Source organism: Falco peregrinus, chromosome 10 (assembly GCF_023634155.1).
Source record: "Falco peregrinus isolate bFalPer1 chromosome 10, bFalPer1.pri, whole genome shotgun sequence".
Classification (NCBI taxonomy): domain Eukaryota; kingdom Metazoa; phylum Chordata; class Aves; order Falconiformes; family Falconidae; genus Falco; species Falco peregrinus.
In genome coordinates this window covers 25206376-25775649 of record NC_073730.1, presented here as the reverse complement: position 1 = coordinate 25775649, position 569274 = coordinate 25206376, and the positions used below count along the sequence as shown (strand labels likewise).

The 569274-nt window shown below is 47.5% G+C and overlaps 14 protein-coding genes and 2 long non-coding RNA genes across 30 annotated transcripts; 10 read left to right on the top strand and 6 right to left on the bottom strand.

Annotated features, from left to right (window-relative positions):
- Window positions 1-83188: 83188 nt before the first annotated feature.
- Window positions 83189-84859, bottom strand: LOC114012469 (uncharacterized). The gene is made up of 3 exons (XR_003554934.2): window positions 84587-84859; window positions 84025-84189; window positions 83189-83274 (listed from the first exon to the last, which is right to left on the bottom strand). It is a non-coding gene; the product is annotated as an uncharacterized LOC114012469 (long non-coding RNA).
- Window positions 84860-96447: 11588 nt separating this feature from the next.
- On the bottom strand, window positions 96448-98194 carry FOXD2 (forkhead box D2). The gene is given in 4 exon segments (XM_055815504.1): window positions 96448-96751; window positions 96753-97100; window positions 97102-97145; window positions 97148-98194. Coding segments are annotated over 4 exon segments (1332 nt in total). The 5' UTR covers window positions 97947-98194; the 3' UTR covers window positions 96448-96610.
- Window positions 98195-113641: 15447 nt separating this feature from the next.
- Window positions 113642-114814, bottom strand: FOXE3 (forkhead box E3). Its single transcript, XM_005244542.2, has one exon. It carries the CDS (start codon window positions 114812-114814, stop codon window positions 113642-113644), a length of 1173 nt encoding a protein of 390 aa, XP_005244599.2.
- A 34634-nt stretch (window positions 114815-149448) lies between these two features.
- On the bottom strand, window positions 149449-163858 carry CMPK1 (cytidine/uridine monophosphate kinase 1). Its single transcript, XM_055815289.1, has 6 exons — window positions 163631-163858; window positions 155350-155496; window positions 154108-154260; window positions 152495-152571; window positions 152316-152412; window positions 149449-151831 (listed from the first exon to the last, which is right to left on the bottom strand). The coding sequence occupies exons 1-6, from the start codon at window positions 163703-163705 to the stop codon at window positions 151790-151792; spliced, it is 591 nt and encodes a 196-aa protein (XP_055671264.1). The 5' UTR covers window positions 163706-163858; the 3' UTR covers window positions 149449-151789.
- Window positions 163859-164095: 237 nt separating this feature from the next.
- STIL (STIL centriolar assembly protein) lies at window positions 164096-185320 on the top strand. The gene is made up of 16 exons (XM_005238386.4): window positions 164096-164944; window positions 166046-166153; window positions 167805-167920; window positions 168022-168209; window positions 169191-169438; window positions 170214-170297; window positions 170422-170508; window positions 172164-172311; window positions 173507-173616; window positions 174418-174532; window positions 175368-176420; window positions 177801-177969; window positions 178728-178953; window positions 180903-181095; window positions 181694-181947; window positions 183775-185320. The coding sequence occupies exons 1-16, from the start codon at window positions 164922-164924 to the stop codon at window positions 184598-184600; spliced, it is 3948 nt and encodes a 1315-aa protein (XP_005238443.3). The 5' UTR covers window positions 164096-164921; the 3' UTR covers window positions 184601-185320.
- A 3804-nt stretch (window positions 185321-189124) lies between these two features.
- TAL1 (TAL bHLH transcription factor 1, erythroid differentiation factor) lies at window positions 189125-198711 on the top strand. Of its 2 annotated transcripts, XM_055815518.1 has the most exons (5): window positions 189129-189273; window positions 190614-190763; window positions 192069-192497; window positions 193218-193309; window positions 197679-198711. In XM_055815518.1, coding segments are annotated over exons 2-5 (942 nt in total). In that variant the 5' UTR covers window positions 189129-189273; window positions 190614-190761; the 3' UTR covers window positions 198098-198711. The 2 variants fall into 2 exon arrangements, with proteins under 2 accessions (XP_055671492.1, XP_055671493.1); XM_055815517.1 differs by lacking the exon at window positions 190614-190763 and having other exon boundaries at window positions 189125-189273.
- Window positions 198712-201354: 2643 nt separating this feature from the next.
- Window positions 201355-223692, top strand: PDZK1IP1 (PDZK1 interacting protein 1). 2 transcript variants are annotated; one of them, XM_055815674.1, is made up of 4 exons: window positions 201355-201529; window positions 220444-220552; window positions 222480-222578; window positions 223114-223692. In XM_055815674.1, the coding sequence occupies exons 1-4, from the start codon at window positions 201499-201501 to the stop codon at window positions 223184-223186; spliced, it is 312 nt and encodes a 103-aa protein (XP_055671649.1). In that variant the 5' UTR covers window positions 201355-201498; the 3' UTR covers window positions 223187-223692. The 2 variants fall into 2 exon arrangements, with proteins under 2 accessions (XP_055671649.1, XP_027644128.1); XM_027788327.2 differs by lacking the exon at window positions 201355-201529 and adding an exon at window positions 215744-216679.
- A 5622-nt stretch (window positions 223693-229314) lies between these two features.
- On the bottom strand, window positions 229315-238791 carry LOC101911699 (cytochrome P450 4B1-like). Of its 3 annotated transcripts, XM_055814982.1 has the most exons (13): window positions 238478-238791; window positions 237443-237584; window positions 236699-236743; window positions 235887-236014; window positions 235333-235454; window positions 235087-235238; window positions 234803-234909; window positions 233826-234016; window positions 232276-232409; window positions 231854-231951; window positions 230946-231028; window positions 230458-230578; window positions 230137-230222 (listed from the first exon to the last, which is right to left on the bottom strand). In XM_055814982.1, the coding sequence occupies exons 1-12, from the start codon at window positions 238661-238663 to the stop codon at window positions 230503-230505; spliced, it is 1464 nt and encodes a 487-aa protein (XP_055670957.1). In that variant the 5' UTR covers window positions 238664-238791; the 3' UTR covers window positions 230137-230222; window positions 230458-230502. The 3 variants fall into 3 exon arrangements, with proteins under 3 accessions (XP_055670955.1, XP_005238536.1, XP_055670957.1); XM_055814980.1 differs by lacking the exon at window positions 230458-230578 and having other exon boundaries at window positions 229315-230222; window positions 238478-238789; XM_005238479.4 differs by lacking the exons at window positions 230458-230578; window positions 231854-231951 and adding an exon at window positions 231733-231797 and having other exon boundaries at window positions 229315-230222; window positions 238478-238788.
- Window positions 238792-239539: 748 nt separating this feature from the next.
- LOC129785227 (uncharacterized) lies at window positions 239540-248426 on the top strand. The gene is made up of 3 exons (XR_008748941.1): window positions 239540-241909; window positions 246936-247043; window positions 247324-248426. It is a non-coding gene; the product is annotated as an uncharacterized LOC129785227 (long non-coding RNA).
- Window positions 248427-248457: 31 nt separating this feature from the next.
- On the bottom strand, window positions 248458-262201 carry LOC101911868 (cytochrome P450 4B1). Its single transcript, XM_055814988.1, has 12 exons — window positions 261700-262201; window positions 257630-257774; window positions 256923-256967; window positions 256266-256393; window positions 254590-254714; window positions 254320-254471; window positions 253654-253760; window positions 251955-252145; window positions 251280-251413; window positions 250572-250636; window positions 249960-250042; window positions 248458-249211 (listed from the first exon to the last, which is right to left on the bottom strand). Exons 1-12 carry the CDS (start codon window positions 261877-261879, stop codon window positions 249043-249045), a joined length of 1524 nt encoding a protein of 507 aa, XP_055670963.1. The 5' UTR covers window positions 261880-262201; the 3' UTR covers window positions 248458-249042.
- An 846-nt stretch (window positions 262202-263047) lies between these two features.
- EFCAB14 (EF-hand calcium binding domain 14) lies at window positions 263048-281130 on the top strand. 5 transcript variants are annotated; one of them, XM_055814983.1, is made up of 12 exons: window positions 263049-263463; window positions 264336-264484; window positions 267800-267945; window positions 268297-268383; window positions 269812-269910; window positions 274171-274281; window positions 275175-275255; window positions 276128-276310; window positions 276955-277035; window positions 278234-278345; window positions 279177-279308; window positions 280171-281130. In XM_055814983.1, exons 1-12 carry the CDS (start codon window positions 263288-263290, stop codon window positions 280344-280346), a joined length of 1533 nt encoding a protein of 510 aa, XP_055670958.1. In that variant the 5' UTR covers window positions 263049-263287; the 3' UTR covers window positions 280347-281130. The 5 variants fall into 5 exon arrangements, with proteins under 5 accessions (XP_055670960.1, XP_055670961.1, XP_055670958.1 ...); XM_055814985.1 differs by lacking the exon at window positions 274171-274281 and having other exon boundaries at window positions 263048-263463; XM_055814986.1 differs by lacking the exon at window positions 279177-279308 and having other exon boundaries at window positions 263048-263463.
- A 2194-nt stretch (window positions 281131-283324) lies between these two features.
- ATPAF1 (ATP synthase mitochondrial F1 complex assembly factor 1) lies at window positions 283325-318778 on the top strand. The gene is made up of 14 exons (XM_055814992.1): window positions 283325-283546; window positions 283908-284016; window positions 284585-284635; window positions 285366-285428; window positions 286839-286889; window positions 288713-288760; window positions 290852-290947; window positions 291555-291662; window positions 292519-298856; window positions 299244-299304; window positions 300166-300348; window positions 300535-300592; window positions 301066-301229; window positions 318576-318778. Exons 1-9 carry the CDS (start codon window positions 283368-283370, stop codon window positions 292711-292713), a joined length of 900 nt encoding a protein of 299 aa, XP_055670967.1. The 5' UTR covers window positions 283325-283367; the 3' UTR covers window positions 292714-298856; window positions 299244-299304; window positions 300166-300348; window positions 300535-300592; window positions 301066-301229; window positions 318576-318778.
- Window positions 301089-337539, top strand: MOB3C (MOB kinase activator 3C). Of its 5 annotated transcripts, none has more exons than XM_055814993.1 (5): window positions 301089-301229; window positions 304029-304332; window positions 308236-308735; window positions 318576-318778; window positions 322767-324242. In XM_055814993.1, exons 3-5 carry the CDS (start codon window positions 308318-308320, stop codon window positions 322794-322796), a joined length of 651 nt encoding a protein of 216 aa, XP_055670968.1. In that variant the 5' UTR covers window positions 301089-301229; window positions 304029-304332; window positions 308236-308317; the 3' UTR covers window positions 322797-324242. The 5 variants fall into 5 exon arrangements, with proteins under 5 accessions (XP_055670968.1, XP_055670969.1, XP_055670970.1 ...); XM_055814994.1 differs by lacking the exons at window positions 304029-304332; window positions 318576-318778; window positions 322767-324242 and adding exons at window positions 333848-333934; window positions 335284-335353; window positions 337467-337539 and having other exon boundaries at window positions 301090-301229; XM_055814995.1 differs by lacking the exons at window positions 304029-304332; window positions 318576-318778; window positions 322767-324242 and adding exons at window positions 333870-333934; window positions 335284-335353 and having other exon boundaries at window positions 301090-301229.
- MKNK1 (MAPK interacting serine/threonine kinase 1) lies at window positions 337467-357533 on the top strand. 3 transcript variants are annotated; one of them, XM_055814991.1, is made up of 11 exons: window positions 337467-337568; window positions 340955-341053; window positions 343453-343532; window positions 344961-345034; window positions 348337-348441; window positions 351463-351518; window positions 352097-352192; window positions 353140-353334; window positions 353970-354134; window positions 354750-354793; window positions 355731-357533. In XM_055814991.1, the coding sequence occupies exons 2-11, from the start codon at window positions 341033-341035 to the stop codon at window positions 355957-355959; spliced, it is 1065 nt and encodes a 354-aa protein (XP_055670966.1). In that variant the 5' UTR covers window positions 337467-337568; window positions 340955-341032; the 3' UTR covers window positions 355960-357533. The 3 variants fall into 3 exon arrangements, with proteins under 3 accessions (XP_055670966.1, XP_027644103.1, XP_055670964.1); XM_027788302.2 differs by lacking the exon at window positions 337467-337568 and adding an exon at window positions 341925-342022 and having other exon boundaries at window positions 340939-341053; window positions 354753-354793; XM_055814989.1 differs by lacking the exon at window positions 337467-337568 and adding an exon at window positions 341925-342022 and having other exon boundaries at window positions 340939-341053.
- A 122-nt stretch (window positions 357534-357655) lies between these two features.
- Window positions 357656-404496, top strand: TMEM275 (transmembrane protein 275). Its single transcript, XM_027788309.2, has 7 exons — window positions 357656-358890; window positions 361416-361567; window positions 385887-385991; window positions 387913-388112; window positions 388195-388279; window positions 388383-394093; window positions 394734-404496. Exon 7 carries the CDS (start codon window positions 394825-394827, stop codon window positions 395371-395373), a length of 549 nt encoding a protein of 182 aa, XP_027644110.1. The 5' UTR covers window positions 357656-358890; window positions 361416-361567; window positions 385887-385991; window positions 387913-388112; window positions 388195-388279; window positions 388383-394093; window positions 394734-394824; the 3' UTR covers window positions 395374-404496.
- A 128950-nt stretch (window positions 404497-533446) lies between these two features.
- Window positions 533447-540431, top strand: DMBX1 (diencephalon/mesencephalon homeobox 1). The gene is made up of 4 exons (XM_005238393.2): window positions 533447-533613; window positions 537821-538016; window positions 539208-539562; window positions 540031-540431. Exons 1-4 carry the CDS (start codon window positions 533462-533464, stop codon window positions 540429-540431), a joined length of 1104 nt encoding a protein of 367 aa, XP_005238450.1. The 5' UTR covers window positions 533447-533461.
- The last annotated feature ends 28843 nt before the right edge of the window (window positions 540432-569274 follow it).

Below are 569274 nucleotides of genomic sequence, written 5' to 3'. Positions count from 1 at the left end.
TAGAGCTACAGTCATAATTTTTTCCTGGGCTGGGTGACGGCTTCTTTCGACGGCTGCATCACGTGCTGTTTCACTCATGTGCCTTTTGGCTGGCCTATAAAATGCACTGTGGATTTTATGCATGTGCACACACACACACTTGGAAATGGATTAAAAATGCACAGTTCTTTCAGACTCCTTGTCCTCTGATACCATGATTAGCTAATGTTTCAAGATCAAGAAAAAAATACAAGCTTGCTAGTTTTCCTGTTAGTTCTCTAAGAGCTTAGAAATGGTTATTTCATTTCATCTCTTCATTTTATCTACATTTCTGCATTTTTTGAAGTACCCATTATTTATTACCCAGCACTTGAGGAAACCAGCTCTCTGCAAGACAAGGCGCTGCACCAGCACACGGGTCACACTGGCATGCAAACTAGCTGCAGGAGCAGATCCTGCTGTACGAGCACAAGGTAGAGCAGCCCACTTGCCTCCGAGAGCCGAGAAGCTCGAGGGTCAAAGAGCAGGAGGAGAAGTGGAGACAGAAGTGAAATGGTCATCCAATGCCACAAAGCAAATCAGGGATAAATCTGGGAACAGGAGCCACATCTTCTGGATCTTTGTCACAGCAGAATAAATCAGCTGTTTCTCATTTGCCTTCCATACTTGCCTGTTACTTCCCACCCATAACTCTTGAATCTTTCAGCAAATTACAAGGTATTTTTACAGAGGAGTGTATTTTTCAAGGCAAAATCTGCTTCTTGCCCCATAGGTGGTTAGGGGAGTTGGGAAGGGCTGGGGGTCCCAGAGAAGGGGAGCTGGGAGGGCAGAACCTTCAGCAAGGAACCAAGGCTAATGCATACACCTGGGGAAACACAGGTCCTAAATGACTCTAAACCAGGTATCAGTTCCTTGTTTGCACGATTTAATTACTGTTTTTATCTTTTGTAAGTGGATCTAAATTTTTGCTGCTGATTTTCACCACCCAGAAAGTGGAAGGACTGTAATCTGTTTGTTGCGCCTTTTGCTAGAGTGTTGGTTGGGCTTGATCTTTACTAGAAAACAGCCCTGAAGGTTACACACCTGGGTGAAAAGCCTAGTAAAGACAGGAGGAAACTGGGAGTTTTGATCAAGGTAGCAGGACAGGCTGAAGATCTGGCAGCATGGGGACTCACGGTCAGCTTATGCTAAAATGCGCCCGGTCTTAGCACCACTGAAACCCGGGAGAAGTCAGTCACATTAACAACAAGCACTTTTCCCAAGGGAAAAACTGTCCTAGGAGCCCTGAGGTACACTTCACAACAAGAGCACATAAAAAGGGCTTCTGCCTAATCTCCGTGGCCCATGAAAATCTGCAACTGAGGAGAACCAAATTCTGCAGCAATATGGAGTTGTTTGAGGTGGATCAAAGTATAACCAAGAGGAAACAATGGAAGAAACAGGGGGACAACAATTAATGATTTCTCAAAAGCCAGAGGGGTGGCAGGGCAAGGGTCTCCCAGCCCTTGGACCACAGCTCTCCCCTCTCTCCCTTGGCAGCAGAGAACACCCTCACGCAGCAGAGCTGCTGATTATGCACAGTAACAGAGCACATTTGTCCCCCTTTTTGGCAGCTTCTGAGCATGAAAACACTGGAGGTTTGGGCAAGGAGAAAGAGCAAGATGAAGAAGGAGGACGGTGTACACATCCAGTGCATCTTTCCCTGGCTGGGAAGTGCTGGCTGTAGCCAAGGGGCCAGTGCAGCTGCTGGACACTCACCAGCCCCACAGCTGGTGGGTGCTGCCACCTTCCAGCCAGTGCCAGCCACAAAATTCCAAGCAGCCCAGGTTGTTACGCTACTGCTGGACCACCAGGCCGGCTCTGTGGTGTGTTTGAAGGGAATCTTTCCACGCAGTAAAACCCTCAGGCCGTTATTCCTCGGATGCTTGGCAGCACGCTGCTGTCACGTTCTCGTGGCAATAGCAGCCTGCGGGAGGTGGGATCCCAAGTGGAGACAGTTACGAGGCTGTTACACATTTGTGGCACAAGCCGGGGTGGGGTTTTGTTATCCGGCATCTAATGGGGTAGCACGTCCTTTCCTTGGCCTGTAACTGCCCCACAGAAAACATCGTTTCGTTCTCCCCTTCCCCCCCCCCCCCCCACCTCCCCCGCTGCACTTCCATCCCACCAGTGGCTGGGGTTTGGGGGAATTTGTCTCCAAATGGGAACCAGATTGGAAAACGGATTAGCAGGAATAAGATAAAGAATTAAACCCAATCAGCAGGCAACCGCGTTTTTAAAAGGCACAGATGCACGCGATTAGCTTGCCGCATGTGTTCGAGTCAGATCTCAACATCAGAGATGGGCTTGGAGAAAACCTCAAATCCCCCAAGAGCCCTCCGGGGCCCTGGGGCATGCCTTTGCACAGCAAAGACTGCGTGCGTTCTCGGAGCTGTGCTTGTGAAGCACAGAGGGGGCTTGGACAGCCCTTTGGCTCCCCATCCTCCCAAATCCATCCCCTTTGGTGCCCTGGGGGGAGAGGGTATCCCTCTCTGCTCACCCCAGCAGCAGGCAGGCGCTTCCATGCCCCCAGCGCTGGCTGCAGGACACAGGCTGAAGAGGCAGCGAAGCAGAATTAATCCCAACATCACAATGCCTAAATAGTCCCAGACTGTGTTTGGGGAGGGGGGTGGAGGCAAGAACCAGCCTTGTTTTCTCCTCCACACCCAGGTCACAGAGTGAGTCAGGGGTCAGGGAATGGGGGTGCTGGTCCAGCTCCACCCGCTCCCCAAGCAAGGCCGAGGAGGGTGAGAAAATTTAAGGAAGGGCTTCCCACCTCCAGCTGGAGGCGGTGATGGCCGTTTCATCATGTCGAGAAACGCTCCAGCATCTCCTGGCCTCATGCTTACTTAAGACCCATACGAAAAGTAAATATTGCTGAGAGACAAAGCAGCATCTGCACACTATCAAGTTTTCCTGGACCTCAGGCAGCACTTGGGCTCACCAGCTTCACGGGTTGGCTTTCTACTGGGGTGACAGAGATGGGGCAGGGGTGGGAGAGCAAGGAAAGCGGGAAGAAAGGAATTGAGTTCAATGGAAGGAGAGGTCTGATTTTTGGGAAGCCCTTTCTTGCTGGCAGAACATTACCGTCAAGTTCTTGTTGCTTCGATATTCGATACAGGTTCATGAGTTCAGTATGAAAACATGAAACCAGAAAGGGCCAAATCCTGACCCCAAGCAGGCAGGGAAAGCACTGGCCCAGCCCAGGGAGTGCTGTAATTTAGCAGCCAGACCACCCTATCGTTCCTAGAACAATAAAATAATCTTACTTCTATAGGACTAAATCCCAAGCCCAGCATGGCTCTTTCCAATTGGTGACAGCAGAGTCAAGCTGTGTGGTTTGCAGCGCCATCAGCTAGGGAGCTCCAAGTATTTTGCAGATATTAATTCAGAGGCAAAAGTCAACTGTGAGAGAGGAGACAGCTCTTCCACTGTTTCACAGCCGGGGTCAAACACAACCTGAGTTCACACACGCTAAGCCAGGCTCTGGTGCTGCTGCTGGACCTCACCTGGGCGATGCTCAGTTACAGCCCGCAGAGCTTTGCCCGAGTGATCGTGGCAACTCCAAGAGCAGATTCACCAAGGTGCATGTGTCCACCCTTTGTCCAGCCTCCTGCCCCTGGCCAGAGTAGAGAGCCACCTGTGAGGACAGTACAAAAAGAAATGCCCTGGGAGTGGTGTGTGGGGGACCGTTTACCTGCAGAGTGGTTCCCCACTGCTCTGGAACAGGACTTCGGCAGAGGAGGGTTTAATCTAATGCTTTGGGCCATAAGGCAGGTGTGAACAAGGGCAACTCTGCAGTAACTTGCAGCACTTCATCTGGCCAATTTGCTGCAGCTTTGCCATTGTTGGTCATGGGTGACTTGAGTCCTCCTCCTTGAAAGTCAAAGGTTTTTAGAACCTTCTTTCATGAGGTCTGTGTGGCCATACTGCATGAAAGGCACCATCACCAGTGGATTTTGATCCAGTGGCTGATCTCAAACACATCTTTACCCAGGGAAAGAGACCTTAAAGGTTCATCAGGACTAATGTGATGTCTTCTCCTCAACTGTACTTCATCAGTTAACATAAACAGACATTTTTGGGCATGTTTTAAATAACTACTGAACTGAGTCAGATGAGTTACATCCTGAAGGTGCCCATGTCTCCCCACCAGAAAAGGTGATGCTGACCAGCTCCACAGACATGCTTTTCTTGTAATCAACTCAGTTCAGAGATGAATCACATCTTAAGATCCTGTAAGTTTTTTAAAATTATTCTTGGAGGAAAGAGGAAACTTTTGGAAGAAAACCCTGCAAGGTTAAGGCTCAGCCACCAGCAGGCACCAGAGATGCCTCTCGGGCACCAGCATCTAGGACTTTCAGTCTTTCTGGTTTTGCTGCTCACAAAACAATTTGCTGGCACTGACAACTGGTATGCCGCAGCAACAGCAAAATTGCACATATGGTGGTCTAAGGAAATAAGCAAGACCAGTTTTGAAGGGAGAGGGAATATAATTTGTAAAATAGGTTTGACTGGGGGGGTGGGGGGGGGGGGTGGGGGGAACACAGCAGCTTCATCGCAACTCTGGATATTCCCAGAGAGCTGTACAAACGCCCGCTTTCCCTCCTGCACCGAGTCCCACGGGTAATCAATCCCCTGACAGCAGCAGGATTGGGTCCTGCATTCATGATTTTGTTACCTCTCCATTTCACATATGAAACCCTCACTATGACAGCCACAGAGTCCCAAACACAACTGGCCTTGCCCAAACTCACTGGTGTGAGGCAGGAGACAGAGGCCAAGTGCCCCTTTCCTCCTCCCCACCCCACAGCCACCCCCAGATCCCAACCCACTCTCATCCCCAGTGAAAATACTCCATCTCCTGTAGTCCACATTGGCCACTCCAGCCTCAGCCGGTCAAATCCAAGAAAAAGATTTGCTTAAGCTTTTTCCAGTGTGTGTTTTACTGTAGACATTGCTTTTAATAAAGACTGCACCACAATCCTTTTCATAATGGCACCGAGCAATCTAGCAATATCCTCCTGCACTTAGAGAGTGAGTTAATGAAGGAATAGGTTAATTGAAATCGACTTCAGTATGAAGCACAAGCGGTTGAGCCGAAACGTGGCATAAAATAGAAATGAAAAGAAAACCCAGCTTCTCAACCCAGCTTGTAGCTTTCTGGCCATACACGGAAAAGAATTATTATTTCTTCTTCGTCTTCTAATATGTTCAACAGTAAAACCACCAATAATATGAAAATAAATTACACCTGGGGCAACCTTATATTGCACTAACAGTCTGGCTCTGATTAGCCTTGCCTTTATCATGCATGCATCGTATTAGTCCGTTTCAAAGAATTCGTGGAGAAATTCATACTTCGACCTTAAAACAGAGAGTAAAAACACAGCTGAATTTAATTACCCGCTGACCGCATGCACTGGGTTAGGTAATAAAATATAGAAGCAGTAAGATATGTAATGCTTTATTAAGCTATCTCAGATACAAGAGCATGCCTGGCAATTATGCCTGAAGGCTACTGAAGGCTACTCAGAATCTCTCGCGGACCACCCAAAGAGAGAGCTGAACAGAATCTGGTTCTCACTGCACAGCAAAGACATCCATAAATAATACAGCTATATGCAGGCAAAGTGCCTCCTTGCTCCTATCTGCCTTTAAATCCATATGTTTATCAAACGCACATTGCCCTGGCATCAACCTATTCTTCTCAGCCTTGCTTGAGACATGCGTTTTTAACGCTTTCTCGACACACTCTTAAGCCCAGCTTAGGCCCCGAGTTTATGAACATTTAAATAAAACAGGCAAAAATTAAATAAAGCCCAGAAATGGCTGGATGAGAAAGAAAAAGATGAGCCTGCCTCCCCTCCTCATTCCTACAAGGAAAGCTTGGCTGCAATTAAAGTGGATGGGCGAGATGGGAACCAGTTTGCGGAGCTGCTCTGCAGATAGAGAAAGCACTTAGGAGTGCATGGGGCATGTTGGGGCGGGGGCTGGGGGGGGAGTGGGAACAAATCCCATCTTAATTCCAAAATTAAAAAGTTAAAGGACTCCAGTAATAGGCACAAGTTGCAAACACTGGTCTGACCAGCTCAGTGAGTCCAGGCAGTATTTTTTTAATTGCTCTAAATTAACATTAGCCCTTTTTATATGCTTCATCCAGCCTTATGCTGCCCATGACATCTAAACTTACACTAATAAAACAGAGCTATACAATGAAAAGATTGTGATAAACAGAGAGAAAAGACAGAAGAGGCCATCGAAAGGTACGTTGCCAGGGAATCATACTATAAACTGGATAACCCAAGTTTATAAAGAGATTCACATTTTCAGGCCCTCATCCAGGCAAGAGGCCCAGGTTGTGGGTTTCCAGGGGGACAGACAGTTGTGTGTCCCTCTGCTCCTGCACCATACCACCCCGCTGCAGGGTGCCACCAAGAACAGACCACCCCAAATCTCAGCAAGAGCTGGGAGGCTGGAGGCCAGGTGGCAGGATCAGCACGGAGGCAGCAAGACCAAGGGAAAGGTGAAAAAGGGATGAGATTTACAGAGATTGAGGCAGATCCTCTGGTAGGAGGGAAGCCTGAATCAAAACCTCACGTTCAAACTTTCCTGGTGATCACCCCTTTTTCTCTTCTTCCATTTCCCTTCTCAGTTGTTGTTGGCTTAGACTACAGACAATTTAGGGTAGGAACACTTTTGCGTGTGGCTGTGCCATCCCTGGAGACACCACACTTGGTTGGAGTCTGCAGGCTGTATATAAATATAATCACTGCCATAAGAATCAAATTAGAGAGGGATCCAATATTCACATCTAGCCCTTCGTACTCCTAACCAGCTGAACCCAACTTGCAGATCCCAGAAAATTTCCACCTCTGGCAGTCTTCTCCCCTGTGCTTGCCATGTAGGTTCGTTCCTCTTTTCCTGTGACGGGAAATCTATTTCTTTGTGTATTTAGGTTTGGGTTTTAGCTTTTTGCTTTTTAATAGGAGAATCAGTCCAAAGCAAATGCCAAAATTTGAATCAAATCTTCCCAGAAAAAAAAAAAAGGAAAAAAAATCAAAAAAAGAAATAGCCAAAGAAAGAAAAACCAACCCCAAGTTTGGGTCACTTTTTCCTTTCCCACATTCCCTGGCTCTTGTTCATTTGTTGCTCTTCTGCATTTCAAGCTATCTGGCCAGGATCAGAGGCAGACTTTCTTAAACATATTGTGGTGTGAAAGGCTGCTCTGGAAGGATTTCTGGCCACCACTCTCAGCGCAAGATGAGTTGGAAATCTCCAAATAGAGCCGATTCTCAAAGACTTCCATAGCCATGCTGGAGGAGAAATAAAGAGCTCTGGAAAAAGGCCATACTCGCATCTCCAGGAGTTTGTGAACATTCATGGTAAGGGGAACTGAGCAGCAGCTCCATCAAAGTGACACCTCTCTGGCTGGATCAGCATTTACACGGATCACGTTTTGCTCTGCAAGGCCCTTTAACAGTGCTAGCTGACAAGTCTCGTAGTTCACGCAACACATTCCCCACCACTGAGACCCCAGAGACAGGGACCACTCAAGTACCTTGCCTGCTGCTGATGGAGAGGAGGACCCAGGGGTTTGCATCCCAAGCCTCCTCTGTTCACACCAGAGCCTGAGAGTTTCCTGGGGTACTATATTTAACATAGGTTTCCTGAAATCTGTCCCTAGTGTTTCAAAGTGGGGGGTTCAGAGATAAAAAACAGAACTTTGTATGCCAGATCAGGAATTCTCGCAGACAACGCCTGCACAGAGCGCCCTCGCAACAGGCAGCAGGGGAGCCCTGCTCATTCACATTCTCTTTATAAACAGTTGTTTATTTTATTATCTTTATTTGAAACAGATTATGCAGCAGAAGACTTCTGGAAAAATCTTTTCCATCTGACTACTATTTTTGGCAACATACGGTACAGGATAGAAATGCGCTTGCTTGCGTTTATTTATTTGTCTTCATCCCAAAGGCTGCAAACAGGGAGAAAGATGTATTAGAAGTAACTTCAGAAAAAGCCTGTGACTCTCAGTGTAAAGACAACTCAGGTGCAAATCAAAAGCCTTCACCTAGGGCCATCTGCGGGCCACATACAGCAAGACAGAATTAATCTTTCTTTGAGTATTCATTTTTGCCTCCATACTAGGTCCTTTCTGAGCTTTCCCCAGGAAAAGAGCTCAGGAAACCCAATCCCAAACCCAACAGCTCCATGGCCAGAGCTGAAGGAGTGGCTCCTGCTGCAAGAAGACAACAGTGATCCTCTGATGGGAACCACAAAGTAAGTCTGATGAAGGCATCTTGAGTACTGCTTCATTGCAATACCCTTAACACAGCAGTGGGCTGCTCTATTGAATTAAAGGGATTTTTCTAAAGAAATTACCCAAAACAGGTATAGAGAGCATTACAAGATGATAGTTGCCCTGCAAGAATCAATTAAAAGCCCTGATTCACCTCTGATATCAGAAGTCAGCAAGTCACAAGGACTATGGACACAGGTCACATACATTTCAGTGTATGGAAAAGTTTATGGGTTATGTGATTAAATTAGTTGTAAGAACATCAAAATACAACTACCTATTTCTCTGCATATGCAATTAACATAAATGAAAATTAAGGGTAGGGATCACTTCATGTGAATTGATTGGTTATTTCTCTTAATACCCCGATTACTGATAGTGGATTATTTTCTAGTTTACTGGTAAATTCCCCAGACATACACAACCTTTTCCTTTTGTTCCCCCATTCTGAACAGAAATTAAAAGGAAAATAAACAAGAAAAGAAGAAACTTTTTATAACAGAATTTAGGAAATACTGCTCAAAGTAGAAACTATCAGCTGAACTTTGGTTGGGGGGGGGGGGGCTGGGAAGAAATGGTTTTCTGCCAAAGACATTTATACAAAGAAAACCCCAAAAACCTCAGGGTTTCCCTTTCCATGTATAACTGCTGAACCTGTCTTCATGATGTAGAATTTCTTTATGGGACATGAACACATGCATTCGTAAGCCATCAACAAGGCTTTCACACAACCTGCAGTGCCCGTAACGTCTCTATAAAATTTTCACTTAAACATTATTCATTGATCTGCTTGTAAACTTCCCAAACAGCACGTCGCCTAATTAATCATTTTTATACTAGATGCAATTGTGTGTTTAAGCTGCAGAATGGTTTGCTGTGGCTAATCACATCCATGCACCGAGCAAAGACGGAGCTGTTTGACAATTGAATATGAAGCTTTAATTATTCTATTCAGAAACAAAGTTTTCATTAGAGAATCCCAGAGCAGCTGGTTACTGTAATGATGTCCCTAGTGGAATTACAAACAGGATGAAAAGGGTTGGACAATGTTATTTGACTTACAGCATCGCGATGTTCATTTTGAAAGCCATGAAGAGTTGGACAAGATTCTTTAAGCTTTCTGTTGCTAGTGCCAAAACTCAGCTGGAGCGTGTTTTCGTGACACTCTCCACTTCCTATTGTTTTGCAAAACGCTTTTTCCACCTTCTTAGAAGGACTCTGAAAACAATACACCTCTGAGAGGGAAGATTTTCTGCTAGGAGGAGCTACTGAGCTGAGCACAAATTAGATGTCCTCTCTGGTTCCCTGTTGTCTACGACTGCATGGAAATACAGTGCATGCAGCTTGGCTTTCCCACCTCCAAACTCTTCCAGGGAGCACAGGTAATAGGAGAAAGTGCCGCTGCCATTAACACCACCTAATGCAGCACATATTCCCCTAGGTGCAACCCTACCCGAGTCATGCAAATGTGGCTATTAGCCCTTCAAATATGTGGATGCAGGGGCATGAGAAAGTCCTCGGTGTGAGTTGGACTAGTTCCAACGCCACATCACATACTGCCCTGATGACTTTATGCCTAGTTGGGAGAGAGCGAAAGAGGAGCTGACCAACTGCAGTGTCAGGGAAGAGCCCATTACTCTGCCCCTTTGCTCTGCCAGGGTGCGACTATAAGAAGCTGGGGCAGGAAGGAAAAGAAACTAGACAAACCTACCCAGTCAACTACACTCAGATTCAAGACTTCCAGCAAGGCACCACAGCTTTCAGAAGAACCTTCCCAATGCCATCATAAGCACTCTTCCCTATAATAAATTCCCCTCAGCTTGTCCCAGTGTCTCCCTTTATAGCAAAGGTGATCAAAAATGAAGTTCTTGACTCCCTGAATATGTACCCATCGTTCCAGAGGAGTGGGAGGAGGAAAGAGGTTAGAGGGTCAGTGCAACAACATAAACTGTCATGAGAGATCCTTTTTCCTGCAGAAAAAGCCCTTCCCTCTGTACAGCCCCCTCAAACCATGCATCCTGATGTCCAGAATTAGGCCCTTAAATATAACATCTTTCTTGAATTCTCTCCTCCACTGCTGCCCTCCCTCCAGGACTTCCCCAACCAGTTCATGTCCCAAATGTGAGCCCACCATGAGAAGAAAAAAAGAAAAAAAAAAAAAAAAAAAAAAAGAAGCCGGGGGAGGGGAGAAAAAGCTCATGAAGACATATATCCTGCTGAGCCACCAGAGAAGCTCCAGGAACATCAAAAACAGAACAAACTCTAGTGTGTTCTGATGTGGTTTCAATTTTGGATTCTGTCATTGGGAAAGTAATCAGGTCAATCAGAAATGTGGTGGAAACCCAGCTGAGAACATGAATTACTGCACATTCTGGACCACCCAAGACCAGAAAAAGAAGAAAAAAAAAAAAAAAGCCCTATATCTTAGAAATACTATAGCTTTTATCATTAGAGTTAAAATTACAGTTGCAGTGAAACTATGGAAACAATACAGGCTTGTAAATGCTTCCCATTGAAATCTACATTTATTTTTTAGTGTGTGTGTCCTATTGCTGTATAAAACTACTGAAAAAGTTCAGTTCGGGCTGAGGGCTGGGGGTCACATCCTCAACGGATGCAAACGTGGAACAGCTCCAGTGCTGGGAGGATTCAGCCCTTTGTTGAATTAAATTCCAACTAGAGACTGAATATTTTTTTTCTCCCTCAGTTTACAGAAAAAAATCTATTTGGGGCATTTGTGTAAGTAAGTGGATGTCATTTCTTTTTCAAGGATGTTTGGAAATGAGAAACTGAAGCACTGAAGAGGTCTCTCTCAAGATTTGTTAGTGTCCCTTTTTTCCCCCCTTAAGCAGCTGTGAAAATAGTCTAGCTGGAACAAACATGTGGATTAAAATGGCAATATTTCACAAGTGCAACCCTCTGTAGCCAGGGTCCGCTCACCATTCCCTTTCCACAAGTCTCACAGAATCCCCTAGAGCGTGACAGAGAAAAAGGGAGCGAGTGAAGGAGAAAACTCCTAGGCAAAACGGAAAGCTTGAGTAGGGCCTGCAAACACTCTACCACTTATGGATTTGGTAACAACTGGCCCACCCGTCAGGTGAGGTGAAATGGGAACAATTCCTCTGTGCTGCAAAGGAGCCGGCTGTGAAACTGGTCCAGCTGGAGCTAGAAGCCCTCAGAGAATAAGGAGTATGAGGTGTCTGATACGCAATCTGGGCAGCACACAGAGCTACAGGGGCCAAAACAGAGTCCACGTTTCACCCTCTTTGATTAAATCCAAAGAGAAACCAAGAACTGTTCTATGTTGAGGGTGTCCAAGCACTGGAACAGGTTGACCAGAAAGATTGCAGAATTTCCATCTCTGGAGATACTCAGCACCCAGCAGGGCAATGTCCCAAGCAACCTGCTCTAGTTTACCCCGCTCTGAGCAGGGGTTTGGACTAGATGAGCTCCAGAGGAGCTCTGCAACCTCAACTGTTCTGTGTGAAGACATTGCTTTGGTCCTGCCTCTGCCTGGGAGAGGCTGAAGAGCTCCATCCTCTCAAAGACATGGCCAAGAAAATTCTCAGGACAAATCCTGGCCAGCGAGCAGCCTCCATGGATGAGCAGGGAAATGCAAATCCCCTCTTCCACAAAGTTCATAGCACAGCACCCCAAACACTGCAGCCTACAGCTAGATGCAGCTTGCACATCTCTGAGGACTAGAATATGTGGAATTTCTTTTTTCTTTTTTTGTCTATCTGTTTTTAGACAGGAGCATGGGGAACTGAGTAGCAGGGTCATGCTCTCTTCCTCCTGTGGTCTGCCTCAATCTAAACACTGGCCATGGTGGAGTCCAAAGCACGTTCTGCTATGGTAATAAAAAGATCATGGTCATTTCAAAAGCAATTAAGCCCTCATAATCGATTGTGCTTTTACCACAGCCTTCCTTGCCCTTGAAGCACACACCCTAGTGGAGAGGAATTGATGGACATTTTCACATGCCCTGCATGCCATTCTAAAAGCTTCTTGTTCTATTTCTGGCTAGTCAAATCCCCAAAACCTTCCAAAACCAAAAAGTTATAAAATCAAATCCCTAAGAAAGGACTGCTTTTACTGCCTCATCACTGTCCCAGAAAATGAGAGGAGAAGGCCACAATAGTTTTAGTCACTCATAGCAAGGATGTTGTTATCATCAGGAGAGGATTATGGCCCTGTGGCCTGGATGAACCAGTAAAGTTGGGCTCTGATCCCATGGCAGGGCAAATCCCATCAAGGCACTTCATCCTTCCACATGGGTGGTGCACACAAGTGACTGCCATCTCAGATGGTATTTTCACAGTCATTTCCAGGCAGATGGAAGCGTTCTGCCCATGCTTGCCACTGAGCAGACGCTCTGCAATATGGTGCTGTGTCAGTGATAGTACACAAGACCTTCCTGTTCAGACAACTTTGACATCTGTCTATGAAGCACCAAGTAGATGAGACCTTGGTTTCACTTCAGTTCTGCTACACTCAACTCTTCTGCCCTGAAAACTGAGGATTAGAAATCTGGCAAGAAACATCCCACCACCTACATCCCAGTCCCTTGGCAGAGAGAGGATCCTTCTTTCTTACCTGCAACGTGGCAGGTAGCAAGCAGACCTTTACCTTAAAACCTCCTACACCAGAAGCCAAGAGGCTCCTTGCTGAACAGGTAACATGACTGATCAAAACCTGATTAACTGCTCCACTAGCTTCCCTTGATTGTATCTGTGATCCTCTGTCTGAACCCTAATGGATGTGGAGAATGGATTATTTTGTGCCACTACAGCAACCTTAACCTACTGGAACGTTTATATCATCTCAACTTTTTCTTTTTTCTCTCTGAACAACCCGTTTCCTTCAGACCTTCCACACAAGCCCTATGGTCTTGGCCTCCAGCCAGCGGTGTTATCCTGGACCCTCTTGAAAGGCCTTTACTGGGTGCAAGCCAACTGAAGGATGCCTTCGTGAGCCTGATGTGACACTTGCAAGCCCCACCAAGGCTGCTTTCAGCACACCTTAGCTTGTGCTTGACTCTCAATTCCAGAATTACCAGAAGAATCTCCTACCAAACCTTGCCCTCGTCTTTACAAAAATTCCTTCTTTCTGATCATGCTTTGCCAAATTCACTTATGTCTTAAACCTGGCTTCAGCAGCTCTTCAGGGCCACCTTCAGAATTAATAGATATGTTCTCCTTCCATCATCTCAGGTGAAAGAATTATAGGGCAATGAGTTCAGAAGAGAGCCTCAAGATCCCCCAACCTGCGGTATGAAAGTCTGACAATGAGATTACGATAATCAGTCACTGAGTGTTATCTCAAGACAGCTTTACAGTTATGTTAGAGAAGATTCATCTCAGCTAGGCTTCCCTAGCTCGGTTCCGAGGCAACAAAGCTCCTCTTTTCATTCAAAGCCTTTTGAAAATGATAGTCGATACAATAGTCTTGGCCTTAAATTACTGTATACACATACATACATATATGTATCTAAATAAAATAATCAGAGAGGGAGCAAAAGTTTGCTGGCAGCCTGAGGCTTCCCTCTGACCAGATGTACCCAGTTCATTTCCAGAAAAATTCCATGGAAGCCACTGGCATCCCACTGGGGTATGCTAGGCACATATTAACTTGCTAAAATAACAAGGAAGATTTGCATGCATTCTGCTGTAATCTATCACTTCTCACTTTTTTTTTTTTATAGTCACTATAGTATCAAAGCAAAGCACGACAGTATAGAAACTCAGGGTCACAAACCAGCTTGCTCAGCACCCTCAACCTGCTGTGTTGGGTGCCCTTACGCTCAGCTCACAAAGTTGGAAATTTCTTGGTCTAACAAGACTGCAGTCCTGACCTTCAGTACTTCTCCACCATCACCCTCTCCCAGAGTTGAGATCTCATAGCCATGAGAGTCCTAAAGCTACTGTGATGAGTTCCTTGGCTCCCAAAAGATAGAGTACCTCCTCTCCCCGAGGCTCCAGACAGGTGGATGCTTTTAGAAGCAATGCTGCAGAAGTTCTTCATTTGAACGGGCAATCATCAAAGCTTAAGAAGTCTAGGTAATAGCTTAATGTTTGCAACAACCTTCTGCCTCCTTTTGGTTTTATTTTGGCATGAAGGACAGCTACAGGAAAGAAAATATGCACCATCCACAATGAAAACAGGCTGCTAGAGTGTAGACAGAAGGGCCTGGAGATAAGACTGACTCAAAAACTGCAGTTCTAGACACTCCCAAAAATTTTGTGAAACATCCCCAGAGACTCAAATCAAAACGCATATCTTATAGTCCTCGCTTCTGACCTCTGCTCCACTCTGATGAGTGGGGGACATGAGCAGAACATCAGCTAAGTGCAAAGCTGAGCCAGCTGCCCTGGTGAAGTGCCTCTGCCTAGGACTCTGTCATCTCCTCCCACTCATTCATGCCCTCCATACTGCAGCCTCATCATCCCAGACCCCTAATCACTTGATGTACACACTGTCCATAAATTAGGAGACATCACAGTGTTATTTGGAGCACTGAACAAGATTACTGTGCAATTACATCAACGAGCCACCTTTATCTCCAGGCTTGAAATCATGCCTTTACTTAAAACACTTTAAATCAATAAAATTATACTGTAGCCATCGACAGTACATACAGTTTTGCTTACTGGAATGACCCCCATTATGTTCAACGGGAGATATGTTTCTGCCTGATTCAAGCACAGCAAACAGACTTCAAGTAATGGCAGATGTCAAGTGGTTTCAGGAGGAAATAATTATAAATCATTCACGACACCCTGCTATGTCCTAGCTGTTGGTTGGCTTATTCCTCCTGATTAGTGCTAATTTGCATACAACTCAAACCAGTACAGCAGTGATGGAGGCTCCTCCAGAGAAAGGAAGGTACCCTGAAGTACAAAGGTAGATGGGCATGCTATGATACGAAAGATGCCACAAAGGTGTGAGAGGTGCATAAATCTTGAGTAGCATAGAAAAAGCATATAAGGAACAATTAAACCATCTCTTCCTGCTTAATAATCATCACAGAGAGCCAGCATGAAGCAGAATAAAGAGAAAACAGATAAACATCGTTCTCCGCGTGGTACATAGTGAAGCTGTGCAGCTTCTATTGCCAGGGGCTGTACATACAGAAAGTTTCTAAGGGCTTCAAGTTCATACCTCCAGGGGCAAGGGCAACAATAGCAGAAGCAGGGAATGAAGGGCTGGGCTTCTCTTTCTCCACAACAGCAAAGAAAATGGATACACACAGGTATCATCCATAGCCTAAAGGCACCACTGATGCCACGCTACTTGCCGGCATGAGGGTGGCAAGAAAATTGGCTCCCAAATCTGGATGTGATGGAAAAAGTGAGGACCAGCCTCAGGGAGGACACAGGTGACTGCAGAGCTGCCACTGTGGTGGCAGGCTGTGGACCTGCTCCTCAAGAAGTGGCCTGCAGCCCCTAAGCCACATGTACGATGTAGGACTGGTGCAGGACCAGGGCAGACATTTCCTAAGGGGTGGAACCCCACCTTGAGTAACTTTAACTCCCTCTATAGCCTTATTACATTGTCCCAGGAGACACAGGAAATTTTCAGGCAGCCCCAAGTCAATGGGGATTGTCTGACACAGTGAGAGCGCCCTGATTTAACAGGGTGCTAATTAACTTCACGCCTTTCAAGTCAGGCAAATGCTCAGCATCCCTCTCGAAGCAGGGCCTACACACAGCATCGAGATAGCTTAAGCCTGGAGAAGTAGGCTGGAAACATCTAACAACAAGAGGATTTCCCATGATAAATCTGGTACTTCCTGCTTCTGGCTGTGCTGGGTTTACCACACAAATCGTCTTTCTCACAGTCCTTCAGCACTGCTCATTCCATTCTCAGCTGGGCTCCAGACGCACAGAGGTGCAGGGAAAGGAAAATAATGAGACAAAGTTGGGATAGGCAAACTTCGTGGTGCTGGAAGCTTTTCAAGGCTCTCAGACTCTTTGGTGGGTTTGCAAACTGGGATAAGATTGTGAACCACTTTTTTTTTTTCCCCCTCCCCTGTAATTTAAAATGCATGCTCTCCCTTATGTACCACCAAGGGTGGCTCAGTTATTAAAGGCACAAACATTTTTTTTAATTTTTTGGGGGAGGCTTGACTATGCCCGGGGGAGTGAAGTAACCTGGACCACCTACCATAAGCTGAGTAGTCAGAGAATGTTGCGCATAGTCCATACCCTGCGTTTTCTTCCCATGCTAGGGCTCCCACTCTGGTGCCCATCTGCCATCACATCATCCCCATAGTCACTCTGTGCAAACATTCCTTGTTTTTGAAAACAGAGATGATCACAGAGTTGTAACACTCACACCCAAATCTGGAAATGATCTGGATTTCCCCCAATGTCTGGCATCTCCTTTCAGGTCCATTGTACAGAACGGCCAGAGAGCAGTACCTAAATTAGACCCTTGATGCAAGCTCGAGCCTCACAGAATGCTTGCGGTGGCTTTGGCACTGTTTCTCAGTTCAGACTCATCTGCTGCTTATACTGTTCCCTGCTCCGAAAGATTTATCTTTATCCTTTTATATAGCTGCATCCATAGGAGTTTCATCCCTTAAATTCACCTTTAATGATTCTTTTTCTTCATTTGTTTGAAATTCATCCGATGTCTTTCAATAGCAGCGATTGTCCCCGTGATCTGAATTCTCTTCATAAGCACTGCCTCTCATCTTTCCCCACGGTTCAGCCCTTCGAGCTTTTAAAACATGATCTGCTGTGCTCTAAAACCTGAGTTGTTGGTATCTTTGTACAACACCAGTGCTTGCTGTACTTATGCACACAGAAGGCTGCCGCTCTAAAGCTCAGTGACGGGAGGTCTTAAAATGGCTATTTTGTTCCCTGCCTTTGGCACTGTATTAAGAACTTGGATTTCATCTGCTGTTCACTATCACCTTGAGGTCACTTTCAGACATATTGTGTTTCCAGGTCCCCCCATCTCTAATTGCACGAATTAATATTGATTTCAATTTTAATTTCCTTCCTTTTGATGGTTTCATCTCACTCTTAACATGACTTGAACATGGGTTGCTTTTTTGTTTTTTAGGTTCCTCCAAACATCTCTGCTGACCAGTTACTGATTTATTTAGCCCACATTCACAACATACAGCAAAGAACGTGAGACTAAATGGTTGAGCATTCATTAGAAACAGATCAAGAAGAGACTGTATTAACATCCCCCTGACTACCACTTATACCCCCACATCTGGCCACTAAGTGACTATAAATTAAATATGGCATAAAAGGATGAGGAAGGCTGTAGGGTTGCAGCAAGCAAACACTGTTTTTGCTCCACCAACAGTTTATCTCAAAGGAGTCTGAACACAGCCAAGCTAGCATCAGCTCTGTTGACTTTCTGCTGGTTCAAATACCTCCTTGCCTTTTCCCCGTCACTCTCCCCACCCACATCCCTTCACATGACCCCTCTCTCTGCTGCTTCCCAAATGTGCAGTCTCAGACACATCAGTAGCTCTTTTGATATCTTTGTTGTCTGCGGCATTGCTCTGAAGAGCATGAGAAAGCCTAACGTAGGGCTGGACACCCCACCACAACCACCCCCTGAAACATGCAGTGTCGTCTTTGACCATGCGGCCTGAATGGAGATCTGGCATCTGTTCTGTCTGACACCATCAGGCTACATAGCAGGCTGAAATAAAGGATTAACTCCTGGCCTTAAGTTACACATTTTGTTATCCCATGCTATGGCTATAAATCATTTACCCACACAGACAGATAACTATCAAGTTAAACTGGGCGCTTACTTCCTCTTCATTGTAAAATTCTCTACTTGATGTTATTTTATTAGAAAGAGCAAATCTCTTCACTAATACTCTTTTGATGAGCATTAACACACTTCATGGCTGTATTCTGGATTTTGCGCTAGTGTAACACAGATCAGATTTGAACAATTGTATTTCCAGAGGCTTTTTGTTTATCCATACTTCAAATTTTTCTTAAAGAGGCAGGGCGTTGAAGTACAACAAAAAAGAGCACAAAACTCTCAGCTTTCCTGCACACAAGTCTCTTGAAAATCACTGAGTCCAAAATGAAAGTCTTTCTAATCTAATAAGCCTTCCCTTTTTATTTTGTGGAAATGCCTGTTTGTCCTTGATCATTCTGATTGCATCTCCTCCTATTCATCTCCACCAAATTTAAGCATTTTTGGTTTTTCCAAGCAGCTTCGCGCTCCAGTTGACCGTGCTGCTGACTACTTCCCTCCCCGGGTCCCTGTTAGCAGGTGTCCCCAACGGCCACGCACAGCTGTGTTTGGTCTCACAGAGTCCTTCACCACCGCTGCATGAGCTCAGCAAGGGCACAATGGACTTGGGGACAAGCTGGCCGCCTGACTATGATTACAGTTGCTTGCAATTACGGTCCCTGAGCCTCACGTCAGGTCAGCAAGTGCGAACGCCTGCACAATTGGGAGCTCTCTGATGACAGCTAAGTGTCTCACTGCAGACCCAGGAAGTCAGGCAGCTAAATCAAGGCCATAAAATAAAGACAGAGCACGCTGGCCTTAAGATAATAAAAAATAAAAATGAATTATATCAACTAATATAATAATACGGAGGTTTTTTTGAAACAGTGACCTAAATTAGTCAGAAACAACAGCTTTTTTTTTTATTGCGTTACCACCAGTTATAAAAGCACTTTTCCTTTCCACTTGCCCTATCCTGGATCTGTTTGCCCAAGTGCTGCCTCTGCACTGGGCTTGGAAAGCCAGGGCACAAGTTCCAGGAGGGAGGTCCTCACAGCCAGGGCCGTGCGGGGACCTGGACCAACAGCCTTCAGCACCGCCCAACAATGGCAAAACCGGAGCAGGAGGGGAAAGCGGCCACAGACACAAACAGGTTTGCCAAATGTCACCCAATGGGCAAAGAAGGAAAAGCTACTGGTAGCCCAGACACCTCCGGAGTCTGAAATCTCAGGGCTGCAGTAAACTTCATGCAAACAGATGTGCAGCCCCTGCAGAGACTGGGCACAGCAGAACACAGCGGTGGGGAGTTTCGCGAGGATTTGTAGGCTGATTCACTGGACATCATTTCAGGATCAAGCTTGTGCCAGAACAACATGGTCCAGGCAAGTTTATGGACAGCTGGTTCCATCCCCCCCCAGAAGCGAAGAGGCTGGGAGAGGAGGAAGCTTACACACTCCTACTGATTAACCACAGTGCAAACTTCATAAACGTGCTCCTGACCTCCACCACAACGCGCAGGCTTGAGTCATTCCAATAAAACAGGAAACGACACTTTGCCACAACATTACTAAGTCCATATCCCATAAAACCATTCAAGGAAGGGGGGGGGGGGGGGGGCAGGGGGGTTGGAGAAAAGAGAGGGAGAAAAGCAAGAGTAAAGCCTGGCAATTATCTGTTATTAACCCAGTCCTCAGTGGTATCACATTGCTCCTAAAAATAATGACAGAGCAACAAAGCTTGTTTGCATCTCCTATGTCCTTTGTGGGTTCCTCATTATTCTAATGAGCTGTTGGAAAATGCACTTCAGTTATATCTCCATCAGTTATTTCACTGATCACTCTGCTTTCATTTCCACCTGGCACCGCAAGATGTTTTACAATTAACACTTTGATCCTTTTTCTTTCCTTTTTTTTTTTTCTTTTGCTTTTTTTTTTTTTTTTTTACCTTTCACCCAGGAGCAAATGCAGACACCCACTTTGGGAGGAGCTGAGAAAAGTCATGGATGAGGCTGCTCCCACATTTTGCACCAGACTTCAGGGTGACCAAGCTGGGCATGGCTGGCAGAGCCACAAAACATACTGCCTTTGCTCGTGTGGCGCCGGTCCCCTGCGGCTGGTACCAAAAAGAAACCAGGAACAGTTTAAGAATAGATCGGCATAATGTCTGCCATGTGGGCTCGGGAGCAAAATAGGAAAGGGATGGAGGAGGGCAGCAACGCAGCCATTGCATGAGCGAACATGCTGTGGCTTGGTGGGGTTTTTTCTGTCACAGTGAGTCACACCACTCATTGCAAGTCAGTCTGTCTTTTCTCATGTGGAGGGGGGGGCGGGGGGAAAGAAAGAAAAAATTTGTTTCAATGAGCTTTCCTCACCACCTTTTATTCCACCCTTCAGAGCCATTACTCAAATTGTTTAAAGCTTCAGAGGAGCTGAAACAGAGCTGGCAAGGAACAGGGCTGCCAGTCTCTGCTTCTCCCCTTCGCCTCGTCCTCCTCCTCCTCCTGCCACACCTGTCGGCCCCTGGACAGAAAGGATCTCTTCCCAGGGTCATCCGTTCTTCGACTGGAACACCAGGTCATGGTGGGGTACCATAAGTTAAATACCACTGCATATTTGGAGGGGAGGAATAACTGTAGGGGCTGGGTGGAACGCAGCTGCACAGCACCCAGCATGAACAGATGGACAAAGAGACAAACCTCACCCTCCACCAGCTAAAGCCAACCAAGGGGACTTAGACATTTCAAAGGTCTGAATATCGGTCCTTTCTGAAATTTGGGTGATTAAAAGCATTTTTTTTTTGTCCTTTCATCAACAAACAGTGTTTTCTCATGACCAAATTGCCTCCTCTTCTGCAGAAATGCTACTTCATTTTTTTATTTTTTTTTAATTTCAAAATACTTTTGGAAAAGATATCAAAATAGCTACAGAAAGCTTTTGTATGCTCCAAACCTCCAAGTTTTAAGATAAACCGGAAGGGGTTTTCATGTATTTTGCTAAAAGCAACAGCTTTTTTTTTTTTTTTTGCTAAACAGCTTTAAACGTATGTGAAGAAAATCATTTTAACCCCTCTAGAAAGTGTTTGAAAACAATTTTCATATTTCAATGTTTTGTCAGGAAAATAGATTTCAGGCTAACCTGAATATTAGAGCTCAATATAAAAGCACTGAAAAAGGACGTTTGTATCAAAGTTAAGTTTTTCCTCAGCAAACACAGGGATTTATATGGAAATTTTACCAAAAGGGGAAAAAAAAGAAATCCAAAGAAAGCATTTCTGTAGTGGCCTTACATATTTTAGTTTTACAGTTACAACATTTGTTATTTCAAAAGAATATTTGTTGTCTAAAAAAAAGCTTTCACTGTTTCAAAAATTTAGTTTCATTGGGAAAAATCTACACTTTAACTCTTAGGGACCAATCTGTGGTTTCAAAATGTTGACTCCTTACCATTTTATTAAGAAAACGTTGGATCTTCCAACACTTGAGTTTGAGCATAACTTTACTACAGTTGTATTCGTATGAGAGTATTTACAAGGGTAAACTCATGCACACATACTAGTGTTGACAGGATCAGGGCTTCTGGTAACTTGCTGACATTCGGTGCAACCTATAACACGGTACAATGCTCGCTTTATGTACGCCAGACTTTGACCTTATTCATCAAAATACCCTTCTGACTTTGCTCCAAGGGCTTTTATGTTCTCTGAAAACAATAAAAATTCCCTTTTATGACATTACAACTTTAATTTCAAAGTGTGATGAGCGAGCATGGTGTTCTCCTTATTAAGGCGCAACGAGCTTGTATGCCACAGCTCAAATTATTTTTAGTTGGGCTTTACATAACCCTGATACAACCACCACCAGATCGGGGTCCAAAGTGCAAACCCAGGGCACATGCAATCTAAAACCCCACCTTCCAAAATGGACCATGACTTTGACCTCTGCAGCCATAACCCATGGGGAGCGATTCCTACACTACAACAGCTTCTCAGAGCAGCAGAACAACTGGCTCTGCGGCACGAGGAACTTTTCCATCAGTCCTCATATACCAGAGTCACAGGAACGCACACATCTGCCTTTCACCTCTTTTAAAACATGATTTTCTAGAACTCATGGATGCGATGAAACCTTTGAAATACAATAGCCTAGTGTCATGAAGGCAACTGATGCCAAAGCGTCTTTTGGGGCAAGGGGGTGATACTGATCCCTAAATTCCCAGTCACCGGGGAAGAGTAAAAAAAGATCCTGGGGCACCATTAAACACAATCTCAGCTCCTTTAGAAAATTAAAGATTTACTTACAGGGACTATTTTATTCTTTCCCCTGGAAAAGATGCCAATACACAGACCAAAAAAAAAAAAAAAAGAGCAGACTGCCATTATGAAAAGGCACACATGTATAAAGCCACACAGATGCTCTAGCTCAAATTTTAAACATGCTGACCTCCTTGGCACACGTTCGAACAATGCCGAGTCAGTTCCAAGGCCAAAGCTGTGTCAGTAATGCCGTACTGGCACTGCTCTCAAGCCTACCTTCCTCGCAACTGGCAACAAGGATGCTTCCGCTGGGATAATTTATACCAGTTTCCCTAAGGAAATCCACCGTAACAGCAAAAGTGCTGTTTTGCCAGGATAAGCTATAACATTTACGCAGCATTTGCCAACGTACATATATGTATATATACACATTTAAAAAATTTTTTGAAAAGCCATGCCTCTCTGCAGTGCTGTTCCCACTGAATGATTCTTTGCACAGATTTGGCTTGGAGCACCCAGCGGAGATACAAAAGGCATTATTATACAAGACCGGGGACCAGCTCCAGGCTCTGTAGAAGTAATTGAAAATAGGAAATGCTGAAAATCAAACTCAAAGCATGCACACAATCCAGGAAAACGTTGCAGACATTGCAAACCACTTCTTCAAACAGTGCAAGTAACTCAGTCCTGAACTAGATCCTCAGCTGCTGTGACTGGCACAGCTCCACCAGATTCAGCCATGGTGTATCAGTGTGAACGCAGCCCTGGAGAGTCTGCATTTGGGGGGTTTGCTGTGAAATTGGGATGGAGGCTACCTGCTATCTCCAGGCACTCCTGCAGTGCTTTCAGCTGCTACGAAAAAGAGGAGATTCAAGGCTCCTGGGACCTCAAATATGATGAAATGAAATCAAAGACAGAGACATGACCTCAAAGAGGGCACCTCTTTCCATGAGAGGATGATCTTTATTTCGTGTGAGCCAAGAAGAAAAGAACAAAAGAAAGGATGAGGGGGAAAGATGGAAAAAAGCAGTCAGGATGGAGGAGACAGATGGTGGCCAAATTCAGAGGGAGAGAGGGAGATGGAAACAAAAAGAATGAAGGGTGAAAAAACAAGGCAGTTTAAGAAATAGAAATCAGAAGTGGAAGAGAGAGAAGGGGAGGGATGGGCAGTGATAAAGAGAACGGGGTTAAAATGAGCAAACAGACAAGACATAAAGAGAAGGGTTCGGGTTAAAGGAGCAATTGCCCTCTGGCAAACATACTGCAGTGTAAATGGAAACAGGTATGTCAACAAGGGGCGTCCTGAGATGGGCTGGAGAGGAAATAGCTAACGTGATGTGAGCTTCTGCTGGGAAGCACCACAGCCGTCTCCCTCCACTCACCCACCACCCCGAGCCACTCCTTTCTGCAGATGCTGATGCCCCCCCACGTACAGCAAGGCTCTGTCGGAGGGGTACCCCAAACCCTGAACCAACACCCCTGCTTGTGGGGGTAAGCTCATAGCTTTTCACAGCTACAGTTGTTTCCCGGCTCTTCCCAGCTCAAAGCGAGCTGCATCACAGCTCAAGATATAAATCCACAGGACATTTTCACAGGTAGCTTCGCACACTCTGGAACTCAAAGAAGAGCTTCAGAAATAACCGATGAACACACATGAAGGTCTCTACAGCTCTTAAAGCTGAATCCAACACCTGAGAGCAAGTCCTCCAGGAGCCCTGAGCAGTGCTTAAGACCAGAATCCTTCATTTCACTGCCTGAATCACATCGGTCAGGACCCAAGTCCCTCAGAAGCATCTTTTCCTGGAAAATAAACTCACATAAACCATTTTCCCAATTCCAGTCAGACTTTTATGTGATCCAAACATCTAGTTCCACCTTCAGACATTTTCCAGAACATTTCTGGTGCTTTTTGTCTTCCTTCATCTTTAGGAGATAGCTTAGGGAGCATGGCAGCAAGACAACAATAAGAACCATGGTCACCTTCCATAGACAAGGGGAAAACGCCTTGGTAAAGGAAAAGAATCCAGCAGAGAGCTATCTGCAGAGACTACCATCTCTGCTGCCCAAGTTTTAGTATGGTTGCTTGGGAGTTTCTACACTTTTAGAACATCTCTAGTTGGAATGCTATACATTCAGAAAGGTATATTCCATAAACGTTGCTTATTACACCAAAATCTCCAGATGTACTGTACATGTGCAACAGGTCTATGCTTCCTCGTGGCATTAGACCTTAACTGCCCAGGGTTTCCCAGGGGCTCAAGATATGCCAAGAAAAGCACCCTGGGTAAAGAAACTTTTTTTTTTTTTTTCCTATACTGAGGATTCAGCCTCTGTGGCTAACGGGATTTGTGTATACTGGTTTCTGTGACCAGCGGCACAGAGGGAAGGGAAACGTCCCAGGATTTATGCTCAGATGCTTTTTTCATGCCCAGCAGCATATAGCACAAGTCTAGGGCACAGCTCAACCAAAAGCACATCTGGGTCACTGCTCACCTCCGTGATACCTTATAGTGGTGCAGCTACTTCTGCTCCTGCCTGACAACAGCCCACATCAACAAGAACGCTTTATCCCAGTGCTAGTACAGCCATAAGCAGGGTGTTACACCACCTTAAAGACCCGGTAGGGCTGCAGAGGTAATGTATTGGTACAGTCAGGCTCTTAGACTACTACATAGTTAATCTGCGGGCCATCAGCAGATCTATTAGCTGTTAAGCACGTTACTGTGGAGAAGCTCACCCATGGTAACTTCCACAGCACTGAACTCCTTACAAGGACAAGCTTAACGTGCAGCATATCACATGTTGTAGGAGGCTGTTCCCAACAGCCATTCATCTTTCTTCACTTCTGCTGTTGTGACTTCCCTTTGAAGTGTTAAGAAAAGCTTTTCAGATATTCTCCATCACTTTGTCAAGTACAGATCACTACACGTGTGGCCAGGATCATTGATGCCTCTATACAAAGACCTTTTGTTTATTGGGGAAAAAAAAAAAACGAAACAAAAAAACAAAAAACAACACACACCACACCTTAAATATGCAGAATTCAACTCTTTGCGTTGTCACACTTGAAGACGACACAGAGATGAAGGGATTCCTATCGCTACAAACTCAGAAGATAGATGAAAGTTCAATCACAGACACTGAATCTTTTTGACATTTAAACATTTCTACTCCAGAACACATGACAATCTTTCAAACAACCATGTTGTTCTGTTTTCACAAGGACACCAATTAGCCTGTGTTGTTTAGATTGGTAATACTTGCAATGTATAAACTTTCTTAGCAGATGGCAAGTGAAAACAAATACCCTCCATCAGATATGCATTTTCTATGTCAAAAGGGTGAAGGAAAATTAAGTGGCATTTCTTTAATAAACTGCCTCTAGACTTCCTGCCCAGAATTTGGGGAAACATTCAACGGTAGAAGCAGAAGTGTGCATACTGACCCAGAAATAATTCTCCAGTGAGTACTTTCTCCCAGCGAGTAGTGTTGTTGTAGCTATGATGGACTGAAAATAGAGGGACAAGGGTTTTAGACAATAATTTTTTCCTGAATCAGCTGATACAGCTAAAGAAAACAAGTTTTGGGCACAGAGAGTTTTCTAAATTCTGTTCCCATGAAGGGCGCCTTTCCTTGCGCAGCCTTGGTGCCAACTCTCGTATCTCTCCGATCACCAAGGTTTTCCAACAGTTTTCTCTTGGTTTTCTCTGTGCTACCAACTGCCCAAGCCCTCCTGAGAGGGTGGTCTAGAAGCTCAGGAAGACCTGGGTCAAATTCCTTTTTGTCACAAGCTGCTTGTAAGGCTTTAGGAAAGCTACATGACATCTCTAAACGCCCATTTCTCCACCACCCATAAAGCAAGCAAAGTGTCCTCTTGCTTCAGCTGGGTAAGGGGGAGCAGGGAGCCAGCAGTGCAAGATGCAGAGACGTGCAGGAGAGCAGATAAACCAACCTGCAGTGGTGCAAGCAGCACAACTGGAGATGGGACTCCTCTCGCATAGACTGAGAAGTCTAAAATGGTGCACCTGGACTACTCTGGTCTTCCAAACCACAGCATGAGTTGTCTCAGCTACCCTCAGTACTCTTCTGCTTGAGATGCAGATGCCTCACCAGGCTGCTGAGGGAGCCAAAGGAGAGGAACAGAAAGGTGCCTGGAGGTGGAATAAATAATAAAGTTTCATCCTGCTGCTCTCCTTGTTTGGCCTAAATGCATTGCTGCACCAATAGGCAATCATGCATCTCCTTCCTGCACCACAATATAACCAAAGAAATAACCTCAGACTTTTAAGTTGGAGAAAATAATCTTATTCTTCAGGGAAAGACAAGCATTACTGGACTTTAAGGGAACAGATACATCAGAAACTTCTATGGAAGGGGAGCTAGAGAGCCATGCAGCCCCCGAATAGCCAAGGAGTCTAACAGTCACAAGTAATCTATGCAAATATTTTTTAAATGGCCCATTTTCTGAGCTCAAGATATTGGTCCCATTTTCAAGATATGTGGTGCTACAAAACTGTTTCAAAGACAGATGCACAGAGCTGTTTGTTCAGTGTTCTTAATCCAAACAAACAGTTGCATACTCTACCTAAAACATAAGTTTTTCATCTTAACACTCTAGCCAAGAAAAATATTTTCCTAGCTAGTTTGTTATGAAAATGTTTGAATAAAAGAAGCAACATCAATAACTTATGTAAAAACTTCAACCTCTAATCAGCTGAGCTTTAATAAGGTTTGAGATAACAGCACATGCATTTTGCCAAGAATATAAAATAATCATAAAGTATTATAACTGATGTGCTGTTCTGGTTTATTGCATTTCACAAACTAGATAGTTGATTACATGTAAGAAAACGTTTTGGACCTCGTGTTAACATATTGTAATAATTATTAGCCATTATTTAGATTTGGGGAATTTAAGTGAGTGGTTTTGTTTCTTGGGTGTTTTTTTTGTTGGTTTGGGGGGATTTTATTATTTTTAAAGCTTGTACAAATTTGGCCAAAGACTCAAATCTATCTGAAATCAAATGAAACTATTTGTGACACAAAGATTTGGCCCATAGCGTTTTGGAAGAATTGGAGATGGCAGAGCCTAATTCCTGCTCAAATTAAACCCTCAAAATAGAGAGAAAGAAAAAAAAAATCCCCAAACTGCAAATAAACCCTTGACAATAAGTTACACCAAGTTGTTTCCTTTTTGGAAGGTAGTGAGCTGCAAATAATTGCTAATAAAAGGTTCACTGTGTTTGGTGAATACAAATCTTTATTTAGTGGCTGCAGAGCAAGTCTTTTTCTTGCTCTCTTGACAGTTTAACTACACGCCAACAATATTTGCTTAAAGTCTTTGGCTCCATTAATCTCAACCCTGCTACACAGATTGCCAAAGCTGATGACAAACCCCAGTTAGCATGGATCATCTACTTGCCCATGACAGTATTTTTCCCATGACATTAAAAGGATGGGTTTTTTCCCCAAAGAGGCCACAAGTCTACGGATTCTCGAGAAGGTTTGAAAGGATAAGTCTATGGCTTAAGGTGACTGATAGAGATAGCTGGGGACTACATGGAAACAAGGAGGAGGAAGAATACCCTTGCACTCTAATTGGCTTTTTTGTTTGCTCACAGTTGCTTCTAATATGGACAGATCTCCATAAGAAAACACAAAATTAGCACCTGTTAGGACAACTTGACCTTCAGGGAGAAAAGCAAACAGCCTTGGGTTGTCAAGATTTTGAAACAAAGGTTACAAAGGAGGCGATTTGTTTTTTCTGGATTGTTTTAACCCCTTCTTGCACCATGCTGCAGCTCATTAACACAGGTCCTCCAACACCGACTGTTAGCAAACCTCCTCTGTAACACGGTATGTGGAGTAGCACCATAAAATGTGGGACTAATTAACAATATCATCATACCTTGAGCATCAGATGGGGAAAGTATGCGTACGTTAAAAGCATTAGCAAGGGAAACTGAGGCATGGTAAGAAAAAGAATCGCTTATGCTCAGCCCCCCTGACTGGCAAAGTTAAGGTGAGGTATTCACCAGTTGTCCCCGTTATGAGCCCTTCAGCTTAGTACAGAAGAGATTGAAAGCATCACTGCTTTAGCTCTTCTTAGTCATCCTCACTGAAATGGGCGATGGTAGGCAAATGGGGCTGGTTCATTAACGGCTGGGCTGCCAGAAAAAAATCTCAGAGACAGAAAATTTAAAGGAAACCTAGGAATTAAAAAAAAAAAAAAAAAAACAAAACACAAAACAGTTCTGTGTCCTTTCTCCTGGCTCATCAGCAGGTGTTCAGCCAAAACCACAGCTGTCTCAACAGAGTGACTGTGTCACCTGTCCCAGAAGCCTGCTCCCACCGGCAGATGCCAAAATGCTGAATTTAGAGGGAAATACAACATATCTAACGGGAAAGCTGAGAAAGAAAACAGAAATACTTCCAAGTGAAAGCCACATTATTCAGCCATAGCTCTGGAAAATGCAAGCAGGGCATGTATTACGTATACCTGCCTAACAGCAGCATCACCTCCATCACCCTCCCTATCAAGAATGAGCCACATTCTTGATAGATAATGACTTGATTAAACTAAGGACTTCAGTGAAACTATTGATGTGTGAAAGCAGAAAGTCTGCACAGAACTCTGCAGGATGGTAACCTCAGCAAGTAAATTGAACTAAAGTGATTGTAAATGAGCTAACATCTTTCACTTAACACTGCCTCCCGTTACTCTCCAACGGAGGCACCAACCTTTCTCTCACTGGAATCTTCCACTTCTCTGTCAAAACCACAAGCATCTCCCAATTTTTCTACACTTTAACCCCAGAGGGGTTCACACTGTAGCTAACAACCTCCAAGAGGATGGTAATAAAAACTGAGCGAGTCTTTGTTCTGATTGCAGATTAAAGGGAACGATCTGCAGTATAAATGTAAAATAGCTTTCTTGAATTTTCTTTCCTCCTCCCTTTTTGAATAATCAGTATCTGCATGCGAAGGTTCAATGTCACCAAACATGAGGCTTGTGTACAAAAGCACAAGATTCTTGACTAAAGCACAGCATACTTAACAGCTCAAAAGCATTTGTTGTAAAACTTGATGGAATTGTGCCTGGCAATCGTATTTTATTGTTGTTTGTACAGGGAAGCTTCAGTATTTTCTGGGCTTTTTTTTTTTTTTTTTTACCTTGGGGAAGTGGTGAATATTTGATGAAGAAACTCGAGCTCAGGAGTTCATGGCCATATTTACTGTTTTCTCCAGAATGTACATATTTTATACAAAATACAACCCAGGTGTTCAAGAGAGAAACACTTTCCATTTATTCAGGTAAGAATATAGCCTAAGGTCATATAAAAGCTTGTCACCAAAGTTTGCACTGACTGTGGCAAAATAAATAAAGGTCCAGCTTGACAGAGCACTGAATATTTTTGTGCTCTGTACCTGGCTGAACCCAGACTTTTTACAAGAGAAAAGAGGGGTGAGGGGTGGGAAAGGGGGGAGGGTTGGGAAGAGAGTCCTGAGGCCACAGTTTCCCTGGGATTTAAGAAACCCAGAATCTGCTCCTTACACAGCAAGGATTTAAATCTTCAGTCCTCTTCATCCAGGTAGAGATCCTTAACCAACTTGCTGCCCCTTGCACTGCCCCCCCAACGCAGGCACCGAGCCTTCTTGCCAGCTGGGTACGTTATACACCTATTTCATCTTCACCCCCTTCTTTCCAAGGATCCTTTGGATAGAAACATGCAAGGAAGGGGAATGATGAAAGACACATAATTTGTAAAAACCTTGATGTAACAGCACTAGGAAAAGGGCTGCTTCTCTGTGGTAAAGGATTTGTGAAAGGAAGGGAAAGCAGGACCCTGGCAGGGCTCGCCGCCGCCACCCTCCATCAGCAGCACACACCAGGCACACAGGTGATAGGCATGGGCAGAGCAGCAGGTTTCACTGCTGTGACAAGCCTGGTGCTCGCCAAAGGATGCCCTTCAGCCCCCTGTCAGCACACCACCAGCTGAGGAGACACGATCTTGGCTGCCATGTCTGTACAGGCACAGCTGTCACAGCAGGGAGGATGTTCCTACCCACCGGTACAGGGGAAGGTCAGTGCCTGGTGCAGCACAACTCATCACTGTGTCTGCGTAATGTGCTCCTCCAGCAGCAACAGCCAGCAAGGAAACACCCCTACAGCCTGGGACACATGCCCTGCCCTGCCTGGGGCACAAACAAGGGTGTAGGGGCAGGTGGCTGAAGCTCTGCAGGCCAACGAGAAAAGGAGTCCCAGGAAAGCAGAGGGTTTTTTAACTTTCCAGATGTAATCGAGCACATCTGGGAAGGCAGCACCTCTCAGCAGAGGGGCTTTTCCTCCAAGCTGGAGCACTAGGGAAGCGACACCCTGGAAAGCATGCTGCCCAAATCTTCTTGCCTCTCTGCTGAATACGCTCGGAAGCATACGGCACATCCACAAACAGCAGTTTTAAATAGTTGGGTTTTTTTAATGCTTGGATCTTTATCTGGACACCAGCTGTTTATGTGTATGAGGGTTTCAAACAGTACTTCTGGCACTGTGAGCAACAATGCAGCATGTGTTTCTGACTTAGAAGGAAGAACACATACCTATAAGTGACCAGCTAAAGTAGACAAATGAAAAGACCTAGATAAAGTGGAACATGTGACTAGAAAGCATTTCTATCTGCCAGGCAGTGACTGCAAGCTGGGACTGCCACATCTCTGGATTGTCCTTCATACACTCCTTTTTTCCTCCCTAGAAATGGTAACACAGACCCAATATCATATCAGAAATTTCAGGACATCCCTCAGCCTAAGGAGGTAAGTGAATTTATTTCTTCTGCAGTGCATATGCACCAACCAATACGATCTGTGTGCATATGTTCTGTGCACTATAAATCCTGCATAGCCGGTACCTGTCAGACATACTATACATATGAGTATTTCCGTACAAGATTTTCTGCATGAAGGGAAACCTTAGTAACAACTAAGTCTCAGTCACACAGCTGGAAGGGATCTCAAGACATCCAGTCCCCTCTACAGCACTGTCCCTATCTTTATCTTCTCCCCCTCCTCACCCCAAGCACTCTCATGGTTAGGTTTGGAAAAAAAAAAAAAAAGAAAAAAAGAAAAAAAACACACACACACACCACAAACCACACACCACACCAAAACTCCAAAGCTTTCCAGCTTTTACAATCAGGAGATAAAATAGAAAAAATAGAAACTGACAGATTAATCCTAAATTTTGGGGGTGCCCACGGGAACAGTGATCCCTGGTGTCTAGTGCTACACTCTGATCACTCCCATCTTGCACCCCCATGGCCTCTGCCCCAGGTGGTGAATAACCAGCCTGGGAGGGCTCCAGCTGCAGCGTATGAAGTGAGCATGTGCATATGGACACGTATACACACGTTTTTATAGATATGCACACACACACATATATATTTTTAAAAAAAAATCTCCAAAACTTTGGGGGGAAGGAAGAAAAGGGAAATCCCTCCTTTCATCTGGACCCAAATGGGAAGACCTGGTTTGCACTGGAAGGGAGATTTCAGAAACGTAAGGAATGAATGGTCTGCTTTGTCTCCACAGCTTTGATATATCAGTTCCTTCAGTGACAGACTTGTTAATCTTTCCAATGTTGCTTTTTCAAAAAAGACAAACACAGCGGATAAATGCGAAGGGCCAACCACATCCCCTCCCATAGGAAGTCTCGCCACATGGGCAATTCTTCCAAGTAAAGAAAACAGCCCACTTTATTTACAGGGTAAATCATTTTGACTTATCTTGCAGGGGTTTGCTCATAGCAAACTGACAGTTTCCCCCTGTTGCACAGTAAATGGCTGACGGGGAAAATGTTTTCCTTCCCACCATGTAGAAACAACCAGCCAGAAGGGAGGAGGGGTCAGGGACTTCATTTTTCTAATACTCCATTAATGTTCTCCTAGCTGACAATCACTACAAAAGCCTGAACTCACCACTCCAGGCAGCTCGAGCAAGAAACCTGAATCTCTACAGGGATTTTTAGCTAAGTACATCGACTCAAGTTAGAACTTTTGGTCTTAAAGGGTAAAGGTAACCATTTAAATGATTTCCAAGTAAGTCCCATTACTCTGGAGGGCGATGGATGGGATAGGACACAGATGGACATCAAAAACCACAGAAAACCTGAAGTTTCTCCTTTTTTCTTCTGTTTAAATCCTTGCCCTCAAAAAAAACGGTTACATCTTTTGTCACCTAAAATGACAGGACAGCTGGGATAGGGACTTTTTAAAGGTGTAGTATTCCCAAGCAGATTCATTAATTTATTTTTCTTTCATAACATTTTTTTCAATGATGATCCACTGATCCATCTGTTGGGTTGTTTGGTTTCCTAATGTACAGCATAAATACAAACCCGAATGTGAATATAAAGCAAATTGCTATTTTCTTGCAGGTGAAAGTTTGCAGCTCAGGGATGTAATGAGGCCCAATCTTTCTTTGATGGAAGTCAGTGAGATTGTAAGCACCACCTTCAAAAAGCCAGCCCACTTCACCAGCTCTGATCCAGGTTACAGCAGTAGCTACCCTGGCTTTTTTAATCCAGCCAGCCCTCCAAGTGCATTTTCCATGTGCCACCTTGTAAAGCAAAACGCAAACATTAAAGAGACGGAAAACCTGTGGGAGGTTTGGGTTTCTTGTCATGCCAGGTGAGCAACAGGAGCGATGCCGAGGCACTATACAAGTGGTGCAGGCAGCGTATCTGCTGAAAGCGTGCTCATCAAAAGCAGGAAAGACAAGATAAGTCAGGCAGCTCAGAAGGATGCTTAAAGAGGTTTGCTTTGGGGCTGAATGAGGACAGCATTTCTCTCACCACACTTGCCGTTTCATCAGTACAAGCCACTCCAGACAGAATTCGTTAATGATCCTATTCAGTCAAATTAGAATGAACTGCAAGTGCAAAAGTCAGTCTTGCTGACTTCGAACCACAACTGCAACAGGACGCAACTATGTGCCTAAGTATTTTCCACAGCAGCAAGCTAAATAAACCATCTAGGATGCCAGCTGTGACACAAACAACATGGAGAAATCCACCAAGACTTTTAGATGCCTTCCACACACACACACACAAAGAGAGCAAGAGTGCCGTTTTGGTTAAGAAGTGTGCATGTTCCACATCCCCAATAACATCTTATTTAGGAGAGACATCAGTCAAGGCTAGACCTCGGGCAAAATCCATGTAATTGCAGTGATTTATACCTTTTGACACTCTGGTCTGCTGACACTAGAAAGACAACGTGCATCGGAGTTTGCTGCAAATATTCACTAACACATTTTTCTGGTTTTTGAGGGTTAGAAATATGAAAACATGTGTTCTGATTTATAAACTGCATGTCAAACATGCAGGTGTTAATGGCTTTTTCCCTGAGATTTTCAACTCCAGCCAGACCTGTATATGAACGACCAATTAAAAAATAGAAAATAGCACAACACAATGGTGTTCCCATCATCTCATAGTAACAAAATAGCACAGCAAAATTAGAAACACAGACCCCTCCACCAGGACTCAAGCTCCAGGTAAGAAAACAACTCGGGATCCTGTTCAAATCTAACAAATGCTTCTGCTTTAACCTTAAATGGCGTGATTTACAGTAACAATAACTATTTTAAAGACCTTTTCAATTTAAATGGCTGAAAGTTGAAAGTTTTCACTAGTACAGTTAGTTGAATGATTAAAATAACTATAACTCTGCTGGTACTAATGAAGGTTGCACAAAAGTTCAGATTGGCTAATAGGTACATTTTTCCTTAGTTTTTTTCCTTCGTTGTTCTAATATTCCCTTTGGGTCCCATCTGCACAGGTAAATTTATGATGTTGAGGATTATCCTGAAATATGGGCTCTATCTACACTGGGCTAAAAGCCCAGGCAGGTAAATACAGACATATCATGGGATCTGGTGCAGCTTGGCTGTCCCCATGCCTGGTCACAAGCATCATGCTTGTGTAAGTTAGGGCTTCACCGCTGCCTCCTCTGCCAGTCTACAAACAAAAGGGGCATAACATGAGAAGATCAATCCAGGGCCAGGAATCATCCTCCGATTTTCGCCTGCGGTCCCAGGAAGAACAGCACCAACCACTGTAGAAGCTATCTAAGCTATGGCCAGAGAAAGACTGTGCCCAAGGACAGCTCAAGCTCCCCATTCTTAGGTGAAATTAATTTTGGGGGACTGAACTGTTCTCTTGAGGGGTTTTCTTTGCTGTCTAGAGAAGAAATCCAGGCTATTCCAACTGAAATGCCCCAGCAAAATGCCTACATGGGGAAAATTCCGGCTTTTAGGCCTCAATCAAAGAGTGAGACACAAGACCACCTTTGCCTGCAAGTTCACGGCTTCCAACCTTCTGCATGTAACACATCCACACTCCATACAGGGAACTCCAGTATCCCTGAGGTTGCACATCACTCTGCAGCTGCTTCAGGTCAGCACTGCCCCATGTGTGGACCACAACACACCAGAAGATACAACACTTGCAAAGGTGAAAAAACCCCACAGAAACCTGGATGTGTTTGCTGGAAGGGCACCTGGAGACCAGCCAGCCCACCTTCCCCCTTGCAGCAGGATTATCACCAACACCAGAGCCGGCCAGCCACTAGGTGAGTCTTGAAAGCCTCCAGGGGTGGTGATCCCACAAGCTTCCTGGGTACCTGCTCCAGCACTGCACCACCCCCCGAGCGACGCATCTTGTCTTAGCACGCAAGATTAATGAGACATCCAGATGTGCAAAGTACAAATGAGCATTTGAAGATCGGCCTGATTTTTTTCATTGCAACAGGTAGCTGACACCACACAAACACACACAACTCTGATACTTAACGGTGGTGTGGGAGCTTTTTTAGTCCTTCGGTTTATACAGGCTGAGAAACACTGCCTAAAACTGCCTGAAAAAATTCCGTACACCGTTTCTTCCTGTTCTAAAGAGTATTTTCCCATCAGGTAACATAACTTATAATTAAGCCAAAGATTTGTGAACACAGCAAGTCAATATTGCCTTGAGACCACAGAATTGTTGAAAGTTATTGTTTTAATGGGGATTCAAAGAGGTTTTGCATCATTATATCAATACATAAATCAGCTACACATTTAAAAGAAAAAGTAAAAAGAACTGGCTACATAATTCCCAGCAAGTCTAGCTTCTAGCAAAAGTGTTATGAAGAAAACACCATCGCTTTCAATCCCAGTAAAAACATGGTATATGTGGTAGAAACTACAACCAAAGAAAGCTAGAGAACATCCTTTAAAAACATTCCAAACATCTTTCTTTTTCATGCCATAAGACATGATTTTTTCTATTTCTTGTGAGGCGCTCTGCTGTTTTGCTTATAATTCTTCAGGGACTAGTGACCTCATGAAGAAAAACAACCAGGACAGAATTAGCCTTTATTTATATATTAATAGTTTTGCCTCCAGCAGTAGCAGATACAGTTTTGAGTCAAAAATCATAATTTGTGTTTGGATAGTAGCGCTCCTGCAAAGTTGTGGTAGCAAGAATTGCTGGGGAAGGCTGAGTTGTGGTTGCTGATGGCTGCATTTATTAGTGATTGGATCCGAAAACTAAGCGCCAGCTCCAAAACCGACGAAAGCCAGGAAGATCCTTTGCATTCCCTGGATTTTATATCAGTCCTTAAACATAAAAGTAGAGTCATAGCACAGTGGGGGGCACTGACAGGGAATGCAAGACAGCAAACCTCTTCCAACATAAGTGCTCTCAACAGTATTAGCTATCAGGACAGTGCTGGAGGCTTTGGGGAGGGCTAGATATCCAAAAGCCCCCCTTTCTCCACCACTGCCTTCACCCCAGCCAGGGTCAGTTTAGCAGGTGAGTGATCCTTGTCCTCGTACCGCCTGGTGAGAGGTCTGGTCCTTCTGCCTGCCTCCCTCCGCAGAACACCCCTCACGGCGCTGCGAGGGAGTCCCCACCCCGAGGGCTGGCGAGGCGGTGAAAAACGATACGAACCGAACAGCAAAATCAATATTTGGTCAGGCCAAGGGGGGACTATCGATTCTTTTCTCATGATATCCATGTCTCCTGCACTTCCTGCTTCTCCAGGGCACTGGAAATCCAAGTCCCTCCTAGACCAAGGGTGGCCAGGCTTTGACTCTGCAACATCTGTACCTCACAAGAAGTTCACGTGTGGTCTCCCAGGCCGATGCTTGTCCACTTGAGTGGCAGCAGGGACGTGCTGGCACGAGGGCTACCGGGTAAGCTGGGAGGAAGCGGGACAGCAGGAGATGCTGAGGGCAACAACACGGGGTCAGCGCAGGGGAGTACCACATGGAGATGCTGCCAGCTCCTGCCCCTGCCCTCTGCCTCCCAGCCATGTGGCTATGTCAAGGCTTCAGCCTCTAACTTCTCATTCAGCCCCCCACATCCATTTTCTCTAGTTTTTCTTGCTTGCTCTCTCTCTCTCTCTCTGTCCCAAAAGTCTGGGCAGAGACAACCTCAGGGCCCACGCAACTGGGGAGTCCAGGAATGGTTCCCAATTCTCACACCCAGAAAAATCCTGGGCACATCCCAGCCCCATGTTTGGGGACCCTCATCCTAGCTCCAGGTTTCCACAGAGCATGCAAACCAAGGGATAAACAGCAGCATTCATTGTGGGTAAGTACAAACACAGCCAAGGGCTGTTCTCCTATGAAGCTGATAAACACTTTCTTCCAGTTTCTCCCAGTTCCCCCACCAATGAGGGCCTTCTCACAGGTAGCCATGGGCTATATGTTTTGATAGCCAGCACTGGGGACAGCAAGCCAAAAGGGAAACAAAGCCACATTGCCGTGTCAATAACCACAGTCAGTTTAACATCTCAAAATATGGCAGTTCTTTTCCAGAAAAGCTACTATTTTAAGGCTGCTCTTCCTTGGAGAAGGCTAGGTTATCCCTAAAAGTTACCCTAGATAAAGAGAGGTTTGCCAAACCCCACACCGCACTTCTCGGTGCCTCCATTTGTCCAGTTGCAATAGTTTTGATTGACTCTGGAAAGCACCCAGGGATACAAGGATGAGAAAAGCATGGGAAAGGTTTCCTCCTCTTCCATCAAAACATTTTGCACCCAGGTTCAAAAGCAATACTGTTTGCAACAGAAAGGCTGTTTTTAGCCAAAGCTTACAAAAACCTGCCAGATGCCTTGAACTCCAGGATGGAGAGTAACCAGTGAAACTTTCAACTTCTTGCCTGGGCAAGAGGTCATTTTCTCTGGAGCAAGAACATGGTGGTGGAACAGCTCTCCATGCACACCTGCCTAGCAGCCGTAAACCTGACCCACGCTGAACAGCCATGCAGACACTTCACAGTGGTCAGACACTACAGCACAAGTTATCTGCTCCAGGGAGCTCATGTGGGGATGATTCACACATCGCCAGTTCACCCCGAGCTTGATTCCACAGGAAAACCAAGACTACTCATCCATCTGCAGTTCATATGAGCTAACTTGTGATCTGGCTCAAACCAGGAACGTGGAAACCTGCTCTTCCACACAGTCTAGATACAGGAGGAAACATCCCAGCTGGACCTGATTTTTGCCTCAAAGGCAAAGTCTCCAAAGGTATCCCCAGGTTATGTGGGATCCTGGCCTCTCTCACTGCTCTGCCTTCAGGCAGAAGGGCCTGATGGAGGCAGAAGAAAGCCTGAACTCAGCCCTGCTAACACGCAAGAGAAAAGCATGGGAAAGCACAGAACATCACACTGGGCAAAAATGTGCATTCAGGCAAACATGGGCTCAGCAGCCAGAGACTCACCCAGGAAAAGCACATCCACAATGTGACCAGGGTTAGGCATGTGGCTGAGAGCACCAGGTGGCACTCAGATGCTGTGGTGCCAGGGATGACAAAGATACAGCACACAGCTCTACCACCTCCCAAAGCCTACCCCCAAACAAAATCAAATCAGCAGGCACGTGAACGAGAGCAGTTCCCATCACTGCTCACAGGAACACCAACAAACCATGGCTGCAAGTGCCCTTTGCAGGTTGCATCTGGCAAAAATTACCTTGCAAGGGTTTGGGAGAGTCCATAGAGAAGGCGCTCAGCCCTCAAAAAGACAAATATACACCAGAGCTGGCTAGGTGGTGGCTGCCCTTGCTAAACTTCATGGAAAAACACAACTTGTGCAAACTGAATTCCCTTGCTAACCTCTTCCCCTTGTTGAAATATTAAACAAAAATAACTTCTCTTTTTATCTTTGAGCCAGCGGGACAAATTCATCATTAAAAGGAACTTCACTGAAGTCAACAGGGATATATCTGAGATGAAGAAATGAATTTGACCTATTGCATTTTGTGCCCTTATGTTCTAACTAATAACTAAATTGCACAGGCTTTTAATCAACAGAATCTGAAAACCTGGCCAAAGTGGCTTGCTTTCTTTCCCCCAGTGTCACTATCTGTACTTTCATATTGCTTTCTCTTTAAGCAACTTTGAAAACAGGTATTTTCAGCCAATTTAATCACTTAATTTTTCTCTGAGTATGTTGTCAAAATCTTAACATACAGTTTTCATACAGTATTTGCTTCTGGAGCAGAAGCTAAGAAATAAAAAAGAATTTTTTCTATTTAAAACATTTGAAATTTTATCAATTCCCACAAAATAACGAAGTTTTGTGGATGTTTTAGGCACGCACATTTGTTAAAATGATTCCAGCCAAAGGACACCCAGTCTGATCCAAGGATCTCCCTGGAAGATGCATGGAATGAAGAAAAACAAAGCTGCAGCGCACGAGGAGAGCCGAAACGCTGTGTCTGGGCACACCAACGGCTCTTTCCACCAAGCCAGGACACACGCTTCTCACTGAGCAAAATACAAGGGATTCGGAGAAAGGAAGAGTTGCCGATGGAGGAGCGGGAAGATGATGAAATATTGAAGTTACCAAAGCCAGTGTTAGGTGGAAGATGCATTTTGTGTCTCATGTTATATTCCCTGCCAGTCGATTATGGTGCAGCCTGTATAAACACATCATGCGTGCTCTGACAGGGAGTCGGGGTGAAGCAGGGTGTCAGGGTAAAGCAGAGGATAATAAAATCACTTTAGATTTATTTCTCTAAATTGGAAACTTCATGCTTACACCTGACTAAATCATCAGCCTGAAACTTTAGCTCGACTCCCACAGAAAAAGTATGAAACCTTATCCCATCTTTGTTTAACAAAGGCCAATCAAGCTCGCCTAATGAATTCTGCAGATGTAGGCGACGGGACGCGTTTGGCCATTTTAATTCTGCGGGGCTTCATCAAACCTGCCTCCAACATACCCATCTTGGCCTTTAAGAGACTGAGGAGGTTTTGGTGCTCTCAAAGCCGGGCTGCCCTACTGCAGCCCATGGGCAGAGCGGATGCATAAGCATGTTATTGGGCATTAGCCACGGCCTTCATAAATTCTGGCAAATATTAAGGAAAGCGTTACAGGTGGCTAGCAGCAGGGGCTGAAGGGTGGCAGCATCACCCCCACTCCTCCCCAGCCCGGCAGGAGCAGGGCACCTCCAGCAAGTCACCCTGCTTGCAAAGTGCAAAAGGACCTCTTTTTTAAAAAAAAAAAAAAAAAAGTCTAGCATAAGGAGCTGGTTAAAAAACAATAAATCAGTGGTGAAATGTGGATAACAACCTTCTCTGTAAAATCAACATGGATTGTGTTCCTGCAGAGAGCCGTCTGACAGGCTGGTTGAAGCCTGACTGCTTGCAGCCAGATTTTTTTTTTTTTTTTTTTAACACACAAGCTGGAGGAGTATCTTGGATCAGGGGAGGCGAGAAGGTCTCTTCCTTTTGTATATGGTTCTGCTGTGTTAGAAAATCAATAAGCAAGGTCCTGACCTCAGCATAACTTCAGGCATCACTCACAACTCCTTTGAATCTCTTCCCCCACAAAAATTTAATTTTCTTTTTAATTGTGCACACCAGAGGGAGTACTGGCAGGGAGGGGAGGTCTTGCCTCAAGATGTGGGCAAAACCCTTTTGCACCCATCTTTTCTGACAGGTAGAAATCAAATTAGAAAAGGAACGCGCCCATGGAGGGAGAGGGGAGCAGGGTTAGCTGAGGTAGAGCACAGCCCAGCAGGAAATGCCAAAAAAGAAACCATATGGAGCGTGGAGGTGCTATGGATTAATATGAGAATTCCCACTTTTTTTTTTTCCCAGAGGGGAAAGCATCAAAAATAAAAACACACATTCTTTTTCTCCCTTCTTGTTTTAGCACTGAGCTATTTTCTGTTAAAACCCCCTTTTTTAAAAGGGAAGAAAAAAAAAAACCAACCATGCTTTGCCACACGTTTTCCCTCCAGCCGACTCCTCAGGCTGGCTAAATTGGGTGATTAAAATATAGGAAGGCCTCCAGATTCCCCTCAGGACTGTTTTTAATATCTGTAAAACTGCCACTTTGTCTTGCCAAGGTAAACACCATCGCATGCAGTTCAAAGGTGAGCAAGCCTAAATGTTTCCCTTTGCCTGAAAGGAATCTGCCTTGGGACCCTGCGGGCCATGCCGGAGGGGGACGCGGCCGAGCCCAGACCACGGCGCGGTGGCCGGAGAGGCATCTGTGTACACAACGCTAACTTCTCCCACACAAATACTAAAAATTTCTCATTAAAAATTACTGCTGTGTCAACATGTGAGGCTGCTCAGCCCCCAATCTGGAAAAGACGCTCTGGTTTTTTCTTGCTTTTGCTGGGAAAGCAGCAGCAGCCTTGGGGAGTAGGGGGGGAGAAGGATGGGACGTGAGACTGGAGTCATCTGCTGCTGACTTTGGATCTCTTCTTTCTCCCTTGTCACTCAAGTTGAGATTTCCAACTGTTCCACTTCATCTATTTTAGTTACTTGCTACCCAGATTTTTTTCCCCTCTCCTCCTTTGCTCCCTATCACAGAGCTTTATATTTCCCTCACATGGCTGGGCTGGCCACGGCACTTGGTGTTACTTTAAATGGAAATGCAATTTTAAGCCATCTCTTTTGTCGTATCGGCTGCAGTGCCTTCAGAGCAAAAGATTTGCTGTTATCTAGACCCATCTACACAGATGCAGCTGTAAAGCTGAACATGCTCTGCCCATGCAGAATTCTTTCCACGGGTGGCCAGGAATTCATGGCAGGACAGCACAGGGACCAAATACTTGACCAGAGCCAGTAAGACAAAATTCACATCAAAGCACCTTCGATTCAGGCTGTTAATTCTGCCCTACAGCATTGGGCATTTTGCTCCAACACACCAAAATAAAAAGTCTAAAACTATTCTTTGTTATCAAGGGAGGTGAAGGATGGAGAGTTACCCCAGGGAATGAAAAAATGGGATGGGATGGAATAGAGAGAGGAGGGGAGGGCAGGGAGCCAGTTGTGTACTGTAAAACTGAATAGCCACCCCTGCTCCAAGCATCCATCTCAGGGGAGGGCTGGGTGGCAGGCGGGCAACCTGCCCCAGTCCTCCGAGGGCTCCCGACATCCCACTCTCCAACGCCACGCCGTGATGCATGCGGGTTTGTGCAGAGGCGACATGAAATACAGCGACGTGTAATTAACCTGATGTAATGCTATATATCAATAAGTTAAAAAAACCAACAGCTTGCTTTGAGGTCAGGCACCCACACACACAACTCAAACAGTGGAGACCTAATCCAAATTTATTGGAGTTTGTAACAGCTGGACTTATACCTCTAATACCTTTTAAGTGCCTCTTTTAACAGTGAACTGAGTGTGTCTTTCATTAAGGTGGAGTTGAAAGTATGTTAAGATCATAAGCATGAAAATAGCCATTTAGTTCTCTTGGAGATTAATTCTGCCTTCAGTTTACTCTCATCGAACCCCATTAATGTCTGGGATTTGGTCTTTAGTGTCCCATTTGCATAAGCTCTGTTTATTATAGGGCCTCTTGATAATGTGAAAGCATTAAAATATTTCTTTCCCAAAATATAGAGGCATTAATCTTGGAACCCTCCTAATGTCCTTAATTTGCCATCAAATCCCACAACAGGAACAAATGTGCTTTCTAATCAGCAATCTTTTCTCGCTTACAGGCCCTGATCCAACAAGCTTTTAAGCAAACAATTTACTTTAAGCAATGAGTAGTCATACTGGAACCAATGGAACAGCTCGTGTGTTGTGATGGATTGGGGCCATAGAAAATTGCCTTGATGAAAATGTCAATGCTCCCAAGAGCTGGTGAAAATATATTTTTATTATAAACACACAGAGGAACTGTTTTGATCTGAACATTATGGGGAACAAGCTTTGAACCAATGCTTTTTCACGGTCAGACCTAAACAGAAACTGAACACCACCAGGTTGGATGACAGTTTAAAAAGGCAGCCCAGAGCCAGATTGATGTTTGTATATAATGAAATTTAGTATTGATGTGATATGGACACTGCCCAGCCTCTATGACTTGTTAGGGCAATGTATAGAAAACGCGGAGAAGACAAAAATCAAAGGAGCACAAGGAAAATAAGTCTCAACACTAAGAGGAAATATTGTTTTGAGGAGCTATTTCGCTACAAATATTTGGAAGATAAGCTAGGGCCAGATGTAAAATACAGAAGTGATGACGACGTCTGAGCACCATGCACAGGCATCTATCATGCCTGAGTTTAAGTCAGCAAATCAAAGCTGGGCCATTCACCAGATGCGAGTTAATAGCTGCAGATGGATTTGCAGAGCCCTCACAAAACCATCACTTCGTCCCCAAGCCAATACGTGCCCACAGGCACCAGGCAGCATGTGGACCAGGGGGCTTTGGGCAGCACCTCCGTCTCTCCTGCCCACAGGTGATTCCAGGTAGCGCCATTCTGTAGCACACAGGACCAGACATTACACGGCAGCACATGGGACTGCCAGATAAGAAGTGATAACAGACAGCAACTAAATCCCAGAGACCGGCATGGAGTTAATCCCAAATTCCTGCTGCAGCAGATAGAGAATCACCTCTGTTCTTTTATGAGCATCATATGTCCGTCTGTTTGCTGGATTGCCGTTGTGTTGCCTGCTCTAGGATCACCAGGACTTACTCCCACCAGAAGCTAACTGCATACAGGTCAGAAGGCTGATGACAGCCCCAGCTGGCCCCGTTCACCAATATCTGATGGACAACACAGGTGTCCCTCACCCCAGAGGTTCACCTTGCACAAGGGGGAGAGGGGGCCAGGAGTCAAACCAGAATGAGGAACCTCATGACAAGTGAAAATGCGGGTCCTAAAAGTACAAGGTGGACCAGGAGGAACACTTCTGGAAAGGAGTGGGAGCCCTGGCTCAGAGACAGGAGGGATCTGCATAGACCAGCCTTAAATGGCTTAAACTGTCCTGGGGTTGCTGGTTTTTTGGAGCACATCACCTGCAAACTCTGAAAGGTACCTTTGCACTGACACAGCTTCTCTTGTTTTCAATGCAAAGAGAGGACAAAGGGATTAAAGTTAACCACCATTTCTTGCACCACTGCAAAAAAAGGTGTCGCTGCTGAAGAGATCAGGCAGCAGATTTCAAGCAGACATTAACAGCAGAAGCCTTTAGCAGGGCATTGTGGAGGCCAAGTGGCTGAGTTTAAAAAAAAAAAAAAAAGACAAGACAAATTCAACAACAGACTCATCACTGACTCAAACAGAATAGAGCCTCCACCCACCACGTTCATTGCTGAACTTCCAACGCGGAGGATGCCAGGGCAAGAATTACTCTGGCGTCATTTTTCCCAGTTATCAGCAGACCCAGCCGCAGGCACGGCACAGGGTTAGACACACTGTGGACTGACCCGGCACAGCGCATGGTACGTCTGCACCTGGGAGGAGAGCAGTCCCTGGCAAAGAGGTTTCCAGCACAGAAGACACCCCAGCAAGCCCACAGCCTGGTCAACCAGCCTCCCACTCCCAGATGAGAAACCCAGCCTGGAAGCGGGAATAGGAGTGGTACCAGCACCACAGCAGGGAAATAGGGAAGGGGAACTGAGGTGGTAAAAGAAGGGGTGAGGTAGAAGAGGGATCTATGTCCCATCAGTGCCTCCACACTGGATGCCTTTGGATGTGGAAAGTTGCCGGCCCAGGGGAAACTGGGCAAAGAGCCAGAGAGGAGCAGGCTCCTCACCAATTTCATCTGCAACAAAGCCACATCCTGGCTGCAAATCTTGCAAATCAATTATGCCCACAGGTTGTTGGGTTGCAAAGGGGGGGGAGAGGGAGTTTGTTTTGCTTTTCTTAGTAAACCACAAGACCATTTCCTAGCACGTTATCCCAAGAATGACAGGCAGGGCCAGGGCTTCTGGGTGCCCGGGAAGAGGCTGCCAAGTCCCAAGGATCACCATTGCTAATTGGCTCCTCTGAAATGAGCGTGACAGAGAGCCACATTTTCTCACCCACAGGTTTCGAGGTTATATTTAACTGGCCGAGGCAGAATTAAATGTCAGCTTGACTGGAAGGGGAAAAAACAAAACAAAACAAACAACAACAAACAAAGTGAGAACTTGTCATTAAGCCGGGGGGAGTCAGTGCTAAGTGTGCTGCGGACGATGCCCACACACAGGGCTGGCAGGCACGGGCAGCCCTGACAGCAAGAAGGAATCAAGGGATTCATCCCTTTAAAAACACATCATTTAGATTCAGGTTGTTTATTTTGATTTGTAAGCAACAGGAGACCGCCAAGAGGGGAGACAGATGGTGGGGACCTTTATCCCTTCTGATTTCTCTGCTGGGATATTCCCACCCCCTCAAGTTTGATTGCAGCCAGAGTTCCACATCCAGCAACACACCAAGGGCAGAAACTTCCAGCAAAAAGGGGATGGGGTGGTGAAAAGACAGGGACAGAAAACTCAAACATCTGGAGCCACTGGAGGGAGTTCAGTTCTGCTGGAGCACAGGTCCCTTTGGGGGTGATGAAAGAAGAAGGGGAAGGAGGAACGCTTCCCCCACACAGAGCACCCACCCCAAAACAGCCAGCAGGGCTTCAGACAGCCACGCACACTCAGTCCCTGGCATGGGAACCGCAGCTCCAGGCCTCCATCCTCCTGCTCCTAAACCATGGGTTTGGGCTCCCTGGGAGCATGGTACCAGCCAAAGCAAAAGCAACACCCCCGCAGCCTGCTGCCTGCCTTCACCCCCCCTCCACCTGCTTCTTTCTGCCTCCAGGAACACAGAGGTGGCAACAGCCCTGGCCACCACTTTCAACAGCACCCAGCCCCTTCCCCTTTGGGAGCGTGCAGTGCTGGTGTCTCACAAGCTTCAAAGCCAGTATCATGCTGTTGGAGAACTCTGTGGCCCCACTCCGATACAGCAGAGGGGATACTTGCCCTCCTCCAAACACAAAGAGGCAGGGCACATCCAGACTGCTTTGGTTGCTCCTCACTTGCTTTTCTTCAGGGAAAAATGGTCTATACCCAGTTTGCTCTGCAAGCCATACAATACAGACCCTTCTCAGGTCAGGTTTACGGAGGCAAGGCCAGGACTAACAGAAGGGAGAGGCATAGACCCCCCCCAGGTCAGACTGGACAACACTGTCTGACTCCCACCCAAAAAGGAGCAGAGCTGTGTGCCCTATCCAGGGTCATGGACTGGGAAAGGAGGACTAGGATCACAGGGAGTAAAGAGGAGAGATCTTAACCCATGAGAGAGTCACAGCTTCACGTACGTTAGCTAATAAGAAAATTAAACAAAGAGTACAGGTATAGACCAAATTTTGAATTATGAAAAGTTTTCTTTCCTCCCCTCCACCAGAAACTACTGTTTAATCCAGGTAGTTTCTTCCTCCTTCCATTCCCTAAACAAGAGAAAATGTCAAATTCTAGGAAAGTCTAGCTACTCCAGGAAACCAAATGCATCTTTTCCAAATGCAAGGTTTCACTTTCCGGTTTCAAGTATTCCAGACCAAACCAAGTTTAAAACCATGCTTTTCCAAGACAAAATGGACATTGCAAATGGAATAATTTGTTTTGAGACAGTTTAACCTTAAGAGGAGAAAGACAGAGTTAAACTTTTTGGCACTATTGAATTATCAGAACTTCTTATTCAGTGGAAACAGGTTGTTTTGACTGTTTCATCTGAACTGGGGACAAAAAAAATTTAAGAGCCCAACAAAATGTTGACACATTCAAATTTCCTTCAGGCTGGCAGATCTATTTTCTAACCACCCTTCTTAAATGAAGATGGAAATACTAAGCCTCAGCTCATATGTCTACAGGCTTATTTTCTTTAGCTCCCATCTTTAAAAACTGGAGACCATAAATAGCCTGGGTTTTTCTCCTCCAGACTGCAACACAGCCTTTTAAGCCAAACATTCGTAATCATCACATCTGTAATAAGTACAACATTTCTTCAAAGGGATTACATTGGACCGTGGTTTTCCGTATTGCTTCGTTGTCTGTTGTGACATCTCCTCACCATAAATTAGTTTGATTCTGTTATCTTTCCGATACAATCTGCTTTCCAACAGATCGGTTTTGTCTTGGTTCATTCCTGTTTCTTATTGACAGCTCAGAGCACTGTTGAAGAGATGCGAGTTATTAATGTTGACAGGGTTTGTAACGGAATATCTTTTATCCAGCAACATATCCTTTGTAATGTTTTTATTCCCCCTTCTCTGGCTACTTTAAGAGGCTAAACAGAAAAATCAAATAAGCCATACAGCTTGACTTTCCTGGAACCCTTTTCAGTTCTTTCTGGAACGTCTTTCTACATCCACCGAGGATGTTATGGTATAAGGTGTTATTCATATTGGACAAAACTACTAAAACAATAACATACTGAAGGTTAAGTACAGTGCAATCCTGTTGGAAATCCAAGCAACAGATCAAACAAAAGTTCATATTTTTACAAAATGATGTAAGCCCATAATGCCAACCAACAAGAGAAACAGGGTGGAAAATTAACAAAACCGCTTATGTACTACCCAAGCTTGGGACAACACCTCCCCACGCACCACCAAATAGGAGAGACAGGGGGAAAAAAGGCATAGAGAGATTCAACCCATTAAGTCAGAGGTAATTGGCTGGATCACTGGAAATTAGGTACCTATCTACTCTCCATAGGCCTGATCCCTGGGTCGAAGTAGGGAGTTGGATCTAAATCTTCTCCATCCTGCTTTACCACTATCCTCAAAACACCCTTCCATTCCACTCATGATTCATTTTGCCTTGAATGCCTATTAAATATTTTCTTGAAAACATTAAAACTGTGTAAGGAACACAGGAGAAGAATTAAACTGTCACACCTCTCCCTTTGCACCTCCTCTGCTGGAGCAAATAAATTCCAGGCACCAAAACTTCAGCAGCAGCAATTGCAGTTATACTGGGGACAGCAGATAAAACACCTCTAAATCTGTGTAATTCTCTATTCAGGTTCCCCTGCAAGAGTGTTTTACAGCCACCCTGAGTTCAGGCTGCACAAGATACCAGGATTTACGATTGGGATTTAAGCAAATCTGTAACTCCTAGTGAGTGGGAAAAGACTTTGTGTGCAGGGAGCGTGACCCCCAGCAGCCTCCTCGTGGTTTCCTATCTCGCTTTTCAAGGTGTATTGTGCTGATACTGCCAGAGGCAGCAGATGGACCAGGTATCCAGAACTGGCCCACATAGTCCCAGAATAGAGCAGGAACTATTCCTGCATCCAGGGGGAAAAAAAAAAAAAAAAAATCCTTAACAGTCCCAGGTTTCCACCTGGAACATGACATTTTCCCACTGGTCTCTTACAAGCGGCACCACTGGGAAAGCATCTCTCCCGACAGCGTGGCAGGAGAGGACCTCACCTCCTGCCTCGCTCTCAGGAATTTGCTAGACACAGGGCTGCCTCAGTCTGACACGTCCCTACGTTGGCATTTACTGACAGAGAGCATTTTCCATACATCTCTTAGTTTACTTTGACCAGCTTCCACATTCTTCTTTTACCTCCAAAATGATCAGGCCCTATTCCTTGGTATCTTTAGCAGTAGGCTTTTAAAGCTCAGCTGGCTTGCCTTCCAATAAAGTTAATAGTACCTTTCCCCAATTATCTGGAGCCCTTGAGAGCCCCCTGTTATTACTGGAGTGTTTTTCATTAGCTGTGCTGGTTCCAGGCTGCAGGAGGATGGAGCTCAGCACAGGAGTCAAACTGTTCTGGACAGAGCGAACAAGAAACCCTGTAACACAATTAGAAGTACCCACAGGGTAACATATAACTTTACTGTCAAGCCCTGAAATAACACTGCTAGCTAATGAAATACCAAAATAAACTTTGTTTTAATTAAAATTAAGAACATTTTATCTCTCTCATTTTAGTCTTAAAACAGGGGCAGTTCAAAAGTCATGATGGAACAAATGAAAACAACATTTGCAAAGCAAGGGGCAAGGGCAACAGCACCAGGTTTGGAGCGACCTGAACCGCAAACTCCTGGCAGGATCTTTATCTGAAAACAGCCTGCAGTAGATGTGTGTGGAAGACCCCTAGTGAGGAGCGCTAAACCTAAAAAAACCCAGGGATGTTCTCACAGACCCATCCTGCCTCCAGATTCAGACTGAGAAGAGGATACCCCCACCCCATGCCAGGAAGCACCTGTAACTCAAGCAATGGGATGTGAGCTGCTCAGGAGCCACCCCAACCCAAACGCAAGTGATCACAGCCTTTGCCTTGTGACACCCTGGTCCCTCATGCCTGGGGACAGCAGCTCCACTCCCCACAAGGAGTTTCATTCCACTTTGTCTTCACCCACCAGCAGCTCGCTGGCGGGCAGCCCTCCTTGTCCCTGCTCTCCCAGGGTACCAGCAGTCAGCAGCGCAGTCTTCACTGCTGCCACCCCACAAACCTGCAGTGCTGAAAGCAAGCCTGGTACCACGCTGCCTTCTATCAGCTGGACTCCCCCAGCTTCGGCTATGTTGAAGACCAGTAGCACAAACCTGATGCCTTGTCCCTGTACAGCATCGTGGTACACACTGCACGGGTGCGCACACCGACAGCGGGCACAAGCAGGGCATCCCAACCAGGTCTGACCGCACATGGCTTTGCTGCTCCAGCCACTATTTAAAACCAAACACCATTTCCACTATTCTCACTTCTCCTGGCCGCCTTCTCCTACAGCCACTTGTTCCTTAACCATTCTCAAAAGCCTTGGAGGGGCCCAGAGTTACACTACAAGAGGGACACTGCTGTGCTCCTCGCACTTGCCATGGTCATTCAGTACAGGAACAAACCACCTTGAGACATCCTAGCTGGACAAGATGTTATAGAGGCTTTGTGCACACAAATGGAGAAGAGAGAGCTGGTAAAAATAACAATCAGCTTTCCTTTTTTATATATATAAACAGACATTCTGGCAAAAGGTATCAGGACAAAAATATTCCATGCTCGACCGGTTTTAATGAACAATGGAGGTATGTGGACAGCTAGACTATATGATCAGAGTCTGATGAAAAGCAGAAATCACCCAGCAGAACCAAATCCTTTTGGTTGAAATCCCAATTTTCTGTCAGGTGGTCTCCAACAGATTTTCAACAGTTTCAATATAGCCTCTTTTAAAACGAGTTTGGTGTCTAGTCCTGCTGTAAATGATATTTGAGATGCTTTCTGGTCTCTTAATGCTCCACGTATGTGTATACCAACAGTACATCCACTACAGACATGGAAGAACACTTTCACACAGGACACAAACACCAGTGAAATTCCAGAAACAATACTTTTTATATATATACATTAATGCATCTGTCTCATTCTAAAATTCTGTGTAACCACTACATTTGTTTATGGTCTCCATCATTGCCTGGCAATTTCTGCTTACATATGTTGGGGAATACAGATTAGAACTAGACTGGAAGTGTCTTACAACAGGGTTGAGCTGTTGGTTGGGCTTCTCCTGCTCATGGACTATTCTCCCCCATCTGCTCCTGAGTCCAGTGGAAGCACAGGTAAGTAGTAAGCCAATTCCCCCTGGTTATTAAGAGTAAATGATACTGAAGGGTGCTCTGTGGGGAATGATAGAAGGTGTTCAGAAGGCAGATAACTCCTCAGCCCACTCAGAAAATCAGGCTCCTCAAAGTCCAAAAGATCGGGCACCCAACCCCTGATATTTATTTTTTTCAGACAATGGACTTCAAATCACCTTCCCAAGCCCAGCGGCTGGCTTACTGCTTTGAGACACATTTACAGTTTCCCAAAGAAACTGGCAGGATCTGCAACTTGCTCTGGAAGTCACCAAATGCAGAGCATTGAAAAAATAAAATCCCAAAACAAAGAGGAAGCAACATCCAAAGCCAAGGAACGTGAAATCAGCTGAAATGCCCTCCGCTGCTTACTGTGACAGCTCACTCACTCTGGAAGGGACCCAGAAGATGGGCAGCCTACTTTGGTCTGAAGTTTAGTTAAATTCTTGACCTCAACCATTGGATCCAAAAGCAGAGACCTTGAAGTTCCAGGGAAATCTGTCAGTAACCAGGCAGGGCTGTGGCATGCAACTGTGGCGGGGTCTTTGTGCCAGACTCGGCGTAGCAGATGAATCTGCTCTTTCATCAAGATGTAATTGCCGGAAGACCTGAGCTACCATAGAAAGCCCAAGGCAATGAAGGATACTTCTAAAGTGACCCACGTAGGTGCCACAAACCACAGCATGAGCAAAGCTCTTTAAGGCCCTTTGATGCTGTGGTTACATTGCTTTCTGATTAAAACCAGCTCAGAGTTGCTTACATGTGCTGCAATCATATCTAGAGACCTGCTTTGTGCAAAGCGTATGCTGTGCATGACAAATATTACATGTCCATCAAATTCAAAGAGCCTTCCAAAGCCAGAGCAGGAAAGATTAAGGGAAGAGGTGTGAATGGAAAAGAGCAGCAGAATAGGAATGAAAGTCTCAGAAGCAAACTCAGGATGTCAAGAAACAAGAAGGGATGTAAAAATAACATAGGAGCTCAATCACCAGTGATACAGTTCACAATTCAAAACCTGTGTATCTTAACGATCTAAACTTACTCAATCCAATAAAAGCAACAGTTCTCATTATACACTTACTATAGGGAAGTATTATTTCTGCGTTGGCTTACAAATTGTCTCCCTCTTTATTTCTCAAACTCATCACAATCTTAACTAATACAAGTAAATCTCTGTGCATGAAATATGAACCACTGGCAGCTCTAAGCTTGCTTTTCATCCCAAGCCTAATGGGCAAAACACTGATTTCATTTCACAAGCTTTTCCAACTGAGCTCAGAGTCGATCATTTGCCAGAGTTTGACTCTTGCAAACAGTCTGCCGGAGCCGCTGCACTCATGGGACCAAATCCATCAATGGTGCAACTCCAGCTAACCTGGGACACTTTAGGCCAGAGACTGGTTTGTTCCAAAGCATTAAAAAATCTCTCTTGGGTCCTGTGATCACAGAACATTGTCATAACACTTAAGAAGTTATGTTATGTTAATTAGAAGTTGTCAAAATATATATATGGCCCTGCCTGTGCTTTACTTGGACACACACAAGAAGCTCATTTAACACAAGGGAAATGTCACCAGAGTGCTGCAGCTCCGTGAGACAGCAAAGTGGTTGTCCCGTACAGTGGGACAGGCTTTCAGATGGAAGCTGTGTCTTTGCCTCTCCAGCACAAGGTTCCTGGTCCTTCAGCAGTGCTACCAAGCTCAGTCACTCATTTAAATGCCTGAATCAAAAAATAATGTGTATTTCCCATCTTAAACAGCATTGGCACTTGGTGCCCCTCTCCAGAAAGGAAGCCTGTGTATCTCAAAGGAGCTAGAAGAACTCGCTGTCAGGCAAAACCAGGCAGAGAGACTATAAAGCTTGATAGATAGTTGGGTTTCCCCTATACCCAAGGGAAATGAGATGCTACATGTATTTAATATATTTGCTACTGAGCAATTTCAAGCATGGCAAAGATGAGGTGCAAACACCTACTGGTAGAACTAAAGGCTGCTATGAAGGGTTGAATGAATCAGACATCAAAGCAGCGGGTCTCAGAGGCAGCACTCCCGTGACTGAAAACTAAGCATGTGCTTACAGAGAAGAGCTGAACTTCTCTTTCTCCCACCTCAAGAATATTTTTTTATCTTTTTGAAATTTCCTCCTGCAATAAACAGGGAAAAGTAGCCAAGGCTACAGAAGGAGACACCTGCCAGCCCTTACCTGCTCTGCAAGGGGGTCAACAAGCAGATCTTGGCCCCGTGGCAGCCTCAGCCACTGGGCTATGGACACTGTGAAGCATGCTGTGGTGGAGAGTCCCAGGACCATTGCTGAAGGAACCAAGGCAGCACCACAGCTCTGTGCTCATCAAAGCACACCAGGAGCATTACCTTTTAGACTCTGTACAGGGCAGAAGGACTTAGCATTACAGCCTCACTCAACCTGATCTTGAACTCTTAAAAAAAAAAAAAAAAAAAAACACCAAACCAAAACCAACCAAACCTGAACATCCCAAATGAAGGCTTACAAGAGAGCTAGAACCCCCACTCCTATCTACTGGATAACCTCCTGCCCACTCCGCACCTAGGGGGTGTGGGATGCCTTTACCCAAAACCTACAACTTCCCCAGCAGTGGAAAAAAATCCAGAGCCACCACCCATTTTCACCTCTTAACTAAAGGGCTGCCAGGAGGAGACTGGCACAGAAATTACAGGGAACATGGGAAGTTGGCTTTAAAGATTTGACTCCTGACAAATGCTATTTCCAAATAGGGGTTAGGGGAACAGCAGAGGGGGAAATGGGTTGTCAAAGAATTTTCTTGTAGTGCTTTAAGTGCTTTGTTGGATCTGGATGCAAAGAAATTGGAGAAAGGATATAAAGTACAGACAACACACTACAAAACATATTAGAATAATTTCAATCCTTGGCAAAAGTATTTCAGTTCCCATTGCTTTTGATAATATATCATAAGACGTCAGTAAAAGTATTGTACTATAGCCTGTGAATAACGTCATCTTACAAAGAAATGCTTCGCCACTGCTTTCTGCTTAACTACCCTAGAACAGCTAGCTACAAGAAAACATGAATTGCCAGGAAGTTAAGTGCATTAATTGGAATATAAGGAGTTGTTGGATTCCTCAGAGAAAGGCACTTTTGTGAGCAGAGATGATTGAAATTCAAGTCATGCAGGTTTTACTCCGAATCTAACAGGCAAGAACTTTCCATAGTCAGAGAACATTTTCATAATATTAAGACGACACACAGTTAATTCATTTCAAGCCAATTATGCAGAACAAACAATAATATTTGGGTGGATCTAGAAAAGCAAATAATATTTGTTTCCAAACACCCTACATGGAGCGGTCATTGACTGTTCTGCTAGGTAGCTCTCCAGTTATTCACTTTTTAGCAGAGAGCTGGCAGAAGCTAGCACTGAAGTAAGGCAACCTGACTTGTGGCTAAGTCCCTGTTAAACTGAATAATAGGAGGAAAGAAAATGAGGTCCGGAATAAAACCAATACAAGAAAAAAAAAAATAGGCAGAAGCCTTAAATGATGTTGGTGCATCTACTTCAGATGGTCCCAGTCAAAACAGCAATGTTGATTCAACCACATCAAGTGTCCTGTTTGACCTGCAGTAATTGTTAACGAGCGTAAGCCCAGGAGAGGAGGGATAGAGAGTGCATTGCATCATTTGGTGTCACCCAGACAGATCTGGATGCAAGGCTGAGCTGCCCTGGAGGGGCTCTGATTTACAACTGCCTCTGACAGGGATGCTTAGGCACCATCCTCAGAGGAAAACCTGCAGAGGTGAAAGGAAGGACCTGGAAAGTTGCACAGGGGTTAAGAGCGCATATACACCCCGGTGAGCAGGGCCAGGACAGCTCTAGGAAAGAGCAGGTGGAGAGGACCAGCAGCTCTGCCAGCAGCCGCTCAGGGATGCTCACAGGCAGAAACAGGGCAAGCAGAGAAGGTCCCACTCAGCTAGCAGAGTGCAGGTGGTGTGCCACAGGCACCAGCCAGACAACGAACAGGAGAAACAAATATTCAGCTTATCACAGCAAGTGTCAGCTGGGGAATATCCTCAGCTTTGGCACACCTGATCTACCAGTTACTCCTATTTCTCCCTGTTTCACCTACATTCCTAATCCTGTTCTTGAAATGCCAGAAGATAAAGAAGTGACGGTAACGCAACTGCGCATTTTACAAAGCTCCACTGAACTGGGCAGTGGGCTCTGGATGTCCTCAGAGCACTCAGAATTTAGGGCCTGAATCAAATCCTATTGGAGCCTTTCGATTCATTCAACAGCAGAAGAATCAGGATGGTCAGCAAGAGGGGAGGGCAGCTGCCCAGGGGACCGGCCAGTCGGGATACCCGGGTTGCTTTTCTGTCCCTGTCCCCACACTCACAGCCCAACAAGGCCATGCACCTCCCTGCAATTTTTTCCCCCTTCACTCCATCTTTGAGGGCATCATTTGGCCATTTTACCTGCTTCAGCTCTGCCCAAACCTCACCCTGTTCAAAAGGGTTTCCCTCCCCCCAATCCACAAGCTCAGAGACCACAGATGAAGCCTGGGAAAGTCCAGCCCAGAAGGGAACATGTTGGATAGGCGTGAATATGTAAAAGCAGGGTGTGGAGACTGCACAGGCTTTGCCAAAACCAGACTGCCCGGGTGCTAATAATGTCCCGTTTGACATCCCAAACTCCTGGAAAAACCTCTTCACTTCTCTAGGATACTTGAGCAGAGTGAGGAGGTGGGAGGCAGCTAAGCGTTAACAGCTTGTGCTACGGGATCGAGGCCTCCATCAAGGTCAAAGACTCTCTTTATTCCTGGAATATCTCCAGTCCCTGGCCGCCCTTGAAACCTGGGAACATAGCCACCTTTTGCCCCACCTTCCTGGGCCGTGCCAAGCTCAGGCTGGCCACCACCCAGATTTGGGGCCACCAATTCTCATTTTTAAGTAAAAAGGGGGAAAGGGAAGAGAGGAGGAACCAAGACATGGAAAGGTCAAGTGTCTTTGCCAAGGCCAAATGGTACATCAGTGGCAGAGCTGGCATTCGTGCACAGGAGCGCCTGTTTTCTACGCCAGTGCTAAAACATCCAGACCACCCTGCTGCCTCCAAGACCACACTGCCTCTGTGAAATGTGTGGAAATTCACAGGCATTTTCCCTGATTTTTACAGGGATTTTTTTGTTGTTGTTGTTCCACACTTGGCTCACAGCTGTTTGCCAAAATCAAATTGCTGAGGTGTTTCTGTCTCTTTAAAACTTCATAAACAGACACTTGGAGAAAAACCACCAGTGAATCGCAGCTGTGGTGGGGGGATTTGATTTAGCCATGGCAGGCTGAAAACGAGAAACCCAAGCTGAGATACAGCCCCATCCCTCTGCCATCCCAGGCAGGGGCTCACAGCCTCACACAACCCCACCAGCATCACCCGCAGCTCCTTCATTTGGTGGGAAAGGTGCTGCTGCCTGGAGGGCCAGACTTCTCTTTGATTCCTCCCAACAAATAAAACAGCATTTTCTTCAATAACTATTTTACTCCTTACTTCTATAGGAAAACAAATCAGAAAACATTCTGGTCCCCACCTGTTCCAGTGCTACAGGGCTCCACTGCAGCTTGCCATCCCTGTTTCAGCAGGATGATGCCAATTTACTCATTTAAGCCCCTGCACCTCCCCGGGCCATGTTTCCCCAGCTGGTCACCTTGCTGCTCTGCTGGCGAGACATCCACAGCCCCACCACCTTGAAAGCCATCAAGAAATCCCTCCTGCCCCTTCTCAGCACTCATCCCTGTCTGGGTGATATATGTGCTGCAGGAGAGACTTCATTCCTGCTCAATACACCTGCCCATAAGGCTCCTGCTGATCCCACAGCCTTGTCCCCCAGATCATGCATCTCCCTATGGACCAACCCCAGGGCACATCAAGTACATCAGAGTAACAGATATCCAAAGCTTACCCCAGGCAGAGGCAATGCCGCTAGCAAAGCACATGGAGATGCTGTGACTATGTTTTTCCTCCTTAAAAAAAAAAAAAAAAAAAAAAAAGCAGCAAAACACCAACACATCTGCAACTAAACCACATTCTGCAACTTGCCACGGAGGTTCAGCGCAGCAAACAAAAGGTTAAACAAACAAACCCCGAGCCATGTCTCAGGCTTGCCAGATGCAAAAAAAGCTTTCAGCCAGTGACATTGCTTCTTCCCCAGCTGTAGGTTCATATTTTTAATGTCAGATTGCAAAAATAATAAAAAGGGGGGGAGAAGGCAAAAAAAAAGCAAATTTTTAGCTCACAACTGGATGGGAAATGAACTGGAAGCTCGCATTTGTGTATATTTCTCCCTGGCGAAGAGAAGCCAGCTGGTATGTACAAGGTCCTGAAAACCTGTCCTGACATCGGCAGAAGTGTGACCAGCAATACCTCTCCCGCGCCGGCTCATGCGTTTTCTCCTATCTCACTTCATCTCTCACTAAGCTCAAGCAAGCCCGTGCTATTGCAGATTTATCGCCATCTGAAAAACATTAAATATCTCAGGGTTTCAAATATTTGCAGACAGCTGAAGAAGTGGCTGTGATGGAACCGTCTCTTTCTGGCATAAAGCTATCAATTTTCCATGAAAGTTGAGGCCTGGATTTTTTTTTTTATTTTTTTTTACCCCTGGTAAAGCACTGTAGCAAATGACTTATTCCCCTTTTAGCAAATGCAAGAGAAGCAGACAGTCATTATTACCAAATGTGTGCACGCACAAGTAACTAAGGGAAAATAAATCCTATTTGAAGGTTAATTAACTAAGGCAGGGTCACAGCTTGACAATCTGCCCTCAGCAAAGGGGAAGCACAACGTCGGAGGGTCTACGAAGCAGAGCCATAATGAATTGTGACTTGAGGCTTGTCTATGTGGGGAAATTACCATGCAGTGAGCTACGGGCTGGATTTATAGGGCTCACTCCACATTTATAGCATTAGACCCTTTGTGCAGGCTAATTAGGAGCTAGTTTACCTCATTTGGCTTCTGACAAATGCTCCTTTGCACAGAAGCCCACAAGAGCAACTTGAGCCCCATCAACTCCTTGGGTTTTGCCCACACCACTGGCTTTGTACAGTGACCAGCAAGTCCAGGCTGTGGAGCGAGAGAGGGGTTAGGAGAAACACAGTCAGCCCCCAGGACTGAGCAAGAGCTTGGGCTCGAGTTCAACACCCCTAAGCACCCGCAGAAAGCACCCAGGTTTGGGCAGAACCAAGCTTGCAACAATGATCACATCCAGCCTTGCGAGAAAGCTGAGGGTGAAGCGATGGAGCAGCTGTGGTGCATTTGTCATCCCAGCATCTTGCCCATCCCATCCCTGCCTGTGGTTGCTGTACATCTCTCTGCCTCCTGTGCCCAATGGAGCAGCACAAGCTACAGCAGTTTAGCCCAGAAGGCTACAGTGGGTCGGAGCGGCGGTAGGAAAGAGAGCCATGCTTTCCGTGTGAGACACAAAGGAGTTCTGGTGGAGGGGAGCAGGGCTGAGCCCAACCTACATTTCTTCCAAGGAAATTTCTAAAGAGGATCAGCTGGCTCCCTTTCATTCTGCCTGGCTTCCTGGCCAAGCTGAAAGGCATCAAGCCAACATCAGGCCACCTTGGTGCTGAATGCACCCACCGCAGAGGTTTTGTGCCGGTTGGCTATTCTGCTTGCACCCCTTTGCCATACAACAAGCACGGAGGGAGCATGAGGTCAGCAAGCTGCAAAGGTGGGCTGTACTGGGCATCAGCCAGGAGAGGGTACAAGGGCCAGAGCTGGCAAGGACAATGCCAGGCCAGTAAAGGTGACAGTATCATGCTCCCATGCCTCAGATCAATGACTATCTAAAGCCAGGTCCTTTAGGGTTGCTTCACAGATGCAGGGTCACACATGCAAAGCTAGTCAAGGCACCAGGTGCCAAAAGTGCTAGGGCAGGTCAAATATGCCATCACCAGTTAAAAACAAACACGCATCTTCTCACATTTTGGCCTTTTGAGGCACCAGACAGACAGGGATATTAGCAGATGTCAGGAGGAGTGGGAAGAGCTGTCAGTGTGGGATCTGCTGCCAGCCCCTACAGGGACCTCAAAAAATATTTCACCTCCCTGAGCTGCTCTTTCCCTGCAATTACAGAAGGCAAGCGAACCTCCTCAGAGGGAGGTGGCGGGGGGAAATCTCCCATGTCTCAGGGGGTGGCACGGCACTGATAAGAAGCAACTCAAGCCATGGCTTTCTCAGTGAAGCATGGCGACTTTCACATCTCATCTCCCCCATAGCAGAGAGGATGGCTGAGTGTCAGGGATAACCGCAAGGTGCAGAACACGCTTTCTGTCCAACAGGGTCTCCACCACAGAGAAAGGGGCCAGGCAGTGGGGGACACGCTGTATGGTGGGCTAAAAGCTCCCCCTTTTGGGCAAGATCCCTTTGGAGACAGCTCCAGCACAGGGAGGTGGTGTCTGGCAGACACGTTTCAGCACTAAAACCAGAGATTGGCAGTCATTTCTGTTCTTATCTCTCATCTGCTGTGGAGCTAATGAAAGGGGTTCACTATTAACATTCAATCACACTCCTCCCCTTAGGGCTTGGAAGTCCACCACCTCCTGTCTGCAGCAGCAGTTTTTCATTTGCCACTTTATCTCATTTTTCTTTTCCTCCTCCCAAACTATAAGTTTCAAACTATAAAGCTTCCGAGGCAGCTGCTTTACTGAAAAGGAAATGCTTAAAGCCAGCTTGACTACAAGGTGAGCCCTGCTGAAGGCTCAAGTCAGCTGGTGAAAAGACTATCTTCTCCCCCAGTAGTCCAAAACCCAAAGGACATGGAGATAAAACCATCAGAGAAACTGCTGAAACAAGAAACAGGCACACAGGCCACCGAAAGACAGAGCAAGCCCCAAGAGGCACCGTCTAAGCAAAACCATATGGCAATCTCGGCTGAGCCATCAAGAGATGTATTCCTACCCGGCGCCTGCTAGCATGCTCTCCAAGCGCCTCATAGCAGCCCCTCTTTCAGCACAGAAGCATCCCAAGCGACCTGCCCAAGGTGATAACACCAAGCAACCCGTTCAGCTAAGACCTTCTGAGTCTCCTACATGACCCTTCTCTTTCCCTGTCCTCTACTTTGCTGCTTCTTTCCCCCCTCCACTTCTTTATTTTCCATGCATACACATGCTTCCATTATGCACTCCTAACTCTTCGTCATCTAAGACCCCTTGCTTTCACCTACTCTTCCCAATCTAAGCACCAAAGAATCAAACACCTCACAGGCTTTCACACTGTTGGCATCACACCATCAGCACTGGCCAATTCTCCATGCAATCCATGTTCCATCACGGCCTGTCAGATGAGCCCTTTCAACAAGATGCACAAGAAAATTAGACGAAGAACAAACACCAGTGGGAAAGAAAAAAAAAAAATCTGTGGGTTCTAGGTTTATTCCCAATGGTCTGTTTTAAAGTACAGATTCACATTCACCACTGGATATGCAGATTGCGTGCCCGTGAAAACGTAGATGGCCCCTTCTCTATGAAAAACAGCTCAGGGAATGAAATGGGTATAAAGCTACATACTCTGCAGGCTGGTCCTATGATGTCACAGCCCACCGATGTGTGCATACTGTCATATGTTTACCTACTAAAATATAAATAATATTTTATGTAGGAGTCCATTTACAAGGCAGTGTTTATGCAGAAACGGGAGGGCCTGTTCTACAGGAGAAAGGAGAGGTTAAAAGTGCTGTATTGCTGCACCAATTTACAGGCTGCCTGATTTAATTGGTATTTGACTATGATTATTCTGGGGGCTGTGTGTGGTCATTCACAAGGGAATGCCAATATCATCATTTGAAGGCTTTTCATTTATTTCACAGGCTCGTGTAATTGTATGAAATCTAAATACATGAAACTGCCAAAAACCCAACACATCCTTTTCAGATACGCTTGTACAGCACCTTTACCCAAAATACCACAAGAAGCAGGTAAGAACCTTTATTCCTCAACCTCTGAGGGCAAGGCTGCAATGTCCATGACACAGATACACACACTCCGGGGTACGAAGAGGTTTAGTAGCCTCCTCCAACACAAGAAGGAACGTGGCTTACATCACTGCTGTCCTGACCATGAGCCTCCCCTCCTTCACACCCCCACCCACCTCATATTTCTATGCTATGTGTGCTCATATAGTCTTATTCTTATTTTAAGAACATTAATATATACATTTGAAAACCCAAACCATTAAAAAGTAGTTGGCTCAAAGTTTTACTGGAACACGTGCACAAATATGTTGTTTGGATATTTTTACGGCCATTAACTTTTCCATATATAACCCAGACCTCCCATTAGGTGTTGTGAACTGGATCACCTCTTTACTTGCCAAGTTATATTTCAATTAAATTAAAGTCACCTTTGGTCTTAATGAACCCCTGTTGTTTGCTTAATGCCATGATTAATTCCAGCTGCAAGAAATGGTATTAGCCTGGGTGGGTACATGGTTGAGGACTCTGATTCTCCTTCAGAATTTATGGGTGCTAGAGAAGGCTCCATAACTCATGGTGCTGAGTATATTACTATTTAGGCAGTAAACAGAGGCCTCTGCCACAACTGGCCTCCACTAGTGCTTCAGAAACTGGGACTCACCCTACATTTGCTCCTGCAGCAGAAACTTAACACAATTCTTTGGCCACAGATACCCATCTCCTTTCTTCCAAAGCTCAGCAGGGAGGGAGTCCTCCCAGAGACCTGGTGACAAGCACCCTCACTTGGGGAACAGCACATGCCCGGGAGGGATTGCTGCCCGTACTCTCCATCCACACCCTCTGGAGATGAAGGGCTCCCTCAGACCATGTTACCACACCAGACTTACAGGGCCCAAAGGAGAAAAGCAAGCAGGGATCAGGGTTTTTTCCTGTGATCTGAGAAGTGCTGAACTCTGGTTCTAGGGCTAGAGGTTTATTTTGGATCCAAGCACAACTAACATGGAAAAGCAGCATTGGAAGTAGAAGGCGTTAGCCACCAAAACCCCAGGTCTCTCACACAGATATTTAGCCATTAGCATGCTCAGAAGGAAGAGGACAGCTCTCAACACCCTTGAGAGGCCATACTCTGTGCTATTAGAGTGATCTTAGGCACACCTGAAGCACACCTACTGGATCTGCAGGAGATGCAGACGTGAGAAACTTAGCTCCGAGCCAAAACCCACCCACGGGATGAGGTCTCAGCTTTGCCAAAAAGGGGCTGCCTCAGGACCCAGACTTTGGGTGCCCCAGCACTTAAGAGCTATGGTCCATCCAAGTGCAGAACCTTTTTCTGAACGATTTCCTAAGAGGTAAGTATTTCTACAATCAACAGCCACGGATGAGTTTGTCGTTCGTGACTGTATCTAATCCTCTTTCATCCCACTTATGGGCATCATGGCATCAGAGCCCCACCACTTTATTACCCCTGGTGGTAGCACAGGCAGGTGCCTGCCAGGGCACACCCAGGTGTTGCAGGACTTGTGTCAGCTCTGGCCACAGTATCTAAATTCTGACTGTATCCACTCCATGAGATCCAAAAGAGATCATAGTGACCTACAAAGCTCTTGGTTTTTACTTCACAGGTGAATTTATTTGCGGTCAGTCCCTTCCCCTCCTCCTCTCCATGTTAAGGCTATAGAAGTTGCCTCAGTATTCCTAAACATGACTACATTATCAGACCTTTTCTTTTATTAGTGCCAGTGGCAATCTGATACCATGACATACCCTGGCCACTTGCTTCACACCTTCCCAGCTAGCATAAGCTGTCCTTGCTCACAGCTGCAGAGATTTCTAAAGGAGAAGGAGAACCCAGCAAGTCTGGCGCCGCAAACTCAGAAAATAAAGCACAGTCCAGAGATGGAACAGGATAAGAGCAGACAGGGTATCTCTACTATATAAAAAACTTCTGCCTTCCCCTCAAAGTCAACATTACAGAAAGAAATTCTTTTCAGTTGCCAGAACCCTGCTTTAGGATTATGTCTGCGTGAGATGATACCTGTTGCTGATGTCCAAGGCAATCCTTCCCCAACAATCAGCCTACAGGATCAATTTTGAGCAAAATTCTCCGCTATTTAAACCCAGATAAATCAGGAACAACTCAATCCGGATGGAGTTTAAGACTGAGATGAGACTAGGGCCTATGATTTTAGAGGAGCCAGGGTAGCAGAAACAAATATCCATTAGTTCAAGATTCAGAACAGTCTTACTTTGTACAGACTGATTTGTATTGAACTGCTAAGGACAACATTAAAAAAAAAAAAAATAGTTGCACAATTATGATACGCTGTTCCCATGACTTCCCTGGCAGGCAGTGCACCTAGACCAGGGCTGCACTTGAGCAAGAGCAAAAAGGCAGAGCCAAACCATGTTACATTTAACTCCACAAAGAAATACAGAGGTTCAATAGGCTTCAGAGAAACCCAAGAATAACCATTACACTGTGGAAAGTATTTGCCATTAAAACATTTTTCATTAAAAGTGGCATTTCAGAGACTTCTACCCTGCTGAAAAGCAATACCAGCCTCACGTCAGAAAGTCTTTAAGAAATATTTCCATTGCTATAATTAACTTCTCTGTTGAGGTTGTATTGTTCCCCTTTCACAGAAAATCTCAGCAAAATTTCCATGGTATAAAAGCAGCCAAAAAGGTGTCCTGTTCTATTTTTCAGGAGAAACTTGTGGTCACAAGGCATCTAGGAGAACTTTAAGCTATACATAGGGTACAAGGCAAACACAGCTAAACATCTACCCCACTGAAACCAAAGGCAAGCCAAACAAAAGGTCAGCTCATGCTGTAAGCCAGCTTTGACACTGGAGCAGCTACAAAGTCTATCTGTTGGCCAACAGTTGCCACAGGACCACAGAAGTATCTGAAATAATGCAAGAACCAGGCTTGTACAGCACATTCCATCTCCTAATACACCTTTTCTTTCAAGCTTCATTATTGACTTGCAAAATAAGATGTGAAGAGCCTACATAATTAAGAAAAAACTTTGGACAAGGAATCTAAAAGGAACCCCAAGAAGCCCAAGCAAACTCTACTCCCACTGCAGCCAACTTCTAAACCAGCTTAGTTTCAGCTCTACTGTCACTCCAGCAGGGAGAGACCCTCATACATAGATTGGCATCAGTCCCAGCAACTGCAAATTCACTTTTTCTAGACAGGTAGAGCCTTGAATGAGGCCCCGTTATTCCCTGATGTCTGGTTTTGGGTTGCTAACACCTGCAGATTATTAGACCAGCCACTACAGGAACTTGCCCCCCACGACATGTTACTGTGAAGTGTTCTGGTTTGCGAGTTGCATTTCAGAGAGATGAAGGGACAGGCAAGACCTTCCAAAGTAACACCTAGAACAGAGCTTAACCCAGTTACTCCTGCATTGAGCTCAGTAAATTCCAACTGGGCAGAATATCCAAGAGAACATTCATACTGATTTTAAGAGCAAAGATGAAGATTCCATGATTTCTCTCTGCAGCTTGCTCCTCGCTATTTTTTATTATTATTAAAAAAAAAAACCAAACACGAGAGGAATATGCTCCAGTTCTACTTTGAATCTAGGTCTGGCATCCCAATGCTGTTTTTCTGCACACATGCACTCACACCCCGAGGAAATTAATTTGTAGATTTTTCTCCTGGTGATAGCAGTCCACATACTAACAAAAAATCATACAAATTTCATTTTTCTGAGATTAAAATATTAACTTCATTCTCTTAATCTTGTGAGCTAATTCTAAAGACACTGATGCAATGATTCTGTTGATTTCTCCATTCTCCCCAAAAACATTGAACCCATTCTACCACTTTTTTCTACACCTTGATCAGTCTTTACTGAATGCAAAAAATAAAGCTGCTGTGAACTGGGTGGGGAGGGGGTGGAAACAAAGGAGAAAAAGAAAGTAAACCTAGTTTATGTCCCTCAAGACAAAGAAAACAAGGGCAGTTAAACTGTCCCACAAATGCAGAAACATGACTGGCTAAACACCAGAGAGCCCAGAACCAGATGCATCCTGTGCATGCTTCTGGCCAGACAATCCTTAGATCATCACAGAAATAAGACACCATTTTGGACAAGAACACATGAGAAACAAAGGTTGCAACAGCGATTCCACTGGATTCATTGCTCAGGAAAGCCTTATTTTCCTTTGTTAAAACAAAATTGTCTTACAGTTAGGGGAATGGGTTAGAAACAAACAGCCTTGCCATTTAAGCTACATATTTCCAGGGTTCAATCAGGAGCTCATACATCAGAGCTGGTCAAGAAATTGTGAAGCAGCCGGTCTCATTCCCAGCAGAAGGCAACCTGCCTAAGTACAAGGCATTATCTCAGCTCTCTGCTCTAAAGCCAGGTGCATCAGATGGGTGCTCAGCCCCCCTCCACACTTCAGCCCCCACAATACCTGATCTAATGCTGCCTGCCTTCATCAAAGCAAAGCCAACTTCAGTAGCGCCCATTTCTGTGGGCTCTGGGCTCCAGCACGTGGAGCTGACATTGCCAGAGATGGATTCTTCTTGTGAAAACCATGTCCTGTTTTGCTACTGAACCTTGGCCCAGCAAAACTCAGTCTTTGACACATCTCCACTCTCTCTACCACTTAAATATCACTGACACATATAATTAACACCAGGTCAAACATACCACTCAACATTTTAGAGAATGTGGTTTCAGCTGTTATAGTGAAGCCCTTAGATTGTGCCAAAGATGCGTAAGAGGCACCAGGACATAGAACAGGGTCAAGAAATACTGCAGAAAGTTTTTCACCGAATCAGTGAGGACGTTAATTTGTATTTTAATTGCTAACTAAAGGAAAGGGATTTCTTAGGATTTTTGTCTCTGTACTGATATAAAAGTGTTTACACACAAACAAAAAAATGCCTATTTTTATAAACAGTATAAAATATTACACAGGCTTAAATAATATCTAAAACCATCCAAAAATTGGACCTAAAGCTGAACAGACTGTCATCTTGACCCCCACAGTTAGTCAAGTAGGAAAATCACCCAGGGAAAACAAAAAAATACCATGAAAAACAGTCAACCGCAAATTCCCTCCAGGCCTGCTCGAGTCCAACTGACATACCTCCATTCCTTATCAAATAAAATGCCCAGTGCCTCATCCCGAGACCTGGACAAACAATCAAGTGAGAATATGCTAGGAAACCTCAGCAAATCATGAAGTTAACAAGACAAGCAGTTGCATTCCCCAACATTTAGCAGCTTCAGTTTGCAATTTATTTTCTTTCTGTCCCATTCGGCACTGCTCAGCCCCAGGACTTTGTGCCAGATGTGAGGATCAACTGGTGAAGCCTCCAGCTGGAGCTGCATCGACAGGCACATTAGATGAGCACAGCTTCTGCTCTACTTGTGGTTAAGCCCATCCAGAGGGGGAATTCCCAGAAATCCCAGATGCTGAAAATACAGCCTTCCCCAAGAGAAATAGAAATATTTTCAATATGTTTCAGAGAGCCAAAAAACTTGTTTGTTGAATCAGTGTCTGATTACACTCCCAGTTACACCTGATCTCATTCACCACTCATTCACCACCTCCAAGAAACACCTGTAGCAAATCACCCCACCTGTCCTAAACCAACCTAGCTAGATAAGAAAAACAGAAAAAAAATCAAGCTTCAAAAGCAGTTTCAGAAACTATGAAATGCTACTTCTGCCACCCTGGACCATTGCAAGCAAATCACAGCCCCGCATACATTGCTCAATAGGTTTGTTCGCCATGAAAACCTCAGGTTCTGCAGGTGGCTTTCTCCTGTCCCATCAACATGCATTACTACGTGGGACAATTCAGCAGACAACACAAATACATCCAGACCCTTAACTTCAGAAGGCTTCCAACCACTGTTTTTAAAGGTCCACACAATGCAGCTAAACAAAATAGTGCTTCTTTACAGCTAAAAAAAAATACATATTACAATAAGATTTTCTTTTGAGTAACAAATCAAAACAACTTTTTAACCTTCCCTTTGACAATATAAAAGTAACTGCCATCCACATCACATCTCAGTCCTCAAGCCTAGAAGAGAAGCCCTGTTCATCAGGCAGGGACAAAGCTGCCCTAAGCAGCACCACAAAGAACTTAGCCAGAATGAATTTTTGAAACACGATTGGAGAACCAGGAACAGATCACAACATTTACCCCATTCATATAAGCTCCACATGGGTACAACAAAGCAATAACGATAAACATAATCGGCCTCATCTTCAGACTCTGCTTTTCAAGAATACTAAATATTTCTTACCTGTGAGCCCGTGGTACAGGTTGGCTGTCTGGCATAGCTGGTGGAGCTTTCTCTCTTCTTTTGGAATAAAATGTGCCCCTGTGGCCTTACCTTGCAATCCAGTTTACAGCCAGGCACTGCTGTTCTGTTTGACCACTGATCCCAGCTGCTGGCATCCCAGGGAGCCTAGGCAGAAAACAAAGCAAAAACCCTTCACATGCTGCCCAAGATGTTCCTCTCCCTCAGACCCCAACCATCCAGTTCTGCCAGTCACTAACACCTTTTTAAAAGCAAGTCCTGGTGGGTACATGGAACATGGACTGCCCTGGTAATCGAGGCTTAAAAGCTGCAGCCAGCATCTCCTTGCAAATGAGTAGAAGAACCTAGAACAGGTTCTCCCCTTTCTCAAATGACACCCCATGTGGAGCCTCCTCCTCAAGATGGAGGTCAACACTCAGACTGATTTTATTAGCTAACACTTTTCACCTGGGAGTCTCGTAACTAAGCCCAAAATGGATCTGCTGTTGGTGCTCACTCATTACTGTCATATTGCTGGCACCTGGCCATACCCCTGCACAATAAAGCAGACAAAAGCACAGAGAAAATTATGGAATGAGCTCTTGGAGCAGCAATAGGCTCATATGCTAGAGTTGCAGACCCTTCATTTGCAAATCAGTTTTGGCTAACACTATGGCAACTGGGCCACAAGAGCCTTCCTTCTCCAAGGGGACAGGCGAAGCAGCCCCATTCTCATTGCTTATTTTTTCATGCTCAGCACTAAAAGCTTTATCCAGACCACAATTATTTCATCAGTGACTTATAGCATGGGCAGGTTTGGAGGATCATCAGAAAAAAAGACAGATGTCAGAGTTTTCAGAAGGTAATGGAATGACTTCTGAGCATACAAGACGAATGCAATTTAAGACCCTCGGGCTAAACTGCAAATATTTTGCCAAAGTTGGTTTTAAAAAGTAAAAGGCTCATTCCACAATACAACTGTTTCCATCCCATATACTTCAAGTAGGAATAATGCTTATTCTCTAAAAACTGTTTTATAAATACTTTTATCAAAAAGCCAAGGGGTGAAGGGCTAATCTTTTTATAACACCTTTTTTTCTTCTCTCCCAGCTCCTTTATCTTTCCGTTACCATTTTAGTATGGGAAAAGAGGAAATACCAGTTATACACAAAAAGTTCAGTTCATGTTTTTGGTTTTTTTTAATTCCATTAAAAATATCTTCAGAAAGCAAGTAAAACATTTTTTCTTCCCACAAAACACTCAAGTTTTCAAAAAAAAAAATTAAAAAAAAATCCAACCAGATTCGCTTACTCAGTATTCAGTATTAACCTGACTCTCTCTACAATTAGGACTCCACATTCAAAATCCTTCTAACAGAGGCATAACAAATCAACATTTAGCTCATTTATTGTTACTTGCTAACTCAAAAAATTCTGCTTTCCAGCTAAAACACCAACCTGCATTCACAGCCTCAGAAGAGCTAGATCCGAGGTCAGGATCCCTAATCCCAAAGCCTGCTTTAATTTTATAATCAACAAATCCACCACTGGTGGATATCACAGAAATTATTTTCGAAGTAGCAGAGCGAGATTGCTTGCCTAATTGGAGGACAAGCAGAAGAAAAACTCGTGCAGACTTTGCCAGCAATCAAAATTTGCTATTTTTCCCCTCCGAGCAGGGCACACACCTCCATCCTCTCCCCACACTCAGCACCTCAAGCTGCAGAGCACAAGGTGCTGCAAATAGAGGGTTATCTATAGGAGAGGTGCCTGTAGGTGGGGGTTGTCATGCCAGGGGTGGGGGGGGCCTATTGTGATGGGGCAGCTACTGTTGTGAAATGGGGCTAACACACCCAGAGAGTGGCCAACGGGCTGTGATGGACAGCATGAGGAGCATCACTGCCCTGGCTCCTGAGCTCTGCTGCTTTAACAACCTTCTTTAAGCACCTGGTCCAAACCGATGGCACCTGCTGCCCACTGCCCTAAAGGCAAAGCCAGGCTGCTCAGTTCTTCCCAGCAATACTGGTCCCAAGTTACCGCCTCCCAGTTAGGGGGTGCTTGGGCTAAACCCTTGGCTGGGCTGTTTGTCTCCACAGCATTCAAGAAATCGAGGACTCCAAGCCAGTTCCTACAACGATTAAAGTCTCCAGTCTTACACCCAGTAGAACCCACACTAAAACTTCTGCTGAGCCTCATCCAAGTGCTGGCCTAGGAAAGCAGGAGAAAAATTCCCCTGTTACAGTCTGCAAAAGCTGAGTTGTAGTTCATGAGTGCTGCAGATTTATCAGAAGAGATGGGAAGCGTTAAGCATACCTTGACCCACTCTCCCCTCCACGCTGAGCTCTGCCACACGCTGAGTTTAAACTAGGTTGGCCACAAGCCTTCTGGATGTAAGCATGGAAACTGCTCCATGGCAGCTGAAGCCCAGCCAGGCTTTGGTAGGCTCTGTGTGGTATTTCTAGGGCTTTCCAACCAGAAGGGATCATTAAAAGCTGTGCTTTTCAGCATGTGCGCTAGGAACTGGGAAATATAGCGTCTCAATGCTGCAATAGCTCACCTAATAATTTCATGTTCCAAATAACAGGGTTCTGTCTCCTCTGTCCCCAGAAGCAATGATCAGGTATAAAGATAGAAGGACCAAGATATCAAAAGGGTCTCCTCCAGCTCCACCTCCTTGAGGCTGTCCTGTATAACCCTGGGGAAACAGACCCTGAACTAAATCTTTTTGGTGTCCTGGCACATGGCAGCTCAGGCACTAACAGGATTTCCAGACAACTGCTGCATTCTCCTGAGAAATCAGCACCCCCAGCCTGCTTTACCCCTAGAAATACTCCAGCCAAACCATGCATGAATGGATGTTCAGAAATTAAATGCCAAGTGGTGCTATAGCCAAAGCTAAAATCTGTTTTCATTACAATGAGGTGAAATAAAAAGCTTTATCTACCCGCAAAAGAAGATATCTAATATTTATATATATATATCCACACACACGTGTGTGTGTGGGTGTGTGTGTGGGTGTGTGTGTATATATGTTGTCTCTTCCCTGGGACAACATATGGCAGAATAGTGGAAAAAGCCACTTTGCTCCACAACTCCCTTGTGAGCATTGTGTCCCTCTAAAGACCATGTCCAGACTAAGTCAATTAAAGCCAATTATTTCCCTTCTATGCAAATCAGGTTCTAATGAAGCCAAGAACAGCTCAGTGTTGCCAGAGTCAGGGGAGAGCAAGGATGCCTGTTGGCATTTGCCCTCTGCATGATGTCAGAGCTGTGAAGATGCTGTGGGAGCCAAGACCTGTGTGGAGCAAGAGAGGAGGGTGCAGACATCAGGGGAAAAGGATTGGGGCAGGCAGATAACACCAGTGGGTGAGCTCAGGGCTTGATCTCCAGCTGCCACTGCAGCACCTCTGCAAGAAGCTCTCTCACTCATGAGACACCCTGTTTTACAGCCGTGAGGTCTTCTTCATGTTATTTCAAGCACAGCTGGCATCCAAATAGCTTTTTTTACAACCAGATGCAAATACACCCAGCCTTGCTACATATGGACGCAGATTTACTGGAGGGTGGTGGGGAGAGGACAGCATCCCTGACTCACCCCCACATTTGCATTGCTTAGTGTGGTACGTGTGCTGCTGCAGCATCCGTATGTCCTTCCCCAACTCAACCAGCCCTGGCTGTGGACACATGATGGATCAGCTGGGTTCTGGTGGCTTTTGCAGGAGGATGTCAGAGGGTTCATTCAAGGATATCCAAAATATTTAAAACATACTATTCCTTCACGCTACAGAGGCTTAGGAAATACTGCTGCCCTTTCCCTACACAGTATAACAGATGTGGAGTCAAGAGCTTGAATGCAGCTTTGAACCATTGCTGTAGATGCATCAGCTTTACTGGTTTCCCCCAGGTCTGTACCGCATTGTGTCTCACACAGCCCCTGATCAAAGCCAAGGGAAGGATAAACAGCACAGACAGTCTGGAAACACTAGATATTCCTCCCTTTCTGCATGACCGCCATGGGCTTGTCTTCCAGGGTTTCATAGCTCTCCCTGGGCTCAACCGTTCGTTTCATTGCTCCATGCTTGGCCTCTCCTCTGTCCTCCCCATGACTCCTCACAGTCGGGGGTCACTGAAGCTCGAGCTGCCAAGCCTCCCCAAGACCCCATCCCTCATTCCCAACCCATGAGTCACTTCCTCTCCTCAAACCTCACCTTTCAACTTCCATTTTTCATTTGCTTATGATTTTTTCTTTATCTCCATAGGGTTTTTTGCTCTACCCCATTCAGTCGCAACCCTGTTGGTCCAGGTGGGAGTGCTGCTACTGGTCTCAGCAGCAAAGGGAGGGGTGTGAAGACACCACATGAACACACAGAGCTAAATCTTCGCTCCGTGCAGCACGGTGCCAGCCCCTGTAGAGATGGGCTGACTCGCAGCAACTGAAAATCTAAGCCATTTTGCCATGGTCACTTCGGGTTTCTTTTCTCTCAAGAAAGCATCATTATTGCATGATCAAAAGTGGGTTGGAAATTGAAATAAATCCATGAAAAAAATAAAAAAGTTCAAATTTTTTCCCATTTCATATGCTTTGTAACTGGCACCTTTTTTCATCAGTACTTTTGTTGAAAGTCTTGTTATTTTTTGAAACCATCAGAAATACGGCTTTTGGTAAGAAAATTCAGTGTCTGGCCAATAAAATAATTATCATCAGGATTTCAAAAAGCTTAGCGAAAAATCAAATCTAATTTCATTTAAAAAGATGAAAATGTAATTCATGCTAATACGGTTTCTTAAAGTTTCATTTTAAAAGAGCTTAAAAAAATTGGATTTTGCCAGTGAAACACCATAAACTTTTAGCTCATCATAAAACCACACATGCTGCAGTTTGGGGGGTTTTGCCATCCTCAGCCTTTGGCAACCAGCAGCAAAGGAACCTCTGAAGGGCAGGGTCCAGCCAGGGCTCCTGGCTCAGCGGTCTCGGATGCTCCCATCCCCCATGTCTCTGTCTTATTTGAAACATTGACTCTTATGTGGTGCCTTCATTAAAGTAATCCTTATTTTTCTTTCACTGTGTCAGGTATGAATAGGTAAGTCCTCTGTGGAAGCAGTGGATGTTCAACCAAAATGAGCAAAAGCATGGGCAGCCATGGGATTTTAGCATATGTAATAAGCTGTACCTACGGTCAGAGCAGAGATAAACCAACAGCAACTACTGCCCCTTGCAAAACTCCACTCCTGCTTTCATCATCCTCCTCCTGGGCTCTTCCTCCTTTTCACCCTCAGATCGGTAATGCTCAGTGACAGTCAGTGCCATTTCCCCACAAACTTGCCACCTGAGCACTCTCACCCCTTCACCAAGGGGATGATCTTGCCCAACTGAGGTTCTTTCTCCTGGGGCTTCTTCTGAAGGTCTCAGCCTCCACCCATACCTCTCCAGCCAGGCATCTCTTACAAGAAGCCACAGGACAGAGACACCTCTAGGAACTCATGAAGCAGCAGTTGTACATCCACAGCCACTCCAGGAGATAATAGCATCCTTCTTAAGCTATACCACCTCCCAACAGTAAGCTCAGAGCCCTCAGATGCTGCCCAAGGCCACGTGTGCAGATTGGGAATTACAGCATGTCCAGTACAAGGTCATATGGCCACCAGCCCAGGCCCTTGACCAAAAGACAGTAGGCTATACTGGGATCTGGGGTTGCTTCTCAGGCTTACTAGTGGCTCACGTACACCCCAGTTTTCTCCCCTTGATTATTACACCAACCATCCCCAAACAGTCTCCCAACACCTTCCCCAATACAAAGTCCAACCCTTTGCCAGGGTTTGGTCACTGGCCATGCTTGGGCTCTCCCTCATCACCACTGGGGTGGTGACAGATAAAGACCAGGGAGCAAAGAGTGAGCCCTGTCAGGGACAGGGGACTTGCCCTCCCATGGATGCTCCCCTCCATCCCTGGTGACCAGGGCCTGTGACAAGGCAGGGGGAGCAGGGAACCAGGGACAGACTGGGCTTGGGATGGTGCTCTGGTGCCTGCAGTCACCCCGGGGAAGCACAGTGGCATGAGCGTGTCTTCCCCATCCCCAGCTCAGCAAGCCAGAGATGAATTACTGGGGACAGCTGAGACAGGAGGCAAATGGCATCACGCTGAAGCCGAACAAGGCCTGTGACTGTGCGCTGTGGGATCCTAAATATTTGGAGAGCAAAGGTCAGGAGAACAGGACACTCAGTGATGATTTTCTTCCCGCCCCCACGGCAGGGACATGGGGCTGCTATGCCTGGAATGACCCTGGACATTAGCCTTGATGGGTCACCCTGGGGTTCAGTGGTACCCACAGGCAAGTCCTTGTTCTCCTCCGGGTTCCGGCTGCCAGTGGGGCCTGGTGTGATGCCCCCCATGTGATCGGTCAGTATTTACTATTTACAACAGACCTGGTGTGGTGCAGCCTGAAGCCAGGAGAAAGGTGTCCGCCGGCCACGCTGCATCCTTGGTGGGGCATGGTAGGAATTGCTGCCAGGCAGCTAACCCTCCTTACCACGGCTCACGTGCCTGCTGGCCAGGCCCCCCAGCCGTTGCCAAAATAAACACTCGGGCATGGCAACACTGACATTTGCTTCCCACAAACAGGCGCTGGGAGAAGGAGGCGGCTGTGTTATTTTTTGCAGGCTGGTCACGAGGTAGGAGACAACCTGCTCAACACAGGGAGCTTGGGATTGCATCTGCCCGGTGACTTGCACCCCAGCTGACCACCTCCACACGGATCTCTTCCCCTGCTGAGCCCACCACCATATTCCAAGCCTTGGCAATGCTCCTGATTGTCTCTGCAAGGTTAAACATCTCATGCCACACTTTGCTGTCCCCATGCCGGGATCCCCAGGGCAGTAGCACCACAGGTGGGAGGATGAGTGGGGCACAGCAGCAGCAGGTATGGCCCCATCAGGCAGGCACCCCTCAGCCACCTACACACAGCCCACCGCTCCCCCCAAAAGAACGTCCCTCCACCAAGGGGGTCACAGTTCTGCATGATGCTGGTGACAGCAGCAGTCCCCACGGTTGGCTGGTGGCTATCACTGGGGTGTAGGCGGGGGCAGCGAGCTGGGATTTCACCTGCTGGCTCTTTTCATACTAGGGGAGGTTAAAAAGGCATCTGGAGGGAGATTAGAGGGGTGAAGAAGTTGAGCTAAGGGTCCTGCTAGGGGAAGGGTCAGTCCATCAGATCAGCATGGAAAGTCCTTTTCTGCAGATTTTCTACTCAGTTGTCCCAAGACCAGCTGGGTGGTGGAGAGGCAGCCCTGTCACTGGTTGTTGTGTGCAGAGCTCACCCTGGCCAGCTGCCGCCCTGGCTTCTTCCCTCCCCCAGAGGCTGTAGGAGATGTGCACACAGGGGATCCCAAGGCCACCCACACCCCAGCCCACACCCAGCCCACCCGTGGGAAGGGGCATCCGTCAGACCTCTGGTGGAGAAGGGGTCACTGGGACACTTCACAGGGGACAGGGAGAGGTTTTGATGAGGACACCCACCCTCGGGTGACCGCTGATGCTACAGCATTTCTCACCTGTCCCAATTCCCTATTCCCACCCCTTCTCAGGATTTGGGAATAAGGTCAAATCTGCTGACAGAGTGCCGGCATCCCTGGGATTTCCCCTGGAGGGATGGCTGGGGACAGAGGGGAGTCCCTGGGAATGCAGTGCCAGTCAATTTTATTCTGGGAGAAATGCCAAAGCTGAACACAGCTGCTGAAACAGGGGGTTTCCTCACGAGCAGGCTGCTATCCCACTGCCCCTGCCCTGGGCGGAACGCTGCGGGGAGAGCAGGGAGACACTGCATATCCCGCTCCTGCACCCCAGCCCCCCCCCCGCACAGGGGAGAAGCATCAACCCCCCAACGCAACTGTGATCCCAAACTCTCAGGGCTGTGTAAGCATTGCTGTCATGCTCATTAATTATCCAGATAATTCAGCTCAGCGTAAAGTGAAGGGGTTAATTTTTCTGGTTATTACCCCAGCCAGGTTAAAGCATCTGGAAACAACTCCCACATTCTCAAACTGAACTGAATATAACAGGACGAGTTGCAGCAGCAAAAGGTCAGACTGTTAAATCACACGTCCTTTCATGAACACACACAGTGCATTACAAAAGTGCTCAGGAATCACAAGCCTGGACAGGGAAACTGAGGCACAGAGCAGCAAAGCAGCATCCCCCAGGAGCTGACCACACGTCTGCAGCCTCACCCCCGGCACCACCCCGGTCTCTCCCTGGGTGGAAAGGCCGGGCAGCACTCCTGCTGAGCAGCCCAGGGCCCTGTCCCTTGAACAGCAGCAGGCAAAGCAGTTCTGGAGGGTATTGAGGGCACACAGCCCTCAGGGCCTGTGCTAGGTGCGGGCAAATTCCTTGAAGCCGCTGGATGCTTCTCACAGCTGCAGAACAAATTCAATAACAATACCATGAGCAATGCCTTTTTAATAGGCACGAGGTGAAAAGAACCCAGAGAGTCAATATTTGTGCACGAAAACAAAATAAGCCGAGCTGTTAGCACAGAGGAATGCAAGGGAGGCCGGGAGGCGGTTGCGGTAATTATTATTTCATCTGCCAGATAGCCGTGATCCTGCCCGCTGCCTCCTTCCCCCCTGCCCGTGCTGCCTGTGCAGAGGGAGGGCAGGGGAGCGGCAGAGATGGGGCAGAAAGAGCAAATGTTTTGGCCGCAGCATCATCGGGCGTGTGGCTGGGGCTGGCTCAGCGCTCTGTCCGTCCAGTCCGCCAGAGGGTGAGTGCTGCCCTGGCCCAAGTATTTAATGTCAGGGGCTGGAATGTGCTTAACACAACATTTTACAAGGGAACATTAGTCAAGCATCCGCACTGACAGAGCGGGTCAGCGATAAGGAGCTGGCGCATGGGAGCTGCAGGGAGATGGCTCTTGTTTCAGGTGGAGGAGGGCAAGGACGGCAGAGAGTGCTGAGGCAGGCTGAGGGGGGACAAAATGGGCCAGGCAGCCCCACTTTTAGCCTAGCTCCCCTGACAAGCATCACACAGGTGTGTGACAGTGCCACGTTGACAGCGGGGTCTCACTTCATGCACTCCCCCAGCTACTGCATGTGCTGCCTGAGAGCCTTCCTTCAAAGCCCCTGCAAGGTGGGAATTGGGGAAACCTGTCCCAGAGCCGCTCCCTGTCACATGCCCTAGTTTGCAAGAGTACTGGTATCTGGCTGTCCATGTGTATTAGGTACAGGTAGGAGATTTTTGGTAACACAGCTCAGGCTTTGCTCCCTTGCAGCGGGGTCTCTCAAGACAGCCACTTCCACCTGAACCAGCACCATCAGGCCACGGCAAAGAGCATCCATCCCTAAACAGCAGGAGGGAGATGTGCCACAGCCTGGAAATCACCCAGAAATCGAGTTGGTGAAACATTAGTCAGCTCTGCCTGCAACCTGAAAAGGCACTACCCCCTATCTATTCCTAGAGCTATCCTTGTTCATTAGCCTTCTTGGCCCCCAGGCTTAAAAAAATCCCCCAGTGTCATGACTCCTTAATAAGATGTCATCTTCAGTCATGACAAACACGAGCGCTCAGTAAATAATAGCCCTGCCATGTAATGTCATTCCTCTCCCATCTGTTGTAGTAATGACTGTGCCTCGCTCACCTGCCACCCTCTCCCGGCTGCTCTGGGCGGGCAGAGCCGAGCCAAGCTGGTGCTGCCCCGGTGGCACGGCGGCTGGGCTGCCCAGCCCCTCCGACAGCTGCCGGGCTGGGTTTGGGCAGGCAGGGCAGCCAGCCCTTCTGCAGGGCAGGAGATGTGCTCGGACACGGGTGGTGCTGCGCGATCCAACGCGGGAGAGGGGAGCACGGCCCTCCGACATGCAGCCACCCCAGGAGATGCAGAGGGGCCTCCTCACCCGTTTCCCTCACTCCTTATTCTCACATTTTCCCCCTTTTTATCTTTCTCTTTTTCATACTATCTTTCTCCTGTCTCTCTTTTGTCTCTCTCCCTTTCCTTTCCTTTCCTTTCCTTTCCTTTCCTTTCCTTTCCTTTCCTTTCCTTTCCTTTCCTTTCCTTTCCTTTCCTTTCCTTTCCTTTCCGCTCCTCTTCTCTCCTCCCCTCCCCTTCCCTTTCCCTTCCCTTTCCCTATTTGTCTATTTCCCTGTTTCTGTTTCCTTTCCTTTCCCTGCTGCCACAGTCCCATGCCTCTGTGCTCAGTGCCTGCAGACCTGTTTGAGCACAGTCTCTCTGCTTTCACTGCAAACCCATTTCCAAAAAGCTCTCCAAGCATTGCCTAAAGGACAGAACAAAGCTGAAGGAGTTTGGAAAGCTCACCTCAGGAGTTTTGGAACAGAGTTCCCCTTCTCCCCCCATCCTCTCCCACTAGAAAGCGTTAACCCCTGCGTGCCTCAGTTTACCCATCTGCACATCTGGATTAACGATGCCGAGCAAACCTGTTGCCTTGGGGTGGGGTTTTTTCACACTGATTAGCTATGGGCACTTAACTCTGCTCCCCAAAAATCCACATCCTCTCTGAAACACGAAGAAGAGACACTACAGAGCAGCTATCGCCCATCACTGCTTAAGCCCTGTTTCCCCTTTCCCCACCCCGTGCCCGTTACTGTCCCTTGGTGTGGCCTCTTGCAGGGGCAGAAGGGGCAGCGGCATCGGGTTGGAGTTGCAGAGCGGAAGTTAATTGTTGGTAGCAATTAAAAAACTAATTTAAAAAAAATAAAAATTGTATAGACTAAACAAAGCTGTTTGCGGGAGGGGGTTTGGGTTTCAAGCATGCGATGTCCTCTGTCTTAAGTGAAGGTGCAGGCAGACTCTGCCTTTACAAGATGCTTTTTTTGCCCCCATCCCTTTCCTGCGAAACCTGGGTTACACTGAGCACGTAAAGGCTAGCAGGACGTGGCAGGGCTGTTTGCCGTGAAAACTAATAGGGCCATGCCTGCTTTCATCAGCAGTGTAATCAGAGCCATGGATAATGTTTTAAAAGGCACAACAGCTTCAAGTGCAAGCAGGGATTTATTAATGAAATCGAAACGACGCTTGAGCCTTTGCAAGTCTTATTTTAAGAATCTGAAGGAGAAAGGAGAGAGCTGGCTGGCTGGGTGGCCAGGGAGGTGAGGTGGCCACAGCTCTGCCACTGAGCAGTGTTGATGAGGGCTCACGACACAGCTGGGCTGCTCTTCTTGCTCTGCCACAGGTCGTCTGTACAACCTGTACAACATCACTTGGCTTCACTGTGCTTCAGCTCTTAGCCTGCACAAGGGGACAAAAATCACTCTATCACAGCTCTATAGAGAGATTGTACTTCTGTATAAATAAGAATCATGCTCCAGGGACACTTCCAGCCTCTGCAGTCCTTCCGGTGCCCCAGCAGGACCCAATGGGAAGCCTAAGGGATCCCACAGGATCTATCAGTTACTTTGGAGAGCAGCTCTGGGACCTTCTCCCACTTTGGCACTGCCACATCACAGCAGCCACGTGTAGTGGGCAGGGACAGGAGGAGAAAGGAAAAAATGTCACGGCAGGTGGCCATAGCAAGCAATGGATGCCCTGATTCCTAGGAACTCTGGTTCTGCTACAGACCTAAAGTCCATCCCATATTTGAGGTCCCTGGTTTCTGCTGTCTTGAAACGGAGGCACAGCAGTGGCCTGGTGCCAGCGCTGGAAGGCTGAATTCCCAGTTTTGGCTGGCTCTCAGTGCTTCTAATGCTACTCCATTCACTCAAATAGCTCCTCTGTGCTGACGGACAGAGGATATCTCACCGGTCCTCAGCTAGGCTGTGGAGGCCACAACACAGTCAGCTCCTTTGGGTTCAGGAACAACCTGAATATGACCTGAAAGGGCATTTGAAGGCTGAATTTGGTGCTAGGAGGAGAGGAGACCATGCTCCCAAGAGCATGGAACATGTTTAGAGACTCTTCCTCTACCCCAAGCACAGTGTGGCTGGTCAGCAGAGGTGAGCTGTGCAGAAAAAATAGTTCTGCGTCTATTTATCTCTTTTTGAAAGAGGGGAAAGCCTGCAAAGTGAGTAGTTTGTTTGGAAAAAGCCTGTTAGAGAAGCTTTCTTGGCCTCAGATGCCCTTACCATCTGCACACATAAGAAACCCTTCATAAGGGTCTCATTTCCTCTTTACCTTTTTTTATGTAGCCCATAATAAGATCCCTAATTTTAATGGACTGTATGGATCTCACTAGCAGGGAATGGCTCCAGCAGAGAGGTTTAACCTCCTGTTTCAACAGGACCAACAATGGAGCTTTCGGTCCCTTGCTCAGCTCCACTGCAAGTGCTGGTGGGATTTCTGCATCCACCCCCACCAAAGCCTTCCCTAGCTGCCAGGAGATGCGCGGGTGTAGGTGTCCCGTGTAGTGTTTATGGGAACTCACCGCTCTCCCTCAAATGCTTATGAAGCAGTACATGAAAAATTAGCAGTACTTTGCCAGATTGAAAGATGTGGAGGGAGCTGGGCTTGCCCAGTCAGAGGAGAAGGCTGATGGGTGGTTATAGAGAAAGCGGAGACAGCACTCTTCCTGAAGCTGCATGGGAGGCAATGGACACAAAGCACAGCAAGGGAAATTCTACCTAAATATTAGAAAAATAATTCCCAGTGAGCCTAGCGACAAGAGAATTAGAAAAGCACATGGCAAGGTGACTTCTCTGGGTTGATATGACACCAGGGGAGTGCTAGTGGTCTCGGCTGGGCAGCACGCCAGATCTGGATCTGTGTTAAAACCCACTTAACGGCTTGGGTGAGAGGCAGGGGAGGGCATACCCCAGCCCAAAAGGTGTTATGGTGTCCTTTGCTTGGGGCACAGCTCAACTTGAATGTCAGCAGCCTGGCTGGGATCTCAGCTGGGGAAAGCAGCGCACAGGAGCTGATGGAGCCGTGACACCAGATGGGAGAAGGCAAAGCCAGGCAGCGAGGATGCAGAGAGCACATGTCAGAGCATCTGGGCTGGTTCCTGACAGCTCCTTTCTCCCAGAGCTCCTGGATAGGAGACAAAACGTGATTTCTTGCTCCTTCCACTCAAAGGCGGCTGTGAAAGTCTGATTTATGCTAAACACTCTGGAAAAGAAAAAACCTTGGCTGTGGAACCAAGTTCAGCTCCCAGCCAGGAAAACCTTGTATGGGATCAACAAGTTTTAACCAGGCAAATCAAATCTGGATCCAAACAGAGCCCTGTTTCATGACTTTTGCCTCTCCCTTCCTCACTGCACAGGACCAGGCTACCTCGTCCCTGAACAAGCCCTCACATCCATTCCCAGTGGCAGAGACAGGCCAGGATGTTATAGACAGCTTCTTTTCCTTCTTTTCTTTTTCCTTCTATTTTCTTCTCTTCTCTTTTCCAAGGCACAGCCAAACATGTCACAGCTCCGTCTTTCACGGAGATGATTCCTAGCTGTCAAAACGTAGTGGAAGAGGTCCGCCCACCCGTGAGCCAGTCACCAAAAGCTGTGGCTGGCTGTGGCCTCATGCTGCGTGACCCCAGGCAGTGCAGAGGAGTGCTCAGGCCACTGGGAAGAAGGAATTGCTTGACTCAGTCACCAGCAATGAAGATGGGCAGATGATCTTTTTTATCCATGCCTTTGCTTCCCCTGGTGAATGCAGCAGACAAAGGCCACTGTATGTACTTTTTCCCCAGACACACCGTCTCCTGGATGACCCTGGAAATAAGCTGTGGGAGCAATCTTTGGGTGCTATTTGGGGTGTCTCCAGCCACAGCAATAGCAAATCCTCACCCTGCCATTATACAGGTGAGACCAATTCCACAGCAGTACTGATGCACCATGGAGAGATGAGATGTCCCATCCAGGCCTGCTCCCAAGGGGAGAGTCCAAGGAGCCTGGGAGGCCCAGAACCTGCTGTCTAAGCTGGGACTCACTCTGAATCTTGTGCCCGACAATCTGTCTTTCGAGGCAGGTACAAAGGACCTGAATAGGTCCCTGATGCACCTGGACATCTACCTGAGGTGCAGAGTGACAGGAAGAGAAACGATGAATGTAAGTTGCAAAAGGGAAAGCTTTGGTTAGATATTAGGGAGAAAATTCACCCTGGGGGTGGTTAAACACAGGGGACCAGAGAGGTGGGGGAATGTCCATCCTTGGAGACATTCAAAACTTGGCTGGACAAAGTCCTGGGCAACCTGATCCAAGTTGGCTCTGCTTTGAGGGCTGCTGGACCAGAGACCTTCAGAGGTTCTTTCCAGCTTAAATTATCCTGTGACCTACATCCACAGCACTACCCAAGATGCTCTTGCATCATCTGGAGTTCAGTAAGTCCATCTGGGCTTCTGCTTCTAAATAAGCAGGATCCTAATTCTCCCTTATGATTTAATCCCTTAATTCATTTGCCATAATCCTCTAGTATGTGGCTGGAGGAAAAGGAAACAACACAGCAAAGCAAACAGAGAAATGCAACAAGTGCCCCCGAGAATAGTATATTACTCCTCTTCTTTCCTGTTTGCCTTCCTGCCGTTCTGCTTCCATGAAAATTTGTGGGATTGCATCCAAAGTTCCAGCATCCCCTCTGCAGCAGTGGCTGGGGATACACGCTTAGAAAGAAAATATCAGAAACAGTGAGCACAGAACGATCCTCTCCCTGCTGCACCCTGCCAACCTCTGGCAGCTGAATCTTCAAGGACATCTGAAGCTAAAGGCCACATCCAGACTCGAGTGCTTAGGAGTTACCATCTGAGAAGCTGCAAGCGGAGTGAAAGCTACAGCAGAGTGAGTTTTACAAGGTACCCTGGGGAAAGGTATTTCCTCTTCTTCATGGGAAACAGGCTGCCCGGTCCTTTCACCAGGCACCTCACTATGCCCTCTCCCACTGGTCCCAGCCCCAGCTCTTGGGGTGGAAACTGGAAGGGGACCGGCATCACTGGTAGATCTGCTTATTGCTGTGGGCATTGCATCCGATCCACAGACAAGGAGCCCAAGTGTTTCCTCCCTATTCTCCCTTTCCTCTTCTTTCCTGTGCTCCTGATCTCACGGTGATCTCAGGAATTCACTAATAAAAGCTGTCTCGGGGGTAAAACACAAGCTCCCTTCCCTTGACAGGCAGCATCAGGATGCTTCTCGGCAGCACTGTGACTCAGCCCCGCCATTGTTCGCCCGGAGAAGTGCCATGCGCCTTTGCGGCGTGCATTCACGTTGAAGAGCCCTTTGTAGACAATTTATCCACCAAGCCAGAATGGGAGCGTTTTTACACTTTACTTTTCCGTTGTGCTGCCAAGGGAGACCTCCCTGCATGCACACATGCACATACACACACCTGCACACACACGCACATACACACCGGCACACACATGCACCTGCACACGCATGCACACGGAGAGCAGAGCCTGCAGTAGCAGCAGCTGCCGCAAGCAACCTGCTGCTGCTTTAGAACACCACACTCTGTGCTGGTAAGGGTGCTTCTCTGGGGGTGCTGGGCACCCTGGCCCTGCTTCGGAGTGCTGGGATGCAGGAGGTGAGTGATGGGCACGTGCACTACTCACAGCAATGCCAGGCAGTGGGTCCTGATCGTGGGGACCCTGTCAAGGACATGGCCCAACCCCACGTGCACACCCGCAGTTCAGTCACAGGTGTGCGTGTGCCAACAAAGCGAGGGCAGCTTTATGCCAGACTTTTTCTCCTCTGACCTCTTCGCTTTCAATAGCCCCCACTCCTCTGCTTCCTCCCACGCAGCACCAAGGCTGTGATGCTGCCTTGGCAAAGGTTGTCTGAGGAGCTGGAGGCATGTGTCCATAACCTCTGTTTCTTCTGAGGTGTGAGTGAGCTGAAGTGCAGCTTTATATAGAGGAAATATATATATATAATAATAAATATATTATATATATATAATAATAATATATAGAGGATATATAGCTTTTTATAGAGGAAAATAAACTACACACATATTCACCACTATTGCCCACTAACGAAGCACATGGTGGTGGTAGGAATCCCCCTTCGTGGTGTTTCTGGGTACTCAAAGTTCATGCAGGAGGCATCAGCTGCAAGAGGAGAGCAAGAGGATGCCTCTCCTGCCCCCATGCTGACATGCGGGGATGGCTTAGAAAAGAAGGCAGTGGAGTTTGGAAAAGAAGCAGAAATATGTATTTCCCTAATAATCTGAAAACTTCAATAAATGTTTTGCCTCAGTAGGACATAGCTGAGGAATCTGGGGACCGTTGCAGGAGCCAGCCACTCTGAGAGGAGAAAGTGAAAAGCCAGTCCAAGTGCAACAACTGCCAGGACAATAAAGGGATCTGAAGTGGTTTGAGGATAGGAGGGGGTTTTGTCTCTTCAGTGTTGCTCCTTGGTTAATATTTACATGTCAGAACCAGCAAAGCACACCTCCAGATCATGCACAGGATCTTTTTCTCCTTACTTGGGCAACAGAACATATAGGCAGGACAATTGTGCAAACAAAGATGAGTGCCAAGCCCACCACACCGAAAGGAAGAAATAAAAATACCAGTTATTTAAAACACATGTATTAACAGAGGGGTTCACCTCTCCCCTGCCTTTGTGCTCTGCTGACACAGCAGAGGCAGATGAAAAACTTTGCTGGAGCATCAGGCTGACCACAGCCCCCAGAGGATGGAGGTGCTTTGCTGCACCGATCCCTGGCCTCCCTGGGCTACCCATCGGCACCTGCACTGTCACCCACCATCACCCATGCTGTCACATGCACCTTTCTGCCCCAAAAGGTCCTGTGGAGCAGGGTACAGATGCAGGAGGAGCTGATTAAAATTCCCACCCTTCCCCTGCCAGTGAGAAGTACAACTTTGATTAAAATTGCGGGGGGCAAGGTGAGGTGGGTGCAGTGTCATGATACCTGATGTGGGAATGCTTCTCTCGTGGCTGAGCCTCATCTGCACATGGTTTGCAGCATCTCCCGGTTACAGTGACAGATGACTGCCCTAAAGGGACAGGACCCAGACAAATCAACTTCATGCCAGCAAGGCTGTAGCTCTTTCCCCTTCCCACGTCCTTCTCCCCACCCTCCCTCCGCTTTTCAAATGCATACAAAAGATTTCAGCCCAAATGTTCCCAATTTGGGGCTGAACAGCATTCCCAGCTTTTGTGCTTTGTAAGGGGGGTGGAGGGATGTAGAACAGCAAGGGACTGGTGCCACCCAGCCCCTTCCCACAGCCTGGATTTGCACCAGGAGGCTAAACCCTGAAGAGAGGTGCCAGGTCCTGCTCAGGGCCCTCCATTCCTCAGGCAATTAATTAGAGTGACATGATCTGGGTGCTTCAGCGCGCTGTGAGGAGGGCAAGGCAGGGCCCTCAGAGAGATAATGGGAGCCAGAAGGTCTTATCAACTTTTTGGAAGACAGAGTCAAGCCCTTCAAACAAAAGCCCTTGAGGGAGCGGAGAGGATCTTCCCTCAAGTGTCAGGCATGTTTCAGCAGTTTATAAATACCACTGTCCTCCCTCTGCCACGCTTGGCCTTGCAGAACCGGCTGCATCTGCAGCCCTGGACCTGGTCCTGATGCAGCTGAGCACCTGAGCTTGACTTGGCATGGGGAAAGCAGGATCAGGCCTCAGGGGGTGGGTGGGTGTTTTTCCCGAGGCACCTTCAGCTGCCATTGCTTGGTTCAGCCTTCTTGGGTTTGAGCTAGGGATTTTTCCCTACGCAGACCAAAGAAGGGGTTGAACAGAGCTCACCTTTCCGGGGGCAGGACAAGGCAGTCACTTGGCTGGAAAGGGAGCAGGATCCAGCCCTTTCTTTCTCCTTTCCACCATTCCTGATTCTCTCCTGCACATCCCACTGCTAAAAGCGCTGTCCTGCTGCAGAGCCTCCCCAGGCACCCCAACGATGAGCTGTGAACCCTAATGATGGGAGAGGGGATCACGGTGTCAGACCCAGGACTGATCCCAGACACGTTTAGGGGCTTCGCAGGGCATCCATACTGGGGACTCAACACACAGAGGTGGGGTCACCAGCCCCATACCCTCCCAGTCCAGAGATGAGACTCTCTCCAGGTCTCTGCTCCCCATGGCTCCACCACCCAGCCCTTTCCCAGGTGATGCTCTGCTGAGTGGGATTCCCTGGGGGACACATGGGGAGATGTAACCCCCAGACCTGCTCACCCAGCATAACCCCATCCCTCAGACCTGAGGGACTCAAACCTGCCAAGACCTGCAGAGGATGGGAAAAGGGACTAGGGTGTTCCAGGGTAGTCAGTGAGCCCCCACAGACTGAGGGATGTGTTAGATCTAGTCTCACCTTTGCCAGGAACAGGACGACTTTAGCAGCACACCGTCTTCTGCTGGCTGGGCTCACTGCTAATAAAAGGATCTGTGTTTAAAAAAAGAGTAAACAGAAAGGTCCTAGGACTGTTTGGCACACAGGCTGAGAAGAAGGGGTGAGCACAGGTGTTTTCCTGAGCAGCACTAACACCTCTGCCCTCCCCTTGGGGATCCCAGGGAAGGAGGTGGGTTTGCTGCTGGTTGCAGTCCACATCCAGGCGGCAATTGCGGGGCATTGCTAGAAGGGGAACTGAGCCCCCTGCCCTGCTCAGCCCAGCTCCTGCCACCAGTCAAGGGCAACAGGGTGATGTGGGAAGGAGCTAAGCACAGCTGAGTTCTCGCAGCCCTGATGCAAGGCACCTGGGGCTGGTGCCACCAGTTACCAGTGGGATCCCAGGTCTGGGTTTCCCCTGGATCCACCTCCTATTTAAAATCGAGGGGGGCCCACCCCAAAAGGAGTGTGAGGTGTTGGGGTTTGCTGGTTTTATTTCTCCAGTCCTAGGAACAAAAGGGGAATCCGGAGATGGAGGCTTGAGTCCCTGCAAGGGCAGTCAAATCCCACCTGGCGATCACGTTTGATCCCCCGGGGTGAATTTTGAGGTGGGCTCAGCAGAGATCCCCAGAACCGCACGGGGACCGGTGGTGTGGGCGGGCTCCCGGGAGCTCGGTTGGAGGGGTGGGACGGGGCAATGGGTTTGCCAGCGATGCCCCCCCGAGGGACACCGGCCAGCCCGCCCCGCGCCGGCTCCTGCCTCTGCCCCCGGGTTCCTCCTAACGAGGTTTCCAGCTCGGCTGAACCCCTGCGTTGCTTTCAGGACTGCAGCCGGCCGGAGCTGAGCGGGGCTGGGGACCGGGGGGGCCAAAACCGCCGTCCCCATCCCCCGATTTCCCTTCCCAGGATTATCGACGGTTCGGGTTACACCAGACAAACGCGAAAGCGGAGCAAGTTTGGGGTCGGGGTGCAGAAAATATATGTCACTGATTCATGGAAAGACGGGGGCGGGGGTAGTTGAAAACCCTGTGGCGATGCTCCCTTTGAAAGAGGGCGGCTGGGGGCTGCTTTCGGCGGTGGTCCCCGCGCCCTGTGCAAGAGTTTGTGATGGAAAGTCTGCAAAAGCCATTAGGACTTTTGTGCTGGGGCACTAGAAAAGCAACGCAGACACCACTCACTTTTCTAAATAAACATTAGTCTTAAAAAGTTTGCACTGCTGACCCCCGCAGCTCTGATTACTTGTAATTCTCTGAACCATATTTTAAGGCTTCAAACTTTTTCTTTTTCTTTTTCTTTTTTTTTTTTTCTGTTGCGGGTAGGGAGCGGATTTTGTTCGTTCCTCCCTGCAGCCGTGCCACAGATGTGCCGCCGGTGCTGTGTGCTCCGGGGGCGGCGGGCCGGGCCGGGGGCCCCTGCCCGCCCCCCGGGCAGGTCCTTATTCCTCAGCCCCGCAGCCACAGCCCCTCCACATGTTCAGCTGCCTCCACGTTCCCTCGGAGAAGCTTTTTCTTCCGTTCTTCTGGTTTTGGTTGTTGGGTTATTTTTTTTGAGAGAAAGGTTAGGACCACACTCGCTATCCTGGTGCAGAGATGCTGTTCCCCTCTTAGGGCTCCCCGGGAGGGCAGAGGCATGCGGGGCTGCGGCCCCATCCCCACCAGGCTGTGCCCCGAAACAGCCCCAGGACCCCTCCTCAACCCCCCCCAAACAGCCACATCTCCGCAGCGCGGCGGAGGCAGCTGCACCGAGGTATCATCAGTATAATTGGAGGGGTCACATGTTAAATCCTCGCTGTTGTTCGCGGTAATGTAGCTGTGTCCCTCTGTTGCACATTTACCGATTTCTCTCAAACCAACCATTGTCACAAGGTTCATTCCAGGAGGAGTGATCCAATGGGTTGCCACGGCAACTATAATGACATTAAAATAGAGACGGCAGCCGCGGCCCCCCCCCCCCCCCCCCCCCCCCGGGCACAGCCCTCCCTCCCTCCTTAAAAACAGGCAACAGCCCGGCAACACCCCGCACCTTTCCCGCCGGGGCAGCCCGGGAAATAACACCCGTATCCAGATGCAAACAAGGGGGGGGGGGGGGGGGGGGGGGAGATAGTTATTTAAACCTTCCCGGGGGCAAACAACTGCAGCGCGGCGGCAGCTGCCCCCCGCGCCCGCGGAACGGAGAATTCACCGGTTCTGGGCCGGGGGGTGCGGGCGGCTGGGAGCGGGAAGGAGCCAGAGCCCATCCCTGCCCCGGGCGCCCACCGGGAGCGGGGCAAACGGTACAAACCTGGAGGTTACAAAGCCCCCGCCGAGGCACCTGCGGGTTGGGCGGTGAGACCCTCTCCCTCGGCCCGGACCCGCGCTGGAAATCCACTTTTCGCCACTTGGTTTTGGGGGAAAAGTTCGTTTCCGATTGATTTGCTTTTGTTATTTGTTATCGGCGCTTTCCCTCTTTTTTATTTTTCCCCTCGAAATTTGGGGCGAGGAAAAAAAATGTTTAAAAAAAGGACTCGTGTTTCCTATTATCACAAGACACATTTCCCTCTCGATGAATATTTCCCATCTGTTTTGTCCCGGGCACATAAAGAAGGGCGGCCAAGGAATACTGTGCAAAAGGAAAATTCTGGGAATATCGATTATAATATCAGATGGATCTGGCGGGGGGCTCCAATATGTGTGTTTTCCATACGGGAGAATGTATTGCCTATCTTTCGTCACCGGCAGCCGATAGGCAGCGCCTGAAATCGAGCTCTCCGGGATTTCTCGAATATCTTTCCCGATCTCTGAGCGGGACCGGGAAATGAGTCTTTTCTATCAATTTCTTGCCTTTTTTTTTTTTTTCTTTTTTTTTTTCTTTTCACCACGGGAGCAGGAGTTTACCTGGCAAGGACGGAGGGGAAAGACCAGACAGCTCCTCTCACAGCCGTGGTTCCATTTCCTCCACCAAAATGTGCCCGACACCTGTCTGCAGTTGGGGTAAATCTCCACCCGGGTCAGAGCCCACAGCGTGCCCAAGGCTAGCAGCGCCAAAAAAAAAAAGGAGATTCGGCGCAACCCGACCCGGATCCGATCCGCAGCCCGTTCACACGCCGTTTGCGGCGGCGGATCGGCTTCCTGCAGCCGGCCTCGACGGCAGAGCTGGCGGGACCGGCTCCTGCGCCCGCACCGGACCGTCCGCGCCGAGCAGCTGCAAAGTGCCCGGGGCCAGACTGGGGGGGAAACTCCGGGGTCCCCCCTCGGAGCGCCCGTCGCGGGTGGGGAAGGAGCCGAGGCGCTCTGCGACAGCGACGGCGGGGGTCGGGGCTCCGGGGTCTGGGGGGCACGGCTTGGCCCCGGCCTCCTGAGGGGCTGCACGACCCTCCGGAGCTGCCTCCCTCGCATACAACCTCTGCGCTGCCGTGCTGCCCCCGGCAGCGGGGGGCACCCTATTCCTAATGCCACCCACCTCTGAGCAGACATGGGGGGGGAGGGACACGAGGGGACTCCCGCAGCCTGGCCACATGTTCCCCACCTCCGTCTGCAGATGAGAAACGCATTTGGGTTGGTGGGGTCACACACAGCCGGGGTGGGCGGCATCGCCAGCCGCGGTTCCCCGAGGGGAGCCGGGGGTGCGGTCTCCCCCAGGAGCTGGGGCGGGGAAGAGCCGCCGGAATGTGGGGAAGGACCAGCCGGAGCCGCGGGAGAGACGGAGAGGTGGCCGCGGGTGGGTGTCCCCTCCCGCAGGGCTAACGGGGGGTCTCGGCCCCCAGCCACAACTCTGGCTCCACGGGGCAGAGCGCCGGGGATGAGGGACCCTCCGCGGTGCGGCGGGAGGGGACCCCCGGGGCGGGGGGAGGCTGCCGGGGGCGCAGCCGCGGCTCCGCTCGCCGCAGTTCCCGGGAGACCAGAAATGCCCTTTCTCGACGGTCTTCTGAGCTCAAGAGCCGTCAGAAACGTCCTTCTGAAGTGATCCTCTTGGCAAGGGCTTATCGAAAGGGAGACACAGAGCAGGAGCGTGTCCAAGAGGAGATGGGAACCTTGTGGGGCGGGGGAGAAAACGAAATTAAAAGCAAATCAAAAAGTAGAAAGAAAGAGTGAAAGAAAGGTGGGAAAACGAAATTATCCTCCTTGGGAAACGTGTGTGAGCTTCTCTTCAGCAATGCAGAAGGGAGGCCTTTCCACTAGGGTGGATAAATTTACTCGTGTCCCACATGACCGAGGGTGGGAGACCCGGAACGGAGAGGGGGGGGGGGGGGGGAAGAGAAAGGTCATGGGACTGGGATTTGGGTTGTAAGTCACAGAGGAGACGTGGATTTCAGTGCCGGGATCCGCGTTAGGTGGCAGCGGCCTTGCATTTTGCAAGAGAAGTAATTAAATAGGGAAGGAAAAATAAAATAAAATTTAAAAAAGGGGGAGGGGGGGTTTCAGAAATAACCCCGGTAAAATCTCGGGGTTAGCAGTGGGAAGGTGTGTTTGGGGGACACAGAGCCAGGAGAGCATCGCTAGGGAGACCCTGCACGCCTGGGGAAGGGGTTGTCCCCCGCACCTCCCGGCCGGCCGTGGGTGCTCGGCGCTGCACCCCGCACCGGCTCGGGGGGCGCCGGCCCGCCTTGCCCCGGCTCCCCGCTCCCGGCCGAGCCCTGCCCGCTCCTTTTGTTGCCTCTATTTTGCGGCCACGTCTCTCTCCCGGGAAGAGGAGATCACAAGAGCGCTGGAGGCGGGAGGGGGGCCAGCAGCGCCCTGCCAGCCGCCTGGCATCCCCCTCTCCTCGCCCCCACGCACCCTGCCGGGTCCTGCCACGGAGCGGAGTCGCGGTCCGAGGGCAGGGGGGTCCGGCTGGCTGGACCCTGGCACTTTTTGGCCCCGTCCCCAGACGGAGGAAGTTTTTCCTTCTCTACTTACTTTGTTCAAATTTAAAGCGACAGCGGCGGCTCCTCCGTCCCCGGCCTCCCGTGGGTGCGCTGAGCTGCGGCCGCGGGTGCCCCTAGCACGGCACCTTTCCTACACCCAGGGTCTTGCCCTGTGCCTCCCCCCCCCCCCCGCCCCCTCTTCCCAGCATGGGGAGCACCCCAGGTAATCCCGCCCGAGTCGGGGGAGGATTCCCACGGGTTTTGCAGGGAGTCCCGCTGGAACCAAGGGCTCCCGTGGGCCCCGCAGACGGCTCTGCTGCTGAGGAGTGACCCGGGGGGCAGCGGGGGCTCATTCAGGTGACACGGACTTGCCGAGACCTCCACGCTCGCCTCCGCCTGCGGGGAAAAGGGGAGTATCTGGGAATTTTTGCGAGACTGAAAGGAATCGCCGGTGTTGGTTCAACGCGTTTCAAACCGCCCGTACTAACGAAAGAGGAACGTAATTTCACTTAAAAGGCGAGTTAAAGCGGGGAAATCGAAATCTGATCGAAAGGGATAAGAACAGCCCCGAAAAGCGCCTCCCTGCCACCCTGCGGCGTGGACCCCGACGCTCGACACCCAGAAAGGAGCGGGGAGGCGGGGGGGGGGGCGGGGGGGGGGGCTGGAAAAACACCACCAGTTCGGTAGCTAGAAAGATCCCGAGGCACCGACACGAATCCCCCCTGTAGGAACGGACACAGAAACTCATGACACCCCTCCGGGCTCCCGGCCGACCTCTCAGCGGGGACATCATCTCCCTTGCCCGTTTTCATTCAGGTTTACCAGACCTGCTTTGGTACACGGAGGGACGAATAATTATAATTCACTCCATATCCATCCGTATCATTTACCCGGGCCCCAGGGGAGGGGTGCGGGCAGGCAGGGCGGTTAGGAAGCGAGGCAGCCCGCCTGCCCGCCGCTGGGAAAGGCCGCCGGGCTCCGGGATGCGCCGTACCGGCGGCGGGCGGGAGAGCCCTTCCCGGGCGGCGGGCGGCGCATCCCGGTACCGTCGACCCGAGAAGATCATCAGCACCTGACTGACCAGGAAGGGTTGGAAACTCGCGTGAAACCCTGTAGCGAGTGTTTTTCCTCCCGGCCGGGATCGCGGCGTCACCTGTTGCTGCCACGGGCTTAAGGCGCCGAGTTGCATTTTATTTAATTAAATAATAAAATGCGAACCGATCCCGCACGGGCACCGGGCTCCGTCCGAACCCGGGGGGAGCAGGAACCGGCACAGGTTCGCCCCCGCACGGCCCCCCCGGTGGAGCGCACCGGCAGGCCGGTGAGGGGGGGAGGACGGGGGGGGTGCTCCCGGGGCCGTCGTGCTGGGCTCGTGGAAACGCGCCCTAAGCTGCCCCGCAGCCCCCCGGGCACAGGCAGGGGAACCGCTGAGCCCCGGGTGTGGGGGGCGGGTGGGGGGCCGGAGGCTCCCCTAGTTCAAAGGAGGGGAGGCCCCCGCCCGCGGCGGCCGGGCCAGATTCCGGGAGTGGACGGAGCTGGAAACCTCCTGGAGAGCGCGGGAAAGCGGCCCCCCATGGACCCGAGCCGAAGCGGGTGAGACTGGAGAGACCGACAGGGAGAGAAAGAGGGAGGGAAGAAGAAAGGGAAAGAGGGAGAAAGAGAAAAAGAGCAAGAAAGAGACGGAGAGACCAAAACAGGGGAGAAAGGGAGAAAAGGCAAGAGAGGACAAGGCAAAGGAAAAGAAGGAGAGAAAGAAGATATATAAGAGAGAAGAGAAGAGAAGAGAAAGAAAAATATATAAAAAGAGAGAAAAGAGAGAAAGCAAGAAAAACAAAAAGAGAAAAGAAAGGGAAAGAGCGCGAAAGAAAAAGCAAAATAGAGCTGTAAAGAGGGGAGGGGAGAGGGGGAAAGAGATAAAAATAAAGAGAGAATGAGGGAGAAAGGGGAAAAGAAACAGGTAAATAGAACAGAGAAAGAGGAGAAAGAAAGAAAGAGAACGAGATTAAGAAAGAGAAAAAATAAATGTAGAAAGAAAGAAGAGGAAGGGACTCAGAAAGGAAAAAAAAAAAAGGAAAAAAAGAGGAGAATGAGAAAGAAAAAGCCAGGAAGAGAAGGAGGAAGGCCAGACGAGCCGTAGCTCGAGAGGCGAGGGGAGAACGCGGAGCCCCGGCCCCTTCCCCGCCCGACAGACGGACGCAGGGACGAGTGCAGGGCCCTGACCTACCGCGAACATCTCCAGGAGGATTTCAAAAGCACCAATTTAATTTCCAAAGCAATTTTCCTGCGGCTGAGTCGGCTGCAACAGCTTCTCCCCGCCCTCCCCAGATCGGAAAATGGGATATTTTTTTTTTAATTAAAAAAAAAAAAACCCAAACCACCTCGTGTCTCTACTTTCTGTGCCGGCAATGGAAATAAACGAAAGGGAGATGAGGAGGGAAAGAAAATGCTGGAGGGCAGCTATTTTCCAAAGTTACGAGGCAGGAAAAAGTTTTCAGGTCGGGCACTGGGGGCACAGGGAGACTGGGCGTTATTATTAAATCCTAAATCCACCGTGAAAACGGGAGTTTCTGCGCAGCCACAGGGAAGGGCCAAGGCAGTCCCGGAGGAAGGGCCGAGCTATTGGAAAAGATGCTCTTGATGTCTAAAGGCGGTTTCCATAATCCAGGTTGATTTATTTTTGTTCGGGGCTGCGAGGAACTAGAAAGAGAAAACCAAAAAGCTACCGGAGAAAGGAATAAGATCTTGACCTTTCCTAATTCTCCAAATCGGCAGTAATGGAAAGCAGAAGGTGCCAGGGGAGGAGGTGGGAGCGGGGGCCGGCCGGGCCGGGGTCCCGCAGCCCGCACCGGCAGGTCGAGACCAGCCGCCAAGGGAAGGGCCACTCGCTCCCTTCCTCGGGACACGCTCTGCTTAACATGGGCTTAGTTAAGCGAAAGCAGAGGAAGAAATTATCGGTGTTCTCTCCCGTTGCGGTCCCGACGGGGATATTCCGGGACGGGATCGTTTTATCCCGCCCCGATACATCCGAGGAGGAAACCCCCGTTTTCCCCCTCGCCCGGGCTGCGCACACAAGGAAAACCGCCGCGAAGGGAATACGCAGAGAGCATCGCGGTTTTGTTACAACCCCTTCATCTGACATATAGAAAAGAGGTGCGGGCACATTAGGAAAAAAAAAAAAAAAATCAGCTTCACAGGTGCGTGACCAAAGCCAAAGGAGGGGAAACCCGCATCCCTTCGGCCCCGCTGGGAAGCAGCCGCTGAGCCGAGCCTCGGTGCGAGAGGAAGAAGGGAAAAAACCCAAAATTGCGACACAGGATCGGGCCCCGCAGGGGAGCTGGGTCGCCGCCGGCCCGGCTTTGCCCGAGGTTTAACACTGGCAGAAGAACCACCGAAAGCAGCCCCGAGAACCGGGAGGGTTCGCCTGCGGACGAGAGGGAAGGGAAATGCCGGGGTCGCCTTTTTTGGCCAGGGACTCCCAAGCAGCGACTGCAACAGCTAATTATTTTCCTTTCAGTGCTCGGTTATTGCTGGTGTCCTCCCCCGCCTCCCCCCCAATAAATAAATAAAACCCTCCTTTAGGCAGCGAGGCGTGAAAAATGATCCTCGCTGAACGCTTAAAAATAATGTCCCCGTGAAGATCGGGGCTGTGGAGCCAGCCAGCCCCGTAATTAGGAGCCATTATCCGTCCTGCCTCGCAGAGGCGAGATTCCACGTTAACCCCCCGAGCCGAGCCCGGCCAGAGGCTCCTGGCCCCAGAAGAGCCCCCCGAGCCCTTCCCCGCCGTCCCCCGCAGCCGGTTCCCGGGGGGTCTCCGCCGACACCCCACACACACCACCACCCACGCCAAGCGAAGCAGATATTTGCGGGTGGCGTGAGTTTGACCGGGGCACGGAAAGAGCTCGGGTGCTTGAGGGGAATTTAGGGGATGGGAAAAACCTAAAGTTAGAGACGCTTGGGGATTTCCCCCGTACACACACCCCTCAAAAAAAAAAAAAAAAAAAAAAAAGGAACCCAGCGGCGCCGGCGCCCGCAGCCCCCCGCAGGCCCGGGGGGTGCCGAGCCCAGCCCGGCCGGCAGCGGGCGGCCCTTCCCGCGGGGTGTACCGCGGCTCCCGGGTAATGGGGGGCAATCCCCCCGCTCCCAAGTCACCTCAGCTTCAATCCCGGCCGGCGACCGCGGCTTAAAAAACCCGCAATGACTCCGCAAGGCAAAAGAAAGGGAACGGAGCCGAGGAAAGGTGACTCAGCCCCAGAAACCCCCTAGCCCCCTCCCCTGAGCGTGTGGGGGAAGGGGTCTCTCCGGGAAAACACCGCTTCCCTGCGGAGAGGACCCCCCTCCATCCCTCCAAAGCCGGAGACCACCAACTTGGAGAACCCCCTGCCCCCAGCGGGGGCTGCAGGGGTGAGACGCGCTCCCTCATCCCCACGGCCCCGGCTGCTGCTACCCGCTCCCGGCACCCTTGGCTGATTTCTCCCCCACACTTCGCAAACAAACACCACCCCACCCCACCCCCCAATATTTTAAATCGCTACTTTATAAGAAAATAACTCGTCCTGTCCGTCTCCGTCCCCCCCTCCAGACACACAACCACCACCCAGCCTGGCTGCACATCGCTTTCTTCCTTCGGATCCGTCTCCTCAAAGCAGGCTCGGTTATTAAAGGAGGCTGAACAAAGATAGCCCCGAGAGCAGCTATCAGCGCATTTTAACTTCATCAAAGACTTCGGGGGAGAGGGAGAGGAGGGGTCTGGCACCTTCTAGTAATGAGCTTGTCAGGAACACCCCTGCCAGAGCAATTGAACAATTTGCACACAAGCAAAAGAAAAGGAGCGGGGAGGGAGGGAAGAAGGGGAAATGCTACAAAAGCCCCTTCAATTTCCAACCATGTGCTTGGCAATCTGGAAAATAGATTCATTGGCCTCCTCTTTTCTCCCATGTCGAGTCTTGTAGCCCCTTTTGTAGGAGCTGGACATGAAAGGGAGACAACCAAGTGCCGGACACGAAGATCGCTTTTCAAAAGCAAATGTGTGTGAAGGCGAGATGTGAGACCGCTCGCTGCGGGGAGGCGGCACGTTCAGGAACAACATCAACAAACTGCGCGGAGGTTCGAGGTGGCACAGACAGGGGCAGAGGAGGGGGGAATAAAAAAAAGGGGGGGGGGGGGGGAGAGAAAAGAAAGGCCGACACACACACCCCTCCCCCGGCGCACACCGCCCGGCTCCTGCCCCAGCCCCGGCGGGCCCCGCACAAAGCCCCGCTCGCCCGGGGACCGGCTCCGTCCCCGGCTCCCTGCCTCGTACGTCTCAGCTTTTTTCTTTTTCTCCTTCTCCTCCAGCCGGCTGCAGGGGCAGAAAGGCCTCGATTCTTTAGATCAGGGTCCCTGCCAACAAACAAACCAAAGAGCCACGTTTGGTCCCTGAAATAAATTTGGGGGGAGGGGGGGGAGTTTGGAGGAGAAGGGAGCGCTTAAAGATGTTTATTTACTTTGTAAGTTGTTGCAAAATTTCGGCGGAGATCAAGTTTCATTCGGTCATTCAAATGCTGCAGGCCCAAGGGGGACGTGTGTGCGGGGGGGGGGGGGGGGGGGGGGAACCCTCCAACTTATTTTCTCATGTGTCAACTTTTCCAAACAAAATAAAAGAAGGCGGAGGGGTGGAGTGGGGGGAAGAGAAGGGAGAATCTTTCTCCCGGCCCCCACCTCCCTCTCCCTGGAAACAGGCAGAGGGTTTTTTGGGGGGCCGCACACCAAAAAGCAAACAAAGAATAATAATAATAATTTAAAAATATTAACAAAAAAAATAGTAATTCCGGGGGGGTCCTTTCCCTTGCCGGCCCGTGGACCCAAAGCGGGCCCCCCCCCCTCGCTCGGCCGGTTTGCCAGCCGCCGCCGGCGGGGGGGCGGCGCGGAGCAGCCCCGCGCAGGCTGCGCGCCCGGCCGCGGAGGGGAGGGCGCAGCCCCGTGGGCCCCGGGCGGCGAAGCTCCGCGGCCGGCCGAGCGCCGCCAGCCCCGTGGTGGGTGGCAGCCACTCGCTTCCCCGAGGCCCGAGCGGGGCTCACGGCTCTCAGCGTGACAAAGGACATCGCAAAGAACGATTTGGATTATTATGATTTTTTTTTTAACCAGGTCACAAACATTTATTAATTTACACCAACGGTGGACAAAATTCTGTTGCCTTTTCCACATCAAATTATTCACAGATTCTCTCAATAAAATAGATATGACGGATGCACAACCAGTGAAGAGTTAACTGGACTCCGCTCATTAGCTCCCGAATAATCTATATACAAATAATTACCAATACACCAAAAAACCCACGCACGGAGGGGGTGGGAAAACGGGGATAAAAAAAAAAATAGTAAGGGAATTCTCCAAAGTTCCTGGCGGATCGAATTTTCTTTTAAACGTGCATTTGAATGTCTCATTGAAAAAAAAAAAAAAAAGAAAAGAAAAAAAGAAAAAGGAAAAAAAATAAACCGCAGTCCTGAGTTTCACCGACTTTTCTTCTTCTTCAAAATAAAGAAACCCTAAACAGTGCCTTTTAAAACCAAACCCGAAGCTTCAAAGAAACTAAAAATAAGATCGAACCGTTAAAACATTTTCTTTGAGAGCAAGGGAGAGACAGACACACATGGTAAAAGCGCCCGGGAGAGAGATTTGCAGGGACGCAAAAGGGCTCGCTGCGACCGGGGGGGCTGCAGCTCCCCTGGTCACTTCCCAAGGCGATTTGGAGGACCCCGGCGGAAAACCCGCACCTCTCAAAGGAAACATTTCCGACCCTAAGACTGTTCCTTTCTTAACTCCCCCACCCCCCCCCGCCCCTCACCCCCCGCAAGACGTTGCGTGTTCAACCAGCCCAGGTCCCAGCTTCTGTTACGGCCACTTTATAAATACGCTTTGGCCCTTGCGGGATGAATTCGTGTTATTCTTTCCCCCCTCCCGCCCTTCCGATTTATTTTTTTTTTCTCCCGAGCAAACAGATCTGGATGCCACAGAGCCTGGAAATAAAGTAAAAATTAAGAAGAAAAAAAAAGAAGAGAGAGAGGAAATATTTCCTACCTTAAGACACAACAGGAGGTGATGGGGGGACGGGGAGAGGGAAGGGGAGCAGTTTCGGAGGAGGGGGGAGAGCTGGGAAGGGGCCGTTTGCTTCGCGACTCTCCCCCCCCCCCCCCCCCCCCCAGCACACTTTAAAAATGACAGCTGCTCAGAGTTGTGATTTTACTGGAAAAGTTCTGGGCCGGCTGCAGGAGCGGCTCGTGTGCCAGGCTGACCTGGGGCTGTGCCGGGGCCAAGGCGGGGCTGAGCACGGCCAGGACCTGCGCCGGGGGGGCCCGCCTGGCCGGCGGGGTAGGGCGCGGCGGGCGCGGCGCTGGGGTTGGTGCTGGGCGGCGGGGGCACGGCCCCCCCGATGATGTTGTCTATGGAAAAAGAGGGCCGGGAGGGGTGGTTGGTGCTGCCGCCGCCGCCGCCGGCGGGCGTGGGGTCCGGCTTGAGGGTCTGGAGGAGGGCGGCGGGCAGGGCGGTGGGGCTCAGCTGGGGGTGGTAGAAGGACTTCCTGCAGTTCAGCTCACCGCCCAGGAAGGAGGGCAGCCCCGAGGCGGCGGAGAAGACGGAGGCGGCGGCGGGAGGCGGCGGAGCCGGTAACGGGCAGTGCGGCGCCGGGAAGGGGAAGGCACCCGCGGCGCCGCCGCCTCCGCCGCCGGGGTGGTGGTGGTGGTGGTGGGGGGGGTAGCCCTGGAGCTGCAGGCCGTAGTTGTAGCCGTAGGGTCCGTAGGCGAAGCCGGGCAGGAAGGCGGCGGGGTCGGTGGCCCCGGCCCGCAGCAGCAGCTCGGGGTGCGGCGGGTGCAGCTGCTGCTGCCGCTTGAAGCGCTTCCTCCGGCGCAGGAAGCTCCCGTTGTCGAACATGTCGGCGGACTCGGGGTCCAGCGTCCAGTAGTTGCCCTTGCCCGGGTTGCCGGGCTCCCGGGGGATCTTGACGAAGCAGTCGTTGAGGGAGAGGTTGTGGCGGATGCTGTTCTGCCAGGCGGGGAACTTCTCCCGGTAGTAGGGGAAGCGCCCGCTGATGAACTCGCAGATCTCGCTCAGCGTCAGCCGCTTCTTGGGGCTCTGTAGGATGGCCATGGTGATGAGGGCGATGTAGGAGTAGGGCGGCTTCACCAGCGGGTTCTTCCCCCCCGCGCCGCCGCCGCCGCCGCCGCCCGCGGGCGCCTTCTCCCCGGGCGCGGCGCCGCGGGCGCACGCCGGCTCCGAGCCGCCGGCGGGGGAGAGCCGCTCCGGGGACCCCCCCATGCGCGCCTTGGCGGCCCCGCTCCGCCGCAGGGCGAGCCCCAACGGATCGCCGCCGTCCTCCTCGTCCTCCTCGTCGTCGTCCTCCTCCTCCTCGTCCTCGCTGTACTTGCCCCCATCCTGGGGCGGGCCCACCACGTCGATATCCGCGTCCTCCACCTCGGAGAGCGGCTCTTCCTCCGGGGAGCGCTCGGACATGATCCCGCAGCCGCCGCCGCCGCTGCTGCCCAAAGTCATTGTTGTGCGGCCGGGGCGGCCGGGGCCGGGCTCCCCCCCCCACCTAGCGGCGGCTCCCGGGATGGGCCCGGGGCCGTGCCGGAGGGCTGCGGCCGCCGCTGGGACTCCGCGCCCCGGCGCCGCCGCTCCGCGCCCCGCTCGCCGCCGCCGCTGCTGGCGGGGCCGCGGCGGGACTGCGGGGTGGTGGCTGCGGAGGGAGGGGCGGCGGAGGGGGCGCGGGGCGGGGGCGGAGGGACGGGACGCCCGGAGGCTGGGCAGGGAGCTTGCAAGAAGCGATAATAAATAATAGTAATAATGATAATAAAAGGAGAGAGAGAGAAAAGGGGGGGAAAAACGGGGGGGAGGAAAAAAATATAGCGGGGGGTGCGGCGGCTCCTTGGCTGGGCTGGGGGGAGAGAGGGAGGGAGGGAGGGAGGGAGGGGGAGGGAGGGAGGGGCGGGGGAAGAGGGAGGGGGGAGGGCAGAAGTTGGGAAGGCGGCTCCCCCCTCCCCACCCCCCCCGAGCTGGGACCCGGTGGAAACGCTCCCACTCTGCGCCTCCTGCCAGCGCTCCCCAGGCCTTTATACGGCCGCCCCGGCATCACGTGGCGCCCGCCGCAGCCCCCGCGGGGCACGGCGAGGGGCTGCTCGGCCCGGCCCGGGTCCCCGGGGACGCGGCCCCCGCCCCCGGCGGGGATGCTTTCGAGGAAAGGCGCTGCCCGCTCCCCCGGCGCTCGGATGCCCCCGGCTACGCCTGGAGCCCGTTGCTGCGGGAGGGGGCGGCAGCGCTGGATAACACCCCTCCTCCGCCCCAAGCGTCCCGCGGTGCCGGTGGCTCGAAGAGCCCAATTCCTGCGGGATGCGACGACCGCCTCTCTCTGCCCGGGGGCCGCGGAGGGTCCTGTCTCCCCCCCTGGGGGCTGCGCACCCCGGGGCTAGGGGCTGAGCTGCCGCCCTCGCCGGCGGGGACCCTCACTCCGCCAGGGCCTAGCCCTTGGCACCCTTGAGGGGTCGTGTGAATCTGGGAATCCCCGCTCCCCTTCTCCACGCACTCACGTCACCGACACGTCACCGAGCCCGGAGCACCCTGCCTGGAAACTCACCTCCCCCGAGGGCTCCCGCGGGCCCGCACCCGCGGAAAGGATGCTGCCGCCCGGCAGGTGCGGGAGGCGAGGAACAATGCTCTGGCAAGCCTCCCCCCACGCGAGAAATAACCAAAGCGAAGGCTACGCGTGTCCGCAGGGTGCTAGGACAGCACCCGAGTCCCACATACCCGCCCAACGGGGCTGGCCCGGCCGGGTACCACTTTCTGATGTGGCCCACCCGCAGCCCGGCCAGGCCCCGAGCACCCTCTGGGACAGGGAACCTCCTCCGGCCTCGGTCCCTGCTGTCCACCGCTCTCTTGCCATTGGTCCCCTCGAGGTGCAGCATCCCCCGACGGCTGGCAGGGAGGAGATGCTGGGCAGCGGGCACCCACCTTGCCGCTGGCTGCAGCCGAAGCGGGAGGATTTCCCTGTAACCAGAAGCACCCCAGGCCCCCCGGAGCCACGGCGGTGTCCCCGCGGGTGGCAGAGCCCGCTGCCCCGCCTGCGGCTGCCCCTTCCCAGGGCAAGGCCGGGACGGCCACCCCGGCGCAGGACGGGGGACACGGCCACGGCTGCAGCCGCCAGCCCCACGCCCCGTGGGTGGCTGTGGCAGCCGGTTGTCCCTGTGCCTGCCGCGGACACGCCGAGCCACACTCGCACGGGTGGGTTTTTTTTTCCTCTTAGAGGCTCTGCAGATAGCCTCTTTCCCGGGGGAGGATGCTTGGGGAGGGAGGAAGGGGAAGGTTTCCTCCAAGGGGATGCCAGGGGGAGATCTACCCTCCACCACCCCCACCCCCACCCCCCCCACACACACCAGGGCAGCGTTCAGCAGTGTGAGAATCCGCGGTGATGAATTGCCAGTCGCTGCCGTTAACAGGTGCGAGCATTTGGTGATAAAATCTCCAGCACTAATACCGGGGAGCCGGGCCAAACAGCTGCGCGGCCCCGCTTCCAAATGCCGGTCACAATTACTCAAGCCCTAACGACTCGGTGCACAGGCTCGCCGAGCTCGGGGGGACCCCGAGAAGCGGGCAGGAACGGGCAGGAGCGGGCAGGAGCGGACGGCGCTTCGCCTGCGCGTCTGCGGCTGAAGCGGCTGTCACGGAGCCGGAGCCTCTGCGCGGGTTCGGTCGCATCCTCCTTCCTCGCCGCCAACGCTGCGATCGGGGAGGATTTCTCGACATGAGGGGGAAAAATAGACATGCTGAGGGTTGTTCGGGAAGGTGGGAAGTCTATCCCGCGGGCGTGTGTCAGGGCTGGGGGAGCTTTCCTGAGCCCTTTCACTTTTATACTCCTCCGATGCCAATAACCTGCGTTTGCAACACATAACGCTTACCTCCCTCTCATATGTGTGTATATATATATTCTGCTATATATATTTATATTCATATATTTTTCTATTTTTTTCATATATAATATTAGCTAACACGGATAAATGCTTCGGAGACGCCGCATCTTTCCTACCGACTTTGTTTAAACTCTCCGTTCATCAGCCCCGCGGAAAGGCGATGGGAAGAACAAATGGAAGAGAGCGGGGAGGGGAAAGACCCGAGCCGCTTTCCATTTTTATTAAGTAAAATAATAGTTATGCCTCCCCTACATAAACGAAAGTGTCATAAAAAATTCCGAAGCAGCTGCCAGAGATTTCGACCACACACACAACGGGGCGATTGAATTTCCACTTGGTGCATTTCATGGCAGCGAGGAACGGCCGGGAGCTGCGCCTTGTGCCTGTGCAGGGCGGCGAAGGGGAGGGCAGGGGGGCAGCCAAGTGCCGCGCTGCGAGCGGCCGAGGGCAACGGGCACGGCCGGGGGATGCTCCGCGCCCCTCCGCGCCCCCGCTGAGCCCGGCCGCAGGACGGCTGCCTCCCTATCGCCCTGCCTGGAGGCTGATTTCGTACGGCTCCAAGTGAAACAGATGTGGGTGTCTGCTGCCCGGACCCCCCCCCGGCCCCGGCCCCGGCCCCGGCTGCCGGCTCTCCCCCTGCCTGGAAGGGCGGGCAGCCCGCCGGAGAAGTCCCGGCAACGGGGGCTCCGGTGGAGCCGTTGGCCGCTGTACTCATGGGCATCGGGACCCCGACGAGCCCGGAAATGTGGAGGGAGGAGGCGAGAAGGGTCGATCTGAGGCGCCTGGCTGTTGATGGGATGCGGCTGGTGCCTCGTCCCGCTCCGTCCGGACCTCCCCCTTCAGCATCGCGCATCCAGAGCCGCCGCAGCTCGAGAAACATAGTGTCCTGATCAGCCACCATCGACACGGTTCCTGCCTCGTGCAAGGCAAAATACCGTCCCCGTTTAAGTCGGGAACGACCCAAAAGGAAACAACAGTGAGTGAGTCCCTGTCCCTGCATCTACGAGCGGCTCCTGTGCGCCCAGCCAGTATTAGCCTCGGCTTGGCCATGCACGACCGGCTGCAGAAACAAATCAAAACGAGAAAAAGTACCTCAGCTACACCCGTCCAGAAATGATTTAGAAAAGGGAAACCCTGAAGTGAAACAAACCCGGCGGTGGGGTCCCGCACGAGTGTGCGCACCGACGTGCAGCCGGCAGCCACGCGCGGAGCGAGCGCTGAGTTATGATCCCGGGTTTGTGCGCCGGGGTGAGAACTGATGCGGTCTCCCGAAAGAGAAACTCTATCGATCTATCCGAAAAGATTGCCTTGTCATCGTCCCACTGTTCCCAGGCGTGCAGGGCTAGGAGGGAAGCATTTTTCCTTGGGCGGATTTAAAATTTTTCTGCTCTCCTCTCTGAAGCATTCCCTTACAAGCAGCCTCCCTTCCCATCTCCCGTTTTAACCCGACTCTGCTTTACATTTCACGTTCAATTCCGGTATCAAACGTGCGAGGGGCTGAGAGCTGGCGGGGTGGGGAAGAGTCTCCAAAAAGTGTCAAAATTAGGGGCGGAGGGGGGGGAAGGCCATCAACCGATCAGGATTTTTTTTTTTTTTCCTCCTCCTTTAAACTGACTTTGTCTGTCCTGCCTGCCTTGATGAGGCGTTTGGTCCAGGGGTGTTGGGTCGGCGTTTTGATGCCCTGCAAATGGCTTTAGCAGGTGGATCCCCGGCCGAGGTTTCCCCCCCCCCGGGTCTCCCGGTGCCCCCGCCCGGGCAGCTCCGTGGGAGCGGGTGGGAGCCCCTGCAAGCTGCCAAACGGCAACAACCACCAGGCATTATTTTTTTTCCACCGGGAAAAGCTCATTCCCCCGCTTGTCTGCCGAGACCGCTATCTGCCATTATTTGGGGGGGTGCAGGAGAGGGCGGGGACACCAACCCCGGAGCACCGCGGGGTGCGATCGCTGCTTCTGCCGTGGCACTGACCATGTCCTCGCCTAAGGGAGGTGGTCCTGGCCGGAGCATCCCCCGGCGCTGGGGTTTACCGGGGGCAAAGCCCGCATCGGGCCCTGCAGCATTTCCCTGCGCTGCCTTGGGCAGTGCGGGGGGTTCAGCTCCAGCCCCGCCCACGTTGCTCCCAGATCCTTCCAGATGATCTGTTGGTTTTGCGATACATAATCGTTCTTGTTTCCTTTGCCAGGCAGCATCTAAATTCGTTTATTCTTATGAGAACTGCATCGACATGTCCCCCAAGGCTCAGTGATGGATTTTTCTGTATTACCTCGTTATCAAGCTTGGCTGACCTCTAACTTCTCTGAAAACATGAACAAGACAGACCTGCTGCTGCCTGGGCTGCCCCAGGGGGCTCTTTTTCCACTTATGTGATTTCCTTTGATATTATTTCTCTCCTTTCCATATCCAAGGCTCAGACCTTCACTGCTCCCTGCAGTTCAACCTTTTTTCCAGCCCTGTAGCGCCAGCTCCCAGCTTGCAAAGATCAGTTTGCAGCCTGCACACCAAGAGATCCCAGTGCAGGGAGGTAAGTGGGAATGGTGATGCCAGACAGTGGGAGATGCATGGAATTCCCAGTTTGGAAACCACTGGAGCCAAGTGCCTGTATCCATCCCCACAGCACTCAGATGTTGGACAGCTCGTCTGTTGACTTGCATTTTCAATTGCAGGTGTCTCCAAATCCACACCAAAAAAGGCCTGGATTTCAAGGGAGGCTTTTCTCAGGCACCCCATATGCAGGGCTGAACCCCCATGAACCTCTGGAGAACAAGTCTCCCTGTCTTTCCTGCTCTTCAGAGAAATGGGAAGCTTCTCTCCCCCCCCCCCCCCCCCCCCCATACCCACGCATTTATTTAGGTGCTGTCATCTGACTTTAGGACCTTGGTTTTGGACTGGCAGTTCAAAACCTTTGACTGCTGCTCTCTATTCATAACTGATCCCATCCCACATGAATTTGAAGCCCACCAGGCAAGCTCATACACAGCTTAACACTCAACTGATTAACTCTGGCTCAGTATAAGCTTTTTTTTTCATCCTGTTCTTCAGCAGTCTGACATGAAAAGAGATGGATACGCGCGCACACACACACACTTACATGGCTTAGAGGAACACAGTGATTTGCAGCCATAAACCACCAGGTGCACTTTTGAGACTCACCAAAGCCAGCTCTCCTGGTTGCCATAAAAAACACATTAGCCAAAGGCCGATGCATGTGGAAGGCAATTACGCTCTGGCACATGGCAATGTGTATAGAACAGCCTGGTAACTGTGCCTACCACACAAGGAAAAATATCCCTGTGAAAACAAGCCTGCTAAATCACTTCATTCTTCCCTGAATCCCCTGAAAATAAAAGAGAAGATTTTTTTTTTTGGGGGGGAGGGGGAAGATCTATGTGGGAAGGAATCAGATTTTCCAGAAGCGGGTGTACCAGTGCAAGAACCTAAATAAATGGCCAGATTCACGAGGACGTAGGAACTTGTGATGAGGTTTCCAAGTCCAGGTTTTCCATATTAGCTTCTGCTCATGCCAAATGTGCCCGGGAATTCCCTGCTGGTCAGTTCTCTGCATTCAGCTGTTCAGCAGCCTGAGTGCCCACCTCACCAGAAATGCCAGCTGAGGACCCTCAGCTTGGGGGCCAGAAGCAATACAGAGAGAGGGCCTTCAAAGGAGAAAATTACAGAGAAGGTGGAAAATTACTGCAACACAGCTTGACCGGGACAAAAAGTGGTTTACTCCTTTTAATTTTTTTCTGCATGCAGTAAATGCCTGGGGATAGCAGTCTTTGCATCTGTAAGTATCCAGTGATCTCCAGCTGGGCATCAGGTTGGGGTGAATCTGCTGTATCCTTGTGAAAAATCAGCCCTGCACATACATGCTGATACCTACAGATCTGCCTTGCAAACAGGTTCATAGATATGCTTTGCATCTTGTCATCAAATAAGACTATGCTTCAGTCAGCTGGAGACTGGGATGTTGCTGCTGCACAGGAATACAGCACTGGGCTCCTTTTCTCTGTTCCCATCTTGGTAAGGAGCTGAATAGACAGAGGGAAAAAGTTTGCAATCCAAAATATGGGGAGGGAGGTGCATGCATGCATGCAGAGAAGCAGGGGCAGAGCCTTAACCCTTAACCCTGTCCTGTTTATCTAGCGAAGAACAGGCAGGTAGAAAAAATGGCAAACCAGGCATCACATAGTCTGGAGCTCAATCTGCATGGGTGGGTGAATCTCAGCTCTGCTGCCCTGCACGTGTACAGCTGTGGCTGCCGCTTCCTCCACTGCATCTCCACCAGGTCACAGCTTCACCCCCCAGCCCAGCTCCAGCACCTCCACACCCCAGCAGATCCTTCCTTCAGGTTCAGGACCCAAAGTTAGTCCCTGCTTTGCACACTGGGGTACACAGCTCTGGGACATCCCAGGCCGACTTTGTGCCAGCATCAGTGTGCCTGCAAGGGACCGTTCTCTATAAAATAGGTGCTCTGCAGTGAGCAGCAGGTAAAAGGGACACACAAGAAACCCGTCCTCAGCATCTCCGGACCAGTGTGAACTTCTCCTGCCCCTTTCTTTAAATCACCAGAAGAAACCGCTGCCCCAAGCTTCACAGATGCAAGAGAGGGAAAGCCTATCAACACACAGATTAAAATTAATCCAGCCACTCTAGGGGTGTTGAAGCTTCACGTACACACACATCCCCCCTTCTTTCACTTACTGCAGGTGAGCCTCTGCTTATTCTTGCTGGGAAGAGGAAGCTGCATCACTCAGATGGAAGAAACAACACCAAAGACTGCTGGAGGAAAGGCTGGTGTTTCACATCTGGCTTTATGTTACTTGGAAAAACCTGATTTCTGCAGGATGGATACTCAGCATCACCCAGCTAACTCGATCCCACCGATGCCCATTATGAAATGCCTTTTTCTTATTACCACTTTCCAGGCTTTTGTATAGTCTACATGTTGAGCATTAAAATTATGTTATAAGAGATTGTGAGGTATTTGAATTAGTTATCTGCTCCCTGAAAATACATTGCTGGGGTCCTGCGGGGGAAGCAGATGGGTGGGCTTCCATCCCAGTGCAGAGATAAGCATGCCATCTAGAGGAAATCCCCTTCATTGCCAGGCCCGGCAGCTGAAAATTATCCAATAAAGCATAATTAACCTCTGGCTTCAGAGAAAATCCTCCGTCTGTGCCCTGCTGCTCTGGGCTGCTGCACAGGCATGTCACAGGCCAGTGACGCACCAAGGCACTGGGGCAGCTTGCGAAGGTCCCAAGTGCTTCAGGGCCATCCTAGCCCGTGCTGGCACATGCTGACCTGTCCCTTTCCCATAGGTGATGTCAACTGCCCAGCCCCCACCCTGGTACGGATGCTGTGGTTGGGTATAAAGGAGAAGAAGACAGTGTAGGTGTTTCCATAGCCCATGGTCTCTACCATGTCTGTCTCTGGGAAAGGTAAGGAGGCTGCACATATTGCAGGATAAGAAGGCTGTATATATCGTGAAATGCCCTTGAGTGCTGCTAGCAGCAGTCCTGGACCTATGGGTGCCACTGCCCGAGCCATAGGTGAGGGCCCAGGTGCATGAACAGAGGCAGTGGCAGGGTCACCTTCTCCACCAGCAGCTCCCACCCTGTGGAGCACAGCCCTGAAGAACCCCTGTGGAGCTGATACGGATGTGCAGAGTAGAGCCCAGCAGTGGGGCTGGGGGTCTGGCCTCCCGTGGGGCAGATCCACATGTCCACTCATTTTTTCTAAGGAAAACTTCCCTTCCTGGCTGACTTCCCAGGCTGGACTGCTCTCATACACTGCTGCTATCATGGGCACCCTCACCCAAACTTCTAGGCATGGTTGTAGGTCTGGGACATGCGATGTGGGAGCATGTGGGACAGCAGGTACCGTAAGTCTCGTACCCTCCTGTAGTCAGAGTCAGCCCACTGAAACCCTCAGGATCTGTATCCCACACCTTCCACTTTTTCTCTTTTTACCGCTACCAGTAAATAGCACACTTGCAGTCACCAACACAAGACTGTTGTCCCACTAATAAAAACAAACTCCTTCAGCCCTAAAGATAATTGAAAAACAGTGGTCTAGGTCCAAGCAGAGGGACAAGTGCTACTGCCCAGCAGGTAGCTGCCTTGTAAAAACAGGAAGGCTTGCAAAAGGAAAAACTTCAGAGATGGAGAAAGAGCAGGGAAGATCTCACATGAGAGAAACCTTATTCTACAGAAAAAGCAGGTGCATGCTTAAGCAAAGAACATTTGGAGAGGAGCTGCTATTGCATGGATTTGCTCATATTCTGCAGGACTTTTTTTAATCTTTTCTTTGCTTTTTTAAAATGAAGATTATTCCTGCTTTTCTCACCATTTCAGAACCCCTCCAGGGTGCTCCTATTTGGTGCTCCCAGGCAAGGCTGAACCCAGCAACACCCACAGCACCTTTTTGTTTTTATCAGTGATCTTATTTCCATTTTGCACCCTCCTCACCTTCTTCTCCCCAACACCTGTGGGGCCTGACTCCTAACCCATGTCTCGGAGATGCTGCTCTCACCATCCACGCAATTGTTGTTCCCCCTGCTCCATGGCAGGGAGGGAAGGCACAGATATCCCTGTAGCTCATCGCAGGCGCTTGCCACTCACATGGAGTGAAAGGCTTCGTGGCATCACCCAAGGAGCCTGTGTGCTTTATAAGTCTCTTATTTCCTGTCATTACCAAGAAGAGCCTAGCTGTAATAAAAATCTGGGCTCCGATCCTACAAACACTTATGCCTGAGCTTAATTCTAAGCACGTGAGCCGTCAAAGGGGACTATTCATGTGCTTAAAATTTAAGCATGTGCTTAAGCGTCTGTAGGCCTGGAGTCTGTCAGAGCGGGGATTTGTGCCTTAAGCCCATATTCTGGGTCATTATCCTTTTCATGTCTTCTCTGGCATCTCAGAAGATGCTTCAAAGGGGAATTTTCAAGTTCTTCAATAAACTTTGCCTTCCCGAGCAGCCTGGATTCTTGCCTATTCTGTGGGGCAATTCTCTTCTGTTGCCTCCCCTCCCCCTGTTAGCGATAATCCTGTGCTATTTCATGCTTGGCCAGACAATTAAGCCCTCTTGCTGCTTGGCTCTGTCTTTGTTATGTATAATTGTTCCAAATAATTAGCCACTATTGCATGCTATTCTGAAACTACTTTGTATTGCAATTATACTTAGAGGGTGAGCATCAGCTCGGGGAGAATCCAAGCAGCAGACAGCCTGGAAAGAAAGGGCTTCGAGCTGGGGGACGATGGATACGCGCTTAAACCAACACTGTGGAAAACCTAACAATAAGTAACCAGCGAGGAGTAAATGTTGCTTGGAGAAGGTCTGCGGCTGGTGGGGTCTGGGCGGCAGAGCTGAGGGCGGGCTGCAGGGCCTTGGTCAGGGTGTCACCTGGCTGCCACCTCGTGGGTGCTGGCTACAGTGCAGGAGGCAAAACCATACTGTCACTTCCACGGTGACTTGGAGGGAGCATCTTAGCCAAAGGGCCAGTTTTGTCATCTCTGTACAATGCAGGGAACCCGCAGCTGTGCTGGGACGTGTTTGGGGTCTGGCAGGGAAACGTTCCCTAATCGTCCCTTTGGAATGGCAAAACTCGTGCTTTCTTGAGCGTAAAGACTCCAAATAATGAGATCAGTTCAGCAGCCTCCTGTTTTCCCAGCAGCAAACACATTTCTTTTGTGGACAAGTACTGGAAGGGACGCTCAGAGAAGTTACAGCTCCATCTAAGCATCTTTTTGAAACCAAAAATAATGTGGCACAGCAGAGCCCCCCTAGCATTACCCAGTCTCTTGCCTTTCAAGCACAGAACATCTGAAAAGGATGTAACCAAGACCTGAGTTGGCCTGACCTGCAGTGGTGAATTAAGTCCTCTGCTGAAGATCTGCTGGGCAAAAACCCAGGATGGCCAGCGACAGTGTGTTTAGACAGTTCTGTGCTTTTTGAGATCCATTTTCTCCAGCCAGGTTAGGACACTTGAAGACTCCTGAAAATGGATCTACAGGCTGGGTTTGGCTCCCCACACTCAGTTAGACGAAGGAGTTTTAAAACAGAGTAGAGATGTGTGTGGTACAGATGGAAAGCATCCAAAATGTCTGAGGCAGCTGGGCCCATTCTCTGCAGATGTGGATCTTCCTTTGACTCAGCAGAGCCAACACAAATGGAAAACGAACTTTTCCCAAGCATGTACGTAAGTGGATGAGGTACATCCTTCCTGCGTGCAGCACCCTGAGATGCCATGAGCCAGGGCTGCTTGTTGGCATTGGATGGCACAGCTGATTCAATGCATGCATAAACCCAACTGTTGCAGTGTAACCACTTCAGCAGTCCCACTACAAAAACCATTAAATGAATGGACCTTGGATGCTCTCCCAAGAGCTGTTACGCTGCCAATGCTCAGCCTCTGCCACTTTGCTGCCTAACCACAGCCTTGCTTCTTAGGTGCTGTAAGTCAGGCCAGCTCCCAGCTCTGCCATTCACGTACACCTCACAGCACCTTTCAAACACAGTCAGGCTGCCAACAAGGCTCACCGTCGGTCTGTCTCTGTCTGCCTGTCCGCGCCCCGCCCCCCGCTTTGATCAAGGGCCCAGATTCTTGCTGTGCTTCCACTTGATTCCCTGTTTTCACTCTAGGGAGAAGAGCTGCAGGGGGACAGGAGCACCATCAGCCCTGCATCTTGTCCTCAGCGATGGTCTGCAGCAGATGCTTAGGAAAAGGGTAAAAGAGGGTATAGCCAGAGAAATCCTCTCCGAAATCTTCCCACAGCCAGTAACTGGCGTTTTAGGAATTTTGCAGCCTGAGGGTTGCATCCAGCCCACTGTGTTTAATACCGACCCTCCCTGAACGAGCCTGACGCTGTTGGCATCTCGGCCGGTCCCCACGCCTGCGCCACGTCCTGCCCCCGGCGGCCGGGATGCTGCGGTGTGAGCCCCGCCGGGTCCCCGGGCCCGTGGCGGGGGCCGGGAGCGGCTTCCCAGGGCTATCCACTGGAGGTCAGTGTTGGCCTGAGCACGGCAGCTGTCACCCCAGCTGTCACCCCCGGCCACCGCGCCCTGGCCCCCCCCGCGGGGCGTTACACCCGGGGGGTGAAGTGGCGGAGGGCAGGGCAGCGTTGCTTGGCTCCGTTCAAACACGGCGGCTCCATCACCTGCTCCTGCCCGAATATGAAGGATCCCAATATAAAGGACCCAAATATAACGTAGCTGGGGTGGTGACAGAGCCCTGACACCCTGAGATGTAGCTCAGAGCTTGGGCAGTGCTGACTCCCAGATGCTAATTTTTTAAAAAAATTCACTATCAGGTGGCAAAGCCAATCTCAGCTGGTCCCACTGTACCCACTGCCCACATCCCCATTGCCAGCTGACTTTACTGACTCAATCTTGACCTCAGAAAGACACCACTGACTGTCTTCAAGCCTTCAAGCTTTGCAAAGAGCAAAGCACTGTGTAGAATAAAAGCTGGTTATGGTGTAAGATTTCCAACGCTGGGACTGCCAGTAGGCAGCTGGCAGCATCCAGGCAAAATCTAACACTACCAGAGGGACTGACAAGTTCTTCAGGAAATGTACTTTGGCTAAAATTTCAGCTAATGCTATGTTTGTTTGCACCACAATGGAAAACACTATTTATAGCTTGGGAATATCAGCTGGAAAGCGCATTTCTTACAGCTTGTTTTAACCTGTTGGGGAAGAAGCACAGAGGTGGGACAAGCACAAAACATGCAAAACGCTGTCATATGCAGACAAAAGTGGCAGCTTGGTTGGTCCTCCCTGGGCAGCCACTATTTCCCAGAGAAAAATAAGCATCTTTTCCAAGGTGGCAGTTCATTTTGGTTATTTGTTTCTGAACGTGCAGCCTGAGCGATCTGAATTCAGTCTGATTTGCAAAGGACCATTCCCGGAGCAGTCAGACCGTCTTGGCGATAGGCCAGATCACCACCCATATCTCTTTGGTGCTCAGGATTAAGTCCAGCCCCCTCTGCCTTTCACGGGTTTGAGACTGGGCTCTCCCCACCGTGGGATGTCCAGAGCACCCCTTGCCATCACCCTGAAGGATGATGTTCATTCCACAGCCTCAGAGAGCAAAGAAAGTTCTGCCTCTGGCTTTTGTGTGACCAAGATTGAGATAGTTATGACTGTCATTACTTAATATTCCCTAAACTCCCTAAATAAAGAAGGGAGGATTTCAAAGGAGACTTGGTTTCACAACTGAAATCTGGGTGATAATTACTCCTGTTTCATTCAAATCCCTCTTATTCACTAAACAGGGACATCCAAAAGACACTAAAACAGATGAAGGGCTCAGGTATAAACTTTACAAAGCTTAAAACTACTCTGTCCCAGCAAGGTTCATCCTTTACATGACATTTTAATCCTACTCATTTGCTAGATTCACCCTAACTGTAAACAAAGCTTTGAAATGAAATCTTAAAAGCCTGGTTGCGATACATTAAGTTAACCAAGAAGACACTCTTAAGGCATTACTTTAATGACAATCACAATAGAAGTTGCCAGAGGTTTATATGTGTGAGGATTATTATCTAGAGAAAAAAGAAGAAAAGGGGACTGTTCCCCACGCTTTCCAGCTTGCTTGGCAGCGTGAGGCCGGTGGTGAGGGTGGTTTATTGCTGCTTGCAGAGGGCTCTGGGCTGGGGCTGTCTGGCAGACAGGGAGATACAGGGCCCTGGGAGGGCGTGCAACAAAACACTGCACACCAGGATTTGTCCCGACACACCAGGATGGGGTTGCCCGCTCTCTCCGAGCCAGGTTTTCAGGGATCCATTCCACTTTGGTGACTCTTGCTTCATGACAGAGCCCCTCGGCTGAAGAGACCTACCTCTTACACAGACACAAGGGCTGGGTCTCCTGCAGCTGCCCCCCACCCAGACATCTGGAGTTGGGTGCTGCTTTCCAGAGAGCCCCGTGACAGGAGGGCATAGGTGGCTGGGGGATAGGAGCAAGCCACAGCCCAGCCCTTCAGACACCCCAAGCCCCACTGGCTCCACCAGCACTTGAGTTAACACCCAGAAACACCAGGAACTTGGAAAGCCCTTTCAAGTTCTGGCTCCCAGCTCCTGCAGGGCTCCAGGGTGGCTGGGGAGGAGCAGGCTCAGCCTAGTCTGAGATGTCCTGGCTCAGCCACCTCTTCCTGGTGCATCCCACCCAGGCAGAACCACAGCACCTCCTGCCCACCTCCTCCACCCAACGCTGTTTTCCTTTCATTCTGGGACTTGGTTCTTCCCTACCTCAGCAACCCTCCTGCTCATGGTGCAAACCCAGCAGAGTCCCAGCCTGGCACCCACTGATGCTGGAGGGAAGGTGGCAGACCCAGAGTTTTTGGTGCATCTCTGGCTCTGACCCCCTGGATACTTAGGCAAGCCTTGAAAAGTGCTTTTGCTTACAAAACATTACAGGGTCAGGTCCTGGGAATGACTGAAAGCTGTGACAAGCATCCTTTCTACCGACTGTCCTTGCAAGTAATTATTTCAGCATCCCCCCAGTTCATCTATGCAGACAGTATATTACAGACAGGAATGGCACTTCGCAAACTTTAGTTAGAAGATCTCTGCCTATAGGTATCTTCTGTAGAGAGCCAGAGTATTTTAAAGCATAAGTTTTTTCACAATGTCCTTTCTGAGCAGGGCTATCGCTAAGGGAAAAGCACAGAAGCTGCTGCTGGGACTAGTGTGAAAGCTGAAAATCTGAAGCTGGAGGGACCAGAAAGGATGCTCAAAGCCCAGCAGCTCAGCAAAGGCAGCAGACCAGAGCTAGGCCAGTTTTTAGAGATAGATAAAGCCCCGATTTTAAGGAGGCCAAGAGGAAAGAAGCATTTTCTTCCCTCCCCTCTCATACCAACCCCACTCTCAGTTTCTATGGAGCACACGGGATGAAAGAATGAAAAGCCACAAGCTCCCAAGCTGTGGGCAAAAGCTGACTCCTTGGGTACCTGCCTTATACCCAGCTTTTGGTTATGACCAGCAGCTGGGGAATGAGATGCTCAGTTTTGCACCAAATCTCAACTGACATCCAACTCTTCCTTAAGCAGAGGAAAGGTGCAACAGGAACTAGGAGAAACTGCTCTGCTTCAGAGGACACACTCAAAAAACAGGAGAGAAATCCTATCTTGTCACTTTTACCTGGAGGATGTTTAAATTAAAAGCTAAATCCGGGGCTGGGGAATTCTGCCTTCAGACCTGGTGAGACGCTCTGGCTGGCAGTCCTGTAAATAAAGAGCAGCAGCCTGGCCGGTGAACAGGTTGGAATTTTAATGGATTTTGTTGCTAGAAAGAAAAGCTACGATTTCCTAATCTGATGTGCTAAATCTGAATTTCACCTGCAAGGGATTCCGAGAAGAGACGACACATTCCCTGCTGTGCAAATGGAAACCTTCTAGTCTAGTAAGAGCTGTGTGGACAAACCTTGCAGGTGATGGAGAGCTTATTTCAGCTTTGCATAGGTCAGCATTGGTTAGTTACCATTCACTTTTTAAAAAAACTTAATAAAATAGCTTTAGAAAGTGTCACTAAAAATGTAAGACATGGCAGTGTCACACAGCAACACAAGTCTGTCTCCCACCAGTTACAAGACTGATAATTTCTTCTCGCCAAGGTCTGGCCAGAGCCAGAGGAACAGCAGCACTGCACATGTTGGAAGGAAAAGCTTTATTTTAAAAAAGTCCTTTCTAACAATAAAAGTTATTTTTAAAAATAGTAAAAAGAAGTAGGCAGGGTGGTTGGAGTTTTTTTTCCTACAGGGGAAGGAAATGATAAACATCTTAAATATTCTTTTAAAATCCAGTGAATTGGTTTAGCGTTTGTTGTTGGAGTTTTTTTGACAACTTTCATTCCAGTTACATAGAAGGCACCCAGGGAAGAGAGGAGAAAGCTCATTTGTGAGACAATTCCTGCATGTTACACCACATACCCATCTCCTGGTTGTGCACCGCCTCACCCCGTGGGGGATGCCCTGCCACAGAGGGCATCCCTGGGGTCGGGCTGTGTGGAATGGACATACCCCAGGTGCAGCAAGCCCTGCCAGGCAGATGCAGCCAGAGAGCACCTTCTCCAGGAGAGGATGGAGCAGAAAATAGCTAACCTTGCCTCCAGTTAAAAATAAGCTGAGAAAGAGAGGAGTTAGGTCACCCCGCAGGTGTGTGTCTGAACACAGCCAGAGGCCGGGGACCCCCGACACCACCCCAGTCAATTCCCACAGCGGGGAGAAGTCCGTGTGTCCATAAATGTTCATGGGAGCCTGGGGGTGTCCAGCCAAGCCCCCCTGGCCCCATCACATGTACCGCTCCAGGCCGGCGGGGAAATTGGGCTGCCTCATGTAGGCATTGCTGGAGCCAAACTGGCCGAGGGGTGATGTGGAGAGCCCCAGGAGCTGCTCACCGTGCTCAGTGCAGGCGGGGGGCCGCATGGCCGGCAGGGCCAGTCTGTTGGGAGCCCCGTAGAGCTGTGGGCTGCCGGGTGAGTAGCTGCCCTGTGCCACGGGCAGGTGCGGGGGTGAGGTGGCGTAGGGGTAAGCCAGGGTGTTGGGGCCAGCTCGGCCCAGCAAGCCAGGGCTTACGGGCTGCGCCTGGAAGCAGGGAGGCTCGGAGCTACCAGCGGAGCAGGAGGGAGCCAGCTCGGCCCCAGGCAAGCCCAGCGATGGGTGGCCCAGCTCAGCGGGCGGCGAGGGCTGCAGGGCCTGCTGCCCGCTGATGAGGCTGTCGATGCTGAACATCCTGGGATGCTGTGTTGGCGGTGCTGCCCCAGCTGCATAGGGGTGGAAGACGGTGCTGGAAAGCTGGGGGCCATAACCAGGCGAGCAGAGGGCATTGGGGTAGGGTGCTGTTGGTGCTGCGGGGCGGCCGGCGGGCGGGGGCGTGAAGGCGCTGGAGTTTTGCATGTAGCCGGGGTAGGTGGTGATGTCGGTGCGCTTGAAGCGCTTCCTCCGGCGCAGGAAGCTCCCGTTGTCAAACATGTCCTCTGCGGCCGGGTCCAGCGTCCAGTAGTTGCCCTTGCCGGGATGGCCGGGCTCCCGGGGGATCTTGACGAAGCAGTCGTTGAGGGTGAGGTTGTGGCGGATGCTGTTCTGCCACTTCTTGGGGTTCTCCCGGTAGAAGGGGAAGCGCTCGGTGATGAACTTGTAGATGCCCCCCAAGGTGAGCTTCCTCTCGGCCGCGTTGGCGATGGCCATGGCGATGAGGGCGATGTAGGAGTAGGGGGGTTTGCCCCGCTGCACCGGCCGCTTCCTCCGGCGGCCCCCGGCGGGGGGCGGCGGCTCCTCGGGGGGCGGCGGCGGGGGAGGGGGGCTGCCCCCACCGCCCCGCGGCTCCGGCTTCACCGGCGGCGCCTGGCCGGCGGGCGGAGACCCCCGGGGTGGCCCGGGGGAGCCGGGGCTGGCCGCGGCAGCGGGGCTGGGCGCCGGCAGCGTGCACATGCCTCGCAGGCAGGGGAAGCCGGCCGCGTTCATATACAGCCCTCGCCTTCCTCCTCCTCGGAGGATGGGGCGGGGGGGCGGCGGGAGAAAGACCCCCCCGGAGGGGAGGGGAAGGGGGGAGAGGGAGGGGAAGGGGAGGGGGGCAGGCGCCGCCGCAGCTCCCGGCGATGGGGAGCTCGGTCCCGAGCCGCTTTGCAATATATAGGGCGGCCGCCCCCCCGGAGGGGCGTGCGGGGCCCAGCCCGCCCCAGCCCCTCTCCCCCGGCGGGAGGGGGAAGGCCCCTGGGGAGGGGTCCTGTCTCCCACGCTAAATCCCCCAGCCTCTGCCCAGGGCTCCATTCCGCAGCCATGCCCCCGAGCGGTCCCTCCCCCGGGGGTCCCGGGTGCCAGCGCGGCGGCCGGCTCCGCTGCCGGCCCTTCCCCGCGGGCCCGGCTTGCTCTTGAGCTGGTGTTTCCTCCCGGGAGAGAAACCGAACAAAACGAGCCCCGGCGGCCGGACCGGGGCGGCTTTGGTGCCGCAGCCGGCCCCAGCAGCAGCACAGGTAACCTCCCGCCGGGACCCCCCCTCGGCTGCATTTCGTTGGCTTTTTTCCCCTGGGAAAAGCGCTCACAAGCGGCCCCAGACGCAGCGGCGGCAAAGCCGGGCGTTTCTCCTGAAAACCTAGCCTCTGGGGTTAGTTACTGCGCAGCCCGGTGAGATCTTCTGGCTAAGGAAATCCTGGGAAAAGTTTTTTCTTCTTTTGCCCTGAGAGAAAGGAAAATGCTGAGCAGAGCTCGAGGCTGCCTGCTGGTACCCGCTGCAGGGTGGGCGAGGGGTGGCATCTGGGGGGAAGCGGGGGTCTCTGTATCGCTGCAGAGGGACTGAGCCCATGGCTGAAGCTGAAGGAAGGCACCGGATTTAGAAAGCCCTGCCAGGTTTCAGGGGAAACCTGTCCAGATGTCATCCTGCGCTCCAGGTCGGCTGGGTGGAACCGCAGCCCCCCATCCATGTCACATGCCCACACCAGTGCTGGGGGGCTGCTGGCTGCTTTGTTGGCACCAAAAAAACGGGGCTTTCACACCATCCTCACCCACTGCTGCTGAGCATCACCTCTAAGCCAGATGCTCACCTAGGGAGAGCCCAGCCCGGCACAGGTAAGGGAGCCACTGCATAAGGGTGGGCTGGATAAGCTGGGAGGGCTTTTACAGCCAGATCACTGTAGTTACATGTCTTATGTCCTGAGAAGACAGCTGGAAATGTCTACACCATTTAACACAGTGGCAGACCCCTCCGTATGTCCAGCATGGAGTAAAAATCGCAGCCTTCAACTTTTAAGCGGATTGAAAGCATCTCCAACAGTGGAGCAGGACACAAGTCTTTTTCCATGGAGGCAAATGATCTTGACCAGGCTGTATCCTCCTCCTCCCTTCCTTTTTAAACTGAAAAACCACCCAGCCTTTTGGAAAAGATTCTTCAGCCCTTTCATTTAAACATTTCCTAGTGGTTTTATATTAATGGATCGGGTTATTTCTCACCATCGCTCATTCTCCTGCTTGTGTTTGCATGTAGTTTTGTTCTTGCTTTATCTTTCCTGAAGATATTTGTGTCCCTTCTTCTATTCTCCAGGGCTCAGGCAGGGAATCGTGGGTCTAACAGTGCCTGGTCTGCCACAGACCAGCTGCTGCTGGAGTAAGCCGCCTCAGTTTCCCTTCTCCCAAATGAGGATATGAGGATAACAAGAAGAGCGTAGATGCTGGCTGGAGGACAGAGAGCAGGTGAGAATGGGTGAAACGCAGCCTTAGAGAAAGGTGCCTTTTGCCACAGAAGACACAGATCTTCAGGGAGGAAAGAGAAATCAAGGGCATGACTGGAACCATTCATTCACCTTGGGAGAACTGAGGAGAAAACAATGGAGGATTCATATTTCTCCCAGAGCAGGCATTGACTTAAATCAGAAGTATCAGAATATGGCCAATTAATTTCAGTCAGAGGATCTGATCTGACTTTTCCAGCCACTGGAGAGTGCAGCACGACAGACGCCCATGAAGGGTGTTACCAAAGATCACTCCAGAATGCAAAAGAAAATCCCTGGGGGAGATGGAAACCTTCAACTCTGCAGACATTAGCTAGTGAGATTTTCATGTCAATGCACGGATTTTAAAGTATTCTGATCTAGCACGAACAGGTTTGGGAGGGAAAAGGATTATGGGGTGTGAAGGAGGAACAGCTTTTCTCATTCAATCATACCAACAGCCCTTGCCTATCACTTGCTCTCTCCTTTTTTTACTAGTCTAAACATCGGAAAAGGAGTTGGAAATGGAAACTCAGCAGTATGGCTGGGTCTGGAGCTGCCTGCACCTGGGATCACATTTAGCAAAGGAAGAGACATCTCATCTGCACAACAGGGTACGAAGACCTGACTGCACGAAGTGTTTATAGCCCAAGACCCTGGTCTCATGTCATTTTACACACAGTGGGAGAAACCCTGACTCCGTCTCAGGCTGTGGGCTGGCTGAGGCTCCAGCTGGTGAGTAGTTACTTTAAAGCTGATGGGACCATTCAAATTATTTTCAGCTTCACAGATGTCAAACTAGTTTTGACAGACGGATAAAACAGCAGGACAGAGGCAGGCAGGAGCTCACAGGCAGGAAACAAACTGTGTTTTACTATCAGAAAGGGAAAGCCAAAACAGACGCAGATTCTCACATATGCTTTATCACTCATGGTGCTCTTCCCAGCCCAGATCTTTTATAAAAAGGTGGAAGATGGTAATAAAGACAGCTACCAAACAAATGCAATCTGGATCTCTCTTTAAAATGGGGTGATGATGAGGGAATAAATCACATTTACTAAGTATGCGTAAGTTTTGCCAGCATCTGCTGCCTTCGGCATCAGTTCATCCTAGCTCCCAGAGCTTTTTCAACTGCTCTTTTACCTCCAGCCCCTGAACGATTTTGCGCTAGAGCTGCAGCCTCCTTTAGAAGTGTCTCACACGCAGATCACTTTGCAGCATGGGTGAAATTGCTTCACTGCAGAGGGGCAGGGCTGTGCACCCTCAGAGAGCTGCTGTTCCCAGCACCCCATGCACTCAGGGAGATATTGCATCAGTGGTACCCACGCCACGTTTCCAAGCTGCTCTTTAACCCACATGGTTACAGAAAAACATGTGTTTGCTTGTGCCAAAACAAAGCAATCCTCTACTAAACTGCATGCAGTATGGGGGTAACCGGGTGGGATGTTCACATTCCTTAATGTGGCTGTGCTGAGACACCAGTGGTTTTGCCCTATCTTGAATGAAACTGTAGCCTGGATAGCTGCACTGGGCTGAGTTGCGTTTGGAGCATCCCTGTTTGCAGAGCCCTCCCCTTAGTTGTGAAGCAGAGCCATCTGTCTCTCAGCCACCCCTTCCTCTGCGAGGAAGATGGGACAGGAGCCCTGGGAGCGAAGATTCCTGTCCCAAGGGCTGTGGCAGTGAGCAGTCCAAAGCATCCTCCCGCCTCAAATCCACCATTGGCCTCTGGGTGATGCTTCAGTGACATATCACCTGCTGATGGTGCTCTTAGCATGGCCCTGAAATACCCCATCGCTTACTAATAACCAAACATTCAGGGACTTCCTTGGCCGAAAGCTGCATGAGTATGGCTGCCTTGAAATAACACCCGTCAGGTCTATTCCCACTTTCAGCACATCCCTGCCTGAATCCATCCATGCTCTACACTCCCAGATGGAGACCCTCAGAAGAAGCTTGAGAGATCCTCCCACCACAGCTACTCTGTGTGATGGCAAGGCTTCACCACCAGAAGGTGACCCGTGTTGCTCACATAGGAGCTTGGTACATTGGGGTGAGGTGACTACGGTGTGGATGGGGTGGGGGGAAATCCTTTCCTCCTGGGAGATTTCCCTCATGGGTTGCCACCTTACAGAGGACATGGTGTAGAACAGCAACGAGAGCAAAACAGGAGACATGGAGGGTTGACTTTGTGGCTTGTAACCACAACTAGCACACATGCAGGAGTCAGGGCACCACACCACTTGGCTGCGAGATCAGCAGCCGTGCAAAAAAACAGCCCAGGACACCAGGCAGTGACAGCCTGGCGTCAAAGGAGCCACAGTTAAACACCCTTCCTGAGCTATTCCATTTCTTCAAGATGCAAGAGGTGGATAACCAAAGCAAATTAATTCTTCCTGAGAACTAACTCTTTAAATCACTAATGTATCTGTAGGTAATCGTGCAGCAAGGTCCAGGCAAAATAATTTCTTCACAAAAAGTATAGGTAAAGCATTTACCAGACTGGGGAGCATCAGGGAAAAATTCCTAAAGAAAGAAACTTGCAAACTATTCTTCACCTTTGTGGGGAAGGTGGTCTTTCCCACCACAACCAGTCCAGATTTTCTGCCCCAAAATAATTTTGATATAAAAATCATGACCTTTTCTTTTATTCCTATGGAAATAAAGGGGATGGCAGAAAAAAAATATTGTTGTCTGTTTACCAAAAATAATATTCTTAACAGAAGCATCTACTTGTTGAAACTTGAAAAATATTCTAAGGGACTTGAGCTATTGAAAACCACGGTTAAGGGGCAAAATTCAGTTTGGAGTTTCAGAGGCTTGGCTCTTAAAAACTTCGGTGTTGTTTTTTTTTTTGGTTGTTTTTTTTGTTTTGTTTTGGGGTTTTTTTTGCAAGACTAACCTCAATATTTGGGGTGAATAAATACTTATTTTCCCCTTTCCCTGGAACAAAAAAACCCCAGAATTCCTGCCTCAGGTCTGTACCTTGTGGCCAAAACCCCAGCCTAAGAAAAGGCCAAGGCACAAGGGTCAGGCTGGTTCCTCTGCCTGGTAGCTCAGCTGTCCTGCCTCGTTGGTGGCTTCAACACACCAAGAGCAGCAAAGCGTGTCGTGCACAGGGTTAATAAACAGTTCAATATTTGTTTTTATAAAACAATATGAAGTACTCTAGAAACTCAAAGGGGCGGTTACAATCATTGTAATATAACCACAGCACAGGTCAGAAAAAAACCAAACCCCGTCTTGGTGATGCTGCCCTGATCAGGGCACAGCCTTGACTGTCCTCTGGCCATCCTGGAAGGATTCAGGCTATGCAGCACCCACTCAGAGGCAGTGGAAGAAACCATCACACATAATAACTGAGGACAATCCCTGTAAGAGCAGATCTTCACAAGAAACCTCCATCTCCTGCTTTTCAACTACCTCCAAATCTCCTTAAAAATTGTCCCTTCCCACCAAAACACTGATGCACACTGACCAGGTTTCCCAGGTTTTGTCCAGAAGACGCGAGGCAGGTGGTTAAAGCTCGGTGCCCTACAAGGTCATTCAATAAGGCTCGGTCACGGCCCCTCACCAGAAATTTTGATGCTTTCATCATAGAAACAGGCAGCTGGGTCCATGGCAGAACCTGGGCAATAGGGCCAGCCAAAACCCTCTACAAATCCATCTGAGGATCACAAGAACGGAACAGGCAGGAAAACTTAGCCTGCACACAGGCACGGCAGCAGGAGTGCACTCCCACACTATTTCCCTCTCCCTGACCCCACACGTTACCCCAAGCCCTCGCCACGCCGGGAAGCCCTGCCTCTGCCCCGGTACTCGCTGGCTGCCACGCGAGAGGCATTTCTGCTGCACAGACCCCGTCTACACCACAGCTCCAGCTAGTCCCCCAAACCTGCCAAGGCTTACATGTTTCAATGAAATCAAGGAACTGATGCTCAAGTGCCCCAGGGTGCTGTGCACCAGCACTCCCAGGCAAGGACTTCACTGCAAAATTTTCCCTTTTCCTTGTCCATTTGCCACTGTATTACAACTACCAGACCAGCTAGCTGCAAGCCTAGGCAGACAGTTAAAATCCCACCATGCAAGCTCACTACCAGCTCTCTTTTTTTCCTGTTTAGTGCTCCTGCCAGCAGTGATTTCATTCACTCCAACCATAATAGCCTTTTCCCTCCCCTTAGGCCAGGAGCACACCTCTGTCATGGAAAATTTCCCTCCATCCTGTACCTCCAGCCTGATCTGCCTGCAGCTGGGCTGGCAGGTTGTTGTTTTTTTTCTCACCACTTAAAATGCTTTTGAAACAAAGGCTCTTTAATCCCCCCAGCCACCCTAGTCACCTCTGGCAATCCCCTCCTGATAGCTCAGGGGGAGCACCAACCTCAACAGAAGGTACAGGGCACTCCATGAACTGGTAGGACCAGGTGGATGAAGGTTGGGTAGGACACAGAGTGTCCTGAGATGGTGGGGATGGAGCAGGCATGGGAGTGTAGAGAGTATCCCAGCCAGGGTGCCAAGGTGAAGCCGCAAGATGATGATGGTGACCTTGGAGGAAGAAGAGCAGAGATCCTCCCACCCAGCCCACATACTCACTTAGTAGCCTGGAGAGGGGTCTCCAAGGCCCACAGCACCGATGGGGGGGGGGGGGGGGGGGGGGCAGGGGCTGGCAGTCAGGCACAACACCTCTCCTGGGCATCCTAAAGCCTGTACAGAAGAGACAAGCCCAGGAGCAAGACAACTACCTTCATGTTCCCCAGACACAGAAGGGGTGGCCTGGCCACTGCCCAGCCCTTCTGCCCCAAATGGGGACATTTCACCACGTGCCTGTGTCGGTGGAGAAGCTGGCCATCTGGAGGGGACACAACTTGGCTAAGGTCACAAAGACTTCATCCGCCTTTGAGACCACCCCACAAATGACCAATAACTAAAATTTCATGCAATGATTTCAAAGCGCGTGTGGTGCAGGAAAAGGGTCTCCAGTCATGACAGGGCAGTGTTCATCACATCATTTCCTCGTGAGAAGGAGAGAGAGAGATGATTCAGACATATCAGACTGGACAAGTATGAATCACAATGTTTGTCTCACATTCCTCCTAGCCAAAACCATCCCTGCCTGGTGCTACTTGGGGCTGGGAGAATCAACTCAGACATTTTATTATTTTGGGGTCCACAGAGATCCGGTTGATTCATTTCCATCTTCTGCTTCTGAAGTCCTGTGGACACTGGGGTCCTCCAGCTGAGATGGGAATCTCCACATCACAGCTGTGTGGGATGCAGGTAGGCAGCCGGCACCAGCATATCCAGGTCCTGGGCAGTTTCTCTCAGAGCTGAGTGCCTGGGGAGTGTGTTTGTGGTTCATCCATCACCACTTGCTCTGGAGGACCACACCACACCACTTCTCTTTCTGCAGTGGTACCCCAGCTACAGCCTGGCTAGTCAAGATGTGGACTTCAGTGAATTTCTTCTGTTTGGATGAGAAACAGTTAATACCAGTCAGCAGCATATTTGGGCCAGCTCTATGACCTAGGGGGGCCGGTTCCCCCAAAAGCAGCACTTGCACCTCCTCAGCCCCTCCAAGCAGTGTAAGCCATGGGGACCCTGGCCTCTCTGCTGGGGCTCCAAGCCCCTCTTACACCTCTTTCTGTTGGCTTTTTGTCTTTCTGCCTGCAGCTCCCAGGGCTTCCTGCAACTCACTTTCCTTGCTCACAGTCCTCACCCCAGGCACTATGACACAGGTCACAGATTTGTCCATCTCGTGGCAGGAACCCTTGCTGGTCCACACAGAGCTGGACTTGAGAGAGGTCCAAAGCCCTTCCACTCTGCGTCCTGCTGCTTCTCTGTTCATGTTGCCAGCTCAGAGCCACTTTGCAGCCTGGACCAGAAGTGTTAATACATTGCTTGAGAGGAACCGCAGCTTTTGATAACATCACAGGTTGAAGAGGTCTCGGGGTTCATCTAGAAGGTTGGCAATAAGGCCAATCCCATCTGGCAGTGCCACCTTAAGTATAAACAATGAGATGGATATAGACTTGAAACCTGGCTTGGATCCTGGTTACCCAGCAGGGTAGGTGCAAAACAGGACGTTGACCTTCCTTACCAGCTGAGCATGGAAGAAGCTCGGGCTGCACCACATCTCAGCCTCAAGGAGGGCCCATGAGCGCAGATCAACGTGATGTCGACCTCAAACACCCCTCTTTAACAACATCCCATACAGTATGTCCCTGGGGAAAGGACAGAAATTATTTTTCCCATTGGGGGCACTGGGGATAGCAAGTCGAGCATAAAGGACTGACTCATCTGGAGTAAAGCAGCAAGCCAGTGGCATAAGCAGGACCACAGTCCAAATATTCTGATGGAACCAAGAATTTTACTCATGTTGACTTTGCAGATGCATCCAACTAGCATCTTCGGAAGCTTTTCCTCACCTACACCATGTTGTTTGAATTACACTGCATATATTGTATCCATTTAGGTTTTATTTGCATGAAATACATTCTTAGCATGACTCTAGGATGGGGCTGATGGCTTAACCCTACAGGTTAAGTTTCCTCTGAACCTCCATAATTTAGCTTTTGAATAGCAATGGGTGAATAACAGACTCTATGGTGGAGTTTCCTGACTGAAAAACCTGTGGTAAAAGAGCATAAGATCCTTCTTTTCCCACTGCAGCCAGAACTTCAGTATTTGTCTCACCTTTCCCTCCACCTGCTCCATCTGATGGGCTTGAGAAGGCTGGTGTCAGTGGCGAGGAGGCTGTGTGTGAAGCATGGCAGGCCTGCTGAGACCTGAGATGCCAGGGAAAGGGAGGGATTTTTCTCCCAGGGATGAGCAAGAGGATGCTTTACTCTTGCAGAAGAAGTGTTGAATGAAATACTCCAGCAGAGCTTTGCAATGGGAGCCAGGCTGGGAGGGAGGTGGTGTCCCATAGTGCTATGGGAAGAAAATTTCAAAATGGCATGAAATCATCAACTAGGAAACAACAGTTGAAGGTCCTCAGGAGGTAACAGGGGCACGCCTGATGCAGATTTCTGCAGGTCCAGAAGTCAGAAGACAAAAAAACTGAGCATCAGCTGCTCCCTTCCCCTTTCTTAGCCAGTTTGCTGCACTACACACACTCCTTTGGAAGATGCTCAGATGATTGAATATTACTCTTTTTTTCCACCAAACTTGGAGCGCACAAACTTTGCACAATTTTTCCTGCCTTGTCTGTCTCAGTAGGCACGGTATATCTTCAAAGACTTAAAAGATCAAAAACGGGCAACTTGTCTCCACCACACAGGGAGGGTAACTGAGGCAGAAGGAGACACACAGGAAACCTGAAGCAAGCCTGGGAGAGGGTCAAAAAAGAAAAAAATTCAGGATCTGGTCATTGTTTTTCCAGCATACAGAGTCCGGGAGACGATTGTAAGAGCAATTTAGGAACCTAGCTCCAATCCAAACAAATGAGAGCTGGGTGTTTGCATCCTGCCATGAAGTTTGTTTTTGTTTTTTTAAATATATCAACAGCAACAAAAAGCAGTCCTAAGATGCACAAACACGTTCAGGCAGAATGGAAGCCTCATGAACAGTGCATTGACACTGAGATATTTGAGATACACACTTAACCTCAGGGCTGAAGGGGTTAAGAGGAGCAGCCAGCAGCATGCCAGCACCCACTGGAGAGCTCAGCAGCTTCCACCACACAATTAGCTGGTTGCAAACAGGTCCTAGTGGCTTTGCTTTGTAGGGCCACAAAATTCAGAGGCTGGCAGCTCCCATGGGCTTGTTCTTCTACCGCTTAGTCTCCCCTTGAGGAAAAGGGGGCCAGACACAGCCTCCAGCAGTCAACAAAATCCCAGAGGATAAAAGATGAGCAAAGAAGGATGGAAGGTCTTTTCAGCAGTCAGGTGTCTGTGCTGCAAGTGTCCTGTGGAATGGAGGCTGGTCCCCTTCCCAGGGCTGCCAACCCTTGTGTTTTCTCAGAGTGGGAAGGATTTATTCACATTTAATTGTTGGGTTGTTTGGGGTTGGGTTCTGAGTTGTTGTTGGTTGTTTTTTTTTTTTTTTCTCCTGACACCACAGCTGAGGAATCCCAATTGCAAAGGAAAATGTGAAAACCGTGATCCTTCTTGCTCAGCCCCAGAGGGCAAAGAAAGATCTAGTGTTGCTAGTGGTGGTGAAAGCAGGCAGAAAGGGAAAAGTGATCTTTTTCTTTTTAAGCCTGTCTCAAGAATTTGGCTGGCCTAAGTGCCAAGCCTGAGGTGCTTCAGGTCCCCCATCACCAGCTGCCAGGAACATATCCCAGTGCTGAGCAGACCCCACAGAAGGTATGTCAGCACTGGTTGAGCAACAGTACTTGGCCTCTGGAGATAGGAAGTCACTTCTCCACAAAAGCCAAGACTGACCGAGAACCTCCCCAAGGGAGCAAATCACAGCACGCGTCCTCAGTCAGCAGGAGCCATTGCCAGCTGCTTTCATGGGGCCACCAGCCAAGAGCTGGGCTTGGGATAACCGTATCAAAATTCATTAACCTAATTATTGCTTGTGTTCCTGGGTGGCTGGAGAAGGACTTGGGCAAGCAGAATAAGCATGCCACAATAGCAGGTGGTACCTCCGCATAGCCAGTGCCAGGACTTGCAAGGAGGCTCTGCCTCTTTCTTCACTATTTCCCCTACACACCCTCAGATTATAAACTTTACAACTCCGTACTCAGCAAGTGTCTTGTTCTGCAGAGACTCAGTGCCCCAGAGGGGCTCACAGGCCATGTTCAGGCTGATGCTTATGAAGAAACTCCTCCATATCTACCCATTCTAGGGTGGCAATAGTAGCACCAAGCTCAGTCTGCCATGGAATGCTCTACACGGGATTCAGACCAGAGCCCTGCACACCATGTATGCTATGGGAGCAGGAGCAGAGCAGTCCTGTGCAACCTGGTGTCCTTGGCTACCTCCAGAGTATCAGCGCACAAATCTAGGAAAAGGCTCTGGACAGTTTACCTGTACATGATGAGGGTGGAACAGGCTAGTTTCATCTTTCTGGTTGGGGTGGAGGAGATTTCAGGTGGATTTGACAGCTCTCAGCAGTGCTTTGATCTATTGACTTAGACAGGATCAGACTCAGACCGGTGCTGAGCACATCCAACACCCTTCTTCCCAGGGTAAGACCCAACCAGGACACAAAGTCATCACTCCCCGTATGTATCTGGGGAGCTCCCCCACAGACCATTTGGGGAACAGGATGGAAAAGATCCTTGGGATGTAGGAAAGTGGTGGAGGTTAATTTCTCAGGTGGGACATCTTTGCTCAACTACATAGAAGAAATGTGTTACCAGCCTTGATAATAGGTTGATAGTTGCTGACCATTGCTCAGCAGAGTTACTTGGAGACAAAGCACCAGAAATAGAAAGGGAAAGGTTGAATTTACGCCTGGCACTCTGGTGGTGTTGAGCGATGGGTCTGCTCTCACTATCCTACTGCAGCCTCCTCATATTGAAAAGCGTTCATCGTCTGCCTCAGAGGTGTGTTGCAAGGGTTAACTCATTAACCTGCCCATCCGAAATGGTACAGGGAGCATGAAGAACATCCGTGCCTCGTGTCAGCACCATTTACTGAATCACACCTGAACTTCTGGACCAAGAGTCTGGGAAGCAACAGAAAAAAACCACGGCGAGGTACCACTGCCAGCCTACACCAACAGTGCCAGACCAGAGCACAAGCGGTCACATCACCACTGGCCTGGGCTTCACGTGTCACTGATTGACTCAAATTTTAATTATGCCCAAATATCTCCACGTCTCCCAAAACACAAAGCTTTCAGCCAGGCAGTTCCTGCCAGCCGAAATTTCATAAAGAGCAGCTAGTGACTAAGACAGCCCAACCTTCAAGTCAGATGTTAACAGCTTTGGACAAGTGTGGGATTTTTACACCCCTATCTGCAGGAAAATCTGATGTTTAGTGCCCTGACTGCGAGCGGGTCACTCTTAAACCCCTGAACATCCCAGGCAAAAAAAAAAAAAAAAAAAGAAAAGAAAAGAAAAAAAAAGGAAAAAAAAAAAAGAAAAAAGCGCCTGAGGGGAATTGTACTGGCTCTAATCCCTTCTGCCATTCTGCATATTCATGGAACATTGTCATAACACATCAGCGGGACAAAAGGTCTGTCGGCACCTCCTCCTCATTCCTTTGATAAACCACGAGACAAATGCTGAGTAAACACTTGGAATCCATTCACTGCACTATTCTCATCGGGATGAGAAAGGGCTCCTCTTTCTTGCAGGCCCAGAGCTGCTCAGCCTAATAAAGTACGGCCCACGGCCCGTGAAAAGAGAGGCCTATGGATGATGAAAACATGGATTATCTCATTTCACCCTCCTTGTATCAGACCCTGCTCACATTCTGAGTGCACTTGGTCTGACACGCAATTACACACACAAAAAAATAATAATAATAAAATTAAAAAAAAAGCGCCAGGGGAAGGGAGTGTTTGGCGAATGGGGGGACTGTCCGTGAAATTTCACAGATGACCTTTCCCTAGTGGGAAAGTAATTTGTTTCTGCCCCAGCCATCGCCAGGAGCTTTTTCATCAATACCAGCATTCCCTCGAATATTGCAGTTGGTGGGAGAAGAGATAACACTTCAGACACAAGCTTTGCAGGTCACTTTAATGGCTGGCGCTGAGCCCCCCGAGAAGTCAAAGGGAATTGTTCCTGGGCACCCCGTAAAGAGCTCCCTGGCCGCACCGCTGCCTCGGCTCTCTGTTGCCTGTTTGGCAGCGGCTGTAGGCAAAGCCTCGTTCTCCTTGCACTTGCATGGCTGTAAATCAGGAGTCCTGAGGTCAGCCAAGTGCCTGGAGAAGGAGGAGTGACTTCTGCGCCTGTGGAGGGATGCAAGCACCTCAGCGGTTTGGGACCTCTGGGTGAAAAGCGTGATGCGAGCCAAGTGGATCAGGGCATGAGATCTCCTGTGCTGGAGGTCAACGAGCTCCAGTATGGAGGTGAAACCATCCAGTTCCCTCAGTCAGGCTTGGAGCCCACCAGAGCACAGAGCAGACTGGTGGGGCTGGGACCAACACAGCTCCTTCAGCCTTTATTCACACCCCACAGGCAGGCAGAGACACTAGAGACATGTTGTCATACATCTAATAACCCCGAAAAAATCAGCATAAAGGTCCTCCTTACCATTAGGCGTCCAGTGACTTGACCAAGGACGTTGATCACTGAAGTCACCCCCAAGAGCTTTCTGACACCTACAGCAGCCTCCTCCATTGCCCAACTTTCTGGAAGCTGAGCTAAAAACGCCTGCAATAAACCAGAAAAAACCTCACTTTAATAACCCAAAACAAGGCAAGGAACTGGTTCTTTTAAAAACAATCATCTGAAGGAAATATTTTCCACTTAAATATGATCCTTTATTTGGAAAAATATGAGCAGTTTTCAAAGTGAAAATTAATTTCAGAGGTAGTACACAGGGAATGAGCATACTTAATGCAATTGTGCCCACAATAGAAGACAAGACACAGTTATGGATTGCTGACATGATTAAGAAACAATAAATAGACTGCTGATTAACTAGGGTCTCTTATAAATAAATGTTTCCAAAACCTGTCCACTAACCCGGGGATGAGCGTACTGGTTGTAAACAGTGTATTCCATGCTTTTGTCTCTGACAAATCCTTAAGTTCATCCTTAAGTTTCAAACAACCAACAAAAAACACAAGCAGTTGTTCCTCATGGAACGTTGCTATTCAAATATTTACATTTTACAAGGTGTTTGTTACAAAACCTCCCAGAGGACTCGGCACAGTCTCACAGCAGCTCCAGTTGCTTGAGTAAAACCCATGTGAGCCCCCAGCCAAGCAGGCGATGCTGTCTGTTTGTTTTCCCCAAGCGGGTGACTCCTCTCCCTAAGCAACCAAGACGCAAAAGCAAGTGTGAAACTTGCAGGACTTCCAAAAGGCTGTTTATTTTGCTGCCCGAAAGCAATTTTCAGGCTAAACTGTATTTGCACAACGTAACAGCCACATTGCTCTGCCCCAGAATGGGTAACAAGCAGGCTGCTGCCAGCCACCTACAAACACCTACATGTAACCTGCACAGCACTTCATTAAAAGAGTATATTAATGCAATGATTTCCTTCCTTGGATGATGCTTTCATTTCCCAGTCACTGCATTTTAAATAAAAAATAATAATAATACTAAAAAAAAAATATCAGCCATGCTGTTAAGCCCAGGACCTCTGGGATTAATTAGGCACACAACTCCCATTCATGTCCAAATGATCCCAACAGTCTTTGGGATATGAGCCTCAGGGAGCTCATCGCTCAATATTTCTTGTAGACATAAGACTCCATGCAGTTACTCTGCCTGCCCAACAGCAGCTCCAGCCTGCAGGGCTTTGGGGCTCTGAATTCAGCCCCAAGGGATAAATATTGGTTTTGAGCATGCAAAGATGCAGAGCAATCTCCCTTCTCCCCTGCAGCCACCGCCAGCAGCCACTGGTACCAGCCACCCTTGGCTCCCTTCCCCAACTGGGTCCCAGCTGGTGGAGGACAGATCAGTTATGAGGGGGAGCAGGAACAACCCTCAGCCTGTTCTGGGCTTTTCCAGGGGCTCTCATATACTTTGCACCAGGTCCCACAGCTTCTGCACTGTTCACCAGTGTCAGGATGCAGGCAGCTGCACTCCAAACAAGTCACCTGGGGTTTACATTCAACCCAGGGCTGCTCCGAGGATGCTCGGTGCTTGGCCAGGTAGGGGGGTTCATACATCTCACCCCAGCCCGTTGCTCTCCATAGCTGGCTCTGACACCCTGAAGAGCTGCCAGGCCCTGGGGAAGGGTCAGAATTTGGCCCTGAAGATTGATGGCGAGTTTTTCCATCGACTCCTGCAAAAGCAGCTTTGGTACCTGTTGCATCCTGTCAGTAGCTCTTGGTTTAGAGCATCCAGCCTTAAATCGACAACGTTCCTCTCAAAACCGATAAGTAATTGGGGGATCTGCTAATAAGGCTTGTCAAAATCAATTGGGGTTAAACACCTTTAGCTACAATAACAGTCATCTGACCCCGGGCTCCAGAAACCGCTGGGCTCAGAGGAACCCTGGGGGGTTATTCCTGGCTTCCCATTGCTTTGAGACAGATAAAAGAGCAGACGATGCAGAGCTGGGTAATCCGTTCAGCCCATCCCAGCCATGCACTGAAGTGACAGCTCCCAGAGTTTCTGCAGAGCTGGCTCCTCCTGGGAATTGTGTGTGGAGGGGCCAATTTGCTCAACAAAACCTGGGCAACCAGAGTTTTCTTAAATTCAATTGCCTGAAGGAGAAGGCAAATAGCATTTAAGCAGAGGAAAGTGCATTAAAACCACATCTTTGATACAATGGCTGATACACCCCATGCTGCCAACGCCTGAAATGATAATATTTTTTTTCTTAAATAAATAGCTCAGCAGCAGGATCCCAGCCTCCCCTAGCACAGGGAGGCTTCACGCTGCAGCAAGCCGCATTTCCAGCCCTCCAGGCCAAACTGCTTCAATGCTTCCTCTCTTTGCTGGGCTCATTACCAAGGGTGGACCAGCTCAGGAGGGACTGACAGCAATGCCCATGCTGTGCTGAGGATTCACACATCCAGAGGGCACTTTCAGCTTATGTTTCCCACCAGCTCCCAGGAGGCAGATGGGGAACATCAGTTAGCACGGACATCCTTCCTGGAGTGGTATGAAGGGCTCTTCCTGCCCTTGGGAACTTACTGCCTTTAGAGAGCTGCCAGCCCTCGTCACAGAGGAAGGCAAAGCAGGGTGGGTCAGAAAGTGAAAGAAATATTCAGGGTTGGGGGCACTTCCATAACCCAATGGGCCTCTTGCTGTTCCTCCAGTTATGGGATGCACCACCACCACCTCCTCCCCAGGAGCTTTTCACCTGTGCCTTCCTCCCTCCTCCATCTGGGAAGCGTCTGTGACTGTGGGGGTATTGGGGACCTCAGGAGAGGGTCTTTGGGTATCCCAGGGGAGGCTGCCTGGGGACCCGAGACCCTGGGCTAGACAGAAGCTGCGCAGGGGAAAGGGACACAGCTCTTGCGCTGTGCCCCAGGCAGGATGCTCAGTGGCTGGCTGTCCCTTTGCACAGCAGCAGCTAACTTCATCCTTAAGCACAACATGTGATATTTGAGTGAAGTCAAGCCTATAATGAGGGATTTCAAATTGTCCTGTCTGGTCTCAAAACTTCTGTGGAAGTACAAGACAGTCAAAAAAAGCATCCCTTGCCATGCCTCCACAAACTGTAGCGAAAGCTGCCTTCAGGTTTCCCTCCCTGGAGATTTCAGTTTCTCCTGCTTCTGCAAGGATCCTAACAAGGTTGTCTCTGCCACACTGGTCAGTTAAAACTTCTTATCTTGGCTGGGGCCCAAAAATCCAATGCCAAGGTGAAGAATAACAGTACAGAGAGAAAACAGTTATGCCAACATTTCCAAACAGATGCATGTGAAGGCAAAGGGAGGGCAGCAACAAAACCTGAACAGAAGAGGAGATGAAGGGGGTGATAAGACAGAATACCAGCAGGGAAAATGGGAAGGAACTAACTAAATAAAATCTTTCCTTCAACACTAGGGAAGAGCTTGCATCTGTGAAGGATGTCACACCAGGGACATCTGCATTGTCACCAAGAATCAGCTCCTGGCTTCCCCTAAGCCACTCTCTGCCTCTCTCCTGTGAGCCCAGCCCCAGCCAGCAGAGACCAGACACTCGCATGTGGGACCCCAGCACGTAAAACCTTCACTCCTGAAAAGTGATTATGGTCCCAGTGGAGAAAAAGAAGCTTTTCATAGGAATCTGAGAAGGGAAGCATGGGTTGTGATTCAACACAAAAATCAGCTGAGAAAAACCTGGGGAAGGCCAGCATGGAAGGTGCTGACCCCGGGGAACAGCAATACTTGGTCCTTCCTGGGGATGGGATGCAGCCAGGACCACCCATGAAGTCCTAACAGCCCTCAATGTGTATATTTATCTGCAAGCCCAACGAAAGAATTTAAAAAATAAAATCTCAAGATCTCCCTGCATCCAGAATCATCTCCCCAGAGCTACTGCAGGACAGCTGTACCACCTGCCCAAAGCATGTGTGTGCTGCTGTAAATCAGGGGTTACAACCACCCGCACAGCAGATGACATTATTCTGCTGAGATGGCTTAGCTCCTTGGGTGACATCAGAGGGGATCAGGCTTCAGGCAGCATCCCTTGGATGCTCCTGGCTGTGTAGATAGGGGCAGCCAGGGTGAACATCAGCTGCTGGGTTCCCCTTTTCGCCCACCCTCAGGGTGCAGGAGGACAGCTCCGGGGCTTGATCCTCTCACTCTGGGTCTGCACAAGGGAAGGGGAAGGACTTCTAGTCCCTAGCCCTCTCCTGAGCAGCTGCTGAAGGGGATGCGTGTGTCCCTGTGTGGGAAGGAAAAGGCTCAGTGGGTATTGGGGAAAGGCAACACCAGCCACACCACTGCTTGGGACAGATGTCAGCTCACGTGTGTCACATTTTATAAATCAGAAGTGAATCCACGCAGTCCAACACACTTCTGGTGCCAGCAGCAAGACCCTCTGCAGGGACACTAACTTGCACCTTCACCTGGGCTCTTTTTTACCAAAACCCCAGAAATACTAAATGTGAAGGGAAATTCAGAGCAAGTTGAAGGACTCTGCACAGCTCCACTCGAAGGAGACTAATTTCTAAAGAGAGTCTAAACCAACTGTCATCGGCTGAGGGGCACATTGTCCCTCAGAGCAGTGGCTGGTGCCATATAGGAGGTATTCAGTCTAAATTAACTCTCTCCCTAATACCTGAGCAAACATTTTCAGCTTGAGACTTAATATCCCTGGACATGTCTGCTGTCTCCCAGGTGAATCCCCAAATAAACAAGGTCAGCTCAGCTCTAATGCGGCTGTAAAAAGCTGTCAGTCAGCCCAGGAGGTCTGGTTGCAAGGTCAAACCAGTTCTGAAGGTTGCTGGGGCCAAACCTGGCCTGTCGCTCATTTTAAGTGCGGGAAGGTTTGTTTTCTCATTACGATGTCAGGTATCCCAAATTTAGGATTAGCTGTCGGCCGCCACAACATTGTTCTTAAAAAAAAAAACCCCAAAAAAACCCCACACCAAACCAACAAAACCCCCACATGCACACACACATCCCCAGCCCCAAATAAATCTGTGTGCCGAGCCTGCCTGCAGCTGGGAGCTGAAAAGAAACCTGCCCTTCAAGGAAAGGGAGGAGGGATGTTCTCACACATTGTGTGACTGTTTCTGGCACAAAAGAACCCACAGTAGCACAGAGCAACATCCTTCAGTCAAAATACACACTTGAATTATGGTTTCTCCACCAGAATAATCCACTCCCTTTGCCCAGCACATGGGGAGTGAGGCAGGGCACTCTCCATCTCAAGGGTAACACGTGGAAGCTGTCCCAGGCCAGCTGCGGGCACAACAACTTTGCATGGGATGGATGCTTGGTGCCACATGGGAAACGAATGCATCATCTTCCCCACACCTCACCAGCTATTTAAGAGTGCAAACCAGTTTGCCTCTCTGCACCCTTTCTCCCAGCTACACGTCACTGTGACCAGATGATGCTCTGGGAACAATGGCCAAACCAAACAACCCACCAGAGTCCAGTCCAGCCTCAGCTCGGTCCTCCCACCCGCCTTGCGATACCAGCAGCACGTCACAGGGATAACATTCACAGGCTGGGGGATGAAAGGGAACATACAGATGTGGTCCTCAGGAAAAAGACCTCCATGGTGCTCCCCAACCACAACACTGTTTAAGCAGGGAGAGGTAGTCTGTCTGGGGTGGATACTATGGAAATAAGTCCACAGGGAGAGATTTATTAAAAGATCTCTTAGGGTAGCTCATCCCTTTCATAAATCATGGAATCATTTAGGATGGAAAAGACCTTTGAGATCATCAAGTCCAACTGTTAACCCAGGACTGTCAAGTCCATCACTAAACCATGCCCCCAAGCACCCTAAGCATCTACGTGTTTTTTAAAGTCAAGAAATTTTTCCTAATACCCAATCTAAACATCCCCTGGTGTAACATGAGGCCGTTCCATCTTCTCCTGTCGCTTGTTATCTAGGAAATCAGACCTACCCCCACCTGCCTACAGCCTCCTTTCGGGGACTTGTGGAAAGCGATAAGGTCTCCCCTCTGAGTTTCCTCCTCTCCAGACCAAACAGCCCCAGTTCCCTCAGCTGCTCCTCATAAGACTCGTGCTCCAGACCCTTCACCAGCTCCATTGCCAACCTCCACCATAAAACTCACTTGAGCTTTCATCTCCCACCAGCTCCTACGTTAACTGGCTTCAGCACTTCACCTTCTCCTGCTAAAAGCAGCATAAATTGATCCACGGCCAGTTTAATCCCTTCTTGGGGAGCCTAAGCAGCCCTCCTCCTCCTCCTCCTCTCCCTTGGTGTTAAGGCACAGTTTGCTCTTGCTGGTGTTTGGATGTGGTGTTCCTGCTGGCACAGGAGGCTGGCTGGGCAGGGACTGTCCAGGGCAGCCCAAGGCATGTGCCAGGGACCCCGTCCACAGTTGAAGAGGAGGGGGTTTTTTCATCCTGTGTCTCAGGAGGGAAGGATGGGGAGCAGGGAGCTGCCCTGGCCCCTCAGCAAGAGAAAGAAAAGACAAATAAGCTCCTTGGAGGAGGAATTACCAGACTGCACACAAAGAGGCAGACTTGAAGAGACTTGTGCCAGGAATGCCTGGAGTGAGACAGGCTGACGACTGACAGCAGCACCCTCCCTCCACAGCAGGCGTTGAGGCGAGCCTGTGGCAAAGAGCTGGAGAGGCACGTTCCCCTCAGCCCCTGGTGTCCCCACACACCAGGAGAGGCTTGGTGTCTTGATGTCCCAGCGCACAGCTTGTGCTGTCACACTCCAGCCATTATGGAGATGAATGAACCAAGTGGACTTTTGCTGTGATACCTCAAAGAGGTCCATCAGCACCCACCCCCATACTAAGCAGATTCAGTGGAGGTTCTCCAAATCCCCCAAGAACCCAGCCAGTGTTCCCAGGGCAGTAGAGAGGGCAGGTAACCTTCAACTCTCTGGGGCACACAACTGTGCTCGCCAAGGCTGTCAAAAGACCCCCTTCACCTGCAGCGCACCTCTAGGTTTTGCTACTAAGCAGCTATTTCAGCACGTACATGACCGAGGAAAGCATCTCAGCTGCTGGGATGATTTATGGGGAGACATCATCTGGACGGCTGAACATTCATGTGTAACTATATAAAACCTTGGGTCCCAAGTCACGACCAGATTAAGAAATTGCCATCCTCCATGCCTGCAGCTCTGAGCTACAGTTCATTGCCACACCTCCAAAAGGGATCAGTTTTTAACCCAGACCATTTGGTTACCCAGCTAACTGCTCAGCCATGTAAAACAGTTACAACTGCACAGCACATGGGATGGGGAACTGGGGCATTGCTGGAAGAGCAGTTGGGCCAGGGAAAAGGTGATTTTCAACAGAATCAAGTGAATCATCTGCAACTTAAATGAAACTGAGTTGACGCTGTCTGCTGCCTAACCCGCAGCAAACTTCCAAAATTATATCTCATGGTGAAAGAAACCTTCAGAAAGCAGACAACAAAACCCTGTAGAAAGCCTAGGGTGACCATTCATCACCTGCAGGGCTACAGTGTTTCCCCAGAAAGCTTCTTCAAGCTGTCCATCCTACAGACAGTTAACAATATCCAAAACTGTTGCTCTTTCCCCTTCTTTCAATTTTCAAGGTACGTTAATTTCAAAACTAAGAACAGTTCTTGTTTCTTTAACATCCCCAGTATTTCAAGTGCAACTTTGTTTCAACATCCCCAGAACTGTGTTTTTTCAACAATTAATACCATTCATCTTTTTCAGATCCACTCAGGACCTTACCTAGATTTAATATTTATCTTCCTGATCTCAAAGCCAAGGAGAAAAACGGGAATTTCTGTCTTCTGCTCCTATAAGACAATACTGTTGCAGCATTTGCTGCCACTTCCAACCCAGGCTATCAATGCATTCAGACTTCAAGCTTAACTCATGTTGCAACTCAGCCTAAAATACCTGATTCTCAGTTTCATCCCATTACATCACACTCTCAACATCCTTAAAGAAATCCAAAAAACCACCCACCTAACCAGAAATTCACTTCTTGCTGAGGACCGCGAGACACTCCCTCTCCCAGACTGCCCCGGAGATGTCTCCAGAGCTGCTGTCACAAGCTCCTTGCTCTGCTGGAGGTCACTGCATCCACTGAGGAAGGGAAACGATCCACCCAGACACCCACTGCTTAGCCTAACTCATCACCACTTGACCATCAGAGCCTTTACTCATTCCTGCAGCAGCTTACATGTAGGTGCTGCTCCATCTTCTCTCCTCACTTCTCCACGAGTTTCAGCTGAATCCACCTTCCAGCACAGGCACTGGTACACCGCAGCAGTAGAGAAACTTTGACCAAACACCAGTTCTCTTCCCTTTCCCAAAAGGCATCATTCCCAATTCTGGAGCATAGCATGATGGATGTTTTCACCACTATCAACAAACACAACACATGATGAAACCAAATGCTCTCACAGTTTACAAAGCGTGTTCCTCCCCTCTCCTCCTGCCTTCCCTGCTTGAATTCAGAGATGGCCAACAACTATTAAACACATCAATGTAAATGTTAGTAGATGGCTTCTAATAGGAAACAAAAATGTTTTGAGCAAAGCTAATTGCCGGGAAATAAGGTCGTTCCAATATTTCAGTGGGGGGTTATAAATCTCTTCGTTCCTGCCTCCTCCCAATGTTAAGGTTTTACAGATGTTGCTGTCAGAGGGAGAAGAATGATTTCAGATGCTTGTTTCCACTTTACATAAAAAAAAAAAAGGCATAAATGCATGCAGCAAATTGCTGTGCGAGTTTTCTTTCTTGTAGAAAAAAAACCCACAAAAGTCTCAACAAAATACAGAAAATCTGCACTGGGACTCCTAAAATCTTATAATGGTATAAAATATTCAACACACCAACAACTAGCAAACTTTAACACATAATGCAACTTGTTCAGTTGTGTTGACTGCTGAAACGCTTCTTCCAGTCCTATGCTCCTTTTTACCCTTCTCCACCATCAAGTGTTCTCTGGAGGGACCCTCTAGCCCCACAAGGAGATCAGGAACCAGGCAAGTTCTTCCTGGGCTGAAAAAGGAAGAGGAGAAGGGGCTCAGCAGCCATGTAGGAGAGAGCTCTCTCTGCCAAAGCTAGATCTAGACCCAAATCCAAATGCTAAGAGGATGGAGAGAGGGAAGAAAGCCTCTATTTAGTACAAGAGGATGGTTAGATAAGAGGAGGAGACCTGGTGGCTGTCTCCGAGTTGACTGGACAGAGTAATTCACCATTTCCACAGGAAATATCCATCAGCAAAGGGCCTGGCTCAGCTTGTTGCCCCTGGCACAGCACGGCTGATGAGCTCTTGTGAGCCCCCAGGACCCCCAGGATTAGCCCCGCAGCCCTGTGCTGACACCCCACGGCACACACCGTGCATGGACACACAGCGTGTTTTCTTCAGAAACCATTCCTCAAGCAGCAAAATCTTGTTGAGAAAAATGAAAACAAGGCCTACAAAAATAAAGCACTCAGCTGCACAAACAAATCTCTCCCTGGGAAATCAGCAGACACATGGAGAGGACCAAAGGCAGACCACCACAGACCAGGGGTTAGTCCCCGCAGGAAGGTGCCCAGCGAGTTTCTCACCATTGTGTTAACTGGGGTAGTGCAGGCATTAAACAGGAGGATTATGCCGTGGTTCCTGCTTAGCACCACCACAGGACCTCAACCACCTCCCCAGCCTAGCTGGTGTCCATGCTGTCAGCCATGTCTGCAGCCAGCATCCAAACAAAGACTCGAGGGGGCTTTGGATGTCCACATCCAAAACTGCCTCCGCAAAACCCAAGGTAGCTCAAATTGCGATGGAGACACATACACAAAGGCATACCAGTTTGCTCAGCTTTGACTCAATGAGATGATTTAACACTCACAGGTGTCGGTGTCACACATTGCAGTGTGTTAATGTGACCCTTTTTCCCAGCAAAGCTTAATCCATTATTCTCCTTCAACTTCATTTACCTTTAACTCCTTGATACCACCCAAAGGAGGGGAGGGCTCTGCTTTTGCCATGCCTTCCACCCCCAGCAACCTCTTTGGAGCTTACTGGTATCCCTCCCAACGCACCAGGCTTGCTCCAAACATGCCTGATACAAGCCAAGGGGCCAGGACCTCTCACACGAAGCATTTGGGCTGCTCTATTTTTCCATTCCAGCAGAAGCTGTACCTCTCCTGCTGAGAAGCCTGGAGCCGGCACTGAAGATGATGGGTCTGTTCCAGATTTACACTATTTTTCCTTACTCTCAGAGATCACCGCTGAGCTGTCTCTCATCCTGCTTTGGCATCTTCTCGCATTTTAAACTGCAATCATACCCCACAGAAAAACACATATCCAGGCAAGGGAGCATCCAGCTCAGCTCCTCCTACATTCCCAGGACAGCAGTATGACTTCTCCAACCAATGGTGGGGTTACACTTTGGATCCAATTTCCACGAGACCCAAGTGGCACCCCTAAAATATATGCCAAGCCAGAAATAACCCACTGGGACAGAAGAGTCGAAGTCCAACATCTCTCTCATTCAAAGAGGGATCACATCTCTCCCAGAAACCAGACAGCCACCACACATGAAGCAGGAGGTACAAGTCTATCTTAAAATCTCCCGATACAAGTGGCTGGCCCCCGGCAAGGAGGGGGCTGTACAGGGGTGTGCTCCTGCAGCTTGTGTGGCTGTGCTTCTCATTTCCCACCACATGGACTACTCTGCAAGACCCACAAGTGGGGGGCCAGCTGGATCTGGGACCAATACCTGCATTTGCGGAAGAGAGATAATAGAATGGCCCATTTCAGGATCAGCTTGTTAGATTGCAGAGGCCAGCATGGCACCCCCAGGCATCCCTGCATGGCAGGTCAGCACCTCCTGAGCCATGAGCTCAGGAAACCCACCGTGAAGGAGAAGCCCCACCACCTCCATGCAGGGAATGGCTCCAGGTCCTTGCAGGAGCGGTGGCACAGCCACCAGGTGTGCACCCCAGCGTGCCTGTTTTGGGAAGGCTCCTCCGCCCCAGCTATAAATACCAGTCCTGACTGCACGATCCCCAGAGGCTCGCTGTGTTCTTCCAGCAGATGTGCCAAGACAAGCCGACGTGAGGCTCCGTAATCGGCAGTTTGTTGGTCTCCTGGGGCTAGCGAAAGCCCAGATTAGACTTTACAGCTGACTCGAACGCGCAAGCAACCAAGCTCTGTTAGGGCCACAAGCAACAGTGGAATGATTTAGGAGATGGGACCTTGAAGTTGCCAATTATTTATCTAGTTGATGACTCAGACAAGCAGTTTTACTGTCCAAACCTTGAGGGAAAACATGTGGAACTAATCAGGCTACGCTGAAAAAAAAAAGTTCAAATTAATATAAAATAAATTGAACAATGCACACAATACCAAACCTGATTTTTCCTTCCAAATAGGCATTGTATCTAAGAGAGATGCTTTTTCTTGCTCATTTATTATTCTTTTGCTTTTAAAGGGCAATGCACGGCAGCAGAAGTCATTTCTGCAAGCACAACAAAACATAATCTCTTCACAAAGAAAGGCAATGGCTGTTTATTCAGCAGGTCCTTTCTATTCATGACGTTGCCATCTGAAAATAAGAATGTCATTGAAAATAATAATAAACCAATGTATTTTTGTGATTACCCTGGAAATACACCAATTTCAGTGTTAAACCAACCCATAAAAGCAAGGTTTTATGCTTAATAGGTACTGTGAGTTTGTTGCCTGTTAATGTAGACTAAAGAGGGAGACAAGATGTTTTAGTAGTTTAATGTTGGCTGGATGATTTGAGGTCCTCTATCTTTTGTGCCCCAGAGCTCTTGAGAAAGTCACTTCAGCTCAGGCATCCAGCTCCTGATGAGTTCACTCGCACAGAGATGCACATTTTGGGATCTTGCGGGATTTGGGGCCACCGTGCTGCATAGTGATGTCCAGAGCCCTCACCCTTGCCCAGCCAGGATGTATGCCGTGTTAATCTCTAATTTCAAAGGTGCACATATGGCTAAACACTGAAACTTTTCTTAAAAATTATAAGTTTTGCTGAAAATTCATTCCTGAAGAGGGAGACTCAAGTACCAACCACATTAAAACAAGATGCTTAGAAACAGGATTGAAAACTATTGCACCCAGCATCAGAGAGGGCATAGATAAAGATGAGTCGGCTTAAACCCGACTCAGCCAAGCCAGCACTCAGCCTCCCACCAGCTCTCCTCTAACCCCTCGCATCCCTCCCCAGCACAGGCAAAGCCCTTCCCCCCTCCCATCAGGCACCCCCCACCTGGGGACCCCAGGGCTTGACTCCTAGCCAGAGGCTCCCGCTTGCCTGCCTGTTTCCCTGCCTCCTCCTCAACACGAAGCCTCCCAGATAACATCAGGCCAGGGCAATTATGTCCTCCCCAGGCCAGCAAACTAGATTTTCTGAATGACCTGCCCAGATCACATCTCATCAGCCTCACGCATCGGTCGGTGCCAGGACTCTTCCTCTGCGCAAGTTGCCAAGTATTGTCCTGGAGCCAGACGGTTTCCCCCTCCTCGTGTTCACCAGAAGACTGACCATGTCATTGCTGGAGCCATTCATTTCGTGCACGCTCCAGTGACTCGTGTCCCCACCCCTGCCCCAGGTCACTCTGAAACTTGCCCTGCCACCATGCCCTTCTCATTTGCCTTCTCCTCTCCACCACCCCTTGACTGACTTGCTTGAAGATGCCCCTGCCAAGTGGGCTGTGGTCGGGAGTTGGGAAGGGAAAAGCCCACAGGTCAGCAGGGGAAGGTACCTGCTGCGAGAGCTCAATTCATCCCTGGCAGAGGGATTGTGTCTCACCCGAGATATGTCTCCCTCTCAGATCAGCCCAGTGTTCTCCAGAGAGGGCTCAGCAGTGAACATCCCGCTGCTGGTCCATCCCCAGCAGCTTCCTGGCAGCTGCTGGTGGTTTGTCTCGCTTAGGATGGTATTTCAAGCCATTTCACGATTGTGTTTTCTATCAAAGAGCAGCAAGAGCCCAATTGCTGCCTGCCTCACCCTCCTCCAGCCCACAGCCGTGCTTTCACCCAGGAGACAAGGGGTGACCTCAGGGGCTCCTCTCGCCTGCAGAGAGAGGGGACCAGCAGGCATCCCGGGTGCCTACTGTCCACCTCCTCCCTACCAACGGGTGCCGGATTTAAGATACAACAACGGCCTCAAAAACAAGTCTGTTGACAGACCTGCTGGCCCTGCCACCTTTCCCTGCTGTCACTAAACCAAACCTTTCATCAAGAACGTGCCTTCACTCAAGCCACATGACAGAGGAAACCAGGCAAACACTGAACAGCGAGCAAAGAGCACACCTTAAAACAGGGCAATGGCCTCGTGCAGCAGCCTAGAGACTTTTTATTAAGGAAGAGAGCTAACCAGCACTCAGGCCAACTTAAAAGATTGTGCAGCATGATGGCAGCTCCCATTTCAAGGGAGAAAAGCAGAGGGAGAGGGGATTTGGAGTCAGACTAAACCCTTGCGGCAGGTACCCATCAACACGTACCCCAAGGTCACACATGGGAGGCAGCTTCTTTAAAATAGCAAGACAGCTTGGGGCTTTATTTACATTCAGAAAGGCTTTTTCACTCTGCTAGTGGTAGCTTCACCCCCAGGGACCTCATAGGTTGCTGGTAGTTTCACTCCTAAAGAAGCAGGTTTTGGGGACTGCCACACCCATGCAGAGCCCAGACAGAGGTCCCATGTCCCCATGGATGCCCACCTGACAAACCCATGCCCAGACAGGCTCTCGCCACTACAACACACAGCCCAGTGTTGTCACCCCACTGGCGTCCTGTCCCTCGAGCGTACATATCCTAAAGGTGGGGGTCAGGCTGATGCAGCCTCTGCCTGTGGCAGCCAGCAGCAGCACACCTTTCCACCTCCACGCAGCCACTACTCACAGGCACATTCTGATGGATGCCTGATTTTAAACACACCAGCAGCTCATTTCCTCTGCTCAAACCATCACAGGCTTAAAAACACAATCCTGGGATTGTGAGTTTGCTGGGGAATGGTGGGTCTGTCCCCACAGCCGGCCACAGCAGCAGACTGGGGAGCCAGCAGCAGCTCAATGTGGTGGCATGCAGTTCTCATCTCTACCCTGCCTCTCGAGTGTTAAAACCACCTTTTTGAGGCAGAAGAGCCACAAAGGCATCACCTGCACATGAGCCAGAGAGCAAGGCTGGTGGGGTCACGGTCTTTGTGTCCCAGCTCTGTTGCCTGCAGAGGAAGGGTCAGGGTTTACTCACGCAGTTCACTTGCCCATTGCTTAGAGCTTGCTCTGACTTAAAACTGAGTCATAAAAAGACCAAGTAACTCAACTCCCCAGCATCACAGACGCTGATCTGTGGGCAGGGCTGAGCCCTGGCAGGCAGAGCTTGACTCCAGCCTGATAAACCAGGGCAGCTCTTCCAGCAGGTTTGCTGTGCTAAGGAGCTGCAGGTGCCCAGCAATGCATTTAACCTTCAGCATTTCTCTTTCTCCCCTCATCCTTTGCTCATTTTCTCAGTTTAAATTTAAGGTCTGTGGTATAAAAACAGCATGCAAAATTTTCCAGATACTACACAGTGAGTGGAGCTAGCAATGCTTCCTTAAAGCTTATAATACAGGAGTTAGAGAGAGTTGGGTAGGATTTTTTTTTTTCCTTTCACTAAAGCTCCAGGAGGTGATACAGAAATCCAGTCTGCTTTAAAAAGAAAAAACCCAAACGTTTGTATTCCTTGCGGCTACTGGAAAGAAAAAAAACAAACAAAAAGGAAAAAAAAAAGGGAAATCAGAAAACAAAGAAAAAAAAATACAAGCTTCAGATGATTTCTAAGCAAATTTCATGCTCTCTGAGTGCCTGGCAGGCTTTCCAGTCACGCAGGCTTTGGGGCACCAAAGTCCCCTTGACTAACATCAAGCTTCTCAGCAGCTTGGGAGTTTTGGGACATTTACTGGCGGGGAAAGGGACCCGCAGGGTCACACAGGACAGACCTGTGCCCAGCAGAGACCTCTGGCCAAGGGATCCCAGATTCTTGTGCTCAGGTGGCCACTCTGCCTCCAGCAACACCCAATGCAATACAAAGAAACTACTCAGCCACACGTCCTCGGCACTGCTGAAACCCACCCCCAGCACCTCCCCCTGGCACAACCCAGCCCCTCTCAGACAGTCCAAAGGAGCCAGCAACTTTTCCCCTGAGCAAGCCAATGCAGTAATAATTAAATCCAGATCTCTTACCTCTGCTCCTACCCTGGACCCCAAAGCAGGGGCTGCAGCACCACCATTTTCCTCCCTGGGCGTGAGCGTCCTGGGCTCCGCTCAACAATTCTGCACCAACTTCTGGGGGCCGCAGGAGCCCAGTTAGCAAGTGCCTGTCCTTACCCATCTAGGCTGTGTTCCCTTTCCCTGCTGGAACCAATTAGACCAATTAGTAGCACATCAGGGTTACTCTGTGTTTGCACCAAGGACCGACACCTGTGGGTATTTGCCAAAGATATTACCCATTTCTGCACCCTTTAGCCTCGCCTTGGCTGTTTGTGGGGGCTCTCATCTCCCTATTTTTATCCTTTTCCCCAGAGCTCGTATTTTTATGGGACTGCGCAGTCCAGAGAGGACAGCAGGGTAGATAAGGCAGGAGTTAATTAATTTCTCATGATGGAAGCATAACAACCAAGCTAATTAAGGCTATTCATATGCCTCCTGTCCTTAGCTGCTGTGGTGATCCTGCACCTACTCAGCGAAACCTACCTGCTCTCCCAACAGGACTTAAAATCTCCCTTCTCCCCATCACAGTGTCAATTAATAGATCAGTCATTTTTTCACTAATTTTCAAAATTAAGATTATGATTTCTTACTATTATCACTAAGGTAACTCATGCCTTATAATTTTAATTAACTGATCTTCTTAAATTTTAAAAACACACGTTATCTGAAGCGTAATGATCTAGTCTTTTATTCTACAGCAGAGATGGATGTTAGCAGGTTGGATGCAACTGCTGAGAGATGTCACATCCTTCGTGGAGGACAGGACTCCCAAACAGGTCCTAGTTCTCAGACTCAGCCCACAACTATGTTAACTTGTTCTTGAGGCACTTCTCTATGAGCATCAGAAGGTGCCCTAAAAAAATTGCACTGATGAATTTCCCTGAATAAAATACCTCCTCTCAATACTTTGGACAAACAACAGACCTTGTTTAACATCCTGACCTAAACACCAGGAATAACTCTGGGGGTAAATGACTCTTAACTCGTTGCACTGGTGCAGTGAATTCTTCTAAACCACAGTAAGCCTGACCTTCCTAAGGGACCTTGTCCTGTTAACTGCACTGAGTTAGCAGCTAGCGTGGTCAAATCTGAGCAGCTTCTCTTTGTAAGCAAAGGCTATTTCACCTTTTGCCACCCATTTGGGCTGTGTTTCTGCTGCGTTTCCGAGTCCCTTTGTGCAGTGATCTCCCCATCTGCAATGCAGGTTGCTTAGAAAATGGGAACACATCTAAGCACAGAGGAATAGATTTACTGTGAAGGGGCTGCAAAGCCATCAGTGCTCAGTCCCCAACGGTTCTGCCCTGCTGTCTGCCAGTGAAGTGACAGAAGACCCAGGTGTCACCGGAATAGCAGGACACGCTGGGCCTACATAGGGGGCTGCTGCTGGTGCTGGTACTGCTCACACCCTGTGCTCAGAACTGCTGGCCCCAGCACAAGGCTTTGTCATTGTAACCCTGCCAGCACCTCCAGGCCCCTCTCCTCCACCCTCCACCAGCCAAGATGCCAGCCCCATCCTGCCTCTTCCCATTGCCCTACCCTGAGCTCCTCTTGGGAAGCACAAGGCTGTTACTGCTGGAGGATCCCCAGGTAGTATCTGCACAGCTGTGGCTGAAGAAGTAAACTAGTCCACGCTTTTCCATCAAAGCCCTTTGGAAGGAATAACAGGATGGAAGGGCAATTAGGAGATTTTGCCAAAACCCATCAATCAACAGACAAAACTCTTTAGGTTTTTGACTGTGTAGCTACAGTTGTTTCCCTCTAAAATTCCCCAGTGAAAGGGAATGCAGTGCTTACCCCTCCGCTTTTCCCAGCAGCTTCACTTTTAGCGCTCCCTCTGCCAGCCCAGGACAGATGTCACTCCTGAGGCACCCTGGGATGGAGCAAGACCAGGAATACTTCTCTGTTGTGGTACCAGGTATGCGACTCCTTTGCTAATGGAAAGCTCTCACCCAAGCCAATCTCGGAAAGTTGCCTAGTTGGTTCAGGATGGGAATGACAAACCTATCACGAATGTAGTGGCACAGAACAGCCACAATAATTAAGTTGGCCCCATCTAGTTGTTCTCATTAGATGCAATTAAATAAACTGACAATAAAGCATGACGTTCACCGTTGCCAAGTTACCAATATAGCAGATCTCAGCGCAACAAAATAATCCATGCAAAAAGAACTGTTTCTTTGTGGGGACTTTTAAAAAATGTTACGCCAGTTAAAGAAAAGCCGTCTTTTTTTTTTTTATTAGAAATCAGCCCTTTCAGCATAGGGGAAACACTGCAGCCTGAGAACGACGCTTGGAAGCTGCATCCTCCTCTCCGCGAGCCTTGCACCCCTCCTCGTGGTCGGCTGCAGCAACTGTCGTGTGAGCGAAATCCTCTGCTGGGCTTTGGCTTCCAAAAAGAGCGCAGCTAAATAAATGTCCGAGACACGCTTCCAGCTCTGGCACCGAGTATCGCCTTCTCCAGGTTGCGAACATCTCCGAGCTAGAGATGTAAACAACTTCTCCTTCTCACTAGACGTTAACTATAAGCATGCGTTTCGAACGTAATTAAACTGGAGGGTGTAGATATGTGTGACACATTGGAACAGTTACACTACCCAATCTTAATGTTTGTTTAAAGGTTACTCTTGGATGAAAGCTGGTTAGAGAATAAATAGCAGATGCTGAAGGCATCCATTATGTATTTTTGCAATTAGCAGAAAATCTTGGTACTTTTCTTAAAGAACATACATAATTTTGTGGGATGTTTATTGCTGGAAGCAATCTGCTCTCGCTAGCAGGAACAGCATCCAAGAGCCCAGGGAAGCGTCACAAGAAGTCACACATGGTAAGCCAAATGCAATGCTTGCTTCAGGAACAGCACTTAAAATCCTGAGCTCTCTGTCTCAAGGAAGTGGTCAAATGCACTTTCTTTCCGCAGAAAATTTTAAATTAGAAAGAACATGGTAAAATTATCCCCATTTCTGTTTTCCATGGACATTTTGACTACCCAGCAAAAATGTGGCTGCTGATTATGCTTTCGTTTTAAAAATGCATCCAGGTCGTTTCATGCCATTGTCTTCTATGCCCACGGGCTTCTCCCATGGTCCGGCTACCATCTTCCCTCTTGGGGTAGGGAGATACTACTATACTCTGGGAAATCTTGTCCATCCAGGATGCATGGCCTGGAAAGCAAAATGGAAGTAAGGAAGCCACTACAGCTCCCAGAGAGCATCTCCCTCTCACAGAAGTTTGTGTGTGTGTGGAGTATGAGGTGAGGGAGCAGCTTAACTTTGGACTGTGCCAGTCCCTCCCCTGAAATAAAGGCAGCGATGAGTTCCATCATATCCAAATGAAACCAGAGGAAGTATTCAGCCAAGGACCGAGGTATTTGGGTGAGAACATAACATGGACCTCAAGACACCTGGTCACCACAGCTGGAGGCTTCAGCTGGTTCTGCTTTAAGAAGACAGTGGTATTAATGCCCCAAACAGCAACCTAAATAGCTCTCTGCTCAGTCAGGAAAGAGGACCACCACATATTACACCCTCCCAATCCTCTGACAGATCCTGATAGTGCCTGAAGACCTCCACGAGAGATTAAGTTTCACTCCTAAGACTTGATCCAATTGAGAATCAATTCTAAAATCTCTTCTCACATCTTATGGTACTAAACAAAAATGCATGCTGAGCACAAAAAGTTGTACAAGATACCATTTCCACGTACCATCCATACTCACACTTCAGTAGTTGCACAGCTATCTTTGCCATTTCTTACCATGAAGAAACTGCATTGTCCTAAAAAGCCCTCCAGAAGAAAGCAGATAGTATCTTTTGGGATGGCGCCTTGTATTTTCCAAGAGCTGTCTCACTGCAGCATCTATTAGAAGAAACTGAACCAAACCCTCCTATTTGTAAATTAGAAAGAAAAAGCGCAACTCGGACTGAATTTGGTTTAGGACTGAATGGTTCGCACTGTGCTTGAGAAGCATTTTAGACAAAAGCAAGCTTTCTGCCAAACATTTGAGGGGGAAAAGAAAATTTCTGCTTTGCTGTCTGAATGCAGTTATAAACCAGGATGACAAAATAGTCTGGCATTGCTGCCCACAATGAAATAAGCTGTGCATCTCATCCTTTGCAAGCACAACTCAATTTGTCTTCATCCTGCCCTGTTTAGCTTCTACAGCTTCACCCTGAAGACAAATTCTTTTCTCCACAAACCCTGGAATTCAAGGTGGCAGAGTCAATGAAGGGAGACAGGCAACCTCTAGGCAGGGAGTGCTTTTGCATGCATTTCTAGACAGCATAATCATGAAATAGCTACACTAAATGCAAGCATTGTTGCTGTGTGGAACAGATATCTATCTAAAGCTCAAGTCTGACTAGCGAAGCAGAATTGACCGAGCTTCTTTAAGCGTCTTTGCTCCCCTCCTTAATCATCTCACTTGCTTCCATTGAAGCAGAACAAGTCATTGCTAGTTTAACACCTAGTGACTGAGGAGGTTTTTTCATCCAGCTGCTGCTAAGCACTGTGCTGAAGCCAGCCAGACACATCTGATCTCACTCATAGAAAAGAGCACAGGTACTACGCTGAGATTTTCTGTAGCCAGGAGAGAAAAAAAAAAAAAAGCACAATGTGTTTGACGTCAGTTTTGCAACAGATTATGTACCAAGCTCATTGGCAGAAACAGGTTCCGATTGCTTCAGCGGAAGGTATTTAAAGATTTTGTTCCTTTTGCAAGGCACATAGAGATTGGTAAGAGCACCCCCTTCCCCATCCCAAAGAGCATCTGCAATTCAGAAAGGTAAGGAAAAGACATCAAAAGGCAGAAAGCAAAAGAGGATCAAGAATACATCAGCTGAGCAGATTAGAAGGCTCAATAAAGACGCCTATTGTTACCATCAGAAATACTCCACAGACCACAGGCTGAAAACCACCATCTTACACTAAGCAATCTTTGAAAAATAGCAGAGCACTGCAAAATTAAATTCATCTATGCCCCCCTGTCTCCACCGAGAGATTTATAAAGGTCTGCAGATCAAGAGTGTGAGAACTGCTGCTGGATGAAACCAAAATTTTGAGTATTTTTGTTGCTGCCTCCTTTGTTACCTGATTAGCCGAATCCTCTTTGCATCATCTCGCAGCCTTCCGTTATTAGCAGTTAACCCCGGGATCTTTGGACTGTGGCAAGCACACAGCACCAGGTGCCCCGTCTCCGAGTCCTCTGCACTGTGTCTCGAAGAAATAACCTGACTGTGCCAATGGGCCCGGTGTTGCCCCCCCCAGCAGAAGGCCAGCCGATAGCCACACATCATAGCTTTCAGATAATCTGTATCACAACAGGCACCGAACTGGTATTGAACTTTAAGCAGAACAGTAATCCCCTAAGCTGCAACTTTCCTAAATGCTGGCGGCTAGAAACTGCCAACCAGTAACAACAGCTGGCAGCTCCAGTCTGAATGGGGAGGTTTTTCCATTTAACTCTCCCATTCTCCCCAGTTCAGCCCGGGTAGCAGCACACAGATGTCCCCACTGTTGTAAGACACATCCTTCTGCACAAGACCTTGGCACTTCATCATGAACCGTCTCTGCTTATTAAGGACAAATGTTTCTAGCAGGGAGCATCTTACACCAAGGCAATCCTCAACCGTGTACTTGCGGTCTCCACCCGCTCCCACTCCATCAAATTGGCACCTTTTGGGCAGGGCTTTTCTGTTCAACTTCCCCACTTGTGGGAGTGGGAAGCTTGCTTTGGGGCAAGCTGGCAGAGCCTTGCCGCTGTCAGCCAGCCCTTGAAGAGACACCACAACCTCCGGGGGAGGTTTTAGCAAACCAGTTTGGGCTATGTAGTTTTACCAGCAGAAAGATACCTACCACTGCTGGAAAATCCCCTGCTTCCCCCAGCCCTTGCAGGCCAGCTCTGCAAATCTTTTTTTAGAGTAAGGTTTCAAGTTAAACATGCTGTTTACTGGAAACCTGCACATGAATTAAACAGCCCATTTTGGGACAAACCTTTACACAAAATGTGAAGTCTTACTTAAAAAAAAAAAAAAAGCCTGGCAACCTCTGTTTGTATTATAAAGAGTCTTATGCTGTGCCAATCTCCTTTAAGGACACAGTCTGGAGCACAGCACATAGGCACGTGCTGCAACGCAGCAGAACGACATTCAGGAAATCAGCTGGTGACTGAGCAAGGAAGCATGAGAAATTAAGACAAAAAGCATCTCCAACAGCAGCTGCGCAATAGGTTTGCATTTCCTAGTCCACTTTCCTTCACAGATGTGCCAAATGAATTGTCACCGCACAACTATATGACTAGAATAATTTGATAAACCTATATAATCGAGAAAAGGTCCCAGTTCCACAGGCATTTGCCTGAGATCTTATCCTGTGCCTAACAGGGTCTTCAGGACTTCAGTTTTGATGGTGAAAACTGAACTTTTATACACATACCTGTGTGTATGCGGCCACACAAGCTATCTACACTAAGAAATACACACTTTATATAGATAGATATGAAAAATATCCTGTGACAGATAACTGCAAGCCAAGCACTCATATTAAGCCACAAAACAAAGTTTATTGGATCTCCTCAAATTCTTTGTACAGTTTTGCTGCTAAATAGACAACACATTGGCATATCACCTTTAATCTTTATTTCAATCAGAAGTCCAACTTGAAAGAACCGGTAACACATTTAATGGCATCTTCAATAAATAAAATGACAAAAAAAATCTATAGTCTTTGCACAGACACATTACAATCCACTCCAAATTCAGTATTGCCAAAACACTGGGTTTTTTCTAAAAACTTGCTTCAAAATGTTTTTTTTTCTCTTTGTTTCAGCACTTAAATACACGGGAAAGTATATCATGAGAGAAAACAGATACTCCATTCTGAACAGAACTTGTAAAAACCAGTAACTTAAAAACAAAAGATAATTGAATCTCTCTAATTAGATTAAATAATCCTGTTTGAAGCCTTTTGGGAAAAACCCTGATTCTAACCTTCATATCAAAACATGCAGTTTCACTGGATCCTATCCTATGTCAGCATACTTATACAATAAGAATTAAATTCCATGATTTCTTGTTTTTTTTAAAGGGGAGATTGGTAAAGCAGAAGCATTAGCCTACCACACACACAAAAGTAGTCATGGTCCATATATTCTGCAGCAGTAACCAGCTATTTGTACTCGGTCCATTGCTTGAACTCCTACCGCACTGGAAAAGATACTGTAGTTTACCCCTCGTTTCTGTACTCGTCTCTTCCCCAGTCCAGCAGCCTCAAGAGCCTCAGCGAGATGAAGATACATGCAAATACAAATCTGCCTGCGCAGATCAGATTGCAGGATGAGGACCAACACATCTGACTCTAATTAGAAGCTAGGCTTAATTTAAAGCTTTTCCTAAAGAGAGAAAGCCATCAATAAAGAAAAGCTGAACCCCAAGATTTCCAAATTGCAATTCCCTGTAATTTGCAACACCTATTAGCATATCACAAACCAATTACAGTGTCAGTTAATGTAGGAAGAACCACTCTATCACTAAAATTAGTTAAAAGACTCATCTTCAAGCCTTCTGGAGCCTTCTTCAGCAAAGGCTTAGGGCATGCAAGGAATGCATGGCTGGGCCCCCACCAACCTATGCATACTATATAGGGAGAGAAAAGGTTACTTTAAACAAAAGGCAGAATTACACCACATCTGTGCAAACATTTAAACCAGTTTGTTTCAACCAGTTATTTGCTTATCCCAACTACTGCTGCTGACTATACTCGGCTAGTTCAAGAGAACATGATAAAGCAGGGCCCAATTTGTTTAACAGAACAAAACTTTTTTCCTGCAGGTATCTCCCTGTCAGCTAACATCATAACAGAAGTGCAATAATTTACAATATTTTCGAACAGTTATTAAAATGATACAATTTTAGGGAAACAAATTCACTAGTTTAACCATAAAAATATTTCCCCAGGTAACAAATCTTAAAGCATTCAGTAACACAGTATTTCAATAATAATAATAATACAGAAAATCCCTTCCAATTCTTAGAAAAGACAGAACTCTTAGATTTTTCTTATTGTACACTATTTAGGAGTTTTGCCACCTTGTGAAGATCATGCTGTAATTAAGAATATAACTACCATTTAAAAGAAGTGAGAATGGAAATACTGACCTGACTTTGAAATTATATTCTTAACCTTTTGCAAATGAAGACAAAGTAAAGCCCAGAGCCATGTCATCCAGGTACTCAAGAACTTACAAGACAGTTTACATCCAGAGTCATAAGAAAGCACCACTTTCCATAAAGTACTTTGTATGTCTATTGCTGAACAGCATATTAAATAATTCTGCGAGAACTGCTAAAACAGATTCTCATACTAACGGGAGCTTGAATTACAGAATTCAGGTTTGGGGATAACAGGGAATTTTGTGACAAAATTAAACTCTGATAAAATATCTGCTAAATTTGGTCCAGGCATCCAAAAAACAAACAAGGGCACATGGGTCTCTCATTGCTTAATGCTGTTCAGTTGATCCTTTAAATAATAATAAAAAAAAATTATATGGCAATAAGGAATAAGAAGGGCTGCCCACAACAGGCACAGAACTGTGACACAATAAATAGTCTCTTCAGAGAGATGTTTCAACTGTGGCTTTGCCATGTGAATAACTGAACTTGTACTAATGGAGAACTCTGAAATTTGTGTACCATACCCACAAAGAAATGATTTCCTATTTAAAAAACAGATCCATTTGTAATTAACTGCTTTTCCAATCATCATTAGATATGTGAAAAACAATTTAAAAAAATCTTTTAAAACAATTACAAGAGTGGACTGCAGTAGCAGCTATTCAAGCAAGATTCAAGCACAGGTTTAAACGAACTTTCAAGACAGGAATTAGCCTTCTTTGTCAAAAATTTGTACAACTTTTTCAAAAACCTGAAAAGAGAGAGAAGAGTATTAATTTCATTAAGTGTTAGTCAAACAGGTAGTTCAAGTTAAGCCAGCACACACAATAATTGACAGTATTTTTTAAAACATGTAGATTTTTCTTAGAACATTCACAGTAACTCATTATTAGTGAAACTGGCATCAGTTCCAGGAAACTGAGACAGAGTAGCAATACTACTTCAGAAAAGCAAAAGCTCATGAAAGTGAAAGAGACAAGACACTGTAGAACACAGAAACATTGAAAATTTGTTTAGTCCAGCTCATGTTCAAGCAGAACTAACTGATTTCTTAAAGTTATTCACATCTTAATCAGTTCTTCAAGAGTCAAAATGACAGTTCCACAACCTCCCTCAGTAATACACATCAGTACTTAATTAGCACACTAACCACATGCACACACATCTCGGAAAAATGCCAAAAATATGTACCCTGCCACTGTCATCCTCATGGCTTTTTTGGCTTATATACTTACTTCATCAACAGATTTAGAGGCATCCACTTTTCTGACTTTTCCCATTCTCTCATACAAATCTATTATAGGCTTAGTAGACTGGAGATATGTATGAATTCTAGGAGAAAGCACAGGGGGAAAAAAAGCATTACATAGTAAAATATAAACAGAAGGGAACTGAAAAGTTTTGAAGATAGTACCTCTTTTCCAGACTCTCCCGATTATCATCACTTCTACCACTGCTCTTGCCTCTTTCAAGACAGCGGTCAATACATATCTACAAAAAAACATGAAAAGGATGATCACAACCAAGAACACAAGGTGCTATCTTGAAAGCAGGAACAAAACAAAAATCCTGAAAACCTAAATAGGCCCGACGCACAAAATACTGTCCAGATATGGCGGATGTAACCAGAATTCACGTGGAAAGCTAGATTCGTCCAGAGAAAAAGGATGATAGCTTTACAGTTCATCAGTTTACAGAAATGTGGGCTCTTCAAATGGGATTGAGGTCAGTGGAAGTAAAAGCAACGTCAAGCTCTGTAGTTCGACTGGGTCTCTGCAACTTGAGACGTTTAAAGAAGAAAATTACCCGATTTTCAAGGGTGTGTTCAGACTTTCTGAAAAGAGGCATGTCAAATTAGGCTACTAACACATGCCTGCACTGAAGGAAAGTCACTGTATGTTCTCTGAAGAATTTTTTAAGGCTACGTACTAAGTTATTGTAAGTTAAAGTGTTCTTGCTTGACGTTGCTATAACAGACTTAAAAATCAAAATTTAAGTAAAAACTGAAGAACTAACCATAGTTAAAAGCTACCCAATGAACTAAGTTTTAAAACCTAAAGTAAGGAACACTGATCCATGTCACTTCATGAATACATTTACCCTACTTGTGCAAGAGGACAATGGTTAACAATTTTTTCCTACAAAGTACACCCATAATAAAAAAAAATAATATTTAAAAATCCAGAAAATCTTGTAGGCATTTGTCTATTTGTAGATCTAGTAAAAAATTAGAAACCCAAAATTAACACCCCACCAAGTGAAAAAAATTAAATTTTATTTAAGTTTTTAAATAGAAAAAAATCCACCTCACTTGCTCTTTGAGCATAAAAGATAATGGCAATTAAGTTAAAAAAAAAAAAAAAAGGTTAAAAAACCTCTTACAGAATTGGGAAAAACAGTAAAAGGAAGAAAGTCAGCTTAAGGTGCTGGGATTCTCAGTTTTTATGCTTCAAGGGCACTGACATACTAAAAAGACAGCATATCATGGCACTTGTTAAATGAATGCAATGTATCACTGTCAAAATGCCCTTGTAATCTAATGGCTTGCTGAATAAAACGTTAATTACTGGCTATCCTACAGCACAGCTCACAACTATGAAAATAAAGACTGCTGCTGCCAGCACTTTAGAATTAAAGCAGACATTGCTATCAAGTTCATTTTGGACTAAACAACAGTTACTAAGAGTAAACAGAGTAACATGTTCTGAAAATTAACCAAATCATTTTCTAGAATGTATTTAAAGTTTTTATAAATTTTCCTTAAAAATGCAATTGCCTGAAGTACTTCTTCAATATCATTTATTTGTACATGATTATACCCAAGGGCAAGTAGCTGCCTGCTATTTCAAAAACATGCAGTTTTTCACCTGCAAAAACAGGTTGCGAGAAAATCCTTGAAATTCACGGGCGAAGTTTTTCTTCTACTCTTACACTAGTCCATTCACTGCCTACCAGTTTCATTGTTGTTCTTGAATGATTCTCACAAAAAAGCAAGAAAGGAAATTATAGAATAACACACTTTGTTACCTCATTGTCACAATCAAAAAACAGAACAAAAGAAACATCCGCCTTTCCATCCATAGTCTTATTCCAGCCTTGAAGATTATCTTCATTCCTGGGAAATCCATCAATCAAGAACTTGTTCTTCTGGGAATTGGCAGCCATTGTTTGATCCATAGCCTGATAAAAGAGAATTCAATTCATGATCTCCTGCACATACAACCATTTATCTACTTATTAAATTAACCCCAACAAGTTGACATGCTAAGTTGAGAACCATTTATCTTGGGATTATGCAATTTTACAAAGTGTAATTTTGTCTCTCAGAATCACAGAATGGTCAGGGTTGGAAGGGATCTCTGGAGATCCAATCCCCTGCTAAAGCAGGTTCATCTAGAGTCTGCCTCTCTTGACCTGGGGAGCCCAGCACAGCACTCCAGGTGCAGCCTCACCAGGGCAGAGCAGAGTGGGAGGATAACCTCCCTCAATCTGCTGGCCACGCTCCTGCTAATGCACTCCAGGATACCATTCACCTTCAGTGTATGCTAATTCCTTCACCGATGCACCATCTTTCAAACTGAAATCAGTGTTTCATAAAGCTCAAAGTCTCGTGACTCACAATCCCAGCTTTAAAGTTGATTTTCTACAGGATACTGGAAAGCGCTGTTACACAGTAAGATGTTAAAACATCCCTGATCTAGAGTTAATTCTAACAGAAAAATGCCAGATCAGTTTAGTGCCATGAGCAACAGAAGCCTTTTCTGTCTTAAAGGAGATACTGTGGTTGTTTTCCTGAACATCTAATGAAGGCCAGTGCATTTCCTTCCACAGGAACATTAGCAGGTGCACTTCTTCACCTGGCTATCTGCTTTGATAAAACTTACAGAAACTTAGTGCCTTTAAGGCCCCTACCCTCCGGTCAAATATGACTGAGCTTATCAAGACGTCCAAAAGCTAGTTAAGGGAAATAAGAAACAGAGAGTTTCACCGATTCCCTACAGCTACTGAAAAAATAAATAAATAAATAAATAAATAAAACCCCCATTCTCACAGATCCCCAGGTATCAGAGGCCATCACCTACTGTCCACCAACCAGCCAGAAAAACATGAGTAATTGCCAAGAGAAGTTCAGTACACAGTGCACACACCTACGTGTCTGCCATTTCATAAGAGTCATACTGAAGGAAGGGCAATTCATCCCGAACGCAGCCACTGCTTTGTCACTTAGTCTGCAAGAGTGAACCAGCAAGGAAACAGCTCGCTCCTTACCCTCTTCAGCAAGCTGATTGTTATTTCAACTGGTACAATTTCCCCTTCCTTAATGTAGTTCTCAATGAGTTCTCCATACTGTGAGCCTGGCCTTTTTCGTTCATCCCGAAGGAGGTCACCAGCAGAAAGGTGCGTGTACCCGTATTTCTGAAACATACAGAACAAACAGGCGTAGATTCCCATGAATTAGTACACGTGCAAAATTAACATCAGTCAACAGTGTCAACCACATTTATCTTCGCATTACAACATAAAAATGCAGGGAATAGCATCTTGCTGGTGATGAATCTATTCAGTCTTCAGCACAAACTCTTGACAACTCAGCATACTCTGTATACACAGAAAGCACAGCAGTACAGTGTCCTGGGTAAAACGCTCAATGGGGTTTTGGTCAGGTATTCGTGTACTGTTTTCAAAGACAATTTTGTCATGTTTGGAAACGAGACCATCTCAAAGTCCCCAAGGCACTTCCTAATAAGTTACACTGTGCAATGAGATGTTTAACAACCACCAAATTTGATACAAACTATATTCCACCCTAACAGTTCAACTACTTGAAAATTGTAAGTGGTTATCAGCTACAAAGTCTTGATTTACAAAGTGAAGAAGTTGAGATAGCGCCTTTCCTTGCTATGTTTACACAATAGGTTTGTAATTTTATCTAATTACCTGGTTAAAGAAAAGCACACAAAGTGATTCCAGGTCCTTTGGAGCTGGAGGACTGTTTCAAGCACAGCACAAGCCAGAAATTCTACGTTCCTGTTGCAGTTCTGGCACAAACTTCCCGCTCTACCTCAGTCAAATAATTTATAACTCTGTGTCTAACACTGCAGCTACACAAACAGTCCTACACATGCATTCCTCCAAACCCAGCCCTGCATGCCTGCCCCTGCGACCTCCTTCCTTGGGATGAGCGTGACAACTTGGAGGGCAGCCCTCGGGTGAGGCTGGTGCCTTCTCCTAAGGATGATGTGGCAGATGAAGGTAAACAGTTACACTGGTGCCACCCTATGTCACGCCACGTACAGTAAACAAAAAGAGAGATCAGGGCCAAATCTATCAGCCAAATCTATCAATTAGATATCAGTACGCAGGAAAACAGCAAACACTATTACTCTCTTCCTTCACCTCAACCTACACCTAAAAAAAGTTGCTAATGCAAAAACCCTATGAAAAGTACCTATTACACTTGAATTTCTCAGGCATTTACCATCATAAATAGACAACTAGTGCAAACATACAAATACACTATGACCAAAGAGAAATGCATTGCTGTAATGGAGGCTTTAGAGCACAAAACCACCATTTTCTCAGCTCATTTAACACCACAAGAAAACTAACCAAACGTACTATGCAAATATAGGCATAAAAACAGGCAATAAAGACAACTCTTCAGTTATTACCTAAGCTAGCTATACATCCAAAACAGAGTATACCTATACATACTCATCCTAAAGTTTTTAAACAACACAAAGGCAGCAGCAAAAAACTTCAAGGTTATCAGCTTGGTTACAGCAACACCCAAAACAAATTTTAAAAAAGGTGTCTGAGCAGCATAACAATGTGACTGCACACTTTTTAAGTCTGTGAACTTGGGATTTAAAAACTTGGCTACTGGACTAAGTACAACAGATATATTACACAAGCCACTAAATGACTTTAAAACCATTTCAGTTGCTTTCCAATTTCACCCACAAAAGCGTGGAAAGTTAGTTCTGCCATAGTCATAATTTAAGAAGGGATATAATTACCTAAATCTCCAAAAGTCTACACAGCTGGCAAAAAAAATGGAAGCAAGATCTTGCTCTAAATAACTGTGAAGAAAAAGCTCCACAGACATCCTCTATAAGCTCACTGTACTCCTGCTTTAATGTGCATTGCATTTGGATATGCCTATTTAATTGCAAATCTAAATATTAACTATGAACTACAGAAGCTGTACACCAGAATAAATCTTTCCTTATAAGCAAGAAACCTTACTCTGCTAAACCCTAAATTAACATGTAGTAGTTCTTGCTAAAGTTAAAGAATGATGATATTTTTAACATCAACTTTCTACAAAGGAGAAAACAGGAGGAAAATATAATCCCTTCGGTTTTAGAGGATTACTAAACCATTTAATTTTCCTTGGCATTTCCCTTTTCATGCATGAAAACGAAATGGAGTCAGACAATTTTTGGAATTCTTGGTCTTTTGCAACAGCAAACTACAATACTTTTTAACAGCTGAGCAGAAAAGTAAAAGATAGAAGTGTTTTAAAGTGCTGTTGTATAAATAGACTTGGTTTAGATAATAGTAAATTGTATTCTACAGTAACCTTCAGAATGGATTAACCAGGCAATAAGAAAAACAAACCTCTCCTTCAGGGGCAAAAACATCTATTTGTTAACTGTACTGAGTCAAGAGCCAAAGAAAACATGTCAGTTTAAACAATGCAAACAAGCACAGAGAAAGGCCTGGCTGCTGCTCCATACACCGAAGGCTTCAGAGATGCAGCGTTCACACTACTCTTGCCAGTTTTAATCAATGCGTACAGGGCACGAAGTTTTCTTTCATCTCAGGCAAGATAAACCCTCAGCAAGTGTCCTGAACTGCAGCAAATCACATCTTCAAGAACTCACTAAAAAGACTGTGATGTAACTGCACGAAAAAAAGGGGGCAAAACACTCTCACGCCTTGCCAAGGTCTGCATTGTGCCAGCATGACTTTCCAGCAGTGCCAAGTACATCTTGATGCAATCCCCAGAACAAGACTTGCTGCAACTACTGCCTAATTCTTCTCCTCCGAAATCAGAAAGGGCGCAGGACAGTGGCTGCCAAACAATGAAAAAGCAGTTTCACCAGTTCTCAAAGGACGATATATGCTAGATTCGGAATATCAGACTGAAAGGAAGACCTGAAATAGAAACTAGGTTAAAGAAAAATTCCCAAATAATTGGATGCCAAGCACCTAAAATCTGGACATATTTTTAGATTACACAGAAGAAAATAGAATTAACTATTCTAAAACTTATTTCAGAGGTACTGTTTTCTGCTATGCTAGCAGACTGGTGTGACGTTCTATAAGAAGAAAAAAAAGATTAAATTGGTTAATTGCTATTACACAAGTTCTCATTATTTTAATAACTATTTTTATATTTGGAGAACCATAATCCAAGTTTCTTGCAAAAATTAACTGTGAACGAAAAAGGTAAAAATCAGCTGTCTTCGGTACCACTGTAGACAGCTTCCTCCTTTGCTTTCAAGAAAACCTACAAAAAAAATAATCCCAGTGACACGGCAAGGCAAGCTCAAGTTTCCATCAGTCCCACCGTAGAGGTGTTTCTCAGAACAGCACTTAGCAGGACTGAATAGAGCAAAGCAAAACATTTCTCGCTGGCCGGGTAAATCGGCCCCCATTCAGCAGGACAATCTGGGACATGCAAGCTGTACGTTCCACATCTCCAAATTACAACCCAAGCCTGCAGCCTCCCTGGAGTGCCCTTCTCTCCCCTGTCCTACAGCCACTCGTAGCTTCCTTCTGTCAGCCAGGATTTGCAGCTTCCACCCCACAGACAGAACATGGTTTGTTTTCAGTAAATACAATAAATAGATTAATACAACTAAAACACATGAGTCATATCCGTGTCACACTTGAGTAAGGTGGAGTCTACCCTAACAATCTTCTCAAGGCAGTAAAAGGATCAGCAGCAGGCAGCAGCTGCTGCTGGGACGCCTTACACAGCCGGCTTTTGAGGGGCACAAGGTTTACTTCTGATTCAGCCCTGTGTGGTCCAACAACACATCTCTCCGCTAAACACACAGCTTGAGACTTCCTTAAGTAAGCAGAAGCCAAGAGAAAGCAAGAGAAACACAAATTACTACTTTGACCTTGACTCCTATCTTGGCTTATCATTGTTACTCTGAAAATGAAAGTCACAGGGCTTAAGATCTAAACAAATAAAACACACTTTTATAGCCCTAGTTCTGACCTGTCATATCTTGGGCAACATTAATAAACAACTGAAATTTGCTGTATACACAATTCAAGAACTAGTTAAAATAAAAATAGAACCATGTAAAGCCTGCAGCTTTTGTTGGCGTTTTTTTAATAACCTAAAAAGCTTTTGTCTGTCCTATTGGCAATTAGCACATCGAATTAGAACTTTGGGGTACAAACTATAGTTTGTATAGTTTATTATAGTTACAAACAGTAACAGACCTTGTGTCTTCTTATTCCAATTAAAAAAAAAAAATTGAAGACATTTTCTTAGTTTGAAACATGTTCTTGCCTCTGGGGGAGGAAAAACAAGCAAAAAGCCACATTAGCAAAACCGAATGCACAAGGGTATCCCACAGAGAGTGCCCCCAGGGAAGTGGGGAGCAAACGGAACACCCCAGGGCTTCAAGAACACTGAGCTCAATAAAAGGCACTGAGTATGTTTGGGAAAGTCCAAATTTCATTGTCCAGTGTTCTGCAAAATGGAAGCATGTAGAGATAAATCTTCAGGGGGTAGATTTAAACAATCACTCATCATGTCTTAAAAAAAACAAAGTTCAGAAATACACACTTATATTCCAAAAAACAACTATGAGAACATAAGGCTAAGCAGAATACTAATACTTGACACTCTTGAAAGAGATTTCAGAAATTGAGCTTAAAGCAAACAATTTTAAAAATGTTTTTATTTCAAGGAAGTTAATGCTGTCTCTCAGCAGACTTCCAGAAGACAGTTAATACACGACAGCAAAACCAAAATCCACTGCTGCTTTCAAAGGAGCGTTTCTGATACAATAAGTTCTTCTTTGCATTGTTTCCTTCACCCTAGGAAATTTCCTTATCATATATCCCAAAGCAACTTAACAGCTTTTTCCACTTGGATATTAATTTATGCTTTTACAAAAGGAGAAGGCTCAGCATCCCACCTTGCTGAATTAAGTTTAGATTTAACCACAAACATATAGAACAGGGCTGTGGTGGAGGTGCATTTCAGGCAAAGGTTGTAAGGATTTCAAATTTAAGTACATGAAAGCATATTTTGTGCAGATTTGAAGAACATTTTTTTCCTTGACTTTACCACAACCATTTTATAAGCAAAGTTCAGAAGTCAGCAATACAACCCATTCATTTTGTCCTACACGCACATCGTAATATCACAGTCACAGAACTCACTGTAGAAACCGTGAAGATTATTACAAGAACCTGCATTCAAATGACATCATTCAGCTACCTGCTCAAATATTCTGCCTCACACAACAGCTACGCAACAGTCCCAGATGATGGCAAGCTCCAGCTAACAGAGCTGTGGGAGGTTTCAGGGGTTAATCTGCAGAGCTGGAAGGGAAAGGGCAAGAACTTTAGAGGGAATTCTGCTTTATCCTTTCCTAAATAGGACGAACTGGTCCAGAGCAGCAGTTCTGCTGCATTTGCACTTCAGCGAGAATTCTGTGAGTTTGTGGAACATACAGGAGTTGTCCCTCAGTACTGAAGAAAACCAGCTTGGTTCAGTTGTCTCCTCCAACCTTATCTGTGAAGATAAGGAAACCTAATCTCTTACCTGCTGTTCCCTTTCGAACACTGTGTCAATACCCATTTCCGCTTGTTATTCTGTCTTCTTCCCTCAAATAATGTCTCCATTTTAGTCCAAACTTAGCATGAATACATGCCTTCTCCAGAAGGAAGGACTCCAGCACACACACATATTGAACAGTTATGATTTAGGCTAGCATTTAACAAATATGTATTTTGCCTACATCATGTGATAGGCATCACCCTTTTCTGGGAATGTAAACCATAGACAGCAAAACAATTACAACACCACTTTGAGAAATCATTCCCAGGTAGTACATAATACCCTCCTTACTCCATAAAACACAGCTACCCTTGGTTTTTTAATGAAAATCATATAATGCTAAAATCATACAAGATCTCACCTCAGTAAAGTGAGACTTCTTCCACACGTGATGTGCTCTGTCCCAAATATCTAGTATGAATAGCAACCAAGAAATATTTATAGCTTACACTGACTTTCTGTTCAGCATAAACTTCAGATTTACAGCAAGATACTGGGTCAGATTCATTCCAAATGTAAACCAATATTATTCAGTCCATTTACAACAGGATGAATGAGGTTTATTATTACTCCGTTACAGCCCCCCTTCTCTGTGGCAAGCCGCCAACAGGACTTAAAATCCAAACAAAAATACACCTTCAGCTTAAAGGCTGCATTGACTGCACACAGGCTATTCAACAGCCTGTATTCAACCAGCGCTCTCTGGGGGGCTGCCAGGGGCCAGGCCAAAGATGCCTGCTTAAAAAGGTGTTGCTCTCTAGTACCTCTGCTGCATTTCATCCACACTTCCCTGTTCACGTCCCATTTTTCTAAAGATCTCCAAGCAGGCTCGTATCAGTCCAACTCCCCCTTCAGCCACCTCAGACCCTCTCTCCCTCAAAGTTTTGCCAACAGCTCCTGCAGAGGTGTCTGAACAAGCAGGAATGCCATCCATTGCAGTCAGCAGGTCCGAGTGCTTTCTACTGTCAGCCCGCTGACCTCAATACTTCTTCCCATGCAGTGAACAGGATTAGCAGAATTAAAGCAAGTTTACATTTATTAATATTTGGACTTCTCTTTCTGGGCTTAAAAAAGAAAATACATACTATACAAGCAAAGTTAACTTTCTTCTTTCATTTTTAGCTGCAAATACAATTTGAGTAGCAATGACTCATTTGAACTCCTAACAAAGTGGTCTTCATCCAATTATATTAGTCTATCAAGCCAAAGGTATTTATACTTCTAAACACAGGCCAGCAGCCATACAAGATACTTCGGCCCTGAGGCTACATTAATGGTTTGGTGAAAGCCATTAATGACAGCCTATAAGATTCCCCTACAGTTTAAGCTCATTTGTTTGCTGTGTGCCAGGGGCAGGATTTGACCTTACCGAAAAGGCTTTATGAGCACTATGAACCTTTCATTCCACAATTTAATTTAATGAATAAGCCGGTTTGAATGAGAGTCTGTAATTTGAGGTTAAAATCCTTCAGAACTAAAGTTATAACTGCATTTTCCAGTCTGGACCACATTCGCATAACTTAGTTATACAACACAGAGAACTAGGATATAATGGCAGCGTGGATAAACTGTAACAGTACTGCCAGGGCACCACCAGAATAGATGACACACAAAACGTGCCTGTGGCAGGAGTGGCAGGGATTTTTTTCCACCAACGGCTTTAGAAAGATGGGCTTTGCTACAGTTCTTAATCGTGTCTTTCAGTGTAAGTATGAATAAAATTTGATCCTACGTGGCTTTCAATAAGAAAGATATATAAAATTGCAGGGGGCGGGGAAAAGTTGTTTCAAATCCTACATATACATCTCGGGAAGTATTCATCCTTAACTACTGCTGTAATCATCCACTTGGATACACTGCAATTATCCCTGCCTCTTTGGGTTTCTAAAGGGACAGTACTACACCATGCAGCTTTCACCGTTCTTTCTTAGATACTTATTCTATTGCAAAGGGCTGTAAAAATGTGTTTGGAAAACTGAAAATGTCAATGTTCTAGCAGAAAGTCCTAACTTTTACTGCCAGTTTCGGGCTCTTTGAAAAGAGAGACCAAGATTAACCATCTAGGGGGTCAGGCCATCCTTTGACCTCTGTCGTGTTCTGCCACAGAACACAATTCTGCCACAATTCTAGTTCAGTTTTTTAACATTTGACTTTCACAACTTACAGAGGTGGCACCAGCTCAGAAAGCCAACGCCCTACGGTACCAGCCCTTACGCCTATAGAGCAGGCCTGAGCCACCACGGGCCTGGAGCCCACACACTGGAGACCAACCCGTTCCCATCCACCCTAAACCACCGTCGCCGTCCTCCCCGGGCCACACACCCGGCCGCCCGGGGCGGGCAACCCCGCAGCCCCCACCGTCACACCGGCCACACCGGCCAGGCTGGCCGGGGCCTCTGGAGCGCCGCGCTGCCGCCCCCCTGCCGAGCCCTGGCGGGTGTCCCACAGCCCGGGGCGGGACCGTGGCGGGGGGTGCGGTGGTGGGTGGGGAGGGCGGCGGGGCAGGAGAAGGGGACAGGCCGGCCCCCGGCTAGGCCACCTGGCAAGGGCTGCGCGGCGGGACCCTCCCGGGGAGTGGGGACAGGCTGCCCCAAAGGCGACCACGCCAAGGGCAGGCACGGACTCCCGGGGGGGGTCTACAACCTCCTGAGTGTCCCGCACGCCCAAGCCACCCGCCGGGATGCGTAGTCCCGTACCCCCCCGCCCCGGCAGCGGGTGCGCGGCCCTCACCTCCACGATGCGAGCGCACTGCGTCCCCTTGCCCGCCCCAGGCCCGCCGAGGACGAAGACGACAACAGGCTTCATGAGGAGAAGGAGGCGGCGGCGGAGCAGCAGCAGGACAGCGGCGGCAGGGCGGCGGCCAGAGGGCGGCCGTGGAGCGGGCGGGGAGCGGCGGGCACCGAGGCCAGGGCTGGGGCGGGGGGGTTAGGGCTGAGGCACAGCAGCCGCCGCGCACCCGCTGCTGAGCTGTCCCCGCCGAGGGAAAGTGCTTCCGGGTTCCCGGCGGCGCGCGCCGACCGGGAGGGGCGGGGCTGGCACGTGCGCGCGGGGACGGCAGTGGGCCCCGGCAGTGCGGCTGCTTTCCGGTGCGCCGAGCTGCCAGCCGCCCTGCGGCGAGCCCTTCTCCCGGCCCCCGTGTGCAGCGTGCCCTGCGCCGGCCTCCGGGCACTGGCCCCGAACACAGCGTGCCCGCCGGGACCGGGGAGAGGCGGCCGGGCTGTGCCGCTGCCGCGGGGGCTGCTCCTGAGGGGACCGCCGCGTCCCCCGGCCGGGCACCGAGCCCCGGCGGCTGTCACAGGCCTGTGCCTGGGTGCAGGCCCTGACCGAGCCGCGAGCGCTGTGGGTGGCTCACGCCGCGGGACACCGGCTGGGAAAGGCCGGGGCCGGAGCGACGCTTTAGCATGACCGGGCTCTGTTGTGTCGGTTTATTTTGAAGCCGCCGGCAGCCGCCGCCATTCTTTCCCCCAGGCCCGGCGATGGCGGCGCCCCGCGCTGCCATGGCAACCCGCCGCACTGCGCCTGCGCGCCCCCGCCCTCCCGCTGACCGTTTATGACGCTGCTGGTAGTTTTAAATCCCCTGCGCGCGCGCTGGCAGTTGGTTCCCCCCGGGTCCGCTTTGATTGGTCAAGCGAGCCGTTTCCCACCGCGCGTCGATTGGGTCGCAACAGGGAGTGGGGGCGGGAGCTGAGGCGGTTGTGCCTTTTGATTGGCTGGCGCGGTTGGCGGCGGGGAACGAAGGGTCGGTTGTGCGCTGAGGCAGGCGCCGAAGTGGGGCGGGACGGGCCCTGCCGCGGCGGGAGGCCTGGCGGTTGCTGGTGCCTCCCCGCAGGCAGTGCGGCGGCAGTTGGGCCTTGGGGAGGGGGTGTCACTGGCTGCTCCCCGCCTCCCTCAGGAGACGCTGGCAGCCCCCTTCGGGTGCCCGGCGGAAGGAGGGGCGGTTGCGGCCAGGCCCTGGGCTCAGCCCCGCGCCGGCGCCCCTTGGCAGGGCGGAGAGGAGGGGTCAGAGCTGCGGTCGCCCTGCATGGACCCCGGCCCGGATCTGAGGTACCCGCTCGGCGCCGGGGAAGCGGCTCTGGGAGGGTCCGCCGTGCCCTTCCTTGCGGGATGAGGGGGTGGGCATCGCTCCCCGCCCGTCGGGGCACACGCCAGGCCCGGTGCTGCGCTGCGGCTCTGGTTATAAAGAACCGTGGGTGTGGGGGTGTGTTTCTGACCCGTGCTTGCCAAAACTTAGTGAAAATAGTGAGGCTTGAAAAAAGTTTCCCCTTTTTACAAGCCTAGATTTGGGACTTATGTTTTTGGGCATTGGCCTTTTAATGACAACTGGTTACCTGTTGCTGAAAACATGAGAGCTGCCTAGAGTACTGCCTTAAAAATGAAGTTCTGTCCTGGGAACTTAAGGAAATGCAAAGAAAGAAGCTTGGCAAAGTTTGACGCTTCAAATAACTACAAAGGAAGTTCTTGTTTATTTGTTAATAACTGCTGAGATATTTGCTGAATGATACAGACTGTCAAATGTTTTGTATTTTACTTAAACGTGGTTTAGTCAGCTCTTAAAAAATGTAACACTGCTTGTGTAAATAAGTTGGTTTGATTACATACTAATTTCTTAAGGCCTCTTTGAAGTCTAATTGCAAGTTTTGCACTATATTATTTTAGTTAAGCCAAGGCTTTGTTTTTGAAGTCTTCAAAGCCTAAGTGGATTGAATGCTGGCTTTAAAAAGTGACTTAAACAGGGCTTTTGGGAGCTGATCTAATGTTTGCTAAACCAAGATTTTCTGAGTGCCATGGGAGTTTCTAATGACTGATGACCTTTTCCTTTCCTACAGTATATCCAGAATGCTTTTTCTTGAGCTTTATCTGCAAACTTGTATTTTAGCCTACACATTTTCCAAGACTACATAAAGGAACTGACAGGTGGCAAATGAAAATTTTGTGTTGACTTTGTAGTTCATATCCTTGACATCTTCAAAGGACAAAGTTGCTACTTTGTTGGCCTGGACTTGAAGCAAAAAAAGTACCAATGGTTTATAGATCCTATTTGTTGTTTTTCTTACAGCGTCACCCCTTCGTTGCTTCTTACAAAGTATGTTTGGAGGTACTAAACTAATCCATTTTTCTTTTTTATCTGTGTGATCTTCTTCCCAGATTTGCTCCCGAAAGGATGGTCCCTTTCAGTTTCCCTTTGACTAAGTGTGCACTTTGGGACCCAGTCCCTATGGGTAATGTCATTGGCTCACATATTACCTATTACAGGTATGAATAACCTTTTTTAAGTAGCTAAAGGTTAAAATAAATTAAGAATTATATGATATGAAGCCACATTTTATATTTTGAGTCTAGTGTATGACAAGGCACAAAGGAAAAAGAAACGGCTCGTGTGTTTCTTTTATCGGGATTTTCATCAGAAAGATCTGAGTTTCCCTTTCTGTGGTGTAACACAGTGAACTGGGTTGTGAAGGTGCCTCAGTCAAAAGTAACTTAGAATTTCTTTCCATTTCCTTCGCATATGGAAACATGTAAAATTAACTGCGTATTTGTAGTTTTCTTTAACATGTTTTTCCTGGTCTTTAAGTATTTACAGAGAAAAACTGTTTTCACTAAACTGGATATGGATAGTGTGCTTTAACTAAAATTTAAAACTAAGTATTTTGGTTGCTTCAGGAATCTGGATTAAAATGCAAAAAGTTCTGTTCATTTTTTTTTGGTTTAGAATGAGTTTAGAGGCAAATCTGAAGCACTTGTGAATTTCTAGGGTAAGGTATTCCAAATCTGATTTGTAAAACAAATGGAGGGTAAAAATAGATCCGTATTACTTAAATGGGTAACTTTTGTGTCAATATTACAAAAATCTTACTGTAGTTATTTGAGCAAGTGTATGCATATATGTGCATATAAGGGTGGACAGCCCTTACGGGTTAGAGAGGCCTCTACTTGTACTTGCCATATAATGTTCTTTGAGTTAATGTTAAAACTTGGAGGTTTTAATAGAGTTTAAAATAAATTACTTTTATTTTTATGGAGGCATGTAGTTAATCTTGAGCAGGTAGGGTATGTGCCATCATCACAGTATTCACATACACCAGTAGCTTTGCTTTCAAATTTGACCTCTTTCTAAGTCAAAATCCGATAAGCTATCTCAATCTAAAATAATGTTAATGTATTTACTGCCCTAGATTCCAAACTTGCTTTTTTTGACTAAATGGTGATTTTATAATTGCCTCATCTTTCTGCATACTTGCATTCCTGTGTCACTGAGCCCAGTCTGCTGCTACTTTAAGCATCCACACTGAATATCGTGCTAAAATGAGAGAATACTACATCAAAATTAGTTAGACTTTTTGGCCTATTCTACTCTGTAAACTTAGGAGGCTTTTTAAGAGTTTCTGTGATTTGGTCTTAGTGTTTCTAACTTCTTCCTCCTGCTATTAAAATAATTCCCTTGTGTTCATCTCTAGTTCTTGTGACAACGTTGTGCTTCAGATGAAGAAGCTTTTCTCCCTCCTTACTTAATCTCCATAGAAAAGAGCTCTTCTCTCTCCTTGCTATTTATTCTCTATAAGAAAAAAATGTTTCTCCTCAGGTGTTCGTTTGCTGGGCTAGTCAAGCCAAAATATTCTTGTTGAGATGATCACACGGAGCATTCTGTGGAGCTGCTTCAGTTAAAATATGGCTTTCTTGAATATGAATAGTTGGGGTGATGCACAGACCAGGAGCTAAACTTCCATTGGCATTTTATATGATGTTGTTAATTCTTACCTTTTTATTCTTTAGGGCTTTGGGCTATTTCTGTATATTTTCTTTTTAAAGGACAAAAAAACCTCTGGACACTATTACAATATAACAAATACTTTTTTGAAAAGCATTAAAAATAATTTAGGTCCTAAAATTGCTTGTCTCTTTTTAGAAACCCAAAGTTATCTATGATGGAGAAAACCTTGCGACTTGCCTATCGCCATGCTAAGCAGAATGAGAAGAAATTATTTTCCTGTTTTTTGCTTGGGACTCTTGTGGTAGATGAAGGTAACTTTAAACATCAGATAGACAATATTGGTTGGTTGGTTAAGCTGTTATCAAGGAGCCTGAGTTGTTGCTTGTGGACTCTAACTTTATTTATTTTAAAGATGGGGAAGGCGTAACACTAACAATAGACCGCTTTGATCCTGGTCGAGAAGTTGCTGGTGGATCGGGCAAAATTCCAACTGCATCTGTCCCTGGAGACTTTTTGATTCCATGTACAATTAATGCCTGGGGACCTTCTTCAGATAACATTATAGTTCACAGTGCTGAAGATATCAGCATGGCGTTCAAGGTAGGCAGCTCTTGGCAACTTCTGGGCCTCTTAAGCAGTAAACTGTCTTCTATGCAGGAGACTGGACCATGCACAGGGCTTGATTTCCAACAACCATAAATTTCAAACACAGCAAAGTTGTGGCTGAAGCTAGACTAGTTGATTGTGTGAAATGAGCTGCTCGTGTGTCATTGAAAAGTGTATCGGAAACAATATCAGTTAGTCTTCACAGGTGTTTAGGCATCACACAGTCTTTAATCTTGAACTAAAATCTTGCTGTCTGACCAAAGTTTTTTGGTTGGTCTGCCCACCAAAACCAGCAAGACAACAGGGATTGCAGCAAACTTGCTTAAACAAGAAAAAACATTTTTTTCTTTCAAATCTATCATGAGTAAGTTGCAGTATTTGCATAGCTGTTGATCAAGTATCACTAGGCAAGTGACTTGCAAGAAAGCATGTAAAGTCTATGTAGGTTAGTAGTTACAGCTGAAACATGTGCCTGTCGCTTCTGTGCTCTGCTGTAGACATACAACCTGGTAAAAACACCTTCCATTCCTGTAAATGTTTGCCTGTAGTTGTTTTTTTTGTGTATTTTATAATATGAATGACGTTTGCTTCGCATCCTCATGATGGTACATCCAGATGTTAAAATATAAATTTATTGAATGCAAGTAAGAAAACTTGACAGATCACCTTGAGCCTTCTAGTTGCCTGTTATTTTATTAATTTTTATACAATTTGAGTAACCCAGGTGTTTTAATACATTCTAAATCAATACTAAGATATGCATAGCTTAATTTCGTGTGTATTCTACATTATTCATTGTATTCAGTATAGCCATGAGCTTTGACGACCTGGGTTAATAGCTTTTTACACAGTGCCTACGGCAATAGTAGCTATAATGGAATTATTTGAGTTCCTAGTGTAATACAACTTGAATCATGGTAGCCATATGAAGACAATTTAGCGTATTTAACTTCTTTCTCTTTTCCCTACTTCTAGGGCGTGCAGCACAGCCTGTGCAGTAAAGAATCACTGGATCTTTCTAAACTGCTCACTGTTAGAGCTCACATTGTTTTCACAGAAAACCTGGATAATCTACATTTTACTTTTCACTGGGCTTCTATTACCACAGCAAATATCTTGGAATACACCCCTGTGAAGTCTGTCCCAATTATTCCCACAGCCCTAGCAAGAAATTTGAACAGTCCTATGAATATTGCACAGGTTCAAGGAACTTATAAATGTGGGTGAGTAAAGGGTGATGCTAAAACTATCAAAGTACCTCGTGGTTTGTTGCATTTCCTAAAGCAAGTTGGTAGGCAAGATCTCAGCTAGTGCTTTGCTTTTCAGTAAAATAACTGGCATAAAAATAACATAACTTCTTGTATTTGGAGTAAGTTAAAACATTATAAACAAGAAATGTGGGTGGGGCAAAAAACTAGTTCAGTAGTTCTTGCTTTTGACTTCAGTAGAAGGATCTTCCTACTGGGGCAGGGGACACACCTCTAATTAATGTAATAAATATAAACAGCATCCAACTTTTTAAATCGTATCAGTGCTTGCCCTAGAATGAAAATCAGATTAATATGAACCAAAGCTTTTTCTGTTAATCATGCTTATAAGATGGTATTAGGGAATCGTCATTCTGATTGATAACTCATTTAGTGAACTATGGATGGATCAGGGGAATAATTTGAAGCAACTGAATATCATTTTGTTTGGAGAGAGACTTTATGAATGCTTCTCACAAATTACTCTTCAACTTTAACATGCGTTGCACTTCTGGATTTGTTGTGAATACCATAGTACTAAGTAAATTTTGTCCTTGATTATTCTTGGATATGAATGGAATTGAAAAGCTGAGGAGTTGCTGTAAGAGTAGAGGAAAAACGTTTTTGAATTTTTTTTCTGACCTTTTTTACTTAACAGTGTTTTCTGAACTTGTATTTGTGTCTCCAGGATTTTTTCTGAAAGACTGCTGTGCAAAAAACTAATAAAATGCCACCCTCTGCTTTCTTTCAGCTACCTTACTATGGACCAGACACGAAAATTGCTTTTGCTGCTTGAGTCTGATCCTAAGGCTTATGCTCTGCCATTAGTTGGAGTGTAAGTGTTTGGCTCAGTTTGTACGGATTAATACACTTAGTGATTTATGATGTATTTGAGGGATTACGTGGTGGAAGTTTGGTAACAGAACTGTCTCTAATAGGACATTTCTTTTCACTTCTAGTTGGCTGAGTGGGGTTACCCATATCTGTAGTCCTCAAGTCTGGGCCTGTTGCTTGCGATATTTATTCAGTTCTTCAATTCAAGAAAGGTAAGTCACTTTTATCTGTAACATATAGAAGCTATTGGCTGACTAAAAATGTATTCCACAGAAATGCATGGCAACATGGGCTCTGTTCAAACATATTTGAGGGATTTCAGTGATTTGTATGTTATACAGGAGGTAAGGCTGTCTGTTTTAAATGTTCTTTCTGGTTTTGACTTGTGTCTTGCAATTTTTCTATGACTGAAGTGTTAGAAAGCTGGGCTGGTATCTCAAAGACAGAAGAGGGTAAACATTATCATTAAGGTCGCTGTATTTTAGCTTAAATAAGAAGCAGGAAATAGCAGTTTAAACAGTGGTGGGGTTTTGGTTTTGAACTTTTCTTATGGGTGCTTTCTTTGACATAAGCTTTCTCCGTGGTTGTATCTGACCAACATATTGAAGCATATTGATTTGAAGCTAATACTGTCGTCTTATGACTTCCTGCTAAATATTCTGGGTTTATAATTTTTGCATTCTGATTTTTTTCTTTTTATTGTGATGTTAGTAAGTAATCATTCCTCATTCTCTAAATCTTTTCACTTTTTTAACATTTGCCAAGTTGTATTTATATGGAAGCTGGAAGGGAGTTCAGGTGTTTATAATTTAAAACCGCTCTTCAGGTAAATGAAACTTCAAAATATGCTGTATGCATAAGAATTTCTTCTGCTTGGCCACACTTGCTTTTAAATTATTAAATAAAACCCCATTTGGTGAACAAATGGGTCTGTAATTACAGAATAGACTTTTTTTCCCTTAACAATTTGAATATGCCCAAGATAAGAGCCCAATTAGATTATTAGATAGGCAAGTTAGATGCTTGACTCTCATTAACTTTCCCTGACTCCATCTTGGAAGTGTATTAGGCAGATTTGATGAACCATGCAAACAGAATTAACCTCCACAGACTAACTGCTTGATCTGTGCATCAGACGTTTTAAACTCTTAAGTTGTAAGTATAATTTTGAAGTTACGTGTGAATACATTTTTCAAGCATCTTGTTTCTACTGCTTTCTCTATCACATCTATTATTTAAACAAAAAACAAACACACACACCCCCCAAACAAGCACATTACAAGTGCTATAAAAAGAAAAATTGTTTTGAAATAGTACTGCCTCTTCCTGGAAATGTACATTATTTTCGTTATCCTTGATCTTTTGTGCTAAATGTTAACTGTTGTTACTCACTGTTCTCAACCTATGGAAAAAAAAAAGTTATAATTTTTTTTTAAAAAAAAAAAATCTTTTTGCTCATGAGCATTTCTTGTTTATGCTCGTGAGCATGGAATGTTTAGGGGTAACTGAAGCAATAAGTGTCTCTATAATACATCTTCAATTGAATGGAAAAAAATCACAGTATCATTTTTACAGATGTTTTCTTCTATGCTTTGATTGATGTCTTCCAGGAATTCATTTAAAGTACTAAGTGATCTAGAAAGTAGACAAATTATTCCCTTTGCTCTACTTTGATTTGATTCTTGCATGTGGCATCAGTCATAAGTTTGTCTGCTCTATCTATAGCACAGTACACTCAAAATCCAGTGATTCACCAGTTTGCTAAGCTGTGGGATAGCCTGCTCAGTATGTTGAGAAACTAGGACCTTCTTCCTATTTCTTGTTTGTTGGTTCTTTTTTTAAGATGTGGGGTTTTTTTCTATTTTAGGGTTTTTTCAGAAGCTGGGAGTTTTCTTATTGTGCTTTATTCATTGACACACAAGGAACCTGAGTTTTATCAGTGCATTCCATGTAGTGGACAGACTGAACTGGGGTTTCGGATCTTAACTTGCAGTGAAACAGTACACCTCTTCAAAGTAAGTGGCTTGGTTTCCTACTGCATCATGGTACTTTAAAATTTGACTATTAGTGTAAGTACTTCAATCAAAACAAATTATAGTGACTCCTTCTTTAAGGAGTTTGAAAATGATGTAGCTCTAGAAAGCTACCTTTTTACAGTGATTACTGAAAATTCCGTTTGGCTCTCAAATTGAGATGTGACCTCCAAAGTCAGCAACTGGGCCCTTTTCTGCTAGCACTAAGAATTTGCCTTTTAAAATGTAAAAGTGCTGTGTTGGACTTGATTTAGTGCTCTTTCTTACCAGTGACCTTTTAACTTTATGAGCAGAGATTCTAATTTCCTGTAGTGTTTGTTAATCTGGTATGCTGTGTGCATGCTGGACACATCTAACAGCTGGGATGGGTGGTGCACCTTGGTGCTTTCTGGAGAGCGAAACCAGGTGTTTGTGCTTTGCTTGAGCTTGAATGCAAAAGCGAATTCAGTGGTTAACTGATCTGCAGATCTCTCGCTGCACCATAGTAAGAAAGCAGGAACAATTTTATCTTTTGTACAAAGTAACTATTTGAAAGAATTTGATGATAGAATGCCTGGGAGATAACTAAGGAGGTTTGAGGAAATCCTAGGAAATCTGGGTTCCTTACATGTACAAGCCTAGGAAAACCGAACCTGAAGTTGAGCATTTATCAAGCAATTAACAATTCCTGTGCTCTGGCAGAGAAGCAGCTAGTGTAATGTGTCCTGTGCTGTTTACTCCGTTCTCTTTCCAATTACATTTCCCTGTTCAGGGGTGCCTTCCGCCTTTTGCCTAGGTACAGCTTAGCTTTCTGAAGATTACGCCTCTTGACAGGGGCTCACTTCTCTTGTCTCCAAGACTTGCCCAGCTGTGGTGTGAAACAGTATAAAAACAGTTGCTGTTTCCGATAGTGGTGGAGGCTTGTGGAAGAGTATCTAAGCAGTTACAGCAAGGAAGCATCTGCTCATGGCTATAAATAGGCCAGCTACTTTACAGAGTAGCAGGGGGAACAGTGTTAAACAGGAAGGGAAGTTACATACCTCCTTGTAGTGGTGAAAGATTTGAGAGTTGAAAGTAGAGGACAAGAAACAAATCATCAGATATAACCATCCTTAAAACACATGTCCTTGGGAGTAGTGCCTCGGTGATTAAAAGTTGAAAGTTTCATGCTTCACAAATGCAGAAAATTCCATTCCAGAATGTTGAACCTTCAGACAAGAGCTCTATCCAGTTTGAGTTGAGTGCAGAAAACCAAAATGCAGAAACTGAGTTCTTCAGCAGAATTTGCAAGAAACTACCTATCGGAAGGTAAATCTTTCAGATGTCATTTATATGCAAAAATTAAATATTTATTGGATGAGGGTTTTTTGATCTCTACTGTGCCAGGTGTCAGTTCTTGCATTAAAACCTTTGTTTCTGCTTTTGTTTATTTCTAGAGTTAATAGTCTTCAAGTAAGACAACCAAGCTGACCATATTCTAAGAGAAAGTTCTCGTAGTTCTACTCTTGATACTGGTGGTTGTAATTTATGCAGTGGGTGTTTCTAAAAAGGCTTCCTTACTGATGGAGCTTAGTTCACTGTATTAAGCTTTCTTTGAGATCTGTCCTTTGAAGCAAATCTCTAATTGAAATCTAATTAAGTTGCTAAAAATTCCTTTTTCCTTCTAACTTTTCAGAACTGTGAGACCTAAATAGGTTGAAACTTAATGATTTTTAAGAACCTTATTCACCAAATTTTTATCAATGACTATAATGGCCTTTATTTTCCTTCAAATGATATTACGATCTTTACTGTAGCACTCCCTGTCTTTCTAATATAAATCAGTGCTTTGCTGTTAGAATGTCACTTACAAGGTGTGTATGTCTGGGGGTGTGGGGAGGGTTAGTATCTCTGCCTAAAAGCAGCATTCGTATTTTCACTCTTTGATTTTAGAACCATATGCTGTGTGAGCTTCCTAGCTAACAAGGGAGGAGATGTATAGCAACTGCTACTTGACAAAATTATGCTGGTACTACACTGTAGATGGCACAGTGAAAAGCATGAAGATCCATGTTACTGCTGCCAAATCTGACGAGCAATCATTTTTAGTTTGATTTCTGTTGGTTTTAGTTCTCCCCTAGGCTGTTCACCCAGCAAGTTGTCAGCCAGCGATCATGACTCTGGTGTAGAAGATGAGGATTTATCCCCCAGACCAATTCCAAGTCCTCACCCAGTGAGTCAACAGGTAACTAAGTAAATAATTGTTTTGGGCATCTCAGATGTGACACTTAGAGCAGCAAAAATCGTTGTAAGGGGACTGGAGAGCATAAAGTTTCTGTCTCAAAGTGCTAGCAGGGGAAAACAGAACTGAAGAAATGGACCAAGAGTCATAACTCCTGCTCTGGTTAACCTGCCTTTTTTCCAGGGTTATAGACATAAGGATTATAGACACTTCAAATCCTGTATATGCTAGCATTTGGGAACAGAGATAGTGGTTCTCCTTGGGGAATCTTACTGCCATTAAATGGAAGAGCCACGGTGTTGTGAGGCAAAGACAGAGGCACCAAACTTTCTTATGTATTTCTGGGTAAATCAAATAAAGATCTGCTGGTCTGTCCTTTTATACTGAGGCATATACAAATATAATGAAATAGTAGCCCTCATACAGCATAGATCTAGAAGGATGTGACAGTTGTGGATTATAAAATAGGTTCTGTTGCACATTATCTAAAGGGTCAGGAATAAACAGAGGGAACACACAGTCTACTTCCTGAAGGGGAAAGATCCATACTCTGAAATGTGCACCAGGATGACATGGAGCATTCATTTGATAGACATGGCTATTATGCTGTATGAAAGCAATTTTGTCTTCTAGGAGTGATCCCAGCGATCTTGCTGCTTTTTCTATATCCGGATTCTCCAATTTTTAGGAAAGTATTCAATGTGTAGTTGGTTTGGCATTAGTAATGGTCATATATTGATTTTAAATTAAAACATTTTCTTTGAAATTCTGCATGTGAAGAGCTGGAAGACAGTATTTTAAAATTATCTTAAACTTGCCTGTGTAATTGTTCCTTCAGATTACCAGGATCTTTCCTTCAGTTCCTGAACTGTCACTTGTTTTGGACGGGAGTTTCATAGAATCAGGACAAACCTCTAAGCCTATGGGGACTTCAAATGTTAAAAGTTTACCCTCGACGCTACATCAGCCTATTAAAAAGAAGTGGTGCTCAGGATCTACCTGTCACCCCACTCAGCACTCTGAACACAAGCACAACTTTTCTGCTAATATGGGAGACCCCTCTTTGAGGCAAATACCAAGCCATTTAAACCAGAAACTTCTGACTTCAAGGCCTTCCAAAGGAAAGCAAACTCTACTACAGCAACAGATGCACTGTAAGAAAGCTTGCCCGCAATCAAGAAAAAGTTCTGGATCTTCTTCTCCATCAACCCCTTGTAGTGGACCTTCCCCGGATACATCTGTGCATCACCCCAGAAAGCCATCAGAAGGACTTGTATTAAAGCCTGATGGAATCGCACAGCAGGGAGAGCCTCCAATTAGAAGAACGTCAATAACCAGTTCCAAGCAGCTTCCTGCTGTTACACAGCCAGTCCTTTACAACTCTGCTTTTTCACCACAGAGCTGCAGAAGACCACCGGAACTGCAGGTGCCAGTTCAAGTGCCACCTTGCTGTCCAGCCAGCGCATGCAGCTGTCAGTTTCCTGCTTCTGTCCAATATAATCTGATAAACTCCTGGCAAGGAATTGGTAAAATAAGCCCCAAACATGGAGTGGAAATTCAATCAGAGATGGCTCAACAGAATCCATGTGCAGTGCTCCATCAAAATATCATTTGCCCAAATATTTGCTGCAATCCAGGATATACCACAAGCAGCCCTATGAGATATCATGGGGAAATGGGAAGCTGTTCTCTTGACAATAGCTTATCACCTGGAATAAGACTGCCTTCAAGTGCAAGCCCCTCTAGTCCGCAGTTTTGTGCAGCCCACTCACCGTGCCTCCACATGCCTGCTTCTAAAGCAGGATCAGATAATGGAATGATGGGATTATCTCCAGATGCATACCGGGTTCTTACAGAACAAGATAGACAACTCAAATTACTTCAGGCTCAGGTTTGTGGAAATGGCAGCTTTCTTCTCTGCCCTCTTAGTGATTATGCTTTGATAGTTCCCCTGCCAAAGGAATTAAATTAGCTGTTGTTTATCCTGGTTGGAACAAGAGAGCCTATCATGCCAGCTGCAGTTTGGGGATGGAGGGGAATCCTGATTAGTTCTGCTAATTGGTGTCCCTTAAATTAAAACTATTTGATTCTTGCCTAATTAAATTTTGCATTCATTTTTAATGTATTTCCATAACATGAAGATTTCCCTTTTAGCAGACTGTTTTAGAATGCAAACTTATACACCTTCTATATAAATGTTTTCATATGTATGTGTGTGTATATATATGCGTGTCTATGTCAAAGAAAAAAAAATTAATTGCTTCATAGGCTATATATTTTGGAATTATTGTAAGCATACAGGTGAAGGTGAAGCACAGGACATTGTTGTGTGTTGCTTTGTCCACCTTCAAGCCTGCAGCTTCCTGAGCTATTGAGGCTGTTGCTTTGAAAACTTCAGTTGTCTGTCTGCGGCACGCTAGCAGGATTCATCAGGTGTTTGTTGCTGCACTGGAAAATTGGGCTTTGGTGATCTCGCTAAATTTTGTTTTGATACCAAGTTTCTCCAAAGTACTGACCTCTTGAGTTACACTGCTGGCCTGGTGTTTTGCAGCGTATGATTTGGGGCTGGAGAGCCAGAGTTTACATTTTGCTGCTGGTGATGAGTAATAGGAATGGGATAGTTGCTCATAGTACAAATTTTTCCTGCTTAAGCTAGAAAATTATAACTAAAATATGCTCTAGCTATAGTTCCTGTATGTAAAATCAAGCTCTCAAAGCATGGGTTGTGCATAAGAGAGGGAAACCTCTCTTTATTGCATAAATACAGCATTCACCGTTGCAGCCTTTCTCCACGGAGCTGTGAACTACTCGGTGAACAGGGTGGGTGCAAACACTGAAGATTGCCTGGGCAACCTTAATTTTATCATTTAAGTGCTTAGTTTTGCAATTTAATATAAACTTGTTTTAGCATGGTGTAGGGACAGTTGGCATATAAATGCTTGGCTGGTAAGTCGGTAATAGGCTTTGTATCTGAATGAAAGGGACAGAGAACACTTCCAACAAATGCAGTGCAAATAGGCTTTACTCAGGTTGTCTTGGTGTAGTTCTGCCAGCGTGCTCCTCTTCTTTTCTGGCTCTGCCAACATCAAAATTGATGTTCTGATTTATGCTGCATGCACTGCTGAGAACTGGAAGGTTATCAGATTTCTGTGGCAACGCAGCCTGGATTTGAGTCCAGATCTTAGAGGAGCCCAATTTAGTAATTCACTTTTGCCTATTGTACTTTTATATTTTATTGTACAAATTACAACATTCTGATAACCGTTAACAGATCCAACGCTTGTTGGAAGCACAGGCTCGTCAGGCTTGTTCCTCTGAACCCGCTGCTGCCGTTAGCCGTGCTCTACAGCCTGAGAAGCAAGGGGACCTTGTTTCTATGGAAACACAGTCCTTGCCAGGTTCACACGTGAGGAAAAGTGTGAGCGTTGCTGTGAGCACAGGTAATGTTTTATTCTTTAAAAAATAGAATGGCGTCACTTTTTCTGCATGGTTTCCGTGATTTGTTTGGGCACGGAGGGAATGTTTTGCAGAAATGCTGAATATATGCAAGCATGCACCTGGATACAAAAACCAGTTAAGTTCTCTAGTTGTTACTTGCAAGTTTAGGCTGGAGCTACTTTTGTCTGTGGGCTGCAATGGCAGTGATTGCCATCACTAGAATTGTTTTTACAAAAGCTTTGGAAGGTCTTCTAGTTCAAATTGTGCTTTCCTGAAAGAAAAAAATACACTACTTTTTTCTTTTTTTTTTTTTTTTAATTAATACTTTTCAAAACAGTGTAATAGCTTCTGTCCCATCTGGTATTCTATTAAATATATTATTGATGTTTTTCATAAGCCCTGCATTTACATGCATGGAGAAGAGCCTGTGTTTGCTTGATTTCTAGCAAGTTACGCAGCTGTGTCTGTAAAGTTACATATTGATGTATTGGTTCCTGTTAAATCCATGGAAATATTGTGGTTAGTCTGGAGGAAATTTTCAAACTGGCTCAAGGTCAATGCATTAAAATGCTTTAATACAACCATTTACTTTCATCAAGTATGCTTTGGAAGAAAGTAGGACTTGAACAATGTTTTGGCAACTCTTAGCTGAAAAAAAACTGAGTGTGAGGAAACTATTCCTCTAGCTTTACAAAGCCAAGGGGTCTCAGAAGATAGTAATGACTTTCATGAAACAGGTAAATCTCTAATTCACTTCTAGGTGCTAGCCTATTTTGGAATACAGCCTCAGAAAAACAAGATGACTCCATACCACAAGGAAAAAAAGAGGATGAAGAGATTTCCAAGGAAGACATAAGCATTTCAATTAATGCTGAGCAAGATACAAGTAGTACAAGTATTGCTTCTTCCTTAAAGGTGGTTGACATGCCCAGCTTTGTAGACAGTATTCATCTTGTGGAAGAGGGAACTAATCAGAACACTCTCCAGTAAGTAATAAGAAATGTCTTGTGTTCACATAATAAGCTAAACTGCCTTTCATAAGTTACTACTGGCACAATTATTTTTTTCAGGAATTATAAATAGTCACCTGACTTCAGTTGTTGTGTTCTTTCCCTTCTTTGTTTTTTTAATTATGCTTTGAATTGTACAGCTCACCAGATGACAATTGCCTTTTAGAGTATGCATTTATCAGTCATGCACGTTTAGCTAGCCTACCTATCAGCAGGAGCTGATGGCAAAAGCCTTTAACTTGGAAAGCATGTACGGTGCTGGCAGCACTCCCTTTCTTACCTTAAATCCTGAGGGGGAAAGGGGACGCTGCTGTAGTCAGTTGTTTTCCTACAGTGGCTTTTACCTGTCAGCATTCAGAACCCTTTCAATTCTGAGAGGCTTAGGATGAAGGGTTTATGATTATGTGACTGTTCCTTGAATTTCACTACATTTTACACCTAATTACTTTGTGTGTAGTGAATACAGGTACTAACTTCACTGCTGTTAATATAATTATTTTTAAGAACAGATTCTTTATAGTGCAATGACTAATCTCAAACTAATTTGGGAAGCAACTCTAAAAATATTTTTAATTATCTATATGGATGTTGTTTTTACACAGGCAATAGCTCAACAATTTAACACTTTTAACGACCTAATATTCTCTTCAGTATAAAAAGCAGAAGGAGGCAGAATACCCTTCCAGTTAAATTAGGTTTTGAAAATAATCATGTTGGGAAAGATGATGGTAATTAAGCTATAACTTAAATATTCATAGTCCTTGACTGAAGTATTATCTGCAAACGTATACTGCTACTGTAAATGTTACTGATTCAAATCAGTGTTTTGAACATTGTACTTTAGAGACATGCCATCTTAAGGTTCTCTCCAACTTGGATTCATAAACCTTTAAAATAGCTGTATAAGTACCTTATAGTGAGAATGTAGAGCATCACCCAGATTTCTTTGAGGAGGAGGGGAACATTTTTAGGAATGATGAATAATTGCTAGTGTAACAGTAACTGATAACCTACATTGGCTATCTAGTATGTGACGTGATTTAAATCTTATCGCTTTCAACACAGGCAATTGATCAGTTGAGTTCTGAAATTCCCTTATCTTACACTTGTCTCCTGAGGAGGAGCAGGAAGGGAGAGGAGGGTTGCTTAGGGATCTTTTGGGGATGATAGTACTACTGATATGTCTGGTCTCAAAAGGTTTATGCGATGCACACACCAGCTGGTTGAAGGGGATGCAGAGCATCACGTTGTAACTCATTCTAAAATATTTACCCTTTTTATCTGGAAACTTCAAGATAGATTATGGTTCCTCTTTCACATCTGCTATTGAGAAATATTTCAACTAAGTGTTTGTTCTGAGTTCATATACTCAGTGTGCATTGCATATGTGCGTACTTGTAACAGTGTCTTTGAGAAGTTTTTAAACTACCACAGAAGTCTTGCTATCCGTTACCTTGGTAAAAATGGCTTTTTGAATAACTTGTGTTTCAGAACATGTGGAAGATACTTATTCCTGAAGGCTTTTAAGTGTCCATAAGTGTCCACAAAAACAGAAGACCAACTCCAAATTTTGATTAACTTCATCTGATTTAAGCTTAAGTCACAGAGAATTACTGAATTTTGACTAGTGCAGAGAAGCCATGGCCATTTCCACATCATCATTTCAAAAAATACTTTGAAAAAAGTAGTTTCACGCTGTGAGGTATATTTTGTCAGTCCTCAAATGACTTTTGAAAGGAAATGACTGCAGAAAGGAGCAAAGCCTCAAGCAGTAGACAATAACTGCTTGAGAAATGTTAGGATCTGTTTCCATTACTCGATTTTTGGCCTCTTCTGGTGTTCTTGAAAAGATGAAGTGCATGCAGTGATACTTGTGCTTCTCCTGTTTGAAGAAAATACCTAGCTATCTCGGTGTTCTCTTCCAGAAATGGAAACGTTTCCCAAGCGCTTGTTGGCAGCTCGTCCTTGGGAGGGAGCATTAGCATGTCTTTACAGACCGAGCCAACGGAGGGAGCCAGCAACCCAGCGGTGGTAACAAGTGAGCAAAACCCGGAGCCACCCACCTCCTTGCTGCCTCCGCATCCGTCAGAGGATCAGAAGCTTTACCAGGACTTACTGGTAATTCATGTAAATTGGATATTCTGCACCAAATGCAACAGTCAAAACGGTACACTGCTGAAGTCATTTGGTATTGGCACGAATGAAAATTGCGTGCAGTTTTCGAGTTCCTGTGTTAAGCTCTACAGAAAAGCTCTAAGTTTGTGGCTCCTCATTTGTTTTTTTTAAAGTTTAAGTGGTTATTCTGTACTTCACTCTTCCAAGCATACATGAAGTACTGTCAAATAATAATTCTTTAGTTCAAAGATAATGTCAGTTGATAAATTCCCAAATTAGTGCCCTTTAAAATAGCACAGCATTTTACCTTCAAGTCCCTTAAAGGGAAGATACTTTAATCTCAGTATGTGATGTGTTTAAATTCAGAACGGACTCTTACAGAAAGCTTGAAATGTAAGATATTCCAGCGTTTGACTACATGGCTGTGAGTTTACGTGATTGCATCTGAATGAATCTGATTTTGGCTGCTTTGTTAGAATGAGCTCTTGACCTATAGCTGAATTTTAATTTCATAAGAATAAACCAGGATTTCGGGTCTTGACAACACTTGCATGTCATGATGTCTTTGTCCATGTGGTCTCTCCCTGCCTTTTTTCTGTAGGGCCAAGTAAATCACTTCCTAAAGTCCTCAGAAGAGCAAGATCGCTTGCCTGTAAAATCAGGATTTGTTAATGGTGATAGTCCTAAGTATCAGGGTATTAATGATACAACAGAAATGGCTTCAGAGACAGACACGGGAGTGGTGGATAAAGAGAGTGTGATTAGTGCGACACTCAAACAACTGAAGAGTCTTGGAGTGACACTTGATTCACCAGGCAAAATGAAGAAAAATACCCACAAAGTGGAGAATGCCAGGTAAAATAGTGGCTGGTTTGAGTACTAATTTGCAGATTCAACCAAAAATGAAGATTGGCTCAATGATTAAAGAGGTGGGACTGTGTTCGCTGCCACTGGGCAGTGTTTGGCAGCTTGATCCACATTTCCTGCAAAGATGAAACGCTGGCTCATGCTATGGGTATTTCTTATATTACGGGTTCAAGAGCTCTGCTAGCAAAACTCAGATTATTTAAATATAATGCAAGTAGCTCTAGCTCTTGGAGCACCTGGTGATTCTTAAAGTATTTTGCATGCAGTAGCACACAGTTCCCTAGAATAATAACGAAGCTACTTGAGTAATTTCAGTCCTTTGGGCTATGTCAAAGTATTCCAAAGAAACAATGGACTTGGGTGGGTGAATGTTAAGCAGCTGTGTATTTTGTCACTGCTGCTTAACCCTTGTCTTGCACTTCACCAGTGTAAGTGAAATTATCATGGCTTTGATATATAATCAAAACTGGTTCTGTCCTGATTGCTAGTTATTGTGAGTGCTTTGACTTGAAACGGAAGGATAAGCAGACGTAATTTTTGAAGAAGGTGTTTGAGGCACAGGAATTTACTTACGTAGCTGCTTAGGCATAGGCTCACTGCCTGGTACAGCTTCACTTTTATTCTTATTGTCATCTTGATGCTAGTGTATAACTGTTAGAGAAGATTAATTAGGTATTTTTTTTGTTTATCTTCAGCTACGTATCAAAAGCTGTTTCCAGTCATACAGTTTCTAAGATCTCTTCTCTCCTCACCTGAATCTCATCAGGCAATTTTCTGGAATGTCTGGGCTACCTTCTTGGCTGGAGAGTCTGTCAGTGTTCTTTGAATGTCAATAATATGCTAATAAGTGAACCCATAAGACAAAACTGGAATTCTTGGGGTTTTTTTTCTTCAGACTTGGGGAGCAGGGTGAGATTCTTCCTTCTGCCATTTTCATGACTAATAAACAACAGAGAAAAGGTCTACAGCTCAGTAGGGAAGGAAACAACAGTGCAACTCTGTAGTGTAATTAGCGATTGTTCATCTGAGCCAGGAGTTTACTCCTCCCTAACTCCAGAATCTGTGCTTGGTGAAACAGGCAGACTCAGCCTTCGAGAGGAGGAGTTTATGTGTATGTACTAAATGCACTGGTTTGTGACCACTACCAGTGTACCAGAGCTTGTCCTTCCAGTCTTTAAACACCTAATATATGCAAGGAATTGGTATACCAAGCAACAGAATGAATGAACATTTCCCTTACTGAAGGATGCCTTCAAAAACTAGAACCTTGCAAGCTTCTGGAAGCAGACAGTACGTCAGAGTTTCTGTGAAACTCCTGGAATTGGCAAGCGTTGGGAAAGAGGAAATTATTTTTGGTCTCTCATTGGGCTTGTATCTTTTATCTAGATAGAAGTTCTGAGTTGGATGGCAGCATCTAGAGTCTTAGGATCAGAGACATATAACGTCACGTTCTCTAGTGAGACTAGACCAAGAGCTCAAACCTGCTTTAAAACCAAAACCAGCTCTGAAACCTACTAGGGGCCGGTTCTTTTTCATACAGGGTTGTGGTTAGTATTGAATCAGATTTGGGGGGGGGGGTGGGGGGTGTATCATGGGTTCTCTAACAGTGTGTAGATACTGTCGGTGTGAGTAGCTGGAGAGCTGCCTTTTAGTATGTGCAGAATGTATGATCTCAGAACGAAACAGCCTGGTTGAGCCTGTGGTGTTCAGAAAGAAGGAAAAATTGCTAGTGGGCAAAATTAAATTTTCAGATTGTATTGTGAAATGCATACCTTTCCTGTAATGCTAAACTAATTTTTTGATGCTTTATTTCAGCATCTTAGCATGCATAAATCCTGAAGCAGTGGTTCCTGGACTAAATTATATGTCATTTGCCAATGTCAGCATGTGTGGCTTAACTCCTAACGTTGTTGATTTGAGCATGGAGGCAAACGCTATAGCACTCAAGTATCTCAGTGAAAATCAGTTATCTCGACTTTCTCTCAGCCGCTCAGGCCAAAATCCTCCTGCAGACTTCTCTTTCCAAGATATCTTGCATGCAAATATGGACAAGAGCATGGTGGGTCTAAGCTTAATTTCACCAAACAATATGTCTTTTGCAACTAAGAAGTACATGAAGCGATATGGGTTGATACAGGGCAATGACAGTAGCGAAGATGAAGAACTACAGGTTCAAGATAGCAATTCTGACGTTGTCAAAAGCGAAAGTATGGTGGACAAAAACTGTACCCCTGTGTTGGATGGCTTCAACCACTGGACTGAACTATCCAAAAGAATTGATGGAAGACTTCCCATTCATCTAAAAAGTCACAGCAGAGAGCTGACTACTAAGGTTTCTCCACCAGAATTAAACAGCCCTATATTAAGAAATATTACAAGTGATTTTTTTCCTCCCAGAGCAGATCAAGCAGATAAAAACTCAGTTCAGATTTTGAAGGATTTAAAATCCAAAACCAAATTGTTACCTGGGAGGGTTGAATTCACTGAGCAACCTGGCAGGAGGGACAAAGGAGACATTCAGGCCTGCCCTAGAAATCTCCATACTCCAGCCCTTGAAACGTTAGACCAGTCGAACAGCATGAATTCTGTTGGCACCATTCTTGATGTGAAACAACTCAGGCAGTTGCCAAAGTTGTTCTGAACATCCCCTGAGAGGGCTGACAGCCGCTGTTCAAATCTGAGAGGGACCTCTCTGTAAAAGACTACAGGAAACCAAGGATTAAGCTATCTTTGAAGAGGTCGCTCTGTTGTAGCAATGTGAAACTTTCAGAACTGAGTTTTCAGCCCAGGTTGGGGGCAGCCGCCTCTAAATGTCTGGTTGCGTCAGTGCTGATCAGCATTGAAGTACGTGTGCACTTTTGTTTACAGTTAGGTGTGATTTTAAAGTATCTGAAAGGTGGATGAACTTGAGCCCAAGGTGTACTCTTAATATACTTTTAACGACAAAGGTTATTTAAATGTTCTTCTGTTGACTTTTTTGAAACGCTGACTTTTACATGTTGGTGCCAACTGTGAGCCATCAATACTGTGTGTGGCAGAGCAGGGGTAACAGAGCTAAAGCACTAATTTCTAGAAATTTGCTGAAATTACTGGATTACCGTGTGGGGGCTGTGTCTGGTGGGAAGGGAAGTATAACTGTGGCTTTATTTTGCATAAAATTATTTTGAATTCAGCCAAAATGGCACGTGTAACTGTATCATGAAATCTTGGAAGGAAATTGGAAAAACTAGCACTTTTGAAACTTTTGTGATGTTCTTAATTTTTTTTCTGAATGAATGTTTTGTATTTATTTAAGAAGTACATATTGCTCATAAAGGTCAGAGTTTCCATTAAAAAAAAAAAAAAAAAAATCTTCAGTTGTCTGTTGTAGCCTTTATTTAAAGCATATGCCACATTGTTTCAAATGGCTAACGGGGAAGTGTGAGGGTGTCACTTGCTACTGAACTCTTCAAGAATTCCAATACTGGGTGGTGGGGTAATAACGAATATTTTATTTCCTTTGTTCTGTATTAACATAAAAATATTCTTTCATTGAGCACTACAGTCTATTTATTTAGTGAAACTTTTTTTCCCTAACCCTGTGATAACTGAATTCTTCAACGTGTGGAATACTGTCATTTATTGTTTAACGATTCCATTTCTGCTAAGGTTTTGTTTTCTGATCAGATGTTAGGTGTAGTAGGTGGTTTTGTTTCCTGTGTGTTGTCAGTTCTGTAGTAACCCACTGGTGCTGGAAACCCCAGATATACCCAGTGCTGGCCAGGACAGTGCTGCTGCCTTCGGCGCGGACATCCGCAGACAGGGCTCAGCCAGCGTGACACCTCTGCCCTGACCTCCTGGTCTTGGAAATGAGACACCAGCGCTGGAAGTGACAGTTTATTCCCGTTCCCACTGCTCGTGACAGGAGGACAGTGTGGAATGACAGTTGAGCCATCTGTTTTCTCACTGGCCCATAGAGAGAGCATCAGCATGCTTTAACAGGAGTTTGAACAAACTTTGTTTCAGTGATGGCATTGTCTCAGCAGTTCAGCTGATGGCGCTGACCTTGTCTTTCCTGCTCCAGGAGTGTTAAACCAGAGATTAAAACGCCCCACGCTGAAGTCCCAAGCCTTTCCCGTTCAAAACCAAAGGACTCCGCTGTTATTTTGTGGTTTGTTTGAGTAGGCGCTAATTGCTAATTAATTTATTACAGAATTGGGGGTGAGATAAGCCATTTGGTATGTCATGGAACTAGTACAGAGAGAGGAAGGCAGCAGCTCCCTTTGAGCCGCGTCAGAATTTCTCTCATGCAGCCTCTTCCATCAACAAGAATATTTGCTTCCTTCCAGGAAAGGTGCTGCTTTGCTGTGCTGAAAAATAAAACCTTTCTCAGTCCCTGAATCTCCCCTGGATCAGGCACAAGCTTATTATCTGGCAGCACATTTTCTGCTGAATCAGTCAAAAAATAGTTAATGTTTTTGAACATTCCAGTGAGATGAATGAGGCAATTCATACCTCTGAGCTATTGTTGTAGGGGTTTGTTCTTTGTTTCCTATTGTAAAATGTCTGGAAACACAGGAAGATGACAGTCGTATCGGTTAATATTTTAAAGGCTTTCTTCAAATGCTCGAGGGCTAGAAACAGTTTGAAAACAAAAGCCAAACTACTTGCATACAGCTCAGGACAAGGGTGTGGTGTTAGGTTAAGTTACACAAATCATCTGTGACTGGATGGCAAACCTCTGAGGGAGCAAAACATTAATTTACTTGACCAGAACAACAAAAAAACCACCCTTCCCGACAGCGGGGTTTGCCTTTCGTTGCTTGTTCTTGAACTTGCTGTAGTTCAATTTCAAGATGCCTGGATTTTTTTCCTGAAGCATCTACTGCAGCCTGAAGCCAAAAATACGTGGGCAGCCAGGTCTGGCTTTGTTAGCGCCGAGCAGTGGGAAGTGCTGCTGGATCCCTGGTCAGGCAGTGGCACGCGTGGAGGGGCAGCCAGCGCGGGTTCAGGGTTTATTGTTGGGGTTTCTTCCTCTTTTTTTTTTTTTTTTTCCTTTTCTTTTTTGCTTCTGCTGTTTCTAGCTCTCTTTTATTCCAATTAAAGGTAGATATCGATCACGCTTGCTCAAAAGGTCTGGGGCCTGCTCAGAGCATCACCGGCATCGTTATTCTGCGCAGTTTGGTGCTCCCTGCCCCACGGCGGGGCTCGCTGCCCCTGCGCCGCGGGAAAGCGTGGGGAGGGGGCGAGCCGCGGCCGTGGGAAGCCCCCCAGTGGCCGGGCAGCGGCGGGGAAAGCTGCCCGTTACCTGCCGCACCGGCGTTCCCCTTAGTCCCGGGATGGAGTCTCCCGGGAAGAGGCAGCCGTGCTGGCGGGGGTGGGCTGCCCACGGCCCCCGCCCCCGCGGGGGGCAGGCACGGGTGGGAATGGCCCGGCGGCGGCTCCCGGTGCACAGAAGATGCTCGGTTTCCTAATCTCCCCCGCCCAGCCCCGACTGTTCTATCTTTAACGCTTCCTGTTGGTTAGAGGAGCCGGCTTGAAAATGGTCGTGTTTCCTGGCGGGCGGCACGGCGGGCCCCGCGGCGCGTCCTCACCGGCCCTGCCCGCCGCCCCACGCGCGCCGCCGGCAGCCTGCGCGCCCCCGGCCCGGCCCGGCCCGGCCACTGCCCCGGCGGGGAGCGCTCCCACGGCCGCGGCCAGAGCGGGAGGCTGAGGGGAAGGAGTGAAAGGAAGAGTAACAGCTCGGGCATTTCCCCCTGCGGGAGGGCCCGCAGGTGGCGGGGAGACAATAGCGCGGCCCCGGCCCCGCCGCCCCCGCCCCACGGGCCGCCCCGCACGGCAGGTGCGGCCGGTGCTCAGCGGTTTCTCCCCCTCGGCCCCGGCTCCGCAGCCTCGCCCCGGCCCCGTAGCAGGGACCGGGGGGCGCCCCGGGAGGTGCTGGGCCCCGGCCCCCTCCTCCCCGCCCCGCTCCGGGAGAGATTTCGTTGATTTTCGGCTGCCCGGGCAGGCCGATCCCCCGCGCCATCGAAAGCCGCTCCCCGCCGCTGCCCTGGGGACCGCTTTAGCTGTGGGTGTCCGGAGGAACGGACCTGGGACACCCCAGCCACCCCCGCCGCTCCCCCTGCCCCTGCCTGCAGCCTCTGGCAATGTGGGGAGGGGGTCAGACGAGTCCCGTCGCCTCGCAAGCGCCGCAAACGTATCAAATAACCCCCCCCCGTGTCCCGCACCCGTCCGCCTCCCCGTCCTCCCGCACCCGCTCCGCTTGCACGGCGGCGTCGGCGAGGGCAAGGGCGTCCCCGTCCCCCCGGGCCCGCAGCCCGCCTCGGCCGCGCCGAGCACCAGCCTCGACGGGGCGGGCAGCCGCTCCCGGGCCCCGAGCCCCGCCGGCTGCCCCGCACTGCTCTGGAGCGACCGAGGGTCCCTTCCCCAGGCCCCTCTCCTCCAGACTCGGCCCTCAGCTCCGCTCACATCCCAAATTTCCCGAGGGCGAGGGGTGCCGGCTCGGTACCCGCTGCATTCCCCGTCCCCCAGCATCCCTCAGCTCGGCAGGGATGCTTGGCCTCCCCCGCCCCAGCAAGGGAGGTGAGACAGGGAGCTCGCCCCAGTTAAGCCCTTCAGTGAAAATACACAGTGTGGGGGGAGGAAGGCTGGGGCTGGGGCCACTTCTCTCCAAAACATCTCCTCTCGATGTGCTTAATTTACCTCCTCTTGTCCCAAAGCAGCCCACACCCCTCTCTCTCAGTATCTCCAACAATTTATTTTGGCTCATTAAATTTAATTAAGAACGGAGTAGGTGTTCCATATTTAATAAGAAAAAAAACCCAACAAAAAACAAAACAAAACAAAAAAAACAACCAAAAAAAAAGGGGCATAATAACCTCCAAGAGGACTAAAATAAAGAATTGCTATTCAGATGCGGGCAGCCACAGTGCAATTTTTTTATTACTTTTTTTTTTTTTTTTTTTTTGCAGTGTCTTTTTAAGAGCATCTAAGCACACACACATAAAAAGCTAGAAGGCATGCATTCCGGAGTTATTCCTATGCATATCCCTGCAATAATTTTCCGCTTTCCTTCGATAAAATTGCCAAATAATAATGAATCATTTCATAAATAATGGGTTTAGAAGCTTATCAGGGCAGGCGGGCCACTGCTGGGGTTTTATCTCTCTCGGCCACATTGCAGTAGTGTTCCGCTCTCCATACTAAATAGGAAACTGGACGTGATGTGGAATTAGAGCCTACCCAGCTGAAGCCACCCAACACTTACTACAAATATAGCCGCGATGCGTAGGCCACAAAATGGCTCCACTCACTTTTCCCAATGAAAAGCAAATGGTGAGTAGAGCGGGATCCGGCCCTGCAGCGAGCCGGGCGCTGGCTGGAGCGGGCCGGGGCTCCGGGGGGGCTGGGGGGCACCCAGGGCTGCTCGGGGGGCTTCTGCTCCATGTAAGAGGCAGGCAAGGGGGGGAAAAACCCAGTCTTTACAGCGGTCGGATTTTAATTTTTTTTTTTTTTTTTGGTGCGGTGTGGGGGAGGAGTAGGACACGCTTTCCCTTTTGAAACTGTGGGGTGCGCCCCCCACCCCGGACCCCCGAGGGGGCGGGTGGGACCGGCCGCGGGGGAGCGGGGGGCGAAGCGCCCACCGGGCCCGGCTTCCCCCAGCCCCTGCCGGGGGGCACCAGCACCCGGCCGACGGCCAGGGCCGGGTCGCTTGTTCCCGGGGGGACCTTCCCCACCCCCACCCCCCCCCCGCCCCCGGCTGCCCCCCGCCCCGGCCGCGCTGGGGCCGTTTCCCTACAAAGGGCCGGTGGAGAGGTGCGTTTCTGGGCTGGAAATTTCCTGCCGATCCGCTGCTGGAAAACAAAAGGATTTTGCGGAGCAGAAACCAGCGGGCGGGGATTTAATGCCCCCCCCCTCCCGTTTTTCTAAACGAAATCACCCCCTCAAATGAAGGCAAAATACTGCGGGTATTTTTGCGGTTTTGTGTATTTCGTTTTTAACGAAAGCGGGAGAAAAAGCCACGGGGATTACTTCGTTTTCTACGAAGGGGAAAAATCTTATTTTTTATGATTTCTTTGCCGGGGGTGGGGGGGGCCCGTCCTCGCCTTCCTGTTGATCCGCGGCGGGGAGCGGGCTCACCCCACCGCCGGCCCGGCCCCGGCCGTCGCGGCAGCTCGGGCGGGAGAGCTGCCTGTACCGGCCCCGTTAGGAATTAAATTTGCTCCATTAGGAATTACATTTTCCAACCGGGCGTGGGAGAAACGCCGCGGCCGCTCCTTGCGAGCCCAACGGGAGAAAAACAACTCCGTCTCCAGCCCCGTCTGGGATTTCCTCCCGGGGAGACCGGGCTTGCGATGTGTCCAAAAAACCGCCCAATACGCCCCAAATATAAGGCGCTTTTTTTTTTTTAATTCTTTTTTGATGTATTTACTGTTTTCCACGCCAGGCCGTGGCCCTGTGTGCGAGGCGGTGGCTCCCGGTTGCGCGGCGGGGGGAGCCCGGGGGGGCCGGCGGTCCCCTATAACTGGGGCCGCCCCGGGGTGCCGTCCCCTCCTTCCCTCTCCCCTGTCCCCCTCTCCCCACCGATCTCTAGCAATCCGGGCCCACGAGATCCACCCTCTCTCTCTTTTTTTTTTTTTTTTTTTTTTTTCCTCCCCCCCTTCTCTTCCTCCCAGGATTTAGCAGTTTTATCCCGATGCGGGTGTCCTTCCTCTCTGTAAAGTCGTAAGTACCTTGAGGTGGGAGGAGTAAATTCAGCCTGACACTGAGAGCGCTTTTGTTGAAACAGGAGAGACTTGCGGTGTCCCTACTTAAATATGACACATGTGAGTAATCTCTTCCTATACAATATCGGAATAAGCAATTAGATTTTTCTTTCTAGAGGGCTGGTGGGGAGGGGGCTGGAGGGAAGGCAGAGAGCTTGTGCTTTGGGTTGCGTGGTTGGTTTTTTTGTTGGGTTTTTTTTTTTTGGTGTGTTTTGTTTTTTTTTTTAACCAGAGAGATGGTGAGATATGGCCCCCCAAATGGGTTTCCTCTCGCAATTTATCCCAGCAGAAACAAAAAAAAAAAAAAATAAAAAAATACCCAAGGCAAAGGAGGGAGAAGGATGGGGAGGAGACCCGGTGTGTGGCAGCTCTATGTCCGGCCAAGTCTCTTATTTATGGGGGGGGGGGACACGACACCAAACCCGAAGGAGGCGGGTGTAGGAGAAACAGCATGGCAATAATAGCGATATCGCTGCCTGCCCTAGGCGCGAGGTGCCCTGTCGCGACAGTATTCGTTCTATGGCAGCAGCAGGGGGACAATGATGGTGTACGGGTGCGGACGGAGGGCTGCTCCGCGTCGGGCCCCTTCCTCCTTCCTGCAGTAGCGACTGCGCGGGGGCACTGACTCTGCTACGGGCTGCTTTAACCCCCTCTCCCCCAAAAAGTAGTTTCAGGTGTATTTCACTGTTTCAAAAATAATAATAAAAAATAAAAATGGGAGGAGAGGCTGAGGCTGCTGCCGGCAGGCCGGGCCGCTGTGGGGCTGGCTCCGTGGGACCCCCAAAACGGGGAGACATCCTCCAAGCGGGGGGCTGAGCCTCCTCCCGCCTGGCCGCAATCGGGCCGCACCGTTCCGCAGCCTCGGCTGGCCGAGCGCCCCTCGCTGCACCAGCCGCCCGCGCTGTGCCCCCGCCCCCCCCCCCCCGCGTAGCCGCGCACATCGCCGCCAGGCCCCGCTGCGCGGCTGCGGAGCGAGGGGGGGGGTCCGGCCTGGCCGCCCCCCCTGCGCGGTGCGTCGTGCGGGGCCGGGGCGCTGCGCGGCGTTACAGCGCCGCACCGTTCCGCGAGCTCCGTGACGTCACGGCAGGGCCGGGGCGCTCCGTGACGTCACAGCACGGCTCAGCGGCGTGGCCCCGCGGACCCCCGGCCCCTCTCGCAGGGGTGACGGGGCCGTCCCGCCCGCAAACTCCAGCTGATTTGGGGTGATTAATGCCTCCCCTTGCCCCCTCCCCCCCCCTTGCCCCCCATTTTTCGCCTGTGAGGCCCGAGCCCCAGCAGACCCCCCCGTCGGGGCGGTGCCCAGGGCGGGTACCCCCCCACCCTGCTCCAGCCGGGGCCGCCCCTCACCGCTGCCTCTCTCCGCAGGACGATGGACAGGCCGCCCGCCCCGCCGCCCCCCAGTGACCCCCGCGATGCCCGCCCCCCCCGGCGGCACGACTCGGAAGCGGAGACCACGAGCGAGCCGGAGAGCAGCCGCGGGGGCATGGAGGCGCCGGCGGACCCCCAGCTGCTGCTCAACGGGGCGTCCAAGGAGGCGGGCCGGCCCTCCCCCGGGCCCCCCGCCGCCCCCGTGCCCGTCATCGAGCTGGTGCGCCGGGGGGGCTCCCTGGACATAAAAAGCCGGGAGGCGGCGGGGGAGGCGATGCAGAGAGCGCCGGGCGCCGAGCCGTGCCGCGCCGCTGAGGCCGCCTGCGAGGCCCGCATGGTGCAGCTGAGCCCCCCCGCGCTCCCGCTGCAGCCCCCCGGCAGGGCCATGCTCTACAACCTGGGCCAGCCGCTGGCCACCATCAACAGGTCCGTGTCTCCCCCCCCTCCCAGCCCACCCCCGGCGGGGGTCCCTCGGAGCGGCTTCCCGACGGGTGCCGCACTGGGCAGCGGGGCTCGGTGCCGGGGAGGGAGAAAGAGGGGGGGGTGTGGGTGGGCAGCACCATCCTTTGCTCCGCGCGGGGCTCGGCGCTTAGTCATCGCGGGTTTGCATGCAACTTTGCAAAGGAAGAAAGGGGGAAAAAATAACCAGAAACGAAAAACTGTCGTTCCTAGGAAAAAAAAAAAAGAATGCACGGCAGAAATGCCGGGCAGAGCAGAGGGGGGCCGTCGGTAACCGCGCTGTTTGTTGAGAGCCGGTTTAGAGCCAGGGAGCGGGCTCCCGCTGCCCTCCAAGTCCCGCAAAAATCAGCGCCAGGGACGGGACCCGCTCGGGCAGGGCGGAGCGCAGCCCCCGTGTGCGGCGACCGACCCCCGCGCCCCGCCGCTATCGCCTCTGCGGGGGGGGCTGCGCTGCGGGGCCGGGCTGGGGGTAACGGGGAGGGGGGCGGGTGTCTCCCGGCAGCCGCCAGCCGGGCTGTCCCACGCCGGGCAGCCGTGCTGCGCTGCGTGTCACCGGGCGGGAGCGTGTCGTGTGTCGCCGCACGACCCCGGGCTCGGCTTCGTGCTGAGCCCTGAGCCGCCCCCGAGGGGACGGAGCGGGGGGAGGCGGGGGTATCCTCACGGCCCCTCTCTGCTTCCCGTTTGCAGCGGGTTTTTCGGCGAGCCCGACACCTTCTCCATGTACGGCAGCAACCGGGTGAAGAGGAGACCCTCTCCCTACGAGATGGAGATCACCGACGGTGAGAGCGCTTCGCCCCTGCGCTGGCTCTCGGGCGGTGTGTGTGTGGGTTCCCCGTGTGCTGGAAGGGGGCGAGTTGCTTCACGGTGCCACGTGCTGGGATTAGACCCCCAAATCGTACAAGGCGAACGGGGTGGCGGCCCCCCCCCCCCCCCCCCGCCCCCGCCCCCGCCGAAGGCTCAGCAGAGCTCAGACCTGTCCCGCCTGGCGCCCAGCAGCGTGCTCGGCGGATTTGCCTTCACGCAGCAAAGCAGTTCAGCGTATGGTTAATTACATCCCTGTTCGGCAAATTGCTTAGAGATTAAATCCGAAGGAAGCCACTAAATTTAAGTCTTTGTTGAAGTGCGGAGGCTGGATCAGGGCCATTGCAGTGACACTGTGTTTGTAAACCCTTCCAGCCAGGTCGCGATGCAGAGCCAGCCGTGGGCAGAAAGGTCCAACCTGCCTTTAAAGCGTCTAGAAACAAAGAGCTAAATTCTGTGCTGAGCTCTGCAGGGTCCCCCCGCGATGGTGGCCGGTCCCCGTGCCAGCTTGCCCGCACCTTGGTGTGGTACACATCCACAGAAACACCCCGCGCCTGGGTTGTGGCACAGCCTGGGAGGGTGGCAGCCTAGTGCCCGAGCAGGGACCCCAGGTGCGGGCATCCCCTGGGACTGGCAGGGGGATTTCAAAGAAAGGAAGGCCAGGAGCAGGAGGGCCGCATCCTGCTGCCTGCTCCCTGGCACTGGCCTGTGCTGCCCGCGCAAAGGCGTGTTCACCCAAGCGGTTTGCACGTGGAGGGCTGACAGGTTTATCTGCAGAGTTAACAGCCCCTACAAATGAGATCCATTGAAATGTGGTTTTTTCTTCACCATCGTGAACGCTGTATTGCAGTTGCTGGACAATTAATTTTCCTCCTTTTGAGCTAGCTGTCCCTTTCCCTCTACCCAGCTAATCTAAAATCAGATCAAATCATAATCCACATCGCTCTAAAATAATACAGCCCAAAATGACGGGCTCAGGGCATTATCTGCGTTCATCAGTCACTCTCTCCCGCTCCCTGCCCTCCTCCGTCTGCCTGCTCCTTTCAGACCGCGGCCCCGTGGGGCAGGGGCTGTCTCAGCCCCCGACACAAGAAGGTCTTTTTGTCTGGGTTTCGATTCAGAGGCTTAGTGGTTACGGTGAAAAGTCCATCAAATCAGTGTCTGACTAAAGCTTTTGACTTGCTATTAAATTCGATATTAAGGATTACAGAGATACTTGGTTATAACCAGGTTTTTGGATATGTGCTATAGTGCAGGTGTATAGATTGGGCCCGATCCTGCAGGATCTGGCTCATGCGAATTTCTGAGGCTGGGCTCAGAATTTTTTTGGAAAGAATAGGTACCGATGATGCTGTCTAAACAGGAGCAATTTTAGGGATGTGCATCCCCTGCTGAGGCGTCTGTGTGGTCTGCTGGGCTTTGCTCGTTGCTCTGATGGTCACCTGCTGGATGACACCCACGGCACACCGGAGCATCGCTCCTGCTGGTCCTCAGGCCTTGGGAGGTGCAGAAGGGCATGAGAGTCTTGCTGGGCACCTGGTGTTTGCTTTCCTCTGTAAGGAAACGAGCAGGGATTTTTTGCAGCTTTTCCTTTATCCATCTTGGGAAAAGTTTGGTACATCGAGTATCTTAAAAAATAGATATGAATGGAGATAAAAACAGTATCTGCAGGGGTATTCTGGAACTTTGGAAGCTCAGCTTTTTATTAGTTTTCCTCAGATCTCAAATTACAATTAAGAAAGCTTTGGTCGATCCCTTGGAACAAAATTCAGGCAAAAATTCTCAGCCGACTGCTTGAATTAATTACGAGGCAAGTTTCTTTATGAGAAATAAATCTCTTCTATCATAACACAGCTACAGGGCTTTTTTAAATTTCTCCATTGCTTGACATGTTTTGGCCAAAACCTGATCTCTTTCTGAAATATATGTTTAATTCGGTTGTTGCAGGAATCAAAAATCTGCAGGGTGTCAGAATTTGTGTAATATACTGGAGCTTGGTTTGGGTGCCCCTGGATGAAAATGAACAGGTCTTTTTTCTGATTTCTGACCTATTTATGAATAGATGTCTTTCAGTCAGCAACTTTCAGTGAGCAGAGACACATATTTGAAACCTGTGAAGACTGGAAATCTCTTGAGTTCTTTTTTTTTTTTTTTTTTTTTTTTTTTTTAGTGAATGGTATCCAAGGAGTTTTTTTGTCATACTCTTATGGGAGTAAAATGGTTTTAAGTTGCATCTCCTTCTGGATTCAAGGCTAGTTGCTTTGTCTTGTCCGAAGAAAGCATTTAGGTGTTGCAATTGTATTATTGTAGTAGGTTGTAGCACATACTCCACTGCGTTATTAGGACTGCTGGGTAGCCTGGTTGTTGAGGTCCCCTTGATCCCCACCACCTTCCCCATGACCCCGTGGAGCAGGCTGTGCACATCAGGGACAAGAAACCTTCCCTTTCCATGAGCTCTTGCATATTAAGTCTTATGAAGGACATTTATGTGTTGTTTGGGAGTGGAAAATTGGCTCTATTAAAGCATCAGACTGGGATCTTAGAGGTCAGAGATGAGCTTGTCATTCTGACATCCTCCAGCTTATCCCAGGGGCTCTTTGTGATTTTGGGGGACTCCCTGCTCCTGAGCACGCTTCAAGAAGTGAGTTGTATGGCTGCTTGCATGCTGGAGAAGCTGGTAGCGTTAATCTGGCTGCTTGGGCATGTGTCCCCATGCAAACCCTGTGGTGGGCTTATTTTGCGTGATGTGCTGGACCGAAGGACCTCTGTTTCCACTGAAGGGAGAAAAGTGTGATGGTGTTGAATGGACTGGAATGTGGGATTTCTCTTCTTGTGTCGCGCCAGATGGCATCTGTCAAGGTGCAGCCTGACTGGGATGCCTCCAAAATCACATCTGTTCAGCTGCTCTGCCACAGTCAAAGCAGCCAAGACTTTTGCTATGTAAGCATAACGACGACCAAGTGCCCCCTGGGATGCTGGTTTCACTGGGTGATGGCAGAGCTATGGCTTAAACTGCTCACCATGGCCAGGGACTTGCTCCCACCGGGCGGGAGTAGTTAGGCAAGCGTCTGAGAGGGGAGGCTACAGGGGAGAGATGGTGTGGATGGGAATATCCACAGCCTGTCCGGTGGGTTACGACTCACCGATGTGTTACCTAGCAGTCTTTGCTTCATACTTTTTGAAGATTTTCACTGTCTGTGATGCTTCCCATCCTATGGGGGTTTCTGCCATGGCATTCTCCCAGACTTTCATGAGGCTGACGTGTGGAGACACCAACAGTATCTCCTGGAGGTGAGGATGGAAAGGATGAAATTATAAAAGCATCTTATAATAGCATCTCCTTGCATGAACTGGTTTCCATGGACCCAAGGATCTGCAGTCCTGATTTACCCCATTGCTGCTCCGGTGGCACAGTACTTTTGGGTGGACGTGCTTTTGGGACTCTTCTAGCACAGAGACAATGTCTTGCTTGTGCCAAGAGGAGTTACCCTCATGATCTGAAAGGGGAATCGGTGAGTTTCGTGCATCCGTCCTGTGTAATGCCCCATCAGAAATATGGCTGTGAAATTAGAAATACGGCTGTGAAATTACAGGGATTTAACTGGAGTTCACGTGTAACTGAGCCAAATGGACACCTCTAGCAATTTAGTGTCAGGTAGGGAGCCTTTGCCCTGCGTCACTGAGGTGCAGAGAGAGCAGGCAGTCCTCAGCCCAGCTCTGAAACTGCCTCATCTTCCACCTGTGATCACCCTTCCAGCAAGGACGCTGCTTTCACTCTGTGGGTCACATTGCTGCCTCTCCTCATTGCTATGGGGTGAATCCTGCCACCCCGATTCATACAAACCATCCAGAGGGCTAGCGGCAATCCTATGATCTCTGTCAGCTTGGGATCCCGCCTACATCAGGGAGGATCTCTGAATCTTTCATTTGTCAAAGCCTCTGCTCAAGCTAATTTCCTCCTTGCCCGATGATATGTCCTTAAGACTTTTTTTGGGATAGAAAATAAAACCATCTAGTGAGATAAACTTTTAACAGAACCTTTGTTGCAGAGATACCTTAAAAATATAGCAGCCTGCTGCACAAGTGTCATGGTCTAAGCCTTCCTCCTTGGAGAGCAGTAAATTTAGGCATCTCAGGAGACATCTAAAAAGACACAACTCCATTTTTCCCTTCCGCTAGATTGAACAGAAGTTATGGCTACCTCAGCTCATCAGGTTAGCTTCTAGTTAGCTGTTGTGCTAATGTCACTGAAGTAAGTTGGTTAATTTGGGAAATGGTGACCTATTCAGCAAAGTAATAAATGACCTGCTATGGCCTGTTCCTAATTCTGCCTGGTTGCAATTGCAGGTCCTCATACGAAAGTGGTTCGTCGCATTTTTACCAATAGCCGGGAGAGGTGGAGACAGCAGAATGTCAACGGAGCCTTTGCAGAGCTTCGCAAGCTCATCCCCACCCACCCGCCTGACAAAAAACTGAGCAAGAATGAGATTTTGCGCCTGGCTATGAAATACATCAACTTCCTGGCCAAGCTGCTCAATGACCAGGAGGAAGAAGGAAACCAAAGGGGCAAAGTGAACAAAGACTCTGGGATAGTCCAGGAAGACCTCCTGCAGGACATGTTGTCTCCTAACTCTAGCTGTGGAAGTTCTTTAGACGGAGCGGCGAGCCCGGACAGCTTCACGGAAGAGCACGAAACACTAGATTCGAAGCACACGCGGAGCCTGCACCATGCCATTCTCCCCGTAGAAGGCAACGCGCAGCGGTGATGACCTTCGGCGTCGCTCCCGAAGCACCGAGGGGGGAGGCGAGACCCGAGCATGTGGATGCTGGAACTTGTGCCCATGGGATTTGTGACTCTGCCTTTCTGCGGGGGCTCGGGCTCCCTGTCTTCCCCAGCCCAGGACGGAGCGGCTGGCACGTTGGCTGAGGACAAGACCAAACCAGATGGACATTCGGTATTTAGGTACGTGATCGTACAAAGAAGAAAAGCATTGAAGTCATCTTCATTGTACATACTGCTCATGATGTGACTCTGCGGAGAGGAAGGAGATGCGGCCAGCCACCTCTTCAGTGTTTCGAGGGTTTTCACACCGTTCGACCACCATCGCTTTTTAAACAGCTGCCTGGTTGAAATGTGAAACTCCTCTTTCACTGCTGGTGGAGGCCATGGAGGCCACCGACGCTTTCCAGCTCCACGTGGTGCTGGAGACTGCTGAAACCCACCAGCGCTGCAGCATTTCTCCAGCCTGTGGCATATACAACGGGTCTGAGCAGGAGCTGGGGCCACGTGTTCCTGTTGTCTGAGAGCTTTTGACTGTATCTTTTTAAAGAGGTGAAAAAAACACCCTCAGCAAAAGAACTATTAAAAGCATTAAGACTATTTCTTTTTCTCTCCTTTTTTTTTTCTTTCTTCTTTTTTTCCCCTCCTTTTCTTTCTTTCCCTTCTACCTAACTTTGGATTTTTGGGGTTGTTGTATTTATGACGTGGGATTACTTCTGTTTAACGCTGTCATGCAGTATCCACTGAATGAAAAGGTACATAGGTGTTTTCTGCTGGCCTCCCAGTCTGCTGGTAATGCCCAGCAGGTGAGCTTCAAGCCTATTGTGGTCTCCTAGAGTTTCCCCAGCAGTTTCTGTAGAGCCAGAGCTTCTCTCAAGGAAGATGAATTTCAGAATTGGTAAGGGGGAAAAAAAAATAATTTGCTAGTGAAGCATCCCCTTGGACTGGGGATTTTTAAGTTCAAAAAGCGACAAAAAGGCAAAAGGAGTCGATGATGCATCAACAGTGCGTGTGTACATAGGGTTATAAAAGGGTTTTAATGGTATGCTTTGAATTTTTTGGTTTTATTGTGTGGAAAGGGTGGTGGTTCAGCTGTGCCAATGTCTGTAAGCTGGACTGCAGCCCTGGATTTATTCTGGCGTTAGGAAGGTCCTCGCCTGCCCGAGGCTGGTAGGAGCCCACAGCCTCCCCCAGTCTTGAGAGGAAGCACTAGAAGGAGCAGTGGGGTCAGCTCCGTTCCCCAGGGCTCGGATTGCTGCAAAGCTGATGTCTGCGCCTGAGCTGACCCTCTGGTCCCGGCTGCCTCCCTGGGAGGGTGTTTGGGAACAGAAGGGCTGGGGAGCAGGAGGCTGAGAGCTGAGGACCACACTGTGCCATCACCGCTGTATCAGGCCCGTCTCTCACCCATCGCCTGATGGAGCAATTCCCCCAAGCCCATCCCTGACTCTGCAGAGATGTCAAGGCACAGAAATCTCTAACGTGCTACAGTAAAAAAAAAAACAAAAACAACAAACCAAAACACTGACAAACATCCTTTGGAAGGGAAAGAGTCTTTTGAGCAGGGACAACTTCCACTGCACTCATTCCTTTCCGGGGGTGCTGAGGTACAAGGAAACACAGAGTATCTGGACAGGCGTCTGCAAGCCCGTCCAGGCTGAATTCAGAGCCCCATCATTTCTGTCCCTGCTTGGTTTTAATGCCTCTTTGTAAATAATAGGTGGGAGGCTGGCGCGTGGGTTGGCACATTAGTTGCCTGGGAAGGGGTCCTGGCCCAGGCAAGAGTTCCCAGCATAGATCCCAAATCCTCCGAAACCACCAACCTCCCCCATCTTAAATTGGAGAAAAGGAGGAAAACTCCTTCCCCAGTCTGGACCGCCTGTGCATGGAGGGTTTGCTAAAGAGGGTTACCTGCATGGCTGGGCCTGGGGAGAGGTGCTGGCGGGTGATGGAGTGATGCTGGGGAAAGGGTTTGGGCTGCTGCCAGCACCAGGGGTAGGAGAGGTGGGCGGCGGGACCCTTCGGGAACGGGGGGGATATGCTGTTCACACAGGTAAAAGCCGTTCTTGGTTTTCAGCATTCGAAATAACCCTGGGGTGGGGTAGGTGGGGGTTTTACACCCTTTTTATTAAACTATTGCAAGAAGAAATCACCAATACTCAGAAATCCCTTATTCCCCACAGGTTTATTTTTTTTTTTTTAAATTTTCGGTAGCTGAACAGTTGGGAAAATGGTACAACCTTGGTGGCACCCCCTAACACCCCCATGCTCATAGCCCTTAGCAGAGCACACCGTAGGTCTCCCGGGGTATGTACAGTTGTACTTTAATTGTGATTTGAATGGTACATTTCCTCTGCCCACCTCTCCTCCTGCCTGCTTCATCTCTCGCTGTGTGGACCATCGCCCCCCGTTTCTGTTGGAAACAGTGTTTTGGGGCAATGTACCGTGTGAGTGAATTCCTGCCTTATGATTTTTGGTTTTTTTAAGCCCCATCCCTTTCTCTGCCACCCTCCCCTGGGATTTCTGCATTTTTTCTGCAGAAACAAAGTAACCAGACCTGGTACCCTGAGTCTCAACCCACTGTGGATGTGCTATTTAGAAAACACATTTGTTGTAATGTGTGTGTATATATAAATATATATATATAATGAATATATCAAGAATATTTCTAAATAAAGTTTTACAAAGCAGCCTCTGTTTGCTGTCTGCCTCTCTCCCACCTCGTCACTCAGATCCATTGCTGCTTTGATATTTCATTCCTGGACATCGTGGGGTGAGAATGCCAGGATGGCCCACCCCCTGCCATCAAAAGTCATCAACAGGCAGCAAAAACCTTGCAAAAGGATCTGCTAATTTTTTTCTTGCTTGGCTCATGCAGTCCAGCTTGGGCTGGGCTTTTGCAGGGAGAGCAAGTGGGAGGAAGAGCGTGCGGGGCCAGCAGGAAGGAAGACGGGCGGTGGAGCAATCCCCCCGCTGCAGGCGAGTGTCACCAGCTGCCATGGCCTTACCCCCAGCACATTATTTGCAGGTCCCCCAAAGCCTCTGATGGACTTTTCCTCTCTTTTGATGAGGGGGATGTGGAAGGAGGGGGCTGCCGGGGGTGATGCTGCTTCCCTTCACACCCCACACACATTCAGCCACAATTTAAAGGCAACGACAGTAATTCCTCTTTTTTTTTTTTTTTAAAAAAAAAAGAAGTTGTTATCGCAGCCATATGCACAAATACTTTAAAAACTGATTGAGCTGGTAACATTAGTTAGGGAGTGTTTACAGGCTAACTGCTCCGTTGAACATGTGCATGTGTGTATATATATATATGTTAAATACGTATGTATGTGTGTATAACTAAAGCACCATGCTGCAGATGGTGGCCAGCACCATACCCATAACATGGAGCAGATGAGCAGGAATGGCACCGCAGGTATTTTCTTGTCTGTAATTTGTTTGATTTTCAGAGTCATTACCTACTTAAGCAGGGTCTTTTAGAGCATCCCTTGCTTTCTTAAAGCATCCCCCCGCAAGCTTATCTGCTAAACCCCCCCATGACCAGCAGCCTGGCAGGCAACCCTTGTTTTTAGAGTTTCTGGGTGACATTTCCCCCATGGGTGAAAGAGGAGGGGGGGTCCTTCTCCAGCTCTGACCTGGGGGTTGTGGGGAGACCTGTCCAGGCACAGCCCCAAGCTAGAGGCATGGGGGCCCTCACTGCCAGTCTGAGTAAACCCCCACAGTCAGGGCCAGGCTGGTTTCCATCCCTGGCACCGGGATGAGGCGTTGGGTGGGTGTGGGGCAGCGGGCGGCTGCTGGGTGTTTATCTGGGGTAGGGCGATCACGGCTGCACAGCTGGTTTAACCCCCACCCCCAGCCCTGCTGCCAGCCCGGCAGAGCTGATAGCTCACCCACTGCTTATCTCTCCCTCCCACCTCCCGGCCCTCTCCCTCCTTCCTTCCATCGCCAGCACAATTCTCCTTCCACCTCCTCTCTCTGCTTTTTTTCTTTCTTCACTTAAAATGTCCTTCATGGCCATGTGGCCTTTGCCACCAGTAAAGGGAAGAGCATCCTCAAGGTGAAGGTTTCAAACCACTCCCTGCACATATATATTTAATAAATAGCTCTATAGCCTACAGAAAGGGCTGGGAGGATGCTGATGCCACCCGCTCCGCAGTGGGATGGCTGACATGCGTCACTCCTGATGGACCCCAGGGATGGGGAGACCCTGGGAGCCACTGTGCTGGGACAGGCTCCAGGGACATGTCCCCAGCTGGGTGCCTGGTGGCCCTGTGTTGGCCATGATGGAAGTGCTCCTTCCAGCACCTTCTTCTCCAGAGTATCTGGACCTCACTGCTGCTTGGCCACCAAGATCAAATGTCACAGAAGGTAGCAAACATCATCTGCAACTTGTGTTGCAAGTGGTGATGAGCACAGCTCTGTGGATTTAAATATATGGGGAAAAAACCCCAACCCCACCTGTTTTTTTGTTTGTTTATGCAAAACAGAGGAGAAAGTTGGGAAAAGCACCTTAGAGTCCTGATCTCTACCACACAGGCACAATGACAGGGTGGTAGCCTGGGTGCCATGGGTGGCATTGCCCTTGGCTGGGACAGGGGTTCACCTCCCAGCAGTGGCATCACAAGGCGATGGGGGTTTTGGCCTGTCTCCTACTGCAGAAAATTTTCTGCAAATAGCAGTTTCTTTAAAAACTCGAAGTAGGTGCATTTAAAGGTATTTTGTTCACCCATGTTTCTAACGTGTCCCAGGAACCTGGCTGACATTCAGGCTCTGGTGGCACAATATTTGCCTTACCATTGCATGGATGACACCGGGGAGCGAGAGCAGAGGGGAAGTGGCATTGAGATAAAATTGAATTTAAGAAACCAGAGAAGGTGGGAGGGACGTCTATGTCCGAGACAATGAAAAAAACCCACAAAAACCCAAAATCACCCCAAATTTGGGCAGCTTTTATTTTCAAGCCCCATTATCTGGCTTTAATTACAGCCTTTCTGGCAAAGCGATGTTGAGGGCAGCCTGCACGGGCACCCCTGCCTGGGAACACCACCGAAGCCAAGAGCAAGGACCTGCTTCATTAAGAGCATTCCCACATTATTGAATTAAATATGCTCACAGAAACGACAGGACCCAAACATTCCCACCCCAGCCGACGATGGGAAGGCTCTGCCTCTTCACTATCACAGGCCAGTGACAACAGGAGGCAGTAATTTATGGCTTTCTGGGACTGCTCGATATGCTCCTCATCCTGGGGCTCATCCCTGACATTCCCACTGCCACACAAAGGCTGCAGCCGGCCAGCAGTGCCCAGGGGACACTGTGCTGTCACAGCGGAGAGGAGATGAGCAGCCAGCGGGATCCCCTTTCTCCTGCCAGCCCTTTTCTTCCTCTCTGGTCCTCCTGCCTCTACTTTCACCTTATTTCTTGCTCATTGATTTTTTTCAGTTCCCATCCAAATTCTTGGGTGCTGGAGGAGCTCCGTGGCTCAGCAGGGCTGAGGGTACATGGGAGAAGACAAGGTCACTCTGAGACCCTGGGGGCTCAGGAGGGGGGACCCTCACCACTGATGGGGATGCAGGATACCTCCTGTGGGGGGTCCAAACTTGTCCCCCCGGTAGACATTCCTTTTACCCTGCTCTCAGAGCTATTCTCAGCTGCCCTGGTGACCTTTCCGGGGAACAATTTACTATTGTGTTTTGGTGAAGCCCAGCCTCTATTTTTACACTCTGTTTTGCTGATGTGGGGAGCGAGACGGGAATCCAGCAGGAAATGGGAGGGAGCGTCTGGAGCACGGTTAAAACTGCACCGGCACTTTGATGTGCCGGGGCTGAGCTTGCCCGGCAGCACGTGTTGGGGCCAGGGGCTTCACTCCCTGCCCAGCTCTCCGCTAAATCCTGCATGGTACCAGCTTAACCCAGCCATGCCAAAGTGGGAATGGGTCCTACAGCAAACGGCTTGTGGCAAAGAGGCTATCAAAGCCGTGGTGGTGCTGTCTCCCTTGGTGCGTGCACGGTGCAAACTGAAAGGCAGCTTTCTTCTGGCATTGTGTTACTTAAGGGATGCTGGAAACAAGGGGAGGAGGTGACTTGCTGTCCGTGCTGGGAGAGGTTTGTGGACTTGCCCAGGGACATCTGGGAGAGCCCATGGCAGAGCATCCTGGGTCGCATCATGTGAAATGAGCAGGCTGATAGCAGGTGAAAGGGGCGGGTCTTTATGTGAGGTGTGGTTGAGCCATAGTCCTCCCTGATGTGGAACCCTGGTCTGGGCTTGTGGGGAGTAAGTGGCTCCAAATACGCCAAGAACCACAGCCTAGAGTGGCTAGCGGAGCGTGGCTGGCCACATGCCCCATTGGCCCTGTGTCTGTGGCAGAGAACACCAGCCCATCCAACCCTGGAGGTGTAGCTGGGGAGGTGGCCAAGCCCCAGGGAAGGGAGTGGGGCCAGCTCTGTCCTGTCACTGTCCTGCTTCCCCGCCATCATCACCCACAGCACAGCCCTCAGGGCAGGAGTAGCACCGTGCTGCCCCAAGGGTTTGCCCAGAGCCCACCAAAACCACAGGCAAGGTCCTCCTGCGTGTCTGAAGGGTCTAGCCACCATCTCACCCACTGCCCATCCAAGATCTGCCTGCAAGGGCCTGTGAGCAAGGGGACGCTTTACAGCAGCTGTCCCGTCTCCAGAGCACTTCTCTCGCACCCCACCAGAGAGACATCCCTTCACACGCTGCTGGAGCTGAAATAAAACACATCAACACTCTCCCAGTCGTGTGTCTTGCAACCATCCAGCAATGCAGCATCGCTCTTCTGAGCACGCCATCTGCCCCGTCCCTGGGAATGTGCTGAGAGGGGACCTGGAGGCCAGCGCGGGTGGCCTGAGGGGCAGCCAGAGCTGGTTAGTAGCGTGCTGCCGTGGGCGCTGTGGGTGGGAGGCTGTTCCTCGGGGTTGGGGGGCTCTGTTTGTGCTGGGCTTATGTGCAATGGGTGAACTGGTGCCCTGCAGAGGCTGGGCCAGGGAGCAGGTGAGGAACAAACCTGGCTGCAGCTCCAATGTGGGGCTTCACGTAGCAGTCATGCATTGGCATAGACACTTGCATGCACAAGGAATCACGAACCTACTCACACCCCACAAATACCTGTCCATGGACAAGATCAGGCACCTGATGGGTAAGTGTGCACACTGACTTGCTCACAAATGCATGGCCCATGTGCTCTGACATGTGTGATGGGGCACGAACACCCTCACAAATGCACGTGCTAATTTTTGCACGTCCCACACCTGTGGGCACATCTGTGGATGCACCTCTGAGGACAGTCCTAAATAGAGATATTTGGATGGATGCGAACATGCAGTCCTGCAGAAGTCTTTTAAGCCATTCAAGCCCACGACATGCTCACACATGTGTCCCCCCTGCTCCTCACACGCTCCCCTGCCGGTTGTCCCCACCAGGGTGGTTATGCTGTTTGTTGCACCAGCAGAAATCACTCCCAAGCTGCTCCCTGCCTCATCCGAGCAAACCGGGAGCTGCTTTTTCCCTTCTTCTAGGTCAGGTGGCACCAAACCATCCCAAGCAGGTACCGGATGCTTTTCCCAGGGTGATTCCGAGGGCGGCAGGGAGGGCCAAGCTTGCCGGTGTGCCAGAGGTGGCAGCTGTTGCCCCTGCCCGGGCTGGCGTGGGGTGGGGGGCTGCCTGCCCCATCCCAGGGGCCACCCTCCAGCCGGCTGCGCCCGCGCTCCGAGCTGCCCCTCTCCACCCTCCCGGGCAGCACGAAGGGCCGTGTGCCGGGAGCACGTTTTGTCCCCTCCAACGGTGACACTCCCCAGCGACGGCAATGCCACCGCCACTCCCCTGCGCGCTCGGGGCTGCTTTCCAGCAGGAGCTCGACGTCTTCGAGGTGCCGTGGCTCCAGGGGGCGTCCCCGTGTCCCCGTCCCGGCGGGCCTGTCCCACCCGCGGGTCCCGTCCGAGCCCCGGCCCCGAGCCCACGGGGCGGCCGGCGCTCCCCGGGCAGCAGCCTCCGGGCCGGCGCCTCCTTTGAACAGGTCTCGGGGAACCCCTCGCCGCAGATAAACGGCAGATCAAAGCCGACCGCAGCCGAGCGCTTCCTGCCAGCCCAGCGCGGCGGGGCCGGGGCGGCAGCGGCAGCAGCGCCACCCCCGCGGGCGCGCCCCGCCCCGCCCGCCAGGGGGCGCCGCCCCGCGGCAGCGCAGCGCCGGGCGTGGGGGGCGCGGAAACGGGGTCTCGTAAAAGGGTTTAGTGTTTTCTTGGCGTTTTCCAAAGAAAGTATGTTAAAGACTGTCCTTTCCCCTCTTCCTTTCCTTTTCCCTTTTCCCTTTTCCTTTTTCCCTTTTCCCTTTTCCCTTTTTCCTTTTTCCCTTTTCCCTTTTTCCTTTTTCCCTTTTCCCTTTCCCTTTTCCCTTTTCCCTTTCCCTTTCCCTTTTCCCTTCCCCATCCCCATCCCCATCCCCTTTCCCTTACCCCCTTCTCTCTTCTTCCTTTTTCACTTCCCCTTGCCCTTGCCATCCCCATCCTCATGCCCATTCTCCCCTTCCCCCCTTCTCCCCGTTTCCCTCTCCCACCCATGCTGATCAGCAATCCAGGTCCCCATGGGGTTACCACAGGCTGCCAACCCTTACGTTACAACCACTGTATTTGAACATTGCAGCTGTTTTCCTGCAGAGTTTTGGGGTAGGAAGACACAGAGGAAGCCTGGGACAGCCGGTGTGTTCCCCCCAGCTCAGCCAGGCCCTGGAGGTCTTGGTGCTTGCCGGGACGTGGGGGCCATGGGCTCTGTGCCAGTGGTCACCAGCTCGCCGTTGGCTCTGCCAGGGGAGCTGCCCAAGTGCCCAGGGATTTCTGCAAGGGTGAGTTGACCCTGCGAAGGCTTCTTCTTCCCAGTGGGAGCGCTGGTGGCTGTGACAACACCTTGCTATTTATTGAGTTTTAATTAATAGCCCGCCCAGTCCTGGAAACAGCCTCTCTTCCTCAATCCCAGGCAAAGGCATCTCTTGGGGGTCTTCACCTTTTGTCCTCAAAACCTATTCAGGGCTGAATTCAAGGGCAGCCTGTTCTCAGCCACTGTGGCACAACGGCACAGCTCGATGTTGTTTAGCCCTTTCCTATCCATCCCGTCCCTCCCACCCTGGCTCCCTGTCCCCAACTCATGGTACTCAGCTCAGCTGCAGCAGCATCCTACTGAGGCTGGCAGCCTCCAAGCCTTCAAGAATGGGTTAAGGCTCCCAAAAGCTCCCCTAACTTCAATGTACTCTGAGAAATGCCTCTTTCACCCCTTGGACTCACATGAAATCCCTCTGGCCTCGCCATGTCCCTCCCACCCCCTTCCCCAGCAACAGAAATTGCTGCTCAGAGCAGAAGATGACATGATTTTTCCCATCTTCTCTACTACCTGCATCTGTTTGCTTGGGTGGCAGCCAGAAAAGTGACTTCATACATTTGATTCCCCACCCTCCCCCTTTATTTTTCATTTTATTTTTCAACGAGCCCAGCGCTTTCGCCTGTTGCAGAATCAAGGGTGAAGCATCCAGGCCAAATCCTGCCCCTGTGTTATGGTAATCGCGGCTGCCACCCAGCAGATGCAGCTTGCCTGAAATAATAAGGCTGTTTAACAGGCACGGAGAAGGAGAGGGAAGCTTTTGTTTGACACTTGCCGGGGTTGGAGTACACTTGTAAAGCAACAACTGGAGCTTGTTGAAAAGAAGTGGAGGTTATTAGATGTGTTTTGCTCACTGCCGATCCCCCCCTTATTTTTTTCCCTTCGGATGCCAAGGCAAAAGCTCCCTTGCTGAGAAGGAAGAGGAGAGAGATGCTACCTGAAAACGTGCTGCTTTTGCTGATGGGCATGGAAATAAATAGGGCTAGTGCCTGCTGGCAGGGCTCTGGAAGGTTAAACCCCATGGTTCAAGGATGCTTAGGCTGATCTCCTGTACTGGGGTGCTCCTCACGCTGCCCATGGCCCTTCTTTTGGCCCAGTAAGTCTGCAGGGGCTGAAGAAGGGAAAGCATCTTCCTCAGATGGTGCTGAGCAAGGGGGTCCTACTGAAATTAGCCCTTCTCTACCAGTTGGCGACCCAGAGGGTCATGCAGGGGTGTCCTCCTCATGGGGCAAGGCCTTCCCTGATGCTCCTCTTCTTTCCAGGAGGCTGGGTCCTGCCTGTCATGAGACAGCAAAGCCAAGTGGGACTCAAGGGTGCACTGAGTTGCTCTCAGAGTTGTCAAAACACAGGGCTTGCCACCAGCAAAGGTGGTCCAGAATTTATCATGGCTGGTGGGCAATGGGTTACTGATGGGGCTGAAAGAAATTCAGGTGACTGCAGGAGCTGGGGTGACATAAAATCTCATCCTTGGGGGTTATAATCCCATTTTGAAGTGTTACAGTTTTGGATGGGCAAATGACTGAAGGTAGGTCCGGGTGCCACGGGGTTTTTATCTTCCCCCAGATAAGTGGGAACAAGAAAATTATTAGATGGGTTGGGAGTCCATCCATCCTTCTACCTCCCAATCTACCTCTCTGTCTTGATGCAGCTCTCACCAGCCTTATCTTTGCTCTGAAAAAAACCCAGCGATCCCCTTCAGAAGCCAGGAATAAAATCAATATATTCCCTCTCTAATTCAGGTAGCTCCCCATAAATCTTCCCAGCTTCAGTTTGGTCTCCTAGGACTCCCAGATCAGTTGGGAACCTATTTAATCAGCTGGGAAGATCAGCGCTGTTTGTTGCCGAAAGGCCCTTTGAACTCTTTGTCTCTTCGTTGAATGATGCTCGTGTCCCCAGAGGATTTAGCCAGACTGGCCCATTCTGTGTGACAAGTCTCAGGTTAATAACGCCGGGCGCTGGCAGCGCCCACCAAAGTCCGGCTGCGAGCCCAGGGTGCTGGGAAGAGTCAGAGCCCCTCTCTGCCAAGCTCTTATTGCTGCATCTGCCCCTGGCCCCTCACTTGGCTCGCTGCAAAGCTCCATAAAACTACACCAAATTGCAAGCCCAGCAACGGAGAGCATCCAGCCTGGAGACAGGGGAAGAGAATTATAGCTCCTTTTGGAGAGGCTTAGCAAAGGATGGAGGGGGAGTGTGAAATCACAGTCCCCCCATCCTGGGGGTGCAGGCTTGGTTTTTTAGCATATTTGAGTGCATTTTAGGTGTTAGCTCACTGAGAATTAGCCCCACGCTGGTACCTTTGCTGAGGGATGGTGGCTTCTGGAAGAGGTTTCCCATGCTGGTCCAGCCCTTGGGAGCAGGGGGCTCGAGATCGCTCAGGATCTGGCCTCCAGGAAGCAATTCTAGAGCTGCCCCAAATCAGCAGGACTCCTTCCACTGGCTTGGACCAGTTTGCAAGCAGGGAAACATTGAAGTGTCACCTTCAATAGCCAGGTTTCTTTTCTAGGCTGTGTTGAATCTGTGCTGCAGGTGGCTGCTACCTGCCTCCTCAACAGCCTCCAAGCAACCCAGCCTGGTGAGAAGCAGCCAGATCCTCACCCTGTCTCCATCCAGCTCTGGCCCAAAGGGTCAGAGTTTCTTCTTCCTAAGGTTTCTGCTCTTCATAAACCACAACTTAGCATGGACCACCATCCAGACAGGCAAAGCAACCTAATCTATGAGCGCATTAGGGTGTCAGAAAACAATAATCCGAGAAGGAAACACATTATCTGGCCTTGTTACTTTACAAAGTAATTTAAATTAATTTTTCCCTAGAGTGGTTAGGGAGCACTGCAACTTGCCCTTGTCTATTCTCTCCGGCTAATGAAGCTTTACCAGCGACTGCTCGTGAATTCCTATTAAGACCTCATCTTAGAGGTTACAGGGCAAAGCAATTTCTGCTCCTGGGAAAGATGCCTATGAATTTGTAATTGTAAGTCCATGTTTGATAGGGATTAGCATCTGAAAGGGGTAGCGTGGTGGGTAGCAGAGAAAACATTATTTCAATTAGCAGAAGAAAAGCAACTTAACATTTGATTATAGTTTACACTTTTAATTTTCTCCTATTCTGGCAACTGGGATAATTATTTCCTGAAACTGTCCACCCCCACCAAGCCAGCCAGCTCTTTCCTTCTCCTCCTCTTGGCCATCTTGGTTGAGATTCACATGGAAGTAGTTGATGAGTTGGGTCCTTTCTTCTCCCAGGCAATAGCCAGACTCACCAAATTTGGGTCCAGAGAGGAAGATGCTGTGCCAAGCCAGACTGAAATGAGACATGATGTTTCTCTTCACACTGAGGAAGTGCAGGATGAGGAGGATGGAGCTTTGCCCTACAGCCAGGCTCGTGGTCAGGCTTGTGGCCAGCAGCTTGGCATGGCCCTTGTGCCTGACTCCCAGGCAGAGCCCTGGTGCCTAGAGCTTCTCTCTGTGTTCAGAAATTACTTTCAGTCCCGCCTCTCCTCCCGCCCCATAAAGGCAGGTGCCATCTACTCTGCAGGGACCTGGCCATTGCTCTAACCTGTGCTCCAGCTATTTTTTTCTGGCTTCTCTGCCTCCCATTTCCTAATGACGATGCAATCAGTTTTTGGGTGGGAGATTCCTCGTGAGAAGGCTTGTTGTTATTTAAGGAAGATCATGAAATCCATCCTTAATGAAAGGACAGGAGAAAACCCTTCCACCAAGTTACAGTGAAGCCTGAGATTATCATTTTTATGGGCTTCCAATCTTTCCTGCCTCATGTCTTATCAGTGAATGCAGCTGGAGGCTTCAAAAACCCTCCCAGCTTGCTGCTGATTTTATGGGATGAAGATTAGAGATGATCGGATAGTAAATTATTCAATCCATTCAATATCACTGGGCAGGAGGGAATATCCAGAGTGAAGTCAGCTCCCTTCTCCCTTTCTGAGCATCACGTATTGGGAACCCGGCTATCTGCCACTCCAGCAATGCAGCGGCACTTCCCCCTGTGCTCAGAGATGATTAGGGGGGCAATATGCCCTCTGAACAGATGGGAAAGCCAAGGGGGAATCACGGATGCAGGCTCATCCCCTGGCAATAAGGCAGATCAGAGGCAGATGGATTTTCTTCGTGTTTCAGGGATTTTTAGTTTGATTCCTCCCAGCCCAGAGCAAGGTGGGACAGATCAGGTAGGTGTTTTCTCAGTGTAATTTTCCAAGGTTGCGGGCCCCCAGGCTGAATGTGAATGTGCTGTCAGACCCCTGGCAGCTATCGACCCCAGGGATGGAGGAGCGGGGAGCTCAGAGAGGACAAATCCTGGCAGCTGTGTGCAGACAGCTGGATAGAGAAGGGAGCCCATTGCTGTCCTTAGATGTACGGAGCAGGAGCATCAGGCCCCAGCACAGAGGGTGGCCAGTGTGAATGCTGCCCAGAGATCCATGCCAAAAATCAGCTGGTGTAAAGAACATCATTCAGAAGGTCCCATGAAACATGCATGGACCACAATGATGCTACTGAGCAGGTCTCAAGGGAAAATTAAGCACATACCTGGTGCCTGATGCTGGGGCCATGCCTGGGCCCCATCTCAGATGGCTGCTGGGTACCAGCTCCCAGTGAGTGTCCTGCCAGGAGTGGTCCTGGCTGACCTCATTGAAGCATCCAGGCTGCCTGGGGGGGGAAGGGAAAAATCCACATCCTCGCCAAACAAAGGTCCAGGAGGGATCACGGCCACCACCATGTCACCCCCTTCTCCATACTGCTTAATCAAGGCTTGCAGTTAGCATCAGCTCTGGGAGACTCAGGAATGGTCCAATGAAATGTTTAATAAAATGCTGAAAGGTGTGTTTTCTCCTTGGCTCTGTGTGTGTGTGTGCAATAAGGGAGCAAATGGCTCAGCTGAACCCCAGGCTGGCAGAGGGAGAACGGAGCCAGTGTGGGGCGATGCCCCGTTGCCACACCATTGACAGCGGGGGTTTCCTCAGCATGTAAATAAGAACACATATTGCTGTTTAAAGGCATTTTTAAAGAGGGGAAGTGAGGTACAGAGCTGTGATGGATAAAAAGCCTCAGTAGGGGCTGCCTTTTTCCACTGCTGTTTATCCACGCTAGGCTAAAAAAAATATGCCCTTTTCATAGTGGTTGTATCTCCTGGCTCTCCCCTGAAAGCATCCATCCCAGGCAGGATTTGAAAGCCAGTGTTGATGGGAAATGAGAGAATTCTGGGGCAAGGAATATTTGGCAAATGTTGAAAGAAACAAGTAATTAAAAATTGGTTTTTGTTTTGTTTTTCTTTTTGGAGTAGCTATTAAAATAGAACAAATTCATCTTTTTTTTTTTTTCCCCTAGGAAAAATACAATCTCTTCTTCAGGGGATGTTTAGGCTCACTCTCATATTTTCTTTATTTTTACGGGTCTTTCTGAGAGATGTGGAGGATGAAGGAGGGAAGGAAGTAGGGAGGAAGGAAGAAAAGAAGGAAGGAAGTGAAGGAGAAAAAGATGATCTCCTATATAACACAGAGCCCCACAATGTTTTTCAAAGAGGAACTAGCATCTGTGCTCTGAGCTGTTTCACCCAGGAACACATTTTAGGCTCAGGAATGTTCCTTTGAACAAATATTAATTTTGGCTAAAATTTTCATATTTCTTATGGGAAAATCCCACTGATTTTTAGATAATATCAGCATAAATCTTGGAATTCGAAGACTTGCTGTACACTAGACCTGTTGTATAGGCAACTGCTCACATGGGTCCCTAAGAAAGAACTGAGCTAGCTCTGGGTCCACTTGGGTTTGACTAAATACTGCCAAGGTGATTTGCCCTTCTGTGCCTTAGTTTGCCCTCACCTGTGAAATGGACCTGTAGGGCTTTGAGTCACCACAGCTAGGTAGGTGATGCTGAAGGCTTAAATGAGAAAGACAGCAAGATTTCCAGCATGCTGCAGCAGAAACACATAGCTTCTCATCTCTGCAGGTCCCAAGCCACAGCCAGAATGACATTAATATTTACCAAAATTTTGGACTTTGCCCCTGCAACAAGGTTGCTGCCATTGGAGTGACTTGCTATTTTTCACACCCCCTGGGCAGGACCCAGGGATATGCACCCAAGCAGGTGCCAGGCCAGCTTCTGTCACAAGAGCACATACCTCCCTGATAGCTGCCCTGGGCTAAAGAAGATGCATTGGAGCACAGGGGAGCTTTGAGATAAGCAAACAAGCAGCAAACGAGCAATTCCCTGGCCTCATCAGCAAGCCCCAAACAATTTAATAATTAAATTTCCTATAAATGTGGGAATGTGCACTGGTAAAGTGTTATTTGCTCCTCAGGAGGGACCCAACAGTAAGACCCCTGTCTGGAAGGTACAGCAGCTCTGCCTTCATCTCAGTGTGTGGTTTGTCATGTCCTGTCCCCCCAGCACATCATAGAATATGGGTGGATCCTTGAGATATTCCTATCCTTGGAAAATCAGCCCAGGGATGCTGGGCTGGGCAGGGCTCTGGGGTGAGAACACAACCTGGAGTACATGTGGAGGAGGAGCAGAAGGAACCCACTAAGCAACCTGCCACAGCCCCAGGCATGGCTGGGGGTGGGTAGCAATAGCAGAGAGATGTCTCAGACCTTGAATTTTCCAAGGGCAGCAGCAGAACTGGCTTCTCTAGGACTCCTGATCTGCCGATAAAGCCTTCTGCTCTAAACAGCTAGTGTTTTGCTGGGCTTTTGATAAGAGTCAAGTAACAGCTGCAGATGTGGTGGTGGGAGTCTGTTACAGACCACCCGACCAGGAGGAAGAGGCAGGTGAAATATCCCATATGCAGCCAGGAGAAGTCTCCCAGCCACCAGCTCTTGTTCTCCTGGGGGACTTCAACTTGCCAGCGCCTGCTGGAAATGCACCACAGCAGGGGGAACAGCCCGGGGGGTCCCTGGGGCGTGTGGCAGGGACCTTCCCGACACCGCTGGGCCTGTGGGTGACGTGCTGGTCGGAGGCCGTCTGGGGCACGGTGATCACGAAATGACAGAGGTTTTGGTTCTCAGGGAAGTCAGGGGAGGGGTCAGCAGAACGGCTGGGCTGCCGTGGGCTCCCTGAGGGCAGGCGGTGGCCTCCTCAGGAGGTGGGCTCAGCGCTGGGCCAGGCCCGTTAATGTCTTCATCGACGACCTGGGGGGGGATCGAGCGCACCCCCAGTCAGTTTGCGGACAGCACCAGGTTGGGTGGGAGTGTGGATCTGCTGGAGGGCAGGAGGCTCTGCAGAGGGATCTGGGCAGGCTGGACCGATGGGCCGAGGCCAGTGGTGTGAGGGTCTACAGGTCTCAGTGCCGGGTCCTGCACTGGGGTCCCACCAGCCCCACCAGCGCTACGGGCTGGGGCAGGGGGCTGGGACTGCCCGGTGGGAAAGGGCCTGGGGGGGCTGGTGGGCAGCCGCTGAACAGGAGCCAGCGGTGTGCCCAGGTGGCCAACAGCACCCTGGCTGGTATCCAAACCAGCGTGGCCAGCAGGACCAGGGCCGTGATTGTCCCCCTGCTGCACCTCGAATCCCGTGTCTGGGTTTGGGCCCCTCACTACAAGAGGGACACTGAGGTGCTGGAGCGTGTCCAGGGACGGGCAGCGGGGCTGGTGAAGGTCTTAAGAGACCTTACAAGTCTTGTGAGGAGCAGCTGAGGGAACTGGGGCTGTTTGGCCTGGGGAAAAGGCGGCTGAGGGGAGACCTTATCGCTCGCTACAGCTTCCTGACGGGAGGCTGCAGCCAGGTGGGGGTCGGTCTCTTCTCCCACATAACAAGCGACAGGACACGAGGAAATGGCCTCGAGTTGCACCAGGGGAGGTGTACATTGGATGTTGGGGGAAATGTCTTCACCGAAAGGGCTGTGAGGCACTGGAACAGGCTGTGTGGGGACGTGTTGGAGTCACCATCCCTGGAGGCATTTAAAAGGCCTGGAGATGTGGTGCTTGGGGACATGGTTTAGTGGTGGACTTGGCAGTGCTAGTGGACTTTATGATCTTAAATGTTTTTTCCAACCTGAACCATTCTATGATAACAAGCAGGCAGCAAAGATTGCAAGCTCTGCGTGCTTTCCCAGACAGATAACGTGGAAGCAAGTCATGGGGAACGCAAAGTTCACTCTCATTTTTATTTCTTCACCAGCCATTCCTTTTTCTCTGTTACAGTATGAGACCGATTTTATAGGGCCTTATTATGGGCAGGTCCCTGTTGTGCCACTTCCTTTCTGGGTGCAGTGGGAGAGTCCCTACCCCATGGAGTTCGTAAGTAAAAACTGGAGGGTTGGGAATGGGATTACCCCATGTTGCAGGTGGGGATTTGGCCATGGAAAGGAATCTAAGAGAGAGCCGGGAAGTGGCGTTCAGTCTTGTACAGCTCAAGCCGGGTCCAGCTTGTTTTCAGGATACATTACATCATTCTAGATACAAGGGAAAGAGGAGAGATGAAGGGCAATCCGCAACGATGGGTATGTATTCCTGAGGGTGCTGCATGTTCCCAAATGTGCGTCCCTTGTGGGTGGCCACATGGGGACCTGGCACCCAGGCAGGGTCCGTGGCGGGGGGACGACTGACCTAGAAGCTGGGGAGCTCAGGTGCTATGAGGGGGATGCTCAGCAGCCCTGCAGGCTGGGCTTACAGGGATGCTATGACACACCACAGGAAGACTGACAACGAAACCACTGGCTCACAATTTTAAAATTCCCTTCAGGAATAACTCAAGTGGCACAGCTGTGAAGCCAAATAGCTTTTATTCTTCCTGCAGAATGGGTTTGTCAGCCATCCACACCCAGCATGGTCTGGGAAGCTGCTTAATTCAGGATCTGCAGTCTTCCCTGTCCTGCAGCATTTGCCCAGCTGATGTGAAGGGCCAGCCTTGCTGTCTGCTGCAGGTCTTCAGGTATTTCTACCTCTTCTGGTGTCTAAGAAATTTTGGAGACAGCCCTGAAGGCTCAATAAAATGAATGTCAAGTTTGCTCTATTTAACATCTCTCCGTTAAACAAGGCTTAGGAGGTGGGGGGCAGTACTTGGCATCAAGTCTGGTTTATTAACAGATGTTTTTAAGCTGCAGATGTGTTTTGCTGGGTTGTTAATGACACTTGTTGAAAAGGAAAGGGCAAGGAAGCGCATGGGGGCCGTGCTGGGCAGCTCCCTGCATCTCCAGGACTTGGGGTCCGTGGGGTGGGGTGGGATGTCAGAGCTGGGGCGTCGCTGGACCCCCGGCTCTCCTGCTGCAAGGGGGAACACTCGGGGGACACCCAGGTCCTGTTCAGCCACATTCCCCAAGCACCGAAGTCACAGACTTACCCATCTGGGTGTCTTTCTTCCTCCTGGCGATGTAAATGTTTTGTGCCTGTGTGTCCTTCCACGCCCTAAGGGGACTATCAGGTTCGAGTCACCGTGCCCCATATTCCCCGCCAGCAGGAGACAGGCACCTCCTTCCACCCCTTCCCACAGCAGGATTTGAATAACCAGGTGTGAGCATCAGCCTCCCTCGTTAATACGTTTGATAATTGACCAGGCGCTCATTCCCGTGGGAGGGCTGCGTGCCCGAGCGCAGCACCCTGCGAGGAGGGGCCGCCCGGCTGCTGCTCCGCACCCTGAGAGCCCGTGGCCTTGCCTGCCGCCATGCCTGCCCGCCGCCTCCTCCTCCTCCTCCTGGGGCTGCTTCTGGCCCTGCAGCCTGCCTGCTGCCAGGAAGGTAAGTGCAGGAGGCTGCCTGCCCTCCCGGGGAAACTGAGGCAGGGGCAGGCAGGAAGGTGTGAGAGCCCCGGGCAGGCAGGAGCTGCTCGGTGGGGTGGCTTTGGGGGCAAGGGACAACTGTTAAAGAGCCTCTTGGGAAGAGAAAAAAAAAATAAATCCCAACTCCTGCCTAAGCTTTACCTCTGGCTTCACATCAGTGGGCAGTGGGGACGGGTGGGTGTCCGGTGGGTTGGGACGTCTTGCCGGAGCACCGAGACTTTCTACCTGTTTTGCTGAAGGCTGAAACTGCCATCCGAGGTTTATCTTACCTGCTTACATGGAGATAAAGCAGTTCTGATTTACCTCCAGCAGGACTGTGCACTGAGATGAGTAATCTGTTTTCTTAAGGATTTTTTTTTTTTCTTTCTTCTCACTCTTGTCCCTGAGCAAGTGTTGTGCTGGGTCGCTCTCTGAGCTCACAGGTTTTCCTGTTAATCTGTAATTTTGATCATTGCTGAGGTGAGGGAGCAAATATTTTCCTCTGCAAGCCGTCCTCCCGTTCCCTTCCCAAAGACTTAATAGAGAACATTATTTTTAGGAAATTTGTGGAAGGACTTTCCTAATGCTAGAAATAACAAGTAGTAATTAAAACTCATCTGATGCTGCCAAAGTCCCGGAAAATTCCCTCCCCCTTTCTCCTTCTGATGCCCCAGCCCTGACCGCTCTTCCTGTGTTTGTTTACCAATTTGCTGAGGATTTAACAGTCTAGGGTCTACCCTGTCAGCAGGATTGAAAGTTTTGCTGTTGCCTGGAAAGAGAAAAAAACCCCAACCCTTTAATGAGTATCAGAGCCTGGCATGGCTTCCTCAGAGAGTGCAAAAGACAGGGGCCAGCTGATGCTTTCTAAGCATTTGGGGAAGATGGATCAAAAAGTAGGTCTATGTCTTCAAACCAGCCGTTGAGCATGGAAACAGGGTTAAAACATGTGCAAGGGCTTATGCTAGCTAGCATTGGCACTTCCCTTGGTCTCAGGTGTAATCACAGATGTGTGGACACTGATACACATCTGCCAGGGGCTGCAGATCCCGCATTGCTTAGTTTGGCCTAGAATAACTTGTTTGGGAGGGAAAACCACATCACTGCTATGGAGTGAAACATAGAGGAGGTGGCAGAGCCCAAGGGACAGGCTGTCCCACGAGGCACATCCCTAGTAAAGCATTTTTGCAGAATCACAGTCCTGTTTCCACAGGTGAGACTCATCTTTTAAGCCATCCCTCCTGGCAGGGCACTGAGGTGTGCTCTGGTGGGACTCCAGACAGGTGGTGCCCCCCAGGGCTGCCATCCACATACTTGCTGCCCGAGAAGATGCTATCAAGCTCTTGCCTCTGCCTAGTTCCCATTCTTCCTTTCTTATGCATGTGCAAGTTCCCTGCTCCCATGGGGGTATTTCAGCCTGATGTGCAGGCACTGGCTGCTCCCCCTGCCATCCTCACCTCTCCTTGCCGCTGGGCTTTCTGTGGTCTCTCAAAGCCAGAACCACTTGATTTTGGATTGGTATTTTTCCTTTTGCTTTTGGATGCTCTGAAATCTGGTGGAAATAGCTGCCTGAGTGGTTTCACTTGCAAAAACCTTCAGTACTTCCTGAGCATAGATGCTTGGAGGAGTTTTCCTACCGCTTCTCTCCTCCTTTGCTTGAAGATCATGAGATGCACATTTGGTGATTTCAGTCATTGCTGACTTCATTCCCTGCTTGACCTTGAACTCCGTTAAGCCCAGCAGAAACCTCACCGAGGGCTGGACCTGACCACCCCCTCCTAGGCTTGGGCGGGAAACCCTGACCCCGGCAGGAAAAATAAAGCACAACTAATAAATAAATGTGACTGAGATAACAGCCGAGGGCAGAGCGAGGAGGAAGCAGAGCGGGCCAAAGCTCAGCCTGGAGGCAATAGGTAGGTGTGTTTGGGGTGCACCCGTGGGGGTGGTGGGCAGCAGGGGTGTGAGCATCCTTGCCCATCAGGTAGGGCAGGAGGGGACCAAACCCTGCTCTCCCTCACTGCCACCAGCAGCTTGCTAATACAATGGGATTTCAGCTGAAACACCTTGATGCAAGAGGCAATTTCCATCTGAGCTCCTCCCGCTTGAGTTTTGGCCCTGGGACCTTGCAGTAAACATGGCAAGTGTCTCTGCAGGGAAGTGGGGGACTGAAGGACATTGTTCAGGGCTGCTCTTGCAGCCTCTTGCCCTGGGGGTGCCACCATTTTCCGGACTGGCATAGGTGGTGAGTCAGCTGGCTAGGTTGATTTTGCTTCCAAGAGTTAAAAAGAGCTTTGTTTTGTGGGTTGCTTGGTTTTTTTCTTTTTCTTTTTTTTTTTTTTTTAATAGAAGCCTCTTGCAGTAAAGACTCAAGGAGCTGGGGGTCTTACCAAAAAGCACTCTGCCTCCCCAAAAGCAAAGGAAGGAGATGAGGGCTGTCAGCAGCAGCAGCAGCTGTGAATGAGAAGTTTGCACACACGGAGCACACAGCCCAACTTTATTGCTGCTAGTAAAGTTTATTTGCTGCTTATAGCAGAGATTTGTCTCCTGTGAGACAGATGAAGTGTTCAGCTGGCGTAAAGCTCCCTAGTCAGGCTGATGTACCAATTCACTCATCCTGTGGCAGGTCAGCTTCACAGGTGCTGGTGGTGGGGGCTGGGTCCAAGTGGTCCGAGGCTGGCAGGTAGCATCCCCCACCTGCCCCATCTGCCTGTGCAGATGGAGCTCATTTATGTGCAAGGCTTGGTGTTTTGATCAACACAAGGATGAAAAGCCATGCCTGAATAAATAGTAATTTAATCCCAAAGGGATGTGTCTGCATGGGCGAGGTCTCCTTTTGGTGTCCATGTGACAACACTTAAGGATGGGTTTGACTGCATCTGAGTGCTCCATCACCCAAAAGCCGGTGGGAGGCAGGGAGCAGCTGTCCCAGCAAGGGCTGGGACAAGGTTTCCTCTTCTCATCGCCCTGCCCTTGAGTTCCTCCCACATACAGGAATATATCTCACAGCCTTCCTACCTGTGGCTGGATCACTGCTCAAGTCTGGCTAGAGAAAAATGAACCTGTGAGTCCATCCCGGGCCATAGATGCTGCAGCCTGCTCCTGCCCCTCTATGGCCTGGCCCCCTGCCAGCCCTGCCTGGCCTTTGTGCTAAAAGCTGTTGCTCTGAATACTTCACCCTTCAGTTTCCCATCATAGATCAGTTTGCTGCTCTGGAAACTTGTTGAATGGTGCATTTTGCTGAAATCCACACCAAGAACCATAAGAGTGACAACTGAATTTTACACCATCCCTGTTGGGGGGTCCTTATTTTGCTGGGCAGTATTTGGAAAACCAGGAAAGATGTCTGTGGCACCTGGGTATGGAGAATAAAAATCTTACTGAAACCCCTCTGCCGTATTTCCCCTGTCACTTTGGGTAAACACTCTCCCTTCCTCCCTCCATGTCCCCCAGTCCTTTGTCCCCCCAACCCAGAGTCATCTGTGCCCCACTGCGTACATATATGTATGTATGTATGGGGTACCAAAGCTGCAAGGCAACATGGTCCACATGCAAAAGCCAGTGAAACTGCCATTATTTGCACTTTATTTCATTGCTGTCACCCAGGTGAATCTGCCTGAATTAACAGCAACATGCTCTGCTTGGGTTTGCAGGACCCAGCTCTTGGCTGGACGTTGCTAAAGCTGGACAGAAGTTTGGCAGATAAAGCCTGAAGGTGTATTTCTAACGTGTCCTCTTTTTTTTCTGCAGCCCGGGGCAATCTCCAGCCATGGTCACAGGGTGTCATCGCAGTAGTTGTGTTTCTAGTCTTGGTGGCCATCGCTTTTGTGGTTAATAGGCTCTGGTGTAAGGAGAAAGTGTAAGTGTGGGAGCCCCACGGGTTGCTTTGGGTTGGGCTTAGCTGCCTCTGCATGGGTCACTTCCAGCTGCCTCCATCCCCGTGCCAGGACTGGGAACACTGTGATCACTGTGCCAGGACCCAGGCAGAGAGAGCAAAGACTCCCTGTGCTGATCTCCCTGTTCTCTTCTCCCTGTCCTGGTCTCTGCTCCCTGTTACTTATTGCCAGGTTCAAGCTTGCACTGTCCAGGTGCTGCAGTGAGAAAGCGCTGCGTTGGGGATGGCAGAGCTGCAGCATCATGACTGGTGTGCATAGGCATGTGTCTTGAGGGGCTGGCCTGAGCCTGGTTTCCTATGAATTTGGGGGTGCAGTTACCAGGTGCCTTATATCCCTTGGAAAACAAGCCCAAAACAGCTTCGTTTGCAAAGCAGAGCGAGCCATGTCATCAGAAGGCACTGAGAGGAGCTGGGAGAAGAGGGAGGTAGCTGAGCCGTGGCAGCTGTCTCCACCCGGAGCCCACAGCACAGGCAAACCAGGTGGCCTCATTCATCAGAAAAGGCTCTGGCAGAACCATTACCTCTGGTCCATTGCTGGCCAAGTAAAGCCACAGGCTCCTGCTCGCTGCCCCAGGCCCACTCGCTAAGTTGCAGTAACTTGATCTTGAGTTTGAGCCCAAAGTCAACAGGGGATGAGGACTGAAAGTGCCTTATAGCTGGGTTCCCAGTTTCTTTCCAGTGGCATGGGCACTTTGGGCTTTGCACCCTAAGGTGCTGGAATCTTCTTGGATCTGCACATGGAGACTTGGGGTATATCCCGATGCTCAGCAGATTGACTTCTGCCCTAGGTGCATTTACAGGGGGCCCTTTGGGATGCATTTAGGGCCAACGCATAATGCAATGTAAAGAGAGATATATATATATTTATATGGTCTGATCTGCAACTGCAGTCTTTGTTTCTCAAAGAGGAACCTTTGTCCTCAGGCTGGAGGAGCTCACAGCCCATGGAGTGGGAGGCAGGGATGGTGTTTCCTACCTCTGCCTGTGGCTGGGCTGCCTCTTCCCAGCCTGGAGGCAGAGGATGCTGAGGAGGGCTTGAGAGGGGGGGACGGTGGCTTGTTTTAATTAATCTGGCCTCTCTTCAGAAGAGTGGGCAGCGAGGCTCGGCAGCCTGGCACACTGCCAGCTCTGCACTGTCACTGTGACAGCAGCTATCAGCTCAAGCCACTGCCTGTTTATGCCAGTCTGCTCCTCGGAAAAGCCTCTGAAATTGCCCTTGGGCAAGTGCTGGAGAAGGCAGGGATGTGCACACTGGGTGGACCTGTGCCCACCCTCCACAGCTAAACCCCCCTGGTGCTGTTTGGGGCATGGCTTACTCCAGAGCTGAGCTTTTGGGCTCCAGCTAAGGTCGAAGACCTGATCCCTGTGCTGTGGTTCCTTCTTCGAGTGATCCAGACTCACATCTGAAAGCAAACAGCTCTTCTTTGCACATGTGTGCGGATGTACACCCCTCCTGTGCCAGGGCTGCAGCACTGGCAGAGCCTCGGCATTTCTGTCTGTCAGTTGGGACCCATAGGGAATATTTTGCAACAGATTACACAGAAGAAGACTGGAAAAACCAGTTAGCAGGAGAAAACAATCCCATGTATTGACAAATGAGTCTTGCTACCTGCCAGGCTGGCACTGGGAGTACTAACTCCAGAGACATGGGTTGGCGCTCAGCAGCTGGGCATGACCCCTGCAAACCTGCCATGAGGGCATCTGTCGTTACCCATGTCTTGCTGGGAAGGGGGTTGTGCTGGGTGTTTGAGGCCAGGATTACACATCCAGGTTCCTTATTGTCTCTGTAGTGTCGGAGCAGTCCCTTCCTCTCTGCCATCACCATTGCAAGCTGCTCCCTGGCACAGCCCCTCTGTCTCTCTGTCTCAGCTGCTCTTGTCTCCCTCTCCAGGGAAAATGTCGAGACGGTGGTGAGTGTCGAGGACAAGCAGGAGGCTGTCATGTCCAATGGTCACGAAGGGAAATACCTAACTGCTGCAGCCGACTTCAGGTGAAAGACTTGCTTAGACCTCCTCCACATGGCTCCCAGGCTCTGTTCCATCCCCCGGGGACAGTTCAGACTTGCAGTGCTGCAGTCTCTCCCACTTGGGGTCTCACATGTCCCATGCACCTGGTTTTGGGGCTGTTATCCACTCCAGGGACTAAGAGAGTGGTGAGGGAGTACCCCCTCCTCCCTAGTCTTTCCTCATCCCTGCAGCTGAGCCCCATGGTCTGTTCACCACCTTGCAACCTGCCACACCACATTTTTCTTATACTACATCACAACTTTCAAACAGAGAAAACCACCAAAAGTGGCCATAGGTCAGCAGATATTGACTATCAAAACAGCCCTTGCTAGGAATTAGAGCAATTCCCACGCTGTGCTTGGCTTTCCTCCTGGCAGCGGGACCCCTCCCACCCTCCCCACCTCACCCCTTGCTCGATGCATGGCTGGCACCAGCAAGGTCAGGGCTCCGGTGGTGGCTTTGGGGAGGCTGGTCTTGCTGGGGGCGAGCTCAGCGCTGTGCTTCTCCCTCCCAATGCAGGTCCAAAGAGAGCCAGCACGCTTACGAGAACACCCTGGAGCCGGAGGAGAGGGTGATCACCACTGCCATGTAGCAGGCACCCTGGCCGGCTGCCCTCCTTCCACCTCTCACTTTGCTTCCCGCTGTTGCGATGGGCATTTTCGCAGGGATCCTCTGCACTGGCATCCCCCGGGTGCAGCAGCTGCCTGACCTCTCCACAGCACCACCATCTCCTGATCTTTTCCCTTCCCCCTAGCGGGACACACACCACCCACTAGTGGCGCCCACGCTGGTTCCCGGGAGAGGTCTGGAGATGCCACCTCTCCTGCCTGGTGGTCACCCTACCTGGTTGGGGAGGCTGATGTCTCCCATCCCACGGGGGTGCTGACCTGCCCCAGGCGTGGAGGGGTCCACACTGGGTGCCTGGGACCTCCCCACACCCCCAGCTGCCCTCTGGGGAGCTGCTGATGGAAAATCCTCTCTCTTCTCCCTGTTTTCCCTTCCTTTTTACAACCGACACCATGCATTTTAACATCAGAACAAACCTTCTCCCCTGTATATATCTTCCCTGTGAGCAATAAAGAGAATTGTTTGCCCATAGGACAGCAAAGAGGGCTGTTTTGTTAAATCACCCAAAGGACTTTCTGGTATCTCAGCGCTCCCAGCCTTGGGGCAGTTTGGGCAGCTTGTCCTGGAGGAGGTGCTGCCCAGCACGGCGCAGGCAGCAGGCTTCTTCCCCAGGCAGGGGCTTGCAAAACACCATTTTCCTACAGCACCAAAACCTGATAAGTATTCCCTAAAACAAAGATGCTACAGTCCTGGTGGGGATCTCAGCCCAAAATAGACCACTTCCCACCGCCGGGAGCCCTCCAGGATGGAGCAGGGAGCTGGAGCTGGTGCCACTGCTTGCCATGAGCCACTCTCTCACTTCCCACGGGTGACTCTGTTGATGTCCCTAGCAGATGGTGACACAAAAAATCAGGAATGGGAGTAAACTAGGAGCCACATGAGAGTAAACTAGGAGCCTTCCAGTAACAGACCCACCCTGAAAAGCATCTGAAAAGCCTCGTGTTTTGAAAACGCCCTCAAGACTCAGTGTTGAGAAATCACCGTTCCAGTTGAGAAATTGCATGGGGGTAGAAGAAAACAGGCAGAAGGGCCAGAGGGGTCAAGCCCTCCAGTGCAGAGGCAGGATGGCTGCCATCCACATCATCGCATCAGAGCTGTTCCATTCTACCACCTTCTCTGGGGCAGCTGGAGGCTGAGCCAGCCCCAGGCTGGGTCCTGGACCTCCCTACTTGTGCCCCTGATGGATGCTGTGCCCCTGACTTTTCTCTTGCAGGTGCCAAATGTCATGTGGGCTTGGAAAAAAACAAGCTCCCTAGTGCTTCGCTCAGCAGGGTTTAAGGAGGATTAGTCATTGCGTGTTCCCGCTGCGTCAGCACTCGGGCTGGGGGCTGGGGGTGTGGCGAGAGGAGGGGAACCCATTAATTTTTACCTCTTAGTTGCAAAAGAAGTTAGAAATGGCATCCTTATAATGAGTAACAGTGGGAATCTATTCCCTGCCCGGTGCGCACCCTGAATGTGTGACAAATGCCCGAGCTGTTCCTCTGGCGGTGCCTGGATGTGGGTTTGGAATGGAGGTGTGCTGGGGGCTCGGTGGGTCTCAGCATCCCTTTCTGTGTGGATCCCTCCCAGGGTCGTAAGTCCAAGCAAAGAGAAGGATGGGGCTGTACCACTGCACGTTTTGGGCTAGCCCAGGAGCCTCGGTGCTTGGGCTTATTGCAGCCAGTGCCCCTTCAGAGTTTGCTTTCCTAAGGAAAACATCTTTTGCAAGAGCCAGTCTGTTACCTCCCTGCTGGCATCTCACCTCCGCACTGTTCGTGACGCCTTCCTGCCTCAGTTTCCCTTGTCTGTCAGGCACGACTCGAGGCTGACTGTGCAAAGCAGGCTGCCTTCCTGCGAGCTGTGCAGCCAGCTCACAGATACTTCTTGGTGTGATCCTAAAAAGAACAAAAGGAAGCAAGCATAAATGAAATTTATTGTTGGAAAATCTTAATTAGATTTTAAGCCCCAAAGGGAGAAAAGTGAGGTATTATCTGAAACAGCTAATGAGTGTTAAGGGTCCATTGTTATATTTCTTGTTTACCTTTCTGTGCAGGCTGATACGGCCCAGATCCTCGCCTGTACTGCCATAATTAGGATATCTCATCTCTCGCTGATAGGGTCGGGGATGCTCTTTAAAGCACAATGCTGTCTCATCCCTCCCTGGCAGGATGAGCGTGATCGGGAAGGCAACTTCTGATGTCCCAGTGCTCACGCCTGCCGCATTGACCCTGTGAGTTGGGGGATGCCCTCCAGAGCTGGGGCTGTACCTGATAGCTCCTAGGAGATGGGCACCTTCAACCGCCTTGGTGATCTTTCTGAAGGGTCCCAAGCCAACTTGCTTGGGGGCCAGATCTTCCCCAGCACCTCTCTCCATGCTGCACAGGGGTTGACTGTGTCCTCCACAAGTCACCCCATGCCCACCAATGAAGGGGAAGGACACCCATGGGTGCCCCATCCTACCCCTCACTCCATAATGCCAGTATCTCTGACGCTTGGCCTTTAGGAAGGCATTCAGGTTTGGGACCTGCTGTGGACAGGATAGTGTCCCTTTGGGCAGAAGATATGCAGGGTGGTCTTTCTGCATTACCACCCTGTTACAAGATGTATCACAGCATTTCTTCTCCTAGTGGCCTAGGAGAGTGTAACTCAACTCTTGGACCTCCATATAACAGAGCATCTTGCTGAGAACCATCCTCTCTGATCCTTCCCCAATCTCTCCTGAGGCTCTTTAGCCGTGGAGGTTTAAGATCATAGAATCATAGAATCATTTAGGTTGGAAAAGACCTTTAAGCTGTTCCTGTTCTGTGACCACAGCCCTGGAGCCGCTTAGGCAGGTGGACACCTACCACATAAATAATTCCAAAGTGGTTTAATTAAAGACTTGCTGTGTGCAGGTAAACCTCTGCTGGAAGGACCACCAGCTCTAGCTCTAGCCGAAGCAGTGTAGCCTGGGGTTTATGTCCTGGCATTGGGCACCTTGATACCCAAGTGATGTGATTTGGACCTTCAGAAAAAAGGGAGCCCATCCCACTGTTGTGGTCCTTCAGGCTGGGGAAGGAGCCCAGCCACCCAGGTGGGAGCTGGAAGCGTGGTGTGTAGGGGTGGCTGTGTGTGGGCAAGGGATCTGCGAAGTTTTTGGTCTCAATTCAAGCCACTGAAAGCCAGAAGTAAAATACCGTCCATTGTTGGTTTATACACCCGTAGTAGCCAAACAAACATCCCCGGAGCCTGTCCTTATCACTTTATTACACCTGCTAGAGTGAATAGATTAAAGAGGATGGGGGAGGGGGGAGAAAGCAGAAGAATCCAGCAGAAAAACCGGGTTTTGGGATTGTTAATTATTCTCTGGGGTCTCTAATCTTTAACTGGCAAACAGCATCACTAACTGTCTTAAAGCCCCTCCTGGAACATCCTGATAATAAGCCATCTGCATGAAGGCACCCCGTTATCTGCCCTCCTCCAGCCGCCTGTGACATGGCTGGAGTGGGAGATAATGAATGTGTGGTGTGTAATAATGACACGTCATTCATGATTATCGGCCTGATACCCAACCTTTTAGCTCCATTGTTTGTGCTTCAAAAAAAGAAGAGGGAAAAAAAAAAAAGAGAAAATAAAAAGGAGGACAAAAAGAAGAAAAAGGGGAATTTTTGGTGCTATGGGCTGTCCCGGGGTCCCCGAAGTGTCTCCCTGCCAAAGAGGCTGGGTCTCGTAGCATCTCCCAGAGGGTTTGGTGGTACCCAGGAAGGACTCGCCCGTGGATTGGCGGCTGCTGTAACCATGGTGATGGAGGGAGAGAGCCGAGACAGCGCAGAAATGTCACTGCCTGGCAGAGAGACATTTGGGGCAAATGCTTGGGTGATTAGATCTGTGTCACCGGGTGCTGCTTGGCTCCTCGTGCTGCTTTTTGCTGTTCTCGAAGCCGTTTAGCGGTGGCTTGGTGGAGGAGGTTATCTTATACATGCTGCTGTCCAGAAACTGCCAGCATTTGAAGGTGGGGGGATGTTTGGATTGCCTGGTTAGACTTGGATAAGCTGAAAAGTAGAAGAATCTTCTGGTGGCCACTGCGTTATGGCTCCGTGATGCATTTGTGCTGAGAGAATCCTTCCTCAAAAGCTTTGGTCCTTCAAACAGCAAACCTGGGTTAAGCATGATTTTTAACAGGGAGGGACTTTAAAGTGTTTGTATCTCAGGTTACCTCAATTATTGTCAGAACTTCCTGGAATAACAATCCATTTTTTTGCATAAAAAATAGCAGTAGTTTCTCCTCTCTTTCCTGAGCAGATTTCCCAGAGCAGTTTCCCTGGGTAAGGTCCCTGCTGGAAATGGTTGGGGTTTGGCTGTTTGTTAGAGTCAGGAGGACTCTTGGAAACCAAACGAGCAGCCTCAGTCGTGGCAGTGCATAAGGTGATGGCCTCAAAACACAGGGTTGGGAGGCCAAGCAGGTCGCTGTACAGACCCAGAGATGGGCAGCAGCTGTAGGTCCTCATCAGATCTAACTTCTGCTCTGGCCTTATCCCCCCATGCCCAAACCAGAAGATGATGCAGGAACATCTTCAGGTGCCACCTAGTTTCCTTTGCAACCCACCACCACCAAGGAGACTGGGCTGGGGCTTTGTGGCCAAGTGCTCCCTGGGTTTGTTGCTTGGACCACAAGCTGGAGAGTGCATGAGCAGAGCTGCAAGGTGGGCTTGCTTGTTCCTGGATGGGTGGGTGAAATGTCTGACAAATAGGGACAGTAATGAAAAGCTGTGTCAAACTGCTGCCCTCCAACGGCTTCGCTGTGCTGGAGCTGGGGAGCAGAAGAGCTGGAGTCTGACCTTTGAGACCAGCCAGGGGTGCCGGGGTGGTGGCACCTGCACAACCTGCGTCTAGTCCCTTCCTGGGGGAGAGGAGGAGAGGGCTGGGAGAAGAGGAACTCAGTCTCCAGCTGCCTTGCAAATAAATACAAGCTGCACCTTGCCGGTAATTCACAGCATCCCTGTCCCGCTAGGTGCTGAGACAGCCAAAACAAAGGTCCAGACCCAGCCCTAGGGGAGTTTCGTTTGTCAGACTGAGGATGCAGCAGGCGGTGGAGATGAGGAGCAGGGGGCTGCAAGGGTTTGTTCAGAGGAGGAGATGCTCAGATTTGGCTGTCCTGGTCTGGCAGAGGACCCAGCAGAGGTAAGCTGCGCAGACAGATGGCCATGGTTCGGCTCAGTTAGTGCCTGTGGTGATGCTGGTGATGCTATATCGCTGTGAGTGAAAGCTGGACAAACAGCCTTGTCTCTCGCTGTGGCATGTCACGTGTGCAGCCCTCCGTGCCTCAGTTTCACCTGATGCCTGCTGAGTGCCCAGGCACTCGTGGTGACAAGCTTTCCCTCGGGTAATATCACCATCGTGCTGGGGACTGTGACGGAGCAGGGCCTGCTCCGCCGCCCTGCATGGCTGAGGGTGGGGATGGGTGTGGGGGTACCCCCAGGGATGGGGCCCATCACCTGCCCTGCTGGGCCTGGCCATGCTCCCTGCAAAGCCCAGGGGGTTTTGCCAGGGACCAGGGAGAGCTTGGGTTTTTCTGGGTCTCCCACTGCCACCTAGTGATGCGTTTCCCACCCGGGACCTGCAGCTCACCCAGATGGTCCCCCTTGGCCTGGGAGCCCACCTATGGTCAGTGCTGGGGTGAGGGCCTGCAGTGGGTCCCTGCACCTCCAAAACCAGCCCGGCCCCGCGCCCATCTGCACTGCTGGGGCAGCTCACTCATGTACCGAGCGGTCAGTTCTCAGCCTGTGCAGGAAAAGACTTTGTGCTCCCTCTCGGGACTTTTTCTTTTTTGCAAGCTGATTTTCTTCTTGCCACCGGCATGTGTGTGGGGTGTGTGTGTGTGATCTCTCTTTCCCTTTGTTTGACCCCAGATCTTGTTTCCTTACCACAGAAACTCCTGGAGGCAGAGTCGAGGGCATGGGAGGGGTAGAAATGCTCCTCGGGCTCAGTGGGGGACAAACCCACTGAAACAGCCCTTGTGGCATGAGAGAATGTTTGCAGGGCTGCACCCTGGGGCACAGCCTTGCCTCTAGGCTGCTGGGACTCATCCTGTACCCCCCTGACCCCCTCCAAAGGCAAAAGAAGCCAAAGCCACACTTGGGGAGCAGCATCACACGGCTTTATTCTTATTTCAGAGAGTAAGACTAGGCTGACCACACATTGTTTCCAGCCTCTGTACTTTCTCCAGGTTAGCTAGTGACACATCTCTGCACTGGCTCCTGAGCTCCCTCAGCTCAAGGAAGTTCAGCACTGGGGCAGAAAAGCCTGCTGGCCTTTGTCTCTGTAATGTTGGGCACAGGCCAGCCCCAGAGGGGACTCGGGGATAATTGGGAGGGTGGTGTGGGGGTGCAGCGTGGTGGCAGGGAGGAGCAGCACACCCAGGCTGGAGGCAGGGGAGGGATGTCGTGCTTAGGCAGTACCCGGGCTTTAGACATCTGTGCAAACCATACTGGCGATGCTCACTGCCGTGCCCAAGCGGGGAGCTGGCAATGGTGCGAATACACAGGTGGGTGACAGAAGTCCCACCAGGCAGCATGTGAGGGCAGCTTGGAGGTGAGGAGATGAGCAGGACACGGAGGATGCCTGCGGAGGTGACAGCTGAGCCACAGCCGTGCTGTGAGACCCCCTTGGCAGTGCCGTTCTCTGTGGCAGGAGGAGACCTGGACCTGCTGGGTTTGGTGTGTGTGACGGGCGTCAGCGTGCCCCCCTGGACAGCATTGGCCGGGGGTTAGTGTGGGAGAAGTCTGAGGTGGCCAGGGTGGTGTTCCCCTCAAATCTCTGGGTGAAGGGTGATCCTTGGGAAAGCCCTTGCCCCTTGCCGTGGTACCCCACAGCATCAGTGAATCTTCTTCAAATGCAGGCGGATCCCATTCCTGGACCTGAGGATGATCTGTGGTATCAGTGTGGGAGGCTTGGATGGGTCAGGGTAGAGCTGAAAGCGGAGCAAGGTCAAGGCCAGCGCCACCTTAATCTCATTCATGGCAAACTGCTGCCCGATGCAGTTCCTGGGGAGAGGATGACAAATGCTCCGATTACTGCCTTCATCCCTGCCTGCCCTAGAGCTGGGCTCAGCCCATGCATGAGCTGGGGGACCTCCAGCTGCTGCGAGGGTGATGCCACAGCTTATCTAGGAATCCCCTGATGCCACACCAAAATGCACCCAGCTCTGCAGTGAGATATTGCTGGTTTTTGTTAATAAGCATTAAAAAAAGATATGAGATTGAGAGAACTGGGGTTTACTTCACTAGAAAGTGCTGCATGGATCCAGTCAAAAACCCAGACACCTCAGAAAGGTTGTTTTTGGCTCTGTGTGGAGTATCTCCTCTCGGAAGTTACTGAGACCTCAGTATCCTGCATCTGTCTATTGATACAACACATGAACCAAAGCCAGTTGGACCCACCTTGGCTTTGAGGTGCACTGGGTACTCACCCCTAAACAAGGGAGCCTGTGTTTCCAATGCAGGCAACAGAAAACGTAAACATCTCTGCAGATCCCCAAGAAAAGTGTGTGAAACCCTACAGTGACCACAGACAGAGCCTGGGGTGTGGGAAATGCTGTGGAGCTGACAGAGCGTGGTGGGGATCCTGCTATGGAAAGCTTGCTTGGCTGACCAAGCCAAGCTGGCTCATAGGCATTGAGGGAAGATTAGCTTCAGGAGCTTGGCTCTGAGCCAGGTCTGCCATGCAAGGCAGCCTGTGGGGGAGGAGAGGAATGAAGGATCTCCCACCTGGATCCAGCGGAGAAAGGCAGGAAAGCATGGGAGTGCCTCTGTGCTGAGTTCTCTGGAGAAAACCTCAGGGGGTCATAAATCTGTGGGAGCAAGAAAAGCCATTTGGTCAATGGTTGGTCTGATATGAGCAGCACCAGGTTCTTCCCCGATCCACAAGGTAGGGCTGGACGTGGCCTCTGCTGTTCCTGGGGGAGCTGCAGCTGACAGGCATGTCTCTGCAAAGCCAGTGGGTGAGAAGAGGGAGCTGGTGGCTGTGTGGAGATACCCTCTTGGTGATAACCAGATCACCCACTACAGCACCCAAGATGCCTGCAGGTGTTTTCTCATCCATGATAGCAATGATCAAGTCAGACTCTTTCTGGTACAGAGATGCCTGATCCTGGCTCTCCAGACAGCCACTGGAGAAAGGCAGCTGTGTACCCTCCTTCAAGTTTCCCAACTATTTCTTCCTTGAAGCCCCCATGATATCAGCTTCGAATCACACCCTGACTGGACCTAAATCTACGCTGGGACCTAAGTCTATCCAGGGCAGCTGAAAGCAGTCTGAGTATCTCTGTGTCACCGTGCATGAAGATAGACTCTTCAACACCCTTTCCCAGCACTTTGTCATGTTCAAAGGCTTAGCGGTATTTGGTAACTTCGTTGAACTTTGCATTTAGATATGGACTGTTGGAATAAAAGGGAAAAAAATCCATGGCAGGGAGGCACAGGCTGCCTTGTTCAAGGGGGCTGAATGTCTGGGCTCAGAGATCATCTTCCCCTTCTTGTTATAAAGGTGAGATACCTCAGGGTCCTCCCACACATCCCGGTTCCTATGAATTGCAAATATGTTCACTGCAACCTGGCAGCCTGTAAAAGAAAAGTGAGAAAAAGCTTGAGACACCTCAGAGTGAAGCGATACCCACCCAAGAGAGGTGGGATGTCCTCTCTCCCTGGTTCTGCAGGGGCTGTTGCAGGGCATCTGGGCAGTGAGGATGCCCAGCCTGTCCAGGGATGTCATCTCCTGAAACCTCACATGGAAGAAACAGTGGTCTCAAAGCAGGGCCCCGTTTTGGTAACAGTGGATGAACTTTTACTCATGGTCAGGAGAAACACTCTGCAAGTCCCCTTTGAGCTCTGTGAACACCTCACTGCCTTGGAGCATGTCCTTGGACATTCTCCATCCACCCTTCAATGCTCACTGTGACAGTGAGCTGTGGTGGCCCTGTACAGCCCTTGGAGAGAGAAAAGAGGCTGGAAGCCCCTACAGCCTCTCCACGCAGCAGTCTAGCAAGGATGACCCACTTGTCATGGACAGAAGCATGAAGGATGAATGAACTCAACAGACCTGCTGGCAAGCTGCGTCCATCGGGAAATGTGACAGGTTTAGAGAGCTTTCGGGACACAGAAGGAACTGGTGGAAATAGGCGCAAGCTCTCTTTGATGCACATCGTGGTGTAAGTCATCTTCCCAAGGTCCTCCCTGAAAGCAAAGCTGGGGGTCAGGCTGTGTTTGAGTGACAGCAATGGGGACACCCGCAGCCACGGCCTGTGTGGCATACTGGGTGGGCTGGACTTGCACGTCTTCTGTCTCCTGCTGGGGTTTCTCCTTCTAGTCCTCTCTTTGCTGCCAGCATTGCTACATGAAAAGCAGAATGCCCCAGTGCAGGTGCAGTATAAGCTGGATGAAGTTTCCTTCTCATGATTGTAGAATCATAGAATGTTTTGGGTTGGAAGGGACACTTAAAGGTCATCCAGTCCAACCCCTTGCAGTGAGCAGGGACATCTTCAACTACATCAGGTTGCTCAGAGCCCCGTCTGACCTGACCTTGAATGTTTCCAGGGATGGGGCATCAACCACCTCACTGGGCAACCTGTGCCAGTGTTTCACCACCCTCATCGTAAAACATTTCTTCCTTATACCTAGTCTAAATCTACCTTCTTTCACTTTAAAGCCATTCTCCCTTGTCCTATCACAACAGGCCCTGCTAAAAAGTCTGTCTTTGTCTTTCTTGTAAGCACCCTTTAAGTATTGAAAGGCCACAGTAAGGTCTCCCTGGACCCTTCTCTTCTCCAGGCTGAACAATCCCAACTCTCTCAGCCATTCCTCATAGAAGAGGTGTTCCACCCCTCTGATATTTATATGCCTTCATCTGGACCCGCTCCAACAAGTCCACGTCTTTCCTGTGCCGAGGGCTCCCGAGCTGGTTGCAGTACTCCAGGTGGGGTCTCAGCAGAGCAGAGCAGAGGGGCAGAATCACCTCATCTGACCTGCTGGCCACGCTTCTTTTGATGCAGCCCACAATATGGTTGGCCTTCTGGGCTGCAAGCGCACATTGCCAGCTCCTGTCCAGCTTTTCATCTACCAGTACCCCCAAGTCTTTCTCAGCAGGGCTGCCCTCAATTTTTTCATTCCCCAGCCTGTATTGATACCAGAGATTGCCCCAACCCAGGTGAAGGACCTTGCATTTGGCCTTGCTGAACCTCATGAGGTTTGCATGGGCCTACTTCTTGAGCTTGTCCGGGTCCTTCTGGATGGCATCCCATCCCTCCAGCATGTTGACTACACCACTCAGCTTGGTGTCAACTGCAAACTTGCTGAGGGTGCACTTGATCCCACTGTCTATGTCATTTATGAAGATATTAAACAGTATTGGTCCCAGTACAGACCCTTGAGGGACACCACTTGTCACCAGTCTCCATTTGGACATTGATCTGTTGACCACTGCTCTCTGGCTGTGACCATCCAACCAACTCCTCGTCCACCCAGCAAACAGTCCACCCAGCAAATTCATATCTCTTCAGTTTATAGAGAAGGATGTTGTGGAGGACCGTGTCAAAGACCTTAAAGGATAAATGAAAAGAGTTCAAAGTAAAGGAATAAGAAGTCCTAGCTCACCACTCAACGGTATCTCGGTCTCCCAAGATCCCCTGGATCTCCTCCCTGCACCGCTGCTGGTGCTCTGGATGTAATGACAGGCAGTAGAAGAGCCAGGAGATCCCACTGGCTGTGGTATCATGTCCCGCAAACATGAACGTGTCCACCTCAGCACGCAGGTCCTCATCAGATAGCCCAACTCCATTTGCGTCCTAACAGAGAGGATGCAATTCTTAATATCATTCTTAAGCACACATAGACTGGACTTGGGTTTTTTTGGCTGTAAAAATAACCCTGGGAGATGATGAAGAAAGGACCAGTTTGGTGTCTCTTATATGTCCCTGTACAACAGGAAGTAAGCTGGCAGAAAATATATCTGATACACGTGAGAACAGTCAGACCTGCTTGTTGCTGACTTCGCAGTCAACAGAGCTACAGAGCTGGGCTTTGGTGGGATGTCAGGTCCCAGCCCTTCAGGACATCCTATTCTACCCAGGGCCCCTGTTAGTTTTTTTAGTAGTTGAATGACTTTTGTTTCAGATTGAGACACAAAAGAAAGCGGTGGCTCCAGAAAGCCAGAGTGAGCCAGCGTGTATCTCCTTCCTGAACACCAAATGCCGTCCTGTGAAGGTAAAACTACAGAAGGTAAGAAACAAAATCTCTTGAGAGGACTACAGCCGCAGTGGCCACCTTGCAATCTTTCCAATGATCTCATTCTTCTCTGGTTTCTGACAGCTCACTTATTTTAACTACTAATGTGCTCAATGAAAATGAACAGGGGAGATGAAAGTCTGCCCGAGCTATTTATGCTCAGTCACTGCACCTCACACATTTGCATTTCTTTCCCTGTCAGTCCACCTTTCCTCAGCGAGGAAACCTGGAGTGGGGAAGCTGTGGCCAGCAACTCCAGCCAGGGGCGGTGAGCTCCCTGCTGATGCATCCTCGGTGCCACCTGGGTATGTTCCTTAGCATTTGAAACAATTATTTCAAACGTTCACCTTGGTACAAAGAAGAATATCCAGAAAATCCAGATGTCTCTTCTTCTGGATCTTGTCAAGTTCCTTCTCATTGGACAGCAACATCTTTCTTTCTTTTATTACCTTATCTGCATAGAAGAACGATCAGTTAGATGTGTCTTGCTCCTCCAGAGACCTCATGTACTTCTCTGCTTGGTCAGCAGCTCTGACTCAGTTTGATGTGTAACCCCCTGGCCAGCACATGCTGCAGCCCCGCACGGAGCCGCTCCAGGTGCAAGTGGGCTGGGGAGAAAGGGGAGAAATACCTGTGTGGGTATGGGCCAGCTTGCAAGCGTCCTGAAACTCACGGCCTTTGTGAGTCAGGTCATAGAAGATATCCTTGTAAGAAAAAGTCTGGATTCTGTTGCTCACGAGGTAGCTCAGGTCATAAACAGCTCTGATATAATAGTCTGAGTTGCTGTAAGGAGACCAAGGTTAAGGCTGGTCTTAGCAACAGGAGTGGGGAAACGGAAGCACTTGCTTTCTCAGAACTTGAACATTTGGGCACTGACCTCTGAGTCTGACAGTTGGCGTTATAACTGAAGGCACATTTCATGATGCTGTCTAGTGTCATCAAGCTGACGTCTTGAAAGAGCTCCACTGATTTCGTCTCTGTGTTCTTTCCCCATTTATCCTAGTGGTGGAGACAGGGGTAAGGAGGGACAGACTACCATCTACAATCAGGTCATATTTTCCTGTCCCTCTTCCCAGATCCATGCGACTATGTCCTTTCTTTTCTGCAGGCAGAGGCCCTAGTTCACTATGTATTCTGTGAATCTAATCAAACTCTTCTGTGCACTTCTTTTTCCAGGTTTACCATTAGTGGGCTAGAAAGAATATTCTAGCAGTAGCTGATTTTCTTGGAAAGCAGAGGAAAGAGAGAGTAAGTGGAATGGCCAGAGGAAAGTGAGGGGAGCAATATCAGAACTTTAAAATAACCCCAAAGGTCCAATCAAACTTCAGGAACCATCTAAGTCCAGTCTCTTTCCCTCAGTCATTCCCAGACCTGATTACTTTTGCTGGTGCACAGCTGAAAGGTAGAAGTAACAAGAGTGGTGATTCTTACCAGCATCACTTTAACAGAGTCTGACATCAGGGCCACGTAAGATTTCAGCACATCATAATGAAAAGCTGGGGTGAGCAGCTTCCGATGCTGGAACCATTTGGTTCCATCCAAGATCAACAGTCCCTGCCCTGGATACACAAACAGCAAAGGTGCAGTCAGCTCCTCCAGACTCTGATCACGGCTCTGGCAGCCTTACTACTGCTCTTGGCCAAGCACAGGCCAATGTACAGGGGCCGGGAGAGGGAAGAGTTGGTGGTGCAGCCTTTTCTCCAGCCCCTCTGAGGCTGTTCACAGCAGGGCTCTTTGGATGGAGGAGGAGCATGCCCACGTGTCCTTCACTGCATCCAGCTGTGCACACCTGATCTATCCTGAAACCAAACCCATGATGGCAGAGGCACAGGACTTGCTCTCTTGGGTATTTTTTTCTGCTCTAAATGAAATACTTGAATGTCTTTTGCAGCACACGCTGACATTTGTTAGCAGGACCCTGGAGGACTACCTCAGAGCTGTGTGCAAGCCATGAACCCTCCTGTGCTCAGTGTGCCTCACCCCAGTTACCCACAGTAACGTTCAGTCCCTGCACAAACTGCAGGTTGCTTTGTGAAGGCCAGGGTGTGTGATTCAAGGCAAAGCCACCTGATGTGCTCCACGACTAGGTGGGCACCACCAGTCCTAGTGGTCACACTCAAACCAGCCCTCTCATTTGTGGGTTGTGGTTTTAGAATGGAAGAAAGCAAAATAAAGGAAGACAAGAGAGAAGCCACTGAAATGGGCAGTATGGCTGAAAGGGTTAATGGAAGAGAATGACTTACCAATCCAGGGAACTAAGAATTTGTAGGGTACATTGGGCTTGCGATCTGTAAAAAAAAAAAAGGTACCAAAACAGTATGAATGACTCATGAATTCAGCATAACAAAAAAGAAAATTCAGGATAAATCTACATTAGACTTTGTCCTCCAAATCACAAAGTAGAATTGATCTCCTTTTGATACGTAAAATACCCTACCACTAGAGCTAGAGTTTAGAAGTGGTATCCCACAAATATGTCCTCATTGGAACTGAGAAAACCAGATAAAGGTATAATGAAAAATGTGTGTGGAAAAGATATGGCCATGGCAAATCTCAAAGCTGAGAAACATGGATGGGAGTTACTGGAGATTCCCTGTCATGTACGACTCACAGGCATCATGCTCCATAGAAAGGAGCAGAGGAGAAGACTTAAGATGTCTTTTGAGAGCTATTGCCCTGCTAGCTCGCTCATATTACTGGATTTACTGAGAAACACAGGTGGTAGGTGCCATAGAAGACAGTAAGATCAGCGATAATGGAGATGGTGACCTGGGAGGAACAGGCACCTGGTCACTGTTTTGCACAAGAGTACAAACTACTCCGTGAAACCTGGAGCAAGCTGGGAGCTGGTGAGGGGGAGCAAAAAAGGAATTGCAATACTGTGAAGGAAGCTGGCAGAGGGGATGACTCCAGGCAAGTTTCCCATGATTTTCTCGGTAGGGAAGTGTCAGGGACATGACTTCCCAAAACCAGATGTAGACACTTACCTGTTTGGCCAAGTAGGCTTTTGGCATATTCAGGGTGGTGGATTACTAGAGAAGGCAGGACTGGTCCAAACCATCTGGGAAAGGCATAGGGGTATTCTTCTGCCCATGACACCAGCTGATCTAACATTTTTTCAGCATTTAGCTGCAATGACAGTTAAGCAGGGACTGATTTCAGTCAGAAAAAAAAGGGTGTACTGGGGAGAGCAAAGGCTGAACTTGCCCTCTTAGGGAAAGCGGATACCACACATCCTTTCCTGGGAAATTTAGACAGAGTGGGCAAACTTGCCAGAGCAGGGGTTTCCATGCTGCAGGTGGAGGAGATGCTGGGCATGGCAAAGGGAGCGTGCACAGGTAGCAAAGCCGCCTGAGCTGCCACGTCCCTGCAGCCCAAGGCAGCTCTGTGGGGAGTCCCGGCTGCAGTCAAGCTGTGTTAGGGCAGCCTGGGCTCAGAGCAGCTTGGTGCCACACTTGGGAGCTACAGCTGGCATGGGCAATGCCAGGATGCGCAGTGAACAGCCCGGCAGGACCAAGGCTGTTGCACCCCCACTCTCTATGTTCAGCAGTGCAAAGTGGGCATGCAACGTGAAAGCAAAAGTATCTTCACTATGGAAGGATGAAAATGGCTGCAATAAAATGCCCTGCTTTTGTGGTCGTGTCTTAAGTGGCTATAGGGGAAAAGACTTCCTGGTAGAAGTTCTAGTGCAGGAGAGACATTTTATGGTTGCTCATGTTTAAATAACTTGATGAAAGTCTCAGAAATCACCTAATTCCATGTTTAAGTATATGATCAAAACCGATGAGGCTGTTTTTCTCCAGATGCTGCACATCTCTTATCCAGGCAGATAGATAAGAGATGTGCATCATTTCTGCCCTGAAGAAGTCTTGGTGCTCCCTCTGCAGAGGTCCTCTCCCATAGGAAGGGAGATGAGCAGGAGACATGCACACCCCACCCAGTGCATCCTCTCATCCTGACTGATAGCTTGCACAGCTGCTGGGACAAACTTGCCCTGAATGTGCCCCGCTCCCTCTCCTTACCAGGTGATTGTGGCCATAGAGCCAGTGTTTCGGGGGACCAGGGAATGCCTCCAGAGCTTTGATGAGTTTCTTCCTCTCCCGATAGAACTGGGCCACCTTCAGCAGCACGAAGATTACACCAAGCACCACAGACAGCTGCAGAACGACAGCAGAAGGTCTGGCTAGGTTGTCCAGCAGAGATGCCATGCTGGCCCTGCGTCTGGGATGCCTGACACTGCCTTCTCCTGCCTGCTTCTCTTCTGCTTCTCACATGCCTACACCTGATGGGGAGCTAGGTACAGGTAAAAACCCTCTCCTTCTTGCTCTGCTGGAGCCGAGCCTGGTGAAACACTGCTGGCAGCAATTTATAGCAGCAGGAACATCATGGTAAACAATGACTCAGCTTGGCCGCCAGCCCAGTTGCTGCTCCCACTCACCCTTTGACCTGTTTCCAGCAACCTGTGGATGCAGGTGGCTTGTTAACAAACAATCTGTACATATTTCCTACTTTCATTGAAGTCCCATACTCCCCAGCAGCAAGAGAAAGCACTCATGGTCATCCATGCCCAAGTGGACGAAGCCTTAGGAGGGAGGAGGTGAGAGGCAGTCAGGGTCGGGCTCTAGCTGAGCTCCGTGCTGTCCTCAGCCAGTTCAGATCTGGAAGCTGTTCATCCGCTCATGAGAAGTGAGGAAAAAATAGGCCACCTCTACCCAACACATGAGCTGGATGGATCCAGCCATCTTCAGCTGTAAAAGCATTGCTCTGGGTGACTGCAACATCACACAGCACCGCTAGACTGTAATCAAGAGAACAGACATAACGCCATCAGCACACAAGGGACTGTGGCCCCATTCTCCAAGAGGTCCTACCATAGGTAAGCCAGCAGACAAAACTACTGCCCAGGAGTATTACCATGGTCAGTAGTTAAGACAAGGAGAGGGAGAATAGCAGAGCAGTACGATGAGCTGCAGCAAGGTTGAGGGCATGTCTAACCTGATAGAGAGGTGTGATGGTCTGCGGTCCTGGTGAGTGCTCCTTTGTCTACACAGCATCTCAACATCCTCAAGAAAAGGCTCCACATCACCACATTTACCTCTTCAATGCAATGCTTAGTTGGGACCAAGTAGGATTCCTTCTAGCAATCCCTGAAGGATCTTTGCAGAAGCCTGGAATTGCTTGGAGGGAATTGTGGGGTTGGTGGAGGGCTTGGACTGGAAGCCTGCTACATGTAGGTAACTTCTAGGCATATTGCAAAGAGGATGATCTCCAGATGTGCTGAAATAATTTCCCATTTGGATGTTGGGATATTGTGAGGATCAAATGGGTTATCAGCTGCTAAACCTGGTAGTAGGATGGGCTTCTACATAGGAGCTGCTGAATTCTGTGGGTCTTTCTCTTCAACTGAACATGTCTCTAAGACAAAGGTCTTCTGGTGTTTGGGCACTTTCCTTTAGTTTTTAGTCTAAATTATGCCATGGCAAACCGAAACCCATGTTTTCTGCTAGTGGAGTCATTTTACTGAAAAAAATACCGTTTATCTGATGTTCCTTGCCCAGATCTATCCTTTTTATAACCACAGAGACATGGAGATCATAGGCTGAAGTGAATGTGCACAGCCCCAATGAAAACATTTAAATTTTTTAGACAGAAAGAATATATGAAAAAAGTCTTACACAACCCCCTGTCAGGGAATTACCTGGCTCCACAAAAAAAGTCTGAAAGGTAGTGGAGTAACTTTTCTCTTAGCTGGCTTGTGGCCTATTCGTTAATTAATGATCACAAAGGTGAAGCCACAGGTACAGACAGTACCATCTGTATTTCAGTCTCAGGGAGATCTAAAATGCCTGGCTGCTACTAACCCATGTAAGGGGCTGACAATAGATTGCTGGTCCGTTGTGATGTGCTGCTCACCGAGAACAAGCCGAAGGTCATGTGTGTGCCAGTCTGGGGGTAGCTTGGGAAGGTGCTCAGCTGCCAAAGCCAGACTCATCCTGTGCTCTTTGAGAGGAAAATCAACAGACTACAGAAATGCTCAGGTGTGGTGCACGGCACCCTTCAGGAAGAAGTGTTGTTAAAGTATCTCCCTTTTCACCTGAAATCTTCACATGCTACTTCAAGTTCTCAACTCCTCTTGGGAGCTCACAGCGTAAAGCCCCATATTTGAGGGCATTCGGGGCAGTTTTACTTCACATCTGTGCAGATTCCCTTGATGATATGTACAATCTAATTCAGGATGGCTTTTTTTTCTCTTCTTGGGTGGGTAAACTAGTGCACAGAGCAGGAAGACTCATCTGACCCTCTGCCCAGCACAGGCACTGCAATATTACCTGTGTGTCCTTGCAAGGGAGAGGATTTGTCCTCCCTGTCGTGCAGCTAGAGGATGCTGAGTGCTGTATAAACACTGAATCTCACAGCTGAACAGTTCACAGAGGGACCCTGTGAGTTCAGGTGGCTCCACCTTCATGTCCCTTCAAGGGATATTTGTGCATCCCACTGCTTCTGTCTCCTCTTGGAAGTTCAGCTGTGGATTTTCTGGGTGAACATCAATCCCTCTGCTGATGTTAGCTAGTGTGGTACATGGTCTCTGTCATGTGTACCATAGTTCTCAGGTGGGGATAAGATATTTTGCAAATGCTTGGGCATGACCTGTTGGAAGCGGCAGTTTCTAACAGTGGCCTCCAGCTTCAGCAGTGACAGCGTTTCCAGAGCTCCTCATTTACTGCTGTGTTTGCATCCTGAAGCTGGCAGCCTGGACATTTCCACATAAGATAAGATGAGAACGCTGACATTGAGACACCTGCCATCACGGGTACCCAGGGCACAAAAGGCACCGGGCATGGCAGCTGGCCAGCCAGCTCCTGCCATGCACGCCCAGATGCCTGCTAAATTTTGGGCTAAAGAGGGGGTCTGTCCATTGCTTCTGCATGCTGGTAGTAGAAGACTGCTCTAGAAACACACTTTTCCCTTGAAAGACACCAACTCCATGATCTACTCTTAGTCTGTTCCTGGGCTGCACATACCCTTTTGCTGGTCTGCCAGTGTTGTCTGTAACACTGAGTTTCTTCAGCATTTCCCTAGAAATAGCGATTGCATAAGTTCCTCAGCTGAGATAAAGTGACCCAGTCAACACTACAGCTGTCTGCATGGCACTGGGCTTTCCTTAGCATGGCGGGAGGATGCATTGGACAAAGCCAACGGACACAGCTGAAAGTCTTTTATATCTCCTCAGACTTGTGTGCTTGGGCTGCCTGAGCTCTGTCCTAGCACATTTCTTCGCTCCCCGGTGTGACTGTCCCCTGAATGGGACCCCTGTAACTTACATTAAGATGGTGTCTCTGGTTCTTCAAACTGGGAAGAAGAGGAAGGGGGGGTTATATTCTCTGGCTGGCATTTGTCATCCTGCTTTCTCCCCACCAGTTGCTGGCATGCTGCATCCTTTGGGCCAGAGCCTGGTAAGTCATTACAGCCACATCCTGCAACAATTTTAAAATTTAAAGAACGCACTGACTGTCCTTGTGTTGCATTGGAGAACAACCCTGGCAGGCACTGAACACCGTTAACTTTTCACACACTTGGCCATCTTCATAAAACTAAGCGTGTGTAACTATGCCGAGCCAGCTAGATCTGTGTGAAAGTTCAGAGAGTTAAATGTTGTCCTACAGGAGGCACAAGGCTGCAGGCTGTCAGGTTAGACATGTCTTAGGAAAGGCTCTGGCTGTAACCAGAGCAAAAGGCACCTGATCTGTCATGGCAACTTCACACTCCTGAGCAGGAGACCCTGACTCCAGGGATCTCACGGCCATGGAATGTGTAGTACACATTACCTCTAGCTCTTCCTATGATCCTCCATCTGTCCTGCAGCACCATGATGAATGGGCTTCCCATCAGGAGAGGAGGTGGTGCAGGCTGGTTAGCCAGCTGGCTGGCAAGTGTGTGGGTTGCAGTTGGTCAGGAACCTCCTGTTGATGCTTCTTGCCTACCTGAGGAGGAGAAGGATGAACATGCAACACAAGGAGCCACTTTTGAGCTGTCAGAGCCAGGCTCTGCATGTTGCCTTCAGAACGTGGGGCTGACCTAAACAGACTGGGCAGGTGAAGGGTGTGAGGAGAGCAGTGTTACCAAGTGCTTTCTCTTGTTATCAGATGAGGCTGTAGAGAGAGTTTGGACAGGTCTGCTGTGATGCTTTGGATTAACCTTGAAGTTGGGTTCAAGTGGTGTATGCTACAAGAGACCCCATTCACCATCTCCAATGCATCATGGACTCTGTCCCAAAACTATCCCTCCGCCAGGCTTTTTTTCCTCTCAACTAGCTCTAAAATGGCCTTTAGGCTCTTTCAGAGATGCCCCTTTAGGAAACAGTCCATAAACAACTAACCTCTTGTCTGGCCTTGCCTGTGACTGTGGACAGGAGGGAGAAGAAGGGGAGCTCTGTGGGGCTGAGGATATTGGAAGGTGGGATTGCTACTGTGGGTCCCTCGTGTGAAGACCTGCAGCACGCTCCTATATCCAGCAGTGTCATGTAGTTGGGTGCCTTACAGTGTCTACGAAAGGAAAACAGGGAGATTTGGAGGTTGAGCCTTTGGTCAGTGCCAATGGAGCTGTTTTGGGGTGTCCTGTGGCACCTACCCCATTACCAGACCGTCTGACCTGGATCTGGCTGGCACCTTCCAGCAATCACCTACAAAATAACTCAGAAATCCCCAAGACCCACAGGCTGGTGAAGTCGCCGGCATGGTCTCAGATGATACTTTTATAACAACACAGAAATTCTCACTGGTGACAAAGTCCCTGGACAATGGGTTTGACCATGGGTTACTGAGCAGGGTGAATTTTTACCTACCTGGCTCCCTGACAGTTATTTAATAACCAGTAACAGCTGTTGAGTGTGGAGCCAAGGCGACATGGGTTGTCTTGAAGGTCAAGGGAGACGTCAAGCATTGAGCTGGTAGGCAGGGAACACAGGGGACAGAGTGGCTAAACCCATGTTTATAGGGATTTGGAGCAAGAAGCTGAGCTTGGGTGTTGGCAAAACTAGATGCCTCATCCAGCCTCCAGCCTCTGCGTTTTCTGCTTCACTGGTGGAGGGGAGACAAACGCCTTTCTCACCTGTTTCAGAAGTTTCATGGAAAGAGGGGCCATGAACATTTGGTCTGACATTCTTTAGCGCAGCCCAGGGAAGATAACTCAGGGTTTTTTACGGGGGAAGAAACCATGGAAGTTTAAAAGGGAAAGTGAAGTGGCCACAGAGCCACAAGTGGAGCAAAATGAAAGGGGCCAGCACTGGTTTGGTCATCGTAAGGGACTGGGACAAGGCCAGAAACAGTCTGCTCAGCACCAAGACAACCTACAGCCCTGTTGCTCCCAGGCACCCCGACTGAAGTACGGAGCCTCTGAAAGAAGATTTAGGCATGACAAAGCAGCTGCAAGGGTCCCCAGCCAGCCGGGGAGGTCTGGGGAGGTCAGCAGGGTGAGCAGAGGCTTGGCTTGACCTTCTGGACATCTGGGGCTGGCAAATACACAGGTGGGTGCTAAAAGGATGCTTCGAGGGTCCTGAAATATTTGCAGAGAGCATCGGCCCGGCTGGCTCGGTGGTGTGGATGCCCACATGACAGCAGTGTGTGCACGGCAGGGCAGGCCATGCACGGGCAAAAAATCCCAAGTTGGGCTGAAGAATTCCCATCCCATCCGGCAACCATGGGCACATCAGGCTGAGGAAGTTGCTTTTGAGGTCTTGGGAATTTCTCTGCTTAATTTAGACACCTAAACAGAAGGAGGAGAGGGTCTTCCTCACTGATTTAATCATCGTTGGCACTCGTTGCAGAAGAACTGGTTTACTAAGCAGGTGAAATTTAGGTAGTGTATCAGTACTTTTCCCCGGAGCGTGACCTTGCTGCAGCTGCTTTCCCCGGCTGTGCCTGTGTTTATTTGGGTAGGAAGAAGAGTCCAGGCCCATCTGTTTCTGTGTGTTCCTGCAGCGCTTAGTGCTGACAGACGAAATGTAGCTGTAATGCCAAAAAAAAAAAAAAAAGTGTTTCAAGCTTCTAAACACATGAGGAAATCACGGCAAGAGCCCAGCAAGTGTTGCAGGGTAATGTGAGCTGCCTGGATCCCATCTGAACACACATGTCTTGAGGATGATTTTATATCTGGAAGCATTTAATACAGCTGTCTTACAAATATGTGGCAATACTTATTTAATTCACGGGCTGCTTCCAGTGGAAAATCCCAGTGCAGTTTAGATGGAAGTTGCTGGTCCCATCTGATAATGGAATTGCTCGGAGAGCTGCCTGGGTGCTGTGCAGGGACTGCAACCCCCAGCAGCACGAGCCAGCTGCTCTTGCTGCTGGTTTTACTGCCTCTGTTGTGCTTGGCAGCGTGTGAGAAAGTACCGGCACTGGTACGGATGGGTATCCTTCGTGTGACTGGGATGTGGCTGTACAGCTATTATGACAATCTCTGTTGGAAAACAAATAACTGCATAAGCATATGGTGTCTTTACTCTGCCATTATTACAAGACCAAGCTATAGCAATGAGAAAAATCCAAGATCTTTTTAACCGAAATAAAGACTTACCTAGTTGCACCCCACCTAACCCCTCTCATGAGTTCTCGTTAAATTATTTATTTGAAGGTCTGAATCAGGCAGTCCAAGGTCAGCTCATCATCTTTGCAATTACCCTTTCTGCAGAGAGTGGGGAAGGATTAGAGAATGAGGTAACCTCTCTGCATCTAGTCCTTGATTTTATTGCTCTGAGTTATACATCCCATGTGACCAGGTCTTTTTATTACTGCCATGCGTCTAATATCTAGGAGCGGAAAGGTACCTGGGGGAAAGCACTCTCAGAAATTATATTTGGGAAATATCTGGTTTGCTCTGGCACCAGGACATAGTTGCCTCAGAAGCCCCGTTGCAGCCTCAGCCCAGCTCTCCAGTTCAAGAGCAGAGCAGACACAGAAGATGTGGGATCCAGGATGCGGGATGTGGGATGGTACAGGATGTGGGATACAAGATGCAGTATGTGGGATGATGCAGGATGCAGGATATGGGATGCAGGATGCAGGATATGGGATGCGGGATACAGGATGTGAGATGCAGACTGGCTAGCCTGGCATGCAGTGCTGGCCCATGTGGCTTGGGGAGATTGGGAGCTGGGCTGCCATGCGTGACATTATTTAGAGGAGTGTGACTCTAGCTCCTGGCCTCGGAGGGTGTTAGCACCAAGGAGAGCTTTGTGCACAGAGCTGATGTTGGATTTGGGCAGGCAACAGCAGGGGGAACCGGGCTCTGTTCCCTTCCCATGCCAAGACACCACAAACACAACAGAGAGGAGGAGGGGAATGCTGCCATAGCACCTTTCCTTTCCCTCTTCAGAACTGAAGAGGCAGATTTTTAGTGAATCCTAAAATTCATGGAAGGAACAATGAAGGCAGAAGCAGTCTGGCTTTTCCATCCAAGGGCCAGGAATAACCAAGTGTTGGATGATCCAGTTGGGAAACCAGCTGTGCAGGCTTTCCTCTACCCCTGATCCAGTCCGCTCCCCAAAACCAGACCAGAGGTACTGTGCTATAACCTCACACTACATTTGTTGCCTTCTTTGGGATTATGCAGCAAAAACAGTGACCTGCTCTAAAACCTCTGAAAATGCAGATTCCCCAGACAACCTATGTCAGGGCTTGAGAAACCTTAGGGAGTGCTTTATGCTGTGTAATCTGTATCTACCTAAATGCAGTTTAGCAGCTGTAATTTATTTACATGAGGGCTGTTATGCCAAGTTTTCCTAGTTTGATACCCTTTTACCTACTCCCAGTGGGTACACCATGATTTCAGCATTGTGCTCTTGCTCATCAGGTGTTCTTGCTTTAATCTTTCACGTTTACATGCCAAAGTTCGTCACTCGTTTTTAGATGGTATTTTTTTCAAATTTTATCTTTAAAAGAAAATTGAATCCAATACAGAGATGCACGTCATTTGCTTCTAGTGACTTCAGCTATTTTGATTGATTTTTTTCTCATTTTACACTTTAGAATATGTAGGCAAGGTACATTTTGGAATAAATGCAGTTGCCTTTATACTACAATCTCCAAGCAGGGTTGAAGGACACTGTCTCATTTCATCTAGTGAAAGGAGATGCAAGTGAAAAACTTTTGAAAAATATTTGTATTTATGTATCCAAGTATGACGTTTGCTTTGATTGCAACAGTAGGGTATTATTGATTCATTTTACCTTTGTCAAACTCTATATTTACGAAATACCTTTTTGAGACATTGCTGCCTATCCATCCTTTCTCCTCCTGGTTTTGTGCGGTGGCTGTTCCTGCTTTTGTGCTTATGGATTCCAATCCCATTCACTTCAGTATTGTTTTCAATTTATCAAGATAGTTTTGTGTCCTGATACTACCCTCCAAAGAGCTTGCGGTGTCTCATAGTTTTGTAACAGTTTACATTTTAATAAGCACACTCTGTCTCTCTCCATTGCAGGGCTATCTCTGATTTCAACTCAAGAGCTGTACCTTGCATCTGAAGAGGGGACAGGTGGCTGGAACATGCCATATCATTAGAGGATGTGACCAAGCAGCTTTGAGCCAGGTGCATTTACTGCTTTCCTCCTGGACCAGAGCCTCACCAGGAGATAAATCATTGCTTTCCTTTAACTTATGCCAGCATATAGAATGACCCAAGTTTTTTTCCTTGCAAGCTATGGATAAAAATCCATGGGGGGTGTGTGTGGGAATCTTTTTGTATTTTTTGTGCACTCAGGCTTAACAAAGTCGTAACTGGATTCAGGGTGAAGCTGGATGATGCAGACATGTCTTTTGTGTTACCCATGCACACTGGTGATTTCTTTCTTTCACCATTTCTTCTGCAGTGGGATATTACTGAATCCTAGCAGTTGCTTCAGGGCAACCTGGAGGTTTTGCTCATAGGAGGGATTAATTTGTGGCTTGGGTGCCTGGAGCACCATGAGGCATGGAGATCAGAGGTGAAGCTGGCTGATGGATGTGCCCTCTCGAGGCTGCTTGGCCAAGCGAGCACCCCAAGGCATGCAGGTTTTATTGACGGCAGCTGGCTATGCTGGCACAGAGGTAAGTAGAGAGGACACAGGACGGGTTTGGGGGGGCTAGGTGGTAGCTGTGGATACAGCTGTGGTTAGAGAAGATATGGGTGATGTGGCAGAGGAGGTGCATGGGTAACCCTATTGCATAATATACTGATCTGTTTTTTGCAGCTTCTTAGTTACAGCTGTTCTGAGGACACCTTTGTTGTGGCATTTGCAGTGGGTTGATAATACGCTTAGTGAGAGAAAACCCAAGTTATCTGTATTATCTCATTTATTATGGGCATCCTTTGTGCATTTAAAATTAAAATTGGACAAAACCTCATGTTCAATGTAACCTGTTAACGGCGCTCACCAGTGATTGGGGGCAGTGTTGTTAGTGGAGCACAGTGTATCCCACAAAAAGGCCCTCCTGTATGCCACTCTGCTTTCTGTCTGCCTTATCTCTGCAGATGAATGCTGTACGAAGTCAGCCGCTGGGTTGCTGCACAGCTGCCTGCTCACGATGCTGGAACCACAGTCAATGTCACTGTGATGCTAATTGCAACAGCAGCAGTTGGGATTTCCCAGTTTGACACTTTCTACCCCAATAATGATTCCTGTAGGGGCAGAGGACAACTCGCTAGTGTCCTCCGGAGTACCTCAAGCATAGAACTCTGACAACTTTATCAGCTTAGGAAAAAAAATAAATAAAAGGAGGACAAACCCCTTTCTAACTGTTAGAACTCCTCCCTTGCAGCTTTAAATGAAGATTGCACATTGGACCCCTGTTTAGGTGTTGCCCATGGAAGGAGATGCTGGGTTGGCTGTGGCTGGGCTGGACACCCCCAGGGTTGTCTCTTGCTGTTCATGGGTTTCCTCTCCATCTCCCATTTCTAAGGGGGTTTTACACTGTATTTATGACAAAGTGGGCAAGCATCACAATAAAAACAGATGCAGCTGCTGTTACAGGAATAATTACTGGTTTATTAACACAAAAATTACAGAATATTTTGCAGTTTAGGCAGAATTTCAAAGTTTTCAAAACTGGACTCAGTGCTTTCAACAAAACAGAGACACATGAAGTGCGAGAAGAGACAGGTCTGCTATGGGCTGTCCCTGCTCCAGGAGAGGAGGGCTGACCTCTAGGCACTGAGGAAGGTACTGATGATGGAGCAGGGCTGGGAATGGTTATGGATTAGGCCAGGACATGAGTGCAAAGGCCGGATTTGGTAAAAAGGAAGATGCTGGGACCTGCAGATGTTCCCAGGTCAGGTCAGCCCTTACGGCAGGGCAAGAGGGCAGCCAGTGAAGGGGCATGGCCACACCTGGCTGCTGGAGACTAGCGCTCAGAGCAGAGTGCAATGGGTCTGTGCAATGCCATCCAGGCTACCTAGGCCCAGGACACAAGGGGCTTTCAGCTGGTAGGAGAAGCACAGAGATCAGGAATCCTCATCCACAAATCCTGCCTTGCACCTTTTACCCCAGAGTAACGTTGTCCCATCATCAGCTTGGTCCCTCCCTCTGGCAAAGGCAGATTGTTTTCCAGCATCAGCCGATTTTCTTTAGATACAGGTGAATCCCATTCTGGGAGCGAAGGGTGATCCTAGGTATTTTGAAGGGAGGGTTGGCAGGGTCAGGCGAGAGCTCAAAGCGGAGCAGGGTCAGGGCCAGCGCCACTTTCATCTCGTTCATGGCAAACTGCTGCCCGATGCAGTTCCTGGGGTAAAACAGCAGCTCAGCCACTCCACCTCAGCGGTGGGCACAGCAAACCCACATGGTCAGATCCCAGCCCTCTCCCACCAGCACACAACCCTTCCCCTCTGCAGCTCTAGGGGCCCCAGGCAGTGTTTTGGGTAGCAAAAGCAGGGGCACGGGCTGAGCAGGGGGAATCTGGGGGAGCATCGGGAGCTCCTGGATGCATGCTCGGTGAGCATGGAGGAGGGATGGGGAAGCCAAAGGAGAGGCAGGCAGAGCCAAGGTGGTGGGTCTCCAAGCAGGAGCGGATCTGCAAAGTGTTTGCCTTGGTGAGGTAAGCACAGGGCGAAGGGAAGGACTGGGAGCAGGGGAGAAGGGGGAATCAAAGGCCTGGGGGGTGGGATGGAGGTCTCTGTATCAAGGAGAGGAGGAGAGCAGTGAGCCCAGGATGCTGCAGGCTCCCTGCGTGATGCCAGGACGATGCTCCACGGCTTTGGGACCTGGCTCCCTGTGCCCAGGCGAGGCCTGGCAATGCTGCCTTCCTATTTTGCCTGCTGGTATCAGAGTCCCTCTGGCATAAATGCTTTTTATATGCTCATGAACTGTTTAACATCGCAGGGCCAGGACCTCAAACGGTGGTCTCTGAAAGCACTCTGTGAGTGTTTCTCCAGTAGCAATTATACCAGCAGCACACACTTCTCGGGCTGAGCAGTTCCCGGGGATGCATGCTTTCTTTCCCCACTACCCCTTCGCTGTTCAATACACTTTACCTCATTCCAGCAGAAAAAGGCAGAAAGGCGTGAGAGTGTCTGCCTGAGATGTTCTCTGGGGAAAACCGCAAAGGGTCAAATACCTGGAAATTAAGAATACGCAGCAAGAAAAAGTGATTATTTAAGAAACACAGTACTGACTAGTATTTTCAAAAATGTGACACCCCATAATTTCTGAACAACCCCACTGGAGAGAGAATTTATTCTTAGATGGGCTGAAACTCATACACCAGACTCCCTTGCTTTCCACTGAGCCTGGCAAAGGTGTTGCCAGGATAAAACAGACACAGGTATGAATCCTGGAGAGTTGGGATTCAATTCTCCACCTGTAGGCTGAGCAAAAAATCATCTTTTTGCCTGATATTACAACAAGCTCTTCGGAGCACTTTGTCTTACTGTTTGTGCAGCACCCAGCCCTAATGCCGGGGTCTAACTGCCCTGTGCCGCAGCTGGCAGAGATTAACGCTAGGCAGTCACATCCCAGTGTGGTTCCCATGGGCAAAGTTGTTGGGAGCAAGAGGGGCTCTGCTCTCCTGCTAACAGGTGAAGGGGACATTGGAAGAGGCATAGCACAAAGGGGAAAAATTATTAGAAGGGCAAAAGAAAACTCACCAAAGGGTCTTTCCATACTGCAGGGTTTCTGTGAATGAGATAAATGCTTATTGCGGCGACACTGCCTGTAAAGCAATAGAGAAGAAAAGAGCTCATTGACAAAGAACCTAAAGGGAAAGTTGCAGCATACTCACACAAAGGTCTGACTAAATCATCACAGTCTTATCTGTCAACTGGAAACCTATGAGGGTTTTGTCATTGGCTTCAGAGAAGATGAAACATTTTCCATTCTTTTAGTTGTAAGCAGCCAAACGGTGGAAATGGGGAAGGCACCGGCACCATAGGTGCATCATCCCCCCACCAACACCGCCTGTCTGTGTGCCAAATCAGAGAAGGGAAGGAGCAGCACAGGGCAATTCAGTGCCGCAAGCTGGGATGGGACCATTCCCTGTCCCCCTGTGCCTGCAGTTTGCCAGAATGGGTGAACCATGAACTTGTGCTTGGCCGGGACAGAAGGGGCTTTGGGCACTGGCACAACTGCCCTATAGCGACAGTGGCAGGAAGGACATCACAGGGATGCTGCTGTACAGCCCAGACCTCAGTCTATCAACAGAAGGCCAACATCTGCACAGTCCTATCTGAAACATCTGCGCCGGCAAGGAGCAGGTCACAGAGGCAGGGCTGTTGCCTTTGCTCTGTGGCAGGCAGCGAGGATGCAGCTGATGTCCAAACGCACAATTTTCTGAAGCAGCAATGGGATTTACAGACCTTCTGGCAAGGTGCGTCCATCGGGGAAGGTGATGGGTTTGCTGAGCTGCCGGGACACACCAGGCACTGGTGGGTAAAGGCGAAGGCTCTCCCTGATGCACATGGTGCTGTAAGTCATCTTGCCCAGGTCCTCCCTGCCAGGACAGAGGCAGACTGAGGCCCACACTCCCACTGCTGCCCTGCACTGGGAGGTCCACTGCCCCATGGCCATCAGCCCCCTGTGCAGACCCCCTTGCAACAGATGGGGCATACGGAGGGACCCACAATGTCCAACCACAGGCTGCTGCAAGCTGGGGACCCCAGGACACTTCTGAACAACCTCTGAATGTGCTCAAGTGCAAAGTGACAGCAAAAGGTGAAAAGCTGTGACTACAATGTCCTGTGGCAAGAAAACAGGACGGAGCAAAGAGCAATGTTGGCGGACCAGGTCTTGGCACGGCATCCAGCATGGGCCTCCTGGTCTGGAGTGGTTTTTCTTGTGTTTGCCCCAGTAATACAAGCCCTGAAGGGCAGGGAGGCAGATTTAGCTAAAGGATGCAGTATGTGCTCCACCCTATGAAGTCCCTGTGCATGCAGCAGCCTTTAGTACCCCAGCTTTCAAGCCTTGAAGGCATTGCTCACTTAGAAATGGCAGTGATGGGGAAAAAAGTCACCAGCTGAAAAAAGCAACCTTACCACTGAAGTGTCTCCCGGTGTCCCAGGATCCCCCGGATCTCCTCCCGGCACCGTGCCTGGTGCTCGGGGTGTGATGCCAGGCAGTACAAGAGCCAGGAGATCCCACTGGCTGTGGTATCGTGGCCCTCAAACATGAACGTGTCCACCTCAGCACGCAGGTCCTCATCAGACAGTCCAGCTCCATTCTCGTCCTAACAGTCAGGAGACACTTTCAGTGGCCCATATATATATATATATATATGTAAAATATATTAAAAATATAAAAAATATATAATAGAGATAATACAGCTAATATAGGTGATATATATATATTAAAGTGGCCCAGATATCACAGAATGGTTGGAGCTGGAAGGGACCTCTGGAGATCACCCAGTCCAACCCCCCTGCTAAAGCAGCTTCACCCAGAGCAGGCTGCACAGGATTGTGTCCAGGCAGGTTTTGAACATCTCCAGAGAAGGAGACTCCACAGCCTCTCTGGGCAGCCTGTTCCAGTGCTCTGTCACCCTCAAGGTAAAGAAGTCTTTCCTCATATTCAGGCGGAACTTCTTGTATTTCACTTCATGCCTGTTGCCCCTTGTCCTGTCGCTGGGGACCACTGAAAGAGCCTGGACCTATCCTCTTGGCACTCGCCCTCAAGATATTTATAGACATTGATAAGATCCCTTCTCAGCCTTCTCCAGGCGAAACAGGCCCATCTCTCTCAGCCTTTCCTCATGAGGCAGATGCTCCAGCCCCCTCATCATCTGTGTAGCCCTCCACTGGGCCCTCTCCATTAGTTTCCCATTCCTCTTGATCTGGGGAGCCCAGCACTGGACACAGCACTCCAGGTGCAGCCTCACCAGGGCAGAGCAGAGGGGAGGATCACCTCTCTTGACCTGCTGGCCACGCTCCTCCTAATGCACCCCAGGATCCCACTGGCTGTCTTGGCCACCAGGGCACACTGCTGGCCCATGGGCACCTTGCTGTCCACCAGCATTCCCAGGTCCTTCCCTGCAGAGCTTCCTCCCAGCAGGTCAGCCCCATCCTGTACTTGTGCACAGGGTTGCTCCTGCCCAGGTGCAGGACCCTACAGTTGCCTTGGTTGAACCTCATGAGGTCCCTCCCTGCCCAGCTCTCCAGCCTGTCCAGGTCTTGCTGAAGGGCAGCGCAGCCTCTGGTGTATCAGCTGCTCCTCCCAGTTTGGTATTTTCAGAAATTTGTGGAGAGGGATCTCTGGCTCTTCATCCAGTTCATTGGTGAATAAGTTGGATGAAGGGACAGTGTAGACTCAGTAAGTTTATATATCTATATTTATACGTAAAATATATAAAATACAATATCCCAGGAGGGACCATTATATTATTCCAGCTATTGCAAAGCAGGGTGGTGATGCTCCTGGGATATGTATAAACAAAATCAATCTGTTTAGACTGAATTCAGGGCCCCTTTGCCTTCACTTATAAATTCCTTTATCACCCCATATTAAACCACCAGGACTATGAAATCCCTCTGCATGTTGTATTCCCCAATAGACACTACCAGCATTTCAGGATGAGAAATGGGATCACCTTAGCTTCTCCTCAAATGGGCAGAGCTGGGCCAATTAACTTTAATGGTGTGTGCAGTCCTAAGGGTCTCTGGTAGTTTGTGAGACCCTTGCAAAGACTGAGTGGCTTTTGCACCCTGCTGCCCTACCGCACACCCACTCCTCGCCACTCACTTTGGCACACAGCAGAATGTCCAGGAAGTCCAAATGTCTCTTCTTCTGGATCTTTTCAAATTCTCGTTCATCTTTAAGGGACTCCTTTCGCTCACGGATCACCTTGTCTGGGGAAGAAAGAGTTAAAGGTTCAGCAGAGGCAGGAGTGCTGAGCTGCAAACTCACCCTGTGAATGCAAAGTTCACCCAAGGGGGTGACCAGTGCTCAGTCCAATACGTGTGCTTCAGTATCCCAGGCAGTTTGGCTTTTTCAGCAGCATGGCAACAAATGCTGTGCACACTGCCATCCTTTTCTGCAAACTTCTTTGCCCACCACAGACTCCTCACCTACTTTACCCTTGCATTAAAATCATGCCTGGGCTGGAAAAGGAAAATCATTCCTTGCATCAGTGTTGCCTGCAGCACCCATCCTTTCTCTCAGGAGTCTGGCCATTTAACAGGAGTGTTCCCAAAGAGGAATGCCTCCGTTAGTCCAGTTTAATAACCCAGGAGCTGTGAGACCCCCTTGCTTCATGCCTAGATCAGACCACTGCTGCAAGCTGATGCTCTGCTTGGATCCCAGTTCTGAGCCTCCAGGCAGGATCATTGCTTGGGCAAAGAGGTAACTCTGGTCAGCCATCACCCATCCTGTTTGAAAGGTTTGGCAAAGGATGGAGGCAGGGGATACCTGTGTGGTCATGAGCGAGCTGGCAGACCTTCCTGAACTGAAATCCGTGGGGACTGAGCCAGTAAATGATGTCATTGTGGTAGGGAAAGATGCGGAGGCGCTGGTGCACCATGTGGCATAGGCTGTAGACCGCCTGGATGTAGGTGTTTTCCCTGGGGAGAGGGAGTGGTGGAAGTTTGTCAGTTTGGGAACTTCATGACAACCAACTTGCCCATTTCCCTTCTGAGGTGCAAACTTTTTTTGCCAGGGTTTGGGACAGCCAGCACTGACCTGCTGGTCTGGCAGTTGCTGTGACAACTGAAGGCACATTTCATGATGCTATCGAGAGTCATCAAGCTGACATGCTCAAAGAGCTCCACTGGTTTCCCGTCTGTGATCAACTGCTCCCATTTATCCTAGGGCACAAAGGAGACAGAAATGAGAAGGCAAGGGACAGTTCTGCACAATCTGCAGTTACCCTCTGGTTAAACGAGTGCTCAGCTAGGGATACATCCCAGAGAAATGGAAAGAAGAGACTCTAGTTGCTGTCAAAAGCCTGGAGAAGGGAAGCCAAGAGTGGGGTGGTTAATACAAGACTTGCCTCAGGCAGCTGCTAGTGTCAGATTCTGGCAGCGGTGGGCCCTGGTACACTGGACCCTGGGGCAAGGGCACCCTGGAGAAGCCCAGGATGGGTGCGTTCCTGGGTGATGGGGTGTGTTACCAAAGCCTGTCTCGGGGAGCAGCATGTTCCCTGCACAAGCGCAGTGTATGTCGGCACTGGGCTTCACCAAGTCTGTTCTCAAGCACATATGAGTTTGGTGCTTAAGATGCAAACTTCTGACCCAGGTTTTTCCTCCATCCCATGCTCTGTCACTGTGTTTTTCCAGCATAAAATCTAGGAGCTTTTGCTCAACTTTTCATATAGGGGATCCCTAAAGAAACTATAAATAGCGTCTCTCTTGCCTGGCAGACATGAAATGATGTTGAATCCTCTGTCCCTTCATGGCTGTAAGGAACCAGTGGACTCAAAAGCGGAGAAAGGGAGATGGAGGAGCACAGTCACATCTGAGTTCCTACAGAACTGGGGAAGTGGGCTCGTAGGGCCAGACTCGTGTCCTTAACACATACAACGATTGCCACCTGGTGGCATCGGCTCCCACAATAGGCACTGTGCATTGTCTGCAAGGAATGACAAACTGCCAGGGGCTTGTGTGCATTGCAAAAGCTCTCTTGGCTCTCCAGCCCCTGGCTCCTGGCTGCATCCTGGCCCAGTGGGAGGGAGGACAGTCAGGAACCATGTGGAAGTTTCTGGGGAGGCTGGACGGAGGGAGGCAAAGGAGAAAGAACAGATCCAGCATGCAGCCTCCTGCTGGTCCAGGTACACAAAGCCTGGTACCCCTCACCTGTAATTCACACTGGTTTCCATCATGCCCAGCACTGATGGATGGAAGAACAGCGCAGTTTCACTGTGTATTAGGCAAGGCAGTGATTGCAATCCAGTCATGGGTATGTTGACAGCAAATGATACCCTTTAACCTTAGGTCACAGTAAAGCTCTGTTCCAACCTTTTTATTTTGGGGGGTTTATTATGAACCTTTATTTACTTCAATTCTTCATTTACAAAAACACCTTACAAGAAGTTGAGGTTGGGATTGCGAGATCATGCACAGTTTAGGGATGGTAGTAACATTAATCCTCAAATCTCAGCCACAGAGCCCAAGGCAGTACCAGAGACATAGCCCCTGCAGGGAGGTTCAACCTGCTCACTCCTTCCAACTCACAGGCAGAGGCAGGGATTTGTGGTGCCTCGGAAAGCCTGACCACCAGGACACAGCCTGTCCTTACAACTACCAGGTTGTGAGCAAGGGCGCTGCAAGAAAACTCTGCTCCAGCATTTACCCACTACCCAGTCAGGATCAGGGAAGAGAAAACAAGGCAGAGAGAGGAGCATCAGATATGAGTCCTACCAGCATCACGTTAGTAGACTCTGCCATCAGGGTCACGTATGGTTTCAAGACGTCATAATGAAACCCTGGAGTCAGGAGTTTTCGATGTTGGTGCCATTTTGGCCCATGTAAGATCAGCAACCCGTTCCCTGGGGAAACACAGGCAAGGCATGTTTTGTTGGGCACAAGCAGGCTGCTTTCACCTGCCTGCGGACACAGCCTCTGCCTGCGAGGAGCATGATTAAATCCACTGTCTGAGCTGCTACGAGACAGTATTTCCAAATGTTGCCATCAGCTCTAGGGTTCCCAGGGCTGAGCAGAGCCCTGCTCACTGAAATGATACTGCACTGCCTCCAAAAAGAAACACCCACACAGATGGAGATGAGAAGTTCAGATCAGCAGATGCATTCTCCACCAGTCCTCCACTATGAGCTTCTCCCCTTTGCTATCTATGGACGTATAAGTGGTTCTCATTTATATATATGACTATGTTTGAACTTTCCTTCCTCAAATCACAAAAAATGGCATTATTTAGCACCTTTTTCAATAAAAGTAATGATTTCAGGAAGCTTTTAGCTATAACTGCGTCAAGAACCAAGTACAATGCTGTTTATTTATAGCATGTTCTTGACTAACTTCAGAATCATCCCTGGTAGGCAAAGCCCTGGGAATACATACCGATCCATGGGACAAGGTGTTTATAACTGATGTTATCCTTGGGATCTGTAAAAAAATCACAAAGAAAGAGAAAAGAAAATTGTAAATGTTTCAGTAGCATCAACACACTGGTTTGCGCCTGCAAGCTCCCTCTGGGCTCTCAGTTTTTGTTAGGCATAAAGCAGAACTGGTGGCATCCCTGCAGAGTTCATCAGTATTTCACAACAAAACAACACTGCCTGGCCCAGCAGCAAGAAACAAGTACAAAAGCAAGCGCCCAGACTGGAAAAAATATCATATTGGTAGTCCAAAGTCTGTGCTGTGTGATAAATGATTAAACTTCCCAGACGACACTTTTAAGCACCTTTCTCTCTTGATGCACTACAGATACTTCCCTGCAGTAGGAGCCAGGGCTCTAAGCCAAGAAAATAGCTCCCAGCTGCCGCCTTCTTGCTGGGGTTGGGCACTAAGAAAGCAACTCTTCAAGGATCACTTGAGGAAGTTTGATTTGCCAACAAGTGATCTGGAGGGGCCCTGGTCAGCCCTGCAGCCCTGTGCCTGAAGCAGCCAGGGCACGGCATGAAGGAGGAATATCTCTCCGTGCCTTTAGATGGTTTGTGCAAGGCAACCCCTCTGTGAAACCCTGCCTTGCTGTGCATTTTTAGGTTGGGATGGGAAATCTGCAGGCTGTGGTTGTTGCTCCACAGCTGAAGGCATCATCTCCTCACCTCCTCTGGCCAACACAGCCTTGGCATAGTCGGGATCAGTGATAACCAGGAATGCTGAGAAACTTCCGAACCACACAGGGTGAGCATATAGGTACTTCTGTGCCCATATCTCCACCTTGTCCAGCACCTCCTCCTCCTTGAGGAACTAATTGTGGAGAAGTAAAAAGAGAAAGAATACACAGATTCAGAGAAAAAAACCAAATAATCTCCCAATACACCGTCTTAAAAAGCTCAAGGTCTTTCTACATCATAAAACCAGGTAATGGCAAACAAGGTGTTGTCCCTCTGAGTTTACAGAACATAAGAAGTAGAGGTGCTCGCTACTTTTAAACCTCATATAAAATAATGCTTCCTTATCACTTGGCCCTAACTATGGAGAATATCCTTAGGGACAGTGGTGGTGCCTATCAGTGCCTGTATGTTATCTGCTCTGTTTCCATGGTCACCCCAGAGAAGATTCAGATTTACCTCAGACAGCATCTGCATTTAGTGGTGCGCAAATATGTTTTCACTTGCACATGGTAGAGCAATTAATACCCTGGAGTCACAAGAAAATACAACAGCACTTTCATGGCAACCAACAGCATCGCTGCTGTGTTTGCCCTGGTGCAACGATGCCTCCTGACCGGGAAACCCGGGCCACAGCTTCCTCCAGCCGTTTAGGTGGAAAAGGCCAGTGTCCAGGTAAAATTCAATAGAATTAGTCCAAAGTCACCAATGGAGTGTACAGAGGAGGGGATGCTGGTTAACAATGTTAGATTAAGATTTCATTGATTTCCAGGAATTGAATTTAATAGGCAATGAAGAGCTGGTGCTCCCAGAAAGGTTCATCTCTGGTCCTTGGAAGCTGCACCCTGAGGAGCAACGTGAGCACCAGTGTTTGTATAGGCAGCACTGGCAGGTTCACTCTCTGAAAGTGATCACTGTTTTATTGCATTTATAGCCAGCATCGTTGCATATTAAACAAGGCAACGGCCAAAGAACAAGTGGAAAGACCGGTGGAAAGATCCAAAGTCAGAAACAATAAAAAAAAGATCACAGAGACAAGACTGTGAAGAATTCTCTTTTCTTTGAACAGAAACTGCTCTGCCACAATATGCAAGGGGAAGGATTTTGGTAAGCTAGGGCTGACATAGCTGCTGCTGCTTTGACTTGAAGCTCAAAGTTTCATTACATCCACACACTGGTGCAGAAATCGGCCACAAAGTCACCCTATCGATTGAGTCAAGTGAATATTTGCTCAGTCGCTTTGGTGCTGAGTTAGCTCAGCTCAGCTTTTAGTTGGCTAGTGTTTCTCAACCCGGCAGATGGCTGGTGCTCAAATGATCGCCCATGTCAGGCTTATCTTGGAGAGGATGCGCAGGAGCTGTGTAGTGTCTACCTGGGGACTGCACAGGCTGTGTAGGGGCACATCCAGGCTCTGTGCTCCAAGGCTGAGCCCCTGTCCTTGTGGGCCAGGCGGGTCCCTGCAGCATCTCTCATGTGTCTCCTGCATCCAGCAGAATGATGAACTACATCCGGTTATAACTTATGGTAGAACGTTATCATTCAACTTCTCTTGCTCACGTTCAAGGTTTTGGATTTATTAAAGAGAACCATCAGTTTTTCTGGTTGCAGGGATCAAGTTTTGGAGTAAAAGGAGGCAGCATCCCCCAGCGCCCACCTCTTCAGCAATGCCAGCAGAAGCGGGGCTTGGCATGGTGCCTTTAGCTGAGTGATATTTGAACATGTGAAAGTCCCTTTGATATGGCTGCTTGTGCTTCCTCCCGTCACAAAATCACAGAAAGCATAAATGGAAGTAATTGGGAGATGCTGAGTAAGCCTCACTGGCAGAAGTCCTAACGCTAGAAGCCTTTTCATCCAATCCTGTTTTGGGGGCGCCAGCCTTGGTTCAGGGTCAACTGTCCCTGAGCTGGCTGAGGGTGGAATGGGTTTATTTGAGAGGAGAGGTTACCCCCAAGGTGAGTAACCTCTATTTGCTGTGCCAAGCACTCCTGGAGCAGCCAGAGGCTGTAAAGTGCTACAGGCTGTGGAGGAACAGGAAAGGAAAGCTCCTGCTTCTTAACAAGGGCTCCAGCTACCAGGCTCTGCAGGGAAGACCACCACTTCTACGTCTTCCTCCCTTGGGGGCTTGAAAAAAAAAGTATAATCCCCACGCAGGTCTAAGGAAGGCCTGATCTCATGCTGAAATGCAAGTTTTGAAGTGGATCCAACACTAAAAGCATCTGGGAAGAGGCGCTTAAAGGCGCTTTTAATGACTATGCATCGATAGCAAATGAAGCAGAAAACATGGGAGCTGGAATGTGAGCATGAAGCAGTGCCATGCTCAGAACCAGGCTGGCTCTCCTCCAGCAGCTGCCTGGACAGGGCAGATGCAGGCAAAGGGCTGCCAAGGAACTGACAGCCCCCCTGCGCCCATGGGGCAGTGACCCTGCTCCTCTGCTTCCCACCAACTGTGGCCATGGGAAGTGGGTTCAGCCAGCTCGCTGGCACTCTGGCTGGCACTCTGGCTTTTAACTAAGTTGTGCTGCTGCAGTGAGGCTGAACAGCTCTACACAACCTCTCCTGATACTTTAACGCAATTTCTACCAAGTGATTTGGATAAGCGGAGCCTAATACCTAAGAACTCTTTAAAACAAAGTGATGTATTCCCAGAAGACCACCCAAAGCATATATTTGAGATACTAAACAGGTCTGAATCAAAACTGGCAATTAATAATTTTAAAGCAACAGAACAGGAAACGTCAGTGCTCTCCCTGAATATAGCTCTCAGGTCACCCTCCGAGGTGCATGTAAACTTTGTACTCAGTATGTGCCCAGAGTGTTGCCAGTTTCCTCACTGGCTCAATGGACTGCTGGGCTCTGGGGAATTCAGGAGCATTTAATCAGCAAACGATTAAATTTGCCAACAGGAATTCTTCAGAAAATACCACCTGTGGTAAAAGTTGAGCCATGAACAACCCAGCCACGATGGGACACAAACAGTTAAACCCTATTCCAAGACAAATAGTCACCACTGATAAACAGGCAAACATACTTCATTTATTGCTGTTTTAAAGTCTAACTGGCAGCGCAATGAAGCCCTGACCTGGCCCATCTTCATGCTTAGGTTGCCAAAAGACTGCCCGTCCCGTCCAGCATCCAGCACAGGAAAATTGGGGCGGCCATGGCACAGAGACGAGCCCTGCGAGGTCCCATCCAGATTTCCCAGCTACTTTTCAGGGCGCCAGTTATTCAATGCGCCACAGATTTGGCCAAAGCAGGGCATCAGCAGAGCCCAGGAGCGGTCGGGGTGATTTTAAGCAGGCTTTAGCATGCATGGAAATGCCTTTTGCACCAGGCAGCTCAGTTACTCCTTAGGAAGCTGCCAGTGAGTTGTGGAAATGTTTGCCAAGGAGGCGGTCACCCCGATCTGTGCGGGCAAGCGCATACCTTGGGGATCAGTCACCCGCACCACGAGTGCCCGGAGCAAGGCTTGCTTCTTGTGTATGTGGGTTTAGTTAGTCATGGCTGTAACGCAACCTTAAAAAGACGCGTGGCCCCTGTGCTGGATGCTATACTTGGGATGCATTTTGTGGCTTCAGTGTGACTCGGAATGGCCCGTGCGCTGCCTGGCCCACCTGGCCAGCCGTGGAGGTGACACCAGGTGGCAAGGGGCAGAAGATGCCCTGGGTGCTGGCAGTGGCGCGCAGGTGCTCAGCGTGGCGGGGGCTGCTGCTGTGGCCTTGCCCTGGCTTTCACAGGAGCACAGAGGTGACAGCAGAGCCCACCCCGGGACAGAGCTGCCTCCAGCACCAATGCCGGGCTACATCCTGGCCCAAGCCACCTTATATTATCGTTTGCTTTACTTGCAAGCCAGCTGCCACCTCTTTCCACCACGCATTTTGCAGCGGCCTGCCTGGGCAGCTCTCCAGGCATCGCACGCTGAGAGTGCGGTTTGGATGGCCAAGGAAAAGGATGCCCGTCTTTCCCTTCCCCAGGGACCAGGAGAAGCAGCTCTCCTAGAGCAGAGGGACAAGTCCCACCGGCAGCATCCCCCCGGCCGCTGTGGGAAGCGGCTCCCGCCCTACCTCCTGGACGTGGCCGAAGAGCCAGTGGGTCGGGTGGCCGGGGAAGTCGGCCAGCGCCCGGAGCAGCTCCCGCCGCCGGTGGTACAGCTGGATGGCCTTCAGCAGCACGCAGGTCAGGCAGAAGACGGCAGCCAAGTGCAGCACCCGGGAGACATCCACGCCCAGCCAGGAGAGCTTCATCCCCCCGGCGCAGGCGGCGACCTGCCGCCCGCCGCTACCGGCTGCCTGGGGCGGAGGCCGGTGTCACCTCCCGGGGGGCCCGGCAGGCACCGGCCGCGCCCAACCAATGCCGGGCGGCGAGGCAGGCCCGGAGCCGGACGGCTGCCAAATCACGGCAGCGCTTGTTGGGAGGGGGCCTCGGGGAACGCACCGCTCGCCCGCCGAACGGGCCGGCGGCTGCTGCTGCCCTTCCTCCCGCCGCCTCGCACCTCGGGGGCCGCCGGCGCCGGCCGGGACGTGGGCTGAGGCGGGAGAGGAGCTGCCGCCCGCGGGCGGAGCGCGGCGCGCCGGGCATCGCTGATGCTTGCCCGCCCCCGGCCCGCCTGCCCGCCCCGCCCCCGCCCCGCCGCTTCACGTCACTCCCGAGCCCCGACCGTCGGCCCGCGCGCTGCCATCGGAGAAAACTGCGAAGACCGAGCGCTACCGGGGCTTTTAGGGAAGAAAAGAAAAAAAAAAAAAACTAAGAGCCCGGCTGCGGGAGGGTGCGCAGCGGCCATCCCACCGGGCGCGGGGGCCGGCTCTGGGAATGCCGCTCCTTCGCACGCAGTTCTCAGGCGCTCGGTGCGCACAAGCCCGGGGGAGCAGGCAGGTGCATGCCCTGCGCTGCCGCCCCCCGAGGTCCCCGCCACCATTCCTGCCTCCCAAGGGCCCGCTCATCCCCATCCAGCCCCATCCGTGGGGCTGGCGTTTCAAGCCGCATCTTACAGACGGCCAGGACCGCATCGCCCTCGCCGTTAGCGCGGTGGGTGCCGCGCCGGGCTGGCCGGGCGGTGCCCGGTAAGCCGAGGGGCTGGTACCGGAGGCGCTCTGGGGCAGGCGGAGGGCGGGCAGCTGCCAGGTACCGCCGCTTCCCTGCCACAGTTATCTCCGGTAGCAAGGGCCGCCGTCCAGTCTGGCGGGCGAGGGGGCGGAGGGTGACGGCGGCGGGAGGCACCAGCCGTGCCGTGCCGTGCCGTGCCGTGCCCCCCGCGCTGGTGGCCGCCCCTTCACCGCTCGTCCCACCCGCCGGAGGCGCGACTCGAACCCGCGACCCGTCCGCGCCTTTCCCGGCCCCCGTGGGCGGCGCGCCTGGGCCTTTAAGCCCTGAGGGGGCGGTCCCGCGCCGCCCAATGGGAAGGCGGTTTGCTGGCAGGTGCAGGCGGCGGGGCCGGGAGCAGCCATGGCGCAGGCGGCGGTAGCGGGGCCGGGCGTGCCGCCGCGGGGCCGGCGGGGGAGCAGCGGCCGCGGCCCCGCGGAACGCCTGTAGCCGCGGCCGGGCCGCAGGCTGGCGAGCCGGGACGCGCTGGCGGCGGCCGCCGCGGCGGCGGCGGAGGAGGAGGGAGGCGGGAGCCAGCCGCCGGCCGTGCCGCCGCCGCCGCCCCACAAGAGGATGAAGAAGCGGAAGGAGCTGAACGCCCTCATCGGCCTGGCCGCCGACGGCCGCAGGAAGAAGCCCGCCAAGAAGGGCTCGGGCCACCGGCTGCTGCGCACCGAGCCACCCGCCTCCGACTCCGAGTCCAGCTCCGAGGAGGACGAGTTCGCGGGGGCGCGGGGCCGCTGCGGCAAGTGAGTCCCGGGCCCGGTCCTGCCGGCGCGGAGCCCCGTGCCCGCCTGCGGGCCCCGGCCCTGCCGCCGCGGGAGCCCTCGCCTCGGCGCCCGCCTGCGGGGCGAGCTGGGGGCGGCCGCGGGGCGCAGGGGGCTGCCAAGGAACCTGGGGCAGCCCCGAGGGTGTCGGGCCCAGCAGGTCGCCTGCCTGGGGGTGGAAACAGGTCTGAGCCGTCTCTGGCTTTTTTTTCGTTTCTTCTCGGCGTTTCTGTTGGGCGCTTACCGCAGCCGAAGCCCTTGGAGCAGCTCGGGGTCAGCTGCTTGAAGTGTTGAGCCGTTACCCGTGTGTGCTTGGCGTGGCACAGCCCTGTATCTGCGAGCTGGCGGAGGGCTGGTTTTCTCATGGATGTGATGTGCTTTTGCCAAAGAATAAACTTTTAAGTTAAAACAGCGTTACTAATGGGTCTCTAAGAATAACACAAAGTAGGTGGGGTTTTTTAAGAGAAACTCAGACTTTCACAGTTTAAGGTAATCTAGAAGGACTTGCCATCACATTATGGTAATACCCTTTCTTGAAGCCTGCTTTTCAAGCTACCAAGCAGATGTTCTTCACATAAGTTTATGTGAGCAGAACAGGAAATTTTAGTAAGGGAAACCTGACATCTGCTCTTAAGTATGCGAGTTGTGTCTCGTGAGGATAAACTGAACAGAGGGTGGTAGCCCTGATCTCACTGTATAGCCTTGTTTGTTCTTGGAAAACCTCTTTATTAGCTTTTCTCAGCCAAAATGTGTTCTGTTCCAGCACTGCTCTTTACTTCGGTAGAACAGCATTAAAATAAAACTTTTCTGTGTATTGTTGAATATTTGTAAGCTGTTCTTTTTGTTTTATCCAGAGGAGACTATCTACGATGCTGCAAGTTCTGTTACCCGTTGTGTGCATTTGTCATTCTTGCTGCTTGCGTGGTAGCATGTGTGGGCTTAGTCTGGATGCAGGTGGCTCTCAAGGAGGATCTTGATGCAATAAAGGAGAAGTTTCGAACTAGTAAGTGTAAATGTAACTACGCTATTTCAGATTTGCTTTGGGCAGTATGAAGAGCTTTAGTTGCCTACTTGCTTGTTCAAAGTTTGAAAGTACTGAATAGATGAACTGCCTCTGAATTGAGGAGTCCTCTGAAGCCAAAAACAGTAGGAGGCTGGGTGAATCTGAGGCAAATGTTATATATTCTTGCCTGCTCTACATCTTCTCAAGGGCAGGGGTGTTGGACTGGTTGGGCTTGTCGCTGCTTGTACCTACATTTCTAAAATTCCTGACTTTGGGAATGTTTTCTTCCAAAGAAAGACCCTATTTAAAAAGAAAAAGTTCTGATCAGCTCCATAAAAGCAGTCTAGGGGATTGTGATGCATCACTGAATGGAAAACAATGTTCTTTTCTTGAGCTCTTTTAAAAACTTCTAATACTTGCTATGGCATGACTGCAATTTGAATGTTGCTTCTGTATTGTGTTTTTTTCTTGGTATCCTCTGAATATTTATCTTCCTTGCATTGACCTGTTCTTGTCCAACTTTTTATGTTGTGTTGCTTATGGTGTGGAGTTACATCATGTTTAATACTTTGAAGTATGGCATTAAGGTGAAGCATTTTGCTTGTAGGTCTCAGGTTTTCCCTGTCTCTGTAAGATTTCAGTATTATAACTTCTATAGTGGTGAGGTATAACAAATCGTGAGATTTGCTTTCACTTGCTTGCTGTTCTCTATACCTCACCTATGGACACAAGATATGTTTTGGTGCATTATTTTAGTAGCATTTAAAATCCTGTATGTTGAAAAAGGCAAGGGTAAGCTGAGGAGCTATGTGTATGGAGTGGGAGAGAGTGAAGCTTAAGCATTCAGGTAGTCTGTAGTGGCTTCAGGAAGGCTAAGTAGGTAACATTTTGCCTGAGGAGCACCGCTGTTGACTGTGAGTTTTGTCCTTAACTTTGATCTTCATCTTAAAATTTTTGTGCCCAGGACATGAAGATGACCTTAAAAACAAGGCTGGTGAAATAAATTAAAAAATTACAGGAGACTGTTAGGGCTGGAGGTAAGCAGAGGGTTTGATTTGCTTGTGTGGTCTTGTGTGGTAAAAGAGGTATTGAGGAAATGTGTGTTTAATAAAAAAAAAAAAAAAGAAAAAAAAATTTGTTGCTGTTGTTGTTCAGGGCTTCCTGTTCAGGTGTTTCAACTTTGGTTGGTGAGGTGGGGAGTTGTCTGCTAGGGTGGAACCTGCTGGGTAGCTGGAAGAGTTGTTGATAGATTGGCATTCACCACTTATGGAGGATACCTTCAGTTACAGCCACTGCTTTGTGGCTGTGAGCGTACCGAACAGCCCTGCAGTAGCTGTTTCTCTGTTCTGGGTGAGCTGACTGCCGATTTTCATGGACTAGTCTGCTTCAAGAATGTACCGGCAGTAAATGTTTTGCACGATGACAACATTTGCTGGCTTTGGTGTAGTTAAGTTTCATTGTTCCTGTTCTACATAGGCTCTTTGTTAAAGCAGTTGTTCTCTCTTGAGCTTACTGTCTGACAATCACAGATGTGCTTGTTTTCTCCTTAATAGCTCTGATAGAAAAGCTGAGCATTTAATACTTTATCTAGTGATTAGGTAGTCTTGGGTTTCCCTGCCACTGTAATAGCATGCCTAGAAGCTGGATGGGAGTTTTATATTGAGGCACAGCATTAAAAACAACCACAGAAAAGCAGACAGCAAGAATAATGTGGTTCCAAAAGGTAACATTGTGCCTTGGTGAGATGCGTTGGTGGATGGAGAAACAAAGGCACGGGATCTCTCTGTCCTACAACAAGTTTGGAAGAAGAACCTTCCTCCTCTGAATCTTCATCCAGACCTTTTCTGCATAAGAGCAGATTGCCGTGGCGGTATTTGTTAATGATCTGCCATCCTTTGTACAAACTGAGTATGGTATGAGTGCTTTTTAAAAATAAGACATCTTTGCATCTAGTACGTCTGGGATAAGGGGAAGTCATTGTGGTGTTTCCCTTCAGTTGTTAGGAATGATGCAGAGAATGTGTATAGTACTTAACCTTCCTAGGACTGCAAAAAAATCCTAAGTGGAGTCTCACTGTACACAGTGAGAGTGGCAAAACAGCAAATAATTTTTCTACAAGAGCCTCCGAAAGATCAGGTTCAGCGTGAACTGCTTGTGTCACATGCACAGTTGGCTCCCGATCTGTTTTGGCTAAAATACCTTTCAAGGTCTTGCTGAACTGGAAGCGTGGTTTGGATCTTGGGTGGTCAATGCACGTTACTCTGTACTTAGAAATGACTTCTAGGACTTCCTTCAAGAAAAGCAAACTGGGTTTTTGAAGATGCACAGCCTTCCAGTTGTATGTATTTGGGTATCCACTCCACGGGCATGGAACCCTCCTGAAGGTGTCCCCTTTTGACTGGATGGGTCAGATATGGAAACTCGTTCTGGGAGCTGCCAGCTACCTATGACGTAGGTCCCACTGCTTTTGGCAGTCTGGTCAGAGCGATAGCAGTTTGTTACGGAGCATTCCAGTGCTGTGTAACAGGGCAGAGGTGCAGATCTTGGAGAACTCTGGAATCTCCATCTCAAAACTTCTGCTTATTTGTTTCCTGGACCTAGGGATTTAGGATTGCCTAGTGACGCTTGCAGCTAAACAGCTTAGTCACTGCAGATCTGGAGGAGCTGCATTTCTGAGGCTCACTTGAATTGGTTTGAACTGCATGTTTCCCCCTTCCTGTAGTATTAATTGCAGTAATAACTGACTTTGTCCAAGGACTTTGTTTACTGATTTGTTTACCAATAGACATTAGTGTGTAAACTTGTACTTTTTTTTTTTTCCCATTTGTCTTTGTCACACAGAACAACTATAATCACGTTAATCTCTTTGGAATTCACTTGGTCAGCAGCAGCCCCTTTGCAGGCTTGAAAAGGGCACTGAGGTTCCCTTCACGTGCCTCCTTTGCCCTGGTACTGTTGGCAGTTCTGATACACAGTCCCATTACTATTTCGTGTTCCTCTGTGAAAGCAGTGCAAAATAACTGCACTAAATAAAGACCTGCTGAGGCTTGCCAGAATGACCATACTATTGCAAAGTGGTAAATTTAGTACGGTCTCTCTGGGTTCTCTCTCATCAGTACTCTTAAAATAAAAAATTGCTCTCATTCTGAATGAACGCAATTCTGGATGGGTGATAAACTTGTATGTAGAAACTACATTTCCTTCTTTTGCTGCTGTAGTGTTGCTGCTTGTAATTTGTTTGCTGCTCTCAATGTTGTTTACCTGGAATTTTGGTTTTTTTTATTGTATTTTTTAATTTTTTTTTCATTTTTGTAGTGGAATCTAATCAAAAGACATCATTCCAAGAAATTCCTAAACTGAATGAAGATTTGGTGCAGAAGCAAAAGCAACTAGAACAAATAGAGACTGGAGAACTGGGGCTAAATAAAATTTGGATAAATATCACAGAGATCAATAAACAGGTGAGACAGATCAGTGCTTGGTTTTGAAAAATAAGAAAATATACAATTAAAATTTATTTTTACAGAAACTAATTTCAAGTGCAGTGCTGAGCTTTTATGACTTCTGTGATCATACACAACTTTCTTATTTTTGAAGTTAAAATGGAGTATAAGCCTTGTTATTAAAGAAGCAAAAAAAAGTTTGAGCATCCAGTTGGACTGGAGACTGATTGCAAAGAAGAGAAATTACACAACTGGTAGAAAGACTTCAGGCAGAACTTAAAAGAACCTGAGAACTGTGCAGTTCTTAATTTTCCTTCCAAATAATTGTGATGCTTATAATGAGAGATTTGACTTTTCAAATTTCTCAAGAATGTCTGCAGGTGTTTCATAAGCGTGGAAAAGAGTTACTTGAATCAGTGCGAGTTCATGTTGCTACAAATGAAGTCCTGGCATCTTGTGAGTATAAAATCTGCTAATACACACTCAGAATCTGAGCCGGTGTAAATCTTAGCTCTGTTTACATGGCTAGAACTAAGCCACTTAACAGAAAGCTGTTTCTTCAGCTCTGTATTAACTCATGCTTCAAACCAAGCATCCAGCAAAGGATCTTAGTGAAATTCTTGCCTCGGAGGGTAGAAGTTCAGAGCTGCTCACAGCTGGTGGTATTGAGAAGCGTGTTTGGGGAACCCTTCCTGACACTGGTGCTTTGTGTTTAATTTTTAAGAGTACCAAGATGCCTGCTCAGATTGGGTTTTCTTCAGTTTTATGCAGTGGTTAGGTGCTTAATGGGGCACATGAATATATTTAAAAATTTGACTTGCTTTCTTTGACATCTGACAGTATGCATTATGCACAGATATTTAGGCGCTTCATTGCGCTTTTAAAATTCTATCATATGCAACTGGATGTTGAAGATACTTGCACGTGGTTCTTGCAGGCCTTCAAGCTCAGGGTCTGGCAGCAGTCTGAGCTGACTCTTCTGGGAATCAAAATCTGTTTTTTTCCATGAACTATTGGGGTCTGCTGCTGGGAATTATTTCAGCCAATATTCACAGCTGTGGAACCGGAAACTGCACACTAGCAGATCAGCATTGGTCTAATGTAAAATTAGGATCTTGCCCCTTTCCTCAGCTTGGGAAACAACTTTTTTTAACCAGAAGAAAGTGGGATTATCTGCTCTATTTTTGTGTTGCCACATGTGAGAATAAATTATTTTTCTTTGTTTTGACTACTGATGGCTACAAATTGATCTTAAAGTGATAGTATTAGCAATTAATGACTGGCATGTAGTTGATTTTAATATATTTGACAATCTCTCAATTGGAATAAGTGATCTTGAAGACCTACTGAATAACTTGCTTTCTGGGTCAGAAAGCTGACAGAAATTTAACCAGCTGTGCCTGGATTGTCACTGTTCTACTTCTGTAGCAGGAAGTTTGGGTGATATGTACATCTTCTTTGCCTGTCACTCAGCTAGAGAAGTTGCGTGGCTTCGTTGGGATTGCCAGGCAGGTTTGATTGCTGAATACCGACGTGGATGACACTTTGCTCCACGTAAGGGCTTCTTGCACAATTTTTTAAATCTTTCTTGGGCAATGGCCTCTAAAGAGTGAATGAAAAATAGGCAGAAGGTACCTTATTGAAAAGGGGCTTCTATGGTTTTCATTCAGTTTAAAAAAAAATCATCTTCTGTTGCAAGAGGCAGAATATTTTTAATGTAGCCTAGGCAGGACTGCAAACCTAGAGATGGGTGTTTTGTGGGTGTGTACATATATAATTTTGTCTTGCCTTATGTTTTAATGTTACTCATTAAGTCATTAGTATTGGGAAAGGTCAGAATTGGGATTGCATTGACTAATTCTAAATATTTCTTTTTCGTTTTAGATATCACTATTGACCTCAACAGTAAATCATCTCAAAAACAACATAAAGTCTGCTTCTGATCTGATTTCTCTTCCTCTCACAGTAGAAAAACTTCAGAAGGCAAGTACTGTAAATGTGGCTATTGCTAAATGCATTCTGTGCTGTGAAGCTGCAGCTGGGCTTTTGGAGACAGCACTGACAACAGGAGTTACCTGAACTGCATGTGAGGAACGTTTGCTTCTCTTGTTTCTAAATTTGACTTCATATACTTGATGTTGTATGGTCCCGTGATAATGTACGGCAGGTAAAAAATGGGAAGGCCTTGTTTGTCCCTTTCTGGAGACACATTTTTTTGTATCGTGTTGTTATTTCTTTACCTTGGGGCTGATCTTTCTAGTTGCTTTCCTTCGGGTTGCTAGTCATAGTATCCTTTGACACTTGCAAAAAGTCTGTCTGCAGTTTTACAACTCTGCTTGCAAATAGGTGGTTTGTTGGCTTTTTTAATTGGAAGAGGAAATGGATTGCTTTCTGGAAAATTTCCTCATCTTGTGCAGTGAATGGTTCTACATCTGGCTCTGTGTTTACAGTTTTGTAGGGGTCAAACTTGGGAGCAGTGGGCCTGGAACACTTGTGTGGGAGCTTTCTTGGTGTTCACTACATGCACAGAAAAACGAATTGTACTGGGATGGGTTTCTGACAATTCCTTGAAAGATGGATCTTACTGGGTGACACAAACTTACTTCAAAAGTGACTTCTGTTAATATGGTGTCTTACCATGTGCCTTAGCTGAGCGTTCTTTACCAAAGAACTGTCCTGTTCATTCTGGTAAAAAGAATGGCTTGTTGAAACTTTCCCAGCTCTTCCATGGCAGTTCTGTTTGTTTAGCAGTAAGCATTTATATTGGGCTAACACCTAATGTCACTCCCATCTTTGTGGCTTTTATGGGTTTCCACTTCTCATTTCCTGTCCCTACAAAATTAATGTATAATCAACAAGCTAGTCATATGCAAAGCAATTAGTGTGGTTTGGCTGATCAGGCTGCTCGGATTTCTTTTTCTGGGAGGAGTACAAAGCTGTTTCCTAAGTCTCTAATTTGCTGTTATAAGCATGCTGGTTTTTCATTGTTATATCAGAAGTAAGTCTATGCAGTACCTAGTCTGGAACCTCCACCTACTTTATTTGTGTGTGTATGTGTATATATATATATAAAATAGTAAACATACAGAAACACCTTGTCACCTTGCTGCCTTCAGTACTGTCAGGATCAAGTGTTAGGCCAACAGGTTTCTCTTGCAAGGATCTCCTGAAGAGCAAGGCTTTTTTATTTTCAGATAAGTCCATCCTTACTCATGCTTCATGGATATCAAAGGTCTTGGGAATTTTGAGTTCTTTCCAGTCTCAGCTGTTGAGTCTAAGGAAGGTGTTACATGTGGCATCTGTTTCCACTGCTCTCTTGATGCTATCTTGCTTGCCTTTACGTTTTTGGTAGGTTGATAAAATAAAACAGAGCTGGGAGATATACTGCGAGGTGTTGAGTGTGGAAAAAGTATTTAGAAGTTTAAATACAGTATTTCTAATGGTTTGTATGTGTCATGTTAATGAAAAGCAATAGATTTCAAGACTTGGACTTTTTTGACTTCTGTGTGCCTGCTGTACTACCTCCTGTCACGCAGGAGAACTTCGGTGTGTGTAGGTGAGTAGCCTGGCTTTTGGTGAAGTCACGTGCTCAACTGTCCCTTGTATCCAGCTGGTTTTGAAATTACCTGCCTTGGAAGAAATAGTCTATCAGCAGTCCTGGCTCACTGGGCTGGCCCCAGTTGACTGGAGGTTAGCCACTGTGACGCCTTGCTACAAGAAGGGCCAGAAGGAAGGTCTGGGGAGCTACAGGCCTGCCAGCCTGACCTCTGTGCTGGGGAAGCTTATGGAGCAGATAACCCTGAGTGCTGTCACACAGCACGTACAGGACAACCAGGGGATCAGGCCCAGTCAGCATGGGTTTATGAAAGGCAGGTCCTTGGCTGACCTGATCTCCTTCTATGACAAAGTGACCTGCTGAGTCGATGAGGGAGAGGCTGTGGATGTTGTCTGCCTAGACTTTCGTGAAGCCTTTGACACAGTTTCCTGCAGCATTCTCCTGGGGAAACTGGCTGCTCATGGCTTGGACGAGTGTCCTGTTTGCTGGGTAAAAAGCTGGCTGCACAGCCGAGCCCAAAGGTGGTGGAGGATGGAGTTACATCCCGCTGGCAGCCGGTCACAAGGGGTGTTCCCCAGGGCTCAGTGCTGGGCCAGGCCCGTTAATGCCTTCATCGACGACCTGGGGGGGGATCGAGCGCACCCCCAGTCAGTTTGCGGACAGCACCAGGTTGGGTGGGAGTGTGGATCTGCTGGAGGGCAGGAGGCTCTGCAGAGGGATCTGGGCAGGCTGGACCGATGGGCCGAGGCCAGTGGTGTGAGGGTCTACAGGTCTCAGTGCCGGGTCCTGCGCTGGGGTCACACCAGCCCCACCAGTGCTACGGGCTGGGGCAGGGGGCTGGGACTGCCCGGTGGGAAAGGGCCTGGGGGGGCTGGTGGGCAGCCGCTGAACAGGAGCCAGCGGTGTGCCCAGGTGGCCAACAGCACCCTGGCTGGTATCCAAACCAGCGTGGCCAGCAGGACCAGGGCCGTGATTGTCCCCCTGCTGCACCTCGAATCCCGTGTCTGGGTTTGGGCCCCTCACTACAAGAGGGACGCTGAGGTGCTGGAGCGTGTCCAGGGACGGGCAGCGGGGCTGGTGAAGGTCTTAAGAGACCTTACAAGTCTTGTGAGGAGCAGCTGAGGGAACTGGGGCTGTTTGGCCTGGGGAAAAGGCGGCTGAGGGGAGACCTTATCGCTCGCTACAGCTCCCTGACGGGAGGCTGCAGCCAGGTGGGGGTCGGTCTCTTCTCCCATGTAACAAGCGACAGGACACGAGGAAATGGCCTCGAGTTGCACCAGGGGAGGTGTACATTGGATGTTGGGGGAAATGTCTTCACCGAAAGGGCTGTGAGGCACTGGAACAGGCTGTGTGGGGACGTGTTGGAGTCACCATCCCTGGAGGCATTTAAAAGGCCTGGAGATGTGGTGCTTGGGGACGTGGTTTGGTGGTGGACTTGGCAGTGCCAGGTTAATGGTTGGACTTGATGATCTTAAATGCCTTTTCCAAGCTGAACGATTTTATGATTCTGTGAAAAGGCTGCTATCTTTAGAAGAGAATTTTGGGTTTTTTAAGCCTTTTTCCAAGTAGGTACTGTTCTTGGAAATGGGGAGCTGCTTGCTGCTGTTGAGTCCTGAAGGATTACTGAGGGAATCCTGTTGGACAGTGTCCTGTGTTCAGACTGATGAAAGGTGCTAAGTGCGTCCTGAAGTCTTCCAGGGCAGAGACATTGCTTACTGAACCTGTGTTCAGACTTGTAAAATGAAGAGCTGGAGAAAGACTTGTATTCAAACAATATCCACACAGTCTGGATAGCTAGAGGGTCACTTCAGCCCCTTAAGAGCTTATAACAGGGTTATAGGAAAAGGCAATTTTTAGATGGGTTCTGTTTGTTTTAACAATTGAAGGAAGTATTACATATGGAATGAGAAGCATATGCTCTGTCCTGTTACTGTAACTTTCAGGAATGTTTGTGGATGGGCTAGCTGACAGTCTGACTCTGATGGGTGCTATGCTGTCAGCTGCTAGAACACCAATTTTCAGAACAGTAACTTTCTAAAGTTAGAGCTGGGAGTTGAGGAAGTTCACATAGGTGAAGGCAAGGGAGGCATGTGGTAGGAGCAGTCAGGAGCAAAGGAACTGTGTCAGAGCACATTGACTGTACCTGCAGAATTCACGAGGGCTTTTCTGATGCTTCAGATCTGTTCTTTCATTTTAAAAAAGGCAATACTTGTTCGAAAATTTAACCTGCGACCTTTAAGCAGACTAGTTTTGCAGCATATGTGTCTGATGGGTAGCCCTGGAAGGCAATTAAGGCAGGGTAAATCGGGTCATGTCAGCATACTTGTATTCAATACAAATACTCCCATGTAGAGAGGAGGCAAGATGTCTTCATACCAGGATTATTATTTTTTTAATTAATGCCAGAACATTTGTATTGTTTTGGAAGTGGGAGTAGCAAACTTGTAATTTTGGTTATCTAGTTCATATGATATAGAGTGTGTCTTTGCTTATTGGCCTGGAGGTGCGATGGGTATAATTCACAATTTTGTCTGCAAACAAAGTTCTGAATACTTCAAATTCACGTGCTAGTTTTTGTGGCAGTCTGCCTGCAGCTTCACTAACAAAACATTGTGTTTGGCAGATGGAAACTTTGGGACAGTGCAGTTTGAGGAAGGCTGAGATTTTTGTCATCTTCTTTATTCCAGACTGTAGCGAACATAGGTAGCACACTTACCAGTGTTTCTCATGATGTTGAAAATATCCAGACAGCTATTGAAGAATACAAGAAATCCATAGAAATACTCCAGAATGACGTGGTAAGAAAAAGTACTGAATTAACACTGCATTTTCACAGTTGACATGCCTAATATGAAGCAAATTTAAGAACTGTGTGGAGTTCTGCCTTATGCCTTTGAAATACTTTTGCAGTTTCGGTAGGTGCTGGTTGGTGCATTAATAAGCTAATCTTCTTATCCTTGTGTGGCATCTCCTGTATGGTACCAAGTGTGTATTTCTCTGGAACCAGAATTGTTGGTCTCTACTACACTTCCTATCCTGCAGATTTTTTGCTTCCTACTACACAGGTGTGGAGCCTTGGGAATCTCTGCTTCTGTGATGCAGGGCGCTGCTTCATGGTAGCTGTCGGCACTGTCTTAGGATCTGGGGATGGTGGAAGCGTTGAGATAGTTTGTTGGTTGAATTAAGGATGTGTATAGGGATGAAATTACTGACCGTCTTTACCAGAAACTACTCACTGTATTTATACTGACCTCTCTCTTGGAGTTAGCAAACTGAACCAATAATTAAATTTTTCATCTAAACTACAATACAGTATTACAGTATTACTTTAATAAGAACACTTGCAGATAAAATCTGAATTAGACACAATATAAAACTTGCTTCAGTAGGGGGTGCTACGAAAACATTGCAGATATGGTAGTGTGTATGGTAGCAGTGAAATGTGTATCATAATACTTCATTAAAGAGAGAAGAGATAATTAGGAGTGTTTAATTAAAATAAATTTGGACCTTATGTGTTTGAAAGAGAAAACTCTGCATTAGCCTTTTTAAAATACTGTATGCGCAACAGACATGAGTGACTATAATTGTAGCAAAACATCCTCAGCTGTAGCCTGCCACTGATTAAAAGCTGAGTTTTTTGGCTTTTTTACAGCCATTTTGTAACATAATTTTCTATTTCTTTCCTTAGAAGGAATTAAAACAGATACCTTCACTTCCCTCCACTGTTGTGCCAAGGACTGAGAGAAATCAGACAGAAAACTGCAAAAAGGTATTTTTCTCTCTTGCATAAAGAATATTGGTACAAATATCATGATATGTGAATTTGTGTTTTGCAGTACCATAGTGTGCAAGAAAGTAGGCGTTTTTATCAAGACAGTACAGATAGCATCCTTCAAAACAAAATATAAGTTTATTTTGCTGTAGTTTGTTCCTGTGTACGTGCAAACAGGAAAGTACCCTAGTCTGAGAGTGTCTTTTTTGTATTCTAACTGGGTGAGGAGTAAAAAGACTGAAGTGGATATCCAACAAATCTTAGGTGTACTTTGCTTATGTAAATGGAAATTAGTTAAAGGCTTTTTATGGAACAGATTTTATGGCAGGTACTCACCAATCCGAGCAAATTTGGGAGTGACACGTACTGAGTTACCCTCAATGTAATAAGGTGTGGAAAGTGGGGATTCAGCTACAAGGAAAAATGGTAACATATGTGGGTGTTTAGCTGAATGGGTTGGAATGGAATGACTGCATTTATTTACATTTAATGCAGTCAATATTTTCCTCAAAAATTAATCTTGTATATTAATATGCCTAATACCTGTTTTCCTGGGAAAAAAGTAGTTGATGTAGTTACTAAGCTTGCCCTGGAAATTAAGATGAATAGGCTTTCTGTGTTTGCTGGCACAGCTGAAGTGATTACATTGGCAACAAAGAGGTTAGCCCTGAGGAAGAATCTGAGTTTTAAAGTTTGAAAGCTGGAATAGCATTCTGGAAGCTTCCAGTTGGATGTTTTCAGTGGTGTTGGTGGAGAGCCAGTTTGAAGTCTGCCCAGTTAAACTGGGTCAGTCACCATGTTGTTAATAGCAAGAGTGCTGCAGAGGTTGAGTAAACTGACATGTGCTGGTTTTATATTTCACTATGTAGTCACTGCATGCAGCTTTGGAAGAGCTAAGTAATGCTGTAGTGGCGTACCAAAAGTTGAATGACATCAAGCTTCTAAACGTGGATTCAGCCATTGGTAACCTTAGCCGGAGGGTTATGCTGTTAGAAAACTCTCCTCTTGCTGTGAATAATCTGGACAAAAGAGAGAACTTGTCTACCAGTGCGGTAAGTATTTGATGACTAAGGTTGTCTACTCAGGCTAGTAGTTTCAGTACTTTCTATACACTACATAGATAACTTTTCAAACCTAACGAAAGAAAATGTCAAAATGAAACTTGAGACAGGTTGGAATTTATTCCATATTTCTGAACGGATAACCAACGTTGAGAGTAGCTCTGAAGTAGTGATTTCTTCTCTGCAGAATCTACAGAAGACTATCCCAAACGCTGTGACATCTAAGACTTGTATGACTGCTTGATGGGATGGGATTCACAAACCTCTAACTGTTTTAGGAAGGCGCTGTGGCAGGGTTTTTTGGAGGACCTAGGTGGGCCTCTGGATTGTCCTGCGATGCTTAAATGCTTAGAAAAAGATCCTTAACCAAAACATTAATATGTTCTGAAGTCCTTCCAGTACTTTCTTTATGCCATACTGGGGCCAGTCTCTGAGAACATGTTCTGTGTGTTTAGCAATAAGGAATATTCTGATGTTGCTGTGGTAAATTACATAAACTACTGTCTTCATGTTCATTCTAGCACGTATTTGTCCTGTTTTTTCCTGCTTCATGCCTGCCAAATTTGAAGGAAAGAAATTACATTGTAGAAAATAAGTACATGAATGAACTCTGCTCTCCTCTGTTTTTCCTGCAGGGGAATGATGCAACTACCTCTCCAAAAATGGAAAATGAAGATCAACTAGATAATGAAACTCATTCAAATAAAGAACTGAAGGTAAAGTAAGGAAACACAAATTACACTGGATTAGTAGAGCATTTTGTTGTCTTCATAGTCATGTTTTAAATGTGACTTAATTGAGGAAAGATCTGCAAACAGGCTAATCTGATCAAGTTTCTTTTAAAACAAAGGCCAGAGTAGAAGGACAGCTTATCCACCCCATTTTGGGGACAGGAAGCTAATTAGGATGGAAGAAAAGTTGTAATAGTATTGCTGTTCTGACTACATCTGGGATAGCATAGCAGGGCTGCCGTAATATCCTTCCCGTGGAGCTGAAAGAATCCTGGGAGGTTCAGACCTCGGTCCGGCAGAACAGGGAACTCTGGCAGCCAGCTCATTTGTGTACTCATTGCCATGCGCTCAGCAAAACTAGCCCAGCCATTGTGGGTTCACACTGCAAATGAGGTTGCAGCATTTATCCCAGGAAAGTTTTCAAACCTGGATGACTTAGAGAACCTTTGCGCTAGCGGAGCCTAGGAATTGATGAAAGGCTACCTCTCGGTAATGATCTGTTGACTGGCTGTGAGCGTGTTTAACAGACTGACTGAATGGCCACACTGTGGGCTGGGGATAAGAGGCAGTGCTGCTGAGTTCTTAGTGTCCCATATTCTGGAAAGAAGGCAGGTGAGTGAACTGGCTGCACTGTCAGTTCTAGGTTTGAATCGATGTGAACTCAGCCTGTCATCTGGAACCTACTCACAAAAAGAGCAAAAGAGCTCCAGATTAAAAAATGGGGTGTTTTTACTTTGACAGAGATACAGTGAGTCCCGCACCAAGGTAGTCAGTACTACAGGCAAACGTTTCAAACAATTATGCATTCAATTAATGTATAGATGTTTGCTCTAAGTATGTTTGACTGTTCTATATTATGATTTTTCAGTCTTGCTCATTTGTGTAAGAAATACAGAAACTAAATGTCAGATTCTTTTGAAATCAGTGCCTGCTAAATAGTTTTCTGGTAGAGGTACTGATTCTGTTGTTTTCTTACAGGCCATGTGAATTTATTCCTTACATCTTTCCATAGATTTCTTAAAAATTATTATTTAATTTATTCATTTTAAAATCTTGTTTAGCGTTGTAAACTTTGATCAGCCTGGCGACCTCCCCAAGTACTTAGAAATTTTAAATTACTACTTTTCCTGATCTCCATCTGCTGAAGGGGTGCTTTTTAAGAAATTTTTTCCTATGTATGCAGGAAACAGGGACTAGAGATTCTCAGGTATCAATACTAAGAGAGAAGCTTCAACTGCTTGGTGTTCTCACAGGCAAGCCAGAAAACGACAGATCTATTGAGACATCAAAGAATGGTAAGAATTGTCATGTAATAGTAATCCATAAACCTGAAAGTTCCCTTGTCATTTCAAAGAATAACTGGTGAAGGTGCATAATTTAGTCTGTTCCTTAAGACTTTGTGAAGATTATTTCTGTTGAAGTGGTCAGAAACTGATGGCTCTAAAACAGAAAACTATATATAGTCCAGTTTGAAGGTGACTTTGCCTGTGTATAGCAGGATTCACATGCATCAGTAGCTTGTATTTGAAGACATACAGTGATTAATCTGTTGGAATTTATACCCAGTAACATGTATTTTTGCTTTTTCAAAATCTAAGTGTAATGTAGAGGAAAGGTCTGCCTCTGTGCTGACTTGTCTCAGTTCTGCACTTTTGCTGTATATATTCAGGTAGTGCCGAAGATAAGATTTGAAATACCTCATTACACTAGAACTGTGCTTGTTGTTAATTTGCAAAGCAGCAGCTTGGAAGTTTAGACCTTGCTGTTAGGGAAGACAGATACCTCCACTGACTAAGTGAAAACAACCCAGGTGGGCAGATGTCATTTGCTTAATAAAGCTTGTTCAGCACTTTCAGACTGGGAAGGAGAAAGTGTTTCCAAGTCATTCTTTGTATGGGGTTTACAATTATACATCTAGTACAGCATGAAAGATTAAAGCTATGTAACTATCCAAAAAAGTTTCCTTCTATTCTTCCAGTTACTAGTGAAAGGCGACAACACTGCTGTATTCTGAAATTATTTTGCATCTGTGATGAAAAAAAATAAATCAGTTATATCACATTTTTTGTTTTGCTAACTGCAATTCTGTGGAATTAGTAAGACTAATAGAAATTGTTTTGTAACAGTTGAAAGTAGTCTGAGTACTACAGCAAAGCCCACAGACCTTTCAAGGCTGGCTTCAAGGTCAGCTGATGGCAACACAGAGGGTAATGGACAGCTGAGACATCTGTCCTTACCAGGAATTTCCAGCATCAAAGGTATGTCCTTTCTAGGCTGACCTCTTCTTTTTCTGAATATTTCATATAAATGTTTAGGAGATAAATATAACTAGGACTATGGCAGTGCGGCTGGGCATTCTGGGAGAACTGAGGTCAATTTTAAAAGCTGGAGAACTACAGATTTAAAAAAAAAAGTAGTAATTAAAAAACCCCAAAAACAAAACTAAAAGGAAAGAGTAGCATGTAAAAGAAAAGAAACTGGGATTTAAACAGGAGTGTGCATTATAAGAGAATTATGATTGTTTTGAGTGCCAAAGTATTACACCAAGCGCCCCAGAGACTGGGGGAGAAGTCAAGGGCAGAATTAGGCTGCTGAAGGAAAGTGAAGTAGGTATAAGTGTCTATATTTTGGAAGGGGGTGTGTGTTTTTTTTTTTTTAAGGGAACACTGCCTGGTCAAATGAATGGTTTCTGGATCTTGCTGTTCAGTCTCTTCAGCTACTGAAAGGGCAATGCTTTGCATCAGGAAATGAATAGACACTTTTCCCTTTATGTCATCTGTGCTGTTGGCATAGCAACAGTCATTCAGAGCTTGCTTTTGTGGAGGATAACTGCATCTGTATGCAGTTAGTGGTTGTAGAATGGGGTATTAGTTGAGAACAGAGATAGGGGTTACTTTTTTAATGTAATTTAATCCAGAGATGTTCATGCTTTTTTTTTTTTCCCCTCTCCTAAATTGTTACTGACAGCTTGTGACAACGCAGAAGGCAAACTCCATACTTGAGCATGCTTTATTTAATTACTAGGTAGTAAGACACAGTGCAGTAAAACTGGAAGAGCAGCTTATAGGATATTCCTGTGTATTTAAAGGATCTACTTTTCAATCCTTGTTCCTTTTGCAGATCTTCAGAATTTGTTTGAAAAAGCAACTGAAGATGCTGATGGAAAACTGTCGCATGAAGATCTTCAAAAGCTGCTTGGCTCTACAGCTGAAGAGTCACAGAGCTTTAAGAAATTTGACATAGATGGAGATGAGAAATACTCATTACAAGAACTGAGATTAGCATTAGGTGTATAGGATATATGTTTAGAAGGGTGATGCTGATGGATGCTACTGTAGCTAAAGGAAACTACGGGACATGAAAAACTTATGTCTGCACTTTCCCAGTGTTTTACTGATCTTTGGAGCTAAATTACTGTACACATTGCCACCTCTTTTTTCATCTGCAGTTATTGAAAAGAAATTTACAAATTTCTATGTTGATAGGACATAATATTGGGACTGTGTTAAAATCCAGAAAATTCCCAAACTTGGAAACATTTTCCTCTCATTCTTTCCTTCTTAAGGGAGTCTTTGTTTTTAATTTAAAATGTGTACATACTAAAATAAAACTATGGTTTTATATTTCACTGAAATTTGCCTTAAATTAGAGAGCTGCACTTTAGGGTAGAAGGAAATCTGTCTTGTAAAGATGGGCTACTTCTGCTTGTATATATTTGAAATAGAGTAAATTATGCATATTTAAGGGGAAGTTTGTGTCAGGGGCTGTGTTGGTAGTAAGCTGTTTATCATGAGAGATGAAGCCTAAAAGGGGTGGTTAAGAATTTCAGCTAAATTTCTAACTTTGACTGAGTATAAGCGTGAATGAGTTTGGACTCGATCAGAAGAAAGCAGGAGTAGTAAAACATGCCCATCTATAGCAGGATTTATTTTTAGAGGGAACAGTTGAAAGTGTTTTTATATCATGAGCCTATAGGAGCAATTACCTCCCAAGTGCTTGGGCTTTCACTTCAGCATTCTTTGAGCTTTGCTGTATTGTGTACAGATTACATTTTGTGAGATGAGCCTATCTGTTTTTTTTTTTTTAAAGTAAGTACTGAATAACTTTTAACAGATGCTTATGAGGTAAAAGTCCACAGTGCAGCCTGCTGAGCAACACCTGAATCGTTCATGCCTTGGGTACAGTCAGCTGCGTGCTGACGGTCTCACTGACTGGGCACTAGAGATGTTTGAACAGGGTTGCTGATGCTGCTGGTTTTTTCCGTCCACTGTTTGGGCCACTCTGAAGTGTCCTGAGTAAAGCTCCTGGTCACTAGAAGTGCGAGCAGGCAGGAAAGGCCCAGAGTAGACTTGGGGGCTGTTTCCCGTCTAATGTGAACGTGAACACTTCTTGGTGCCTTTACCTTTGGTGTTCTTGTCAACAGGAAGGTATAAAAGCAGTGCAGGAGTGTGCAATCACATCGGTATTCTCTGCTGACATGTGCTTTGTAAGGGAGGTTTCCTTACTACAGAGGAACCTCAGGGTTTGATTATGCCAGTAGATCTAAACGCGGAGTGTGTTTATAACCTTCTGGACCACAGAATGTTACTTTTGCAGAAGGGATTCTCTTGCAGGCTAAATCAGGGCCTAGTTGAATGATTTTGCTCAGAAATATCACTGATCTTGTTGGGAGTATTTTGCATGATTAGTGAACTGAAGTTGCCTGCCTCATCGAAACATCAGTTTATGTGGAAGTCAGTTCATAATTGTTGACTTTTATATAACTTTAGACTGGATGTTTTCTGAATAATTGTATTCTGGAAGTATTGAATCAGTGAAGGAATGTACAAAACAGAACCCTGTTACCCATTGCCCAGGCTTCTTTCACTGTTGCTCTTCTATCCTGTTTGGGTAATGCAGATGTGACCCAATACAGAAATGCTTTTGCTGTGATGCTGAGAACACAGTGTTTAAAAACAAAGCAAAACCAACCAACCTTGGCTTTTGAGAGGACAAGAAGCCAACACTTGCTTCTTGCTGCTTCCCACGCCCTTTTATACACTACTGTATAATTCCTTAACCAAATAAAAAAAAACCTAGCAATAAAATGTAACCATTCTGGTATTTTATTTGTACATATACTGTATCATAGCCATATGCCAGAGTTCGCAAAATATTTTTGGAAGTTTGATTTGTATGGACTTTAACTTACCTTAAAAATTGAAGGGATTGTTGTATCGCCACGTGAATCTGAGTGTTTTGTTTTGTTGCAGTCTGCTTTACTTTTAGAAGGTTCTTCAACAGCAATAGTGAAACTGTCAGCCGGAGCCAGCGTGTGCTGTGCCATCTGCCTGTGGCCAAGGTCAGTGTGGTCACTGTGGTCATTAATGGGCACTGGGGCACAGCTGGCCAGGGGTGCTGCTGAACTTGCATGTTGACTGTAGTCGATCGCTAATTGCTGTAGTCACTGCTGTTACAGGATGCACTTGTGCTCATCAATTTAACGAAAGCCGCTCAGCCCGGAGTGCAATGGTCGCTTTTGTTTGGCTTAGGGCAGCAGTGTGCTGGGGGGGGGCACCTGTCCCCAGCTGGCTGCTTCTGTCCCCATGAGTTTAATGCTATGCTGCTGGTCTCCATGCTTCCCCAGCCCTGCTGCGGGGGCTTGGCCGGCCTCCCCGTGCTTTATTCACGCTGCAGATGTTGGAGGGCATAAAGGCCATTGGCCTAAGTAAATGCTTGCCCAGATACGTGCTGTGGCTCATGCCAACAGGCCGTGGCTTTCCAGAGGGCGGCTGGAAGGCAGCCTGAGGGCGCTGGTTGCCCGCTGGTTGCCCGCTGGTTGCCCGCTGGTTGCCCGCTGGTTGCCCGCTGGTTGCCCGCTGGTTGCCCGCTGGTTGCCCGCTGGTTGCCCGCTGGTTGCCCGCTGGTTGCCCGCTGGTTGCCCGCTGGTTGCCCGCTGGTTGCCCGCTGGTTGCCCGCTGGTTGCCCGCTGGTTCGGGGGCGGGCCCTCGAGAAACAGGCCATGGCTGAAAGGAAAGGGAGCGTGGGGACAGCGCTGTACCGTTTTCAGTTCCGGAGCTCCGCAGGCAGCTGTGCGGGGCGCGCATCGTGCTTCCCTGCCCCGCCGGGTCTGAGCCGCGGAACCCCGCGCTTTTGATCATGTAACGCGACTTTTTTAATTTCTCTAAATAAAAGTTCCTTTCCCAGTCTGCGCCTCCGGCCGCTTCCTTACGGGGGCGGAACGGCGGGGCGGGGCGGCGCGGCGGGCGGAGCGCTGAGGCGGACGGACCGCGGCGGGCGGAGCGCTGAGCCGGACGGACCGCGGCGGGGCGGGCGCCATGGCGGGGCCGCTGCTGCAGGCCTGGGGGCGGGGGGCGGCCCTGCGGAGCCGCGCCGCTCTCCGTCCGCTGGGGCTGCTGGCCCCGCCGTGTCGGGAGCTGGCGGGGCCGGGGGAGGCGGCGCTGGAGGAGAACCCCTTCTACGGGAAGTACCGGCACAAGATCCAGGAGCTGCGGAGGTGCGGGGTCCCGGGCCTTGGGGGGGGGCGGCGGGGCCCTGGGGGGAGGGAGGGGTCCAGCAGGGCCTGGGATGTGGGGGGAGCTGCCTTTTGGGCAGAGGGGGTGCCGGGGAGCTGGGCTTTTTTGGGGTGGCGCGAGGTCATTTGTAGCTTCCCACGCTCACGAGAAAATTAATCCATTTGGGCCAGATGCTGCCTTGAAATTCACGTGTAGTTGGCACCAAGGCATCTCCCAACATGATCAGCTTGAGGGAGTTTTACTGACTGGGCTGAGAACGTGAATCGGTATCACAGCAAACATTTTAAAAGGCTAAGTGGCGTTCATCACCCAGTATTCTTAATAGTTCCTTTCCCGATTCAGATCCAGTCCAGATGTGTTTGAATCCCGTATGGAAAAAAGACATGAAGTGAAAAAGCAGCCCGTGGGATATTCCAGTCAAGGAGAATTTGTCAGATGCATGGAGGAAAAGGCAAGGCCAGTTTTCTTTGTAATTCACATATATTAAAGCTCTAATGGCATTGGTATAGGATCAGCATAATGCTACAATCACAGTGTTCCTGTCAGTAAGGAGCCTCAGAATTTTACACTCTGGTGGCTAGAAGTATTGTTCTGTATTCCAGTGTAGTATTTGCTTTTTTTTAGAGTGTGAATTCTGTGCTTGATGCCTTAAGTGTTTAATTAGTTCCAGATTAGTTTGGCTAGATGGAGTGACGTGATCTCACATCTGTCACTTTTTAGTGAGAGCAAGAGAAATGTTCAATAATACTGGATCCAAAATGCTTAATGATTTGCTTTTAACTAATCCTTTTTGGCCTTGAAATTTGTAAGTCATATGAAGTTACTCATCTTCTTATTTACTTCTCCAAATCAATCATTTATTTTATTAGAAATGCACTGCAGTGATCTTCAAGTATCTTAAACTTGAGCTCCTGCTCAGGATATTTTCGTCAGCAGGCATTTTATGCGTGGCAGGGAAGCCAAATAAATTGTATTAAAGCATCAGCTATTAAAAACTAAAGAAGAATGTTTTCTTCCAGGCAGATGGCTTGGGCACAAAGGCATCAAAGGGAGGATTCACAAAGGATAAGGTAAGGGAAACAAACCTAAGTGTTAGGAAAGGACGTACTGTCAAATCAAGGACGTAGATTAATTTGTATTGCTACCATCAGTGCTTCAGCCAAGAGCTTCTTGTCATAAAGCTGACGTTCCTTATGCTGCACCTGAGCATAAGATTTTAATTTACTGTTGGGATTGTATTCAGTTTTAAAGCTCCGGGCATTCTGGGTTTTTATTATCCTGTCCTTTCTCTCTAACACCCTGGAAGTTCCTACTAGTGAGGGGATCTGTACTGAATATTCGCAGTAATAAATGGAAAGGGTTAAGCCGCCTTTACATCACACAAATATATTTCCAAAGATCAACCATCAGAGGGACAAGAAAATGGTGTTATTCTCTTTCACGTTCTTGGCAAAGTTGCGGTGTAAATCTGCCAACGAAGCATGTGTCTGAGATGGCTGAAGGCAAAAGGCTGCAGCACGTCTTGCAGCTTCAGTAGAGATCTGCACAACTGGAGCAAAATGCGTTCTGTGTCCTGAAAGAATCTTCTATTCTGCATTAATATGTGAATCCAGTCCTCACTGTGTTACTGTATGGGATTTACTAGTTTCTTTAGCAATTAAGATGACTAAGTCACCCTGTAAATTGAATTAAGTTCCTCTAGCTTGATTTTGTTGTCTGTAATTACATCTATTCATTCTGGTTTTTCATTTGAATCAGAGAACTGTCATCGTGCCAAATTCCTTACGCTTTCTCTTGCAGACACTTGATTCAATTCTTAATGTTGAGATGGTGAAAGAAAAATCAGCGGAGGAGATAAAACAGGTGATGGATTTAAATGGAATAAAGTTTGCTCTACATCTGTGCTTAATAGGATTCTATATGTAAGAACAGAAACTTTACTTTGACTGAAAAATAAAACACAGCTATGGATGTATATTTATAAAAAGCATATTCACATGCATATCAATAGTAGGAGGTAAAGTTCTTTCCATATAGGTAAGTCCACCTAGGATGTACTCACTTGATAATTAATACATCTGGACTTGATCATTCAAAAACTGTCTCTACTGTAATTCTTATCGTTGCCACTTAGTGTGTAGCAGTTGAATTGGCATTAGCAAGCTCCTGTCAGGTTTGGAGCCAGGTGAAGGGAAATCCTAGCAGTAGCTCATATAGATTATGCTGCATCTGTCTTGCAGGAGTAAAACCAAAGCTTTTGCTACCTTGTACCTTTGTTTGCATTATCTGTTGTTCAGGAGCCTGTATACTCGTACTGAAGTTGGTTAGGGTAAGAAGATTGTGGGTGGGTCTGTTTGAAGAACGGTGTGAATTGAGTTATTCTTTCTGAAGTTGGCTGGGCTTTGCACTGTATTCCCTTTTTTCCAGTTATAAGTCACATCTCTTGCACATTTCTGAGTGCTTGAATTGGATCTGCTGGGGGTTTTTTTTTCCTTCTCAGACTGTATGCCAAGAAACTTTGTGGGCATGATCAGTTAAGGGGAGCAGCACATATGAAGGAGCTTTCTGGCATGACTTAGAGAGCAGAAACCTAGCTGCTTTCCTGATAGCGTGAGAACGTTATAGAAGCAGTCACATGCTCTGCAGGGGATGGTGTGTGACCAGTTATAGCAAGGAGTGGATCTGATGAGTCGTGAGTTTCCTTCGAGTTCCTCTATCTTGGTTTCATTGATGAAACATTTTACTGACCATCCTTGTTAGTTGTGTGGGACTGGGGAAGAGCCACTGAAAAAGTCCTGAACTATGGGCTTTTACCTGTGCTCGTCCATTTATTAAGGACTTTGAGCTTTTGCCATCCTGCTGTGGTGAAGGAAAAGACTGAAAACACAGAGGAGCGTTGTGCGAAATCATGTCTTCTGTTGAAAATATTTTGTATGTTCTTTATTAAGAAAACCCCCCAAATTAAAACCTTCTAGGAAACATTAGCGTGATTGTTGGGAAAACTGTAAGAAGCATTTCTGATGGCTGGTGAATCTTGAGCCATCTCTGAGCCCACTGCTCTTTTGTATCTAGCTGAAATCTGTCATTTGGTACAAGTACTCTGGAACCTTAGGAGAAGTGTGTTGCATTAGCAGGAAACTCAGACTTGATTGAAATATGACTTCTCAAAGTGCCTACAAAGGTTAGTTTACAAATGGAATTAATCTTAAAGCATTTAATATCACTGCTAGGTGCTTGATTTTAACAGTATCTCACCTCCTTTGTTTCCTACAGATTTGGAATCAGTATTTTTCTGCAAAAGATACAGTTTATGCTGTCATTCCTGTAAGTAGTTCACCTGTAGTTACCTGCTTGAAAGGCCACTGTGCAAAGTTTTCCTTTCTAACTGTGATTCTGTTGCTTTTAAAAGCAGTCATGGAAGGAAAATGAGGTTCCAAGAACAAACTTTCTTTCCGGACTGAGTGATTTCATTGCCCCAAATAAGGGCTTTTGTTTCCAAAAATGTGTATGCTTTTTTTTTCTCACTTACGTCAGTCTCAGTAAAGCTAGTACTTTTTTCTGCACACCTGGCTTGAATTCCCAGGCATTTTTTATTATTAGTATCCAATACTGTTCACAGGGCCCTAGTATCTCTAAGATAGCATTTGTATTTTCACACCATTTTTTCTCAGAGTTGCTTGTTTCTTTCCCCTCTTCCCTGCAGCAAGGACAGCTGACTCAAGTTTAATATGGCAGTACTAGAGCACTTGCCTAATAACTTGCACGTGGCTAATCACTTGTGACTTACTTTCGTAGTAAAATTATTGGCAGCACTGCCTTCCATTGAGCTTGCATGGTGCTTCCTGTGATAAGATCATATTTCTTATTCCTGATAACTTTACCAGATATAAATTGTTGTTAATCTGCGTTAGGCTGCAGGAATTTTTTTCACTTTGGGGATTTCTTTTTATTCTTTGCTTCAGAGTTTCTCGGCAATCGTGATCTCTTAAATCTGTCTTTTCACAGCTGGGCACGAACTGTGTGTTCCTTGAGTTCTTGAAACCTCATTTAGATCTGGGGTCTGATTTGCAATTGTATTTGGCCCTTGGAGCTGCAACTGAAGTCAGCGGGAGGCTGTATTCTAAATGTATGAAGTGCTGTATGCTCTGAAACTGGCAACGTGGGATTTGAAGTCAGGCAGCTTTGTGTTTCAGTTTTCCCAACATGTGGATGTTGTGAAAATAGTTGGAACTGCACATTTACTGTAGCAGAGGGCCAAAGCCAGGGACTCCAGTTAACATGGTATAGGTCTTCCGTTAGTGGGGCTGGCACTGTTCTTCGGTGCACTGGTCTGGGGAGCTTTGGAAGTTTTTAGGGCTTTAATGCAAACCAGATGCCAGGCACATTAGGAAGTACTTCAGGGTGTCACTGGGGGGAAAAAAAACCCCTCTGTCTTTTGCCAGAAGCTTTTTGTTGGTTGGAAGAAAGTCCTCACATAATTCTCAAGTGCTCAAAAGCACACATGGAGGAATTCCGTGTTGATGAATGGCATATGTTTTCTTTCCTGAACACCTTAAAGCAGGTATTAATGTATGGTGCTGGGAAGAGAAGAGCAGGCAAAAGATCTGGGGGAATGCAGAGAACATGTGAATGAGATTTGCCAGGTTTCATCAGGGTTGACCAAATAACATTTGTGGTTTTCATATAAAACAAAGCAGTATGTTGTCTGAGAAAATATCTATTCTGTATTTTAATTCTGTATTTTAATACTGAAGAACAGATCGCTGTGATGTAAAATCCACAATTTGAGGCCAGGGATGTGTTGTCTCGCTCAACTGTTGATACCACATGGTGCAGTGGAACTGCTACTGAAAGAGGACATAATGAAAGCCTGAGGTGTGGGCCCCCCACCTCCAAGGAATAAAGCTTTGGATCCAAGGAGTTTGCTGCTGCATCCTAGAGACAGCATTGTTAAAATGGGATACGATGACATTTAGGTAACTAAAACCTAAATACAGGTTTCCACACACTCATTGTTAGCTGTTCCCACAGCGAGACCTTCTGTAGGTGGAAGTTGTACCCTGTAAAGGTTAATGAGATGATTCTGAATAACTGTGCCTCCATGTTTGTGTTACAAAAATTGGATTTCTCTTTTTCCTTCCCTAAAGGCAGAGAAGTTTGATTTAATATGGAAAAGAGCCCAGAAATGTCCATCGGTACGTATGGCAGAGACTCATGCTGTGCGGATGTATAGCTGTAATGCATTTCTCCTCTCTAAAGCCAAATTTGTAAGCTTTTGACCCTCCTGTGTTCAGACTTACTGTATCAGCTTGATTAGTAAAATCCAGGTGTTCAAATGCTTGTCTTAGCATCAGATAAAAGCAATGGCTATTCACCTGTGTTAGTTTGATCTAGTGATCAGATATCTAGGTGCATGAGATGTAGGTTTCAGAAAATGAGAGCACAGAATCAGAATCTCCCAGGGAATGAATTTAGCTACCCCGTCCGTTTTGCATTAATTTGTGTCTTGTGGTTAAGTCTCTTCCATGCTGTGTTGCAAAGAGCCAAACCTTTTAGGCCAGCTTCATTAATGTTCCCGCATATCTTTCCTTATTGCATAAAGCATCCTTGCTTCAGCCTGGAGATACTGTTGTTAGCTATAGCCGTGTGTCACTGTGGCATTACGTTGCATGTACGTGGAGAAAGTGAGTTCTCTTGTCTTAACGGTTGGTGTGAGTTGCTCCTCTTTTTACGTCTCTTTACTGGCAGTGAAGATAGGCAGGAGTATTTGAAAGGGAAAAAGACAAGAAACCAGTATGCTGGGGTTCTGTCCACAGAAAGAACTGAACCTTGTCATCTATTAGCCTGCTCTTCCTCATCACAAGTGTGCATAGCCACTCTTTCTTCACCACGCTGGTGATCTGTGATAGGTAAACGTTGGTAAGCCAGTAGGTATTTGCGTAGAAGCCATACTGGGCAGGCACTGTGCTGTGTCCATAATGCAACTCTGTCTGTAAGGGAGTGTGAGTTGTCCAGAAAGACTATATGGCATGCACAGAATTCAGCAGTGTAAGTTCCGTTGCAGAACATTGTAATTCAACAGCTGTGACAGGAAGGAAGGGGGGAATTGGGTGTAGTCAAACCCTTTATTATATAGAGTAAATACTCTGTGGGTTGTGTCTTAGGTGTATGCCAGCACACAAAGCATAAAATACTGAGAGTAAGTGATACGGTTATTTCAGGAATGAACCCAAATCTTGCAGATCCACTCATACCTTCTCACATGGGTCGGTGGATATCCTGTCAGCTTCAATTAGAAGATTCCTGTGTGAATGTGCATTTTATTGCTTCTAAGAAGTTGAACTACAAAAGAGCAAAATGGTTAACAAGCAAAAGGATATCTTTCTGCAATTGCGTACCCTGTGCTGCTGGATTAATGCTGTTTTCTGTTGAAAATAATGTGTTGTTAAAGTAATTTGTGCACTGAAGCATGGACTTTGTGCAAATTTCACTGTGCTGATACAGAAATGAAATGTTTCATTCCTTTATGAAAACAAAGTAGCTAGACTTTGCTGTGTTGAGAGGAGTGCTTTTGTAGAACTGAATGGGAGACTTCACTGGGTTGATGGATTGGTCCCATATATTTCACTTGCCAAGGGCAAGGTCAAATGTATCTGGCTTCCTGAGCTGCTTGGAGCTTGGAAAGTTATCTATAGCTTTAAGTGCCTTTCTGTAAAGTGTATTGACATTTAGTCTGGTATCCTGCATGTTTTTCTGCTCCCATGTTGTCCTTTCTCTTGGTGTAGGAAAATGAGTAAGTCCCTAGCCTGTGGAGCTGAATAGACTGTAAATCTCTAGAGAAAAAATGCTTGCTGACGGTTCCGGAATAGTTGGTGAAATTACAGAATTAAATACTCTGAATCCTCCTTATCTTATATTTGACTATTTCTGCTGTTAATTTTCTAGGACTGAACAAAAAGAAAATGAAAACAAAACCAAAATTAAAAATATTCAGAGTCCGAATGTTCTGTACTGTCCTTTCCTTTGTCTGTGTCGTGTAATACTGATAAAAATATGTGCCAACATGCTTGCTAGTGAAATAGTACTGATAAGGTAACGCTGGTTTACTGTCTGCTTTGAAGCCTGGGTCCTGCCAGTGTCCTATCACTCCTGGTGGGGCAAAGAAACCCTGTTTGCTGTTGTGGTTCTCTCGCTAAAACATTCATGCTGGAGGCCAGCATGACATGGGCATCATTTTGCTCTATGAAAGGAAGAATTGTGATTTTTTTTTAACCATTTGTCTGCAGTTTCTATATGCTTTGCCAAGAAAAGAAGGCTATGAGTTCTTTGTGGGGCAGTGGTCAGGAACAGAATTGCACTTCACTTCCCTTATAAACATTCAGGTGAGTGGTGGAAATAAAAAGCCAAAAATGGCTTAGGATCCAGAAATATATAATATCAGCATATTGCAATATATAATATTTGCTAACTAGTTTAACAAACAGGTTGTCTAGCTTAAAAAGAAAAGAATTGTCAGGGAAAAACTGCCATTGATTTTGAGTAAATTAGTAAGTTAATTTTGAGTCAGTTAGTAAATTACAGGTAAATTGGTAAATTTATGACTATTGCGTGTGTCTCTAAACAAGAATGAGGCAGAGGTCAAGTAGTCTAAAAATAGAAGCAAGAGCCATTTTTTTTAGACCTGTTTGTGCAAGCTACTTATAGTATCAGTAGATGCTGTAAGATGAAATGTTTTTTCTGGAAATTGTGGGTTCTTTTAAATGCAAAATGGTCTTTAGTCAAGAAAAAAACCCCAGCCCTAACTTGGCAAATCCCTTGTTTTCTGTAAATACCGGGAATAATGAACTTTTAATTGAAACTGAGCCTTAAGTCCTGAAAAATGACTGCTTCCATAGCAGTTAATACTCAAAGTTTTGTAATCAAGCCTCCAAATCTGCAATCGAGCTGAAGTTCTTTATGGGATACAAACAGATTTCTTTGTCTCCTTAGACGCAAGGTGAAACTGCTCCTAGCCAGTTGGTCTTGTACCATTATCCTGAGCTGCAGAAGGAAAAAGGGATAGTACTGATGACAGCAGAAATGGACTCCAAGTTCTTGGTAAGAGAAATCTGCTCATTGGCTTCCTTCATTTTATGCTGCAACTCCTCCTAAGGTTTGAATTAAAACCAAATTCAGGTGAAGTCTTTAAAAGACCCTTTCCCAAAGAATGGTCTTACTAGATTTCTTTAACCTAATCTACTTAATACTAGGAAAAGCTAGAAGGAAATCATCAGTCTTTTGTCTATCTGGTGATTTCAGCTCATGCATTCTTTTTTTTCCTGTTTATTTTTTCTTACTTTGGATATTAGAGTTTATTGTAAAAAAAAAAGAAAGAAATGCTTCTGCTTTTCTTATTAATGGAAGCAAATGTAAATAAAAGCTCTTGCTACCTGCCAACGAGTTAAAACAGTGTTTTGAAGCTTAATGCTACTTACCAAATCAGGGGACCTTTAGAGCTTTGTGTCAGGTTTCAGCAGTAGATATTGTACTGGTGGAACAAGATAGCTAAAGCTTCCCACCTCTAACTGACCTACTTAAACCATTTCTGAAACAGTGTGCAGAGGCCCTGTTGTGTCTCAGAGTAAACAATCAATTTTTGCAAATAGGTCAACTGTAAGAAAAGAAAGATGAGACTTCGGTGCATCTCCAGTGCCTTAGAGTGGGCAGGGATCATGAAAGACATATTTGACCTCTGAGGTGTATGCTTAGCAGAAGAGTAGTTTAAAGGCACAGTAAGGAGGTCAGGAACAAGAGGGAGGTGGTTTGTTAAGAGATCTGCTAAACTAAGGTGACTTGAAATTGAGTCATGAGATGAGTAGGACCGCAGCCTTTCAGCTGCTGAAGAGGCTTTTTCAGCGGTATACTCAAATACAGCAAACCCCGATGGTAACACATTCTCTGTTTTAACTCACAGGTGGTCCATGAAGCACAGTGCTTGGCGAATCAGGTGCAGCTTTTCTATGCAACGGATCGTTCCGAGACCTACGAATTAGTGGAGACCTTCAATCACAGATCTAGTGAATTTAAATATATGTCAGTTATAGCAGAGCTTGAGCAAAGTGGACTTGGAAAAGAACTGAGACCTGGTCAGGTTTCTGACAAGTCGTAGAGCCTGACCTGTGGGGGGAGCAAGCCAGCAGCAGGCAGGGGGTTTCCAAGGTGGGGTGGTCCTGTCTCTTTTGGTTTATGAATTTGGTCTGGATCCAGAAAGGATCTGGAGACATCCTGGGAGCGTGTGGTAGTCAAGCCTGTGTGGCACTGAGGCAAGATGAGGACTTGGGCCACTTGAAGGACAATAACTAATTGCCAGAGTGGAGCCCTGTACTTCAGTGTAACTTCTTCAGAATGAGCCGTTTTCCTGTCCTGTTAGTGCTGCATGCCGTATTTTTGAAATCTGAAATATTAAGTGACAGAACCAGAGCTAGTAAATACACTTTAAGTGCCCTCTGCCATTATAATTGCATGGTCCAGTGCTTTTGAATCTGTGTGGAATTTATACAGGCTTGTCCATCAAGAAAAAAAGATTGAAGGTCTAAAACAGACACCTCTTTGTTACTTTGAATGTGAGGTTCCTTATACAGATGTATACTGTGGCCTGTGTTTTTCTCAGGATTAAAAAAAATAGAGTGTAGACTAGATTTGTTATAGGAATTTTGTGCTTCTTAGTTGACATCAATTTTATCCTGTTGCTGTGTTTCTGTCTTAGAGATGTTTTTCTTGAGGATGATATTATGAACATGTTTGGGTTTTTTTGTATATTTTTACTAGTGTAGAGGAATTACTGCCTGCTTCATAGAATTAATTTTTCTCAAACTGGCATCTGGTCTGCTAACTCTACAAATGATGTTGGAAGGGGCATAAAATAGCTCATGTTCCCATTTCAAGAAAGGCACTACCTGTAATAAAAGCAAGGTGGACTGGCATAGTAACAGAGAGAGCCACCAACCAGCTTCTCAATTGCTAAGTGATGACTTGTGAAGAAAATGTAGTGGTATAAATATGTATAGCTGCTCTAACACAGCAATGTTGGTAAGATTCTGGCTTTACAGACTCCAGCAGCTTTGGTTTTTTAAACCTGTCTTCAACAAAAGAATCCCAAAGCATTCATGCTTCGAGCTTCTCTTGTTTTCATTCCCAGCAGAGGCAGCCAGCGCGTCTGTGGACAAGGGCATACTGCAGCGGTACAGTGTGCAGCCTGTGCGTGGATTCCCAGCATACCACCATTGCACAGGTAGACAAGGAAACAGGGGGGACAGCCAGGAGCTTCCCAGGAGCAATGCTGCAATATTTCCCACATCCACATCAAAACCTTGGCACTAATTCACCCTTAGTATGAATTATCCATTATATCCATGCCACACTGTGTCTTCCCGTCAGCCTGCTGAAGCTAGCAAGCATCCGCTCCTTTGCCAAAGACATGGAGGCAAGAAGGGTAGGCAGCTTGTCTCTCTGTTAGAGGAAGACCGATTTTTCGGCAGTGCTGGTATCAGATTTTCTGTGCTACCCTTAACCATGACCTGATACGGAGGTTTGGTTAGTTTTAAAGGGCTCTGACGCAATCTGTTCACTAGTGTGATTGGAGGGCCCTGGTGCCGTAATACTTGCTGTCGCTCCATACTTCCTCAGCCCATCCTTTGGACAAGAACATTGTTCAGGTCATCACTAAAGGTGGACAGTAAGGTTTTATTGTTGGGGTCTGTTTTAGCAGCGACTCGTACGCGTTGGGTGTGAGCTCCTGTCCATTCAGGAAATGACAAGATGTTCTTGAAAGAGGCACATGTTCTCTTGGGGCCTTGCTGCAGGGAGATGGTCATGCTCCCTAGTAATGTCATCTTTTTGTTTCTGATTGTATCGGGTCTGTGAGTGTGTGCATACCAGGGGAATAATCAGAGGAGGTGTGGACAGGGCCGTGATAATCTGAACAGCAAATCACCTTTATTAAAGAGCCTTTCTACTTCTATTTTGTAGCATTTGTGCTCCATTTATCATTTTCCCTTAGCTGATACAAGGGCAGTTTTGATTCATTATTCACTTCCTGGTTTGAAGAAGTCAAAGTTGCTATATTGATTTTTAATATAGCTGTAATATAACATCCCTGGGTGAGTAATGAGCAACAGGAGTGAAATTCAAGGCTTCCAAGTCTACACCTGAGCCTCTTTCTGAGCATAAAAGACCGAAGTCTGCAGAGTAAGGCTGTAGCAATCACTACCTCTAATTCTGAGTGGGGTTTTTTTCAACCCATCGTGATTAATCCCAAGCTAAGAACTCCAGGGTTTTAAGACAGACAGAAGTAGCAGAGACAAAAGGAAACATTTCTTGGCGTTGCATGATTGGAATGTTTCTTAAATAAGACCTAAACTGAGAAGGCAAAGTTGATCAAACTGCCTGCAGACATTTTGTAAGAGAACTGCATTTCTGGCCCTGGCAGAGGTGGAATGGACTGATGGAGGGAGCAGAGGCTTTTTTCTGCAGGTGTATTCATGTACCTTGAAGTGCACGCCGTAACACGTTTCCTCCTTGAGTCAGGGTGAGAGCGCTTGGCACAGAAACGACTGACTTGCTGTCAGTGATCTGGTGCTGTATTGCATCTCCCTGAGGAGCAGAGGCACAAAGAGCTGGCTGGATTTGTATTGCAATGGCAGGGACGTAGCTGAGGGTTTACAAAATGGGAAGCTGCATGTGCTCCTGGGAGGTATTCCCAGATCTGCTGCTGGGGACAGGGTTTGCTGCAGCCCCGGACAATGTTCCTGCTGCGTTGACTCCGTGAAGCCAGTCTGATGGACTGTGCCGCTAAAACACTGTTGTGAGTGGGGAAGCTTCAGACAGGTATTTCCTACTGTGTTCCTGTATGATCTGTATACAAATTGCCATCTGTATTCCTACAGATTATAACATCATGTAGGAATACAGATTGTAAAAGCAGATGGGCCGATATTCTGTGATGCTGTATCATCAAACCAGAGGATCTTGGTCATGGAAAACAGTTGTTTCAATATTCAGTGGCTGCAAGTTTGACACTCTGTGAATGAACTCCCTAATTTGTAAATGGAAAAGTGGAAACATCCAGTACTTCTGGCAAAACATAGGCTAATGCATGTGCTTGTGTTACAGTTAGGACTTGAACAGCACGCTCGGATCTGTGCTGGCTGCTGCTGTGGTGGTGGTGCGGCTGAAACTGGGATGAAGACCCATCATAAAAAGGTCCAAGAGAAACTCTAGGCTTCATCCTCCATCCCACTGAGTGCTTGCTGTAAGGGGGAGTAACTCAGCTGAAGAACTGGCCCGATAAAGCATCCTTACTGCAGAAACAGGCCAGTGGTGGTTCATGGCTGCGTGGTTGCCCCAGTGCCTGGGACGCACTTGCGCATCAACCATGGTGCTGGCTGCCCGGCATAGCCTTGGCACGGGTGGGCGCCTGCAAGCCGCAGCACGGACACGGACACCTGGCTCCATCTGTGGCTTTGTGCAAACTGGCAGCTGTGCCAGTTTGAAGTCATTAAAAACTCGCGTGGGTTTTGTGAGATGTGATGAGCTTAGGATATGTGCTGAGCCTAAGGGCTGGTGGAAATGCTGCTAATCTTCACGTCGGGAGAAGGTAACAGACTTGTGTGCTGTACAGCCGCTAGAGGGAAGGTTTGCCTCCTCGTTCTGAGCTGCCAGTGCGCACACAGCTTGCGTGAGCCTGTCTGCTCCGCGCGGTGAGCTCGGGGTGAGCTTTGTGCTAAAAACCATGGTAGATGCCCAGGCTGCTCCTAGATGGTCAGCATCGTGGTGGGCTGCACTGAGACCAGCGGCTGCCCTAGTCTGGTGGTCTAGATCCTAGATGAGCTGCCTGGGGGGGGGGGTGGGGGGGTGCGTGTGTGTGCAAACATCCTTTTCCAGGTTGCTTTGCTGATTTCCAGCTGTTTGTGGGCCAGGGTCTTCCTGAGCTGGATGCATCTGTCCTTAGCCAGTCCTAAAGTGGGCATGTTCATGGAGAGGCCCAGGTTTCCCTGTGGCCCCATGTAGGCTTCAGTTCCTGCAGCATCCTGTGGCAAGGACTTCACGGCTGAACCAGGTGCTGTAGAAACAACCTCCTTTCCTCAGGGCTGTCTGTTGGTCTGTCTCAGGCTGGAGGAGGGCCCAGGGCCAGGAATGTGGGAGCAAGCAGTTCCTGCTAGGAGTAGTGGAGCGAGTTTTGCAACCAAAGCCTCTTCATTATCAGCATCTCGAACCCCTTGGCTTGCGCACCCACCCCTGTCGCCCCAGGGAGATGTACCCCCGTGTCAGCTGGAAACCTAGAGCCCATCCTGCTCCCTGGGGAGACACCCTGGATTGTGAAAGGCGGCCGTCACAGCAGTCAAGGAAGTGCAGATTGAAAGATGATGTTCTCGCCCTCACTTAAAATGCTGAGTCCAGTGCTTTTTCATCTGTGCCCCATCTTTTTTTTTTCCCCTGTGCCTTAGAAACTGGCAAGACTCCAGTGTCCTCTGATTTGCAGCTGAGGAAGTTCTCACTCCCTATCTCCTGAGCTTGCACAGGGCTCAGTGGGGCAGAGAGGGGGAACAGGCTGTTCCCGATGCTGCATAGCCAAGGCAGATTTTTCTGGGCATGTCCTTTGCCTCTCTGGGAATAACCAGAGCAAACCCACGGCGCTTTTTGCTGTGTCTTGTCTGCACAGGCATGCAGAGCCTTCAAACCCTGCCTGGGAACAAGCATCTTCCTGGCTGATGGGGTGCTGTGGTGGTCGGGTGCATGGTGTGTGGGGCATCGCGTGGCCAGGGAGAGCCTGGCCTGGTGCTGCAGCTGGTGGGGGCTTGCAGGGGGCTTACAGCACCCACCCCCCACCAGTGCAGCTGTGTCCTGCCAAGCCTGAAGCTGCATCACCACCTTGGGCCTCTTTCCATGACCGCCTGTGAGGTCTGATGGAGCAGTCCAGCACTCCAGGCTTGCTTCCTTCCCTGCTTCCTTCCCCCTGATAAATTCAGTCATGCACCTGCCTTCAGGAGTGGGGCCAACCCCCCCTTTTCCTTCCTCCGGGCCAGACAAATGCCGTCTTCACAATAACACATCCCCCCTGCCCCAGTCCTGCCCCTCAGACTTTTTCCTCTCTTCCAAGTGACTCTTGCCCTCCCTCCCTGCAGCTGGGACCCTGGGTGGCTCGGGGACTGCGGGCTCTCTGCTCTGCGAGGTTTCCAAAACCCCATGCAAGGGAGTAACTCCCTGATGAGGAGGTGCCGCTCAGCCCCATGGACTTGTAGGGCTGCAGCTGATGCAACTTCAGCCCCCTGCTATCTTCCAGGCCCCTCTCCTTTGGCTCCAGACTGCTGTGGGTGGGAGGACCCCATCTCACCTCCAAGTATTTTGGCTCTGTCTTGCCTGGATGTAAATCCTGGCCGTGAGTTCCTTTCAGGGTCTTTGCTATACAGCCAAGCCCCCTCAGTTTTGGATTTGTGCCCGTTTTCTGCTGAGGTTTCTGTTGAAAGTTTCCTCCTGGCTTGGCATCAGCTGTCAGGAGTTACATCTGCTCTGCAGACCTCCGCCTCCCGCTCGTGAGGTCCGAGGACATTTTGTGGTTTCCTGCATTCCTTGAGGAGAAGCTCAGACACTGGTGCTTGCTGGGTCCCTGGGGTGGAGAACAGTAGCATTACTCGGCCCGTGTTGGGACCTGGCGCGGCTGCGATGTGCCAGCAGGGAGCATCCAGCATTGGGGACACTCCCCCAGGTGCCAACAAAAAATTTGCAGAGCCGCTGTTGCTGCCTGAACCTACTGGAGCCAGACAAGGGGCTGGTTTGCCAGTGACCGGGAAGAGTCTTCTGGGCTGCTTGAGCTGGATCTTGATTTTAGGGGTGTTGCTTCAACCTGAGGCTGGCTACGATGACTGCGAGAGGTTTGCTCAGGAGCGGGGCAAGGCTGGGGGGGTAAAGGCTCTGCCTCCATAAAGCAGTCTGCAGGTCTGGGGGTGGGTGTACACGCAGAGACGAGCTTTCAGGGTTACGGCTGTTGTACTGAATCACCTGAGGGTCACGGCGGGAAGCAGCCGCACGGGTGAGTGTGACAGCTCGTGCTTCCCTCCTGCCTCCGGAGCCGAGTGTGCAGGGTGCTTCACCTCCGCGTTTTATCTTCTCTGCAGAAACGTGCTGCAGGTGTGAGACAGCCACCTCACGCTGCAGGGGGTGCCCAGCAGGGGTGAATCCCGCAGGTCCTCACGTGTCCTTGTCCCATTTCCTGGCCCGTGACCTGCCCTTCAGCCGTGTCCCAAACAGTGACAGGTAGGAAAGCAAGGAGCTGCTGGGGTGTGCAAGCCTCGGTTCCCTCTGGCTCTGGCTGAAAGCCATCTGCCTGCTGCTATGGGCCTTCCCATGTCTCCTTTGCTCCTACTAAGATGCTGCTGCAGGTGGCAAATAGTTTGTATTGCACCTGCAGCACAAAACCAGTGCTGTGCTGGGCCTTGCACCAGCTCAGAGAGAGAGGAATGGAGAGCAGATGCCTTGTAGGGCCTGGGCTGAGCTCCCTCATGGCTGCTCTGGGAGGCTGTTGGACAATCAAGGGTGTTTGTCATCACCATGCTCATAACTTTATTTTTAAAGTCTGTGTCTGAACATTGTGCCTCAAGGGCAAACCCTGGCATCACCTATAACTGAGAAACCCCGTTACAGGAGAAGTCCAGATCTGCAGGGATGTGTCCAACTGGATGCACAGCCTGCATGGTGTCAGAAGGTAAATCTGTGGTGGCAATAGCAGGGGAAGCCGGGCAGGGTTCAGGGAAGCAAACCCCCTCATCCTAAACCCTCCTGCTTTGTACAAATGCACCCAGCAGCCGGATCTTCCCGTTGTCTCAGGCTGCTGGGTTTGTGGTTTCCTTTCTCACACTCCTGCTCCTTACCGCTGCCTCGCCCTGCTCCCCAGCTCGCCCCATCACCTACAAATGCTTGGCTGAACCTGAGTTTAACGCACTTTTAAGCAAAGCCTAGAAACGTTTCCCTCGCTACAGCTGTCCCAGTTCCAAACAATTTGCAGATGTTTGCAGCAATGCTAGCATCTCATCTCGCCGCGGCTGAGCCGCGCTGCTCCCCTGGGAAACACCGTCACACCAGGAAGGGGATGAGGAGTGCTAGGGCCATGCTCCTGCCTCCCACCCCGCTGCAACACCCGTCAGCATCACACGTGGGGTGCACCACCAGTTTTACATCCCCACCCAGGATGAGCCCCAACCGGAGTCCCAGCCCCCACCAAGCTGCCCCATGCCGGCTGGCTGCTCCTCTCGGCGCAGAGCAGAGCGTGCTGGCACAGGCTTGCTTTCCCCGAGTGGTATTTAAATACCGCAACACAGCTCAGAACTCACCCCACCTCAGAGACCGACAGAAAGTAAGTCTGCTCTGTGCAGCTGAAGTTTTTCCCTTTTTTTTTTTCCTTCCCCTCTCTGGCTTTTCTGTTCTGGACAGCGTCCAGCTTGGCCTGGCACTGAAACCTCCGGCTGATTTTTGTGTGCGTGCAGAGGGGGGAAGGATGGAGGGAGCGGGACTGCAGAAGATGAGGGGGACACACACACACTGCAGGATTTCATCTCCTTTCCCTCAGCAAGCTGCTGTCCCGTGAAAGCCCGGAGCCAGCCAGCAGCACGGGGCCGTGCGCCAAAAAGGACCTCAGCATCTAGGAATGGAGCGTGGGTGTGGGTGCTCGCCGTGAGCGTGTGCCCGCCGTGGGGGCTGCCAGCCAGGCTTCCCGGCGGGTTTTCCAGGGACGTCTGGAGCTGACGGCGGGGTAAGGATGTGACATCACGGCCGGAGAAAAACCCTCGGCCCTGGGTTTCTCCACCAAAAGCCCGGCGAGTGCCGGAGCGCAGCAGCTCTCCCTGCCGCTGCGAGCTCCGAACCGCCCACAGTCCCAACGGGGAGGCGTCATTATTAGTTTTTAAAGTTGGGGTTTTTTTTCCTTTTTCCTCGGTAGGAGCAGAAATCGCAGTGAAGGGATTTGGGGCTGGAAGCCGGGCGTGCCAGGGGATGAGGTGAGTCCTGGAGGTGGAAAACCCCTGAGGATGCTCCTGGGGTGCTTTTAAGCACGGGTTGGGCGAGACCTGGTTGGGGTTAGCCTGGGAAAGAGCAATCCTCTGCCCAGCCAGGGACAGATGCCTGCAGAAGGCTCTTCCCCTTTCTCTAGCGTGTCTCGGCTCAGCTGCCAGCGTGTAAATCCCAGGGGAGCCTGTTTGGGGGATGCGGGAGGGTCGGGGAGCCAGCGGCGGCAGGGCAGGCAGTAGTGGAGCTGGCCGGCAGCGCGCAGGGGAAGGGGGACCCGCAGGGAAGGCAGCACGCGGTGTGGGCAGGGACCCGTTCCCCAGTGGGACAGTCCTGGCAGTGGTTCTGCTGGTGTCAGAGGGAGGGCAGAAAGTTGTGGGCAGGGGAAACTGGCTGAAAGCGAGCGGTGGAGATGGGTTTTCAGCAGCTGGTTTATCTCCTCCCCTCTTCTTCCCTGAGCTCACAGGCCTGGAGCTCCTGGTGTTTGGGATTATGGCTCTGATGGTGGAGTAATCACTCTTGGGACTGAGCCACAGCAGTCGGGTGCCACGGAGGCCATCGGACACCTCTTTGCAGGACTCCCAGCAAGTCACTGGTGGCAGCAGCAAGATTTCAGCCCCCAGGAATGAGGTACCCCTAAAAAGCCCCCCCAGCCCCATGGTATCATCCCCCCAAAATGAACTGGACATGCTGTCTCTAGCCTGGAGAGATGAGGCTTTGCTTTTCTGCTTAGGGGCATCTTGGGTGACTCAGGAAAAAACGTTTTGGTACCTTTGGGCCAGGCTGTGGTCCCCAGGGAGCTGCTGTTTTGCTGGTGGTGTGGCAGGGAGGCAGGACAAGGAGTGGGAGAGTGGGGGGCCAGCCAAAGTGTGCGTGGTCCCACTCCTGGAAGCTATGCTGGGTCTGTTTTGCATGAGCTGGGAATTTTCGAGTGCCACATGAGCCAGGGGAAGCACTGGCATGGCTTCTTGCTAGCAGCTACCCCCAGCTGTGGCGGGGAGCCTGAGTCCTGCTGCTGCTCCAGAGACGGGTGCTGAGAGGCTGCATCAGAGGATGCTTGCACCTCTCGTGGGTTTCTGCTGCAATGGGGAGGTTTGCACGAGGAGGATTTGGTGGTAGAGAGATGATGCTGAGAGCCCAGGGCTTCTCTGCAGCTCTCCCAGCCTGCGTGCTGGGCCTTGATCCCCCTCCCGGCATCTTGTCTTGGCTCGTTTCCTGGAATTTTCCATCGTTTGGGTTATATTTGGGATCAGCAGCCAATAACCCCATTTCTCACGGACAGCCCAGCTGGGGCTTGGCTCCAGCAGGAGTCACAGACGGAGCAGGGCCAGTGCCCCGAGACTGTGCTCCCAAGCATCCTCCTTCTGCAGCCCCCCTTCCTTAGACAATTAAAACCAGGCGTGGCTATTACAAAGGCTGGAAAACAGGGGATACGTTCCCTTCCCTGGGAGCACCGTGCACCCACAGCCCCTGCCTGGATTGGGGCTGGGGTGGCTGCAGTTCAAGGATTGCTTGGGGAAAGCTGCTTTGGTCTTCGGGGTGCAAGTCCACCAAGAGGAAGCCCTGCTTGCAGAGATGCTCTAGGACAGGCTGAAGACCAAACTTTGCAACAGGATTCCTCTGGGGCTAGAAGGAAAGCTCAGAGACAGGGCTGTCAAATCAGCAGCCAGACAGCGATGCTTCCTAAGAGCAGTGAAAAGCCAGCCAAGCCCCAGGGCCAGGTGGTTTCTGGTCAGACTGTCCCTCTGGAGGCTGGCTGACTGTGTTGGTGCTTTGGCAGAGGGTGACCGAGCCGATGCCTGTCCTGCTCCTCTACCGGGGACAGGGCAAGAGGGGACTTTTTTGCTGCCTGTGGTGAGCAGAAGGGAATCCCCTAAAGCAGGGAAGCAGAAGTAGAGATCTAGGTGGCTGAAGGCAAGATCCCCCCGGGGAAGCCCGATGGGGATGCGCAGAACTGGTAGTTATTTAAACTACACTTTGCTCTGAGTGGCTGGAGCTGCATGGACCTGTGCTTTCCCTCCATGGCCTCTTCCCAAAGCGGTGGGAGCTAAAGCAGCCGCTTGCGGTTTCCAGTCAGAGGCTTGTGCAAGTGTTTAACTGTCTGGGGCTGGATCCAGAGAGCATGCGCTCAGCACCGGAGCCACAGGAGGTGCAGGTGTCAGAGCCTTTCTCTCTTCTTACCCTCCATAATCATCAATGCTTCCCAGGGGCGCTTGCAAAGCACTTTTCCCCCTGAAGCTTTTGCTTTTGCAGCCCTTAATACAGAGGCAGCCTGGGGAGGGAAAGCAGCTCTGAAACTGGGGAAGCTGAGGCAGAAGACTGGCAGTGTGTCTGACTGATCCTTTCTGCTGAGTTTCTGACTAAAGCTTACTTGGGGTCAAACCCACACCTTGCGTCATGCCTGCAGGACCCGGGGGAGGAAGCCCCCCTCCTGCTGCTCTGCCTGCTTTCCCCTTTTGTTTGCCAGTTTCTAAACAGACCTTTCAGAGTTGTTTTTAATTTACAACAAAGCCTTTGCCTTGCTGTGTTCCTCTGTGGTTTTCAAATGATAAAAAAAGAAAAAAAAAAAAAGCTTAAGTAAAAGACCAAAACAACCCTCAAATCTGAAATTAGCGGCTTAGCTTGACCCTGAACTTATACCCCCTCTCATCCAGTTCATTTCCTTTCATCTCTGGGTCTGCCAGCAATCTAGGAAATCAGTTTTTCACGTGTTTCTGCCTGCTACATCCCGGGCAGCAGCTCTGCCTTGGCCTTGCGGTGCTTAACCCTGTGCTCGTTTGGTTCTTGCTAAACTCAACTAAGTTTTGTTTCTGTTGCTTCTGGTAAAAACAGGGGCAGGACTGAAGCCAGCAGCCTTCACAGCTGTGGACGAGGTTTTGTGGCCGCTCAGCTGGGTTTGTAGCCAGCCCTCTGCAAAGCTAGGCTATTTTGGGAGCATGGATGGGGGTGAGCACCGAGCATCCATGGCGTGGACATCCCATGGGAAGCAGCTGCCTCTTTCCACCCAGCAGCTTTGCTCATGCTCCTCTGACTGTCCTCGGTGAGGACACAGGGTAACAGCGCAGAAACTCGCCAGCTCCGTGGCTGCCTGCTTCACTCTCTGCCCGCTCCTAGGAGCAGGGTGAGGTTTGATTTGGGGGTTTGCAGATGCTTCAGAAAGGGATGTGAGAGCCCCCAGGGTGCTGGCACCACCCCGTGATGGGAACTGCGGTGCAGTGAAGGGGGGCTGCAGCCTTTGCCGAGGCTCCTCTTGGGAAAGCTTTGATTTTGCACGTGGGAACCTAAGGCAGAGACCTGCAGGCTGCCGCCGCGGCGCCGGTCCAGGCCCTGCTGGCACGGGCTGGCAGCGGGATGTGTACGGTCATGTCATAGAAAGCTGCTGTTTAAGCTCATTGAATGGCAGCTCGCCCTTTGGATTTCCCAAAACAGGCAGTGCGAGTGGCGATTTGGACTTGGACGGGTCTTCTGTCCCACCCTAAGCCCCAGCAGACCACAGCCTGATTTCCAGGAATGCGACAGCCCTGAACATCAGGCTCAGCTGAACTCTGTGCTGCAGCTAAACCTTGGAAAATCTCCCATTTTCCATCTCTTTACATGGATCTGTCCCAAATACTTGGCTGGTGATGGAAGAGCACTGGCCGAGTCAGATGCATAAAGGTGGACACTGGGAAAATCTCATCTTGTGTTTGCTGCTGATGCCCTTTTCCACCAGTTAGACTCAGGATGTGTCCAGGTCCGTTCCTAAAGGGCTTTGCTTTTCTTCCCATAAAGTGGGGGCAGGTGCTGGGTCCCTGCCCTAGGGGAAACTGGGGCATCCGTGACTTTGCAGAGCCTGTTTGCTCCAAGCTGATATGTCCCATCTCAGCACCCCAGCTGCAAGAGCCGTGGCTGGTATTTCAAGCCCTGGTCCTGGCCTCCATGCAGCTCCCTCCCTCCACTGCTCACATCCTTCCCTGCACTTCGATCTCTCTTGACAGAAAAAGCTTTGGACCGAAGTAGGCAACAGATCTGTTCTTTGTCTGGTGCCTATCTCTGCTTCTTCGGGTAGGAAATCCCAGGATGTGTTTTTTGGCTTTGCATTAAATTTAATTTCTGGAGAACACTTTTCTCCAGTTTAGATTGACAAGGCCTTTTAATGACTTGGTAATTTGGTAGTTATGCTGATGAGGATCCTGAAAGCAAAACTGCTCATTGCCCCGGTGTGCACTGCTGCCTGGGGAGCAGAGATGCCATGCTGGAATCCTGTGGGCTCAGGGGACAGCTCTGCTCTGAGCACTTGGGCAGCAATGGGTTTTGCTTCCCCACTCCCGGGAATGGTAGGAAGACACCTGGCAGATACTTAGCAGGTCTGTTGCTCTTTTTTTTTTTTTTTTCGTTGTTTTTTGTTTTGGGTTTTGGGGTTTTTTTGAACTGGTGTTTTATTTGAATGGTACTGAAGCATGAAGCACATTCCCACCTGCCTAATGGGTGAGAGCAGCTTGCAGGGTAACAGAGATCCAGTTGTGGATGATGCAGAGATGCAGTTGTGGGATGAGTTACCGGGACACCCCACCCCCACCCAGTATTAATGGAAAACTGACTTCACTGCCGATGGCCCCTGCAAGTGACACATCTGATGGGATATCATCTGCTGGGGTGGCTTCTCATCACCCCGGAAACAACCCCGTCTCTTCATGGAGAGCCTGCAAACAGCAATAGCTCCTGGAGCAGAGCGAATGGAGCCGAGGCCAACAGAAGTGGTGACACGGAAAAATGTCTGCTGGCACGAGTTGCCTTGCTGAAGTCCCAGGGAAACCTCCTAGGTTAGATCCCAAGCCCTGTCTGTACTGATGTTAACCCGGAGGGACTGTGCAACCTGGTGGGGATGGTCCAGTATAGACATAGGGATAACCAAGTTGTTCATCCTCCATCTTCCCAGAAAAGAGACCGAGGACCCAGGCTTGGCATGGTGCCATCTGATGCCCGTCCAGCCCTGCGGGGTGGCAGTCACAGGGCTTTATTCGGGTGCTAGGAAAAGGGGCTGCTGGGGCCAGGGAAGAGTGAGCTGCAGGACAGATTGGTGGGTGCTGCTTCATCCCCATCCTGGGAAGCTGCAAAACATCAGATGGGGAAATCCTGACTTCTCATTAGGAGCACAATTGTTTATTTTTGCTTATTTTAATGGCCTTCATGTTTCAGCTAGAGCCCTTTGCCACCGGCTGGTGTGACAGGAGAGAGGGGGAAAAATCCACATATGAAGGTATGGACAACAGCAAGGCAGGGACAGCCCCATGTCCTGGCTTGGTGGCAGAGCCACTTGGTAATGAGTGCTTTGAGGGGGGGTGATAGCAGCAGAGGCGCTGCTGGCCCCTTCCCTCGCACGCTGGCTGCAGGGCCGGGCGCTGGTCGCCCCATCACGCCTACCTCCATACGGGCAGACCCTGCTGGATCCCTCGTCCTGAAGGATATCCCAGCACTTCCTATGTTACTAGATGAGTATCCCCATTGCAGTAGTTATATATAAACATATATGTATGTATATGTACGTATTTGAGAAACTGTTATGGACTAGCAAAATCCCCAGGAGGCTTTTTTTAGAGGTGTTATCAACAGTATGTGCCTTGAATATTTGACAGCCGGGTGGGAAGCCCCGGATAAGGGCTTTTCTTTACAGCCTTGCTGTGCCCAGCGTCCTCTGGCCTCTATTGGGCTGCCGTACCAGAGACCCTTCCCCTCCTACTGCTGGCTCCTCGGTTGGCATTTTGGAGAGCTCGTGGTTCTTTTTTTTTTTGAAGTGAGGAACAAATTCTTTGACATGGTTGGGGTCAGCTGCTTGGGACAGGGGAGGGAAAAGCATCCAAGAAACATCCCCTCATCATTGCCCTTTGGCAATACATGAGGACAACAGGGCTGGAGCCATTAAAAAATACCCACCCAGCCACACGAGCTAGGTAAGGTTTGGAGATACCCTGCTATTAAAGTCACACTGCATAACATTGCGCGATGGCTGTGACCTGCTTCATGGCACAAAAAGCACCTAAACCCCTACGGTTTCAGGTCTGGTTGTACCTGGACACAGCAGAGCATGGTGGGATTTGGTGCCACCATGCTGTGAGCTACATACTGGTGGCAAAGCACCACTCCAGCCTGCGGGAGAGTGGTTAGTGCAGTAACGTAACGGCACTCATGCCGGGGTTTCCACCCACGTGAGAGTTTGCACCCACACCAGGGTTTTCCCCTCACAGCCACGTGCTGGCTGTGGTGTAGAAATCCCCACCGGGCAGATCCTACCAGTGTTTGGGATGATCATGAGGTCCTGCCGTCTCCCAGTGATGCCCCTGTGGGTGGGCTTTGAGGGAAGCATAGGGTTTCTCTTGTAAGGTGTTTAGCTGGTCTCTGCTGGGCAAAATGGGATCTGCCTGTGGCTTGGGACTAAGTTTAGAAAACAAAAGTTTATATAGCAAGCTTTTAGCTAAAAGCTGTCTTTTTAATGATGAATGTGCATCCAAGTTTTGCTAGGGCACCATCCCCTCCTGCTTGTGACTTTGGGTAAGTCACTTCCCCTTTCCATGAATCTTTTTCTTCCTTTTTTTAAGCCTTTTTCCATCTCCTCCTGTAAGGGGGGAGGCTGTTGGAGGGTTTCTCTTCCCGAAGCCCCAGCAAAGCATTTAGCACAAGGGGGCCTTGATCTCATGTTACCACCACTGGGAATGAGTGCAGGTTAATGAAATGCACAATTTCAGCCTGTCCAGGACAGCCTGGGGTGGATGGGATTTCCACTGGAGCTTCAGGGAGGAAAAGTGGGGGGGGGGGGGGAAAAAGGGGAAATACCGCAGGCCTGGTCTGTGCTGCTAACCTCAGAGAGGAAGGGGTGAGCTCAGCGCTTTGCTGAGCTGTGACTTCCAGACCCAGGCAGTTGGAGCATCAGCTCACCACGCCACCCACCAACACTCCTGTGTGCATTGTGTGCATGCCTGGAGGGCCGGCTGCATCCTGGCACATCGTGTTGCTGTGCTGAGCTGCCATTTCCCTTCTTTGGATGCGGGTTTTGTTCTTTTGGACAAACAACAAAAATAATCCCCCCTTTTCCCATTGATCTCGGTGCCGGGGCTGTGTGAACCAGCAGCCAGCTGCAGTCGCAGCGTGGTCCCTGGGGCGTTGCTTGCCAGGCACCGCGGCAGGGTCGGGGATTATTTGTGCTGGAACTTCCTGGGAAATAAATGCTTCCCCTTTGCTGGAAGAGGAAATGGCCACCAGGTTGGGACTGCCGAGGCTGGTGAACTCTGGCAATATCACGGCTCTTGCCTTATTGCAATGGTTACTGGTAAAAGCCCTGGAGGTAAGAGGCCGGCTGAAGCCTGCTGAGCCTGGTGTGCTCAGGAGGGAGGAAGGGCTCTGTCTACCATCAAGCCTTGCACAGGGCATGTGTGGCAGCGCTCACACTCTCCAGTGCTGGGAGCTGCTGTTCGAGGTGGCAGCAGCTGCTCCAGGTCACCCTGGTGGGTGTGGAGGGGCCAGGAACTCACCCTAAATCTCCGTCCCCATGTGCTGCCAGAGCAGCAGGGTCAGTCAGCATCCTGGTGCGAACTCGTCCCTGCAAGCGTGCCTGTGCATGCAGCTGGCTTCATATGTGACCAAAATCTTTTTCTCCTCCCAGAAACCTCTACCCCTGAAGACCCCAGACTTGGGTTTCACGTTGCGCTGAGCCTCTGCCCTCATTCTGGGCAGCCCTGCCCGCTATGGCGTTGTGTCTCAAGCAAGTCTTCAACAAAGACAAAACATTTCGTCCCCGAAAGAAGTTTGAGCCGGGCACCCAGCGCTTTGAGCTGTACAAGAAAGCCCAGGCCTCCCTCAAGTCCGGGCTGGACCTGAAAGCAGTGGTGCAGCTGCCTCCTGGCGAGAGCATCAATGACTGGATCGCTGTGCACGTAGTGGACTTCTTCAACCGCATCAACCTCATCTACGGCACCATGTCGGAGTACTGCACGGAGAAAAGCTGCCCCATCATGTCCGGTGGACTCAAGTATGAGTACAGGTGGCAGGATGACAGCAAATACAAGAAGCCAACCAAGCTGTCGGCTCCACAGTACATGTGTATGCTGATGGACTGGATTGAGATGCTCATTAACAACGAGGACATCTTCCCCACCAGGATAGGTGAGTGTGTGCTGGTTCTTCACAAGAAGGCTGGGGTCGTAACTGGTGCAGCTTCCCACGCTGCCGGTGCACCTCAGGGCTGGTATTGCCAAGCTTTGCAACCTCAAGGATCGTGGCCCTTCCTGTTCCAGGTGTTCCTCGGTATCTGTCCCATTCCCCTTTGCTGTTAATTGAGCTTGGCATTCCTCTTTCTGCTCCTAGGGGATGTGGAAAACAATGCTGTCCTTTTCTGTGCTTGCACTTTTTCCAGGTATGCTGCGCTTGTGAAAACTGAGGCTTGGTAGGTTGTCAGCTTCCTTGCTCTTCCTCAAGGAGCTGAGCCACAGTTGGGCTCGTTAGAGTTGTCATCACACCCCTGCAGCATGCTCTTCTCTCAACTGACTCAATTTCTTTCTAGTTTTCCAGGTAGGTTCATGGTTCCAAGGTCTAACCCTCGTCCCACCTTGCTGCTTCACTTCTCAGCTCCTTTCCATCTATGCTAATTCATCTCAGCCCTGATTATACATCACATCTTGCTATTTAGCTGAGGTGTTGCCTGAGTGGAGATGCCTGTCCCCGGGATCTGGCCTTTCCAGTTGTCAACCCCCAGGGTATATGATGCGCCCCTTCAAAAAGTTGGGCCTTAGGAGCTTGCAGCAGCTGCCAAAGGCAACACAACTTGCAAACTAACCCCTCTGCTGCTGACTTCCAGCACTTGGCAGCTGCCAAGGCTAGTATTAGCCCTGCTACTTAGCCACTTTCTTGTTGTTTGGGGAGATGAGTTCAAGGGTTGGAGTTGATGCCTTACCTGGTGGGGCTGCCAGAGCCTCAGGCTATGCCTTGGAGCACTTGCTTTTCAGATGAAACACAAAGCTACTTGAATGTAAAAGAAGATTTAAGGAGCTTCAGTGCAGGGGGGAGGGGGAAGGCAAGCATGGTTTTGCAAGTCTGCTTGACTTTTTTGGTTTTTCAAGCAGCAGAGCTGACAGAGCTGTATGAAATCAGTGCAGTTTTGGATCAGGATTTTTATTAATATGCTGGAAAACATTGAAGAAAATGGTCTATGTGGGATTGCTGGCAGCCACTGACTGCTGTAGCCCCATTTGGCTGTGCTGTAGCATCTAGCTGCGTGTCTTTTTCGAGAAAGTCTCTGGTCCTTGGAGGGGCTGCGGCTCTCTGCAGGCAAGAGGAGAGGCAGTGCTGGTAGGCTGGTTAACTATTAATTTTGGCAGCTGGGATGGGGTGGCCCCCCAAACCCCTGGTCTGACTTGGCTCCGTTGGCTTTGCCTGGGGTTATGGTGGTACAACTGCCCCTCTGGGGGTTTCTTTCTCTCTCCCTCCATCACCTGAAGCCAAGACCTGCAGGCAATTGCTGCTGCCTTCCCCTTGCCAGCAGTCTGGGGCAGAGCTGGGTAGTGCAGTGCCAGATCCTTGGGCGAGGACAGGCAGACAGGCTGCCTTCAGTGCACGCCAGGGAGCCATCCCCTGGGATTCACTGGGGGCATCTGCTGTGCCACGGAGGCATCCCTCCCTCGTGGGCTCAGTGGGTTCCACGCATCGTGGCAGATGGAGGAGTCTGGATGTGTGGCTGGCTGACAGTGTCAGCGCAGGATGCTCTGTGCCGGCAGCCCCAGCTCTGCTGGGGACAACAAAATCGACGTTGATTCTGGCTGCAGCTGGGCGCAGGCTTGCTGCTGCCGAGGGGCGAAACAGCAGCCACAGGGTACGGGCTGCCTCTTCCCCAAGCGGCTTGTTCCCAAGGAGAAGCTCTGCGCACCATTAAAAGCAGGGGCACAGATGTGGATTTACGCTGTTTTCCCTCCATCCAGAAAGGACAGTGTCCTGGTCCAATTTCATGCCTTTCAGGTGGGATTTGGGATGTGATGCTTGAAAGCTGCCTTGGGGAGTCAGAGCTACAAGGAGTCTTAATACAGCAGAATACAGGCAGCTGGGGAGGGATAGTGGTGTCGCAGCACCCTCTGCTACCCCTCATCTCCCTCTGCGATGCAAAACCCAAGTACAGTCGTGCCCTCCTGGTTTTCACCTGATTTCTGGCACTTCTCCCTCTGAAGTGTAACACGTCTCAACTTGGGGAGGAATGGCTGGTGCCTCTGGTTTCCATTTCTTTTGTTTTGGCATGGGGACAGTTCTGGGTGAGGTATGGGCTGGCTGCAAGCAGTCATGGGGCAAACCCATTTTTTTCTCTTCCAAAGCCACTCCTGCGTGCCTCTTCCAAACCTCTTTGTTGTGAGGACCCCTGTGTCCCTGAGTGACTTCAGTCCCCTTGCCAGCGTGTCTTGGTGGCTCTGGCCTCACACATGTGAAAGGAAACTTAGCTTAGTTCCGTTAGTTCTCTTAGGAAAGAGATCACACTTTAAAATGCATGAAAGGCTGTTGTGGAGGCAGGGGGAGGAGGGAGCTGGTGGCACTTTGTTGTCAGTGTGTCCCCAATTAACTGCCTTTCAGTGGCCTGCCTTGTGTGCTGGGTGATTGCTTGGCAGCTCTGGCATTTCAGAAGATGGAGGTGTTTGGCTGAAGGGAAATGTCACATCTGCCTGTTCCTGCCGGGCTGCTCTTCATTGCTTCGCCAGATGATGGGCAAGCCTGGGGGATGCACAGCGGGGAGGGATGCAGGGCTCAGGGACCAGGCGAAAAAACAGGGATGCTGAGCCTTCCTCCTAGGGAGCCAACCCCTTGCAAAAAGACCCAGGACAAGGGGAATGAGGCACCGAGAGGACATAGGGGAGATGTGAGCTGTTTTAAGGAGGGGAAAGGAGTCTGATGAGGTGATGGGGGGAGATTTTATATTTCATGCTTTGAGTTGCAGTGAGGCTCTTCAATATTAGCAGCAGAGATGGGATTTAGCGTGAAGGTTTGTTCCACTCCTGCTTGTACCGAAGAGGTCCACTGGGACAGCCGACCACCATCTCAGCAGGTGTTTCATGAGCCTTGTGCATCTCAGCTTTACCTCCCGGCCCCTCTTTGCTATGCGCAATAAAACTGTCCCAGTACAAAGATCTCCCTGGCTAAGGCCACTTGACCACAGACAAAATTGACTTTTTCTTTTTTTCTTTTTTAAGAAACAGCAAGTGTTCCCCAAATTTGCTGATGTTGCCTGAGGCTAACCTCAGCATCCTTTTCCATCCAAAAGCCACAAAGCCTGAAGCAGCATGCAATTCAGTGGGGCTTGCTCATGGCTGTCCTGGCAGTTAAGGGAGAGGTATTTCATGGGTCAAAGGGGGGAAATCCTTCACGCTGGGTTGAGAGGCTCAGGTGGAAATGAGCACAGATGGTTCACTGGCTTGTGGGCTTACAGCATCCTTTGGCATCATGAGGGAGTCCTTGCCGGGGGTAAACAGGCACAACTCTCGGTGACTGGAGCAGAACCGGGCTGATATGCACCACTAAAGCATCTGTTCCTTCAGCGTGTGTCAGAGGTGGGAGGGGAGCAGAGCAACCTGGGTGACAAACACCTTTGGTTTAGCCAAGCTGTGCGATGCAGAGTGTATGCAGCTGATATCCAAAACAGCAGCAAGGGAGCCTGATGCCAGCAGACAGCTTGTGACCTGGCAGAGTTAACCAGCAGGACCACAGCCCTCGGATGGCACACTTGCACCAGTAGAAAATCCTTGTGGTGGTTTAATGGGGCTGGGGGGGCTGCCAAGCCCTCTGTGTACCGCAGCAGGGGTTGAGGAGAGATACTGTGTCTTCCCCAACCTAAGGGAAATCCACCTGCAGGGCTCGGTCCCACTTAAAGACTTTGTTGTATAATCGTTCTTCTGGAGCGGAAACCTGTTTGTCTGCCAGTCAAGATGAGACAAATCCCTGCATGGAGTGAGCTATGCCATCTTGATCACTATAAATCTACAGCAGCAGCAGCTTTCCCAGATGACCTGTATCAGTTTGCATACGTTAGCACTCTGTTTCCACTCTTCCAATTAATGTGGCTGTCCTGAAAAATACATTTAGATGGAGAATGAACATTGTTCCCATGCAGGGAAAAGAATAAATGATTCTACAGGTGTATTTTTACCATCTGGTAAAACTATATCAGTAGATTTCTTCAGTGAGTGGCCACATGAACAAATTACCACCTGGAAAATATTGGTTCCTCCCAGTCATCGTTCTGCTCTGCGGTGCCTGGTTTTAGGGAGGTGCTGTGGGGCAGTAGCGCACTGGGGAAGAGGGTGGATGGGATTTGCCGGGCCCATGGCAGTCGGCTGCATTGGCACTGGTCAGCCCAGCATCAGCCTGCTGGTTGCACAAGGCCAGGCATCCTACATCAGCACCATCACGGCTTCTGAAACCTCGCCGTTATTAAATCAGAGCAGACGCAGAGTCTGGATCAGACTCAGCGCCGGAAACACCCCGTGCTCTCTGCCAAATGTGCCTGCAGCTCTAAAGAGCATCAGTCACAGGAGATTTTGGAAGAGTTCTTGGAAAGCATTTCAAAACTCAAGCTCTGCCATTCAAGCGTGGTCCCAAAACAATTATAAAAAACAGAGAAAACTTGGTGCAAAATGATCCAATACTTTCTCCCCATAACGACAGGAGAAAAATGTGCAGAATTCAGCTAATTATTGCCGTTCTCTCAGCTGGCTATTTTTTACATGACTTGTCTTTTTTTCTGCCTATTTTCTTCCAAAATTAACACCACACCAGCTTGCAGCTGCCATCATGCCATTAGTTTTAAATGGGGCTTTAAAGACTTATTTTTAGGAAAAAATGAATCACTGAACACCAGGGTGGCCAAAATGGAGTAGAGAAATAACAACAACAACAATAATTCATGATGTAGTTCATTGAATTACTGCTTTTGCAGAGGAAAAAAATACAATTGCCAAGAAGCAAAATAGCTTCCCAGTACTGATTCATCATGAAAAAATTAAATTGGCTGGAGCATGAGGGTTAGGGATGGGAGAGATGGCAGGAGAGATCCAAAAGCCATTCACAGTCCCTTTCCGTATGCACAGGCACTTTGTTACCTCTCATTTTCATTTCCTTTTACACGTGGTCCCACATGGTTTCCTTATGTTTTGAAGCAATCAGCACAGAGTAGGGAAAACAGATTTCTCAGAGCATTAAATCACATCTTGGGGTTTTGAAGCAAAACATCCAAGGTAAACTGAAGGTGCTAATTCATTTCAGGGCTGTGAGTCATGCTGCTTGCCGGTGCCTTGGCTGTGTTGCAGTGAGTGAAATTGTACCTGACAGCTTTTGCCCTGGCTTGGAGCATGAGTAAGGTTCTCCCTTTGCTGCGCTGTGGATGGCTGCTCTGCTCCACTCCTCCTGGGACCGGGCTGCGTTTATGTCCTGGGACAGGTGATGCTCCCAGCTGCTGGCTGTCTGGTCTGTGTGGAGTATCTGGTTAGTGCACACCTGTGATCATGGGTGGAGGAGAAGAGCTGACCCTGTGTATAAATCTTTTTCCCAGTATCTGAGCAAGCTCACGTTGCATCCTGTGGTCCCCTCCTCGTCATCACGCAAGAGTCAGAGGGTTACTGCTTGCCAGATTGTGGGTTTGCTGCTGCTTTCTCCAAGGTTGCTGGATGGTGAGCACCAGTGAATTAAATGTAAAAGTAATTTCAATGCCTTTCAATCAGCCCAGGTGGGTTTTGTGGTGTTCTGCTGCCCCTTGGGGCAGCTGGGACCAGCATCAGTGGGATGCAGTGGAATGGCATTGCTGGGTCCCAGTATGTGTGTAGGGCTGGGAGGGTGAAGCAAAACCCATCAGCAGCACCTGCCAGGGTGCTTTGCCAAAACCTGGGGCTTCATCCTGACTTTCCCCTGGCGTGCCATACATCTGCTAACAAGGTCATCTCAGCCATGCAGTCAATCCCACCAGCCTCATCCGTGCATCTCACCAAGCTGCTACTCCTGCTGGTTTATGCCACCGTGCACCACCTCCAAGATGAAGACCCCCAAGCAAGGGCCACCACTGCCCTGCTCCCAGGTGCTGCTTATCGGTGCATTGGCCGCTACTGGGGTCTCTCTGCCACTGCCTGGCCCAGCCTGACAGGGAGGTGGGAGCCATGAGGGGAGCAGCCTGCCACCCTTCATGCCTGGGGCCCCATTGCTCCCTACTTGCTGTCAGGGTGACCCCTTCTAGCAGCCAGGATGGCTCTGAAATGAACTTATGGGAGCTCAGCTGCTCGGTTTAAAGCTAAACATCAGCAAGGGCAGGACCAGTGTGTGGCCAGTGCTGAGATCCCTGTCCCAGGGCTTCCCTCTTGCTGGGACGTGCTGGCTGCAGTGTGCGCCTGGTTGCAGGGAGGAGGCACAGCCTGCTCTCGCTGTGTCCCCTTGCATGCTGGAGAGGATGTCACATGCCTTGTCTGTTGGACATCCGCTGCACCAGCAGCTGTGACCTAGGGCAAGCCATATTTATGCCGGATCTTTCTGCTGCTCTCCCCAGGTTGGTCAGATGCAGCCTTTACTGGAAAGCCCTTTCCTTTCAGCTTTGGGCGAGGGGATGGGGAATTTTTCCAGCTCCTCGCCAGCGTGGCCAGTGCCTGCTGTGGCTGCTGTGGCTTGCTTTCCAAGTCAGTGGAGATCAGCAGCAAGGCATGACTTGCTGCTGGCAGAGGCAACCTGCTTATCAGATATCCACCCTGCTTCCTTCCCGTGGGGAAGCGCTTTGATCAGCTGGCACAGGCCCCTGTGCCAGATGCAGGGTCCAGCCAAGCATCCGTAGCCTGTATTGAGGGTCCTGGCAGAGGCACACAGACATGGCTGCAGCACCAGCAGAGGAAGCAGGACCCCAGGGCCCAGGGTCGTGTCCTGTGCTGCTGCGGCTGCCCCTGCCTCCCTGGGCGTGTGTATGAGTGAGAAGGGTGATGCCGGGGGGAAGAGCCAGAGCAGGACCCCAGTGACCCCTAGACCCAAAGGACCATAGTGGGTGGTGGTGTCCATGACATGGTCGGGTGAGGGGTCACCTGTAGAAGTCCATCAGCGACAGCCAGCCACACACTGACACCTTGTGATGGACACAAAGAAGAGCAGCCCAGCTTCACCTCCCGGGAGCTGCTGCTGCTGGGTTCGTGTGAAAGCACAGTGCTAGGTAGCCCAAAGGGTACTTTTAGGTCCTGGAAGCTTGATGGTATCTTTCCAGGCATCATTAGGTATTAGGTATCTCAGCAGCTCTCATAGTTGCTGATGGTCATGAGATTTGGAGTAGATGACTTTTAAAGGTCCCTTCCTACCCAAACTGTTCTCTGATTTATGCTAAATATCTGTTCCCTGATGCACGCGCTGCTTTTGGAGAGCGCAGGATGTAGCTGGAGGTGTCTCACCTCGAAGTCTCTCAGCTGCCAGCTTGTCCATGAAGACTTGCTGGCAGCTGATTTATAGGACAAGACGGTTCTGGCTAACCTCAGGACAAAAGTGGTATAAAGTTACTTGCCACCATCTGCCGGCTCTAGAGGTGGCTCATCTAACAGCAACATCTGGACCACAGATGCTGTCGGCCCTGGAGCCTGAGATCCTTCTGATCTGTCCACTCACTGTCTTACTTCTTTCTGAGTTCAGGACTGGGTTATGGTTTGCTGCTTTCCTTCGCTATCGCTCTTTGCAGTGTGGCAATAAACTCCTGGCAGCTGGTCAGGTCTGAGTTCTTCCTCACTGCCTGCTTTGACTGGAGGAGGCACTAGGCGAGTGGGACGAGTGACAAACTGGAGGCCACAAACATGCTGCTGGCTGCCTGCTGGCACTTTGCTGACTTCCCAGCAGCGACTGCTCGACTCTGGTCCCAGGGAGACAGGCTGTTCAGAACAGCATGTATTCCCCAGCCAGGGCCCGGCAATATGTGTTCATCAAAAATTACTTGCTGCGATGAATTTTTCTTTATTAAAAAAAATATGTTTCTTGACTGGTTCTTCAATGCTGGTCTGCAGGGGCCACCCTAACTACACATCTGAGTCCCCAGCTGGGTGATTATGGCTTTTATTTGCTCAGCAAATTCTCACTCAGTGCAAAAAGCTCAAATGAAGCCATTGATAAAGCGTCGTGTCCTTCCTGACTGCAGGGAAACCTGGAGATCTCTCTCTCATCCCCACCCTTATCTGACTGGCAGGCAAGGAGAGCTCTGCAGTCAAGGGTGTGGGGCAGAAGCAGATCTCCAGTACCATCTCTAAGCTGCTGGCATGGCGACAGCCTGGTTGTACTTTGCCAGATGCAAACACCGTTCCCCGAAAGTCCTAACGGGATCTGTTAGACCTGGCAGTGAAACGGGTCATGTGGAGGTCCCTGCTGGGGGAGCAGCCCAGGGGCTGCAGCCTGCTCGTCATTTTGCACAGCAGCGGCCACGAATCAGTCCCCAAACCACCTCTCTGTGTTCACATTATGCTGAGCTGAGCTACGTGTCCTCCTCCAAGTGCTGGCTGGGGCATCTGCCTGTGGCGTGAGCAACGCGCTGCTGCCCTGCCTGCCGCGCCCTCGCTATGCAGGGAGCAAAGGGAGACCAGGCTGGGCTCAGGGTGACTCTTTTACACCAAAGATCGTTTTCTGTTCAGTGCTGCGGTACTGAACTCGGCACCTGCCGAACCCTGGCCATTGAAAACACAGGCTCCACGCGTGATGTTGGAGGCACGGGCCCTTTGCATTTGCCTCCCACAGAGGAGAGAGGCATGGCACTGCTGCTGGGAAACAAAACTGCCAGGAGCCTTTGAGAAAAAGAGCTTAATTGCCTAGTAAGGCTGATGAGAAAGATTCAAAGATAAAATTACCATTTTAAATTTTTTTTTTAGCTGAGAGATTTGCTGATGCTTTCCACAGTGCAAAATGTGTGAACTGGCTATGGTTGAGCAGAGATTATTTGGAAAGATTTTTAAGAGGTTATGTGCTGCATTAATAAGAAGCTAAGGGAGGAGGCTGGTACAACCGTGGGAAGGGAGGTTTTTATTTTGTTCTTTGCAAATTTGCATTGAATTGCTCAGGGGAGAGGAAGAAGCTTCAGGAAAACAAATTCCAGTTGTTTCATTTTCCTCCTCCCAAAAAACATATGTTCAGGGTTTCAAAGCCATGCTTCCTGTAGAGATTTACCCCAGGCTTGCTGACACTGACTGTGTCACACCTCTGAGATTTTCACTGTGATAGCAGTGCATTTAAACAGATAGAAATGCAGGGTATGAAATTGTGTCCTTGGGTGGGACAAGGCTAAATATACACCAAGGTGTGGCGGGACCCATTCTCAAACAACCTGGGAGGACATTTCAGGCGGGCGCATCAGACAGGTGCAATGAAATTACAACCTAAACATGATTAAGATGGGCAGTTTTCTTCCTGTTTTAATGAGACATTTGTTTGAAACAAGGATCAGGAAAAAAGGTAGCAAACCCACCTGTTTTCTGTTGATGCATCAAAGGTGATGCTTGAGGGTGTGTGTGGGAAGAAAAACAGTATGAGCTGTTCTTTTCATTCAGAGAACCAAGGAAGGTGTCTTTTCTGCTGGAAGGAGGTTTGGTTTTGTTCATGGACCTGGGTAAATACAATTTGACTTATGCTGTGTCTGCACAGGCTCGTAGGGGAAAGGCAGGGAGAGTAGGCTGAAGGATCCTCTGCCAGATTGCTGTGCATAGAGACAGATGTGGAGAGACATGGCCTCCTCCACCGGATGAGAAATTTTCTCTCCTAGGGCAATCCCGCAAATCCTCAGACCATGTCTGTGTGAAATTGCTGGGAGTGCCATGAGGAAGTCTGTGAGGAGAGCTAGATGGCACATTGCCCTGGTGTAGCTGTTGACATTAGCCACTGAGTTCTTCCTCATTGTCCATGACTGCCTGTTAAGCATGAGTGACATTTAAATGCTAGCTGGGTTTTTTTTGGAAATGGTCAAATGGCTTCCAACTTGCTTCTGCTTTGCAGGTGTTCCCTTCCCCAAGCAGTTCCAGCAAGTTTGCACTAAGATCCTCACCCGTCTCTTCCGTGTCTTTGTCCATGTCTACATCCACCACTTTGACAGCATCATCAACATGGGTGCTGAGGCTCACGTCAACACCTGCTACAAGCACTTTTACTACTTCATTAGGGAGTTCAGCCTCGTTGACCATCGGGAGCTGGAGCCTTTGGTAAGGATGCCCGAGGGGTGGGGAGGTGGAGGGGGTGAAAGTGGCATGAGCTGAACACAGCGCTGGTAGATTCAGGTGGGGGCTGGACTCTGAGCAGTGCAGTCACCCTCTCTGGACTCTTTCAGCTACCCTACCTCAGAAGCACACCCACGTTTTCCATCCTGTAACCATCGGCCTTAGTGCTCTGAGAGAGAACTTCCCAGCAACACTGAGGAAAACCTTTACCCTTTGAAAACGCTCCTTAAACTTTCCCTCTGCTGCCATGTCTATGAATTGCTCTTTGGTATCCTCAGGACCACCGTAATACAGTGTCCCTCTATACTGTCTTGGTAGCTCTAATGCAATTTGCACATCAAAGTGTTTCCAGCCAGTTGTGTCCACATGGCTTTTAGAGGTCAGATTTGAACCCAAGGTCTCCTCTGCACGGTCCTGAGTTTTCCAATTAGCAGACTAAGGTCCCTGCTTGAGATCCTAGTGTGAATTACAATGAGGCTGCAGGAAGGCAAGCCCCAGTAGGACATGCAGCTCCAGACAACAGCTATAAAGGCCAAGCTGGAGCTCCCAAGTTTCTCTGCAGCCTCCCTTGGGAAGCAATTAGCCAAGCAGAGAGCAAGAATCCTTGAAAGTAGCACGACTAGTAGGAAGCAGAGGCCAGACAGCCCAGGCACATAAACTAGAAAATGCACATAGTTCTGTAAGAGAAGCAAGTGTGTCACAGGCAAAGTTGAGTGTGGTCTGACTTAGGGAGGACATGTTGCAATGGGGAGAACAATTAACAGGGAACCCAGTAGTTAGCACACTGTGATAAGGGCTGGGTGCAGAAATGGCCATATCCAGCAGCAAGGCAAGACCCAGAGAGAGAAAGAGCTGAGAAAAGTCCCAGCATGAGCTGTCTGTTTAGGAGTATCTGGGGGTGGAGAGGGGTGGATGCCCCTGCCCCTAAGTGCTAAGCGCTCTACTCCTCTGCTTTCATTTGTATCAGTCAATTTGCTGCCTGCCTGCTCTGATCGTGATGTGGGGGGATGGAGAGATGATGATCTAATCAGGGGAGACTTGGATGACAACAGCATCTACATTATTTTGTAGAGTTTGATTGTGACTTACATTATCACAATGGCCCTCAGCTCCAGAAAATGGCAGCTCAGCATCACTCTGTCCTCTGTTAAGTCTTCCTCACCACCACTCCTCATTACATACTTCTTTAGCCTTGATATAAGCCCATAATGGTGTCATCTCCTTTGACTGGTGCTTGCTAATTTAAATAATTAGCACCTAACAGCCAAAGCAGAGGCTGACATTGCTAAATAGGCTTTCAATGCCAGTGACTCACATGCAACAGGAGATGATTTATGGGTCTGGATGAATCTAAGATGAACAGATTTTCCCGTGAGATGCAATCAGGGTTAAACTACAAGGAAATGAGACACATTTACCTCTGGTCTACCTGTGTCTCATTTCTTGGTGTGCCCATTGCCTGGCATCCAAGCCCCAAGCAGACCCAACCACACAGGAGACCTCCTTCTCTCAGGCAATGAGTTGCTGTAGGTGTGTATGAGAGCATCCTGCAACCAGAGGACAGCCGTGTCCGGGATGCAGTGCTGAGCTGAGGGAGGGACAAGTTGCAGCAGCTTATAAACAACTTTCTAAAACTGAAAATGGTCCTGCTGGCCATGCTGTTAACCCAGGAAGGCTGCAGCTTGACCCTGCCATCAGTCCCAAAGTCTGTATGGGTTAGGATTGATCCACTAGCTTCCACCAGCATTTCTCTCTGCTGCAGGCAGGAAAAGCAATAAAATGGGATGTTTTTCCATGGACATCCAAGGGGCTTTCCAATGAGCCCCTGGGAACCTGGTGTGGCTCCGATGCATTGTGCTGTGGAGCATGTGGGGAGCCTGGCAGTCATGCTGTTCTGGCTTTGCTTCAGCAGCAGTTGTGAAGATGCACAAATAGTAACATCCAGCCTCTGCTGCACCTTTTTTGGAAAGGTGGTAATCTCTCAGTAGGGATGAGATGAACTGTCCTTGAGAGGTTCAGTCTCTCTTGACTGTCTCATGAGCCCAGAAAGCTGTCCTAACCTTGCATTTAGATGGCCAGAGTTAGCCCCCATGAATCCCATGAGGGAGGAGACTCCTGCCTGCAGAGGTGCCTGTTCCCTGCACATGATTATGGAAAGCCCCAAGCAGCTGGAGGGAGCATATCTGGAGCAGGACAGCAGGTCTCTGAGTGCTGTATTAAGGTTGGAACTTTCCAGATGCGGGCTTTCTAGTGAGGAGCCCCAGTTTTCAGATATAAAGAAAGAAAAACCCCAGCACCTCCCCAGCCATAAAATGTCCCATTAGGCCCAAAAGCTTAGAAAACTCACAAGGACTGGGGGATGAGTGAGTTCCCAATTTCTAAGCCTGCCTCTGGCTGAATCTCCCTTTGCTGCCTCAGTTTCCTTTTTGTCAAGATTCTTTGGGGATGTGATTTCTTAGCAGCAAATCTTGGGAGCCGAGAGTGAGATGGATCCTTTGTACAGGCAGAACTAGCGGAAGGACGTGATTCACCCTCTTAACAGATCAAGAAATACGGCAGAGAGAAGCCGTGCACTTGCTTCCCTGACAAGGGCAGGTCACGGTGCTGGGCAGCAGCACTGGCAGCGGTCCAGCTGGTTACATACCAAGGCAGAGCTGTGGGGATTTCCAGAGTGTGATGAATGCTTTGGACATTTGGGGCCAGCCTGAGGAACTCACAGATGGCTTGGTGGTCCACTGGCTGCCCCAACCCATCCCGTTCAAGGCTGCTTTTGTGCATGGTGCTGCACTAATTGGGTAGGCTGGATGCTGTTGCAATGGGATGGTTACAGTCTTCTCACCCCTTCTTCTTTCTCATTCCGAGATGTTTGCAAACACTTCCTGTTTGCAACGTGATTTTGTGGCAGAGCATTGGCTTTTCATTTGATGGCAGGGTTGTGTGCTTGAGTGATTTTCCATGTTACCCCTACAGAGAAGCCATCTCTTTGCCACTCTCCCCCAATGGATTTTAAAAACAAAGCTTTCAGCACTGAAGAGCTGACACCGCAGCTTCTGTCTCCCTTGGTTATATTACTAAAGGGCCTTTTATAGGGTTACTCAAGCGTCATCCTACTATTCTAGTTCTCCTTTTTTCAGAGTTGCATCCTTCCTTCTCTGCAGACCACTCCTACTTGAAATCTGCTTTGGGAGTACATTTTAATGTGGCAAACCTTTCTCTGGGGTGTGTGAGGGGTCTGTGTGCACACAGATTCAGAAGCCATGAACTTGATGAGGCAGACAGAATCACAGACTCCTCGCTGCAGCAATGTACATGATTTGCAAGCTATTAGTTGAGCTCCTTAAGGCAAGGACAGATACCATCTTCCGCCAGCTGAAAGCTGGGCACCTTCCTAATGCAGCTGGCATGATGCCATCCTGGCTAAAGAAAACAGTCTGTTAACCTAAACAGAGCTCAGTCTCACAGGTTTCCTGTGGCCCTCTGTTATTAGCACTCATTTGCATTGCAGTGTGACCATGGGATCCCTTGCCAAAACCACGTCTTCCTCCCGGAGGAGGCTCTCGACTCTTGGAGTAAGAGCTGGGAGCAGCTCCACATCCCAAATCCCTAGGCAGCTGCAAACGGAGGCTCTGAGTGCTGCACCACCTTGTCTGGCTGCTCAGTGGCTGAGTCAGGAGCAGGACCTGCATCTTTCAACATCTCAGCCAATGCTCTTTGTTGGACTGCTCTCAAAGCTAGGGCTTGGCCACAATAACCTTGTGCCACAGAGACTGAGGAGGATGCCAGGAAGGAGCTGCTGAGGCAGAGCAGTTCCCAGGAGGGCTGGCATGGGAAATACAGAAATGCTCTCCAAGGCTCCCACAGTTGCTTCCTCAGGTTGTTTTTGGACACCTACCAAACTGCCTGACAAGTGACGCTACTAAAGCCTGTCTTTCGCACTTACTGTTTCTTTCTTTTCTCTCCCCCTTCAATGCAGAAAGAAATGACAGAACGAATTTGCCACTGAAGCATTTTGGCAGGTCAACTCAGCTGGCTTATTTGGAATCTGATGGGACAAGACACCCTGTGGTGGGAGGCCTCTTCCCAAGGGCTCGCTCTGGGCATTTCGACATGAACTACAAACACTGCAGAAGAGCCTCTTCAGGCCAGGGCTGAATCCTGAGCCTGCCAAGCATCTCTGGACAGATTTTTTCATAGATCCCAGTCTCTGTTGTATGGCTCCTTAGAAAGTCACTGACTTACTGGAGAACTAGGCAAGTCTGGTTGACTTTTGCACACTCTGGTTTCTAAGACTCAATCCCATGTTTGATATCACCCCTGCAGCTACCTTTCCTCTTGTTTTGATCTCAGCTACACTGATCTCCAAATGTTTTAGTAGTGATTCCTGCCCTGTGAGCAGGTGTGACCTTGGCTACCAAATGGTGCCTGTTACCTTTCTTACACGCAGTGGGTTTGTGATAACATCCGAGATCAACTCTGCAAAGCTGGTGACAGTTGATCATGTGGTTAGTTGCTGATGTACTGTTTTTAACCATGAGCTATGAATGTCTTTCCTTCTGCCCTAGCTCATGCTTTACCAAAGGGACCATTTTTCCCTGCAAGGGATTTTTCACACTTGGCAGACGGGACTTCATGATGCTCTAAGATGCATCCAACACTGGCTGGACTAACGGCAAGGTGGCCCCAGAACAGCGGAGGTGAACTAGGCCACTTTTCAGTGTGATCAGCACAGTCTACCAGAGAAGGACTCAAAGTGGTGGAAAGAAACTGTTGCCAGAAAACAACATTACCAACATGTCAGCATTTCCTGACATGTTGCCTTGGTTCAAGGTCAGCAGATGCTGTCTGTAGAAACTGTTTTCCCATTATCCAACCCTACAGCATAGTAAAGAGTAAATTAGGTGGAGAAGGGCTTTAAGAGACATCTAATTTATGCTGTTCTTCCACAAAGGCAAGATCAGTCCTTCATAAACCTTTTTGACCTTTTGAAAACATACTATTGCTACCTGGTCTGTGCCATTATTCTCCTGAAAGGTATCACATCTCAAAATTTCTTCCCTTTCTGCTTGCAATGCCTGATAACTTGTATTGTGTTCCCTGTGCCATTTTTCTTTTGGCAAAAGTTGAAGTCTTTTTTTTGTTTTTACTGGTTTTAGGGAGTTAAAATCAAATTGTCTGAGCCACAGCATTGTTATGCTTGTGTTTCCTGACCTTTTTCTGGGAAAGTTTTGTATACCAGACACAGCTGATATTTATAATCTGGGGCTTGCACATTTTTGGGGTAGGGAGGGGATGTGGCTAGAAAATGTAAATATTCAGGCCAACATTAAAGTGCACAAGTGATTTTTTTAGTGCTCAAAGTGCTTATTTTGTTGTGAAAATCTATTTTTTTTTAATCTTGTGTACCAGATGTATATTTTTACATGGAAATAAAACAGAGCAAAATAGACACCTGATACATCATTCCAATATTTTCTGTGTAAAATAATTAGTAAAAGTCCCAACATTTTTGTTCTGTTACTCATTAAAGAAACATTAATAAAGCTGGTGTATTTCATTCTCCCCTGATTCACCTGTAGTAAGACAAGCATCCTGAAAAAGAACCCAGGATAACTTGAAGAGTAAGATTTCCCAAGGGTTGCAGCACTGACGGATATCAATACCATGTTGAGACCTCAGCTTGTATCTCAGAAAGCAGCTTTACACAGGCTAATGTTGCTGCTCTTCATCCTCCCCTTGCAGACTTTTCACCAGCATCTCACCTGAAGGCATTTTCCTGGCGATGCACAGTAGTGAGTCACACAGCTTGGTGTTGTCAGCAAACAATGAAAAAGTCAAACCTCTCCCTTCAGGAGGCTCAAGGGTGCCTATGAGTCTTCAGCATCCCCAGAGCTTCCACAAACATCCCTGCACAATCTGAAAGCAGGCAGAAACCCTGGGATGCATTACATATGCATGTAGCTCTTGTTAACCCAAGTTTCCCAAATGACTCATCTGCTCAGATGGCTGCCAGGTGCCTGGGACTCATTTGCCTCTTCGCAAAACCCCTGGGTTCTCCTGATGAAGGGGAGATGTACTATTGCCAGGATTTTATTTTCCTTCTCTGCAGCCACCATGTCCTTTGAGACCAAATAAAAGGCTGTGGTGCCAGTCACCACATCAGATAGAGGCTGGCATGGGAGAGACACTGTGCTATGCAATGTCTGCAGACATTGAAGAATTTAGGAATAGCCTTGGATGGGTGAAAAAAGGGCTTTGTGGAGCATAATGTCTCCTATCCCAGTGCCACAAGGATGGGATATGGAGAGGGTTTGGGCTTGGCCAGTGAAGCGTACTGCCCTTGGCTGGGCATAGGCAGGGGTCAAGGCTGACCTGCCCTGGCAGCAGCCCCATTGGCAGCCCAGTAGGGCTGGGCTGGGCTGCGAGGTGGTGGTTGGGGTTCGCTGGTCTGAGTGGCGGCTCCTGGGTTTAAGCCTGCACATGCTAAGGCTGGACAGTCCTGGCTGAATGCTCACCGATAACCATGACATGATCTGGTCTGAGATATTCCTCGTCTCTTGGTGAAAGCTTGTAAAATCTAAGAGAAGACTTGGGAGGAGAGAAAACTGAGCCAAGGTGATGCTGTTGTGTCCAAGGGTTACAAATCTGTTCGTATTGGGCGACGACCATGAATCCACTTGGGATCAGAAAGGGGTGAGATGGGTTAATAGTACCAGATCCACTCCTTGATTACTTTAATGGTGGTAGGCTTAAATGCTGATTCTAGCAGAGAGTTTCACAACTAGAAGCAAGAGTTTTTTCCTTGGATGCGTGCAGCTTTTACTTTCTAGAAGCTGATGGCTTTGCTAATGCAGCCCAGTCAGCCAGATTCCCTCACGAAGGTCAGGGCAGGACAAATGACTCATAAGTGTCGAGAAAACCTCTAATCAGGAGTGTGGCATTCAGCTCCCTGCTGAAAAGAGACCCTGAGTCAGAGCTGAAATGCCAGCAGTGTGTGTGCGACTACTGCGTGTCTGCATGGATGTAGAAAACAGCAACAGCAAATGCGGACTCTTACATGACAGGGTCTCTTTCTGGAGAGGTGGCTGTGGGGGAAACAAAAGCATGGTCTGCCCACAAATTCCTTGAAGGTCTCAGTGCAACACAATCCATTCAGCTCCAGTAAGGCACCTTACTCTGATGCTTTGAAATACCAGGTGGTGACATCTGCTACTGACACCCATAGGGCAGGACTCACTACCTGTGTAGTTGCTCAATGCTGGCCAGAAAGCCCCAGGGTCTCCAACCTTTTTCAATGTCTGAGCTCACCCAGGCTTTCCCCCATCCAGGCTGGGTCACCACTGGGGTCAGCCACAGGTTCCTTGGCAGCAACACGGATAACTGGGATAGCAGTGTTGAGATTATAGCCATTGGATCCTAAGTGAATACAACAGTTCCGTGACTGCTGCTTCTTAAAAGTATCTGGCACTTGTTCTCCCAAATCATGTGTTTTGGTGGAAAACTTGAAAGAAGTTTGGGACTTTGCAGGAACCCTGGCCTGTAGGGCTTCTCTTGCAGAACAGCTGGGTCCATGTGCTGGCTGCTGGGGTACATACTCCATACCCAGCAAGTGGTGGTATGCATTGTACATCCTCCTGCTGAGAACAATAATCATGAAGGGCAGGAAGCGGATCCATATTTTCAGGATTTATCAACTTGTATGATTCTTCAGCCTGTGTTAGAAGGAGAAGCTTCACCATCATTTGCGTAATCCTCCAGCAGCTATTTTATTATTAACTTTAATGAAGCTGTACCACCTGGGATTTGACACTCTGGAACAGATGTCTTCTTTGTCATTTAATATTTTATATCCACTGGGCAAGTCATCAATTGCTTTGGGCTATGCCCTGATGACAGAGTGAGGTAAGCATTTTGCCATCCATTCATGTGGCTGTCAGGTGAGCATAGGTAAGAGCTGGCGGTCTCGGGGCAACTTGCTGTAGGTGTCCTGGGCTGGAGGCCAGGACAGCACCACACTCATGGTCTCCCTCCCTTGGGTCTTACTCATCTTGCAGTCTTCCAGTAGTGCAAGTATTCACCACACTTACGTGCACTGGGAGGAATAAGGGTTGAGATGTACACAAGGTCTCAGTCCCAGCCTAAACTAGCTGAGTGGATGTGCTGGTTTTTATAGCTACATATAGGTGGAGGTAATGTTATGGAAGGCCTTTATTTCTAATACTGTGGCAAAATGTTCTGCTGTTTTGGTGACTGTGCTCATTTCTGAGGATTTGTTTTCTTTTAGTCCTTGGATTGCTTCTCTAACCCATAACTGGCCTTGTTAGGAACACAGCTAATGTCTTCTCTGTGCTGGAAGCAGGAGCCCCAGCATCTTGTCTAAGTCCTTCTTGCTTGACTTTGCAATCTGCTCTATATTACTGCTCTCTGATGCAAAAATAAATACCTAAGCAGAACAGGAATGCAGTGAAATGAAACTGGGATGCTGCATTTGAAAATGTCGCCACTTAGAAGGAAAATCATCTTCCCACTTCTGTTTCTAGCAGTTACAACAGTTTCCTTCCCAAGACACCCTTTTTGTACTATGACTTCCAAAGTCATTCAAACTCACAAATATTCTAATATTATACTATCTTGTAGCCAGTGCATAACAATAGGAGGATTAAAAAAGCCTCTTCTGCATAAGCATGTAACAGAAGACTGAGAAGCCTCCCTCTCTGGTGGAAATCACTTGTACAGCAACACCTCTCACATCTCAAACCCAGTTGGGTAGGATGAGGATATCAACCCCTGCTTGTCAAATGAACTTTCTGAGAGTTTTGCTCAACTTTGGCCCCAAGACTTTTGTTTTGACCATGTACAAATACTGTCTAAACCTCTAGACAGCACAGATAGATGTAGCATGCGGAGTATCATAGGATGAAACTGCGACATACAGAACTTTAGCAAAGAGGCTGCTACTCATCTGGGTAATAGCCTGAGGAACCCAAGGGCATGAGACATCTTAGCCCTGTTCATTTTAATAAGAATAGATCATCAAAACACCACATGTAACATCACCAGATCTCACCCCTCTTGTCCATGTCATATTGACAATGATGGCACAGACACAAGCTAAATAATCAATACCAAGTTGTAATACTTAAGTCAGACTACTTGGACACAGCCCCATGTGCCTCCAGTGGCTGTCCAGGGGCTTAGCATTTGGGATAGCACGCAGTCTGCATTTCCCCTTGCTCTTCTAAGCAGGACACCATAGGAAATGGACTGGAAGCATCTGTAATGGGTCCTGCTGACTCTGGCAGAAAAGCGAGGAACTGTTGAGGACGAAAAGCAATCTAGGCTGGTAGAGTCACTGCTGCTGAACAGCTGTTTTGGGTAGATGGGGGATGCAGTAAAAGCCTCTGATGATCAGCTTGTACAGTGGACACAAGCATTTTTCTGCTTGTTTCTAGTAGGTTTGATTTGTTGGTCTCCAGCAGACTACACATTTTCCAGGTCACGTGTTACTTGGGCTTTCATTCAACAGAGTCACTTCAGAATCTCTGTCCCAGTGGGCAGCTGGGTGGCACTGTGTGAGGGTGTGAGTGCTCCTCATGGGCCTGGCTCCAGAACAAGCAGGTTTCACCCTGGCGTTCACATCTGTATGGGCATTTTCGATGTCCATTTTGAGAACTTTTCCATGTCCCCTGCTGTGAACCACTGTGCCAGATGTGACACTGAAACATGGTCTCTAGGGGTAGAGATATCTCACGCTACCCATAACACTACACATGAATCATAAGGTTTCCTGAAAGAAACAGCACTTTCTCTTTTATTTTTTGAGGGGTGGAGAAGGGACATTCACAACAAAAGAATGACACAGAAGCTTGATCTTGGCACATGTGATTGCATAAGCCTGTCTCTGGGTTTAATCACCTAAATGAAAAGTATAATTTTCAGAGAAACTGAGCCTGTACAAATTCCTTGAACAGCACAGGGAACAGTACATGCTCCGTGTCCTGAAAATCAGACTAGATTGCAGGTGCTTAAATATAGATTTAGGTGCTTGGCTGTGGAGAGATAAGAGAGGAATAATTCTAGTCGAGGCTCGAAATCATTTTAGTAGTAAAACATAGGCCAAAGTACTGTGATCCAATGTAATGCTGCTAAATCAAAACTAGCTCTGGTAATTACTTCTTATTTGCCTAACAGCCAGCATAGATGGCTCCTTATCTTCTCTGCTGTGTGCTGCATGGGTAAAAAGCGGACAGGTACTTGAAAAGCTATTAAAAAATGAAAGGAAAAGTCGTGTGGAAGAACTACTCTCTTTACTGTGGTTAATAAACCAGTTATACTGTTTGAGGAGGTGGTTCCTTCTTCACTTTTCATGGGACTTCACCCTGAAATATTAGCATAACCATTTCCTAGAAATGCCATGCTTATTCTATTAAAAACAACAAATGAAAATAAAAATATTTTTTCTTTTTTCTCATGCTTTGTAACAGGCTATATTGAAACTTAAGCTTTGTCCTCTGGCTATGTGGGTTGTGCAGCTGGGTTATCTTGCAAGCCACAAAAGGGACAGAAAAACAAGGATTCAAGTACATACATCTTGCTTTGAGAGTGGATGCCTACTTTCACAGGCAGAAGATGCTGTGTTGTGTAAGAGCCTTTTAACCTATGGGAGAAAGGTGTAACAAAAAGCAATGGATGGGAATTAAAAACCATAATGAATTCAATTTGAAAATATGCTGCAAAAATTTAAGATGATCTCCCTTGAACTTGATACAGTCCTAGATGTTGAGAGTCTGAAAGGTGCTTGCATGGATCTGAGCTATTCTTGCAGACCACCTCTTACTTCCGTTCAAGTGGGACAGATGTTCAGACCTAAGACCTGAACCTTCAAGGATAAAAAATTTCAATGTGGTGTGGAAATAGGTGGGCAGCTAGGGGAGAGCAAAGACTACTAAAGCTCTCCCTGAGGGAAGAGGGAAACAGAAGAATCCTCCATCTGGATAGGCCACCATTCACATGGGGAAGAGCTGCTGTGAATGGCTTCGCTGTGGAGAAACTTTACCTGGGCTTGCACCTTGTTAGACATCGGAGTGCTGCACTAACATGCACACATAAGTGCATCCCTAGGAAAGCAGGCTTCAATACTTCTGCTGTTTATAGGACATGCTCTTCCATGCCAGCCTGGCTGAAAGAACAAAGCACACTTTCATCCTGGGAGAGGATACCACAAAGATACCATTGATGTTCAGTAACCTCATCCTGTACTGGGACCTGCAGGCTTCAGCTGTCTCAGGCACTGCTCTGCTTCTGGGCTGTTTCCTTTGAACCCAGGTGAGGAATTGGTAGCTCTCAAACTGTGATGCATCTTCCTGGCCCCTTGGCAGAGAAGACAGCAAGAGCAGGTAGCATATGTCTTAACTTGCTTTATATTTGCTGAGACTGTGGCTTTTAGTATTGTGAGTACCAAGCTGCATGTCCAGACTGAAACCATACAGTCCTGGAATGCTCATGGGTTCAAGCTGTAATTCACTAACTAAACTGACTTTGGTGTTTCTCTTGAGCCATTTTAACAATAGCCAACACTGGCAGAATTAAACAGCTTTGGGTGAAAAACACTGTTATCAACAAGTTATTGACCCTGTATGTGGCAGAAGAGTTAAAAGTTTTGGGCCAGTATAACTAAAAGAGGTTGTTCTCCCTCCATGGAAACTTGGACATGGTTTCTGGTGCTCAGGGGGTGGGAAGAGCTATATATCTCTTTGCCATCCACAGTCCTACAGGCGCTTTACCATGTGGCAGTTACCATCTCCCAGTTGAGATGTGGTAACAGTGTGTGCAAATGCCCAAATCCTCACAAATGCAAAATAAAATGAGTTAGAACATCTATATAATGACTGCTAAAAGTCCTGCTAACTTGATAACTTGCAATTTGCTTTGATTTTTCCAGACATATTCAGATTCCGCTTCAAAGTTTCCCATTGTCTATCTGGTATCTGTAGCCATACAGTGCAAGCTGCGCACACACACAGAGTGCAGCAAAGCTTGCAGTCTCTAGGCATGAACATGTCCCACTTCCTAGCAAAGCTAGTATCTCCAGTGATGTTTGAAATCCTTATGGAGAAGATACTATATCACAAATGAGGTAGGGAGTAGTAGCTCACAGGAGTTCTTGTTGGACTTGATTTCAATTTACTGTATTATTTTTTTTTTGTACAAACTCCAAATTTACCAAGTTTACATCTTTTCATTTAGCCTACTAAAATAAGTGGAGAACCGAAACGTCACCGAGACTGAGAATAACCTTATCAAATGTCAATCTGAGTTGATATGGAAAAGAACTATTTCTTTGCAGGGATACTTCTCTGCAAATGAATTCACCTTCCTGCTCAGCCTTACGATGCAAAATAGCACTGATAAGTGTCTCTTCCCGAGCCTTTTTAACACCCAAGAATTAGGTCAGAGCTGCTTTTTGTAAAACTAAAAGAAAGGACTCATCTGCAATCTCCAAAGTAAGATTTCTGCTATTAGTGAATTTGTCTCTTGCAGCTCTTGGGGATAGTGTGTGCCTTGTGCCTCTGCTGAGAAGAAAACCTGATTTTTTTTCCCAGTCAAATATATTTACAGGCAATACAACCAATTAAAGCTGGCAAAATTTAAAGCCTTATTTGGCAGTAATAATTTTAAAGGATTTTAAAAAATATGTAAGTAGCGTGTTTGTCTTTGCCCCACTGCTCTTACACTGCTGCCCCTCATCTGTAGCTGCAGTGGCCACAAAGAAGGAGACTTATCTTTCACTGCCAGATAAAAAAGGGGCAGCTGTTCTGCAGAGGTAAGGAAGTAGCTGCAGGAAATAAGGCTGCTACCTAAATTATTCAAGACACCGTGGGAAAAATGAGAAAATGCATCCTAATGTAGAAGGACTGTGATTTATCCCAAAGTGGGTAGGAGCAAGCAAGGCTGGGATACAGATTCACCACGGAGGAGAAGCAGCAGGTCAGGTGTACAGCACTGCCTTCTCAGAGTCCTTTAGGTGTTTCATCCCACAGTAGGGTTTTCATGCTGTGCCTCCATAGGCTTATACCCAGCTTCTTGGTTGTTACTATTTTTTTCTTTCTGCTCTTAGTCTGGCCTGCTTGAAGGCGCACCCGGCTTACTGAATGTCGCCAAACCCCACTGCCATTAGCACCCTGCTCTGAGGGACAAAGGCAGGGGACACTTTCCCCTTGTCACCTGAGCAGCTGCTGAGGTACATCAGCACTAAGTTGATCCCGAGGCCAAATGGAAACCTGTGAAAAATCACTGGCTCATGCAAAACACTTGCAGGGAGTGCAGGCAGCAGAGAAAGCAGGCAAGGAAACGATCTTCCAACGGATCTACTAGACTGCTGGTATTACAGACAGTGCAGTATCAACTTGTAAAGCTGAGACAAAAAGAATTATCCTGAATAAAAAGGCTTCTCAAAAGTTATCCTCATCACCCCTCCTGTGCTCTACGTTTTGTGAGAGACAGTACTTGGTGCAGGTGTTAAAAGTCTTACTGGATTTTTTAACTCATTAGGGTCTCGACTGCTGAGGTATTATCTGAACTGCATGTGCTGCATTTTGTTTGTTAATTATTGTCATTCTTCCACAAGCGCTTCTTGGCAACCCTGCAGAGGGATAGGGGGCTGCAGTACAAGATGGCAGCCACCTGCTGCTCCACCTCAGGCCACCACAAGAGGGTCCCCACACAGCCCTCCCACCCTGAGGGGCCCTGTGTCCTGCTGCCACTACCGGGGACACGGCCAGGTGCATATCCCTCTTCTGGGAAGAAGACTAAACTGCCAGCCTAGCTGGAGGAGCAGTGCCCGGGCCCCGCTGCCCCCCTAACGTCCGCTTCCCCGCCGCCTCGGGGGAGAGCCCCCGCAGCCGCCCCGCGCCTCTGCGCGCCCCACCCACCCGCACTGCGCCTGCGCGCCCTGTGCGCCGCGACCCGGGGGCGGGCTCACCGCATGCGCGCCAGGCGCGGGCGCGCTCAAGGGGCGGGGCGGCCCCGCCCCTCCGCACACCGGAGCGCGGGGCGGGCGGCCGGCGGCGCGGTGCCGCCCCCACCGAGGGACGCCGGCGGCCGCCATGGAGGTGAGGGCGGGGGGGGGGGGTGGGGCGCGGCGGCGAGGCTCGGCTGCCCGGCGTCTTGAGGGGAGCTGCGGGAGGGCAGCCCTGAGGGGGAGCGCTCCGTGCCTGCAAGAGCCGCAGGGCTCCCCCGGCTGCGAGCGCGGGGCTTGTCACCGGGGCTTGCCGGGACTCCTGTCAGGCGCGGGGCTTGCGGAGGAAGAAGCACCTGAGCGGCGACAGCCCCGGCTGTGGGGTGGTGCCGGTGGCTGGGGATAGCTGGGGGTCGGTAAGATGCCTGCAGCCCGCCGGCCGGCACCGTCGGGGCTCGGGGCCCGCTCCGGAGGACGTGGGAGTTCCCTGTGCAGGGGGTCGTTCATTCCCCGAAGGCTTGAGCTGCCGTATCGCACACGTAGCGCGGTTTTTAATAAAGTGTGGTAAGTCTGTGAACTCCTGTGAGGCAGCTTTCTGTTAAGGGTATTGCTGGAGTGGAAAAAGAGCGGGCCAAGGCGAATCAGCCTGCTCCTGGATTTGATCATGCATCTTTTGGTTCTTTTTTTACATCTGTCGAAAACCCGATGAGACCTGTGAACCCTTGGGACCACTGAAAGTCTGTCGAGGTTTAATGTCTGCTTCGCCTCTGCCCTGTCCGTTAGCCTGACCCGGGTGACCTTCTGAGGCAGCCCAGGGGGAGAAGCCAGCGCAAGGTGGCGGCTCGGCCGCTGGCTGCAGCAGTGCCTGTGGTGGCCAAAAACTATGACACCGCTGCCGTTAGTTTGTGAAGTGTCAGATTTGTCTAAAAGTAAACCACTCTCTAGATTTCTTTTTTCCCCGCTTGTGAGTTTACTGTTTATAAAAGGCTGTCATACAAACTTACGCCCCATGATTAGCTTGGAAAAATTGGCTTATAGCCTGATAACTTTGAAGAACTACAGTTTGGCGGTTTTTTTCTTTTTTTTTTTTTTCAAAACAGAGCTCCTCTTCATGCCTTCCAGGTGCTGGATGGAAGCAAGGCAAAATATCCTCATGGAGCTGATCATCTCCCACTGCTGTTCTAAAGGTAATTGCTTTTGCTCTTGGCAGCCTTCCAGGTAATGTGGATTTAGGTGACTTGGACACTTGAAAGTTTCTTGACGATGATCTTAAAGGTCTTTTCCAACCTAAACGATTCTATGACATTATTTCATAATATGTATGCTGTATCAGTACTCCTGAATGCTTTCAAAAAAGATACTTACTGTTACGAGGAATTTCCTCTCACTTTCCAGTACCTTCCTAGTAACAAATGTTAAAACACTGGTGCAAATTTTATGTGATGTCAGATGTGAAAGGACAATGGAGTTTAATGACTGTTAACTTTAGAGTTGAAAGTACAGAGGGGGTGGAAATGAAGAAAAAAAATCACTCTTGTTTCAGACTTTAAAAACACGTTTAGTTTGATTAACCTTTCCATAAAAAGCAGCTTGCTAATATGGGAGTATGTTGTGTAGCTTTTTTTTCCAGTGACAAATGTCATTACCTGGTCATTTGTGGGGTGTGGAGCAAGAGCAGGAAATGCTTATCTTGCATCTGTATGAAATTAAAAGTTGTCTTCTAAGAAGTTTTTCTCTTTGGTTTAGACTTGAAAACTAGTAAGGGAGTTGAGTGGGGTTAGAGGTGCTAATTGGTGATGCAGGGACAGTCTTCTGAGAATTGATGCCGTCAGACATAAACGAGAGTAAGCAGCTTGCTGTTTAGTAGATGGCCCTCAATTTACTTGGCTTGTATATCTCCTTAATTTAGAAGTGCTCTAGGGATTAGAGGAGCTTTGAGTAGCTGAGTCAAAGTACTGTTGCAAGGACTTCTCTCATTTAGAATATGTGTGATCTGGAGTTTGAAATAATTTTGCAGCTAAGTTCCTGCTGCACTGTGATGGAAACTCTTAAAAATGAATTTTCTGCCAGTGGTCAGTAGCTTGAAATGTCTTGTTTGGCTGTACTTCTTTATGTGGAAGGAGGGCAGATGGTTTTTAGTGCAATAACCAGTGTGTATGTCATGTTATTCCTGACAAGGCTTACTGTTAACACTTAGTTGTTAGCCCCATGAAATACACCCTTTTATGTCCTCTCATCCATGTGGCTGTCTGAGGCATGTTGTCCTAGAACAAAAAATTAAAGAGATGACTCTATTTTTTTAAGTCACCTTCAGTCTCACTTGTTGTTATTACTGGTTCATTTATGGTGAGGTAAGTAAGTTTGTCTTGTTTGCCTTTGTTTTTCCAGTGGGGATGATAGCAATTCTGTTGCTGATGTTCTGAATGATAACTAATGCTTTTAAAGAAATGTGTGTCATTGTAAACATAGGCAGACCTCAGCAGAAGATCTCATGTCTACAGCATGTATGCTAAAATATGCTATTTTCTCCCAACAGGAGAGGGAAAGGAATGCTGTGCGCTCTCCTGTCCATTAAAGTTCTCACTGCTTCTCCAGTAGTAATCAAGGTGAAGTAATAAATTGGGGTGGGAGGAATCTATTTGAAATAACTTTATATACTATCCTGCAAAGTGAGATTTGCCCGTTGCTGGAGATTTTGACTTGGAACCTCAGAACGCCAATGCTTAGATTGCAGGGGAAATGGTTAGCTGAGAGTGTGGGAAGTTAGACTCTGCAGCTTGTGTAGATAAGGTGCCTCTGGCCTTCTAAAAGGGTGGTGGAAGGGAATCACAGAACTATAGAGGTAAAGAAAAAGGTTGCTATAACCTTTTCTACAGAGTGAAGGATTTTAGAAGGATGGTGTCAGCTGTTAAACTGTGTAGGTGTTAGTGATGCCTGTGATAAGGCAGAATTAATAATTTTTCTCAGCTTTGCTCTTTCATGAAATTACACTGCTTGTGCTTCCTGTGGACTTTTGGGTGTTCATTTCAAAATGTTAGTACCCCTGTATTTTACTGGGAAGATGTTGAAACATTTTTTTAAGTTCCTCTTCCTTCATGGATAATTCAGATTAATGAATTAAATGATACTAAAAGTTTTCTTGTAGGTGGGATGAGAAGGTAACTTGCACAGCTGAGGATTAATTATGGCAAACTACCGTAAAGATGAACAGTTTGTAAGAATACTCACTTCTTACAATTTGAAATTAATATTCTTAATGCAGTACAGAATAAATATTGAAATCTGCCTCTGGTTTTGACACAGAGCTGTCCTAAAGAATTGGGCATCCTTCCTCTTCAAATTTTGTTTCTTTTAATGTGTAATGTTACAAGCACAATTAATTGCTATGTAGTCACTTTATAAAGGTAGCTTACTAGATTATCCTGAGCTTCCTGCAACTAGCAGGTTTTAGCAGAATCAGCACCTGCTGAGTGAGTCCTGTTTCATTATGAGCCACATCTACAGGAATCGAAGTGTTACTGGAGAAGGGAGTGTACAAGAACAACAACTGAGTTGGGAGGAAAATTATGCTGAAGTCTGTTTCCATTTTGTTTCTTTGTTCAAAACTGGATGTCTGAACTTTAAAGTGGCTTAACTTTTTTTTGAGTTTTGAGCGTGCACTTTTACATTTGAAGTCTGAGAGTAACAAGTATGTCTTGCTTGTGGAATCAAGGGACTTACTCATATCCAATTATTGAATCTATTGGCAGCTGTTTGAACAAGTAAACAATGGCTTTGAAAATAAGCATAAATCAACAGCTAAGTTGGATGCTGGTCAGAAGGTGCAGGCTGGTTTCCCTGTTGTTGTTCAGTTAGGCAGAATAGAAGCCTCATCAGAGATCTCGGAAGGCTTTTATTCGGTCTGAATAAGTAGTCTTTGCTTTTGCCATATCTGTGGGACAGTAATATTTTTGTAATTGCAGCTGTTTAGATACCACCTCAGTGGTCTGAAAACATCCTGTGCTGCCACATCAACTTTGAGTTTGTTTCATCTGTTGAATTTCAGGTTGTGGCTGCTCTCTGTGAATCCACAGAAGGCTTTATTTTAAGGCTCCTGATTCTTCTTTTCTTTGTGGTGTTACCTTGTTTGGTAACACCATCTTGCTATCGCTGCCTTGTTTGCCGCTCACTAGGGGTGAATTCAGTACTAGTGGTACCTATTCTCAGGAGAAGATTTTTCAGCTATGGTAAATGATTTCTTATGCTTCTGGTCTGTTGGAGCCTGTTTGGCTGCCTTCAACACCATTTTCAAGATATGCTTTAACTTGGTGCTGTTACAGCTGTAGTTGCAGCTCTGTCTTGGCAGAGTGTTGATCTAGGTTAGGAGTATGATAATCCTTATCCATTAAGAGTAATTCTGTATTTTATATCTAAACTTGTTATGGTTCTCCAATGGTATAACAACAAGAAGTAATGAACACCATAAATCCCTCCATTGTTTTTGCAAGGCTGTAATGAAGGGGTCTCCTCTTCAATTGAAATGACTGGTGGGCTGGAAATAAGTACAGAATACAAAACACAGTGTTAAGAGTTATAAAGTCTTTAATGTGGGTTTGTGTTCTTGCTGTGTGCTCACATGAAGCCCAGCACAACAGGTTCTTGAAATCTCTTGAAACTCTGGGCACTACCTGAATGTAGCTTACGTGATTTCTGAATGTGATTGTTTCTTTTTGGCTGCAGAACAACCTGGCTCAAGCAAGACTTGCAAGTTTTGAAACAGGTGGTAGTACACGGACTCTGCTTCAGCTGCTTTCTTCTGTTGAATTCAACCACACAAACAAGGTATCCTCTTTTTAATAGAAAGAAGCATATGTACTGTGTTTTCCAAGAGCTTCCTGTACATATGTGTGCTTGGGAAGCAGACTAGAATGAGAGGAGAGTTACATCTAGGTAGTGGATTTTGGCATGTTTGTATATGGAGTGTTAGGAAGCAAGATGAAAGGTGATCTAAGATCTAGATGAAGTGAAACTTAGGGCAATTGTTCCTTTTCTCCTTCACTTGGCATTGTTTGCAAGTTGTCCTTATAAGTGCTTTTGTTCATCCTTTTGAAGATGGCTGTAGAGGCCTCAATAGCAAATGGGAAGGGCTGTAACTATACCTTCCCACGCAGGCTCTGAATGTTGCATGTGTTAAATATTGCCTCAGCATTGATTTATGATGATGCTATTAAAATCCAGGACTTCAGCAAAACTGCAGCTAAGACAAAACTTGCTCTCTTTGCTTGTAGTGTGGATTTTGCCAGGTTACATAATTTGTAAGCAACTTGACTGGAGGAGAACGACAGATCAGAATTTGAACTGTTCCCTATTTCTTCAGCTTTTGTCAGACTGCTAGTCAGACAGTAGTTCTTAGAGAACAGGCTGACTGTTACGGTCGAGAAGGATGTAAGAAGTGCCCTTTCTCAAAGGCTTGGCTAGTCTGCACTGAACACCGAGTAATGTTCTACTCCCACCTCCCTGTACTCAGCCAGAAGAGGTTATGAAGTGAGTGGACAAGTTGATTTGGTGGAAGCAGAGGTTCAGCGCTTCAGGCCACACTGTAAATGACCTTAAAATGACAACAGTTAGACATTCGTCTTGGACCTGTCATGTTCATGGGTCATTTCCTTCCAGAGCAGTTCGTCCAGTCTCTGAGCTTTCTGTCTGGCAGGGTGAGCTTCCTAAGAGCCCACAGTGTCTTTGTCACCAGAGGTAATCATGCAGCATTTAAAATGCCTCAACATTGCTTGGACGGTTGAGGCACACTGTGTCTCAGTGTTATCAGAAACTGTTTGGTATATGGTCATGGAAAACACAGGAATTTCTTTGAAAGCTTGAAAAACCTCTGAAGCATGTGGCTGAGCTAAAGGCGTTTTCTTGTCATCCAGTTGTTACTTACAGTTCATTATAACAAAGTGAATTATGAGAATGAAGCTGTGACGTCTTTAAAGGAAAAGCTGTGTTGACAGAAGTGAACCACACAATTATGTGAAATAGCAGACCAGAGGGGTAATAACAATCTAATGTAGCAAACATGTCATGCCTGTGTGAGAGCAAATTTGGTCAAGACTATAGGTTGAAAACACCAGATTTTCAGTAATTTGGTCTCTGTATACATGACTAGTGAACTTCCTGGTTTCAAGGAAGCAGCTCTCTAATTTAGGAGTTGAGTCAGACTAAAGAGAATTGAAATAATGTAGTCAGTTATTAAACACCAGACCGTAAATATTGTAGCCAACTGGTAGAGTGCAGGAGATGGTTGTGAAGAAATATGTCAGCTGTGCTAAGATGCAGGATTGGTCTCTTGTTTTTTTGCTAATTTTTACGCTGTTAGGAGCTCTGAAACCATGTAATACTTGAAATGGAATAGAATCTCTCTAGGTGTGACTTGTTGACTTGCAGGTGGTCAGGTTGTTAAAGTGACTTGTTTGACACCTTATGGAAACCAAGCACTTCCTTCAAGCAGACAGCTCTCTCTGAATAACTATTAATGCAAGCTGAACTGAAATTGGAGAGCTGGAACTCGCTGTCAGCGGCTAGCCTTCTCTTTGTGTTAAAATTCAAAACTGTATGTGTGTCCGTTTGAGTTGAAAGGAAACTGTTGCTTCATAACTTGGTAAAATGTACACTTTTGTATTTCTTGCTGTATTTAAGAACTTATGTCATCCATCATGATGATTTCTTAACACATTCTGCTTAAGTCTTGAAAATGAGGATTTACCCTTGTCTTGAGACTGATACATTTTTAAGTGTTTCAATAAGTTGTTAATGAGAAAAGGCTTTCAAAATAGCCCTTGTCTTATTAAATATTCAGGCAAGGTGAGTTCAAAGTGACACTCATAATAGCTGTTACTGACAAATATTGACAAGAAAAATACAATGAAGCAAAGAAAAAGTATTTGGTGTATTGGTAGATTATTGTGTAACATCTTCTGCCTGGGTGCTTCTCCTGTGTTTTAAGAGTACTTTAGAAACAGTGAAGAGCAGAACAACTGCTATTTGCAAAGGCTCTCTGTTAAAGGAGAATTGCCAGAATTTGTTTTTGTCAGTTGTTTTCAGGGCTTGCTCTTCTTTCATTACCGGTGTCCTCATAATTGTTCTATTTCTAGGGATTTAGTTTTTCCTGTAGTGCAGGATCTTTAATTGGGAATTTACATGGCAATCTTCCTGGCTGTAAAATGTCTTAGGACTGCTTTGCTACTGCCTTAAAAACTTGGAGCCATGACTTTTTACTGTTGGGGCCAACTTGGCAGGATGTGACTGGTGGTGTAGCAAAGTGCTCATGTGAGTATAATGTGGAATCATTCAACCTTTTTGGAGATAGGTTAGCTGTATGAAGCAGCCTCTAGCAGAGGAGGTGTATTTTTTATTTTATTTAGGCCTTCCATAAGAATAAATAAATAATAATAATTTTTTTATTTAGGCCTTCCATAAGAGTACGTGGGTGTTTTTTCTTTTTTCTGCCATATTATCTTGCATCAGTGAATTGTTATCTCTGACTAAGCTCTTGTGATATCTGCAGCTAGTAATGCAGGAAAAAATATCTAAATGCCATAAATGCTGCTTGTTTTGGAGCCCAAGTTATCCATTGCTCTGTGGTTTAGAAAGGCACATCATGCTTCTGTGAAAAACGTTTTTTTTCCTGGCCTTTTGGCAGCATAAACTGACCTAGATTGTGCCTTTGACCTGTTAAATCCTGCGGTTCCTTTGTTTCACCAGGTTGTTTGAAACTTCCCCGCACCTTCCTCCTGTTTTGGAAGCTCATTTTCTGCAGCTGACTTGAAAAAAATCGACTTGTAAACCAGTAGAATAGCTCCAAGAATAGTGCCCTTGTGAGGGCCGTAAATCGGGTCATGTGTTACGTTGTGGGTAGCTCATGGTGGTTGTTGACAAGGTTATTCCCATGCTTTGCCTTACTGTGCTATAAGAGAAGGATTCAGTATAGGTGCATAGTTACTTTCTTCTGTTTTTGCATTTGTGTATCAAATGTTCCCAGAGCTGTTAATTAGCACCCAAATTGTTGTTTTTTTAGGTTTCCTATGATATCTGGGGGAGATCTGGCAGCATGTGATGAAGACAAGCAGAGAAACTTTTGGATAGCTTAAGAACATAAACACGCAAGAGCATGTTCATTTTCTCCTAAAGTAATTGATTGTGTGTTAAAGGCACCTTTATGTTCTGCCACACAGAGATGGTCAGCAGTCAGCCTCTCCCCATAGCAGACAGTGGGAAAAGAAAAAAGAAAAAAAGAACCAGAGCCACAGATCATGTCCCTGGAAAGTTTGAAGGTTAGTTGCAATTTCTAAGCTTCTAATTGTAGTATTCTGTTTTCCCTCTGCTGTTCTCTGTTTTCTTAGCTAAACATTGCTTTTTGGGAAACATTCTAAGTTGACATTTCTGTTTTTTCTTTATCCCCTATGTTTTGGTCTTCAGTCTCTTTTTTTTCTTTCTTTTCCTCTTGGTGCTGAAATCTGAGTCTTGTTCATAATCTGGTTTGGTCTTTGGTTTTTTTTTTTTGTTTGGTGGTTTTTTTTGGTAGGAACAGTGCTGATGTTGAAATGTTTTGACTACAGATGTGAGCACAAATACTGTGAAGCATTGTAGGTCAAATACAGCTCAGTGCGACAAAGGTGACCAGTATAAAACTACTTAGTGGGCCAGGAGCATTGTAAGGTATGCTGCAAACCAAGATGGTAGCAGTCTTCTAGGTTTAAGCTTTCGGATTTCAGTTATACTTAAAAACACTCTCTGCAAGTAGATTTTTGTATGGTAAGCCTTTTCTGATCAAGGAGTGAAATGTTTTCCACCTGAAAAAAAAACTGGTTCTGTGTTTTACATGGAGACAGGGAAGGTGGATGAGGTCCTAGCAGTTACTAAGCTATAAGATTATTCATACAAGAAACAACTTGTAATTTTGATGCTGGAATTAAGTCTGCTTTAAATTTTCCTGGAACTTGGAGGGGGGAATTGAAAAATGAGGCATAATTAAGGCTGGCACATCTACTTTTAATCCTGATAAATCTATTTTCTGTCTTCATTACCAAGGGAGTTTTTTCAGTTGCTGTCATGAGGGATGCTCATCAGATAAATAGCTTGTCTTTATGTTATTCACTGAAATGCTTTGGCTAATGTGTCCTTTCTGCTGGATTTCTTTGGCAGACTTGTACAAGCTGACTGCTGAACTTCTTGGTGAGGGAGCATATGCCAAAGTTCAAGGTGCTGTCAGCCTTCAAACTGGGAAAGAATATGCAGTAAAAGTAGGTATAGAATAAAAGCAGCATCGCTTCTGTCTGTAGCATGTCTTCTCCCTCCTAGTATCTCGGTGAAAACCTGTAGTAGTCGGTAATAGCAAAACCTTTTAGAAAATTTTTGACGCTTGAGATGAGCCTGCTTTATAACTGTTGAGATATCTGTTGTCTTAAGTATTGTGCCTCTGGAGTTAACTGGTATATCAGCTGCAGATAGAATTCATAAACATTAAATACGTGATGGTTAGATCTTGGGGCAAGCTTTCCTCTCATGTCCTGATTTGATTGTAGCCCTACCAGTTTTTAATCTCTTATGAAAGAAGAGGCTGAGTTGTCATCTAGTATGGCCTACCAAATAGTGCAAACTTTTGAGAATGCTGCTCAGAGTTCAGAGAGCATCAGTTACTGCCATTAGTTCATGTAAAGCTGTCTTATATTTTGACAGAGGTGAATCTTCTGTAACAACATTATTAAGTGTTAGGGCCCATTTACACATCTGTGGTTATCCCGAGTCTCCCATTTAATTATAAACACTTTATGCTTGATTCTTTTGCAAAAGCAAATAGGCACAAAATTTTCAGCCTCTTTAAAAATCTGCTCCTTTAAATGCTGTGATTTTGTGTGTACTTGGTAGAATTGAAAGTTGAAAGTCTGGAACAGACAAACCGCTGCATTATGAATTAGATGCGATGAGATACCAAGTCCCATGTAGTGCTGGTGAGTGGTTTGCCTATTCAGTACCAGAGAACTTTGGCTGTAAAAATGAGAAACTGATACTGGATACAGGTGGTGGTAGTATTTGCGGTGATGTCATGAGTTCACATTCACACAGCAATCATTCAGTCTTAGCCTCTGTGGAAAGCCTTTGTCCTTGTTCTCTCACAGCCCGAGGAGCGTGTGAAGGAAGGTGACTTCTGATGGCAGTACAGAAGGGCTCTGAGATGGAATGTGTGTTTTCTTTAATATGTTAGGTCCTGTTATTGGGTCTCCATGAAGTTAGCACTATGAACCAAACTCATTTTGTGGTGAATTTACTACTTAAATGCCTATAATGACAAATCTCTTTTTGGCTGTTCAGTGTCTGATGTGACTCAAATCTACTTTTGTTAGAACTCAAAAGGATATCCTTTTCTGCATGTTGCAAGGTTAAAGTGATGCAAGAAAAAGCTTGTGGTAACTGGTCAGTGACTTCTGTAACGTGTGGATTTAGTTCCTTTCTTCTCTTCCTGTCCTCATTTCTCTTGTCCTTTGAATGTCTTCCAGAGCTCCGCTGACACTGTAAATAAATGACAGATGAGAAATTAAACAAACAAAGGTGGAGTGTTTCTCTCTGGTGGGCATGCCTGAGATTCAAGCCTTAGATCACTTAACTAATTCTAGAGCTACGTGCACAGTTCCTGCAGTAATCTTTCAAATAAGAGCTCTAACTCTTTCCACAGATCATTGAAAAAAACGCTGGGCATAGTCGCAGTCGGGTTTTTCGTGAAATAGAAACGCTGTACCAGTGTCAGGGTAACAAGTAAGTATAGACCCTTGTGTGTGTGTGTGTTTAAAGTATCTTGAATATTTTTTCAAATTTTTAAGCCTCTTATGTGTGACTAGGTTAGGAGCTTTGCAGTAGTCTTCTTAAAACCAGTTGAAATTCAGCCTTGACCTATTCAAAAATAAGAATTTCCCCTTCTTTTACCTGTGAAATTTGAGGAAATATTTACAAAATAAGTCATGTAACTCGATTAGCAAGCAGGTCAGTGTAGCCTGAACATGCTTCAGTGATGAGTGGCTGTTGTCCAAATGAGGAATTAACATTTTGAAAATCTCCCTTGTGATTTCACCATCAGCAAAAGCTGACCTGATACCAGCTGCTGTTGAAAGGAACAGTCTTGCCCTTCCTTTCCTTAATGTGTGGTTTGTCCTCTTTGTGTCGGCCTTCCTGCTTTTGCACTGGAACTCTCAGATCAGCCAAAAGCTAACTTCGTTTTCATTTGAATATGTGCTGACTTCACATAGCCACAGGATGAAGCAACTTTAAAGAAGCAACTGCTACTCATCTCTGAAAAGGAGGGAAAGGCTACGCCGCCAGTGGCAGCATGCTCTGTGAGGAGTTTTAAGTCAGTTCTGAAACTACTCTTTTAGATGTCTCTGGTATTCTAAAATGTATATAACAGCTGTTTTCTGCACTCCAGTTGTGCATCTTGTATCGAGCCTTTTTTTTACAGATTTTTAGTACAACACTTAAAGATAGCTTAAAAACAAACTTCTTTACCAAACATGTGGGTTTAAGTTGTGCTATGGAGAAGCAGATTATATGTCTTCTGTGTGTGGTTGAGCACATGGTCATAACTGATGAAAAATTCAAGCTCTCATGACCACATGCAGAATTTGGATTTTGGGTGCTGTGGGTTTAGAAAAATCTGACTTACATGTTTGACATTCTCAGGGCAACATGGGGTGTTTGTGTGCTACAAAGGCTGTACGCTAGCTAGACAGGAGCGAGTTAATTTAAAAATGGTAACTAAGGCACTGGATTTAATATCATGTTGACAGGTGCCTGTCTGCTTCAAACCTTGTGTGTTCTGCCTTGTGATTTCCAGAGAGAAAGAATGCCAATTATTTCTTCTTTTTGTTCTTGCCTTCAGCACAAATGCAGTGTTCTAAACTTATTAAATACAATCTATTACCAATTATCTTCCTGTCAATTGAGCAGAACTCTTTCACAATCCTGTATGATTTTGGTGTTTGGCCTGTTTCCCCCCACTTACATTTGTGTGAGTTGGAAATGTGGTTTTAATGCCACAGGCAACTAAAACAACATATTTAATTACAACTTTTATTTTTGGTTACTTCCGGAACTTCCTAATTAGCCATGATGAAACTCTTCATTGCTCTGTTCACACTCTATACCTGTTTGTTCTATTTCCCCTTTTTTCTTTTTTTTTTTTTTCTTAAGGAACATTTTGGAGTTAATAGAATTTTTTGAAGATGACACCAGATACTACCTTGTCTTTGAGAAGCTGCGAGGAGGTACTGTGCAGTAATTGTGCTTTGCTCACTGAATCATTTTGGTCCTGTTCGTCTCGGTGTTTTAAAGCAGAAAATGAAAAGCTTATTTTAAATGCTTGATAATTTTGAGACTAAGAACTGGAGGGAAAAATATATAAAGCTTGATGGTTATTCTTTAATACTGATGGGTCTGGTCATACATTTGCAATCCCTGTCTGTAGTTAAGCTATTGAAATGTCAGCTCTACTACAGCGGAAGCTTTGGAATATAGTTAATAGGTCACAGTACCTCAGGCAAGGAGGGAGATGGTATGTCAGGTATTATGTATGATCATAGTACAGCATCTGTATCTGCTCTGGTAGCATTTTCTTTTGATGTAGGATTGACTGTTTTCTGAAACTCGGCACCGTTGTGAAAAACGTCTTGCTTCAGTCTCGGGTTGCTGTAGTTGTGAAGCAGTCTGCTTGTGGCTGTTAAGAGGGCCCATCAAGTGAACATGTGTGGCCACTGGTCTCCAGGATTTAATGCTCGCCTGGGGAATTAGAAGGCTGCATCAAGCACTTCATGGACTTTCTCACATTTGTCTGTATGGAGCACAATTACAGTATGTATTAATTTCATGGCTGTGCAAAACCAAGAGTTAAGTGTAGCCTACCTTTCAAAGAAAAATTGAATTGACATCTATTGTCACTGGTCAGGAAGGTTTTCAGTAGCAAGCCATATGTGCAAGAAATGCAGATTGCTTTGGTATAGATGCAAAACCTTTTAAAAAGGAAAATACATGCTTTTTTCCTTCCCTTAAAATTACTGCATCATTTCATTGTGGTTTCCTCTAACGCTCTTCCTCTTAATGCACAGATTTCTCTGACAAATTAGCTATAATAGGTCTTGATTGAGATGAATCTGCATTTGTCTATTTTCCCATGGCCACATTCTTCCATTAGTTAACCCTCTGACTGTGGGACTCCGCACGGCTGCTGAGAGGATAATAATACTATACCTTCTTCCCTCTCTTAGCTACTGTTTTTATAGTGGTCAACTAGGTGAGGCTAGCTTTCTCTTCAAAAATTTTCAGTATTTGAAGTTTAAGGTAGGTGGGTTTGAAGAAAGAAATAAAGGGAATTAGGGTTCAGACCAGCTTCTGATGTGCTACACTTTGTAATGTAAGCAGTGGGGCTGGCAGCAATGAGAACATTCATCTCCAGTGCGAGCCTTACTTCAGTAACTCCAGTTTCGGAGACTGATGTTACCTACAGCGGTGGGGGCTGTCTTGGGCGTTCCGCTTTCAGCTTTGCCGTCCTGTAGCTGTGGTAACTGAAGGAGCTCTGCTCCCATTTTAGCTGTGTTCAGTTCACCATAATATGCAGAAGCTTTTTAATATCCTTGCCTGACAGCATTTTATAATTGAAAGTGTTAAAATCCAGCTTATTATACTGAACTTACATGATATGAGACCTCCCCCCCCTTTTTTTTTTCCTGTCTGAAATGCATTTTGGGAGGTGCTATATGGTGCTTTCTCTCTGAATATTGAAGAAGTGGTAACGACTGTGGCAGGAGTGCCCTGCTAGTCTTTCTGTTTGTTGGGTTACTTTATGTGAGCTGAATATAAAGTTTTTAGAGTATGTTTTCACTGATATTGATACAGTTCTTATCTGAGAGTCTGGAACATAAGCTCTATTCAGAAGAGTAATCTGAAATAAACCTGCTGAGTGCAATGAGCGCTTCAGGTTGCTCAGTATTGTTTCCTTCGAAGTCTGGGTTCTTGTCCACAGGGATGGAAACATCCAAGAACTGTTAACTATTTCTGAAGGTGAAAAGATCAACTATACCAGGGAAACCCTTTGAACTCTGTGCCCGCAAGAAATCTGTAGCAAACCAGAAAGTGGTGGTTTCAGCAAGGGAAGCTTTCTGTATTTAAAATCTGATAACTTGGTCCAAAATGGCCTTCTTCCACCCATCTGACATGGCACGTCTGTGCATATCTGAAGAGTCTTTTGTCATGTCAAAGCGTATCTGAAGAGTCCTTTGTCCCTTTTTCTTCTTTTTGACTTGTCTTTCCTGTTTCCTCTCAGAATTCTCACTGTGGAGGAGTGGCAGCAGCATTGATGATACAAGAATAGGAATTACTGCGATAGAGAATGGGAGGTTTACTTCCAGATCTAGAACTGAAGAATAAAAATGAAATCACCTGAGATATAAGACGGTTATTGGGTGCTAATAACAAATGACAGTTACTTCCTGAATTTCTCTGCCTGATTGCTTTTAAAAATATACCTCTCTGAGTAAGGAAATGGAAGGCTATTTAGTGGGCTTGGATCTTTGGACTACATTTAATTGGTTTTCTAAAGACATTTTTAATCTTTTAAGATTGATGGAATTCACTTAAAGAAGATAAGGAGTCAAACCTCCCTTTATCCTCTCTTAAAAGGATACCAGTGGAGCTCTGCCTGCAAGCTACCAGTCCCTCATTATGTTAATATTAGAGAGTTCTTTTGCCAGTTTTCACATCCCTTGGCAAATTCTGCCTTAAGTCAGTCTGAGACTTACCTTGATGTTAGTGGGAATTTTAATGTTTATTTAAAGGTAGAACGTTGTCCTGTTTTGATGGTGTTGAGACAAGAAACACGTATATTTGACTTCCAGTGTGGGGTTTCAATTGTCACATTACCCAAAGTGAGGAGAGTTAGTTTGAGCATGGCCGCCTGTGACCCAGGAAAGGATGGGTTTTGCTGAAATGCTATGTACATCCTCAGCTGATGTTTTACTACTACAATAATTAGCACAATAGCAATGAAATAACAGTAAAAATCTCTACTGTCCACAGTGTGTGGAAAAAAGTCCTGTGCTGGGGCAGTAAAGCAATTGCTCTTACGATGTGCTTAAACTAGTGGGCTGCCATGTTTGAAAATTATGTTCTAGCATTCTTAAGTATTTAAGCTGCTCAGCTGTAACTTTCTTCTTAGTCATTTCTCTGTTTGGTCCGTGGAAGTTGACTGCTATGAAAGACTGTTAGAAAAATGAGAGATGAGGTTACAGATTTGTGATACTTGGTATTAGCTCATCATTATTTTCTGAGGCTCTTCTCATATAAAAACATGGGATTGTGACACTTCAGTTTCTGCCATGTAAAGATACTAGGTCAGAGTGTTAGTTGCAAATAACTTTTCGAAGTTATTTCTGGCCTTGCTCACACTGAGATCGGTTCTCCCTTTATGGCAGGCTAGTAGTGGCTATTGCATTTTTATCATCATATTGACAAAGCCTTTTCTCAGCTTAGGCAGCATTCATACTAAGGTTTTCCCTTTCACCTGTTACTCTGACAGGTTCGATCCTGGCACATATACAAAAGCGAAAGCACTTCAATGAACGAGAAGCTAGCAAAGTAGTGAGAGATATTGCCTGTGCTCTGGATTTTCTTCATACAAAAGGTAAGAGAAGGCTGTCTCCATCTTTACTAGTTAATATTGTACACTTAGGTTATGGAGCACGTTTTATCTTTAAGTAGTCTGTTTAGATTTATTTCTATTTACAGAAATGCCAGATGACTTACACTGTTTTCCTTTAAATTACTGTATTAAAATATTATAATCAGCTGTGTCAAGATGATAGAGCCTTTTGAAGAAGAAAAGTTAAATCTGCATATGGGGAGAATTAACATTAGGGTTGAATCTGTTTGCTTGTTCTAGTTACCTAAGCCACCATGTGAAGGTTACTCAAAAGGGAACTAATATGCTTTTTAAATTCCTCCTCTTTCAGGTCTACAAAGATGCTTTTCTGTATTTACCCAGAATTTCTGCTGGTTACGAGACCTCTTTGTAGTAGTTTTTAGTCTCTACATTTAGACCTCCACTGTTGGGTTGAGACCACCTACAAGTAAACCATAGTCCTTGTTTGAAGCTGCCCTAATTGTATTTGGGGTTTGCTCAGGTTTAAAAGCAGTTCTGTTTGTAGAGAGTTATTCTATGTTAAAATGCTTTCATGCTGCTTTTTCTACTTGAGACTACTTTATTTTCAAAATTTCTGTGTGCTTTATGGTCATCCCAGAGTAATCTTCTTGTTGAGTGTGATAGATAACTTCAAAATCTTTCCTATTTCATGATTACCTGGTCTTGTATAGATTAAGCAGCTTCAGTTAAGGTTACAGTGATTACCTCTGAATAGAATGGTATATAATTGGAGGCTGTGTTTATTGGTTATTTATGTTGATAAATTTTTCCCTCATTTATTTGCCATTCTGATTAGCTGGGTAGATCTCAGCAGATCTGTTTTCTGTCTTAAGTTGTTCAGTACTAGCCCCAGTTCCATAAATGTTTAATTGTAGGCTTTACTTGTAAGTCATAGGACTGCTTATATGTTTGAGTTGGAATCAGCATTTGTACCTTGATAGGTTGAACCGATTAAAAAGTATAGGATAGGGAATAAAGCAGTAAACCTGAGGAGTATGGATCCTTTCACATGTTGTGACTGTTATGAGAAGTTAATTTGAATGTGGAAACAAACTTAGTTTGGATTAAGGTTTTTGGTAATTGTCATAGCCTGTCTATGTAATAACTGAACTTGAAACCTGCAGAGAATGTAGTCTTTGAATACCTGTATTTGGAAGACTTTGACTTTGAGATACAGGGCAAATGAGGAACAGGAAACTGTAGGCTGAACATGTGGAGAAATACAGTTTGATGTTAGGCCTACGGTAGTTGCTTAACTGCTGAAATTCTAGGAACACTGTTCAAGGAAGTTTAAACGTCAACTCAGCTAATACCTTTCTGTAGTTCTCTCTCAGACTTTAGTTTTAATTCTCCTTTCCCCAAACAAGAGGAGAGTGATTCATTTAAAAGGCTTTAGAGCAGCAATCCACTTTCTTGTTGTTTGCTGTGAATTGGTACAGTGGGGACATGGCTTGCAGAATCAGCTACAACAGCATCCCCTTGCATTTTATTGTTCCCTTTATGGTTCTTTTGTGGGACATTAAAATAATTAGTAAGTAGCATACAGACCACTAAAGTAAACAGGAAATTAAAGCAATTTTATTGCACAGCTTAATGGTGAAGTGCTATAGCTAGATGCTTTAAAAAAAAAAAACAACAACGGAATGAGGACAACTAATTCTTTTACCAGGAGTAGTTTAGAACTTAGCTGGATGATAATACTGCCTTACACCCACTTGGGATATGTGTGCCTTACTACTAATAATCCACTGGAGGAGTGTTTAAAGGAAACTGTTGTCTTTTCTCAGCGCTGTGTGCAACTGCAAAATACAATGTTATATAATCAGATACATGAATTCAAGCAATGATACAAAAAAGTGCTGTTGGGTTTCACCTTGCAAGCCAGGCCAACTGCTGGGAGCTTTGTCAGCCTTGCTGTCAGCATGGGCCGCCTTGATGTATTTGTTTTGCCATCTTCCATGTATAAGGACTCTGAACAGTATCGTTATTGTGAAAGCTCTGATTCCTTTAGATTGGTGTTATGCTGTGCTGTTAACGTCTTTAAGTCATGTTGTAGAAAGTGCTGAGAGGAGGTGTTAGAAACTCCCTTACTGAGAATTTGGTGGGATATTTTCTTTTTTGTATTCTGAAGTAGTATCAAGTATGCTTGGGTTGTAATGTTTTTAAGCAAGGCTAGAGTGCAGTTAAATTACAGCAAGTTCCTGATTTGATTTGATTATTTTGCTTCACATTCTCTGCATTCCCATTAAGTGTGATCATATTAAACAGAGAACTTCCAGAAATAGTGTGTTTGGACATTTGAAGAACTGCTTTGACAACACAGAACTACCTTTGCATATGAATTGCATGGATAGATACCTTTGCTTCCGAGTTGGATTTGCCTGTTCTGATAGCAGTTGAATGAATGAAGATGACCTTTGGTTGTTCTCCTTTAGCTTTTCCTCTTCATCTCCAACCTAAGCCTTTAATTTTTCTTTTACTTCAGCAGTGAGTGCATACCTTACTGTTAAAGGATGATATTTTCATCTGCGAACTTGGGTGGGGTTTTTTTTGGGGGGGAGAGCATGTCATGCATGTATTGTCTGTGCTGGTAGGAGTTCAGCAGACCACTAGTTGTCTATCTAGAAAGGACCTTACTGTAGAAGCTTCAAAAATCTTTTGACTAAACTGTGTACACAAACTTGCCTACAGGTCAGCTATCTTTGTAAGCTGGTTTTAATTAACATAATTAATTTGGGCTAAGCGAAAAAGTTCCAGTGTTAAGTTTTTATTTGCTTGACTGACTCTCATGTACATTTAGAGATAGTAAAGGTATAGCAGGATGAAACAGTGACATTTAGTGAATACACTTTGCAATTAAATTACTTGCAGTATCATTAACAGGGGCTTTTATAGCAAACGCAGACCTAGAATATTTCCCAGGCCATCCTCTAAAAAAGACAAGTAATGAGAAATAAAACAGGAGAGTATCTTTTCTAATGAGTATTTTATATTCTTGTTTAGGTATTGCTCATAGGGACCTGAAGCCTGAAAACATCCTGTGTGAATCCCCAGAAAAGGTGCTACTCTTGTCTCTGCTTTCTGCAGGGTATTTTTTAAGTTGGTTTCCAAAAACAGCCCTCATGTTCTGTCTTGTCTCTTCTTGAAAACTTTTGAACCCATTGGTGAACTTCAACTACATTTGACAGAACTGAAGCCTGAAAGAGACTAAATTCTTTGGGATGTGAAAATGTGAGCATCTGGCTAAGGGATAAAAAGCCAACTGTTCTTAGAGAGGGCATGGCAATTGCAGTTGAGCACCTCATCTGTTCTGAGGCAGTACCCAGATGGGACAAGCAACAGGCCAGCTGGTCATGTTATGTATAGTTCCCAAACTGCCCTAGTGTGTACTGGCACTTGCCTAACCAAATAAAAAACCCAAAGTGTAGCTGGATCAGATACTAGTGGTGTGGGAGCAACTGAGGCAGAGGTGGCAAATGCAAGGAGTGGAATATATCTGTAAGAGACAGGGTTTCACTAGCTGTGCTGCTAGACCAATTTGTGTTCTGTCCTGGGGTTTTCCACCTGGTGCTGTATTCATACATATTGCATTAATCCCAGTCTTCTGGACCTCTTACTGCTTTGTCCCCATTTTTAGGTATCACCGGTAAAAATATGTGACTTTGATCTTGGTAGTGGGGTGAAGTTGAACAGTGCGTGTACTCCAATAACTACTCCTGAATTAACAACGCCGGTAAGAGATCTACTGTAGCTTCATGCTTTTTCTCCTCTACCATAAAACAGTTTTTCTTGTCGCCAGAGGTGAGCTTCTGAAGGGCTTACCACAAAGTAACACCCAGCAGTAGACAGTTCGTTTAAAGCAGGTGTATGTGTGGTAAGTATTGTCTTGGATTTCCCAGTCATAGAACAAATATACAGGTTCACGGGGTCTCACTGTGTTAATTCTCCTGTTGGCCAGCAAGTAACACATTGATCCTGTTCATCTCTTACTCCCATCAAATGAGGAAGCTTTCATAGAGGTTTTTTATGTGCTTATGGATTGAGTTTGAACCTTAGTTTTGCGTTCATTTTGCCACATTTGGGTTCTGTAGCTAAGACCCATGAGCTAAGGGGGATGCTCTGTAATCGGTGTGTAGCTTTATGATACACGTTAGTTTGAAAAACTAGTACTATGCTTACTGCATTACTGTGAAAGAAAAATCTGACACTTTTGCAGGAGTCTGTTATGGAAATCACCTCCCATGATGTATTTGTTTACTTTCTGAAAGGCCTGATAACTAATGGATAAGATCTAAAAACTTGAAGTGTGTAAATTAATTTTTTGACCCTTTGTAAAGGATCATAAATTCATATGGAACAGCTTATGCTTCTGCTAAAGAACAGTAGGAACTCTTTTGCCTTCTATGAGGTCTCTGTGGTCCTTACACCTGAAATGTGTTAATTTTTTCTCTGTGCAGTACACTCACAAAATGTTTCAAATCTCTTGGCAATTCCATTTAACCTTTGAGAGATGCAGCAGTTGTCATTAGGCTTAATGAAACAAAACCTGCAGTAAATGTCAATAGTCCCTGATGCCTGATTCTGCTTTTTGAACAAGTCACCTACTGTAGAGGAGAATAAGCCTGAGTCTTGTCTTGATTTGACCCTCCCTTTGAAACTTGCGTGAACTTGGTTTCCTAGTGTGGGTCTGCAGAGTACATGGCACCTGAAGTGGTTGAAGTCTTCATGGAGGAAGCCACGTTCTATGATAAGCGGTGTGATCTTTGGAGCCTGGGAGTGATCCTGTATATCATGCTCAGCGGTTACCCCCCTTTTGTGGGCAACTGTGGCACAGACTGTGGCTGGGACAGAGGAGAAGTCTGCAGAGTTTGCCAGGTGAATGCACATGTTCTGGGCACGTGTGGGAGTGTGTAGTTTGCCCTGTGAACTTAGGGTGTAAGGTTTGCCGCAATGCCAGCAGTGAAGAGCTATGTTTGTAACCTAGCCAGTTATCTGGGAGGATAAGCTGTCGCTGAGAAGTGCAGGTGGTATACAGAAGCTGAATGATGATATCCCTTTCTAAAGTAAGGTTTGGCAACTGCTTTTTTTCTCTGCCTGATGTGAGGTCTCGGAGCTTTTCCTCATCCTCTCCCCCACCCCACAATCCTCTGTGTTCTGTAATTCTTGATGCGGTTTATGGTAGTCGCCACAGTTTCTCAGATAAAAGTTGAGCCCCAAGAGAGTCTCCATGCGTGGCCTGAATTCACTCTTTCTAAAAGCTGAGTATGTTGGCTGCGCTGTTACAGGGGAGGGTGGTGGGGGAAGGTGTTTTCAGCAATGTATCGTGTCCATCTTAGGATGCACTGAATCACTGTAGAGCTACTTGTCACTCTCTGTTGACTCCATAAGGACAGTGGATGGTTTCACTTGTCACCTACCACATTAGGTGAATAAAATTGAGTGAGAAGAATTCCACTTGAGAATTCTTCTGGTTGCACTCTATTTAAATTAAAGGATTTTTCCTTTACTAGAACAAGCTTTTTGAGAGCATTCAGGAAGGCAAGTATGAATTTCCTGACAAGGACTGGTCACACATATCCTCTGAGGCCAAAGATCTCATCTCAAAGTTGCTGGTTTGTGATGCCAAAGAACGACTTAGTGCTGCTCAAGTTTTGCAACATCCATGGGTTCAAGGAGTACGTATCCCCCTTTATATTTTTTTAAGGGTTAGTCTTCTTCCAAAGTGACAAGCTGTTCCCTGTCTCTGAACTTTTAGTAGTCATTGTGTGTTTTAGTGCTCTTATCTTGGCTAATTAAACGATACACAGTGGCTTTATTCTTTCTGGAGCTCTGTGTGGTAAATATTTGGATGAATCTGTCAAGCTTTAAGTGTGTGGGTTTTTTTTTATATTATTGCTTCATGCATTTTAAATGGCTTTCTTGTGAATACAAAGTGCTGCAGTACACAGATTATTATGTTACTCTTTAATACAGTAATGCAGAATGTTGGTAGATACGGTTTTAAAAGACCGGCAGTGTCCTCTTTTGCTTCCCAATTGAGGAAAGAAGGGATAGAACCTCTGGAGAGCTTCTAAAGCTTTAGTCTTATACCTGCCAACTGTGGTGTCTTCTTGTGAGGGGAGACAACCTATGAAATGTGATTTGTAAACCAACAGTGGTTTCTAAACCCACAGTGAATTAGTTTATATGCAGCATCCATTAGTTTGGGGTGTCACCTATTTATCACTCTCTCTTGGGAAAGCTTGATTCCCAGCTAATACATAACTAACTTTTTTAACTGCTTCTTCTAGCAGGCTCCTGAAAGGGGATTACCTACCCCTCAAGTTCTTCAAAGGTAATTTTTTTTTTTTTTTTATTGTCTATAAACTTGGCCAGGAATAATCACTGAAAGAATGGGGAGAGATGGGAGGTGACAGATCAGGGGGTAAGATCCTGGGTTGAGAGTGGAATTTCATAAATGTGCAGCACTAATTTTGTCAAGAACATGAGATCCGAAGAGAAAAATGAGAGCTTTAATATTTCTAATCTTGCTTGTTTGTGGGAAAGGCATTGGAGAGGATTCCTGCAGTGCAGTGCTAATCTTAGTCAGGAAATAATGATGGTTTTGGCAGTTTGCTGCCCAAGAGGGGGAAAAAAGACATAAAGGCATGTATTATCCAAAGAGACTGCTTTCTGGTGGGTGAATAATAATAATATACACAGACTCGTATCTGACTTACACAGTGATCACCAGCAACTACAACGTCAATTTAGCTGTGAGCAGGGCAAGCCTCATTTAAAGTGATTTGATGGCAGATTCTGTATGCCCGAGAGCCTGAGTCACACATCTCTCTTGTTATTTCTGTATCTGCCACTGGCAATTCCAGGTGGTTATTCCCATCAGAAATTAATTTCCTGAAGCCAGATGCGCAATTGTAGTGCGATTGCAGTTCTCTGAAGAAAGACAATGGTATTGCCCCACATGCCCATCCTGTTATAACGTGTAGAAATTAAGCATGGCATCTCAGGTGGCTTCTTGGCTTTATGTCGGAAGTTCTTGGCAGAATGAGGACTAGCGCTGTGGCTGTTCCAAAACTCCAGCGTGTTTTTGTTACGTATTGCTGGTCCTCACAATGAGGAGAGGTGCAGATATTAACTGGTCTTTTTGCCTGCTGTGTCTGTTTCGATAGGAGAAATAAAACTGCCTGGAAATAAATACTCTGCTGTGAGGGTAACCAGGTGACGTGACTCTTTGTGTGTGTTGTAACTCCTTTCTCCTTTTCCCTTGAAAGGAACAGTAGCACAAAAGACCTGACACTTTTTGCTGCTGAGGCTATAGCCCTTAACCGCCAGTTGTCTCAGCACGAGAATGACCTCAGCGCAGAGCAGGAGAATGTTGCCCACGCTGTGTGCTCCATGAAGCTTTCACCTCCATCCAAGTCCCGCCTCGCCAAGCGCAGAGCAATGACACACGCCACCAGAAACAGTGACTTTCAGCCAGTTCCCCATAAAGCCTTTTAAACTTCTTTCCTGCTATGGATTGGCAAGATCAGCCTGTGTTTTTACTTGGGATTTTTAGCACTGGTAAAAGCTTCTCTGCTTCTGCCACTTTGGTTAGAAGCTTGCTCTTGTGATGTGACTTGTAACTTTAAGGGGACAGCTTTTTATGGGAATGTGTTTTGCCTGTCAGATTTGGTGCATTAAGATAATTTAACCGATCTTTTTAAACTGGAAAAGATGGGTTTGCTGCTGGATTATTTGAGGTGATAAAGCACTAAGCTTTCCTTATTTTCCTCTTGGAAGAGCACACTTTAAAATGCGAACTTGAAAACATCAGGGAAAAAAACCCCTGTTTTGCCCTGCAGAGCGTCAGGTCTCTCCCTGCCTATGGCTGCTCTCTTGATGGCACATCTTGCAGGGCGCTGCTGCTAGTGTCAGCAGCAGGGACTGTTTTCAACAGCAGTGCCCTTCCCTCATTCTGTAGACTCGGGAAATGAAGATAATGACTGGGTAGATACCTGCCTCCATTGCCTTCACTAGGCTTAAATTGTATGAGGATGATGCTGTAAAGGTGCAAGGATCGCTCAGGCTTGTAGAGGTGAAGAGGACTGAGTTGCTTTTTTTTTTTTTTATTCTGTTGATAGTCTGTGTCAGAATGTGGGATGAAAGCCAGGGGTGTGTTTTTCTTCATGTGACATATTGTTCACTAAAATGCCCCCCATATAATCTTTTTCTGTTGTCCAGTGTGTCTCTTTCTCTGGCAGTTACATTGTTTATCAAACAGTTTATATTTTGTATCTGGGTTTTCTTCTATATTAATGCTATCCTCAGTTATGCCTTCCTTTCTGTAAACTACTATTTCTCCAAGTCCTTTTGTGTGTGTTGCCTGAAGTTCTTAATGTGAATGGACAGGCTTCAGTGAATTTTGGTGTGCGAATAATTTAAGATTATCAAATGCAGAGGTACATCTGTACAAAAATGGTGCTGCAGCTGTTGCATTCTGCCTCCTGCGGTGATCTCAGGCTGGTGTCTATAGATTTTTGCTTCCAGTTCTAGTACTGTGGTGCACCAAGGGTCAGGGGCAATTTGGAAAGGTACTGGCTGAAAAGCTGAAGATTCTGAGTGGCCAAGGTGAGGTGCCCATGGGGAAGGGCATGGATGTTGAGCACTTTCTGAAAAGCAAGCTGTGAAAATTGGGCCACTAAGATGCCTGATGTGATGCGCCTTAACTTGCAGCCATTTCTGAAACCCTTTGCCAGGGCATTCTGTTCAGGGTGGAAAGGGGGAGGAGGCGGCGGCCCCCAAGTGTCAGCACAAACCCCTCCCAAGCAGAATGAGAAGAAATAAAGTAGCAGATCCAACAGGCGCTTGGAAATTGAAAGGTCAAAGCTGAATGTCTTTGCATGGCCTATTCAGAGTGGTTTTACATAATCTTTTAGCAGTGTGTATACAACTATTTTTATACAACATGCTGTATTTTGTGACTAATATTAAAGTTATTTAAAACATTTTATACATTGTGACAGTGGGCAGATTATGAAATGTATTTTTTGCTTTGTTTTTATTAAAACGCTTTAAGTTACGGATTTAACACATTTGGCAGTTCTGTGTGGTTTGTCCTGTTAATTTTTTTGGTGACATAGAAAAATAGAGGATTACTTCCTTCTCTGTGTGATATTGGATTTAAGACAATTTAAGTCCCTGAAGACTAAGCATACCTCCCTCTTCTGTTGCTTTATCAGTCTCTGGAGGCTCCTGTGATCTCTGCTCTCTTGAGGTAAAATGAAGATATGACTACACAGAGAGGGTTGGAAAGGGATCCTGTGATCTTTTGACTTCCATAAGAGATCAGATAAGTTCCTGAACTCACTGTCCCCTCAGTCATCTGCACTGTTACATTTTGTGTTCTTCCCTTTGATTTGTGCATGAAGCAAAAGTCCGGAAGCTTGACCAGGAGTGGTGGTATGATGCAAAATACTCCTCTTGGATGGAGCCCCGAAGCTTTTCAGACTCTAGAAGTCTAAGCAGCAGCATTACCATGGAGGTGTGAAAAGGGGACGTTAATGGTGCTGCTTGCCCAGAGACTACAGGGTCTGGTAGACTTATTCAAGTGTTGGTAAGTGGCTCTTTACAGACTTTGCTCTGCACCTGCTGCCTTTCACTGGTGGTAGAGTTTGCTCCACTAACTCACTCTGGGGCTAAGACCAAAGCTGCTGCTTCAGTGTTCTTAGGTGAACTATTGGTCTGGACAGTCAGTCCTTTCCCCCCTGTCTCCAGAACCCAGTGTGGAAAGTGAATCCAATACATGTCATCTTCACAGCGAGGAATAAACTGGCTTGCTAGCCAGATTGGCTTTCCCTTTACAAAAGAGAGCTTGGGAGGAGAGAGCAAAATGTCCAGAGAAAACCTTAGTTTGGAGATATTCATGCCTTTACCTTCAGCTAGTAGAATTGCAGTCTAGGTGGACAAGTATTTCTCTGGGTTTGAAGCCTCCTCCGGCATGGAGATTGCTTTAGCTGTCGCATGCGTGCAATGCAAAGGATTTTAAGCACTGGCATGTGAAACACTTGAAGTGCCCAGCAGGACTTGCTCTAAATGGTTAAACTTTGCCTGGTGGTTCTGACAAGCCTCTGAGCTGATGGTGTAGGGCCCATCTGGCTCTTGCCTGCTCTCAGCTGCCTGGTGCGTGCTGCCAGCAGCCACCTCCGCATGTGACCTGTATTAGAGCATCCTTGCTCCCACTGGTACATACTTGCAAACTTGTCTGTTCAGGACTTGAAGCGATGATGTTTGGCTTTTCACTGAAGAGCTAAAATCTGGACATGCTTTTCCTTTTTCCACAGGGCAGTAACCTCTAGCAGAGAGGAAGGCAAGCAGCAGGGAGCAGTAGGTGCCAGAGCTGTGTAATGCTGTGAACTAAGAAAACCTCTCCAAGCGGGAAGAAGTGCTGATGTAAGCCACTTGTTCTGCTTTCAGGTGTGGTCTTGTTTTGACTGCCTCTTGCAGAGTAATTTTTTTAGTTTCTTTGGATGTCTATGGCTAAGAGTTTGTAACCTTTGGGTGGGGAAGGTTATTTTGCCAGAGAAACAGGATGCAGCACTCCCCAGTGCCCTGTGAGGCTCACACCTGGCATAACCAGATCAGCCCATTTGTGACAAACACGGTGGGTTTTAGTTCCTTTTCCAGTGAAGTCTGAAAGGAGCAGGGATGCCAAACCAGGTGACAGGCCCTTTATTTGTACTCGCCTTTCTTTCAAAGGAAATCTGCCATATTCAAGTCAAATGCTTTTGTTTGACCTGTACTTTAAAACAAGCTGTTTCTCTCTCCCTCTTCCTTCTGGGCAAGAGAGGTAGCAGGGAGCACAGGAGACCTTGTAGCGGTGGCACAATAGCAATGTTCCAGTGGTACAGATGTTAGATCTTTCTTTTCCTCAATATGAGAAGTCAGATTCAGCTGATGGTCCAACAGTCTCTTATCACAGGTGCCCCTTTCCCTCTGGTCTTTATTTTTCAATGAGAGTCCAAATTTCTTTAGGCATTTTATCCCCAGAAGGTCTAATTTAGTAGGCCTTCATGATGCTTTTTTCATGTCGATGGGGAAGAGGCACTTGTTTCTAGGTGAGAAGTCACTAAATGCAGAGACTCTGTGATCTGTCCTTTTAAAGTAGTGAGGGTGTGCTCTTGTCACCTGAATGTCTTTTGTTCGGGCAGCCTGTAGAAGTGTGACTTCGATTCATCACTGAATCCCACCATGTCTCCTTTGGAAAGGGCTGAATCTGTGCTGTGCTTTTTCAGTTACTAGTGATAAAATACACCAGGCAACCTATGTGGGCTCCCTGGCTTCTGAAAAATGAAAGAGGCTGTTGAAAATGGCTTTTGGTGGGGAAAATGGGGTGGCTAAGGTGAAAAGTGACTTTCAAGAAATCAGAAATATGTTCTGACCAGCAAGGAGAGAAGCAAAGCAACTAAGGTGATCTTTAATGTTAAGGTGCCCCCCCTGGAAAATTCTCCTTCCCCTTCCCAAACTTTTCCTGGTAGGTGGGTGATCAAACCAAGGGAGAGGCATCAGCACAACGAAGGGTGGTGGTGGTAATTTCAAACAAATAGCAACCAAACAGCATTAGTCTCAAAGTATTCTTTCTGTCCCCGTGGGAGCCAGTGGCACAGGATGCCCTGTAGGATTTTGCTGACCTTGATGTGCAGTATTTTACAAAGTGCATTCAACCTTGTGCTTGTGCTTTTACAGGTGCGGTTTCTGCATTGTTGGTTGCATAAAAGCAAGCTCCTGTTTTTCGTTGTGTGGCATTCTCTTTCTTCATTCCCCACATGTTTATTGAATCCTTTATCAGGGATGGAAAGATGCTGTTATTTTTTTGAGAGCTGTGGGTGGGCTGGCTTTCAAGGTAGAGAGCAGCTTGGTTAATTTTCAAAACTAATAATTTTCTTTGGGCCACTCCAGTGGCAGCAACAGGCTTCAAATTTGGCTTCCATGGAAACATACTGCCATGGTAACTGAAAGGCCTAACAATCCTGAAGAAATATTTGCTTGTACCCTTCCTTCCTTCCTTTCTTTGTTGTATTTCCCATGCAATGTGTGTGTTTGGTTACCCCTGGCAGATTCAATCAGTGCATTTAAAATGCTCCAAGCACAGAAATGCACTTCTCCGGGAAGAAAACAAAAAAAGTTGTAAAAGCAATGGTGGCATTTTGCTGATGATGTTTGCAAAAAAGCTGTTTCATGTCTGGAGGGAGACATTACTGAGCCACAAATTTCTGTCCAATAGGAAAAAGAAAACCCCTGAAAGAAATGCTTCATCCTTAGATTATTTTGTGGGGACTGACTGGCATGGGCTGGTTCAGGGAATCGGACCTTGCACCCAGTCCAACATCTCTAATACTAAGGATGTTGAGAATTGACTCATCCAGTGGTTGTGAGACAGAGTACCAGTGTTCTGCTGGGTCCCTTCCAGCTGATCAACTTGACGCTAGATTTTCTGTCACAGCTGCTTTCACACAAGATTGGTTAGCAAAGTTTGGCAGGGTGACAAGCAGCCCCAGTTCAGCAGCTTTGCTCTGATTCATTGTGGAGTGGGAGGGAAGGGGGAATGGGGCCTCCTGAAATGTTCTGCAAAGCAAGAAGCGGGCAAGGACTCTGCATGGCAGAAGATACAAAGGAGCTCGGAGTCTGGCGCTTTCTGTTTGATCCAGAACAAAGTTCATGACCTAACCTGGCACCACATCTGATCAAAATCTTGTGGCCAGTTATTAGGCAACACTATGTATGTGTATGGGTGTGAATCTTATCTCCCTGACTTCCCTTACCCTAAGTCATTGCTCTCTGGACTTGAGAAACTTTTTCTGCCTTGGGAATTGTAATGCCTGCACCCAGCTCCAAGCTGCCTGTGGGGAAAGCAGAGTTGCCTCATTTATTTCGTGCTCCTTTTCTTATTCCCTAGTTTCACCTTATTCTTTATCCAGATGTTCACCTTGCAGCAGCTCTAGATCTGCTTGCTTAGCCCAGGAGTGTTCCTGCAGACTGCCACAGCCTCTAGAGACTGCTGTGGAATGAAATGGAGAAACATCTCATGGAGCTACATGTAGGAGGAGAGCAGACACTGACTGCGACACAGGTTGGTGAATTGGGAATGTGGGAATAGTGAAGTCTTTTCCTCTTCAGTCAGAGAGCTGGTTTATAGAAATGATCCCAATACAAACTGTTCCAGCTTTAAAAGAGTCACTGGAGGCAATGAAAGTTATACCTGTTTCTCTACTGATGTTTTATATGGCTTAATTGTAGCTGGCTTGACCAGTATGCTGGGTTGTTTTGTGGTTGCTGTGCCTGCTGTTTTGTATTAGAACTGGGAATTGCTTTTTGGGGTACTACCTGCTAGCTTTGGGGGTGCAAGAGCTGCAACATCCTTTTGTTATGAGCAGAAATAGCTGTTTGCTGGAGACCTGTGCGGATGGTCCTGCTTTGTCACTAAGCTTTGCTGGGGGCTTCTGTCAGTGACCATCTGATTGCTTCTGGTCATAGTGGATGAAGCAGGTTGGCTTTTCTTCTCTAGCAGAGGGGAGGTGAATGAAAGTGAGAGGTTGCATTGGGCTGAGACAATAATTGATGCTGGAGAGGAATGGGCAGAAATGGCTGCAGTCAGCACTGTTGGGATGATCCAGGAGCGGATTCCTTTTCATAAGTGACAAGTGAGATTTGTTTTGGTTTTGTGAGTTTTTTTTTTGTTTTGTTTTGTTTCTGTGTGACATTATCCATATGGATATGGTGTTTTCAGAGAAAAGTGTGTATCCCTGCCATGAAAAAATTTTGTGGAGCAAATGCCTTCCATGCTTATCCTAAGCACTGAGCTCAGTACAAAGCTTCCAACTGACTGCAGCAAGCCTTGGTCCCACACTGGCTGGTTTCCTCTTATATTAAGCTCTGCCATACCCTTGCTGCTGTACAAAGTAATCCTAACCTCGTTTGGGCATTTTCAGGCTGTTTACAGCAGACTGCCAGTGCTCTCCAAGCTAAGTGGGGGATGCCATCCAGAACATGCTCTTTGCTGTGTTTTGGGAAAGGATCATGCCACCTCTGGCTAGCGAAAATGTCTTTTATACCCCATGTGTCCTTCCAGCAGCAACTGGATGCAGCTTTCCTCATGTTCTGCCTTAAACTGTCTCACAGTGCTATCGTGCCCTGCAAAGCCATTTTCATGGTGTTTCATCAGAGCAGAGTGCTTTCACTCTCATCCCTACACCTGCTCTCAGTTTCATTGAAATGTGGGAAGGGACATCTGTAAAACTGCCCCCTGTTCTGAGCAATTTACTTCAAGTTTTACTTGAAACTGGAACAGGCTCCACCTCCTGCTGGAAATACCATGAAGGCCCTCTGAGGTTTGGCCATCCCACTTCTTTTCATTTGAGGTCTAAACCACTTGGGCAGCTTTGCAAGCTTTGCAGTTTCACTGCAGAACGCCGGCAGTGGTATCTGTGCTAGTGGCTTCACCACAGCCCTAGGACTTGAGCTGGAAACACAGAACAGCCTGATCCTGACTGGAAACCTCTCTGGCATATAAATAAGGTCTGCTGTAGTCACAGGCTGCGATTGTGAATTTATAAGGAAAGCGATCAGATTAATTGAGCAGCAGTGGGAGTGTTCAATTGCACTGCCTTCTGATTAATTACCCATTGTCAGCCCACTTCCTAATGCCAAGCATTGCCTGAGGTCTGTGGAGCGGCAAGGTCTTTGCTTTAACCAATGGCAAAGTCAAACAGGCCTCAAGACTAGTAGTTTCTCCCCTGCCTTCTTGATTGTGTGGAAAATTTTGCCAAAGTCTCAACCAAGTCATTTTGGCCAATTTGCCTCTGATTCTAAACAACTGGGATGATGGGGGTGGATTTTTAGGAGATCAGATGGCAACTTGGACTGGTCCTCTCGATATAGATCTACCAGCTATTCTCTGTGGGGCATTGCAAGCATACACCAAATACTGTCATCTGAAAGTGATCCTGTTAGTATTTTGGTTTTGCACTTCCCCCCACGCCCATTATCCCAAAGGATGAAGAATCTAGTGGGTTTCAGGGGAAGACACTAAGCTGGCACTGGAGCTACTCCAAGAAGAGCTGCTCTGTCTGCCCAGTCTGTGTCTCGTGGCTTCCCTCGAGCCCTTCATGGGCTCTTCATGATGTAAGCCTTCTAGTTCAATTTATGTGCTGGAAGTCAGGGCTACTTGCCTTTCCCTCTTTCAGAGCCACGTACAGATGCCGTGAGAGGTCTGGGCTGTTGTGAAGGCTGGAGGAGAGACTGAAGAGAACATCTGAACAAATCTGTAGCCACACTCTACCCCTTAATTCATGCAATGACCTCATCTTCCAATGCAAATATACCTACTTTTCTAAACATTGTTCCTTGTGATCACATTCCTTCTCAGCCTTTGCATGTCCAGGTAAATACGCCGAGCCCTTTGGATGGGGAAAGCCCCCCATTCTGGTTCCAGCTGCGTGCACTAAGGCATGTCACTGTCTTACACACCAGCAGCGTGCTTCCCTTCTCCCCAGAAATCTCTCACCTGATCATACTAAGATTTCTCTGGTGTGTTGGTATTTGCAGCCACTAACTTGCTTCTGCAAACCCAGTCCTTTCCTCTCCTCTGGGAACAGTAGACCAGAGGTCAAGTCTCCACTCTCACAGCAAAAATTCTAATTGCTCCCTAATATCATTGCTGTCGGCTACTGAATTTCAGCCCTGTTAGATTTACTGAGGTGCTCAGCATCCTGCTTGTGATATTCTGGCCCTCTTCGAAGTGATGGCTCAGTGTCATCAGTAGATCTCACTGCCCGACTTCTCTTTTTGTCGGGGCCATCAACTAAAATGATTTAATTGCTTGATTAATTCCATTGTTGCTGCTTTCCTCCTGATTTGTTAGATCTTACCCTGTCAGCACAACTGTGGCACAAAAATTCTGGCTTCTGTGCAGATTCCTCTCAGGGGCTATCACCACTGAAGTTATGTTTACACATGAGATGCGTGCATAACCAAACTTCACAAAAATATACAAAATCTACTTGTACAGTGTTTCTGGGTAAAGGGAAGAACCTGCCTGGGGACGAGTGAGTGGGTGGTAGTCTGCTGCATAAGCAGCACTGCTCTTTCAGGCCCTGCAGTAGCTAAAGGACATGCTTCCCACATCTCTGGATTCAGGTTTTGTCTTCCTAACATCACATGCAGATCACTATAGCTTATGAAGTTTCATAAAACTCATTGCCTTTTGCTTTAACAGGAGAAACGTACAGCTGTAAGAAAAAGTACAGCTCTCGTGAGGATTTTTCTATTTTCTTCCCCATTTCTCAGTATTTTTGGAATAGCCAAAAATGCTTTGACAAGTCCAGATTTCTTCTACTTCTGATTACCAGTTGATACCTGAATCACACAGTCCCTGTTTCTGAATGCTTCAAATAACACCCTTCTCCCCTGTCCACGCTGCTTCTGGAGTAGGGGCAGTTGTCCGTGTGCTCCTCTGCAGTCCAGCCTGCATACTGACTTCTACAGCAGAAGACTTCATTCCATAATCTTGAGGTTTCTCCAAGATACCAGCTCTGGTTTACCTCTCATGTGGATGAAATCTCTCACCAGAGGCTGTGTCCCTAGTCACCTCCCTCAGGGGTTAAGACTGTGATCCTGGTTTTGCCCACTTGCATGCAGTTCCCCAGCAAGATGAGGATCCTCAAGGTCTTGACCACCCTGCTCAATTTTGTGCCTGAATCTTCATCTTTTCAGGTTACAGATAATCCTGACTTTCCCATCAGAGTTTTTGATCCGGTTCTTAGCTTTCCTAAGGGCACAAACTGCCATGCGTCAACTCTTCTTGCCATTGGCACATGAGGCAACGCGCTCTTCTCTCATGGGTGGTTAAGCTCCTCTGAATTACATGGTATTTATTACACAATAAGAACACACACAAACTATTACTGTGGATCCTCCTGGTGAGTTGTTTCAATGCTTAAAGCCTGTGGCTGGATGTGGAAGATTTCCAAAACCACCAGTTACTCACAAACTGAACATAAACAGATTCCTTACGTTATGGTTTTGGAAATATTGCCCCCTTGGGCTTCTTCATTATCAGTTCAAGACAGAAACAATACAGTCCAATATCTGAATTATGAATGCCAGCTTCTGTCTGCTTCTGTGCAGCCATTCAGCCTTGCCTGAGTGCCTTAGATGGGTTTAATCCCAAACTGAGTTTTGAGGAATGCTGCCAAACTTTTCCAACAGCACGGAAATCAATAAGCTTCCCTTCCCTTCCCACTCTTGTTGTAACTATTTTTTTTTTTATTTGTCATGTGTTTTTTCTTGTGTTGAATAATTCAGCTAATAGGCTGGCACTTGAGAGCTGTGTTCCCTAATGAGGGAAGCAGCTTGCCAGCTTTTTGTGTTTCCAGTAGTTTGACTGCAAACCCAACATCGTTAACAAATCACCATGGAATAGCTGTGGAAATACAGAACAAAATGTTGTTGTCTTAAGTTGTTAAGAAAAAATAAACAGAATGAAAGAAACCCAAACCCCACACAGGAAAAGGAAGTACGAAAGTGAAGGGTGCATGGAAGGAGGGTGGGTATCAGTATATCTGTTGACAGCTCTGCTTCTTTCCATGTTTATGTGAATATGGTTTGTATAGACAGCAAGCCTTTTTCTTTTTCTTTTTTTTTTTTTAAGCTGAATGTTTTATGGTCTGTGTAACACACGTGGGATTTAAAAAAAAATAAATGGATGTGATGCATTTTTGCATATTGCTTAATCCCCTTTAAAATAGCATTAAAATCATATTGGCTTGAGTTTGTTCAGATCAAGATTCACACTGGCATTTTTCAGACAAACGTTTAGTCCTTGCATTTGTTCTTTCCTGGATCCCCACCTCAGCTTACCAGAGCAGGGTTCAGCAGCTCTGTGTGCCTAAAGGGTCCCACCTGGGAGGACATTTGCAAGGTCCCTCGTCTCCTTTGCAGGACAGTAACTGTCATAACTTGGGAATCAGGCAGAAATGCAAGCCCATGTGGCTTAGTTGGGTCCTCCTGCCAGCCAGCAGCTTGCCCGAGACCAGAACTTTCATCTTGAATCCCTGCCCAGTGAAATTCTGCAGCTGAACTAAAATTACACCAAGTGCTGCATCTGAATTCAACATCGTTATCTGTGTAATGTTTTCTGCAAGGCAGGGAAGATACTCATCTTAGGTCTTGGGGCCAAATTCTCAGCAGCAGATGTAGCATGGAAATGCTTAATGCAATAGAAACTCTTATCTCAAATGTTGACTTAAAAAATGTACATCTAAAAACCTTATATATGCCAAAGGTCCCTATTATGCTAGGTACTGTACAAACATGGCTCCAAGAGGTTGTCCTCATCTAGAAAGTGAGCTTTTCCAATTTCTTTCCTGTTGTGTTACCAGCATTTGTGTAAAATGCAGAACATTGAGCTGAATGATAGAGCTGGGCAAAATTTGGCACTTCTGAATTGAGCTAAACTGGCTGAATTGGAAATTAAAATCCCACTCATCTGGCCTGTAATTGCTATTAAAGGGTCCTTTGGAGGCATAAGGCTGAATTAAATCAGCCTTGCTATATGGACATCCAGGGAACTGCACCAAATTAGAGCGGTTAAAGATCTGACTTATTATGTTTGTTTGTACTCAAAGCCTGGAGAAGGGAAATTGAGATGAACAAAAATGATGACAGTAGAATAACAAAGGAAAGCCAGCAAAATGAATGACTGAGAGCTCATGGAGCATTGCTCAAAATGGGTCCTCAGGGAATGTGAACTCACAATTGTTGCTTCTGGAAGGCAGCTCCCCTTTTGTTTGCATGGATGTATCGCTCAGCACCCTCCTCTCGTCCTCTTGCTTGTTTATAATCTATCTTCTGTTTCATACCAGTCTTGCTTGTTTTTTAGTCTATACTTCAGCAGTTGGTGACAGGAGTAAAATACCCTTTTGCTTTGCATAGCAGGGATATATGGGACATGAAGCCAGATGGCTGCCAAGATGAGCAATTGAGAGTGTCTGCACGTTATTAATTGCAGCTGCTGTTTTTGCAGTCGGAGGTGACAGGAAGGTTCCCGGCAGCAGCCAGGAGCAGATGGATGAAGAGGCATGTGTCTTGGTGGCATGTGATTAAAATCTACTGGGATGGGGTGTGCTCAGCCCCACTCTGAGCTTAGGCCTTCTGTTGGACAGCAATGGGTTTATTCCTGCTTGCCCGTAAAGGTGATGGCCAGGAGCTTGGTTTGATGCACCGGTGTGATCCCTCTGAAGTTGGTTAAAGCTGAACTGATTTTCATTGTTTCTTGCTCTTCCTTCTTAGTTTTTTTGTTAACTGCTGCATTGCATTACTAAAAATACCTAAACCTGTGTCACTTACTGAGCTGCTTCCTCTGCTTGTGCTTGTTCCAGGTGCAAACACCCATCTCTCTCTAAACACCGATCCCATCTGCCCAAGTTATCACCACTTCAAAGCAGAACTTTACCTTTAGGGGACCTGTTATTCTGTAATCCTGGCGTGTCTCCTCCCGCGCTAGCAAAAGATCTGGCACTCAGGGTGGGAGTCCAGTTTGGCAATAGCTGAGGGGAAGGGTTGATAATTCCATCCTCCTCTAAATTGGAGGTTGGAACATCTTGGATTCTTGCTGAGAATTAGAGGGGCTGTTTTGGGTCAAGCTAAACGCTCTTACTCTGCATCCTGTTTCTGTCAGTGGCCAGGAGAGGATGTCGGAGGAAGACATGTAATTAGGATGCTTTCCCTGCCTGTAACCCCTAGCCTTTGGCAGTCAGCAGCTGAAGGACTTCATGAACTGGTGGTGTGCTGTGCAGTCAGCAAAAGGCAGAGATCTTCATTGTCTTTATGAAGCTTGAAGAAGTCTTGATATTCCATGTTTCCTTCCTGTCTCGTCCACCCATGACACAACACTCCTGCAGCCTCATGGCTCAGAAGACAGGCTGGATTTGAGCTGAAGTTGTTGTCTTGATTCAGGGTGGGTCCTGCAGGTGATGAGTGTTGCTGTGTGCTGTCGTCTTAAGCTGAAAGTTTGCCAGCTTTTCCTCTGGATTTGCATGGATAGAAGCAGCATCAGTTTGGTGTTCTGGCTGCAACCTCTTCACAGAAAATTCTGCTCTCCAGATAAAAGGAAACTACAAAAAAAAAAAAGAAAAAGCCCAACTCGAAAAGAGTTCCTGTGAAAGGACACTCTGGCAAAACAAAAGCAGCATAAAACAGTTTAACGTTGTTGATGATGACATGGGAACTGTCTGTCCCAGTTCAGAGCAGGAGAGGATCTGGCTTGTCATATTTGGAAGCCAGTGACGATGTCAGCGGCCTAAGGTGGTATCTGACTGGTGACCACTGCCATGGTTTAACTGGTAACTAAGCCCCACACAGCCACTTGCTGTCACTCCCCACCATTCCCCCGTGGTGGGATGAGGGAGAGGTCGGAAGACTAAAAGTGAGAAAACTCGTGGGTTGAGATAAAGACATTTTAATAAGTAAAGCAAAAGCCGTGCACGCAGGCAAAGCAAGACAAGGAATTCATTTACTGCTTCCCATTTGCAGGCAGGAAAGCAGGGCTCCGTCACGTGTAATGTTTACTTGGGAAGGCTAACACCATCAGTTTGAATGTCCCCGCTGCCTTCTTCCCCCAGCTTTATATGCTGAGCATGATGTCATAGGGTATGTCATACCCCTTTGGCCAGTTTGGGTCAGCTGTCCGGGCCGTGTCTGCTCCTAGCTTCTTCTGTCCTCCCAGCCTGCTCGCTAGTGGGGTGGTACGAGAAAAGTCCTTGACTTAGTGTAAACGCTACTTAGCAACTACTAAAAATATCACTGTTATCAACATTATTCCCATACTAAATACAAACCACGGGCACTGTACCAGCTGCTAGGAAGAAAAATAACTTTATCCCAGCTGAAACCAGAACACCACTCGGGTGCCTGAATCCCTGGGGACGTGCTTAAGGTTTTTCTTTTGTCCATGTCTGCCACCTGGCATTAAGGAATGTCTGGCACACCAGCTTTATCTGGATATTGCGCCGCAGGCACTGCATGCTTCCCTACTCAGGGCTTCAAGCATTTTGACACCTGGAATTTGAGGGTTTTTAAACATGGGGTTCCTAATCTTGGCCTGTTTGGCTCCCTGCCCTGGTTGCCAGCCATGTGGTGAGTCAGGAAAGGAAGATCTCGAGCATTTCCCTTCCTGAGATGTATAACTTTGGGATGGCAATGTTGAGGGCATATTGTTGCCTGGACTATGGTTTTTGGGATGGTATCAGGGCTTTTGTATTAGGACATGGCTGAGAGGTCCCTGTGTTTCTTCTCCAGAAGCAGCGTTCACAGGAAGGAGAATGAACTGACGGGCAGTTTGGGGCGGGATAATCTCCCAAGTGCAAGATACAGAAGTTGTACACTCCTTTTCCCTAGGACGGTGATAGGCTCAGTTACACTCAACACGATGGCTGTGCATAGAGCTATCTCTTTTCTCTGTGTCTCTGAGATTGAGTCCAATTTGGTTCGATTTCCTTAAGTGTATTCCCCATATAAAAACTGGTTTTTTACGTTTAATTACAGCTGTGTATGCAATTATGTATGTTTTCTGTGCATGTGTTTGCACATACAGTTCCTCTAATTCTGAGCATGGCTATTTCCTTTCTGTTGTGATCTGACTACAACAAAAATTAAAATAAAGATTAGATTAGTTGCTGTGGTAACAGCTACCCCTGCCTCATATGACGCACAGATTCTGTGAAGCAAAGGAGCACATATCAATTTACACTCTTAATTTTTGGGACACTCAGGGTTCAGCTCTTCCCAGGAGGTCCTCTGATGACAGCAAGTGATATCGCCCTGTTTCCACTCAGCAGGCTTATCCTCTTTGACTTTTTGTAATTCATAAGAGCTTCAGAGCTGCCGCCACCACCTCTTGGTAGAAACAATCTCATCTTTATTTCAGTTTCTTTCTTAGAACAACAACAACAAAAAAGAGAGCGGGAGGATGATGAAAAAAGTCTGCTCTGGGGGATAGTGAGGCTGTGAGGGGTGTGTTTGCTCCCCTGGGGATGGAAACAGCCAGGGCTTCATGCACATCAGTGCAGAGGCTGTGCACTGACTGGAGTTGTATGGCTAATAAGTAATTGCTGATGAAAGGGATCATTGCCACACAACATCAGCAGTCAGGAACTAGCAAAGAAGTGCGCAAAAGAGCTAACAGATCTGCTGTGCTCCTGGTTCATTTGTTCTCATGACTGTACATCAAAGTTTTAAATGTTTCTGCTTTGTATTGGAGAAAAATAAACAGCCTTGAGTAGATGTAGTCAGACTAATGATATCTTGTTGCGTGAGTTCTCACTTGTTGCATCTCCCAGCTATCAGATCTTTTAAGGTGTAGGATGAGACGAATTATCGGGTCCACAGGAGAAGAGCACATGAAGAGATAATACACTTGACTGCAGTTAATGATTGCTGCTGTGTGTCTGTATACTTTACAGGGATAATAGGTCTTTTTGATTCTTGCCCATCGGGCGCTTATCCATGTTGTCTTTCAATCTGCATCCTTGATCCCTTCTCAGAATTTATTCCAGGGCTATCACCAGTCCCAAGATTACATTTTACAGCTCAAAAGGCCGCAGTTGTGAGCCCCCTGGTAATGCAGGGGTGAGAAGGGAAGGTCTGGGGGATGCCTCTCCCTCCACACTTCCCACACTATTTCTTATCGATTGTTCCCTGCCACTTTTTGTCTCCATCTCCACTACAAATATACTGAAAATTGCCACCTCCAGAACAACCTGCTTACCTTAGGGTGCATTAGGTATCTAGTTCAGCTACAGACTGAACGAACCACAGAACCTGGCAAGGCATTTTGCAAAGTGGAAGTGGAAAATAGGTTTAATACCAGCTTGTCCCTCTGTATGTAGCTTGCTTGTTAAAAATTTATCTCTCCTCCACGCGTGATGGACATGTCTCCCTGCTGATCTGTCTACCAATTCATGAACCTACCTGATAGCGCACCTCAGCCTTCCCAGCTGGAAGCCTAGCTCAGGGTTTCTTGCCACCTTCTCCAGGGACACAGACTACAGCACCCGCTTGTCCAGCTCAGGGAGCTGGGAACAGCTTGGGGCTTCTTAGCGGCATGGTCCAGACTGGGTCTAACTGGACTGTTTCTGAAGTTGGGATGGGGAACCATAGACTCTCACGAAACACAAAATCATCCGTTGTCCTGAGTTTCCATGGAAAACCTATTAGGAAGAACTTTCTTTGTGGTAGTGGTTTAACATGCTGAAAGAGGACACAATGTCCCAGCTCACACTGGAGAGGCAGCAGTATAGTTTGAGGTGTCTGTGTTGTCACAGCTGTAAGAACAGAGGTCTATTATGAGCGCTAATTATATTAATAAGTTGTGCTGCTGTTTGTGTGAACATGGCTAGAGAGGAATACAGATTTTCCCCATTGTTTTATTTCCAGACAGAAGCTGAAGCCCTGACAGGGGCCAAGTCTGTACAAAGCAAGAATGTACGTGCTGTGATTCCTGAAATTTAATAAAATACACAATGTATTTTAAAAATGCAGTCGCTGAAAGCAATATTTCTCTTCATCAGATTGATTCCCTGGAGATTTTGATGCATTAATCTCATGTTTTCTTTCTCTGGCATCCCTGACTTGAGCTATGTGCACAGCCGCCTATCCTGGGAACTGCTTTGTGCCTCAGGTTGCCCCCAGTTTCAAGAGAGGAAATGGAATAATGAATTTTCCTCAATTTATATGGGCTATCCAGTCTACAGGACCTTAGCTTTTGTCTTCACGTAGCCTAACGCTATGGGACTGTTGCTTTTTCACTCTGCTTGTAACAAAGCAATGTCAGCGTTAAAGATGTGCTCCCTTCTGTGGTCTGGGAGGAAGGAGTCTTGGACTGGAGAACTCTGGCTTCAGGGATGAGCTGGTCTGTTTATGGAGCTTGCTGTTTCTCCTTCTTCCAGGCCCTGCTGCTCTGTCCTGGGGGCATTGCCATAGGTTTCCTGGTGCTTTCATAAAGCTCTCACTGCTGTTTTGTTCTCTTTTGCTCCTTTCCAGTTGCCAGGGCCCTACTGCTTATAGCTAAAATAAGGCACCAGCTCTGAAGGGACAAGGTCCTTTATTCCGCAGTGTTCTTGCCATGGCTAGGAAAGGGATGCTGCTGGCAGCCTGAGTGGGAGGAATGGGATGTCTCTTAACACAGGTGCTTTATTTATGGGCCGTTAAGGACTCCAGCAGTAGTGCAGAGTCCTGGATGTCTCCTTATGGGGGCTGCAGAAAGCATTCATTGTCTCTTCTGCTTATGGCTTATTACCAAAGCAAGTTATTGTGGGGCAGTAACTACAGGAAAAGTGGGGATACCTGTGCCAGCTTCTGTCTTGCGTTGATGCAGTTGCCTTTGCTATCTTAATGCTGAGCATTTGCACAGCAGCTTCAGTCTGCCCTGGCCAAGAGCTTCTTGTTTTCTATCTAGATTCACTTGACAGTAGCCAACTGTTGCCCTTCTTTCAGCAAGAACATTTCTCCCTCTCTGCTTACTAGCCTACCTTCTTAAAAACTCGTGTGAGCACAACTTCCCTCCCACACTGGCTGGGAGGCTTATAAACTATTACAGAACCACATCTTTTTCTGCTCTGACCATCATGATACTTAATGCAAAAGGTGGAAAAAATGGAGGGGCCAGTTCTGGTAAAACCTGAAATTAAATCTTCCTTTAGTAAAATGTCATTTGTAAAATTAGCAAAAGCTGCTGCACATGTGTGTGCTGTATGCGGGTCAGCGATGCTCATGTTTCACTGCTGTCTTCAGCACCTGACCTTGGTATTGGTGTTGCATCTTTGTCTGACTAGATTAAGAAAACCTGTCCAGCTGCATCCCAGCTTGTGATTTAAGGAAGAAGAGTGGAAATTAAGGCTTTTGGGACTGGAGCAGGCTTTGAGAAGGTTTTCCTGCTGCCCTAAGGTGAGCTTAGTACATTAATAGGATCAGTACATCTATTTTTATATATCATTAGATGCAATAGCTGTTATGTGTCTTTACAAGCTGCAGATTCAGATAGATCCATGCTCAGTTGGTATATGGTTTATCCCAGAGAGAGAAAATAAGGATGAAGCCTGTATCAGCATGATATGGGTGAGGGAGAATGGTTGGAAAAAGAGTGGTTTTAGTCCTCAGCCTTGCTAAAGCCTTGTGGTGTGATCCAACAGAAGCCACTTTATCTCAACATATGAAAAAGGGCCAGAACGATTTCCTTTGTGGCACATCTGAGTTGTCTGTCAGCATCTTTTGTATGGGTTCAATCCTGTCCTGAAGAGCAGCTACAGTTGCACTGACCACAGCAGTCATGCCCACCCTAGTGGGTTTGCCAGACCTGAATGCTGGATGCAGACGCAGGCATTGTTCATCAGAAGCAAGGAAACAGGTGGCAAGACCTTTTTGTTATCCTACATGTTATGCCTCACTGCTGCAGCCCTTTGCTTCGCCTCCTGCAGCAGCACTGTTTTAGCAGTGTCTAAAAGACTACCAGTGCAGCCACACTCCCTGTGTCTCTGCTTCTTCCCCATTTTGAATGGCATTCAGCTTTCTCTTTGTTTTGGTGCTGTTTGGTGCCCAAAGATTTGAGTATTTACATCTTTCAGCCTGATACTTTTCTGAGCAAATGTAATCTAATGCTTACAGTGGGCTTTCTCAGGCACAATGTGTTGTACTTCCCAGTACAAGCTGTCTCTGTTGGCTCTAAACTGCAATAACAACTACCTTTAATCATCTTGTTCAGCTTGTAATAGGCAGCTTAACCACAGACGGTGAACTTGAGAATTTTCCTAGCTCATGTCTGCTATGATCCCAGGTTGGTTTCTATTTCCTACCTCTTTGTAATAACTAGTTGGTGGTGAAACCTGAGTGGAAGTTGTCTGGCCTTGGAGAGAGCTGACGTTCGCTTCCTCTGATGGATGAAAACAGGAGGAGAGTGGGTGAAAAACACTGGGTCACACTGCTCTTATAAGACTTACAAACGGCAGCTCATCTTCATCCTGAAATAATCGCTTGTAAAGTCACAGCTTTCCTGGTGGGATATATCAGCTGTAATCTTGGGAAGAATTCCTGCCTTCTGAATCAATGACCAAATGGTCCAGCACAGCCAGTGATGAATTACCCATTTCCATCTCCTGCTTTCTAGTGCCAAATCTTCACCAAAACCAGTCACGAAGTCTTCCTCGCCCTAATGGCACATTTCCCCAGGCAGCCTTGCTCTGTTCTTGCAGCCCCGGAGGCCCAGGATGTCGTGACCACACGTGAAGTGGAAGAAGGAGACCTGTGCTGGGTTAAAGGAGGCTGTAGGTGGGGGAAAAAGGAGGAAATCAAGCTAGGACAAAAGGATGATGAGCCTCTGAGAGTGCTCAGGTCTGGCAGGACGGGGTGGGATGCTGTTCAGGGGTGAATGGTCTTGTTTAATGCCAAAACTGTCTTCTCCTATCCCCACACCTACAAAGGGGTTGCTCTTGCTGGAGCTGATGGAAACCACTGGCCACAAAATTGCCTTGCGTTATTGAAAATCAGGCAGAAGGCATAGACAAAGAGCATTTCTCACACACCTGCAGGATGCCAGGCTCTGGGGATTACACCTGGCAGTACCTGGGCTATGGGAACATTACAGGAGCCTGGTTTGGGTAAAGGGCTTGCAGGGGGACCACATGTTGCCTTTACTCCTTTGTTTTCTGTGGGTTCACCTGTGGGTGAGCTGAACAGTGTGGTGTTTGACAGAAATTGCTTCTGACATACTAGAATCAGTATTTGTCCTCAGCTGGACCTAGAAGACCTGTGTAAGTGCCCCATGCGGCAGGACCAGGGACATTAACCCACTGTGGGGTCAGAGCCTGCAGTGCTGAAGCTGCAGGGCTCCACTCCAAAAAGCATCAAAAATAGCTAGAAAGAATGTTTTGAGAAGGGTCTAAAATACAGCTTGCCTGGCAGCGGTGCTGCCTACACAAGGGAGTTTTACGGAAAGTGAAAGAACACAGGGGAAAGTGCGAGCTTGGAGTCATTTTGCAAACTGGCCTGAAGTCACTCTGTGTCCTTCATACCAGAATGAATCGCCCTCAGGCACTGGGTGTCTAACCCAGAATATTTGCTGGATGTCCATGGTGGTCAGCAGGACAAGTAAGGCTTTAGCAAGTGTCAGAATACCTTATTGTGGATTTCTTTTCCAAATGAACTGAAGGCTGTCCTGGTCTGAGTCACACCACTTTCCTCCCATCACAGAACATCTAAGCAGCCAAATAACTTTTGTTATTTATGTGTGGGGATTGTAGCTGTCCTTGCATGTCTAAAGCAGGCTTAAAAATCCAATTTTTCTGCAGGATAGAAGACTTTGGTTTAGAGTCATGTTGTTGTGTGAGCTAAATGCTCTCAGGCCTGATAGCTGCTTGGGGATGTCGGTGGGTTTTACACTGACTCCAGTTTTGCCTAATAGCTGCATGAGGCTTTGGGAGTTGTTGTCTCTGGCCTGCACACTGCCATGGCCCTCAGGCTCTGTGGGATCTCTGTAGCCATCTCAAGGCTCCAAGGTCTCTGCTGCAAAGCTGGGAGCTCAGCCCTTCTTAATTCGTATGTCGGAAAGCTGTAGGACCTCCTGCTAGTCCTCGTTTGTTCTAGGAGGAAAGCAGGCATCCTCCAATCTTTGCAAGATCAGCCTAGGTTCATGGAACCTGAGATGTTTTGGGTGAAACCTTGTATGCTTTTCTTGGTGAAACAAGGGTTTGAAAGACTTCTGATCAGCTCTGCATAGTTCTGCTGCTCATCTCCACTCAAGGAGCTGTGGTATCCAGTGCTGTACTGCGAACACAGAGCAGAGAGGCAGCTCCCTCCCTTGAAAAACGGGGACTTTCTGATGTGGGTTGGTCCTTCTGGGTTCCTAAGTGGATTCCCTGTGTGATCAGTGTCCCTGCATTGTTTCTGTGGCATTTTGTCTTTGGTCTGTGTAATGTCCTGATTGTGCTGTGATTTCTAATGCTGCTGTTGCAAGGAGCTTGAAGTGTTACAGGGTGGAAGCAGGACACGATTTATGTTTGGTATTTTCTCAGTGAAATCAGCAGCTTTCCTGGCTGTATCCCCAGTCCTGATGTTGACGTGTTTCTCTCTGCTCCGGGCTAAAAGCAGCACCTGCATAATAGTTTGCTCTGACATGATACCTACTGGGCAGCCTCTGTAGCAAATTATAGGTTGAGCAAATTAAAAGTAAATGGAAAAGGAATGATAACAAGCAGAAGAGGTGGTTGCTGGCACTTTCTCTGGGAGATCAGGGGAGTTAATTCTTGGCTGACTCTGTAAGAGGCTGCTATTTTTCTCTACCCTCCCTTCCCTTTACCCTGTTGCAGAGTGATCTCAGCTGGATGCAGCCACGGTGTGGGGCAGGCACCAGCGTGACCACTGCTCACTGCACAGTGAGGCAGGGGCTTGGAGCATCACCTCTCCGTGCCCCATCCCCAGCGCAGTGAATCTGAGCCTGGCTGTTTGGCGCTACAGACCCATAGCTGCGGTGCCACAGGAGCCAAGCTCTGAAATGCATGTGCTTATTGCTGGGTCCAGCCGGCTAGGATCTGAACAGGTCTTAATTAGGTTTTGGCCAGGTTTCCTTCAGAAGTGAGGCTTACGTGGTGCTGTTCATGTGTGTGTCTGTGTGTATCTCCCTGCTTTGCTCTTGTTTCTCCATCTGTTCATCTCCACTCTGTGCTGAGGTGTGTCCTGCTCTTGCCCTTCCTCCGTCCTGCCTCCTGCTCTCACAAGGACTTGGGGGTACAGTTAGAAGCCAAACAGACATTTGATTTTAGTCCTCCTGCTCTGGCAAGTGAAAAGGCCAGGTCAAAACCTGAATCAATGAGTCTCTGCAGCAATGTGTGGGGCAATTCCCTCTGCCTTTGAGGGACCAGCAGCCAATTCAGATGCTCTGTTACCTTACGGGCATAATGCTAAGTCCCACAGAGATTCCTGCCACACCAAAAGATGCTTCTCTCCCCCCAGTTTTCTCCTCCTGCCTGTTTTGGGGAGCAGGGAGAGCTTCCAGCCCACCCCAGACTCTGTTTTCTGGAACTGAGCTTCAGTACTGAGAGCGTAAAACTTTGCAGCAAATTCCTGTGTAATGTTTCCTTGAATCCTCCTGGGTTATACTGCAAGTTTTATTAATGCTTTCTAACAAACATGCCACTTGTGAAATAACTGCTGGTCATGTGCTATCTGGGGAAATTTTATTGCATTAATTTTTTTATTTTTATTTCTCCTGCAGTCAAGTTGTCTGCTACTCTCTCCCCACACAGACCCTGCTGCCACTCAAGAGTATTAGAGTCAGCTTTGCGTTGTCTATAAAACTGGCTCATTGTCAACTTAGTCACTCTGCCACTATTTCTCTGGTCAGGTGGCTGGAGGCTTGGAGCAAGGTGTGGAGCAGGAGAGTGTATGGCTGAACAGATGAGCCAGGGAGACTGAGATGCGCAAAATACAATTAACCAGGTTTTGCAGGAGGGGTGAGCAAGGTGCAGAGAGACTGTCATACCAAAGGTGCCAGCTGGGATTCAGGAGTCTCCGTCTTGTGTTGTGGGTGGTGTGGTAATAATAATCAGGAGCTGAGCAAAATCTCCTGGTCGGGAAAAAACCCACCAAAACTCTGTAGCGGGATAAACACATGGAGGGCTTAAATTTGCAAACTGCCTGTTGTCCCCTGGGCTGCTCCAGGAACCCCTTGAGTGTTTGCCTGCAGGGTGCTATGGACCTTGGGGGCACTGGTCCTTGGCTCCATGCCGAGAATGGGCTAAGGCTGTACAGGAGCAGCTATAAAGGAACCACAGGGGGAAGTTGGATGAGAAAATCATCTCTCTGTATGCTGCACTTGTGCATCCCCAGACCTGCTGGATGATCCCTGGAGGCAGCAAATGAGTAAACTGGATCCGGGATGCCAGAAATCAGCACTCTGGCTGAGCCAAGGGGTTAACTGTTTCCTTAGCGGTGAGGCTGTTGCTGTACTACAGGGGATAAATAGTTACACCTGAAATAACACTCATAGATTTCCAGGCATTGATCCAGCACGGCTTGCAGGTCTCAGCCTGGGAAATACGCTTGAATGGTTAAAAGGTATAAATTACTTTAAATTAATCATTGATTTAATCCCTTTCTCTGGAAGCTGGGATCACCATATTATTGAATCAGGAATAAGCTACAGTTGCACACAGAACTATGAGAAACGCACATACTCGGTACACTGGCTTCTTGCTCTTTCCGTGAAGCATATACCATTTCCCACTGAGATGAGTAGGTGTTGCAAAGGCCCCAGCAGTGAGCAGAAAATCTTGGGGAAGTGCACTTCAATCTGCCCAGCATCAAATTGCACCCATTTGAACAGGCAGAGGAGCCAACAGAAGATTTCCCCTGGGTGAGATAGGTATGGGAGGAGTGTTTGCCTCCAGTTTTATAAAATGGGGTTAAACATGACAAACACCCAGCTGAGCCTGTGATCCTTCTGTGCCTGGAGATGCTGTGAGCAGTGTGTGGCATAGGTAAGGGATCAGCTTTCTGGTGGGCAAGCTGGTGGTAAAAGCCTGGAGACAGAGAAAATGCGGTGCCCTTGGTAAGATGGAGCTTGTAGGGAGGATGGAGGCGCTGGAGAAGATGCTGGAGACTGGCAGTTCTGCTGCTTTCCTGCCAAAGCAGTGCCAGCTTCTCTTGTAGGCAGCCTGGCAGCTGGGGTAGCAGAGGGGGAGGGCTGGGGGCACTTAGGTATCCCCAGTAATTTCACCGGAGGAAAGATGTCAGTAAGGTGATGGCTGGAAAACTTGCTAAGGGAGCAGCAAGGAGCGATGAGGGACACAATCATTTAGAGATCATCAGATATGGCATTATAATATATAATATTATATTGTATATATAAAATATATATTACATATAGAAATATATATAATATATAATTATATAATATAAAATTATAATAAAATAAGACATTGAGCTAGTGGTCCTGAGCAGGCTCCTTTCAGCAGCAGGTGTGAATGCTCCAGGCCTGTCTTGAGTGCAAAGTAAAACACGTTTGCTGAAAGCTCTCCCCAAGGTACTTAATGAGGTGCCCCTCATTAGCTGAATCTCTAGAGCTGGCTCTGTGTATGCTCCCAGCCTGCTCTGATTGCACAGTAAAATTACTATCTGGTGCTGCTAACACAGTTCAGTTCATAATTGGGAGGGGGTGGGAGTGTGGAAAGTCAGTGGCTGCAGCTGACGGATGGCTGGTGAGAGGTTATGTCATGGCCTCATCACTTATGAACATCTTTCCCAGATCCTGAGAAGAGCTGAGAAAACCAAATTGGCACAGAATCCAGTGACAGTCATTAAGAAGTGAGTTTCTTTGGTGGAGTTAAACTCTGCACTGGCTGGGCAGGGACTGTATGGCCAGGGAGTGTAATTAGCAGCAGGTTAGAATTGCAAATGAATGCTAAGCAGAAGCCCTGATCCCCATGCTGTTTGCTGAGGAGGCTGGGGAAGTTCAGTCCTCCTCTGAACCAGAAAGCTGGGGGAATGGCTCCATACTCCTGGGTATCTGCCTGTCCTTTCTTAGAGAAATTAATGTCAATTAAAAAGCACATGTGAAAGATGAGGGGGAACCTTATGTTCAGAGGAAACCATTTTACTCCTTCTAAACAGTCACAGAAACTCATCCAAGGTCTTTCCATTTGTTGGGTTTATTTTGCTTTCTCTTCCTTAGTCATGTTTGCAGCTTCCCAGGCTTTTCAGAGAATTCATCCTGTATCCAACACATTGCAGCATTTTTGGGGCAGTCTTTTGTTTGCTGGGCTTGAGACAATGATTGCAAATCAGCCCTGGCATCATAAGGTCCTGCAGATCTTTCCCCAGCACCAGCCAGGCTTTCTCTCCCAGCCTCCATTTCTTACTCTCAGCCTGAGCTGCTGCTGCTTTGTTTATTGAAGTCTGATCTTCAGGATGTTGGATACACAGACTATTTTTTTCTTACTTGCTTAAAATAGTAGTGAATAATTCTAGGCACTGCTTCTGTTGCACAAGGTATAGGCAAACAGTGTCTCCTCACACAGGCAGGTTAAGTGTCCTTACTCTCTTTTGACAAATAATTTAGTGAGAAAAAGAGTTAAACCCTTATCTTCTGCAGACCTTGGAGAGACTGATCGCTCAGCTGATGGCTGTTGGTCCCCTCAGCAGTGGGGCGGTCCATTCCCAGCATCTTTGCAGTTGCTCCCCATTGGCTCCCAGGCTGTGGGGTCTGGACCATGGTCTTGGGCTGGATGTCACCTTGACATAGCCTCTCTGCCTCAGTTTCACACTCTGCCAGATGTGTGTATTACCATTTCCCTCTTTGAGGCAGAAATTCCTTACATCCATGTGTTTATGTAGCACCTGGCACCTTTGGTCCTTGATCTCTGTGGAAGGGCTGAAATGTGAGTCTTACAAAAAGCGTATTGAAAGGTGATGAGGGAAGGGGTGTCTGGCTCTGACCACATCTGTGGTACTGGAAAAGTGCTCCTGTAAACAACATCTGCTTCTAATGACACTGTATGATTTCTCAGCTCTGCAAGTGTTGCTGAAGAGGATGTGAGATTTAATCAGAATTTCATGTTACCCTGGTGGTGATGATAGCAGAGCGCCCCGTGCTTAATTCTTACCTGGTCTTGGTCAGGAGTTATCAGCATCTCACTGATGGTTGAGACAGCTTTTCCCTGTATCTGCGCAGTCTGTGTGTGGGATGGGGAAAGGGATATAGGGTGGTTTCAGTGACTTCTAGAATTAAATAGCACTAAAACCTGCCTACAGAAAGGCACCTCTGTAGCTCCTGTCCCATCAGTTGTCCACTTAACTGTAGTAGCTGGGTAACGCTTTCTCGTATCTGCTGGCAGAGTTACAGGCTGGTGGTGCTCATCTAGATTCTACTGCTCTGAACTCACCTGTACCATCACCTGCTGGTTCGTCTCTGAAATGGTGTGTGCTGCAAGAGAGAAGTATGTTTCCTAATTAACTGGTTTATGAATCCCATCAGTCTATGCATGGCATTGTGAAATCAGAACCTCTGTTCTGTGCCAGTTGCTTGAAAGAAAATATTTAGTTGCCTTGAGGGCAAACACTGGCGACTGCTCTTTGCAGGAGACAAAACTTGTTTGACTTGAGGTTCTTCACCTCTGTCTTCAGCTACTATAAATAAAACTCTGCAAGGGTTATATGACTACAGTGCTGCTTTCTGCTAAGGATCTTACTCCAAACCATGCTGAATTAATCATGTGTGAGCTGCCATAGTTTTCATGACACATAGTTACGGGATTTTTTTTCCCTCCTCTGGATCCTGGTTTTGAAGGCAAAAAGATGTCTACCACACACAGCTAATCTCAAACCTGCAAGAGGCAGTTACTCCCTGGGGACCAGTGAGTAGTTATGGGGTCTGGTGTGGGGTTGTGTCTGCTGCAGACAAACACAGCACTACTGGTCTGCATTGTCTGAAAGCTGAACTCACCCTGACAGCAGGCACTTTGAGTGAGAGGAGAACCTCTTCGCTGCGTGTGGTGATGATGCTGGGAGGGTTCTGTAGGACCTGAGAGGCAGAAAGATTAAGTGCATTAGGAGAGAGGCTTTGCAGCAGAGCAGATGAGTTGGAGTCAAGTGTTTTAAACAGATGCTTCATCAGGCCCTGTGTAAAATAAAACTTGTACAGGCACAACGATGCTAGGTGGTGTTTGACATGATGACCTTATAATCACTTCATTTAAGGATGTGATTAATGATCTGTGCTTTGCCGTGTTATAACTTGATATCCCACATGGAAGCTGCAGACATTTGCTCTCTACCAGAGGGTAAATATTCACAAGGCAGCATCCTACAGACCTTGTGCACACCTCACTGAAGTCACTGCAACAACTTCCATGAAGTTACATGAGATCTGTCTAAACCACAGAAGGATCCAAGCAGTCTGGGCTTTTTTTGCACCCTGCAGTTGAGGATAAGATACCCACTGACCTTCACGTAAGGATGAATAAGGACTCCCAATTCTTATCTTTAATTTTCCCTTAAGTCTTGCTTATTTAGCTGCTTTGAAGAGTTAAGGACTTACCTTGTGAGGTGTCCCACTGTTGTACTGCAGGTTGAGCCATGAGGGCCTCAAGAGTCACAAAAACTTTCAAGAGAGCACACCTGTGTCCAAGGTGTTAAATATTTTGAAGGGACGTGAACTACATCACCCTAACCTTGCTTTTCTGCACTGCCTGTACAGTGCACTGTATTTCCAGGTCTTGATCATCCTTGCAGACCGTGTGTTGCCATGTAAAGCCTCAGCCCTTAGGTGAAGACTGTTGGGTGAGAAACAAGAGCATCAGTGCCCTAAGCAGTGACAGGATGATCCAGGACATGTCTTCTCTTCAGACAGAAACACCATCTGTTGATAATGTTGAGTCTGACATCCCTCAAAGCTTGAGTTTCCAGGAATCCAAACTGGCTAGAGTAATGTGATTTATGCTCATAGTAAATAGTATCTCTTGCGGTCTGGCATGCTACAAATTGACCATCAGGTGGATATAACAGGCACAAATTAAGTCTCTTCTTGCTGGCTTACAAAGCAACATCACATCTGTTCCAACGGGGTTTTGGTTTCCATGTCCAGGGACAAGTTGAATGGGGGCACCACTGAAAACGGTGAAATTATCAAGATGTGGAAAGCTCTAATCCATTATTTTACCTATGGTAACTAGCTTAGCCTGTCTCCGCTAAGAAGTAGATTTTGATGGTCTAAATCACCATGTGAGTCCTTTTCCCCATGTGGATGAGCAAAATGAACATATTTGCACCAGTGAGCATGCATTTGCAATCAGCCTCTGATATTACGCATGGCTCAACTGGACAGTGGTACCTTGCTCAATGGGATACATAAGTACTAGATGGGCAGGAAGACGCTGTGGGCAGGCCAGCAGACTGCTTGGTGGATGTGGTTCCCAAGGCTGAAGTGATGTGGCAGGTTACCTGGTCTCAGGGCGGCACAGATGGCTGCCCCCTTTCTTGTACTTTTGACTCAGCCACCAGAATTGAGTTCAGAGGGCACATGACATTTGATTGTTTCCTTTCAGATACCATAATTTCTGGTTTTCTTCATGGTCAAAAGCCCCGTTCACCACTGCTGCTTTGTGACACCACCTAAATCCCACCCCCAGAAACGTCCTTAAATTCACCAAAGATGTAATCCCAACAAAGACCATAAATGCTCTTGGAAGGGCAGTTCTTTGTTCACGTGATGTTTCATGTGTGGGGCCTGACTGTATTCCCATGTACATCATTGGTTCTTGTGGTGTAACCTCTGCTTTATCTGGCGAAGGTACTGACCGTAGAAAGCACATACTTACCGTAAGGCTCGTGAGTAGTCCCACTGAAGTCAATAGGCCAGTACCTAGAAAAAGCATGTATTTAAGTGCTCTGCTGGATCAGGACCTCGCTATCACGACTCCTACCCCATCAAGGCTGTTAATTACCTTGGCAGCTCAAATGCATATCAGACGTATTTGTGCCTTCTTCCTGGAGAAGAAGGGGAAGATAAGGAAAAGAATTATAATATGTCATATGTAATATACAGTGTATAAAGTATAATATATTAACACACACTCAAATTTCAGTTTGTGAGGAGCCAACAGCCCTTGGACTAAAATCTCTACCACCACTTCTTTTAAAGAAGAAGATGTAACGCTGAGGTCTCTGATGAACTGCACTTGAAATGATGAGCTAGAGTTCCTAATGGGCACACTATGTGTTTTTGTCTCTTCCACATTAGCTACACTTTGGTCTGATCTGGCTAGCAGGGAAGTCCAGGATGTGACAGAGGAGAATGAATTGGGTGTTTGCCTCCTGGGTGAATAAAGTCATATAACTTCAGGCCTGCTCTTCCAGTGAAGCTGCTTGCTAATTAGTTTGCCAGTGGGAATCTCTGAGAATTAACCACAGGAGACATAACCCTCCCTGCAAGGTAATTAAAAATATTTGCCTCTTGCTGATGACTGACCCATTGATGTCTTCCTGTTTGAGAAAGCTTCATAAAAAATTACTGTACTGTTTGTGTAACAGGACAGCCACTGGCACAGATGCTTTCTGTCTGCTAACTTTCAGCTCAGTATTTCCAGAGGGTGACATAGGAAGGAGGAACTTGTTTGAATATCTAGAACCTTTGTTTGTTTGTTTGTTTGTTTGTGTGAAGGGAGGGAAAATGATCTCTAGATTATTTTTAAAAACCCCAACAAACCACAAAGGTGCTATGGAAGTAGATCATCTAATCAGAGGGTAGAGGCAAAGCTTTAATGATGCTGGACATCAGGCTGATGGTACCCACTGACTGCCCAGCTGAGATCCCCATTCTGTCCGGGGCCCAAATCCCAAGCAGTGTGGCACAAAGACAACTCTTTTATACCTTTCTCAGTCTGTCTCCCAGCACTGTCCTGTTCTGATTTCAGCTTCCTCAAGACTGTGTGTGGGAGTCTTGGCATGAGTGGATTGTGCAAGAGAGGTTGGGTCCATGTCAGGTCACAGCTCTTTGAATGGAGGGGCTTGATGGGTTCAGCTGGGCTCAGTGCTCTACAGGTGAGGAGTTGCCAGCACACTGAGGAGATGCAACCTGATGAGGAAATAAAGGTATTCTGCCTACAGTCTTTGGCTAAAATGGTTAATTGGGGGTTAATTGATCCCTGCTTTGAAAGTGTTGTATGTACAGCATGCACATGCATGGGGATGGGAGCATCTGCTAACAAATCTGGGAACAGCTGGCCCAGATGCTTTAGGTGATGAAGACAGTGCTGCAGGTGATAATAAGGCTCCCAAGTAATGCAGAGTAAAAGTAGGAGCTATCCCTGCTGAGATGCAGTGAGTATGCTGGATATTGCAGTTGTCCTGAAGGAGACTAGGTGTGAAATGTGGCTGCCAAGTCTCTCTGATCAGAAAAGCCAGTTTGGGTTTACATTCACAAACAACAAAAGCTTCATTCCTGACGTGACAACAGTCATATGGGACTAGGTAAAAAATAATCTACCTTCCCTATTCTGCCTCAACAGCTGTCAATAGCAGAGGCTTAGACTGCAAGGACCATGGCAAACCTAGAGCAAGCTTTCCCCCTCAGGCTATTCCCAGTGCTCAGAAACGCAGGGACATTGCAAGCCAGAAGCTGCAGCTGATCTGTTGTGTTTGACAGGTCCAGTTGCATCTGTGTTTTGGGTCTGAGCACATTAATACTGTTGTTCTGCACAGCGGAGTCCTGTGATTTTAATTACACACAGTACAAGGAGGCATCTTCTTCATGGGTTTAAATCTGCTGCACAGTAATTTCGCAGCTGCCTCTAGGAATGACAAATACTAACTTCTTTTTTGCTTCTGTCTTTCTGTACTTGCTGTTATAGACAGATGAACATTGCTGCAGAAATTTGCCCTCTTCTAAACTGCCAGAGACAGCACAGAGCCATGAGACAGAGCTGGATCCTGCTGGAGTGCAAACATTGGGACAGGTGTGGTGGCATTTAGAATTGGTTTGGAGCAACAGCAGATTCAGTCTCGTTTCCTTCCCTTAAAAGGCAACTGCAGTGTAAATGCACAGAGCGGTGCCAGTTCTGGGAAGCCTTGTGGAAATCTGCAGGGGGATGTTTTTGCACTGACCTTTGTCTAATGATCTTACTGGACCATAAACTTCCAGGCACTTTCTGTCTCCCACATGCTCCACGTGTGATGGGTATGGTTCAGCAGGCAGCATCACAGGCTGCTGCTTTTTGGTCCTGTTGTGTGGGGGAATTGGGCTGTGGGTGTGCTGCTCTTATTGTAAGCATGGGTCTGCTCACACACTTTGACTCCAGTGTCAGTCCCAACAATAATCCTTTGAATTCTCTATGAAAGTATGGATCACCCTTACCCTTCACACTTTTTTCAGTTATTCTTGCAGAGAGAAACCACACAAAACCAGCAGGATGTCTAAGGGCTTCGTATGTGGTAGTCACCATTCTGACCTGCTTCAGACTGGGAGGTGGTGACACTGAAGCCCAGCCTTTGGGTGGCAAGAGTGCTTGAGCTAGATTTCTTTGTCATGTAAACCAGAGTCAGGAACTGACAATAGGAAAAAGCAGGCAGGCAATTTTGCCTCTCGGTCGGAAATTTCTGACTTAAACTAATCTCTGAATTCAGCAGAAGCTGGGAACAAACAGCTTCTCCCAGAGGTATGCCATTCCTAGTTAGCTGAGGCTTGGGATCTTGTCTGTAAAAACCACAGGTTTTCCCAGTTCCTGGCAAGTTTGAAATTGGGAGCCGTCAGCCATCAGTCTGGCAAAACCCACTTGGCAAATCATGAATGCTTGTGAGCTATCAAAACTCTGCAAGGCAACGAATCTGCTCTGATTTATACCAGTGGGAAATCTAGCCTTTAATTTTAGTTCTTGAATTAGCAGTGGTTTTAATCACGTGAATGCAGTCTGCCAGGTTGTCAGGGCCACATATGCAAAACTCAGAATTATTGCTTCAGTGGAGCCCTAAATATGTAGTGTTTCAGTAAAGCCTTTTTATTGGGTTTATGGACCATTAAGCAGAAAGTGTGATGGAGTCATGCGACAGCCAACCTGAAGCGGGCACGGCTGCCTTCATTGCTGCCTGGTGCAATTAGGGAACAGCTCACAGGTCATTTGGTATTAATTGGCCCCCTTTGGAGCTTGAGCGCCGTATGGATGCTATTATACAATGTGATAGCAGGGGACTCGAATCAATGACCCTGGCAGTCTCTTTCCCTCTGACAGCCACTGTTCCTAAATCAACGTGGCTTATGGCCGTTTCCGTTGAGCGATGTGGAGCCACACCAAGAACGAGTTCAGCCACTCTGGTTTCTACCCAGCAACAGTCAGCAAACATGAAACACTAGTTCTGCCACGTGTGGAACTGTCTCTCACACGTGCCATGTGGAGACTTTCTCCAGAAAATCTTCCGCCATGTGCTCTCCCATCATCGCTTTTCTGGCGGGGAAGAGAACACTGAGCTATGTTGAACTTCATGTTACAGGGCCAGGGAATCCCTGGAGGGATACACTGCATCTCTGGAAAGGTCTGAAATGAGATTTCCCAATTGGTTCTTTCTGGAAGCCCAGGCAGTCAACATACCTGATCAGCACTGCTTTTCTCCTGCCTTCTTGCTCAAGTGATGATGCAGTGTGCTGCTGGCATTACCCAGGCTAAGGAGGAGAGAGTTTTCTTCCTCAGCAGGGGCTGAACCCCTTTCTTCAAAGCTTGTTTTTGCCTGAATTTCTAGGACGACCTGTAAGGTGACATGCAATACGATGCAGTAGAGGATGCTGCTGTACTAAGAATACTCAAGCTGGAGTAGTGCCTGGAGAATAGAGAGAAGTAAGTGTTCATTCCTCTTCAGTGATTTGTCTCTTTGACCTTTGTTTTTCAGCATCTCCATGTTACCTTTCTCCTTCTCTCTGGAGATCATGAAAGCAATCGTTTAAAAAAGAGGGGAGTGTGATTCATGTTCAGTCAGCTCCAGCCCGATTCGTTACAGGATTCTTCTGCAACAAGCTGGAGAAGAGCCTCTGGTCGGTTATTTCTGGCAGCACCCAGGCTGGTTACAGCAGTTTTGGGCATGGAGAGCAGGTGAGGGCACGTGCTTAAGCTGCGGAAGAATTACCTATACCCCATCCAGTGTGTAACTTGCCATTTGCCTTGTTCCCTGCAGTCACTAACTCTGCAAACAGCTGGTGACCGGCTTCTTAATGTGGGAGCTGAGATCTTGGCTACGCTTGCCACGGGGCTGGCATCAGGTGTGTTGTAGAGCAAGTACCTTTAAGCGTACCTGAGATCTGATTGCCGCTTAAAAACATTAGTTTTGCATCTGAGGACGGGTCGGTTTATTTTATTTGCCAGCTCCCACACCCTGAACATTTCCAGCTCTGGGAGGTCCTGTCTCAGCACCCCTCACCTCCGGCCGCTCAGCGAGGCGTCACTCCAGCATCCCTCCAGGATCCAAGGGCACCCGGACACCAGCTGTATTTTTCTTTTTTATTTTTAATTTGTAACGTGCATTTCAAACCTCTCGCGTGTGAGAGCTCCCTGCAGCAGGCGGAGAGGCTGCATCTCGCTGCCGGGCTCCGGCGGCGGTTCCCCCCCCTCTCCCCGCGGCGGGCGGTTGTTCCCCGCCCCGGGGGCCGGGGCCGGGCTGGGGCGGCCCCTCGGCCGGGAGCGCTCCGGGGCTCTGCTTCTCCCCGGGGAAAAGCGGGGCTCTTGGGCCCCGGGCACCGCTGTCAGCTGGAGGGGGCGGGAGCTGCAGCCTTGGAGTAGAAAAGGAAGAAGGCGGCGGCGGGGAGCGGGCGAGCGCCGGCCGGGCAGCGGGGGAGGCGGCGGGGCTGCGCCTCGCTGGCACCGCGGGCTGGAGGGGGATGCGGCGGGGCGGCGATGCTGTGCCTGGACCCCCGTCTGCCTGAGGAGGAGAAGGACGGCACCCTCCGAGGGGATGGAGGAAAGTGGGGGGAGAAGGCAGCCCAGCTCGCACCGAGCCTGCTGAGCTCTCCCGGGGAGCGCTCGGGGCTCGCCGGGCACCCGAGCAAAGTTTCCCGAGCTCGGTGAGGCGAGGAGGAGGTATGCGAGATCCTTCTCCTACACAGCTGGGCTTCCAGCCCCGGCCCTGCTGGGGCTAGCCGCGGCTTTGCCAGCCCCGACTGAAGGTGAGGGGGAGACCCGGGGCACCCGCTCCCTCCATCGCCTTCCCCTGCTCCACGCTCCAGCCCAGGTAAGTGCCCATCCCCTCCAGACACTGGGGGTCTCTCCAGCCCTGCCGGAGACTTCCCCAGCACTTTGCCCAGGGAAAAAGTCTGTTGCTTCTCCCGATAGCTAAAGGGTGCGTGTGTGTGCGTGTGAGAGAGTCTCTCCGTGTGCAGGGGGTGGTTATAGCTGTCTGACTGCGGTTTCTGTTTGCTGATCACTGTCATTATTTCACTGTGCCATCACACCTCTAGAAAGGAGACTCATCTGGGTTCTGTCAAATATTTTGGCTGTGTTGCTGCAGTGAGATGGTGTGGAAAGGATGACAACTCGATTCTCCTCACTACAACTGAGGGAAGCATGCTTAGCTGTGCATGCTGGTGTGGCTTTAAATGATGCTCCTAAAATGCTGGTTGAATATGTCAGTATGCCCTTTGAGCTCCAGGAGCTCTTGGAGCTGTGAAAGTCTGTCTTTGTCCCCCTGAGAATATAGGGAGGCATGGATATCGCCCTGGAAGGAATCACTGTAGCCTCTGGATTTCTGTGGCTGTAGCTTGGAGATACAGATAGATATTTTTGTGTAGCAGTGCTCGGCAGTAATGCATTTCAAGCTGAAATGTTGTTTGGAGAAAAAACCTAGACGCCAACTGATAAGAAAAGAACCTGTTTCACACAGAGAGCTCAAAGAGAACTTTTCACACTCCTGATGGAAAGGAAGTTGGTCATTTTGGACAGAATAATTTGGCTGGAAATTTTGTCATTTTTGAACCCATTAACTTTGCTGAATTGGAAGGTAAAAGCTGGCAGATATCGTCAGGCAGGACAGCAGTGGGAGCTGACCCACGTCAGTGAGGTCTTGTGGCTGCAAAGGGAATGGAGAGGGACCCTACTCCCCACAGCATCAGTGTGGGCTCTACGAGATGACAGGAGAACAAAGATGTTTCTGTTGTACGTGGCAATCAGAATAAAGATGGGCTTTGTGTTGTTGCAGGGTCTTATCAGGTAGAGGATGGTGTAAGGCATTGTGTGGCTTTGGTTTGTTTTTTTGCTTGATCCTCCACTGTTTACTGGCTTTCTCATCCCCATTTCATCTGGTTTTCCAGCAGGAATCCCCTGTGTATAATCCCTGATATTTTATATGGAGATCGAGAGAAGAGCAAATGGCGATCTGCTTTCTGAATGTTCCCAGTCATAGAATTATTTAGGTTGGAAAAAACCTTTGAGACCATCAAGTCAAACCATTAACCCGGCACTACCAAGACCACCGCTAAACCATGTCCCTAAGCATCACATCTATGTTTTTTGGACACCTCCGGGGGTGGTGACTCCACCACATCCCTGGGCAGCCTGTTCCAATGCTTGATCACTCTTTCAGGGAAGAAATTTTTCCCAATAACCGATCTAAACCTCCCCTGATGTAACTTGAGGTCATTTCCTCGTGTCCTGTCACTTGTTATCTGGGAGAAAAGACCGACCCCCACCTGGCTGTAGCCTCCTCTCAGGGAGCTGTAGACAGTGATAAGGTCTCCCCTCAGCCTCCTTTTCCCCAGGCCAAACAGCCCCAGTTCCCTCAGCTGCTCCTCATAGGACTTGCTTTCTAGACCCCTCACCAGCTCCGTTACCCATCTCTAGACATGTTATAGCACCTCTACGTCCCTCTTGTCGTGAGGATCCCAAAACTCAACACAGTATTCGAGGTGCAGCCTCACCAGTACCGAGTACGGCGGGATGTACTGTTGGTTACGCCGTGGTGCATGTGCAGGTCATGTCCTAGCCCTGTGATGGTGCTATCTTCCAAGGTCTTCTGTCCTCAGGCTGATGGGAGAGGTCCCCACTGCAAGCAGGGCTCCCCTTAGATTCTCCAGTGTCTTCATTGCTTTCTGCTGGGAAAGGTCTGTTACACCGTGTAGGTGTCCCAAGCAAAGAGGATGGGAAAGAGGTTTTGTCTTGGACATAGCATGACCAGAACCCTTATGGTGCAGCTATAGAAAGGGTGTGACAGGTCCCAGAATTTCTCGTACAGTTCATGTGAGATCTCAACCTTGGCTCTATTTTTGACCGCTCCAGCTAGCTCTGTCCCATGGTTCTGGGTATATTTCCATATACATAATGTGACTGAGGCAGATTTGGTTCCCTGTGCTGTTCTTTGATGCCATCTCAGCAGGTTTGGTGGCTTGCTCCCTCAGTCACCCCCGGGTGCTTTTATTTCCCACCTAAGGGTGTGCAACACAAACCCTCGGATTATTGTCGCTACAGCTTCACCCTTCGGGCAGTGTCACAGCCCTCGTGTTAGACCTGGCCCTTGGAACTGACAGGCGCCGGTGTTGCGGCCGCAGATGTATCTGAGGAGGTCCAGGGCCCTGGGGTCTGTCACACTGCCTGCTCTGGTCTCTGACCTTTTGTGCAGGCTGATACTAATGCATCCCCAGACACCCAAGCTAGGACGGTGACTCCTGGCAAGCTACTCAGCACTGCTTTAGCCGCGGTGGTTTATTTGCAAACTTCCTTTCTTCCCTCTTTGCTTGCCAGGAGGCAGGTGGCTGTGTCCCTGGGCACAACCTGGGAGCTGTCTGCCTGTCCTAGGGTGGCCCAAGGAGCAGCCAGCGTCTTCTCCAGTCAAGTTGCAGGGTGAGAGGTCTCTGTCCTTATGTGCCACAGCCCTATTTCTGTACTGTAGAGCTGGTCCTCTCTTCTTCTGGGAAGCGGCCATGAAGGCCTGGGAAGGAGATGGTGACTGTACCCACCCTGAGTCCAGCTGGATCATTCTCTCATGTCATTTATCCTTCCAGAGCGGATCTATGGTTCTCTTTTACCTGCTGGGGTGAGCTGTCCTTGGATGGGCTGCCCTGGTGTATCATTGTGATGGTACCTGAAAGAGCCCTCTTATCCCCGTTCTCCCCTGTTACAGCCTGGGGAGGTCCAGCGTGGATTTTGCCCAAGGTTAAGCCCCTACGTTCATGGGGCTGTAACGATGAACAAAAATTGTCAAGCAGAGAAATGAGCTACCAGGGACTGTACAGGGTGATATCGCTGCAGCCTTGAAAGCAGCCAGAAACTGGCATGGTCTCTTTGGAGCGACTACAGGTGACCACTGACAGATGTGATGGGCAACAGGTTGAAGCTATTCTTGAAAATCTGGGTGGGAGTATGACCTCTGGTCTCTGCCGTGCCGAGGAGCAAGGGCAGGTGGCTGGTTTGTACATCCTGACAGAGCACAGCAGCTGTGATGGCAGCCCGGCTCGCCCATGCAGGGGAATTCTTGCAGGGTGGAAGCAGGTGAGTGATGAGGCATCAGGAAGGAGAAACCCGGTGGAGTGAATCTGTGATATGATTTAACCATGAGGAGCCACACGTTTCCCTGCTGAGCATTTTGCAGTGGGGGGGATGTAGAGCAAACTGAGGGACAGAGCCACACTGGGGTGCCTGCAGCCTCTGTGTGCCAAAGATTCAGGCTGGCATCTGTAAGAGCTGGGCTGAGAACAGTGCGTATGCGTCTTTAACCAGAAGCTATCTTGCTGCTGGTCCAGGAGGCAGAATCAAGGCTCTAGCTCACATCAGTGTGCCAGGGTTCCTGAGCAGAACAAAAGGGCATTGCTGGAGAAACATATGTGTATGTGTTTAGCCTGGCTAATGGAGAAAATGCCCTTTTGCTCTCTAACGCTTTCAGTTCTACTGAACAGTCTTTGCCTGCAGAGATTCTCCTCCCCAGTCAGGCACCCCCTGATGAGAAAGGATTTAATCCTTCCGTGTGTCTGTCCCTGTCAGCTCCATCTGATGTCTCAGCTGAATAAGAACTTCGCTGGAAGTTCACTGCTGCACTTCATTCAGGTCTAAACAAAAGCCTAAGCGAAGGAAGCGTGGTATGACACCAGCTAGAGCAGCAGAGGGCTTTGCCTCAGCTGGAAGTGCAGGAAAATTTTATAACCAAGGAAACATGTTGAAAATGCCCAGCTGATCCCACTGGCATGTTTCAGGGTGATGGGTTGTTTTTTTTTTTTTTAATTTAGTGGCTGCAGAGTGTTAATAGCACAGCAGTGATTCTTGGCTCTTACAGCAGAAACCTGTGCAGTGCCAGTTCCGCCCCCCCCCCGCCCCCCCAGCAACCCTTTTGGAAGCGATTTGACAGCAGAGGAGGGAAGCAGCTAGGAAGCCAGGCAGGGGAGCAGGAGAGAGCAGACTGCTGTTGTTTGCAGTCAGGCTGGGAAGAGAAATGCTCTCCTGCCTGTAAAATCAAAGGCATTGCCTACAAACTGCTGGCAATTTGGCTTCTGGCAGTTTGGCTTCCCAGCAAAGTATGGGGAACACAAAGCCAGCTCTTATCACATCCAGCAATCTCCTCCATGGAGAAGCTGCTGTTGTCAGTCAGGGCTGTGTGTTCCTGCCTTCCACGCTAGGCAGACCCCCACACGTGCTCTTTTACAGGTTCATTGTCTCAGTTTCCATGAGCCTCCATCCAGGAGCTGGTGTCGCTTGTGCAAGAACCTTACACACGTTTGGTTTTACAGTTGCTGAGGCAAACAAGCTTCCCTGCTCCCTTCTATGGGATCTCCTGTGATCACACCGAACGGGGTTTGATGCATAGTAGAAAACGTGGTCCTGCAGGCAAAACACTTACATTTGCTCTATTTTATCCTAGAATTCTGTGACTGATGGCAAGTCATTCAGTATCTGTGGATGGAGTTTGTCTCACTGAACATCGAACTGCTGACTGCTCGATCTCCTAACTGCTCGATCTCCAAGGTTCCCTCTGTAGTCAGCTCAGCCCTCCACTGTGGACATTTTTTCTCAGATGTTCTGGATCATCTTCAGTGACCTTTTATTCTCCACTGGCTAGAAAGGCAACCTGGATGACTGGTTTCAGTTACTGGACAACTGAGGTGTGGAGCAGAGTCCCGCTTTCTGTTACCATTTGGGACCTTTACCCATCAAAGAATATGTTGCACTCATGTTGCAGTGAGGGATGTTCAGAGCAGTACTGTGGTCTCTTACTTTGGGCAGGTGTTGTGTGGGTGATGACAAACGCTGTGAAACCAGCTACTGCCCAAATGGGCAGCGGGACATACTGCCTGTCCTGAAGAACCTGTATTTTAAGGGAAGGGTGGATGGAGTAGAGGGAGCATCAAGAGGTGTATGCAGCACGTCTCAAACCCATGTGAGAAACATCAGAGCTCGTGATGTGGGTCTGTCCAGCCATGCTGCTGCAATGCTGGGCTGTGGCTCAGACTTTAGGCAGAGCCAAGCGTAGGCTCTGGGCCATCACGTGGTTGGATTCACTTGGGTGTCATCCATCTGGATGGCAAAGGGTGTTGAGCACGCTGGGCTTAGTGCTCCAGCCTGAGGCTGACTGCACATGGCCACCATGGACAGGGAGAGCCCAGACTTGAGAGCAAGCTTGGATTTGTATTTGGTTGCTGATACCAGCAAACCCAGAGAAGATTCTGGTCACCATGAATGGTGATGGTAAGGGGCCTTTGGTTTATTGCTCTAACAGCTGCATGCTTTTTTATTCCTCTCCAGGGATTTCAAGGCAGCAGGAGACCAGAGCTAGCCTTCTCAATACAGTATACACCTAGCCAGGACTGAAGCAACTTCTGAGACTCATCTCAACATGTTCAGTGAGAAGAGCAGCGCCTCTTTGTCCCAGAAACCCACCCAGAAAAAGACACGACCTCAGGGCCTCCCCTCCCCCGCTCTCTGCTGCGCTTGTGGACTTTGCATCATGCTAGCAGGGATCAACATCACTTTAGTGGGAGCATTTGCCTTTGGGACCTTCCTCCCTGTGAACAACCCTCCCATCATCATCGGACCCATCTTGCTGGTGGTGGCCTTCACATTCTTTGGTGCCTGCTGCATCTGCAGCCGCAGGCCTCCAGCTCATGGAGCCAGGAAATCCAAACCAGGCTCCAACATTGGGCTCATCAAACCTGGCAACACAGCCTTTGAAATTGAAACTAGCGAGCACACGGTGCAGGATACCACTGCCGTTCAGCTGAGCCCCACAAATTCCCCCATCTCCTCGAAAAAGTCCACGCCAGTTCATGAGAACACGAAGACTTGCAAGCTCTTCACCATGGAAGGCAATGGGCCGGTGGCCAAGTACACCACAGGAGGAGAGGCAATACAGCTCAACTTGCCCAGGGACCTGGCTGCATCCTAAACCCAGGCAGAGCTTTTGTTAGCAGCCAGCCAGATGTGCGATGGGTGGGCTGGAGATCTGTGATGCACCATTGGTTAGAGGTGTGGGAAAGGTCCTTGTGAAAAGCCAGCAGACAGACAGGTACCTCTGGATCATTTTAAGGGAGGTGGATACAACAGCAGAGAAGTTCCGGATTTTTGTTGAAAGGAACATGCCCATTACATGGCTTTCTAAAAGAAAATTGATGATGATGTTGCTGTGAAAGGTTGACTCTCAGTTCCTGGGAAGACACAGGCTGTTTGGGGGAGCAGATAGGAAGAGGGCTGAATTAATTTGTCTAGCATAACATGGAAATGTGAGGGCTGGAAGGAGGGGCTACGCAGGGCTGACAAATGACAGCTCTTTCTTCTCAGAAGTGAAGCAATTCTTGAACATAAAAGAAGCAGGAATGCAGTAAATTACAGCTTGCTGCCACTCAGTTACAAGATTTCAGCATTTTTAGTGCCAGGCTTTTTGGCAGTAGGGACAAAGCTATGTGTTTGCTATTGAAAAAGCAGTGTGAAACAATCTCCCCTCTGTTGAAAATCCTTGCCCCATCTTGCCTTCATTTGGGCGATTTACCACCTATTCTAAGAGACGGCAAATCTACAAGGATCACAATTAGCACTGGTATTTTCCTCTTGTTTTAATCAGTTTGATGATCAACTGATTATTTGATCACTGTGCTGCTCAGTGCAGTAGGTATCTTAGAAGGTCAGCCAAGCTGAATCCTCGAGGATAAGCTCCTCGAGTAACCAGAGACTGGCAGGAGCCTGCAAATTAAATTTTTGGGCAACGATTATGTACCAAGTGCTAGGCACTTTCCTTTCCATCTCTTTGTGGAAGGCTGGCCTGGGACACACATCAGCTTGCAGCAGGGGGCAAATAACTGTATGGGCTTCAGCATAGCTGTGCTAGAAGGTGGTGAGTGTATCTCCTTCCCTGAAGATCCATAACACAGAGTGGGCAATCAGGAGTGGACCTCCTTGCTGCAGGAAACTGGCTGCTCGGTGTGCTCATGGGCTTGCAAAGCAACAGGCTGTGTTTGCAGAAGAGAACTGATCAAGAGCTGTTCAACGCAAAGACACCCCATCTCCCTGATCTGATGCTGCAAATCGTTGCTGCAAAGGCTTTGTGTTCTTCCCTGGGTGACCCCAGCTGGGAGGACAGCACTGTGCTGATGGGCCATTGCTCTGACTCCTGTAGGGGCTGCTCACATGTTTTATGAGATGTGGGACCAGTGTAGAGAAGGACAGATGTGCTAGGCAGGACCCGTATGTGGGGAGGCAGCACCAGAAGGATGGATTTTGAGCAGGAACAGCTGCATAGGTTTTCTGTTTATGGAAATTCTATATTTGAAATAGGGGTCTTGGGACTCATAGTGACTAGGAAGTCTTATGGACACAAGAGTAATCGTACCAGATCGTTCCAAAGGCCCAGCTAGCCCAGCATCCAATTTCTGACAACGCCAAGAGCAAGGTCTGGAGAAGAGCATAAAGCTGGGGCAAACCCAGGGTGTTGCTTGCCCAAAATGCTCTCCTAGCCTCCAATGCACTATTGCTTAGGAGCTTCCTGAGCTGGAAGTGGTGCCTGTATTCAGTAGCCCTGAATGGATTGCTTCTTGACAAAATAATCCCTTTGCGCCTTGAATGTCTGTGAGGTTTCATTATTTATGATCCTGCAGCGGGGAGTTGCGCAGTTTCATGAGAGGCCATAAAAGTTCTCTATCCTTGGTTTATTTTCATCCTGCACCCTACTGGTTCCCTTTGATGCCCCAAGTTTCCCAGATTAGGAGGACCAGCAACCAGTCCATGCCGCCCACCACTCAGGTTTTCTGTGGCCTTTGTTATGTTTCCTTCAGCCAGCTCTTGCGTCACATCCCATCTGTAATGGTTCCCATTCAGCCCAGCACCAGCTGTTTGCTAGGCTGAGGACAACAGAGCCCTGAGGTGTCAGCCGGCAGAAATGGGTGTCTGGAGAGGTGGGAGGGCTGCAGGGAAAGGAGGAGGAGGAGCAGAGGGAGAGGTTGTGACGTGGCCATGGGCCACCAGCAGACCTCTGCATGGCCGGGCTTTGAGAGCTGTATGGCTGGTGTGCTGAGTTGCGTGGTGGCATGTGGGGTCATGGGGGACCTGGAGAGAAGAGTCAAGGTGCTGTACAGCCCATGCATGAGGTGTCCTGGTTGCTCTGGGGAGCTGCTGTGCAGCTGATGTCCCCTTCATGAGCTGGGGTAGGATGAGGTTGAATTTCATTCCTTGATGAGAGGCAAGCAAACTCTCTTGCTGTGGGTCCTCCTTGAGTGCTCCAACAGTTCCCTGCCTTGAACATCTGCTTCTACACCAGGGGATTACCCCTGTGATTTTATCAGGGCTGGTCTACTGGCTAGGAGGGGCAGAAGCAGGCTTAGGAGAAGGATGTTTGTGTGGGCCTGGGAAGATGTGGTTTCAAGTCTCTGGTACAGACTCCAGGTCCTGGGCAAATAATTTCATTGTGCTACTGCTCAGCTCCCTGCCTGTGCGAGAGCGAAAACCTTCTCCCGACTGCACTGAAAGCTGCGTTAAAGTTGTACACGTTGCCAAGCAGCACGTTGGTGTTGGCACACCTGAGTCTGGATGTTGCTTGAAGATGGGTGAATCTGTATGGTCTGATCTCTGCACGCTCTCCATTAGAGCTCATTGTCACGGGTGGGCTCTGCCTCCAGCACTGGCTGCCCTTTGGCACACGGGAACTGCTGTAGCAATTAAACAGAACAGCTCGCCGATGTAGGTTTGATTCCCAGCTTGCTGGCTCACTATCCTTTTGGAGTAGCACACAACAGGCTGGAAGTCCTTTAGAGGCATTGACCACATGAATACGGTTACTGCAGCACTTTCCTTTGAGCGCTTGGAGCCAAAAACATACTGACACCAAGTGGTAACCACACAACTCTTTTCTCTACTCGCTGAAGGTTTGAAAGCCAAGCCTGGAGTGTGCGTACTGGAATCACTCCGTATTGCAGCTGTGCCGTGAAATGCTACCAGTGATGGATCGTGCAGTGGCGTATCCCATACAAATGAAGGCAAAAGCCCCTTGGGCAGGAACGGAGGCAGAAGCAGGACTTTGCGGGGAGTCTAGGAGTTTAGCCTGGTTCGCACTGGTGGTGTGGCATCCCAGCCGGTACCGTACAGGGAACTCTGACATAGCCCCGACACCTGGTGCATCCTGCGCAGCACGTGCAGGTCACTGTAAAGCTGGTGTTGCTCTGGGAGTTGGCACCCTTGGGACCCAAGAGACAACAACCAGCAGAGATTGTGCCTGGGCAAGCAGAGATGTAGGACCAGTGAGATTCTGATCCCCTGGTGCGGTGGGTCTGTATGCCAAGCTGTGACCACAACTGCCTGCCTGCACAGCAAGGTGGGCATGGGAACATCTGCTGCCTTCTGAAGCATGAATGCCCTGCTTTTGCCTTTTTCTGTCTTTCAGGATTTCCACGTCTGTCTGTCTGTCTGTCTCCGTGATTGGCCGTGACTAATGTGAATCTCGCGCCTCCTTTGTGTAGTGGAGACAGGGAGAGTATCTTGTTCTCTAAGTCAGCATTTCTGGTGTGAGTCTTTTTTAAAATTACTATTTGCATGTGTGCCATGTGGAATTTGGAGAAGACAGACTCATTAAAATGATTGCACTCAGTAAGCATTTGGCCTGCCTGCTCTTTCACTCTACCAGCCACCTTCTCCCTTACCCCCAGACTATGTGTGCCCCAAGGCTGTCTGTATTCATTTTGCCTTGTGCTCCCCACTCTCTAAATTGTCTAAATTTGTCTAAAATTGTCAAACCCAATGTCTAAAATTGCTTGATTTTAGACAGTGCAAGCAGCTGCAAGGAAAAAGCATCCCTATGAGTTCATGTTGCCTCTTGAATGCCGTTGCTTATTGAAGCACCAGTTGCCTAAGCACTGGCCCCACCGCAGACTCCTGCTGTCATTGCTTTGGCTAACAGGAATAGCCCAATTTAGCTGCCTTTTTCTGCATGTGTGTGTTAACCCCCAGCTGTGTACCTGAACAGGCCTCCAGTTTATTAGGGACACAGGAGGAGCAGGTTTGTGGTCTGGGGTGGGTGAAGATCATGGACTGTTCTGAATTCCACCCCTTGGGTACTGGAGGACTGGACTGGGTTATTTTAGCTGATCCTACCCAGCCCTGGGTATAGATGGTGTTTAATTTATGGTGCGGGTAAGGGGTGGAATCTGTATCTGTGTGTGTTTGTGTGTGTCTAGGATTGGTGCCATCACCTTTCCATGCTCCTTCTGGGCTTAGCCCAACATGGTCTCCTGGAGATGAGTCAAGGAGGGATAGCACAGCGAGAATAAAGAGGATTTGAGAGGCTTGCAAATTCACCTCGTCAAAGGGCTTCTCTCCCATGTGCAGCCAAGTGATTGGAGAAGAGAGGAAATCTCTCCGTTCCAGGCAGGCTGGCTGGTTAAAGACCTGGGAAATGAGCTGGCTAAGAAGGCTCCACTGACAATGTGTGTAAAATGAAAACCTGCTCCCTTCAGAAAGGATTTTTTTTGGCCATTAGGAAGAACTCCCTGGAAGGATTTTTCTTTTTTAAAAGTGGGACCAGAGAGAAAAGCATAGAGGAGGGTTTGCTGAGCATCCAATTCTGCCCTCCTGGACTTGCAGCCTGCAGCATTCCTGCCATGGCAGCTGCCCAGAGCTAACCTGGACCATGAGCTTCCCTCTCCATCTGGAAGAATAAAACAGAAACATTACATGAAATGTAATTAGCGTTTTCTAATTCCCTGCCCAACTTTATTTGTAGCTAGTTTATTTCCTTTTACTCTTGTACCAACAATGGCTTTAATCAAGATGCCTTTTTGCCTCCTAGAAATTTGTATCCCTGAAACATTGTGAAAACCCCCCATCTGTTAAAAAAAAACAAAACCAACAACAAACAACCACACCAAAAAAAACCTTTGATATCATTAGTCTCCAATAAGTCCATAGCAAACGTGGTCAATCTAGAGGCTGAAAGGCTGGTTATCTCCAGCTGTCAGATGCTGTCTGCTCAGCTGAGCTTTCACATCCATGGGAGAGACCCTCAGACACTGCTGGCTGCCCCCCTACAACATACTCCAGGAGAGGCTCGTATATTTGTTTTCTAAAACTCTCGGCTATCAGACCGGTGACTGCAAAGAGCTCTTCATTTGGGATGGCCTCAGAGTGACACTCCTGCCCCTGTCCCCAGGGTGGTGTGAAGCCACAGGAGATGCTCATCCTCCTCAGCAGCACCCCCTTTTAGATGGACCAAGGATATGGAGCATCTTCCCTGGTGTTGTCTTCCAGCATTTGCTTTCTCATCCTTCCTAGGGAAGCTGGGAGCTTGACTTTTTTCATTTTAATATCAATTTAAAACTCTTGGAGACTGGCTCCATGCAATGGTGGCTAGTTTGGGGGCTTCTGCTGTCCCAGCTGCCCCCACTGCTGCCCCAGAGAGCTCCAACAAGGAGGGGATCACCCAGGCTCACAGTGAACCACCAGGCAGCTGGACAATCAGGGTTGGTCAGCGAGGATTGCTCCGTACAGGCTTGTTTCCATGGCTTTGTTCAGTCTAATTTATAGAGTTCACGGGGAAAAGATTTCTCCGTTTCCATCAACAGATCTCCTGCTACTTGTAATTACTCTCAGTCTCTGTAGGACCTGCACATGCTGACAGGGCTTTGAATTCTCAGAGCACAGAGGATGTCAGGACTGGGAGGACAGATTATGTTTTTCAAGGCATCCTTGCATACAAAGACTCCCCAGGAGTTTTTCCAGGGAGCACATATTCATCAGGAAATTCTCATTTCCTGAAATTCGCTGGTCCTGAGAAGACACTGGTTCTCATGATGCTTTTGCCAGGAAAAAACTTCCCAGGGTCCAGATGAAATTTCCGATCCGAACACTTGAGAATTGCTCTATTATTCAATCCTCCAGACACCCCTAAAATGAGATCTTGCTGGGCTCTGTCTCCACATGAGGACCAAACTTCAAAAGCAGTTTTGGGGCTACAGTCCCCTGCTTTTAATCAAGTCCAAAAAGCCAGATCTCTCTGCAATGGTGCTTTTACTAAGCCGTGCCTCCCGAGATCTGCGTACCCTCCCGAAACCATCGCAGGAGGTCTCCCCTGCTGAAATCTTTGCTGGAGTGTCTGGCATCAGTCTGCTGTGACAATGAACACAGCTTCCAGTGTGGCTCTCTGGCCTCGTGCCAGATGGGTATTTAATGAAGTTTTCTATAAAGTCGGGCAGAAAAATGATTTCTTTTGCTGGCACATAGGCAGAAAAGATGCTTCTTTTGGAGACAAATCTTCCTCTGTTATCTTGGTACGAGAAATCAGTATGATTTATGGTTCGTCTTTTTATCTCCAGCTGAGCCAGGCGAAGATGATGCTGTCATTAGGAGCTGATCCTCCTCTCGTTGCGAGTGGCTGGTGCTTTATCCTGTTTGCTGTCTCTGGGGCTCTGCACTCTCCTTTTGGAGACTGATTTTGCATGTGTGAAGGACATGCTGCCAGCAAACCCAAGGGGGCTGGCTTCTGCAGCCTCCTTAGGGGTAGGCCCATTGCTGCTCTCTGTGCCCCATGGCTGTTGTGCAAATAAGCAGCTTTGATTTCTGGGTTGGGAACCTTCCATGGGGCCATCGAGTTCACTGGTGAAAAATAACCTTTGGCTAGAAATTACAGCTGCACGCGGGAGCGGCAGAGCTGTTTGCTCCAGGGAATGAGGCAAACCCAGGTAGTAGAGCATGGAAAGCTCCCTGAGGCTGCTTTCAGCGCCGCACTGCGTGATGGTCCCCAAAGGGCTTTTCTTTCTTGTCCTTCATCTGGAAACACTGACCGGCCCCAAAACCAAGGCATATTTTTGCTGCATCCTTGCTGGATAAACCCTTTTTCATGGCCATAAATCCCTGGAAATCCCACTGAATGCAGTCTTACACTGTGGTGATGGCCAGTGGTCCCATCCATGCCTCTGGTGTTCCACTATGTAGGCACAAGTAAGGCAGCCCCTGCTCTGGCTAAAGAGAAAGACAGCAGGTAAGAAAGGAAACTGAGGCACAGAGCTGAAAAGGGGGTCTCAGCTGAAAGCATTAATCTTGATTTTCCCAGAGAAAGAAAAAACCCTCAACTCTCAGCATCTGTAACATCCTGGGGCAAGGATTTCCATGCCTTAACTCTGTGTTGCACGGAGACCCACCTGCTTGAGCATGCTGGCTTTATTTGAAAGAGGGAGGAAAACCCACCTCTTTTCTCGATTAAACCTCAAAATCACCTTTTGGGTGGGCCACATTAAGACACTCCAGAAACAGCTGTAGATTCCCTTGTTCAGGGCAGCGATGTCCAAGGGTGAGAGATACAGAGGTGGGTTTTCTCTGCAGGGAACGGAGCGAAGAACTTAGTGAACCTGTTGGCTGTTGTTCTCCTGGCGTGATGCATTTCCCTGGCATAACGCTGAATCTCCCACAGCTCTGGGCTACATGTATTTTCATAGAGCCTCATTAAAAACATATCTTCAGTTCTGAAAATCACATTTGTTCTAAATAAGGGCTGTCTGCTGGGAGAATTAATTCCTCCGACTTAAGTCACCTCCCTGGAAATGTTGCTGTTGTCTTCGATTTCATGGCTCAGATGATTATGCTTTTCCAACACCCAAGAATAACAAGATTAGGGAATTTGTGGCAATGAAGGCAAAGAGGAGTAACTGGCTAAGAAATAGGGAAGATAAATTGAATTTTCCTCTTAAAAGAAAAGGAAATGGCTATTTCACAGAAACAATTTTGCTTTCAGGAAATAACAGTGGGGAAAACTCCCTGCTTGAACCAAAGTCTCTTATTAAACCTATCAGGTTTGTTGTTGCATTCAAAAAGCTTCATGATTCTTAGATATGCTATCTAAAGCTAATTTGGGAAGTATTAAATCCAGTCCCGTTAATTATAAATTAGTGGAAAAATGCATGTAAATTGGCAGGAATTGGCATCAAATGCACCACTGGTGTGACTGCAGCAGTACTGCAGTGGAGGCACAGCTGCCTGCTGCTTCTCATCTCTGGCCAAACCTTTCCAGAGGGTTACACATCCTTGTGGGGAATAGATGGAATAGATGAGGGCTCCCAGGGGCATGGGGGAAAGCTTGCTGTCCAGAAGATAAGTGAAACCATTGGGAAAAATCGATTCAGGGCTTTGATCTATGTTTGGAAATGATCTTGTTGAGACAGAGGCATCCAGAGATGGCAGTTGCCATCCACCCATCAGCGAGGCACTGGGCATCCCTCTGCCCCTGTGCAACCAGGAGGGAAATCCAGGGGAGCGGCTCAAGCTAGTGGATTTTCCCTAATAATTTAGGCAAGCTGGGAGCAAGCCTGTGGACTCCTCGCAGGGCATGGCTGGCGGAGGGGCACTCCAGGATGCAGGGGAGGTGGGGAGCTGCAGGACCACGCTGAAACTGAGGATGCTGAGATTTTGCCGACTGGGAATGAAGATATTCTGAAATGGGGCTGATTGCTGTGTGAGCGTGCATGGCCCACACAGCTGTGCGCATGTATGTGTGCACCCCACACTCCTACTGCCAAAACTCAAAGGAGCAGCAAGCTGGCTTTCCTCTGCGATGCCACGGATGGGAAGAAAACACCCTCCTGGGAGGGGCAACTGCTAAAGGGAAAGGCTCTTCTTTGGTGACACCAGGAGCACTTCAGCAGGGCTAACGCTTACAACATCATTAGGCTTAATGTTTCTGTTATTTGTGCTGTCAATTCTCTTAATGGCGCTCCAGCAGCATGGAGTGGAGTGAGTCATAAAGGTAATTATTAACTAGGCTATGGCACTGAAAAGGCATTCGAAGTTCAATTCAGCGCCAGCCTTGGTCGATGTGGATGGTGTACGTTTGTTAAAGAGCAGGTGCAAAGTGCATTTGCTGAGGAGAGAAAAGGAGAAACCCCATTCAGTGTGAAATATTTTGCCTTATTATCTTCATAGGGAAATACATAGTAGCAGGTGGAGGGTGTGAATAGCAGCAGGGGCGTACCTCTTGCTCCCCACATTTTTAAGAGCACTTAAAACACAGGCACTCTGGGTTTTACTACATCAGTGCCCAGACTGATGTAGGGAACCAAAGGTGTCAGGAGAATGGTACGAAGCTGTGGCTGCCACCAAGACCTGGGAGTCTGAGTAGAAATAAACAGGCAAAAGGGTGGGAGAAAGGAGTGACCATCCCCATTCTGGAGGCAGGGAAGTGGATGTACTGGGAGATGATGTGACTAAAGTCACATAACAATTTGGTGGCAGAGGAGAAGACAGTGCTTAGATTCACTGCATCTTTTTCTTGTGACTTACCCACCAGACCTCCCTTCTACCTAGATGTGCTTTCTGCTGGAGGCACTCAGTCACCCTTCCAGACAGATTTTTAACTGCGGAGACAAGGGAACATCAACCCCCTCCCAGGCACATGTCCTTCCTCTGCCCAAGGCTTGGTACCCACAGGAGGCTCAACCCAGGGCCAGAGCTGGTGGAGTAACACTGAACTGGCAGCTCCTGAAGGTTCCTATCAAAGGCAAGAAAGCAAGTCCCAGCGAGGAGCGGATAACAGCTGTACTGGTGCTATTGCTGCTGCTGATGTTCTCAGGCAGGACAGGTCGCTCTTTGCTACAAGGTTGTATTTACTCCATAAGATTATTGCTTAGCTCCCGCTGGGTAGCTCTGCTGAGCTGATAATTGTCCATCAGGCAAATGGCAGAGCAAAAGCTCAGATCAACAGGGATAAAGTCCAGTCTGCCGGGGTGGGTTTGTATAGGGCTTTTGTGTTTCGCTGTTTTCCTAGTTAGATGGAAAGGATTTGTTTTAATCAGAAACCAGGGGTGATAAAACTCATTTCTAAAGGTAGGCAGATGACTGAGATGGGCAGCAGCCACGTGGAATAGCAGTTACAGACCCTGCAGATGTGGCATGGGTCTGAGGCAAGTAAGAGGGTACAGGGTAACTGGTTTACATCTAATGAGTGTGGATCTATGTTAATAAAAGGCAAGAGCCAGTCTGAGGAGGTGATGGACTGCCTAGAGTGAAAAAGGCAACCATCTGTCTTCTTTTGTGACCTGTGAAGCAAAACTGAAGGAAAGTGATGGTGCTGCTCTAGGAGCTCATCTGTATCAACCCATGAACAATTGCCTGATGGACAGGCTCCATCCCCAAGACCAGAGGTGTGTGGTGACCAGCTCGTATGTCCCATGGGAGCAGAGCTGTAGCAGACAGCACATGGCTAGGTTTGGACAGCCTTCCCCAGGGCCTCGGTGAGGCTGTGCATCACACCACAGGGCTCTTGCGCATCCCCTGGCACCCAGGGAGGACCTGAGAGCCCCCTTGCTCCTCCCGACCCAGGACCGACTTCTGTCTGCTCCTGCACTGCAGCAGCTCAGCTCATCAAACCCACATTAAATTCATGCTGCATGAAAGACCAAGTTGTTTTCCCCAGGATTAGTCAGTTTAGTTGGCTCAGAAATGGCTCTGTCAAATACCCTAAGCAGAGCAAGGGAGGAGGTGGGCAGGAGCAGAGGGCTGGAGGAGCAGAGGGGTGGGATTTCTCTTTTGGAAGGAATGGGCAGCAATGGGAAGTGTAAAAAACAGAAAAGCATTTTTCTCCCCAAGTAAATCAATGCTGACTTGGTAAGAACAGTTTCAGAATAAAATCAAAAGTTGCAAAGACTGTTCAGGGGGGGAAAAACCTTACAGTCATTGCTGAGAGCCCCCAGCAACCTGTTTAACCTGGGCTGCATTTGCATACTTGCGGTATGAGGAGGAGAGTAAAGAAACAGCCTTTGATTTTTCATTTGAGGCATCGTCTGCACAGGCATTACCACACAGGTGGGTGCACGGTGGTTCCAGCTCACCTTCACAAACTGCTGCGGCCATCCCTGGTGCTGTGGTGGGGTGAGGGAACCTCGGGCAAAGGAAATTCACCAAATGGAAGGACTGGAGGGCTGGGCTGGCTTTTGTTTCACATGAGTGAGCTGTGGGAAGACCTCAAGCTCGTTTGGCTCTCACATTCGTTTGTGGCTGGCCGTACAACTGTGGAGGTTTGGGGGAAAACAACATGCAAGGTGTGGGATCTGGGGTTCATGGCATAAGCATGCCAGGACATGCAGTGTCTATTCTAGTTCATTTTCATGAGGTTGGAGGCAAGTAGTCTTCTGCTTTCCCTATCTCCCAGCTACCCTGGGCAGCCATGGAGAGGTAACAGATTTTGTGCAATACTCAGTAAAAGCCCCAAAGGCTCTATGCTGGGTTAGAAAATGATCCTGTTTGTGGTGCCTGAGGCTGGCTTGCAGTGTCAGGAAAGAACACTGCTTGATCAGGAAAATGAGAAGGCCCCGTACTGCGCATCTGCTGGGCAGCATGGGATCTGCCTGACCTGGGTCACCCTGGCTGCTGAGCACCAGCCAGCAGCTCTCACTGGTGTGCAACCTTCCACCACTAAACAAAGCCACGCAAACCCCTCTAATAGCCTTCAATCATTTTCCAGTTAATTCCCCTCGTTCTAGAGCCTTGTTTAAAGATTATAGGCTAAACTATTTCCACAAAGACCTTTTTCTGTTCTGGAAGGTGGAAATCAGGAGGTAGAAGTGAGAAAAAGAGCAGTCTTGAGTACTGCCTGCGTCGGGTGCCTTATGAAGTGGGGAGGGTAAATCACCATTAATATCTGTAACATCTTCGGGGGATGCAGCTGTAATCTGCTGTCTGTTCAGCTCTGAGCTTCAGCTTGTCTCTTTATTTTGTAGGGCTAGACTAACCTGAACCTGATTCTGTCCCTGCCACACCTGGCCTCAGCCTGATTTCTTAATTTTTTTGAGGCTTTCCCTACCTGTGGCACCATGGGGATGGTTCACTGCTTCCCTTGGTCCTTGCTCCAGCCTGGCATAAGCTGATCTTCAGCAAGGTCCATATAAGCTACCTCAGCTTCTGGACTGGAGTTTGCTCAGGATGGAGTAGGTCTGGCATGTGACACCGAGTGGGCATCAGGTCAAATGGCTCAGGTTCTCCAGGTTTTTGATGCTATGATATGCAGTGGTCTGCCAGAGCTCAATTGTCTGAAGACCTGATGACTTTACGCCTAGGCATAGTCTTAACAGCCAGCAGGTAGATGACAGTGGTGTGCTCCAGTCACCTTTCCCAGGTGAGATGCAACCTTTGATGGGCTAAGAGCAGCTCTGAGGGCTTGGCATCCAGGAACAATTGAGGATCACACCTAACTATGGACCAAACAGACCATACCTGGCTGTTTCCTCAGGGGAAGCAAAATCATGCTTGCAAGTTCTGGAACTCTTCCACTGACACAGAATCCAGTAGAGATGGGATCAGCTTCAACCACCTGTTTTCCAACCTCAGATGATGAGCTCTTGGTGGTAGTGGCATAATATCACTTACAGCACAAGCACCATCACTAATAACTAGACCCTGTTTGGTTACAGACCTGATTTCAAGGAGGACATGTTTGAGAAGTGAGACTGGTATGGGAACACCCTGCCCTCCCTGTCTCCCAAACTGCTTTAAGGCTAGGTCACCTGGTCATCACCTACTGGGTAAGAAACAGTAAGACATTTAGGTCTTCAAAAAATAAAAAAAGGAATTTCAGATTTATATTTAGCACATTACTATATGATAGGAATATATATAGCAATACAGGATTGCAACTTCAGTCTGCTAATTTCAGAGGCTTTTGAGCCCAGCTCCCCATATATCCTTCCTGCTGGGCTCTTGTAGTTTCTTCTGCACCTTTTCCCTCTGTGTCCAATATTCAAGACCAATGAAACCCTTGCAGCAAAACTATAGTGGAAACCAAGGATTTTTGCCAAATATGTTAGTGTCAAGAAGTCAACATATTCTAATTGTACCTGCTTTGGTGACAAGTTCTAGACAAGCTCTGAGCAAGGCTTCACGTTTCAGCTTCACTCTTTATTGGGACTGCAGTGATAACCGTGCTTCTAAATGGAAATAACTCTGTGCAGGCTCCTCTGATTGTTCCCATTCAGACTGATGCCTCCAGCTGCCCCCAAAAGCCAAGTTTTACAGCAGCAAAAAAAAATGTTTTATAGTCTTCACTTTAATTAACTCCCTAAAGCAAAAGCCACGTGGGCTGTAACAGGTGAGTGGCTTTCAGATATGCTGTTTGTCAGCTCCCTAAATGTAATCAGTGTCAGTTTGATCCAGCTAGGCAGTAAGCAGTACAGGATAATACCATGCAGCCTGCATGCAGCAGCACTGAGGACAAGGAGATGCAATGCTGCAAAACTGCAGCCTTCCCACCTACAATACAATTCCATTTCTGTGATTCAGGTGAAAGTCCTTGATGCCTCAAAAAGCACTTCAGCATCTATCAAAGGCTGAGCCTATAACGCTGTTGCATGTTGTATAGGCAAGCCTGATGTCTCTTCCAGCTTGCAACAGGGTTTGTGGTGCCAAGACACTGTAATGTACCTGTCTCAGACAGCAGCTGAGTTTCACACTCTAGAACCAAGGGTAGATATCATCCACCACCCTTCAGGGAGCAAATAACACAAGAGGTTGTGCTTAAAGCAGCATTTTGCTGGATGGAATGTGTGGGGGCAACGCTGCTGCTGTGCAGCAGCACCCAACATCACCTGGAACGATGGTGTCATTCCTGAACATCCATGGTCATCAAACCTGTTGAAAAAAAAAATTGCTGCAGCTATTGAAAGAAAGGAAGTCTTGCACTACCTTAGCTAACGTTGTGCAACTTCCCCTCCTCTTGCAAAGTAGAAATCAGCAGCCACAGCCCTTGCTTCTCTTTCCAGTTTTGGATCAGAGGAGCTGACTCCATCCTTCATCGTTCAGTTAGGCCGTATGCAAGCCTGTCCCTGCCACAGACAAGCTGTCCTTCCCCAGAGCCACCTGTTTAATGCTGAATTAATTTACAGTTCCTTTATGTGCTTGTGTTTTCTTCAGCAGACAGGATATGAATTATTGCCTGATCTGCTTTTCTGTTCAGGAGGTTACAAGGTGCTAGTTAAACAGAAAAGAATGTGCAAAATGAAAGGTGCCTTTCCACTTGAGCAATACTGAAGATTAGAAACACCAGTCAGGAAGAAAAGAGCTTCTGCATCAGTGCCTACGAATCTTTTTGCCCTGAGTTCTTTGTTTATATAAAATTATCATCAAGCCATAAATTTAACTGAAAACTGACAGTCTGAGTGGCAGACTTCCCAGCAGTCAGCATATGAAATAGATGCCGTTCAGGTGAGTACTGGCTGTGCATGAGGAGGTGGGTTTTATCCAGAACAGCAGGCTGATTGATGAGGATGTACCAACATCAGGAGTGCTGTCTGCTTGAGCAATGAGGTGCCTGAAAGCAGTGATTCGTGTTTGATGAATGCCAGAGATCAGATCCTGAGCAAGCAGAGTGGGTCAGGTGGGACCTGAGCAAAGAGACACTGGATGCTGCTGGAGATGCACTGGAAGAATTGCCAAGAACCAGCTGGCTCAGCTGGGGGATTGGAGTTGGGCTTGGGGCTGGAGATTAGACCAGAAGGTGACCCAGGAGCTACCTTACTGATTAGCTCCTTGGAGTGTTTTCTGCTACCTTCAAATACATCAGGAGAGTGTACCTTGAGAGGACCATGTAGGATGGGTGCTGCCCAGGTTTGCTCTGAGTAGCTCGATCAGAGGTTAAAAGCAGATGCACAGCAGATCGGAGGGACTGGAGTTATTTTGGCACTGGATGCAGTGGTACTTGCAGCAGCCACTGCGACCACCAGTGCCTGGGAGATGCTGTGATGGTACTGGGGCAGTGAAGGCAAACCAGCACCGTGCTGCTGTTTGCCAGGAAGAACCAGCATTGACCATGGGTCTCATTTCCCACTGAATCGCTGCTTTCCACCAGGTAAAACCAGATTAGCACCCCTGTAACTCCTGGGCTGCTGCCCGGCCAGCCTGGCTGAGCCTGGGCCAGCTGCCCCTTCCCAGGTGCCCACACCAAGTCCCCATGTGTCACCTCTTTCTCCCCTGTACCTGCTTGGTTCTCTGCCCACAGCTCTGGGGACCTGTGATGAGCTTGTAAGCCGGAGTGCTGCTCTTTCCCTCTTCCCCCCCACCCCCCCGCCTTTTATTTTTCTCTTTCAGCTGTATCAGCCAGTCTAATAAAAGATATTGTCTCTCCCTATAAACCTTGCCTCTAGAGACTTAACCGCACTGAGGTTGCTATAACAACAAGTGAGCTCTTTGCCAGCAAGACGTGGAGGAAAAAGGTACTGGGAAGACTAAGAGGGAGCTCAGCAGAGACCCCCACACCACTGCACTAGTCCTGTGAGGGCGAGGATGCGGCTCCACCTGGGAAAAGGCAGAGGAACACAGGGAAGAAGCATCTCTAGGGGAAGGAGGCACTCAAGTTCTGACTGCTCAGGATGTGCTGTAGGAACCTTCCCCACCATCCACGCAGGGCAGCTGTCCTGGGTGAGCGTTTTCCCCTGTCCAGGTTAAAAACCATGCATTGCTTCTTCACAGGAAGGCAATGGCTTTAGCATCGCTTGTCCCCAGTTACAGGGCTGCTCCCAGGACTCATTCATGGGGCAAAATTCCCATCCCGGCCAGGTAGGAGATAGGTGACAAAGAGTCTGATTAGATGTTGGAGCAAAACAGCCACTTTCAGAGGGTAAGCAGATGCCATGTCCCCCTGCAGCTGCAGCGGGCCGGGGAAGGTGTCCCCTGCCGCTGAGCACAGCCCGTTTAGGCAGCAGGAGAGGGGCTGCTGTGGTTCCTTGGGCTAAAAAGAGCCAAGGAGGGCTCAGTGAGAGAAAGGAGGTGGAAACTGCCAGCAAGAGCATGCAAACGCTTGTGGGGGATGCTTATCCTAGGAAATAATAACTTAAAAGCAGGGGAAAAAATAGTAGGAAAGCTTATTCAGAGTAGCTATAGATGCCCACAGCCAGAGATGCTCTTCTCCATCCTTTTCTGTTCTTCTTAGCTGATTGCAAATGCCACAGTGAAGCTCTTTTAACTCCATCTGCTAGGGGTTTATTTGAACCAAATCTTCATTTTTCCCTCCCAAGTTATGGATTAGGGGCTCTGAATTGTTAAACAGCTGAGGATTGCCAAGAATAGAGAGTTTGTTAAGCACTTTGAGAGCTGGGCATTAAAGAAAGTTAAATTATTGTTCTCGGATCCACTGCAGAGCTCAGTATTTATGGCTCAATCTAGTTTTCCACAGTCTCATCATTTCTTATGTCAACTGTACTTTATAGAAAGGTCCACAGGGAAGGAATTGACTTTTGTCCCGGGCCCAAACTAAACAAGCTCAAGCAGTGATTATTTGGGGTTTGAAACAGTTGGATAATTTAATCTCAGCATCTATCGATCCCTTTCTGCACTGGAATCCTATGACTAAACATCTGCAAGGCAATTAATAGCCCAGAGTACAAATTAATTACAGATTTATCAATAGGTACTGAGTTCTAGACAGAGAAAAAAAATAATTGGGTTTTAATCTGCTTACTTTGGGGTAAAAAAAAGAAATGCAACCTCATGCAGCTGCAGATACATCTAAGGCTATGACAAAACTGCTCTGCATTGCTGGTGTGGTTTGAAAAACTGATCCATTTCAACCCACGTGGTTCCCGGTTTGGGGCAGAGGAGGGTAAATCTTTCAGCAAAATAAACCAGCTTTTCTCTCAAAAAGCAGAATTTAAAATTAAAAAAAAATACTTTGTGAAAATTTGAAAAAACAGTAGCATTGTCCAGCGTTGCTAGCCCTGATGCCTTCCCTGGCCAGAACGGGGGCAGTTCGTGGATTCTTCCCTGGATGCGCTCCCTCCTGCAGGCAGCTGCCATCGGTGGCTAGCAAAGTGATTCCCATACCAGGTAATTAATGGGTGCAATCTGCTAATGAGGTTTACAATGTACTTCGTGGGCCATCTGGACAAAAGATGATTTGCGAGGATGACTGCAACGTGTCCCTGCCTTTTATCGTTGGTAATGATTAAATATGGACTAATTATGGGGGGGACAAGCTGGTTACAAAGAGCTGGGGCTCACAGTGATGGATCTATCATCAATGAGTAGGAACAGCTGCTAAGAGGAAAATCTATGCCTTTCTGAGGAGGACGGAGAGTCCATCAGCGCTGAGCAGCATGGCAGACCAGACCCTGCGGTGGGCTCGGCTGGGGCCAAGGGCAAAGCTCAGGGAGCAGGAGGGATGCTGAGGCGCAGGATGGCTGCAAGACTGGCTGACTTGGCTTCAGGCACAGCAGATGCTTGACCCTCCCCAGCAGCTTCTCAGGATCCCACTGCCAAAATTTGTCCCGTACTTCACCATTGTGGCTGGAAATCTAAAAGGCAGAGGGCTGTCAGTTGTCTTGAGCATTGCAGTTCATCACATCTTAATATAATAATCTCCAGGTGTCTGGGAGATTATTTTAGTGTAGAAAAGAAATACTCCAGCCTGTAGGGGTAAAAAAACAAGTGAGGGGAGTACCAGGCAAACCCAGAGAAATGTCTTCTCTTTGGCTCCTGCCCTTGTCTGAGCCCCCAGATACTCTGATGTTCATCTCACCCCCATTTGTCAGAGCTCATTTCCCTTGCAAGGAAATAAGAAGTGCTCAGCTCTAATTTATGCAGCAGGGGGATACATGAGTGTCTGGAAGGGAATCAGCTCAGTCAATCACATGCAATGTAAACCCTCTGTGAAAACACCCCAGATCCACTTTGCAAAATGACTCCAGTAAATGACAAAACAATATGCATGCACTTTTTAGAAGTAAGAGATTAAACAAAGGCCTAGAGTTTATAATCATTGCTGCTCTGAGGCAGGAATAATTTACAGTGATAGATGCCTGCCTGATGTGCATTTTAGCAGGTTTTACAAGCTTTTCCCAATTCCCTTTTCTAGCCAATACTTCAAATTTGTTTGTACCCAGAATAATTAGAAAAAACCACCCTCTTCTACTTACCAGTGCATAAAACTGCATCCATAGGCCATTAAAGAACAAATGGCTGCAGAATGAGCTGCCAATTAGAAGCTATTTATTGCCTCTACAGCCAACCAGCTTGCTTCTAGAAACCTCTGAGCTGAGCCACCTAGTATCCACCAGTAAATGCTCCTGTTTAGCACTTATATTTAGAAGTTATTAGTGTGATGGGTTTTGTTTTGGGGTGGGTTTTTTTGGTTGTTTTTTTTTGTTGTTGTTGGTGGTTTTTTGTTTTTTTTTGTTTGGTTTTTTGTTTTTGGTTTTGGTTTTTTTAATGTCAAAATACTCATCTGCAGAAAAAAAGACTCAGCAGCCTATTGTCAGGCTGGTTGTCAGGCTGGGTCTGGGAACTGGTACTTGTCAGCAATAAGAATATTGACTGACCTGACGCATGGTCCTGAGGCATTGGGATCAGTGAGATTGCTGCTTCTGGGGCTCAGCCTCTCCAGGAGCATCAGCCGTATGTTAAATCAGTGCCTACAAGGGCTAAAGCAAATAAAAGTGTTTCTGCACCCCTCAAGCTCTGCCTTCACCCCCCCTCTTTCCCCAGGTGCCCCCAAGTCTGGCTGCAAGTCTCCACCATGCAGAGTTTTGTCCAGCACATGGATGATGAGCTGCAAATATAAGTTGCCTGACACTGCAGCTCTAATGCCTATTTTTATGCCCTTAATTCTCACCAGGCTTCCTATTAAAGAAATAGAGATGCTTAATATAGGGCTTGATAATTCTTTGAGGGGTCGAGCTATTTGAAACGAGCACCCCTCCCTGTGAAAGCAGCACTTTCAGCTCGTTGCTGCCTCTTCCCACTGTGCAGAGAATGAATGGCGTTTTATTTATAGGCAAGACACAAAGCTGAAGGCCCAGGATGAGAGCTGCCAGCTCCAGAGACAGAAATAATATCTGTGATTGACCTAAATGTCCAAGGCAACCACTGACAGCCCAAACACAGCACAGGAACAGAGCCTTTGATGAATAAATGGAAGGAAATTTATACCCAAGGCTGCAAGTGAAGACCTTGGGAAATAAATACCCTCAGCCTTTCAGCAGCAATCGCTCAAGGTAGACAACCAGATTGTGCCCCGCCGTTACGCCAACCTCCCTGAGCGTGGCAGAGCCTCCAGACCAAAGCCTGTGACTTGACAATTTGCAAACACCAGAAGAAACCCCGAACTGGCATTTTCATTCTTAAATTTTGCATGGGCCAGCATGTGCTCAGAAATACCCTGGGTCACAGCAGTGGGAGGTTGTGACCCTGGAGGGTGGCCCTGACCGCTGGCCACAGCACAGCGGGGAGCTGCCATCAGCCGGGTGAGTCCTGCTCTCAGCAAACAGCCGCTGGTGAGTGATGGGGAATGCCCGGGCACCCCTGCAATGCCTCATAATCCTCACGCGTCAGGGTGCGAGCCAAAAGCTGCCAGAGGAAACTTCCTGGAGGTGATTTAAGCCAACAGCAGTGCAGGTCTGGGGACACCTGAGACTTTCTAGGCTCACAGACCAACCCGGGAGCTCATTTATTTCCCGTATTCCATCCTCATACCTCAAATCCTTCCCCACCCTTGGCAAAAAAGCAGCACCCTCTACTGAAAAGCCTGAGCCCGGCTGCTAAAAAAGCAGAGCAGTTGGAGAGCTGCGCTGCGAATGTGTGATGGACATAGTCATGGAGAAGAACATAGTCATGGGAATGAACAAGGGACCTTTGGACAGAAATATACCCTTGGCTAAGAGCTGATGGGGCAACCTGGGCACGGGCAGCTGCAAGAAACATATTTCCTGCAAAGCGCAAGGAAAAGTGCAGCATTCATTTTCTGCACTACCAGATGAAGCTGGTAGATGTCACTAGCAATAAATAAAATTAAAAAAAGAAGGGCAGGCACGTTCCGTTCAGATTTCTGTGTCAAACCTTCACTGCTGGGTTGGGGTGTGCGTTTTTGGCACGACACAATACTGCAGGGGAAACAGAGATATTGCATAAGCCAGGTTAGGCTCATGATTCAGAGACAGCCGGGATGCTGTCTTGTCTTTTGTTCCCTGGTGAAGTTATTTTGCACAAATGGGAATTACTTGATGTTGAGGGTGCTGTTAAAGGACGGTGGCAATGGGTTCTGAGCACCAGCATTAGCTCATGGTAAGCAGTGCGACAGTTGTCCTGTGAACTTACCAGCACATTGTGGGCGGCTGCTGATGGGGTATCTGAGACAGACACACTCCTGGTACAGCCCAACATGAGCTCAGAGGAGTTGGTTCGTGGCCTGGCACTTTCAGCTGGTCATAGTCCACCCCACTGCAAAGATGACAGTCCTGCCTCCACTACCTGCTCCCTTCTTTCTATCAGTACTAGAATACCTGGCTGAAAAATCCGATCTGATCTCTTTTGCTCCTCCAAAAAAGTTCGTTTCCTGGTGGATCAATTCCCTGCTCTGTCCCACGATAGCTACTGCCAGTGACGTGGAGGGGCAGGAACATGGGAGACTTTCCCACCTCAGTGCAGGCTTCACTCCAGGCAGGAGCGTCCTCTTCCTCAGCACCCTGCTACAAACTGGTGGGATAATGCAGCACACAGCTGTGCAGAGCAATGCTAGAAATGGGGCAGTGGGTGCACGGGTGTCTTTGCTGCTGAGCCTCCTTGCTGTGGCCATCCAGCAGGGAAAACCCCAGCCTTGGGCACCGCCTCATCTGCCTGGTCTTTTTTAAAATTTCCCCCCCCCCCCATGCCATTTCACAAGCTTGGAGTTCTGGAGCCTGTGCTCTGAGCCGCTGTTATTGCACACAACTTCCCCCTCATCTGCTCTGACAAGTAATAGAATTATCCTCCTTCCCCAGCTTGTTGGCCAGGAGCTCTCTGGCTTTAATTCAGCGATAAATCTTTGCTTCATGGAGGGAGAAGGGCGAGAAAGGGGAGGATGGAGTCAAATAGCCACAAACAGGGAGCTGATAAATACTAATGAATTTACAGGGATTACACCGATCCTCTAGCCGATGCCAGAGCCACATAGCTCCACAGACCCATGCGATCTGCCTGCATTTGACTGCAATAAATAATTCAAAAGACAGGCAATTTGCCCTTTTGCTGTAATTAATTACAGTTGGCAACAACAGGAAGCCAGGCTAAACATTTCACTTGGCTGCAGGTGGACAGACATGCTGTGCCCTGACGGAACCGGGGGGCTCCCTGGGGCTGATGCTGGGGGGCAGTGGGGGCTGGGAGTGGGGATGCTGGTGGCCACTGGCTCCCAGCTATTATGGTCTGGCCCAGGGACCGGCTTGGATCAAGGCACAGGAGCGGTCTGTAGGAAGGCTGGGAGATGCAGCGGGTCCTGCCGCAGCGGCAGCCCCCCCCGCCCCGCCTCGAGCAATCCAACAGGATTTTGTTTTTCCCAGGCGATGCGGGCAGAGGTTTGGCAGCAGAGGGAGCTCGCTCCGCTGGCACGAGCAATCCCTCCCCTGGAGCTGTGGTTTGCGTGTCCTGAGCTTGTGGGTGCTGTGCAGGGACAGGGGGCCGCCAGCTTCGCCATGGCGGGGGCAGATGTGCAACGCACCTGCTGCATCTGCTCCACTTGGGTAGAGCCCGACCACCTCCGTGTTTAACCGCTCTTTCTTGCAATGCGGTTGTGCTGCAAACGTAACACACCGGAGAGAGTCCCTGCCCCACGGAGCATCCTCCGGGGCTAGACCTCAGGGACGCTCCGCTACCAGAATACCTGGCCCAAATGACAAGCTTGAGTGCTACAGGTTAAAAGCTGAGCTCCAGAGGGTCCCGCCGAGGGGTCACACAGCTGGTCCCTATGCCAGGCAACGAGGATGGCACTGTGACAGTCACCCTGGCTCCTGCTGGTGCTGGTGCTGGTGCTCTGCACACCTCTGGAGAGGAGGCACAGATGTGACCATGAGCGGCAGATGTGGCAGTGCCAGAGGTGCCCTGGCCTCCTCCCTCAGCCATGACCTCACTTCTCCAGCGAGAAAGGCCAGCTGGGCACTGGGGTTTTGAAGGGTACTGTTCTCCACAGGGATATTTGCTAAGGACAGGAGTAATCAAATAACTTTTCTGTCTGCCAGGTCACCTTAAAATGGCTTGAGGTTGAAGGGCAAGAAGTTAATATCTTATTTTGTCTTTCAGTACTTTGAAAGGCTGTTTTAGTATAACTTGTTTTGCATGCATTGGCATTAACTTCAAGATACAAGAAGCACAAGAAAGCAAATTTCCTTTCCTTGTTTTTTTTTATTTTTTTAAACTGTGCTGGTTTCGCCTGGGATAGAATTAATTTTCTTCCTAGCCGTTGGTATGGTGCTGTGTTTTGCATTTGTGACCGTGACCAAACCAACGGTGATACAGGGATGGTGTAGCTACTGCTGAGCAGTGCTTACACAGAGGCAAGGCTTTGGTGCTTCCCAGCCTGCCCGACCCACACAGACACCTGCACCCAGAACCTCAGGCACAGAGCTCCTGCCAGCTGCGCTCCTCCAAGTTCAAACATCTCAGAGCAGTCCCTGGAAGACGCAGTAGATGGCACTCCAGATATGATATTCCGGACCTAAAACATCACTCCTGAAGTTAAACTAAAATTAAAAACCTGGCAAAGTTCAGGAGAGCTTTAAGCCTCTTAATTTAAATACAGATGCTGAACGTCTGGAAGAAATTCCTGACACTGGAAGCTGCTTTTCCCACCTTGTTCAATGAGAAAGGTCCCATCCCTGATTTATCAGCACAGTTTGAGTGTGGGATCCCTGAAGTATCAGGTAACCAGAGAGATTTGGGGAAAGGCTGGTGGAGAAAAGGGCATGGCCGATTTTATTCCTTCTCTCAAAAAACTTCTCACCCCAGAAAGGACCCGGTATAAAACTTGGCAGAGAAATGGCATGGGATGCAGGTGCTTGGCTGGTAGTTTTCACCTGTGGCTTGGCTTTGGGGGGGTGCCACATCTCTGACCCGTTTTCCTTATAGCTGCATGCAGGAGTCTTCTGAACATCTCAGCATTACATGCCCACTGAAGCTGCTGCTCTGTCCCAGCGGCACCGTTGTGGAAATGCAATACGAGGCACTGCTAGTGATAGAGGTTTGACAAAAAAATAAGCAAATTATGTCTAACTGATTCGTAAATCCTGCTGAGGGCTGGATAGATTGTATGGATGTACGGAGTCATCTCAGGTAGAGAACCAGCAAGGCACAAATTTGCTGGAGTGAGGCGGTAGCTGTTGACTCCAGCAAGAGCCTGTTCCAATTTCAAGTGCCTCTCCAGAAATGCTGTCTCTTACTTAGTTTCTACTTTTTTCCTATGAAGTGCGGTGATCTTTATGTGTTTCTTACAAAGTAGGTCAAAACAGTCTATCCTGCATTTCTGGGGGACAAGACTTAAAACTGCTTATAGATACTCTTTAAAAATGACACTTAAGGATTTTATTTTTTTTTTTAAGCAAATTGTCTGTTTTTTAAATAAAACAAAAGGCAACATGTAACTTCTGATTTTTTTAGTCTGTTATTAAATTCTTTGATCTCAGGGGAAAAAAGAAAAAGGCTACTATACTGATAGCATATTGGTTTATTTCTCCATATTTATTCAGCCTTTCTCTTGCTTGGTGTAACCACAAAATGATAAATACATGGTGCAAAAGGCATAAAATCATCTGCTACTAAACTAAAGTCATCAGAAGGTGGATTTGTCCCAGGCAAAGTCCTCCAGGAAGCAGGACAGGGAAAAGTCTCTTTGACTCTCAAGGCTGCTCCCTTGTTTCCCACTCAGGCTGCATTCTGGGGAATGTTTTTGGAAAAGTCTGATCTGGTCTGAGATAGCTTTGAGGTTAGAGGCACAAAAATCCCACCACAAGGCCATGGGAGAAAAGCCATGGGAATAATTTCTTTGTGGATGAACAATATCCTGCTTTTAGGTAGCTCTCCTGGGGCTCCAGCAGAAGAGGAAACCACAGGGTTGTGCGGCATCTGGGGGTTAGCTGTAGGTAGAATTGGTCATGACTTTCCGAATTGCCTACACTATACAGACATGGGCAAAATGGTTCAACTTTTGTAGACAAATGGCCTTCAACACACCTTGAACTCCGTGTCTGTCACCACCGTTGACGAGAGACCACTCTGGAGACTTCCCTTTGGTTTCACATAGTGCAGCACTGGGCACGAAAATGGTGCACGGTCCCTGCCACACTCACGCACGTGCACCCTCACACCTGTTACAGCATTAATACCTTCAGTGTTTCAACGAGCTGAGACCTTAATGTGAAAGCTTTACATGGAGGAGTTGTTCAGGGGAACATTCATTCCTGTCTTTTTGTGGGACGTAGCAAGAAGAAAATCCACATTTCTGCACATCCATATGAAACTGGAGCTGCTAAGTTATATGAAGAACACACCAGCAACCTTGCTGCAAAGGTTATGTACAACCTTCAGGTCTGTGCATGCCTTAGCATGTCTAAGGGAGGCTGGATTATAAATGTCTGTTCTTCACAACACCTCTCTGTGCATGTCAGTGGCAAAGGCAATAACAGGACATTTTATATTCTGCAGGTTACATCCTACTTCAGTGACCCAGGTGCGAGAAACCTGATATTAAGTAAGCTGGGGAACTTGTGTTTCTCTCTTAATGGGATTCTAGCTGTCATTAATCCTTTACCAAGATGTGTGTTACCAGAAGAAGACATGTGTAATCAGCAAGACTTATGTGTTGGTTTTTGGATGAACTATGTTCAGTTGCCATGGTGTGGAAGGTCCTGCTGGGCTAATTCACACTGCAAAGCCAGGGCGAGGAGCTGTCCCCCACACAGACGGATTACACAGCAAAGGCAGCATGTGCCTGCATCCTTTGGCTGGGGGATGGAGGTGGGGGCAGGCAAGGTGGCTGGCCAAGGACGCTGTGCTGGAGCAGGGCTCTGAGCTCTTTGGTAGCACTGCATGGAGATGTCCCACTCTGATTCACATCTGATATGTAGCTTTTACAAAATGAAGATCCCCAGAAGCAAGAAGTGAATATTATTGGGCATTTCCCCCACACTGGGCAAAAACCACAGTGAAATTCTTCCTTGCTGCAGGCCAGGAGTGGTCAGGACAAGAAGAGCCAGGCAAAGTGTAGGGAGGCAATGGGCCTCTGGCTCATCCTAGCAAAATGGGGAGCAGGATTTGGCAGCTGCACATGACCTCGCACAGAAACAGCAGGACCCTTGGGGTATCTGCACAGCACCTTATGCCTTTGGCACTCCCCCCCAGTGAGGGGGCATGGGAATCAGCTGTATCTCTGTAGAACAGTTCAGGTCTTCAAGCTGGATTGAAGGATGCTGGTGGAAACCCAGAGGGACAAGTGGTGTCCTGCCTCTCCCAGCAGTCACTCAAGTGGTCCTCTCCAGATTGCATCCATGTAGGATCCCGAATCCCACATTCAGCCATGGTGGTGAGCCTGCTGCCTTCGACAAGGTCAGAGGGGAGGCATACAGCTTTTGATCCTCCCTCCTGTTTTACCCCTGAGCCTTGATTTACTGCCAAAATGTTGGGGCTGTTTTGGAGGAAAAGGGCCATTTAGCTGAAGACAAAACTGTCCACAGGGGTATGACCTCTCCAGGACCAACCTCGCTGGAGAAGAACACTCCCACCTGAGCAGGAGGACTGGGATAACTGGGGCTGGGGGCTGCTGGGGAACACCAGGCTCTTTGTCAGGTGGCAGCGAGAGCTGAAGGTGGTCCTGTCATGGGGACCCTGAGCACGGAACTGCTGGGTGCTGCTCGGTGGGTGTCCCTGCTTTTTTCCTCTGTGTAAGATTTGCAGAGTCTTGGGGAATGCAGGAATCTTTCAAAGCTCAGAAAGATTTGCAGAAGCAGAAATCTGTTTCACATCCCTTTTATATACATCAGCCTTCTCACAGGGGTTGTTTAAGACCTCCCAAAAGCTTCTGTACAGCAGAGTAGCTGCTGAAAAAGCACTGATATCCAGGAGGGTGACATTTGCACTGAGATGTGCTTACCTCTTCATTGTGTACAAGAGCACAGAATAACTAAATCAAACCCACAGCAAAATTCCCAGTCCCATGTACACGGTGATCAAGGGGAATTTAGGGGCTTGCCGCACCTCAGATAAGACAATAAACCTACATATCCCACATAAAGGTCCTAAATACAAACACAGTAATTTGCTGAAATTGTACTCCAGCACTCTTGTGTTTTAGCCAGAGCATTAACAAATATTTGACATCTGAAAAAAAAAAGGGGAAAAATTAATAGGATTTAAAAAACATCTTCGAGTACTTAAAGAGCAGCTTACAACTAATTAAAGACCTTACAAACATGAGAACACAAACAACATAAAAAAATTCCTGCATATTATAAAATGATTTGCCGTAGAGTGGCTTGCATGAAGAGATTAGATATGCTTTGCAGCATAAAACATTATTCTGTAAAGGCATTATGTTTCAGCAAACACAGCATGCTAATTGTATTAGAGGAAGTTCAGGTGAAGCATAACTCCTGGATTAGAAAATCGAAGACACAGGTTAAACAATGTGTGTTGCTCGGACTGTTTGAAATTTGCTGGCAGATCTTAAATGGGATTTTTTTTTTCTACATTGATTGAGTTACTGGTGGGTTTTTTGCTAGACTCTAAGATCTGGTTTTTTAAGGGTGTTAAAATTTTAAGCAACTTTAAGCAAATATAATGGAATATATTATCTACATAAAAGTAGGAAGTGTATTTTGTAGTTAGGTCAGATATTTAAACAAACCTACTATCATAGAGTTGAAAACATTTCCTAACATTGCTGTTACTCTAAAAATATTTCCCCACTGGCAAACTCTTTTAATCCACTAAATTATTTCCCAGTTCTGAAAATAATTAACACATTCTACAGGGTACATATGCAGAATACAAACACTATAACCATTCAGAATAAATTTTTGGCCAACAATGGATATGATCCACAGCTAAATGCCAGAGCCGGGCGATGCATCTGTGTCTGTGTCGGTGAATTTTTCAAGCAGTCGTGTGTGGCGTTTCACACATGTGTGCAGAGCAGGTGTTTGCATGTGCTGGCACTTACCCTTAGTGCTCTTAGATGAGCCAGCATTAGCAAATTATAACTTTTTAAAAGAAAGCCCTCACTGCATCTTCCTTCCTATAGCCAAACTTCATCTCAAACCTTCCCAGATAGAAAAGAAATAAAAATCTACAAACAGGGTGAAATAATCTGTTTTCATTAAGGTAGAAATAATGATTGTAGGAACCGTGGGATACAAAGAAGAAATTCATTCGAGTGCCCCCACCCCTATTTTTTGACAGGGAGCACAAGCAGAAAGACAGCACCTCCCTGCAAAAAAGCCCAGACTTTGTCCTGTCAAAGCGATCCTGATCTGGTTTTGTCTGACAGGAAACTACAATAAATAAAAGAAAAGATCAAACATAAGAAAGAGAAGAAAAATGGCAGTCACCCTGGGAGGGAGCTTCCTAGCGTATGATAAATTGGAAAATGGACATACAGAACATGCTGACATACATTTTTAATGGCCCAATTGCTCAATTAATTCTTTCCCTTTTCCCTTTTTAATGTGAAAATCGTCATAATTCCTCCCAGATTAGTATAGATACAGGCCGACAGTCTCTCCTGCTCAAGGTATTTGCAGGACATAATTCATTCATAAAGCTGTAATGCACTCATCTATCATCCGAAATATTTTTTTCCTTTTTTTTTTTTTTTTTTCCCTTTTCCTTTCCCCCTCTCCCGTTTGTGCTTGGGGCTCTCGCTGAGTCTCTGGGCACTGATGTATTAGCTGGCATATGCAAGCTATGAATTATCAACTGAAAGGAGTCAATTATCCACTCTAAAAATGAGTGTCTGGGCACCAATAGCCTGAGGGGCCTTTTTTGTATTTACGAAATGATTTCATGGCAAGTAGAGGTGTGTGTGAAAGGGGGATTGAGGGGGGGGAGAAGGGAAAGGTTGGGGTTTTTTTTCCCTTCCCTTTCCTTGTGTCCACCTCCTATCCAGAGCAAGGCGAGAAAAAAAAATAAAATAAAATAAAAAGAATATTTTGAACTTTTAATGCAATAATCCATTTTTATATACACCAACCGTTAGGAGTGATTTCGGCTAGCTGGAAAGGAGACCCGTCTGGTGGCCATATTGCCTGGGCTTCTCCTCCTCTATCTGGTCTCAGCTCAGCCTTCAATCAAACCGGGAGCCCTGGCTGACTTCAGCTGCTAATAGACTGGATAGGAAATGGGATATTGGATAGTTTCTTGGTCCCCAGTCACTGGCCGTGTGCCTTGTCATCTCTGCAGACATTGATTTCTCCCTCTCTTCCCCCCACTCCCCACTCTGCTACAGAGCTGTGGCCCACCAAGAGGTAACACCGCAGCAGCAAACCTTGCGTTGAGTTACGCTTAGGGAAATGAGGTCATTAGATGGAATTACAGCAGGTTTTGATAGCTCGGTAATAGGTTTTAATGATGGAATTTAACATAGGACCCCCACTAGGGACAAGGCTGATATACATCCAGACAGGTCACTTAATAAACCTCCACTCAGCACTTGAGTTGAGGAATTTAGGAGGCTCTGAAAACACAGCCCTTCTTAACCAAGCCAATACATCACTGGCAAGTAGTCTCTTTGGAAGGCTTTTTATTGTTATTTTTGAGGTGCTTGATTGACTTAAAACATGCTATTCCTTTAAATTCGCACATTTGTTTTACCAGATGCATTTGTGAGGAGGATTTCTTTGGGCGGCAGATGTTTTTCTTAGACGTGAACAGGCTGTTGTGCTCTTGGGGGCTAAAGAGCCCATCTGATGGTGCAGTAAATTGTTTGGAAGTTTGAAGAGCTTAGCTGGCCTTTAATGTATTTGTTACTGACAGGTAAATTGCAGGTTAAGTGCAAAAGCAGCATTAGCTGAAGAGTCCTGGCTTCCACAAATCTACCTTGGCCTCTAATCTGAATACAAAAGGAAGGAAGGAATTAAATTTGACCCCTCGAGTATGCTGTTCACTCAATCCTAGACTTATTTAGTAATCTGCTTTAGGGTGCTTTCTGTTTGTTCTGGCCTCATCTCAAGCAGGTACAGGAATGCCCACAAAAGAGGACTCTTCACAGGTAGCAGAGTGGATCAAAGCTGGAGCCATTGCTTTGTATGTCCCAACGATGCTGAAGGGGCAAGCTTGAGGCTCTCTTGAAGGACTCTTCATTCAGTTTGTTCTCCGAAGGCTAAACCACCATGGTAGCTGCTGCAGATCTGCACACTCCCCAGGCATGGGAGTCCCGTGAGAGCCACCAAGCCTCATGCCGAATGGTCATTCATTTGTGTGCTACGTCGATCATTGAGCCAAGCGCCATGCAGGTGTCTATAGCCACGATCCCCTGCCTGGGGGGGGGGTGACATTGGAAGTTTGCCATAGAGGGACTTCACAGCAGGGTGCTGCTGAGCAAAGGGCACACTGGTTGGGCCATGGAGATGATGGATGGCTCGTAGAGGTTCACTCTTCCCTTGTCTGTTTTTGAACGTTAGCTGCAAACTCCTGTGTTAACTGTAACGTCCTCTACATTGCAAAGGAGGGTCTATAAATAGGAGAGCTGAGAAGAAAGGGTCTAGCTGCTAGGGACAGTTTGCTGGGACATGGAAAACAGAGGTTTTATTGACTTCTCCACCAGCACATTTGTCTGTAATGGATTGCTCAGCTGATGGGTATCTTCAAAAAGCAGCCAGGTGATCTTCTTATATGGTCTGCATATTATATAGAAAAGGAGAGAAGCTTTTCCAGAAGGTACTTCAGAACCAAAGTTTCCATCAATGTCAATGAGAAACGCCTCCTTCATGGTGTTTGATGTCCAGTTTAAACTAATTTCTCGGCTTTCTTGACAACCAAGGAGGCTGGTTTGATGAAAGACTGCGGTGAGCTGATCCAAGCTTGCCTTGAAGAGTGTCCACATTTCACCAGGGGGGACACTGGTTTATGGTTAGCTGCCAGTAGGTCCCACCACACGGAACCATACTCCCTTCAATTACTTGCCTGGTAGTGCTACTATTTCCCAAAGGCATTCCAAGAGCCAGCAGCAGTATTTAATGTTCACATGACAAAGCAGGTCAGAGACTCCGGTGTCATCCTGGAGAGCCCGGGCCAGGAAGCCAGGTGCTTCCCCTGGCGTGTTGGAGGTTGATGCAGTGGAGGTGCAGGTCCCTAACCAATCTTCTCAGAAGAAAGGCTGCAAAGATCTCCCACGTGGACAGCCAGTGGGTCTAGGAGCAGGGGACCAGAGCTGTCCTTGCTGCTGACATGAGCCACCTCACTGCTCTTCTTTGGCCTTCAGTAACCCCGGCCACAAGAGGATGACAAGCACTCTCATGGATGTTTTGAATTACCCAAATCTGGCTTTGACTCTCTCGTTGTTCCCACCTGCTAGCAACCGCCCCCACCACCACCACCACCACAGAGACCCTGATCTTCCCTGTACTTTAACCTTTTTCTTCCTCTTTTTTCCCCGCTTTTCTTGAACAAAGGTGTCATAAGTGATTTGCCAGCTCAGATGATATTTGCTCCAAGTGTGAACTGTGTGGGCTGTGGAAAGCTGTCCGTTTAATTTTGAAATCCCTGATGAAGCTAAGAAACAAGGCCTGGAACAAAGAAGAAACTGCCACTTTTTGGCAAGAGTGTGCTGATTTACAAAGGGCATCCTTCAATTATTTAAGGAGCAGTCAGCAGTGCCATAACTTTAAGTATGAATCAAGTGGCATGACTGAAAAATTTGTCACAGTGTGTTAGATCAATGGTAATTACCTTACTGACATGAGTACTGTTATTATTTTACAGGGCTGCAAACAGGATCATGGACGTGAGGAAACACAAACTGCGCTGTGATCAATACTCTCTGAAATATGACTCTCCGCGGCCCAAAATGGAGTTTTCGAGCCAGGCGAACCATTATAGACTGATTCTCTCCCTCTGCCTTTAGATGGATACCCTGAAGTAAAACACAGCAGCAATTGGTCAACTTGTTTCTGGCTTTGAACAGGCAAATAGTCACTTAGTATTTTTAAGGACAACTGTGTGCAAATAAAAAGTCTGTGCAGCCAGACTGTGGGTGAAGAGAGAGGAGGGCTCCGGCTCGTGCTGTTCTTTAAAGCCAGAGATTAATCTCTCTGCTGCAGCGCGCATTTAGCATCAAAGGGTTTCAGGTTCTCCCCCACCTCTGATTTCAAAGGGTGCTGGGACTCCTGATCACTTGGCATCGCAGCCAGGATCTACAGGATGTGGCAGCTTTCCTGGATTTCCTCTCTGGACAGCGATGCATGGCACGGGGCAACATGGCGTGCGCCGTGTCCGTCGGTGGTTAAAGGCAGTCACACTCTTTGCTGCGGTGTTTGATGAGATGACCGTGGCCAAGATGGCACTAAGTGCCAAGTGGACAACCAGGCTGGCCGAATAGAGGGCAACAAGGAGTGGAGGTAGGATCTGAAACTGTCACCTCTCTTCAGCCCAGGCCACTAGGAGTTGCATTTCCACTGACTGAGGACACCAGTGCTGGCACATCCATAAACATGTACTTTGCACAGCTGCCTATCACACAAAGTGTGTACAGGATCACCAGCATGCAACCCAGGAACGTGCTTGAACTCTGGTGCTTCTTTGGGATTCCGTGTTAATACAGTGTCCTCAGCTCTGCCAAGCAAACAATTTACATATTTTCTTCAGGTAATTTCTAGTAGAAGGTACAGGGTTACAAAACCCATGAAGGAGATGAAAAGTGCCCAACTACAGACAAAATGGGCACGTGTCGGGTAGACCCAGAGTGTTCATCAAGGCAAGCGGGAGGCTGGGCACAGGTGCCAGGGCAAAGAGGTGTGAATTGAAAGGAAAGAAGAAATTTGTTTGACATATGAAGAAATGAGGCATTGCTCATAATTGAGAAAGGAGCTTGCCAAAAGGTCGCCTCTGGGGGTGAGACAGGGATGACTCCACTTTGGCCATACCGGGCACGTGGCAGATAGCCAACATCCCAAACGCTGTGCCTGGGCGCTCCCAGGGAGAGGGGTGAGCAACCAAAACCCACCAAAGGCAGACCAGAGTTGGAAAGGTGACCTGAAAATCAGTCACCTGGAGATAGCCACTAGGTGTTGGTGAAGCACTATGTCGCCCTGTGAAGAAGTGGAGGAAGAGAAGGCCAGTGCTGAAGGTCACAAGCAGAGCAGGGGAATATTGCATCTAACCCAGGGATTTCAGCTGCACTCCCCACCCTAAAATGTGGGTGCATGGGAATCTGCTAACAAAGATACCATACTCCTAGCTGCAATGCTTTGAATAAATCAAAGAGCAAACTGATGAAGGACACGGGGAGAATTGTTCCCATGCTGCCCAACATCTTCAAGATCATTTATAAGACAATGAAAAGTAAGAAAATAGAGAAGGTTACTTGGGAATATCTGCATTTCTGGCATTCTTGTTCTTCTTTGGCTGCTGTTAGGAAATCTTGGTCTTTCTAGAAGGAAGGCTAAAACATGTCTTTGGGTTATTTAGCTTTGTTTTGTCACCTTATTCTGTCTTGTTGGATTCCAGAACGCCATAAAGAATGAATTTGGTCCAGGAAACTTTCATCTCATTAATGTTTTATCCACTTTTTCCACTTCTCTGTGTGTGTGTATGTTGGGAGGATGACAGTTGAATAGCACATGATGCTAAGACATTATCTGATGAGGAGCAAATGTTGAGTGCAGTAAGAAGCAGCAAAAATGAGCAGTGCCTCTTGTGAGGTGAATAGTTCAGAAGTGGCTATGTATTATTTTGGAAAGGGTCACAAATTAAGGTGTAAATTCATGTACACCTTAAGTTGTGACCTCATAAAAATGATCAATGGTTAATGGTGCAGATAACAGGATTCATAAGGGAAATTTATTGGCCACTTTTGTGAAATAAATATATTTATACCATACCGGTGGGAAATAAAAACACATCAATAAATCATATAATATCTACAACTATACTAATAGCATGAGTAGCTGTTATAACCAACATTTTTAGACCTGCAGACACCCCCTCTGGCATGGTACAAATATAATACATGTTAGCAGCAAAATGTACTTCAGTAAGAGACAGCCATGTATATCCCCCACTTGTGACTTATCTAGGCAGGCACCTCTCATGAATTATGGTCCTCCCTCAAAACATGAGCCATGGAACAGAAAAATAGATACTCCACAACCATGTAATACGGGTCAAATACAAAAGCGTGGCTGCCGAACAGGCTTGTAATCATAGAATCATAGAATCACAGAGTATCTCAAGTTGGAAGGGACCTGTAAGGCTTATTGAGTCCAGCTCCCACTGAGCCCAACAGATGTGCTTATCTGCAAGGTGATCCTGCGTGCTCTGAGCAGGAGCAGACCTGAGCAGCAGTACACATTTCACTGCTGAGTTCGCATTGTTTTTTTATTTTCAGCTGGCTACCAGCGAAGATGAAATTCAAAGTGGGATCTCGCATGCTGTCCTACAAAAACATGTCCTCGCTCTGTAGGACTCTCTGAACTCCGCTAGGGTGCCAGGGGGTGGAAGTTCATTTTTCCTGGGAGACCTCAGTCAATTTCCCTATGTTCCAAGGAGCTGCAAGGTTTGCCTGGCCCTGCCTTTAGCTTTGACAGGCTCTCCCACCAGTGATGTTGCCGTTACGGAGGCAAATCTCAGCTTGCCCTGCTGACTGCACCCACCAGCCCAGAGCATCCCATTTGCACTAAAGACCAACAAAGGCAGGTTGCATGGTTGAGCCTCTTAAATAAAACCTGTTCTCTGATTTCAGGTAGCGAGTTCAATTTCCTTGTGGTTGATCCCCAGAGCCTCATGTGGTTCCCACCCTGACTTAAAGCTCCTGAACCTCAGCTCAGCCTCGTTGCATCACAGCTTGCTGGTTTGCACCAGGCATCGGGCTCTGAGCTGGCTGGTGGTCTGGTGTCCGGGTACAGATGTCATTCGGCTGCTGGGCTGTGGCATGGCAATCTCCAATCGTCCCAGCAAGGCTGTCAAGAGGTAGGTATGCGCAACACCATGTGGCTCCTGCAAGGCACTTCCTAAGCCAAACTCCTTTGAAATCCATGAGAAAAATCTATTGGCTTCAGTAGACTCTGGAACAGACTCATTTGGAGAGCTCAGGTCTCCGGTGCAACATTGCTCTATCTCTCCCCAGCACCAAATTCACTTGGAAACAGATCAAATCAAACACTTCTTGCAGCTATCTGCATTTTTCAGTGAATATCAGCTTTTGCTATGGTGGTGATAAATTCATGCTGTAATGTGACGTGTAGCAGTATGCTGCTTTGGCAGGGTGGAGAGATGTAGAATAATAAAAAAAAAGCAAATATAGCCTAAATTGTTGGGTTTGTGTGAATTTGGGAGGCCATTATTCAAGCACGAGCATGCCTGACTTTATGAAGGAAAAAAAAGACTCTTTTCCACTAGCAGAAAATAATAAATTGTTCTTGTGGTTTTTACGTATTTTCAGCTAAGCTGCCTCCTTTAAAAAAAGTAGTTATGAATTTGCTTTCCAAATGTATTTTTCATTGTGTATTTTGTCATCTTTAGTACAATAAAATTTTCTTTAGAAACAACACATTATTGTGTCAGAAGGGGAGGAGGGGAAGAATACACCAGGGAGCCTTTTAAAAATGTTTAAGTATTAATTTATTTCATGATGAATTTTCCACTGTCATTTTCTTAATAGCATGCACATGAAATAATCATGTCTTAAAATGCTCCATAATTGAAGGACATTTTCATTTCCTGATTACTGAGGGAATCCTGCTTTGAACCTTTATGACTTAAGGATGTAAGCACTAGGCTTTCTTTTTTCTTTTTTTTTACATCTTTTAATTTATGTATTTCTTCCCTCTGCTAGTCTGTTGGAACAATTTCGTTCAGTCATAATTTTCACACGCATGGATGTTACTTTTCGGATGAGAACAAATCCTGGTATGTCCCTCACTGATGCAGAGCAAGGACACTGCAAGAGCGGCAGCTCTCACTGATTGTATTTTGGTTTACAGGGGATTTTGAGGTCACTTATGGGTAGGGTGGTAATATGGATGGCTTCAGCTGCTGGATTTTGGCTGAAGTAGGTAAAAGCTCTGCCTTGTCCTGAGGGTACCTCTGTGGTCACCCACCTGCTGAGTCCTGTGAGGTACCCCCATGGGGTTGTGGACATTGGGGTCTGGTGCAGGAGGCAGAGCCAGGTCAGAGCCCTTTTCCCCAGACCATTTCATCTCTCTGTTGCCCAAGTTTCCACGCCAATGGGGTGAGCTGATGGCTGGGCTGGTTGGCTGGGCACAGGGGGGGTGTAGCACGTTACACAGATGGGGATATACGCTGGCCCGTATGGCTCTGAGCTAGCCCCCGGCACACCCATGGAGCCGAAGACAAGAGGCACTGTGAAGCCCCGAGCAGAAAAGGCTGACCACAACCCCTGCACCCTGTCCCACCACTCTCCCCAGGGGCTGAGGGCCAAACCCACCTCCTGGGAGCCCCTTTGCACCCACAACTGACCCAGGCTTTGGGGGCTCGGGGGAAAGGGATGACCAGCATCACTCCAGAGAGGGAAACTGAGGCACAAGAATGAGATGGACTTGTCCCCACTCACCCACCAGCCAGCAGCAGAACTGGAGGTAGCAGGGCCAGTGGGAGGCTTTGAAAGCCCATAGTTTAGGGGTTTTCCCCAGCCAGATCTCTGCCCATCTCAGGGCTTGGCTTCCATCCCCACTGAGCTCCCTGCACCCCAAATTCACCTCTCCTCCCTCTCTCTTTTCACCAACAGGAGAGGAGGAAAGACGGGGGGCTCGGGGAGGCAGGGGAAGCACTGCGTGCTGGGAAGAAAAGGAAGATTTATTAGTGTTTATCCAGAAATACCAGCTAGCCTGCTGCTGATCCAACTGAGCCCAGCAGGCTGCAGATTGGGGATTTGCACCGAGCCCGTTCTGCACCAGGCCATCCATCACGCCCAGGCGGAGTGGGACCGATGGGGAGCATGGCGCTGGTGCCCCGGGGGGCCGGCGGGGCTGGGGGTGCGTGGAGGTGGGGGTGCCGCCAGCCTGGCTCCCTGTGGCTCACGCCCCACGAGCATCCTCAGCTGCCGCCTCCCGCCTCTCTTTCCCTCGCTCCCCATCTCCAGCTGGCTCCGGACTGCACCGCACAGTCATTTTTCTCTCTTGGACTCGCTGAAGCAAGCGAGACATGTCAGTGCCTGATGAAACCCCATTTTCACTGATTAGCTCCCTTAAAAATATTTCATTTATCAGTGCCAAGATTTAAGTACTTCCCACTTGCAGGCAGCCAAGTGTGTCTTGTTGACTATGTAGCACGTCCATTTACATCGGCGCTGACAATGTTACAGCAAGTGCTAATGTCCCCTCGCCCCCGCTCCCCCCTCCGCCTCCCCCTGCAGCATCTCCGGGCCGGCAAAGCTTAGACCTGTTTTATTGCAGACCTGTCCTCCTCATCTGCGGGAAGAAGAGAAAATGAGGAGGGAGGGAAGGAGAGGCGGGGGATAAAAAGACACCGCTGATGTGTGTCTCTCTTTTCTACAGGAGTCATTTGCAAAGTCATAAATTTCAATTTCCTCCTCCCCCGTTCTATTATTACCTGGGCCTCAAACAAGTTTTACACTCATTTATTCCCAAATAGAAATGCAATTTCCTCAGCAAATGATACCTACCTAGAACTCCATTTGTGTTCAACCACGAAGAGTTATTTTCATCTTCTTTATATTTTTCCCTTCTTTTTTTCTTTTAACACCTTCATTTGCATCTCACCCTTTGGGATGGTCTGCCCCTGCTCCCATCGCCTCCCTTGGGGACACATAAAGGAGACAAGCCATTTCATTTTCTTTCCCAACGTCTCACCTAAGGTTTCCAGTGTTCAGGAGCCAGCAGGCTGAAGGAGGGGATTTGGGGCGTACATTTTTGTTTGTGAATGACAAAAAAGGTGGAATTTGGGAGAAATAAATAGAACTCAGGCCAGCTGCCTTTCTCAGGGTTGCTGGTAGAGTGTGTTAAATATTTTTTGGAGGCCCATCTTAGGTGGGAGGCAGCATTTACATCACCTAAGGATGATGGGACATCACCTAAACATTCATACCTAGCCCCAAAACCCAGCGAGAACAATGACAATGGGAAAAAACTTATCACACTGTGGAAATGAGAAAGTCCAGTGTGTTGGGAAAATTTAGCAAGATGGGGGAAGGTGGGTGGTTGTACAAAAGACATAGAGTTTCTGGGCGATACAGCTCCTGGGCATTACTTTGTGCTGGAGGGCCTCTACCTGTCTTGCTGGAAAATTGCTGTCTTCGGAGTATCATCTCTACAACCCCTTTAGGACTTTGGCTGTGCATGTCTGCAGAGATTATTCAAGATCTTTCTAGAGTCCAGATCTCCTTGAGCTCTCTTTTGTTCTGTTAACAGATCAGTGAGCCCAGCAGTCTACCCTGGGCAGCCCGCATCACCTGCATAGGGTGTTTTATGGGTTGCAGCATCCCGTTCAGGTGATGCTCAGGACCTTCATGCAATAAATCCTGATGTGACAGCTGCCTAACTTCACCCTGAGGCAATTGGCTCCCAGGCTTGACCGAGATGCTTTGTTACATGACTTTGAAGTTGGAGTCACTCCACTGATGTCAGGACATTACCCTGGAGTTATTCCAGCAAAAACAAGGGCCAGATCTGGCTTATTCAGAATATTCCCTGTAGAGTAGTGACTTGCTGGGGAAGTCTGATTTTCCTGCTAGTGCCAAGGCAGTGGCTTGGCTGTAAACTCACCTTTGGCTCTGTTTCTTTTTTTCTGCTACCCACCAGCTCTGCAAACTTACAGAAGAGCAGAACTTGTTTACCGAAGACCTTCTGGAGCAAGTCTTATTCAGTTTTTATTTTTCTTCTATTCATCCCTCATTTTGCACACCACTGAAAGTAAGCATAAGAAATACCCAAGCGGAGATCCTATCACACCGACATTTTAACTGATGGTGCAAGACCTAAATCCCCGTGCCGCTGTACATAGAAATGCCAGATATATATTATTTAGGAAATTACTAAAGAAAATCAGCCATCCTTTAACTTCCCTTCTCCAGCACTAGATTTCCCATCCCAAGATTAAGAGCCTAGGAAATACTAAAGGCTAAACGCCAAGGAGATTCCTTTCATTGCCTCATTGGCGTCCTGACATTTCCACCGAAAACAGAGTGCTCTCATAGAAGAGAACAGAAAATGCCCAAGCCAACACAGCAGGAGTCTGAAAACCAATATAGCCTTATGGCTTTTGGCATGTTGCAAGTGACATAGTCAGCCACTTCCCTAATACAGGATAATATTGCTTTATCTGCAAGATTGTATGGGGGAAACATTGCACTTAGCACTGAATTGGCTTCATGCTGGCTCAGCATGGAGAGATAAATCTGTGCAGGGGGATCTCAGCCTCAGGTGCTGTAAGGGGGCTCAGGGGATGTGAGGATTTCACTGTGGAGAAGACCCTTGCCTTTTAAGACATGAAGCTGCCCTTGTTGCATTCACAGGTCTGAGTGTGAGTGTTATGGTGAGTGTCGGTGCATAAGGCAGCAAGGTGAGGCTTGCAGGTACAGGTAACATCTTTTATTATACAGATTGTAATGTCATTTGCCTGTGAAGGTGTGGCTTTCTCCAGCAATCTCAGCTGAGCTCAGAAGTGGGCTGTCCTCATTCTGCAAGCCAGTCTCATTTGGCATTTCTGTGATTTGTTCAAATTTTCTGCACAGGAGTTGCATGCAAAGGATTAAACAGCCCCAAAGCAAGGCTGGAAGGGGAAATAAACAGGCAGGACAAAGGTGCACTGGATTTGCTTCTCTGCACCTGCCTGCAGGACACTGACCCAAAGCAAATTCCTTGTGGGAAGTTCTGGAGCTAATCTTCAAGATTAAGTTTTCCCCATGTAGGGCAAGACCCTGGGACTCACCTCATTCCCAGCAGCCCAGAAAGGGAGCAGGAGAATAGGGCCAGACCTCAGCTTGTCCCTGAGCCCCAGGGACCAAGCAAAGGCAAGGTGCCTCTGGCTTCAGGCAGCATAAAGGGTATTTGGTTCATGCAATATCCCATGCCTGTCTTCTGGTGCAACTGACTCAATCTTCTCTTTGGAAATGGCCAAATAGGAGATGTTTATTAACAAAACCTGCTTCAGAAAAGCACTGAGCATACTGAGCTCCTGCTTTGACTCTTTTGTTCATCAGTGACTCTATTGCAAGCAGCACAATGGGCGTGGAAGATATCGTGCAAATAAATACAACAGTTGCAGATACTGAACGAGACAGTATTGACCATGCACTGCATGGGCAGCCTGGATATCCCTGCTATGAGATGGATTCATTCATCTGACAAAAAATATTAAAACCAACAGCAAAACCCCAAACCCATCAACCCCATCTTCATCACTAGCCCTACTCTGAAGTATTTTAGAAGACACAGAGCAGTCACTGTCTTTCCACTTGATTCCTAACCATGCACCAGCCTCCACTGGATGAGCACAGTATTGGTCCGTCCATCACTTCCCCACTTCTGATGCCCCTGGCCATTTTGACAGGGCAACCATCACGCTGCTGTGCAGAAATCGCTGGTAGAGCAAAAGGCAGCAACTCGCTGCTGAGAGAAAGCCAGAGCAAGTTCAGCTCTCAGCTGCTCTGCGCAGCATCCTCTTCAGCAGCCAGGATGCAGCACCCTGCAGGCAAAGCCCCGCACATCTGAATAACATGTTAGCAAGATGCAGCTATGCGCTGGGCCAGCACACAGAGGATTCGGGGCTACCATCAGAGACACACGGACTGTAGGTGTAGGGAGGGACCCCAACATTCCGATGGGAGGAGACAGAGGAGGAGACTCCATTCCTTCTGTCACACAGAACAAACAGCTTTGCAGTCTGTAAGGGAGGAGGTTGGTAGCTTTAATGTCGTTTTGCACCTATTAGCTTGTCCACTTATTTTCAAACTCCCTTAGAAGTCATGATGTTTAGTGTGCCACATTTATTTACTAAGCTAGTAACCACAAAAATGAGCTGTGCAGCAGCTCCATTGAGCACAATGCTAATAATTGACAGGGCAGTCCAAATTGTGAAATAGAGGTGAACAGAATAGATTTTGCCTGATATTAAACTTGACCACAGACAGAGGTGGCTATTTTATTAGTAAGCTCTGAAGGGGAAATGCCATGCATCCACGTTTACACTGCTATAACACTTTTGGCTTTAGCTTCTATGAATCTTGTTTTTTGTCCATAGATCTGAAAGGGCTTTACAAAGAAATCACACTAAGGAGCAGAAACCAGGTTGCTTACCTCTCAGATTGACATGCAATCTGTTGAACCACATTTCTCAAACACTTCAGCTTTGTTGTCTTTCTTGGCTGTACAGAACAATCCAAATCATGGGTAAAACGTCACGATTTTGCATTGGGAGATGCATTTTCTCTAGGTCTTGGAGGCTTTGGTGAAACATTTGGATAGTCAGATGGAGGGAAGGTCTGGAAAAACTGTATGTTAGGCAGCATTTGTTACAGAACTGGGCTTGTCGTAGCCAGCAATAGGAGCTCAGCTGATGCAGTGATTCCCACTGAGAGACAACAGGTCTCCAATGAGTTAAGTGAGGTCTGAGATCCCAGCCATACTGTGAGTATCTTTGTTGAAGTGCCCAACAGACTGAGAGTGGGCAGGTTTTCCAGCTGGCCAGCAGACAGCCGAGAATGTCTCCTAGATGTCCTTCGAGACGAGTGTAGTGTGGCAGACTGGGACCCTCCGCCTCCTTTGGGTGTCCCTCAGCAGCACTTTGGCATTACACACCTTATTGAACTGTGGCTAAAATGGAGCTACTGGTCTAGATGGAGTTGATATGCATAAACCTGATTTTAGGTTTATTCTTCCACTTCATGGAGAAGGCCTTCTTAGAAATACCTACCGTAGGGAAGGATGAGATGCCCTTCCTTAGGTAAAAGTGGACAGAGGGCAATGGATGGATGGATGGATGGACAGATGCAGCAAATTCAAGCATTCATGCCTCTTGCCCCCACCCTGTGGACCCGATCCAGTTAGTCATCTCCCAGCCCTTCTCGTCCCATTGCAGTCTTGTCAGCTGTGAGGCTGGCATCAGACTGTGCTTCACATGCTCCCCGAGTTGTGTGATTTCCACAGGGAACAGGCGTACCCCAGGGTGTGAAGGAAGAGCATGAATAGTAGCCAGGGCTGTGCTAACAGAGAATTCTCACAAGGAAGGTTTCCACAGCTCTGAAACAAGGTCATGGCTTTGAGACTGACCATCTCAACCAGATGCAGGGATCTGGCTCAAATAAAAAGCCTCTGAGATGATGCGGTGGCTGGCAGTGACACCAGCTCCATATCCCCCTCTAGACAAGCCCATGTGCCTGCTGGATGGTTGCTGGATGGTTGCTGGATGGTTGCTTAGTGATCTGGTTTTCCTCCTTGTCAGGTGGGTGGATGTTCACCTCCAGGCAGTAGGCCAATTTCTGGTTTTGTCTGTGACTATGCCAGGGTTAAATCCAAACTTTTCAGAGAGATGAGACTAAAGCAACGCTATAGAGGCATAGTGTATGAACCCATGAAAATCAGAGACTCTACCAGGCTCTGCACCCTAGTCCTGTGGGGAAGGGAGAAAACAACATAATTCATGTAACACGGGTGGGATGTTCAGGGAATGGCAAAGAAGCATCTTCTGGTGTCTCCCAGGAAGGTGGTCTAACCACCAAGCTAGAGGGTCATACTACTGTTCCTCCTCCACTCCACATTCTCCATTCCTGATCCCTCCTGAAATAACTGAAATACCATATTTTATTCTAATGATTAGGCAGACCTATTTCCCATGAGTGCTCCAACCTCACAAAGGGCCAATGCAACCACTAAAATTGTGAGTCCCATTGCTGTGTACATACACGGCTTCACCATCACCACTTTTGGCACAAAAGGAGTAGGTGGCGTCTTCTAAACAGGCTTTTGGGATGAAGAGAGGAGGCTGGAGCCCAGGCTGAGCTTGGGGCTGCTGTGATCTGGCCTTTGAGAGGGACACTGACATCAGTGAGGTATCAAGAGCACTTGGGCATTGCAGTGCTTAACTTTTCTGTGTCTCTCCTTTCTGCTGGATTGATCCTTCTCATCTCTCCCTGGACTGCATTTGTAGGGCAACTCCAACCCCACTGCTGAACCCTGCTGCTTATTCAGCTCGGAAGGACCATAAGGTCCATCTGTCTCTGACTGTGTCCCCACTTTCAGATGGACAGTGGACATGAGATCTGATGCTTGCTTTCCACCCACACCATCAGTCCAGCGAGGCATGGGCATAGCTGAACTTGGGGTGACCACTGATGGACTCCAGCACTTTCACTTCAGTCAGTGCCCAATTCATTTAGGCTGAAGGAGCATGTTCGGGTCCAGCTCAGCTTTCTTCCCTCCAGATTGCTCTGCTGCTCCAGGTGAGGCAGCTGTTTGCTGCAGACCTTAGGGTTTGCCGTACTGATGGAGGATGAGTCTGGTCTTCAGAGCAAGATGCAAACACAGGTCTTTCCAGCCTCCAAGCACAAAGAAGCCTCCAGACACTGGGACAAAAGACATGTCATTAGTATGGCAGGTGATAATGCTAAGAGATCTCAAGCTATCCCCTGTGAAAATTGCTGGGTAGATGCCCATGGCGAGGAAGTAAAAATAAGGCTGGATGGAGCCCTTGAAAATGATAAGAACTCAGATTTAGCTAATCTCCACTAAATCCCTGTGGGATCTGCGGGGCTGTTATTTTCTTCCTTTGTTTTTGGTTTGTTGGTTGTTTTTTCTTCCTTCCTTTAAGCTTAAAACCAAAAATAAATGCTTTCTCTTCTTTTGCTCCCCCTCCTCCTGAAATCCATAATGCTATAATTAAAATGTCATAGTGAAACCACTCAATATTTATCAACAGTCAGATGCTGGCAGGTACAGTTTGGGATCCAGGTCCAAAGCTAACATAAACTGGTAGAGCTAATGGGGGTTACCTAATTTACACTAGGAAACAATCTGGCCTGAGGTTTCACATTTTCTTGTCCATCCCTGAATATATAAAGGCTAGTTCAAAACTGTGGTTTTCAAGAAGTTACCTGTGAGTATTAATTTCAACAAGAGCAATCAAAACCCCCTTGATATTTCATGAAGGCTGCATAGCTGCAGTTTCCCTCTGTAGGAGGGAAGTACAGTTTTGTTTGCAACATCTGTCCTTTTAAATGGAGGAATAATACTTGTCTTCATCTGTTATATTTATCTTATTGCTGTTGCCAACCAATACTTGCAGATTGTGGCTCAGTATTTATTGTTCATCCAACCGTTTCACTTAGGCAAAATGCCTCTTAATATGCTCCATAAAGAAACTTTACCCATTTGGCTCATGGTGCTGTTAATTTGCATATCATTACAATCTCATTAGATTTATGGCTCTGATCGAATACTTCCACCATCCTGTTACTCTGTGCTGGAAATCTACAGGCTTTTGTTAATGCTCTGTATCTCTGAAGCGCCTCTTTTCTTTCTGTTCCATTTTCCCATTTCCCGGTTGTTTTTGGTTTTGGGTCTTTTTTTTGTCAGAAGGATTTGGGCAGAAAAATCACTGGAGAAGTCAGCACTGCATGCTCACAGGGACAGTAAGGAGAGATAAAAGAGCCAGGAAAGACAGACAGAAATACAAGTCTGATGATGGTGTGTGGCCCCTTTGAGTTAAAATTTATGAAATCACCAGCCACATGTAATCTTGATCTCCAGGTCCTCATTCTCCTTTGGGGCTCAGTCCTTCTTCCAGTGATGGACCACAGCAAAGGTAATGTTTTTGGCTCAGGTATCCTTTAAAAAAATAATAATACAACAGGTCAGTGACTGCAATCTCAAAGCAAACATGTTCATGCCAGCCGAGCTTGGCAGCCAATATTCCCACTAGTGAACAGGTGCTCTTATTTAAAATATTTGTAGTCATTTAATTCTTCATGTCTCTGGTGATCACGTACCAGTGATTCACACTGTACAGTCTGTCCCTGAAGACCCTGTGATGATCATAATTCAAACAGATCTATTACCTTTTAGCTTTCCAAATGTAATTATAATCCAATTAATTAGGTACTCTCAGTTGATTCTGGGTTTCTTCCTCCAATCTCAATCTATTGCCACACGAAACTAATGGCTGTGAGTCCTTAAGATCATTCGCTATTAGTGCTCGTTCTTCATTAGAGGCTAATGAGGTCAGGTGTGTATTTGGTAGTGGGTGTGAGGGACCCATCCTAACATTTTTTTTCACATGGAATTCGAGCCCATTTTGCATCTCATTTTGACTTGCTGTTATTTAATTTCATTGTCTTTTCTGTGTGAAACACTTTTATCAGGAATCATAATGGGTTAAGAAGAAAGATACTATAAAAAAAAGGCTGCTCCATTATGCTGCATTGGTTGCTTAACAAAACAGGTTCTGTCCCCATTAACCATGCCTCAAAGACAAAGAGCTCCAAGCTCTACTGGAAGAGCAGCATGTGTAATATCAGGTGAGGGCACAGCAAAGCAATAGATGGTTTTCACTGTAGCTAGAAGGAAAAAATTAACCCTCGGCCCACCTGGGGATGTGACCCAATTAAGTAACAGGGAGGTAAAAAAAAAAAAAAAAAAAAAGAAAAAAGGTAAAGGAAAAAGTATAGAAAAAAGGTATTAAAAACTTACTTTTCTTCCCTTGCTTTCTCTATCAAAGCTTTGAGGCATCCTTGTCAAGACCCAAATTTAACCCAGTCGGAAGCCCCAGGACTGGTGTTCCTACAGCCATGAGGAGGTAACCTTACTCCTCAGAGACAGGACGGTCACCTGCACCCACTGTCAGACACTGAGGGTGAACCACCCCCGGTCAAGCTCCCTCCAGACCCCCCCCCTCGCCACAGCCTGACCAAGCCTAGCGAAAGCCGCAGCTGGCAGCGCCAGGCGCTGCAGAAAGGCCTTGCAGCCCACGGAGCCCGCGTTCGGTGGAGGCCAGGACAAGCAGGGAATCTGCACGATGGGCACGATCTCCATGGGCTGGTGGGCTTTAATCCTGCAGCTACGTAGATGCCCATCTGTAACCTCCTCCAGCCCCACCAATGTGTCTGCAGTCTCTGGGCCCCTGGGAATGGGTCACCTTGCAGCACTGATGCATAAACAGAGTGTAAATATGAACGGAGGAGCCATGAACCAGTTCAGCTTTGCCTGTGACATTGGCCAGGTCACTTTATTCCTAAAGCTGTGATCCATCTTCTCTGTTATCAGTTCTTCTCATTAGATATGGAAAATTAGCAGCACTGTGGGGCTCTGATTTTTACCTAAAGTTTCTGAAGGCTGCAAAATAGAAGTTAGGAGCATTAAAATGCTCTGGTTTTCACTGAAAGCTCTCAGTAAGATCACTTGCTAATCATAACACATCATGCACTGACCTTGATCCAGCCACAACCTTCTGACCGCATCAGATTTTTAATGGAGAAGTGGTGGTCCTGAATTAAAGTCATGGACATGTTCCATGCTGTAGCTGTCTGTGTGAGACTAGACATACACCTGAAGATGGGAACCTTGATCATAATACAAACCATGAAGAGCAGAGGAAGAAATTTCCAAGTAAAAGACTCTTTATAAAGTCTTCTTTTCTTTTCTTTTCTTTTCTTTTCTTTTCTTTTCTTTTCTTTTCTTTTCTTTTCTTTTCTTTTCTTTTCTTTTCTTTTCTTTTCTTTTCTTTTCTTTTCTTTTCTTTTTTCTTTTCTTTTCTTTTTTCTTTTCTTTTCTTTTCTTTTTTCTTTTCTTCTCTTCTTCTCTTTTCTTTTTTCTTTTTTCTTCAAAATGCTGTGGAAAAGATCTTTAAAAAGTGGGTGGAGGAGGAGGGCAACAAGAGATAGCTCTGAGGTACATTTCAATCTGCATGGTTCAGGAAGGAAGGAATTTTCAATCTCCTCTCTATCATTTTCGATATCATTAATCCTGAACACTCCATTTTCCATGCTCGCCCGCCCAGGCCTGGAGAGTGAGCGACACGTAAAGTGACACATATTCATCACTTGGCATTCGGCGCCGTGAAGGCTGTAATATAATATTAGTGTTGTGTTATCACTGTGTCTCTCTTGCCAGCCTCGGCTGCAGCAACGGTAGATGACATGAATCGATCACCTGTGACATTTTTGATTTGGTGTCACTTTCCCCATTTCTGCCATTTGTTTTGGCAGTTAAGAGGTAATTGTGTGACATTAGCATGGAAAGACTCACTTTCCTGACCCCTCTTCCCAAGCAGGAAGAGGGGGATGAATCTCTTTTGTCTTGTTCCATGGGTTCAGAGAGGCTTGCAAGAGATGTGGTATTTGCTGCAGCCTTGTTCCCAGGTGGCTCCGTACCCTTCCCTAAAGCCGGTGGAGGATGCAATGTCTGAGCCAGGGACATCCCTCCCGTGGGATGCTGCCAAGCCCGTCTCCTGAAGTGGGGAGCACAATGGGAAAAGGTGGCATTATAAGACACAAACAAGCCGTGGGTCCCTGCTCTGCCAGAGGTTTCCCCAGCTGACTGTGGGTATGGCACTGAGCCCTCGCTGGGGCTGAGACACCAGGTGGCTGCTGCTCAGTGAAGGGGCACTAAGAGCATCCCCATTTAGGTCAGGACCAGGGACTTTGGTCTGCTGGAGTCGCAGGACCTCATTCCTCCAACTGCAGATCTGTCCCATAGAAGTGATTAATAGCATTAGTAATCAGGGGAGGTAAACTCAATTAATTTGCACTGCAGCCCTGGAAAAATTTCAGCAGCTGGCCATGCCTCATCCTACACGGAAACCTGATTCTGTTCCACTTTTTTTTCTGAGCAATGCTTATCTTGGGTCTGATCTGCTCCCACAATATTTCAGTGCACAGTGTGGATGTAAATAGGGATAAATAAGACAAAATCTTGCTCCAGAGTGATAAATACCAACACCTTTCATAAAGGTTGTAAAACCCTCAGCAACCAGATGTCCCAGATGGGCTAGGACAATCCTGTAATGTGGGGAAGCTTGCAGCATCTGTACAGAAAAGTGCAAGGTGCAGTCCATCCCAGATTTTTGGAAGGATAAAGGATTTTTGTCCTTTTACCTCTAAGCATAGCCTTGGCCTAACGTGCAATCAGTTATAAAGATGCCCTTTAAAATAAATACAAGTGAGAACCTGAAAAACTTAAATCCAGAAAGCATTGCAGCACAGGGGTATACATGGCAGCTCAGGGCTCACAGAAGTCAGGAAAAGCCCTGGTACAGGGAAGGAAAACCTTCAGATCTACAAGTCTCCAGCATCAACACACCTTGGTCATTCCAGCATCGACCACCTTCTCATACACAGGCAGCTCTGGGAAGTCAATCACTGGTTTCTGATATGCCATAAAGGCGTCACACAAAGTTAAAAGAAAGGCAAAAACCATCGGAGTCCTGGGAACTGACTTCCGAAAACTGAAATACGCTGTGGTTGTCCCTCCAGCTTTCAGCCAACCAGTTAATAGCTGGGACCACTACTATGTGATGAAATGTGCAATGGGGTGGCCATGGGAGGCTTTGCTTGGGTATCTGGAGCTTCTTTTTCATCACAATGTAGGGGTGAACCATAACTTGGTTCTGAATCAGCTGGGCTGGGCTCACAGCAGCACCCTTACAATGAAGGTTTTCAGAAATTCATGTTTTGCACCGAATCATTAAATCTTGTGTCAGTCAAAACCACATGCATGGAAGCCACAACGGGAGCCAGTAAAACAACAGGGACCTCCCCGTTTTAATGCACCTTGTCACAGCAGATAAGGTGGGTGTTAATACCCACACGTTCACTTCAGGGACCAGGGATCTTTGGTTAACTTAGGAAACGCTCTCCCTGTAGGGAGAATTTTTTGAAATTGTCCATCAGAAGCTTTCTTATAACTTCTGCTAAAGCAGCTTGTACTGGCCACCACTGAAGACAAAAACCTGCTCAGAACCAGCTGATCCACTCCCAGATGATGACTTTACGCCGGCATGCTTCCTCTGCCATCGGTCCCTGACTGCTCCCAGGGACAAGCCAGGGCTGGATTGTGACAATTTCACACGTGGCTGCTTTTTGGCTGCTGGGGCAGAAGCCGAGGGCAAAGGCTGGAGGACATCAACTACTGGGGAAGTCCCCCCAGCTGGTGCCCCCCACCGGGCTCCCGTGATAACCCCCACTCCGTGCAGGTGCCTCCTGCCATCTGGACCTGTTAACCCAGTCAGGAGACAAATTGTTCCCCGTGTCAATTTTCCATTTAAAATGCAAACTAGATTTGACAGAGTAAACTGAATAAAGATTTGGATCGGATAATCCAGTAAAAGCTAATTACTAAAACAAAATGAGACACTGAGACGCAATCTCCCTCCTCCCCTCTCTAACGAGGTTCATTTGATGAGTTCTCTGCCTCGAGTATTAGCACTTTCTATCAAGAAACACCAGCTATTAACTCCTTTTAACAATTTATGATGTTCAATAAACTGATTAGGAGCCCATGGTACATAATTTAAAACCATTTGGATGTCCTATGGCCATTAAAGAGAAAGCAATGAGTCTGAACAACCCTGCTAATTACAGGTCTTGATGACTCCTGATTAGAAATCCTAATTAGGTGTCCTAACTAAATCTTTTCTTGTTTTTAAATCTATTGTCTTCATCTCCTCACCGTGTTTATGAGATGATTTTAGGAAAGTTAGAAACAGACCTTCCCTAAACTAAAAATTCATTAACCAAATGGAGTAAGGTTCACAGCCACCAATAAAAAGATGCCTTAACACAAGCTACTAAATACATTTTATTCTGAAGTCTAAAACTAGTTACAGAGTTTGGTGGTCTGTCTTTCTTTCATCTGTCTTCTGTTCTCCATTTTATTGCACATTATTGAAAAGCCCCAAAAAGTGAATGTCAAAAATCGCTTTTCACCCCACTCTTTTTCATCCAAATGTGAAGCTTCCCTAGAAAGTTAAAATAAAAAATAAAGAAAGTAAAAATTTCTAATCTTCAGTATTGGTTCAAAGTATATGTATTTTCTGTTTTCTTCTTTTTTTTTTTCTTTAAATTTTGGGGGGGAGTGGTTTCAAGCTATTTTTACTGCCAATTCAAAGTCTACCCTTTATTGTATTAATTTTTTAAATCACTTCCACTATTTGAAAACCTAAAATCAAAGGTGTATTTCTGATGCAAAGTTTAGGAATAACAGCAATCTGAATCCGGCCACTTGGTTTTCACATCCAGCCTCTCCGCCCAGTTTTGTGCGATGGGATGATCTGTAGGGAAGGAGGCACAAATGGAAAGGGCTGTGCCACCAAGAAGGGAAAGGCAGAGAATCCAGCCTCCTTTGGAAAGGTTCATTAACGGTTAATCCTCCTCCCTCCTAAAAGCCTGCGCCTCATTTCTGCTCTGAATTCATTTGCTTCATCTTCTAAACACAGGGCTTTGTTTAGCTTTTGTCTGCTACATTAAAAAGCTGTCTGCTACCAGATCTTTTCTTCCTGGGAAGGTATTTATAGATGAAAATCAAGTCACCATTTAACCTTCTCTTTGTTAACTCAAATAGACGAGCTTAATCTAGCCCTTGGCCAGGAACAATTTTATGCCATAACAGAATGATGAGTATGGGTGATGCATCCTTGGCATTCAACAGCTGATCTATCCAGAGGCTTTCCCTAAAATCTGAAACTATGGAGCAAAAAAGTTAAAGCAACAGAAACACCACTTGTTTCCCGACAAGCAGAAAATACCAAAGGTATACCAACACTATCAGCAAACCTGGGAGCTGGACCCCAGCCCCATCTCCATGCATGCTCCTCATCTGCCCTGTGCAAACACAGCATGGGACCAGGGGTGGGTTTAGCCCATCTTGCTGGGGTGGAGAAGCTCAGATTTAGCACAGCTGGGGTGCTCTTGCTCAGGTGATCTGGAGGAGCTAAGCCAGGACAGGGCTTCGCATCTAGCACCCCAGTGCCCAAGGAGATATCCTGGGCTCGGCTCCTAAAACACTGAAGCTTTATATGGTTTGATAGATATTGGACAACAGGACAGGAAACATGATATGGCAGCTTAGCTAGACCAGTCATTTTCTTGAATTTCTGGTAAGCGGTCTGTTGATTGTAGGCACAAATAGATAGAAATGTTCATGGAAAGACCTTTTCAAACCCTTGTCAGTATGACAGCCTTATAGAAAAGCATAGATCCATGTTCTGTGAGAACTGTTGACCGATCAACAATTTTTGCAGTTACTGAAAATTTTGCGCCTACACTTGCATTTTTAAAGCATTTGACAACTGACAAAGAAGAAAAAGGTTTTACTATTAGAACAAAAATAAATAAATAAAAGGAAGTATTTGGGATTTGAAGAGGAAAAAAAAAGAGAAAGAGGGGAGGGGAGGATCCAAAAGAGCCATTGGGGGGGGGAGCGGAATACTATGATAGAAAGTTATTTGACACTTACAAAAATTTCAGATCAAATGTATTCAACTCCTGACAAATATTTGTTTGTGAGAGGGACAAAGCATGGGTTAAAAAGGAGATAATCCCTGACATCCTTCTGTTGGACTGGACTGGATCACCTTGCACAAGTCTGGTTCAGGGATAGTGTTAATTCTTGCAGGTGTTAACCCAGCCAGTGAGTCCTGAGGTCCCAGCGCCTCTCTTGCCTGCTCTTTGGAGGAATAGCCCAGGTTATCTTGTCCTCTGCACCCGCTCCATCAGTAGCCTGTTGTAATGATGAGCATCCTGCACTGTCAGGGAGCCCCAAACCCACTCTTGTTCTCCAAACATTATGCTTGCCTACAGGAAAGGCAAATGCTGTATTTCGTAAAAACTGTATTTGGAGGTCAGGTTTGTCTTAGCTTCGGTGGAAATATCACAGAAACACAACAAAAAGTCAAAGTTATAAAAATGACTAGCCAAACAATCCAACTTCTGCTGAACCCACTGCTGGCTTGCAGCTGCCCCAGGAAAGGTCTCCTAAGGCAGCCCATCGCACACTGCTGGCAGGCCAGGCACATTGGGAGCCACTCCATCTTCTTTCCAAATCACGATGGTCCTCATGGAGCCACATCTCATGGCAAGGGACAGTGGCTTGTACCTGGTGCTGACCAGCAGAATGGCCACCCTAAGTGCAGTCCAGGAGAAGGCTGGTTGGTTTGGCGTGTCAGCCACCAGCGTCTCCATCCCTGACTTGTAAATATCATTGCAATATGATTGGGAAGGCAAAATCTTCTTTTAGGATATGACGTTCCATCCTGTACAAAGCCATCACGTGAGTTTTAATCTGAAGCTTTGCCCTTTAGTTGTGTTTGCCATGAATTTCACTTTCAGTAATACTTACTTAGCATGCAAAAGCATAGGTGTTATCGGCATGATCTCTTTTTTGGGTGATCCACAGGGGAATATTTGACCTTTGCCTCTTTCTAATACCCAACGGAAAAAGGCTGCCTTTCTTCCAGTGAGCTGAGCTGCTCATTTGTTATCTCAATATGGGATTTAGCAGGATTCCAAGCTGATTAGGTTAGAAAGCATATGGGCGATGAAAGACATTTTATGTAATGGGTTTACTTGTCCCATTTGGTAAACAAGCAACCACACTATTGACCTGAAGAGTTAATATTTTTTATGCTTATTATTTTTAGAGGCAGATTTTGCCACTGTGGGATGTTTTTCCCCTCAAGGTGTTCATGCTGTGGGACTCTGGCCAGTGGATATCTCCAGGCAAACCAGCATCAATGACATTTCCCTTTCTCTGGCAGAGAGAAACAAAAGAGCTTCACTAGGAAGAATGGCCAGTTGTGAAAGACTAAAGTGAAATGTTCCTCTCTTACCCTTTTTTCAATTTATTAAGTAGTTTGGCAAAACTGATACGATTTCCTTCTGCTCAGGTCCCTCCAAATCTGTACTTTCTTAGAGAAAAAAACCCAGCCAACAAACAGAATCTCTGTTGATTTAGATTCTAGATTTGAGACTTCATGATTACAATAGAAATAATACAGTATTGATGGTAGATTGACAAATTTAGTCCTCTAAATCATCTATACAATGTCGTCCTTTACAACCAATAAGGCTGGGGATGTCTCACTAAAACAATCCTCTTCCTTAGTGCCTGCTCTTGTCCTTTAACAGGTGCGGGTATAATTTTTGTTCTCTGTAAAACATCAGGGTCAAGGTGACAAGCGCAGAATCACTGAGACGTGTGTGGAACAATTGCTCTTTCAGACACATGATTTATGAAGTATCTGACTAATGTGGTCATGGGAGCCTGAGAGGAAGGCGAAGAAGCTGGTTAAGAAGCATTTAGCTCCCCTCTCCCGGCCCACATTTGCATCCCATAGCCACAGTAGCATTCATCTCTCTTGATGGTAGCTGTTTAAAATGTAGGCATTTCATTTAAGCCAGTAGTCAATTCAGCAGGGAGATCAGCACATGCAGATGATGATTCATCCCTCCTTGATCAGACATCACCACCACCAGATACCCTGTCCCTTGGTCATAGGAGGTGCCTGGACACCTCATTTCTAAATAGTTAAATGAGATAAATCCCCAGGCATCCGATTAACCTGTATAGATCAGTGGGCTCAAATACACCTGACATTCCCATTCACATGTAGCTCAGCTCACCACGGTATATCTGAACAGCCTGATGGGACAGGAGAAGAGCAGGACTGGCCTCACACCAGCAGCTTCTTTGCCTTTTACCCAGCCTTCTAACACAGCTCCAAGGCCAGCCACCATCTTATCCCACCCGTTCAGGCCTGGCCAAATGACACGGGTGTCCCAGCATTACTACTGGTCACTGGGATGGTGCCAGCAAGGAGGAACTGTCTGCTTCTTCCAGGTACCAAAATCACCGGCTAACACCCTTTACCTCTGATCTGGGGAGAAATTGCCCTTGCTATAGCTACTACAAAATAGGAATAATGGCCTTTAATTAGCAGAGTTGACCTCTCTCTGCTTTGAAAATGTCCGTTGGTTTTAATTAGACTCCCAAGGCACTACCCTGACATGCTGGCCCCAGACTCTACCGCTGCCACCAGCGCAGTACAAAGCAAGATCTAAGCAGGCCCCGTTCTTTGCATGCAGCTCAACAGCTTTCCCTGTTATATTCTGCATCTCCAACAAGTTCCCATTTTTTTGACATACCTAAGATGAATATTCAAGGTTTCAGCCCAATTTACACATCTGTAATCTGGCAGTGAGAATAAAAGGTTGTCAGGCAAAATAAATGTGTGTCTCAAGGTCAGACCTGGTTGAAACCGATAATGGTGCTTAACAGCCTATGCCATGCCTCCACAATGATCAGCATTGCTCTAATTGACAAATTAGCTGTCCATATGGGCTCAGAGGCAATCATACATCCATAAATCCCAATAAATACAAACATAATCTGATCTAAGTTGGATCAGCCAAATAAGTTAAAGCTAGATTTAACACCTTAAAGGATTGCATTTAAGGAAAATCACTGTTAGACAAGATTCGGGAGTGCTGGAACTGTATGGTCAGAATGGAGGCCACCAGGGCTCACACCTACCCTGGCTCTCCCCATCTCCTGGCCAAGCTGCTTGGGACGGCAGCCATGGGCCAACCTGTGTGTGCCAGGTGGGTGATGTGATGTGGGTCCCATTCCCAGCAATTTTCCTTGGAGGTCACTCTTGGGCAGGGGAAAGCTGTCTCTGGACTGGCCGCTGCTCCACGAAAGAGCAGGCAGTGGCCAGGAGGAGGTGGAGCCTCATCTTCCCGCAGGTGGCACTGTTGGTGGGGTGCTAACTGGGGGGAACAGGAAAGCTAGGTGAACCTCAAGGTCATCCACGTTCATGTCATCATTCCCTCCTGCCCTCAGACAGGTGGGTCTGTGCTGCCTGCTGCGACAGGCTTTGAGGAATGCCCATGAAAGCTCTTGTGTTGCTCTAGTCACACCTTTCCATGATTTCCTGAAAAAGAAATCGATACACTTGGCCCATCTCTTGTGTGTACTCACCTGTGTTCTTCTCAGCTCCCCCCCCCCCCCCCCCCCCCTTTTCTTCCCTAAAATCTCTTCTGAATCCATTGGCAATGTTAACCACATTGAACAGAGGTCTCCAAGAGGTGCTTTTGCTAGACAGCTGGGAAGTTTCTTCCAGTTTCTGGAAAACAGGTAGCCTGGTAGAGCAGAAAGACCTTGGCAGTTCTTCCAGGAGAGAGAGGTTGGGACCTTATTAAACATCCCCCAGACCTCACACAGGTGCGTGGCACTGTAGCAATCTCACCTGCTAAACAACCTTCACAGCTCACAGCGTAACAGGGGTTCCCAGGGCTATTAGGTCCAGGCAGATTCCTGAAGCCTCATCCAGGTCTCTACCCTGGTAGAAGCAAGGCTGCTGGTTACTCTTTGGTAGAACAAAAATGTGCGGTCCCCCTGAAAGCTGAGGATCTTGCTGAAGGCATTCAGAAGAACAGCAAGCAATATCTCTCTGCATACTTACCCTGGCTGTTCTTTGAGAACCAGTTTGCTTTACCCAAGGACGTCATCAAAGGTCCCCAGGTCTTTGTCGCTATGTCTTTTCCACTTGGGATGGTCTTCCAGTGCTGTCTAGGGCCCTGATGTGCTGAGAAGTTGTTCATAGCCTAGGGGCTTGGAAGGTCTGGTCTCAGGGACAAGATGGAAGGATGGACTTTGAATTATCTCAGCAACTGGGAAGGATGTAGTAGGCTAAGACTGGGTGAACCTTATCCTAGACACCTCAGTGGGGAGAAGGATGGATATTAAAGACAATAGTTATAATGAGTTCCCCGACTTGGGTAGGAAATGTAGATGTCCAGGTTACAATACACAGGCTGAAATCTTGGATCTTCCCCAGGCCAGATTCAGCTCAAGTCAGTTTCAGCAAAAATTGAATAGCTTCTACTGTCTGCTTCACCTGTTCCTGTGGGCATTTCCAGCCAGACTGTCCCCTCTCTCATGGAACAAGAAAAACTTTGACATCGACTGCTTTGCAGGCTTTGGAGCCATGGTAGAGATCAGAACTCCCAGAAGGTGGGATGGGAGGTGGGAACATAGAGACACTGGTCAAAATTAAAACTAGCGAACAGCAGGAGACAGAAGGTTCACGTCTGCAAGTCCTTCCTTCAATAAGTCCTGCTTAAATAGCCTTAGGGGCTGAACTTCTTTGTGTCAACCTTCTGACTTCAATTGACTTTGGATCAGGTTCTGAATTAAGCAGTAAATCACAATACTCATCCTAGGCCCTGGATGGGAGATATAGGAGTTAGACAGTGATTTATGAGAGATTTGACCAAGGGCCGGCATGCTCACCTTGAAATATAACCTTCGTACTTTTGGATTGCCAACATCTGAAAAGATACTGAAGTTTCCAGCTTTGTTACCAGAACTGTTCTTCACAGTATTTTAGCAACAAAAAGGGGTTATTAGAAACATTTGTAGACTAGTGCAGCAAGTTTTGGACATTCTTTTTGGCTTAACGGTGATTGCCCAAAGAAGTCTGCTAGCTGTTCAATGGGTTAAGTGATAATTTACTCCTGCATTCTGCTGCCCCATCTCCCACATACACACAAACACCACTGCATGTCACCCACACACCAAATGCATCAGAGCTTACGCTATTTCAGGTGTGAAATCAAATGATTGCTCTGTCACAGCACTCTCCAAACTATCAAGCTGCAACAAGGTCTTTTGGCCATCTCATACCAACACACTCTTCATAGAGTCCCTCTGCTGCCTTCTCCTCATCCCAGATATGCATTCTCTCTCTTCTCTCTGCTTCTTTCTCTCTCTTCATTGGCTGCCCAACCACTTAACAGAACCAGCCCCACCTGCACCTTACCTACATCGGCCAACCCACTGCCCCTGAAGCCAACCCACAGTTGTATATTATCAATGCTAATTAACCCAGCTTCATTCCTCTACACTGCTCTATTTCTTACATAATTTCTTATTTAGATGTCTGGATTTCAAGCTCAGTATTTAAGCATTTCAAAGAGATGGAAGCAGAATTATGTAAGATTTAGGGAGATTTTTGGTATTCCTTGTGCTCATACACTCCTGGGAAGGCATCTGAAATTGCACTTGTATCTCTACAAAGTGGTGAGAAGCTCAGAGACAGTAAATAAGGGATGTTTGTTCACTGTCTCTTTCAGTACAAGAAGTAGACATAACCTAATGACACTAACAAACAGTGATCCAAACCAAACACAAACAGAGCTTGCAAATACATTGTGAAACTCCTCGATAAGTGATATTTTGGATGTTAAGAGTTTTTGTCACTTCAAAAGGCAACTGAACAAATTCATGGAACAAAAACCACAAAGAGTTGTTCCATTCCAAGATACCACTGCTGGCTCTGTAGGACTGAACAGCAAAGTGCCAGAAACTACAGAATATTCTAGGGAAATGTTGCCTATTCGTCCCTATATCCTCCCATTTGGGCACTTTCAGAAATAGGATCAATATTACTTCCAGCAGACATTTGGCCTGGCCCTGTATGGCCATCCCTGTGGACTTAGGTCCTTCCCTGGGAAATACTACGATGTGGTTGTTCTGTTGAGGTCCATTTGGTCCACTCCTTGACAAAAAGCCTCTTCCTATGCTTCCGAGGTGCCTGCACACATGGCCTTCTCCTGGATACAGTCATAACAGCTGCTATTGGGTAACCCCGCTGCTCTCTGCTGTTGCTTACTGCTTGCATCCAATAGGGTCAGTCCGGTGCAGCAGCTTTCTATATTTTGCGATTAGATTAAGGGATTATTGATGATGATTCCCTAAGCAAACACAGACTGCAGCTCTCCTAGCAATAGGCTGATAAACCTTGGTTCCACATTTTAATTCCTCAAATTCCATTAAAAGACGTTCTTACAGTTTAAGGCATAACATGTTTGTTTTTCCAGCCCTAATGAGGATTATTAAGCCATGGGTATGCAGCGACTGTGCTTGGCATTAGCATCCTTTATGTACAGTTTTCTGGGCTCACTATCACAAATACCCTACCCTTTAGATATTTCAGTGTAAAAGAGAAACACAGAGATAAGGAAATAAAGAATAAGTCTGTGCATGTATGTGCAGGCACATATAAAGCTCTTTTCCGTAACCTAACTTTTTCTTCTCTGTTTCCATGTGTAGAAGATTCATTGTTGGATGGAGTTCGAAGGCCTAGTCCATGACTCCCATTGACAAAAATGAGCTTTAGCTGAGACTAGCTGAGAAGATAAAGAAAAGGAGCTCTGCAGCCGATGGGATGGAAGATGAGAACAGAAAAAGTAGCCAGGAGACATATGGCAAGAGTACAAAGAGACACACTTTGTCTTGAGTTTAAAACAAAGCCACAGGGTTTAAGCAAGGCTTCAGGCTTGCCTATCATATACATGTCTTATGAAATGACCCATTTAAATTACCCATTAGCTAATCCTCCCAGCCACTTTCAGGCCATTAGGGCAGAAGTGTTGTATGGAAGGATGCGACGTCTGGGCCACAGCCCAGGTACAAATGGCCCTTAAGTCGGATCAGCCTCAGGTTTAACTGAGAGAGAGCCTTTGGAGCACTATGGGCATTCTTGCTATTGCAAGAATAATTTAGGAAACAATGCTGGAAATGTCCTTGTGGCAGAAGGGCTCCAAGTCCTTTAATACCATGAGGGCACCCACTACAATCAGTAGGCAAACACAGGTTAAGAACCAAAGCCAGGAGTACCAGCCCTCCGTTGTTCTGGTTGCTTTGAAGACCTGCCAGCTACAGCAAAAGAAGGTGGCAGATGCCATGGTGGCAGAGCTGCGGTTGGGAAAATGTCCTCCAACAACCGCTGGAGGCACCTCCCCACAAAGGATGGATTTGTTAGGAGAGCAGATTTCATTTGGTAGCTGTCAAACGTATCCATATAGCGCTTCAGTTCAGCCAGTCCCATCCCTAGGCTCATGTGAGCTACAAATCCAGGTCCCTGTGTGCAGGCAAGGGTGGACAAAAGCTGGCTCTGAACCCAGCTGAAGGTGCAGCAAATACTGAAGGGTCTCCTGGAGCAAGGGGAGGGAACGGGACTCTTCCATATCTTCTGTACAGAGGATCTTTGTCAGGCTCAGCTGCTGGCACCCTGGGGGGAGCATGGCCACCAGCCTGGGATGCTTACTGCAAACACACCCAGTGGGACAAAGATTTCCTTGTAGGACATCTACATTTCCATGCTATGGCTTCTGTGTTTCTGTTCTGACCACTGAGTGCATGAGGAGGGGACAAGGGAGAAGGCTAGGAGAGGAAAAATAAAGCCCAGAGGGACTGTAAGTAATAAAAGGCTGCAGCAGATTTGTCACAGTATTTAATTTCTTATTAAATTGAATAGTATCAGTAGAGAGGGACATAAAAGAAACCACATATTCAAATACCTCTGAACTCCAGAAATACTTGGAGATAGCTCTAATTCTTCATTTATCATTATTGTATCTACTAAGGGAAGAGATATATATTTTAATTTGTATCCCAAAATGTGGGGGTTTTTAATTCTTATGTTTAACAAACAGAACTTCTCCAGAACAGTTTTGATTTTCTACAACTATCATTCATGTTGTCCCCATTAATTCTATTTAAAAAATAAAATCCACCAGAATAAATACTTTATTACAAAATTTTCAGCCTGTGAACATTAAAACCTGTAGGTGCTAGAGCTCTCCATGCAGCACAGCTGTACTGATTCTCAAGGTTATGTGTATTTTTTGTGATAGAAGGCAAGAGTTTAACTAAAATGAGTAAGAATTAGAAATAGAGGACATTCAGAGGCTTTTTTATATTAAACTCAAAGCCTTTGCCAGAGCTGACTGTTTCACGTCAGCTGGAATTTGCCTGAACTCATTTCTGGATTTGAAAGTGATCTTAGAAACCAAAGCCTAAGTGGGGAATGATTTACCAAAGAAATACTCACTTCTGTGCAATATTCTTAGTAATAAAGACAACAATTTTCTTTTATTTTTAAAATACCATTAGAAGTCAGATTTCTTATTACCTGTAATTCCTCCCTGCCCCCAGATCAACCCCATAAACCCAGCTGTGTTTACAGCCTGCATGATGTTGCTGCATGAGAACCCAGAGTACAGCTCATTGCAAAAAAAAAAAAAAGATGACATTTGCTAAAAAAAAATAGACTGATTGATAGTCCCGTGCAAGGTAGCTGAGCTCTGGCAAGTGAAATGCAAAAAATAAAACCCTATAAAACCCCCACAATACCTGAAAAGCAAAAAAGGTAAAGCAAGCCCTGCAGAAAACATGAAAAATTATGTGGGGGTTCTCAAAAATGGTCTCTTTCAACAATCATCACGTTGGTGTTAGCAGTAATTTGCGAAAACCTTTTCCACCTGACTCCTGTGCATTCAGAGAGGTGTCACTTCACAAGGTTTTGGGCAAATAGGCTTGATCCTGACTCCAGGCGAGTCATTTGGACCAGGAGCTGGTGGAGTAGCGGGCGGATGCTGGCTGGGTGCAACCAATCGCCTGTCTCTTGGGAAGCAAATAAACAAAGTTTCCTTTGTTTACTCAAGGTTTTAAATAAAAGATTGTTTTTCATGGGACCACTTTTCAAAAGCTTCTGAAAGATTTTATTTTTCTACAGGAAAGCACAAGGAATGTGCTTATTTAGCTGAGATAAAGTGATAATTCCTAAGAAATCATTGTGGATTAGGGAGCGAAGCGATTAGAGAGAGAGAGATGGTATATTTATGAATGTGTGCATAGCCCTGCTGGTTAAAGGGGTATTAATCCCTCTTAGTCTGCAAAAGGACCTTCAGACTGCTCAAGCAAGCAGGGCTTAGGCACTGCAAGCTTCCTAGAAAGTCCTAAATCTTCACATTAGCTCCCCTGCGTTTCCTCATCTTAAAGTCTAAGCCGTTTTCTAAAGGATACTTCCATAAACAAGCCCCCTCAGAATCTGCAAGGATTTGGAAATCCGGATTGGTGAATTTTTTTAAATCCAAGGTCCAAGTGGATAGAAGAAGATTAGGTTGCACTTAAAAAGGCCACCTTTAAAGAGACAGCGCTGTCCTAGATCATTATTTAGGCTGAACTGGAAAAGCAAAATAAAGAGAGAGGAAAGAAAAGAAGACAAAAGAGGAGAGATAAGGAAAAAGTGTTGCATCTGAGATCCCGCTGACTCAGTGTCCTCCGTGGTCCCAGAGCCTTTCAAGGGGGAGAAAACATATGTATCTCTGCCAAAAACAACACTACATTTCCCATACAGTATTCAGGTTACTTGTGACTGCTCTACCAGCCCTTCCCCGGGGTTTCAGCAGAGATCCCTGTCCTCTTTTTTGTGAGCTGTCACTGGTTGCTACCAAATCACATCTACGTTTCTCCACCGGTGGTGCACAGCGCGCACGGGAGGGATAGCCATCCACAGTTGCAAGTAGTTATAAGATTCCTTGGGAAACTGGGGACATCTTACAGGGAGATCTTGGGTCATTTTCACTAGACTACACCTTGTTCATGAGAATCTCGTGAGGTCCTCCCTCCTCTCCCTCTTCTCATGGTAAAGTATTTGTAGCCATGGGCTCTGCTGCAAAGGAGGAGGGACAGTGCATCTACATGGGACCCAAGTTCAGCAGAAGATGATGTTCCCTGCCTCATTCCTTTCACTCTTCAGGACTGACACCCACCAGATCTCCAGCAGATTTAATTTTCGGTCCTTGTTATTCCACCAGAACAGCAGAAGAGCAGCCCTTGCTTACCTGCCCACTTTGCCTTAATCAGGGGAGAGGAAATAGATTACCTGTGATGATGGCTACAAAGCAGTAATGATACTTGAGAGCAATTTTGTGATCCTGTCCCAGTCTTAACAATGGTTATATTTAGGGAAAGCTAGATTATCTTTTTTAACTCAAATGAAGTCTCCTGACAGAAAAACCAGAAAGAGGCAGGGCTTTTCATCCTGCCTGCAGAGCTCAGAGGTGCTCAGAGGGCTGACACAAACCACAGCACCGGGTAATGTTTCCTTTCTCTGTGTACTTGGTTCAGGTGAATTGTACAGGCCCCTTCAGAAGATGCTCCAAAGTTGACAGTTCAGCGATGGAAAGCATGTGTCATCGCTCTATAGTGCTGTCAATCTCCAAAACTAGCAATAGCTCAGCATATGATGGGACATGTGATTAGTATGCGATGAGAGCTCACAGTGGGAAGATCGACAGTAAATCCAGTAGAAAAAATCTTGTGGATGCCTCTGTAAGAGGTGAGGAAGATTCTGGAGGTCTTTGGAGCTCTGCTTCATAACATGACCTGACACCAGTCAGTTGTCTCCAAGTCAAAGATGCAAGGGATGAGACCTGGGACAAGAGCAGCACATCTGTCCCTGCACAGAGCAGGTGAGTAGTCATGGAGCAGAGAATGAGGATGGTGAAACAACACAGTACATTACATTTGACGGTATGACACCTCCTTAGCTGTGCTGGCATTGCAACAGGCTCATGAGATCAGTGGTGAGAGTCCACTGCCCACCCAAGAGAAGCCACAGGGTGGATGATTCCCAGAGGGAAGTTTTTTCCCACTCTTGCTTCAGACGGCCTGGGCAATATGCTCCTCCTTCAGCCCAAGGTAGACAGGCCTGGTTTTGTTCACCCACTTGGTGGCAGCTTTCTTATTGCTTGTGAACATATACTGGGACACCACAGGACATTGTTAAGGGTTAAATAATTTCCTCCTTCCACAACCTTCCTCACTTGATGTTTCTACTGTCTTTTCCTACTGGTTTCTATCCTTTACATTTAATCTGCTCTCCCCTTCTTAAAGTACATTGATAATACTTACCAGTTATATACCTCTGTTTTTTTTAAGGCACCCCCTCCCCTTTTGAGATGTATTCAGCTTGTTATGGGCTTTATGTGGATTCTGCATGTGACCTATCAAAAGACTAAAAGACAAATTTAATGTCTGTCAAGACAATGGAACCCCTCCTCCATCAGAATGGCACAACATCTAAAATGAGATTGTTTAACATATTTGTGACTCTTTTAATTAGGAAGATAAATGGATTTGTTGTGAAGACTAGAGAAAGGGACTCAGAAGGCTTCGGTTCATTTTCTAGCTCTGCTATAGGGTCTCTGTGGGATCCCAGACTTATGTGTGACCTGCTCTGTGCCCCAGATTCAGAATGAGGATGGCAATTTGCTTTCCTCCCATTTTTGGGCATCACTGTGATGGCTGATCTTTCTAGGGCAGCAGCGTACCTACACGTGCAGCACCATGCACAACCAGGGCTGTGACATTCACCAGCACTTTGAGCTACTGAGCATGGATGAACAATAATCACCTATCAGCATTCTCAATATCCAAGGGTGATTAATAATCATGCCTCCTCCTTTTCCCCAACGAGGAAATCCTGAGGTGCCCTCCTGCTAGCAGGTCCCCTGCCTTAAAAAGGACCCTTTGCAGGACTTGGATTTTGTGAGTTTAAGCCCTGACACCTCCTTCCCCCAGAAAAATTTGCAGAGCCATGGAATCTTTGAAGTATTCCAACAAGTTTAGTATCACTTTACAGACTAATGCTAATGAGATCATAAGCAATTGACCAGAAACAAATAAATAATTCAAAATCTACTGCAAGTGTGAAAAGTATTTAAATGCTATTGATAAACTAATCTACAGACTCTATTAGCAATTCAGTCACACAGCACCTGTATTGATCGGCAAATTTAAGCACACGCACAAAAACAAACCCCAAAAATACAGCCAGCAAAAGCTAGCTTGTTTAGCAGTGCTTTAGCAAGCAACTTCATTAACATTTGGGAGTTTACTGTGCAATTTGCTCTGGGAGTTTTCTTGCCTTGCTTTTTTATAGACTGTAGCAATAGCCTGCATGCTATGTCTATGGAGTAGTTTTAGCAAAGCTTATATATTTATCTGTAAAATAGGTTAAAAACCATTTGGTCATTGCTCCTTTAAGGCACCTACAGGTTGCCGAATTAGCTAATGCCACATTTCTACCCTTCAAAATCTGCTTTTGGGCTGCAGATAGCGTTGTTTCTTGATGTCCTGGCTTGTTCAGCCTTTCCCTGCACTGCTGTAAGCATCACATGTTGAATTTCCTGCTAAAATACCTTTTTGGGCGATACACATAGCCGATGCTCATGCTGCGGACCCTACAGCATTAGCAGGGACTTGGGTGGTGCTGGTGCAGGTCTGTCTGTGACTGCAAATGAAGCCCTTTGGAAGGGCTCAGCAGATAGGACACATCCACACGGAGCTACGCTGGGAACCAAACTTCTTTCATCTGCCTCAGATAGCACGAAATGTCCCATTTGCCATGTCAAGCTCGCATGCCCTGCTGCACCCTAGTAGGTAGCCCTGCACCTCCAGCACCCAGCCTTGTCTGGCCATAGGTCCCTCATTCCCAGCCCTTCCCGGCCATGAGACAGAGCAGGACTGTCACTCTGCCACCCTGGAGGAGGTGAAGGCTGATGGCCCGTGGTACAGCAGCGAAGCAGAGGTGGGGGCTGAACAAAAAGCCACCCTTTAAATGGAGGGGGGCTTTTAATTTCTTTTCCTTCCTAATTGCTTAACACACTGATCTCTTTAACTCAAGGAGCATTTTGCAGCATCGGCTTCATTCCTGAAGACATTGTTGAAGGCTGGAAAAAAGCATCGGGCTCAGCAGTGGTCCTGACAGATGATATTTGCAGCTCGGCCTCTGTCTCCTCAATCCACCCTTAGGCTCAGCCAGACCTGCCAAAGCTCCCTTCTTTGCTCTTTCCCGCTGTCACCCAGCAGCCTGCATCAGGGCAATTACCAAAACAAATCAATCTTCTCTTGACAGTTCATTTACACTGAATTAATTTGGAATTAGAAACTGTTATTGCAATTGGCAGCTCCTGATATTCCCAATACAACGCGGCATCTGCAGGGAAAACAACTCTAGACCCCAGCGTTTGAATTAAAAAGGACACTTCTTCCTGATTGAGATATAAAATCAGAAGACATTTTTTTGCTCCATATTCTTGTTAGTTTTAGGCTGCTGACAGCAAATCCAGACCTGCGGTGTCCTAAATAAAACTTTCCTTTTGGTGATACAATTCCTTCTCTCAGAGTAGCATTTCTAATACTGTTGCATAAGGATAAGACACCTGAGTCTTAATTTGCGCCTTTTACATCATGTTGGAGCCCACAATGCAGGGGCACATTGGAAAAGTCAGTCTAAGAAAGCTTGTGCCCATTTGACAGGTGAGGTCATGAGACATGGAGAGGTTAAGAGGTGAATTCACCTGAGATGGTTTTCCCCTCTGAAGCCCACAGTTTGAGCAGCTCCCATCAACAGAATGTTCTGCTTTCCTTCTTAAAAAAAAATAAACCCAAAACCAACCAAAAAACCTCCCCAAAACCACATTTTGTAAAAAAATCTAAACTTTCCAGTAAACATTTTAGAATCCTAAGGTTGATCACACAACATCACATGCCTTGTTACACCCCCTTGATGTATTTACTTACAGCCCTGTCTGAGGGGATTTGACCTGCTTGCCTCCCACATCTGAGTATCTATGTATTTAGTCCTAGGATAACTTTAACTCAAGGATTTGCTTTAACTTTTTGTCAGCCCTGAAGTGGTCAGGCAGTTGGACTAGATGATCACTGTAAGTGCCTTTAGACTGAAATGTCTATTCTATTCTATTCTATTCTATTCTATTCTATTCTATTCTATTCTATTCTATTCTATTCTATTCTATTCTATTCCATTCCATTCTATTCTATTCTAATTCTATTCTATTCTATTCTATTCTATTCTATTCTAATTCTATTCTATCCTATCCTATCCTATCCTATCCTATTGGATTTCTTCTTAAAATTGTTTGCCAATTCACTGGGTCAGAGGAAAGACACACACACGAATACAGGGATAAAAGATGTTAGCTGCAAGGTGTTCTACCACCCTCTCTCATCCTTACCACCACCATCCCCACCGTGGTTTTTCGGGGCACTGGGAATCATTAGATGGACATCGTGGGTAAAGTAGGCTGAGAAATATCTCTGAGACCTGATAAGGGGCATCGAGCTGCTCAGCCCAGACACGATGGGGGTGCTCCCAGGAGGGGCTGCAACACATCTCTTCAACACCTGGGAATTTTAGCATTGCAAACTGACACACCAAAAAGATTTAAGGAGCATCCAGGGTCAAGCAGGAGCTGGGTGGTGGTTTGGAGGCTTTACAGCTGGACTGAAGGGCTTAACATGGTAATTGTGAACCTATGTCCCTTCGTGGGTCTAATCCCTGATGTGCTTCCTGGTCCACCTTTGCTAGGGCTGGGCATGCACCAGATTTCTTCGTTTCAGTGGGTTATTCTGTAATTCTGGTATGTCCCTCTGCTCTGAAACAGAGCTGGAAAGTGTCCCCATGAAAGAAAGAAGGCGGAAAAATAATTGTGTGGAGTTTAATATGTTGGTTCCTGCTGCTTTCTGTTGCCCCATCCCACAGCAGCCGAGGTGCATGGGATGTATCTGCAACAAATGCCCAGGACCTACAGCCAGTTATTGAACAAATATCTGTGCTGTACCCTAATAAATCCTTTACCCTGTTGCTCATGGGCTTGTAAAGCAGGAGCCATAGATCATCAGCATCCTCCCTCTGCATATTAAACATACCTGAATGTGTCCCTATGTAGTTTACCCCTGGTAGAACTCCATTTTATCCTTCTCACCAGTTGCTACAGAAATCTCCATGGTGAATTCCTGTGCTTTGCCTGGATTCCTGCTGATCTTTCTAGAACATAAAATTTAATTCAAATAAAATTAAACAAAACAAGGTCTCAAATGAGACTATCTGGTGCTGAGACCTACTCATATTTATGGGAATGAAGTACAAGAGCAGGCAAGCAGAAAGGTTCAGAAATTCAGACACTTGAACTTCTGTCCTTCTCATTTTATTGAAGACCCAAAAGCTGGCAAAACCCAACAACAAAAAAGACCCCCCGAAACAAAACCCCCCAAATTCTTAAGTAATCCTACCCTCAGTGGGACTTTCTCATGGGAACCAACCTCAAGTATGTCCATGCCAATGGCGTTACCATTTCAAGCACACGCTGCGATGGCACACCTCTGCCCACACGGGTGCTGGCAGCTCTCGTTCGAGGGCTCCTCTGGCACACTGAGCCCAGCTCACCCTGCTGCAGACCTGCTGAGCTGAGCAGCAGCAGTGCTGGGCTCAGTTTTACCCCCGGAAGCAACTGCGTGGCATCCCAGCCCACTCATCACACCCTGCACACACAGCCTTAATAACATGGTACACCTGGTTCTGCCACGCACGGGAGAGCCGTGCATTTACACCAGCCTCCAGGCGGGGGGAAGGAGTCCAGGATCAGGCACCAAAAGCCTACAGATACATCCAGCAGCATCTCTCTGTGCTTTGGGATCTCACAGGCAGCCCTGTCGTCTGTGCCAGCATCCAAGAAGCTAGAAACACATGGTAAATTTGGGTGATGGGCTTATGCCCCAGCTCCAGGGTACATTTAGTTAAATCTCTCAGTGTACCAGAGCACCTTCCTTGCAATGCTTAACTCCCCGTGTCTTTGTTGGGATCTAAGCGCACACATTTCAGCAGACGCCTAAACACTGTCTTTGATACAGATTCTTTGCTGAATAGGGCGGTTGCAAAAGCTTCTGCTTTACACCAGCAGAGGATCTGGCCCACAGGCTATCAGCCATATGGCTAATCACAACAATGCCGAATTAAGCTATTTAAATTGCCTAAGGAATGCCAGAGGGTCCACGTGCTTTTTTTTTTCTTCTTGGTAAAAGTCCTCTTTGTTATTATTCTGATGACCAACTTGGGCTGCTTTGCTTTGTCATTTTTAGTCAGTCCACAAATTCCCTGAGCTATACAATTTATGGTTTTATCACCAGTTCCTAAGCTTTGCTACCCCGTCTCTCCTGCATCTCAAATACTTCTCCCCTTTAAATAAACCTGCTTCATTTTTTTTTCATAACTTTCCAAAGCAGATAAAAAATTCTTGAATTTCTGAAACATGCAAACTGATCACTGTGGCATTAAGAAATCTTAAGAAGACTTATTTTAAGGGGTTTTATTAGGGAAATTCCTGCTCTTTAAGATATCTGTACGGTTGTCAAAAGCAGTCACTTTTGCAGATGTTGGGGCTTTTCTTACACTAATCTCCGAGGAAAGCCTGAGCCTCAGAGATCACTTAGCAATTTTTAGATTTAAGGAGATGAGAAGAAAAAGCCAGGGAGCTGGTCCCTCTTAGGGTCAAGTCTTATTTGAATTCAGAGATCTCTTCGTCTAACATGCAACAGTGTCGTTAAGATGACGGCTAATTAATGCAAGATGACTTCAAGAGATTGCATTGAAAAAGAAAAAAAAAAGAAAAGAAAAAAAAAGTGTAACCTAAAGAAAAACCAAGCCTGACCCCTCCCCTAGGAGAAGCAACACCACAAAACTGTTTCCACTGGGTCACCAGCAGCAAACATCACCAAAGCTAAGAGCCTGGCAAAACGAGTCCTTACCCAGATCAAGGGTGGGCTGAATGTGAAATGTTTTTAGATGTGCACCAACTTGCTATCTGTCCATCAATCACAGTAATGCCACCCTTCATTTTTGTCTCCCAGTGTAAAGGAATTAGGCAACTGTCCTTATTTTGGATCTTTATTAGTTCTGTATTAGTAATTTGGCAAGGCTTTAACACCTTTTTAAGCTTGAAGAGCACTAAGCCAGATCTGTCCTTCTCTAATCACATCAGCTTATTTCTGATTTCCAGAAATTACAAGGAACACAGCCAGGGGAAAGGCCAGGGTCTGAGGTAAACAGGCAATGCAGGGCTGTCCCTGTCCCTCTCCCTGCCATCAAACTCTCTCTCCTTGCTCCCTCGAGAGGTACCTGCCTCTCGTGGGAGCCGTCCCAGGGAAGCAAAGACAGCACCTTGCCCCTCTGATCAAAAACCATATCCAATGCACTTGATGCTCGTGGCACTTGGGAGTATCTGCTCTCGACCCGATCCCTGCAAAGAGATGAGCTGCTCAAACTGTCAGATAGCTTACTAACCACAGCCTCTTCCTCCTCCTCCTTTTTCTTTTCTTTTTAAAGCAACACAGATTAAAGGAAGCTTTTTTCCATTTGGCATCCATTTGTAAATTAGCCACAGTTCCCTAACATTACTGTTATTAGGTATTTTTCTCCTTCCACTTCCTTTCTTCTTCTTAGCCTATCCAATCCAGTTGTTTAAAACACAATAATAATGTAGACATATACATCGTAATTGTATATACATATATGTAACATTTAAAAACAACCCCAAACTATGCCCAAATGCATATTTCTCCCTGTCTCATAAGTACTTTAATATCTGATTAATGTCTATTTCACTCCTTCCCCCAGAGTATTTAGTGTGTGCCTCACTGTATAAATCTGCATATATTTTGCAGATCTAGTGGAAGAACTGGAAAAATCTCTATTGCTTTGACTGAGAAAACTTGCTCAGAGAAGCCAGGTCAGGTGCTGGGAGGAGTTCTGCAGTAGAAGGCAGTGACATGTCCCTGTCTGGGGTGCAATGTAAGAATTAATTAATTATAATTAATGAGTGTATGAATTTGCTGATGCAACATTGACATATGTTGTTTTTCTTTCTCTTGGAGCAGGGTAGGATTAGTACTTCCTAGTGTGGATGTAGCTATGGCATAATTTGGTAGCAGTGATTTCTTAGGTCAATCCTGATACAGCGTGATGGAATTTGTGTAGACAGCGATATCCTTCTACATGATCCAGTGATTTCATGGGGAGGGAAGAAGCACTCGGATGGGTATGCTGACACGTGCAGTAACACACATCTGCGTGTCGACAGTACACTATGGACTGTAGGGAATTGGATTTTCTCTGGAGGTTGCTGCTTGCAGCATAGATCTCAAAAGGCAGCTCTGATCTTTGCGCTATTGATATTTTCACTGGCAGCCTTTCATTAAATTATTTGTTCCTTTCAGTATTCTTGGCCTGACTCTTCTCTGTCTCAGTTTGAAAGGGCCTGAACCAGTGCCCCTGGATCAGAAGAGAAAGACTGCTCCCAGCTTCCAGGACATTCACATCTCCAGATGTTTTGCTCAGCCACTTAGCCAGTTTGTGCTATAGAGGAATGAATGGCCACACTGAAATTTTCTTGATCAATTTGGCTGGCAGCTACTTTGGCCCAGACTGTGAGATAACTTTACATGGCCTGTGGGTTGCTTGTGGCCAGAAATGCACAAAATGTAAAAAAGCAGATCAGGTAGGAAATAACATCCACACTTGGGATAGGAGTATAACAGCAAGCTGAGTTATTGTTAACATGACTGGTAATAATGGTCATCCTGCAACAAGCGAGTATTTAGTGGTGAACAATAACTCCTCCTCACACAGCAAAATTTGGGGTTGGTTTGGGGTTTTTACTCTTATATCATTACGGTAAGCATAGTTTTAAAAGCTTACCATATAGCAGCTGCTTCAAAATGGGGGATTTTGCAGTTGCCAGCTCTGGGAATGATGCTCCCATTGACAAATACGTAGTGGTCACACCATAACACCTGTATTGTTGCTGCTGATTCTGGCTTCACTGAAACTGCAGTGTCGTTTCACATTGCCTTCGGTTTATGGCTGCAAACATCACTGAACTTCCTGCCTTTCCTGTAGAAAACTGGTGATTCACAAAGGGGGGGGGGGTATGGTGTGTGTGTGTTCAATCAGAAGTCAACAGATAATCAAAACTGAATGTGTATGAACGAAGGAAAAATCCTAGGAGCTATTGATGATAGTAATTATTTCAGCTTTTGGAAAAAAACCTGTCATTAGTCTTCATTGCCTCTGGTGTCATCTGCGGGAAAGTCTTCTTCGAGGTTCTTCAACCTCTTTCTTCCTTGCCACTAAAGGTGAAAGATGAATCAAAATGAGCTGAAATGATGTAACCTGGAGCTCCTTGTAGAAGGAACAGCAGTTTGGAGGAGATCTGGGATCAGGCTTCCCATATAAGAGGAGGTTTGGAAGATTAAAGTGAGCTCAGCTCTGGATGAGGTAGAAGTGATGAAGAAAAAAACTTCAGTCCTAGAAATATGGTGTCTTTAAACCATACTCTCCACAAACTGGTTCTCCCTCTGTTCGATGCAGTTTCACACATTGCTAAACCTCACCCTACAATAATAAATCAGAGATAATATGTCCAAAATTTTATTCACCAGCAAACTCCTATCTGTGCTCTCAACTGAGGATACTCCACTGCATCAACAAAACTTTGAAGTTAAATCAGTTACTCTGGGTATCTGTCCTCTTGTGGGTGGCTACAGGGACATTCCCTGCTCCTACGTCATTGTCATGCATGTATGAAGGTGGGTTGTAGATACTGCAGAGGTTACTGGGTAAGTATAGCCAGCTGCAAACATTGCTGTTTTCCAAGTCAGGTTCTTCATAACAATTAAGAGATTACTTTCATCTTTAACACAGTTTTTCAACCAGTTTAGATGCATTTTTACTTGTTTCTTGACTGCACTTGGCACTCAAGACCTATAAACTCATTTTTATATAAATGCAAATCAAGATTTCCCTGTATTCATCTGACTCCCAGGTAAGAGGCTTGAAGATAAATACAGATGTTCACAAAACTTGCAACAGAATCACAGGGGCTGGCAGGCATTAATTCCATACAAAGAAACTCTACTGTTGCCCTTTTCCAATTGCTTGTGCTACACTCCAGAGTGGGAAATTCCAATTGTCTCCATGAAAAATTATGTTTGGCTGTTGTTATTCTGCAGGCATCTTTTCCAAGGGAACACAAACCCTTATGGGCTCTTCACTGACCTTTATGGTCAGGCTCTAGAACACTCTGACCATCAGTAGAACAAAACTCCACCACTGCATGGGTCCTTTTCTTCAAAGACTGAACTCTTGGCAAAAATCTGTCTCTAAGTCCCCACAATCCTTCTGCCAAAAGTCTGCCATCAACTCTTGAATACAAGGCAAGGAATAGTCTAGGAATTATCCTCAGAAGCCTCAAATCCTTTGACCACTGAAGTGCTTCTGACATTACTTTAAATCTTTGGCCTTTTTGATAAATAAGTTAATAAAAACAAACAAAGAAAACAAGCCACCGAAGATGAGAGAGGTGAAAGAGCATGACAGAGTGCTTTTACCTGCCACTGCACCAGGTTGGGTGTTGATGAAGCTAAAGCCATACAGAGCACCTAATAGATGTACAAAGATAAAATGAAAGAGGAGAGAACACAGCACTGTCAGTTCATCTCTGAGCCAGGATAAATATTAACATTATCAGACTACTGTGAAAAATCCCAGAGAGGGATTACAACCAGAGATTCCTTAGAAGAAGCAGGGCGGGGGGAAAGAAAAGAGAGAGATAAATGGACGCCTTTCTGAATGCTCGGAAAGCAGTGAGTAACACTTTCTCTCAACACATTGTCAAACCCTTCTACAGAGCAAACAGGGCTTTCATTTCACAGCTTCTTCTCCCTACTCAAGGGCCATGGGTAGATCCTGGAAAGAAAGAGGATTTTGGAAACTTGTCAAGTGATGGGAGGGGTTTTCAATTGGTGTTTGAAAAAGGACTCGGTGAAACCTGACCTTGTGTTAGCACAAGCACCACTTTCCTTCCCAGTCCCTGCACCCGTGCACTCCCTCCTTCACCTTCCCCCAAGGTCCCCCATCAAAGGGAGGTTCAGGAGAAGTGTGTACAGGTGACAGTGTCAGGTTTGGCACGACCTTTGTAATGGAGTGAACAAGATACTTATGGGCTGAGGACCATGGGCGATGCACACCAGCGGCTCTCAAGAACTTTATAGCAGGTGCATGGGCAGGTCTTTGCCTCAAGAGCCCAAGGACTTCTATGCCCTCCAGCCAGGAGCACCTCAGCTGGAGATCCTTGCTCCAGCCTAACCAGCTCCTGAGCTCCAGCCCTGACTTTAGAGCTTGTTTTCATCATTTCTGCAGTGAAACCTACTTCCCTTGCTCTGCTACCAGCTCTGCTGGTCCAAACAGGTTCAGGTTAAAAATTAACCCTTCCCCATAACCCTGGGTTATTATTAACCTAGACCATGTCAAAATGGGGAGGAAAAGACTAGATGGGAAGAACACTTCTTATATTGCCCTCACCCTGAAGGAGTAACTCCACAGTTACACAGTGAAAAAACCAGAATTATTCATCAAATCATCAACCCGAGACTAGCTGAGCACACAGAAGGTACATTAGGATTTGGGCCAGCTACCAACACAACACAGTATGGCATCTGCATGAGGAGCAATTGCAGTGACTGGGTTTCCTCATCTCTGGAAAAGAAATTATTAAGGAAGGGAGTGATAAAGATAAAATGGGCTGAGAAAGCTAAACACAATAGTTGTTCACCTTTTCTCCCAGAAAAGAACAGGGAGGCAGCAGCTGAAACTTGCAGGTGGCAACCCAAGCCAGCTGGAAAAGCAAAAATAATTTTTCACCTAAAGCCTGTTTAATCTGTAGAGCTCCTTGCCACTGGACATTGTGAATGATCAAAAGCAACTGGAAAAATTAATGGAGAAAATAAATTAATTTTGGTTGCATTGGGAAGTCCCTTGGCCACACATCTGGGGCTCGGGAGAGTATTCTGGGGAAGGATCACTATGAGTTTTTGGTGTGACATTCCTTCATCAGCATCCACTGCTGGATACAGCTGAAGACAGGACGCTGAGGCGAGATCAGCCTTCGCATGGATGTTTGCTCCATTTATTGACCTTTGGAATGGTTGCTGGAAAAGGCACTGTCATTTAACACAGCACTAATAGATAACATGTTTGTGTCCACAGCCCTTCCAAAGTCCAGATTTCTCAGCAGTTATTCTGATTGATATGAAAACTACCAGGTCCAGGTTTTTGGCTCATGAGTGAAGCTAGAGATGGACAGCCAGAGCCCAGCTCCTGTGTCCTCCAAATCCACAGCTGGCCGTGCGCTCCCCACTGATAAACGAAGATCTGGGTTTCCAGCAGCTTCTGTGCTCATACTGATCATTAATCTGAGCAAAGACCTAGGGCTGATTTTCATAAGTGCTGAGTACAGGCAGCCCCTACTTAAGCCAAAAGGAGCTGTGAGCCTTCAGCGTCCAAGAGAATGAGGCTGAACCGTCAAAATCCCCTCTGCTCAGAAACTCTGTGGAGCTACAGAGTCAGCTGCCACCCGTTTGCTGTCTCGGTGTGGCTGGGGAGCCGAGCTGTGCACAGAGCGTGAGTCAGGGCTGGAGTGGGGATGCTCCAGGGGCTGTCGGGACTGTGCCACGTACCTCCAAAAGCAGTGGCAATGCCAAGCTGGTAAATCCTGTTCCAATGAGCATCTTGTGGAAAAAGGGTTTCTTAGCAAAGGAGGGCTTGGTGGGTGTAGGGACTTGCTTTGAGACCCCACAGCCTCACATCTAGGGAGGGTTGTCTTCAGTGTAGCATGATGGAAGCCTGTTCCCCACAAGTAAGAAAGAAAATATCCCTCCTCCGGTTTGTTTGGGCACAGCATTAACCCCACAACACAGATTTTTCTCACTTTCCTCCAAGCCTGCCTCACGCTCCTCCCAGAGAGGAGGGCTGATGTGTGTTTGGGAAAATCCCCTCCTTCTGTATTTACTTCCTAACCCAAATGCCAGGAGGCGGCCGACAGCTGGCTTAAATCTCTGCAGCTCAGGAGATCAGCATGCACACACACACACGCACGCACACACACGCTCTCCCACCACTCTGCCTTTTCTAATAAAAATTAATTTATTATGATCCAGAGAGTTGAAATTAATCTGCCTCCGGAGAGGCTGTGTCTGGCGAGGCCCGGTGGGGAGGGAGGCAGAGGGCTCCGGAGGGCACATTAACAGCATTGTTGTGCTTAATGTTGTGTGGCCGCAACATCTGCTAATTTAATGCACGAGCAGCCAGCTGCCTCCGACAGCTCCTAACAAGAAGTGGGCAGTGGGGAGAGGGGAAGCAAGGGGAGGTTTGCAAAAGGGTGAAGGTGCGAGGGGCTGGGGCTGCTCTCCAAAACTCCCTCTCCAGATCCCACGTGATGGCAGAGTTTGCTGATGGGCCTGTGATTAAATCCTTAGGAGGTTGCCCCAGCATGGACCTGCTCACTGTTCCTGCAGTTGGGATCTGTGTGACATCCAAGCTCTGCAAGGGCAGTGAAGGGGATGCTGGTGGGTTGAAAGACCCATTTCACCCTCCAGCTGATGGCACAAACACAGCAAGGAGTGAAGCATGTTCTGTGCTTAATCCAGCTGCACCCAGAGCAAATGGAGCAAGGGATGGACATCAAGCCAAAATGACATGGGGATGACAAGAAAGGAAAATCACACCTGTACAGAGCCAGGTTTGGTGCTATTCCCAAGCAGCTCATCCCAGCAGTGAGTTCTTGTGAACTGTTTTTGCAGAAGTGGTTCTTCTTCTGCCAGATGGAAGAAGCTTGAAAAGGAAAAAAAAAATCCCAACCGTCAGATGACAAGAAAGGTTCTCCTCTTATGGGGCAATAATCAATGTAAAGTTGTTCAGCAACATCATGAAAACCATGTTGTCATCTGGGACTCATGTGGCTGGCATGTCTCTGAGCTGGGTACAGTGAGCCTGCATACATAAATATGGAAAATCTCTGGCTGCTCCAGGCTTCAATCCCTGGATGCCTGGGTGCTTGTGGACCCCGACTCAGCACAGGCAGGGACCTCAGAGGCTGCCCCGTGCAGGGCTCAGACTGACATGGGCTGAGGGATGGCTCAGAGGTTTGCACAGGACCCAGGAGTGAAGCAAGGTGAGCCTCCCCCTGCAAACTTTAACATGTCGGCACTGCAGTGATCAGGGAGGAGTTTTTCACCCATTATAGCAGTGGCAGAAGGCTGCAAAATTCAGCTGCAGATGCTGCTGTGGAAGGGAAGAGAAAGGTTTTGATTCCTCCCATGAGATGGGTTGCTCCAAGAGTGAGTCCAGCCTCCTTTCCTAATCACACCCAGCGATGTCTGTGTCCATTGCCTAGGAAGGGCCCAAGGGTTGATTCCATGGTCCCAAAGCTGTAGGATCCAGCAGACACAGAAAAGCATCAGTCATTGGAGAAGAAGCCAAGGCTGGCCAGCAACTGATTTCCACAGGAAAATGGAGAAAGCCCTAGGGATTTGAAAACCAGGAGCAAAGAAGCCAGGCATGTTCTCTGATACACGATGGTGTCACACAGGATACCTGGGACAGGTTACCTTGCACCAGCTGCTCTGCAGCAACTTACCCTCAAAAAAGAGGTGATAATTCAAAGCCGCTTGCTGTGTTGTGGAGGATGAATCAGGATTCCTACCTAGTACCTGCTGAGGGAAACAGCCGACGGTAGCTCCACAGGGAGAGTGAATGGGAGAAACCCGGACCGTGAGACCCCGAACAGTCGGACCGCTCATAGCAATATGGTGAACCCCTATAGGAATATGAGGCTCTTGGTCCTTAAAACTGCTGGGACACCCCCATGTCCCTTGGGCAGAACAAATTCAGGGCCCTGACAGATCTTGCCTCCAGGCAAACCAAGAGCAACACAAACAGAGTGGGAAGAGATACTGCATTGGGCTAAAAGAATATGGTAAACCTCTTAGGGAAGGGAATGAAATGATTTTTCTCAAATAACCAACATAAGGATTTGAAAATGAACATCTCTTAGTATTAATTTAATTAAAGCAGCATGCTGCCATTACTTATAAAGCTAGAAGAATCAGTCTGTTTAATGGGTTCTCAGCTAATCAAAAATTAATTAAGCGTTTAGTGGGGATTCCAAATCCCTGAATTGGATTTAAAGAAGCCTGTTTCCATGTCTTTTTCAAGTGTTGCTTGTTTTACTATAACAGAAGACGTGTTTGATTGTGCAGACCTCCCATTATCCCTGGCTTGCAGGTGATCAGCCTTGAAATTCGTTCTTGTTGGTTGATAGCTGCTCCATTCTCCGAAATGACTGTGACAGAGCATCACTAAGTCTCTGCCAGCCCTAAAAGAGGGCTCAGAGCTTTCCTCTGAGCATTGTGCCACACATCTCCTCACTAGTTCACAGGTGTTAAAGAACAAACAGCAGAGCAGGACTGAGAATGGGAAAATCTCCCCCTATTTTGGAGGCATTTTGCTTATGCAGTGGGGAGCGGCAGTGCATTAAATGGGCTCCCTCCCTCCATGTCTCTGCTTGCAGATCTTTTAATGCCTTTGCTCTGAGTACATATGACCTATCGTACCCTTATTCCCTCTCTCAACCCCTTTCTCACCACTCTACAAGACAACATCCACCGCTGAGTGGTGAAGTCCATGGACTACATAGCAGCAGCTACTGTAGCCTGGTCCCGAGCTGGATGAAGATGACTTTCAACAGCGATATGTTTCAGAAATGCCCTTTACCCAGTCCCTTCTCTCCCTGCCCTTTGCCCCCACCTCTCCCCCTGCCCACCACCTATGCAATCCCTTCCATCTCAATGCAGAAAACAGCCCCAAGGAGCAGATCCGGCTGAAAAGCAGCCCGTCCATTGAAAAGCAAAAAAAAAAAAAAAAAAAAAAAAAAAAATTAACTCCTATTGGTTGTCCAATCCATTTCTCAGTGAGAAGAGCCGGGTGGGCAGGTGGCCCCCGGGAGGGAAGGCTGGTGCACTGGCAGATGTGATGCTGCCTGAGCTGGCCGCTGCAATCGCTGCTCATCAAACTGCACCCTGCAATGGCAACCACGGCCCCGAGCCTGCAGCTGGAGACAGCTTGATTTGCCTTTCATCTCTGGAGGTATTTCTTCAGCTATTCAGCATGCTGACTATGTAAATAATACCAATAATATAAAAAAATAAAAATGCATCAAGTGTCATGCAGGGTGCAAAATTTTTCTGCCTCTTTTTTTGGATGGGGGGTAAGGGGTGGAAACTTAATAATGCTCTACCTGAACCCCTTAAAGCACAACATCTTTGAAGTAGCAAACTGGCAAATACACTCAATCAATTATAAATGAAATAATCTTCTTAAAATATTAGAGATTTGGGTGCTAAGCAATACTGGAAGATTACGGAGAGAAAATCAGTTTTAGAGCTTCCTAAAGTGACAGAAAGAGAATAATCGGAAGAAATGGTGAGAAGTTTAAAACGATTATGTAGATTTGTGTCAGTGAAAATGTCCCAGCAATCCTTAGCCGATCTCTCGTACGCTGGAAATAGATTATGTTCAATCCTTTCTTAAAGGGGCAGGTTTCTTTCAAGTGTGGGGGTGGTTTAATATTTTTTTTATTTTATTTTTCTAAGCACCTTTGCGTTATTTTTAACCTCCAAATGAGGCTGGGCCCAAGGGCATATCTGTTTTCCTTTGCATTGCTGTACTGGAGGTGCACACACTGGAGAAAAGTTTGGGGTGCACTGGTAGGTATGGTGAGCCCCATCTTCACCTCATGGCATGACACCCCACACAGAGCAGCCACCAAGCAGCGAGGGGTATGGAGCCTGGGATAGCCACAGGAGCAGGGCACTTCAGCTTGGGCCAGGCAGATATGGAGACATCTCATAAAAAAAATAAAATAAAATTGGTTTTCCCCAATGGAAAACACCTCTGAAGTCAAGAGTACGTGCGTCCTTACAGGGAACAAATGCTTCTTGAATGACCCTGGAAAAGATAAGGTGCCCAAGTTTGAGTGAGACTCGTTCCTTGTCTTCCTGTGGCATGAGCAGCACCAGAAGGGGAAAGCAGGAACCCAGGAAGGGAACAGGAGCACACAAGGGGCAATTTGTCCCTGGTTCTGACACAAGCAGGTTACGTAGAGCCTGCAGTGTGCTTCCTTTTGTTGCTGTTGCAGTTAAGATCCCTTCTGATCCTTCACTGGCTCTGCATTTCACATTTACAGCCTCAGTGCAGATTGTTGGAATAATTGGGAGTTTACCCTCCACGCACACAGATGTTTTTAAACACAACTTCAAATATATCCTCAGCAGAAAGGACTACATGACCTGGAAAAGCTATTCCATACAATCATCTCCTCGGTTTCATGGAACTGCTTGGGTTTGAGATACAAGCCCAGGAGACCTCATGCCCCCAGGTGTGATGCTGCCATGAGTGTAAGGAGCCAAGAGAAGAGGACGGGAGCCCAGCAGCCCCCCAGGACCTCAGTGCTGGGGTTTACAGTCAGAAGCAAAAGAATAATTCAGAGGAAGAAATTAAAATAGGAAAAAGGCACATCAACGTCAGGGCTGCTTTTAAAGATGGTACAATTAAACTGAGGGGTTGGTGAGAGCTGTCATTAATTGATAGCAAAGGAGAGGAAGCTGTCTCTGGGGGGAAGCAGATAATGTAGGTAATCTTCAGAGAGGATTTGCCTAAAGAGATGGAGGTTTGGGAACAGAAATTCCTGGAGTCAAGTGGGAGTGGAAGAGGAAGATGAAATCTGGTTTGTCAACAGCCATCAGGGGAATGTGGAGCCACCAAAAATCAGCCAGGCTCTCTAAGAAGATATTGCTGCCTTTGCTTAGGACGTGCACATCAGTTCATCTCTGGAGTCATGGATATTTTCAGCAGGGGAAAAAAAAGCATCTTTTTTTCTAAATCAGATACTTTAAATGCAAAAGAATAAAGTCATCTTTTTGACAAAGTGATTTTTTTCACTTAAACAAGGGAAACCTTTAATCCCATGTTTGGGCTTTCCCCCCCTCATCTGCTTATGGCTTTCCCTGTCTTTTTTGCCCTTACTTCTTCCTTTCCTGTGGGACAATGTGAAAAAGCAAACAAAGAAAAAAAAATCCCAAATGAAAACCTTTCCTAGAGGTGCTTGCAAAAGTTGAAAGTGAAAAGCTTTCCTAAAAATGCTTGCAAAAAAATAAAAGTGAGCACAAAGCACAGGGCTTTTAAAAAGTCCTATTTTTCAGCATCTCTGAGCACTAGAGATGTTTTTCTTCAGGTCTGAGGGAACTTGGGGGTCATCCCAAGTCCTGGCCGCTCTCTGTGCTGCTCACCCCCTGGATCCCTGTGGTTGCTGTGGTCTCGCAGTCTTCAGCACATTCATCTAATCCCAGCTCTTCCTGGGGATTCAGACACTTGGAAATAACAGCCCTTACCTGTCGCCAGTGGAAAGGGTAGGCAGAATTAGCTAATGTTTGTAAAGCTCTTAGCAGATGACAGTGCTGTTGTGTGTTACTACTCCCATATTATAGCTGGATGCTGCTTGATAGTCAGGCATGGAATCAATTTTTGAATAATGGATATTAAAAACGTCAACTATGACACCCAGCCATAATGCCTGCCGCGCGCTGAGTACCTATATATTGTTTCATACACTTAATATACAGTGGAGGCACTGTAATTACTCCTTGCTAATCCCCACACTTATAATCTGCCCGTACATACGAAACCTGGCCGCCTCTTCCCACCTCCCTGCAAAGATTTCAGAGCACACGCTGCACCTAGCTGTCACTGCACTATTTTTTTTTTTTCCAAAAGAAAAATTATTGTGAAATGACAAGCAAAGATTTATTAACCGCACTTATCTGGATCCCTAGACCTGCTCTCAGCCTGCACCTATTACTGGCAGTCACTTAGCATAGGTGGGGTGGAACAAGTTGTTTATCCAGAGGGCAAAAAGCAGAGCTTTCTTTGCACAGGTCCTCAAAGAAATACCATCAGAAACGATGCACAAAGGAAATAGGATTATTTGCAGTATAAACTGTGGGAAATGTGGGCACAGAGGGCTCAGTCTCCGATTTAGCCATCTGAAAACTGAACACTGGTCTAAACAAATCTAGGCAAGTTGTCTCAGCTTTGTTTCTAGTAACTTGGACTCCAAGCCAGCTTCTGCTCTCAATCTTCCCTGTCAGTTTAGGGAGACTCACCCTGTTTCTGCTAGACCCATCCACCAATATACATGAGATGTAGGTGAGGTTGGTACAGAGGCACTGGGAATAGCTGGGAAACGACCATGAACATCACCAGACTGGGGAAGAACCTTCTCCCCAACAGAAATAGTTCAAACCAGCCCTTCCAGTTGGAGCAGATGGGCTTGAAACAACCAAACTAAGCTTCAGGTTGAGCTTGGTGGGATGATGGGAGGGATAACAGAGTAATTTAGATGGGTAGGCACTTGTCCAGCCTCTACTACAACCTTCTGCTCCAAACAAAGACACCTTTGAGGTTAGATACAACTTCAGTGTTATATGAGGTTGCCCAGAGCCTTGTCCAGCTGAGATCTGAGTATCTCCAAGGATAGAGATCCCACAGCCTTTCTGGACCCTTCTACAGTATTGACAACAGACTGCACAACATGGTGCTTGCGGACAAGGAAATATGGCCAAGAAGCCAGGATGTCCCAGCCTGTGCTTCTGCAGGGCTCCTTCTCCTCCAGAGGCCCAAACCATTAGATGTGGGAGCACGTGGCCAGAGAAGGAGCGCAGCTATTCAGAAACCCTTTGCTGCCAGCTGATGCACCCTTCACCGGTGTGCATGGGCTTCCTAAAGCAAGGCTGCGCTTGCCTCAAAGAACAAGGCAATGCAGAGAGAGGTATCTTCTGCTGGATTTTTGGATAGTCCTTCATGCTACTGCATGGATGGCAGTGGAGGGGAAGGGAAAGGGGAGAAAGCCCAAAGTATCAGCTTCCACCTGTTTCTGTCCAGCTCACCAAACACCCCGACTCTGCTGCAGCAAAGGGGTTGTACATCTGCTATCCCTTTGGAAGAATCCACATTTCTCCTCACTGTCCTCCATCTCATTGCCCCCAGGCAGCCGAGGGACTGCTATTAGGAAATATAGCTTTATTAATCAGATCCAGGCCCATTTTCCTCACAGGAGAAGGAAATTACCTGTGCTTGAGCTGAAGAGGAAAAGCCTCTTTTCTGCTCTTATTGCACGTTTCATCTCCCTCTCTGCCTGTGGGTTGCCAGGAGCCCTGTGTGGACAGATTCAGCCTCCCGGCTGGAGCTGGGGCACTGTGACACTCCTGCCCACTGCACAGGACACCATGCAAGGGGAAATGCCCCTGGAGTCAGCTTCAAGAGCTGCAGTAGCAAAATGGACTTTCTGGCAATAAGGCAGAAGAGGGAGAATTTTGCTGGGATGGTGGCTGGATTTTACCCCTTGAACTCCATCTCAGACAACACTCCACTCCTTAACAGTATCAGGACTCAAAATGAGGTCAGCAATGGCACAAGAGATCAGGCAGAGCCACCATACTGATGACCTGGGGGTTCAGATATAGAAGAAAGGAGCCTTGAGGTAGACTTTATTTACAGACATCCTAGATATAAAACCCCACTTGGCTTTAGAAAACAACCTGTGGGTGTCATGCATCGAAACACCAGAGGTACCACCTCTGTTTCAAAGCGGGGAATAATGGTTCTTACTTACATGCTGTAGAGGTAAACAGAGGCATGCAGCAGTGCAGAAAGAACCATAAGCTGGACCCAAAGCCTGAGGGCTACACCTGCAGCTTGCCCCCTTACCTTTTTTAGTGCAACTGCTTGTACTTTTGTGCCTTATCAGTTCCAGGTATGAACCAGGGCTGCAGGATGCTTTGGCTGACACTCAGCAGAAAGCCAGTCCCTGCCCAAGTGTTTCTTGTTCCCCAGCCATATCGATGGGACAGGGCTCAGGGAATAGAGAAACCTTCTGTTTGCAAGAAAGTCACAGTTTAAAAAGAAAAACCGCCTTTACAAGCCTGCGCAAAATGTACCACTTCTGTACATGCTCCGTTCTTCGTGCTCAGCCTCTGCCTCCTTGAAGCTGCTTACAGGGTTAGCCCAGAGCTGCAGCAGACTAACACCGCTAGGTCTTAGTTCACAGCAGCTGAGGATCCAACTCTGTGTATTTTAAATTTAGGGAGGGCTGGGGAAGCAAGCTGACGCCCACCTGCTTGAGATTAAAGATATCAGCACTGTGACTCCCTGCACACACAGTGCACGGCTGCCGCCCGCTGTGCCAGGAGCCAGCCGGGACCTGTGCCAATGGGCCACACACAGCCCCGGCATCACAGCCCCAGAGCTCCAGAGCTGAGCGAGACAGGCAGCATGCCAGCCTGAAACGGCTCCGAGCCCAAAACTCGATCATTGCTTAACTTTCCTGCCAAGCCTCCAGGTCCCTCTGTGCTAAATCATTCTCCATCGATCCGTTCCCATTATAAAGCTCCTGTCTCCCCCATGAGCATGCGACTCCATACGACTCTACTTCCAGCACAATTGAGCTCGGACCCTAAAAATCAATACTGCAGCAACCCAAGGATCAGAGGCCAATGAGGTCTTTAACAAACGTGTCTGGTGCTCTTGACTTGAGTAGGCTTCAGCCTACTTTGAGGTCCTTTCTGATCCATCATGGGTTTGTTCAAGTTGTCATAAAGCAAATTTGCAGTCATTGATCCAGGCAGAATGAAGTTGTGAGTATCAGAGGGGGGAGGGAGTGGGAAGAATAACCCTAGAGAAAGAGTTTTAATAGCTTATAGGCAACACGTCTGAACCAGAGGAAAGCAAATTAGGAAAATGCAAACGAAATAAGCTTTTTCTATATTATTTTTTTTCAGCCTTTCTTCCCTCTGGAGAGAGAAGCTGCCTTGGCTCTTAAGGAAAAAGAAAAGGAAATAACACAAACTATTAACATTAATATAAGGCTATGTTCTTTCTAATGGATGAGGGCTATGGCTACATATACTTGAAATATTAACTGTAGACAATGTTATATGAAGATAACTTACAAATATATAGAAAATAACAGGGCAGATCCTTCTCCACCATGAAATAACGTGGCTCTGCTGAAGCAAATTCAGCTCCTGCCAGAAGACAGGACCCAGGGAAACTCATTTCAGAGCAAAATAACTGAAGAGGGAGGGAAGTTGCTTTCCATAAAGTGCGATTCTGATGACAAATGACCCAACCACCTGCAAAATGTATTAACGAGGCTTCGCCATGCAACAAATTGCACAAAAGCCAATTGAATTTGATATAAGGGTCATTCATCTCCCTGGCTTTTTGTTACTTTTAATTCAGCTCCAAATCTTTTCAAAACTCATTAAATGAAACATAATCAAAATTCACATTTCTGTACTTTTTCTTTTAAGTCCAGATCAGGACCCTAGATCCAAACACTCCCAGTTTGGTACAGCTCTGTTTTCAAAGCCACCACCCACAAGGATAAAACTATTTCAAAGTTTGAAGATATCTTAGAAATGGGGATCCAGACTGGGATTTCTTGTGCAGGAGATGTCCACTTCACTTTCACATTACCTTAAATGCTGGCATATTCAGAGCAAATACAAGAGGTTCACTGAAGTTTTAGTGATGGGTCTAGAAAAGGAGAAGCAGCAACCAGCACACCAGGAGCCCTCCTGAGCTCTGCTGCCACAAGCTCTGGGGAGAGGAGCAATCCTTGCCTTCTCCCCACCACCTTTCCCTTGACATCTTTCAAGTGGCTTGTCATGATATTCAGGACAGGTTCCAGTCATAACCCATGTTGGACTGCAGTGGTGTCCTCCCTGCTGTGCCAAGCTGGTGGGCTCCTTGCAGCCATCACTCCCATGGTGATGCTGCAGCAGTGGAGTTTAGCCAAGCAGCACCCTGGGCTGTCTGTCCTCTCCCTGTCAGTAGTTCTTACTACCCTCCGTGGTCAGCCAAATCCCCTCCCCACCCCCCTGAACAGCTCAGGATTTGGGGTTTCAGAGTCTCCTCCAGACAGAGCAGAGGTTGGGCCATGTGAGCAGCTTCTGCACAGAGATCACCCTGACGTTGGTGGGAGCCACCAAGTACCTGAGGAAAGACAGCTTGGCCCTGTGAAATGGAGGGGCATTGGGAAGGGAGGTATCGCAAGCATGTTGGAAAGGGGGTGCTCTGCAAATAAATCAGCAATGGAGATGGGTTACCCCATTGATAATTTTGTTCCCCAAACTCATGCACCCGCGTGCATCAGTACAGCTGTAAGGGGCATGCTGCCTCCGCGCAAACCATGCTGTGCTCATCACACCCCCTGGCTCCCTGCTCACTTCCAGGTGCGATTCAAACCCATTTGGTACTGCAGGGTATCATGAGCTTGCTCAGTCCTCTCGCCTGATCTCTGACTAGCGGCCTCCATCTGCCCACGGCTTTCACTGTCACTCAAGATTTGTCCCTTAAGAAGTCCCAATGAAACTACCCTCAGGTTCAGTCATCACTGGTTAGGCCCAGAAATCCCAGTCCAAGAAAGCTTTTCAACTTTCCTCCCGTCACTCACTGTGGCTGAGTAGTGACAGGATTGTCCCTTTTACAAGAAAACCCATGATTTCATTTTTCCTGCCAGCCCAAACTGTAATGAAAATAAAAAGCACTGAAATTTCTCATGCTGCTCTTCCCTACAGACTACAAGTAAGTTGAGGTTGATGAAATTCAGTTTTCTTTCCAATTTTGTTCACATTTTTCACTGCATAGTTTGGCTTAATGTTTATTTTTAACAAAAACACGAAAACAGTCTGTTCTGTTACTTGCGTGTTTGTGAGACTAAAACACAGTTACTCTTTCTGACCTGCTCTTCTCCTCCAAAACTTCTCATATCAACATTATCCAGGGAAAACAGGCTAAGGGAGCAATTCCCAGCTGGGTGCATTTGCATCTTTGCACACTTGGCCATTTGCAGGGAAGTCAATAGGGCAACGCGGCAATTTAAGCACTTCTTTGGAGTGGAGCCACAGCACCTATGCCATCCCCAGCTCTGTTTCATATTGCAGTGATGGAGGAGTAAACAAGACTTCCATTCCTGATGAACAGATTGAATCGAGATTTGCCTTTGCCACCCTTGATCCATTTGTCTGAAAACATCCCTCCCTTGAATGCATTCCCCTTTAGAACCATCTTTCCTCAATTCAAATTGCTCCTTAATTCCGCCTTTTTGAGTACGCCTTACTACAAGCTTTTCCTCATATCCATCAGTCCTTGTGCTCACTGTAATAGTCTGCGTGAATGTTTGCTTATATTACTACTACTTCCAAGTTATGCTGCCTCCACTTTGTACTCTCTGCTCCAGCTCCATCTATTGCTTTACCCTGCTGCCCATCTGAGAGCAGCTGCACGCACTTCTGCAAAGCGTTATCTCATTATTTCAATTCTATCTGCTAAAACGTTTGGAGAGACAGTGTATTAAAGACACTATATAAAAATAAATTGAATTGAGAGGAAATCTATATACCTAAAGTTGTAAAAAGGAATAGTCCTCGGTGATGACTCCATTTCCAGCAATGGCACTGTAACAAGCTGGAGCCCATCTCCCAGCTGAATTTTAAATAGATCTGCTCAAATTGAGCGGACTTGGCCAGGCTCGCAGGGCTGGGGCTGTGTCCTGGAGAGCAGGAGCTCAGGGAGGACAAAGAGGGGTGCAAGGAGCAGACTACTAGTGCCACAGCCCAGCCTGCCCACCTGCCCAGGCTTCTGCTGACCACCAACCCACCAGCACAGCTTGCCCAGCTCAGCTGGTCCCTTGGGCATCATTCCACCCATTCGGCATCCTAATCCCTCCATCGCTAAGGCAGCTCCATGGTGCAAGGCCTGTCAGCTGTCCCTGCATTGGTCACGGAAACACAGCCCAACCTTCCTCCTTTGGCAGCCTGCCTTGGCAAAGGAGACAGGCACAGTCCTTATGTGTGGAAATGCAAGAGAGTGGTGGTTTCAGATCGCTCTACAACCACAACATACTAAAATGGGTTTGCCGCTTGGCTAAAGGACTACAAGGCAAGAACTTTGGTTGGACAAGCGGTCCAGCAGGGACCCAGGTACAGGTTTCTGGGCCATGCTGCCAACCCAGAGGCAAAAGAGGCTGATGCAGTTCCTGGGTCTATAACCAGGAAGACGAGGAGGGATCTTATCTGCATTGCAGAAGAGAGCTCTGCTGGGCTAAGGAGCAGAAAGGTTCAGAGGTTCCAGTAAGGACGTTAGTAAAGGACAGCTCTACACATGAAATCTATGACAGGGCTGACTATTCCATCCCAGAAACTCTGGGGGCACCCCCAAGTAAAATAACTTCTCTGCATAAAGTTGTGTAATGTGGTCTTAGCTGAGCTATGGTCTACAAGTAACCTCTCTAATTCCTGGTCACTGTACCTCTGAACTCCCATCTGCATGCCTGGGAATGAGTAACTAGGAAAGCTTTGCCCCACTGCTTTGTTTTTGCCCTCACAATACCCAGATCTTCACAAGTGATGAGGAACAAAAAACCATGCTATATACTTGCATGCTGCAAGAACAGACCAAGTCATGGTCCAGATACTCTGCAAGACAGGAGGCAATCCATGGGGAAGGCTTTCTGCCAGTCAGCCCTAGAGCCCTTCTCCATAATTAATTAATCACTTATTTATTTTGGCTCAGCTGAAATGATGTCTTTTTTCAAGTTAAAAAAGGAAGAGAAAGAAAGGAAATCTGACTTACACCATGGGCTGCTCCACCACTCCCGATTCAAAGTGTTCTCAATTCTCCATTTCTTGCTTTACATATTTTAATGTTAGCATTTGAGCAAATTGAGTAAACACTTGCCTCTCAGTAATTCAAATTTAAATGGCAAGAAGTAAAGCAAAAATTTTTATTGCACCTGAACCAAGTTAACTACATGACTTCCTCTGTTCAGGAAGACTTTAGTTTTCATTTCTGTCTTGGTCATGGTTCAAAATCATGTTTCAAAATAAATATTTCCAGCTGGAAGAAATATTCTCCCAGCCTTGCATGGTGACCACCAGCACCCATAAGATGCTGTTGCAGAGGGAGCTATAGCCAGCCATGGGATGCTTCCAGCAGCAGGGATGCTGCCTGCAGCCCTGAAGAGCAATGAATTGGCAAAGTCTCCCCAGCATCGTTTGCTCTCTCTGTTTTCCCAGGACCTGAAGTTTGCTACCAAAAATATGTTTGCCATTTCTTTGCCTTGTTCAGGGGACACCTAGTTGTTACCTGCATCCCAGGTATTGAATCGCCCAGTTCAGTGGTTTGCTCAGGGGGTGAAATTCAGACCCTTGAATTGCTCAGGACTCCTGTATTTAATAGAAATATTAAATCTTCCAAACTGCAGTGAGGGAACTAGTGGAGTAGGCTATAAAGTGGCAAAGCATCTCTCCCAGAAAACCAACCTTTGCAAGTCTGGATCACTGATTTTTTTTTTCTAAAAATATGTAGTAATAAACCAAACATCTGGAGGAATTTCTCCTCCTTATCTTCCTCTCTTTCTAGCTCATTATTTCTTTATAAGGCTTATTACTAGCAGGCCTGAGACTCAGGCACTGATCCACAAAGGCCTGGAGGGAGGAAGCTTTCAAATGCTGTTAGACCTGGCTGGACTGATTGAAGAGAGATGCAGAGAGGCGAGCGAGGTAACAGCTGAAGGGACAGGTTTCCTGGGGCCCTGAGCTGGAAGTGGCAGGATCAGACCTCACTAGCACATGCCCAGCTCTGCACAGCCTTAGCGTTTCAGCTTCACTGGAAATAGTATTTTCCAATATTGCAGACTCTGAATCCAAAGGGGATTTACTGAAATCCTAGTGGAAAAACTTCAAATGAACGATGTCCAACAAGCAACATTGGTCTTATCTATAACCATTCACCAGTGAAGCAGCAGGTTCTGCCCTGGCTGAAGCCTACTTCTATCAGGACTGTTGTGCTCTGTTCCCACCCCACCCTACTTCAGTGCATCCTGGTCCCCTTCCCCATGCTCTTGACATGTGACAAGTTGTGTCAGTTTTAGGCTGAAAACTAAAAGAGGAGAAAAGGCAAAAAAAAACCAAAACCACAAGACAACCAAAAGTTTTTCAAAAGCCAAACACTTGCTCTTGGAAATATCACTATGTTTAACTGCTTGCTTGTTGTTTGGGAGCAGATAAACCTGAGCAGACAAATCCAGGGACGATGCTCAAGCCCTTGCTTTATAGGGCACCATGAGCCCAACACTGAAGGGAAACGACTCTGCAGGTGCCCCTGCTGGACCACTTCTCTACCCCAACCTGGAATGCTGGGGTTTTAAGATCTTTTGGGGAGGATTTGAAATGTCCCAGAGGACCACAGCAATGGCAGCCTGTTTGCATTCATATTCATGTGAGAACTGGAAAGGTTCTCATCCTAATTTTGACCGTATAACTCAAGCTTTTCTGCTGGAGCCTCCACTCCTTTCCCCAGTTTCTCTCTAGACCCATTATCCTATTTCCTTGGCTGAATTTCCTCCTTGCAATGTGCCCCTACCAGCTTGTTTCCATCTGTGGTATTGATTCTCCCTGCAGTGGGGGTTGTATCTGCTTTTTTTTTTTTTTTTTTTTTGCATTCAACAGCACACCACAGCCCTTCTTGCATCTGAATTTTGGTTTTGCTAGCAAGTGAGGGGCAACACTTAACTGAGTTTGTGGCTGAGTAAGCCTTTCCACTGTGAACTCTTGGGAAAGAATATTATCTCCTAGTGGTGTGTGAAATGCCCCGGAGAAGGGACTACAACAGGTTGGTGGAAAAACGCTGTAATAAATCACATGCCTGATGGTCATAACAGGCAAGTGAGGACACATGACATAATCGGGGGATAATAAAGAATCTCACCAGACTTTCAGGAGTGTTGGGCTTGGAGAGACACAGAACAACAAGCCAACGCCACTGCCGGGCTCATTCCTCGCTGCCAGGAGTGAAACTTCATTCCAGCCACTGAAGAGTGGTTTGCAAAAGCCTCGGATATATTCACCAGGGAGAAAATTACCTGTCAAGAGAATGATAAAGCCACGGTGTGCTTTGCTACTGGAATCCATTTGTTCTGACTGGTGATGGGGAAGAGCTCAGGCTGCATCACATTCCTCTGCTCAGTCTTTCACTGCTGAAAGAATGGATGCAGGGGAAAGTGTTGAAGAGTAGTGTCCACATTTATGTGTTATTGAGTGACTAGCTCTTTCTTTAGAGGTATGCAACCCTCCATATTGCCATACTTATGCCTCAACCCACAGGTAGCACGTACTTTGTAAGGACTGACATGGTTCTTGGTGTGGCTGTGACAGGGGAAATGTGGTACATACACAAACCAAACCACTAGCAGATATCACTTGTGCTAGAAAAAAATCAGGGTGAATCACCCCAATTTACACTGTGCCGAGGGGCAGCTGCATAGATGCCCCATACATGTTTTTTAGGTGGTTGTGATGGTTTCACAGTATGGGTCATGCATGCACAGAAGTAAGGGTGGAAGACACTTTAAGGCGTTACTTGTTCCCATGTTTCTCCCCTGCTTTAGCCAGTGATACAGTACTGATCGATAGATTTTGCCCCTCTTTTGGTCTAGATACTGTTGAATTAGGAGGGCTGCAGCAAGGGGATCAAGGGAAATTATCATCCCCTCTGATCGCTGTTGGTGAGGCCACAGCTGGAAACATCCAATCTAGGATCTGTGGTTCTAGAGCAAAAAAAGGGTCTGAGGCATATCCTACAAGGAGAGGTGAGGGGAGATGAACTTGTTTAGTCTGTCGAAGAAGCCTGATGAGGGATCTAATCCTGTTTACAGATAACTGGAGGTGGTTAGAAAGACAAGAGAGCCAAAACACTTCTCAGCAGTGCCAAACAACATAACATAGAGCAATATCCACAAATTGTGGCTTGGGAGGTTCATGAGGGACAGAAGGAAAATCTTAAATACCATGAAGATGGTGCAGCACTGGGACAGGCCAGCACAGGTGGGGGATCTTCATCCTCAGAGGTCTTCAAGCCCTGGCGAGACACTGCCACAGCCAGCCTGACTCGGCACTGGCACAGCCCTGCTCTGGATGGGAGGATGTGCTGGAGACCCCAGAAGTGCCTCAGCACCACCCCAGGATGGCTCTAATTGTCCCCTTCTCACTGCCAGCCCTGGCACAGCCACCTGCAGCGTGGTGCCAGGCACCCTACTGCAAACAGCTAGGGATCCTCTGAGCAAGCCTGTGGGACCTGGGGACAGGGACAGATGGGAAGGGCATTGTGTCACACCTCTAAATCCTCTTCGTAATGTCTCACTGGTCAGGCACACCTTTGAAATCCTTACCTAATCCATTCCCCTGGACATCAATAAGGTGCTGGAGAACTTTTGGGAGATCCCACGGTGTCTATTATATGCATGCAATCCTCCATCAGCCTACAGCTGCAAGACCCCCCACCCTTCCAGCAAATGAACCGTATGAGGGTAAGTGGTAAAATGAAACTTTTGCACCCCACATGTAGTGATTGCAAAACAGCAATAGGAAAATAAAATCCAAGGCAAAGCTTTTCAGAGCAGGCAGGAGGAGAAAAAATGAAAATGCTATTGCCATTCTTCCACATGAGAAGAGTGACAAAGGAAGACCTGTCTCCCCACCCTTCAGGGTGCTGCCTAGATTTTCCAGCAAGGTTGCAGTAATAAGCAATCAGCTGATTTAAATGCTGCATTTCAGCCAACCAGGAGAATAAGCAGACTTTCTATCAGGATTCTCCACAACAGAGCACTCACTGTGATAAATGAACTGGAGAACAAGACAAATGAATATAACCTACCACTGTGCAAGGATTCATCAACTCACAGAAAGCTTCTGACAGAGAGAGAGGGAAGGAAAAGACACTGCACAGGGAGATTTGGTAGGAGGAGGCACACAAGAAGGTTGCACTGAGCATTTAGGAAGCACATGGGTTGAAGAGACCTCTGCTAAGTGCCTGTGCAGAGGTGACCACAAGGTTATGGGGACAAAGTAGGAGTCTATTGAGCCGTGGCTGCTCAGAACTTGCATTGGGCAGAAGGGCACTGCTTATATGACAGCTCCTTGGTATCTGTTCTTGACTCCCTGATATATATAAATTGATCAGGCCAGCCAGGACAGTGGTTCTTGAGCAAGCGTAAACGTAAGAAAAACCCAAGCAAATTTCCTGCATGATCCTTCTGTTCTCTAAGGGGGACTCTGGGACAACAGGACCTTCACCCATGGATATACCCTTCCTGCTTCCTATGTACCACAGACAGGATCACAGTCTGTGGTTCCTTCACCTGATATAAAGCACATTTTAATGCAGACGACAATGACACAACAACATCCAGGACTGGCAGCTGCTCAGCAAGATTCAAACCAGTAAGAGCATGCAAATCACTAGCAGTCAGGGTAATTAGCCATTAAAATGGGTTACTAAGAGCTGGAAGGAGTTCTGCATCACTCACAGTCAGGAAATCAGGAGTGGCAGCTTCCTAAAAGACACAGCCAGACTTGACCAACAAATGCCAGGAGATGTTCAGGAAGGAGGAGGTAACCTTTTATATGGGATGACCCTAGAAAATTGTAGCCAGCCTTGCTGGCTCTTTAGATTTAATACAGGTGACTCCCATTATGCCATTCTGCAGTGCCCAGCCAGCAAAAGGAACTAGCAAGGAGCCAGATTCAACAGGAGAGTATGAGAAGCTGTTGAACTTGCCTTTACTTCCAGGACTAAACTTTTGTCTGATGTCTGTGTTTTATGAAGAAATTTAAATTCATATCATTGTAGTTCTTAGGGTGATTTTTCTCCCCCTTATGATGTAAAAATAGCCTGCAATGAGACTTTGTTTAAAGCCATGGAGTTAATTTTCTATAATAATTGTTAACAGTTGGAGTTTTTCTTTCTTCAAGCTCAAGGGAGAAGTATGGACAGATTTATTAATGGTGTCCCCCTGTGTGATTGATGGGCTGTCAAACAGGGAAACTTCACACCTGAAAAAACTTGAAACAAGAATACTTATACCAAAAATAACGTCTGTGCCTGTTACCTCTGCAAGTCTCTCTGTAGTGACTCGTGGCCGAGCCTTCCCAGGGGCTCCCCTACCCCAGTAGCTCCTCTGTCAGTTCAGTGCTGTGCTGTTCTTTGGTTTGTGCGGAGATGGATATGCTCATGGCACCACAAATATAGTGATGGATGATTTGAAAGAAGAGAGAATGTCTCTCCAAAAGGGTAAGCTGGCAGAGATGAGATTCACTCTTGGGATAATTGTGATAGAAGAGTTTCCTCCAACATGAATGTCTATCAGAGCACATGGGGCTCATGCATGCGATTTCCACACACATACACATAGTGAGCGTGGGTTGATCTCAAGTCTTGGGTACATCCCTTTCACCGGCATTGGTAACAGGTAGCACCTGATATCAGCCATACTGAGATTTTCTGGTCTCTAGAACAGATTACACATCTCTGCTCCAGAAAGCACTGGCAGCTCTGAGGTCAGGTTGGGCAAGTAAGGGTATGGAAGCCCTTGTCTTTGTTGCCTGGTGGCCACCAGCTCTCCACCCTGAAAGCATGTGCTGTTTCACTCATTTCCCAAGTCCTGTGGGTAATCAGTGTGAGCACCAGGAGCCCAGGACAGGCAATGGTGGCTACAAGATGACTCCAGCAAGTTCAGCTAGATCAAAACCTTCTTACAAAAGGGATCTATAGGTGTTCTGGCAGGATGACTGTGTGGTTCTTAATTCATGTATAAATAGTAGCCCTCATGTATAGTCCAGAGAAATGCAGCTCCAGCATGCTGTTGTGTTGATGAGTTCTTGGGTCTATATCTTTCTCACTGCAAAGGAAACCAGTCAGCAGCATGAACAGGAAGGAAGCTTGTCCAGTTGGAGCAGATCAACAGAAAAACGGGTTTGATTCTTTCCTTTATAGAGACTGCACACACATGGACAGACAAACCAGGCTATTGACTGTGTGCCTCTGCCTCCTTTCCCAACAGCCATACGGCAATGGATAGAAGACAAGATGACCAGAGTCCTGAGAATCACCTTGGTCTCAATTTCTACCATTTGTTTGAGCTCTTCATTGGTATATTCCTTCCCTGAAATACCAGGCAAGCACTTTCTTGGCACAGCTGAGATGAATTTCTCACAATGTTACTCTACTGCCTTGATCAACAAGGTCTCATGGGACACCAGTGCACCCACAAGCACCAGAAGAGCCAGGAGTGTCTCTGGAGGCACCCAGGGTAACTACTGAAAGTCACAAGACCTTGTGAGCCCTCAAAGGTGAAATGAAGAAGCACTGGAAACATCTCAGCATGTGACAGTAGTGAGTAAAAGCTCAAGCCTTGCCCGCCAATCATGACTTCTGCTCCAATGGCAAAAATAATCTGTTTTAATAATCTTAATAATCTTTCTCTAGTATCCTTTGTCCATATGGCTGGTAATCTGGCTTCTTAGGAATGAATTATAAAAAAATCCTCAAATAGGGATCTGACGGCTTAGCTCAGAGAATCGAGGAAATTAGAGGCAGTGAAGCCCTAGCTGGCCACTTAGCCTCCAGGTCTCCTTCCCACAGGGTCCTGCTGGGTTGGAGTGACAACTGGAGCCCTGAGTGAAACCACATCCTCTTCCCAGCTCTTCCTCCTGTCACTGTGGGCACTTCTCTCACTTATTTCTCCTCCCACTTAGTAAGACTACATTTTCTTCAGGGCAGTGACTGTCCCTTACAATGACTTTACACACTGCCCAGCAGACAGAGACCACGATCGGGGACAGACCCTTCCCGTGCTGTGCCAACAGTGACAATGAAGTACAAAATCCTCCTGCAGGCTCTTCCAGGGCTCGTCAAGGTCTTAGAGGGGATCCCACAAATGTGTCTTCCCACCTTTGCCTTTAGCATAGGAGGTGGGCAAGGAGGGAGCTGATCCAGCTGCCTTCTAGTGTAAATCAGCACAGCCCACTGACTTCACTGGTGTGACACCAGTCTGCTGAGCTGGTCTGGCTGAGGCAGTTGATGTTTCTGGAAGGAGGCAGCTCGTATCTCATCTATTTTTATTTGTAAAGAATCATCCCGACCAAACCATACTCAGCCTGGCAGTATTGACACACAGAGGGCAATACCAGAGTGCAAACAGGACCTTGTGCAGAAAGCAGGGGCTGCGGGACCCTGGCCTGCTGGTGGTCTGCAATGGGCTTTTAATTTATTTAACCATTGGTAAACAGATGTAATCAACATAACCTTCCCCATCTCTTTTGGCACCACATCAGAGCCACAGGCAAGCTCCACTGGGGACCGGCCGTCACATTGGGATGAGACTGTGAAGCCTTGAGGTTATGAGACCACTGCTGTGAGTTTTGCCCAAATCTTTACATGCCCAGTTGGTCTCAGCAAGACACCATTAACTTACAGAGGAAGAAGAAAGGAGCCCCATCTGGAGCTTAGAAAGCACAAATCTGCCATTCTCTCTTCGCAGGCTGGGGCCATCTGAACAGAAGGTAAAGGTTGCAGGGAGATGCTTTCATAGGGAACAATGCATGGGAAACACAGAGACAATACGCTTTTCTCTTTCCACCCCCCAACTATTCCTCTGCAAGAGCAGGTACCTAAAATCAAGAGCAAAGAAAACTGCAAGTTAGGAACATCGATTTTGCTTTCAACAATTCTTCTCACGCTGATAATTCTTCTCTCTGAGCTGATAAATATTTTGCAGTATTGCACCAGTGCAGCATTGCCAAGTCCTCTGATCAAGGAAAATAAAATCTACCCACGCACTGATTTTATATTGCAGCAGCCAAAACCATAAAACACGTTGGCAACAGTCACTGCAGGTACTGAATTACATAGGCTTGCTCTTAGGGGAGCTCTGGGTGCAGGATTTTAAGGGATTTTAAAGTAGACTGCCAGAAATGCTGAAATCTGACTGTTTTCTTTCCCTTACAGAAGCTCTCCAAACTGATAATAGAGCTGTTTGTCTGCCCAGCTCTGAATAAACCAGCAAATGAACTTACTTTCCTCTTTTTTCTCTGGTCTATTTGCATAGCCCAATCTCTGCATTCTGTACTTTTTTTTGAAGCTTAAAAATTTGCCAGTCACTTCGGAAAATACATCAGGTGCTACAAGTCCATTTTCTTCTGCTCGGCATGTCCGAGGAATGGTTTGCCCAAGATGCGTAACAGCTGCTTTGAACCCAGCTAGGAGAGAAAAATTTCTTGGCCAGAAGAAGATGCCCTGATTTCTTCAGTTGGTCTAAATCTGGGAGGCCCAGGCACTCCTTGGACTGGCTTAAGAAGTTTCTGTGACTCCATCCCCCCACGCTGATCAGCCAATTGATCCGGGCTGAAATCTGTCCTCCAAAAAAAAAAAAAAAAAAAAAAAAAAAAACGAGGAGGGAATTTTTAAGCTTCATTGTTTTGATCACTGAGATAACAGCAGTGCCCCAGTGCTCAACAGGGCAGGCAGAGACAGAAGGGTAGGCAGGGAGGAAGCTGACTGCTCCCCAAGCCAACATGGTGCTGGAGAAGAGGTTTCATTAAGCAGCAATGTGTAACTGATGGTGCTTGCGTTTCTGCACGTCTCCTCCATTATATGTGGTTGATTATTCCCTCCAAATATTCCCCTCCTGGTTGCAATTTTAGGTAGCCAGGAGTTACCATATTCTGGCTTACGTCTCTGATCCCAGCCAGGAGCCAGCACCAGCGACTTTAGCAGAAGGTGCAATAACACTGCTTGATGGCAGATGGTCCATGACTCGACGGAAATATCCTAACATAGGGAGATCAGTTTAAACCCTGACGCATGAGATTTCATATTCCTTGCAAATCAGTTGGAAACACTAACCATGGTTATTGAAGCTAAGCGTGTAAATGTCCGGGTATCAGCACCAGTGACATGGAAACCTCTTCCTTTTAATAACATATTGCATGGAGGGAAAACCCCCTGCTACTTATTCTTAATTTTTTCCAACTTTTGTTATATCCTTCATTGTAATTCTAATTCATGTCACTCAGCTAAAAACTCACCCAGTGTTTTCCGGACAGGTATTGCTATTCAGACTTTACAGCACGGGAAAACTGAGGTGAAGGACAGCCACTAACCTGCCCACAGACTTTACAGCACGGGAAAACTGAGGTGAAGGACAGCCACTAACCTGCCCACAGCCAGCAAGCACACTGGCAGAATGGCGCACTGAATAGTGGGCTGTGTCGCTTCTCTCTCCCGCAAGTAAACCTCAGGCAGTTCAACGTAACAGTAAATAAAAGCTGGATTGCTGTGTGCTATGATCCACCAGAAGAACAGAGGAATTCAGTGATGGTGCAGAAAAAAAGTATGGGAAGTCCTGTTGTACATCCAGGAGGAGAGAGAGAGAGACCAAGGGGAAGGGATAATCAGATGGAAGAAAAATCTGAAAGCAAATGCTTTTTAATTATCATCATTTCAAGGGAGCACGACTCCACATGGTCTCTCATGGTTGTAGAGAAAGACCCAGGTCAGGGCAGAGGGCAAATCCAGGGTCAGATTCTTATTGAAAGTGAAAATTGTTCTTATTGTGCTTAACACCAGCTTTAGGAATATTAAAGAACAATTTGGGTTTTGTCAGTTAATACACTGTGGCCTGTGGTTAATGTGGCACTAAGATAGATTTTTTTTTTCTTTAAGGCTATTAATCTAGCAAGATTTTAAAGAGCTCAGCAAATATAATTTTACTCTAACATACTCCGTCTAGAAATTACCACCAGCTTCGGTCACTGGTGCAAACAGAACGGTTCTGATCGACAGGTCATGTTCACCGACCACAGAGAGGTTACAAAGACTTGAGGCAGATCAGCTGTTGGTCTCCTATTTATTTAAAGGCACTCTAGGTGGGTTTTTTTTCACTTTTACACCACTGGAAGATGCCCAAGGAATTTTTGAAAGCCTCCAGCCCTCAACCTCACTCATGTCTACACTCATCATCCTAACTATTTTTCCAACAATAGCAGACAGCCTTGCCAAAGGTGCTGCCTCTCCTTAGAAAGTCTGCTCCCCGTCCGGAACCGTAATTTTCCCACTAAATATAGTCCCATCACATGTCACTAAAAAGCACCGTTAGATGGGTGGGTGAACAAACTCATGACCTCACAATTGCATTTTGGTGGAAGTTCTGGTACAAGATTTCTGGACACAAACCACGTCGGTTTAGTCTCCAGGAGCTTTGCTTTCCTATGAAAAACAAAACTAACCACAAAACCCACAACCCAGCATAACAGTCAAAGAAACTCCTCTGAAACACATCACCAAAAGGGTGCATTAGCAGAAGTTTTGGCTTGAAATTTTACCAAACTGTCAGTTTTTAGGAGAAAGGTACTATCAGAGGCTGATCTCAGCAAGGGAATCCTTCTGGGACTTCTGTGCCCAGCCCAGCACTGATTCAGTTTGTAAAACCATGGAAAGCAGACCACGGGGAACCACAGAGGGCTGCAGGGGATGGCACCGGTGCTCCATATGCTGCGGACTCATGTCTTGTAGTGGGAAAGGTGCCCATCCCACCTCCTGCCTGAAACGTTTTTGACGGGAGAGAAGCAGAGCTGCTAGAGGGCTAAGAGGAAAGGGGATTTGTCTGCAGACATTGAATTCTGACATTTCCTCCAGTGGCACATTCCTGGCTTCTCCCTTACTCTGTGGAGGCACCTCACACTCCCAAGATGGGAAGGTTCCCCAGGGTGTTTGAAAGCCCCTGGAAAAGGCTTTCCAAATAACACACATTTTACACTATGAAGTGAGAAACACAGAAAACCCTGGAGGGATCAGCTCCAGCCCCTCTCCCCACTTACATGGCATTTGAGCTCCATTTTTTTTCTCTCCTAAGATTTCATTTCTCCTTTCTTTCCAGTAGCACCCGAACAGTACATATAAACTCCCCTAGCCCCATCCTCAGCTGGGGGAACACACTGAAATTAGATGGTTGGTGTTACTGGGAACATTGATCCCTTTTCCCTTCCCATCTGGCTTTACTGCCACGTTTTTATTGCTCCTGCTTTTTGCTGGGGACTCACATCTCCTTATGGCACATCCGAATGGCCTTGGAAAAAAAGGAATGAGACCTTTCAGCCAGCAAAAACCTGTAAATAAACAGTTTGGGCTGGCAATCAATGGGCAATCTCTCTAAACCCTGGGATTGTTCAGTTAGATTAAGCCTTTCTAATGAATTCCTCATTGAGCCACTGAACAGAAATGAAGCCTTGTTAGCTCATTATCTTTCTAATTAACCCATTCTAAACCTGCTCCTTCCTCACCAGGAGGTAGCTGTGCTGTTTGGGTTTCACACTGAGGTTTATCAATGACCCCCTGAGAGCCTTTTGTATCAGTAACTGAGATTTATTTGAAATGACTGAGGAAGGCAGCTTCCAGTTTATTCCCTGTGCCAGATGAAGGTCCGAATACTATGTTATCCTCAGGCTACAATTTCCCAAGGACAAGCCATGTGTTGTGAGCATCTCCAAGCCCTTTTCTGCAGTGATGAATGCTCCCCTCCACCAGCCCTTGTTTGCATGCAGATCGCTAGGCTCGTTAAGCTGACGAAGGGGCCTGCCCTCCCTAATGGGGGCAGGGGGCTGCACTGTGTCTGCCTGCAGACAGCAGGAGTATTTCACCGCTGGCACTGGCTGCTCTCGGCTGGGTTTGTATTTATAAGCAGGGTCCATTTCCAGGCAAACACAGTAACATGTCTAATGGATGGAGAGCCCTCTTCCCAAAGGATGACTGCAGTAACCCCATTATTTGGGCCATTTTGTAGGAGACAGGCCGTATAGTAACATCCAGCAGAAATCAGTCCTGTGCCAGGAGAAGGGTGGAGCAATCAGCCCCATCAGTTCAAGCCTGGTGTCCCCACAGCCCACATGACACCCATCTCTGCTTCTTGGCTGCTCTCTGGAAAGCTGCAGCACAGAGCAGCTTACACAGAGCACACAGATTGCGTGCCCAGGTGCCCCAGCCTGTCCCTGCACTCAGGCACGGACTCGCATCCTGCTGCTCTCTGTACTGTCCTGGGCATTTGTCCCCTCTCTCCCTAAGTAGCTGATGGTTTTTTCTCCCCTTTCTCCTTCCATTTCAACAGCATCTCTGCCTTTTGGGCTCTCCCTTGGCCTTGCTCCCACTGGGTTCAGGACCTGGCCACCAACCTTTCCTGCTGGGTACCAGAGCTGAGACCTTTTCTTCCCAGACCAAATTATGCCATACCCAAGGCAGCCCTCATCCACCATCAGCATCCCCTGAAGAACTGAGAGAGGCAGAAGAATTACTCCCTCCACCTCTCTCAGTCCCTTTCTGTATCTCTACAACACACACAGAACTTGCTCCGCATCCCATGTCCAGCCACATCCCACTACATTCAGCCTTCAGCCCAGCTTGGGAGGGACAACCCAAGCTGTGAGCTTCCCTGAGCATCACCAGCCTGCAGCTCAGGGAACAGCATTGTTATCCCTTCCTCTCAAGGATTTTTCCACCCTTGTCTGGATCATCTGCCCAACAGCTCTGGCTGGCCAGCCACAAGCACTGAAATACAGATTTCAGTCTCAGGTCAAAGCCTGGCACAGTTTGAAATACATAGATACATGCATACACAGTTTGAACAATACCAGTCTACAAACTGCCCTTAGGGTGGCTTTGGAAACCTTTTTTAAGAAAGTAAAAAATTAAATTTTGTGGATTTCCATTTCTTTTGCTATTTTCAGGGTTTCTCCCCTTACCTTCCTCCTCCAACCCCTATCCAGCCTGGGGAGAGATGTGATCTCACCCACCCTGCAAGATTCATTCAGGTTCTGCCTCCAAGAGCAACATTTTAATAACCCGACCAGCCAGGGATCTCTAAATCTCTCCGAGGAAAGGAGTCAGTGAGGATATAAACAAAAATATGCTTTGCCTAATTGTTTCTTACATCGTCACGAGCAATTGAAAACGGCTCCTAGGGCGATATCCATTACATTTTGTAACAAAGGGCTCTAAATGAAGGAGGCCCAGGCGGAACAGCAGAGTCAGAGCAGGAGACAAGCCTGGCATATAAATCTGTGCCAGCCTGCCCCCCCACCACCACCCCAAATGCTCCCACGAGACCTGGCAACTGGCACAGCAAGAAAGAAATTCCAGCACGTGCCACGTTGGGATCTCTGTTCCTTGGGATACCTGGCATCTGGAGGAACCCCCTCCCCTCAAGGAAGATGGCACAGCCACCTGCCTGCCCATCCAGCCCAGCACACTGTGGTGGTTGCATCCCACAGCTTCCTAACGGGCTTTTGCCAGGGTCCCTGTCCCTCCTCAGCGCTGCAGGCTGCTCTGATCCATCATCAGCTCTGATCTAGTTCCTCAGGAGCTGGTGCAGAGGGCCACGTGGCAGCAGGGAGACAACTGAAGAGGTGAATGTTAAGCTGAGATAGGCACCTCTCTGGATATTAAAAAAAGGTAATTTAAACTGCACAGTATGCCAGATCACTGCCTGGGTCTCTGAAATTATTTTGTTCTGTATTCAGTGTAAAATCCATTTTGTATATATTAGTCCATTCTGCCATCAGCATCTCTCCATAGAGGGATGAAGTGAGACTGTTTACAGCCCTGGTGTATTCTATGCTATGCTATGCTATTCTGTTCTGTTCTGCTCTGCTCTGTTCTGTTCTTTTCTGTTCTATTCTATTCTATTCTATTCTATTCTATTCTGTATATTTATTCTCTTCTATGTATTTGGTATAGCATCAGCTGAACTGCAAGGAATCTATTAAGATAGGTACTTTTTAAAAATATTGAAGCAGAGTAAAAACTGCAGCTATGAGCTCTTCTGTTGAACAACTTTGTAGAGTAATAGGGAGAAGACAACATGGTGATGTTAGGTGGGCAGATGGAATATCAAGCACATTTTCTGACCGAGGTAATTTATTTTTTCAAGGAATTTCTGAGGTTTAGACTGATTTTTCCTTTTTTTTTTTTCTCTTACTCCAAGCAGTCCAACTTTGTGGTTTGAAGACAATATGTCTGCACTGTTGGCTGGTGGATTCATTCCTGCATGCAGCAGTCTTTACATTTCAGAGACTGCTTCTAGAGACAGCTTCCCAATGCTAGACACAGGCAGGCTATTGCAAAGCAAAGTGATTTTCATGCTTTTGTGTGCTCTCTCCATCATGGGAACTCAGCATCTTTTTTCTTGGAAGAAGTCTGCTTTTCAAATTTTCAAATTCATGATTTGAATCCCTGGCTCTTGGCTCTGCAAACCTCAGCTCCTGTGAGACAGGCAATTCAGCTTGCTTGGGGTCTACCCCTTCCCTGTGCCTTCTCCTCCTTCCCCTTCCCTTCCCTCTTTGTTTTACCTATGCTTGTCAAAAAGCCTTGCAAACATGGCACGCACACAGGACAGAGCCTCAGAAGTCAGATGAAAAGGCAGAAGAGACCTCACTCCACATTATTTTTATAATCTCAAGATTCATTTTATGACAACTTCGTGTCATCAGCAGCAGCTCTTTTACAAGGTGTTAATATTAGAAGCGGATACAGAAGTTAAAGTATAAAAGTGCTCTTTGTGCATGGAAAAACCCATCAAAACCTCCTAGATCTGCCTTAATATTTTCACTCCCAAACATTTAAAGTCCCATCAATGTCATGAGAGGGATTTCACAAGACTCTTTAATTCTTTAAATGAGTCCTTGGAGAACAAGGACATGATCCTGAACCTCCAAAATCAGGAGCTTGGTTCTCCTTGGGCTCCTCCAGCTGCCTTTCTACCACCCCCTGAGGGTACTCCAGGGTGGGTAGAAACAGCATTAAGCCACATATTTTTACTTGCATCTTTTGGGTTGGTTTTTTTTGGAGAAGTGCTGGTTTACCCTCTTACAAAGGAAAACACCCAGGCTGACTAGGCTCCACATGTAACCCAGTCTATGTGTATTGTTATTTCTCTGGGAGGAATGAGGCAAAATTAACATAATACAGCACCATACCCAAATGCTGAGAGAGCCCAAGGAAATCAGTGCTGTGCTCACTCTGATGGCACTTACCTCCCTTCACTGCTTACCCTGCTCCCTCCTCTGCCTGCAGCTCCCCCCACCCAGCCCCTCCAGACACGTCCAGAGGGATCTTTAAAACTCTATAAAAAACATAAGAAGCTGTTTTCGACTATTAAGAGAGACTGTTGATAACACAGTTCCAATAAAAAAAAGTCTGTATATGTGCTTTCTACAGCTTCCCTTGGAAAATAATTCATTTCTCCCTGCATTATATTTCATAGTAACCTAGAGACTCAATATGTTCTGGATTACTGCATCCATTTCTGCTTCTACTCTAATGGCCCACCAGAGTATGAACCTTCCAACCAGAGTCCCCTAAATCTGGTGACTGGGGAGCTAGTTGTACTTTCTTGTTTTCCACTTGATAACTAGCCCCTTCCAGCATTGCTTTTATGGCAGTAATCTTCCTAGGCTGGTTGCAGATTGCTTGTCCTGGGTTTTTTTCTTGCTTGCTTTTTTTTTCCTCTTGTCCTCCAGCCGCTGGAGCCAATGGCCACTGTGGACTATCCATCACATTGTTTTTTATGTCAAGCTGGAGTTCCCCAGGTCTGTTTACTCCTTTTTTTTCCCTCCCCATCCAAATGCCACTGCAGCCCAGCAATTGCTTGTGTCAATGAACTGTTCCTTCCATTTAGGGGAATGGATTTGAGATTGCCAATGCCTATCAATAAGCTAGAGATATCCTAGTTTTAATTTTATGGCTTCATATTACAAATGATGGGGCAAACGGAGGAGGCTAAGCAAACACCTCTCTACCCTTACTGCTTTGGAAAGTAAAAGACATTAGAAATAACATGAAAGGTACGGAGGAAATAAATCAAGCCAAGTCCCAGCTGCCCGTCGGTACAGCCTTGCTCAGTACTGGGAGCCCAGCCTGTGCACAAGTCCCAGCTGTGTCATGGAGTCTGGGCGTTGTCCACTGGGCAGCATCCATCCTGCCACATTTGCATTTGCATCTGAGATCCAGGCACGTATAAAATCATTTAGTTCTTTTTCTTCATTGCTCTGAAAAAAAGATCAGATGAAAAACTTCCGTGCTGTGGAGTTGATCAATCCCTTCAAGGTCAAATCTGAATACATACTTACATTTAAAATGTATAGGTAAGACACTTTGTCCCCAAATATGGGATAAAAGACTATCTAACCTTTTCAGAAAATTAACCCAAAAGAATGGAGTTTGGAGGTTTTTCTCAAAGTCACTTCTGGGAGAATGAGAACTCTCTCTTCTACAGCTCTTTTTAACCCACAGGTCTCACAGCCCTTTGTCAATCACCACACACACACGTACACACACGTACACACGCGCACGCACACACACACACACACACTATATTTGCTTCACTTTTCCAGTCCAGTAATAATTCAGATCTGCATCATTTTAGCTCAGTCTCAAGGTTACTTCCAGGGCTTGGCTTCACCAGTTCCTTAGTGCTGCCGCTTTTCCTCCTCAGCACACTTGCACCAGAAGTGTTTTCTCCGCCTAGCTGCCATGGAATGACGCTTCAGAGAGTGGCAGAGAATCAGCTGAACTCTTCATAGCCTTGCTCATCTGTCTGCAGATTTGCCTTCAGGTCCTGCCTGGTTAAAGGTGTGAAAAAGGCCATTGTGCAGCTCTTCCCAAGGCCAGTTCCCAGGGTTAGACGGATCTTAGCATCCGTACTGTGTTTACAACTTCCATTTTCTAGAACAGGTTGAGTTCATTGGCATTAAAAACTCTCTATAGTGCATCAGTCTTAATCCAATTTTAAAAGGCAAGGCCAGCAACTGTGTTAAAGGGATTAACTCTTATTAAATATAGTGTATTTGAGTAAGCCCTAAAGGAAGTGTTCCAGTTGCTTCTGTTTGCATGGATGGAGGTAGTCATACCAAGTTACATCCTAGGGACCTGGCAGTAAGCTCAAGCTATAAATTACATCATATTACAGGAAAATAATTTTTAAAGTATGAAGGTAATTGGAAAGCGGTGTCCTCACCAGGCTTTATAAACATTAAGAAGCAAACTCTTCCGCTCCTGAAAATCCACATGGGAAGAAAAATGCAGATGAGAAGTTAACCTGTCATGGCAGATAATCTGCTATCCAGGTCTTACAGCAGAACGTAAGCAGAAGGTGTAACATTAGACTGTTGAAGGCAATGGGAAGAGATAGACCTGTGCCCTCCAAAGTCTGGATGTAGCCAGCTAACAAGTGAAAAACAGTGTTATCCAAAGCAAATGGATTCCAACCCTGAAAGGAGAACACCAAGATTTCTCTCCTACCTCCCCAATAAGGGGTTGTTTTTAACTCTGGGGAAACTAAGGCAGAGAGCAGTTACATCGTCTCACCTGCAACCCACCGGCAAGCAGACCGGGGAGGCAGAGCCGATGCCAGCCATCCCCACAGCTCGGTGACTTCTTCCAGTCCATTTGTACCACAAAGGCACAAACCTCCTGATCAGGAGGTTCCCCTGAGCTGCCCAACCTTGGCCCAGCAGGCTGCCCCATCTGCCCACAGGTGCCTCCAAGGATGCAGGCAGGGACCAGTCTGCACAGAGGCTGTTTTCTGTTCACAGCCTGGCACTGGAGAAGCATTAGTAGCCTGGAAAGCCTTGTCTCATTGCTCCTACAGACCAGACTGGCATTCTTCTGGCATGTCCAAGTCTAGGGATGGGAAACAAATTATGTTGATTTAAAGGCAACCTAACACTGAGTAAGAAAAATTGACTTGGCAAGCTCGAATGTGAAAGCCCCGCTTATCCACCCCACGTAGTGTAAGCAGTACATGGGAACAATACTTAGTACCTCTAAAACAATGGTGAATCTGAGCCCAGCTAACAAAACCCTGCTTATTCATTCCTACCGGGAGCAACAGAAGATCTATGGATTTGTAAATATTTTATGCCGGGGAGTTTTCAAAATCAAGGTCTTGGAGAATGACCTTAATTCCGATTCAAAAAAAAGATTGCAGATTAAAAAGGAACTTGTCATCAGCTATTCCCTGTAATTAGTTTAATATGATCAGTTCTTCATGATAACGAAAGACAGCATCAGAGCTGTCCAGAGGGAAACTTCCAGTGGATAATAATGACAGATTTCAACCAGATGGCTTTACCAGACTGCAACTTTGCAAGTGATTCTGAAGCTCAAGCATTAGCGCTTATTACTTAAGATCAGCCAATAACCACGAGAGATCCGCAAATGGTTCCAGCTGGGGTTTAAAGGCAACTAAAACATATGGATAAAGACTTTGATTAAGGGGTAAAACATCATTTTTGAAAATTACTTTCACTGAGCACCCTAAGCTTTGGGAGTATGACACACTCCTCTTTGGACTGGGGCTTCACCTCTACAGATGGGCTGTTAACTGAGCATCCCGGCTGGCCGCAAACCCCGCAGAGGTGACAAGGCACCCAGCAGCCGCAGAGCTGGCATCGGGAAGCACCAGGATCTCACTTCTAAGCATCTTTCCCAGACTGCTTGGGGTTGCCTTCAACGCTGAGGAGGACACAAGGAAGGGGTGGTCAGAGGAAGGGTCATCTCTGAGATCTTAAAGCAGAGGTGCAGGGGGGAAACCACAGAGTCTCCACAGCAGTGCCCTTTGTTCTTTGTCCCCACAAGGCTGGACATCCATGAGGACAATCCTGTGTTGCCTTAGGGTTACTTGCAGGGCACGATCACCGTCAGAAACAGCCTGCAGGTTTGGTGTCAGCAGCAGAAAAAAGGAGTATAATTCTCTGACTCCAAAATCAGGGGTATGGTATCAGTCACATTTGCCAGACAAAACCGCTAATGGCTTAGTGTGGTTGACCCAAGCTGTAGGGCAGGAGACGAGTCCACCTGGACCAGTGGGGAGCTGGAGGCCCTGGAAGACCCACGCTGAGGAGGATAGCAGATCTCTCTCCCCTAGCTTAACCTCAATTTAATACAAGCCTCCAATGTTTAAGCCTGTAAGGTGTCGCAGCCTGCTGGGACAAGCATCAGTGACACTGGTTGCTGGCCAGGGGAAGTCCAGCCACTTTCCTTCCATGGGGACCTTTGGAAATGCATGTTGCTGGTGAGCAGAGTGAGGTTTGCAGCCATGGGACACCTGCACAACCCATACAATTAAAATGGCCAAACATCCCCCGCTGTGTCCTACCACCACACCTCTGGGCCAGATGGAGGAGATACCCCGGTGAGAGGAGCACCAGCAGCATTGAGCCAGCATCCTTCATTCCCGCCCGCCCTGCAAGGGACAGTCCCAAGCCACTGGGCACATGTGCCACCAGCGCCCGCCGTGCTGGTGCGGTGAGATGGATGTGGGGAGGAGGAGGGACACCACAACAAACTATTTTTCCCTGCCTGAGTTCAAAGATACATTTCAGCTGTCTACTTACTGCTCCAGTCGGGTGAAAGCTCCGGGTGTCTGAAGGGGCTTTCTTGCTTCTCTTGGCATTATGGCCAAAATATCATTAAGACTCCTGTAGCTGGAACTGAGCTGTCAGTAAGAGAGAGAACTTGACTGAAGGCGTTTTTGCAACCAAGGGATTTTAATTTTTCCCCCCTTCTTCTGCCTTATCGAAGAGAAAGAAACATAACAAAAAACCAAGACAGGGATTTTTCAGCTAAATTTATTTCTTCCAGCATTTGCTGCAATGGGGACATGTTTAGGTTTGCTGTTTGCTTGCTGTTTGCAGGGAGGTTTATGAGCTATTCACATCAAATGTTAAGAAAAGCAATGGAGGGTAGAAAAAGCTGAAGGAGAGAGCTGGGTGCTCTGGGCTCCAGACTCAAAACCTGGGGCCAAGACTGCAGTCGCTTCTTTAGGTAAAAATTAGAATTGGTATCACCATAGTAGTGATACAGTGAACTCCACAGGTTTCAGCCAGGTTCATATAGACAACAAAGGAGTGGATTTTACAATCTTACAAAATATCTCAGTATGCTGAATAATTGAATTAAATCTCAGAACATTTCCAGCAGGTTGGTCAGTGCCTCTGTCCATAGCTTGGACTTTTAAGTCAAGAGATAAAGAGAAATCAAGCAAAATGTCACACGTTTCCTTTCTGGTTTTCAGACCTTTAAAATGAGACATAGGTCCCTTTCTGCAGCTTGACGAGAAGTGGAGAGTCCAGCACCATCACATGACTCCTGGACCTGGATATTTAAGGGTGGAGGACAAATGGGATTGCTGGCCAGGCTATAGGCTTTAGCATCTTATTTTTCAGCAGATTGATTACCAGCAATGAGCTCGAACCAGTTATTCTTACATCCCATCACTTCTCCCTGAACAGGGGGAAAATATAGTTCAGATCAAAATCTAGGGACAAAACTCCCCCACTCCCAGTCACTACCCAACTTTGGAAAACAAAGGAGATGCCCTCAGTCCACCAGATGCTTTTTGGGATAAGCTTTACCCAAAGAGCAGTCTTTTTTTTTTCTTTTTTTTTTTTTTTTAATACAGATCAAACCCCTAAGACAGAGCCCCAGCGCAAATTCCCTGATGCTTGTTTGACTTCATTAGCACAAAAGCAAATGAAGGCGCTTTCCCCATTGTCCCGCTCCAGTGGAAGAGCACTGAAAAGGCAAAGTACCAGTGACCTGTGGAAACTCTCCCAGGCTGCTCCATCAGAGGGACAGAAAATATGCCATTACCTTCACAACTCTCAGCCGAGCTCTTTTGAGCCCCTTTTACCTGCTGAATTCCCACAGCTGTTTTGGGGAAGACAGAGTCCCCCCAGATTCAGGGCTGCATCCCCCAGGGCACGTGACAGTCACAGCTTTCCCAAAGGCCAATAGGGAGGCAAAGCCTATTGGGAAAAATCCATTTATTGCATTTCAAAAGCTTCATCCCACCTGACACTTGATCTGCTGGACCTGGTCATGGGCTGCTAGCCCCGACCCACTGGCTCATCCCTGTCCTGCAGTGTGGGACTGGGATGGGGGCATGTATGTTTGCTTTAGGGTTGCTCTGAGTCTCAAAACATTGACATTTCCCACTGATGATCTTCTCCTCCACTGGGGTTTCCCGATTCCATGTCTAGTGCTGAATACACAACAAAATCTGCAGGTGACATGAGATGCTGTAAAATCAACATGTTGCTGAATGGTCTGATGCCATGCTTGCCAAACCAAAGGCTGCTTCCAAAAAATCCCAGCCCTATGCCATGACAGTTCTGTAGGGTCATCGCTACCTGGTGGAAGACCACTGCAGCCTGAGTCTGTGGAGGAAAAACCAGGTCCATCCAAGGCTCCTTGCAGGAGTCAGGATGGGGGCTCCGGGCAGCACCTGCCACCTCTGCTGCCTCCCACTCGCCTACACAGCAGCACGGCTGCTCTGAAGGGTGTCATGAAAAGATCCCACCTTGCTTTGGGAGGAAGAAAAGAAAATGGCTTAGCTGTGGAGGGAAAGACAGCTACTATTTGCTATTCAAATCAGGAGTCACTTCTGGGCACAGGTCAATGAGAAAGGGAAACTTTCAGGCTGAAAGGACATATGGGCTTTGGAGATCTTTGTCCAGAAATGGTGTTTACTAGTTTCATACACCCTCCATGGGCAAACACACCCCACAACGCCGGGCAGACTTCAAAAGGGCCCTTTCAGTGTGGCTGAGCAGAGGGAAGCTGGGGGTCTTGGGTGAGCTTAGCCAAAGATTATACACGTCTCTCTGGGTGAGGACAAAGCCCAGGCACCCAGGCAGCTGGGGGCCACAGGGAAACACGCTCCTTCCCACAGATGCACAGTGTGTCAAGTGTGCCCGGTGGGATGCAATGCAAGCACAGGGCACCACCAGGTACAGCATCCTGGAGGTCATCAGTGACTTTTCTCAAAGGTGAAATGGGGTCCACGGCCGTTGGTGCAGGCTGGGATGAGCCACAGCAAGGAGGGGTTTGGGGGTCCCCTGTGAGCTGGGTCTGTGGAGGATGCTCTGAACGCCTCAGGCAGGACCGCTCCCCTTCTGACTGCGATCAGCCAACACGTGGCAAAAACATGTCGCGCTCAACATCCTTTCATAATGGAAAAACATCCAAGGAATCTGCCCAGACGCTCTCAGTGTGCTGAGCATCAAAAGTGTTTCGATTCAGCAAGTTTCCACATGGTGTGTGTGTGGGTCCTCACTTTATTTAACCTCTACTTTTATGTTATGTCAAGATATTCCCACAACTTCAGTTTTATTTAATATTATGTTCGTGCAGGATTTGGTGTTTACTCACATCCTTTGACGTCATGACGCCAAAATTATCTGCAGATAATTTTGACTTTCCAGTCAGATTTACACCAAACCACATTTCAAACTGCAGGAATTCCCCTGGGGTCAGAAATACTTTTGGGGGCTTTTGCTTTTCTCCAGTCTGCTTGAAGGAAGGATCTGTCATGAGAAAAGGTCCCATCCTTGCCTTGGGGCAGGATGACAGCATGGGAGTAGGAGGGTGGACAACCCCATCCATCCACCCATCCATCCACCCCTGCCCAGGTACACTGAGCAGGCAACACCATGGTAATGTCCCTCTCCTCACATCAGCAAAGTATTCAGGCTGTATCAGATACGATGGAAAAATGTGGGTGCAGATTTCTCCTGCTCCTCCAGAGCAAAGCATGAGTAAGGATGAAACCATGATGCCGTAACAAACCCACTTTTCATCCTCCTCAACCTCCAGGCTGATTGCTGGATGCCGGACTAGATACTGATGGAAACCCAAAACTCCCCACCCTGCCACGTGCAGAGATATAAACCAGAGGAAGAAACCAATAGGTTTAACTGTTTCCCACAATACCCAGGAATGAGATGGGAGCAAGATGGGCACCTGCACGCTGCTGAGACTCAAACCAGTGGTCCCCAGGGGACCACAGCAGTTCCCCATTATTCCCCCAAGCCCAGCATTTTCCCACATCTGAAGCCAAGCAGCCCTAAACCGCACACATACTGAAGCCCACAAGCCAAACTGTAACACTTCTCCTATCTCCTGCAAGAAAGAAATTTTTAGAAAGGAAGAAAAAGTCAAGATTTGGTTCAGGTTTAGAGTGAAAGCTTGGTCTGACCATTTAAGAGCTCGATTACTCCTCACTACCATACTTACACACATACATGTTTAAATTAATAAAGAACTATGTTTAAGGCAGTCAAAGTGGCTTCAGATGTGAGCCACTTCAACAGCCCATTATCAGCATCGTGTTTGTTTTTCCATATTGACCATGTGTGTAATATAATCCTTGTTTATGATAATTGATTTTCTTTGGACTGCCTTCCTGGGAATAATATGCACACTTTTTAACTCTCGTTTTAAAGATCAAATGGCATTTAGGCCTGGTGATTTGAATCTGAGTTGGTCAGAGCATTTAATACAATAAGAGTGAGCTTAAAAGCAAGCAGTTAAACCCTGGATATTTTTCTTATTGCATAGCCTGAAAACCCTTGAATTGAGAGGGAAGTTTGCATCTATTTTCTTGTCGTCTATTTTAAAAGCTGTCAGAGTTGGTTAGTCTCTCTTAAAATTAGTCCTTTGGATCATCTTCTTACTAAAAACAAAATCTGAGCTTTTTTTTTTTTAAAGCGATAGCGGATTAGGGCAAGAAGCTTTGTTTAGCTAAAGCGAGGGATTAGAGGAGATTTGCCCCCATAAAGTTGTGGTTTGATGGTGCTTTTATCCCTGGATGTTGCTAAAGCTGTGTTGCTTCAGGATTAGGAGCATACAAAGAGTCTCCTTGTGCTGTTTCACAGCCAAGAGAAAGACAGGGGGGAGAGGGAGAGACAGGGGAACACATGCAACAGAATTGGGAATTCCTTGGTCACACAAATCTAAAGTTTAAACCCCCTGACACAAACTTTGCCGGACATGTTGTGAATGCGAGATGGCCAGACCTCTAGTGGGAGCGGTGGATGGTGGAGCAGAGCGGGTGAGACCGCCTGCACCACCACCTCCCAGCCTCCTGCCAGTGACTTTCCTCCAAAATGAGCAAAATTCAGCTGGGGTTGGCGAGAGAAAGGCAAGGGGAAGGCAAGACCTCAGTGGGACTTGGGCAGCAGTTCTCCCAGCTGAAACTTGGACCACCAGCAGCAAACCCTGGTGAAAAGAAGCCACAGCACTGCTCTAGGCATGCTGGCATCCAGCATCGAGAGACAAAGGCATCTCATTTATTTAAACACTGGCCAGCTGTGTAAGGGGCTGGCAATTCTCAGCGTTCCCACCTGTGAGAGATGCTTAAATCGTGGCGTGTGCTGATGAGGTGTCCCCACTGGGCCAGAGCCAGGTCCTGAGCCAGCTCTGCCATGGGTCTGAGAGGCAACAGAAAAAGTGGAAAAGTCCCACATAACAATAGCCTTGCAAAACAGCTTTAAATAAAATTTAAAAAACCAAGACCAAGCAGCAAGTGGTGATGGCACATCAGTTCCAGTTCCCACAGGCCTTCCAAGCATTAGGAGACAGCCTGTTTTTTTTGGCAGGAGGTGGAGAACCTCCAAAAACCTGGAGTTTTATACATATGGGAGACTTACCCCTAGACAAATCAAAACACAAAGGGGCTTTGCACTTGCCAGCCACTCCTGCATGATAAGATCATTTCAAAAGCAGGGATGAACGGCAGGAAAAAAACAAACCCCAAGTCAAATCCAGCAAAACTTCTGACAGGCAACTTACTTCCACCCTTCAGCAGTACATCCCCCTGCTTTTTATTTATTTAGGGGAACACAGGGTCATGTCTCGATACCCACAGCCCTTGTAGCAAAGCTGTGAGAATAGATGTGCAGCACCACATCAGGCTGCAGGGTCTAGGGGCTCCTCGCCCTGCCAACCCCGGTGTGTGACCCTGCGTAACTGTGCTGGAATAAAAAAAGAAGCATCCTTGCTTATATGGAGTGAGAGAATCAGGCTCTTCTCTTCAAAACAGGAAATTAAATTTCATTAAGAGGGATAATACCCGTTAAAAAGAAAACCTAGAAATCCCTCTAGTGACTAGCAGGCTATTACAACAGATTTTTCTGGAAAGCCAAGTCATTCTGAAGGTCTGTGACTTTATCAAAAGACATTCTGGATGATAAATGGTATAGTCTGGGGAGTGTAGGTTATACACACGCACTTGCACGTGTATTTGAACATGGGTATACAAGTGTGTTCATATGTATGTTTTTAAGCAAACATCTTTGCTTGTTTGACCTGATAACCAATGGCTGGTTGAGAAGTTTTGTTAAAACCAAAGGGATGTTAAGCCCATGCAGGAAAAATACTCATGACAGCACACTAGGCAAGTTACCTCGTTTAAAGCCATTATAACTAACAGATAAGTCAACATTTGACAAAAATACCAAAGAACAATATGAGAGTGGTGTTATGTGAATAAAACAAAATTTCCCCAAGCCAGTGGAGATGCACCATGGGCTCTCACTAACCAGGCTTCATTTGATGGGTCACCAACGCTGAGCCAAGGTCCATCACCCATCAACCTGCTCCAGCCATGCTCAGCCCTGCCATGTGCCTGCCCTGAGGAAATCTGCACTCATCCCGAGGAAATTCAGCTTTTTCTATACTTTTTTTGAGTCCAAAATACAGTTAAAGAAACTGGAGATTTCATATTTCCTGCAGAAAAGCAATTGCAGAGGACAGAAGTACACTTGGAAAAGTCAGAACATTTTATTTTTCAGGGGGAATAAATAAGGGTGCAGTGCTCTGAAAACCTGTTCTGTTTTGGTTTTCCCTTTGCTTTGTCATAAGAAAATGAATGTCCATGTTTCCGTGTCTCTCTGATGCATTTAGGGCTTTGTAGCCTGGTTTACCTCTTCTCCTGCAGCTCCTGCTTTCTAGCCAGGCTGCATTTCCAGTACTAGACTGAAGGTCAGGCAGGTTTCCTTGATGCACCAAAAAAGTCAAGTAGATACAAGCACAATGCTTTCTGGGAGGTGTAGTTTCCCATAAACACCACACTGGTGTGAGCCCACACGGCAGATATTCAGCTCTCTGACAGCAATGCTCCACCCGGAAATAAAAGCTAATTTTCCCTTTCTTGACTTGTAAATACATGTTTTGCAACCAATAAAATAAATCCCAAATAATCAAATTCAGGTGGATCAACCCCAAAACTGGACCCACCTCTGATTTTTTTCAGTGTTGATATTTCAGTCCACATTTACCCCTCCGAAGGGTGGTATATTTTGCGGGGTGGGGGGGCAGACACAGAAATCACCCAAGAGTTCTCATAGCAAGCTCTCCTGCTCTCTTTTGCTTCCTTCACATGTACAAGCTGGCAAGATGCCCAAGGCTTTTCCTTCCTTGTGTTGGGGTGAAACAGAGGTACAACAGCCCACACACTGGGAGGCACTGATGATACTTCCTAAAGTTGGCGTCCCACTCCTGCTGCTGGAAGGGAGCATGAAGTGGGGACTGGACCCTGGGTGAGCTGGCTGACCCCAAAACAACCATGTTATGGGGTGTCATTGTACCAGCAGTTTGCAGAGTAGCTAGAGGTGGTGGGATGGGTGGGAAGTGCATCCTCCCAGGATGGGCAAAAGATGCTTGGAAAGCTGCTCCTCTGGAGAAAGGTTTTTCCATCTCACGCTTGCTGGTGCCAGGCAGCTCCTCCCCAGCGCTGCATGGGGGAATGCCCTTCCCCTCAGCTCACAGGAACTGACTGGGAGGGTGAATAAAACCCCAGGCTGGTGTGGAGTACAGAAGCCATCCGTCTCTTGTGCATCTGAATGCTGAGCTTTTATCCAAGCAGCCCTCACCTCCACAGCTACAGCAATGTCACTTGTTCGCTCCCTCCAAGTCCATCCTCCCAAGCATCCTAACACATGGACGTTTCAGCTCCCTGAGATTATTTCACTATTGATTAAGTGCTCTATCAGCTGCAGCTACTGCAAGAGGAACCATAAATCTGCAGGATAACAAAACCTGTGCGACTGGGAAGATGCAAAAGCCTTCCTCTCCTCTGCACCAGCCTGGCAGCATTTTCCTTCCCTTGCGGGGCACTTGCCAGCAGCAGAGCACTGTGACTTAGGGACAACCCTCCTTAAACAACAAGCATTTGCACTCCAGCATCTTTGCATCATATGACCTTCAAAACAAATCAGAAGGTAAAATAAACACATAAAAGCAGCTGGGGTATTTGGCCTGACTGAACTCCATCAGGGCTGTGGAGGTGGAGGAATGCATTATCAGTTCCGAGCAATTTTTGATTTTTCCCCAGTGTGGGACTGCAGAAGTGGCCTTATTGAAAGGCCAGAATCTGCTTCTATTTCAACCAGTGACAGGTACATTTATATTAAGTTGATTCCCCCTTGAAATTACCCAAGTTTAAAGAATTATCTGTCTGCAAGGGAAAAAAAAAAAAAAAGTGCATCAGCAGTGGCTGTTCGGGATGATGTTCTGGGTTTGGAAATTACCTATTTAAGTCAATAAATGGGTTAGGAGGGGGAGAAGGAAAGGAAGGTAGAGTTTGTGGTTCTTAATCATAGCTTCGTGGGGTTTAGCTGCTCTCCCACTGTTGAAAAATGTTTCAAAAAGCAAAATAAATGATCTTCTAGTTACTAAAGTATTGATTTTGCCTACATCCAGTAATAAAGAGCAAGTCACCTGTAGGTAAAACTCTTGTAAAATATATTTGATACTATAATAGTCTGGAGATAGAGTTACATGCAGCTGTGAGAGGCAGAGGGATGACAAATCATTTCTAATAAGGTGTTTACCTAACATATTTCATGTCAGGTGTTACCCAAAGCTAAGCGGGGCTCTTTTTCCTTCCCCCTCCTCTGTCCTCCCCTCAGAGAAACCCACCACAGCAGTGGGGTGGCACGGGGGATGGCATCAGGGTGGGTCAGCTTGGCTGGTGCCTGCAGCCAATGCAACCCTACAACAGGGACCAGTGTGGGGAAACTGGGCTGAAACGCTTCCTGCAGCTGCTCAAAACACAACGCAAGGGCTGGGGCTACTATTGCACAAGTGCTGGTGGAGGTGGCCACTGAGCCACTGATCTGAGAGGGAGAGTTCGTTTTCCCCAACCCTCCTGTGTCCTTGAAATTTCTCCTGCAGAAAACATGGCTAGCCTGGCTTTGTGCCTGGGAGATGGATTTTATCCCCCAGGAAACGTATCTGTCATTTTGCTCAGAGGTAAGTACAAAATAAATGCAGTCACGCATTTGAGCACCTGTTACCGAAGGACCGAACTCAGTGCTAAATGATGTAAATCTAGATAAATATCATCACTTTGAATAAATTACTTTGAATTTACAGCAGCGAAACAGAGGTGAACTGCGTCCAGCCTTGCTGCCAGGACAGGCAGGGCTTGCACTGATGTCCATGAGACCAATATTTGGACCAATATTTATGAAAAGATGGTTAAGGAGATCCAACTCTGAGTCTGATCTGCTAGGTGAGGGCCAAATCTTTAGTGCCAATGGCAAAGCCCTCCTTCAGTTCACTGACAGGAGGCTGGAATAACACTCCTCTCAATATACATAGGGCCGGGGACCACATTCAGATGCAACCAAGCTGCAAAAGCAATGTCTCTCCCAAGGGTAAGCAGAATTGGAGCTCTGGAGGATAAACCACAGCAGATGGTGATGCTGGATTCAGAGCCTCCCCCAGTACAGCGTTAGACCTCAGCTAAGGAAAGAAAGGGCTATTGCAATGGCTTAAGGGTTCAGGAAAACCACAGTTGGAAACTCCTTTGTTGCCTCAGGCTTCTTACAAGACCTTGTACCCACACAGGTAGGTGCATCATGTCATTCCCAGAGAAAGCAAGTCCTCTTACGGACTAATCTTGTGCTCTTAAATACAATAAAAAATCCCCACAGCTAACTGCAGCTGCCTGAATCACCGAGCCAAGCAGAGACAGAGTTTCCGTTGCTGCTTACATGGGACGGGGCTCTAGCTAGAGAAACCAGAGCCTCCCCATGCCAAGTCCATAGGCAGGACCTGAACTGAAGCAACTTTCTGGAGTTTCTGTTCAGCCTGGATATTTCCAGCCCTCCAGGAGCTGGAGAACCAGCTCCAGAAACTGTAGCAACCCTATCACAACCTCCCTCCATGTCCACATGACTTCCACAAGTCTCACCGGGGTTTAAATAACAAACCAGAGCGTAGTGGCCAGTGGTGAGCTCCTCACCTCTCAAAGAAGCGAGGTAAGGCTTTTCTGGCAAAGAAATGCCTGTCAGAGGAGAGGCAGCATCCCACCATGTGTCCAACGAGTGTGGAAAATATTAAAATTGCAGGTGGACCCAGGCCATCAAGGATGTCTGTGAGGGTGGGTGGGTGGATCTGGTCACACCAGGTTTCGGCATGACCATTGCAAAGCCCCAATAAATTATATCCCCCAAAATTAACCCATGGAAGAGACAGACACAAAAAAGACAAACATGTTGGCCACCCTTCACAGGGGGACTGGGCAGCAGAAGATGGGATGAACCTTCAGCCTGTGCTCAAGCCCTCCTGAACTATGGACCTGACCAAACAGTGGCATGTTTTCAAGCATTTAATTGCATTTTTCCTGTAAAACACACCAAAAAACGTTTTAAAAGTAAATTTCAGCAAAATATGAAGGTGAAGGGTCCGGAATGACATTAAATTGTCATTACTGAAGTCTTATTGGGGAGGCAGAACATTTTGCTCAGAAGATCTCAAAACCAAGGAGCTACCAGGTCTTTTTGGCCATGTGGTGGTTGACAGTCCAACCTCCTGTTCACGCTATCTTGTCGACATGACCTGGGAGATGTCATCTGCCCACAGCGCATCCTCGGAGGAGAAAGGAGGTGTCTCATACCTGAACTACAACTGCAACACACCACAGCAGCAGTCAAATCATAACCGCCCACATTTTTTCCCTGGTTGGCTTCTTTTTTTCCAGGCTATTAAGTTATTTTGGGGGTGGCTTCAAATTCCTGATCAAAATCCAAATCTTCTGTAAGGCGGATATTTTTTAAACCAACTCCACTCATTTAGATAACCTTTTTTAAGCAAAGAATGACATTTCCCTTGGCTTTAGACTGAAAGTTAAAAATTGGATGACAAGGAGTAGCTTGGGCACTGGATGGTCCCAGACCAGAGGAAAGCCATGGATGAAGGGCTCTGGATCCAAACCAGGTGTTAACACACAGGGAAATTTTTGTGCATCAATTCAGAAGAGAAAATTAACAGCATTTTAGATCGAATAGAAATAGTTTTGATATAGTATTGCAAATTTTCTGTTTTGTCAATCCTTTCTAGGCAGCCTCTAAAAACAAAGGATGGAGAACACCTGTGTCTTTGCCACAGAGCATTCCAGGCATGGGGTGTCCCCGTAGGAAGCCGGACCCTGAAGGCCATCATTCCCAGGAGGACAGAGACACCTCCAAGGGAGGCCTGTCTTCCCAGCTCTGCCCCTGGCACTGGAGGTGCATCGCCCCTCTATTTACTGCCTTTTCTCATCACCTTTCCCACTTATCTCTTTTGCCCTGGATGCCCTCCTTTTCCTCACTTCATCGGCAGCTCCTGGGCTAGGAAAGGCTCCCTGTTCAGCAGGACTCTCTGAACACAGCTGGGATTCACTGAATAAATAAATAAGTAGATCTGCCCGTCATAACTATACTTTAAATTCCCTGCACGGAAGAGACTTCCCCTTTACATTCTCTCAGCTAACACTTCTACCAGGAACCAGAGGCTGAAAAAATTGATCTCTTTGGCTGTTTTCACCTAATACTCTTGGTAGATTTGATTCCTTACAGGTATTTTTTAAAAAATAGGCTAAACTAAGGAAGGGCTTATTACAGTTACAAACTGCAGTTAATAGCAAAAAAGAGAAATTCCCTTGGCTGCTTTTGAAAGAAGGATGAAGCCAGTGGGGGAATATGAAGCATTTTTTACCCAAACACATGAAACTAGTTATTAGCACAATTAAGGAAGAGCAGAAACCGGAGGAGGAGCTGAGCGTGCTCTGCATCTCATGATATTCAGCTCACCTTCTACTCTAGGGGCAAAATTATAAACCCACATGCCTCTGCAGTCAAAGTATAAACTTTAGGTCTAAGATGGAAGAGTTCTCTAACTCTTGTCAGAGAAATGAAAGGCTAGATGAAGAACTGGAGGAAGTGTAAGAAAGCAAGCAGGAGAGAGAAGGTGTTGGGTTCCCTTTAAAGCAGGTACCTAAATCTGAGGATTTTTTTTTAAACCCTCTTTAAGATGAAGGCTCTGCTAATAACATGTCCAGAAGATGGCTCCTGGCAAATTGCTTTGTTATTCTTGTCAAAAAAAAAAGTCCCTTGGAAGCAGTCAATTTTAAACCATATATCAAAATGATTAATTGCCCTTAAATGAGCAGATGTTGAAGTACCCTTGAATGGGGCTAACGCCTTTTTGGATTGCAAACATAATGTATTCATGGACTTGGAAAAATATCATTAGGGCTATTAATTAGCTATAAGCACCAAAAGCTTTGGTGACTCCAAGGTGTTCACTTTCTTTCTTTTTTTTTTTTCTTCTTTTTAAGACTTAAGGGGGAACAACTGGTTTTGCAGGTATAAGGTTAGCAGGTATTTTTTTAATGCTGTGCAGAAAACCTTGCCAAGTAACTCAGATTGGAAAAACTGGAAGAAATACTGGCTGACCTCTAAATATGGGTAGGAACTAGCCACAACAGCCAGGACTTGAGGAGAGAGCACAAGTATAGTGGAGCAAAGAAAGAGAAAAGGAGGGAATAAAAGAAAGAAACCTGACATTGCAGGAGGCTGCTTAGGATAGAATTCTACTCTCAGCCAAAGGAAAATGTGCTAAACCTCAAATGTTGCATGAAGGTTTGCATCGTTTTTGGGGGGAAAATTTGTGTCCTCCTAATTTGGGGAGAAAGGAACTTTTACTGCATAGCTGACCCTGCAGGAAAAAAATATAAATTCCTCTTCCCACTAATCTTACTTTCCTCCAAACCTCCAAGAGCAAAAGGAGAAATGTAGCAAGCTGTGGCTGAAGACTTTTTAGTAACAGAAAATCCTTAAAAAGTGAGCCTGTTTTGGTCTCTTTTCAAATACTGCATCAAATATATTTTCAATGAATTCATGGAAAAAAAGGAGGCAGGGAAGAGAAAAAAAAACTTTTTAAATCTGTTTAAGTTTATAAACAAGATTAAAGAAACAATGTCAAGGGTCTTATGGAAATGGTGATAGTGCCCCTTTAAATAAGAGCAAGTGGAGATTTTCTATATCACTGTGCAGTTTAAATCTTTCTTGATGGACCGGACACTAGTCCTCCTTAAATCCTTCAGAAAGCTGCTTTAAGGAAAAAGGCTGCGAGGAATTTCTTCTCGCTTTAATTGCTTAAGAAACGGTTCCCACAATGAGCTGTGGCCTAGATTTGCCTCTCATTTAAGTTCTGATTTTTAAAAGTTCACAAGTTAATCCCCTTTCGGTCTCACACGAATGCGGTTGGCGTCGGGGACAAAGTACTGGACAATGTCTGGAACATTTCAAACCCCCAAAAGATGCCCCATACCAAAAAAACCCACAAAACCCAAACCCAAAACCCACAAAAAAAAAAAAAAGAAAAAAAAAAAGAAAAAAAAAGAACAAATCCCCCCAAAATACCCCAAACAAAAAATTAAACGCCAAAACAAAACCAAGCAAAGTGGCCTTGATTTAGTTAAGCACTATTTTAAGACCTTGTTGCCATTATAGTTTGAGGCAAGTAAAATCTTCTTGCACTGTATCTGAGGAAGGTCCAGGGGTAAGGAATTTTGTCAGTGGCTGCAGTTTTCTTCCTTGTCCACCTTTCAAGGACGGAGCTTTATTTTTCTTTATTCAACCTAAAATGAAATGTCTGCTCCTCTAGCACGGTTTACTGTCCTGCCAAGAGATGTGATCAAATTCACAAAAAACAGAGAGGGCGAGAAGGAGGGAGTTAATGCATTAGCTGTTTAAAACATAACCAGCTTGGCTTTGATTTTAGTTGTTCTAAAGGAAACTGCCACGATTTCTGTGCAAACAAACTCAGTTCTGGGTGTATGGGGAGGGGAGGGTGTGCATAAAATATCGAGATATGGAAATTACATTTTAAATAAAATGAGGAAGGCACAATTTTCTTCCAACATTATGCCATGTTCATCCCACTGATTTTTTGATTTTTAATTTTTTTTTTCCCAAAAAGCAGCTTTCAAATTGAAAGTAGCAGCTGTCCTTCCCGTCATGCAGGTTAGGGGGTTCAGAGCCTACATGGAAACCTGAAATTCCCGGTTCACTTGGAAAGACATAGAAAATGATCTTTGAAGGGGATTTTTTGGTACATACATGGACCCAGCCAGTTAGCCAAAATACTACCGTTAATATCAGGGAAACTTGAAATGTCTTTTCTACTTGGCAAACTAACAAATTCCTCCCACCCCGCCTTGTGGTGCAGGATCAAGCCGGGGTGGCAAATTTCTCTATTTCCATATTTCATTTCGTTCTGCGGTGCAAAACTTACACAGAAAATATCGCCCGATTTCTGCTCCATTCTCCCCCAGTGTTGTTTTGTTGTTGGTTTGTTGGTTTTTTTTAATTGTGGTTGTTATTGTTATTTTCTTGGCGGGGGTGGAAACAGCCATTCTCGCCCAGAGGTTCAGCGCCGGACCCGGCGCCGGCCGCGAGTTTGCGGAGCCCCGGGCTGGACGGGGCGGCTGAGGAGGGAGCAGAGGGGGCGGGGAGCGGGGATACCCCCCGCTGCAAACCGCCCCTTGCCGGGGCTGCCTTTCCCCCTGCTCAGCCCGCATCCCCCCCTCGGCTCCCGCGTTTGGGAGAAGAAACTCCGGTAATGTCGGCACAACCGGTACCGATTCCCTGATGCTGCGGCCAATCGATACCTCGGGGCGGGGGTGAATGTGACGGATCCGTTCTGCGGGCAGACCGGGGTGACTTCTCCCAGCTGCGCTAAATGCACTATTTAGTCGTTTCTGCGAAGAAGCGCTGAATTAAACGCAATTATGTATTTATAAGGGGTGCTTAAACAGCAGAAATCCCGTCGCTGGACAGCTCGCAAAGATTTTCTGAAGACAGAGGGAAACTCTTATTATTTCTTCGGGGGGTGGGGGGAAGGGGGGAATTAAATATAAGGAATTTTCATCGAAGCAATCATAAAATATCCCGTGCTTAATAGCTCAGCGAGCAGCAGGGCGAGACAATGGTGAAACGGCGGGCGGAGGGGCTGGGGTTTGTGCCTGGGCTGCAAGAGACAATTCGGAAACAGCCGAGGAGACGCGCTGTCCCCACCCCGGCGGGCACAGCCCCCCCGGCACAGGGGGAGACCCTGCCCCGCTGCACCCAGCGGAGGAGCCCTGCAAAGTTTGCCGGTGACTTGAGCAGATTTGGGCACCCCGGGGTTGCTGTGTGTGCCGCAGTTCCTGCGAGCTACAGGTCGGCGGGGCTGCTGGCAGCCAGGCTTTGGGGGGCGAGGGGGGGCTTCTACGGGGGTCACTGAATTTTGGGAAGTATCGCCTGCCTGCTCCCCGCCGCCCCCCGTTTCAACTCGTTGTGATTAGCCAAGTAGGGAAGGCAGCGGTTGTAAACTCGGGGGGAGGTATCCTTTGCAGAGTCACCCCCCAAAAAAGCAAGGAGGGCGATTCCCCTCAGGCTTTGCGAGGGGGTCCCCAGGCCACCCCAGGCACGGAGCCCCGAAAAACGCCTCCGAAAAGCGATAACGGCACCCAAAGCGCCGAGTTTCGCCCGATCGGTTTAATCCGGGCAAAAGCGGGCGGTTATTAATTAGAGATGCGGGAAAGGCAGCGTGCGGGGCTCCCCGCTGTCCTGGGGAGCAAGCGGCACTTCGGCGGAGCGAGGGCTGGAATGGGTTTCAATAGCTTCACCCTCCTTCTCCTTCCCGAGACGATCACTTGGTACCCCATAACACCGGGTAAAAATAAAATATATTTATATACACACAGAGACACGCTAAAAATAAATACAAGCAAGTGGCACTTGGAGCCTTCTGCTGTCCTGAGCCAGACCGACCCCCCCCTTTTTTTTGGGTCAGAATTTGTACAAAATATCAAGCTCAAATTAAAAGGTCCTCTCCCCCCCCCTCTTATTCTTTCTTGTTCGCTTAATTCCTGTCTAAACGGTTTTGCTCTGGGAGAAGAAATCTTTTCTATAGGAGGGAGAGAGGAAAAAAAAACCTTCAAGAAGAGAAGGGTATTATTGTTTTAATCCTCTTACCCGCAGTCATTTTAAAACAGGGTGTTTTGGAGCCTGAAATGGCGTCTCGTCTCCCAATCCCATCCTAAATCCTCCTGGGCTGGGAGAGAATCTAAAGGCAAGGAGCTGGCATCTATTAGCAATCTCTGTAAAGGCTTTAAACTGCTCTTTCTGCTGCGAAGGCATGGCAAAGCTGAAAAGCAAACACAACCACCGCTCCGGTTAGTGAGCTCTGCCAGATCACCAGCCCGGCCGTGGACGGGCAGGTACCTGCGGAACCCCGCAGACAGAGAAAGAAAGAAAAAATAGACAAGGAAAAGCTGGTTTTCCTCTTTTTACATCCCGAAAAAAAAATATTTCGGGGAAGAGTATGAAAAAAATTTTTTTTAAAGGCAGGAGATGCGTTCACTGGCGGTTCCTTCTCCGGCGAAGCCCCGTGGCCTCCCCTCCTCGCCCGCTTTCCCTCCCTGTCCCCCCGCACCGGCAGGGCCGCCCGCCCGTGCGCTCCCGGCTGCCGGCGCGGAGCTTCCCCGACGGGGCGGGCTGCGGGCACGCCGCCCACAGCTCCTCGGGGCTCTTTCCATTATTCCCAATTTTATCTCTCGGTGTCACGTCCGTCCGTCCCCCTTCCCCTCTTTTAAAAAGCAGCCGAGGGGTGCAGCAGGCGAAGCTGGGACAGCGAGGGGGCCAGGAGGAGGCTAGGGGCTCTGTAATTAACGCTGGGAGATTATCTCCACCAGCACCGCCACGCAAGGGCTGTCGCGGGAGAGGGAAACTTCAGGGTCTGCTCCGGCGTGGTGCTAAGCAGGGGGCGCGGAGGGAGGCATAGCCTCCCTCCCCTATGCCTTACAGACCCCATCACCCCCAACCCCCCCCCCCCCCAACCCCCGCCCCGGGTCTAGCCCTCCTCCCTCCACCGGCATCCCATCCACTCCCAGGGATTTAATTAGGCGTTTACACCTCGGCTTGGAGTAAATGACTGGTAAGAAGTGGTGGGGGTGGGGGGTGTATCAGCAGCCCCGTTTTGATTGACAGGGTGGAGGACCATTGAAAATCTTGCTGGGTAGCTCCCGGGTCGCTATGAAGCTCCTTTTAAAAATCCTTCTTCAATGCTGCCTCCCGGTAGATGGCAGCTCCGCCGGGCGCGGAGGCAGCGCGCAGGCAGCGCGGGCCGATGGAGTAGGGCGGCCCGGGGCGCAGCGCCGCGCTCCCACGCGTGTCACCGCTCCCACGGCGGGCGGATAGGCTGCGCCGCCGCCGCCGCCCCAGGTAAGAGCCCCCCGCACCCGCGGGTGGGCTGGGGGAAATAAGGGGAGTTTGGGGCTTGTTTGCGAGGAGGGGGAGTCTCTCCTGGGGGGTCCGCGCCCGGGCGAGGAGCCTCCGGCAGGGCTGCGCGCACCGCGGAGGAGGGGAAGCTCAGCCCGGGCTCCAGCGCAAGTCCCATTCCCTCCTGTCCCTTTTTTTTTTTTTTTTTTTTTTTAAATTAATTTGGAGTATACTACGCTTTCTCAAACAAAAAAAGGCAAACCCCCAAGTATCAACCCAGGGCCTCGTCGGTTCCCAGCCCCAGCTGCCGGCCCGCGAGCCCGCTCCGCTGTGCGTTAGGCAGTGCCGGGGAAGGGGGGGTGCAGCCCGGCTCAGGGGAAGGCGGAGGACGCGCATCCCTCCGTCTGCCGGGCTCCGAGGGGCAAGAGCGCAACTTTACCCTCCATTTACATAATGATGTTTTAATAATCCGCGCAGGCCGGTGAGAGCTCGCCGGAGGCAGAAACCACCCCGAGCCGGGCCGGGATAGAGGGGGGAGGCGGGTGGTGGTCCCGCTTGGGGGGCGGCTCTGGGGTTGGGTTTTTCTCTGATGCGGCTGGAAGTTGAGTGCGGAAGGGATGGCCAGGCTCCGGCAGCGCTGGGAAACCTTTCTAGGGAAAAAATCACCCCCCACACCACCCCTTTGCGAGGTCAGGCGATAAAAGGGACGGGGGCCCGTCTATGCCGCCCCCCTCCCTGCTCTCACTTTTAAAGAGGCATATAAATCCCGGACCTGCGCTGTCAGGCTCGCTTGATAAATTAAGGGCTTCGCAGTCGAAACCTATTTACACCTCCATTATAGGGCTAACCAAATGGGGATCAGCGTGCATATTTTTACCGCAAGAGATCTCATACATCTCCGCCAGAGTCGCCCCTCAGGCCATGGGATACCAGAGAGGGAAGCGGGGGGAGCTCCGCCGCAGTCAGCACTTGAGCGGAAAAAAGTCTGTGTCCCCGCTCGGTACCGGCTGCCTGGGGCACCGGGGACCCCGTTCCCGTTGCAGGGGGCAAAGAAGAGGGCGAGGGTCACCTCCCTGGCAGGGGGGTCCCCCCTTGGGCGGGCGGGACGTGGGGGGTCGGCGCTGACTCCTCTAGCCCAAAGGCAGGCTTTTCGGGAAGTTTCTCCTCCGAGGGAGATAGGGTTTGACTGCGAGGCCTGCCGTGGTTGCCCCGTTTTTCGGAGGAGAAGGAGCAAGAAACCCCACGCACGGAGCCCTCCGCTCCCGGCGGCCTTCCCCGGCTGCTCTTTTCATTTATTCCCAGGCGGGGACCTTGGAAAGGGGGGTCGGGGGTCACCGCATCCTGGCCCGAGTCTTTGGTGTCCCCGAGGGTCGCCTCGGCGATGCCGGCAGTGGAAAGGAGGGAGGGGGCAACATCCCCCGTTTCCCGGTGGGATGCGCGCACCGAGCGCCGCCCGACCCCTTCCGAAACGAAACGCGGGCGGAGCGAAGCGGCACCAAAGCCTGGGACCGGGGGAGGGCTCAGCCCCAAACCCCCTGTCCTGGGGCGGGGGGCGCTGTGCGGGATTCCCCCCGTACCGGGCTCCGGCTGTGTCCCGCGTTCCGGCTCCGCTTCCAGCGCCGGGGAAAAACGAAACGTCCCCGCTCCGCCCCATCCCGTCCCCTCCGGCGGCCCCCTCCAGTTCCACTTGGTTAGCTCAAGTTTTCCATGTAAATGACAGTAATAAATATCTAATCATGTCCCGCAGCTATCGGCGGCTCGCCGAGCAGCCGGCATTAATGAGACATCCAGGGAAGTGGGGGAAAGGAGGGAGGGGAAAAAAAAATTAAACCCGAAAGTTTCTCTGCTCTCCCCGAAACGGTTGCTAAAAGCGGGGCGCGGCGCTCCCTCCGGAGCCGTCGCACCTGTGGGTCGCGTTGGGTTCAAAACCGTCCCTTCTAATTAATCCCCTCCCCTCAAAGGAGAGAGGGGGGGGGGGGGAAGCGACCCCCGCCGGGTCTGGGGGCGGTGGACCCGGTTGCATACCGGCGCGGGAGCTGCCCTCCCGAAAGCCCCGCGGAGATGCGTGTGCCCATCCCTGCCGCGATTCCCAAACAATTAATGGGGCTGCAAAGAGCTTTTAATGCTGATGGGGGGCCTGGGGGGGAGGCTAAGGCTGAAATTAAACCATGAGAGTTGGATTTGTTCGCCTAACGCTAAACAAATGGACTGATTACCTTCTTTCCAAACGCATCAGTCATACTACATTAAGTAGCAGAGAGCTAATTATCCCAATTAGGAGGCTGATTTATAATTAATGGCTTGGACCAAGTGATAATTGGATGTTAATGGATAACAGTTTTGTCTGAAGTAGCCTCCCGCTTCCCCAAAGGCAGGGCTGGAGGGCTCGGGTTTTTTTCTTCTCTCGCCCCCTCCCTCTCCTCTCACCTCTGCACGGAACACAAAGCAAATGAGGAGCGAAATCTGCTCTCAGCTGGCTCGGTGGGGACCGTCCCTGGGCCAGGAGGTCCCCAGCCTGGTCGGGGTTCAGCGAGGTGGGCTGCAGGGGTGACCTCCAGCACCCCCTTCCCCAGCTTTTCGAGCAAGCCCTGCTGCTTTTTCCCTCCCCTCCCTGAGTTTCTGAGCCGTGGGCAGCTGGGTTCATCACCCATGTCCCCGTGGGTGCTGGGTTCATCACCCACCCACCGCGTGGGAGTAGTGTCCTCGACGGGGTGGGCAAAGGCTGAGCCCTGAGGTGTGCAGCACCCCGAGGTGCAGATGAAGCTGTCCCCCTGCCCTGTGTGTCCTGGGGAGAGCAGGATGGTCCCCCCCGAGGAGGAGGGGGTTTACACCCTCCCTGGCCCACAGTGGGGGCACAGAGTGACTCTGCAGTTTCTCACCTCTCCTTGTCTCCCTTAACTACATCTCGGAACTGGCACATCGACTGTTCAGCTTTCCCCTTCCATGCTCACTTTTCACCCAGGAGTAAGTCGATGCAAGTTGATCCCGGTTCCTCGTTTGCCCCAGCCAGAGAGACTTGGACCTACAACCCTTTGGCTTCCAGATCGTGTTTCTAAGTTCAGTTTTTCCGTTCTAACTAACAGCCGTATGGGCAGAAAATTCGTGAAAGGGTAAGAGTGGCTTCAACTCTGAGTTACCCCATGACTGATGAGAGGTTATTTTAAATTACACCAACGTACTCAATGCAAAAATGCATCCAAAATTGTACTGTCAGTACACAGAAAGCCAGTTTAGATTGGCTTTCCAGCCTTCCCTGCTAATTTAAAAAGATCTTGATGTCTAAATAGGATATTCTCGTATTCACACGTATCAGCAGGCTCCTGCAGGGATCTTACTACCACCTCAGAAGACGCAGCTCTGTTTCGCAGAGCTGGTGCAGATGTCGCTTCTCCTTAGTGCCGGAGTCACTACCTGAATCAAAGGACCAGCCAGAGGAGCTTCCCACAGGTCAGAGAGAAGGGCAGGCTGGCCAGGCAAGTTTTGCACGATATAGTCGTAGAGGGAGTGACTGCAGTGGGTTTTGTTCCCAGTGTCTTGATCCTTTAAAGGAACGCTTTGCTGGGAAAGACGGGAGGCGGATGAAAAGAAGCTGGAGTGAACAGTTTCTCTCCGCTGTGTCATTATCGCAACCAGCCCTGCCAAAACAAAGGTGCTGCAGAGAAGGTCCAGGACCAAGCTCTTCTGGTGTGGCTACCTGCTGGTTTTGTTGGTGAAGCTATGAGTAAACCCTTCAGCTAGAACTAGCCCATGTTTTCTAAGGCACTGGTTATTCTTTCTGTGATTTTTCAGGGACCCCTCAAAATTCAGCTCATCAAGTTGGAAATGCTTCTGCTGAGGCACTGACAAACGTCAGTTGGGTTTAAACCCTTTCACAAGGTTCAGTGCTGATTTATACCACTCGTGTCCAAACAGGAATCTCACTTCATTTGGCAAAAATACAGAAGTAGGGAAAATGCCGAAGAACACGGATTCAATAAAGCCCAAATTTTCTGATCCTATGCAGCTACTGATAAACTAACCTACTTTAGGGGAACATCCATTGAAATGTGTGTGTTGTGAAGAGGGTGGAGAATTCTGAAATGCAGCTTAATATCCAGGAATTAATTCATGGTTGCACAGGGGTTAGCCTAACCCTGGGTCTTTTCCTGATAGTCTGTTCCAGTCCAAAAGCTACTGAAATGGAATTTTAAATTTTTTTTATTCCTTTTGACTTCATCAGGTTTTGGATCAGAGTCCTTACATTTTCTAAAGCAGGTCTGGTGTCGATATAGCTCCTGGAAAAGAGAGAGTCTCTGAGGGAGGGCTGGAAGCAGGGCTGGGACCGGGAGAGACCAGCAGTTGTCCAAAGGCTGGTGTTTACAGCCAGGAGTTGTGGGCGGACCACAAGACGAATGCGATTTCTTCCTGGTAGCTGCTGGCACAACTCTTTTAGGACCAACTGCAGTCTCTCTATAGCCAGAGCAAACTGGTTTGAGAAATGCTCTGAGTTTTAGCATCTGGACAGTTTTAAAGTGTGGGGTAGGGAGTGAGAGGGGGGATGCTTGGGAACTCCACTTGGATCCTCCAAAAAAAAGAGAAATAGTTGGGCTGGGGGAGGCGAGCTGATGGGTCTCGGGGCAGAAAACGCTTCCCCAGAGGGAGCTGCGAAAACCTGATGTCTTCAGCCGTTTGACGCCAACTGTATGGAGCACCAGGGGGATGGGTGGGTGTGGGGGGGCAGAATGAGCAGGCAGCAGCTCTGCATGGTCTTAGCATGTGTTAGCCCAAGCAGGTAAATGTGATTCTGCTGAAGCACTGCACATCTCCCCTCAAAACCCAGCAGATGTTTAGCTGCTCGCTTGCTTTACACCACACATCTTTAAAGCGCAGATCACCTGCTGGTGGCCAAAATATATTGCTTACCTTGGCAGCTGGGCTTGATTCGGTGTATGGATCCAAATGCTTACGGGAAAAGATGCATTACATGCACCCACAGTGCTACCCAGCCCCTGGCCCCTCTGCTGCTACCTCTGGTGCGTAGCCCTGTGTTAAGGTGGCACAAGTCTTACCCCCACCCCAGCCCCTCCTTGTAGAAGTCATTGAACTCAAATAGCTATTTTAGTGGTAGGAGGAAAATCAGTCTTACTCCTTGTAAAGAAGGAAAAGTTAAAACTTCTGGTTTATTACTTTAAGGTATTAAGTGTCCCACAATTGCATAGCTTGCTGGAGCTGCCTTACAGGTTTGTGTTTTTTTTTTTTTCTTTTTGTCTAAGGTAGGGCTTCTCTGTCATTTTGCCTTATATCTGATCTTAGTCTGAGCAGAAGCAATTGCCACTGTGCATTTTGTGGCTGTAATTCCGAGTGCTATAAGTACCATCTGCAGAGGCAGACCCAGGGTCAAGCTGCGCTTGCAGAAACATCCCGGGTTTAGGCTCTCAGCTTCTTTCTCCTTCAAAATTTGCTTGTTCTTTAGATCTCTCCAAGATTAGCTTCAAGCAAAATTGCACTTGGTGTCACAGCCTTGCAGCTTTTCAACTAACCAGCTGAAAGAATACCTTAGGGAAGTAATTTTGTGCCAGCTGGGTTAAACTCCAACAATGCATCACAAACCCCTGCATTTCACAAAGACACATTCCTCTCTCCTCCTTGTGTACCTGCTCAGCTTAACACCCACAACTTATGGCTCCAACTTATGTTTACTCAGTGAATGGTGATGGTGGGTGAAGAAATTGCTCTCCCTCCATGCCTCGACCCAGCTGCTGCCCTCTGATCCCAGCACCTTGGCTGAGGCATTGCGCTGAGAGTGCCAGAGGCAAGCACGTGTTCCCTTCTGCCAGCCCAGCTCTCAGGCTGGCAGCATCGGAGAGGAGCAGGAGAGGAGTTGGGAATGTCTTTAACTACCCCAGCAAATCTTTACAAAACTTATCTGCCAGGGTCGTCTTCTGCCAGCACTTCTTGTGGTGACTGATCTCTCTTGTTAGGGCTCAGGGCTAGATTGTAAGATCAGTATCGTGGTTGTGGTGCTCAGGACAGATAGAGGTCTTGGTCAGTAAATGTTGCAGGCTCAAAAACATGTTTTGGCACAGAACTGTATATCCCTGTCTTGTTAACAAGACCTTGTCATGGGTAAAATCCTCCAGGATATTGCTCCGTTTTCCAGGGGCAGTGGAGATTCCTGAACCCCCACCAGCAGCCCCAAGGAGCTGCCTTCAAGCCAGTCGGTTTGCTTGTGCAAGCGATCTGCAGTCCAATGCGCCACAGGCAAAACTGCTGGGGGCAGAGAGCAAGCAGTGAGCCCCCCTCCTGCTGCCAGCAGCCCTGAAGAAGGGCAGAGTTTGGGAAGTCTGGACCTCTCCCATTGTCTAGTTTGGAAAATTCTTTTTGCCAGCGTTAAGGTAAACGAAACGATGCTTCTCAGGAAAAGCCATTTTCACAAAAGTGAGAGGAAGGGCTGAGCCAGACAAACTGCATGCAAATCAGCTAAGCCAGAAACATGCTTGTTTTGGAAAGGGTGAACGGGGAAAGTATTTTTTTTTTTTTTTTTTCATATAAACACCCAAGATAAACACTTTAAGCTGTTTGTCAATTCAGTAGTTTGATTGCATAGCGCTTTACGGTCACTCTGAGCCCTGAAGTCAGGGGGCCAGTCTGGAGGCAGAGATGCCAGGAGGTCTTGAGACATGGGAACAGACGGGCAGCGCGGGTACAAGAGAGCCTGGCTGCAGTGGGATGCTGCTGTTTCGCATCCATGAATGTGGAGTGTGCGGCACGAACGCTGACAGAGGTGGGCTGTAGGTACTGTAACTCGTTGGGGTCAGTCTGCGCTGCAGGGTTCAGTTTCTGTTCTGCTATTAATCATAAGAAATCTAAAATGCATGATTTTGTTTGTTGTTGACCACGCTGGAAGCAGAACGAGATCCTGAAACTAGAGGCAAAGCGATGTTCATATTAAGAGCTTTTCTTATTTACCCAGGGAAATGTTTCTGCTTCAATATAAATTGCAAGAGCATTTACTGAGGGTTGAGTGCTGCTCAGAAGCAGAGAAGGGAGGTGCATTTATACTGATCTGATCTGTAAGCACTGATTGCCATGTGTAAATTACAGCAACCAAGAGATTTAGCACCACAGTGATGTTTAGTGATCCCAGTCCTGGCTCTATACTGCAAATGGCTGAGCTCCAAGACTTAAAACTTATGCCTGGCTCAAAAGCAGAGACTTCAAGGGTGTCTTTATATTATTTTATGTTAAGTTGGACCTTGTGAGCCTGCCCTTTGAAGAATGCCTCTGCAAACAGAGGAGATGGAAAGTCTTTTGCCAGGAACTGTCTAATCAATCACTCTGTTCTGTTATCTGGGGCTTTGGGGTGTGGTGGGGAAATGCCTATTTCACAAAAGCCTGAACTAAACATCACACCAACTGTGATAAGAGTTACCTCTGTCAGCCAGGGTCTGTTATCTCAGCCACTTGCAACCCGGTGTCTGAGTTTGTAGAGCCCTGCAATAAAACTCCCCTGTCTCAGCAGGATGCTCCGAGTTTGTTTTATACAACTCGCAAACCCTCTCACATCCTATTCCACTGCTGCCACAAACAGATGAGCATTTACAAACATAGTTGCTGTGCTCTTTAGCAACACAGTCTCGACAGAGGCAATTATTTGACAAGGTCTACCCAGAAGCTGCGACGCTGTCCCTAACTGGAAGTATTTCCAAATTTCAGCTGCTAGCAAACCTCCTGGTTTTAAGAAAAACATCTTTTTCATTTATACCAAGGTCTGTAGTAGCAGCTGAGTGTGAGCTGCAAGAATGGGTGTAATCAGTCAGGTTTTGCTTTCGGTGGGTCGTGACTTGTTTAACCAGACCAGGTCTAATTAAGATCTCACCCTGCGCTAAGAAATTAGCTGCATTTAAATCCAGGGTTTTACACAGGTATAAAAATATTGCAGGAAGATCAGAAATAGGGAATCTTGACTTTTTTTTGAGAGCAGTTCTCAATTCCTTTATTTCAGTTATAAGAAAAGTCCTTTGGAAGCCTATTTTTATGGTGCATGTTGCTCTCAGACTTTGATGTTTGAATGAGAAAATACAATGTGTTGCAGTATTTCAAATTATTTATTTTTCATCCACTAGAAAGGTGAGATTGTTTCCTTAGACATTCAGCAATCTCACATGAGGTTCAAAACTGATTTATAACACACTGGTTATTATCTTACGTGATTTTGGACCTTTAAATATCTTAAAGATTTAGGGATATTAAAAAAAAAAAAAGATTGAAGAAAACCTCTTGCAAGGATCATTTATTCAGAACCCCCCCAGGTATGTAATTCATTTAGTACCAAATACATATAAAGCTCATGTCTGTAGATATAGTAAGCTGGTTTTCCTAGACTGTCAGATAAGCAGAGGCAGAGATTCATTATTTATCTTGTTGATTTAAAGTGTTTCTGAATAAGGACTCAAAGCATAAAATCATAAAGCATAACCACCCCAGGAAGGGGGGGAATATTTTGTTGTGATTTTATTTTTGATGATGTTTATTGCCAGCAGTAACAAAGGGGACACTGTTAGCACAAACCATTTGCTGTTATTCCCCGTCAGTAGTGAACAACGGGTTCCTGTGCTTTGCATAAACACGAGCAGTCATTTGTACCGCCTGAGCAGGCGCTTGGGCTGGAGGACCACAACTTCCCTTTGTACCTGACGGGGATGCTCCTATTTTTTTCTGTCACCTGCAGGACCCTGAAGACCAGACAAGAGCACCAGCCTTTTCTTTCATGATCTTTTTTTAACTGATGCTTTTCCCACATTCAAGCTGTGTCTTGCATCAGGGTGCAGACCAGAGGTGGTGCTGAGCTCTTCCAAACACCAAATGTATCTCTGGCGAATCTCTCTCCATCAGTAACGAATGATAGTGTTGAAATTCACTTTTACCAATGAGTTGCCAAAATCCAGATGTAACTTTTTTAGTACAGCTTATTTCCCACATAAAGTAGGCATCATACAAACCCATCCATCCCCACATGCCCCAGCACCCACCCTCCCAATTTCTGTTCAGATTTAATGAAATGACAACGTAACGCCCTACGGTGCCCACCAGTCAAAAGCAGACCCTGCTATCCTCTTCTTGACTGCTCTAGGAAAAATTTAGGTGTTTTATTCCCCATTCTTCGTGATGGCACCTGAGCATTTTGTGTAGGTCAATGAATTTAGTCTCAGTACTTTTTTGAGGTTGGGATGACTTAGTATTTGGAGGGACCAGCTGAAGGGAAAAGAGAAAATGGCCCAAAGCCTCTGTAAAGCTTCAAATCCTACATCCAGCCTCAAACTCATCTCACCCAACAACATTTTCTTGAGAAGGGCAAATGTCTTGTCCTAAGGGTTTTTTTACTTCCACCAGGGAAAACTGTCCAGAATAAACTATTGCAGAAAATTCCTCTATCTGGACTCAGTTTAGATTTTTTTTTTTTTTTTGGGGGGGGGGGGAGGGGGGAAGGGAGTGCGTTACTCCAGAATAATGCACTTGAGCAAAACCACTGTCTTGGTTTAAAATTCCTTTTGTCCAGATCTCTGTCGGCACAGGGAGCTGTCGTGGATGTCCTTATTCAGGACAGCTCAGCACAGGGACCAGCTCTCTGGCATTGACACAAGTTTTGTAGCCAGCACAACTGACACTTGAGTTTGCAGGCTGCAGGGAGAGATGTATTTCTCCCTGAATGAGTTTTGTCTGTTCTGCTGTTAAAGACCTTGCGTGTGACTGGCAGGTGAAGCCAGGTACAGACCGATGAAGTTTTGGTGGGGAGAGTAAGGGAGCGAAATGAGGAGAGGAGCGAGCAGAAAATGTCCCTGATCTCAGATTCTTGGGTGCAGTTATATACAGCTCCAGAGCGGGTTTTGTGGTTTCTTTTTCCCTCCCTGATAAAAGGGAAAATATGGATGTTTTGTTACAAGGTACTTTTCTGAAAATTTAAATATCTGATTTTAAAAAGATGTTTCATTGTTCCCAGATCTATTTCAATTCCACACACACTAGGAACAGAAGTTTTCACCTGGCGAGGAAATGCGTGGTTCTCTTCTCTGCACATCTTGTCTCAGGACAGAATTACATGCCTGCATAAAAAATTAATTGCCAGTTAAATAGGGAAACTTAAAGCCTTTACAAAAGTTTAGAAGCCAAAGCTGCTAATATTAAAGCCCAGGGCCAAATTTCCCGTACGCTACACTGTTAAGTGGTGTACAATAAATTGCACCAATCTTGTGGTATATGACTTTATGGGAAGCTGAAGTTTTTGAGGCCAGAGGTGGCAAGGGGTGGATGGGAGCCATGTTGTGGCTGGAGCAATGCAGCTCTGCTCTGGGATAACGGGTTTCCCATTCCTGGCTGGTGAATGTTCAAGTTGTTTTGCATCAGATTGAACAGCAGCTGCTGAATAGAGTGCTCTGCTCTTTGGATTAATCTGGGATGGGCAGAGACCTACATCACCTGGCCTCTAAGCAATGTGGAGGATGGAGAAACCTGGGTGTCTCACAGCCAGCAATGGTTTAAACTAAGGGGAACCCTTGTCCCTCTGAGGCCAGCTCCTGGCAGAATGGATCTGCAGGCTTGGGAAGAAAAAAATGGGTGCAGCATCCATGAGACTTCCATGGTGAAAACTTAAGTGAGAGGTAAAAGTCATGGGAGAGTTTTTGGGACTGAGGTAGTAATGCCAGGATTGCAAAGGCAGAAGGAGTGGGAACCCATCAGGGTCCAGCACAGGGCATGGCGTGGAGACCTCCCAGCCTAGCGCTGCAAAACATGGGTAGCTAGGAGAGAGAGCAAGGCTTTTGGGGCTGGGGCTGGGACGGACACTGCTGTGGCCCTGAGGGGCTGTGCAGAAGGAAACCACCTGCCCCAGGAGGTACCAGCCCCAGGCACTGCACGGAGGCATCCATCCCCCTTTGCTGAGCAAATGCTGCAGGATCAGCCCCCAGGCTCTCAGCAGGGGCACCCCCAGGCTGGCCTCACCCTATAGAGGTATTTTCCTCTCACCTGTTCTATTCCTCCGACTTTCCTCAGCTCCCAGCTCCTTTCTCCACCACTCCCAACTCTTCAACAATCTCCAGAGCAGAAAATCAGGGTGAGGCATCCCCGTCCTTTCAGGATGGACCCTACGTTACACCCAGCTGTACTGACGACTGCTCCAGCCTGTACCCTTGCACAAAGCAGAAGCTCAAACTTTGCTTTCATCCTCCTCCGGATGGCTGTTCCTGAGGCCCTCCAGCCACTCAGAGACATAAAAGATGCATTTGCAGATTTTGAAAATTAAAACCATCTATACAGCCGGTGGGAAGAGATCAGCTTATTTGGTTGCTTAATGAAATATAAAGATTATTTTAACCAGTGTAAGCACTATTCGACAGCTTGTGAAACACAGTGGTGGCTTGATGAATGGCTTTCTCCATTAAAAAAAAAATTGCTGCATGATGTCTTTTAAATATTTAATTTATTGGTTGGAATGTGCTTGGAGCTGACAGTTAAACAGGAGCTGTTTGCAGTCTCCGTTAACTTTGCTTACTAGGCTGAACAATCTCGCTCAGTGAATTCCCTCGGTTTTTATACTGAATCTGGGATGACACTTTTGCTGCACAAGTGAGTCAGAAGTTCTGCCTTTCGTCTGCACAACAGCGTGCCAGGCATTTAACAGTAAAGCTGTGATGGGTATTGACTCCCATCCCGAGTCCATCGTTAACAAGTCCCCTGCTGTTTACTTTCCTTACTTTTTATTTGATGCACTTTCTTCTAGGCCACCCAGAGAGTTTGTTCAGACACACGTACACACAAAAGCATCTTTTAAAAATCAAATAAACTGAAATCTTCCTGGAGCAAGTGTTTCAGTGGAAACACTGGGCTCCAGATAGAACATCACTGGCAGTGTACTCAGAAGACTATAGTATGGGAAAATTCCCCTCCTCTCTCTCTTCATTTTTTCCCTTTATGTGCCAGCTTGGTCTACAACCAACGTCATGCAAGGGGGATTAAAAAAGAAACAGGCATTTCTGTGAGTTGGGAGTCAAAGACTCTTGGCCTCCCACGTATCTCCTGGCAAGGCTGAGCCCCAGTATGGATTCTCCAGTGTCTATTAAGGATGGAGGTCTGGCAGCAGCCCAGGGCAGTTAATAGGTTCTGTGTCCTCAAATGGTTTTCACGAAACACGCAGGAACTTAATAAGCTTTGAGACCTCCACTCTGCTGGCCAAAGCTGGTGGAACCTGCCAGCGGTTCACAAGGGGATGGGAAGGGAGGAGGCAAAGTGAAGTTGCAAACCTCTGGTTTGTTGCTTGCATTGGCCAGCAAAGCCAGTCCTGCTCTTGGACTGCAAAAGCAAAGCAGTGAACAACTCTCTGGCTGCAACAGTCTTGCTGATGGTGGGGACTGGCTGAGCACCGCTGCCTGCTGAGCTGGCTTGGTGCATACTGAGCGCTGCTCTGCCACGAGCTGGGGTGGGGTGATGCTTCTCGGAAATGAGCTGCACCAAGGATGGGGTGAGGCTGCGCCACAGACACTGCTAGAACAATTCAGGCTAGTGTCCAGGTCAGGGACCTGGAGATCTTCCCCAGGTGATGGGAGATGTCCTCTGTGGCCATGTCAATGGCACATGTCACTGGGGCGTGATCCTGTCCCTTAGCATGTGTCACCAGCAGCAAAGCTGTGCAGTCCAGCAAAACAGCATCCCGGCTGTAAACTTGCTGTGAACCCGTCATGGGGAAAACACAAATGCCAAAAATCTGTTGGCACGTGAAGTCTTTCACCTTGATTGGAGAACCAGTAAACAAAGTTTGGCATTGCTTAGGTCTTCCCTAAGCTCGATTAGAGGAGAGCTATGGCATTCTTGTGTTTAGGTCAGCATCTGAACCAAAAATACCTGTTTTCATAGTGGTTCAGCTTAGAATAGCATTGGCTTTCTCTCCTGTTAGAGTGAATAAAACCTTAATAAGGCGTAGATGAGGGTTATTATTTTGGTTTGGGGTTGTTTTTTCTTGTTTAAGAATTGGGTAAATTTTGAAATGAAACATTTTTAACATGAATTAAAAATTAATTGCCTGGATACCATAAAACAAAGCAGATCTGTTTTTCCTCTGCTTTCCAGAGCAAGCTATAAAATATGTCTCAGGCACCCTTAAATGCATTTTCAATAAATCAGCCATTCATATAAAAATTGTCTGTTTGTACTTTGAAGTAGGAGGTAGGGATTTTTTTTCTCGTACTCTTATATAGGATGTGGTAGGAAAGGATGCGACCAGTTACATTCCCCATGAGACATAAGGATGTGGCTGGCATAGTGCAGAGTGAGGTGGTTCCATTTCAGCTTGAGATATTCTATGATTCTGTGTTTCTGTGTAGGATTTGGATAGTCATCGATCTTTTTTTGAGTCTAAAATGAAAGAACTGGGGAGTGAATCTGGAGTGGATGAACAGGGAGACCCAAAGGAGATGAAGGTGGCATCAGGGTGTATATCAGATCTCCGTGGTGTAACCACATCTGGATCTGTCGCCCTCCACCAGTGCTCTTGGCACTGAAACGATGTGGTGGCAGAGCACAAGGGACTTGGGGAAAGAGGAGTGAGGCCAAGTGCCAGATTCCCAAATTACTGGTTTATAATTACTGCAGCTTCTTTGAGAAGACAATCCCAAAGGCATCACTCACACTCATGACAAAATCCCTCAGTCAAAAGAAAACCATTCCAGAGCAATGAGAGCCATCCCTGAACTGGCAGAGTGTTTGACCAGACTGAAGTTGCGTGGCTTTCCTTCTCTGTTCCCGGGCACTGTGATGAGGAGATGCTTGCAAGGGTGAAGCCACGAGATGCCCCAGGTCATTATCAGACCCTATAAATGCAAAACAGTTGCTTTTCCCAGGAACTACAGATTGTTCTCTAGATGTTAAACAAGGTCCCTCCGTGTTTGTGCTTCCTACATCAAGGTGGTTTGGGAGAGGATGGGAATTCAGAGCAGGAAGGGTACTGGGACCAACTTGTTTCCATTCCTCTCTCCTCACTAAGAGTGTCCTCCGCAGCATAAATCCTCTACAGGCCAAAATAAAGGTCTTTTCTCAGTACAGAAAAAAACAACAGATACTTGTTCATCCAAATAATTTTTGCTGTTCAATGCACCACATTTCTTCTAAATCTTGGGAGCTGTATCACATCCCTCCAGTGAGCAAACTGTTTTCCAAGTGGTTGCCTAGATAACCTGCCTGTTTTCCTCAAGTTAGTCCAGCCAAACCTCTTTCTCTGAGCATTCATCCCCTCATTACACTGACTTTGCGGATGAGGACTTGCTGGCGTAAACAGTGATTTAAAAATTTTATTTTGTGGCAATGTTCCACAGCTTCCTTTCCAATGTCTTACAAACTACAGAAAGAGCATCCTGGATGCCCTCAGTCTTTTATAAGAGGGATGAACGAAGCATCACTCAGCCTTTGAGATCAATACTAGCTCGGTTTTACAGGTAGTCTGTACAGAAAAACAGCCTGAAGTTTCATGCAGAGCCCACAGTAGAAAAAAAGGCATTAGTTTTTAAACTTTTTAAACTTCCTTGCTATTGAGCTATGAAATATCAATATTTTTTGTTGCAAACCTTACTTCCCTCTTCAGCCACAACAGTTTTGTTTACACGACGTGCTTTTTATTTTTCTACCTGCCCCCCGCCCCCCCCCCACCTCATTTGTGTTTTGTTAAGAAGAACCGTAAGAAAATTGAATGGAAACAAATTAAGCATGAGTGGGTTCAGATAAGAATGATTATTTGACATTATAGCAATAGGATTATGGAACACGCACTGTAAGCAATGATAGGGACAAAATCCCAGCTAGTTCTGAGACAGAGCGAGGTCGGTTCATTAAAAGCCGCGATAATAAGATAAATTTTATTTTGGTATGTAAAAAAAAATAAAATCCTTTCTCACCTTTTGTTCAGCATACCATGAGTGGGATGCAGTCAGATGCTTGCCTCTAAGCTTGGAGCCAGGCTGGCGTCGCTGGTGCTTTAGGTCTATGGGAGGTATTTTAATTCCTGTCCCAGAACCTGTTGCAGCTGGGAGGCTGGAAATGAGCCTTGCATGCAGCAGTTTAAGTCTGAGCTCAACATTTCCCAAGCTCTGCTGAGACACCAGGATGCCGGACTAGCACATTCCTAAGCACCTCTCTCCCCCGGCTGCTGTTTTCCAGGTTTATGTCACCATGCAGCACTATGGAGTGAACGGGTACTCCCTCCACGCCATGAATTCGCTGAGCGCCATGTACAACCTCCACCAGCAGGCAGCCCAGCAAGCCCAGCACGCCCCCGACTACAGGCCCTCGGTGCATGCCCTCACCCTGGCAGAGAGACTGGCTGGTAAGAACAACTCATGGCTTTTGCTGTTCCCTGGGGAAAAAAAAAACAACAAACAAACCAACAAACTTGTTGCTTGCACTGAGTGAAACTGTTTTTCAGGAGTTGGAGTGTGACCTAGCTAACCGACGTGGTGTGCTCCTGAAAAGTGGCCATGTGGCCGAGCTCTGCTAGTGGCATGTGCCCTCCAGTGTTAGTGGCCAGTGGACCTGGCTGCAGGCTGGACCCCAATGGCTGGGGAGCCCGGCGGTGGGCAGGGACACAGCCCAACTATATGGGACTGAAGACAGAGAATTAAAAAGGCACTGAAATACATTTTCACAACTGAAAAAAAAATAAAACAGAAAATTTTACTTCCTTGTCAGTAAATAACAGCACGATGAATATGAGCATGCAGTGAATTGGATTTCCCCACCGAAGGGCTCAGGACTTTCATCCCCTAACAGCCATCTGCTGTCATGCCAGGCCATAGCCGGTTCTTCCACGTTGCCCCTTCTTGCAACTATTTTCCACTTCTTGTTCTACCAAACACTCTTTCTCCCGGAAAGCAATCTTCATTTGGATCTTCTTTGGGTCTCAGCTTGACCCATTTCTTCCTGGGGATCCCAGACCTTGTCTGGGTGAAACTTTCTTGCAGGTCCTGCTGGCTCCTTCTCTGTTGCTTTTGTATTTTGCCTTCCACAAAAGAACTTTTTTAGGCTCAAAGTAAGTCACATGTGACTTCACCCAGAGAGTGTTATTTACACAGTATTCTTGATGGTGGAACAGTGGGACAGGAGCTGCTGCTGCAGAACATCTGAGCTGTTTTTCTGTGTTCAGCGGTAATGAGAGCACTACATCAATACTGTCATTAGAAGGAAGGGCAAAGTCCAGATAGTATGTTATGATTTGGTAGGGGGAATTGTTCAAAAATAATTGATGGAGACCTGAGAATATTTGGTATGGTAGGGCAAATATATCTGTTCTACATTTTAGCCTACTGCAAAACACTCAGATCTGGCTGAGATCATCAAAGGCTACTGCAATGCGAAAGGTCAACAGCTGCAACATCACCGTTTTGGTCAGGGTTTGGACGCGGTGTGGTAGAGCAGACCTGGGAACCGGTATGCTGAAGTTAAAGCAAAAAGTTACTACAGATGTGATTCTAGAGATGTTCCCAGAATGGAACGATCTTCCCTGACTGTCTGAAAATTACACATCTGTTTTAAGATGGCTTTCTAGTTGTCTGATACTAAAGGAGAAATTAAAAAAAAGCGGAGTGGCTCCTTCCAGCCTAGAGTAGGTGGAAAAAAATTATATACCCAGACAACTTTAATGGGCTAAATTTAAGAGATGTGGGCTTAAGCCAAAATAAGGATGCAGAAGTCTCAGGACAGTCTTCTTAAGTGGGTAGTCCACGAAGGCACGGTGATAAAGGTCTCAGACTCTTTGGATCAGTGAACCACAGCTGAATCTCAAATCTTCATGCCAACAACATTCCCTTATCCAGCTGCTAGCAGTGACCTCCTTAACATGGTTCCTCAGACCGCTCGCTGTGGCCTGTGGGATCTCTGGGGGGCCATAGTTCACAGCTGGGAGTCTCTGAACCAAAGTGGGATCAAGGAAACCTGGACTCTAATCCTGGCTCTACTGCTGGGCTGCAGAGTGGTGACAGCTGGACACTTCCCTTGTTCTGGTCATCCATCCCCTCCTTCCCTCCCCCTTTCAGCATGTGGGTGGTCAGACGGGGGCAGATAGCCCTGAACTCTGCGATGTGTCTTGCCGACCTTGGGGCTCGAGGTGCCCCTTTCCTAGGTGCAAGGATCTCTTGAAAGTTTTTTGTGATCACCTGTTTCTTTTACAATAGAGCATGGAGGACCTAATGTCTTTGATGCTAACTAGGGAAAAAGCAGAGGGAGATTGAAAAAAAAATATCAAAAAAGCTATTCTCATATTCTTGACCGGGGGATTCAATTGGTTTTCTGACCTCTTATCTTTAAAATTAATAACCCTCCTGGAAGACTTTCCAAATTAAATCCCATGGTTCCCTTGTCGGCTTATCATTGGTGGGTAGGCATTATATACCTACGAGCTGGTTCCTTTGCAGCTGCTTCACATTCTGTTACTTCTGAATATCTTTTGGTGTGGGTTATAGATCTCATTTGCCTTCCAGGGACAGTCAGAATAAAGCAGCACAAAAGCAAATGACCTTAAGTCAGAAAACAGAGGTTTCTGATTGTAACTGCAAAGCCTCACCTGCAATTTATATTCTCCTTCTTGCATAAAGCCCGAAAACATAGTTAAAACATTAAAATAATTGGTGGTTGGCTCTCGTCAGAGTGGCCAAGCTTAATGCATGAGCTGCCACCTCTGGGGAGCTGGTAGGTCTAACCTCTACTCTAGAAATTCAGGAATATTCCAGCCTGCAGGTAGGGTGTTTAACTAGTGTCCTTTCTCCTGGTTTCTTGCACTTGAAACACAAACGTTAGCTTTGTAAAACGTTTTGGGGTAGCTTCAATTTCTTGTCCTGGAACATCCCTTCTGCTTGCCTGGCTGCGCTGTGAACTGTGCCTGAATGCATCGAGGATGGTCTCTTCGCCTTTGAAGTGGCAGCTATGACCAGCGCTTTAACTCCCCGAGGAGCTCCGATACCTTGAACACAAAAGTCTCTTGTATGCACCCAACGCTATATTGTGTTTGGCCCAAGACCTTTAGCCTGATCACGTCTTTTCCAGGTTGCCAAACCCACGCTTCCTTGGCAATCGCCCAGAAAGGCGCTGCAAATGCTGACCTAGAATGAAACAGCTGGAAGTTTGGAAGAGGAATGTTTAAGCAGCACAAAGCTGATTTGCTACGCTCGTTAGCCAACGAATTTGGAACCTGGCTGTGTGGTTCTGGGGCTGGCCTGACAGCGGGTTTTGTTTTATTGTTTAGATTTGTGCCATGATGCTCGTGACAAAAGCACAAATAAACAGCATAAAGAGCCTTCATCTGGCTCCGCGCGGTGATAATGCTGACTTTTCTTCCTGTTAGGTTGTTTTCTAGTGTGTTCGTTCCTCCCTTCTACTGGAAGTCACATTCTTAACAGAATTAAAAATGATACCAGACACTGCTCTTTCTGCATTTCCCCTTTGAGAGCAAACCTCTCGCCAGACTATTTCATTCCAACACTGTAGCACAGCGTGTCCCAACTTGCATAATAAAGGTTGGGTTTTTTTCATTTTGAAGTAACTTATTTTCATTGATTTAAGATCTTTTTACTCCTGCTAACTGTTGTGCAATAATAATGCCTCTGGTAAAACAATGAGTCCTTTACTGTTGGCCTCAGATTTTCCCCAGTCTGAGTGTCTTGTCTGCCCTGAATTTTGCAAGCCCAGTTTGCAAAGTCAGACCTTGAGAGCAGGTCCTCTACTGAGAAGAGCCCAGCACATGAGCTCTGGGCTTGCAGTCAGTGGGGCTGGACTTGGTCCTGGCTGGTGTTTCCACCCCAGATGCTGGAGAGTGTCCACACTCAGCAAAGCGCATGCTTTCAAGCTAAACGCACATAAGCACATGAGCTTAAGCACTTTCCTGAACCGGAGCCCAGAACAGCTCTCCAGTACCATGTCTTGAAGACTACAGTGAGCTACGTACGAGACACTAAAGGCTCAGCCTGGTGTCTGTGAAGTTGCATGTCTTCTAATGCAGCTGCAGCCAGCAAAACGAGCAGGAGGCAGCTGTGTTTGAGCTGCATGGATCTTCCCACCGACCAGCACCATGCATCACGGCAGCGTTGAAGCCTGCCAGAGCTCTGCCCTGGGCTTCAAGGAGGACACAACACATAATGTTGGACCCCTATCTGATTACAACGGTGAATCTCCTCACCTTGTTTTTAATTGTGTTTCTTAATGAAGGAGGCTTATGCCATGGCGGGGTCTGGGCATCTGTGTGTCCTGCCCCACTGATGTTGGAGCAGATTGGCTTATTTTGACCAAATTTAGCACTGGAGCCTCAACAGTTTCCACAGCTGTCATAGAAAGAGGTTACCTCTCCAGAACAGGCTTTCTAGTCAGAGGTTTTATCTTCTGGGACACCTCAGTTAACTAGAAATATCTATGTATGTATTTTATTAGATCTAATGCCATGAAGAAAAAATGTTTTCTATGTTCATCTGGTGCTAGCAAGTGTTTTATTCGACTGTCAGCATACAAATTCCAATAATTAAATTGGCCACTTTTCTTGTCTTCCAACGGCTGTACATTTCAAGACATCATTTTGGAGGCACGTTATGGATCCCAGCACCGCAAACAAAGGCGAAGTCGCACAGCCTTCACCGCCCAGCAGCTGGAGGCACTGGAGAAGACCTTCCAGAAGACTCACTACCCAGATGTGGTGATGAGAGAGCGGCTGGCTATGTGCACAAACCTACCTGAAGCCAGAGTCCAGGTACAGATATTTTCTGGGTTTGTGAGTGGGGATGCTTAAAGGAATATAGTGGGGTTCCCAGTGGGTTGACAGTTCCCCTGACTTTTCAGGATTCTTCCAGTGTAATCAAAGATTTTGGGCAGTAAAGTTGCCAGGCGTGGGGGTGGGGGGAATAAAATCATCCGAAGTCACACATCTGCTAAAGAAATTCTTAATCCACACGCACATTTTTTGAATTTAGGATTGTCTGAAGTGTACACTGGTTTTCATTTGTTCTTTCACATTTCTTTGGGGGAAATTTTAGAAACGTCAACAGAAGTCTACTTATTTATTTATTTGCAAGGCTTTTCTGGCTTTCTCAGAAGAGCAGAAACCCAAGTAATTCCAGCTGCTCTTTTCCACCAGTGTCAATATTTGTAACATCTCAGGCCAAGGTTTGGTTTTGTGGTGTGGTTTTTTTTTTTAGTTTCAACTAGCACAACGTGCTTCATAACCTGCTGGTGGGGAAGTTCTTGCATTTCTGGGCTTTAAAAGACTAAATAGCAAGTTCTTCAGTGTGAAGTGAAAAGCAGTAGAAAAAAGCGCTATTCTCTATAAACATCAAGACACTTCAAACTTCAAAATTTTTGTTTCCTCATCTAACTAACCAAACAGCACCAACAAGATTTGCAAATCTATTATTCCAATCTAGGTTTACTGATTTAGGTTAAAAAAAAATTTTGATTCCCTCTCCTCCTTCCCTAAATTCAGTTCCCAGATAAGAACTTATGCCTTTAATGACTTATTTTGAGTGTTGCTGCCATAGTTTCGGTACACTTACAACTGAATGGTTTTAGAAACTGAGAGAGCACTGTACTGTAAACCAATGTAATGTTATCAGACTCAGCTGTAAGACATTCTGGTTGGACACAGCTGCCTGAACACTTTAGGAAAAAAAACACAAACCCCCAGAAAACACCACCAGTGGAGTGGCTTAAAGAATCAACACAAAGGCCAGAAATTTAAAAAATATATTTGCTGTGCTATTTGTCGAAGCACTGAAAACAGCTAGAGCTCTTAAGATCCAACAAAGTGAAATGGCATTTGGGCACAGTGGGTTTGCAGTTACTCATTACTTGGTGTTCCCCTGAAGCTCCCAGTCTGAATGATGCTGAATTTGACACTAAGCTGGATTCTCACTGGTTTTCCCCCTTGATCTTTGTGGCACTGAAGGTTTGGTTCAAGAACCGGAGAGCCAAATTCCGGAAGAAGCAGCGTAGCCTGCAGAAGGAGCAGCTGCAGAAACAGAAGGACTGTGAAGGGAGCCACAGTGAGGGAAAGACGGAGCCGCCCATGCTGGAGACTCAAGCCACCACCCCGGAATCTGAGAAGGTCCAGAGCCTCCCGAGTGAGGTAGGCACAGACCTCAACCTAACCCTGTCGGAGCAGTCGGCCAGCGAGTCGGCGCCCGAGGACCAGACTGACAGAGAGGAGGAGTTTAAGAGCACCTTGGATGAGGCTAAAGTGGACAAGAGCCCTGGTGTGGACAGCAAGGCCTTGAACTGCAAGAGAGCAAGCCCAAAAGCAGGTGAGGGGCATCATCTTGATGGGGTGGTGGTGTCAGGACCTGGCATTTCCAAGGGCGGTGCTGGTGGTTGGGTCTAGTCCCTTCACTCCCTACGGTGTGGGTGCTTGCAGGTTGGCTGCCCAGACTTGTCTTCTTGTCCCCAGCACTAAACGGGTTCCACAGAGGGTATGATGCTTATTGTAGCAGGAGCACAGAAAGAGCAAAGACCTCCTGCTCAGGTTAAAGCTTGGGGAGAACAGTGGCAGCAAGAAAGCCATAGCAAAGAGGTCAGCCCCATTTCCACGCTGTAAAATGCCAAGTGTGGAAAAGACACACGCTCAGCTCTCCCGAGCTAACACAACCCCTCTCGTTTACCCTCCTGGTGCAAGAGAGAAGCCCTTGCTGCTGTCCAAACCCTACCGGGGTGTAGATCAGCACCTGCATCCAGCCTGTTGAAATAACCCCCATCCCCTCTGTCTCCTGCTACAGAGTCCCCTCTCAGCGCGACGGTGACGCCTTCATCCAGCAGTGGCCTGGGTCAGACTCACTCCTACTCCTCCTCGCCCCTGAGCCTCTTCCGCCTGCAGGAGCAATTCCGCCAGCACATGGCAGCCACCAACAACTTGGTCCATTACTCCTCCTTCGAAATGGGGACACCGTCTGCCATGCCCTACTTGGGCATGAATGTCAATATGGCGCCGCTGAGCTCTCTGCACTGTCAGTCGTATTACCAGTCACTCTCCCACGCTCAGCAGGTCTGGTCCTCACCCATCCTGCAGGCCTCCAGCTCCCTTCCAAGCCTGAACAGTAAAACGACAAGTATTGAGAACCTAAGGCTCCGGGCGAAGCAGCACGCGGCATCCCTTGGGCTCGACACCCTACCCAACTGACTGCCAGCTGAGCTACCATTGCCCATGAGAAGATGCACCAGAGGTTGGCACTAGACATGTCACTCCTTGAACCGCCCCCCACCTTCACCTCTTCCTGGAGTAAGGTGCTCCCTTTCAGGGAAAACTTTGCATTTAGTAACTTCTTATTAGCGCCACGATTGCATCAGACATTGCTACTGGCCTGGTCTTCACTAAATATTTAAGGAGAAAGGGGGTGAGGATGTATGTTCAGACAGACGAACTGTCCTCTGGACTGCCGTGAGTTAAGCCTTCAGGAGAAGCCCCCTTTCCTCATCCCTGCGATAATGTGCCAACTGTGTTATATACAACTTTTTTTTGTTGTTGTTGCGTTCTCTGGGAAAAGAAAGAGCCCCGCTTCGTCTTGTATATAGTTTATAATGTTGACAGCACCCATCACCTGCGTGTTACTGTCAGTGTTACAGAACTGTGACCTCTTTTGCTTTTATTCCCCCTTCCTTCCCAAATTTAGTAGCTAGTATCAAAGTTACCAATCAGCCATCCTCCCGACCTCAGCTCATAGCTAGCTGCTCTTCTTGGGTCAGCATCCAAAAGGCGTTTATAGCAAAGAGAAACGATTGTGCACTTCACTGCTCCACTTCTCCCTTCTCCGCTAAAGCTAATTTTATAACAGCCAGGAAATAATATGAAGGTGAATTTCCTGTTTAAGCACTTCCTATAAGGCAAGCTTTTTTCATTTACTTTTTAATAGCACTTGTTCAAAGCCAGGGGACAAAATATTGGCCAAATGCTGCTGGCTGGGGAGAAAAATGAAAGTCAAATTCACAGGATTATTTTTGATCTAGATTGTTTCCTCTTTGATCTTCAGTGAAGTGTAAACTCCTCTATTTAAAAATTACGGGGTTTTCTTTTTGGAGAGCATTTTGGTCTAACTTTGACAATAGAGAATAATAAAAACTTCGTATGAACTCCTGGTGTGTTCATACACCATGAATTATATGGTTCTTTGACAAAAACTTGATTAATGCAAGCTGTGTCTAGGAAAAAGCTCTGATCACCAAATTCTACCCTCGAGCCCTGCAGCTTCAGAAACTGGTTAGCAAGTGAAAATGTAACAAGTGAAAAATGCTGAAATGCTGGAGGCAAAGCAGCTGATAAGCACAGACTTTATATTCTCTTTGTTTTTGCTGGAGCTGAGGGGGAATAGATAAACTTGCCAAAAATGTAGGGTTTGCAAGTAACCAAAACTCACCAGCTTCAAAATTATTTCAGTGAACAGTTTCAGCCTCGTTTCATTGGAACGACCCATCATTCGACCTAGGGTGGTTGTCCTTGTTGAGAAGCATTGCTTCTGCCAACTCAAATCACATCTTTTTTTTGGCAAATCAAATAAATCCTTTGAACCCACTGCTGTTATCCTGAGCACGAGGGAGAGATGACATCCCTATCTAATCTCTGATACTGCCTAGGACCAAAAAATCCAGACTGACTCTATGGCAGGTGATAGGCTTGAATCCCAGGGGTATCAGCCACATCTGCCACTGGGCAGAGCGGTGCTAATTCACCACAGATGATCAGCTGGTCCATATTTGATTTAACCATGAAGTGTAGACCCACAGCCTACAACCCCTCTCACTCCCACCTTGCCTCATATCAGGGCAGAAGCCAGCGGTCAAATTACCTCTTTAAAGATGGTGGGAAAGAGTGTTCTCAACTCCACTAATGCCTCTTGAAAAAGCACTTAACTCCTGCAAAAAGAAACGTGAGAACAGCCAAGTTTAATGGGAAACGGTGTTTTATCCCTCATAAAATTGTAGCAAGAGCAGACCTCTGGAGGGGGCAGCTCATCGATTGCACCAGCTTTCAAGGAAAATGGAGCATCTTCCTTCAATATTTCTGTTGTGCCAGATACTTTAGTTTTGGGCTTCTCTCCCCTGCTTTAGTTTTCCTCACTTTGTCAAATCAGCCCCCGTGACCAGCGGGCAGAATTCTTCACATTGCCAAAACCAAATGTATTTGTAGGAAGTAGATTTTTGGCTGCTGCTTTCAAAGGAGTCTGATTAAATTAAAACCACCAAAGTACATTTAGTGTCTCCAAAAAGATCCTTTGAAAGCCCCAGCTTTCATTTCTTGTAGCCTGTCACTCAATCCAGGGACACCAGAACAAAGCTTTAATTTTTCTCCTCCTCTTTCCTCCAAAAGCTATATCCACCTTTATTTTTTCTGCCTCCCGCTAACCTCAGCGCATTTGTAGACTATGGAGTCGCTTTGCCAGAGCAGAGTAACTGCAAGTTTAATTAATGCCCTTTACTGATGTTGCGCCCTGATGCCAGTCTAGACTGGCTGATGAAGCTAACAAGGGTGGTAACTGGCAGTGAGACCAGATCTGGACTTCAGCTCTTCTTTAAGTAATAAAAGAGGCCCATGAAATGGCAACTCATGTCAGTGGATGTTTCAGGCAGAGCACAGAGGGTTGTAGTTGCACTTGTACCACCCCAGGTAAGATGGGCATCTCTTCTCTGCCCAGGTACTGTGGGGCTGGAAAGGGCGACATCAGCTCAGATCAGGGCCAATACAGCCTTACTGTAGGTCACAGTGGATACCACGGCATCTGCCACAGGAAGGTCAAAACGTGGATTTATACCCTGCTTCTGCAAGGTGAGGACAGGGAATGCAGGAGATAAGCTTGCTTGATCCACTGCTAGATTTGCCGTGACCCTCCAAAGGGAGATGAGACCTTCCCCACTGAGCCACGGAGGGAAATTCTTTCCTGTGCCTCAGTGTAAAAATTCATTTTAACATTCACGTCTCAGCCACCCCTGGTGCCTGACCCCCACGGTATTGCTGACATCCTCACAGCAGGCTTGGAGCAGATACTGGGAACTTCCCAGACGGAGCATCTGGCATGCCATTAAAACCACGGACATCAGGATGAGGCCAGCACAGCTCACAAAGTAAACTGGGAGAGGAGACATCCAGATCTCCATCAGCCCCTGAAGATGTCTGTCCAGGGTCATCCTCATCTGCCTCTGCATGGTGCAGCAGCTGACTGAGGTGTGGCTGGTCCTGGACCAGGGCATGTGAATATTTCTTAGGTGGAGATTATTTCTCCCATTCTGAATCAGGATGAAAACATCTAAAATTTAAAAATAAACTGAAGAAAAACATATTGCCTTAAATATACATGAGCCCCTGAAGTATTTTATGTGAAGTTTGGGTTTTATCTTCTTATGGTCAAAATTAAACATCTTCAATGGGAGTAAGCTGTCACATAAAGCCAAAATTGATTTGCAAATGAAAAAAAGCAAGAATTTAGGCTCCTGGTTCCTGAAAGTTTTATAATGCATTATCTGTCAAAACTGACTCTTCCCTGCATATTGTTTTAATGCCCCTGGGCCTTCGGGCTTTTTCTGATACAAGAAAAAAAACCCAAAAAACCCAAACCCACAGGGAGAAACTCCCCATCCAATTCCAGCCTGTGTGCTTGGTGGGTGGCGATTCTGCATCATTCCTCTTTAAACTTTAAAAACCTGGGCCCTTTTTCAGGTGGGAAGAACTGCAGATCTCCCCTGATGTGCAATGTGAGGTCTGCTTGTTCCCTTGCCATCCGCCAGCCCCAGCTTTTTAGGAGAAAGAGGTTGTTGATGGATCCACAGAAACAAAATGGAATGAGGTTCCCCTTGCTTCACTGTCCAGGCACAGATCTGATGCATTTTAACAAACACTGCAGCTGGATATAACAAAGTTTCTTCCATCACAGGCATGAAACACCTGGAGTGTAACCCAGAGATCCTACCTTATCAGACAGATGAACTATTACAGGGGGAAAAAAAAGCTCTGTCTTCTCTGGATGCTGTGCCAACCTGGTGCCAGGGCAGGGCACCCCTGGTACAGCTTCAGCTACAGGGAGATAAATGTAAAAAGAGAAGCAACATTTTATGTTTCGTAACGCAGATGATCAACTTGAATTTTTTATGCATGAAAGGAATGCCAAACAAATTCACAGCATGGCAGGGGGGCTGGGAAAAGGATATTCCCAGTCCTTTAGAAACAGTGATGGAGAGACAGGGAAAAATCTCACTAACTTTGTTTTGAGACAGGTTATGTATCTGGAGATTTCCTCCGCAGGTTGCTTCCCCTTCTGCTGGTTCTGCTTATGTTGCCTCTCCCTGGTGAACCAGCTATGGCTCCAAACCCTACTTACCGAATTTGTGAAGGTTTTAGCTATGGTCATTGCAGGATCAAGGCCCGGGAGAAAACAGGTCACAATATTCAGGGTAAGAGTTTGCAGTTAAATTTATTCTACTCTGCAAGAGAGATCTGAGAGGTATTAACAAAATAAAGGAGGTATTTAAACAATGCAGGAGAAATACTAAATGCTACCAGTGAGAAAAGATCCAGTAATGATGCTGGGAGGCAGAAAGGGAACCTTTTTCCCTTTTTTCTTCTTTTTAAATTTTTGGCTAACAAGTGGAAATATCCTCAGTGGTGAATTCAGGAATAAAGAGAGAGAGAACTTTTGTCTGCATTTCCTCCACCAGAAATCATCATACGCTGCATAGGAAACACAAAAATGCTCCCCAAACATGAAAATAACCACTAGCAAGCAGATCCCCCTACATCTCATTTCTCATTTAGGTATTTCACCACGTGAAGGATTTTAAGCAGCTTTAGCTTTCTGTTGCCACCGCAGCCAGCCAAAGGGATGCTCTTCTTTGCTGAAGAAACACCGAAATGGGTGGATGCAGAGGAAAGAACTGGAGCTATTTCTGTCCCTGTGTGCCACGTGTGGTACTTCCATTGACACGACAATTTTGAGCAATTTCAGGACACTTCTGAAAAGTTCATATGTAAAGGATTAAATAAACCTCTGTAGAAAGGAAATGCAAATTCAAATCTACCATATTCCATTAGTTTAATTACAGTAGCTATGAAACATAACTCAATTAAGCTTGAAAAAAGTCAATTACAGAACTTTCCTGCTGTTTTTTACAAGCTGTGTTGATTTTTCTTTTCCTCCCTCCTTACCCCTCCATGTGCCCCTTGCTGATTTTTATGATCTGTTCTAGAGCAACATAATACATCTCCTGCTTTTCCTATTGAGTGAAAAGAATCTATTTCTCTGAGTAGGTTTGCTCTCACTCCAAATCCATAGCAGAAGGATAAGAAAAGGTTGGTGCAATAAACAACAACAAAAAAAACCCCAAACAAACCCAAACAAACAAATTTCCAGCAAAGCAAGATCATACAAACAAAAAAAATCCCCTGCTCTGATGTGTGCGTGTGTGACTTTCCCACCATGTTACAAAACAGCCCGGTAATGATTTACGTCCTCTGTTTTCCACAGACTTTGCGGACACGCTGTTTTGTTCCCAGCTGCACAGACAGCAGCATCCACGTTGTCCCCTGCTTTCTTAGGCTGCCTGGGGAAGAGATCCAAAAGCTGAGATGCTAGCGTCACCTCTCCTGTATATGGGTGCCTCTCGTTAATGCCAACGCTGAGCGTGGCCTCAGGACCTCATACAAAGTTCAGGACATGTCCCAGGTCATGCAATCTTACTGGTTTCAGAGGAACCCGCTGTGACCTGTGACTTGTAAAGTAAGACCCAGACACTACATAAAGCAAGACCCTCATCACTGTGGTGAAGCCATAGTGGAATAACTGCACCGATTTCAATGGAGCAATGCCACAGCTAAGGACAAAATTTAGTCCCCAAATTAATTTGTAAAGAATGTAAGATTTGTCATATACTAACAAAAAACCCCACACCCACAAAACAGAACAGTTCTTTTTCTTAATAGCCTGGGTTCCAAGCTAAAAGCCCTCTGCAAAAGCTCTCTAAGAAAGATGCACATTAAATCCACAGCGAGTTAGACAGGGCATCTGGTGCCCTACAAGTGGCCAAAGCCTTTTCTAACTGCTCCAGCAATTGAGCAGGGCTTTCTCATACAGCAGAACTCTAGATGTGCTTGTGCAATGGAAAATAACTTTTTGGTTTATTTTCTCACACCAGGAGGCAATCAATTTATTTTGTTTTGTCCCAGCTTCTGACCCAAGGCGTACAGTTAGTTCCAAAGTGTAACCGTGTTTGTGTGTCAAACCTATCTTGCAAAGGAACAAAGGCTTTTAAAGAACAAAAAAGAAATCAAAGTAATATACTGTACAGATTGCTGTAAAATTGAGCTGTAGTGTAAGACCTTGTGCTTTAGAATTCACTACCAAGGAACTCAAATGTGTATCATATTTATTTATTCTGGTAGGTAAAAGAAGAAGAAAAAAAAAAGAGTTTATATTCATTTCCGAAAAGCTGCAGCATGATGCTATGTACCAATTGTGCCAGTTCTGCTTTCTGTAAAATTATTGCCTGTTTTCATACTCCGCTAATAAAAAAGAAAAAAAAAATTCAAAGAAAAATTATTTTGTGCATCCTTCATTTATAACTACCTGAGCCACTCAGCAGTGATGTAAATGCAAGCAGGCTGACCTGGTTTGTACCTGAGTCATATCACTGGTGGGCTGCGAGGCGTTTTCTAGTGCAGAACACTTAAATGAGGAGCATAGTCAGGTAACTGCCCCCGTGGGAGCCCATGGTCCCCTGCCCGGCCCATGGCACGTCCCTGCCGATGGTGGTGAGTGCCATTGCCTGTCGGCCATGGGAGGCTGGGACCGCACCGAGAGGTCTGCACAGAAAGGTGGTCCTGGTTTCAGCTGGGATGGAGTTAATTTTCTTCCTGGTAGCTGGTTCGGTGCTGTGGTTGGGGTTTGGTGTGAGAACAATGTTGATATGCATTGGTGTTTTCACTTATTCTGAAACAGTGTTTACACTAAACCAAGGACTTTTCAGCTTCTTGTGGCTTGCCAGCGAGCAGGCTGGAGGGGCAGAAAAACCTGGGAAGGGACACGGCCAGGACAGCTGACCCAAAGTGGCTAACAGCATATTCTATACCATATGAAGTCATGCTGAGTATATAAACCATGGGGAGCTGGCTGCGGGGGTGGACATCACTGCTTGGGGACCGGCTGGGCATCGGTCAGCTGGTGGTGAGCAACTGTACTCTGCATCACTTGGGTTTTTTCTTGAGTTTTATTCCTCTTTCTGTTATCTCCCTTTCCATTACGATGCTTAGTGTTATATTTTACTTTATTTCAATTATTAAACTGTTCTTATCTCAACCCATAGGGTTTACCTTTTTTCTGATTCTCCTCCCCACCCCACTGGGGAGGGGGCAGTGAGCGAGCGGCTGCCTGGTCATGAGTTGCCAGCTGGGGTTAAACTACCACAAAGGTGCAGAGTATGAGCTTCTTGCTGTTGAGGTCTCTGTGTCCAGCTGGGGTGGCAGGTGAAAAGCCCCCTTTAGCTGCAAGGCACTGGAACAATTGCTGCAGCACCTTGTGCAAGGCGGGCACCAGGGGTCTGCTCGCTCAGCATCTTCCGGCACAAGCCAGGAGACAAATTCATGCCTGATGAGGTGCCAGTGGGGAAGATCTGACCAGAGAACTTGTCTTTAAAGACAGCAATGTAGGATAAATTTCACCATTCTCACATGATTGGGGCTTTTGTGCAGTTTGGGGGATGTTTCTGTTCTTTTGATGGAAGATCTGCCCCCTTTTCTAGGTCCAGCCATAGTGGGCTGTGCTCAAGAAGATGGCAGAGAAGTTTTTGCAAAGCTTATTCCTCTACCATGCTGCTCCCTCAGGGTCAGTTTGAACATCTCCTAGATGGTGAAACTTTGGTTTGGGCAAGCAGTTGTTAGTGATGTCAAGAGCTTTCCATCTTGGCTACAGGCCTATCTGATGTCTGATGAAACTGATGGGAAAAAAATATTTTTCTGAATTTATTGAGATTTTCCTGAAATCATCTGATAATGAAGCTCTTGAAAAGGAATCTAGTTATTTAATTTCAGGATGTCATCCCCACCAAGATGACTTGCTGGTTTCTTTTCTCATCTGTAGAAATAGTGTAGAGGAAAAAACGTATTAAGGAAAAAGTCATCAGGAAGGAAAAGCAAGTGTGTTTGTAATAATGACTAATACCTTTTCTGACATTGTCAAGAAAAGTGACTTTCTCTTATATCAGGCAGAGAGCCAGAACTGAGGGAATACGGGCAGTGCCTGGGAACACCCTGCCTGCAATAGTTGTACTTCTAATTTTTTTGACTCGGTTCCATCAGTGCACCCAAATATCAGCCAGCCACAAATGTTCTAGACCACAACCATTGGGGTTTTTTTTTCACAATAAGGGGAATATTAATTACTGGATCTCCATTTTTCACTGAAGTTACAGGTTTGCTTTGAATATTAGGAACCCTGTGGGTAAGGAGTGTCTGTGACCTTCAAGGCCACCAAAGAACTCAGTCAATTCCCGCCTCCACCAAGAGGGAAATAAATGGATGAGCTATGATCATGTTCTTGCACGTCGTTATCTGCAGTTAATGAGAAGACCCGATTTTTCCCCTTGCACAAGGTCGATGAGGTAAAGTCAACCACCTGCTACAACTGGAACCCAAACTTGCAGGAAGTTTAAGGTGATGTTTTGGCCTTAAAGACCATGTCCTAAAGTTATCAGGAGGTTTGTTCCAGAAAAATACAATGTGAGGGGAAAAATAAGATTTGAAAGAGCTCCAGAGCTCAGTATTAACTGCACATGTGGCATTTTGATCCATTTCCATAAAGCATAACATAATATTTGCTAAAGAAGGAGGAGGAGGAAGGGGAAAAAAAAGACCACAGTTAATATTCTCCTTCGGATCCCCCATTTGCTGATTACTCTGCAAGCTGTGTAATTGGGTGTCTCTGGCAATATGATGAAATGTGCCACAAACATCAAAAAACGGTGCTATATTAAATCTGCTTTTCATAATCTCTTCTCATTTCCCAGACCTGAGACATTTTATTCAATTTTTCCTGACTAAGTTGATATGTAAAGCCATATAAACATATCAATGCAAATAAATACATATATATTTTTCAAACGCTCATCGAAATGCACTCATTACAAAGATTTGCATCAAGGCTTTCTCACATCACTGTTAGCCAAAGAAACTCATTTTTTTTTAATGTTGCATTATTTTTAAGAATAGTTTATGGAGCTACAGGCTACTTCTTTGTATTTCATTAACAAGCCCAACTCTATCTATCATGTTTCAGCCTTATCTTACCTGATTAGAAAATCATTTCCCTATTTGCATTAAGGGCAAAAATCTATGCAAAGTCACCCTAATGTTATTCAAGCCTGGAACAGCAGTGAAGATCCTATTACACACTGGGGCTGGCTCTGTTTTCAGGAGCTGCAAGTCCAGAAGGGACTGTGCTGGTCTTTTATTTTAACCTGATGCAAGGCACATGTCAGGGAAAACTATCTCACCTTCCACAAAGCAAATATGAATAATGCCTAGATGACTTAGATACCTGCAACTTTTGTCTGTGTATCACTTGAGGCTCTTGCTTATGTTTTACTTGGTGTCTTGAGGATTTGTAGCCCCTTTCTGGATGAAGGCTGGCATTTTGCTCCCCTGGGAAATCCTTCAGCTCTGATCCTCTGATCTCTCCCACCACCAGGTACGTGCAGTCCAGCATCCCCAGGTGAGCGTGACTCTGCAGTGGGATGAAGCACAGCCTCCCTGCCATCAGGCTGCAGCCAATCCTTTGCCTTTTGTAGCTGATAGAGGAAAATATTCTCATTCCTGTAGTAGCAGGATAATGTCCAAGTGCAGAAGTGGTAGGACTGCATCTCACCTACAATGGGCTTACCAGAAGAGGCGCAGAGCCTGGAAGGTGTTTAGCTGTCTGACTTCCACAGAAATCAACAGATGTCAGTGAAATACATTTTCTCCAAGCCCTGGTACTGATCCAGGCATTTCTGCCAAGGCCTGCAATTCATCCCAGACTCACATCCATGCTGCAGGACTAGGAACAAGGTGTCTGTATTGCATCTTTGCACCCCTTATACTGCTTCTCTTTCACAAGCCTGTGCCTCAGGCTGTTTTCCTGCTGGGAGCAGGGCAGTGCTGGGACAAGCCAAGTCCATTTCTCAGCTTTGCTCCTCCTGGAAGCCAGCAGACAGGAGGCTGTGCTCAGACCTTTGAGCTTTCAGCAGTACCCACTCTGCAGGGTTTTGCAAATCACCTTCCCAACAAGTGCTGAGCAGGGAATGCAGGGACCTAAAGCAAAGTTAATTCACTCACACACAGAGGGAAAAAGCATATCCAGTCCACTGGCAAGGTATGGATTTCCTTCAGCTTGGCTTTCTTTCAAACACATTCTCTCTGCATTAGTAAAGTGAAATATCGGAGTGTTGGACTGCACCGTACCCACAAGAAAACATATGGGCAAACTGATAAAAAGAGGTCCGAGGTTATTTCAATAAACATAATGAAAGGTCCAATAAAAGGTGATGTTGGTAGGATGTTTCATCTCCTTGGAGATCAGACTTCCTCCTTATGTTTTTTATAGGCATTGCAGTGGAAAAACACATCACACAGTGACTGGTTCACTCTGGGACATGACTGAGAAATCTGGGTAGGTTTATAACAGCCAGCAGAAAATGATGTGAACTGACATAAAGCGCTCTGTGCTGGTGACACTATCTGCACAGCACTATTTTCCACTCCACCGCACACTGTGACTGTCCAGCTCCCATCAAAGCTCAACAGGAGTTTGCAAAGCCCCCCGAACCATGGAGTTGTTTCTCTTGCACTGGGGAGAACTGGGGTGCTGAATGAACAAACCCAAGGTCACTGCATCACCTGCAAAGAAAACCAAGGAGGTCCCATTTGCAGAGTGCATCACTAGCTGGGGGAACGATGTCCCTTTCCATAGGACATTGGGAGGCTGAGAGTTACATGGTATTGGACATGGAGATGGGATCTGACTGGAGCTGTTCCATATGAAAAGATGCCCATGGGGTCACACTACTGCCCGGAAGCTCAGATGAGGCACTTTGGAGCTATCATTTTTGCACAGTAAACTTTACACCACCCCTTACTGCAAAGGCAGCTGCAAGCACAATTTAATCCCACTTGCAATATTTATGCTAATTTCCCCATAATTTCTTTCTTATGGAGTCAATTAATAGGTCATGTGTGCCACAAAGGCTCTGTGAGTTAAGTCAAGTGGTTCATCTCAGTGGTTTGCTGGCCATGGCCAGGGTGACTGTCGGGGACAGGAGACCCATCTCTCCAAGGACGCCGTGAGAAGGAGCAGAGAGAAACAAAGCAGCTCTGAAGCTGGCTTAAAATCTCCAAGCAAGTCCCTAAAACTGCCCTGGGAAACAAGTGAGGAAAAAATGAAATCCACCATGCTACCCTGGAAAAACCTTAGCTGATGGATTTTCATGCGTACGGTCCCGTTGTTCTTTAGTTAAAAAATGAACTTTCCTATAACAAGATAAATCACTGTCTGGTGGAAGCAGCTCAACTCCCTTCAGCTTGTGGTTGTTGAAAGCAAGAAAACTACCCAAAAGTTATGTGTCAGCTTCAGTTTTGCTTCACGTCACCAAAAAAAAATTTCATTTGACACCTCCCGTAGTCCAGCCTCCTCCCTTCCCCAAGTAAAATTGGGAACCTTCTCATAAAAACAGCTTGTGCTTGCCCTGTGGAGACCACCAAAGACGAAACTCTTCCCCTGAGAGATTATCTGCTGTAGACAGACCCACATGTGGAATTAAGGACATATTTATTGCTGTGTCAAGAGAAGAGAGAAGCATCACAGCTTCCTGAGGACCAGCCCTCTCCCCCAGCTAAGCCACCCGACATGTTTGCCTCACCTCCCTGTAACAGGCACCTTAAAGGAAAAAAACACCCAGGCCTGATCCACTCTGAAACATGAGATATCTCTCCAACCCTCAATAACATCTTAATTTCCTCCCCTTGCTCTCCGTGCTAGAGACGATTACTCAGGCAGGAATGTTTCTGAAGTAAGACAAAAAAAAATTACATTAGTGGGGAACAATGGAGGGGAGACCTGATGGAGCAGAAGAAGTGAATTAGTTTTGCCTTCAGAGACACCCACAGAGAAAAGAAAGGTGTCTGAGCTGCCTCAAAGTAATTCCTCTTTGCACAGAGCTCCTCTGACCGGCTTAAACAAAGAGAGATGAGAGATGTGCTTTTGATTTCAGCCCCATTTCCCCAATTTCGTTTGTTTGCTTTGCTTTGCTTCCACCTGCATTTTTAAGTCCCTCCACCTCCCAGGGTGTTTGCAGGGCTACGTTACCTGCAGGAATGTGTCACATCTCTATGTTACCTGCAGGAAGGTGTCACATCTCCACCGGGTCTCAAGCACAAGAGTCGGGGCTGTGCAGGGGCTTCACACCTGGCCACGTTCCTGCAGCTTCCAGCAAGGATGAGGAGGAAGAGGGGAAAGAAAAGCAAAGCATCCGCTGAGGTGGAGCGGTTGCACTTTCAGAGTCAAAATTTAAGGACAAATTAACCTGGGGTACCCAAAAGCAGCAGAGAGGGCTGTAGGGGTAAGCAAGAGGAAATGGGAAAGCAGGGAAACAAGAAGAGCTTTTTACGTAGGGAATCCGGAAAGGTTGAAACCCCAAATAGCCGGGATTTTATCTAAACGCTTTTTAGGTCCAAACAGATTATCACATATTTTTTCCCATTTCACTTCATTTTTAACTGAGAAAACAAATGTTTCTTTTAGCACTAAGCAGAAGTGCGCTAGTAGACTGGGTTTAGTTTTCTTTTCATTTCCCAACAATACCTGAAAATTTCACTGTGCTGCAGCCAAAAAAAAGAACCTGCTTTTCCTTCACCTTTGCTTGAAAAAAATGAAGTTAAGCCCTCGGAGCCTGAATCAGGACCTCGGCTCAGCCCTTCCAGTTGGCCCGTAAAACATTGCTTTTGGCACGTCTCGGGGGGACGAGGGGCTCTGTCTGCCGAACTTTCAGTCTGTCGGGCTGAACAAAAGCGAGCGCAGCTCTCTCCTGCTTGAGGATGGAGTGGAACACACACCAGCCAGAATGTCTTGTACGTTGAAAAATTCCCGTGCTGTCACACTGAACTAATAAATCGTCGAGCTATGTAAACAGGGACAGGGATGCTATTTATTTATTTATTTGTTTGTTTAAAGGGGGGGTGTGCGGGTGTGGGTGTGCAAAGCAGCTTGTTCACAGGTTGCCTGCCAAATGCCTGTCAAGCGGTGGAGGGGAGGAAAAATCAACAACAAAGGAGTTTAAAGACAAAATATTAAGAACCCCAAATTGGGTGAAAATTGCTTTCTGACAGATATCACCTATTGCAAATGAGACAGAAATACAAGTAATCTTGTAAAATGAAAGCCAAGGACAGACTTGTACCTGCCTTAGATGAATAAGTATCCCATTATCTTGAAGAATGAGGGCCCCGGGCTGTGATTATGCCACTATTGTATTCTAAACAGCATGGTTTGTCAAACGGAATAAATCCTAGCAAAATCAAATAAAAAAAGGGATCCAATTTGAAGCCCAGCACACAATTTATTATTTTGTTTAATGTCACCCTCTCGACGTTACTGATTATTGGGCAAATAGCGCCGTGTTTAAGCATGTGTTTAGTCGCCTGTCCCCCTTGCCAGCTCCCAGCTGTCACCCTGACTGTCACCCAGTGCCAGTGAGCTGTTTGCTGCTGCCGGTAGCCACCGCTGAGCTCACCAGCCTTAGCCTAGATGGCCACAGCACAGGCCAGCATCATGAGGAAAGGAATTCTGTATTTGTGTTTCTGTCCAGATGAACCTAGAGCTGATTTTGATGCGATGAAGAGCACTTTGCACCATACTGGCAGTGCCAAACCACCCCAGGAGCTAACGGCAGACAGTTGCACTATAAATGTCTGAGGCAGAAGCCAATTTCTCACCAATCTTCTCTTTTATGGATTTGGGGTAACAGCCCAACTCCCAGTGTTTCTTGAAAAGGTTTTGCCTATTTCGAGGATACCATCCCTTGTTTTATGATGTCTTCACCTTGGTTAAAAAAAAAAAAAAAGTAGCAATTAAAAGGCTCAAAGTGATTATAGAGATTATGTGTTGTTATAGAATAAATACTTGATATTGCTTTATCTGCTTGAGTCACAGGGTGGGCCTGGACACGAAGCTGTCCTTGCACAAGGTAGAGGCATTGCTGCAGCATTTGGGATATGAGTATCAAGGAGTTGAATCTAGTCCTGCTTTGTGTTCAGTTGGCTTCTAAAAGTTGTGTTGCTCTCCTGGAAAATTTCTCGGAGAGTTGCCTGTGACATCTCCCCATTACACTCAGCAGCGAGTGTTCAGGAGGAGCTGGTACAACCACAGACCAATGCAAAGCAGAGGGAAGGAGCAGGCCCGTCGCTCTCAGGCATGTTCTTGGGGGGCAGGTTGATGTGGAAGGAACATTAAGGTGGTTCCTGTAGCCTGGCTCACCTCAATGTAGCTATTGCAATTGCTTGACGTGGCTTTGAAGGTGCTCTGTGTTCCTCAGTTATGGGAGGACGCTAACAACACTGCCTTTAGCTGGCATTATCTATTCATCATGGTTTCATTTGTATAAACCCTTGAGTTATGTAAAAACACTGATCCAAGCAGAATTGCAGAAGGAATATGAGAGTGATACACGTGGATGTTGACCAAAGAGCATCTTTTGCCTGAACTGCCCTCGTGATGCTCCCTTCTGCTCCTGTAACCCCACCTTCTTGTGCTCACCTTGAATGAGGAGTGATTGTTCATATTCCGGTGCTATAAATGACTAAGGATGACTGGAAGCATGAGTTTTGAGTGCAAAAATACAGCAGTTTGTCAGCTCCCTGGGGCAGGAGATCTTACGGCAGGTTGCCCTCATGCAACAAGGGCTGATTGTAGCAGGGAGCGACGTGACAAAGTCTGGGAGTAACAGCAAGGAATGATGGATTTAAAGAATAAAAAAAAAATAGCCGGCACATTTTATTTAGGTAAAGTTCCAATTGAAATCAATAAGAACTACAGAATGTAGCCTCATAGTTTGACTTGAAAGCATTATTTCTTTAAGGACTATGAAAAATGGAGGAATTAAAAAAATCTAATTTATTTTACATAATTTTGTGTGGGCTATTTAACTCTCCTGAACCTCATTGCTTTTGGACATGGCAATGCCATTGACCCCCTGTTTCACTGAAGTTTCACAGTACTGCGAACCACGAGCATCAGGAAAGTTACTTTCAAGTCCCTAAAATAATTAATGAGATTTTGTCATGCAGATAAAGGACTCCTTGACTTCAGTATTCAGCTGTCAAAATTCTGTAAGCCATAAGGGAGAAACTCATTTAAAAGCAGAGATGCTTTCATATTCACAGGTCTCCAGGAGCTGGGTTTTAACCCCTTTGTCTTTCACCCTTCCTCGCTCCCTAGATATTGCAAACTCTGGGGAAACAGTTCCTCTTGCTGGATTTTGAGTGCTTCTGCTGAGCTCTCGTTTGTCAGCAGGTCACTTGACAAAGGTTTCCTGATGCTTTAAATCAGGCAAGGGCTACAGAAAAATGCAATCCCTCCTTATAGAATAGCCACGCGTAGTCTAGATTCAGAGAGCTAATTTGTTCCTTACTCCAGCTATTTCGATCAGCCCAGAAATGACATTACCTGCAAGGCTTCCTTTTCCAACACAAACCAGAAATCATGGCAAGGCTTCTGTTTGCTTTGTGCAGAACAAGTGAAAAACATTCCACACACACATTGCCTAAATACATGAGTCAAACAAAACCCAGATTTCCCTAAATGAATCTGAATATCTTACCAGAAACACTTCTACTGGAACATGCACATCCAAGAGGACTCACACATGGGTCCATCTGTTGGATGGCACGTTGGGAGGACACTGGCCTCTTCAAAATCTTCTCTATTGTAAGTCCCTAACCTGTAAAAAAGGCAAAAACATCTTACAGCTGGCAACCTCAAAAGCCTGTATACCCTTAGCTTTCTGAAATGAGCACACAGGGGACTTTAATACTACTTGATTCCATTGCCCAAGCAAGCTCAGTGTGTTTGTATTTTTGTTTTATATGAAAGTAGCTTCAAAGTTTCCAAAATGTCTTCTCTTTCACAAGTATTTGTGCCTCTGTTGGTTTTCAAAATACACTTTCTTTCCCCACACCCCACCCCTTATTTCCAAAGTCTTCTGCTTTTCTGCAACTTTTGTTTCCTATCATCTTAACATTCAGAAGCAAGCCCCAAATATTTCCAACTAAGTTCCCACCAGGATGCCAATCCCACCTAAAAAAAACAAGGAAAAAAAAATAGCAATAACAACTAAAATGCCCAGTGAAAACCATGGAATCCCATGCAAAAACTAAAAAAAAGAAAATAATAAATAAAAATAATCAAGAAACTGAGCTTGAGACTTTCAAAAGGGAATGTTCTCCCCTTAATATAGAGGTTTGCACCTTAAAATCCTCCAGGCACTTCAACATTAACTACCACTGCCTTTTTTTTTTTTTTTTTAATTTTTTTTTTTAATTTTTCCCAAGCAACCGGGCTGCCTGCCCACGACACCCTCAGCAATCCCCTGACCCCTCTCCCAGCTTCTGCGCCATGGGGTGAAGCTTGCGAGAGCCCACCTTCCCATTCAGGGCTGTGATTATGCTTCCCCCGCCACGCTGAAAGCCCCGTGCGGAGGGGAGGGATGGAGAGGAGAAGAATCCAAAGGCATTCTGGCACCCCGGCCCGATAAGAAACTTTAGCCCTATTCAGCGGCTGACAACCGCTTGTAGAATATGATCTTAATCCTGTTTCTAACATTCTTTCGCCCTTCGGCCGCCCTATTCCAGGCTGTATTCTTCTAACCGTCGCTTTAGCAAATCCCCCAAATAGAATTACTGGAGGGAGATAAACATCAAAGGGAAATTCAAGAAATCTACAGTAGGTTCACACAGTAGGGGAAAGAGGGGCAGGTGGGGGCTGGTGGAAAGGGCCGTCTCTCCCCTCACCCTGTGTCCTTTTCTGGTTGCATTCCTACGGGCTGCCTCCGCAGTGCGGCCCCACAAACCTGCTCAGCAGCCTGCTATTTTTAGTATTTTATTTTTTATCCTGCTTGAGGCTTTTTTTTTTTCCTCGGGAGGATGAGAGCTCGGTGGTGCAAAGCGCTGTACGTAGCCATCGTGTGTAAAAATAACCCTTCCCTCAGAGAGGTGCACCATGTAAATGGAGAAGATGGAGGTGGGGGAAGGAGAGGAGATTTTCCTGGTAGGAAGCAGAAATGGGGAGACGCCGAGAGATTTGCCCAGCAGCATGCAAGAAGTCTGCTGTAGAAATGAAATGAGTGAACATAGTTTGGGAGCTCCCAGTAATTCCCATCAGAAGCAGGAGTTTTCAGCACTCAGAGACGTGTAAACCCAATGACCTTCCCTGAAGAGCTCCCCAACACAGGTTACCAGCTCCTGCATGGAAAGAGTGTACATCTGAGCCCATGAGAAGCGCTCATGTTTGTCACGCAGCTGTGAGCCTCCTCTGCTGTGCATCACATGCCACCTTTCTGGGGCCAAGGAAAAGGTGGGATGCCAAGGACAACGCCAGTCTCTCTATCCTGTCTCACTTCAGTCATCTAGAAACCAGGGACCTGCTTTCTGCTTACTGTGCAGTTGATGAAGGATGAGCTCCTACCAGCCCCGACTTCACATGCTGTCTAGCGTGACCAAGGTGAGGTATGGCCCAGATGTCCTTCAAAGACCCTTTCCAATCCAAATTATTGCTCTAAATACTGTGATCCAAGAGGAACTGCCTTACAACAAGGCACAGGCAATTTGGGTCATTAGAGTGCAGATAACTGAGAGCACCAAGTTATCCCCAGCACTGCAAAAATGTCCCCTTGCTCACTCTCCTGGGATCACCATCGTTCACACTGGCTCTGGTTCACAGTTCCATCCACACCAGTTCCATCAGAACTTTCTTCTTAGCCCTCCCCAGCAGCTGCAGCTGAACAGCTGCTTGAAGAAGGGTGCAAAGATGATGAAGCCAAACTTTTGTTGTATTAGACAATGCTATGACAAGCCACAAAAGCCACTACTTGCAGCTTGGGAGATCTGGACTGAAATTTAGGAATTCCTGACAGTGATGGTGGTACAGCCCTGGGGCAGGACATCAGAGGTGGGGCATCTCCATCCTTGGAGAATTTAAAAACTTGGGTAAACACAGCCATGGCCAGGTGTTGGCACCAGACTTGCTCCAGGCAGAAGGTGGGTCTGAAGAGCCTAAAGATGCCCCAGCACCACCCAAGCATGTTCCTCAGTTGCCAAATGTTTAAAAAGCAGTTTTATTCTGAAAAAAATGTTGTTGCAAGAAGAGCACTGTGAGACTGTGTAGCAGCTTCCAGGAGGTAAAAATCTGATCAGCTACAAAAGAATAGAGAGACCTAAAAATAGAGTTCCCACCGCCCACACCGAAGGGTTAACTTTCAGTTAAGAAACAGGGCAGCCTTGTCCTTGAGCAAGTCAAAGATGACTGTCTTGCTGCTGTTGTCTCCACTGCCCCATTACATGTGGTTTGGAGAAAAGGCTTCACATTCTTCATTCTGGTTTTCCTGTTTGCCAAAGGAGGCTGAATATCCTTGTACGTTCATTGATGCTCTAGATTCACAGCTCGTCAGCTTTACCCCGGATCTCATGAGTCCAGCTGGATTGCAATGGCTCATCACCCATTATCAGGGCATGAGCTATGGTAGAGTCTTTACAGCTCTTTTCTCTTGCAATTATACATCAAAAGGTTTTTGATTCAGTGCAGAAACCCTTTGAATATACCACGCTGATTAAGAGGTCCACCTTACAACAGTTATTTTGCTTTTTTTAACTCATTTTGTGGTTTTGGCATCCCGCCTATGCAGAAAAGGCTGCATGGGGGGAGGAGACACATTCCTCATTTTCATCACATTCAACAAGAGGGAAAAATCACAAGAGACTGTGCCATTTTCAGCCTACACAACTGCTGCCACGGATTTTCAGTGGAAGTGCTTGATTTAAGCCATATGATACCTATGAGGTATTTTTACAGCCGTGGAGAGCCCTGATGGAGCCCACAGGACATGGGGCTGCATCTTGTCTCTACTCATCTCTGGTTAGACCTGAGATGGAAAAACATGTCTGATTTTGAGTACCACTTCAAGAAAGATGTGTATTAGCTGGAGAAAGTCCAGAGAAAAATAAGATCAATAGCTGGAAAACAGCATAAAGAAAAATTAAGACTATTGATACTACTATGTAACCTGGAGAGAGGAAAGCAACGGGAGTTTCAGATACATGCCAGCTTTAACTACATAAAGGGCTGTTGTAGAGCAGAAACCAGTATCTTCACAGTGTCCTCAGAAAACAAGGCAAGCCCTGTGCTTAGAAAGATATTCTTTGAATTTTGCTCATCAGAGTTTATCTGGGGTTTTATGCCCTGTCAGAAGTTCCTGGGTCTCATATCTCTTTGGGATACACTCCCTCTCCCACATCATTTGATATGTGGGTAATAGTTATTTACTTCTCACACTTTGTGTGGCCCAAGGACTCAGCTAGTGCTAGACTGGTCCCCAGACCTCTGTTCCACTTTCATAATCTAGTCTGTCACCCTGCACATCACAAGCCAAAGGACTTTGGTGAATTAACTCCCCCTGAAACAGGGAATCTATCCTCTCGTCCAAAGTCTGCCAACAAGGACATGCCCCCCACCTCACCTTCAGCAAACAGTTACTGTGGTTAATTACTGTCACAGTTCATGTTAATCTCGCTATGAGGTCCTGTCTCATCCTAAGGCTCATACCTCCTTCTCAGGTTGCTTGAGATTTCAGCCCTGATTGCTGATGGCATCCATGGTCCTGCTGGTTATGAAAAGCTCAGCTAGATCAGTTGCACAGGGAGGCTTAAGTGTTTCCAAGACCATAATGAAAATTCCTTTCTGCAGAAACTGTGACCCAGACATGAAACTCAACCCTCGGTGGGAGACTTCTAATTTCATAGGAGACAAAAGCCAAGCACACTAAAAAAAAATAGAATTGTCACTCTCTCGGAGAATGGGGATTTATCATTCAGGTGCAAAGGGCTCCATCAGCCTCCACACATTGGTTTACTCAGGGTGCGTTTTCCTTGGGATTTATTTTAAATCAGCAGAATGGGTTCAGGAATACTTTGTGTCTGCCTTGTCTGGACAGTGGGACAACCAGAATGCTGGACAGTTTTCAGCATCTAAGGCTCCTTGTTTCACCCTGAAAGTATTTATTTGGGCTTGAGGACTGGTTTGTTGAAGATTTGGGAGATAGGATGGTGACCACAGGTAACTTGCTTAGACGGTGCCTCTAGGCAGAGAAAACAACCGGGGGAGCACATCCTATCCATGGGGATGGGGTATTCAGCCACCTCAACCATTAACTCTATTTTTTGTTTATCTGATGGCAACTGCACTCACCAGAGACTAGTCTATACGTCCAAGAAGCCCCTCCACATCTGGCTTGATGTCAGGGTGTATGAGCCCAGCACCAAAACTTCCACCAGCTGGAAAAGAGTAAAGATACCTGTGTATAAATTGCTCTTTGATTTCACCCACAACAATGCTAGCTCTGATTTGCGTTTAGTTAGAAAAATATTCCCACAAAGTCTGTGCCTAAGGAAAAAAACAGCCTGTGGAAATCTTTATCTCCACCCCCATGGGTGACCATGAGCTTAACAGAGAGAGGAGAAACCAGAGAAGGGGCAGGGTGGTACAGTCCCCGTATCGATACTGCAGCTTTGTGGTCTAGAGTCCCAATTCCCTTTCTTTCCATGAATTTCCCTAGTGGCCTCTCTGCTATATCCCTTCTCAAAGGGTGCAAGAAAGAACGTGCCTGTATTCAAAGTGCCGTAGAGAGGGGTTACAAATGTAGACACCCACTGCGTCTAACGTAGGAGATGCTTTTGTACAGCCAGGATCAGGGCTGATCCCGTGTGTTCATGCTCGGTATGTTCAGGCTAAGCACCACTTCCACATCTGAATGAGTCCCAGGATCCCACCATATTTCCACCCTCCGCCCCTTCCCCAGGGAAAATGAAGAGTCGGAGGAGTGGGGTTTGTGGGCTGCAAAGCACCCACGTGCCACATGACGTGATCACAGTGCAAGGGTGTCCTCATGCCAGGGAGGCTCTCGTCCTTCCTCCACGGCGGACCACTGCCAAATCGGCTTCTGGGAGGACTCTGCTTCTCATTTATTCCTCCTGGGCCTGTCCATGCTTCCCCCCATTAACCTTGCCAAACTTTAGTTCATTCTTAAAACAGTTCCAATTAAGTGGCTTTTCAATCAGTTTGATCGCAAGTGCTCTTGCCAGAAGTGCAGCACACCCGCGAAATCAGGTATTTCCTGCAGGATAGCTACTTTCTGAAAAAAAAAACCAATTTGGATTTTCTCTTGGAAAACGATCAGCTCGAACCCAGAACTATTCGGCCTCGTTGCCAACATTTTCCTTTTTATTTCTTCCAGAATTTGGAGTACGTTCTCCCCCTCCCCCTAAAATTTTGTTCTCAACAAAATATTTCATGGATAAAAAGCAAACCCAAAGCACTCTGTCCTGGCTTGGAGTTCAAACAGGTGGGAATTTTCATACAGCCCAGACCTGGGGCTTGGAAAGGCTCTGACTTCCCAGCAAAGCCTGTTCAGTAAAGTAGCTCAGAGCACCCACGTTAGTCCAAGGTACACCTCCCAACCAGTTTAACACTGGGAAGGCTAACCCAGTCTGAATAATTTCAAGTAAATTTTCTTTCCTTTCCAGTTCATATTTATCATTTGCTACCAGCAACTACTGAGAGACATACTTTCAGGGTTGTCTCTTTTCCCCTTTCTCAGCCTCTTGAGGACCAAGTCATGATTTTGTGTGCATCATGTTGTTTCCCCCGTTCGATACTCACTGGTCCAGAGGATCACTGTGATTTTTTACAGCGACAAGGGTGCGCCCAGTGTTTATTCACCAGACCCGACTGCTGTGACACAGAAGAGCTGGTCTGCATGCCCCCCTGCTCCTAATGCCAAGAGATTAGATGGGGAAGCCAGATAGCCTGGCTCTGGAAGCAAGCAAATGAGCAACCCTAAATACCTTCCTAGACCCGGTGACCATAAGTCCTTGGCGGTGACTGGTCCTTGTGGGATAATGCCAGGAATAGGCATATTAAGCACATGAATGTCAAGTCCTAATTCATCTCTCTAATGTTGTACAGTAGCAGGACTGTACCCCCCTGCTGTGGTGTAATTTCACGCTGAGGAGTCTGATGGGGCTTCCTGCAGACTGATCCTTTATGGATCAGAAAACTCACTTTCTCTTTGTGTTAGAGAGACCAGAGATTATCTTATTAACCACCTCCACGCCAGCACAGATTAAACATGGGGCTCTGCCTCTTCCAAGGACTCATTTTAGTGATTCTTTTCCCCTCCTATCGGTTCATGTCACAGAGGTAAAGAACATTAAACACCCAAGTCTCTACAGCGGGTTCCACACTTACGTGAGCAGATGGGCTGTTTTGCTTTTTCCTGGCTCAGATGCCACACTGGCCTTGCTTGCACCCTAAATCAGTTTAAGCAGCTTGATGCATCCACATTAGAGCTCCTGTATGCCCTTTCCAGGTCCTTTTCTCCTCTCCTTTCCCCAAAAGAGGCAATGTTTGAACTGCTTCAGAGTGATGCCCTGGAGGTACCACCAGCCCCAGAGCTGCTAGCTTGACTGCAGAGTGGGTCCACCTTGGGCACTACACTTCGTAGGACATGGTCAGCTGGAGGAAGGGCTTCTTCTCTTCTCCCATCTCAGTCCACCAGACTGCCACTCCTGCATTTGACTTCACAAACATCTCCAGACCATGCCATGGGGTCAGCAAGAGGTGGCAGTGATGAGTTAGGATGTTCCTGTGGCCTCTCAAGGCGGCAGGCACTGCACATTGGTCAGGAAAGGGCTGCAGGAGGGAAGGCAGAAGTCCAGCATATTCTCAGGCACTCCTCAGGATGGGGGATTTTCCAATCTGAGGAGACAAAAGCCTTCTGCTTTCACCACTAGACCACGGCTGCCTTCCTGAATGATGCCAGAGGGCCACCCTGCAGCCACGTCCCAGCGTGTAACAGGGGATGATAGTTTATAATCTCATTTTCTGGGCTGGCCGCCCTTCTGCTGCCTCTCATGCTCCATGTAAATCATCTGGAGTCCGATTTCTTTGGCTCACAGGGCCGTTCTTCCCCCCTCTGCTTCTAACAGGCTCCTGGCCGAGTAGGGAGCTTGCCAGTGAAGACAGTCCCAACAGTTGCACCAAAAACCCTGCAATTCAGTCTGGATTGGACAAAATGCTGCAGCCAGGGCCAGGCTCCCATCCATGCATAGTTTTGGCAGATTGGGAGCGGCTCCGCCATGCTTCCATCTCCTGCCCAACGTGTATGCACCTCCGCATCTATCGGCACGGTCTCCTGAATCAAGGTCATCCCATCCCTTTGTTGCTTCACCTGATGCACTTAAAAAAAGCAGTTCAATACAACCCTCAGTGGATTTCAATTAATTTTAGGATATTGCTCATATCTGCTTGTGTTGTGTCAAGCTACAGCCCTGGTGGCAAGTTTCGCTGCCACCAAGAGTCTGTTCGCAGCTAATGAAAAATAACCTGCCTTTTATCTGCAGAAAATAGCATCGCCTGGGTCTTATCATGGCAAATTATTTAATGTCTCCCCAAGCATTCAATAGTCCTTCCCTGTCTATAAGGCTGTGTAAACCTCTTTCCAGCTGCTATCCTGCTGCATGGCTGAGCACCCCAACCTGCAAAGCAGAGCCACACGCCACAGTCACAGCTGTGCCATCCCTTCAGGCAGGGAGCCAGAGTGGCCCCTGACATTGCTGGAGCCAGAGGGGCTCATGAGCCCTTTCCCGGGTCCCTGGCTCTCCTTCCCCAACCAGGTCACTTGTTCCCTGGAAGGACAGCAGGATTCCGGCTTAGGGAGAAAAGTCCTGTAGTCCTTCCTGAGGACACAGCAGCATCCCAGCAGGATCCCAGGGTCAGAGGCAGGTGGTGAGCCTGCAGCCTACCTCTGCTGACTCACAGTGAAGCACAGAAAACACCAAGCCCCTAAATTTCCAAGCATCTGGCCCCCTCTTGTTTGCAGAGGAGGGAAAGCTACCGATCCCCGTTTGCATTACAGCCTCCCTGGGAAAGGGGCTGTGCTGGAATCCAGCACCCCGTGTGAGGCCGCAGCCCTGGCTGGAGAGCCCAGGGCAGGGGTCCAGCCTGCAGCTGCCTCTCCCTCTGCCACGGTCAATGCCATGGAGACCTCTCAGAAGAGAATGGCTCAGCCAGGGGCTGTTTTTAAGAATTTGATCATTAATAGGTTGGGGTTTCTTTTCTAATGCAGGGAAAACAGTGAAGGATTTGTTGATTTAATTGCAATATTATTCTTGTTCTGATTTTCTTTTTCCATAAGGGAAGAAACAAACCGCTCTGTTCTAGCCCAGCTTTGCTTAAAGTACAGCAATACACAACAAACCAACAGCAGTGAGAAACCTCTTCTCAAATTCTCCAGGAGGAATTGAACTATTTCCTTTTTTTTGCAAACAATTTACTTAAGAAATCCCCTGGGGGAAATATGTAACTCGAACCCTTGTTTTTTTCATTTACAATCTGACAACTCTCCTTTGCCCACATGAGCTGGGTCAGGTTTGGCTTGGGCTTGGGGCTTTTACGCTTTCTTTCCAGCCAAGCCCATGAAGGTGATGGGGGAAGACTTATGAAGGTGATGGCAGAAGGTCTATGAGGGTGATGGTGGAAGGTTTTTGAGGCTGTGTAGGGCCTGAGATCCCGCTGGATGGGAAGCACAGCTTGCAGCCATGAGGTAGGCTCTCCAGCCAAGGAAGCAGAGCTGAAGCCATCAACAGCAGAGATCACTGCGGGCTATGGCTGAAGCAAACCAGAAGGCAGCTCCCCCGAGGAGGTTTTAGAGCGACCCGGTGTATGCAGAGCTGCTCACTTGCTGTGGGACTGAAGCACAAGCTATGGGAGAGCTTTTGCCTCCCTGCACAGCAGGAGTGGAGCTGCAGGGCCCCGTGCAGCTGCTGCCCATGCAGCAGCGGGCAGAGTTAAGGGGAGAAGCAGGGAAGGCAGCATCCCGGCAGCACAGTCCGGGGAGCGCCTTCATCCTGCAAAGGGGAAGATTTTCAGCCTGAATAAATGCAAAGCCCTCTATTCTGCCTGGCACAGTGGGTTTCCATGAGACTCAGCCCATGCCTTAACGAAGGACCCTTCCCAATCCGCGAGCTGGCAGATCCCAGAGCAGAAGGAAGGACTGTTTGTTTAGACCTATGTGGGTTAGGCAGCTCAGACTTTATTCTTGCACTTTGATAGGTTCCTAAATGAAAATCCTATAATATTTTAAGCAGAACGAGTTCCCATGAAAGTCATTTCCAAATCGCCCAGCTCATCCTACCTGTCGGCTGGATTCTCCATCCCCACTGGCCTAAGCCCGGTGTAACGTCACTGCTCCCAGCAGCGTTACTCCGGGAGCCGAGTCTGGCCCTGCCGCAGAGCACCGGCGGCTGCTGCCTTTAATGAACATGTGAATAGACGGGAGGCTTCGGAGCAGAGTAACCCTGCAGTCAGAAAGTTCTCCAAAGCAGCTCGGGAGAAATCATACTTTATTCCTGGCGGTGCAAATAACTGATAGGGACTGGCTAAGAAGGGTTCATGCAAATACTCCCGAATTAAGCTCCGTCTGAAGTTAGAAAGGAAAGATGATAAACACACCCGGCTTTAAAACTGCAAAATATGCTTTGCAGGCATGAAACTGGAAGAGTAACAAAACTATCTGACATCATATTAAACGGCAAACCATTTCTTGTTCTTAGGGCTACAGCTACCTAAAACCAGAGTCCCATTAAAGAGTCCTAACTGTTATTTACACTTCTAAATCTTAAAACCATTAACAAAAGCCACTTAATTCAATTACTTTCCCTGGGCGCTGATGTTATTACATTATTGTCACGAAGCTGAGTTTAGCTCTGGGTTTCTCTTTTTTTTCTTTCTTTAAATTCATTCCTCTTTTCTCCACGCCGAGTGCCTCCCCCCACCTCCCTGTCTTCCTCTCCCCCGATGTCATTGTGTAGAACTAATGGGGTAAACTGAAATGGTATCTGTCCTCATTGACAGGTTTATGAGAATTTAATAAAGCGTGGCGCGGATAAAATGAGATATTACAAGGCCACACAAAGCTGATTGACTTCTCCACGTCAGCATTTTTATTCGGTTATTTATTTATTTCTTTTCAACGCAGGGCCGATCTCGCCAGTCCTCTGGTAGTGCTGGCCCAGGAGAGATGAGAGGGAAAACACGGGCAGGGGGAGGGACCGATCGATGCTTTCTGGCTTTCCAATCGTTCCGGGAAGGTGACATGGCAGGAGTCAGCGAGGGCCCCCTCGCCACTGTCTCTACATGTTCATGCCCCTCGTACCTCCACAGCTCTGGGATGAGCTTGCCAGCAACAGCTTGCCTGCAGGTGGGGGTCCCCGCCACTTCTCCATCAGGAGGTCTGAACCAAGGACCAGCTGCCAGTTGTGCAAGACACTGCACAGATACTGGGCATGGATGGGGCGGGAGGTGCATCTGTGTTGCACAAGTTGGGGTTCCCTATGGGGATGACATCCGCCGTGATGCTAAAACGGTCCCCCCCAGCTCACCTGGTGAACCCACCCAGACTACAAGGATGTTTACACCCATCAGCAGAGCAACCACAACGTGCAGTAGGGCCTAGGAGGTCCTCAAGAAGGATGCCACCAGCCAGCTCCACCAAGGTATGGGCCTGCTCCGTGCCTCAGTTTCCCCACCGGCTGCCCATCCAGCTTGTGTAAATGTAAATTGCATCTCACCCAGGAGCCTGCACAGATCAAACCTTCCCTCTGGGAAAATCAATGGGTATACTGAACTGTGTGTGCTCCCATCCCAGGCAAACTGGGAGAGCTGGGGAGCTGGGCTGTGCAGTAACTGGCTGGCTGGCTCCCTCTCCTGGCCTGTTCAGAAAGCAGAGCTCTCAAAGAAAAAAAAACAACAAAACCAACCAAACAAAAAAAACCCCACAAAACAACCAACCAACCAACAACAACAACAAAAACAAAACCAAAACAAACAAAAAAACCCCCCAACAACGACAAAAAAAAGAATAAAAAAAGAAAATTCAGGTTTTGTGTCCTTTTTTCCAGGCAAGAAAAAACACAGTACCAGTGGCCAAGGAGGTGTGGATTCAGCCCAGCCACACTCGGAGATGCACAAGGGCTCAGGACCCCGCTGCAACTCAGGACCCCACTTAAATCTTGACCGCAAAATACAAAGTGACATTGCTTTGGGGGAAGGCTGTTAGGATTAAACTTGGGGCTGCCCCTGTTAGCCTCAGAACTTGGCCTGTGGGGCTTCAAACACAAATAATATTAATTGTTTCCCCCCGTCAGAAAGATGAAGTCAGAGAGGGTGGGGATGCCCTCGCTCACTCTGAAGCGCAGGCAGCCTGCCAGGTTTGAGGCACGGTCCTGGACACCGCAACAAACCCTGGCAGCAGCAGAGCTGCAGGGCTCTTGAGCACTGACAGCTCGCAGGGTCAAATCCTGCTGGGACATCCTCCTTAGCAAAACCAACCCACCGCAGACGGACCGACAGCAAAAACTCCCATCATTGCATAAAACCACGTAAAACTGTCTGAAATCAAAGCGCAACTCCCCACGAAAGCTCAGGCTGTCCCATCACCCAAAGAGCCAGAAAAAGTCTTTCTGCTTCTTTCAACACTGCTTGCAAGTTCCGAGTACATAGCGCAAGGTTTCAGGACGGGAGGAGGTTTCTGCCAGGCCAGCAGCTCAGCCCTGCTCTCTGGTGGCTCACACCCGAAAGGCCGAGCGCACCCAGCACCCAGGTCTTCTCGGAGCAAGAGATGCTCACCATGCCCGGCCTGGGGTTCCCCGTGGGAAACGGTCTGTGCTCCTCTTCCTTTATTCATTCAGCTCCAGACACAGCTCAGAAGGCAGCTGCGCACAAGAAGATGGAGATCACAGAAGGGTTACCATTTCCATCACTGGAGGGGGCCCGTGGGCTCCATGGAGAGGCTGCAACCCACCACCCTTCTTTCAAAAGCACCTCCAAATCCTTTGCAAGCATCCTGCTGCTCCGCGCAGATTGCTCACAACCCCTGCAACAGCCTTTCCTGCAATGCCCCAGTCTGTAAACATCCCCCGCCCTGATATCACGTGCCCTTGCTGAAGGGCCACAAGGTGCAGAGCAAGCTGGGGAGCATTTCTTCTAGATTTTCTCACCCCACCGCCGCTGAGATGTAGCCATGGTCCCAGCCCCACTGATGGGGCAGCATGATGGGCCCGCTCAAAGTGCAGGGCATGAGCCCTGGCATCAGGTCCCTGAGGACACCACCTCCACCATTCCCACCACCACCACCAGTCTCCCAGGGCTGGGCAATGACTGCCTGTGATCCCAGGATTAGTTTTATCGATCCAACACGCCATGAGGCAGCATCCTGTAAAGGCTGGGCTCATCCTTTGCCATTCTGAGGAGTATTTAATCATCTTCTCCATACTGGCTTCACCCTGTAAAGTTTTAAACACAGAGATGACCCCCCAGTCTTTGCTCTGTAATGCACAATAAAGAAAAAGAAGAGGTGAAACTTGCGGCGGCGTCCCCTCCGCCCCCAGCTTTGCTGCTTTGGCTCTGCCCACCCCCACTCCCACCCCCCACCCCCCCCCCACACACCACCACCACGAGCACCAGAGCTGCTCAGCGTGTAAATGTATGTAAATCTTTGGCAGTATCCACAATAGCCCCCTATCTCCTGCTCTCTCTCTGAGCGGCTGGAGTAATTACAGTGTAGCAGTGCCAGCACGAGGCATTTCTGCTGATGAATGCACTCAATCTAAGCACAGTTTTATGTATCATTAATTCCTT

Bases quoted from the DNA above. Each gene is read 5' to 3' on its own strand.
- FOXE3 (XM_005244542.2), bottom strand. From the start codon at position 114,814: ATGAACGCGGCCGGCTTCCCCTGCCTGCGAGGCATGTGCACGCTGCCG.
- MKNK1 (XM_055814989.1), top strand. From the start codon at position 340,939: ATGTTCTGCCACACAGAGATGGTCAGCAGTCAGCCTCTCCCCATAGCA. The intron at 341,054-341,924 runs GTTAGTTGCAAT...TTTCTTTGGCAG, and splicing joins TGTCCCTGGAAAGTTTGAAG to ACTTGTACAAGCTGACTGCT. The intron at 354,794-355,730 runs GTAATTTTTTTT...TTCCCTTGAAAG, and splicing joins ACCCCTCAAGTTCTTCAAAG to GAACAGTAGCACAAAAGACC.
- TMEM275 (XM_027788309.2), top strand. From the start codon at position 394,825: ATGTTCAGTGAGAAGAGCAGCGCCTCTTTGTCCCAGAAACCCACCCAG.
- STIL (XM_005238386.4), top strand. From the start codon at position 164,922: ATGGACCCCGGCCCGGATCTGAG. The intron at 164,945-166,045 runs GTACCCGCTCGG...TCTTCTTCCCAG, and splicing joins GACCCCGGCCCGGATCTGAG to ATTTGCTCCCGAAAGGATGG. The intron at 178,954-180,902 runs GTAAGTAATAAG...GTTCTCTTCCAG, and splicing joins ACTAATCAGAACACTCTCCA to AAATGGAAACGTTTCCCAAG.
- ATPAF1 (XM_055814992.1), top strand. From the start codon at position 283,368: ATGGCGGGGCCGCTGCTGCAGGCCTGGGGGCGGGGGGCGGCCCTGCGG. The intron at 284,636-285,365 runs GTAAGGGAAACA...TTTCTCTTGCAG, and splicing joins GAGGATTCACAAAGGATAAG to ACACTTGATTCAATTCTTAA. The intron at 285,429-286,838 runs GTGATGGATTTA...TGTTTCCTACAG, and splicing joins CAGCGGAGGAGATAAAACAG to ATTTGGAATCAGTATTTTTC.
- LOC101911699 (XM_055814980.1), bottom strand. From the start codon at position 238,663: ATGGCATCTCTGCTGGACAACCTAGCCAGACCTTCTGCTGTCGTTCTG. The intron at 232,410-233,825 runs GTGAGCTAGGAC...CTTTGCTTTCAG, and splicing joins GACCGAGATACCGTTGAGTG to GGAGGACCTTGGGAAGATGA. The intron at 231,029-231,853 runs GTGGGTATCGCT...TTGCTCCCACAG, and splicing joins GGACATCCCACCTCTCTTGG to ATTTATGACCCCCTGAGGTT.
- LOC101911868 (XM_055814988.1), bottom strand. From the start codon at position 261,879: ATGAAGCTCTCCTGGCTGGGCGTGGATGTCTCCCGGGTGCTGCACTTG. The intron at 254,715-256,265 runs GTAGGACTCATA...TTTGTGCCCTAG, and splicing joins AGTCTACTAACGTGATGCTG to GATAAATGGGAGCAGTTGAT. The intron at 252,146-253,653 runs GTGAGTGGCGAG...CCTGACTGTTAG, and splicing joins ACATTCTGCTGTGTGCCAAA to GACGAGAATGGAGCTGGACT.
- DMBX1 (XM_005238393.2), top strand. From the start codon at position 533,462: ATGCAGCACTATGGAGTGAACGGGTACTCCCTCCACGCCATGAATTCG. The intron at 533,614-537,820 runs TGGTAAGAACAA...CTTGTCTTCCAA, and splicing joins ACCCTGGCAGAGAGACTGGC to CGGCTGTACATTTCAAGACA. The intron at 539,563-540,030 runs GTGAGGGGCATC...CTCCTGCTACAG, and splicing joins GAGAGCAAGCCCAAAAGCAG to AGTCCCCTCTCAGCGCGACG.
- CMPK1 (XM_055815289.1), bottom strand. From the start codon at position 163,705: ATGAAGCCTGTTGTCGTCTTCGTCCTCGGCGGGCCTGGGGCGGGCAAG. The intron at 155,497-163,630 runs GTGAGGGCCGCG...TGTATGTTTCAG, and splicing joins AGTGCGCTCGCATCGTGGAG to AAATACGGGTACACGCACCT. The intron at 151,832-152,315 runs GTAAGTATATAA...CTCTCTTTTCAG, and splicing joins CCTCTAAATCTGTTGATGAA to GTTTTTGAAAAAGTTGTACA.
- MOB3C (XM_055814993.1), top strand. From the start codon at position 308,318: ATGGCGTTGTGTCTCAAGCAAGTCTTCAACAAAGACAAAACATTTCGT. The intron at 308,736-318,575 runs GTGAGTGTGTGC...TCTGCTTTGCAG, and splicing joins CATCTTCCCCACCAGGATAG to GTGTTCCCTTCCCCAAGCAG. The intron at 318,779-322,766 runs GTAAGGATGCCC...CCTTCAATGCAG, and splicing joins ATCGGGAGCTGGAGCCTTTG to AAAGAAATGACAGAACGAAT.
- PDZK1IP1 (XM_027788327.2), top strand. From the start codon at position 216,607: ATGCCTGCCCGCCGCCTCCTCCTCCTCCTCCTGGGGCTGCTTCTGGCC. The intron at 220,553-222,479 runs GTAAGTGTGGGA...CTCCCTCTCCAG, and splicing joins CTCTGGTGTAAGGAGAAAGT to GGAAAATGTCGAGACGGTGG. The intron at 222,579-223,113 runs GTGAAAGACTTG...CTCCCAATGCAG, and splicing joins ACTGCTGCAGCCGACTTCAG to GTCCAAAGAGAGCCAGCACG.
- TAL1 (XM_055815517.1), top strand. The intron at 192,498-193,217 runs GTCCGTGTCTCC...TCCCGTTTGCAG, and splicing joins CCGCTGGCCACCATCAACAG to CGGGTTTTTCGGCGAGCCCG. The intron at 193,310-197,678 runs GTGAGAGCGCTT...TTGCAATTGCAG, and splicing joins CGAGATGGAGATCACCGACG to GTCCTCATACGAAAGTGGTT.
- EFCAB14 (XM_055814983.1), top strand. From the start codon at position 263,288: ATGAAGAAGCGGAAGGAGCTGAACGCCCTCATCGGCCTGGCCGCCGAC. The intron at 268,384-269,811 runs GTGAGTATAAAA...TTTTCGTTTTAG, and splicing joins AAATGAAGTCCTGGCATCTT to ATATCACTATTGACCTCAAC. The intron at 269,911-274,170 runs GCAAGTACTGTA...TCTTTATTCCAG, and splicing joins CAGTAGAAAAACTTCAGAAG to ACTGTAGCGAACATAGGTAG.